At 42.4% G+C, this 554,047-nt stretch overlaps 52 protein-coding genes, 9 long non-coding RNA genes and 2 other non-coding genes across 119 annotated transcripts in view; 33 read left to right on the forward strand and 30 right to left on the reverse strand.

Moving 5' to 3' along the window:
- Positions 1-1,181: 1,181 nt before the first annotated feature.
- ptpn1 (protein tyrosine phosphatase non-receptor type 1) lies at positions 1,182-8,457 on the reverse strand. Its single transcript, XM_088369214.1, has 9 exons — positions 7,953-8,457; positions 6,811-6,901; positions 6,270-6,370; positions 5,974-6,072; positions 5,753-5,890; positions 5,454-5,663; positions 4,384-4,545; positions 4,142-4,299; positions 1,182-3,667 (listed from the first exon to the last, which is right to left on the reverse strand). Exons 1-9 carry the CDS (start codon positions 8,007-8,009, stop codon positions 3,376-3,378), a joined length of 1,308 nt encoding a protein of 435 aa, XP_088225340.1. The 5' UTR covers positions 8,010-8,457; the 3' UTR covers positions 1,182-3,375.
- Positions 2,957-4,094, forward strand: LOC148401929 (uncharacterized). The gene is made up of 2 exons (XR_015857150.1): positions 2,957-3,174; positions 3,272-4,094. It is a non-coding gene; the product is annotated as an uncharacterized LOC148401929 (long non-coding RNA).
- Positions 8,457-14,164, forward strand: klhl12 (kelch-like family member 12). Of its 2 annotated transcripts, XM_088369211.1 has the most exons (13): positions 8,457-8,739; positions 8,835-8,942; positions 9,745-9,971; positions 10,172-10,325; positions 10,409-10,626; positions 11,140-11,289; positions 11,361-11,475; positions 11,558-11,664; positions 11,829-12,024; positions 12,529-12,687; positions 12,758-12,856; positions 12,925-13,111; positions 13,364-14,164. In XM_088369211.1, the coding sequence occupies exons 2-13, from the start codon at positions 8,885-8,887 to the stop codon at positions 13,488-13,490; spliced, it is 1,797 nt and encodes a 598-aa protein (XP_088225337.1). In that variant the 5' UTR covers positions 8,457-8,739; positions 8,835-8,884; the 3' UTR covers positions 13,491-14,164. The 2 variants fall into 2 exon arrangements, with proteins under 2 accessions (XP_088225337.1, XP_088225338.1); XM_088369212.1 differs by lacking the exon at positions 8,835-8,942 and having other exon boundaries at positions 8,458-8,739.
- Positions 14,165-15,386: 1,222 nt separating this feature from the next.
- On the forward strand, positions 15,387-27,170 carry kdm5bb (lysine demethylase 5Bb). Of its 3 annotated transcripts, none has more exons than XM_088369208.1 (28): positions 15,387-15,734; positions 16,926-17,003; positions 17,263-17,385; positions 17,465-17,635; positions 17,828-17,884; positions 18,934-19,089; positions 19,449-19,542; positions 19,625-19,743; positions 20,006-20,164; positions 20,242-20,361; positions 20,443-20,601; positions 20,710-20,891; positions 21,007-21,169; positions 21,245-21,364; positions 21,500-21,694; positions 21,780-21,961; positions 22,048-22,172; positions 22,318-22,468; positions 22,556-22,670; positions 22,763-23,118; positions 23,773-23,911; positions 23,991-24,170; positions 24,257-24,418; positions 24,979-25,464; positions 25,539-25,623; positions 25,718-25,902; positions 26,020-26,271; positions 26,347-27,170. In XM_088369208.1, the coding sequence occupies exons 1-28, from the start codon at positions 15,579-15,581 to the stop codon at positions 26,482-26,484; spliced, it is 4,608 nt and encodes a 1,535-aa protein (XP_088225334.1). In that variant the 5' UTR covers positions 15,387-15,578; the 3' UTR covers positions 26,485-27,170. The 3 variants fall into 3 exon arrangements, with proteins under 3 accessions (XP_088225334.1, XP_088225335.1, XP_088225336.1); XM_088369210.1 differs by lacking the exon at positions 15,387-15,734 and adding an exon at positions 16,482-16,547; XM_088369209.1 differs by lacking the exon at positions 17,828-17,884.
- On the reverse strand, positions 16,534-20,626 carry LOC148401932 (uncharacterized). 2 transcript variants are annotated; one of them, XR_015857152.1, is made up of 4 exons: positions 20,454-20,626; positions 19,985-20,177; positions 19,424-19,581; positions 16,534-16,709 (listed from the first exon to the last, which is right to left on the reverse strand). It is a non-coding gene; the product is annotated as an uncharacterized LOC148401932 (long non-coding RNA). The 2 variants fall into 2 exon arrangements; XR_015857151.1 differs by lacking the exon at positions 16,534-16,709 and having other exon boundaries at positions 18,159-19,581; positions 20,454-20,625.
- LOC148401933 (uncharacterized) lies at positions 20,723-23,239 on the reverse strand. Its single transcript, XR_015857153.1, has 3 exons — positions 22,236-23,239; positions 21,473-22,156; positions 20,723-21,184 (listed from the first exon to the last, which is right to left on the reverse strand). It is a non-coding gene; the product is annotated as an uncharacterized LOC148401933 (long non-coding RNA).
- On the reverse strand, positions 25,904-27,984 carry LOC148401934 (uncharacterized). Its single transcript, XR_015857149.1, has 3 exons — positions 27,788-27,984; positions 27,422-27,511; positions 25,904-26,257 (listed from the first exon to the last, which is right to left on the reverse strand). It is a non-coding gene; the product is annotated as an uncharacterized LOC148401934 (long non-coding RNA).
- A 615-nt stretch (positions 27,985-28,599) lies between these two features.
- rap1aa (RAP1A, member of RAS oncogene family a) lies at positions 28,600-34,799 on the forward strand. Of its 2 annotated transcripts, XM_088369218.1 has the most exons (9): positions 28,600-28,706; positions 29,602-29,719; positions 30,954-31,041; positions 31,418-31,486; positions 31,940-31,996; positions 32,077-32,217; positions 32,853-32,996; positions 33,090-33,222; positions 33,742-34,799. In XM_088369218.1, exons 3-8 carry the CDS (start codon positions 30,985-30,987, stop codon positions 33,174-33,176), a joined length of 555 nt encoding a protein of 184 aa, XP_088225344.1. In that variant the 5' UTR covers positions 28,600-28,706; positions 29,602-29,719; positions 30,954-30,984; the 3' UTR covers positions 33,177-33,222; positions 33,742-34,799. The 2 variants fall into 2 exon arrangements, with proteins under 2 accessions (XP_088225344.1, XP_088225343.1); XM_088369217.1 differs by having other exon boundaries at positions 33,090-34,799.
- A 595-nt stretch (positions 34,800-35,394) lies between these two features.
- On the forward strand, positions 35,395-43,161 carry xkr7a (XK related 7a). The gene is made up of 3 exons (XM_088369216.1): positions 35,395-35,995; positions 38,830-39,029; positions 40,695-43,161. Exons 1-3 carry the CDS (start codon positions 35,451-35,453, stop codon positions 41,642-41,644), a joined length of 1,695 nt encoding a protein of 564 aa, XP_088225342.1. The 5' UTR covers positions 35,395-35,450; the 3' UTR covers positions 41,645-43,161.
- A 1,029-nt stretch (positions 43,162-44,190) lies between these two features.
- cables2a (Cdk5 and Abl enzyme substrate 2a) lies at positions 44,191-49,863 on the forward strand. Its single transcript, XM_088369213.1, has 9 exons — positions 44,191-44,804; positions 45,617-45,709; positions 46,894-46,971; positions 47,118-47,214; positions 47,420-47,588; positions 47,995-48,092; positions 48,192-48,298; positions 48,376-48,580; positions 48,702-49,863. Exons 1-9 carry the CDS (start codon positions 44,314-44,316, stop codon positions 48,840-48,842), a joined length of 1,479 nt encoding a protein of 492 aa, XP_088225339.1. The 5' UTR covers positions 44,191-44,313; the 3' UTR covers positions 48,843-49,863.
- Positions 49,864-50,001: 138 nt separating this feature from the next.
- dcaf1 (ddb1 and cul4 associated factor 1) lies at positions 50,002-60,426 on the reverse strand. 3 transcript variants are annotated; one of them, XM_088401061.1, is made up of 25 exons: positions 60,224-60,426; positions 59,511-59,628; positions 59,366-59,442; positions 59,203-59,276; positions 58,587-58,700; positions 58,037-58,174; positions 57,340-57,933; positions 57,158-57,259; positions 56,915-57,073; positions 56,533-56,712; positions 56,223-56,432; positions 55,972-56,141; positions 55,764-55,888; positions 55,455-55,687; positions 54,343-55,382; positions 54,076-54,274; positions 53,918-54,000; positions 52,663-52,747; positions 52,341-52,574; positions 52,119-52,212; positions 51,938-52,042; positions 51,766-51,839; positions 51,598-51,693; positions 51,128-51,377; positions 50,002-50,991 (listed from the first exon to the last, which is right to left on the reverse strand). In XM_088401061.1, the coding sequence occupies exons 2-25, from the start codon at positions 59,621-59,623 to the stop codon at positions 50,936-50,938; spliced, it is 4,605 nt and encodes a 1,534-aa protein (XP_088257187.1). In that variant the 5' UTR covers positions 59,624-59,628; positions 60,224-60,426; the 3' UTR covers positions 50,002-50,935. The 3 variants fall into 3 exon arrangements, with proteins under 3 accessions (XP_088257187.1, XP_088257197.1, XP_088257205.1); XM_088401071.1 differs by lacking the exon at positions 60,224-60,426 and adding an exon at positions 59,778-59,918; XM_088401079.1 differs by lacking the exon at positions 60,224-60,426 and adding an exon at positions 59,727-59,828.
- Positions 60,427-60,458: 32 nt separating this feature from the next.
- LOC148401939 (protein SSUH2 homolog) lies at positions 60,459-65,158 on the reverse strand. 2 transcript variants are annotated; one of them, XM_088401262.1, is made up of 14 exons: positions 64,724-65,158; positions 64,610-64,652; positions 64,443-64,507; positions 63,851-63,955; positions 63,048-63,123; positions 62,825-62,954; positions 62,679-62,739; positions 62,419-62,540; positions 62,263-62,325; positions 62,097-62,179; positions 61,926-62,018; positions 61,731-61,836; positions 61,144-61,251; positions 60,459-61,028 (listed from the first exon to the last, which is right to left on the reverse strand). In XM_088401262.1, exons 2-14 carry the CDS (start codon positions 64,630-64,632, stop codon positions 60,888-60,890), a joined length of 1,176 nt encoding a protein of 391 aa, XP_088257388.1. In that variant the 5' UTR covers positions 64,633-64,652; positions 64,724-65,158; the 3' UTR covers positions 60,459-60,887. The 2 variants fall into 2 exon arrangements, with proteins under 2 accessions (XP_088257388.1, XP_088257398.1); XM_088401272.1 differs by lacking the exons at positions 64,443-64,507; positions 64,610-64,652; positions 64,724-65,158 and adding an exon at positions 64,182-64,398.
- A 360-nt stretch (positions 65,159-65,518) lies between these two features.
- On the forward strand, positions 65,519-67,026 carry rpl32 (ribosomal protein L32). Its single transcript, XM_088401298.1, has 4 exons — positions 65,519-65,664; positions 66,202-66,302; positions 66,388-66,569; positions 66,863-67,026. Exons 2-4 carry the CDS (start codon positions 66,207-66,209, stop codon positions 66,990-66,992), a joined length of 408 nt encoding a protein of 135 aa, XP_088257424.1. The 5' UTR covers positions 65,519-65,664; positions 66,202-66,206; the 3' UTR covers positions 66,993-67,026.
- Positions 67,027-67,427: 401 nt separating this feature from the next.
- On the forward strand, positions 67,428-89,919 carry LOC148401941 (glutamate receptor-interacting protein 2-like). 4 transcript variants are annotated; one of them, XM_088401088.1, is made up of 24 exons: positions 67,435-67,757; positions 72,903-72,983; positions 74,066-74,201; positions 75,096-75,241; positions 75,701-75,784; positions 75,856-75,931; positions 76,758-76,903; positions 77,393-77,540; positions 77,613-77,782; positions 80,628-80,756; positions 81,590-81,751; positions 82,079-82,265; positions 83,600-83,745; positions 83,812-83,892; positions 84,022-84,085; positions 84,364-84,509; positions 84,702-84,846; positions 85,100-85,266; positions 85,428-85,610; positions 85,692-85,845; positions 86,504-86,618; positions 86,780-86,980; positions 87,670-87,816; positions 88,640-89,919. In XM_088401088.1, exons 1-24 carry the CDS (start codon positions 67,580-67,582, stop codon positions 88,838-88,840), a joined length of 3,393 nt encoding a protein of 1,130 aa, XP_088257214.1. In that variant the 5' UTR covers positions 67,435-67,579; the 3' UTR covers positions 88,841-89,919. The 4 variants fall into 4 exon arrangements, with proteins under 4 accessions (XP_088257242.1, XP_088257214.1, XP_088257223.1 ...); XM_088401097.1 differs by having other exon boundaries at positions 81,626-81,751; XM_088401106.1 differs by lacking the exon at positions 67,435-67,757 and adding an exon at positions 70,142-70,528.
- Positions 67,750-78,537, reverse strand: LOC148401942 (uncharacterized). Of its 6 annotated transcripts, none has more exons than XR_015863532.1 (6): positions 78,346-78,537; positions 76,390-76,500; positions 76,182-76,318; positions 74,296-74,427; positions 73,304-74,208; positions 67,750-67,764 (listed from the first exon to the last, which is right to left on the reverse strand). It is a non-coding gene; the product is annotated as an uncharacterized LOC148401942 (long non-coding RNA). The 6 variants fall into 6 exon arrangements; XR_015863543.1 differs by lacking the exon at positions 67,750-67,764 and adding an exon at positions 72,808-73,141 and having other exon boundaries at positions 73,304-74,241; positions 74,306-74,427; XR_015863540.1 differs by lacking the exon at positions 67,750-67,764 and adding an exon at positions 72,810-73,141 and having other exon boundaries at positions 73,304-74,230; positions 74,306-74,427.
- A 933-nt stretch (positions 89,920-90,852) lies between the features above and the next one.
- On the reverse strand, positions 90,853-109,526 carry LOC148401943 (sodium- and chloride-dependent taurine transporter-like). 3 transcript variants are annotated; one of them, XM_088401169.1, is made up of 15 exons: positions 109,357-109,526; positions 103,538-103,767; positions 103,317-103,451; positions 99,638-99,872; positions 99,409-99,541; positions 99,051-99,185; positions 98,428-98,531; positions 98,163-98,287; positions 95,977-96,089; positions 95,669-95,806; positions 95,236-95,338; positions 94,216-94,316; positions 93,951-94,121; positions 93,304-93,458; positions 90,853-91,251 (listed from the first exon to the last, which is right to left on the reverse strand). In XM_088401169.1, the coding sequence occupies exons 2-15, from the start codon at positions 103,764-103,766 to the stop codon at positions 91,215-91,217; spliced, it is 1,914 nt and encodes a 637-aa protein (XP_088257295.1). In that variant the 5' UTR covers position 103,767; positions 109,357-109,526; the 3' UTR covers positions 90,853-91,214. The 3 variants fall into 3 exon arrangements, with proteins under 3 accessions (XP_088257295.1, XP_088257305.1, XP_088257286.1); XM_088401179.1 differs by lacking the exon at positions 109,357-109,526 and adding an exon at positions 108,867-109,071; XM_088401160.1 differs by lacking the exon at positions 109,357-109,526 and adding an exon at positions 105,231-105,381.
- LOC148401944 (uncharacterized) lies at positions 106,401-120,402 on the forward strand. Its single transcript, XR_015863544.1, has 3 exons — positions 106,401-106,621; positions 108,176-108,299; positions 118,624-120,402. It is a non-coding gene; the product is annotated as an uncharacterized LOC148401944 (long non-coding RNA).
- On the reverse strand, positions 116,875-123,416 carry abtb1 (ankyrin repeat and BTB domain containing 1). The gene is made up of 12 exons (XM_088401193.1): positions 123,181-123,416; positions 122,198-122,260; positions 122,069-122,124; positions 121,837-121,981; positions 121,448-121,607; positions 121,325-121,370; positions 120,670-120,786; positions 120,475-120,587; positions 120,232-120,330; positions 119,996-120,163; positions 119,603-119,803; positions 116,875-119,494 (listed from the first exon to the last, which is right to left on the reverse strand). The coding sequence occupies exons 1-12, from the start codon at positions 123,234-123,236 to the stop codon at positions 119,288-119,290; spliced, it is 1,431 nt and encodes a 476-aa protein (XP_088257319.1). The 5' UTR covers positions 123,237-123,416; the 3' UTR covers positions 116,875-119,287.
- A 329-nt stretch (positions 123,417-123,745) lies between these two features.
- On the reverse strand, positions 123,746-123,818 carry trnam-cau (transfer RNA methionine (anticodon CAU)). The gene has a single exon. It is a non-coding gene; the product is annotated as a tRNA-Met (tRNA).
- Positions 123,819-124,048: 230 nt separating this feature from the next.
- LOC148401947 (N-chimaerin) lies at positions 124,049-131,240 on the reverse strand. 2 transcript variants are annotated; one of them, XM_088401207.1, is made up of 15 exons: positions 130,952-131,240; positions 130,565-130,655; positions 129,626-129,664; positions 129,463-129,518; positions 128,494-128,525; positions 128,308-128,421; positions 127,777-127,903; positions 127,521-127,682; positions 126,644-126,721; positions 126,495-126,579; positions 126,005-126,178; positions 125,852-125,929; positions 125,653-125,790; positions 125,474-125,579; positions 124,049-125,165 (listed from the first exon to the last, which is right to left on the reverse strand). In XM_088401207.1, the coding sequence occupies exons 2-15, from the start codon at positions 130,581-130,583 to the stop codon at positions 124,994-124,996; spliced, it is 1,380 nt and encodes a 459-aa protein (XP_088257333.1). In that variant the 5' UTR covers positions 130,584-130,655; positions 130,952-131,240; the 3' UTR covers positions 124,049-124,993. The 2 variants fall into 2 exon arrangements, with proteins under 2 accessions (XP_088257333.1, XP_088257342.1); XM_088401216.1 differs by lacking the exon at positions 130,952-131,240 and adding an exon at positions 130,902-130,920.
- Positions 131,241-131,471: 231 nt separating this feature from the next.
- On the forward strand, positions 131,472-157,047 carry LOC148401948 (FERM, ARHGEF and pleckstrin domain-containing protein 1-like). 3 transcript variants are annotated; one of them, XM_088401149.1, is made up of 28 exons: positions 131,472-131,721; positions 135,568-135,785; positions 142,535-142,639; positions 142,727-142,769; positions 143,145-143,223; positions 144,073-144,170; positions 144,758-144,872; positions 145,746-145,893; positions 145,998-146,093; positions 146,215-146,381; positions 146,478-146,546; positions 146,624-146,699; positions 146,766-146,943; positions 151,548-151,711; positions 151,797-151,886; positions 152,449-152,585; positions 152,701-152,782; positions 152,868-152,926; positions 153,004-153,179; positions 153,405-153,535; positions 153,612-153,680; positions 153,781-153,870; positions 153,990-154,072; positions 154,227-154,339; positions 154,727-154,887; positions 155,065-155,172; positions 155,862-156,013; positions 156,113-157,047. In XM_088401149.1, the coding sequence occupies exons 2-28, from the start codon at positions 135,612-135,614 to the stop codon at positions 156,186-156,188; spliced, it is 3,039 nt and encodes a 1,012-aa protein (XP_088257275.1). In that variant the 5' UTR covers positions 131,472-131,721; positions 135,568-135,611; the 3' UTR covers positions 156,189-157,047. The 3 variants fall into 3 exon arrangements, with proteins under 3 accessions (XP_088257275.1, XP_088257256.1, XP_088257267.1); XM_088401130.1 differs by having other exon boundaries at positions 131,473-131,721; positions 152,865-152,926; XM_088401141.1 differs by having other exon boundaries at positions 131,473-131,721; positions 151,800-151,886; positions 152,865-152,926.
- LOC148401949 (gamma-glutamylaminecyclotransferase-like) lies at positions 156,833-158,798 on the reverse strand. The gene is made up of 2 exons (XM_088401286.1): positions 158,214-158,798; positions 156,833-157,858 (listed from the first exon to the last, which is right to left on the reverse strand). The coding sequence occupies exon 2, from the start codon at positions 157,840-157,842 to the stop codon at positions 157,384-157,386; it is 459 nt and encodes a 152-aa protein (XP_088257412.1). The 5' UTR covers positions 157,843-157,858; positions 158,214-158,798; the 3' UTR covers positions 156,833-157,383.
- Positions 157,746-170,926, forward strand: LOC148401950 (uncharacterized). 2 transcript variants are annotated; one of them, XM_088401049.1, is made up of 10 exons: positions 157,746-157,881; positions 161,183-161,328; positions 161,626-161,707; positions 162,322-162,457; positions 162,672-162,871; positions 162,985-163,121; positions 163,205-163,346; positions 163,448-163,729; positions 163,922-169,235; positions 170,131-170,926. In XM_088401049.1, exons 1-10 carry the CDS (start codon positions 157,864-157,866, stop codon positions 170,139-170,141), a joined length of 6,468 nt encoding a protein of 2,155 aa, XP_088257175.1. In that variant the 5' UTR covers positions 157,746-157,863; the 3' UTR covers positions 170,142-170,926. The 2 variants fall into 2 exon arrangements, with proteins under 2 accessions (XP_088257175.1, XP_088257168.1); XM_088401042.1 differs by lacking the exon at positions 157,746-157,881 and adding an exon at positions 159,146-159,372.
- Positions 170,927-171,167: 241 nt separating this feature from the next.
- Positions 171,168-182,912, reverse strand: vegfc (vascular endothelial growth factor c). Of its 4 annotated transcripts, none has more exons than XM_088401250.1 (10): positions 182,519-182,912; positions 181,505-182,091; positions 178,614-178,637; positions 178,397-178,538; positions 178,122-178,315; positions 177,710-177,840; positions 177,321-177,424; positions 176,009-176,143; positions 174,621-174,822; positions 171,168-172,191 (listed from the first exon to the last, which is right to left on the reverse strand). In XM_088401250.1, exons 2-10 carry the CDS (start codon positions 181,604-181,606, stop codon positions 172,080-172,082), a joined length of 1,146 nt encoding a protein of 381 aa, XP_088257376.1. In that variant the 5' UTR covers positions 181,607-182,091; positions 182,519-182,912; the 3' UTR covers positions 171,168-172,079. The 4 variants fall into 4 exon arrangements, with proteins under 4 accessions (XP_088257376.1, XP_088257368.1, XP_088257354.1 ...); XM_088401242.1 differs by having other exon boundaries at positions 178,397-178,637; positions 181,505-181,627; positions 181,724-182,091; positions 182,519-182,911; XM_088401228.1 differs by having other exon boundaries at positions 171,169-172,191; positions 178,397-178,637; positions 182,519-182,910.
- Positions 182,913-185,927: 3,015 nt separating this feature from the next.
- trnas-aga (transfer RNA serine (anticodon AGA)) lies at positions 185,928-186,009 on the reverse strand. The gene has a single exon. It is a non-coding gene; the product is annotated as a tRNA-Ser (tRNA).
- A 735-nt stretch (positions 186,010-186,744) lies between these two features.
- Positions 186,745-189,271, forward strand: LOC148401953 (ER membrane protein complex subunit 3). Its single transcript, XM_088369988.1, has 9 exons — positions 186,745-186,913; positions 187,546-187,729; positions 187,793-187,850; positions 187,962-188,055; positions 188,322-188,426; positions 188,501-188,582; positions 188,720-188,799; positions 188,886-188,968; positions 189,040-189,271. The coding sequence occupies exons 2-9, from the start codon at positions 187,575-187,577 to the stop codon at positions 189,166-189,168; spliced, it is 786 nt and encodes a 261-aa protein (XP_088226114.1). The 5' UTR covers positions 186,745-186,913; positions 187,546-187,574; the 3' UTR covers positions 189,169-189,271.
- Positions 189,272-189,694: 423 nt separating this feature from the next.
- usp11 (ubiquitin specific peptidase 11) lies at positions 189,695-200,237 on the reverse strand. Of its 2 annotated transcripts, none has more exons than XM_088369974.1 (21): positions 199,766-200,237; positions 197,885-197,991; positions 197,431-197,561; positions 197,179-197,296; positions 196,340-196,485; positions 195,716-195,777; positions 195,386-195,485; positions 195,141-195,314; positions 194,922-195,080; positions 194,436-194,660; positions 193,862-193,945; positions 193,582-193,676; positions 193,323-193,505; positions 193,135-193,238; positions 192,521-192,994; positions 192,358-192,431; positions 191,655-191,767; positions 191,450-191,599; positions 190,959-191,074; positions 190,780-190,868; positions 189,695-190,664 (listed from the first exon to the last, which is right to left on the reverse strand). In XM_088369974.1, the coding sequence occupies exons 1-21, from the start codon at positions 199,873-199,875 to the stop codon at positions 190,461-190,463; spliced, it is 3,018 nt and encodes a 1,005-aa protein (XP_088226100.1). In that variant the 5' UTR covers positions 199,876-200,237; the 3' UTR covers positions 189,695-190,460. The 2 variants fall into 2 exon arrangements, with proteins under 2 accessions (XP_088226100.1, XP_088226102.1); XM_088369976.1 differs by having other exon boundaries at positions 192,358-192,428; positions 199,766-200,234.
- On the forward strand, positions 199,988-203,043 carry rfc2 (replication factor C (activator 1) 2). The gene is made up of 6 exons (XM_088369987.1): positions 199,988-201,126; positions 201,362-201,467; positions 201,526-201,627; positions 201,822-202,080; positions 202,403-202,663; positions 202,823-203,043. Exons 1-6 carry the CDS (start codon positions 200,895-200,897, stop codon positions 202,931-202,933), a joined length of 1,071 nt encoding a protein of 356 aa, XP_088226113.1. The 5' UTR covers positions 199,988-200,894; the 3' UTR covers positions 202,934-203,043.
- A 54-nt stretch (positions 203,044-203,097) lies between these two features.
- LOC148401956 (protein NDRG3-like) lies at positions 203,098-210,571 on the reverse strand. Its single transcript, XM_088369986.1, has 16 exons — positions 210,267-210,571; positions 209,456-209,524; positions 209,344-209,376; positions 207,464-207,569; positions 207,276-207,396; positions 207,130-207,192; positions 206,654-206,714; positions 206,483-206,569; positions 206,362-206,418; positions 206,177-206,280; positions 205,772-205,837; positions 205,648-205,699; positions 205,517-205,564; positions 205,312-205,347; positions 205,166-205,217; positions 203,098-204,797 (listed from the first exon to the last, which is right to left on the reverse strand). Exons 2-16 carry the CDS (start codon positions 209,510-209,512, stop codon positions 204,664-204,666), a joined length of 1,077 nt encoding a protein of 358 aa, XP_088226112.1. The 5' UTR covers positions 209,513-209,524; positions 210,267-210,571; the 3' UTR covers positions 203,098-204,663.
- A 127-nt stretch (positions 210,572-210,698) lies between these two features.
- Positions 210,699-219,577, reverse strand: LOC148401957 (PHD finger protein 20-like). 4 transcript variants are annotated; one of them, XM_088369984.1, is made up of 18 exons: positions 219,509-219,577; positions 218,289-218,323; positions 217,745-217,824; positions 217,489-217,663; positions 217,003-217,087; positions 216,713-216,786; positions 216,350-216,635; positions 216,202-216,261; positions 215,251-215,470; positions 214,878-214,972; positions 214,181-214,291; positions 213,909-213,989; positions 213,680-213,822; positions 213,509-213,608; positions 213,135-213,330; positions 212,749-212,944; positions 212,023-212,254; positions 210,699-211,664 (listed from the first exon to the last, which is right to left on the reverse strand). In XM_088369984.1, the coding sequence occupies exons 3-18, from the start codon at positions 217,822-217,824 to the stop codon at positions 211,516-211,518; spliced, it is 2,283 nt and encodes a 760-aa protein (XP_088226110.1). In that variant the 5' UTR covers positions 218,289-218,323; positions 219,509-219,577; the 3' UTR covers positions 210,699-211,515. The 4 variants fall into 4 exon arrangements, with proteins under 4 accessions (XP_088226110.1, XP_088226109.1, XP_088226108.1 ...); XM_088369983.1 differs by having other exon boundaries at positions 214,181-214,294; XM_088369982.1 differs by having other exon boundaries at positions 213,909-213,992; positions 219,509-219,576.
- A 399-nt stretch (positions 219,578-219,976) lies between these two features.
- Positions 219,977-236,196, reverse strand: LOC148401958 (arf-GAP with coiled-coil, ANK repeat and PH domain-containing protein 3-like). Of its 4 annotated transcripts, none has more exons than XM_088369977.1 (25): positions 235,961-236,196; positions 230,856-230,913; positions 229,951-230,070; positions 229,506-229,559; positions 228,399-228,457; positions 227,756-227,939; positions 227,623-227,667; positions 227,442-227,537; positions 227,053-227,127; positions 226,649-226,660; positions 226,382-226,494; positions 226,265-226,316; positions 226,092-226,192; positions 225,775-225,886; positions 225,410-225,618; positions 224,915-224,984; positions 224,463-224,560; positions 224,053-224,270; positions 223,697-223,788; positions 222,918-223,014; positions 222,478-222,692; positions 222,133-222,242; positions 221,833-221,943; positions 221,546-221,607; positions 219,977-220,829 (listed from the first exon to the last, which is right to left on the reverse strand). In XM_088369977.1, the coding sequence occupies exons 1-25, from the start codon at positions 236,005-236,007 to the stop codon at positions 220,723-220,725; spliced, it is 2,517 nt and encodes an 838-aa protein (XP_088226103.1). In that variant the 5' UTR covers positions 236,008-236,196; the 3' UTR covers positions 219,977-220,722. The 4 variants fall into 4 exon arrangements, with proteins under 4 accessions (XP_088226103.1, XP_088226104.1, XP_088226106.1 ...); XM_088369978.1 differs by having other exon boundaries at positions 222,918-223,007; positions 223,699-223,788; positions 235,961-236,195; XM_088369980.1 differs by lacking the exon at positions 235,961-236,196 and adding an exon at positions 232,194-232,338.
- On the forward strand, positions 233,432-235,180 carry LOC148401959 (uncharacterized). Its single transcript, XR_015857318.1, has 3 exons — positions 233,432-233,508; positions 233,663-233,847; positions 234,344-235,180. It is a non-coding gene; the product is annotated as an uncharacterized LOC148401959 (long non-coding RNA).
- A 1,859-nt stretch (positions 236,197-238,055) lies between the features above and the next one.
- fgd1 (FYVE, RhoGEF and PH domain containing 1) lies at positions 238,056-251,891 on the forward strand. Of its 2 annotated transcripts, none has more exons than XM_088369301.1 (18): positions 238,056-238,458; positions 243,445-243,630; positions 243,697-243,859; positions 244,181-244,769; positions 244,987-245,076; positions 245,144-245,292; positions 245,408-245,564; positions 245,677-245,815; positions 246,098-246,156; positions 246,241-246,387; positions 246,983-247,075; positions 247,299-247,378; positions 247,462-247,492; positions 247,610-247,711; positions 247,865-247,993; positions 248,075-248,233; positions 248,813-248,959; positions 249,271-251,891. In XM_088369301.1, the coding sequence occupies exons 1-18, from the start codon at positions 238,305-238,307 to the stop codon at positions 249,541-249,543; spliced, it is 2,847 nt and encodes a 948-aa protein (XP_088225427.1). In that variant the 5' UTR covers positions 238,056-238,304; the 3' UTR covers positions 249,544-251,891. The 2 variants fall into 2 exon arrangements, with proteins under 2 accessions (XP_088225427.1, XP_088225429.1); XM_088369303.1 differs by lacking the exon at positions 238,056-238,458 and adding an exon at positions 240,960-241,184.
- Positions 251,892-252,807: 916 nt separating this feature from the next.
- tfe3a (transcription factor binding to IGHM enhancer 3a) lies at positions 252,808-260,924 on the forward strand. Its single transcript, XM_088369246.1, has 11 exons — positions 252,808-253,026; positions 255,435-255,533; positions 255,707-255,778; positions 255,863-256,028; positions 256,793-256,963; positions 257,331-257,429; positions 258,607-258,727; positions 259,139-259,195; positions 259,280-259,355; positions 259,434-259,581; positions 259,687-260,924. Exons 1-11 carry the CDS (start codon positions 252,914-252,916, stop codon positions 260,011-260,013), a joined length of 1,449 nt encoding a protein of 482 aa, XP_088225372.1. The 5' UTR covers positions 252,808-252,913; the 3' UTR covers positions 260,014-260,924.
- Positions 260,894-263,198, reverse strand: LOC148401962 (myoD family inhibitor). The gene is made up of 4 exons (XM_088369248.1): positions 263,129-263,198; positions 262,378-262,484; positions 262,059-262,274; positions 260,894-261,774 (listed from the first exon to the last, which is right to left on the reverse strand). The coding sequence occupies exons 2-4, from the start codon at positions 262,481-262,483 to the stop codon at positions 261,512-261,514; spliced, it is 585 nt and encodes a 194-aa protein (XP_088225374.1). The 5' UTR covers position 262,484; positions 263,129-263,198; the 3' UTR covers positions 260,894-261,511.
- A 447-nt stretch (positions 263,199-263,645) lies between these two features.
- On the forward strand, positions 263,646-268,755 carry cxxc1a (CXXC finger protein 1a). Of its 3 annotated transcripts, none has more exons than XM_088369243.1 (14): positions 263,646-263,804; positions 264,408-264,526; positions 264,757-264,857; positions 264,968-265,083; positions 265,165-265,323; positions 265,612-265,812; positions 265,880-265,990; positions 266,253-266,497; positions 266,662-266,869; positions 267,065-267,175; positions 267,251-267,300; positions 267,429-267,525; positions 267,722-267,874; positions 268,280-268,755. In XM_088369243.1, exons 1-14 carry the CDS (start codon positions 263,802-263,804, stop codon positions 268,424-268,426), a joined length of 1,821 nt encoding a protein of 606 aa, XP_088225369.1. In that variant the 5' UTR covers positions 263,646-263,801; the 3' UTR covers positions 268,427-268,755. The 3 variants fall into 3 exon arrangements, with proteins under 3 accessions (XP_088225369.1, XP_088225370.1, XP_088225371.1); XM_088369244.1 differs by having other exon boundaries at positions 263,648-263,804; positions 265,639-265,812; XM_088369245.1 differs by lacking the exon at positions 263,646-263,804 and having other exon boundaries at positions 264,693-264,857.
- Positions 268,756-268,935: 180 nt separating this feature from the next.
- On the forward strand, positions 268,936-276,783 carry cdk20 (cyclin dependent kinase 20). The gene is made up of 10 exons (XM_088369247.1): positions 268,936-269,266; positions 269,594-269,694; positions 269,769-269,882; positions 270,204-270,392; positions 270,588-270,709; positions 270,782-270,844; positions 271,077-271,200; positions 271,275-271,430; positions 271,508-271,734; positions 275,710-276,783. The coding sequence occupies exons 2-9, from the start codon at positions 269,620-269,622 to the stop codon at positions 271,700-271,702; spliced, it is 1,038 nt and encodes a 345-aa protein (XP_088225373.1). The 5' UTR covers positions 268,936-269,266; positions 269,594-269,619; the 3' UTR covers positions 271,703-271,734; positions 275,710-276,783.
- LOC148401965 (uncharacterized) lies at positions 269,464-271,547 on the reverse strand. 2 transcript variants are annotated; one of them, XR_015857161.1, is made up of 3 exons: positions 271,050-271,491; positions 270,769-270,839; positions 269,464-270,365 (listed from the first exon to the last, which is right to left on the reverse strand). It is a non-coding gene; the product is annotated as an uncharacterized LOC148401965 (long non-coding RNA). The 2 variants fall into 2 exon arrangements; XR_015857160.1 differs by having other exon boundaries at positions 269,464-270,839; positions 271,050-271,547.
- Positions 271,595-311,120, forward strand: cacna1fb (calcium voltage-gated channel subunit alpha1 Fb). The gene is made up of 54 exons (XM_088369239.1): positions 271,595-271,734; positions 282,294-282,400; positions 284,249-284,468; positions 285,633-285,760; positions 291,032-291,111; positions 294,802-295,049; positions 295,311-295,411; positions 295,752-295,857; positions 296,003-296,142; positions 297,442-297,593; positions 297,663-297,815; positions 297,922-298,118; positions 298,210-298,313; positions 298,454-298,605; positions 298,678-298,752; positions 298,856-298,937; positions 299,016-299,042; positions 299,133-299,293; positions 299,451-299,676; positions 299,773-299,980; positions 300,060-300,180; positions 300,447-300,522; positions 300,588-300,636; positions 300,704-300,764; positions 300,967-301,069; positions 301,153-301,282; positions 302,280-302,339; positions 302,408-302,514; positions 302,814-302,901; positions 303,007-303,114; positions 303,254-303,306; positions 303,399-303,545; positions 303,841-304,042; positions 304,145-304,303; positions 304,538-304,648; positions 304,743-304,826; positions 304,918-305,046; positions 305,247-305,312; positions 305,642-305,733; positions 305,840-305,999; positions 306,192-306,319; positions 306,412-306,508; positions 306,605-306,707; positions 306,778-306,879; positions 307,029-307,159; positions 307,221-307,361; positions 307,421-307,674; positions 307,818-307,925; positions 308,047-308,165; positions 308,236-308,348; positions 308,450-308,669; positions 308,750-308,803; positions 308,879-308,979; positions 309,329-311,120. The coding sequence occupies exons 5-54, from the start codon at positions 291,093-291,095 to the stop codon at positions 309,590-309,592; spliced, it is 6,192 nt and encodes a 2,063-aa protein (XP_088225365.1). The 5' UTR covers positions 271,595-271,734; positions 282,294-282,400; positions 284,249-284,468; positions 285,633-285,760; positions 291,032-291,092; the 3' UTR covers positions 309,593-311,120.
- Positions 272,731-288,624, reverse strand: LOC148401967 (membrane-associated guanylate kinase, WW and PDZ domain-containing protein 3-like). 3 transcript variants are annotated; one of them, XM_088369241.1, is made up of 21 exons: positions 288,427-288,624; positions 286,597-286,648; positions 286,266-286,503; positions 285,631-285,747; positions 285,442-285,561; positions 284,853-285,023; positions 284,277-284,454; positions 284,129-284,196; positions 283,084-283,251; positions 282,677-282,846; positions 281,995-282,073; positions 281,714-281,873; positions 280,941-281,469; positions 280,555-280,618; positions 280,286-280,489; positions 279,910-280,176; positions 275,661-275,861; positions 275,518-275,585; positions 275,258-275,404; positions 274,070-274,208; positions 272,731-273,564 (listed from the first exon to the last, which is right to left on the reverse strand). In XM_088369241.1, exons 2-21 carry the CDS (start codon positions 286,636-286,638, stop codon positions 272,981-272,983), a joined length of 3,714 nt encoding a protein of 1,237 aa, XP_088225367.1. In that variant the 5' UTR covers positions 286,639-286,648; positions 288,427-288,624; the 3' UTR covers positions 272,731-272,980. The 3 variants fall into 3 exon arrangements, with proteins under 3 accessions (XP_088225367.1, XP_088225368.1, XP_088225366.1); XM_088369242.1 differs by lacking the exon at positions 288,427-288,624 and adding an exon at positions 287,585-287,884 and having other exon boundaries at positions 281,995-282,067; XM_088369240.1 differs by lacking the exon at positions 288,427-288,624 and adding an exon at positions 287,585-287,884.
- Positions 311,121-312,197: 1,077 nt separating the features above from the next.
- Positions 312,198-317,086, forward strand: sypa (synaptophysin a). Its single transcript, XM_088369232.1, has 8 exons — positions 312,198-312,305; positions 313,038-313,103; positions 313,185-313,309; positions 313,823-314,021; positions 314,702-314,893; positions 315,759-315,968; positions 316,042-316,101; positions 316,519-317,086. Exons 1-7 carry the CDS (start codon positions 312,288-312,290, stop codon positions 316,084-316,086), a joined length of 855 nt encoding a protein of 284 aa, XP_088225358.1. The 5' UTR covers positions 312,198-312,287; the 3' UTR covers positions 316,087-316,101; positions 316,519-317,086.
- Positions 317,087-319,328: 2,242 nt separating this feature from the next.
- On the forward strand, positions 319,329-322,126 carry pcsk1nl (proprotein convertase subtilisin/kexin type 1 inhibitor, like). Its single transcript, XM_088369497.1, has 5 exons — positions 319,329-319,637; positions 320,153-320,342; positions 320,483-320,663; positions 320,954-321,049; positions 321,116-322,126. Exons 1-5 carry the CDS (start codon positions 319,584-319,586, stop codon positions 321,423-321,425), a joined length of 831 nt encoding a protein of 276 aa, XP_088225623.1. The 5' UTR covers positions 319,329-319,583; the 3' UTR covers positions 321,426-322,126.
- On the reverse strand, positions 321,444-324,694 carry lhfpl4b (LHFPL tetraspan subfamily member 4b). The gene is made up of 6 exons (XM_088369498.1): positions 324,579-324,694; positions 323,833-324,093; positions 323,474-323,678; positions 323,266-323,345; positions 323,038-323,185; positions 321,444-322,744 (listed from the first exon to the last, which is right to left on the reverse strand). The coding sequence occupies exons 2-6, from the start codon at positions 324,055-324,057 to the stop codon at positions 322,716-322,718; spliced, it is 687 nt and encodes a 228-aa protein (XP_088225624.1). The 5' UTR covers positions 324,058-324,093; positions 324,579-324,694; the 3' UTR covers positions 321,444-322,715.
- Positions 324,695-324,893: 199 nt separating this feature from the next.
- On the reverse strand, positions 324,894-336,089 carry hdac6 (histone deacetylase 6). Of its 3 annotated transcripts, none has more exons than XM_088367444.1 (29): positions 335,980-336,089; positions 334,552-334,638; positions 334,251-334,379; positions 334,068-334,153; positions 333,559-333,643; positions 333,450-333,490; positions 333,290-333,386; positions 333,110-333,207; positions 332,918-333,022; positions 332,628-332,696; positions 332,418-332,544; positions 332,150-332,215; positions 332,009-332,068; positions 331,779-331,868; positions 331,346-331,452; positions 330,848-330,915; positions 330,414-330,546; positions 330,205-330,333; positions 329,509-329,677; positions 328,990-329,195; positions 328,709-328,901; positions 328,410-328,559; positions 327,303-327,480; positions 326,836-326,972; positions 326,571-326,756; positions 326,164-326,286; positions 325,935-326,081; positions 325,635-325,763; positions 324,894-325,494 (listed from the first exon to the last, which is right to left on the reverse strand). In XM_088367444.1, exons 1-29 carry the CDS (start codon positions 336,082-336,084, stop codon positions 325,426-325,428), a joined length of 3,369 nt encoding a protein of 1,122 aa, XP_088223570.1. In that variant the 5' UTR covers positions 336,085-336,089; the 3' UTR covers positions 324,894-325,425. The 3 variants fall into 3 exon arrangements, with proteins under 3 accessions (XP_088223570.1, XP_088223579.1, XP_088223588.1); XM_088367453.1 differs by having other exon boundaries at positions 326,845-326,972; positions 335,980-336,087; XM_088367462.1 differs by having other exon boundaries at positions 334,552-334,643; positions 335,978-336,052.
- On the forward strand, positions 336,071-339,042 carry uxt (ubiquitously-expressed, prefoldin-like chaperone). 2 transcript variants are annotated; one of them, XR_015855479.1, is made up of 6 exons: positions 336,071-336,238; positions 336,425-336,506; positions 336,576-336,643; positions 336,794-336,901; positions 337,082-337,266; positions 337,780-337,930. XR_015855479.1 is itself a non-coding variant. In XM_088367500.1 (6 exons), exons 1-6 carry the CDS (start codon positions 336,129-336,131, stop codon positions 338,683-338,685), a joined length of 495 nt encoding a protein of 164 aa, XP_088223626.1. In that variant the 5' UTR covers positions 336,075-336,128; the 3' UTR covers positions 338,686-339,042. The 2 variants fall into 2 exon arrangements, 1 of the variants encoding a protein (XP_088223626.1); XM_088367500.1 differs by lacking the exon at positions 337,780-337,930 and adding an exon at positions 338,623-339,042 and having other exon boundaries at positions 336,075-336,238; positions 337,082-337,145.
- Positions 339,043-339,332: 290 nt separating this feature from the next.
- On the forward strand, positions 339,333-347,585 carry elk1 (ETS transcription factor ELK1). Of its 3 annotated transcripts, none has more exons than XM_088367493.1 (11): positions 339,333-340,293; positions 341,254-341,462; positions 341,629-341,793; positions 341,870-342,037; positions 342,105-342,143; positions 342,702-343,112; positions 343,440-343,563; positions 344,252-344,367; positions 344,456-344,539; positions 344,625-344,726; positions 345,125-347,585. In XM_088367493.1, exons 1-11 carry the CDS (start codon positions 340,269-340,271, stop codon positions 345,221-345,223), a joined length of 1,542 nt encoding a protein of 513 aa, XP_088223619.1. In that variant the 5' UTR covers positions 339,333-340,268; the 3' UTR covers positions 345,224-347,585. The 3 variants fall into 3 exon arrangements, with proteins under 3 accessions (XP_088223619.1, XP_088223602.1, XP_088223611.1); XM_088367476.1 differs by having other exon boundaries at positions 339,334-340,293; positions 342,105-342,221; XM_088367485.1 differs by having other exon boundaries at positions 339,335-340,293; positions 341,873-342,037; positions 342,105-342,221.
- A 1,128-nt stretch (positions 347,586-348,713) lies between these two features.
- Positions 348,714-350,322, forward strand: LOC148401974 (gamma-crystallin M2-like). The gene is made up of 3 exons (XM_088369057.1): positions 348,714-348,856; positions 348,933-349,175; positions 349,997-350,322. Exons 1-3 carry the CDS (start codon positions 348,848-348,850, stop codon positions 350,270-350,272), a joined length of 528 nt encoding a protein of 175 aa, XP_088225183.1. The 5' UTR covers positions 348,714-348,847; the 3' UTR covers positions 350,273-350,322.
- Positions 350,323-350,508: 186 nt separating this feature from the next.
- Positions 350,509-351,737, reverse strand: LOC148401975 (gamma-crystallin M2-like). 2 transcript variants are annotated; one of them, XM_088366974.1, is made up of 3 exons: positions 351,662-351,737; positions 351,283-351,528; positions 350,509-350,854 (listed from the first exon to the last, which is right to left on the reverse strand). In XM_088366974.1, exons 1-3 carry the CDS (start codon positions 351,668-351,670, stop codon positions 350,585-350,587), a joined length of 525 nt encoding a protein of 174 aa, XP_088223100.1. In that variant the 5' UTR covers positions 351,671-351,737; the 3' UTR covers positions 350,509-350,584. The 2 variants fall into 2 exon arrangements, with proteins under 2 accessions (XP_088223100.1, XP_088223090.1); XM_088366964.1 differs by having other exon boundaries at positions 351,277-351,528.
- Positions 351,738-353,224: 1,487 nt separating this feature from the next.
- Positions 353,225-354,052, reverse strand: LOC148401976 (gamma-crystallin M3-like). Its single transcript, XM_088366939.1, has 3 exons — positions 353,947-354,052; positions 353,606-353,869; positions 353,225-353,544 (listed from the first exon to the last, which is right to left on the reverse strand). The coding sequence occupies exons 1-3, from the start codon at positions 354,037-354,039 to the stop codon at positions 353,266-353,268; spliced, it is 636 nt and encodes a 211-aa protein (XP_088223065.1). The 5' UTR covers positions 354,040-354,052; the 3' UTR covers positions 353,225-353,265.
- Positions 354,053-354,293: 241 nt separating this feature from the next.
- On the forward strand, positions 354,294-355,231 carry LOC148401977 (gamma-crystallin M3-like). The gene is made up of 3 exons (XM_088366952.1): positions 354,294-354,463; positions 354,539-354,787; positions 354,914-355,231. Exons 1-3 carry the CDS (start codon positions 354,410-354,412, stop codon positions 355,187-355,189), a joined length of 579 nt encoding a protein of 192 aa, XP_088223078.1. The 5' UTR covers positions 354,294-354,409; the 3' UTR covers positions 355,190-355,231.
- A 410-nt stretch (positions 355,232-355,641) lies between these two features.
- On the forward strand, positions 355,642-356,833 carry LOC148401978 (gamma-crystallin M2-like). The gene is made up of 3 exons (XM_088366984.1): positions 355,642-355,808; positions 355,973-356,215; positions 356,519-356,833. The coding sequence occupies exons 1-3, from the start codon at positions 355,800-355,802 to the stop codon at positions 356,792-356,794; spliced, it is 528 nt and encodes a 175-aa protein (XP_088223110.1). The 5' UTR covers positions 355,642-355,799; the 3' UTR covers positions 356,795-356,833.
- Positions 356,834-357,474: 641 nt separating this feature from the next.
- Positions 357,475-367,367, forward strand: smc5 (structural maintenance of chromosomes 5). 2 transcript variants are annotated; one of them, XM_088366854.1, is made up of 24 exons: positions 357,475-357,737; positions 358,551-358,692; positions 358,835-358,887; positions 359,206-359,368; positions 359,463-359,597; positions 359,725-359,865; positions 360,015-360,176; positions 360,835-360,906; positions 361,172-361,427; positions 361,491-361,645; positions 361,729-361,842; positions 361,951-362,045; positions 362,290-362,422; positions 362,493-362,666; positions 362,892-363,061; positions 363,211-363,334; positions 363,787-363,909; positions 363,994-364,119; positions 364,201-364,296; positions 364,637-364,741; positions 365,118-365,237; positions 365,561-365,740; positions 365,942-366,037; positions 366,113-367,367. In XM_088366854.1, the coding sequence occupies exons 1-24, from the start codon at positions 357,586-357,588 to the stop codon at positions 366,260-366,262; spliced, it is 3,237 nt and encodes a 1,078-aa protein (XP_088222980.1). In that variant the 5' UTR covers positions 357,475-357,585; the 3' UTR covers positions 366,263-367,367. The 2 variants fall into 2 exon arrangements, with proteins under 2 accessions (XP_088222980.1, XP_088222973.1); XM_088366847.1 differs by having other exon boundaries at positions 363,994-364,296.
- Positions 367,368-367,442: 75 nt separating this feature from the next.
- On the forward strand, positions 367,443-378,324 carry elapor1 (endosome-lysosome associated apoptosis and autophagy regulator 1). The gene is made up of 22 exons (XM_088366862.1): positions 367,443-367,618; positions 370,006-370,126; positions 370,216-370,396; positions 370,896-371,043; positions 371,123-371,203; positions 371,295-371,403; positions 371,539-371,688; positions 371,871-371,959; positions 372,166-372,346; positions 372,422-372,550; positions 372,694-372,784; positions 372,845-372,950; positions 373,034-373,171; positions 373,413-373,697; positions 374,130-374,306; positions 374,383-374,533; positions 375,010-375,103; positions 375,321-375,422; positions 376,793-376,919; positions 377,059-377,237; positions 377,505-377,670; positions 377,752-378,324. Exons 1-22 carry the CDS (start codon positions 367,550-367,552, stop codon positions 377,836-377,838), a joined length of 2,961 nt encoding a protein of 986 aa, XP_088222988.1. The 5' UTR covers positions 367,443-367,549; the 3' UTR covers positions 377,839-378,324.
- LOC148401981 (uncharacterized) lies at positions 376,484-379,250 on the reverse strand. The gene is made up of 4 exons (XR_015855418.1): positions 379,103-379,250; positions 377,720-377,802; positions 377,071-377,219; positions 376,484-376,835 (listed from the first exon to the last, which is right to left on the reverse strand). It is a non-coding gene; the product is annotated as an uncharacterized LOC148401981 (long non-coding RNA).
- On the forward strand, positions 378,792-387,944 carry mapk14a (mitogen-activated protein kinase 14a). Of its 2 annotated transcripts, none has more exons than XM_088366921.1 (12): positions 378,792-379,191; positions 380,699-380,828; positions 381,698-381,756; positions 382,697-382,808; positions 382,900-382,929; positions 383,185-383,232; positions 383,318-383,432; positions 383,586-383,657; positions 385,365-385,444; positions 386,213-386,291; positions 386,565-386,738; positions 387,181-387,944. In XM_088366921.1, the coding sequence occupies exons 1-12, from the start codon at positions 379,073-379,075 to the stop codon at positions 387,243-387,245; spliced, it is 1,083 nt and encodes a 360-aa protein (XP_088223047.1). In that variant the 5' UTR covers positions 378,792-379,072; the 3' UTR covers positions 387,246-387,944. The 2 variants fall into 2 exon arrangements, with proteins under 2 accessions (XP_088223047.1, XP_088223043.1); XM_088366917.1 differs by lacking the exon at positions 385,365-385,444 and adding an exon at positions 384,450-384,529 and having other exon boundaries at positions 378,794-379,191.
- Positions 387,945-388,433: 489 nt separating this feature from the next.
- Positions 388,434-398,185, forward strand: srpk1a (SRSF protein kinase 1a). 5 transcript variants are annotated; one of them, XM_088366908.1, is made up of 17 exons: positions 388,434-388,543; positions 390,300-390,354; positions 392,083-392,210; positions 392,332-392,440; positions 392,552-392,639; positions 392,774-392,861; positions 393,261-393,367; positions 393,535-393,700; positions 393,777-393,802; positions 393,995-394,220; positions 394,334-394,630; positions 394,712-394,812; positions 395,254-395,361; positions 395,510-395,579; positions 396,725-396,817; positions 396,899-396,991; positions 397,339-398,185. In XM_088366908.1, the coding sequence occupies exons 1-17, from the start codon at positions 388,531-388,533 to the stop codon at positions 397,521-397,523; spliced, it is 1,953 nt and encodes a 650-aa protein (XP_088223034.1). In that variant the 5' UTR covers positions 388,434-388,530; the 3' UTR covers positions 397,524-398,185. The 5 variants fall into 5 exon arrangements, with proteins under 5 accessions (XP_088223034.1, XP_088223026.1, XP_088223017.1 ...); XM_088366900.1 differs by lacking the exon at positions 396,899-396,991; XM_088366891.1 differs by lacking the exon at positions 396,725-396,817.
- A 13-nt stretch (positions 398,186-398,198) lies between these two features.
- Positions 398,199-400,697, reverse strand: lhfpl5b (LHFPL tetraspan subfamily member 5b). The gene is made up of 3 exons (XM_088366927.1): positions 400,289-400,697; positions 399,609-399,845; positions 398,199-398,945 (listed from the first exon to the last, which is right to left on the reverse strand). The coding sequence occupies exons 1-3, from the start codon at positions 400,695-400,697 to the stop codon at positions 398,935-398,937; spliced, it is 657 nt and encodes a 218-aa protein (XP_088223053.1). The 3' UTR covers positions 398,199-398,934.
- A 12,882-nt stretch (positions 400,698-413,579) lies between these two features.
- cpne5a (copine Va) lies at positions 413,580-468,169 on the reverse strand. 3 transcript variants are annotated; one of them, XM_088368727.1, is made up of 24 exons: positions 468,100-468,169; positions 467,409-467,524; positions 466,028-466,228; positions 465,795-465,934; positions 456,439-456,479; positions 456,158-456,204; positions 452,580-452,683; positions 450,747-450,786; positions 449,794-449,808; positions 449,559-449,635; positions 440,188-440,251; positions 434,926-435,029; positions 434,710-434,814; positions 432,589-432,630; positions 432,418-432,490; positions 430,840-430,893; positions 430,445-430,506; positions 426,337-426,383; positions 425,106-425,287; positions 423,114-423,241; positions 421,453-421,555; positions 418,208-418,265; positions 417,983-418,056; positions 413,580-417,895 (listed from the first exon to the last, which is right to left on the reverse strand). In XM_088368727.1, the coding sequence occupies exons 4-24, from the start codon at positions 465,905-465,907 to the stop codon at positions 417,710-417,712; spliced, it is 1,719 nt and encodes a 572-aa protein (XP_088224853.1). In that variant the 5' UTR covers positions 465,908-465,934; positions 466,028-466,228; positions 467,409-467,524; positions 468,100-468,169; the 3' UTR covers positions 413,580-417,709. The 3 variants fall into 3 exon arrangements, with proteins under 3 accessions (XP_088224853.1, XP_088224854.1, XP_088224856.1); XM_088368728.1 differs by lacking the exon at positions 449,794-449,808 and having other exon boundaries at positions 465,795-466,228; positions 468,100-468,168; XM_088368730.1 differs by lacking the exons at positions 449,559-449,635; positions 449,794-449,808; positions 450,747-450,786; ... (5 more) ...; positions 467,409-467,524; positions 468,100-468,169 and adding an exon at positions 440,611-440,749.
- A 10,256-nt stretch (positions 468,170-478,425) lies between these two features.
- Positions 478,426-481,890, reverse strand: dclre1b (DNA cross-link repair 1B). Of its 3 annotated transcripts, none has more exons than XM_088369731.1 (4): positions 481,747-481,890; positions 480,484-480,649; positions 479,898-480,080; positions 478,426-479,817 (listed from the first exon to the last, which is right to left on the reverse strand). In XM_088369731.1, the coding sequence occupies exons 2-4, from the start codon at positions 480,569-480,571 to the stop codon at positions 478,688-478,690; spliced, it is 1,401 nt and encodes a 466-aa protein (XP_088225857.1). In that variant the 5' UTR covers positions 480,572-480,649; positions 481,747-481,890; the 3' UTR covers positions 478,426-478,687. The 3 variants fall into 3 exon arrangements, with proteins under 3 accessions (XP_088225857.1, XP_088225858.1, XP_088225856.1); XM_088369732.1 differs by lacking the exon at positions 481,747-481,890 and adding an exon at positions 481,434-481,620; XM_088369730.1 differs by lacking the exon at positions 481,747-481,890 and adding an exon at positions 480,945-481,619.
- Positions 481,891-504,159: 22,269 nt separating this feature from the next.
- Positions 504,160-511,845, forward strand: adora1b (adenosine A1 receptor b). Its single transcript, XM_088369627.1, has 2 exons — positions 504,160-504,784; positions 507,383-511,845. The coding sequence occupies exons 1-2, from the start codon at positions 504,453-504,455 to the stop codon at positions 508,158-508,160; spliced, it is 1,110 nt and encodes a 369-aa protein (XP_088225753.1). The 5' UTR covers positions 504,160-504,452; the 3' UTR covers positions 508,161-511,845.
- Positions 511,846-522,872: 11,027 nt separating this feature from the next.
- mmp9 (matrix metallopeptidase 9) lies at positions 522,873-528,342 on the forward strand. The gene is made up of 13 exons (XM_088366373.1): positions 522,873-523,121; positions 524,359-524,597; positions 524,744-524,892; positions 525,071-525,199; positions 525,277-525,450; positions 525,550-525,723; positions 525,832-526,005; positions 526,510-526,665; positions 526,754-526,925; positions 526,994-527,136; positions 527,241-527,391; positions 527,474-527,577; positions 527,703-528,342. Exons 1-13 carry the CDS (start codon positions 522,981-522,983, stop codon positions 527,810-527,812), a joined length of 2,016 nt encoding a protein of 671 aa, XP_088222499.1. The 5' UTR covers positions 522,873-522,980; the 3' UTR covers positions 527,813-528,342.
- Positions 528,343-530,542: 2,200 nt separating this feature from the next.
- Positions 530,543-543,916, forward strand: kcnc4 (potassium voltage-gated channel, Shaw-related subfamily, member 4). Of its 3 annotated transcripts, XR_015855297.1 has the most exons (6): positions 530,543-531,537; positions 534,590-535,514; positions 535,614-535,790; positions 538,711-538,891; positions 542,456-542,516; positions 542,663-543,915. XR_015855297.1 is itself a non-coding variant. In XM_088366384.1 (4 exons), exons 1-4 carry the CDS (start codon positions 530,905-530,907, stop codon positions 538,782-538,784), a joined length of 1,809 nt encoding a protein of 602 aa, XP_088222510.1. In that variant the 5' UTR covers positions 530,543-530,904; the 3' UTR covers positions 538,785-541,060. The 3 variants fall into 3 exon arrangements, 1 of the variants encoding a protein (XP_088222510.1); XR_015855295.1 differs by having other exon boundaries at positions 542,456-543,916; XM_088366384.1 differs by lacking the exons at positions 542,456-542,516; positions 542,663-543,915 and having other exon boundaries at positions 538,711-541,060.
- A 2,967-nt stretch (positions 543,917-546,883) lies between these two features.
- Positions 546,884-554,047, reverse strand: part of slc6a17 (solute carrier family 6 member 17) — a 15,709-nt gene continuing 8,545 nt past the window's right edge. The window contains exons 7-12 of the mRNA XM_088368862.1: positions 553,621-553,862; positions 553,315-553,507; positions 553,021-553,213; positions 552,787-552,946; positions 552,202-552,364; positions 546,884-551,958 (exon numbers count right to left, since the gene is read on the reverse strand). Coding sequence (XP_088224988.1) covers positions 551,596-551,958; positions 552,202-552,364; positions 552,787-552,946; positions 553,021-553,213; positions 553,315-553,507; positions 553,621-553,862 — 1,314 coding nt within the window. The 3' untranslated portion in view covers positions 546,884-551,595. The remainder of the gene's footprint in view (positions 551,959-552,201; positions 552,365-552,786; positions 552,947-553,020; positions 553,214-553,314; positions 553,508-553,620; positions 553,863-554,047) is intronic.

Consider the following 554,047-nt stretch of genomic DNA (forward strand, 5'->3'; position numbering starts at 1 on the left):
TGTTGCATACAGGAATTTCCTGATCCCGACTTCCTACGAAAAAGAACTGAGGGGTTCTAATGACAGCCAAGCCCTCCTCCTTTGCAACTTGTCAGCTATTGGGAAGTTCCAAGTTAATAACTAAACAGCTCAGCACATAGGGACATAGGGAGTTTGGAGGAGTCAATAGGATCGGCAGAGGGGGAGTGACATCCCCTTTGCTATTACCATTTGACCTATGCCCTTTTGATACGTCTGAAATTTGCGTGTCAAAATTCAATCCCATTTTCTCACACCTATGACACTTGTTTGAGGATAAGGTGAAAAGTCCAAATCTATGGTAAGGTTGAAGATAATATCAAGCACATTGTCACTTTCAGATGACTTCCGGTCCTAGCGGTCACACCTTGATTGTAGTTTTCCTACTGCAGATAAGTTCAGCCTGTACAATCTTGCAGGCTTGACGTCAGTAGAGGGGTGGCGGAGAGTGCTATTACTCACTATGTTTGAATTGCATTCCTGTACAGCACGTACCAGTGTGTGCCTCTTATTTCCCAAACAGGAAGTTGTAGATTGCCAAATCTCTTGCACCCCACAAGAGTAAAAGGACAAAGAGGGCGGGTGAGCGTGGCGGGGGCTAATAAAATACAGCTTTAGCAATGTAGTTTGTTCAAGGGAAACAACTTTAAATCACGATGAGTTGTTACGTTGTCAGTATTAAAACAGAAAGGGGTATTTTTTTTTAATATGCATTCTATTTTTATTCCTACGATGTGCGTTAGGCCAACAGAAAAAACCGTCATGGCTAGTACTAGTATTTTATAGCAGCAAAGAGTGATTGAAAAAACCCAGTTGGCACAGTAAAGCAACAGGAAAAGTGTGGTCAACTATGTAAAGCCAGTAAGTGCATAGCTCAACAGCGTCACCGTGTGGAAAGCAGCATACGACACCAACATACTTTAACGAGCCCAGATTCACAACTTTTGGAAAAAAAGCACGTCTGTGGCAGAGGATTTAATTCTCCCTGCAGATTTACAATGATTATTTGTGTATATAAACAAAAAAGAGATTAGCTCAAACAACATTTTACAACTCATTAACTTAAGCGTAATAAATAATTATGAAGTTGTATAAAAAGATGGTCAGGTTCTTACTTTGTGGAATTAAATAAACTTAACAAATTTAAAAAGTGAAAGAGAGTCTGCAGTATAATCCTTTATTTGAAAAGTCAAACAAATGTATATATAAAAAAATACACATTTTAAGCTCAGGATATAAAACAGGAGAACTTGAGGTGCTGAGGTTGAATCCCTTGATGAAGCAGAACCAAAAAGAAATCAGCACACTAAAAACCTGATTTGAAATGTGTGTGTGCGCGCTCGCGTGTGTATTTATGTATTTATCCACCTTTAGGACAATTATACATTCCAAACAAAAAGATATACAGCTGTCCAACTCATTTTGTTGGATGCTAGCAGCATAACTAATATCACTTTAGAACACACCTGTCGATTCACAAATGCAGCATGCGAAAAGTCAATATAATCACTGAAATTATTTCCAGCTCAGGGTTATACCATCCAAATATTACTACAGTGTATTGTTTTTCTCTGTGCTGGTGTTGGCTTGGTTCTTTATCCCTGGTTCCCCGTTCAAAAGGTAAAGGTGACACAATTGGATGAGTTTGTATTGCTGGCAAGTAGTTTGGCTCTGTATACTTCTCGCCACCCACCATTATGGCGACTTGACTCCAGCCAAGAGTTAGAACCCCAATTCATACCATTTAAAACAATTATTATCAAAAGCTAATGTCCATATAAGGGTCACGAGTGAGCTGGAGTCTATCACTTTGAACGAGTGGCGGGGTACACCTTGGACTGGTCGCCAGGTAAAGTTATAAAATAAAGTTTGTACCCTCCAATGGAACTATTTTCTGTTGGGAGACTGCAGCGAGAATAAAGAACCATGAGGATAAGCGTTTCAGATGACAAATGCACGAATGGAGGCAGCTTGGTTCACATTAATTTTCCTTAAGTCCCTGTAAAGTGAAAATAAATGAAAATATGACACAGCACAGAGTGTTGTTAACAACACTGCCAAATAATGATAAAAAAAAATGGTGAAGTATATAAAATGCAGCTTCAAAATTTAAACATAAAATCAAGCTCCGCTCTCTATCTCTGCGGGCACCTGCTCAATGCGCTGAAACGATGCTCCACCGAACTGTCAGTCTAAAACTTCAATTCTAGGGAAAATCTCGCATCTTTGTTATCCCTACACACGGCAGCATGTTTGAGCAGTAAAAACAGAATCGCCTCAAGCCCCCACTCGCTGGAATATACCCCACCTGGTCATCACAAGGCTTTTCCACATCGCAGCAACAAGATGCAACAAAGCCGCCATGTTGGAATTCTAATATTCTGGGGGCGGGACAGCTCATGTCCAAGCTAAAATATTTTTTTAAGAATTGCTTTAGTTCCCACCCGATGAATGGTGCAAAAACAAGTTAACGCTGTGCTCCACAGCTGTGTTTGCATTTCTTTTCAAACATACAAATCTCCCAATTTACATTACAGGGTCTATAAATGTTAATATTTTTTATGATGATGTCACTCAAGCATCAGTCGAAGGCTCCAATAAGTACACACTGACACACACGTGCTGTACGAGCCCATGGCAAGCCAACATGGACCACTGATGGAGAGAGGGCAAATAAGTCACCCCAGACTCAAGCTCTTTTCTAGTGGGCACAGTGGCGCGTCCCCTCACGCCATCTTATGGCTGGAACTCAATTCTCAGCCAATGTGTAACTCGATTCTGATCGCCACTTGACGCAGCTTAAAAAAGAAATATAGAGCGAAAAAAGACATGCCATAGCTGTTTGGACCATATGATTGGCTACGTTATAAAACATATTCCTGCCTTCAAGATGCAGTGGACTTCATTAGTCAGATTACACGAGTGTAAAATAATTTTAGGGCCACACTGAAAGAAAAGAAATAGTCTTGACTTTAATCTTTCCCCCAATGTGGTTTGAAGACTCCTTCATACATTATAAAGGAAATTATTATGTAATTCAAACAAACAGATTTATATAAAAGCTACGCTGATGACGCCAAAACGGATTGAACTTCAATGACAACAGCCATGTGAGCCGCCATCTATGTCAAGGCACTGACTAAATCAACAGCTGGGGTAACCTGAATTGCCATCTCTCAGTTACATCTTCTCAACATTTATCAATTTCTGTGGCTCTTTTTCTTCCTAAACGGCGCTGCTTTGTGTGTTTAAGTTGACGGACGAATGGAGGACGTAATACCTTGAAAAGGCCCTGAGCTTCCAAGACTGAAACAACATTTGGCCAGGTGAGTCAGCGGAGGAGGAGGAAGGCAGACATCAGTGGTAGAAGGCTCGATAGCAGACGTAAGCGCTGAGCGCCAGCGCCGTGCACAGGCACACGTTGGCGAGGAGGGGAGACCAATTCTCAGACTCTGCGGATGTTACCGCCGACTGCCGAACGGCCTCGTCCACTTGATGCCGCTCCATGTCGTGCTGCGGCTGGGCTTTGGTTTCAGATTTGGAGGTTGGATCTTGGACTTCCACGTGACCGTCAAGGTGAGCGGCACCATCGGGAGGAGACTGGAGAGCGACCGCGGTCCTCCTTCGCAGCTCTGAGTCTTGTGAGGACCTGTGCGAGTGTAGCAGAGGATTGATTACCCCACATTGTCCACGGCTTGACTTTCAAACACCATTTTGAGCATGTCTAAGGAGCAACTGAGCCTATCCCAGCGGACTTTGGACAAAAGGCAAACTACGCCGTGAACTGGTTGCTATCTGGTTAAGAAGTGCGCAGTCCTATTTGGCCTCCCAATATCACTCATGAAAAATTGTCGCTCCTTCATCGTTTGAGTTGCCTGTCCCCCAAAGATGCCTGTGTTCCCACAGCCGCAGGCATTTTAAGTTCCTAAAAATATACAAAAAAAAGCTGAAACTTTCCTTATGAGTCATTTTGCAACTCGTGATTCTAGCCACTTCTTGTTTACAGAATTAATTGCGTTTGACAGCAAGTTGTTTTAGACATTTCCAAGCAACCAATACACTAAACAAAACATTGAGTGAGCATTTTCATTATTCATCGCTTAAATTCAATTTGAATGATTACCCCAGAGTGTGGATTTCAATCGGTCGCACAATCTCGTCATTGATGGGAAAAAGTGACGGCCCAACTTTGCCATTCTGAGGGTCTCTTGGAGGTGGGAGGGGAGGTGGAGTGAATTCAGGGGGATCATCTTCTTCATTTGACAACTCCTTCCATGATTCCTAGCGGAGACACAAAATACAGGTGAACATTCGTGAAGTCAAGAGGCCTTGAATATTGCTACAATATGGTGGGAAAGCACTTGCCTGCAATGACAAATCTCCCTTGAGGTATTTAGCACCTTCAATGACAGCAAGGTAGGAGAAGCGAAGTTGATCCGCAGTCTGAATCAAGCCCATACGATGGCGTCTCATCTCCAGTAGAACATCACGGATACGCACAGAGGACGGGTCTTTGCGAATAGACATCTGGAGAGAAAAAAGTCAAATAAAAACTTGGTCATTATGCAGCTAATAACGGCTGGAAAACGAAAAATAATATGAACGATACAAATTTAATTTCCACAATGTTGAGTTCAAAACTCGTGTCACCATAAAAACCTGCACACAATGACTCGGCCAATCACAGCGCCGCTATTGATTTGTCAAGCGTCAATTGGCTGTTGAGTTTTGTCAGTAGATGCATCTCGTGCTGCTAGCATTACTGATCCTTTCCACGTTTCCCATGCTGCACATAACCTAATGTTATCCGAGTAGGATCCTGCGGTTCCAAAATAGCACCGATGGATCCACCAAGGTATATAAAAGAAGAAACACAGCAAGCCAGCAACCGCCCATCGCCATGTTCGAAGTCATGCATGTGGAAGAACTACGATCATGTTAATGCAGTTGTCCTGCAGACCATGCAGGTGGAACATTTTCGACATTCCATTTCAAATTCATTTAAATTTTTACACCTTTATTTTGGAGTTGAAATAGGAATACGATATTACGGCAGCTTCATCTTTGTTTTTGTCACAATTAATTACATTGTATAATATTTGTGTGTTATTCATTGATTGTGCTTTCCTTTATTTCATTATACAGGGTTTTTCAATTATTTTAAAAGTGTGCCATAAATGATAACAATAACTATATTCACTTACTGGAACATAACCCCGCGATGAATTTACTGTAAAGCTCAACTGGGAGTGGTATGAAACAGCTATTATCTGAAAAATTGCTCACTAGCTGTCAAACCAGTACTCACGCTGACGTGAGTTGACTTTGCTACCACCGTGCAGCCCTTGTATCTCAAGTTTGCACTTGCAGGTCAAAGAAGAAAATTAATACATTCAAATGAAAATATTTAAGTCTTGTATTAGCTCAGTACAAACCAGTAATAGGCAGGTGTCCACCAGGCAAAAGGTTCCAGAGCGTCCGATGCCAGCGCTGCAGTGAACCACCACTGGCCCCCGGTCTGAATTCATACAACCTGACTCCCGCACTTTGAACAAGAAATTAAGGAAGGAAGCTGGAGACTCTGGCACCCCAAAGTCAGGCCAGGTGGTGTAGTGAAAATGTAAAATTTCACGTGTCTCTAGTGTCTGCAGAGGGGAAATAGTCACAGAAAACAACAGAGTTGGCAAAAAAAAAAAAAAATTGTCCTACTCACTATTAGTCACGCAAAACTTACAGAGAGATTTTCCAGCTCTAGATGACGGACTGTGTAGTAGGACTTGATGTCTTCGGAAACAAAGGTGAGCTTGAAGTTTGTATCCTCAAAGAGCGCATCTCTCTCTTCTCTATGTGGCCAATATTGTGCGCATTTGACCTGCAACCGAGTTTAGGTCAGATGACTTTGGGGGCGAAATCAGCAATTAGAAAAGAACACGTGCAAAAGAACCCTCTGCTTACAGATCCTTTCTCGATCACTCTGTTCAGCATCACCACACCGCAACTTCGCTGCTCCCAGACCATCTCCCAGAAGTGACCGCACGTGTTGGGGAGGGGTCCCTAAAACAAGAACAACAGCATAATCACATCCTTCCCAAAAGTTTTTAGCCTCGTACCTACTCCATCAGCGGCACAATCTGCTAGGACAAACCTTTAAATATTTTTTTAATGACTGACATATACTCAATCTAATTCGATCCAATACTAAGATGGTAGCGCTGAAGATACATTTCTTCAACGGTGTGCAAACTGTTTACCTGAGTGAGGATGTAGCTCCTTTGCGCCTCTTCTACCGCGATTAGGCTGGCGTTAATGTAGGTGTTAGCACTCTGCTGCAGACATATTCTACTGTGGTCAACTGGGGAGAAAAGATAAGATTGCTCAACTCTTTAATAAATGTTTTTTTGACTCAAACCATGGTGGGTAGAGCGCACTGTTCTGGCACTTTATTTACTACATATGTTTTATTTAAAGTGCAAAACAACAACTATGTTTAACTCCAACAAAGCATATTCTGCAACTGCGTAAAAACAAAAAATCTGTAAATTAGCAGACCCTGTAAATTAACAAATACATCCAATAAAAAAACATACTAGTACATATCTTTAAAGTGCAAAGAAAAAACGACAACAATAATCCAAATTCAATTCCAAAACAGTTGAAAACTATTTTAGCCTCATCCTTAAATTTCACCCGAAAAGCCCCACAGCCTGATCCCTCTGCCTTGGCTTTGAAAAGTTGCAAAACACGTGAACAAGAGTTCAAGGGGCCTGTGCACACTTCTGGGGAGCGACTTACATGGGCTAACATCCCGATAGCGATTCCGACTCTTGTTTTCAGGTAGTTTGGCCACCTTGCAGGGCAGTTCACATGACTGCTGACGAATCTCCTGGAAGACAATTGGACCTTCATTTATTTTTCTGTAGCTAACACTGAGATAATATGACATCCACACAATCCTAATTGTTATACATACAATTAGTCTATCAATTAATTGAATAATCAATCAGATAAAAAAATATATATTTTGCATTAAAGTTTCTTGCAAAATCATTGTTTTCAGACTTTTTTTAAGCGATCATTATTGTATATTGTTTAATGATTAAAAAAAACTAAATAAACAGCACTTGCTGTAGTCACCAACATTTAAAAAAAAAGGGAGCTACTTCTTGGATACAAACTAAAGCGAAGGGTTACATCGATGTACACTTCTGAGATTTCAAGTTTAACTACATGTCAGTCATACCGCAACTTCAAAAAATTGTTTAACGTAACAGATTAAAAAGATGATTATTTTGTCCATAAACCGATTATGATTCCATTCTGGTTTGGTCCGTAACATATCAATCAATAGGCAAACGTGTTGATCATTGTTTTCCAAATAAAAGAGGGAAAAGGGTCTGATTTCATGAGGGACTGAGAGAATATTTGCTCTTGAGGACCTGAAATTAGAATTTATAGACAATTTAAAGTTAAAAAAATGCTCTAAGCAATTATTCAATGGATTTTGACAGCGCACGAGACTGGTGTCGATTAAGTGTTTTAAGGTGTTTACAGTTTTTCTTATTTATTTGTTGTTTTAACTGTCTAATTATCGCTCCATGTGCAAGCACTTTGTATGCAGCAATGGTTGTTTGACAAGTTTAGTTGAGTAACTCGGTCAGAAAAGTAGAAGTGACAAAACAGCTAGGGAACTGGAAATCGTTAAAAGAGATGCATTGGGTCACTTCTACAGTATTTTATTGACAGATATACATTTCAATATAAAACAGAGGAGGCACCAATTGATATAAACTAGAAGTTCTGCACAGTGCCTTCACGAACACACAGTAGTACACTAAAACATAGGAAGAAAACGACATGTTAAAGGCCCATTTACTTCACATCAGTCCTAACCCGTCTTAAAAGTGACATTTTACGACGGACCCCCTTTGACCCACCTGGTAAATGGCGCTCCAAATCCTGTTGTCATCGATTTCACGAAACTCGGCTTCCATTGCTGACAGTCCAGCTGTCGCTCGTCCTTCCCCCGCTGTGGATAAGCTCACCTCGCTGTAATCGAGATGGTTATTGTCTCGTAAAAGTGTCGAAAATTTACGGACAAAGAACGCCGCCGCTGTGGATTTGTTGTCACTAGAGCAACATAGATGACTTGGACTCAAAATCGGCCTGCTGCTGTTAGCGGAAACGAGCCGCAAACAAGCGCCTTACGCGGTGGAGCTACTAGCTAACTGCCGTCCTTGGCGGCAAACAACAAAGAGGCATAAATAAAGATAAACATAGAAAGTCGTCGCCGCCTTCCTTGATAAGACAGCTCGTAAATGCCCAAATGGAGAACTTCGAAAGAAAGGAACAGTCAGTCAGGTTAGCATTTCTACGGCAGCTGTAGAGCGACGCCAACGGGAGCGCGCACTGAGGCATCTTGTCGCTAGTGCTCGCCGCCTCGTGAGCGCGCACGCACGACGTAGTGATGTAGTGTTTACGTCCAGCCAGCCAGTGGATTCTCACTGCAGCGCGACCCTCCATCTAGACTCTTCTAGTGTTCTTTTGATATTTTCTTATTAGTGATGCGCGAGGATGTGCATATTTCCAACATGGAATGACTGTAATTATATTTTTTCTCCAGGCTGTCTTGCAGCAACAACTGGAACAAGGGACTCTGATGCTAAAGCTAGCTAGCAGCGCTACTTAGCTAGAGGCTTTGAGGCAGCTTTAACACGGCGACAGGTACTATGTACATTTCTGATCAGCTCCCCTCTGTGTGTCGCTTCATGTCTTGTCTTCTGGCCAGCGGCTGACATTTTGTGGCTGTATTTCTTTAGCTTTTGCGTGGCGTCGGCGTTAAGCCTTCAGCTGTCGTCGGCTGTAACTGATGTGTAGCTATAGTTACTGCCTCCCAGTGGTGGAAAAAGTATTCAAATCTTTTAACGGTAAGTTGCATAATCCATGTTATAACTCGTAGACACGTCTTCCTAAGGAAATCCAGTTAATCAACATGATTATGAGTAATAAACAAGTGTCCACAATGTAATAGGAAATGGACAGAGTACCTATAAAAAAAGAACAACAATAGTTTGTTTTTTGTTTGGTTTTGCAAAATTGCTTCAATAATTGAATACAAGAAAAACATCGCTTTATGCTAGTTACACCACACAGACACATACAGTTTAAGCATGAGGCAGAATTTGTATAGACGTAAGCCATTCTTAAACAAAGCACACTTAAATGATGGGATTCAAATTAAAATATAACTAATTTCATAATGGCACATTCATTAAAGAAAATAATGACCTGGTCCCCATTTAGTCATTACTCGTATTTTCCGCCAAACATATTGCTCCAGAACGTCTGTATTCTCGATAATGCAAAATAAACACATGTTCTGTTGGATAGTGTTTCCCAACCTTTTTTTAAAAATCTCACAGCACAACTGAATACCATGTCCAAATGTCACCCAAAAAGTCAATCCACAGGTAATTAAGAGCCCACTAACATCTCATGGAAGGGCTTTTAATTGTTCTGCCTTTCACTATACTTTGCTGGCATCGATGCCTGAACAATGATTCTTCGTATGTCAGAAATCTTTTTCTAACCAATTAAGTGAAGTTGTGTAATTTCCCAGTAATCTGTCACGCCACATTGGTTGGGAATCACTTATCAGCAAGTGCTGTATAAACTCTTTTTGTGCGTAATTTTCCTAAATACCCTCCTCAATTTTGTATTGTCGTTTAGATTCCTTGAGTGGTCTGAGAGCTCTGGGCTGCTCTCAAGGCAGTATGGCCCCCAAGGACATCATGACCAATTCCCATGCCAAATCCATCCTTAATGCCATGAACTCTCTCCGCAAGAGCAGTACACTTTGCGATATAACATTAAGGGTGGAAAATACTGATTTTCCAGCTCACCGGATTGTATTAGCAGCCTGCAGTGACTATTTCTGTGCCATGTTCACCAGTGAGGTAACTACAACGGGATTCATAACATCCAAGTTTTTGTTAAATACGAGACTAAGGTTATTAAGAAGTTAAAGGGTGGATTAAAAAAATGAGTGGATGACTCTTAGAGAGTCTTAAATAAAATCTGCAGCTACCCTGTAAACACAAAATGTAAGCATTTAAAATTATAGTGAATGTTTTTCTTCTCCCAAAATGTGTGTTAGCTTGCAGAAAAGGGAAAATCCTTTGTGGACATCCAGGGCCTGACTGCATCCACAATGGAGATCTTGTTGGACTTTGTCTATACAGAGACAGTGCTAGTTACGGTGGAGAACGTGCAAGAGCTGCTCCCTGCAGCATGCTTGCTGCAACTTAAAGGTTGGTGTTTCTCATTTGTGTGTAGGTTGTGTGTACTAGTTGAAGACTAGATTGATGCGTCTCCAATTACTTGTTTTCCTCAGGGGTGAAACGAGCATGTTGTGATTTTTTGGAGAGCCAACTTGATCCAACCAATTGTCTGGGAATCCGCGACTTTGCCGAAACACACAATTGCCTCGACCTGATGCAAGCTGCTGAGCTCTTTTCCCAGAAGCATTTCTCTGAGGTGGTTCAACATGAAGAGTTCATGCTGCAGAGCCAGACAGAAGTGGAAAAGCTTATAAAATGTGATGAAATCCAAGTAAGGGAACAGGCTGACTAGAACAGTGTTGCTCCACATCACGGGGGGAATCCATTTTTTTTTTTTTTATAGCTCCGCTTGCCTGAAAATGTTGAAATTTCCAAAATGTCTACTGGGGTCTACACACTTCTGTGCAAATGGCAGTTTTTTGTGATAAAAAAAAATTAAACCAAGATAAAAACAAAAAAATTAAATATTTCATAAACCTGATGTACAAGAGCAAAAATATACAATCAGTCTCAAAAATAATTTTAGAGGCACATAAAGCCATTTCTGATTCAAATTTGCTGTTGACCAGTATTTGTGATTAATCTAAATTGTTGAAATTATCTTGCTGTCAATGCAATCTTTAGCCTGTCATTTTTCTTGGCTATGAAAAAGAACAAACCTGTAAATCCAAGTTGCTGTCCCAAAGCAAGCACTTTCACTATGGAGACAAAATTTGTTAAGCATCAATTTCATCATCAGTTCTGCACTCAACCAAGCTTGAATTTGAATGTGCTTTGCCTTTAGGTAGACTCCGAGGAGCCGGTATTCGAAGCTGTGCTAAACTGGGTCAAACACAACCGAAAAGAGCGAGAGCCTTATTTGCCAGACATGCTGGAGTTTGTCCGGATGCCATTGTTGACCCCCCGCTATATCACGGACGTCATTGATGCAGAGGTGAGGTTCTTCTGTGTGAGATTATTTAACAATGTTTTCAGTGTGGTCACGTATGTCCCGGCACGTTTCAGCCCCTGATTCGCTGCAGCCTCCCTTGTCGAGACCTTGTTGATGAAGCCAAGAAATTCCACTTGAGACCAGAGTTGAGAAGCGAGATGCAAGGCCCACGCACACAAGCTAGATTAGGCAGGTGTCTTGTTTTGAACTGCACTTTGGCAACCCTTGTTTGGCACTCAATTTTAAAGTCTTTCAAATTTTGGTTTTAAAGGTGCCAAAGAAGTCCTTTTGGTGATTGGCGGCTTTGGCAGCCAGCAATCACCGATTGACATTGTGGAGAAATATGATCCGAAAACTCAGGAGTGGACTTTCCTCCCAGTGAGTATTTCAACTGAAGCGGCAATATCGGATTCAGCCTTTTTGAACACCCCGTAATTAATGTGTTAATGTGTCAAAAGTGAAATTGTTTCTTAATGTAGTTGCACTGCTTTTACCAAACTCATGTGCAGAACGTTTGACTAATCAGCAAATGGATTCCACAGAACATTGCGAGAAAGCGGCGTTACGTTGCCACAGTGTCTCTCCACGATCGAGTCTATGTGATTGGAGGTTTTGACGGACGGTCCAGGCTCAGCTCCGTGGAGTGTCTGGACTACACGGCGGACGAGGATGGCGTTTGGTACACTGTCGCCACCATGAATGTGCGCCGTGGCCTAGCTGGAGCCACAACGCTTGGAGGTGAAGTGTTGTGTGTTTACTTCTTCGTTGAAATAACGCAATCATTTACAAGTTTACAACTCCCTCGAGCGTTAAACTCAGTTTAAATCACTCTTTTAAAATATTCTGAAGTACTTGTTTTAACTCATGAAAAAGAAATGTTATCATATGACATCACTTATTGTAAACAAAAACAAGACTCGCTCATTTCCACAGTTTTCCAAATGAGAGGCCAAGTGTGCTCGCTTCAAGCTATTTATATGTCAAAACATTTTAAAGCCACTGTAACGTCATGCAGTTTGAAATTTTTTTTGTTATTCTATTCAAAACATAAAAATCAATTTTTTTAAAATATTATCTAAATGAAATCTATTGGAGCAAGCAGCAGATTCTGGCCTTGGTCTTATTACTGCTTGGAGAAGAAGCAAGTGAATGAACCACGCTTTGAAAATCACTGCTGTAATGAAATGTTTTTTTTCTCTCCAATCACATCTCAGAACAATTTTTGTACTCTTCTTGGCTCAGACATGATCTATGTTGCCGGCGGTTTTGACGGCAGCCGGCGTCACACCAGCATGGAGCGATATGACCCAAACATCGACCAGTGGAGCATGCTGGGAGATATGCAGACAGCTCGAGAAGGCGCTGGTCTGGTGGTGGCCAGTGGACTGATATATTGTCTTGGTATGGTCACATTCTTTTGATCTACACACGATGGAATTCCGCTCAATATTTTGCTTCCTATTTCCTGAAGGAGGCTACGATGGACTTAATATACTGAATTCAGTGGAGCGATACGACCCCCACACGGGCCACTGGACGAGCGTCACCCCAATGGCCACTAAGCGCTCAGGTCAATTTTTCAGGAAATATGATGTCAAGCTAGTTGGAGTGAAGATCGTTAACATTGTGCTTTTTCAGGGGCAGGCGTTGCTTTACTCAATGACCACATATACGTGGTGGGAGGCTTTGATGGGGTTTCCCACCTGGATTCTGTTGAGGTCTATAATATCAGAACCGACTTTTGGACCACCGTGGCTAGCATGACCACACCTCGATGCTATGTAGGAGCAACTGTCCTCAGAGGACGACTGTATGCTATCGCTGGGTGAGGAGTGTCCTGATTTTCCACAGCAAAGTTCAAAACTGTACTTAAATGTAAATGAAACTTCAACATGAAATGAAGTAGAATACAACTGATTTGTATCTCACTAATTTAAAGTGTTCTCATTGACTAAACTATCTGAACATTTGACGTGTCATAATTTAAAGTAATAGAAAATAGTTGAAAGTAAAGTAGTAGGAGGAAAATTGTTCGGATGTAGGGTTTTACAGCGTTCCTCTCTGATTGTCTTCGCAGATATGACGGAAACTCTCTTCTCAGCAGTATCGAATGTTACGATCCGGTGATCGATTCCTGGGAGGTGGTTACCTCCATGGTGACGCAACGGTGCGACGCAGGCGTCTGCGTTCTGCGGGAAAAGTAATTTTTGCTTGAGAAATATGTCAACCACAAGTGGGACAGTCCCATGAAGAAAATGCAGGCAGCAGGCAGCTAGACTTGGCTACAATGCCAGTAGAACAGACATTTGTTTTTCTTTTTATATTCAGCTGCCCGATGAAGGGAATTTCCAAAAACTAAGCTCCCATTGGTTGGACATTCAACCCTCCGCCACTTCAGAGGTGGAGCGCGGCCACGAAGGATTTACGAAGAGCCCACCGCCACCTGCATGACCCTCTTGAGTGGCGCTGGTGATTATCTGTGAGATTATTTTTGTCCTCAAAGTGCAATATATTAGTACACATCAATAGAAAGAGATGCTGCTAAACGCCTTATGACTCTATCTTGCATCGCACGGTGAACATTCACGTTGCCTCTCGGTTTAATGGGCCGTTTGCTTGTTGCTTAGCATTTGCCAGGTTATGAGCAACCCTCTTTAGCATTCTCTTTGTAAGACTCAGATGCCTAAAATGACTTCATACACATTTAAGATAGAGTTTTAGAAAAGAACTGAATCTGTTCCAGTTATGTCGGATTATTTTCTCTTTGATTCGTGACCTCTATTTGAGGTACGCGTCATTTGTTTCCCTCAAGCATTTCAAGTTGAATATGTTTACTTCAATACTGTTGCTTGGAAAGACAATAAACAGTAAATCTAAAGTGAATATTTTGGTCATTTTAACCGTATGAATGCCCGTTCAGTGGTGTAGACACATTGGCGGTGACTCCCAAGTATTTCACAATTTACATGTTGGAATGGGAGTGAGGGAAGACATCATCTACATCATGATTTAGAAACCTTCCCTGTCCTTTCATCCCTTCCAAAGAAATTCATGCACTCATAATTAATCATATTGCCGGCTGTTTACAGCATTTTGACCGAACATGTAAGACAGCAGGGGATTTTCTTTCTGAAAATGCCGTAGCTATGAATTACAATGGCCATCATTTATTAATTATTTTATCAGTTGCCCTGAAATACGTATCTTGTTCAATCCCAAATAGTTGAAATAACAAAGTTGATTTTAGAAATTCACACGTATGTGAAACTTTACCAACAAAACAGTTTGTTTTCATCTGATTAAAAGACAGGGATATTACTTTTACAATCAAATGTCCTATTTTATTTTTGTTTTACGCAATACATATTGATTTGTTCTTTTACAGAGTGATTTTTTCTATTTAATAAGAAATGCCTTTTCTGCCAGATAACTAAGAAGTTGTCCATTATTATACATTGTTATTATTAGAGCAGTAATAGCTTTAGAATGTGACGTAATGAAACGTGCCGGCGAGATCCACCAATGGCAGGGTCTATTTAGAAAAAGATAGGTCCGGCAACCCTTAAGGTGCCACCTGAAAAAAAATCGTCCGCGCGTGTGTAAACAGAAAACAACCCATATGAGGGAAATTATTTGACACACTTATGTTGGAAGTTTGCTTTTTCCACATCATGTCATGTCACAATTCAGTGAAAACAAACACTTAAGTCAATGTGGTTTTACAACTTAGCCCACAAACGGTAGTACTCGTCAACGCATTCACTTTTATGTATGGGGTGTAAAAAAACAGTAATTACAACCAATAATTGTTTGTCTTCATGAACAATACAAATCGGCAAATAATCTGAGCGAAAGCTTTTTCCTCAAATATATTGGTGAACGATGGAAATCCGGAAAGACACATTGAAGCCATCAATTTCATCAATCTTTGTTTGGACGCTGAAAAGCTACTTATTAAAAGAAACACTGTCATGTCCCCACTTTATGCTAATGGGGGTCATTTGAAGTTGTTTCAAGCGCAAAGCTTGAGGTCAACTCATGAGGATATTGGGAGCAAACTGGTGTCTAGTTTTTTGAGCGGACGTGCTCACTGCCTTGGAACATTCTCTTCACAGTGCGTGGATGTGTGTGCGTGTGGACGTGTGTATGTGTGTGTCAGCTGCCTCATCTCTGTTGATGTCGACTGGCTGCCACCGGGCCTGACGCTTAATAACGGAATAAAACACTCCCCCCCCAATCTCTCACGCGGAGCCCCCTTCCCCGACATCGTGACCTGACCCGTCCTGTTCGAAATGATGAGCCAGCCGCGACCGGGCGAGTTCAAGCCGCCTCCGGAGTGCCCGGTGTTCGAGCCCAGTTGGGAAGAATTTGCAGACCCATACGCTTTCATCAATAAGATCCGTCCCATCGCCGAGAAAACGGGCATCTGCAAAGTCCGTCCGCCTCAGGTGAGCTCAGGATGTTTAAGGACCCCTTTGAACGTGGATGCTCGTTTGGTCGCGATGCGTGTTGGAGATGAAGCAGCGAGGGATTTAAAGGGACTGCTCAACATGGCGGATGAAGCGGCTAGGTTCATTCTTTGTGCACCCAAGGCTCCCTGTTTCATTTTCGGCGTGGTCGGCGTCACGAGGGGTCCGCTTTCGGCCACCTCGGACGCTCGACGTGCTCTACGAGCGTGTCCCGAGTGGGATTGTGTTGTTGTTCGGCGTGTGTCAACAAAGCCTCGGCGCTGCGGCCACTGAGTGAGTCGTTGAGCTAAGAGGCTAATGCTAACTATCAGACGCTGTCATGATGTAGCACACGGTACTGTTGTCATAGGTGGATATGCGGAAGACATCCTTGTGCGATCTACGGGAAAAATAATCATAAAGCTTTTGTCCATTGTTTGGGCCCTAATTTCTGCGTGGATGGTCTGACGTTATTTGCTGAAGAGCATCGTGCGTGGACAGCGTGTCATGCAACACTTGTCATCAATTCACACCTCAATAAATGTTCATAACAAAGGTCATGTACAAATACGGTTCAGGCCATTGTTAATAATGATCTTAACAAAGTGATCGAATGGCAACACAAGTACTGCTGGTTATGTAAGTCGTGCATTAAGAAACAAGTTCTGCCTCTTAAAATTAAGCCAGGTTATCAAACCGAGATAATTGTGATTGCATTTTATTTTGATTTATGACTAGTGAAGGAAGAGCAACTGTCCATGCATGACTCAAGAGTCAGTTTTGTTGGCTGTAGTCCTCCATGTTGGCTTTGTGGTAAGCTGGCCTAGTGACTGAGTCTTCCATCTGGCCATTTTGTGTGCCAGTGGGGGGATGTATGCTTCTGACTTGTAACAAAAACTTGGGCCTCCCCTTTTGTGAGTGATCGTTCTTGTTGTTGACGCTTAGCTCGAAATCCTTCAAATTTGGCTTTTTCGTCTATGAGAAGTACAAATTGAGACAAGGGTGTTCCATGTGAAGGTTTTTTTTTGTGTTAAATTGGATATGTATCCTAAAAAATACAAATGTGCTGTTGTGAAGCGTGACTAATTTGAAAAGGAAAGTCAACAATCCAGAGACAGAAATAAATCAACTCTGACTCCCAACATATCAAGAAAAAGGCTCATATGCTGATACTGTTCTGTTGCTGTTTAGGGTTGGCACCCTCCATTTGCTTGCGATGTTGACAGACTTCATTTTGTTCCTCGGATCCAGAGGCTCAATGAACTGGAGGTGAGTGCAACATTTGTGCTGTTTATATCCCTTCCTCTCTTGAGTTATTACACTTGCACACATGAAAGTTAAGTAGTAATAATCTACACATCTGGGATCAAAAGTATTCCACGTGTTATGTCAGATAAACAAAATAGAGGTAAAGAATTGACATGTTTCATGGTGGATGGATGAATGACCAACACATTTTCTTTGCCTTCCTGTAAACGTCTGCCAATGTTAAATTAAATATTTAAATGATTGTTTTACCTCATTCCAGGCTCAGACAAGAGTTAAACTCAACTTTTTGGACCAGATTGCCAAATTCTGGGATTTGCAGGGATGTTCCCTGAAGATTCCCCACGTGGAGAGGAAGATTTTGGATTTGTACCAGCTAAACAAGGTTGGTGTCGTATAATGTGGCCAATTATAATTGTTTGAATTGCCTACCTTATCTTATCACAATCATGTCCCCATCACAGTTAGTAGCAGAGGAAGGCGGCTTCGACATTGTCTGTCGGGACAGACGTTGGACCAAGATTGCCATGCAGATGGGGTTTGCCCCTGGGAAAGCTGTTGGCTCACACTTGCGAGGGCATTATGAGAAAACACTCTACCCCTACAATCTCTTTCAAAGTGGCGCAAATCTGTTGGTAAGTAACACATCGGATCAGAATGACAACATTGTTCCTTCTCGAACTGATACAATACAGTATGCAACTTGTTTGATGTGATGACTTTTGTGGATGTCCTAAATGACAAGAGAGCTCATTATTGAATTGGTACCCCATGACCTCTTAGTTCGGGTCGCTCTAAACGGTTTAATCAACTGTCTCTTGCCTCAGACGCCAGAGGCAGCTTCCAAACTGATGCGTTTGGAGGCTGATCCTGAGCTCGAAAAGGTATGTATGTGTGCGCCACAGTGAATAATTAACGACATGCATGTTGATTTCTGGCTGGGTTTCATGCTGCTTTTCAAATATTGCTTGGGGAAACAATGTCTTTTCATAACTAGTTTGACTCTTTTAACTTACAAAACTGTATATTTATCTCGACTGAGGAGTTTACATTTATTTCAATAACATTATTTAGGAAAAAGACTTATAATGAGCCAGCCTAGCTTTATATGAATTATTTTCTATTGTTCCCCAACTTCAATGAGCCAAGGCACCCGCATAGCATTAGAAAAAATGTCAGAGGACACTCTCAAACAAAAATGTTACAAAATGTACAAATGCTAAACCGATAACCTCATCTCAATGATTTACTCTCATGTCAAATTGTACAAGAAGCCACAATTTATCCTTTAGTATGATTGGCAACAATTTCATTGTACTTTCTGCCATCAGGAGGAAAATCATGTTTGGTCTGCATCGCTGGCAGAGATATATTTGTATTTTGTTATAATTTTTGACCAACAAATTTAAATTAAATGACCTAATTGGGAATCAGTGTTTAATTTGTTTCTTTTCGTCACCTTGACACTGCTGCTTCATCTCAGATCTGACAGCTTCTGGATTTGCATGTTGCTCTATTGTTTCTCTTGCACGCGAACCACATCCTTCTTTTGGCCTTTCTCTTTTGACTGCTGAGGTTACATTTTATGTACACTGTTGCTGTCTATCCGACAGTCTGTCAACAACTTACTATTGGCACAGATCACTATTAATACCAAAACTGTTACATGGTTATGCTCAGCAGTTTTCATACATTCATCCTGGCCATGGATTTCATGTTAAATTTGGGGCTCATAGTTAATCTTTTCTCTTCACACTGAAATGAGTAGTGTAATGTGAATTTAAAGCAGATAGCTGCTGTGAACATTTACTTCACTTTAGCAGCAACAAAAGGCGCTTCTGTTAGTTTTCTGCTGAGTTATTTCAACTTAAGAACCCACATCTGTTCATTAACTGCTCAACGATCGTATTAACCTGCACGTTGTTTGCTTCAGTGTGTTCAAAAGCCTGTCCATCCCGAGGAAAGTGCCGAGAGTATGGCACAGGTTGACACCAAAGAGCACAAACTGCCGGAGCCACTTCAGAGGCAGCCCATCCAGACGCCCAATTCTTGCCCTAATGCTCGCAGAGGAAAACGCATGAAGTATGAGGTGGGGGTTGTTCACTAAAATACATATTTCTTATTTTTTCATATCTTGTAGCTTTTCTTCCTTTTGGAATTATAGCCTTAAAGTGTCATCTTGATTTCATAGCTTAAGGGAAGCGAGTTAGGTCACAAGTTTCTTTAATAGTTCCATTCAGCAGATAAATCCCTGTTTTTGAGGCTGTCGCTTGTGTAGCCACGTTTTTTCAGTTTATTTTGAAATTTATAATCCTTGTATTCTGCTGGGTTTTTTTTTTACATCATGGAAATCTATCTAGCATTTGAACAGTGTTGACTTGTTTTAGCCACCATATCGGCGACATTGAGTTGTTTCACATGACCTGCATTGTCACCTTTTCCCTGTAGTCTGTATGTGTGAAGACTGAACCAGGCGAGCCAGGCGAGAATCGTCCAAACTTGAGGAGGAGGATGGGCTCTTTTGTTGCCAAGCCGGAACCAGGTATGTTTCCAAATGACTTAACTGCTACAGTGCTTCGTTCTGAAACACACCAACTGATGTGTCACTCTTGGCTGTCTTACAGAAAAGGACATTCCCATTCAAGTAAAACTGGAACCAGTTGAAATCAAGGAACCAGTTATTGAGGAGGACAAATTCAAGCAACGCTACAGAAAATACCTCCCACCTCTTCCTCCGAATCCAGTAAGTACAAACGTTTACTCTTTGCAAATATTTGAATGTTCCTTCAGTTGAATGATCATCTGTTTGATTTCTCCAACAACATGAATTAATTGGAAGCATACAAAATAATGTAACCCAGCTAAAACAATGAAAAGGGATGTTACATTGAGACATTTGAAATAATATATTTTTTTCTAGCAGGTAGAAACCATAACAAATGATCAGGTCAGGGGAAATTTTTCAAATGAGTTAAATTACTCACACTACTTCCTTTATTGTCTAGGTGGATCTGGTGGTGTGTCTGGTTTGTGGCAGTGGGGGAGACGAAGACCGCTTGTTACTATGTGACGGTTGTGACGACAGCTACCATACTTTTTGCCTCATTCCCCCTCTGACTGACGTCCCCAGAGGAGATTGGAGGTGCCCCAAGTGTCTGGCTCAGGTGAGGATCATTGCTGCAAACAATAACACGGAATCAAACAAGTTCAAATATACTGAATATCATTGTGTCCTTTTTAGGAATGTAGCAAGCCTCATGAAGCGTTTGGCTTTGAGCAAGCTTACAGGGACTACTCCCTACGGGCTTTTGGGCAAATGGCAGATGCATTCAAATCCGATTATTTTAACATGCCAGTTCATGTAAGTCGAGCATGGTTTGTACAAAAATAAAAGAACAGTATGTCTTTCTGCAAACGTTCTGATTGTGCATATATCTTCCAGATGGTACCTACAGAGTTAGTGGAGAAAGAATTCTGGCGCTTGGTGGGAGCCATCGAGGAGGATGTTACTGTCGAATATGGAGCTGATATTGCATCAAAAGAGTTTGGGAGCGGATTCCCCATTCCCAATGGAAAATTTAAGGTTTCTCCTGCTGATGAAGTAAGCTGATCGCATTGTAGTGCACATCATCCAAAACAATAGACACAGAAGAAAACAAGGTCATTAATTGATGGGTATGCCTAATTGCATCTGTTGCCTCCTATGCAGAAATACCTCAAGTGTGGGTGGAACCTCAACAACATGGCAATGATGAATCCATCCGTCCTCACACACGTGACAGCGGACATCTGTGGAATGACATTGCCATGGCTTTACGTTGGCATGTGTTTCTCCTCCTTCTGTTGGCACATCGAGGACCACTGGAGCTACTCCATCAACTACCTCCACTGGTATAAAAAAAAAAAAAAAAAAAGAAAAATCCCAAGCAGTGATGCTTACGGACCTTTAGGTCTTTCCGTCACAAGAACAGAGAGCGGTCCATCAAATTGTTTATGTTTCTCCTAGGGGGGAGCCCAAAACCTGGTACGGAGCGCCCGGGTTTGCTGCAGAGCAGTTAGAAGACGTGATGAAGAAACTAGCCCCAGAACTGTTTGAGTCTCAGCCTGACCTCTTGCACCAGCTGGTCACCATCATGAATCCTAATACCCTGATGGCCCACGGTGTCCCGGTATGTATTGTCCACCTTGAACACAGCACAAATAACTTGATAAAATGCATCCTCATCTTCTTGGTTCTGCTTCAGATTTATAGAACAAATCAGTGCGCTGGAGAATTTGTCGTCACGTTTCCCAGAGCCTACCACAGTGGCTTCAATCAAGGCTTCAACTTTGCCGAGGCAGTCAACTTCTGCACGGTTGATTGGGTAAGCAGGGTTTGAGGGAATCTATTATGCTTTCATTGTAGTATTTAAGCGCAATGAGATGTTTTTGCACATGAGCTTGCCGTTTGCATTGGGGGCCTACACAACAACCTCGATTTCCTCTTTCTGTTACTCCAGATGTCTCTCGGTAGGCAATGTGTCAATCACTATCGCACGCTACACCGATACAATGTCTTCTCCCACGACGAGATGGTGTGCAACATGGCAGCAAAAGCAGAGACCCTCGATGTGGTTCTAGCATCTGCTGTCCATAAAGACATGGCCGTCATGATCATGGAAGAGCAGGAATTAAGGGAAAAAGTGTCAAAAATGGTGAGGTAGCAACAATCATTTTGTGCTGTCAAATCTGTCCTTCACTTCTAACCACTCACCAGTGGTTTGGCCCTCCCATTTAAAGGGCTTAGTGCAGTGGCAGGAGGCAAAATACGATCATCTGCAGGATGACGAGCGACAGTGCGCCAAGTGCCGGACCACCTGTTACCTGTCTGCCATCACCTGTCCCTGTAGCCCAGGAGTACTGGTCTGTCTGCATCACATCACTGACCTGTGCTCCTGCCCGGTTACCAACTACACACTGAAGTAAGTCCCACCGCCCGGGGATCAAGCTAATTTAAGATGAGTAAACAAGTGAATATTCAATTTTCACATTCAATGTCCTTGTATAGTTACAGATACACACTGGAGGAACTGTTGCCCATGATGAATGCCTCGAAGCAGCGTGCCGAACAGTATGATGCGTGGGCCTCACGTGTGTCAGAGACTCTGGAAGCTAAACTGGAAAAGAAGAAAGGTAAGCCAACAAGTGGAGAGAAAAACAAGCACAAAGTATTTAGCCAGTCCAAATCCAAAGTACCAGCAATGATGAACAACAACATGGAGCAATTTATGAGTGAAGGTCAGTGTTGTCCTGTGAGTGACGCGTCCTCCCTCCGCAGGCTTGCCAGTTTTTCGCACTCTCCTTGCTGAATCTGAGTCTGAAGGCTTCCCTGAAAACGACCTTCTGCGTCGGTTGCGTATGGTCACCCAAGATGCAGAGAGGTGCTCCTCAGTGGCACAGCAGCTGTTGAATGGGAAAAGGCAGACCAGGTATTTTGCAGAGAGAAGGCAGACCAAGTATTTTGCTGGTACATCAAATGTAAAGATGAGCTGGGAATGACTTGACTTGTTCTCCAGGTATCAATGTGGCGTCGGGAAATCCCGCAGCCAGTTGACCGTGGAGGAGCTTAGTTCGTTTGTGAGGCAGCTGTATAACCTCTCCTGCAGCCTCACTCAAGCCCCCTTGTTGAAGGTAGGCTCAAGTTGACAGAATCTGAACCGATCTGGCAAGTGAGAACATATCACAGCAGTTGGTGCTCAATACGTTTTGCCGTGTCTTTGAAGGAACTCTTGAATCGCATTGAAGACTTCCAGCAGCACAGTGAGAAGGTCCTGGCCGATGATGCTCCCAGCGTGGCTGAGATCCAGAGCCTGTTAAATGTCAGCTTTGACTTTGACGTGGACCTGCCTGAGCTGCCGCGCTTGAGGGAGCGACTAGAACAGGCCCGCTGGCTGGAGGGAGTGGAGCAAGCCAGCGTCCAGCCCGCAAGCCTGACTTTGGAAACCATGCGAAGACTCATCGACCAAGGCGTGGGCTTGGCACCTCACTCGTCCGTGGAGAAAGCCATGGCACAGCTTCAGGAGCTTTTGACGGTGTCGGAGCACTGGGAGGACAAGGCGAGCAGTCTTCTGAAAGCCAGGTGAAGGGGGCAGATCAAATGAACAGCTGTTCACAGGGGTGCAAAAAAACATTCCAATATATGGTGGCTTTATTTTTATAAGTGTACTTAACAATGTCTTTGTTGTACGAGTCATGTCTCCCTTTCTGCCCGAGTCTTTGCACTGATTGCATCTGAATGATTTCCTATTGCATCAGTGCACCTGATTTTGCTTCGTTTTAATTCCAGCTATAGTGCAAAAAGCTGTGGCTAGAATATTCAACCAGATCAACAAAAAGTGAGCATCCTGTTTAGTTTCGCCCTCATTCCACTGGTGCTGTTCAGCATTTCTTGTCACAAGTTGCTTTCAATAGCATGGCTGTTAGGAATGTGCATCTCTCCATCTTAACTAAGAGCTTAAACTCAACTGAAGTGATGTTCCTTGCCATTTGTAGTTGCAATGCTTAGTTCTCAATTTTCATCCTTTTTAGGTTTTGCAAAATTTTGATTCCCATGGGCAAACAGAGAACAACTCCAAAATTTTAATTACAGCAATTTAGGGTCCAGGACCTTTCAGACCTGTCACCGAACTGTGTGTGGACTGAAAACAACGCAACGACAGCTCTCATAATTGATTTTAGATATCACGGTCTAGTTTTTTTTTTTACTTACATTGTGTACTCTTTTCCCCATCAGACCGCCTCACTCCATTGAGACCCTGAGTGCTGCAGCCGAGGAGGTTTCTGGCATCTCCTCTCACCTCCCTAACTGCCTCCTTCTGAAAGACACCATCCGAAAAGCTCTAGAGTGGCTTCAGGAAGCCGAGGAGCTCCAGGTCAATACACGCTTGACACTTGGGCTGCGTGCTTTCACATTCCGGTGTGTGTTTAACCCACAACCATGTTATTTTGCAGGCTAATGACCGCGTACTTATGTTGGATGACCTATCTGACATGGTGCTACGAGGCCAAGCCATTCAAGTCCATCTGGAGCCCTTAGACAGACTTGAGACTTTAATGGCAGAAGTACAAGAGTGGAAAGAATCTGCTGCTTCCATTTTCCTTCAAAAAGACACAGGCCGTACCCTGCTTGAGGTGACCCACCCCCCTCAAACCCATCCACCAAATTATTACAGCCCTGAAGATAATGTGACGACTCACTGTTGCGTTTTTCATTCCAGGCTTTGTGTCCAAGATGTGAGGTTGGAAATGAAGATTCTCCCAAGAGGAAGGCCAAAAAAGGGAAGGAATCATCGAAGAGTAACAAGAAGAAAACTCTCAGGCTCAACACTGTCAGTGATGTGGAGAAAGCGCTTTCAGAGGCCAAAGATTCTGCCTCTGTCGTAAGTGCTTGTCAATTAAGAAACTTAATCGTGAATGTAGTCATATTACGAGTGTGGAAAATATATGAATTTCATATTCCCAAACAGTGTCCTGCTCTTTAACAGTCACGCTGCCTTCCTTTAATCATAAAAAAAAAACAAAAAAAAACGTTTTGCCACAAATTAACTACTATGTCAGGGGGTCACCAACATGTCCCTAAGAAGCACATGATTGGCCCAGAGGCCTGGTCAGAAAATAGCTCACACGTGAGGAATGTTGGCGAAGTGATCATTTGAAAATGGAAGCATTTGCAGAGATTTATGGAAATTTTGTGTTTATTGATGTCTTAGCTTGTTAAATCATTGTGAGAACTCCTTGATAAGGTCACTGTTCACATATTGTTAATCACAGCATACATCTGAAAGTAATTTTAGAAACATTGTCTCTTAGCCTCCGGCATGAATTGTAGGTCTCAATTTTAAAAATTTTAGTGACCTCCACACTGATTAATCCTCCCTGTCGTAATTTTTTTCCTCAGCAATTCTGTCGGGCTAAAGTCTGTCTCAATATTCCTCTTTAGAATGAGACTCTGGAGGCGCTGCGGGTCAGGGAGATGGAGGCCTTCTGTCATCTGAGAGTAGCAAATGAGTCAAAGCTCCTCCCCACTGCCGACTGCACCGACTTGAAAGTGTGCGTCTGTCAGAAGGCGCTGATGGGAGCGATGCTGCAGTGTGAACTCTGCAGGGACGCGTTTCACAGCGTTTGTGTCAGGGACCAATCAGATCTCAGCGAGACACCGCCGTGGCTGTGTCCCCAGTGCCAGAGATCCAGAAAACCGCCACTGAACAAAGTTCAGCCTCTGCTCGCATCCCTGAGGCGAATCAGGGTTCGACTGCCCGAGGGGGACGCGCTGCACCACCTGGTTGAGAGGACAGTTAACTGGCAACATCGCGCACAGCAGATTCTACAGTCTTGCCATTTGACAGAACTGGAAAATGGAGCCCAAACACCCCCAATTCTGACCCGTTGTGCATCAGACCCCTCCGACACTTACGCTAACTCTCAGGTCATTCATTATCGCCTTTTTTGTCTCGATTTTGGTGGCTGAACAAAGATAGTCATTTGGATATTTTCACGCAGGCCCCGTTTTTAACTCCAGAGTGGAACAAGACAAATCAAGCTCAGACTGTCTTTTATACCGAGCAGAGATGCATTCCGCTGCAAGGTCAGTCCTTCTCTCCCATGAAGATTGGATTTTTTTTAAAGGGAAAACTTGTAAATTTGAAAAACTTGTTTGATGCTATGCATTTATCTGACAGGCTTGAATCAGGATCTGGAGGAGCTGATGGTGGAAGGTCTCCTCCTGCAGGTATCACTGCCAGAAGTCCAGACCCTACACCATGTTTTATTGGACAGAGCCACGAGCCAACACACAGTGTCTCCAGCGCGGGACGACACCAACAAACATGTTCAGTTTCACTCTCAGGGAAAAAAACTTAACCAGGTAAATTCATACCTAGTGTTTATTATTTTTTTTTTCAAAATCAAAAACGGACAAAAAGAAAGAGTACATGAATTTTCTTGAAAAAGAAATGCTTTTCTAATTTGCTCTCTTTTTTAGGATACTAATGGGAGGGATTCTCTAATGGTGCCAGAGAAGAAAGCAAAAAGGCATTTGGCTGTCAACAGAGAGCGCAGGGCAAGGGACAGAAAACATTCCCACAAAAGACAGAAGATAAACCAAAAGGAATTACAGCGCAGGCCAACCTCCAACTCGTCCTCGCCGCGTTCCGATATCTCACAGTCTGACGAGTCTGATGAGGACATGGCCGTGTGTCCCGCGGAGAGATGCCAGCTTCCTGAGGGAAATGAGGTGGGAATTAAGTCTTGAAATCAAGGAATGCATCAAAAAGGACGGTATGATAAGTGTCCCACTGTCTTGCTGCAGGTGGACTGGGTCCAGTGCGACGGCAGCTGCAACCAGTGGTTTCACCAAGTGTGCGTTGGCGTTACGACTGAAATGGCGGAGAAGGAGGACTACATTTGTGTCCAATGTGCACTGAGCAACTCATGCATGACGGAATAAAGAGACCCTCCTAAATGACGGTTGTTTGGGGTACCACCGGTTTCGCCCTCACCTTTGGCCCGTTTGTCCAGCCCTTTTGTAACGATGGTGCTATCTTCTCTCTCTCTCACTTGTCCAGAACTATAATTGTTTAGTTATTTTTTTTGTATTTTTACATGCATAATATATATATATTTACTTATAAATTGTGGCGGTCAAAATGACAAAAAAAAAAGCAGGATGTAATGTGTATTGCATGGATGCCATTACATGGATGTAAAACACTTCAAACACACCCAGTTAAGGTTTAAATGGTTGATCCGGGCTTAATATTTTCTTCTTTCGAACCTCATTGCATGCCTAGCAAGATTTTATGACATTGGAGCCAAGGTTTTATTCCTGTCCCCTCCCTTTTTAGTCAAGTGTTTAGTACATGCATCTTAATATAATTGCCATTTTTTTGTAGAATAGTTTTATTTATCTGAGCAATAATTTCTGTCCAATTTGACAAATGGATCTCCGGGGGATTGTTGCTGTCATAGCTATGTTGTGATGTACAGAAGGGGGACTCTGTGCAGCTGCAGCAGTGGGGTGAAAGTAAAGATCATCTGCTCACATGTACAGATGGCAGTGTGTAACTTGGTATAGGATACTTGGTGTGGAATTGGCATAGTTTATATTGTGGAATAAATTCATTTTGTTCTATGGATACGTCTCTATTTGATACAACATTGATCAGTTAGGTGTTGTACTGTCACTATGGCAAAAACAATATATGATTTTTTATGGCAAGTTGACAGATTGCATTCACATCGTCGATTCATTGCGAAGCCGAGAGTCACGGAAGAGAGAATGAATGATGAATAAGGAAAAAAAAAAAAAAGTTTTGTTGGGACGTGACTGATTCCACATCATACTATCAACCAGCAGTGGGCAGTATTTCCCTACAATACTGTACCTGGCAAGTGTATTTTAACGTCATGGGTTTCCACACTTGAAAAGGAAGGACTTGACCAGACTGGGAGCGAAACAATCAAGGTGGAAAAACCTTTAAAACACACACAAAAAATGGATGAGTTTAAACAAACCGTACAATTTTCTTCCAAGTAAAACAATGCAGCTTGGTGTTCTTTAACACATAAACCAATAAACAATGTAGATAAAGTTCAGTTCTTTTTCCTGAAAGAAAGAAAGAAAGAAAGAATCGGTCTTGAACATTAGGTTATCCTTTCAAACAAAAGTCAATATACAACTTAATGCTTGTAATGCAGTCAGTGCTCTAAATGGTTAACGAAATGAGTCCAGTTGAGAACTGTGAGCTCACCAGTAGTCCCTTTGGTCTCCACTTCCCATGAGTTTTTCTCCTTTCTCCGTGGAGCTCAGTACGGTTCGCTGCTACTGCTGTTTTTCTCGCTGATCGAAAGGATTGTGTTGTTTGCTCCTGCTGCTGCTGCTCACTGGACCAGAAGATCGGGTTGTTTGCTGCTTATGAACCCTGGTGTGTGCGCGCTCCCATTCAGGATGAATTGCGCTCAGCTGTTGAGGCGCTCTGAGGAGCTTCACTGCGTGCTGCGCGTTCACGTCGTACACCTGCAGTGCCCCCTTGTGGTCACATGCACCCACACACAGGTGCGCATCTCCCAGGTCGCCTCAACAGTACTGACATTGATGTTCTTTTTCCATGCCTATCTTCTGCATCCTCTCCATCTCTTTCCTCACTCATAGCGTCGCTAGGTGCTGCACTGTGCTCATCAAAAATATTTTCTGCCACTCCAGACTTCCTCATGCACTGCCACAGTTCCTCTTAGTTTCCTCTACCATAGTCTTTCTCTAAATCTGGTCCTCTTAGATTAGTCTCTAAATCAGGAGTCACCAACTCCGATCGTCGAGGTCCCCTATCCACAATGTTTTTGGATGTCACCGTTCTGCATACTGCCCCATTCATTCAGATCATATCTATAAAGCACTGACACAAAATCTATTAATTCTTCACAATTCTAATCACTGCTTTTGAACTTAGTTAGCTCCTGTCCGTTGAGCTTGACATTGAAAATGAATTCAAGAAAGTGAAAAATGAAAAGTGCTATAGCAGAAATTTAAATAAGCGCCTGAACATGAAGCGTTGTGATTGGGTCATTTTGAGCCAATCAACGGCCGCCGTCTCGATTCTTCCGCACATTTGCCCAGCCAGTATGATTTAGGGCAGCAGTAGGCACATTCATAAATACACTTAGCAGAATACGGTGAGTGTTTGGGGGAGCTTCTGTGTTAATATTCATGTATCCAGCTTTCATCTTAAGTTTTTTTTTTCCCAAAGCGAGTTGAAGTCCATCGAGACAGAAAAACGAGCCTTCTCGATCACAGGGGAGCAATTCGTAGCATACTGGGTCGCGGGGTTGCTAATGTCAAGCTAATGATTAACTATAGTTATCGGCGATGCAAATAGCCTACGGCAAGTGATTCTGTGTTGTGTTTTGTCGCCGTATTTTCCACATTCACGCAAGGCCACTGTCATGAAAAGCGCAGCTTGTTGCTTGCTTAGCTTCCTCAAAAGTCCTCCGGAGGTGCTGGCGTAACTTGATTTTATTTAGTGATCAATTATTGTTTGCACTGTCGTTGTGGTCGTACCGTTGCTATACGTGAAGCTTTTTGTTACTACTGCAGCTGTTGTAAAATGCGCTGTATAAATAACTTGGTTTTGTATTGATTTGTACCTTCATTTGTCGTCAATGACAAGCTAGTATGGTAACTAAACTTTTTTTTTTCTTTAGTAACAACCCACGATTTTTTTTCTCCCTCACTTGGTGGTGATTAACAGGCACTTTTTGCTGTCATGCTGACAGTCGCCGATTCTTGCATGGGTCTTTTGTACGCTGGGCATGTATAGGGAAACAAATATCCACACCCTTCCTTTTTGAGAACGGCTTCTCTGAAATATGACGTCCAGTTTATTGTTGCAGTTCCAGTACCGCCCCTAGTTTCACTCCTGAAATAGGGATTTTACCGCGTTAGCCATGATTCAGAAAGGTAGTGTCTAACAGTATCTTGAGTTTGACTCCATTCAAATCATAACAATCCAATCAATACAATAAGTTCATTGTTGCTTCGCGTTAATAAATCTTCCCTTTCTGTGATGAGGTGGGACTGCCAGTTTTGAGCTTTGTGGCCCCTGCGCGGACCCTCAGCACCTGCCACTGTGCACCGAAGGCTCTCCCAGATGTAGAGGGACTTGACATCTGCAGCTGCTGTCTACACAGTAAGTTAATTTATTCCCCACACACGCCTGCGCTTTCAATTCATTTCCATTCTTTGTATATACATATTATACAATGAAATTCTGTGTAGGCGTTCATTGGTGCGGCACTGTGAAAATGTTGAACTTGGAAGAGTTGTCACTGTAATGTTTTTTTGTTCATTGCTTGCATGCATCTCAGAGCAAGCCATTCTGGAAGGTCTTCTTTTTTTATTCTATCGTAGCCATCTTGGAAATTTACACGCCGTTGATGGCAATCATGAACTTGTTTTAATATGGTATTTTGATGACTTGTTAGCTGATCTACCACCGTGATACTGGCAGAAAATTTCTCTGTTTGGCGGAATTGACCGAGCTGTCTGCAAGGCTACTAATTTTTTCTTTTTTTTAGGGGCGGTGAGTCTGACATTCTATACTACTATTACGACGATAAATAAAGTTGTCGTTAGTACTTTATCTTCTTCCATTTTAGGCAGCTGGCTAAGATAAACTTGAATACTGTACTTGAAAATACACCTCTGCAAACTTGATGGTTGATTATGTGAGCAGCAAGCATGACATGATTCTGTTTAGTTTACGCCTTGTAACCAAAGCGCTCTTGTGGACTCTCAGTTCTCACTTCTCTCATGCATTATTTGAATGTCATGGTGGTGCCTGCAGCCTCTGATCTCCATTTTTTCATTTTGTACATGCCCTCGAGTCGAGTGATCACAATGGCCCATTGTTGAGCTGTCCGTGTGGGCCTGTGCTAGCATATCGTACGTCACTCTTCGAATTGCAAATGCTGCCCAAGTGGGACAGAGTGTTTTTTGTATTGTTTGTCTCCACTTTTGACAAAGGTCCCAAACACCAGGAACAATTAATATGTGTAGATAGGCTAAGAAATTACTTTGAAGTGTCTTATTCTCTTTTATTGACATTTGTGCCATAATTGCTATCTAGGAAATGTTGCTCCCAGACGAATCTATGTGATATTAGTATTTTTAATATTTGACCCTCGAGTGAATTATTTTGCCACTTTGTTGTCTGGGTATTTCTCAGAGAATAGAGGATTAGGGGTGGGAAAAATATATTAGAATTGAAGGGGACATAAATAATACATTTCTAATATTACTAGACTGATATGAGGTGTTACACAGCAAACATTAATCCTCATTAATTATTAATTATTATAATTATAATAGATTTGCGTTGACCCGAAGTGTGCTTTACTCTGACCGACTTTGTCTTTTCACAGATCCTTGAGGTATCCGGTGAAGTTGCCCATCATGCGCGAGTACAAGCTAGTAGTGCTGGGTTCAGGAGGCGTGGGAAAATCTGCACTGGTGAGAGGGGTCAATGGTGTCTTATTTGACTGCTTGAATAAAGTGTTATTTGTTTTTGAACAAAGTGTAAAGAGCCTAACAATATTTTTCACTGAAAGCTCTCCCATGTAATTCATTCCAGTCAAACAAAAAAGCACTTTGTGTTTCAAACTGAAGTGGAATGCCCTATTCTATTTATATGTTGTTATTCTTGTTATATTTAGGAATCAAAATAATTGATTGTCCACTGAACATCTTTGACTTTTCATAAACTTGATTAAAAATGGACGCAATACCAATAAGACAGGACAAAGAACTATCTTTGACCGTGACGTTAATCTCTTTGGTATTGATGTGATGATGTAATCATGACTGATTTATGTTCAATCCACTCCAGACAGTCCAGTTTGTGCAAGGAATTTTTGTGGAGAAGTACGACCCTACAATTGAAGACTCTTACAGAAAGGTAAACTCTCTCTGTTATGTCTATGTATAAACAATTATACATATGGTTTCTTTTTTGACTATACAAATCAAGGACCATAAATTATATTTTATTTCATCATTTAAAACTTAAATTAAAAATAGATTAAAATGAATAATTAATAATAATAATAATAATAAATAAAAATAAATTAAAAATGTTCAATCATGGTATAACTTCAGAAAATTGTTGATTGGAGCGGTGATTGGTTGTGATCAAACAGCAAGTGGCAAAATGGCCACCCTTTGCGGTGGCTAAAAAGGTGAATTTTACCTGTTGAATTCATATTAAACCAATGAAAAACTAGTTGGGTTGCACAGAACATATTACTAAGACAATTTTGGGGTTGCCTTCCCCTTAAATATTGACCTATAAATAGATTTCTAAATGCCGTTTTGTACATAATGGAGACCACTGCCAATTTTTCTTCTGCAGCAAGTGGAAGTTGACGGGCAGCAATGCATGTTGGAGATCTTGGACACAGCCGGAACAGTATGTGGAGCCAGACCCACGCGCTTCACAAAAGGAAATCAAGCAAGTGTGGTGACGTATGTGTGTGTTTGCCATTGTAGGAGCAGTTCACGGCCATGAGGGACCTCTATATGAAGAACGGGCAGGGGTTCGCTCTGGTCTACTCCATCACGGCACAGTCGACGTTTAATGACCTGCAAGACCTCCGGGAACAAATCCTGCGAGTGAAAGACACTGAGGACGTGAGTGGAATGCATCAAGTCGTATTTAACATGTCGTTGTCGCTACCACTGTAGCTACATTTAGGGGGTGATGGCAAGTCGAAGAAACTGTAAGGTAAACATGGATTGTGATGACACTTTTATCTGGCTGTAAATTAGGCTCTGCAAAATGGAAGAAGGGCAACAATGAAAGTGACTGAGCTAATGCATAACATCCGCCCTCACTTATTTAAGAGTGCAGCGTGACAAGAAGTGATGGTGTGATAATGTATCACTTCCTGCCACTTGTAGTTCAGAACTAAAATGTTTTGATGCATAGGCTATATTTCAATGAAATGTCCTTTACTATAACACGTATTGGTGCTCAATCAGGGAGTACCAAAATAAACGTGTACCTGGTCTGGAAAAAAAAAAAAACTCTAGTAATATATATCACATGAAATACAGCCTTTATGTACTCCTTCTGCCTCAATGCAAATTCATTTTGTTTACAGATATTGGGAAAGAGAGTGCTTCCTCTAGGAACACTGTACCTTTTTAAAAACCTCAATGTAAACTTGATCCTAAATAATTTAACTGAGTAAAATGAACCATCTAACTGCTCTATGGAATATCTTGAATTGACCCTCCTATTTAAGGAAATGTGTCGGAAACAGGTCCCCATGATCTTGGTGGGGAATAAGTGCGACCTGGAGGATGAGCGTGTAGTGGGCAAGGAACAGGGTCAGAACTTGGCCCGCCAGTGGAGCAACTGTGCCTTTTTAGAGACGTCAGCCAAGTCAAAGATCAATGTGAATGAAGTAAGTTTCTCTGCAGCATACAGACATTGTAACGATGGACTTGTCGGCGACTTTGACTTCATTTCCTACTCGCTTAACTTCCTATGCTTTTAGATTTTCTACGACCTGGTGCGACAAATCAACAGAAAAACACCAATGGAAAAGAAGCCAAAAAAGAAGAAGGACTGTACGCTTCTCTAAATGCGCCTTCACACGTACACTTTCACAAAGATGGGCTCTAGGCCAGGTTGAGTGGCTGTTGAGATATCACTCATGCACGTTGGTCACGACAGTGGACAGCTATAATTCAAAAGGTGTCGTATATGTGTGAGTTTCTTGATGTCAGAGTTGCACATCATCTCCACTGTGGATTAGTTTCTCATTCTCTACACTCCCACCCACTGCTCAGTTAGTTATTCTAAGTGCCGGAACAGTCCATTTCCTTACTTCTGTTTGGGAGACAGGAAAATATGTGGACATCATTCAAGTTTTTCCTCATGACCACTAAATTGTGCAGTGTGTGGCACTATGACGAATTAGCCTTCCTTGTTGTGATACATGTGCAACTTTGACATCATTCGCATAAAACCAGCGTCCAAATGAAAACCAGAGGTGGACAAAAAATGTAGCTGTTAAACAAACACCCACGTTCTCCATTGGTTTAAGTGGGACGGAGGCTTTACTGTCCAAACCTCCGCCTTGAAAGATCTGTTGCCATCAGAACCCCAGAGGCCACCCAGCGCCATCTTGTGCTGTGTCCTCCTAGGGTTCCTGATTGATACTGCAGCACTTCAAGGAGGCTTTCAGGCAGTCTTTGTATCATTTGCATTGACCCCTCTGCCAGTGCTTGCCTGCCTTGCTGAGAAATGCCTTTTTTTGGGAGGGGAGTCATTTGTCTGTGGTATGTGACAGGTCCTATGGCCATAAAGAGTAAAAGAAATATATATATAGAGTGCTATTTTCCTATTATTTTTTTTGAACAGATTGCAATTACTTCCATACAATAATCAATTGTTTTGAGCACACTTAATTTAATTTGAATCTCATTGAAATCCAAATCAATGTGTTTTTTCTTGACATGTTTTCTTGAAAGAATGGGACTACTTATATTTGAGGAGAACAGTAAGCCTCCATCCAGTGAACACCATCACATTTCTTGACCAATCACATTCGAGTATGTTGTTTAGCTTTTCTTTGTGTCTCACAAATGGCTAAATGAATTATTTACCTTGTCTTTCATGTTAAGATGAGCTGTCTGTTAGTGGGCCTTACTTACATTCCAAGTCCTCTCTGAAAGATTGCAGGAGTCCCCCCTCACATGTTTGGGGAATCCTATTCTTTAATGTTTTTTTTTTTTTTTTTTTTTTTTTAATAATGGACTAAGTTTTTTTTTGTTTTTGTTTTTTTAAATGTCTCAAAGTGTCATCATGGATGTTTTTATGGATAAGAGAGTCGTGTTTAAGAGAACATTTGAAATCCCAAAGTCCATCTTATTAAATGTTGGCCTTCTTGCATTTATGCACTAACAGCGGTAAAGATGACGCATACTGATCTTGACTTACAACTCTTCCACTTTGATAATAATATATTTCGCAAGTGACTTGGTTTTATATTGAGCTACAAGCCTTCCGTGTTCCACCTAATATAGTCAACTTCTGTTTTGCATAATAAAGCTGAGGATTTTAATGTTTTATTGACTGTTTGGGTGGGGGAGTAGGTGCCTCTGTTTTGTGTTCTGAAAATGAAATGAAATTGTACTAAATCACTTTAAATAGTGCTTCTTCTTTCTCTTTTTTGAAATGATTAAAATTGAGTACATTTTAATTTGTTCCTATGTTTCCTGATGTTCATAAAGTGCTTGTTTTTTACTGTGTGGTCAATATATTCAACATATTATCCATCAATTATCTAAACCGCTGATCCTAATCAGGTTGCTGGCATGCTGGAGCCTATCCTGTTTACAAAGATTAGGTTGCCGTAGGCCATATACTACATATAACCATTTAGTGTTCACGGAGAAAAAAAAAAAACACCCAGGCAAGGGGAGAATACGCAAACTCACCACAGGAATCAAACCCACAACCGCTGCGTTGTGAGATAATTAGTTGCCCACTGTTTCATCCTCATAAACAGTTTAAAATTTGAAAAACAAAACAAAAACCATGAATACATTGAAACAACATTTATAGTTGAATAAAAAGATAGATGCAGCTACATTTGGCCATTTGTTTTAAACCTGGTCCATCTGTCAGTTTTAAATTTACCCCCCCTCCAAGCAGTCCTGCATGTCGAGGCCATGAAATGTCTTCAATCATTTGCAGCATTTCTCCGTCTAAGCAGATCGATGAGCGACGGTTAACTTACTCCTCTACCTTCCTGGCCCTCCCCCCGACCGAAGCTGCGCGACCCCTCCTCGCCCTCCCCCCTCTCCATCATTTTCCCATCTCCTCCTACTCACTCTCCCCTCCGACAAACATGGCTGCGAAATCTGACGGTGCCGCCGTCCCTCCGCGAACCCAAATCCCGGCCGACTGTCCCTCCAGGCCGGACCGGCAGCCTCCGCAGAGCCTCCACGCCGAGCAGCGCTATTCCCCGGCGGACTGCTGCTGGACACTGGGCGCCCTTTTGGTCTTCTTTTCGGACGGGGCCTCAGACCTGTGGCTGGCCGCCGACTACTACCTCCGGAGGGAGTACTGGTGCTTCGCTCTGACTCTAGTATTTGTGATTGTCCCCTCCGTGGTGGTGCAGGTGTTGAGCTTTCGATGGTTCGCCTACGATTTTTGCGATACGCCGGAGAGCGGCACGGCGGCGGCCGCTGTAGTGGCGGCGTCGTCCGGGGCGGATACGAACGACTTGAGCGCCAAGGACGGCGGCGAACGGGGCGCTGGCCGCTCCGCCGCGGCTGCAGCCGGGGTGCTGCCCGGGCCGGCCACCGTGAGCCGAGCCCGGGGATGCTGCAGAGTGTTCGTGTGGCTCTTCCAAGCGGTCGTTCACATCCTCCAGCTGGCACAAGTGTGGAGGTAAGAACAGATGATGGGAAGCTCCACACCCCGGTCAACCCTTTGTGTGTGTGTGTGTTTTGACTTGGGCATCAGTGGAAATCCGATTGAGCATTTACTCCGTGCATCCAGCTTAAAGCACATGCACGCTCTTTGTCATCACTTGTAAGACTAGTAAGTGAAATGACACTCGCACTAGTCAGTGCACTATGCAGAAGCTAGTCAATTAAGGAGACAGCCAATATTTATTTACTCATTACAATATAAGACATTTAAACAATTTAAATTGTTACCACTTTTCTTCCTGTTGCAATGTTGAACAAACGGGCTTACTATAGGACACAATATTTTAAACCAGTCAAATTTCTGCCTGTTTCATAGCTCCATTATAAGTGTTAACGGACCCCCAAAAACAATTTTGTTCAATTAATGTGTAGTGTTATTTTCATTCTGTCATTGCCATCAAGCTGAAAAAAATCATACTGGTCAGGCCCTACTTTATAAGTGTCTTAGTGAATACAGCGTATGGGTGAAACGAGTAGGTTCAAGAGGGGGGTGCCAGTCTTGGCCAATAAGTGCCAATCGTACAGAAACAGGTGAAAGTCTGCCGGGGGTTCCGCCTTTGGCCATGTTCGATCGTTGGTAAGAGTGTTTGCAAAACCTTGTGGTCTTGTTTCCCTGTCAGACGTTTCCTCTCTTTGTATTTTTTGTGACATAGCTACATTGGTGATTTCCTTGACAATCGTCCCATGCTGTTTGTGGTTCAGTAAAATTATACCGCAGTTTTTACGTCACAGAGTGTTGGCTATGAACTTTGAACTTTTGACAGTTGATAGACTCATTAAAGGCAAGATGTTTCAAAATTTGGTTTTTGTCTTGTGTAGGCCTGTCCTTTAAGCTGTCAAAAATTATTATGCCTGCCCCACATTGTCCTACTTAACCAGGCTACTTGTCCCACATTTTATCAGTCTGGAGGTTAGGGTTAGACAGAAGCGCTGAAAATACTAATAGCGGACTGACAGATGGTTAGAATTTCTTTTGGCTTGAAAAACATTTTATTGTATGTATATGTAATGTATTTTTTGAGGTGGGTAAAAAGTTAAAGAAGCAGTAATTAATTTAATTTGTTTGTATCAATGTATCCTGTTGTCTGTAGAATTCAGGAAAGAGGAATTGTCCTCCAGGAGATGTCAATGACTTGTCAGTTTTCCTGCCAGGTCTGCACCGTTCACGCTTTCATAGCAACGCCCTCTCTAAGTGTCTCTCAGCAAAACATGCTGACTCTCCCAGCGTGCGGCGAGACTAAAACAAAACGCTTCCTCCTGCACGAGGCTGCGAGTAGGTCTGTGGGTCAGCAGCCCAGTCAGATAGCAGAGGCTGTACTTAAACTCTTGGCGCCCTGATCACGTTTGACAGCCCCGAGTTGCCACCAGGCTGGAGGCGGCAGGCTGTGAGACATCCCAGCCAGCTGGATGGTCTTTCATCCCATGATGTGTTGCATGATGAAATACGATGCAAATCAATTGCTTGGAATGAACATAAGCAGTTCCTGTGATTCGCTATCTTGCATCTTCGTCTGCATAGACAGCCCAATATTGATTTCCCCACTTCCTCCTGGAGCGTGCACGTGCGTGTGCGTGCGTGTGTGTGTCCAGCAACACATTAAAAAGCTGAATTACCGGTAATGCCATTAAAGCAGTGGTGCGGGTTCCGTTTGTTGCAGTCCAGCATGTGTTCCCATTAAGAGGATTACCTTCCTGTTTCCCCCTCAGCTGTGAACACGATAAAAATACATCATTGATACACAACCCAGAAGGACTGGACAATATTTTTCAATAACGTAGATATGGCAATGACATTACAGTATTCAAATGTTGGAGAAAGCAGCACTTTCTACACAATCCTTAACACAAGCTCACCTGTCGCCTGAATTTGGTCATGTGATGTTTGCAAGCAAAGCAAGCCTTTATGCGTTGTGACGTTATTTGAAGTCATCAGCATGTGTCGCGAAATGATCGCCCACCCGATGTGGATAAATCCCGGTGGATTTAACTGCTTAATTCGTGTTCCAGAAGAAAAAAAACATGTTTAGACGAGTGGGTGTTCATCAAACATATCATTGCAAAGGTGGCGTTTATCATGACCGACTGTTAAGGAACAATCACATTACAGGAAATGAAATGCAGAGGAAGTGTTCTGATCGTGACGCTCGCCAATTTGTGGGCTCAAGAGCGAGGATGTGCATAATTGCCAGATTGTGGTGGTGGTGTTTGTGTTTCTTACGCATTTCATCCCAGAGGTACAATTTGTGTTGCGGGAAGCAGAACAAGAAAAGTATGCACAGACTCCCTCGTGGTTCATCGAGCTTGGTGACATCAGGTCCTTCTGAGGTCGTCAGGTGGTTATTCTTTCTCACACACACAAACACACGCGGTGTGAAGGGGATGATTTCTTTGCTCAGCCCACGCAAATGGATGTCACATATGACCTCTACATCCAAAGAGAAAACCAATTTGCGCTGAATGCTGTTTGCTTAAGGCGCGTGTGTCTATAGTGGCAGAAGGTCCCTATGAAAGCAAGGGTGGGGGTGGGGCTCCATGTCAACAAGGGATTTGCACTGAGCTGTGCACTCGCCTAACATTCAATCTCCAAACTAGATTGAGTGTTTTTATTTAGTTTCCTTGCTGTTTTTGCAGCCGTCTGCGCTTCCATCCCTCTGACGTGTGCACTAAAATTAAAAGCTCCCAGCTGCTTAGTCCATTCTCATTCCAAATCCCAATGGAGCCAGCCGCACACTGGAAACGTGTTCAACTTCACTTTTGACAATCAAAACAATTGAACGGTATCTCCCCCAGGTACGTCCGAGCCTTGTATTTGGGCGTGCAGAGTCGCTGGCACAGGGAACCCGAGCGGCGGCACTATTACTGGCGCATGATGTTCGAGAGCGCCGACATCAGCATCCTGCGTCTGCTGGAGTCCTTCCTGAAAAGTGCCCCCCAGCTGGTGCTGCAGCTCTCCATCATGATCATCACCGGTCGGGTGTTGCCTCTTCAGGGTGAGGGATGCCACATGACTCAGATCACAGACAGACCATTGTTGAGAAGTAATAAGGGGGAAAAACTGGTATAGTATTGCAGTGGCGAGCCTCTTGTGGGGACTAACCCACTTTGATTTCATTTCTATCACATCAAATTTCTTGAAACAATCATTACTAGACAAAAACTGCACAATAATAGCACATATGTAATTGTGCCAGGTACATCTAATAGCAAATGACAAAAATATTTGTTAAGAGGCTGAATTCTGGTCGGAGATACAGCAGATTTAAAAAGTCTGCACACCCTTGTTCAAATGACATTTTTTTTGTGTGATAGAATAGAATAAAATCAAAATAATTAATCTACATTTGTTCCTACTATTAATGCGAGTCATGTAAAAATGTTTTCCAGAGAAGACATCAAATTAAACTACTTCAAAAATGTGTGTACTCACTATTATAACTGGGCATGTGGCTACGTTGAGTATTAACCAATCATCGGAGTCATCATTTAAAGCAGCTCTGTAAAGTTTCGGTGTTATTGTTGCCGTTTTCTGGCATTTTTTTCAACTTTCGAGCAGAATATTTAAGTGATTAAAAAGTGTAAATATCAATTATCAGACCAGGGTGTGTAGACTTTTTCTCTCCACTGTACATGACATTCCTGGAATAAACAGTTGGGAATAAATGATTACATCAACATAAAACAAATATTATAATTAGTTATAAATGTTGGTCATCCCGTGATGGCCCACCACTGCACTATTGCCATAAAGTAAGCAGGCTACTAGCTACTGCTGCACGTAAGATGTCATAAAGTAGAAGAAGTTATGAATGGTCACATGGTGCCCTTTTGTTCCTGTGATTGACGTTTCAGTTTATGCTCATGGGACAAAAGGTGAAAAGAAATTTCTCAATCTGCACCGTTATCCAGATCTGCACCAACATTAAATGGGTTCCGTGTGCCCACCCACTTCAAAGTGTCTTGGAAATCAGTTAAGTAGTCAATGCGTGATCCTGATCAACTAACCAACTAACCAACCAAACAAACAACCACAAAAGGTGATCATAACATAACCTCTTGAGCTTGTGCTTTGTACTTGGTGGTGCAGTGGTACCTCCAAGTTTTGAACTTTAAATTGTTTGGCTTCAAAAACAACATTTCCAATTGATATCTATTACATCAGCAACAGACGTTGTTTTTAACCATTTCACCGTTATTTCTGGTTTTCGTTGAAAATTGCCGTAGGGGTAAGATGAACAGTTTAAAGTTGGAGCGAATGTAGAAATACAGGGAAAAAAAAATCTTAATTTTGGCTTTCATTTTGAAATTTGGAAACTTTTTGTGGTAGGGACAAAATCAGCAGTTTGAAATTGAAACAATTCAGATCCATCAAAAAAAATGATTAATTAGATGGAAGAAATGATTGTAAATTTTGGGCTTTATTTTGAAAGTTTAAAAACAAAATGGCGATAGTGATGAACTGAGCAATTTAAAACTAAATTTGATGACAACAGGCAGGGAGGTACCACTTTATCTTTGGCTTGATGTTTGTTTTTTCCCATCTCTGCATGCTCGCACATGAGCAGGGACGCCTATGCTGAGCCACTTTTGCAGTGGTTTCCTTTAAAATGTCTTCAGCATCAAATCCGTTCTCATTTCCTTTGCCGTGTCCTCCTCAGGACTTTCGGCCTCCGCCTCTCTGATGTCCCTCGCCTGGATGGTGGCCTCTTATCAAAAAGTCTTGAGGGACTCCAGAGATGATAAGGTCCCCATGAGCTACAAGGCAGTCATGGTTCAGATCCTGTGGCATCTCTTCACCATCGGGGCCCGAGCTCTCGCCTTCGCTCTCTTCGCCTCCGTGTTCCAGCTCTACTTTGGCATCTTCATCGTAGCGCACTGGTGCATCATGACCTTTTGGATAATTCAAGGCGAGACAGACTTCTGCATGTCCAAGTGGGAGGAGATCATCTACAACATGATGGTGGGCATCGTGTACGTGTTCTGCTGGTTCAGCGTGAGGGAGGGCCGCACTCGCTGCAGGATGCTCACCTACAGCCTGACGGTGTTCATTGAGAACGTGGCCCTCACCGCCACTTGGTACCTGTACCGTGACCCTCGTTCCTCAGACTTTTACGCCGTCGTCATGGTGTGCGTGGTGGCCAGCAGCTACGCTTTGGGCACCTTCTTCATGTTTGTTTATTACTGTCTGCTGCACCCCGACGGCCCTGTCTCAAGCTGGGGCTACATTGTGGAGAAGCAGACGGCGGTAGAGACGCCGGTGTCCCCGATGTCCAGCTTGCCCCCAGATGTGGTGAGCAGCCCCCCCAGGACCTTGCAGAGGATTAAAGACAGAGAGCAGGGCTTCGGGCTGGACGGAGATGTGTTCCAGGTGCGACCGCCTCGAGGACCTCGGGCACCGGTACGCCACCCTTCACCCAGGACAGAGGGCCCTGTCATCCGAATAGACCTGCCCAGGAAGAGTTACCCTGCCTGGGATGCTCACTACATCGACCGGAGGCTGCGCAAAACCATCCTGGTGCTGGAAAGTGCCGCTCCGGTCGCACCGCGGATTCAGTATCGCTGCCTGGGCACGCCCAAAGAAGTGATGGAGTATGAGACAACGGTGTGATGTGAGAAGACTGTCCAGCTCCAGAATAACTTGAACAAGTGTGTTTGCTCATGCCAAGTGCTATGTTATTGTCAGTGTAAAGCTCGAGTTGAGAAGGTAATTTAACTGCCTCTAAAATGTTGAATGCCCTTGTCAGACTTGTCAATGTTTCAGTGACAAAATAATGCAAACTTCGCAGCGAGTGAGCCGACCGGTACATTTCTCGGTTAAAGTGGAATTGTGATTTAAACCTTTAAATCTTCGTCATGCTGTTTACATTTTCACGAGATCAAGACAAAACCTAACCATCAAACGAAAAACAAAAAATTGGCATTTTGTGGCTTCAAACAGGAAGAATCAGGATGGATGGATGAAAGATGGATGGACTGAAACATTGAACACTTGGACAAGTGTGCATTCAAACATTTGAAGACTGTCAATGTAAGTCAAATCTGTAAAGGTTCTCGTGCATTTCAGGTTGTGACGTGATAGACAAGTGGTTCATCTCCACAATGACTTGAAAAAGTGCATTTGCTAAAGCGACGTGCTACGAGGTTGTCAATGATGGTGCATACTATGGTTTGTGCATTTCTCAGGTGAGAGTGGTATTAAACAACAAAAACGAGAGGCTTAAAGAGAGCTGAAGCGTGCCTTCAAGCTGTCTGTCTGGCAGCTAGAGCGGAAACATCACTGAACATAAAGGCTAGACACTCCCACTGTACTATACTTTTCAATACTGCACAAGTAGTGATCATCACCATTTTCAAAAGCTGTCACTCATGTTGAAGGAATGGTGGCTTTCAAATCTGGAGGGGCAACATCAGAGTTGAATGTAAAAAGAGTAGTAAAGGCTTGAGCGTTTCTGGGACATAAAACATTCCTGTGTCATTGCTGAGGTGAGCTCGAACATTTCGATAATAAAGGGTTACTCTTTGGCGGCCTGAGTGAAAATAAGCATATTAATATTATGATACCCACATGACGGGAAAAAAACCAACAGGTCAGATTTACCATGTAAATGAAACGATGAGGATGTTATAGCTGTCAGTGCTTGTTCTGTGTCCAAATTTTATTGCGTGAATACTGTCAAGACAAGTTTTAGCTCCAGATCGGCAACTTCCACAGAGAATAGCATAAGTGATGGGTACATATAAATTTCATAAGGGTTCTTTTCTTCTTGATGCAAGGATAAAATGAGTGTAGGAAGTCAACTTTACATTTAAGTTCATTCATTCAAGGTGCATCTCTTGGATAAGGGAGTTTTGTTGTCAACACTATTCAGACACAGAAATCAATCAAGAGCCCATTCAGCACCTTTAACCACCCAAGAAGAAAATGTCAAATGGGATTTATGGTGCTAACTGTCAGACTCGGTCATGTATCATCAAGCACACGGTGTCACTTCAAATAAGCTTGGAAGGAACAGTACCTCAAATGCAAAGCAAGAATCAAAAAGCCTTAAACTGGTCGCACCAGACTGTTGTGCAAAATGAGAAGGTAAAGTCATGAAGTTTGCTGCTTGAATAAAGAGCAATGTGTTTACCTGACGTGCTGCCCTCTTTTGCTTTTAGAAGTTGTGGGAAATGATCTTGCGCTCAGTATTCTATTTTTGTAATCATCTGGGATGGTATAACACGTTTAAGAAACCAACAGGAAATATTAACAGTACTCAGTGGCATTTATACTTTGACCTCGGGAAAAAAAACCCACTACATTACACTAAATCCTACTAAATAAATTATAGTAAATTACCGGGTCATTGATGATAGTTGATTTAAACTTCATTTTTTGTTTGCATGACTGGACACACCAGCAGAAGCCACAATAAATTAATCAACATGCAGAAATTGTTGAATTATTGACATTTAATTGTTCACGCTAGAACAGTATGAGTACTCACTTTTGAGTACCCACTGATGAGTACTCAGTTTAAGGGGCATCAAAATTGAAATATTTTTCTCGTTTGAAAACTGTTTTTGGGGGGATTCCTGGAACGTTATGGCAGATAAACAGATTATTTGGGTCATTTGTTATGCGGGTGAACTGATAACAGAACAAATTTGAATATTTGTCCTGATTTCTGATGGAGTTACTCGGACCAATCACGAGGCAAGCTGCTTGGGGGCGGGATATGCGCCGTGACGCAATCAAGAAAGCCGGGGAAACGAACAAACCAAATATGGAAGAAGAAAAATGTAGCGACACCAGTGGACGGATGTATGGACGTTGCAATTAATTATGTTCTCGCAGAATTATCCACAGATTCCTTTTTTAAATAAAAACAGCAAGAAGCGCTTTGCTCATTTTTAGCGTTTAAAGATTCCTGTGCCGATATTATCATCCGTTGTCGTGATTGGTCAAAACAAACTTTGGTAGGCGTGCACAAATATCCGCATGACCCAATCGGCTCGAAATATTGTCCTGGATGCTCCGCCTTTCCAGAGCAGATCACACTTGAGATCAATACCGTCAACTCCTTTGAGTGATTCACGTATCAATCTGACTCTGCCAGGTTCAATAATAACGTCATTAGGCTAAAACCGCTCCAAGGCTACACAACCTACTAATAACGACAATAAAAATGACATATGCATGATCCAATCATCAACATGAATATCTGTGGTACCGCCCACTCCCCCGTCACCTTCCCTACTAGCTACCAATAGCCCTTAGTAAGGTTCCGAAGTAGAATGGCATCAGCTCTATGTGGTCTTCAGTCAATCGGCAGCAGCAGTAGTAAACCGGCCAAAACACACCGAGAGCAACGAAGGAAATCCAGAGATTCCAAAAGGAGACAGGCCGCTGTGTTGTTTCTCAGTAATATCTCACTGGACGGACGACCTCAGTGTCGGTTGAACAATGATAATCAAGCTGCTCGAAAAGCCGCCGAGGAGCCCCCGTGGACCCCGCAGTCAGACAGCCAAGGGCCGGTGTCTCAAGTGGCGGAGCCCGCTCCGTCCGCCGGTAGCTCTTCATCCAGTTTTCCTGGAGTCTTCAGTCCTTCGGTCAAGTCTGCCGGAGCCAACGAGGTGTTCTTGGAGGGTGGCGGTACAGCCGAGAGCCCGGACACCCCGCTGTCCCCCTCGACCAGCGGTTGTCAACAGCCCAGCGTCTCCCGTGGTCGTTCAACCCCCGCAGTGAGCCCTCTGCCCACCGGTCAATCTAAGGATTCACGACCCAGGTTGGTTCCTTCGCCACGGCCCTGTAGCATTTCCTGGTTGCGTGCTGAAAACGCCATTTAGTTCTTCGGACACTTTTTTTTCTAAGTCATGGATAAATGAACTGTAGCTGCTTCTGCAGTCCTTCTGTCAGAGGTGGCAAACTACTCACACTCAGTGTTCATGTACAAGTACAGATACTTTTGTGAAAAAACGACTGGTTAAAGTTATTTAATTATATTTGTAATTATCAGTGGCTGATGACGGTGAATAAGGAAATTCTCCTCTTTCCCGAGCTAGACGAACTCCTCAAAATCCTGTTTGAGAGTACAAAGCACAGACATGTTAGCAAAGTAGCCATACAGCATCAGGTACTTGTGAGAAACCCAATTGCACCAAACTCAGTGAAATAAAATAAAGAAAGACGAGGAGGAGGATCAACTCTGTTAGCACACCATTACCTGCGACAACAGCAAGTAAGAACTCCTGCGCGGCATGCAGGACGGCTTTTTATTAAGCACGCCCACTTGAGTAACACAGGTGTCTTCCCTCAGCACTTAGACTAAGTGACTTAGACTCTAAGTGACTTAGACTCTAAGACTTAGAGTCAAAGTGAAAATAACAAATACAATGAATCAACATTTGAACAAAACATAATCGAAACCATATACACCCCCACTTGCTCTCACATTATAAACCCACATTTTTACCCGTTTTCAAATGCAAGCAGTCGAAGAAAAACTTTGTCAGTCAAGTAAATGCTTAAGTACGCATACTTCATTAATTCCCACCACTGCTTTGTGTTGATCTTCAACCCATACGGATGATCTCCCAGGTTGAGGAATGTCTCCGGTTCTCCTGGACCCAAGGTGCCAAAGAAGGTCCATTTCATCAAGACCATGAGGCAGTATGACACCAGGGGATGCAGGTGAGTCCCGAACATTTGCAGTACCCTCCAAAAGTATTGGAACGGCAAGGTCCTTGGTTTTTGTTGTAGGGCCAGCGATTTGAGAAAATAATCAAATTGTATTTTTCCCCCTAAAAGTTGTGATTGTGATCAATATACAAGTATTGTTTTTTAATGTCCTTTTCAATTATTTTTTCCCCAACTAACAAGTAATCAATCCAACTTTATTACAATAATAAAATAAGATCTATTATAGACGAGCGCAAGGTTTAAACTTACTAAATACTTCAACAAAAAGTGTTGTCACCATGACAACAAAATACTTTTGGAAGGGACTGTACATACAATTCAGAGCAGCAACATTTCAACATCAGTCCAGCTACAGCTGTTTGAAAATTTCCTTTTGGCATTCCCGTCTTGTCACCCACCGCCATTTTTCCAATATGCTGCTTATCAGAGTAAATGCTGCAAGGGAAGAAGACGGGCGCTGCTTCAGTGAGCCTAAGCACCCTCCGATGCTCTACAAGAGCCTAAAGGAGTTCAGCAAGTGCAAGTTGCACCCCGTTTCAACAGTAACTTGACCCCCGGCAGCTATGAGGCTTTCCTGAAATATCTCATCACAACTTAAGGCTTCATAAATTACTCGGCAGCCGTATTGTTTTGCTTTGATTATTTTTACCATTGCCACTATATCACCTCATCTTCATATGGTGTGTGTTTTTTCCTGATGCCGTGTGCTAAGAGATTAGACGGACGGAGCAAGGCAGCCTATGTTGATGACACTCGGCAGGTCTGTCACGCTCGTGTTGAGGGAAAGTTGTCGGGCAAGCTTTTCCAGAATTAAAAATGTTCCATGGGTTGTTTTTTTGGTATTCCATCAGGCAGCATTGAAGTGCGGTCTGAATTTCAAATGGCGTAGACTAGGGAGGATTTAGATTTGTTGAGCCCAATTTGGGTTCTATTGGTTGTCCGAATGAGAATTCTCCAAAAATGGATAGATTCAGATTCAGCATAAACCTGCTACAATTTAAAATGACTCAAGTGAACCCTGATTCCACCGAGCCCATGTGACTCCCGGAGCTTGAAATTGATTGACACAATACTTAACGATAAAAGGTGTATCGTGCACATGACTCCTAATTGATTCTAGTCAAGTCAGTACTAATCAAATATTCAGTAGTGCCTGTACTTGCTGTGCCCCGCAGGATCATGCTGATTTGTGCCAGGCGGTCGTTATACGCTGCTTTCTCAGTGCTGCCCTATGGAGAAATTGCTCAGCTCAGGTACATGTGAAAGCACACCGCCATGTATTCATCCATCCATCCATCCATCCATCCATCCATCCCGTTGCCACCGCCTCCTTTTTTTCTTTGTCATCGTCTACACGCCGAGCTCGCGATATGACACGCATGTGATTCACTGTAAACAGCGATGCTAAGCTGGAGGCGCCGAGAAGACACTCCTCCGTGGCGGCGGCTGACCTGCTTCCTTCGCTGGAGGGTGTGGAGATGGCCGCGTGTGATAAAGTAAGTGGACTGTCACACGTGACCAGACACGTGGCAGTTTAGTCAGATCAACTCGAGTGTTTGTAACTGTTATAATCAACGTGTTTTATTTCTTAAATGTATAAAGCAAGAACTCTACTTATTTGGAACTTAACTTATTTAGAAATGAATCTACGATTTCTCTTTACAGTCTTTAACAATGTACTTTGCCCTTCTTCCCGTTTAGACTGTTTCATATGCTCAGTTTCTTTATCCAACCAATGCCTTGGTGAGAGAGAGGAGCGGCGGTGCACCAGAAAACTGCGCAGCTCCAACCCAGCCAGCACGTTCCCTAGGCAACGGGCCAAGGACTTTTACCCTTACCCGCCTTAATAGCGCTGTGGCACAAGAACCAAGTATGTACCTGAGCACATGATCATATCCAATGCAAGAGCATATAACGGAAGGCCGATGCCAATATTTGAAAGAAAAAAACACTATTGGAAACTCTGTAGGTTACTGCGAGAGATAATCGGCCAAATTGCTATCTGATGTTGATTATTTTGGAAAGAGCTATATAATCGGACGATTTAATTGGCAGAACAATTGATTGGAATTGGTGGAAAGTAACTTTGTGTGAAAAATTGTAGCAAAAAGGCCACAATATCACAACTCATCATGGAGTCAAGAAATAATTAAAACACTGCAATTGTGAAGGCTCCATGGATGTAGGAATCATTATTTGGAAGTGCTTCTCGTGGATGCTCGCTCTTGCCGTGCAACAAGCTGCAGATGTTACAGGTTTTTCCCATTTCATCTCAGATACGGAAGAGGTGGCTGAGTACGACCCCAACCTGCTCAGTGACCCTCAGTGGCCCTGTGGGAGACACAAGAGGGTTCTGATATTCGCATCCTACGTGGTGAGGGTTGTTGACAAACTGTGGAGTTGGTTTTGCTCTCTGGCTCCCACCACATCATTATTTCGCTATCGATCGATCGGGCTATTTCTCACTCGGCAGACGACAGTTATGGAGTACGTCAAACCGTCAGAGCTGAAGAAGGACATGAACGAGATCTTCAAGGAGAAGTTCCCTCACATTCTGCTGACCCTCAGCAAGATCAGAAGGTAGAAACGTGTGCTTCATACCTCTCCACCATTCTCTACGCTGCATTGACAAACAAAAACCTTTTCCTTTGCGTCAGCCTGAAGAGGGAGATGCGGGCCGTGAGCGAGGAGTGCGGCCTCCAGCCGGTCACCACAGCGATGGCGTTTGTTTATTTTGAGAAGCTGGTGCTGCAGGGGCGCCTCAACAAGCCCAACAGGAAACTAGTGGCAGCCGCATGCGTGCTGCTGGCTGCAAAGATCAGCAGTGACCTGAGAAAGAACGAAGTCAAACAGCTCATTGACGTGAGTACACTGCAGCAGTACCTGAACGCTACCTAATTTATTTACCTTGTGAGGAAAAGCGGATCAGGTTCGTGGATGGATGGACAAGCACCCAATCACATCCCTTGCTTTATTCCAACAGAAACTAGAGGAGCGTTTCCGCATCAACAGACGGGAGTTGGTTCCTCTGGAGTTCCCCGTGCTAGTTGCCTTGGAATTGGGCCTCTACCTGCCCGACAGCAAGGTGATGCCGCATTACCGGCGATTGGTGAAGCAGGGATAGCTCGACGCCCGAGACTTACTTTATGACTAGCACGCATGTGTGCATTCTTTGGATTTGTCGTGGTTCAACTATATGGTTTGTCAAACTGTCTTTTTGTCTGGGAAGCCTTTTGTGTGTTTATTCCTTGATCAGCATTTTAAAGTGTACTTGTACACTACTACTACTACTACTGGTGCCATCTTTTGCCCAGTGGCTCCATGGACCTTAAGTAGATATCAAAGATATGGAAGAAATGTTTCCACAGGCTTGTGGATTTTGCACCTGAATGACCTAAATATCATTTGTCACTTGTGTTTTTAAACATGCCTTTTAAACCCACTGTGACATTTAGTCGTTTGAACTTTTTGACTAGACATTGAACTGTAGATTGTGGCATGTAACAACTGTGTGGCACTCTTCAATGTATTTCATGGCAGCTCTCTGTAATGTTGTTTACTTTGTGTGTGCGTGTGTGTTGTGCACAAAGCCCCAGTGTGTATCTCTGGCACGTTTGATTTCTCAGGAATTTTGCTTTGTGGTGTGTGCGTTGTTGTCAGATGTGGATGTGCAAGCATTAAAGTGCCTCCGACTCCAGTGTGCTGTAAGTGATGTTTCAGTCCAAGCAAATGTTTGTGGTGTGAGACCTCTTAAAAAAACTGTCTCAACTACTAAATATGTCACTGAATGTAAAAGAAAACCAGTCATGTGTAAAACGTTTTGTATTGTGTAAATCAGGGGTGTCAAACTCCAGTCCTCGGGGGCCGCGTTCCAATATGTCTTCCAAGTTACCCTCGTTAAACACACCTGAGTGAAAAGATCAGTTCATTTTCACGTTCTGCAAGAGCCTAACTTTTCACACAGGTGCACTTAACGAGGGAATCTTGGGAAACATATTGGAATGCGGCCCCCAAGGACTGGAGTGCGACACCCCTGGTGTAAATTATTAAAATATATTTAAATGCAGTTTGTTTTGTGTAGTTCTTATTGTAATGATTTCATGGTTATAATCAATAAAAGATTATTTTACACCTTGATCCTCTAATCTGCACTCTTCGTTATTTTCTAAAAATATTTCTATAAGCACTTTTTTTTCTTGTTAATCTGTGTGTGTACATGTGATGGAAACCTCAAATTTCCTCACAGTGTGAATTTTATACAATATTTAAGCAGCTGCAAAATGTAATTCTTAAGTTTTATTTATAAGAAAAATACTTTTAGATACATACAAGCTGTACATTAAACGTCTCAAGAAAATCTTCCTGTGGGAAAAAAAAGCAGATAAAATGAACATACCAGAAATAATCATTTAGAAAAAACAATTAAGTCTTTGACCGAAGTGGCTTTATAAAATTGAGCCGGAGCTCAATGCTTGAATCTGCCTAGAAATAAACTTCAAATCAAAAATAGATGTTATTTTCATCACCAGATATTTATACTTTTTTGTCCAGTTCAACCTTCTCTCATCATTTCTTAGCAAAAGCACATCAGTCTTCATCCAAAACCTTACTGGGCGCAGGAAGGAACACAGCTGTCCAAGTATGAGAGTGCACGTAAGAATTGCACAGGAAGCATTTTGGCAGTTTTGTTACTTTCAGGCATTCGATTGGGTTTGGTTCAGCAAGTCAGGAGTGCCCAATCAATTCAACTGATCTGTCTTAAAAGCAAGAGGCCATGCGATAGAATAGCAACTGCTCTGATCTTTGCATTCATTTAGCAACCTAAATCCAAAACTAAAGTTCATTTGTGATGACTATTCCACTCTACGCTTATGGATGCATTGCACAACTTCACCCATAGATGTAGCCCAGCTCCGTGTCACCAAATTGCTGCGTATGTGAGGTCTTTATTAAACAGAAATATTTTTTAAAAGGTTTGTGAATAAAATATAAAATGTTCTAAACGCACACACATACCGGCTGGTTCCCTCCACATCAAGCCTGCCTATAAAACTATAATCACATACAATCGCGGTGTTCTGAGTTATCTCTGGGCTTCATACTCTCCCGCTGCGTCTGCTGAGCCGGCTCTCGTTCTCGCCTCTTCGTCCATAGCTTGCGTCTACGGCGCAGAGGGCTTGACTTGGTGTCCGGTTAGTCAGGGCTGCTCACTGGCGCTCACTCATTCAAGGACAGAATGATGTCATCCTCAAGGTCGGAGTTGTCGGAGCTGTCTGTTGGTGAGAGACATGGGGCTGTCAGAGACGGTAAGCAAGTGCAGATTCCTCTCGGCGATTAAAGTACTTAGCCAGATCGTTGTTTGAATTTTTTTGCATCACCCAACATTTGAAACCTCATGATAAAATGTACCATTGTCCACATCCAGCTCCGCATCATCATTGTCCGAGTCGTCATCATTATCATCGTCGTCGTCCCCTGCATCCAAGTCCTCCTCGAGGAGGCGGGCCACTTCATCATCGGAGGGAGAGAACTCATCATTCCCGTCGTCATCATCATCTCCACCATTTTCGTTCTCAAGCTCTGCGATAAGGCGATCCGTATCGACGTCGTCATCGGAGTCGTCATCATCGTCGTCGTCTTCCTCCTGATCATCATCCTCCTGGGGCACACACGATCACGTACAATATTCGTATAGTTACCGCCATAGTACAAGTTGTATGTACTGTATTTTCTAATGAGCGGGGCTGTAGCGCCATCTTGTGGCATGTTAGGGCTTTACAAAAAAGGGTACAAAAAATCATCAAACTGGTAGATTTGTAATTTGCCCAATTTAACAACAATCAATTAATAGTATCACTGAAAATAATAACAATAAACACCTGATCCTCCTCTTCTTCCTCCTGTTCCTCTGCCAGTCTTTGTCGGCCAACTTCATAAAGCCGGCAGACTGTGTCCGTGTTAATGGAGTCTTGGTTCTATTGAATAAAAACACCAACTGTTTGTATGTATCAAGCAGCATGTTGAAAATGCAATTTTAGCCAGCTTACTTCGATCACAGCAAGGTAGCAGTCTTTCGAGTCTGTGCACAGATCAAAGATATTCTTCTTGACATCAATGGTGGCTTGGGAGGAACACAACAAACATGTCAGACTCGCTCAGTAACCTGGCATACGTGATATAAATTGAAATGTGACTCAGCGGGGCACCGAGCAGCCATACCGATGGGTTTGTAGTCTGTGGCGTTGAAAGTCCGGACGGATGAACCAAAAGGACTTTTCATCTGCATCTCCATCATGTCGTCTTCATCGTCAGCCTGTAATATTGCTGCAGACATGCGAGGGGTTCCTGTCAAAAACAGTTGCCTCATGCAGAGGGAGAGCAACTCTCCTACTTTATTCACCTCCATAAATAACGGTGCCATTGTTGTTGAAGACCGTGTTGCACTGGTCCAGAGCAGGAACTGTGTGAAGCAGGTGGAAGGTTCGCAGATCCCACTGGAAAACTCACATTAAGGAGCACAACATTGTTTTTCACTTGAAACAAACTGTAACGACATAAATGTATTCATTCAACTGCTCTATAAGATAAAAAAAAAAAAAATCTAAGCGCTTTCCAAGGATACTATTTCCGTGTTAATGATGACCTCGAGGCCATTGGGGTGGAACACGCCACTGATGTTCATGTTGAACTTGTCAAACTTGTGGATGGCCTGAGCCGAGCGCACATCCCACAGCACGCCGTCGTTGAGTACCAGGTCATCTGTGGGGTTGAAGGTGGCACAGTTCCTCTTGTAGTTATTCGCCAGGTCGGGGTTGTTTAGAGTCAGGGTCACTTGGCATGTCTGGGTGTCATAAATCTAAAAAAAAAAAAAAAAAGAGAAGCGTTTGCTGTCAGCATCTCCCCTGATATTCCATGTAGTCCTATTTAAACAGCAGCACACATACATGCGCTAGATGCTCCTCAGTCCCAATGACACGATCTTGTGACAGCTTGCTGAACTCCACATAATGGTCACCCAGAAACGAATGCCTGCCGACAACAGAGGGGGAACATTTCATTTGTCAGAAGGGAATGCCAAGCTTGTCACAGCTTGTCGCTGAGCTCAGGTTCAATCAGCAGAGTTGCCAAGGTTACACTACGTGGATGAGTGAAGTCGGATATTCGGTGTGCTGTGTGAAGCTAAGCCCGCGGGCCTTGAGCTGTCGACAAGTACATCACCTTTTGAACGAGCCCTGTTTTGACAGCATAAAGCTGCCATAGCATTGGGCATGAAATAGTTTGGTTTGCAATGTAGGCGGTTACGATCATATTGCTGTAAATTTAATAAAATTAATTAAATCGGTACTTGGTAAATGTTTCTGTCAGTATTCTTTATTGTTTTCTGTAATATTATTGCAATATAACTGAGAATTTAGGCCATGTGCTTCGTCTATAGCACCAAGATGATATTTATTGTCTCAATTGAATAAGATTCAACATAAAATCTGTAATCTTTTGGTTGATCTGATTCATTCTCATACAAAGGTAAAAAGGAGATTTAAAAAAAAAAAAAAAAAAAAATTCATTTAGTGGTTTTGCCGGTGGGGAAAGCATCAAAACTGAGGAAGTTACAATTTTCGGTCTCTGCTGACAGTTGAAGGTGCTACTATAAACACTGTTTGAGCTAAAAATCTCAAGAAAGAAGCAAACGGAGGCCTCAAAATATACATTAATTTTATTTAATTTTGACTTTTGTTTTTTTGAATTTAGTTATTTTTAATTAGATTTTATAACAGGGTTGTTAGTTATTATTCCATTTTTTCCAAAATGCTTTTTAGTTTTTTCTTTATTAATTTACATATGATGTTTTAAAAATACACAGAGTGTTTCTAGAGTCCAAGATTACAAAAAAATATTGTGAAATTAAGTAAACTACAATTACGTAAACGACTGTTTGACCTTCCTTTTTCCGTATGGACAAAGAGCAACACCAAAATAAATACATTTAAAATGAACCCTGAAAGTTTACATATGATATGAAATGACAAAGATGAAAACTAACAACATTTTTGGAAGAGTTTCGATTGGTTCTCTCTTTTTAAAAGCACTTGTTTTTATTTCATCGCATAAATGGAAATATTAGTTATTTTTCTAGCTTTATTAATTCTAATATCCTTGATGCATTTGTCATCCAATTAACTTTTGAGGGAAACAACTTACTTCATTATGAACACCGACTTCATCCCCCACAGTGCAGACGTTGGGTAATTCCAGGAGGCAGATGTTAAAATTAAGGAGCCGTCCTAAAAACAAAAAATGTGACGCTTAGGACAGCAACGCTTAAATCACATCGAAACGTGCTCGCCTCATCTTCTTACCCGAGAGGGCTCGAGGTGAGTGATGGCTGAACTGTGACAGCTGTAGCTGGCCTCCTCCTGGCCCGTGAACACATTGTAGAGTTTCAATTGTCCCGTGCAAGTTCCAAGCATCAGGAAGCGTTCACGGGCTGAGAAGGCACAACAAGTGAAGCCACTCTGATCTTCATCAGCTTCCCGGAAAACGGAAATTGGACGGAACCTGGCGAAAGCAAAGCATAATGTCAATAAACAAAAAAAGTAAACTTCAAGGCGGCTTTGCACGGCAACCTGCTGAAGATGAGGTGTCTGTCAAAGCAGCCTCCATCCACTCCTCCGTATTTGGGATATATGACCCTCCTCGTGTGTCGCGACGTAAAGTTGAGAGGTGCCTGCCGTCTCTGTTTGGGCTCAGGGCACTGATGAGGGGTGAAGAGAGAAAAGGGCGGGCAGGTGGCCACTGGGTTTTTACAGCGCGCGTGCTGTTCCCGGAGATACTCTGTGATGATGCCGTCCAAAGCGGGGGGAGAGGGCATGTGCCTGTCAAACTGCTTCTTCATCGCCGGCGTCTGGCTGAAGGCGCCGTGATCGGACTTCTGCCTCAGCACTCGAGGTTTCTTGCAGCCGCTCGCGCCGCACCACGCGTGCCGCTCGCGGGAGAAAACGATGCGGCCGATCAGAGGGGAGCTGTTGCCGCAGTGTGGCGTCGACGGCAAGGCGGCCGCGGCGGGTTGCGATGTGGAGGGGCGCGCCTGTAAATGGCCGGCCGACGGGGTGGATGAATGAGACGGGTGGCTGGCGAGTCTTGAGCCGACGCCATTGGTCAGCCGCGGGGTGCGAGGTAGGCTGGCGATGGGGGCGTTCGGGGGAGTGACGGAGACAAAAGGCGAATGAGACACGCACGCCATCGGGAGCTCGGCCTCCTTGGTGAGGGCAGCGGCCGTGTCGTGAAGGCCTTTGGCTACCAGGTGGTTCCTAATGAGCAGCAGCAGCTCTTTCTGCGGAAAGGTGATTCTGGACTGGGCCACCACGCTGGCTCTCTGCAGCCACGCCAAGGATACGTCGGTGCCGATCAGCAACGGTTTCCCGGATATTCTTTCCATGAGCTCCGCCGCGAACTTGCAGAACTTGACGTGCTCGCTGCGTTTGTCCTGGAGCACGGGCTCCTTCATGAGCTGCTGGATGTGCCCGCTGCTGAACAGAGGCAGCTTGCTGATGATTTGCCTGACAGAAGTAGAGCGAGACAGACCAACCAAGGCCTTGCAGGCTAGAGCTCGGATCTGATCCGCATCCGTAATAGGCATCTTCACTGTCAGCAGGGACAGCAGCACCTACGGAATTGTGTAGTAAAAAAGTAAGTAAATGCAATGCATCAAATGATTGATGCCTGGAAAAGAAATTACCTTAATGCCATTGTTGGACTGCACCACATTCCACATCTTTGTGAGCACATTCTCGCTGGCTTTGGTCATGTGAGGGAGGCGACGACGCGGAGTGCCCGCGATAAACTTCCCGATGCTGGACATGCGTTTGTCAGGAGCGCACACGCAGTTAAGGACAACCTGCAGGGCAGACTTCTGGATCTCGGCATCGTTCAACACTTCTCCCTCTGCCACTGCCAGGACAATGTTCATTCCTGCAAGGAAAAAAACCCAAAAAAAAACGTTACCATACGAACGATATGACATGACGAGCTGACTTTGCAAACATACCTGCGCTAGAAATAGTAGACCCGCTCTCATCGACGACAGCGATAGTCTCGGACAGCAGCATTTGAGTCTTTGGTACAACAGTGAGAATACTCAGGGTGTCGAGTGCATAACGCACAGTGTCGCTCCTGCAGGGAAAAAAAAACAAAACGTTATGCTTAGAACGCAACGCACTTCGCGTAGCAGACAAAATAGCTTTCATCCTCCACACCTGCCATAGTAGGTCCTCCAGTCACATGCAATGGAAATGAGTTGCAGGAGTAGTTGGACACAAGAGAGTTTGTGGAAGACCTCCGCTGGTTCCCAATATAAACGAAGAGGGCCGTGCTCGATGAGGAATTCCATCATTTCCACGACCTGCTCGCGGCTGTAACTGACCGCCTGTGAACAGAGCAGAGGCCCGATGAGCACCGTGGAACGTCTCCAGTGGCCACAACACCCCGTCATTCTATCAGCAAGTACCTTGTAGTAGGGCTGCGAATGAATTGGAGCGCCTCCTTCTGTGCGCTGCAGGGACTGCTTCACCTGTTCCACCTTGATGGCCAGATGAGCCTCAAAGTACCTGCGCAGCGCCATGCAGGTGTGCTTTGCTGTCTGCCTGCTGGAGAAAATGTCATCGTCACTCAGCAACGCCCCCTGGTCATCAGGGTTTAGGATTTCCAATGTGCTAATCTGGAAGATAACAGAAGTATGCAATCAGCATTAGGGTCAGTAATGTGGATTTGTTGTTATGTTTGCACGGCTAACGCGCAGCTCGCACGGTTCCTCCTACCAGATTGACGAGACGTCGCAAGCCGTCCTGTTTGTCGAAGAGCTCCAGCACGGCGCGGAAAGCAAAGGAAATGGAGAAGAACATGGTGGCGTGGCAACAGCCCGATGCATGCGAGCATTCCAGCAGCCAGAGTGTGTAGCCAACCACATCCGACAGGACCGAGGGGGGCAGCATACACACCTAGAGGGAAATAGTAGCCACACCGATGACAGCTTCAGACAAAATATGTGGCTTCAAAGCATATTTATAACTTCTGTTATTTGAACAGAAGCTTTTTATATCCACGGCATAGACAAACATACACTATATACCCAAAGCATGTTCATCGCTCATGTAAAAGGTTTAGTTTTTTTTATTTCATGTTGTCAGTTTTTAAATATACCCTTTCCATGGCATCCTGGTTATAGGCAAGGTAGTAGAGGCACAGGGACACTCCAGTGGCAGCCATCGAAGGCCTTGGGATTTCCAGCAATTTCTGAACTCCTCCGTGCGCTACAAACTCTGCAGCAAACTTCTTGTGAAGCAGAAGAGAAGCCAAGTACTGCGAGAGAAAAGCCAAATAAAATGAATGTTTCGATGGAGTTTTGAGTGCGCTTCACATTGAAATAAAACTCCAGGACTCCACCTTGAGCGCCTCAAATGTGAGCTGCACATCGTTGGTCTGCTTTAGATCCATATAATGCAACAGCAGCTCACGGGCACCCATTTGCATAAACACGGCCAACAGCTGAAGGTGGGAGAGAAAATAATGAAACCAAATACTAATGAAGGAATCATTATTGCCAGAAACATAACAACAAAACTAACCTCCTGATATTCTCCCAGAGGAGTGAGATACTGCAAAATGAGTCTCTGCTCGATCTCTGGTGTCAGCGGGTATAAACGGTAACTGTTGCCAATCACCCAAGGGCTCATCTCAGACCAGCTGCTGTTGGAAAGCTCGCTTATATTCCTTTCTGCTTCTGGCAAGGAGAAATTCGACTTGTGCTTTGCGGACCTGCCGCTTTCTTTCTCTGCTTTTCTTTTGAGGTAACTACTCCCATCAGAGGTGCCTAGATGCAGAGGTGACCCGGAGGCTGATATGGGCTTCATCATGGTTTTAACGCCCGAGGTGGCACAGTTGTTGGCCTTGCGGGGGGCGCTGGGATGAAACGGAAGCTCGTTCTCCGGCTCCAAGGCGGAAAGATTCAATTCGCCATCCTCTCCTGGTTCCGGTCCTTCCGTTTCAGCCCCGTTTTGGCCGAGCGAGAAGCGCTTCTCAAAGCCTCCATCGACAGTCTCCTCATCCAAAGGCAGCAAAGGTACACTTGGAGTTTTTCTGGGACTGGGACGTTTGATTTCTCTTTTTGTCTCCGCATCTTTATCTTGAAGCTCACGTAAGCGATGGAGCATCAAAGGCACCTGTTAACGGAGAAAATTAAAACTGACATTAAGTTCTGGATGAGAGAATTTGCTGATCATTTAGATTAGACACATCGTGTCTGGGAAAACCAGAGAGGCTGACCAAAACAGAGTTCTCTTCTCGGTAGTTGGCTGCTATGTCCTGGTTCTCCATGGCACCTGCCAACAAGCCTGTGGCATAGATTCTGAGCGGCTGCTCTGCCTCCTGAGCCCACTTGAACAATTTTTCAACAATTCCCTCCTGAAAAACCAAGCCAGCAAATCAGCAAGTTACAATCAAGTCATTATTCAGCTCTGATAGTCCTGATTGTTTATCAAGTCACACTCGGTGCGACATCTCAGATCATGTCTTAGCTACGTAATAGAGGTAATAAATGCTTATTGATCATTTAGTGAGTTGATACTATATAAAGGAAAACAGTAGGGAAGTGGAGCTTGTTTGCAAGCTGGACTCTGACTCTACAAACAAACAAAATCTTTGTGGAAAACAGCTGGTGGAGATATTGACTTACAAAGTTCACAATCCATACTTTGTGATGACCTCGCATCAAATAAACTATTTCCATAGTATTCAGGTGCTTGGACCGATTTGAGCCTTTTAATGACTGGCAGCAGCTATTGTGAGTGTTGAACGTTATATTTAAGACAAATACCTTTTCCTGAAAGACCACTGCTGTCTCCAGGCCAGGCATGATGTTCTGAAGCAGACGACAAGCTTCTGCATTGAGGGCAAATTCTCTGCTGGTCATCACATAACTATTCACCAACTATGGGGGAGAATGAATGATGTCAAGCACTTTCAAGTTCACTTTCCTTCTATCACATATTTTAGCGATGGGACAGGACTCTGTGTTCAGTACGCTCTGCATAATGGCCTAGTTGTCCCCCATTTTGCACGGACGCTGTGTGTATGTGTATGCATACCAGTAGTAGATTGTTGTAATTTATCACTTGAGAATGCTTTTAAACACTCTTCTCATGATATTTAGGATTAGCGCAAGAGAATAAACCTTACAATAGAAGAATGTATTGCTGAACAATTGCAGATCTTTTATGTGGCCAGATATGTGAAATTTGATCACGTAATAAATAAGCTATACTATTCAGTAAAATGACATTATGCAGTCTTTACGGACAAGCAAAATAAGAGACTTTAAAGGGAGAGGGGAGGATAGTCTCTCTGTGGACAAAACATGGACTGAACCCAATAAGTGAGGTCTATGTACCGTCCCACCTCTAAAATACACCCACCATTCTAACTATCCTTACTGTGTTCATGAAGTCATCATTCTTAAACAGGATCTTGAGTAAATGTCCTAATGAACATTCTGGATCAGCTCTCCCTAGTGGAAAAGAAGGATGAGAGCCAACATGAGTAAGTATTACTGTCTATGACCAAACTCCAAAAGTATCTCTGTTTTCTTCATCGTACCAGGATGTCGGTCATCAAAGGGGTCTGGGTCTGCTTTATGGTACTCTTCAGTTTCCTTCTCAACAAGCTCGGAGATTCTGAAATTTTGAACATAATTACCCCAATGAAAGCAGATGGAATGAAATGATAAGTCTTAACTACTTACTTGGTGAGGATGCTAACTAGCTCCTGTGTGCTGCCTTGCTGCTCCCTCTCCCACTGTTCCAGTAGAGCAGTCAGCTCTGCCTTGGAGTCCACACTGGCAGATGCTGACGCCATAACTCCTATGAGGAATGACAGGAAAGTCGGCATTCATTTCAAAACCTGTACCCTCACTATTAAAATCTGCCTGATGTGTAACAGCTAGTAAGTTGTGGCTTACAATCAAAGAACCTAGAAAAGCAGAACTTTAACTCAATCAGCCGGAACATACTTGATAAATATAGTACAAAAGACAAATTCTCTGTTTGCAGGTGCAGAAGTCTCCTGGGACTACAACTGTCAAGACTGCAGGAATGATCAAAAACAACCAAACAGCAAGGAAGTACATGAAAGCAGTCAGTCTGATTGCAGGCAGCACCACGTTATACATTTCTTCGCACCCAGATGATGAAAACAACATGCGTCCTTTGAGTCGCTGCGCCTTGGCTAAACAAGCAAGCTAACTGGAGTCGGACTACTCATGACGATGTAAACGTGCTCACTTTAAAACCCATAGTTGCATATTCTTCTGACGTGTATACCCGTACCGTGTAAAGTAAAACACTTTCGGAATATCGGAGACCGCTCCGTTTATTACAACCAATGTTGGCATTAGCCATGTGCTAGCGGCATCGCAGGTAAACCTGGTTATTTAGCTAGCTAACATGCTAACTTCACCTCAATGTTCCGTTCAGTTCCTCAGTTTTGTCAGAAGTTTCCAAGACCTAATTATGTCGATACGGATCCAGACCCGACTGCCGTAAGTAAACGGTACACGGGGAATTTCACAGCCAAACCTTAAATTGTATAATGTGGCTTTTTTGTTGTTGGTTTACTGTCATTATGGCGAACACGTTCTCGACGTCATCGCACCTGCGACAGTCCATTTATTATGACGACAGCACACGAAGGAAAATATTAGAAAATACAATTTATTCGAATTTTTCAATGAATACAGGTTGTACGAATATTTATGCAAAAGCATAAGCAGTCTTTAATAATTATACAAAACATTTGAAGTGAAAAATATACATTTGTTTGAAATATTGTGACAGAAATCATACAGAAAAATAAAAAAGTAAACTAAATTCAATCTACAATGCATTTAAGTGTGTGTAGCATGAATTTTTGTCATGATTTTTTTAGGTACTGTATACTGCCGTACAGTAAATACATAAAACATACAATAACAATTATTTAATCTTTGATGTGAGCGAAAAATATGGTCACGCTGGAATCTGCAGTTTCATCGCTATCTAACAGGTAGCAGAGTGATTGTTCGTATTGATTATGATTTCATTATTGTTGAGAGAGTGCAATATAGGCACATCGGCTTCTGCAGCTACATTACAGTGCAGCAACAGGTGGCCGGGTAGTTGTCTGTACTGACTTTAAATTCATTTCCATAGACAAAGTAAACATAGGTTTTCCCTTTCCATGAGTAGGTCACCTTGGTGACAGGAATCAGTTCGATAGTTTGAAGCTGGATAAACAGAAGAGTAGGCAAGTTATCCAAAACAGCAGTTATTTAAAATGGTTAAATAATGTTTTACTACATTATATTCAGCTACAGATGAAGATATTGCACAATTATTTACCTGTTGAAGAATGCGTGAGGTCTGGGAAAACCTGCCCTGGTGTTCCTTGATTAAACGATGTGCGGCACTTACCACAGCAGGGTCTGGGAATCCCGTCACTGGATATACCTGAACGAGATCATAAGAACTGAATCACATTTGGAAACTTGAATTCTGGATCAGTGTTAGCCTTCTGAAAGCACAACAGTGGTGGCGCAGCAGCTTCGGCCAGAAAAAAAAAAGACTTGATTTTGTTCCAACGTTGCAACTCAAGAGGGCTTCACATAGTGTTTAAATTTACAGAAGAAAAAAAAGAAACTGATAGAAAGATCTAGGGTTACTCAGTTAGTCAAATGGTCTCCAGGAACATGAGTGCGCTGACCTTGACCCCATCAAGTACCTTTGGGAATAACTAGCAAAGTGACCTCTGACCTGATGGACACATAAATCCCAGATGCTTTTTCAGACCAGGAAGTTGTGAAAGGTGCAGTTGACTAACAGTTCCTTTTCATTTCCTGCTGTTGTAATGGCCAGACCTCACAATATCTGTCTATAAACTGTACGACATATGAAGCGCCAACTGTGAGAGAGAGAAAAAAAAATCTTACCAAGTACTGAGAGTCCCTGAAAAGCTCCTTGCCAGACACTTTGCTAAGGTTATCCAATTTAAGTCCACTGCATTGCTCCACAACGTAGTCATCAGAGTTGTTGGTCCTGAAATATATAATATATATATATATGACTTTGCTTGATTTCTATTACTTAGCGCCTTATTAAAAGTCTGACGGTAAAGGAATCAGCACCATTTTATCGTGAGGTTGATATAGACTAAAAGCTGCTGTTTTCCCTGACACGTAGGGCATTGTTTGAATCCTTGCCCCTGGCAGCCGTGGCAGCTGCAAAAGAGTGGAGTGAAACGTTGTCAATTTAAGGGATTATAAGACATATTTTGGAAAGAAAAAGTTTCGACGTACTTTTCCCGCCCTCTTCCAAAACAATGATTGCATCGCTCATTTCCGTGGCGGAAACCAGCTCCATTGCACACCCAACATATTTTCTGTCAGAAAAGAAAGAAATCCAGCAGTTGGACAGTATTACCGAAGGTCACTTCCACCAATGTGACTTGTAATTACGACTTACATTGCCCGCACCGGTACAGTCTTTGCAAGGCGCTCGCCCTGCTCCCACGCAAACATGACAGCACTGTTGATAAATTGATTCACATTAGGAGAAAAAAAAAAAAACACAGCAGCTCTTGTTGGAACTTGATTAGCATGACATGAGGTAATTATGAACCTTCATAGATGAAGTGTAGGGAACTTTGATGATCTGTTGACTGTCTTTAAAATAACTGGGGGCTGTAGCAGGAATATCCCAGGGACCTGGAGGAGGTTGGGCGTATGCATCCACTGGCTGGCCTGATCCAAAGAAAATAACATTGCAGAGGGAAGATAACTGTATTGATGCTACTTTAAATAGCTGACAGAGCAGAGCTAAACAGATAGGCAACAATATTTTCAATAAGCAACTGTTAAAGCTAAACAAGTGTGACGTACCAATATATGGTTCGTGACTCCACTCAGTGGATCTTGATTCAGTGAAAGTTTCCAGCCGGTACTAAAAAAAAACAAAAATTATGATCATACTCTGAAATTGCATGGTCAAATTCAACTGTAACTTTTTTTTTTGGTCTTCATTCTACCCTATATGTATTGAAAGCCTCCATGTTGGTGATCACTCCATCTTTGACTGGTGCTGAACTATAACAACACTTGCTGGAGACCCACAGTCCAAAAGCCTCCCGCGCTGTAGTCTCATTTATTGATGGAATACTGTGAGCAGACATGACATGCACAGATTCCGTATTAGCTTAGCTGCACACACCCTTGTTTTGTGTTGGACTAGAGAAAACGTTTGAGCATTACTTCCAATGCGGTTGTTCAGGTCCTGGTTGAGGCAGTGGAGTCGGTTGCGTTGGCATTGGAGGAGGCAGAAATCCACCTACAACCAGGATGGGGAATTAGCTTAGTTTTCATACGTATTGCACGTGGCTATATTGCGAAACAGGGTCACATGAATTAAAAATAATGGAACTAAACTGCATTTAAAGACCATTTGTCTTAATAGTAATATTCTTGTATTTGAAGAAAAAAAAAAAACACTCATCATTACTGACGAACGCCCCGACAAGCTAAAGTGCGTCTTCAGAGCATAAAGCGCCAGAGAAGACATGACCCGGAACAAAAATACAGAAAAGGGTGACGCAACAAGATGTCATCAACAATAGCACAGTGCCCTCTAGTGGCTGGAAGTAATCTCTACAGTCGCTGCAGCAGCTCTATTTCTTTCGTTAAGCGCCAGATCGACTGCCTTAAACTTAAAAGAGAAATCATGTGCATTTCTTTTGTCATTTATTCTTTGTTGTTGTAACGAGATATATAAAAGCTTCTTTTTCCAGTAATGTCCATCTTGATCTCATTAGGTCTCTTGTTTGTGTCAATTGTGCACCACTATTTGCCTGGCGGACAGACATGCGATCAACACACCATTCTTCTCAAAGCAAAAGAAGCAAGGCAGAAAAATAAAATTGTGCATGGCTGGAGTGATGGACACAATGTTTGAAGATAGTTTGAGGATCCTTTGATTTGACTCAAATAATACGACAGGTAATATGAGGAGCTTTTGATGTGTAGGCTAGTCAGTTATGTGGCTACGGCTCAAAACTGACCTCCTCCGCCAGCCACAGTGCCTTCATAGCCGGGCATGTTGTCAAACATGTTCGCAGGTGGAGCGCTCGGCCCTTGACAGTCAGGCGCGGGTGGGGCAAAGAGTGCTAGAGAAAAAAAAAAAAACCAGAGGAACCAGTTCAAGAAAACGCTCACATCTCCATTAAAGCAAAGTTTTCATATGATACACAAATGGGTAACACAAAAAAAATATTTTAGTTACGACTGTTTGCGTAACACGAACTAACTAAGTTCGAGGTGAAGTTTTATAAGGAACACGGTCCAACTTCCACGACGATGAAAACGTGAGTGTGTGTGTGTATTGTGATTTACCTTGCCCCTCTCCGGTGTTATAATCCATTACAGATGTTTGTAAACAAAACAAAATACTGAGTGGTAGTTGAAGCCCTCAAAAGAAAGCCCTCGTAAAACACACCGCTGTTGTCATAGGACGCTAAACCCACGATGTGAACACATGGATGACGTCAACGTATGTGTTGCACGGAAGTGTGCGATTACATATCTTCTTAAACGGACACACTCCCGGTTGAGCAACGTTGTAAGGCCCCGTGAAAACACCATCATCGTGCATACCAGAAGGACCGCTGACAGCTGGGATGTAACCCGGATTGGCCACGCCGTAACTCGCTCTTGCGTCGCTGCATGGGTGGAATGGAAAACGAAAGTTAAGAGGAGGCCATAACGGAACGATCAGTCACGAGATGTGTTATTTTACAGAACGAAAACTTGCAAAAACTCACTTTATCATTGGCTTGTAGTCCATGTTGATGTGGTGGATGTTCTGTGAAAATGCAAAGAAGCTTTACAGGCACCTTGCCACCAATATCATATGACCAAAAAACAAATCATTTACCTTTTTTTTTATCACGCGTCAGAAAACACAATGTCAGCTAAAAGTTTCCGTCTTGGTCTAAGAGTCCGATTGTAGTGGAGATTCAGAGGTCAACATTCACGAAGGGCTGTCGAACGTCGATTTCCCAGCATAAAGACGCTTGGCAGTTGGCAGCCCCCCTTCCAGAAAAAAAGGGGTGTTCCGGAAGTGCGCAAACATCTGCTCTTTGGCCGGAAAAAAAGTGAGCAAAGTATATTCTTATAAATCTGAAGGGTGTTGTTTGCAATGGTAACCAAAAGTGGCTGTAAGATAGGAAATAAGTGCATGAGATAGAGGAGAAGACTACATGGCCGAACCCCTTTAATCACAAGTCCCGCACTATAGCTCGCACTAAAAAGTAGTTCTTCATTCTGCTTGGCGATTCGGAGAGCCAGCTCGCTTCTTTCCTCCTAATAGAACATCAGGTGACCACCGTAAGTGCGAGTCATGCATGGCCATCCAACGCATTTATTGTCAATCGGTGGTTTGCTGCCCTCTAGTGGTTTGTGGCGGTATTACAGTTGGTCCGCGAAATTGGAAATGGAAAAACATTTCTGACAATAAAATTGCTTTATTATTTAGACTTGATTTATTTTCCAGCTAATTTTGTCAATCGTTTACCCATCCAAATTATGTCAAATGTAGCTGAGATTCCCAAATTAGACATCCAGGTGCTAAAAAAATAGTCTGCATATATAGGGCAAAATAAAACAATATTTATTTGTTTATGTAGTACAATACTAATATGAAGTGTTTTTAAATTGAGGAGGAAGTGTAAGTGACAGGCATAAGCGAACGAGTAGGCGCTGTAAATTAACATCGGTTGCTGTGAACTACGGTTCCCATCAGCCTTTGCAACACTCCCGGAAGTCCTTTTCTTTCTTTCCGGTGTCGGCGGAGATCCTTTTGGAACTACATCGGCGGGTGAGTCGATGGAATCTGTCACAATCCACACAATTTATGCCCCTTGATGCACCATATTAGTGCTTGTCATTTATGATTATCATTTGCTGTGCGTGCATCGAATAAGATTAACCATTATAAAACGATATTGATTGATGTTTTGCAGCGCGATGTGTCTGTGCTAAAGCTAATGCCCTGCCGCTAGATGTTCATGTCATGCCTTGTCAAGATTCAGGAGAGGCCTGATATTAGAAATTCTCCAGACAAGTACCTAAAACGCCAAAGGAGCTGGAGTTTCAGAATAATCCTCATTGTACATTTAATTGGCTTGTAAGATCTCGAGTCTAGGTAGCTCCATGTCCACCTAAGCACTAAAATTTTAGCTTAGCTAAGGGGATAGTCAACACGCCTGTAAAGCAGTGTCATTGGGGTTCAGTCATTTTAGTTGTTGAGTTTCGGGTTTCGATCTGCTAGTTGAATATCGTTTGAGTTTGGATCTTGCTATGACACCCCAAAAGATTTAACATAACTCAAACGTTTGATGTTTTCTATTTTCAGTCACAATGCCAGCCCTCCGACCACTCAAGAAGCCCAAAATCGTCAAGAAGAGAACCAAGAAGTTCATTCGCCATCAATCAGACCGATATGTCAAGATTGCGGTAGGTTATGATGCCAAAATGTATGTTGTCAACTTACTGCTGAGGATGCACATAACTGACATGCAAATTTCTTGTTACCATACAGAAAAACTGGCGCAAGCCCAGAGGTATTGACAACAGGGTCCGCAGGCGGTTCAAGGGGCAGATGCTGATGCCCAACATTGGTTATGGTAGCAACAAAAAGACAAAGTATATGCTCCCAAGTGGCTTCAAGAAGTTCCTGGTGCGCAATGTCAAAGAACTGGAGGTTCTGATGATGAGTAACAAGTAAGTGACACATTGTATGTACTTAAGAGGTTTATTGATATTTTGAAATGCGTTTAAATTGTCTGGCTCTACTTAGGCATTGATTTATTAATGAGGTGAAGCATTCAGTTACACTAAATAGCCAATGCTTGCTCAGCTTGATTTCAACCAAGTTGAAATCATAATAGGATGATACAAACACGTTAGTTGATGTGCAGCATGTTGGCTTTCTTAACGGGCTTTCATTTAGGAGACTTGAGCTAATGTGTTTTCTGCTGTTAAACACCTTTAACACACTGTTTATTCACCTTTAGGACTTACTGTGCGGAGATCGCCCACAACGTCTCGTCAAAGAACAGGAAGGTGATTGTGGAGAGGGCAGCTCAGCTGGCCATCAAGATCACCAACCCCAATGCCAGGCTCAGGAGTGAGGAGAATGAATAAAATGGATGTTCATAATAAATACTTTCAAAAAGAATCTTGCCCATGCATTTTTTGTTATGCTGTTCATAGGTTGATATCAAATTAAGGTTCAACAAGGAAATTGAGGGAAAACAAGTCAGTAAATATGCAGTTGCTGTAAAAAAAATATGGTTTATGGTTCTTAATGGGAATAAAAAGTGCTAGTGGTAAATGAAAAGACCGTTAAAGGATTGTTGAAATGCATAGCCCCTTTTAACACTGAGACCTGTCTACAAATCCTTTATCATTTTTCTTTCGGTAGACCCACAATGGTTTCATTCAATAAATATGTCCAGATTGCGATGTTGAGAGGCGGTACCCCGCAGAGAAAGTTTCCATTGCGATATGGAAGCCAGGCTGTGCCCCTTTGTCGTATGCCATCTGTCACCTCCATAGTGCCAGGGATGCACACAAAAATATGATCTGCCGGTCACCTTGTCAAGCGAGGAGGAGAGAAGCTAAACCAGTCTTCAAGCCACACTTGGAAGCTGGAAGGGACAAGGATTTTTGGCAAAGACTCATTCAGGAAAGTAGAAGAATCCATTGGGTTCTTGTCATAGGTCAAGACGATGAACATGTCAACAAGACTCGTATTTGGAAAAAGCCACCTCACACCGAAGCAAGTCTCGTTTGGCTTCTCACACACCGACCTTCTGAGGAGAAATGGCCACTCTGCAGGAGGGAAGAGGAGGATGTTCTCCTTTTCACTCAGATGTCGACTGGGCATCGTACGCGCGAGGACAAAAGGTACAAACTGAAACACACAAGACACAAAACTGTTTTATTTGTCACCTCATATTTTAAGGACCCCAAAAACATTTCAAATAAATATTGCTGACTAATTCCTTTACAGTTAACTTTTATTTGAATAATCCCAGTACAGTTGGCAAACCAATCCGAAACTCAGTTTTTGCACTCATATATGCTTGTCATGTTGCTGCGCAAACTGGTTTAGAACACACTTGAAAATAAAGCTTTAATTGTCATTTTATTTTTTTGCAACAGCAATTTGCATGATACTATTTTTTTTTCTCCTCGATGACAGTTTTTAGTAACATGGTTGCATGTTCTATGTTGAGAGATGCAACTTCAGAGCATGATTACAAATATTTCAAATAATATGACTATATGAATAATATGGATCGACTGGTCTGTTTTTAGTGTAGCATCTTCTTAGATGACGTCGTTTGTTGCATTTTCACCTTACTACCGCAAGATGGCAGCCTGGTCAGATTAATGGAGATGAGCTGATGTGTGATGAAAAATGGGAGGTCATGTCTTTCGAGGATTTAAAAAAATATAATTTTTTATTTTATTATTTTTTGTTTTATGTCTTTCAAGGATTTAAAAAAGTACATCATTTTAATTTAATTAATTAATTAATTATTTTTTAAAAAAGTGTTTCTTTTATGATTAAATTGCAATGCAAGAACGTTTTAGTTTGTTTTTTACATTAAATTAAACTATTACTATATATTTTTTTTGTATTTTGAGTGACTAGTGTGGTCACGGAACAAATTAAGGTCATATCTCAAAGCACCAAATGTATGAGAGAATTTAGGCCAGTGCTTCTGAAAGTGTTACGGCAAGCAGAGAAGACCTTGCTGGCCCTGATGATCCACCACTAATGTAACGCAATGTAAACTTGCTTTGAAAGGGAGTTTATTCAGTTTCTGGACTGTGTTTTTAGCCTGAGTAATGGTGGTTCTCGTCTCAGAGATGAAAAACCCATACATTAGTGTTTGTTTTTATTGCATTTGTCATCTACTTCCAGAGGTTTGCTTGTAATCACCGCAGCGTCAATATTCCATTTCCTGATTCCCTTCATGCAGCTGGTGATTAATAGGCTATTAGAGAGGAATAAAAAGCTCCCAGAGGAAATTACCCTCAGCTAAGTGTTTTATAACAAGTGGAACAGCTGACTAAATGGATCTAGTGCAGAAATGAGGAATTGTTTGTAACCTCTGGAAATTAGCCTGACCTCTCTTGAATTTTTGTTAAAGAGCTGCCTGCGTGTAAACATTGTTGCATGTGTACAAGGCCTGAGTGGGACTTATTTTTAGCCCTGGGGTTTCCCGGCTCAGACCTTCCCACATGAGTTCTTCATGTTTTAACGAATATATATAATTTTACGCTTATTTTTGTACCAATCTAAAATAGCTTATCATTCCCTCCAACAACAAGATTCATATTATGAAAATAATTCATTAAAATGGACAATATTATAGGTAGGAAGTGTTCACGACATGACTAAACACTTACTGTAACAACGCAGATTTATAAAACATTTTTAATTCAGCAACATTTAGGCAGCCACCATGTCACTTCCTGTTATTTGAAACCAATTCACACCACTTCCAATGCACTTTATGTTCACCACACAGTAACAGGTACGTTAAATAACATCACAAAAATTCTCAGAACAAAATATATATGCAGTATAGCCTGTGCTATATATATATACATCAAAGTGGCCTCGCCTCCACATTCAATTTGGAAATATAATTGCAATGAGAAGGCAATAACAAAGTGAGGACTGCCCAAAAACTTTCTGATGATTTTGAAACAAACAAGCAGATCATAAGAATTGGCTTTTTGGGACCAACTAGCCACCCCAGAAGGACCCCATGAAGCAGCCCGGCCCACCGAGGATTCTCCCGGGGCTCCAGATTATCCACTCCGGGCCTGCATGTGTGTGTGAACGCAGCTTGACTCTGCTCAGCTGGGCTCAGGAAGTGACAGGCGTCGAGGGGTGCGCGTGTGACAAATGTTTCGACAGGTGTAGCAGCGGTTGTGCCAACAGATCTGTTGCCTTCTCTCTTCAGATGGCTCGAATGTCAGGCCAAATGATCATTCAAACCACACGATCACACATGATTACCCCTGCGGAATTGCACATATGCTGTTGTGTACTGTTGTGCACGTGGTGAGCAATTGATACGTGAAGTTTTAGCGTGTGGGTGGATGTGCACGTACGTATAATGACGCTTGTTTGATTTGGTAGGTGAAAACTGTGCGTGTGCACGTGTGAGCGTGCGTTTGTGTGTAGGGGGAGGGAGCAGTGACAGTGGTGTGCTCCCGCCTCACTGAGCCCCTCTGGCAAAGAGAGTGAGTGTGTGTCTATGTGTGTGTGTGTGTGCGCCTGAGAGAGAGGGTTATGTGTGAGTCTGTGAGCACATGAGAAGGGGAATGATAAATCCAGTGGAAAGAGACCAACATTTTGCAAGAGAATGGCAAGAAAGGAATGCATTTATCTCCTTTTGGGGGATTTTTTGCAAAACCAGAATTTGATAGACTTGTTTTTTGGGCATCAAAGTACCAACTGAGACATTTGGAGGAACAGGTCTTGACTTAGGCACGGATAAAGAGAGGGACAAAAATGGGTTGCCTCTTGTATCTGAGCAGGTGAAACGTCCCAGTCACCAACTTATTCCTCAGGTGGACTTACTATCAACAAGGTGACTTTCCAAAGGGAGCTGCAGCCATGCTGTGTGGTCTGAGGAGAGACTCGAAGAACGGTAAGACAAGCCACGCTTCATCTTCACCATGTGTCATCTTTGGTGCCATCCAAGAGGATTTGGGGCGAGAGAATTGTTACAGTTTAACGCCACCGTTGTCGAGACTAAATATATTGCGGGAGAAGGCAAGCGCGTCTCGCCGGCGCCTCGCGCCCTCCTGCCAACTGTAATGTTGACCGATATAGAATTGAACTAGGCCCGTTTGCGAATCAGGTTTGACATCTGAAAATAGCATCATGACCTCATCGACACATTTTTGCCACACCCCCGCCCACTTGCCACATATTTAACCTCCATCCTAATGCGCATGGCACCGAGCGCTCTCATTTAAACCGGCAGTTAATTTATTCATCTTATGTATATTCATCATAGACTCCACAATTAGAATTGCAATGACATGCAGCTCTTCTGGCAAACTCGCAGTCAGTTATTAATCAGCTTGAGCGGAGCATCTTGAGGGCGAGTGATGCTTCTGCTCAGCCTCGGGATGGAAGGCTACAGTGGTGGCCCATCACGTGCCCATCCTCGTAACCTACAGCTAATGTTGCCTTTTGACTGCAATGACAGCTGCTGGACTGTCAAGGCCCCCAGGAATCTGTGTGGTATTAAGATTTTTGCCCAAGATAACATCTTTGTGATGTGGCACTCACTTGTCTATGTGTGCTCGTACCTTTGGGCGAGCACGCTGGGAATTTGTGCAAGGATGTGTGTAAAATACCATAGTATGCTAATGTGTCTTCTTTACATCACGGGTAAATAGACAAAGATATTTCTGTGAGTTAAGGGGCAGGGTGAAAAGCAAAGATTTTGCTTCTTGAGTCTTTGTATCCTGGTCAGAGGTTTCAGACCACAAATGCTTCGACAGAGCCTCTGTGACTTTTGAGTTTGAAGCCCTCCCTCACAGCAGTTGGGTCCTTAGTGGGTTGCTCGGTTTTGGCCGTTAGGTCTTGGCTTGCTGACCAAAAGATGGCAGGTTCAAAACGTGCTGGAGAAGTGCCAGCTTACTTCTTGAGTACAGCCAAGGAACCCTTGAGCAATGTACACAAACCTCCAACTGCACTCTAGATTGCTTTTAGTCTTTGTTCTTTTCTTCAAGCGAAGTAAGAGGGCACCCACCGAGACAATGCGTTGTTGTTCAAAACATCTGGAATCACAATAAATCCACAGCGTTTTTTCAAAATGCAAGCTGCTTTTTTGTTTTGACTTGAGAGCAAGTGATGGCCAGATGAAGACTTGAAGCTTTCCATCCAATCAGTTCAGAAAAACGCTTCATGTGCACACAAATGGCCTAAGTGGCCATAATCTATGGGTGCTGTTTTTTTGGATGGATGGACTGGTTACACTCATAATAAACAATTTTGCCAATGTTTAGTTCTGTGAGGTGTTGCTGCACTTGAAAATCACACCTGTTTTTTTTTCCTGAGAAGAAATATATCCAGCATTGCAAAACACGGCAAATGTTTTTTCAGTTTTTAATCATCATTCTTTTTCGCAGTCCATGAATTAACAATAGTATCTGTCACAAGAAATCTCACAAGGATCCATTTAGGCTTGACACGTGCAGCTCTTTATCATTCTTGACACGTTGTTCTGTCATTGTTAAAACACGGTGAGCTTCCATTTCTGTAGACAGGCACACGTGAGCTCGGCACGTCTTCATTGTCAAGTCTAGTTTACCGTGTTTGGAAATTTGCCAGACCCTGCTGTAATGGTGCACAACCTTTTCTACCAAAATACCAATGCAAAAAAAAATCTTCACCCTTACGCACAGACTGCGATTTGTATCAGATTAGCGCTGAGCACAAAAATAGTATGTCAAATCATTCGGCCAATGAGAAGCACAGCTAACATACATACAATATGTTTCAGGAATGGAAGGAGCAAGAAACGCTTTCTCCCCTGCAGAGCAAATTGAGCATTTATCGTGGCTGCGGCTCTAAATGACTCGAAAATGATGATTTTTCTCCCCATGCACAAAACAGTCCATTAACCGCGTGCTGTTGCATCAGGAGAATCCTCAGGCTCAAGTGGTGGCATAAAACCCTCTTGCTGAAAATACATTCTTGTCATGAATATATCCTCAACATTTTTCTCCATCTGACCTTTTCATAAGCTTGTGTAGGGCTGAGCTAGGACCGATCATTCTCGTACAGAAAGTACATCACGGATTAAGCTGCGTACTGACTCATTCAAATCAAAGTGCCCCCACTATGCAGCCAGCCCCCGCATTAGCCAAGGTGCAGTTGAGGCTAATAAAAGCGTGAGCATCTGTCATGAGGTGCATAATGGTTTGTTCATTTGGCCATCTGCCTCAGAGATTTTCTCCTCATTGAGCCACAGTGTCTCTTAACATACCTCCTTGCTGTCTCCTCAGATGAGGGACCATACGCAAAAGGAAACAAGCAGTCCGGGGTATCTGACCAATCGCATTTCTCCCAGAGGCCCAGCCTTTCAGGTACAATTTAGTCAAACATGACTGCATGTGCATGACTTTGTTTTCTGTCTGTAGCTTGATGCATGTGGATGCACTCAACCTGCATACTTAGTAACAGAGGGGGAAAAAAATGCTTGTATGGCGTCTTAGTCAATGGTAATAATCCGGAGGCAGACACGCTAGAACACATACATGTGGGAAAAAAAAAGTAGTAGTCCTTATTCAACTGACATTTTTGGTAGTATGACATACGTGTTATGAGTTTTAAGTTTTATTTTTTGGAATGTACGATTGATTTTATGAAGCACTTTGAGTGCAAATTAAAATGATCATATACTTACCTGTTAAGGAGAACTGTTGCTGATTATGCATCACTTCTGAATTTTTTTAGGGACCAGAGGTAGTCCCTCCACCTCTGAAAGATTCTCTGTGCATCCTTGTTTTGTCTCGAGATCTGTCCATTGAATATTGGATATTCCGTGATAGTTTCAGCAAAGCTCCTAAATCCCTACACCCCGCGAAAAAAGGTGACAGGGTTGTGCCAGCGAAATTACAATAAATTACTTCTCATCAGGCACACACACCTTCTATCTCTGATTGGTTGTTTGTCCTCTAGCGAGGTGGTTTCTTAAAGATCGAACAAGATCGGAAACTGTCAGGTTTTTATCGCTTGTATTTTTTAATCTGCAAATTCCCCTTTACGTAAGGAAACATTCTCTGAAAAAAACTTAAAACAAACATTTTTTTACATCATTTTGTAATAACTTGGCACACTGAATAGAAAAAAAAGACTTCTTTGCATATAAAAATCGCTTCCCCTCTTATTAATTTTTCAAATGGTTTCACTGAAAAGAAGAAAAAAATATGGGCATGTTATCAAAACATGTATTTGGACTCCACCACTCGAATCAATCACAGCACATTACATCACAAGACTTGATGACACAAATAGAAATCAGAGATCTGAATTCCATGTTTTTTTTCTTCTCATTATTACAATGGTTTTACTTTACTTTCTTTCTGATTCAAGTCATTGCTACAGAGAGTCTAAAACGGGAAATGTTCTATGCTAATGCTTTATTCGCCTTATGGTGGGTCCACAGAAGAGTGCCGAGGAGTGACCACAGTGGACCTGATGAAAAGAGAAGGCAGCAGCCTTGGCCTCACCATCTCCGGGGGCTCCGATAAGGACGGCAAGCCCAGAGTGTCAAATCTACGTCCAGGTGGGCTGGCTGCCAGGTGAGATCTGCTTGCACACCGTGATGCAGCTGAGCAGACGCTGTCTGCATCACTTAGATCCGCTTGTACAATCGTGCTTATGCTGCAAACTTACATTAGCTCACCTGCAGGACTTTACTGTTGTGTTAAGTCAGCTTGATGCCAACAGAGATTTCTCCAAGAAATGCCCTTGTTATTTTATAATGGAGCGCTGAATAGCCAAGTGAACAAAATTTTTTCTTCCTCTCTGTTGATGAAAAAAATAATAATAATCAATCATCATCATCATAATAGTGATACTGACAATAAAAAAATATTTACTGAAAATCAACAATTGAAGAGCAAATACTACTTTGAATTGTGTTTAAACAGAATTGTTTTTAAAAATAAGCTTACAGTTATCAAAGCCAAAGCCTGGGGACAAGTCGGATCTACCGTATAAAAAAACAAACAAAACAAAAGACTTCTCATCCTGTCTCACTAAATAATCACTCCAAGCGGTTCCCCTAAATGTCCAGCATTATGACTACCCGTTTTTCCTAAAATCAACCACGCGAGAGCAAAATGTCGTAGAAAAAAAAAATCACATTTTGCGATGATTAAGCAGCGTGTGACATGCTTGGTGGATGTGTGAGCTAATTTACTGAGTGGAGAGTCATGCGAGCAGACAGGAGAGAGACTGGCAGTGACATTGTGTGATGAGAGGCGACTGGATGACAGGGCCAGTCAGCTCTGCTTGTTAGCGTGCCTGCCTGCCTGTAGCATCCATTGGCAACGGCCCGGAGGTGAGACAGGAAAAAGGGTCAGAATCATTCAATTAATTAGTCCTGCAATGAGTGGCAAGATGACATTCTTGGGGTTTGGAAATTTGTCAATTTTCAAACGAGATGTTTTTAAATTGTCTCCTCCCTCCAGAAGTGACCAGCTGAATGTAGGAGACCACATTAAGTCAGTGAATGGCATCAACCTGTCCAAACTTCGTCACGATGAGATTATCAGCCTGCTAAAGAACATCGGGGAGCGAGTTGTCCTGGAGGTGGAGTACGAGCTGCCTCCGTTACGTACGTCAAGTCTACCCGCACTTGCACTTATAAGTGGATCTTAAAATTCAACACCTCACTGTTCAAATCCAAGATTTTGTAATAAAAAATGAGACCAAGATAGATCAATCATTAATCTTTTCCACCATTACTGTTGAACTCTAATTAATTCTTTTTTTAATCAATTCAAGAGAGGAAAGAAAACTCAGGAGAATCAGTTTCATCTATTCTTCAGCTGAAACTGGGTCTTTAATTATGGAGAGAAGAATTATGAACCGTTTCAACTCTAGTCAATGTTGGCACAAAACCTATGACCTTGTAGTGTGATAGGCCATGTTGAAAAAAATTTGCAATGATTTATCTTGGTCACAAAACCTGGCATTTGAACAGAGTTTTATTTTATATCCACTGCATGTACCGACTATTTCATGTCTTGTAAATGTTGATTCTAATCCAGTCCAATTTATTTTCCTGTAACAGTCCAGACTCCACCAGGAGTCATAAGTAAAACCACAGAGGTGTGTTTGCTCAAAGAGGGCAACAGTTTTGGCTTTGTCATGCGAGGTACGTCAGTGACCGTCTTATTGCGCTAGTCTTAAAGAGAATTGATCTATAGTTCTTCTGGTCTTCACAAGGGGGCTTTCATGAGGACTGGCGCAAGTCTCGTCCTCTGGTGGTGACCCACGTCAGGGCAGGGGGTCCTGCTGACAGGTATGGACAACAGTAGTATTAAATCTGTGCGCTTTAGGTGCATTATTTGCCCTAATTGGTTATTAATGACAGATTTTAAATAGAACTAACTGGCCTCTACCTGAGATGGATAAAAATGGGTGGATTTTGCTTCTGACTTCATATTCCACAAAAGCAATATTAATCAGAATGTTTAGACTAGAGGGGCTGCAAAGAACATATTGTAAAGAATATTTTTGACTTGATTCCCCCTTACAGAAAAAAATCTTACCTCACAAATTATGTGAACGCTGATGAGCTCACAGGAAGAACTAAATCTGTTGTAGGAATGCTTGTCGACAAGTGTTTACACTGATTAATTGTGGAAGAGCATTTAATTGTTCCGCCTTTGACCATATGCCGCTGGCACTGATAGATGAATAAAGATTAAAAAAGTAATTATTTTCACAACAGTGAAGTGAAATTGGAGGATTACCAACCTACTGAGCTCTACACTGGGCATCTGAGACAAATGAAGGCTGTCCAGTGGGACATGGAGAATCGTGGTAGTTGACCACCATCCCTTTCAAGCTTCTTGTCTCTGCTCACCCCTGCGTGAAAGAAACATACACAACACGTGGGGCTTCTCTAAAACCAGAAAGGCCACGGCTTATCCCCCAGGCAAACATTTCACATTTTCCTCATGAAAAGAGGCTGCACCAAAACGCTTGGTCCAATTTAAGCTCATGTCGCCTTCATCTCACCTGGGAGGGAACGCTCACGTGGAACTCTTCAATGATTTAGCATGATGGGTGTCGGGACACTTGCATCTCACCACTGATGTTTTCCCTCTTTTGTCTTTCTCTAGGGAGGGCACGGTAAAGGCTGGCGACAGAATCCTGAGCATAGACGGCATGCCTTTAAACCGTGAGAAGCATGCTGACGCGTTGACCACGCTGATGCAGAGCAGCCAGGAAGCCTTGTTCCTGATTGAGTATGACATCTCTGTCATGGGTGAGCACACACACACGGGGAATATGTGGAGGCATGGTAGGGCAGCGTTGCTCTGAGGGTAAATAATGTGGCCGTTTGGCTCCGTGGACGCAAGTGAGGCTCGGTGCTGGAGATGCCACCAGGGGAGTCGCTCGGGCCCAAGAGCAACAGGGAAAGCGTGGATGGATTACCGTCACGTGTTGCTGGCTCGTTCTCTCACTTCCCCTGTACAACCTATTTGCTTTGTTAACAAGCATGTTTTCCCAACATGACCTATATAAAAATGCTGGATATGAACAGTTGACAAGCATTATGTGCCTCCAAGCTCCAGTGGTGCTGCGGTGGCAAGATGTCAAGCTGCACCCCACTGCTGAATGAAACAATGTAGTTTTTAACATGGCTGGGTTCAAGCACACATGATTTTAGTTTCAATAGCGAGTCATGGGCATTTGGTCTTCTTCTCCAGGCTGGATTTAATGTTTTGAATCAAATGTGTGTTACTTGTTGCAGAAGCAGTGCAACAGGCCTCGGGTCCTCTGCTAGTGGAGATAGTTAAAGGGATCTCCTCCAGTCTGGGCCTCAGCCTCACCACATCCATATACAGGAATAAGCAAGTTATCATCATCGACAAGATCAAGGCGGCCAGCGTGGCCGAAAGGTGAAGCTACCTCATCGACAGACATGAAAAAAATATTCCCAGATTTATTAATCGGCTCTGTCATCGTGTCAGGTGTGGCGCGCTGCACCCAGGCGACGCCTTGCTGACTATCGATGGAACCAGTACTGAACACTGCTCTCTGATGGAGGCCTTGCAGCTTCTGGGGAACACCACTGAGGTTGTCAAACTGGAAATTCTACCATCCAGTCAGAGCCGGCTGCCTGTCCGGCCACAAGACACAGGTAAGGCTATCGTGTGTTCCCGCTTATTAGGGGATGGGGCTGTATTTAGAATTATATAATCACTTGCTTGTTAAGTGGGAGTCAGAATGGAGCTCCATTTCGTGTGGCTCTGATTAAGCCCCAAAAGAGTTTAAAATGTTCTAGTTGGCTTTTTTTTTTTTGCATGATGCGAACACTGACTGGTTTTTGTAACTGTTCATAATCCCCCCAAGAATTAATAAATCAAGTGCGTCAAAATAAATTTCAGCTGTTCTAGTCGGCCTTCCCTGGCATTCGGTTTCTTTCCAGTAAAAGCCTCAAGCTTTTGTGCTAACACTGACAACTCTTTTAATCTGTTCTTAATGCTCTCTACCTTCACCAAGGCTTTTTTTTCTAGCTAAAGAAAATCCTCCCCAAAGCACGATGCTGCTGCCACCACCACATTTTACTGTAGGCAATGTGTTCTTAAACACTATTGCGTATGCACCAAACCGGAATTCATAATAAAAAGTCACAGCGGTATCATTACATTGCAAAAATCTATCTAATGAGGTGTACAAAAGAAGCACATTGTCTTCACTCACAGCATGTACATGCTCTTGGCGTCATCTTTCTTTCCGTGGAGCTGAAATAAAAAGTTTAGCTGTGTCAGGATCGGAATGGAGCAGGGCGACCAAATGCACCAGGATTTAATTGAGGGAAAAGGTCATTGGAAGGGAGGATAAGGGGAACAGACCAACAGAACCAGCAAACAACTTAACAGACCGAACCATACAGGACTGACCGACAGAGACAAGAAGACATCAAACATGAAGACATCAACAACCTGACAGGAACGAGGGTCAGACAGGATTTAAATACACGACAGGTAACAAGAGGCAGGTGACTGATTGCATTGATTGTGAGGTAACACAAGAGGGGAGGGGCAACGCCAACAGAAACCATGGTAACCTAGACATAATAAAGCAACCGAGTCGGGACAAGCTGCCTCCCAGCGGTTTCTTGCATGTACTGTGAATCAGCCAGTGTGTGTAGCACGTGAGCTTGCATGTGTGTGCATGTACTACATACAGGATCTTGAGTCCCACACTGGAGACATGATGGATACAAACAACAAACCACTCACACATTCGTATTGACCACTCTGCAGCTGTTTTACAAGCCACAAGGAGCTCCTGTGGGCCATTTAACTTCCCTCAACGTGCAGCGCATACGCAGTCATTTGCATGTCCTCTGAAATCTTCAGTTTCTTGTCATATTGCAAAACCACATTTTGACAGCCCATTTACCCCCAAGCAGCATGACCATAAAATGCAGTGCTTAATCTCCTATGGGCGGTTTTGAGATTGATCTGGCCACTATGAGATTAGGAGCTTTTTTTTTTTTTTTTTTAAACCAGCCCAGAATGAGAAAAACATTTCTTAAAGAGTCTCGTCTAGGTGATCTTAGTGTGAACGGTCAAGAGCTTTGTCAGATAAGGACCATTTCACCAGGATGAAGAGTCCTAGGTTATTTCATGCGAGTGGAACGTATCATAAAAGTATCATGCGCTTAATGTGTCGTCATCCATGGTTGCAGCAAATCCGCCTTGCATGTGAGCAAGTTGTCGCAGATTAGACCCCCGCTGAGGAAGCAGCAAGGATTACTGTCACATTTAGCGTGCAGTGACACACGTCTTAATGAATCTGTAAAGGAAGTTAATTATTGAGGTGCTTCCCACACACAAGGTCATCTTATTTCATAAGAAGGCCTCACTGTTATCTGAGTCCATGTCTGCTCGTTGTCAGGAGCAGTCTCATGCGGCCAATTACACTGGGCGCTTGATTTCATAGAAGGCTACACAGTACTTTTGAAATTCTAAAACCACATGCAGAGGGCCTTGAGATACGAGTGATGCTATTTACAAGTTTTTCTTGATACAATTTTTTGCTTTGACTTGAGAGCAAACATTTGAGATGCAAATGGCGGTGAACTTGACTCACTTCGCAATAAGCAGCTGTTTGGGCGATAGTGAACATAAACATGATCTCTTTTTAAAACAACCACTTTCACTTTAGATAAATCTCTTTAGGTTAATGCTAATTAACATGATTAGAATGTGTGATTACATTTTTTTGGAGGGAAAGAATAGACGATTACTGCATTTTAATCATGCATAACTGAGGGTTTAGTATTTTATTTGGCCAGAAGCGGAGCTGCACTGTGTTTGTTTACGGACTTTGCATTTAGCTAGCATTAGGTAGATAAGACTTTTTGTCTCTTACTTAGTGTGTTGGAATCCCATCATTTTGCACAATGGCTTCAGCATCATCATTTTGATGGCTAATTTTCAGCCAAAGTCACAAGGGCCACATAGAATGAAGTGGAAGCTCGGCTCTGGCCCGCACGCTTTAGGTTTGACACCAGACCAATATGACCTTTGCACCTCATTAGACAGCATGCAATCAGCTGTCCCAATAAAGGCGTGTGTTTCGTGCCGCCAAGGACAGCAGCATCATGCCTAGCGGTTATCTTGCGCATAGCCTTTGGAGCTTTTTCGAGAAGAATATTCTAAACATGATTTCCAATTTCAATGCAGTTTTTTGGAAGTTTGCCAGAAAACGTAAGCTTCTGTATTCTCACCATCCACCGTTTACCATCAGTGTGCGTCAAACAGTCTTAACACATCAAACCAAAGGATTAGGTGCACCATGACGAAAGACATTAAATATCAATTACTGCGCTCTGGATAATCCCCCAGGCGGTGTGTTTTGGTGCAATTTTAGACACGGGAGTGGAAGTGTGATTTCATGGGTAGGATTTAGAAAACGTGCATAATACAAGAGCGTGTTCTGCCTCACTCCTAAGTGCTGATTTGTCTCTGCAGTAAAAGTACAGAAGAGCAGTCATCATCACTGGGACCAAAGCAGCAACTTCTGCTTACCTCCTCACGGCAGCCTCGGCAAGACATGGAGCAGCCCAAGCCACCCACACAATCAGCAGGACCACTGCAAATGTAAGTGATCGTTTGTGACAGCCTCGCTGCTGGCAAGACGTCATCGGAGGAGCCAATTCTTCAACACCTTCGATAAATCTTTGCAACCTTGACAACCACATACCTTTTTAGATCACCTGCGTGAATGAAAGCAAGGTTGTGTTTTGCTATGGACTTTTTTCCTATCCCCAGCATCAGGAGCTTATCTAATTCCTTTAATTGGTCTTAAAATACAGTGTTTTATTTAAAATAATCAATCCATTGAACAATTAAGTGCTCTAGATGGCACAAGGTACAACTAGGCTTAATCCAGGGGGTGAGCAATTCTGCAACCCCACCCAGCAAGGGCCCAGTGTCCTAAAATTATACATACCCTGCAAATAGACTAGATAGTTACGCACAAAATTATTCCATTGTATGAATAAATTCAGTCTTGACTGTATGTGTCTCCTGTGATTGGCAGTTGCCCAGTTCGTGGTGTGCATTGCCTACCACCTGAAGACAGCTTGCGGTTCAGAGAATGCATGGATGGAAAACATAACATAAAGGACAGTGTCATGAAAAGCTGGTTTTATGGAGTGTAATTAAGAAAGTCACACGCTGCAGTGGTTAGAAAGTGTGGTACCACTTCTATTGTGAGAATTGACGATTAATGTTCATTAGTACAGAGCACTAGAGGTACGCTGGAGTCTTTTTGTTTTTTTGGAGTGGTTTGTTTTTAAACATTTGGGTAAAGTGATTAAATGAGCCGCCTTCTATTTTTCTATTGCAAGAGGTCGCTTTAATAAAGATTGGAGAAAGTCAGCTCTATTCGAGGCTGTCGATAAGTAGAGTGCAATGTCTCATGTCTGCAGCTCTGGTGAGTGGTGGCTTCTCCCCTTCCTCCACAGCCACCTCAGGCTTCAGCAGTCAGGGGAGCAGCACGCTGCCCTGCCCCATGGTGCCCACCGCACCCACCAGTCCTCGGACCTCGACTGGCAAGAGGCGGAACAGAAAGAAGGACCACAAGAGCTCATGTATGACAAATTGGATGGGTGGATGGGTTGGTGGGTTGAGAGGGAGGGAGGGAGGGAGGGAGGGAGGGATGTTCAGGTAGGTTGGCTGTTTTATTTCTATAGTTTAGCTTCCTTTAAAAGTCTTTGGTTATGGTTTCTTCCTGCCAGTGTCTCACACTGTAAATCTAAAAATTGACTTGACACTTCTGAATGACTCATTTTGTTTCTGTCACCCTGCGTGTGTGGTAGACTAGTACATGCCTGTTTTTATTTCACACCAGTTCCTCATGTTGCATTTCTATGTTATGTCTCCACTAACCTCCCCCTCCATGATGTCCCCTCTTTCAGTGTCGCTGGCATCTAGTTCTGTAGGCCCTGGGGGCCAAGTTTTTCACGTGGAAGTGAGCGAGGTCGTCCTGAGGGGGAATCCGCTTACAGGTTTTGGGATCCAGCTGCAAGGGGGTGTCTTTGCTACAGAAACTCTTTCTGCTCCACCCATCATCCGCTTCATTGAACCAGACAGCCCAGCTGAGAGGTAAAGCACAGACACCAAATACGAAGCACAATTCATACACTATAGAGAGTCACCTTGAACTTGGAGAGCTAATCATTCAGCCAGGCAATGACACATCAAGCAGGCTAATTTTAGCCACATGAGTATTTGGTTTGAAGGCAGACACATTAGAGATGCATCACGCTGATAGAAATGAGGCCGACAGACAAATAACTCAACATTATCTTTCACTTTGTTCCTCTTCCAAACAAGGGTTTTCATACGCATCAAGGGGAAAATTTACTTACCTTACTCATTAATGACAATGTTGAAAGATAAGATAAAGATACACAGACTGGCTATCAAACAGGATCAGTGTCTGTAGTAAAGTAAAAAGAAAAGTGAAAAACAGTGGGTGCACAAGTGGACAGACATAACTCAAAGGCATATTTTGTACCCATTGTGAAAAAAATAATACAACTACAATTTGCCAGTCGTGCAAATGTGTTATACTGCCTCCAGGTGGCCAGGTTTCGCACACTTGAAGGAGTAGCACAGGTCATTAAATTAAAGCAAAAATAAAAATCAAACAAATGCCCGAACTGTTAAATTCTTCCAAATCTGTTGAATTGTTGAATATTTTTATAAACTACAATGTCATAGAGTGCTATTTCCCACATTCTAAATGTCATTTCACAAATTGCATTTTTGGTGGGGGGCTCGGGGGTTTACACATTGTCAGTTCCATGCATCTCAATGGGGAAAGATGCTTATAAAAGTGGATGCACATTTAAAAAAAAAAAAAAAAAACCTGACCTTTTTTCCCCTCTTTTTTTTTGGGCTGTTTGTTTAAAATTGACCTTGCCAACTCAAATGTGTTCATGTCTCCTGTTACGTGCCTTTTTGGTGTGGCCCACTGTCCTGTGAGGTAATGATGGCATTGCACAGGGTCAACCCCCCTGTGTGGCATAATTTAAATCAAGCAGTAGTGGAACAGTTGTTCAGTCCGGGGGATTCTGCCCCCACTGGGATGTAAGCACCTAAGCTTCCATGCAAAGCATAGTCTGCCGCGGGGATGTTGGTCAATTAACATTTTATGACAGGACTTCATTTCATAGGCGTGACGTAATCTCCAAGGATAAGCTAAATTCTACTGGCTATCCAAAATTGATGACAAGGTGTGATGACGCCTGTAGAGATGAGGTATATTCTAATGAGAACCAGTATAGCTGTAGCCCTAAAAAAAAAAAAAAAAAAAAATATATATATATATATATATATATATATATATATATATATATATATATATATATATATATATATATATATATATATATTATTGGGTTTGTTGCATGTTATTGTGCTTTTGTGTGCAGGTGTGGCTTGATACAGGTTGGAGATAGACTCTTAACCATTAATGGTATCCCTACTGAAGATGGCACTTTGGAGGAGGCCCATCAGCTGCTCAGAGACTCCGCTCTGGCCAATAAGGTTACAGTGGAGATTGAATTTGATGTCGCAGGTACAATTTATTATAAATATCCATACAAGGACTGTGCAGCCACTTACGTTTTGTTCTGTTCATTAGAGTCGGTGGTTCCTAGCAGCGGCACCTTCCATGTCAAACTACCCAAGCGAAGAGGAATGGAGATGGGTATCACCATCAGTGGTGAGTGTTTGGTATAAATCTGTCCAGCAGGGTACAGTATTGCGTTGATCACGACAGCCACTCTGTGAACAAAATCTGATGACATCTCATTCCCTTTCTCCCTGTTTTTGTTTTTTTTCTGAAAACCAGCAAGCAAGAAGCCTGGCAAGCCACTCATCATCTCTGACATTAGAAAAGGAAGCATAGCACACAGGTATGTCATTTGTCACACACATGACTTGCTTCATCAACAATCTCTCTCTGCGTGGGATTAAAAAAACAAAATCTGCACGGCAAATCTAATAAATCATAATTGGATTGTTCAGTGGCGCAGTGGAAGTATGTTTGAGAAGGGCTCAGTGATGCTTAGAGCTAAGGGTGAGGTTGGGGTCACCCCTAATGATCCCGATGAGATCGTAATAGGATTGACATAATGAGTCGAGCGGCTCCCCTGGTTCCAAGTAATAGCTTTGGTCCCTTTGACACTTGCAGGACGGGCACTCTGGAGCCCGGAGACAGGTTGCTGGCTATAGACAGTGTGCGTCTTGAGGACTGCACCATAGAGGACGCCATGCACGTCCTGGATCAGGCCGAAGACATGGTCAAGCTCCGAATACAGAAGGATGAGGACAACATTGGTAAGGGTGTGCTTTAAAACACAAAGCATCTTGAATATAAGCAGTAGTGTTTGCCAACTTTGGTTGAGCAAAGGCACTTATTGCAAAAGTAGAATAAAATCCCATGACATACCAGCACTGAAAAAAAACATCTCACAAATTCACAGTCCATAATCTGGCTCATTAAAATTGAACACAAGTCTTATTCTCCAGATGAGCTGGAGATGTCTGGTTCCATCATCTACACTGTAGAGCTGAAGAGATATAACGGACCTCTGGGGATCACCATTTCAGGCACGGAGGAGCCTTTTGATCCTATCGTCATTTCGGGTCTAACCAAAAAAGGCCTGGCTGAGAGGTGAGATGTGGGCAGCAGGAGAGGTCACAAATGAAACCAAGGCTGGCATTTGATTCCGAAGAGACGCTACTGCCCCCTGTGTAAATGTTTTCGGTTGAATAGGACAATGGCTGTCTCATTTCTCTTTTCTATTACAAGAAGCCACTTTGTCTGCGGCTCTGTCGGCGAGCTGGCAGCCGCACGGTTTTCTGATTCGTCCTGGCTGTCGGCACTGTCTGGTATCTCCGTCCCCTCTTCTCTCCAAACTCTGCAGGACCGGGGCCATTCACATAGGGGACCGTGTGCTGGCTATCAATGGGGTCAGTCTGAAAGGCAAAACGTTGAGCGAGGCTATCCACCTGCTGCAGATGGCGGGGGAGTCAGTCACCCTCAAGATCAAGAAACAAGTAGACCGTGTGTCAGCCTCGCCTCGCTCTCATGGCAAGAAAGCACACTTGTTCTCAAATGCCTTCAGTGTGAGGGATGGAAGAAAATAAATAAAATAAAAGAATAACTTCCATTTTCTATACTGCAGGGCACAAGACAACCATTTATGTTTTTTTGTCTTAACATTTGGCTCCATTGGCATGGCTCCCTTTCAGAATATGATGCGAGGAGGGTCCTGGACAGAGAAACTGGCTTTCTGAGTGACTTAGAGGATGAATTGATGGATGCGCAGAGAATCACTAAACCCTCCGAGATGTACTCCGCCACGGTGCCCAGTATTGACTCCGCCATGAGCTCCTGGGATGGCTCGGGATGTGACCCCGGGTACAATAGCCAAGGTGAGGTCGGGAGAGGATGTCCTTTCCAAAGCAGAGCAGTTACCTAGCCTGTTTCTTCCCAAAAAAATATTTGTTTTTTAGGAACTTATCTACACAAAGACATGTTACTCAATGCCAATGACTGGAGAAGAACAAAGTACAGGAGCCCGGTCGGGTCCAGCTCGACAGGACTGATGCAGCACTCCGGGCTCTACGACGGGAGACTAACTGAGGATGACTGGGACAAGATGCCTGGGTAAAAAAAGCACAGGCCTTCTCCTTCACTTTCCTTCCTGTGGGCTCCTTTTGATGTCAATGCAGCTTTAATTCTTTCACAAAATGTTATTTCTGTGAGCTTCTGTTTTGCTTTTTCTGTTTGATTTGTTTGACCAAAGCAAAGTGCAGTGTGTGAGTCATACCGTACTGTAGATAGATGGAGCAACATTTGCTTGTCAATTGATGCTTTTATGTTTTGTTTGCTTGTCCAAACTGTCCTTTTTTTTTCTTCTTCTTTCTCAGGTATTCTCTCTCTGATCTGCTTTACTAATTGCCCACAAGCTCTTTGGTGTGTCACCTTTTTCATGTCCACACCAAAACACATCGGGACACATCAGTCTCTCTTTGTACTTTTTTTCTTTTTTTGTCACAGGCTTTCATTGTTTGATTTTTTTTTTTGTGTGTGTGTGGTGACAATTGCATTTGTATTTCGAAAGAGAAAACATTTGTGAAGGACTCTTCTTCAATGTGTCCAGTGTGGTCTTGAGACTTTTTTTTTTTAAAGGGACTCTCCTTTGCAAAGCCCCAGAAACAAACAATAAAGTGCAAAGCTACATTTCCCATGCTCCTCTGTGAAGACAGCTCCGGCCTCAAGACAACAAGACTGCTCTCATGTTGTGGTTCCTGCATTGTCGTAGATTCATCAGCCCCCCTCATTGCCATGGTACCCTGAATCAGGACGATAGCTTTTGGTCTCAAGCTCTGCAGGACCTGGAGACTTGTGGCCAGTCTGAGATCCTCAGGGAGCTGGAGGTAGGCCCCTTTTTCTCATCCCCCCCCCACCTCGTTTCACATGCCAGATGACGCTTTATGATCATCTCCTGTGTTTGTAATCTGCTATTGAATCCGACAAGGCAGACAGGGCACGTTGCCACACTACATTTTCATCTTTTTTTTTTTGTGTGCTCTTACAGGCATCTATGACAAGTAGCGCTTTTAGTCTCTACCTAGAGGAGACCAAGACTGATGAGGACTCAATGTTTCTGTCCGAAATAAGTCCCATTAAACAAGCGGAACCTAAAGTGGCACCAAAGAACAGCAGCAACCTCAACATATTGAGCGGATGTGGCAGAGGCTCCAATAGTTTGTCTTCGACGACTCTGGCCCTGCACAAGGTAAGCGTGACCTTGTTTTTGCTTTTCAAATGAGCTAGTAGGTCTAAAAATGAAAAATCTCTCTGCTTCATGCTCATCTTGATGTTTATCAGATGGTCTGAGCATGTATCATGATGTCCTTCAGACTGTTTGGGTAATATATTATGAGTTGAAACTGTTCAGTTGTTATCATTGAACGTTATCACGGCAGCAAATCAAAGCTACTATTTGGTCATAACAGTTGTGCGTTGATAGTCCCAACAGATAAATATATATGTATATTTTTACATTGATGTAGTACTTTTTATGACTTGGTATGAGCTAAAACTTCTTATGAGCTACTCATATTACAGTCAAACCTTTCCCAGTTCCTTCAACATTTAGCCAATCAATTTATGAGTCATGACACCTCACCTAATGCATATTTACACTGATTTTTATAAATATGAACAGGTTTTTTTTCTTTTTTCGAGAGGTTGCCTTTTTACCCTGTTGTATTTTTTAAAATTTCTGAATATTTTCCATATTTGAGGGTTTGATACTGACCCAATTATCTCTGTTAGAAATTCAAATTTAAAAAATCAGCAAATGTCACTGCTTCAGTTAAACAAGTGGGCCAAGTGTATTTGGTGGTATTGATCATTATGTAAATGATTTTATATACCCCAGATATAGTAAATGTAAACACGTCTAATATCTGTGACTATCAGGTGACTATCAGAAAGGACCCCGAGAGCCGTGACTTTGGATTCAGTGTATCTGACGGACTTGTGGAGAAAGGAGTGTTTGTCAACATGATCCGCCCCAAAGGCCCGGCTGATCAGGCAGGCCTGAAGCCTTACGATCGTATACTTCAGGTACTTCATATTTCTGTGAACCCAAATGACGTGTCTTGAGCTTCAACTCTTTGCTTGACAAAAAAGTTATTAACAACTTAAACTACACCCTTAAAAAGGCTATCTTAAAAACAACCATTGGACTTATTTTTTTTCCAACCCTTCTTGTTGGTGTTTTGTAATGCAGAAGTGAACCGATACGAAAGAGTATTTCCATGCCTAGTCTTATACACTATTCAAAAATATTTGCTGAATATACCTCACCTATTTAATGTTAGGTGCTCTGAGTTACTGAAATGCCCTAATATGCCACTAAATGGTGCCAAAGTGCTGTCTATTAAAGAAGCGATTTGTTAGGCCACAAATAGCAAAAATTGAATAGTAATTGACTGCCCCTGAAAACATTTATAATTGCCCTGTTTACTACAAACTGTGGTCCTAAAACTGTTATCTAACATCATTACCCATGAATACAGATGATTTGATTTTGAAATAATGCAGCATAGTTTCCACCAACAACAAAGGGTAAACTTAACTGCTCCTATTACATGCAAAGCTAGTCAGACATTGAGTTTGTTCTGTTACATCATGGCAATTTCAAGAATTAAACCGCCTGCGCACCCTAACGAACATTGCAGCTCCTTTTTGTTAGTTTTGATTTGGCCACCGGGGGCAGCATAATAGTATGCCGACACAAACGAAAACATTCTTAACCCCTGTAAGCTGCAGTTATGGGGTATTTTTCCACAGAGCATAAAGAATATATGCCTAGGAGCATTGTTTACTCGACTCAACTAAGTCGAAATGAAGAGATCATTTTTCATGTCTGATTTGATTCTTCCAGGTGAACCGTGTGCGGACTAGAGACTTGGACTGCTGTCTCACTGTGCCCCTGATTATGGAAGCGGGAGGCAGCCTAGATCTGGTCATTAGCAGAAATCCAATGGAAACAAGCAACACCAAGGGTCTGCCTGGCGACCGCAACAACCCTTCCATCTCACTGCTCTGCTTTTCTGAGCACTGCACCAACAGCATTGCCCTGTGAGCACAAACATAGACGGGCTGGCACCTCGCACGTACACACTCCCATCATTACATCACTCGCACACTCCTTTCGGTCACATTGCACCTGCCGGACGTTCATGATCGGTGTTAATGTTCACATGATGCTTTTCAGAGGGGGCTCCAGTTCACGGGCACTCCTTCCCCACTAGCACATGGCAAAGCTTTATATCATGGCAGCCATTACTCACAGAGCACATAGCCAACAATTATTTCTTGAATTGACTTATCCTCACTAGTATGCAGTTAAGTCGTTATATGCTCACGTATGCACAGGGTGTTAGGACATTTAAGGGTCATAGTGCATTTGGCAGTTATTTTCTTGGCTCGCCGTCCATGTTTCCATACAGAAGAACCGGACTGCTCCAAATAGAATTTTCACTGCCGCTACCAGTCGAGCTTCATAAAAGGTTACATCGTATATGTTAATCACACTTGCTTGCTTTTCTCGGGGACGTCCTTGGGAGGGATCACTGCCAATATTGTGTCGGATTTTTTTTCTCCACCTTTCTCAGCATCATCACGTGCACGTTTATCGCTGCCAATATTGTGCCATTCTTTTTTTTCTCAACTTTCTCAGCATCACCACACGCACGTTTACACTTAATGGGAATTCGCGGACTTTTCTTTGTGTGACTGTTTATTTTTTGGGACCACCACCTGACCCATGTTGCTGGCACGACCTCAGCAAGTGACTTATTAACTAACAGAAGTGGTGTTATGTCTTGTTTACCTCCATGGGGTTGTTGTGAGAGTGACCCCCCCCCCCCCTAAACAGCCCTCCAGTTTAAATGAAGCATTGACATCCTGTATTGGCTGCTGTGTGCACGGCCTTCGAGCCCTCACACAGTGTCAGCATGTCAATCAAATGTCTACAGAGGCCTATTTTTAAAAGCTTTATATATGAATCAAATGTTCTGATGCTATTCTGGTGTAAACTGTTTTTATTTCTCATTCATGCACGTAAAATGTTTTGCCTAAGTTATACAGAATGTGGTGTCTTTATTTTCTATTATGTATACGGAAAGATGTACTTTTTTAAATAAATTGTTTTTAAAACCACTGAGTGTTTTTTTTTTTTGGTTCCGTAGGGGAGTGCTCTTTTAGTGGCTCTTGATGCAGAGGCCATCTGTTTACCCACCAAAATATTACTAGACATAATTATTGGTCATTATTAGCCATCAATGCAATTTATTACTATGACTGTGTACTAAAGAAAGCATTGTATTGGACAAAACATTGCTGCAAAGGCTAAATCAATTTAAAAGATTAAACTGTATCATGCTATTTTGAACTTTCCAGGGGTACTTGTAGACAAATATAATTTGATACTAATTGCTTATGAAATACGAGTTTTTTGGGGACTGCTTTAACCTGAACGTTTAACGTCTGGTTCATAAAAACCCCACACGCACGTTTCTCGGACGAAACCCTTGTGACTGTAATTCATGTTTAAATGTAGTTTTTATTCGTAATTAGTAATTCAATTATTCTTTCACGCACTGCTAGTGGTACTAGTCTCACTGCTTCAGTGGATACTTTTCTGCTTTTGCCTGAAATAACACTCGGAAAGTAAGTTCATGAAGTCTGTCTCTGATTCAACAGTGCTCTAATCAAACAATGTTGTGTTTACATCGAGCTGGGCATGGTCAAAGTCCATCTGTAGTTAGTATCGTGCTGCGTGGGTGTTTGCATTTGTTTCGTGCGTGTCTCATGCCTTCCTTTCCTTGTTTGTCAGCAAGACAAGTTCCCGCTTGATGGATGGGGTTAGATACTATATCGAGGGTCATATACTTGACTTGACTTTTAGGTCAAGTGTCACTGAGCTACAGCAGGGAGTGTGAAGGGCTGTATGAGTGACAATAAGGGTGAAAACAGGTTCCCATAAAGATTAACGGAGTACTTAAAATAGGAGGGGAACATTAAGCAGAATCCTTTATCAGGCCAGCCACTGCGCTGGTTAACTTATGTCCAGAAGTATTAGAACAAGGAGAATTGTTTTCAGCATTTTACTCTGCCACATTACATTTGAAATAAATACGTGATAACAATGGACTAAGATTTGTTAAAAGAACTTTCACAAAGGTATGTCACAAATTTTCTGAATAGAGCAGGTAGGCCTTTTCATTGTACATTTGGTTTTCTTGGCATTTACTGTAGGATAGGGTGCTGACGATGGCATCCTGGTGCCCGAATAAGAAAGTAGTTACTTTGCGGCCTACCAAAAAGCTGCCTGGAGGTTTTTCACTGCTGATCTGGATATGAAGTAGATGAATATGGATTTGCTGGTGGAGCTGTCTGTCCATCACTGCGCCTGTTATTTATTCCTCTTGTGTCTCATTGCTCCGGACACTGTATCAATCTTTACTTCCTCCATTTTCTCCATTACGTTTCCTGTACAAGTCCAGCAAAATATTTCCTGTTAAAACTTTGAATCTCTCTGGAAATCCCTCTTCTATTTTTTCATGGCAATTGTCAAAGAGCATTAATTATTCGCTCATTGGTGGTCAGGCTTTTTTTTTCTTCCTTCAAAGGTTATTTTTCACTATGACACTCCATAGTCTAAATCAGTTTTGATGATGTTAAGCACACTTGTGCAAACTGGGAAAACTTAACGTAATTAAAAAAAAACACCACAGCGTGCATTATAAAACGGTTCATAAACAGCTCTTCCTCTCCCTGTACAGTATTCCACATAAATTGATCTACATCTATTTTAATTGAATTATATAGTAGAAAATAATGATCAAATCTGCCCAAGAAACAGTGTTTATTGTAGTCTATGTGGAAATGATGCAATGTGCATCCAAACGTAGACAAATGTGAGTTACATACTTTGGTACATTTAGATTTTTAGTGGATGAAACTGCAAGTTCGACTCTTATGAGTTGTTGCTTTTTTTTTAATACAGTATTGCATTTTAATTCTGGTTAATTCATAACATTGAACATTTACAAGTTGCCATTTCTACACTTAATATTGCACAATTAAAACACACTTATGGGTTGTTACCAATCAGTCGTGATGTTTGTATGATGTACAAAATTGTTACAAAAGGCATATGTGATTTACAAAGAATTGCAATTCTACTATACAACTGGCTAAAGTCAATGTTAAAAATGAAGCATAATCAAGAATGTCTGCTGTTGAAATGAGCTGTGGGGGGGGGGGGGGTAAAAAAAGCACAGTTCTATTTGCAGGATTACTTTACGGCATAGGAGTCAAAATCAAGGCCCGGGGCCAGATACGGCCCGCCACATCATTTTATGTGGCCCCCGAAGACAAATTGTGCATCGACATCATGTGTCGACTAAAACTACAAATTGTCTTCACTTTTAAAGAAATAGATATTGCTAAAAAAATGTGTTACTATTCATCTTTTAAACATATTTGAACAGTTTTAGTCTCCTAGTTTCAAACCTAATTATTCATCAGTTTATTGTGTAGCCAATTCTGTATATAATAAAAGGCGTTGATGGTCATAATGGCCCTCCGAAGAAAACTCTGACTACAATGCGACCCGCGATAAAAATGAGTTCGACACTCCTGCTTTACGGATTATGCATGAAACAAGCTGTAATTTTTTAGATTCCTACCCGTCCCATGGACGAAGGTTCATTAACATTAATAAATTTGACAATTTATATAGTAAAATATTTCCTGCTGAAACATGTTGCATGTTCTACAGCAACACATTGCACCAGTCAAAACAAACACTACAATAACGGTGAAACAGCAATAAAGTGCAGAGGTTTAAAAAAAAAAAAAAAAAATGCACTGGGACTGACCTTTGCAGTCACACAAGCAATATACATATAATCTAAAATGCCTTTTTCATCATATTTTTCTTTTTTTTATATCAACACGGAGCTTCATATGAATGCACCTAGACTTGGCCAAGGCCTTCAACCAAAGCAGAGTAAAATGTCTAGTATATGTTTAAATGGATAAGATATAGTCTAACAGATGTGAGCTCATCTACGAACGATATATTCTCATTCAGATTCAGATGAATGCGACAAATTAGCTCAGTAACAAAGCGGCCGCCGTCACCAAGGATCTTCTCACATCGCCTACCTTTTTTTTAGCAACACATTAAGTCTGCTGAATTTAAGAGACGTTTCATTCCTGCTTCTTTGCCCGACACAAAAATTCCCCATCTCTCCGGAATCAACAAGAAGAAAGGTAGTAAACATTGAACATGTTCTATGTGGAAAATACCGGACTGCCTACGATCAGCGCCAACTACAGCAACGACAGCTGAAACATTAACAATATTGATATGGTAAAAAATAGAGAGCCAAAATCACATCAATATAGTATTCTCCTCATAGATATGGAACCACAGGGTCTCTAAGGTGGTCAACGCAAACCTACCGACGTTAGCGAATACGATAAGAACAGGAAAAGCACATGAATCTTATTCCTCTCACAGAGAGCGCTCACATGGTTGTTTCTACAATGGTGTGGGTGGGCTTGATGGAGCCGCTGTTCCCATTGGGGTCCAGGGGCTGAGTCAGCTCGCTGTTTTTCGGCACCATGTACTCTTTGGGCCGGGAGCTCACGCCTGACTTTGCCGGGGCCGCCACCGCTTTGATCCGCTGCGGGAAAGAGGCCATCAAATAAATAACATTTAGCCAGCAATCACTGTCTTCAATAGAGTCATCAAATGCAATTTACAGAAAATATATTTTGGGGACACTTGGAGAGCTAATTCGTTTTTGAGGTGGTACTTGGTGTAAAATGTTTGCGAACCACTGACTGAAAATGTAGGTGAAGGCCGGAGATAGTGACAGAAGCATCACACCATTGTTTATAACTTCCTGAAAGGCGCGGTATTCTTTTCATGTAACTTATTTCTACATCTGAATAACAGGAATATGTCAGTTAAAACATGAGCTGCACAGCAAATAATGCAACAGATTTCTTTGTCGTTAATCATTTTGGATTTGACATTAGATTTGCTTTTAGTTTTACAGCGTCAGTTGCGTTTAAAAAGCTGTGAGCCATTTCTTCACCATTTTTCTGTAACTTCATTTGCAAGGATGTAAAGACGTGGATGTTGCTCACATCCCTACTTTGTATCCACTCACTTCAATGAGGGGTCCTTCAGACTGCAAGATCTTGATGACCATCACCATGGGGATACAGATCATGGAGGACAAGGCCAAGCACCAGCCCAGGCCGATGGCCCAGTCAGGGTATTCGTACACTTTGTTATAGGTCAAAGGCTTATACTTGACCAGCGAGAAGACAAAACAGCCCTGAGGGGCAAACACAAATCGGGTTTTATAGTTCAAAGTCTGACATTGGCCAGGTTTCATGGTAGAAAGGTTATGACGACAGTGATGGTCTCACCATGCAGAGGACTGGTGTGATGATGGTCCAGCTCCATTTCATCCACGGGTTTGGTCTGTAGCCAATCATATCCTCAACTGCATCGTAAAAATTATCAACTCCTGACACATAGTGATGGGAGGAAAACTTTTGTTATTGAGAAATAGCCTCCAATATCCATCAGCATGGAAATTGCTTTACAAGCGCTTATCTGTCTGTGCGAATGTTATCATATCTTGTTACAATCATACAGCTTGATAGACACAGAGTATTTTCCGGGTAGAACTAGTTCACTAGGTCATCTATCCATTTCTCAACACATTTATTAAAAACACATACGTACATGGATTTTTGGCAGAGGAAAATACAGATTAACAATTAATCGAGCAATTCATTTGAGAAATGCATAATGCATCCATTTTTCCCCCCAATGGATTTCAGTGGTTGTAAATTATATTTTCACCGTTCGTGTGCCAGCCTAGTGCTAATTCCTCGCGATTAGCGTTCCGTCACCTCAATGTCACTTTACTAAAATCATCATGAAAACGTAGCACAATAATGAAACACTGAGGTCTTACTTTGGACGGCCAAACATTTGCACACTTGCATATCGGTACACCAAATCTCCTAAAATGTCTTTTGTACATTATGCTTGCTAATGTGATCTTGTGCTCATTAATGCTAACAGTAACCAAAATGTCCACCCTGTCAGCAAACTCTAATATTTTGCCATTTGTATGTACATTGTTCAAGGTTAATTTACAGGGGGGAAAAAAGGGATGGAAGCATAGCATCTTACTTAATACAAGAAAGTTCAAGTTCAAAGGCATTTACCATGGAAATATAGATTAAGTCTAAACTATGGAGCGTTTCTTTCACTGTAGAAAAAATAAATAAATAAATAAAAAAAAATAAAAAAATAATTACTTGGTGTGACCCAACCCACAAGGGCGCAGAGTTCATTTGTGTTTTTTGCAACTCTTTGGGATCATTACTTTGCTAAACAACTCACAGAAAGCAATCAAAGTCACGTCCACTTACCATAAACCCAGGCTACAGCAATGCATTCAAAAAATGCAACCCACAAAAGGCACACACCGCTGGCTGCATAGTAGTCGAAGAGTTGAAACACGTACATGCCACCCTGGGGAAGAAGAATAGTGGCATCAATCTGAGTGTGTGCAACTGAAGAGAGTTGGAAGGCGACATTAAAAACAACGGGTAGGCCGGGATGTCGAATGTTAAGCACAAGAATGTCGGTGCCCGACCGGCTGAAGTGGAGTTCAACAGGTGCTGAAAGTACGTGCAAGATGACCAACTGTTCCATTCTAGGATGCGCAAGAATGCCAGGAGAGAAAATGTAGCAAGCCATATTTGGTCGCAACACAAAGGCCAGCGGAAAGTCGGTGACGTGACCGAGAGTCTCTTTTGCTTCTCCAAATAGAATCAACACAGGCTAAAAATGAGGACTTACCTTGGTTACCATGGCGAGTCCCAGGAGATAGCTTAGGAAACACATGATGGCGATGAAGATCTCTCGCCGGTAACCCTGCCTGAGGAGGGCCGGATACAGATCCACAATGGACGTGATCTGTCCTTCCACCTCAACAAACTGCAAAAGCAAAAAGATTGACGTTATCCAGAGTAGGCATTTTTACCAATTTAATATATGACCATTTTTTGGTTTTATCAAGAGTGGAAAAAAATACTAATGTTTACCTAGTAAAACAAATCGTACTCTATTTTCCGCCATCTACTGTATGTCATACATTGAGCACATACCTGGCTGTCAAGACCAAGTAGCAGCAGCATGATAAAGAAGAGGATGGCCCAGAAAGTTGGCAACGGCATCATGGACACTGCTTTAGGGTAAGCGATGAAAGCCAAGCCGGGACCTGGAGGGAAAACAGATTGGGGAAGGGGAGGAGAGGGGGTAAAGGACAGCGTTAACAACGCTTGGCTAATTTAAGATTGGACGACAAGCATATTGTGGTAAAAAAAATATACACGTATAGTGAGGCTTGTCACCCTCTCAACTGTACAGGAAGTATGACCTCATCTAGCGAACAGCTCAAAGGTTTAAAAAAAAAAAAAGTTTGCATTGCGAGCTGAGTCATTATGAATCTCTACAGACGCTTTTGTGTTCGGTAGGTGTTAACTTGCAGGAAAGCAATAAAGATAATAACATTAGTCATAATGAAAGCAATACAAACTCAGCCTCATTGTAACAGACCGTTTATACATTAACTTGGGTTTTAATTAGTCATATAGTTCACCTAGTCACTCATACGGTCCATAAAACGCACCTTCAAAAAAATGCATCGGAGCTAAGTAACACCTCCACCGCCGTTAGATCTTAAAATATAGTACTGGAATAAAAACATGACTCAAGCTTTTACTATCTTACATTTACAACTGAACAAAGCATTGCGCGTGTGATGATACCAATATCGTGGAAAGCCGCAACCCATTTTGTTCACCGATCTAGGCCATCATTCACAACAGAGCTTTCATGTCAACTACTCAGCTCCTATTCATCGTCGGAAAAATCACTGGCCATCGTATGGCATTTATCCTGAGAACTTGGCACTAGCAAATACGATAAACCTTTACTGAGTCCACAAATGGATATTCTGACAAAGCAGTGCACAATGAAGACAGATAATGCATACCCAACAAGCGATTTTCAGCATAACAACAGGTATGACAAATATGCTCTTCAACATGAAAAGAATAAACAGCAGCTGAATACTTTGATTTTTTTGACAGTTGCTAAAATGCGGCCAAGTGGGTTGCTCCTTCCCCATTATTAAAATAATTGAGCAAACTACTTTCTTTGGGCCGAAAGAGGAGAATGAGTTGAAAATGTTGCTGCAACAAAAAACATACAATCGGCAACTCAGCTAAACACAATTAAGTAACTCACCTTCGCTAACGTACAGCGTACGTAAAAAAAAACTCTACCCTGTAATGTGTTTGGAATCCACATACAATGTACTTTACAGTATTCTCATTATTATGGCAAAATTGGCATGGAAGAAATAGATGGCCAAATAGGAGCGTGATTATTGTTCCATCTAGTCCATTTCGACATAAGATTCCAGTATGGGCATATACTACATCTCTTAATTTTTCAAAGTATCTGAGATCATGTGCTAATAAACCTGTTAGCAGCTATACGAGTGACTTGGTGAACTGCAGAACAAATTAAATGAAGTGGGTGGTAAAGAGGTTGTCTGGTGTCACATGACAGAGTCCACTTGGTTTTAAGCATCATCAAACCGCTGCGCTCTCGTTAAAGAGGAAAATAAAAACACCGTGTACGTACAGCCATCACACTCATACAGCCATGATCGTGTCATTTGAGGTCACGAGACTGCATTGGGGTTGAAGCCAAGCAAGAGTTGATTTAACTACAGCAGCGAGCATACGGAAAGGCAGGACATCTCAATCAAGGAAAAAGAAAAGAAATCCAAAACGGATGTCATCCACCTCTGGCGATTCACAGCTTGTTAACAGAACTGAGAGGAAGAGGAGGAGGAGGAAGAGGAGCATCACTGGCAGCAAGGAGCTCATGGCCAATGATTGCACGCGAGGCCCAATCTTCTTAGCCGTGTCCCTGAGCTACAACAGGACACGAGCAGCTTGAATGTGGGACACGAGGACGCAAAAGGGAAGCTGCATGGGTGCGCTTGTTGAAGTCATGTCAAGCCAATCCCCTGGCACCTGACCCACACCGTGAAATCTGCCCTTCGCAGAGTGAAGCAGGAATCACATCAGTTCTTTGGGGCTTTATTTTCTTTCCCAAGGAGTGTGCAATTGCCGATCCCCCTGCATTTCAGCAGCGTTTCTTAATTTTTTTCATTTGATTTGTTGTTGTTTTTTTCGGGCTAAATCTCCAATTGTCTTTTCTGTTTGGCAGCAGCGCCTACCATCGCTACTGCCAGCAGCACCTCGAACCCTCGTACCTGACTCTGCCACATCGGCAATGTCCACCCCTTGTTCTTGTGCCATGAAGCCCAGGACGGAAAATATTGCGAAGCCAGACACAAAGCTGGTGCCGCTGTTGAGGACTCCCAGCAGCAAACAGTCCCTATGTCACACATATGTCATGAAGGTTGTTAATGAACACAGACGGAACCGAAGTTCCCATTCTCTTTTTACGTAGCCGTCTGAGACGCATCACTACTGCCCAGCCGCCCCCCTCCCTCTCCCGGAGGAGCTGTCGCTCACCTGTAGCAGTTGTATTTGTATTTGTTGTAGCTCCCCAGCGATGTCATGGCACCCAAACAAATGGCGTAGGAGAAGAAAATCTGGGTACCCGCGTCAATCCACACCTTTGAGTTGGAACAAGAGGATTTGGTGACTAACACGTCACAAGCATTGAAATAATTTACCACAGATGTCTGTTACTAAACGAGAGTATTGCCAAACGTAAGTCATATCTTCATTGAAAGTGTTAAGGGTTAGAAATTTTTGTTTTTAACTAAACAGCCAAATTATTGACGATTGAAATTTTATTCTGACGAATATCTTTATTCTGACGAATATCAGAATCGGACTTCTAAAATCCACATCGGTTTGGCCCGAGCTGGCTAAACATATATCAAATGAATTTACTCTATTGAAACAAATTGAAATGCAATTAATCTGTAACAGCACCCCCAAAAAAGTGTTGTTATACAGAAACAAATAATATTAACAATTTCCTTTTGCTAAATTTGGACTCATTTTAAAAATTCTTTGCAAATGTGAACAAAAAAAACCACAAGATTTGTCCATAAACAATCTCCAACTTGTAACCTGAATATTAAATTTTGCTTGTGGATAACGCGCAAAGACATTTCCAGCGTTACCTCCGGGTCCTGCAGGCGAGTCAGGTTGGGGTAAAGGTAAAACTTGATGCCCTCCGATGCCCCGGGCAGGGTCACTCCTCGTACGAGCAGCACAATCAGCATCACAAACGGGAAGGTTGCTGTTATGTACACAACCTAGATCAGACAAAGATGGCATTAGTTTTGTCTTATATCATTGCCAGGCGTAGCCTTTTGGTCAACTGTGTTCAGAATACATCACAAGATAAGTCTAGCTTTCAAAACAGCGATCAAATACAGGTAATATTTATAGGAGAATTCAATTGCTTTGCTGTCCTGACCCAGTTTAGGGGAGACCAAATAAGAAAACAATAATCATCATAGACCACATCCCACTCACTTTCCCAGTGGACTTGACTCCTTTCCAGATGCAGAAGAAGCAGATAACCCACACTGCCAACAGACAAAGGGCCAGATCCCACTTGAGGGGCCCGATTTCTTCGATCCCGGAGGAGATGCTCAGGACGTTACGTCTGCGCGGGATGCACATTGCATATTCGTTGGCAGCTCATTTTTTATGACACTGGTCAGAGAATTTTACAAATAACAGCCAGTCAGTAAATACTCACTCCCAGAATTCTGTAACAGGGGAGGTAAAATTGGTAGCGTTGGCCATCAGCCAAAGGGACTTGTTTTTTCGAACCGTGTCCTCCACACAATTTTCTGTGTTCCAGGGCTGCTTGCATTTGGCCCAGGGGAGCTCAGGCTGAAAGCACTGAAATAGGTAGTAGAGACCCCAGGCCAAGATCACTATGTAGTAGATATTCAGCAGGGAGACGATCACGATTGAGGCATAGCCAATACCTGCAGACAAGAGGAGGAAATTAAATGGGCCGTTACTGCTTGCCACTTAACTACACCAATTTATACAAGGATCCCATTAGCAAGTCTATTCATCAAATAATCCACCAATGTGAATTCAGAAGGGCAGAAGCTACAGAAAAAAAAGCCAAAGTCACCATAAGCTAATGTAATAGAGCACCTATGGAAAGTTGTCACGGTCACCAAATTTGAATTGTAGGTGCTAAGACACTTGACACGGCTATGAAGATGCCAAATCCAAAATCAAGCGCGTGATGCTATCATATGGACCATAAGCTCTGAGCAATGTTTCCACAACATCGCAGGGAACAGTGCAATGAAGAATGGCGGAAGCTCTCAAAGTGAACCTGATAAAATGTCGATGTGCTGTGACTTCTGACATTACCGTTACGAGTCAAGTTGTCTTGCCAGATCGTGACTCGTTTTAGCTCCGTCGTCGTCCTCCAAAAGCCGCTGGGGAAAAATTTGGCTCTTAAGTTGCCAAATTCTTCCACTGCGGCTAACTTTGTCAGCGGCAACCATAAAACCAAACAGCTGCCGAGTGATAATTTGCTGTGGATTTGACACTATGCAGCTCCACACCTTTCACACACTTTTTTTTTTAATTGATTTGCGCCATTGTAAAAGCGGCTCTTCCATATTTGATTTCATGTGCAGTATGTAAGCATGTTTATATTCAACGTGAAGCTTTTAAGGATGATATACTCATGCAACGTCCGCTTGTGTATAAGGTCATCCGCTCCAGGCACAGAATGTTCATGGAACACCATCTGTTCATTTAGTTTAGTTTAGTTTATTGTTTAGCACAAATAACAGTGCAAGGAGGGAGATGAAGCCTAGGGCTTGTAAGAAGCTCCACTCCTGTTATATATACAAACAAAGTGCAGAACAAACAAAGTGCTGTGCAGTCAAATGTCATTCAAGTGTTTAAGAAAAGAAAAAAAAAACTATATATATATATATATATATATATATATATATATATATATATATATATATATATATATATATATATATATATATATATATATATATATATATATATATATATATGTATATATATATAGTAAATAGTAAATAAATAAAAGCATAACAAGCTAAATATCGATTTTTCCATATTTATATATGCATATATACGAGTGTGTATGTATACATACATAAACAGATACACGATACAAAAATAAGAAACAAGCGAAACAAAATAGACACTTATTGATGTTGAAGCAATCAAAGAGACACCAGATAGGAATAGCTAAAAGGGAACAGAAGAACTGTAAACAGAAAATAACAAAACAAAACAAGGAAGAATCTGAGTCAAAATTGTGGATTAAGTTGATCATCATAGCATGGATCAGCTGAGTGCGGTGGAGTAATTATGGACCATCTGTTCATTAATTCTCTCTCCACACTTTTTAACACATCTGCACAGAGCTTCATTTTACAGACCTATTGTTTATTTCAGTTCTCAAAACTTCAGTAGCACGACGAGGACGAGCTTATTACCGTAATTCCCAGACTATAAACTGCTACTTTTTGCGCAACCTTTGAACTCTGCAACTTATCTATGAATTTTTGATATTGTAAGAGAATTTGTTTTAGTAATGCAGGTAATAGAAATGAGCACATTTCATTTAAAACACCTGCGGTTTATAGTCTGGAGCGGCTTATATGGAATTTTCCACTAATTTTAGCTTGTGCAGTTTATACTCCGGACATAACGGTAGTTTTGTTAGAGCATGAAGACAAATTTCTGAACTTATCCAAAATCAAGATGACAAATAGTAACTCAATGTGTTCAACTATTCATTTATGCATAATACAAATTTGTAAATAAAAACAAATCCTTGAGTACTGGTCATGTGAATAAGTTTCTTTTTCATTTCAGTTGCTGCATGACGGTTTCCCTTATTATCTTATCACCGACATCTGGGGCAAAGGGTACATGCGCAAACAAAACATAAAATTTGATTTGAACAGACACAGCACATCTCATTTTGTTAGGGTTTCGATGTCCTTAATCAACGTCTGCACAAGATTAGCGTTGAAATTTCTGGACAAATTGTCCATTGTTCTACCAGTGAGCTATTCATGTTCCAAGGGTCCACAGCACAACTAGATACCGAAAAAGACGTCCGTGTAAACAAAGCGCTGTTGTTGAGCAACTCATTACAACTACCGATAGCCATTCTCATAAATGAGGTCAACGAGGGGGGAAGCATCTCTCTGATTTTGTGCTATTCTTGGATGACTTTGCTGTGAACCTCAACAAAGAATTGCTTGCTCCCTCTTGCTTGCCCTCCAGTATTTTTATACAAATCACTTTGACACCTCATCATGCCAAATGCAAACCCATGTGCATGTGACAGGGGCGATAAAAAGCTCTCGAGGTGGAGACTGATGACGTGTGCTTAGCCAGTTTGTGGATACGTGCAGACTTTCGTACCCGATGGCGAGACGGCCACTACGGCGGGTGGGCGCAGTGCCTACACTCTACGTGTTCTGTGTCACGGGCCACAACAAAACCTGACCAAAACAGCGTGCCTTCGTCTTTAGAAATATCCTCAATGTGAAAACGAACAGGGTAGTGGAAACACATCATGCAGTGCTCATTGCTAGGCAACTTCTCTGTTTTTTTGTCTCGTCTGTTTCTATGACAACCAAGAACCCATCACACGCACACACAAGCTGCAATACATCATCTGTGACTTGGTATGTGCTCACCGGATAATTCATCTTCAATGCTGAAGAATGATTGTCTATTAATGATCATCTCTTAATTTTGGGCGGATTTAAGGAAAGGTGTCACCCATCTGCAAAGACTCAACTTTAGTGGTCCAGAGAGACATTTCATGATTTCATGGTACAATGAAAAAATGAAATCCACCCCACCCCCAAAATTAGGAGCTCCTAATATAACAATGAATCTCTAACAGCAACTGCTGGGCCCTGGCCCGAATCTGGCCCGCAACTGGATTCCGTAATTATGAGGATCAAAGAAAATATCCACAGCGATGAGGTTTTTTTTGTCCCCGACTGCAGTTTAGCACCAGTTTGACAAGCTTTACAGACGTCACAGTGCTTTGACTCTTGCTACAGTTCCTACTCTTTAACACGGCACTCCTCGAGCAGGTGTTGCCACAGTCTGTCCACAAAGCTACACTGCTTGAGTCTTCTCTGCGGGGATTGCCTAGATGTCCCTGTCCCGAGAAATTTGCCATGGATAGCATAAAATGTACTATGCGTTGCGGTAATCTGACAGCCAGAAAAGTTCTCAAACTGAATTTTGGGATGGAAACTCAAATTTGGAGAACTGCGCTGATCTCTCACAGCACCCGAATGTCCTCCAGCACAGTGGCTGAGAATTACTGATGGTCAGTGACATCAAACATCTGATCAGCAGTGAGGCAGAAAAGTATTTGGACTGACCCGTGAAGATGGGGCAGAGTTTGGCCCAGCAGGTGATGCCTCCTTCAGAGGTGTACTGGCCCAGTGCCACTTCCAGGAAGAAGACTGGCAGCCCTCCCCCAAACAGGAAGATGAAGTAAGGGATGAGGAATGCACCTGGGTGAGAAAGACACCGGACAAAAGCTGATCAGTTAACTTCTCAGCGCTTCAACCACTTTGGCTTTTGTATATCTCCTACTTACCTCCACCATTCTTATAACAAAGGTAAGGGAAACGCCAGACATTTCCTAATCCGACGAAGCCTCCGGCTACGGACAAAACAAAGTCGAGCTTGCTGGCCCACTTCTCCCTCTGCGGAGCCTTGCCTTCGGCCTCATCTTCAGGCCGCGTGCCTGGGCTCTTCCCCGGTGAGGGTTTCAACGTGTCCTTGTGGAAATCCTTCAGGCATTGAAGCTTCTCTTTCTGGGCCATGCTGCAGGCGACGTAACAGAGGGCGCGTGCTTAGTAGTAAATGGACGAAGGCAGAGGTGAGCGGGACGAAGCGCCAGGCATTAGGGAGATAATATCGTCTCCTGATTGCGTTGCAGAGTGCTGCGTAATCACTGAGTACGTGAGATTCCCTGGCATGGCGCTAATCTTGCTAATCTGAGCATCTGATGCACCGAGGTCATTCGAGACGTGAGAAATGTTTGGGTGGCATAGTTAAATTGAAGCAAGTCTCGTCAAATTAAATAAATTGGAAAGGTAGAATCGTGACGGTAACCTGCGTTTTTAATAATAATCAAATTCAAACCGACATTGGAATGTAGTAGAATGCGATTTTCAAATTGGAGAAGCTGCAGTTTCCAGGGAAAAAAAGTTTTCTATCAATAGGCTTATGTTTTTTATATGCGTTTATATTTTTATTTATAATATACTGATTGGATAAAATCATAACAATGTTGGGGGGGATCTGACGAAATAATTTTTCAAAATCAATCCAACATGAGTCGCCATCAACTAGCAAAAAGGTTAATTAACCCGGTTTCCATGGTTGAATAGCAAGGGAATTAAATTAACATAATATGCACTTCCAGTAAGAGTTGACATTTATCTTGTGCCACAGCACTCATAGGTCCAAATTTAGAGAGGAAGATAACGCCTAGCCTGCTTACACACAAGCTTACACCAAGGCCAATCATTATAATGTAACTTTCTAGGAAAGATAAAATGTCTTAATTGACATGGCACAGTATTCCATTTCCTGACCAGCAAGAGCTCACATTGCCGGTGGGTCAAAACATATTGTGAAATATGAGGTGAATTGCCCAAAGCAAATAAAAGCAAGGCGACCATAAATAACATTTTACAACCCTTCGTCAAACTTTCAACGTTCATACTGGCATCGACAAGTTCTTTCACCTCAACAGACCTTGGTCCAAGTGTGAGCAATGTGTCATTATTTTCTGGCATTTTTTTCACCTCCTTGTTATGCATGACAAGTCAAACTGAGTGGCTTTTCATTCTCCAGCCTCATTACATAACTGGATCGCACCCACACCATTTCTCATCCTCTTGCTGCCTTTCCTCTCTTTTGCTCCTGTAATGCTCCTGCACCTGCTCGCCTGACTGCTGGTACCGCTGACGCTCACTGTGCTGTTCAGTCAAACTGTCTTCGGGATTTAATACGATTCATTTGCATCAATAAATATAAAAATCTGGCAAGTCTTCTGAAGTAGTTTTGTAATTTTGTAGAAACCACCATTTCTATCTGCCGGATTGTGAAAGTAATTCACGAACACAGAAGATAGATGTCTGAATTAAATTATCCACATAACCTTCCAACAAATATGATTTGATTGTTATGATTAAAATAATTTAAAAAAAAATAACAAAGACAAGTACTCCCCCTAAACACAACACACACTCTACTGAAGACAATAAAATAAAACTTACATTTCCTTCATGGCTGCAACAATATCAAAGTTTGTCGTCGTCAGCTGTCACCATTCCTCTGTACTAAGTGTATTTATGCCAGCTCGGGTCACTAGAAGTGGAGCTGACAGCAGGGCCCGCCCCTCAGCTAAAGACAATTAAATCCAAAGCAGGGATTGGACGGAGCCTTGCTTTGACAGACAACTCAGGTACAAACATGGGAGACTGTAAATTTCCACTTCTCCCTATCCCACCCCCAACACACACACACACACGCTCAAACACACGCACACACACTTCTAATTCAAGTTAGAGATGCAGAAGACAAAAGTGGGGTGAGGGAAAACAAAGTTTGGCTTGAACTAATACTTTTGGACAGGGGTCGCCCCACTAGGCCTTGGACAGATACGGAGCCGCAGGCCATTTGATAGCTGGCTGCACAGAAAGACTGCAGAAAAATAGGTGCATCCATCTGTGCCTCGCTTATGTCAAGGCGAATCTTCAAATGAGCAATAAAACAAAGTTTCCGTTAAAACGTGTCTTTATGCGAAACCTATTCCTGGTACACTTAAAAGGTTGACGGGGCTACTGCTTTATGCGATTGTACATTGAATCCATTAGCCCATGAAGGCACGGTGGCGCACTGATTAGCATGTCTGCCTCGCAGTGTGGGTTGAGGGTTCAATTCCGACTCTGGCCTTTCTGTGTGGAGTTTGCATGTTCTCCCCGGGCCTGCGTGGGTTTCCTTCCACATTATAAATACATGCATAGCAGGCCGATTAAGCACTCCAAATGGGCCATAGTTGTGAGTTGTTTATCTCTGTGTGCCCTGGCAACCAGTTCAAGGTGCCCCTCGCCTACTGCCCGATGACGGCTGGGATAGGCTCGTGAGGAAACTTCAGAATATGGATGGTTGGATGCATGAAATGGGCTCCACTTTTTTTTTCAAAGCAATTCCAATTCATCTTAATAATAAAAAATACACATTACATTGTGATGATTTAATTTACTGTTTATCCCAAAAATTTCTTAACATTATATTTGCATGTATCGTACCAATTTGTGTGAAAGGTGACCGTTAAAGTTAAACTTTGCTGTGGAGGTGCCCTCGTATCTCTTATGTGAATTCATGGATAACGGGGCCAGGCAGAGGAAATAAATAATAAATGTATCAAAGTGTGACCACAGGGGGCAGCCTTCACCCTGTCGATACCTTCAAGCAAGCCGTTAGCGGCTATAAAATATCAAAGTGGTCAATGTAAATGTTTCCGATACAGATGAAGAGATTTTTCCACAATTTATTCAAATATTAGGTGCCAGGATAATTCCAGGTGGCAGAGAAGCGACTGACTCATCACTGGCCTGGCAACCAAACATCCATCATCAGTTTTCTGGAAGGCATTTTCTCTTAGGTATGTCTCTTTATAAAAAAAAATTTCATCATCCATATTCTGTGCCGTTTGCTACTATGTAAATGGACCGCCCTCCGTTCAGATTAATTACGTTTTTAATGAGCTTTGGCTGCATGCGTGCACCCGAGGGAACATGAAGATGACACAGGTAGGACAATTGTGGTCATCAAAGATGTGGAGTAATAGTTGGTTCTTTATTTGCAAGATCTTGGGTTGTTTTAAAGTCAGACTCCAGATCAGAAGGTTTTATAGTGTCCGCAAGCAAGAATACGGAAGGGAAGAAAAGGGAGGGGAAAAACATATCCTCATAAGAATGTCTTGTTATCTACTGAATGTTTTGGAACAATGTGTCATGACGTTAATGAGCTCTGTCTTATGTGTAATGGAAAAGTTACCAAGCTGTGTGTGCCCCGTCTGTGCTGATGGAGCAAGTATGTTTGTATAAAATAAGAGTATTTAGACATTGCTGTTACTCCCTCTTCAGCTCTAATTTATGTGTGTGAAATGATCTGACTCAGCAAATCAATCGCTAATGTCAAATCCCGCAATAATATCTCATACCAACACATCGTGGAAACGTTTCGCCATTTAAAAAGTGACAGTGACTCGAAAATGATTTCTGTCTGACATTTTTTTTCAAACGTGCAAGCCTAAAAATTCCAGTAGAGTGTTTTAAGTCAAAGTCAAAGTCAGCTTTATTGTCAATTTCTCCACATGCCAAAGACACACAAAGAAACCGAAATTTCGTTCCCCGCTATCCCACGGTGACAAGACACGGCTCACAATAGACGATCAAGTAACAAGTAAACAACAGCGTGCTGAATAAATAATGAATAAATAACACAACAAATAAATAAAGAAGAGGAGCAAAAAAGGAGCAAGTGAGCGTACAGCAGACATTCCAGAAAATAGCGCAACAGTGCCGCACGCTACGCAGAAGGGGGTAGCGAATTCAGGGTCCTAACAGCCTGGAGAAAGAAGCTGTTGGCGAGTCTGGTGGTGCGGGAGCGCAGGCTCCTGTACCTCTTCCCAGAGGGCAGAAGGTCACACAAAGAGTGAGCTGGGTGACTCACATCACTCGCAATCGTGGTTGCCTTGCGGGCGAGATGGGAGGTGTAAATAAATGTCCTTCAGGGAGGGGAGCGAAGCACCAATAATCTTTTAGTTACTTAAGGCTTACTAAAAGCTTTTTAATCAATACATGCCTTTTATTTGAGTTTGTCAGTGGCCTGGCCACACCCTGCAAAATATGTTTTTGTCAGTGACGGACTACGGGACCTTCTGTCAGTCTCACGGAACATGTCAACTTGTGGTGTACACTACCAACACAATGTCCTTGAATTTTCCGTTCCACACTCACACGCATCACAAAGATAATCAAAAGCATGCTTTCGTCACTCTTTGACATTCAATGTTGCTCTGGTATGCAAAGCGCTTTGAATCCTTGTCCTCCATAATGCCACAACACGTGCTTTATCATCTGTGCTCTGTAAACACGTCCAGTATGAGCCAATAACATATCCTAAAAGGAAACACGGATGTAATTTCTTCCAGTCTGTTTAGACGCCACTCGGAGTGAGTCCACAATGGCCGGCGTGTGACCATCAATTATTAACTAATAGGGTCTTGGACAGGATTTGCACAGTTTAACAGGGGAACAAGAACCGGTGGATGACAAGTACTATCCCACTCTCACACACACAGACTCTCTCACACACGCTCGACTTCTCTAAGCTCTGCATGACAACATAATCCATCGCATTTTGTCCCATGTCATGCTCTATGGACTACATTTGTTATATAACATTTTAACAGTCACTATTATGCAGAGAGAGGATGAGCTTCACAGTCATGTATAATTCTTTAAAGAAAAAAAAAGACTAGAATAAGAATGGGAGTTAAAAGCCTACAATAGTGCTTTAAGCGCTTTGATGGAGATTTGCCATTATAAGGGTAAATGCCCAAAAATGATCAGACCACCTAGTTTGTCTTTGGGGGTTTTGGTTATTTTAATAACTATAGCTGGCTGTACGATTACAGGTGCACTAAAATTTGTCAAAGAAAACATGGAATGCCTTAAAACATTTGTTTTAGCTGAACAATTGAAAAAAGCCATGGAAGATGGCTAGCTCTTCAAATAACTATACGTATTATCATCACTCATCAAGGGTGGTGTCATATTTTTTAACTGCTCTATGCACACAAACACACTTATTTAAATACATGGTATGCATCAAATATTTACCTTGTGTGACTGTGCCAAATGATATGAATTTGAATTGCAAGTTGGATGAAGGAGTTAAAAATAAACACTCAAAGCTCACAATTTGGGATAACTCAGGTTATATCATGACAAGGTTTTGTAGTTAGCAAAAGAGTAACTGGGCATTTCAAATAATCATAGTCTAGGTAGGGTGCGAGGAATTAAGCCAGTCAGTCATTGATTTGGTTGACGAATTAATCTTTTATCCTTTAAAAAAAAAGTGAGGAGATGCTTGTCTAACATTGTGCTCTCATCTTCACGTGGAAATGAACGAGGATCAATGAGCAAAGCTTTCTTGTTTGAACAGCAACATGCAAATAAAACATGACGTCTTATCGTCAAAGACTGGCAACGTCAAGACTGTGCATAACATCAAAATCACAATTCATTCCTCGTCCCGTTAAATGTCATGATGTACTCGTCGTCATGCCATTTTGTGGCTTCACGTGTAAATACCCAAGAAAGGATTTACCTGTCCGCGGGGCGGCTTGCTCCTCGTCAAGTTTACCTCGTTCAATGTTGATTGAAACAATTAAAGCAATTTTCCCGCGTGACCATGACGCTCGTTGGAGCCGCTTGCCTTAATATCAGTTTGAGTGGAAAATCACCAGCTTCTCCATGCAACAACCTCTTAAAGCGACAGTCTCCGCGAGCGCACCTGACTCACCGAGTCCCCCCCAAAACCATCATCGCATATTTGCCCTTGATGGAAAATTTGTGTTGACGAGCAACGTGGAGCGCACACTTTGCTTATGTACGTGATCCCACATTTGATGCGAACTGATTAAAAACAATGACAGCAGTCAAAAGAAAATGGTTGCAAATGTTATTCATCATCATCATCACCATTATCATCATCATCCGTTGGAAATTTATAGTATATTTTACACAAAACCAGTATTCTATTTATATATCCATTTTAGTACTGATTTTGATGATTTAATAATTTACTTGTGGCGCATGTGAGTAAATAGCAAAAAAACTGTGTGGCTTCATTATATAATACAGTGATTCTCAAAATGTGGTGTGTGTACAACTAGTGGAACACAGGCTCCCATGCACAATATGATAATAATAACCTTGAGGGGTTAAAAGTTAATGTAAACGTTGAAAAATATTTACTGGCAGTATTCTGCCAGCATAGCCAATAGATACTATGGCTGGTAGACACATATCCCTGATGGAAGCGGCCAATGGCGCGCCTACCTACAGCACCAGGTATGTGGAGGTGTGTTTTGGTGGATGGTGTTTCGGTGGGGACTTTTTAATGGTCTCTCTATCCTAGCCACTGCTGGGTGCATACTTTCTCTGTGCATTTAATCTGAATAATGCCAACTGTCACCTTATTGATGCGTTTCTTTTGCTACGTACCCCCGCTCACCGAGTTTCCTGACCTCACTTCACCAAGTCCACCTTCTCGGCAGCTGTAGAGGTGACCAACGGTGATGGTGATTGGGGCCCCTGTGGCAACTTTCGTCACCTGAACTGGCATCTCATCCTGCACATGCAGGACTTCTCCACCCACCTGGCATGGCCAACATCTTTTTTTCCGAGGCAGACTTGGTGCAGACCTGGACATCCTCAGGATGTACCGAAGACAGCGGTCGGCACACCCTTTGGCTTTTTCGAGTTTCTGAGGGTGATTTTCAGCCTCAAGGGGGCAGCGCAGACATTTCAGCGCCTGTTCTTTTTGGACGACATCCTGATGGCCAGTATTCAATGGCCACCTGACACACCTCCGGATGTAGTTCGAGCAACTCAGCCAAGTGTCAATTTAGTTTCTCAGCAATTAACTTTCTTGGCCACTATGTCACGCCACAGGGAGCCACCCCCCTTCTGGCCAGGGCGGACACCGTTGCCAGTTTTCCACCCTCCACCACTGTAAAGTCCCTGCAGGAGTTCTTGGAGATGGTGAACTTTTACAACTAGTTCATTCCCAAGGGAGCTCACATCATGCTGCCCTTGTATCAGACCATGTAGGGGAAAGGGCCCAAGGAGGAAGTCTTTGCCAAGATTGCTTTTGTCAGCAGGCAACTCCGTGACAGCAAGAGGAAGTACAGCACCTTGACAGAACGCTCCTTGGACTTTTCCTCATCACCGACACTTCCATTTTCTCATGGAGGGTCAGTAGTTCACTGCCTTTGTGGCCAAGACCTCGGAGCCATGGTCTGGTTGTTGTAGCAATGTCAGCTTGCTGCCATATTAGAATTCACTACAGCCAGCCAGCACGTGGCTGGCAAGGACAATTACGCTGCTGACTGCCTCTCCTGGTCAGTAGTGGGGGCCGTTAACCTGGGGCTTGATTACACTACCGGGGCTGCCGACATTCTTGTGCTAGAGACTTTGTAGGACCCCTGCCTCCATACCACTATGGTTGATAGAACCACCACAAGTGGCCAGAAGTTGTTCCCCTGTCATGGACTACCTCAGGAGTGGTGGTGCGGGCATTCATCGCATCCTGGGTTAAACTTACGAACAGCCAAGTCATCATCTCCAATAGCAACCTCTACCACCCACTACAGCCTCCCTACAAGAGGGCCCTTGTGGGTGGTGGAGGGAGGGGCTAAAGGTTTTGTGGTGGACATTGGAGGTCAAGCAGAGCAGATCACAATAGACCGCCTCAAGTCTGCTCAGATGGACATTAATGTGCCACTGCAGTTGTAGTCTCTGGACCCAGCACTGCTAAGTGCAGCCGTTTTAGACACTTATGCCGTCCTCCACAGCGTTGAGCATTTTTCTTGACACTGTTTGTGATTACCTGTTCAATCATAGAATTTTTTTTTTATGGTGAATTCTGGGGTTGCGGACTGTGTGGTTGGCTGTATCTTTAAGGGAGTGGTGGGAGTATGACACTTGTTAAATAAAAAACATGATAGCATTCAAAGAGTTGAAGGGCAGTGGTTTGTTGCTTGCAATGTGCAGAGTTCCGTTTTGTCTTCTCATTTCATGATTTATCATGGCCTCACAAATGGATCATGGCAACATGCAATAAAAATAGCGTCCATTAAATAAAAAATGTACACTTAGCATTCTGAAATGTTTAAATCGTAACCTTTGCGCTAACATAATACATTAGACTGCATATCGAAATTATCTTTGTTTAAAGAACGCCAATTCTTGCTCATGTAAGCAAACAAAAGGATGTAAATGAGTGAACAAATCACAGGGCAGTGCACATTGCTCACTGTGTGTGCTAATCGCAGAGTCATCCATGTGAAATAGATGGTGACACTCGTGTATGTGTGTGTGTGTGTGTGTTGCAGTTACAGTAATCAGCCTTTGGAGTTTCTTTTAGGTACTACACACCCAAATGACATACCATATAGTCATAGGTTAAACTAAAAAAAATCTGGTCAAGAGGCCACATATTTTTAAATCAGTACTATCTTTGGATCAAGCACTTCCCAACCAGATGTATGACAAAACTGCAATTTTAAATATAGACAAACTATGTGCATAGGTGCAAAATACGTGCTCTTAAAATGTCATTCTGGGAAATATATTTGTCAATGCACGTATGAAAGGTCCACTATCCTATAAAACGCTCAATCGCTGGAGATAGAAAATGACTTGAGTGCTGTGACTGAATTCTTAAGTGCCTGGCAACATTTAGCAGCAGTTGTACTAGCAGCTAGCATAGCTAACATTAGTTTAAACAAAATTTGTGAGCATTTGATTTTACCTCTGGTGTCGGCACACCAGAACCGCCATTGAATCTTCCTGTTATACTATTAAAATTGAAAACTCTAGAAAAAAAAAGATTCTACACATTTTCTAATAGAACTACAGAAAAATCCCGTGTATGACACACCCGTGTAAAATATCGACCTTCAAAAGTAAATTTTTAACAGTCTCACCATTCAACATATTAAAGATCAATTTTATTACTGTTTAACCTTTCAGTGAAGATAAGTTAGATGATCTACAAATGTAACATGCAGAAATGATTTAGCAAATGTTTGTGACAACATTTGACATTTCCTGATGGATCGTGCATGACTTGCGCAATTCCAAAGTCACCTTGGAAGGCCCCATCTTTGATTAACTGCTGAAGCAAATAAAAGGAAAACAGCATTTCAAAGCATTCACTTCCTTCAGTGTGTCACAATGCCAGCAAGAAAGTCTTTGCAAATGCTTTCTGGTACCCAAAGGCAGGGAAACGGCAAAAAAATGCAAGTGTGGACTCTCACCATTTGGCGACAAAAACAAACCTTGAATATAAAGTAGATGGAGCCCCAAGGAGAGAGAGAGAGAGAAAAAAAACTCAAGTCAAGCCCCCAAGTGGAGTTGTATGCCGAGATTTCTTTCTTTCTTTCTTTCTTTCTTTCTTTCTTTCTTTCTTTCTTTCTTTCTTTCTTTCTTTCTTTCTTTCTTTCTTTCTTTCTTTCTTCACCACCTATCTCTGACAATAATTTGTGTTTAATGAAAGGCCCTCAGTACATTTATTCTTGGGCCCTTTTCCTCTTGAGAAGTTGTCCTGTCCTGTCCTGCCCTGTCCTGTCCTGTCCGGTGTTCAAGTTCTGTCTCGAGCCACAGCGGTCACGTGGTGGCAGTGTAATCCCTGCTCACGTGCACGCACTGATTGTTTGTGCCAGGTTCTCTGCTACTGACAACATTCACCTCAGGAAGCACTTTATCTCACTCAAAACACACAAACAACGATAGACAAAAATGAAGATGTGTGTTGGGAGATGTTTCCTGAAAGCAAAAAAATAAAAAAAATTCAAGCCGTTCTCTCAACTTCGAGATGTTCTTTGAGCCAACACACTGACGAGAAGATGTATTTTTGCTTCATCACACTATCTTGCCACAATTGAGTCTTACATAATTCTCCATCTTTACAAATGTTTTCAGTAATTATCTTCAAACATGTACCATCTGTTCAGGTCAGTTATTTTATCTTGAGTATCAAATAAAATAATTTAATTTGCAACAGAACAGGATGATTAAATGGCGGTTCTGGTGTGTGGGACTAACATCAAATCCTTGCAAATCGTGTTTAAAGATCAATTTTATTACTCATTAAGCATGTGGAGACGAATATGTGAGATGATCTACTTGTGGAATCATTTCTATGAGCCAGGTGGAAATGATTCCGTAGAAAAGTTTGCCGTAACATTTTTAATATGTAAATCATTTGTTTTTCGACAAACGTTTACAAACAGTCAACATTGACCCAGAACGTACTACGTGTGCATGGATAATGACCATGTTCAGGAAGATTTAACCAACCGTTAGGGTAATGTTGTGTGCGTGTGTAATGCGGAGAGCCTGGCGTCAAAGCTAACTAATATGGCCACTGCTCGCTTGCTTGTCTGTGTTCGTCCTGGCAGCTAATACGTCTGTAAGACTTAATCCCATATTACTGTGGCTATGTTCAGTGTAAGCATCGGCCTGTCACACACTTCCAGGAGCTGCTTCCATGTAGACTAGGAAGATAAACGGAATTCCTGCTTGATAAGCTTGGATTTGACACCAGAACTGTTGTTGTTGATGAGTAAAAAAAAAAAAAAAAAATGCCCCATGGACTTTAGTATAGAAAAGACATTCAGCTGCGTCCATTTTAGAAGGTAAAGGAATGAAACATTTGAAGTGACGCACTTTGCTCTTAGGAATGCCATTGGCTTTGTTTATAAAAATGTTAAGGGCATTGTGAGTGTGGGCATTACTTTGAACGGCAACACTGCCCAGCTCTTGTCATCACAAGACAATCCTATAAAGAGATCGTCTTGGCGGCAACCTTTTTCCAGTGCGGTGCATGTGTGGTCTATACTGTGTCACTTCTTACGTAACCGCTGACCTGGACAACACAACCCTGGCCCCGGTCCTAAATCTCTTGAATGAAACGTAAATACAGGACTTCCTGTGTTTCTTGTTGGCTGCATTCACAAAATAAAACATCCATACATTTCATGGGAGTACATTCCTTAAAGTGTTATTTTTCCTAATAAGGACATGTCATTGCGGAACGTAAAAAATGGAGTGGAAGGTAGCTTTTCAGGTCAGTGTCTGGCTAAGTACCGGTTTACCACTCTCTCGCGAGTACTAATCCCCTGACGTACTAGGATTTTAGAAGGGACACAAGCAGTGTTTACTTTGTGTACATCCTTTAGTCTGTACCCTGGAGAATATACCGTCTATTTACAGTATACAAGTCTTTAATGTGATGGGCTCACATCATAACCCAACACGCTCTCCAGCAAGGCAGATGTTAGCCTAGGTTTGATATCAAATCCCACTCAAAATGAATCCAACTATTTATAATGTATGAGCTAAATAAGCAACAAAAATCAATATAAATCAATCAATCAAATCAAGATGCAGCAAAAGTACACACAGTGTGTTCAGTAGAAATAAGTACAAAAATAGTACTTCTATTACTCGTTTACTTACAGGGTGTGAAAATTGATGATTTGAATGTCTTCAAATGAAAAATAATCAAAAAGACCTGATAAACTTGAAATGGTTGACCTTCTGTGTCTGATTGGTTGTTCTTCCTCTGGCGCAGTGGTTTCTTAAAAATAATATTAGAGGTGCAACATGCAGAGACGATTTGACAAATATGACAAATACAAAATAAAGGTTAAATAAATACAATAAAATGGTCCCACTTGCCATCTTATGACTTTTCTCATGCATTCCTATTTGCAAATTGATGTACACATTCATTATGATGTGGGTAAGAACCCTCTTGAATGTTTGAAAGAATAAAAAAAGAGAGATTTTTGAAGTACAGCACCTCAGTGGTGGCAATTGTGCCCCTGAAGGAACATGACTCCACCACAGCCAATCAAATAGAACAAAATAGAGACAGTTGAGCTGCATTACTACATTGCAGAAATGAGCGCAACGCCGAGCTGCTCCACATGAATTTGTGACTGTGCACATTCATATATGCGAAGAGACAGATGCCACTGTGAAGCCTCTGTGAGTCACGCAGAGGCATGAGTCAAGTGCCAAGAGATTTTATCCCCTTCTGCCCTCTTCAAATGAGTTTTTTTCTAGAAACACATGGAACTTGTCATTGCTAAATATTATTCAGGACAGTGGTGGACATGCAGTAGAATTTCATGTCTTAGCAATGGAGAGAAAGAAATATAGGAGTTTTTATGTACAATAGTTCATTTAAAGTGAAAAACTTGACTTGTACTGTATTTATAGTTCTCATGCATTATTGTGTCAGTTTGATTAAACTAGAAATGTCATGCCAGTACTATTACGTACATTCACGGACATGACGCTCAATAAAGGACATATGTAATTAGTCATTCGATAAGACGGGTGCAAAGGGACAGTGTGGTAATAGGGCGGCGTGTATACAGTGTCATAATACAGTAAATGAAAAGACCAGTCCGAGATGTTCGATCCAACTGTATGAAGACAGTGAGGTGAGCAAAGTGTACAATTACATAACTATGTGTGGAAGAGTCAAAGTACAAGACCATGCTTCATAGTAACAAATGAAACGGACAATGTTTTCCGACCTATGATTAAAAACAACAGTGTTGAGTAGCAACAATATAAAATGAAACGCTTGAAAATTGTTGGGAAATAACTAATTGTGTTGTTTATTCTAATACCATGAACCTTGTTAGCATTCACTGTCAGGGCTGGAGGGCAAACATTTTGTTCACAGATATTTTCAGTGGCAACTGTTAGAACAGCTATAAGTTTACAAAACACAAGATTCCGTCCAAGCTTATACCACCCTGATAACTAATCTGAAAAGTAAGATGCTATGTTATACAAAAGAAAATCTCAGAATTTTTTGAACGTATCATTCTATACGTTCTATAAGAGCTCGATAAAGGATATTTGTGCAACAATGGTATTGTTGTTACCAAGAGAACTTTTGAGCACTCATCTTCAATGAAAAGCTGAGAAATAGCGCCATCTCTTGGTACAGAGGTGAACTACTAGTCACTAAACTAAATGCGTTAGGCTTCAGTCACAACACACAAGATTTGTCAACATGCGGTTGTAATAGATGTTTCTTTTTTTTTTTTGCCTAAACCAAAAACACATTTGGCTGTTTTTAAACAAAAATAAAGGTGGATTCAATATTAAGGTTCCACTTTTTTCTCTCTTGCACAACCTGCCAAATACATTTCACAACATACAACGTAAAAGGAGATATATTAAATCATATTCACTATGGAATTAGGTTCTTAAAATATTAAAATATTTGAAATATAAAAAGTGGCAATGAAAGCAACTTGTAGTCTTGTTGCTTGGAGGCTGAATTAAAGTGGTCAGTCACACATGCAAAAATAGTCCCATGGATATAAAAAGTCTACACCCATCTGGTCAAAGGTTTTGGTGAGATGAAAGATGAGACCAAGACAAATCATTTCAAAACCTCCATACAGATAAATTGGGGGAAAACAAGAGCAATATTTTAAAGCAAAAAGTAAACAAAAAAAAAGTAAACAAACATGATGATGGGGCGCACTCGTGTGGATACCCTTTTGTAACTGTTCGGCTCCAAAACATATATACTATGGAAAATTGTAAAGAAAATATGGCAAAGATTACCAAGAACTGGATGTCCCTCCAAAATTGATATAAAATGAAAACTGGAAAGCTGTAAAGAGAATGACAGCAACATTACAGAAGCCGCAAATTTTTGGGTGAAAACCCTGGATGCTTAATCAATGTGACAACAATCTCCTAATTATTTTCCCTATGCCTGGACTTTGCATTAATTTTAAACCCAACCACACTTCAAGTATTAAAGGGTGCACACTTGCGCTAATTTTTATCCCACTCACCAAAAGATGTATTGTTGGATTTTGTCCACAATTTAGGGAGCGCGCTATCTGCGCCTCACGGCAAAAGCCATTGCCACTCACCTGTTATCCAATTTACTCACTACGTGCTCGTTTGATTTCTTCAGATTTAGGAAAATGCTAAGACACTGAAGCAAAATTTAGACTTACGCAGGTTGGTTGAGTTCAATCACAATTCTTGTTAAGAAAGCTCTGTTTTCAGGAAAGTACAATACAGCGCTGGGCCCTTCAAGAGCAGAAAGTCTCCATTCAGAAAGGCAACGTTCAAGGTTCTTATATTCAGTTGCACATGCCAGTGTGGGCCGAGTTTGATGGGTGATGAGTCTTTGGGGTGGGGCAAGTTTGCAGGAGAGTCTGATTCCATGGGAGTGGGTGTTGGTTCGGTGAGAGCTGGTTCCGTGGGGTTTGGTGCTGATTATGGGCGATTCGATGTGTGGGGGCTGTTGTTTTCCTTTCCGTCTTTCAGCCTTGACAATCATCTTTGGCTTGGCTGTCTCCCTCTGGCACCTGCTGGTTTTATCTCCAAGTGACCTTCCTGTAAACATTCTCCTCCATTCTTGCACATACACTGTCGCACTTCATCCATTCATCATTCTTTCAATTTTGTCATTTTGAACAGAATTAGGTGAGCTTTTGGTTGTGACATCATCAATTTATTAATGTTCCCTGACTATGCAAAGTTTATACTCACCACTTACCAGGTTTTTGTTTGTTTGTTCTTTTGATACGCCATGTATTTGCTTACGTCATCATATTCTTAGTTTAATCATGCTTTCAACCATATCTTTTCTTTGTTAGGAAAACTGGCAGCATCATGGTTTGGGCCTGCTTTTCTTCAGCAGGGACAGCTTACCATGTTTTTGTTTGTTTGTTCTTTTGATACTCCATGTAGTTGCTTATGTCATATTCTTAGTTTAATCATGCTTTCAACCATATCTTTTCTTTGTTAGGCAAACTGGCAGCATCATGGTTTGTCAGGCACTTCCCAACGATCAACTTCACCAAGATGATCCGCTCATTTACCCTGCTAATGCTTAGCACTTGATCTATCCACTTTTCAGCGATAAGTACTCCAACACCACCAGTTTAGAAAATCATCAGGCATGCATTAAACAGTCCCTTAAGGGTCATTAAGCTATTCAGGCAATATATCAAAAACATTTGTTATTTCAAAGTGCTCAGAAATATATATCAGATCAAAAACCTTTCTCATTACCACTTATCAAAAATGTCTAGTTATGTCTTCTTTTTTGATTTGGTGTGTAGGTATAATTATATGCTTAAATTGTTTATTTTACTGATTTAATATGTGAATATACTTGTCTGCTTATGTACTTTATTCAATGAGGTTTGAGCATATCTGTTTTTGTAGCTAGGCAGGACTTTTTGTATTTCGACCCCATTCCTTCACTATCTTACGTTGTACAAGTTAAAGCACATATGTATGTAGACTTTTTAGATCCTCTGGCAATATGTATGTATAATAATAAATGTAATATTCTCACTAATGTTTACAACTAAAAATAGGTTATGTACAATATTGTAACAACAGATAAATGAAGCCTACAGAAACAAAGGTTGTATCTCAGGCAAATTGCACCTTTCAAGAAGTCTTCAGCAGTCAATATCAATGCTTAATAGCAGCTCCTCCAAGACCTCCAGCTTCTGATTGGCTTCCTCTATGGCACTGTACGTCTGCACGTTACTGACGATGTAGGAACGGATTTCGTCTATCAGGGGGACGGAGTCGGTCTCCTGTCGCTCCTCCAGCAAAGCTGCATCCTCTTTGACCATCTCAGCAAACTCCTCCTTCTCCACCAGCTGTGGCAGACAAAAAACAACAACAATATAATTGTGGGGATTTTAGACGTGCTGATATATCTAATGCGTATTTTGGCATTCTTGTACAAAATCTGCAAAAACACCCACCAGCTCAATTATTTTGGCCATGAACTCTATGCATTGATCTTCCAACCGAGTGAGCCGGAACAGCTTGGCCGTCTTCCACATGCACAGAACGTTGTCCTCACAAAGGTTCTTGGCGAGGGTCTTGCTGCACAGACGTTTCAACCCCGGCAGCAGGTACATGTCGGCCACGCACAGGATGTCAAACACGTTCTCTCGTGTCACCTGGACATCAGGAAGAACCAGTTGGTGGTCATACCAGCTTGATGGACATTCAAGAAGCGTCGCGGGTTGTCCACAAGAATTTACAACATCTACAAGAACAAATTCATTCCAAGTAACAGTCAAAAGTATATGTCTGATAGCTTTGAGTTCACGCTCGCCAATAATAATATAAAAATAATACAAATGTCAAACCTGTGTGTCATCGCTGTATATGTAATACATGATATGGATGAAAATCTGATGAGAGATGTTGTGCAGAGTTATGGCCGGAGTGCTAGGTTGGGACTGGAGCTGCTCTCCCTCACAGAAGTGGTCCTCCAGCAAGGCTTTAAAATAATCACTCCGCCCACAGAAAAATGCCTGGAGAAATAGACACAAGCAATAAAACTCTCAGTTGGAGTCAAAGCCGGTCTGCAACAAAAACAAACCTTATGACACAAAAAATCGTAGCCATCGACTCTGAAGCAGACATCAGGATAGGTGGGCAGGTGGTCGACATTGTTGAAGGGAAGTGCACCGTATCCGACCTGAGGTGAAAGCAATGCCCAAATATGACTTTTTAACTTGCTTCTGAGTGATTAGCCTCAACATATGCTAATAAGGAAATAATCCGTTCTATATTTCTGTGCCTGGGCAGGATGGAAGCGTTAAACCTCAAACTCAATTCTTACTCTGAGCTGAGGCGGCAGAGCACAGTCAGCCAACTGGGCCATGTCCTCCTGGAGTTGGCAGATATGAGGCTCCAGACTGAGGACCTTCACACAGATGCCTGGCTTGTTGGATACTTGAGAGCCAAAAAGAAATAAAAGGAGATTCAAGCTGTGAAAAACAGATGAGTGCAGTCTAAGCATGACATGGCATTTTACCAAAGTCGTACACCTGTCGGCATTTAATCTGCAGCTCCTCAATCAAATCTGTCATTTTGCACTGCTTAGCAAGCCGTCTGCAGTCGTCCACGAGGCTTACGTCAATATCCATACGTCCTTTAACATCAAAGCACAAATTAAGGATGGGCATGATAATCCATCTGTGATTAGATGGATCATGTGGAATTGATTATTGATTTATTACGTTTTGAAGCAAATGGGGAAAACGTAAAACATGATATCCGAGACATGGCAATTCCTCTGGGTGATGTTATTGGTCTCAATGACTATCCCCAATCCCATTAAAATAATATTGAAAAGTTAACAATTCATTCATTCAATGATTTTTCCAATAGCCAGTTTTATAAATTATTTACTCAAGTTTACCACAAATATAAACTGTGGATTGTCACATTACAGGATCATAATATTTACATTATTCAGACACACTAGCAATAAAAACAGTTACGTCATTTTTGGACAAACCCTCTTTGAATTACAAAAATATTTACCCAATTAGTAAGACTGAAAAAAAAAGCAAACGAGACAGTTTTGGGATAGTTTTTCTCCATTACTCTCTTATCCAGTAAACATGGTTCACTATGAGGCAGTCAAACGTTCCCCTGGAGAATTAGTAGCTGCAAAATATCCTCACCCGTATATAAATATTGCAGAATGGCTCCAAAAGCTGCAGGGTTGATCTGAAAACAGGTACAAAGTTGAATTCTCATACCAGAAGCAGGCAAAATGTGCCAATGACACCATGGAATGGACCTACCAGAGGATGCTTGAGATGGATCAAGGTTTTGTCTTTCCATTTGGTCGCAAACATTTCGCTGAAGTACTCCGAGAGTGCACCGAGCACGCATCGGTGAGCCGTGAACATTTGCCCGTGAACGAGGAACGTGATATCACTGTGGAGTCCCTGTTCCAGCAACCTGAGGAGTGAGCAAATCTTAGGATAACATAACAACTTTTCTTTATTAGATGACATTAACTGATATGATTAGCACCACAATTCTCTTTTTTTTTTTTTTAATAAAAACTAATACTAACTTCTCTAAAATCTAATTTAATCTAACTATGGATGGGTGGATGGATTAATTCAAAAAATAAAAATCCAAATTAAAAAAAAAAAACTATAATGAAATATAGTTACAAGCTTACAAGTGTAGGAAGTAGTTAAAATCATCCCGTTTCATGGCACGGACACTGACACACTTGTACTCTTTGAGCAGGCGTCGGATTGAGTCGTTCAGTGAGCCGTACAGGCACCGCTCGCCATCAAATGTGTTGGCCTCACACTTGGCACCTACATGGCAACAAAGAAAAGGAAAAAGACGCATCTTTCTGGAATGCTGTGTCACACGAGGAACATGACAGGACAGCACTTGCTTACCACTTGCCAGCAGGTACTGGACAAGCTCCTCGTGGCCACAGAGGCAAGCATAATATCTAGCAGACAAGAGAGGTCATCTTAGAAATGGGAAATGATACTTTTCTGTTAACCACAAAGAATGATACTTACAAGGGGCTGCTATCCCATTGGTCTCTTATATTGAGGTCCACGTCTCGCTGTTCAACGAGGTATCTATAAGACACAAAATCAGTGGCTTATAATTCTAGTATAATGGAGTCAGAATATACTGCTGTCAAAAACATCAAAAGACCACAACAAAATGAGAATTAGAATACAATTAACATTTTGATTTATTCTATAAACCAGAGGTCCCCAACCACCGGCCCATGGACCGGTACTGGTCCATGTGTCACTTGATACTGGGCCGCCAAGCCGTACAGATTTTTTTTTTTTTTTTTTTTAATCGACGATCAATTAACTCAGGTCAAGACGCCCCAGTCGAGCCGGTAAAGCTAGCAAAAATGAGTAAGAATTTATACTATAATTGATACCTGTAAATTTCAAACTTGGAAAGCACTTCACTGATGCACGACCACCAATAGATGGCAGCAATGCACCATTTTTATTTTTTATATGAGAAGCATCCAGTTTGGGAGATCTGACTGACTGCATTTTGTTAAACCTAACTTTGTTCTATTGCTGATAATATAACAACAGAAAAAGGTTGAATGAAACTTTTTCGGTGAAAGGAGAAAATATATTCTTTCTTTTGGTAGATTCAGTGTATACAAAGAACAGAATATCCTGTGAGTCTTGAAAAAAATGCCTTAAAATAATCATTGGTGGTGCTATCATCATTTAGTTTGAATTGTGTATGTGTTTTACCCGATTTGTATCATAGTGTTGCAGAATGCCCCACATGCTGCAGTATTATGACGCCAAAACACTCATGATCACTACTAATGCTGCATGAGCAAAGTGAGCCGAACTGAGCTTCAGTTAATATCAAGCTCATTTTGGATAACGACAGAAACTATCGTTTAGTTCAGCAATAGCTGTAGCTCAAAGCTCCCACGGAATTCATTTTACGGTAAGAATCGGAAGAAACCGTTCTATTGGACTAAATACGCTTGTACGCATGTAATGGTTACCTGACTCTACAAATGTCGCCCTTTCTGCAACTACTAAATAAATCGTTGACGTCCATGATCGTCTCGGTGTTTTCGGTCCTCTGAAATGCATTGAGTCGGCCTGTCAACTGGACAGGTAAGCGATCGGTGGGGAAAGGCTGAGAGTTTGTTCGCTCGGAAATTGAGGTACTGTCAAGATCGACGCTCAGTTGTTTACAAGTGCTCGCTTGCTCAGTAATGTTTTGCTGGACGGAAGGAGTTCCGGAGTCACGTGACGTAGTGGCGTTGCCTTCAAGGCATCAAGAAAGCCGGATAAAAGAAAAACCTAGAAATGTTTATTTTAGATTTTCATTTTAGATTTTTGGATTCTGTCTAAACTATTCTACGTGTGGCTTGATTGATTTTGTAATACGGCAATTTTTGGACAGTGACATGAAGAAGACCAGATGTCCCACGGCACACTGCTACCCGGTGTGCTCATTTCTTTATAACTTCATGTGATTTAAAATGCTTTCATCAAATGCACCACAGTTAGTCAGGAAAAAATGAATACCTCCTTCCTCCAAATTTGAAAGGAAAAAATACGTGCCCCGTGTGAGGCTCGAACTCACGACCTTCAGATTATGAGACTGACGCGCTGCCTACTGCGCCAACGAGGCCTGTCAGAAGACGGCAATGATATGCTTTATAACATAAAACATCTTGATAAATGCGAGAATTTTAATTTCCGCGGTTAAGTTGCCATGCCTGCAATTCTCCGCTGACGCGTGACTTCCAGAGTACTTTCACGCAAGAAAGTACGAAAGCTAATTGCGTTTCTCTTCATTAGGTCAATGGAAAAAAAAAATCAAGACACAGCTATGAGTACTCTAAAATAAACAACTTCAAATCTGATAAGCATATGTAATAATTTAATTTCTCCATGCATACATACTATACAGAACTTAGTTTACATCAACATCACGACAATATAAAAAAAAGAAAAGAAAATTAGGATGCTGAAGAAGTGTCACAGATCACGGAAGGCTCATAAGTGGTTCATGGTTCAGCAGAGTGTGATAGTGTTAGTACATGATGGAATCAAAAACAAAATATATACAGTATATATATATATTTTACATCACACAACAAACAAAACCGATTTGTTAGAAAATCCAGAAACATTATGGTACATCTCTACAATATCAGCCAGCCCAGCAGCCAAGGGTGTTTTTTTTTTTTTTTACCACCTTAAATTCTGATTTAACTTCATGAAAACATTCAAGTAAGATTTAATCATTACTCCTTTTCCCCCGACAGAAATGGGGTCAGACTCATTTATACTGTATGTGCTATCGGAGAAGGCAGCACAAACCAAACTCATCTTGACTTCACTTGGCCCCTTTTTCAGATGGCACTATTGTAATTAAAAAAATGAACATTGCAAACAAAATCCTTCATGTTACAGTCACTAGCGCTTTATGACATTAGTTATGCTCAGTTTTAGCAATATACAATCAGGTTTTCTTTCAAGGAAACTGAGTAATTACATGGTTGTTCTTGTGGTTGCCATGGAAGCCCTGCTGCCACATTTCTATTAATTCTGGCTCATGATGGCCAGCTCTCAGCTCATTGTAACAAAGCTTAAACATGAAAAACAAGAACGGGAAATACAGCATTGTTTTGACTGCACTGACACGAGTGGCTCAGTGATAGCATTTTCTCAATGACTTTCTTCAAAAAATTCATTCTGCTTCTGGCAAGTGCACTAACAAAAACAGCCAGTCAGGTGGGACAAGTTGCCCTGCATTGGTGAAATATCTTCTTGTCCGTTTTCTCTTCATTCCGCCTCCTCTCAGAACAACATGTCCTCATTGGTGATGAGCATTTCGACCACCAGCCTTTGGTAGCGGATGTCATTGAGTGCCGTCATGGCATCCAAGTCAGGTGATCTCATCAATGTGGGTCCAAAGACAATTCCAAGGTTCTCACTGGACATGAGGTTGTCCTTTTCGTACTGGGTCACCCTGAAGAAAGAGAGGGAAGGGCTCATGTCTTGGAAAAGGCCTTAAAATAAACAAGTGCTCATTTAAGCCCCCTTGCCCCCTAAGCGCCATGTTTTGTTTGAGTTCAGTTGAGTAAAGACATTTTTGTCTATTTCCAAAGTATCCCATAATATACAACCCAAACCATCTGACACTGCAACAACCGCTGAAGTACTGCACTTTACTGGACGGTGCACTACTAGTGCAGACCTTTCATGATGTTTGTAAACAATAGATGCCTTGACTGTTCATGACATTACCTAACAAAAATAGATGCGGCAGGCGCTTACCTTTTGAGGTGAGCCATGAGGTACCGCAAGGACTCACAGTGAGCTGGCGGCAGTAGCTTGAGAGCCTCGTGGAGGGATTCCAGCCGCTTTTCCGGGTCTGTGATCTCTGCAAAGAGCAAATGGAAGACCATCCATATAGACATTAAATAAGTCATTGTGTAAGACATCAGAGCGCCTACTTGCAGACTCGATGAAGCGTGGGTAGGCATCATATGTGATGAGGGGAATGGGTAGCTCTCTGAAGTAGAGCTTGAGCGCGCCAGTGATGATGTTGATGTCCTCATATACGCTTGATGAGATATCTGCCTTCTCGCCATCTGTGGATGCAACGTAGGGGATCATTACAGAGTAATGTACAACTTTAGGTGTGATTCTGACCTCTATCAAACGTCAGCTTGACGTCTTCAACTAGCTCGCTGAAGCCGGATATTCTATACAGACCCTCTGACTGGAGACCTAGGAAACAGAGGAAGGCCACAGTTAAAAAGAAACCATGAGCGGTAGCAGGCTCCACTTTTCGCTACTACCCACCTCGGGCTTCAATTTCTTGGATGCACATGTCGACCACCATGGGCCTTTTGGTGTTGTGCGCTTTGACCAGGGTGGTCAGGTCACAGCTGTACACCTTCTTGACGTGACGAAGGTCTGGCTGGCAGTCATTGGGCACAACCTTTGAGCACTGCTTGTGGACATTCAACCCGCAGTCTGACACATAACAGGAGCTTATTTAGTTTTTTGTGCATGTGTACGTGTGAAACTTCAGTCAAACTTAAGTTGCTTTTTTATGACTTGTATAGATAAACATCATGAAAGATTTGACTGACTTGGGATTTGAACTACATGGCTTGGCTAGTATTGCCTGTTTACATTTGAAAACCTACAGTCTATGTTCAAGATAAAGATTTGTTTTTGTAAGATTTTTTTTTTTTTTTTGCTTGAAACTTGAAGATTAACATGACATATTTATGATGTGTACTTGCATGACCTAGTCCCACCCCTAATGTGCACTTAGGTGTCTTACCTGCACATTTGACACCTTGAGCGATGAGCCCCCACATGAAGTTGGCGCAATACTCACACCAGTGAGGGCCACGAAATGTATGAACCTGTTGATGGTGGCAGAAGATGACCAAGACATCTCACGCAAGCACGCACGCACATGAGTCTTACCTTAAAGTTGTGAACCTTCTCATATTTTGGCACCATGTCACTCTCCCGCAACGTGGCTCGTCGCACCAGCGATGTGAGCTGTGAAATGGCCAAAGATTTTAGTGGCTGCCAGAAGGCGGAGGCAGGAGATGTTGGTTTGGACATAACCGGGCCTCGGTCGAGCCGGGTCCCTTTCTTTATGATGGGGTCTAAGGAGCTGCCAGCAATTGGCAGATGAAGAACTGAGCCACTACTGCCACCATCCAATCCAAGGGCAGCAGCAAACCAAGAACCCTTTTGACGCGCTCGTTTCTCATCTCGCCGGCCTGATTGCTTCTTACCTCTCCTAACAACATGAGCCTTGCTGTTTGGCATTATGGAATCTGTCGTATAAAACTGCGTTTAAGTCAAAAGAGACGTTCCGGTAAATCGTACAAAGAAACAGAAATAAGTTGTATAATCCAAAGAAAAGCTGGATCTGCAAGCAACTTGTATGGAGCCCCTACAGTCAGCCAGACAAAGTTGGCTGCTCAACAAAAGTGGGCCAAAGAATCAGAAAATCGGCCACAGGATCTGCAAATAAATCCAAAAGTCCTCTACATCCTTCAGACTGGCGTTACAGCTCTCGCTCTGCACACTGCAATCCACACGACTGAGAGGGAGCTAAAACGCCGCTACACTGAGCAAGTGAGAGCGGGAGGGAGAGATGGATTGAGCAGGTCACATTTAGAGGAGAGTGAACCAATAAGAGCACCGTGATTCTCACAGTCACTAAATCCTTGAGAAAAACGGTCCTTGGAGAGAAAGTATCATTGCATGTTACATCACTGTTCAGCTTCATCTGTGACACTCTGCACCAAGTACATTGCATGTTATACATCAATCAATCAATGCTCACCCTCTCCTCAGTGTTGCGATCATCTTTGATGGGAACCGGGCCATCGGGGGCCTCCATGCTGTGTGGCACGTGTTTCTTCAGTGTGGGTTCCTGGTTCAGTGTAGTGTAGCCCACGTGCTCATAGATAGGGTTGATAGTCATTTTGGCGATGTACTCTGCTGCCTAAAAAAAAAAAAATGTCACAGTTTCAAAAGGTTTAGAATGCTTTGGGCTGACAGAAGGACCGGTTCATAGAAAGTGCCCCCTGAGTATTCACCTTAGTTTCAATATAAAGTGTGATGAGGCCATCTGTGACCAGGTCATGGATGGACTCGAACCGCTTCTCTCCAACAAAGTGCTTCCCATCATGGTAAAGACGGAAGTTTCTCGTCTGGCTCCCGAACCTGAATGGGGTGATGGGAAGAAGATCTTAGGCAAAGTCTGCCGTCGCTTGAATGACTTTTAATTAGATCTGATCAAATACAACCAAACTGTGACACACAAACGCCAAACTGGGACAACACTTTTTCTAGGCCTCAGTGGATGGACACTTTGAGATCATTAACCCCAAATCAAATTTTCATTCACAGAGTAGTATTTATGGAAGGTAATTATAACCACAGGGGAAACATGCAAGCGTATGTGGGCAGGTGGAACACAGCTATGAATAGCTGATGCCGACCCAAAACACAAGTGGTGCTCCACTTTGGATAAAGCTCGATCAGATCCGTCACGACGACTCATATTCACCGACGGCACGAACAGTGACTTGCCGTATGACATACACCTTTTACGGAAATGCACTTACCTCAGCGCCAGTGTATATGTGCCCGGCTGCCTTTGACTCTCTCGAATGAGGTAGCTGCCTTCGGCCTGACTCAGAAGCTGGTCGGCTTCCTCTCTAGAAATCATCCCGTGATATCTGAACACAGTAGGTCTGCTTGTCCACATCAAACAATTCTCACAAGACACGCCGATGAAATAAGCTACTTACTCTCTTCCATAGTATTTGGGTCGATTGTCCACCTACAGGTGAAATACACATATTTGAAAACCATCAAAGGTTTAGCGGGAGAATTCCACCCACAGGCAATATGATTCGTGAGACGGTAACATTTTATTCTGGACCAGCATGTGAGTCGGCGTATGTGTGGGAGCAGAGAGGAGTGAATGAGTCAAACTAAGAGCGCAACAGAGCTCAAAATATGACGTGAAACCAACACATTAGCACAATGGCAAATATTTATATGGTGTTGGTTGTACAGACTACTTGACAAGTCAATTTACAGCCTGACATTTAACGCTGCATGACGTCAGCTAGCTAATCTCGTACTTTTTAGCTCAAGCAGGAGGCAGAATCGTGCTCAGCAAGCATGAGTGTGCTGACTGGAATTAGTCATTCATCATCATTGATTCCAATTGTCTTGTATTTCTGAACATGGAGCATTGGTAAGGAATAGAAAACCAGTAAAGGAACATAAAGCCAAGTGAGAGGTTAAATGGAAACACAGCAAGGTTTTTAATTGGCTGGAAAAAGTAACTAGTGACGACCCTATCACTTTGAGCGGTGAAAAAGTGTGAGTGTCAGCAAACATTGTCTTCTTGTTAAAGTTCGTTCAAGGTCGTCTAACGGTCTCCAGATGTTCTGCACTGTATTGTACTTTTTGTCTGGCTAGGGAATTTTGAACTTGTTCAAAATCTCTTTGCGACAAGACAAAATCACTTAAACTGATGAGCATCTGTCAAATATTTTGCTAATATTTGCAACTGTGAATGCACCTTGACAAACACTCTGATGTGACTACATGACATTCACTGCCTTTGAAAACACTCACACTTGTTCTCCGCCCAGTGGGATAGTGGCTTAATGACCAGCATTCAAGCGTCACAAGAAAATAATAAGAATGACAAATATGATGTGTTCTAAATCCTATTTGTCAACAGAGGATAATCGGAACCTCACCTCACAAGTGCAGGTCAATCGACGTGGGTGTGGCGCCTCTTGCTGGAGCTGATACACTGCGGCAGAAAACACAAGCTGAACCTCAGTTTTTAAGCGACACACAGACACACAAATACTCAAAAGTACAAAACGATATCACCACAAATTATTAGTAAGTACTTACAGTAAGACTTCCATACCGGTGGCCTGTATTCATCATGATCTGAGAAGACAAATAGAAAATGTTTGCTGTTTTTTTTTTTTAATTCAAAATTGATCATTTGGAATTAAAAAATACATTTTAAGAACATTTCAGATAAGTGGAGTCAATATGACAATTCCACAACGACAAAAATATTTGCTTAAAATGGATTGTAAAAAAAAAAAAACCCACACTTAATTTAAAACTTTTCTTCCCAACAAGAGGAACATTATGCAGCCAAGAAAAAAAAGGTGTGCGAGGCTGCGTAATGTTCCCTCGAGGCTACATGTGTGCACCACAAATGATACAATCTCTTCATTCACGCCTTCTGTCTCTGATAGGCTATTCTTGTCGAGGTGTGAATTAAAATAAAATCAGAGCCTTGAGATGGGGTAAGAGTGTGATGATTTTTCCAAAGATATTTTTTATTGTATGTCTGGGTGCGTTTTTTTTTATTTACTTCATACGCATCTTTAAAACATCAAACTGTGTAACAAGGTTTTTATCAAAAATAATACTATTACAACTTGTATGGGTTCTTTCCTTTCCTATAATAAGAACCCTGAAAAGAATTGCATCAAAACGTATGGCAATCAGAAGTAGCTTTTGTTTCAAATTCTGGAGACAATCAAATTCCACCTCTGAACCAGCAACAGTTCCAGTATAACAGCAATAACAATCCGTGAATTAACAGTTTGATTTAGTAACTGTAAAATATTACGTCGATTTGACAAAGTTATATACTAGCTCGTAGGGATGTGTTCAAATCGCTAAATCGAGGCCACTGGCTTCCTCTAATTCAATGCACATGATGGGAAGACAACAAATAATGTATGAATTGGTCAGGCGTGTAATTAACACAAACGACAAGACATAATTAAAACACTCGGATTAGGCTATAATGGTAAATCATCATCTTACCAAAGACATTGAGGGCCATTGTGATTCTGATGACGATGATGGTGAACAATAGAAAAGAAAATCACGTCCAAATTCCGGACCCCTCAAGACCCTGCAAGAAAAAGAAAAATGGAATGGGTAACGACCAGAATATATGAATTGCAAAACACCCAGCCGAATAAACAACAAATAAAGCAGCTGCAGCCCAAGTTGAGCAGTAAGCTAACATTAGCAGATTTATTACTTCACTTGACATGCAAAATCGCATCTCGCTGGAATGGGGGGGGGGGAAGCCAATTCCTTGGATAGTGTTGTGTTAAACCATAAGAATGCGGCTGTTAAATCTGAAATAACGCACCGGGCGTCTCAACGTAGCGGCTAGCTAATTAAACGAAGTAAAGTACTCACACACTAGCATCAATTCAACAATGTGGTCGCCATCTTGCTTGGTCACGTGAAGCTGTCTCGCCCTCTCCCGCTGTCTGTGGTAACTATGGCAACGGACCTTGACTAGGGGCAGCAGAAAATATCCCACAATGCATTGCGCCAGTTAATGAGTTGGGGGCACAAAGATAACACATCACGGAGTGACGTAAATTTAACGATTACTTTTGAAAAATACAAAATTGCATATTATCATACAATGTATTCATGTGTTCAATATTAAGGGAGAGCCTTTAGTAATTGCGCAACAGCAATTACGTGTTGGAAACTCGTTTTTTTTCATTTGACTAAAAAAGTAATTGGAGGGGGAAAAATACAAATGTCTATACAGCGAGTAGGAAGAATGAATGAATGATTCAGAGCACAGCTTTTGTTTTATTATAAAACATGGAGATCATATGCCAGACTGTGTTTGTTATCGCCTGCCATGCAGTGTACAGTATGTCAAACATTCCTTTTCTCCAGGAGATGGCGTGACAGCGCCGCTCCACGAGTGTGGCCGCTGTCCCACCGGGCGGCTTCTGGAGGCGGTACGCTGCTCCTTATTGTTCCTAAAGAAAGCACGGATAGCTGCATGTTTTCCAGCATTTGTCCAAATGGTTGCTGCGCAGAGCCACCGTCCCACTTGAGAGCAAAGCTTCACTACGGGGAACGCGACCGACCGACCGGCCGGCCGCCGCTCGGTGACGGATAATACCTCAAACCCAACGGAGCACCCGGTAAAGAGGAGTGGGGTGAGGAAATCATTCTATCCGGATTATGCAGCCAGGTTACACGTAGACTCTCGCCGGCGACTCGTTGAGACTATTCGTGGCGAAACCGCGTGTGATTTGACGTTTTTGATGACCCAGCATTTTGGAGTAGAATTTGCGGTCTGTTCATTCACCGAACCCGTAGTGCAACCACTTTGCTTTATTGTAGCGCTCCTCTATTGCTTTCATCATTTTACATCTTTTTCTCACAACTTTGTCCAAAATTGAGTTTCCATTGGCGATCTACTGACCCCCCTACAAAAAAAAAAAAAAGAGGCTTGTCATTGTCAAAACGTCAACATCAATATTGGCCAACACGTCGCAATCCTTAGCCTACTTACATCTTTACTAGGGCCTAAAGGATTACTCTGTTAACCTACATCTTGGCCTTTCACTCTGCAAACAGGCATTATAACGGTGTACAACAAGGGGGTTGTCCAAACTTTTTCCTCCAAGCGTCCCGTACAGAAAAATATTGGGATGCAAGGGCCACTTTGACAATCTTCGACTGCAATTAGATATTGATATGATATATACAGTATTATAGTAATTCTTAAAAACTGCTAGGGAATTCAGACGCATCAAAATTGTGCTCCTCCATAGCCCCCTATCCAACATGATTTTTAGATGCTTGCTCCCTTCAACACACCTGATTTAAACGCAAATATTCAATTTATCAGTTAGATTGGCATAATCCTGATATTAATTTATTTGAAAAAGTATTACGCAGACGTATAGCTGCTGTTTTAGTCTAACTGTGGAATTGTTTTGTGTGTTTTTTTGTGTTCCGAATGGTTTACCTCATGTAGAATCTCACATTGCATTATGGCCAACTGTAGAATTTCAGTCGGTTTTTGCATAGGTTGGTGTTGCAAAATAGTTTTAAATAGTAATCGTGGCAAACGCCGGATGGTGAGCTTACAAGGTTCTTCAGGTAGTGTTTGTGTTTGACACTGTTCATTCTACCTCATTGAATTAGTTTGTGGTTTTGATTGGATTGGGTTGTTACAAACAACTGACATGCAGTTGGGGTACAAGCCACGTGTCATTATACAATCGTGGCTTTAACAAAGACATCATCGCAATCAAAGCTCGATGTATTGATGTCTATGCCGTGTGGTAGTTTCAGGTAAAAATAATTTAAAGGGAGGGATAAAATGCATGGATTTTGGTGCAAAATCCAAAAACTGTGTTTCGACTTGTGGGGCTGCATTGAACACATTGTTAATTTTGACATGACTTCTTCCTTATTACATTGCCAATAAATCGGATTGGGACTCAGTATTGGCTCAAAATCGGGTGACTTGGACTTGGTACAAAAATCCATCCTCTTTTTTATCCTCTATTGAAAACTACAAAATATATTTAATTATATAACTTATATGTGGCCTTTTTTAATTAAAAAGATCATTACAAACATTTTTTTGTGGGGGTGGGGACTCCAGGGGCTTGCAAGGGGTGGAGCTAATGGGGCGGTGGCCTTGGGCATCAACCTGGGGAAGGGGGGTATCCACATTGTTCCCCAACCCCCTTAGTGACGTAAATGCATTACGTCTACTCTCTCAAAGCCCCACTTTATTATTAATAGTAGTCGTCGTAGTAGTAGTCGTCAAGGGCATCACCCCCCGCCCTCACGCACATGCACTTTTTCTACACCCACACGTTTCACAACAACCCCCCACCCCAACCTTTTCTTAAGCAGGGTTGCAAGCTGTGTGAAATGTTATTTTTAGCATTTGCCCATGGCTGCTAAGACCGAGTCCACAGGGTTGTTTGGACGCCCCATTCTAGACAGACTTGTTGTTCTTTGTGGCTGTGTCGTTTGTGCATTTTATGGCATCCTTCAACTTACATCATGAAGAACGCGTGTCGTTTTGCTTGCCAAGATGTGTAGTGGAAGTCCCGTCACTTCATCTTGTCAAATGCAACTCTTCCCTTCCGCATTTTCTTTTTGTGGCTCCCAAGTCGACCCTCCCACACAATTGCTTGGGAACCCCAGCGTTTGGCTTTGAATCCCTCGAACCCCTGGGAAAAGTTCTACTAAACACCAGTTCAAAGGCTATGTGAGTGTCCCTCCTTGTGAAAGCGTCGCTGTTGGAAGCTCCCACAGTAGTTTCTTTTGTGCCCATGTGACTAGTTTGCTCAGTATTCCCCTATCGCCTCTCACCACCTCCCCATTTCCTCTCTTCACTCAAGCCGCTGATCCGACAAATGGGTCAAAGTAACAACGAGCATGAGTCATCCGCAATAATAGTGAAGGGTTTTTTTTATTATTATTATTGCCGTCATAGAGGAGATCCTGACTGATACCGGATCGGAATCTATTGAACTCGTAGACTCGTTGCTTAGCTTGTAGAAGTTTGTTTACATAAAATGTCACCTAGTTGAGGATGCCTTTAAACCACTTGTGATTTTTTTTCTTTTTTGAAACCTCACAGAGGACAAGACAAGGACCAACACATCTGCTTATGTTTAGTAGAACTGCAATATTCAGAATTCTTTTGGATCCGCTGATGGGGGATGCACTTTTGTCGAAATCAAGCCGAAAGGAAGATTCACTGGGTGAAATAAGTGCGAGGTTAAAATTGTTGGTATTCCTCGATTAACTCGTTCACTGCCAGCACAGTTAAAATGGATACTTGACGTCTAAAAGAGTACCAACAAATTCTATGCCCTGCTAAATGTAGCATAGAGTGTCTTGAATCTATTCTGGTTACGATGAATTCTCAAAACTACTAAGTATCAAGACATTCTGGGGGGAAAGCTTAGTCACACTTGCAAGTCATGATTCCCACAGGAAAAAAAAACAGACAGCAAACACAAAAGAACATCAGACTACTAATATGAAGAGTCCTGATATAAATACTATTGGACGTTGGTGAAGGAAGCTAAAAGTCAAGAGAAGGCACCCTTCAAACAAAATACCTGTCGAGACTCGTGACACGATCAAAGTCTCATTGGGTGTTACAGAAATCGGTTGATTGTATTTGCCCTCAAATGGTTGTGCAATAAAATTGAGATGTTTCTTTTAAGAGGTTCATTCAGACTGTATGTCAAGCATTAATACTCAAGGACTTGGGATGGGGTGGTGTTCTTCCGGTCTGCATGTCACCAAATGGAATCACGGAGGAAGAAGAGAGAAAAGGAAGCTCTTTTCATTTCTTCTTCAGTAAATTAGCGGATGAAAACATGTGTCGGAATTGACCTCTCACATTCCTCAGACGTGATGTCACCGACGGTCTGAGAGGATATTTATTGTCTGAGGCGGAGGTTTATCGTGTGTGGGGTCGATGTCTTGGGGGGGACGGGTTGCTGAAAGGTTTGTGTGTTGGTTGGGGGTTGTGTCTTTGTCTATTCTCAGACCGTGTCTCATCTGCCCTACTTGTGAAGCTTTGACAAGTCTGGACTGGTTGGTTTGTAGGAAAACGCCATAAATCCCACCCGTGTGTGTCTCACCGCAGTTTTACGCACATGCCATCGGCCCAACTCGGAAACAAAATCCCCCGTGAATTTTTCAAAATATTTTTGTATCATTTGTTCCACATTTTCACTACTAATTTAGACTGTCACCAAAGAATACAGGATAACAATAAAAGATCTTTCATTATGCATTTGACTCACCCAAAGATGGCAGAAAATATCACGCAATGTAAAATGTTGGTTGTCTGCGGAAATGCCCAAGTGGAATGTGCCTGTTTTTTAAAGACCAGAATATAAAAATACACAAACGACTGACTGGGGAGGGTCACAGCCGCTTTAATTTGGAAAAACAGACACAATCTGCCAGCCATTTGGAAAAGAATAACAGCCCTTCTTCTGTTTCTCCAGCAGACGGGAACAGATCGAGAGCACCAGCAGCAGCAGCAGGCAGCATGGTCGAACCAGCCGACAGACCATCCACGGCCGGACATAGGCTGGGCGCTCCCGAAAGTTTTGGGGTGTCCACCCTGGAGCCTGGTCTGAGTCCACCTGGACAGGCACCAGGAAGAAAAGTCTCTATCAGGGTGCAGATGTTGGATGACACACAAGAAGTCTTCCAGATATCAGTGAGTAAAGTCTGCGGTTCTTACTCTGAGTCAACTTCATAATTAGTGAGGAATTGAAGTGTTCAGATTTGACTTGTTTCTGCTAACACCTGTCTGAGACGTCCTATTGTCTGTTAGTTGAGCCTTTTGGGCGCAGCCGTTTCTGCTTCTCCTTTTGTGTTTCCATTCTTTTTGGCAGTGTCCTTTTGAGGCCTATTTCATACTCTCTCCTGGGAATGAACAGGAAGAGTTTTTATTTGTTTGTATTCAGTAAGTTTATTTCTGGTTTTGTCAGGAACCATGTACAGAATACAAACTCAAGCATAGCGACACTGTCCGAATTTCCATTTGTTGCCTCTAGCAAGAAAGAAAATTAAGAAAAGAGTTATATGCATATGCAGTATAGTATACACAAATAAATTACATCATTGACGCTTATAGTTAAACAGGCTTAATTTAATACAAGCATATATGTAAGTAGCTTTGGCTTAGGAAAGTCGATTTATCTAAACACCAACAAATACTGCAAAACGCCATGGACAAGCTAACAAATAGCATTACTGCAACAATCGGATATTTGAACACAAATACTGGAGCAGCACATGTAGACAGTAGTGTACAAATGAGTCACAATCCCTTCACTCATTCAATTCACAATGACATATTAATAATCGATATTTATCACAATTTTGCAACATCAACATGAGCAATAACCGACCCAGATTCTACAGTTGGCTGCAATGCAATGTGAGATGTGCCTTTTTATTGATCTATTTATTAGTGTATTTAATTATATTAAACTATTTTTTTGTAATGTACAATATTATAGAGTGCTGTTTACTTATCAAAAAATATTATGGAGGAATCAGGGCTGGCGGAAAATATTGTCTTTTCCATTCATTTCAACTAAATTTGTGTTTCAAGGTGCCACTGTACACTATTACTAACATATCAAACATACAATATGAACATATACCATAATAAGTTGCTTTACTCACGCCTATAATCTCACAAAGTGTATTAGTCACATATTAGGCTGTATGTAACTCTACCCTCATGAAGTCACTCGCATCAATTGTATCGAAAACCCTCGTTCAAAGAAACCAATTGTATTGTAATGATGAGAGTCTGATGTAATGCTGTTTGGTGAAAAGGCTCCTCGGGGAGACTGCCAGGAGGTATAATGATGACATTTACTCAAAGAATGCAGCCTGACATTTATCTATATTCTGGAAATTCCATCACTCATTGTCTCAAATATGGTGACGATTTGGAGGAAGGAAGACGACAAGTTTCTGTCTGCCCAATAGTGGCGTACGTTTGTTTTCATTTAAGCTTGCTCGTTTCTGTTGATTAAATTGTCAGAGAAAAAGTGTCTCAAATGACAGGGAACGAACGGATCACCTCTTATTACCACTGATTGTGAAAACAAGGCATCCATTGTCTGACTTAATCATGTCCTCTCCCATGTTTGTGCAGTTGTCCCACCTAACATGTGAATGCAAAGATAAGCAGCTCACACTGATTAAGCTGGCTGGCATTGCTTCGAAGAATTGTTGCATTTCCTTTCAGTACAGTCCAGGTTTCGGACATGCAGGCAGTCATCCGAAAAGCTATTTCTGCTTTTAATAAAATCAGCTGGGAATGTGCACTCGGTCGGACTCATGAGGGAGAATGGTGTTCATTATGGAAGGCGCATTACTTGAAATCTTATTTAGCTGCTTTGCAACGGCAGGACATTCCGGATAAATTGTAATATTGAATCTGTGTTCCCATTTGCTAATTTGCACTCACACACAATTCTGCAGACATGATATTCCCTCTGGAGCAGTGAAGTCTCGCTTTGAAAAATACCCCCCAAGCCTCGGAGAGTCCCAATTGTGTCGTCGAAACGCACATAGAGCCACAACTACTGATTCCTGAAAGAATAGTCCCTAATTAGTCAATAATTTCTTCTCAACCGGCAATCTTACTTGACCTAAATCCCTATAAAACTGTCCAATACGTGCTCATCATCACGTGCTTTGGTGGACGCCAGTGGCTTTAAAGTCCAAGGCGGGTGTGCGTGTTCAAGCCCAACAGGATTACTGTGTGGGGTCTTTGTTGCATGATTGGATTGTGGATTTATGATTATGTGAGATGGGTGGAGCAAAAGAGATCAAATCATGATAGGTGACAGGAGAGAAGATTACAAACCACGGGTTTAAAGTCGTAATACTAATCAATAACATTGTAGCAAGTGCAGCATATCGGATTTGGTTTTTCCCGTCGCAATTGATCACATGGAAGGAAGCAGCATGCCAGCATCCCACACACACAAATGTTTCTGTCTTACGCAATAGCCGGCAATGCCTGCCCCATTCCTGTGGTCGGAGACTTCCGTTAAAGCAGCGCTCGGAATAGCAATGCGGCCCGTGACAGCTTCCATTTATCTCGTGTGTTTTGCACATCGAGCCACGTGGAAGTAAGGGGGACGTGCTGGCTTTGAGGAACTTGTATCTGAAGGCTTCTGAGTGAACCAAAGTGGGATGGGGCCCAGCAGAAGGGCCTGAGCGTTGTTCCGCTTGCTGTCATGGAGAAATAGAGCGCTTTCATTCAAAAGGCGAGGGCATTCGCCACACGTATCCGTCCCCCATGGAGGTGGTCCCAGCACACTCTGTCCCGTGTGCATGGCTGCAGATGAGACGCTTGTTGTTTTTGTTAATTCTGTGAATGATGTCCCCCAGTGAGGAGGCACTTCAGGACAATTTCATTTCATTTCCGTCGTCATGGAAGATTATATGCTGGAGAGCAAATATTTTACATAACTGGACTTTTTTGTCAAAACAAGAAGGATGGACGTTATCATATTCTTTTGTTAAAGATGGACAAATAATTTAGCCTTTTTTTTTTAAATTGAGTTGGAGACGTTTTTTAAAGTGAATATTTATGGAAAATAAATCTGTTGTTTTAATAATGCAAAAATAATTCATTTTAGAACTGTATTCATTATAATTATTTTGTCAATTAACAAAGAAAATGCACTCCATTTGGTTAGTTGGCATCTTGACAATTTGGATTTTCAGAACAAGCCCGATGGTCGTCCTGCTACATGATGAATATGTCTCCCTCTGAGAGTCATGAAATTTACGAGGCTCATTATTGTGGGGGGAGGCAGACGACACACCACTGCCGTCAGGCATAGCACGCTAATTGCTTTTTCTAATTGAACAAGGTTGTGCATGTACTTAATTTGTTCTCATTTGTGCTGCGAGGCATCACACAAGCGACCAGATGCACACCAACACGTCGCAGTCGTTCACCTGTAGGCAGTTTCATTACGTTGCCAGATTGATTGCCCATAATGACTTGCTGTGAGTCCAAGCAGGTACAGTAGGTCGCCATGCTGGAGTGTAGGTGAGTTTATTCCCCCATCTGGTTGTGTGATAGAGGAAGTGACTTTGACATCTTGCCAACAGGGTTAAGCCGGTTAACCTAATCTGAACGAGAGATTCTGATTGGTGGACGAACGAGGGAGGAGGAACCCTCTCCCAGCTGTCTGGCTAAATGTTGCTCTCCTTCATTATACACCAAAGATATTTAGCTTTTTTTTTTTTTTTTTCTGGCGCACAAACATGCAGTGTGGTCAGTTCGACCTCTGTTTAGTGTCGTACAACGTTTGAACATAACAGCTCAGTCAAGAACATTTTTTGACTGCGACTAATGTGGCCAAAGTGGTAAAGCTTCTTTGCAGTCTTTTCCAGTGTTTTCTTCTGTGGAGCGGCCAAGTAACGGTCATGTTTAAAGTCAAAACAAAAAGCACACCATCCTGTACCGTGCGCTCGATAAGCAGCTGCAGTGAAAATTCGCAGCAGGGGACCAGAGTAGCGCTTGAGATGTTTTTCTTTTTTTATTCTTTAGTTTTCCTCTTCTTCCTCAGAGGGTTCTTATCATCAGACTCACCCATCTGGTTTCCATCTGTGCTCGTCCCTTCACAGATCACGGGGTGTTCCAAGCTTCCAAATCTTCTTTCACTACGTTTTGAAAAGTACTAAAATACTAAAAGGCAGGAAACAAATCCAGATGAAAGCTGCTGGAACACTTCATGGCATATTCAAAACGTTCCCTTTTCATGATCGTCTCAATGGAGCAATTTTAGGCTGGTACTCATAAAAACAAAGGTGCGAGCACAGATGGGGAGAATATTTTACTTGGCTGCGAGGTGAAGCGTGACATGAAATACTGGAGGAATAGCAAAATGATTCCTGGCTGGAAATAAACCAATAAAAGTTTTATGAAAACAGAGGGCAGGTGGGTGAACGCCAAGGTGCTTTCAGCAAGTTGAATTCTTCAGATCCCACATTTTGTTTTAAGTGATGAGTTTTTATTGGTTTGCAAGAATGTAAGCTATTTTATTGAGCTCGACAAATCAAATTATAATATGCACAGTATGTAAACAAAGTGCCATTATAGGATGATAATGATCGGAGTGTAGTGTTATGCTACTTTTAAAATATTTCTACTGAAAAAGTGAAGCTGGCAAATTCCAAAGGATCTCTGGCCCTGTTGAAGGAGAAAACTCATACTTTGTACAGCTGGTTGAAATATGAAATCTGACAATATGACTTCTGGGACTTTGCGGATGAAACAGGCTGGTCTCGAATTAACAATGAAGTGTATGTGACGGTGGAGAAAAAAAAAATTGGAATACTCTTTTAAAGCTCATACTCTTTAGCTCATTGTAACATGTATTTTATGCAGCCTCCTTGAATAGAGAAGCAGGATCACTATAATTTGTCTGCTGCAAAAGCCGCATGAGTCACTTCATGAAAGCTGCATGGAAATGACGTGCAGCGGTTGTTTATTGGCCACTTGTTGCGATGGAAAATGATCTATTGACTTCTCCTTCCTCTTTGTATCTTCTTGCACAACAGGACCATTGAGGAAGAAAGTCCATTTCAAAGAGACAGACTTTTTTTTATCCAAGTCTGGATGAGATTTTGAGTGCTAAATCTGGATATTTTAGTCCCAGACATTTGTATGATGTTTTCCAGGCATGTCGCCAAATTCCCATTTGGCTCGCTAATGGACAGTCGGCTGGACAGTTGAGGCCCGGCCCACTTCTCCAGCTCTCTAATTATTCTAAATGGTATGAGCCGTGGTGGTATGGTGTGGGTCCCACTTCTGCTTGTGTGAAACCTAAACCAGCTTCCCTTGACCACAGCTTGCCAGGTTCAGTCAGAGTGAGGGAAATCATACTTCCACTGGTTAATCGTCGGTTAATCCTGGTTTATCTGCTTCATCCTTCAGTATGCAATTGTAGTTAAAAATATGACAGAACTGACAGCGCTTGTGTATTGGAGAGAGCCCGAGAGGAGAGTGTGTTTGAGTCATGTGACTCAAGTCCACCACCTCTGCCAAAAAGAAAACAAAAACGAGAAAAAAAAAAAATAATAATCCCACTTGCACATATTTTAAATTCTGCTCCACAATGCAGGGAACTATTTTTGGGTTTCTGTTTGAAAGAGGAATCCACTCACTGGCTGGATGTTGTTTTTCGTGGTAACGTTAAGCTTGGAGATATTGTTGCTTTCCTTGTTGTGATTCTCAAAAGTCTTCACAGTTAAAGTGAAGGTCTTTCGGTTGTCCAAATGTTTATGGTGATACGGTATGTGTTGATAAAAGTCGTATCATTGATATTTCATCCCACCATTTCTCCCAAATATTTCTTTCCGCAGTCATTTTGACATATAATATCGCCCTGAAGCATTCCTGAAGGCTCCTGTAAAAATCTCAGCCGCTGAGACTGCCTTTCCTTTAAAAACAGGCAGTACGTTGATATTTTGTTTTCCATCAGGATGTCGCAAGCACACTTTTTTGGGACCTTCAGGAAGAGATAATCGCAGGCTTTTTGTAAGGCATCTTTTTCTGTCATCCCAACATACACAGGTTGTGATGTCATGATTTTTTTTTTTATGAGTGAATTTTCATTGACTGAGTCAGCAGCATGGTGGTGCTCACTATTATTGTAGGCGCGCCTGTCTGTCTGTCTGTCAGTACATGTTTGTCCAAGCAGGCTGCCCACACACAAGCAGATGGTCGTACGCACACGGTAGCCAGATGGTGTTAGACTTACTTGCCTCACACCTATGCCACTTTGATTCTTCCTTTTGCCTTTCTTTTTTTCCATGGGATCTCGGGAGCTATTCAGTAACTGTGCGTCAACCAAATCAAAATAAATAATTCTGTTCAACCATTTTTATTTGACTTTGAGAAGCTAACTTTTTTTTTTTCATGCTTGTGGTTTTATTATGCATCAAGCTTCTGATTTTTGAAATAATATTTTCTCAGACATTGATTATGTATTTTAAGTATGTATCTCTGTTCTACTGGTTTGCCGCCCAGTCACAGAAAAAAAAATATCCCAGTAATTTTGGGTTTGGTTCCACAGCTCAGTGTGTTTTGGCATCGCACATTTGCCTGAGCACAGCTGAGACCACTGGACGAACGACTCGCAGATTTTTCCTGTGGTCTTTTGGTTGTTTCTAAACTCGGGGAGCTGTCCACCCAAACCCAAACCTAAAGCCTACACTTGTCAGTCGGGTTAAAGATCAGCAGTTTGTCGTTTGGAAAACGTCATTATGTGGGGGGTTGCCGCCTCATTCTGCTGTGAAGCATTTAATTAGGCCCACACAAAGATGGATCCTTATCTCCACTTCTTCTCCCCACCCTTATGCCCTCAGGCCACAAGTTCAGTAAGAACTAATTCCTTCATTTTATCTCTTTTCCAGCAACGCTCCCCCGGCAAAGTGCTTTTTGACCTAATCTGTGTCCATCTCAACCTGGCGGAGGGAGACTATTTTGGCCTGGAGTACCAGGACCAACGCAAGATGACTGTGAGATGCGCATGACGTTTGAGACTCATTTGAAAACATGTCTTTGTAACTTTCACTTCAATGTTGCACCCTGACCTTCTCACACAGGTGTGGCTGGACTTGCTGAAGCCAACGATGAAGCAGATCCAACGTATGTTACATGAATGTGTCGTATTACCATTTTAAAGGAAGTGTAATGTTTGTTAAGACACTATAATGCATGGAACCTCTGTAAAAAACGTTTTTTTTATTTACACAAGTTCTTGACAATGCCCACGGTTTAAATGCTAAAGCATGAATGTACAAAACTATAAATTATCAAGAATAATAGGGCAGGTTACAATTGTAGTCCTAGGCTTCTTTGTGACATCATCAAGCTAAGCTAAAGAACCCATCATTCCATTTCAATGTTTAATATAAGGTCTGATGTTAGCTATCCTACAGAATTTGACTCAAAAAGATAAGATGACTAAAAGTATACGGCAGCTTTTCTAAACTTATACCCCCCTCCCCCCTCTCATTCAAGGGCCAAAGAACACCATTCTTCGTTTTGTGGTCAAATTCTTCCCTCCTGACCACACACAGATCATGGAGGAGCTGACTCAGTAGGTTACACAATCACACACACATACACGCGCGCACACACACATCGAAGAAGTGATAAATTCTAAATTGTGTCTGCTCCGCATTTTAATTTAAATGTCAACCACATTTACTGGTGGCGCACAAAACTTAGCTAGTTAGGTCGCGAGATTTCTCTGAACACTCAGACTGTTGTTGTAGAGCAGGCCCGCTGACTTCAACAACAGGCAGGAAGTTAAATTCTTATTTTGTCCCTTATTTTACCCTTTCTCACTATTTCAGCATTTCCATGTTTCCCAAACTTTATTGAGCCAAGGTACAGATTTTGAACATAGCCTTACATGTAGCGATAGTACATAAATGAAGATCCCATCCCGCTTTCTCACGCATTTATTAGACTGTTGTGTGAAATCTGGCTTTATTTAGTGGAACACAAATCTGATGTACTTAGCACGCCCAGATTTATTCTGTTGTATGAATAGCAGCAGGTGGATTACAGAGATTTATTGTACCGTCTGTTATCTATTGGAAGAACATTTCTCTCTTCGGCATGTCACGCTATGTCAACAACTAGATGAGCGAATATGCAGTATTTGTAGGATATAATCATTTTCAGACCAATTATGAGATTTTGTGTGGCACAGCTAATCTCTCATGGCACACTAGTTGAGAATCACTGGATTACTGGGACATGCAGACCAAATAGAGACATTAAAGACATCAACATTTTATTCATGATGCTCTCAAATTTTATGCGTGTATAGTAAGCACAGCAAAGTACTTACACTGACTTTGAGAATTCTTGGCCAGTAACCTATCTTCCATTTTTCCTTTTCTTCCTCCCTCTTCCATCTGCTCCTGCTTGCCTACAGGTACCTGTTTGCTTTGCAGATCAAGCGTGACCTGGCCTGCGGTAATCTCATCTGTAATGACTCGAGCGCCGCCCTGATGGTCTCCCACATTATCCAGTGTAAGAGCAAGAAGCATCACATGTAAAAAAAAAACTGAAATCATCCATAAAAATAGAATATTCTATCTAGTGAACTACAGTACACTGTGGTAGCAATGTTAACAAGGTTAGACAGGATGTTAAGTATGAATGGTACCATTTGTATTTCACTGACCACATGAATGTAGTCATGGTGTCGACAGAAGGATGCGGCGCGGCAGGCTAAGGAAAGTCTAATGGTTGCCAGAGCAACCGTCATTTTTGTGTCCACACAGCACTACCGCATGGGGAGATGAATAAAAGTAGAACTAGAATAGAAACCAGCTGAGCGCAGACCTCTGCCAAGTTCGAAAAAATCGTTTGATTGGAAAATCACTTGTTGGTGCAGCTCCATCTGCTGGAACGGCTTGAGCACCGTTTCACTTCGCCTAAATGTCCATGAAGTTTTAATTAACAGTGGCAAGTCGTAATAAATTATTTGATCAATTCCTCTGTTCATATCGTCATCAAAATGAAGCCAGTTGCTGCACTGTGCGTTTTCCACCCCGCCTTCTCCGCTCAGCTAACTTCCGTATCTCCATCTGTCTCCCATCCTTCCCCAAAATCAGCGGAGATAGGAGACTTCGATGAGACCCAAAGCTGGCAGCATCTCCTCCACAATAAATACCTGCCAGACCAAGACGCCATCCGGGACAAGATCACCGACTGCCACCGCAAACATGTGTGAGTTGTAACACTTTGAGCTTCTTGTTAAACTCTGAGCTGCCCTAATCTGACTGGGCATCCGTTCCACAAGGGTGTCAGGATTTATAAACACACACTACACACCCACCTCGCAATCATGACCTTCCAGGAGATTTCTATCTTTCTCTCTTTCTCATATAAACACACACTCATGCAGGACTGAGTGTAATTAGTGCACCCCTGCGTTTATCGCCTTACATTTTGCACAATTTGTGTACACTACACTATCTATGCAAGACGCACGCACATTTTTCCGAGTGACCAGCAACACAGAAACTTTGACACACATTCCCTCTATACCACCCATCCCAACTCCCGCACATTTTTTCCATTGCACACATCCGTTTATTCCCAATCAATCCACAAATATTTTCCGAAACTGTACCTGGGTGAACATACACGCATTATTCCACTGTTTGCGTAAACACGTCATTTAAAAGTTAAAAGTGTCGGCAGATAAGCACTGAATGCCCAAGCAGCCCGCTCCTCGCCACTTTCCCTTCCCCCATCGCTCAGCCGAGGCAGGAAGGAAGTGGCTCATTCAGCAGCGTATACAGGAAACAGGAAGATATTTTCCGATTTGCAGGGAAACAAAGCTTGTCAGCGCCATCTGATTTCATCACATATTTAAAGCGTGCGTTTGTTTTTTCCAATCACCTCGTTCATCACTGTGGTCTAATTCAAGGTTCATGCAAACACTCAAACTTAAAACACGCTATTTCCAAATATTGACACATCATCCAACTTCACTCTGTTGTTATGTTAACCACAGTTTGTTTATTAAACAAGGCATCAGCTAGATAAGCATGAGATTAACCAGCGGCTCGATGAACCCATTCCTCTCGTCTTCAGCGGACAGACCCCCGCAGAGTCAGACTACCAGTTGCTGGAAATCGCCCGGCGACTTGAAATGTATGGCGTCCGTCTGCACCCGGCCAAGGACCGTGAGGGCACCAAACTCAGCTTGGCTGTGGCCCACACTGGGGTGCTAGTGTTCCAGGTACTATCCAAGCAGAAAGTTTACATTTTACCCCAAAATGCTGTTTAGAAATTGAGAGATGAACAAAGGAATCTTTCCATGGAGTGAGACTGTTTTCTTTTCAGGGCTACACCAAAATAAATGCCTTCAATTGGTCCAAGATTCGCAAACTCAGCTTCAAACGCAAACGTTTTCTTATCAAGCTGAGGGCTGACCCCGCTGTAAGTTCCTCCTGACCTTACTCATGTGACCTCCAAGCTATTTCTATTCCTAGCTCCTTCAGTTGTGAGGCTGCTTTTTCACTCCAGCTCTCCTTATGCCCACCTCTTGTTGTTCTTCCAGCAAAGCGGTCACCATGACACGCTGGAGTTTGCAATGGCCAGCAGGGACTGCTGCAAAATCTTCTGGAAGATCTGTGTGGAGTATCACGCCTTCTTTAGACTCTTCGAGGAGCCCAAGCCCAAACCCAAGCCCATCCTCTTCACCAGAGGATCCTCTTTTCGATTCAGGTAGCAACTTTGGAAACATTTACATAGTGTAGAGGAATACGATTAGATAGATGGGCTGGATGGGTGGGCTCATCCTTTTGTGCCTTGTTGTCGCAGCGGTCGGACTCAGAAGCAGATCATTGATTATGTGAAGGATTCCGAGCCGAAAAAAGTTCCGTTTGAAAGGTGAGACTTTTGTCCTCGCTTTAACTTTTTGCCAAATATTTGCATGTGATTTGACCTCAATTGTCAACCCTTGTCAGGAAGCACAGTAAGATTCTGTCCAGTAGCAACATGCCCCATCAGTCCTCTTCCTTCCGATCGCAAGTGCCAAAGGAGGTAACGGATTCATATTAGAGGAGATTAAAAAGCAAACAAAAAAAAACGTCCTCCACTGTCTTCCAGACTGCCACATCCGTGCCGATGGAAGATCTGCCAGACTCGGCCAGACAAGTGGACAAGGATGCACAGGAACTGCCAGGGACCACGTCTGCCACCAACGGCTTCGCTGATAACAGCGCAGATACCAGGCACAATCACCAAGGCACAGGCTTGCCGCCGGACAAGCGTCTCCTCAATCCAGGTCCATCCTGCAGGGCAAACAAAGGCAGCAGTTCTTCCATCCCTTACATAGACTGCAGCGACGTAGACAGTGAATGCGATGTGACAAAGAGCAGCGCGGGCTGTAGCCAAACCGATGATGACGAGCACAATAAGCACGCCGGTTGTAACGCTTCTAACGGGGGCCCAAATGGGAACTTGTTCAGGCTCGTTAACGGCTTCTACCACACTAATCATCCGGGGTTGATGCAACAGCAGGATGTAAAGGCCCAACGGCAAGTTACGCCGGCCAACAGAAACGGCAGCGACCGTTCGCAGTCCAGCAAGGTTAACGGGACCTACGAGCTCAACGACGATGACACGTTGTCAAGTATTAACGGCGGCTCTTATCACGGCCGCCTTCCGCTCCATAGTACGCTGCTGGATGAGATCTTTCAGGCTCGCGAGAAGAGGGGCGCCACGCCGGGGCGCCCCTTCGGAACGGGGACTCAAAGCCAGTGCTCGAGCCCGGTGATGAGCAGCTTCCACCATCGCACAAACTCGCTCGGTCAAAGCGAGCTCACAAACGGTCACTCTCGATGGGATGACGCCGGGCATTATTTCAGTAAGCGTCCCGGGGCTGCCCCCGTCGAGGCGCCCGCTGCCCTGCCGCCTAACCACTATAGCGGCTACTCGCCTGCCAATATCATCTCCAACCGCACGCCTGCACATTTAGCCAAGCAGTGCAACAACAACATGCGGAATCGCTCCGAGACCGATCCATTCATTCTCAGCCAGTTCACGTCCACTCCCATTTATCACGCCAAGCTACCCGCTCAGACCCCTTGTTCGGCCCCTCTGGAGCGAAGAATGATTATAACTAACAATAATCATAGCGGGAACCTCCTGGCTCCGGGTCAGCCGCGTTCCAGTACAGTGCAGCGCCTGTTCGGCCAGCGCGGAAGCCCAGCGGCTCAAAACAATCGTAACAATCTAAATCAAACGGTTCAAATGATCGACGGCTCCACCAGCAGCGGCAGCGACACTAGCGACACCGAGTCGGAAACGGGCAGCAGCACGTACGGCCACCCTCTAATGTTTGGCAATCCCGCCGCTGTCAGTTCCATGAATTCGGTCAACTCCAACGGCGTGAGCTCGTCCCCGCTTCCGCGCTGTAAATTCTCTTTTGGGAGTCTTCAGATGGTGGACGGTAATGATGGAGAGGCGGAGCAAGGTTGCTACAACTTCAATGCAGAAGATGTTGGCGGCCGTGTTTTCAGTTGCTAAGGGCAATGTCAGCCAATCGCAGCTCTCTTGCTCACTTTAATGATATTTGGCTTGTTTTAAGGGTTATTGCGCAGTTTAGACTGCAAGCAGAACTAGTATTTGCTTGAATTTAGTCTATAATTGTTTTTGATTATGGTGATAGATTATAAATAAAAATCACATCGACCAATGTGATTTAGTGGCACCTTGGTGGTCACCAGGATTGCACATTGCTCACGAGGGATTTTGGCCCATTCTTTGGCAATAACCAGCATGGAGCTCCAAAGTGAAAGCAACCGAGACGAATATTGTGTCTTCCAATTGAAATAACACCAGTGGCGTTACTTTTTCACCAAGCCTTTTGCTGATGTTTTCATGACCCAACGACTTCTTATCCATATTGCAATTGAGATTGGAAGTAAGAAATTGATTCCTAGAACAGAAGTCCTTTATCAATGCGAGTTTAGATTGGAAGTTCTGGAAATAACGGGAGCCAGAATTCTGTTCTAGGGTAATACGGGTTTCACTCAACATTTAATAAGGTGGTTGTTGGCGATGTAAAGTTGTGACCACTATGGGATGCCGGATTTGCCATTTGCTCTGTGTGTGTGTGAAGTTCTGATGACTGTAATAGACGGTGGGTGACATCATGAAATTCATGGGCATAATTAAGGAATAATGATAATGTTCAAATTGACTTTGCATGGGGGCGTAGTTATTAGAGTTTTACAACGAAGGCTAAGTTTTCAAGCCGTTGCCTGGCATCATGTTAACAGGGCGATCTTGCCAGCAAGGTTGTTATTTCGCAGGTTTAACAATGTGCCATAACCCCACACTGTATATTTATATTTGTACACCACCGTTTTATGAAGAATACAAGAATTCTAAATCTAAAGGACTAACAGCCTACATAACCCCGTTGTTGTTGTTTTTAGTGAAATTAAGTGTTTGCCACCTTTTATGTTTAGGCATAGAAATGCGGTCATTTGTTTCAACCAAGGTTGTCCAACTCGGGTTCTTGAAGGCCGCTGATGTTTTGGATGTTTCCCCTCCTCCAACGCACCTGATCAGGATCTGCTTGGACATCCCTGGTTTAAACTTTCTCATGTTGTGTAATACATTAGATTCCTAGTTGAAGTGATATGAAGGAGGTACTTGTCTTTAGTGCGTCTGTGCCCGTCCTGACTTTTGTCACCTGTGAACATTTTCGAAAGGGCAGCTGTTTAGGATAATCGTCCTTCTTAGACACTTGTTGCACTTGTTAGAGGGTAGCAGCGCTCACTGGCCTTTTGGAGCACTTTCATACTTGCACGGTCTTTTTGTGGTCCAGACTTTTGTAGTATTTTCTATTTCAAATTAGAGATGCCGAACTGACGTATTTGAATAGATTAGTGGCAGTTCCAATAACCTTTATATCCATTTATGTAGCGCATTTTTGATCAGTGTGGCTCGGTCACGTCAATGGCTGACGGGTCTTTTCCAGTCTGCGCTCACCAGTTCAACGTGAACCCATTAACTTGTGACCATTCATGCTGTCTGCTTGGCTTGGCTCCTGGCATGCAAGCACACGCACAAACACGCACGCACACGTCGCACTGTGTGTGTCCTCTTTCCTTGGAGTCAAATTTCCCGGCCTGCTTAAGTTTCCATTGTGGTGTTGCCACATTAGTGAACTCTGTCCCAACCTGCTATTTGTTTTTACATCACCAAAGGATGTTTCTGAAAGAGAGCCGAATATTATTACAATCTGACACCTTGCTGACTCTGAGTGACCTTGGCTTGTTGTGATACAAATGTGGACACTGTTACTCTTTTTAAGCATGTTTTTCCGCCCCCACCACCCCGCTTCAAAATGCATGTTAATCAGACGAGCACCTTTTCTGTCATTCAGTTCTGTTCTTGCTCACTTTGGCTTTCACTGTTAAAGGCTTTCAAGTGGTTCCAGAATGTTTGAGAAGCTTAGTGAGCCTGATATACGGCAACGCCTTGTATTACTTTTACACTGCTGTATGTTTCCAAACATTTCGGAACCATTTGTCCTATGTTTCCTCACTGTGCACACAAGGGGCAAAACAAAGTTTTCTCAACTCCAGTGGGTGGTGGGGGGAGGGGGGGTGACAGACGGATGGATACAAGTGAAGTTACATGTAATGCAAGTAATGTAAGTGCAAACGAATATTTGAACCTTACTGCACGTTTCTAAGTTGTTCATGTGGGATTTTTTTCTTTTGTTCGAGGACGGATGTACAATCACGCACATACTGGAGTTGAGTCTTCTTTTATTTCCTCTCATCAAAAAAAAAAAAAGCCCATACACTGTGTTCATTATAATATGCTGTACATACGTCAGCTAGATCGTGACATGATAGATTGTGATTTTGTACTTTTTCGGGATAATCAGAGCTTAATTTGCTCATATAAATGTTTCTCTAGTTGTTTTTTGAATTACATTACATGACTTAGCTTGTGTTTAATATTTATTTGTTTTCTGCTGAATTCTAAACCTTGCAGTAATTACTAGATTTGCAAAGGTCCCCATAGAACTGTTAAACATGTAGTCCTCAATCTTGACACACACAAAATATGTGTGCTGGAGATACTCCGGGTTTCACTCTTGTTGCTGTTTTTCAGTCACCTTTTTTATTTCCACCTTAAAATTGAAATCTGCTTGCTTTACTCTTCCTTCATCTCTGTAACCTAACACTGTAACCTATTTTTCTCCACCTGCATCAATTTAAAAAAAAAATCTAATAATAAAGAAAATGTGCATGATTCAGAAAAATAATCATTGGGAATTCTCTGTCTTAAACACCAGAACAGAAAAGATGTCCACAACCTGTTTTGTGTCGGTCCGCTGTGTGCATGTGCTCTGCTCGATGGCTCCTGCACTGTTTTGACTTGCTTGTGTTTGTGTATGTTTTCGAGCACACCGGTAAGTAGTTACGGACTCAGTGCTTTTCCACCAGCATGTGGACCCTTGGAACTTGACACCCGGGCAAGTATGACATCATAGTTTTGTCGTTAGCTTTTGTAGAGTAGAGTGACGTCGAGTCCGACTGCAATCCCGCCATGGCAAAGCATGAACGACTTGAAATGTGTTTTCTTTTAGACGCCTCGGCTTGCGACTAACCCTGTTCTCACTACTAACACATGTCGTACTGTATCTTGGTTTGTGAGGATCTTCTCTCATCTGGAAATTCATCGCCTGGTTGCTCAAGTGTTTCTGTTGATGTAGTAGTTGTGATGATAGATGTACACAAGTTGCCAGTGAGTTTTTCCACAGTAGTTGAAGTACTTTGTGTTGCATCACATTTACCACTTACTTTATTTTTCAACTCTTACTGGCCCTCCCTAATCTTCCTCTCCATTTACCTCCCCCAGGAAGTCCTACTTCTGAGGCATCCCCGCTGAAAACAAACGGCATTTTGAACAGAGAGGTTCCTATCGGTGTGGTGCCCCCGAGTCAGCTGTCCCCGCTTTCCAGCCCCCTCCTCGGTGACGCCGGATACGTTCGGAACGAGGATGAGGATGAAGCCAGAAGGAAGGTGGGCATACAAAACAATAAATGAGAAAAGTAGTGCATAAAAGTCGGCCAGATGATTTCATGCCACCATTTTGTTTTGTGTCCAGAAGTTTCCCACAGACAAGGCCTATTTCATCGCAAAGGAACTGTTGACCACCGAGCGGACCTACCTCAAGGAACTGCAGGTCGTCACCGAGGTAAGGAGGCCAATAGATGGAAAAAACTTTCTTCCCACCTAATCTTTTCCAGCTGTCTAAGTGTTAACTGGCCGCTTGTAAAGTTCAACAACTTGTAAATTGTTTGCTCATTAAGACCTAAATGTTTGGATGCTGCTGATGCCTTGTTTTGTGACTGCTGATTTTTTTTTTATGGACTTTCACATTTACCATCTGTGAACATACAGTAGCTGGTCCAGTGAATAAAGATCAGCAGTGGGTCAAAGAAGGTTCATGGCACAACTTACTTAGCGGAAATTACTTTAGAGTCTTGCTGACCTTGGTTTGGGACAAAAATGAGTCCAAATCTGATTTTTTTGCTCAGTCAGCTGTTGCTTCCCAAGGGTGTTTTTTAGCTACTTTGATGTGGGAGAGAAAGGCGTGTGCTGAGTGCTTTTTAAAACTCTTGAGTATTTTCTTTGGCTGGCATAACTAAACTTTCAAAATGCCTCCCACCCTTCCTCCCTTTCCTTTGCTTGTCTGAACTGTCTCACTGTTTATTCCCCTCACCCTCTTTTTTTCTTTTTGTTTGTGTCCATCCCAGTCTTTCCAACGTATTGCGGAGAAAGATGAAGAAGCATTTCCAGTCGCTGTTCGCAACCTGATATCAGGCAACTATGATCCAATCTACAAATTCCACCAAGGGTTCCTCAAGGAGGTGGAGCAGAGACTGGCACAATGGTCAGTATTGACATCAGACTCCAAGGAGGCTTGAATTCAAAAATATTTTCAAGATATTCCAAATTATATGAATAGTGAGCCGTAAATGATGTCATCATGTCAACTTTTCTTTCAGGGAGGGTCGATCCAATGCGCACATCAAGGGAGACTATCAACGAATCGGTGATGTTCTGTTGAAGAACATTCAGAGTCTGAGGGTAATTGAACTCCTGCTACCGTGGCCTGTGTATGAAATAAACCTTTTCCTGCAATTCTCCACATTCTGTATTTCATCTGCAGCAGCTGACGACTCATCTGCAGAAACATTCTGAGTGCCTGGTTGAGCTGGAACGAACCTGTCGGTAAGTCAAAATTGACAAACCAATATTGTCTGAGTGGTGGGTATGGGTTAAGCCCCTCCTCCGTTTGTGTTTCTCAGGTCCAGTCGCAAGGCGGAGGCTCTGTGTGGAGAACTGGAGCAGCAGAAGGTGTGCTACCTCCCCTTGAACGTTTTCCTCCTGAGGCCGCTCCACCGCCTGCTTCACTACAAGCTCATCCTAGAGAGACTCTGCAAGCACTACCCGCCTACTCATGAAGACTTTAGGGACTGCAGAGGTAACGAGTCTTAGCGCTACTTTGCTGTCTTCAAAATGACTGTACATGTGTGAATATTGAAGGAATAAGCAGATGAAAAATATTTACTAATATACGTATAATATACACTATTCCAGTTTCGCATCAGCTCTTCAATGTTCACATGCAATTTCTAGGGAAAATATTTTGTAGTTTCAAACAGGCTGCTTCAAAATGTTATCCTCGCTTATTGTCTGCCTCCTGCAGCGGCCCTGGCGGACATCACAGAGATGGTGCTGCAGCTGCAAGGCACCATGATGAAGATGGAGAATTTTCAAAAGCTTCTCGAGCTGAAGAAAGATCTGACTGGCATTGATAATCTGGCCATCCCCGGCAGGGTAAAACACCTGGTTTAGCGGACTTCAATAATTCTATTGTCCTCTATATCTATGTGTGATTTTCTTGGGCTGACAGGAGTTCATCAGACTTGGATGCCTCAGTAAACTTTCTGGGAAAGGCCTGCAGCACAGGATGTTCTTCCTGGTATGACATCAAAGATGCAAGATGATTTAGAGCTATCTTAAATGTATGTAGGTGCAAAATGAATCATTATGCTTTTTTTTCTCTGCCTTTTTCTCTATAGTTCAGCGATTCCTTAGTATATACTAGTCGGGGAATGACTTCATCCAACCAATTCAAAGTCCATGGCCAGCTACCCCTCTTTGGCATGACGGTATTGCTTTCTATATTGTTGGATTGGACCTTTATCTGTTTTGAAATCCAGATAAAATATCAGAATGTATTCAGAATGATACCACATGATACCACTTTTCTGTGTGTGTGCATGTGCAGATTACTGAGAGTGAAGAGGAGTGGGGCGTCCCTCATGCTTTTACCCTCTATGGGCAACGGCAGTCGGTGGTGGTGGCAGCCAGGTACAACTCGTTAATTTTAAGTGTCCAAACCAATTACCAAATCTTATGGACTTTTCTTGAAACACCTCATATTGCAAGCTCGCTGATTACAAAAAAAAAGGTAATTGACCTAATTGCAAGAGTTCAATGAAGATCCTCCTCTCCTCCTTCTCAGCTGTGCTGCCGAGATGGAACGGTGGCTGGAGGACATCAGGATGGCCATTGACCTGGCTGAGCAGAGCAACGGCCCTCACATGGATCTCCTCTCCACCAGCCCTTGTGATAATAGTAAGGACGCATTCAAATACTTCAGTTTTGTACTAAACTTTTGCAGGCCTGAAACGGAAAGCTCAACAAAGTTATTTTATCTACGTGAAATTTAAAAAACATTTTGTGTCATTCTCTCATGAGATCACTCACGATTGAGCTTGAGACTTTGCGCCACAAGATGGCAGCATCTCCAAATATAATGTCTCCGTGCACCACTGAATGCCATAGGAATGAATTAGGCTCCTTTTGATGTGCTTGACTTGGCCACCAGGGGGAGCAGTACAACTCAACACAAAGAAAAGTTTCAAAGCTACCATAACAAAAATTACTCTGATTTGGACAAAATCTCAAGGCACCATTGTGTACTAATTTGTTTTCATCGCAGTCGTATCTGTTGTTCCTCAGAGCTGCCGGAGGAAGGTGGGGCCGAGCACGAGTCCGAGGAGGAGCTCTGTGGTTCACGTTCATCTCTAGAGCGCCAAGCTCAGCGCGGTAACACCACCGTGCATGTGTGCTGGCATCGCAACACCAGCGTGTCCATGGTGGACTTCAGTATTGCTGTGGAGGTACACAATCTTTTCCTGCTGGTTTCCTACTACGCTATTGCTACACGTACGTGTACATTTACCATGCAAGAGTACGTCAAGTGCATGTAGGGTTCGGCATACCCCCCCCCCCCCACCCCCCCTTTCCCCCCTTCTTGGTTCTTGTTAACATTCACATTACTGCTGCCCTTCTTCCAGAACCAGCTCTCGGGGAACCTTCTGAGAAAGTTCAAGAACAGTAATGGTTGGCAGAAACTCTGGGTGGTCTTCACCAACTTCAGCCTCTTTTTCTACAAGTCACACCAGGTTTGAGAATAGAAAAAGAAAAGTCATGATTAATTGTATTCATTGTGCCAGTTTTAGGACTTGGAGCTTTCTTAGCACAACCTTATGAAGAACTGAATATTATGCTTTGAGATTTTACTGAGACTTGAAATACATGACTTGAAAGTATGAAGGTCATCATTTGCAAACTTGGCAAGCCACCACGTGGCTCTGATTGGAGTACCGAGGCCATTTCATAAAGCAAGGATCATGGAATATTACGAGTCAATTATTAATCATTGCTATTGATCAAATTGGGACAGAGAGAATGGCAACACAACTATGTACTACGACAACTAACTTGATCCGTAACTATAAAACACAAGCCAAGCTACGCTATCCCCACAGTTCAGCTCACTGCCGGTCAAACATTAACTTTATATCAGTTAGTCATTTAAGTGACCAAAAGACAATACAGAGACTATTTTGAGTCCATAAAAAATACATCCTGGGTTTGTACAGCTAACTAACATAAGTAATGATACAAAGTGCAAGGTCGCACAATTTGACTTATTGAACTTTCTTAACCCATTAAAGACTCAATTGACTTGACAATTTAGTCAGGGGGGCCCACTTGACTTTTGCCACAGTAACTTAGGACTTGGTTGACACTTTAAGATTTACAACATATATTGCACTGAATAAAGGTAACAACTGCAGTCTCCCGACAGGATGACTACCCTCTGGCCAGCCTTCCTTTGCTAGGCTACTCTGTTACCGTTCCATCCGAGTCGGAGAACATCCACAAGGACTATGTCTTCAAACTTCACTTCAAGTCCCACGTCTACTATTTCAGATCGGAGAGCGAGTACACATTTGAACGGTAAACAGTCGCCTACTAATAAATTCAAAAACATATCCATATATTGTACATTGTAAGCATCAATGGCGGGCGGTGAATTTTGGATATATATTTCACCAGGTGGATGGAGGTGATTCGCAGTGCCACATGCTCCACGAGCCGCTCCCTGCCAAGCAACAGGAAAGATCTTTATTGATACCCCACGGGTGAAGATCTGGATTGTCAGCTGCTTTCAAGCCAAAAAGACACACCAAATCATGCCACTTTGCACTAATTAATATCCGCAAATAAATCATCTTTTCACTTTCACCTTCAACACACACTTGGGAGGTTCTTCACTGCCACCACTCACTTTCCGCACAGCTTGTTTGTATTCATGATGCCATTTGCCCATTTTTTCTTCTCCTGGCAAGCCATGCACATTCTTATCACAAACCCGACCCAACATTTACCACAAGTGTTTGCATTGTGTTGGTCTAAAATCATTTCATGCACAGGTTAGAGATGATAATTTATATACCTGTAAATCAGGGGTCACCAACACGGTTGCCCGTGAGGACCGTGTGAGTCGCCCGCAGGGCTGTTCTAAAATTAGCCCAAATAGCGGCACTTATCAGTGAGCTGCATCTATTTATTATACATGAGCTATTCTTGTTTAAATCACACTTACATGTGAACTGAAAATGACAATTAATAATAAAATAGTTAAAGCTAAATTAAGCAAATTTGCTATTTCAGAAGTGTGTCAGGAAGTAGCCCTCGGCTTAAGAAAGTTTGGTGACCCCTGCTGTAAATCGATCTATTTTCAATGACAATTTAAATACATTACTGCAGTGCCACTTTCAAAGAGAACACATCTTTTATTGTTTTTGTTTTGCAGCAGCTTTTTGTACAGTTCTTTGATACACTGTGAAACGATCTGCTTTGCATGATTTTTTCAATTCAGTACTTTGCCACATTTTTGTGCCTCACTTATACAGACAATCTTCAGAAGGAGTTTTCTTCTACAACCCTGACATTTTTATATTCTAAATAAAGACAACAATCTGTTTGTACTCAGGAGGAATTATGTTTTGTATTTAGAACAACACAGTACAGAAAATAATCATCATGAGCAAGATACAATTGTACAATTTTGTTCGGCCAAAACAATAGCATAAAGGTGACATTCAGTTGCACTAATACTGGAGAGTCAAACTTTTTTTATTGCAGTTATGGTTGCCCTCACAAGGCTATTTATGCCTGCAACTATATTAATGTGTCCACGTATATCATTCCATATCCATAATGTATGTAGTGTACAATAAGCTCATTCATACTATCGATAAAGGTTAGGAAACACAACAGAAAACGCCAGTACATAAACATTCAGCACGATGGGACGAACAGCTTTAGTGGCGTTTATACCGAAACCCGTGATCGCCCTGGGAATCATAGTTCTCATGGTGAGGCAGCGAGGGCCAATCCGGCTGGTACGTCGTCGTACTGTACACAAAGGCCTCAGTGACACTCCCCGCCACAAACCTCTCCTCATTGTCGGGCTGCCCCAGCCACTCCTTCACCTTCAGCGTCACCGGCGTTCGCTGATACATTGTGGGAATATCTTCAAAATCATCCAGGAAATGTAGCAATGGCTCGTCCACTCTATAGAGCTCGCCATGAACCCTGTGACCTTGACCCGGGAGGTTGAGGAGGAAAGGAATGTTGTATTCACCAGCGATCACTAGGGGGAATCTCTCAGTTGTGACGACAGAGGCAAGCAACTGCGCAGCTCCCACGCTCTTGTCCAGCATGCGGAAGTGATTTGGTTGCCCCCTCTTCAGAGTGCCATAGATGAAGATTTGAGCCATGATTCAGGAGAGGTGACTAAAATGATGAGAATTACACAGGTACCAATGTCATTCATCTTTACTGAGAATATTTATTATATTTTGCAATTGTTATCGGTATTTTAGGCAGAGGTGGAAACTGTATTTAAGTAGAATTACAGGTGCTTGTATATAAAAAAAAGATTAAATGGTAGAAATGATGAAACGTTTATACTTTTTTAGTTTTACTTATGTATTTTTTGTATACATTCAGTTTCCCCTAACTTCAGCGCCTGAAAAGTAATCTACATCAAATAAGCCACGTAAGCAACACCTACGCGTGGTCAAGAATGTGAAACGTGAACGTCTATTTTTGTTTTCGCACAACTCGCCTAATAGCGAAACGGAAGTACCTGAAATGAGGGATCAGCTGGAACCATGTGAGTCTTGCCAGAGTGTAGACCTGAATTTAGAATCAAAACTGTGACCTCGTTTGGAGCTCCTCTTTAAAACCGAGGCTTTAACCATAGAAATAAAATATAACACGGCCTTTAACGCCGGCTCGTACATCAACTCCTCCGCCATGTTGTATGTGTCAAAGTTAAGCGGATTTCGTGAAATGAAAACTGAAAATGACTTATCATCTTTTCGCCACTGTAACATCTTTGCGCTAACTCGAAACCCTAACTCGTTTAAATCCCCTACTTTGAAACCCCAACTATTGTTTAAAACCCTACTTTGAAACCCCAGCCCTGGTTTAAAACCATAATTTTAAACCCCAACCCCAGTTTAAATCCCGACTTTGAAATCCTAACCCTAGTTAAAAACCCTACTTTGGGGAGGGCAGTTACAGACGGTGGCGGTAAAGGTATACATTTGTATAATTGAAACCTTTGGCATAGTTCCTTCAACTTCCATGCCACCGAGATGCTGGACGGCGCTGCCAAGCACCTTTATTAATTTGTGCGTGAGGGTTTCAAACTAGGTTAGGGTTTCAAATGGGTTTTAAACTAGAGTTAGGGTTTTAAACTAGGGTTAGGGTTTCAAACTAGGGTTTCAAACTAGGGTTTTAAACTAGAGTGAGGGTTTCAAAGTAGGGTTTTAAACGAGAGTTAGAGTTTGCAAAGGATGCAAGCCACACTCATCCACATTTTCTTTTTAATTGGCAATTGATTAAAAGGTATAAAAAAAATTGTGAATAACGGAGGACAGGTTCCATGGAGACGATCGAATAAAACGAATGGTAACGTTGTTTAACCGGCACTACGTTTTTTGGCGTGTGAACCTTATTATCCGCCCTGACGAGCTCACGTCGGCACTCGCCAGACTATCTAACCAAGCGCTCCAGTATACATTGCAATAGCCAATAAGCGCCCGGTAATGCGGACCGTGTTGTGTTAGCTGCTGGCTGGGCCAAGCAGCTACGAGCGAGCCTAAGCAGCTAGTATGGCGGAGGAGAGCAGTTTCCCCGAGTTGGAGGGGCTAGAAAAACAATTGGAGTCACTCATAAGCTCTCATTCAAGTGACGACTTGCATGGAGACAGCAAAACGTACTGTTCGGACTTTTGTAAGGTAGGTCGCCGTAACCCGATTTGATGACATATTTGTAGTCGAAGGTGTTAGCATGTATGTTGGCTGACTCCCCTCCCCCAGAACTGAATCGCTAGCTTTAGCTGCTATGATTGTGAGAATTTGCAAGTAAAACGAGTCGATTCCATTTAAAAACACAGACGTGGTTTTGTAACCCAACATCCAAGTAATCCCAGTAGAAAAATAGAAGGAAACGTTCATTCAAGTGTTATTCTGGCTATGTTTGTTTTTTAGCTATCCTGCTAAATATTACGCCTGAGCAACCGATCACGAAATTACAAACAAACTCAGTCAAATGTTTGCTGGGCTCCGGAGTTGGCATTTGGAAGTGGTTTGCACTTGGTGACAGATTTACTGCACCCTCCAGACCTTAGTTCCAAATGCTGGTTGTTGATACATTTCAAACACTTATCAATTAGCCGAAGTTTGTAATCTGTCCTCATATATGGATTGAAATATCCTTATTTTACTAAATCAGGACATGATCTCTGTTTCCCAACGTTTATTGAGCCCAAAGCACATATCTTTTATTAGAAACACCATTAATATCATGTCATTAACAGAATTCAATCAAATAAACTGTCATTATATTGTCTCCCCAAACTATTCAAAGAAAGAAGAAAATATTAGAAAATGTAGAGAACATATCAGTATTATTTGGAGTATTATTTAGCAGGGTGTGTTTTGGCTGAACAAATTGATGTTTACAGCAAACTATATAATGTGATGTACACAAGAATCACATCAAATTAATACATAAAACACAAATATGCACAAAATAATACATCCAACATACCCCTTGACCAGTATGATGGTACCTGGATCATAGATGTCATAATGACAATGTGCATGACATAACCCACTGCCAGCGGAGTTTGAAAGTAAACAAGCTACAGCGGTCCTCCAACAGATATTCCTGGTCCATGCAGTCGTCTAACCCACTTCACTGTGCTTTTTAGCGCCGACTCTCATGGCCTTCTCAAACAACACATCTATTTTATCATTCACAATGGTCGTGCTGTTAGACTGTGCAAAAACCAAAGAGAAACAAAGAGACTATGGACCCATTCCTGGATGATGGGGAGAGGGGCAGTATGGACTGCCTATTATCCAAAAAGAATTTGTTTAATGACTCCATGTTTGCTCATCAGCTATGAGCTTTGGAGTCAAGCATAGCATTTCAAAGCCTCACATGCACTTATTTTTATATGCAACGTTGGAACGCCACAAAGTTTGAAGTTTGAAATGGCTTACTTAAACCAGGATCTACATTGTAGTCAAACGTTAGAATCAAATCCAAGGTTTCATAATACACAATGATAAACATTTAAACCTCATGAGCGGGTTCATTTTCTATTCAGATCCGTTTAGCTCATGGACAGTCACTTTTTTTAAACTTTAAGACACTGTAATGACACAAAAAGTCCACCAGATGGTAATAACATTATGAGGTTTGGTTGACCGGGTAACTGAAGTCCATTGTATAGCTCAATGTTATCTTCTCATGTAAAGTGTTTCTCCTCTTGTCCACTTGAAGCAAACTGAAATTACTCCATCCAACATACAAACACGGCCAACACGCGGCATGCCGGGGGGATATTTCATATTTGGTCTGCATTGGCGGTTTACACATGCAAGAAACAGTGGCTGTGAAATGGGTGCTACTTGACCCATTTCGGGACGATCCTGATGATCTCTCATGGCAGATTAGGGTGCCACAGCACTCGGGTTGCAAATTGGTGGACTAAATTAATGGTAGATTTAAATCAATTTTCACGGTATGTCCACGCAGCTGGTGGAAGAGTACGCCTCGTGCTGTCGGACGCCGCTCCCTCGGCTCAGGATCCTCGAGACGGCACTGTGCCACTTCACTCGGGCCTCATCCTTCTTCACATCAAGCTGTGATCACGTGCTTCACACACTCAGTAGTTTGGCCTTGTAAGTATGAGCAGGTCATATTTTCACACACAAGATGGTCCGAGTTCGCATTTAAGATGGAATGTGAATGCTTGCATACAAAAAAAAGGATTCCATACAAAAATCCAAATGAAGACCTGCAGTGTCCATGACCAGGGTCGAAGGCCATTTTTCCTTATTTGGTTGAATGGGTTTTGCACAGCTTCAGGCGTATTTGATGTTAGTGATAACTATATCTGGATTCATTTAAAGTGTAGAAATTCTTAATGAAATTTTTCTTGACCCGTCTTAGGTTTTTTTCCTTTTATCTTCACACAGGAGTGTTTTTGAGTTGCTGCTTTTCTTTAATGAGCAAGATTTCCACGAAGAGCCGATGAAGCACTTCTCTATTAAATTTCAGGTGAATAGTCTTGACTGTATTTTTTTTCAACAATTCAACAATTGCAAATTTACACCATTCAAATAGCCACTTCGATTATTTGCTGTAGACTGAGAACACTTTGGTTTGACTTCAAGTGATATATTTTCCATTATTTTCTACCATTGCACGTCTATGGAAATAGTTTTTGCAAAATAAACGATGATAGGACCAGATACTATGTTGCATGTTTTAACCAAATACAATGCCACAAATATGTGTGTTACAAATATTTTTGTTACAAGTGCTGTGGCCAATTTATACTGTCGTCATAGTTTGCCACAAATGTCAATGTACCGCCATCTCTAAATTGTGTTCAACTGTTAATGAAGAATGCAAAAATTACTAATTAGGCTGACAGGCAGTCGACAGAGACGCTCTCATATGAACTTATTCCATGGTACCGTCTCCTCTCTTTTTGGTATTCACAAAATAGCAAGAAACGGAAACAGGGATACGTCGCATGTTCATATTTACTAAATTGGCTTAAAAAATTAGAAGTGTCTGTATGGAAACCTCACCGTTATCGTAACACTCTACATTGTTATATAAACAGAATATTAACTTGTCTTGTCTTTTTTTTTGTATCATTTCAGGAATGTCATGTTGCCCTTTTAAAGCATCAGAATGTTCACTTACTTCAGGTTGAGCCTTTGCTTCATTCAGGAGGCGCTTGGGCCAGTACAACATTGAAGGCAATACTCAGCGAATCCAGTTTACCTCAGAATGAAGGTAGGTGGTATTTGTTGTCAATTTCTTTTCCTCATGTTCATTGAATTGATACAAAATGTACTCTGCAAATACTGTGCATTGTCTTTCTCACTTCATCAAATACATTTTTCCTCACTCAGAAAACAAACAAAAAACCTGTTCAAAAGTACTGCGGTTAATGTGCTAATTAGTGTGTATATACATTTAACTGGGAACGCATTCTGTGTTTTCTCAGTGGACAGGTTCCTCAGCTCTGAGTTGCCAGTGTTCTTGGAGCTTCGGGTGCGCTACCTTCTATCCTGTGAGCGTGTCCGTGAGGCTTTAGCCCTGGCTAAGTGTTGTATTCGTCATCCGATGGCAGGGAAACACTTGTTCTTCCTCCAGGTCTACCTCACATGGCTTTACAAGACGCAATACAATCAGCTGCTTAAAGAGGTTGGTGCAAAGGAGGCAGCCACTTGAACATTAATGGCCGTATATCGCTCTCTCTCTGTGTCTGTAATTGGTTGATGCTCTGTTTTAGCCCCAACCTGAACTGTTTCTTTCAGGTTGCTGACCTCACTGGTAAAGATGCAGTGCACATCATCTGCAGTTTAGAGTATGAAGAAACAGATCAACTGCTGTTAGCTCTCTGCCAGGTGTTCCTTTCCCAACTTCTCTGCAGGGGAGACATGTACTATTTATGGTGGGTGAATATCCATTGAATTCAAATTAATTTTTAATGCTATATATGGTGTATAAATGTCCCACCCTTATGCCCCTGTGCAGGGAACTTGTTTTTGTGTGGAGCAAACTTCACAAACGGCTGAATACTTCCAAGCAAACTTTTCTGGAAGAAAGCCGTCGGCTAATGCTGTCTGCTGCCAACGTCAGCTCTGTCTTCCCATTTGTCAGAGTTGTTATTGAAGAGGTGAGAATACGACTCATCAAAATTATTTGGCTATTTATCCAAATCACAAATCAGTTGAGATCATCTCATGCAACTGATTATTACGGTTTCTGTCTTGTTAGCTTGGTGCAGACGGGGTCCAGTTTTGTGTGGAGCTTTGTGCAGATGCCTTGAAATCTTGTCTCCCATGTGACATTAACACCAAGTCGCTGATCTATAAAACTATTGCTGGCCTGCTGCCCAACGATTTGGAAGTGTGTCGGGCCTGTGCGCTGCTTGTCTTCTTCTTGGAACGCAGCGTTGGGGCCTACAAGATGGTGTATTTCCTGTATATGCTTCCAGACCAGGACTACCATGTTGAGCACAGTCCCATCAGGAATCAAACCCGATTTGAAACACTGCAGGTAAAGCACTATCTTCATCTACAGTATTTATTAGTCATGTTATTCTGGCGATGATTTTTTGCTGACGTTAGCTATAATCAACCAATTTAATTGGCCGGCCCATTAATTGGTCAGGCCCTACTATTTATATCCGTGCAATACAATAACGTGTCAATGTATTATTGTTTTGTTTGTGGGTTTTTTCATTGGCAGATTTTGAAGAAGGACCTTTATTTTGATCCAGAGTTTTGGAACCTCATTGCTTTGCGGACCAATTGTTTGAAACTGATGAGCAAGAAAGTGGTTGACGCTTCACTCGACGAACTCATGGAGGAATCATGGGTCCCAACCTACTGTGCCAAAGACTTTCCCTTTGTGTGTAGTACATCAACAGCAAATACTGATAATGGAACAGCAAAAAGGCCTTGTCATAATGATGGCAGTCACAAAGAAATTAGCTCTGAGGAGACACCCAAGAAACTCAAGGTGGTCCAAAGCAAAACAGGACTGAATGACAGCAATGCCGTGAAAAAAAAGGCTCCTGATAACGGAACAGCAAAAAATCCTAACGATGGGAGGCATAAAGAAATTAGCTCTGCGGAGTCACCCAAGAAACTCAAGTTGGTTCAAGGCAAAACAAGACTGAATGATAGTGACGCTGTGAAAAAAAAGGTTAACCACAGGTCACGTTTTACAAAGGAAGCATCATCGCAACCTTTGAGGCGCTCATTTTGGCAGCTTGACAGGATGCATGACATTGGGTCTGGGCAGCTAAGACGAGCTACTCGACTATCTGCAAAAGATCCTCCAAAACGAAGGATTCAAAAACCCAAATGGCTCCTGGAAGATTCTGGTAATCTACAAGAGTCAAAGCTTAGGAAACGCAGTTTGAGAACTCAAAGAGTGCATCAGTCGTCTGCCCTAAAGAGGTCTGAAAATGGTCGGCCCAAGAACAGCACACAAGCCAAGGCGTCGGAAAACTCTTGCGCAAAGCATGAGACAGCAAACGCTGTTGAACCAGCTTCTACTCCACAAATAATTTTGGAGCTGTCGCTACCAGACAACGAGCTGCTGGGAACTTTCGCCGAAGACGGCAACAAACCGAAAGGATGCCCTCCGATGCTCTTTTATAAGCCAACACTAAAGCTTCCTGACCCCTCCCATCCTGTGAAGGTGCTGCATGGAAAAGAGGTCATCCTTCGAGCAAGGGATGAAACTATGCTTGTGCAGCTCTTGCACTGTTACGCTCGCAGGCCTAAAGGAAAGGGTAAAGGGTCAAATATTCATGGATCTGTATCAACAATCACACGCTCTTCTGCGCATGGGAGTTCCCTCAAAGAACCACAGAGCGTGCTTTGTGAGAAACCTAATGCTGAGACAAGGGTTGGTTTGAGCTCGGAGGATGCAGTTACAACTGAACACCCAGAAACAACATGCCCGGTTCAACAGTCGTTAGCAAAAGAGCCTTTAGAAAGCACAGAGATAAAAAGAATAGTTTATTCAGAAAAAATAATTGCATTAAAAGGAACAGGAAGTTGTATTTTAGGTCAAACTGCTCACTCTTTAAAGACGGACAAAGTCCATACCACGGTTGCATCTTTAGAACTCAGTGATGAACGTTCTGTTGAAATGAAGGTGACTTTAGCTTCACAAAGCCTTGCAGTGGAGAAAGTCACACAACAGCCAACTACATCTTCCATTGACTTTTCACCAACCTTCGATACGCTAAGCAGAAAAATAGAAGACACAGAATACACCCCGTCAGTGTCCAACACATTACCTTCTCAAAGCTCTGACTCTACGTGTCACACGCCTCTCCAAGGGAGACAAGCTCTTGTAAACACAAATGAAGAACAAAATCCAAAGCCACTCAGCCCTCATTCTGAAAATGGCAAAACATGCATTGACAAGGCCAAACACATCACAGAGGATGCACAAAACGAACATTCTAACCATATGGATGACATTTCAGCCTTAGCAACAGAGATGGTGACTCAGTTTTCGCCAGTTCTCCCAGACTTGGAGAATTGCAAACAACCAACAGATGCTAACTCCAAGCAATCGGTGCTCCAAAATGAAAGCAATTTTGCGAATGCCTCCAGTCAGACAGTGCCAGAACCATCCACCACTGGTAATACGCAAGGAAATAACCATGCAACACCAGCCGAATATGACGACTACGAGGATGACTTTGAGGATGATGAGTCAATAGAAACAGAGGAATCCAAGTTGGAGTACTGCTGTACTTTTTGTCACAAAGATTTTAAGGGCAGACGCGTAGTAATACATGCTATGTTCCACTTCCGTAAGGATGAGTGTATGTTTTGTGGGACCACATTCAAAGATGACCTCCTGGCAATGATGCACTTGTCTGATCACATTGAGAAGCTCAAAAGAAGCAAGGAGGTAGCCAGCAGCAAAGCTCAACAAACCTGTGAGTCAGAAACCAAAGATTTCTCCCAACCCAAGACCTCTGCCAAAGCTAATGTTCCCAACAGCCTATCTGGTCATCACCATAGTAGGAAGCTGAGGAACTCCTCTGTCTGCAATAAATCTCTTAGTCATCCAGAAGGAGACTTGCGATTAGAATCAAGAAATTTGCGATCAAATGACAAGGCAGTCGATAGTCAATTTGTACAGAAAAACGAGCCAAATGAGTGCATTGACGGCAAATCTCCCGGAAGCAAGGTAAATGGACTTTTTGACAAAAAGAATAAATTTGACCAAATGAAACATGCCAACTCAAAAGCTGAAGACAACCAGGCAACTCCAACACACGATACGGAAGACAAAGCAGACGACCGCGAGTTGACTCATGCGATGCCCAACACTTGTGGTTCCTTTGCATCTTCGGTTCAGAAGAGGAAATGCGTTGAAGGTTTAAAGAATAATGTCATTAAGGACGGGAAGAAGGCTATTCAGGAGAAAAGGGTAGAGCCCAAAGTGAAAATTGACTGTCCAGCAGATGGATGCACTTGGTCCACAGACCTTTCTAAAAACCGTGTTGCTCTTCTCTACCATGCTCTAGAGCATCACTACGGTGACATCAAACCTTTAGAAATGTCATTGAAAGTTGCAAACAACAAATGCAGTATTTGCAAGAGGGTTCTATGGAGTTTTGAACATTTTCAGCACCATGTGGAAAGACACCGGCTCAGTCCTCGCCATCCTTGCCTTCATCTGGGTTGCACTGCCAGGTTCAAAACTGGAAATGAAATGAGCCGACATGCAAGAAAACACAGTCCACTGCAGGCAGTGTGCTGCTTGCCTGGTTGTTCCAAACTATTTATTTGTCTCTGGGCACTGAACCTTCATGAAAAAGAGCACTATGCTTCCAAACCCATCAAGCCAGTTAAGACTGTGGACCTGCAGACAGACCACAAACCTAACTGCATGCAGGTAAAAGCAGTAACCTCTGCTACGGAAGGGTCTTTGAGCCAGTCCACTCGTGTATTAAGGCGGCATGCATCTCGAGACGTGACGGCGAAATCTGCCAGTGTTCCTCCTCCCATGGCAAAAGGAGAGCTAAAAACCAGAAATGAATCCAAGCATTCTAATGTTTTGAAGAATCTCTCCAACAAGGACACCACCGCACAGTCCAGTAATCATAGTTTGAATCTGAGGTTAAGAAAAGGTCAAACATCAGAGCCTCGGGAATTACCCTTCTCCAGACGTAGGCTCAAACTGAGGCATAAATTCAAGAAAAAGCAGGTTCATGTCAACCAAACTGAAATGTTCCCTAAAACAAGAGGCCGTCCACGAAAGGCAAACAAAGCAACACATGACGAAAACACGACTAAGGGACAAAACAGTCAAAGTCTAAAGAGTGAAACCCCAGACGGTCCTGAGACGCCAACGTCTCCAACGGTTAGTAACAAGTTAGGAATTAACGAAAAGCGAGAGGAAGTCAATGACGATGACAAGATTCTACACCAGAAGTCAAATTCCCAAGAAAGAGTGAGCAGTTGTGTTGAGCAAAAGATTTCTTTGCACAGAGGCTCCCCCTTAACTGCAGCATCTCGGAGTTCAGTTGTCCATGCACTCAAATTAAGAGTTCTTAATTTGAGGAAGCGCTGTGCTTCAAGGAGCAGCGAGTCTTTGGAAGCCAGTAGGGCAAAGAAGGAAAGGCTTACACTTAGAAAAAGTCCCCGCAGACGATCTAGCCTGCAGGCAGCTTCAAGGGAGCCTGCAGCGTCAACAGTTACTCATGTAGCCCGGAGGTCTGGGGATGAAAAGGGAGAGAAAACGCATTCTTCCAAAAGTAGTCCAGCTGATCTTACTCCTGCTTCCACTAAGGTGAACGTGAAGAAAACTCGACCTAAAAAGAAAAAAACAGGAAAGATGCTTCAGATTGGTGACAAAAAAGTCGACGGGACAATCTGCCCCAGTTTGGAAAAAAAGTCAGATGAAGAACATCATAATGTGACAAGTGATGGCTCCAGTTCTACCACGTCCGATTGGAATAAAAAATCAAACGAAGAACCTTCAGATGCGACGAGAAGTGGCTCCACTTCTACCGTGTCCAATTTGGAGAGAACGTCCAAGGAAGAACTTTCAGACGTGACAAGTGAAGTCTCCAGGGAAGAACCTTCAAATGTGATGAGCGATGGCTCTGGTTCCACCATGTCCAATTTGGAGTCAGTGGAAGAACCTTCAGCTGTGACGAGTGATAGCCCCAGTCCCACCACGCAAATGTCCATAAAAGAACCTTCTAACGTGACGTGTGATGGCTCCACGTCTATCACGTCCAATTTGGAGAGCAAGTCATTGGAAGAACCTTCTCATGTGACAAGTGATGTCTCCATTTCCACCATGCCAAATTTAGAGAGCAAGTCAACGGAAGAACCTTCTCATGTGACAAGTGATGTCTCCATTGCCACCATGCCCAATTTAGAGAGCGAGACAACGGAAGAACCATCTTATGTGACCAGTGATGACTCCAGTTCAACCACGTCAACAGTTCAAGCAGAACCTTCTTCAAAAAAGGATGTGCATGTTCGGAGAAACAAAGGTGCCAAGGCAATTAAAGAAGGTGAAGTAAAGAGTAGCAGGAAAAGACCACATCCAGACCAACGTACTGCTAAAATAGCAACCGAGTCGAAAACTCAAGCTTCAATCGGCAGTGAAGTGAAGGTGGGAGAAGCGGACAATTGTGCTAGTGAGCAGCTACACGTAAACAAAACACCCGAGTCTCTCAAAGACAAGCGTGGTCAAGCCAAGTCCAAGTTAGCAAAAGAGTACGACGGATCCACATTGTGCATGGACACTCTGGCCGAGTACGGCAAGAAGCACATGCGTGCGCCTCCCACGGCCTACCTCGACGAGAAGTTCACCGCCATGCCCAAAAAAAGGAAGGAGGCGGCATCCGACATCCACACCTCGCTGGAGGAGGCTCCTGTCACCGTCGCGCAGCAGAGACATCGGTGTGCCAATTGCTTCACGACGTTCAACAGTGCAGAAGAGCTGCAGCGCCACCACCATTTACAGCACTGTACCAACCTCTTTGGCTTTGACTCTGATGACGAAGGTGAGTCAACCGATTGGTGATAGGTGATATATTGTGGGATCGGCTTAGAAGACAAATGTTGGTCAATCAATAACCTTTTTTTACTATACAAAATGAATAGTTAATGTTGCTGAAGCTAGAATTGAACCAGTTTCTCTCAACTCACCCTTGCTCCAAGAGATGCTCTTCCTCCTTCCACCTGCCCCACCCACCGATTAACTCATGCAATCACACAAGTCACAGATGCCTCCAAGGTCTCACTGACACTAAGATCTCATCAAACTCTTGCAACAATACATGTAATACATCTGTAGATTTTCTGCTTCTAAAAAGCATGTATTTTATTGGGTAGCTATTGTGCTATGGTTCCAAAAATCTGCAAGACCATGAAGGTGTCTGAAGGTGATTGGATGAACGAGTCCGGGCTTGGGGCCTGTGCAATCAAGCTTGTTTGGAGGCGCATACGTGTTGTTGACTGTAAAAAAATCAATGATCAATCAACGATTAGTCCACAATGAGTCACCTTGTTGTCGACTATGTAACTAAATGATCATCGCAGGGATCATTTTTTTACACAGATTAATGTTACTGTAAAACAAAAGTCGGGAAAAGTCTAAAGTGTCCAAAGTTTGGGATTGTTTTGCCCCTCAAAACAGAAGAAAGGTCTATGTATGCGTGTTAGACTGACCTGAGGATAGAGTGTATGTTATTGTTTAAATCCAAAAAAGATCCAGTTCCATTAATCCCGAGCAATAGTAAAATCATCCTGTTTTCTCAATCACTCCGCCTAGTTCAAATGACACGCTTTTTTCCATCGGAGAAGTACCTATGACGTCTTTGCGGAATGTTGAGTTTCTCTCCGCTTTTGTGGCTCATCGGAACCTAAAAGCAGTCACTTGTATTCTTTGCGTTGCAGGGAATTGTTGAACTACCTGACTTGAATCTAAGTGAGCGGACCTTGTGGATGCAGAAGTGACTGGCCGGTGGAACTTGTATGGGACTGTGGGGTGGATCGAAGTCCACCAGACCACTTCAAGACTTAATAATGTATGATGTACAGACCAAAAGCGCCATAATGGCGATATTTGTTAATGAAGGCCGGTGGCTAGTCGGTGAGTTAAAGGCCTGCAGTAGCCCAGTTGGTTTTGCTGAACCGTTTATACTGAAGTGCCTGCCCTGGATCCACCCTTTCCTGTTTCGCCAGAGTCGACCGCAACCGACACACAGACAGAACTGCCGCAAGGATACTCTTTCTCCATCAGTAAGCCATAAGGAAAAGAAAAAAAGATGCTTTGTTTGCATTTTGCACTCTTGTCATAATCGACAAGGTCATCATACTTTTAACATTGGACAATGAAATGAATTTCCAATTTCAAACTCATGATCTTTTCTCGGTGCTGCCACTAGGGGTCAGCTTGCACTCATAGTTCTGAAGTCGCTGCAGCATTTCTTACCCTAAGTTATTGTTTGCAGGTTTGCTTCATTGCATTGACTATTTCACAAATATTGCATCTTTGTCATGAACTGTATCTACTATATACATTGCCTAGGCTTCAACGAATTGCAGAACCACAGTTTTAACTTTGCAGCAGGTTCTATTTATTTTATTTTTTTTATATTGTACATATTAGAGTTTCAATTGCTTATGTCAGGGTTTGCTGGAGCGCAGTTTATATTTGTTTCGGGAAAGAAATAAAACGTATTTCACATTATTGATTCTATTTCTCTTACAGCAGGCTGTCAGTATGTTTCCAGCAAATTTCCTGTGGCCTTTGTTTAATTCTCTTTAATAGAAGTAAATGTTGATTCAAATACGCCTGCACCACCAAGTGTTGCCCGAGGCTCACCTAAATTACTTGTCTCTGCAGGTCTGTTTGTGTTGTATAGTTACACAAATATTAGCATGGGAAGGTTTTCATTATTTCAATTAATTCTAATGTTTTAAATATAATAAACAATGTCCAGACATTTGTCAGTAGATCATTTAATTGAAAGTGGGGGGGAATATTTCAGAAAGGAATATGAAACATTTCAGACTTTCTTTTTCTAAAATATTAGGATTCATTCTTTTAGCACTGTTGGTAGCATCACCAATCAAAACATGGACTTTGGCAGAGTGATTTTCTTGAATACAGTATTTCACAACTACAGAGGAATTTCGTTTTAAATACAAAAAAATTAAATATTTACATTTTTATATTGCCTAGGATCATTTAAATTACAAGTAAAAAGCTGTAGATCAGCCCTACAGCAGGAGCTGTATTACCTTTCTGAAGTGAATGACGAAGAAAAAACAGGGTTTACAAGATGGACAGTGTGTGCCCTCTGGTAGGAATGCAAACGTTTAGTTGGGGGGGGGGGAAGCATTTTGGTGTCATGTTCATACTGCTGTGACATCTCCGCAAGGCCCATAGCTTCCACCTCACAGCCTGCAGCAAAGTTGCCTTGAGCTTATTTCATCTTTAGTCTACTCTGTCATTATCTTCTTCCACTTTCCATTTCAACAAAAGTGTCGACGCACTTGCGCCAGCGTGTTGCAGCAGGTACCAAAGCTGGCTCTGAAATGGATTGGTCCTGATCTGGCCTTTTGACATTTCTCCAGGTGCGATTGGACAAGAGCCCACCCGTACACAGACACATGTGAGTCACATATATCCCATTTCCTCTTCTGTTACTGCATCCGCCCGTGGGACCAAGCATTTTTAGCGCCTTGAATCATACTTCTTAAGTCTGTTGTAATCCAATAAGTGTTCATTTGTTGTTCTGCTCCACCCCTTGGTCTCTTCTGTAGTGTCAGGCCACAAGTTTCCCAAGGTTTAAACGGCGTCCTCGGCTGGCATCTTGTCTTTTCTACTCTGTGACCGGCTAATTCCACGCAGGCTTCATATAGTTGGGGATGCACTGGCAGACTTGGTGGCTGTAGTAAAAGCCAGACAGGCAGGCGCGTTTGGGGGTCCTGCAGGGTAACCTGTAGCAACTTGGGAATAGTGGAAAAAGGGAAAACCTTCCATTAGTCCCAATTTGGGCTCCCAATGGGAAATCTTTATAAAGCATGTGTTTGATTTTCACAGCCAATTATGTGAAATATTACAAACTGTAAAGTTTACAAGGCAACTGAAGGCAATTTAATGGAAAGGTATTAGATTCACACATTTCACTGATTGACATTTGACTGTTCGAACATTTTTTTCCCCCACTCTGAATCTGATAATACACATTGAACTGCCCAAAATGTGTTAGCCCATCTCTGACATTTCATTAGGGAACAGATTTGTACTAGGATCCCTAAGGAGGATGCTTTATGTTGACAATTATTTTGATGCGCACACATTTATTTACAATTCAGTCAATTATTTCCTTCTTTTTGGGGTTATATATATCCAAATAGTTCAAGAGATACAACAACAAATGGAGTTCCAAAGTTGAATAAATCAAACACTGATGGCACTGCACTGTTTTTTCCCATGCAAAAATGCTTTGCATGGGGGAGGGCGCACTTGGCTGAAAAAATATTTCACAAGGGGTAGTAGGATACATCACTGAAAAAAGGCTGTGAACCACTGACTTGGGGAATATTCCACATTTTTCAAAGGGGGTGATGTGTTCAGGTCTCTAAAGCGTGAATTTAAACTTGTTTTTCTTGAAATTTTAAATTATTGTTTGGTTGACGGATAATAAAACAATTCTAAAGAGTTTATATTTTATAATATATGCTATGCTTTCAAAGTTGTCAGTTTGTTTCAATTGTATTGAATATGCAATTGGGTCAATATACAGGATACCTAATACAAAAAAAAAAAATTACAGTTCAGCAAATTTATTTAAAAGTCAATCAAAACCTCTCAGTTGGGATAATGCAAGGTATGACCCTATTTGCAATAAATTAGCTTGATTTTGTCAAGATGATGCAACATCACATTTTAGCCAACTACGTTTCAGTTTCCCGTTAAGAGCCAATCTTAAAATTGCTGGTTGATTCACATAAATTCCTGCCAATCAACCTCCCAAAAAAATTCCTAGGATTTTGCAACCCTCAACCCATGCATAACAAAAAGTACAAGCTGATGTTTTTGTGGCAAATCCATGTTGATGCGCTCCTTTCTTCCCTCACAAAATGCCTGAGAACGTCCACTGTGACAAATCACCCGCACATCTGAACTTTCCCTCATGGCTCAGCTCCCGTCTCCTTGTATGTTTTTCTTTTTGTCCTGTCACTCCATCCATCTCTGTGGCTGCCCGGCGGCCTGATGGTTGCTGTGCTCTGCTCACTGTCAGCAAGCTCAGGCCTCTCGGGTCAGAGGCCTCTTGCGTGCGAGCTGTGGGAACCGCACCACACGCTCGCAGCTAAGAACGCGGTTGGGTGCCGGGGACGTCTCTTGTCCATAAAAGGAAGCATCCAAACAAAAGTCAATGGAGAAGCTTTCGAGTCACCAAAGTTTGACGCTCATTTAGATTTTGCTTCTCTTCTGAGTGCCTCCTATTTACATATTTATTAAGGAAGAAATGATTGAGAGCAGCACAATCATGTTTAGTGACGAGGTGAATCAAAAGGGGCAATTCACAAGACAAGTGGTCTCGGGGTTTCTTACTAATGCGGGGATGGGGATGACCGTTGAGGAACAAAAGTCGCAAAAAAACCCATGCGGGTGAGGAGAGTGTCACTTCTTTATGCCCATAAAATGGTGATCGTTTTGAAATATTCAGAAATAGCAGTACGATAAATGGAGATGTCAAATTATGAATTTTGGTGGCATACCGTTCTAATATTAGCTGTGTTATGCTTTTATTTTTATTTTATACACACACATTAGGTGTTTTAGACTGTCCCTAAATTAGTGACAGGTTGCAAAAGTACTCGAATGCTTAACAGAAGTAGTACAGATACTGGCATTACACTTCTGTAAAGTATAAATGGACTTTTACTGTTTTTGATGGAATTATGATAACTTGGCAGAACAAAATAAACCTCTGAAAATAGTTTCTCTCGAACAGCTTAATAAGTCCTCATACTGAGGAAAAAATGGCTATTGTTGGCTCGACTTTCACACTATCATAACATGTTCCCATCGCTTTGCTAACATTTGAGCGGAGTAATGAAAACAATGCTAAATTAGCCCGTATATGTTTTCAGTTTATACTGAGAATTTCGAGGCAAGTCTTTTTTTATTATTATTAGCTTTGAAGCATTCTTTGGGCCAACAACACCAAACTCTTAAATAAGTCAATGGAAGAGGGGATATCTTGCATCTCTGATTTATTTCAATGCTCCTCGTTCACTTTTCTCCCCATCTTGCTAGAACTCAAGATGTCGTCAATTAGTCATGGTTGACTTTCTCACCGGAAATTAAAACTAAAAATGGCAACTAAACCAGCAGGTAAAAAGCAAGTATGGGTTTTTCAGTTTACCTGCAGGTGTTAGGGTTGAACCTCTTGCCTTGCCGTAGACAAGTCTGTGGACTTTCTCTGCACTGACACAAGCAGGTGTCGGGGTTGAGAGGTTGATTCCCGGGACACTGGGCGGCACACACGCAGCCGCACAGCTCCTCGTTCCAGCGCTGGCCGACGGGGCACCACTTGCCCTCGTCCTGACCTTCGCATTGACATTCACCTACAGGAAACAATCTGCTTAGGTACTGTGCAAATTTCACCAATTCTATTTGTCTATTTGCAGTTCACTTGTTGCAAATTCACCTTTTTTTAGTGCTTTTCTTTTTAACCCATCCCCAACTATTAGTTGAAAAGTTGCCATTTTTTGAATTTTTTTTGTGCTGGTCCTTTTGTAACACCCTAAGATGCCAGTAGATGGCAGCAAAGCCCCGGGTAATAGGAAATTAGTAATTGACGTCAAAGGAGTATGTTGAAGCGACGCATACCAACTGAGAGACAAAAATATTTTTAGGATTGTGAGAAGTTACAACAGGTTTGACTTAGGTTGTAAAATGAAAGCTGCATGTATGTTACTGCTACATTTGCACTCTCGGTGCACTTTTTTCATATCATCTGTAGGTCACCTGAGTTGAAAGGTCATGTAACATAAGTTTGAAGTGTTCTGCATTAACATTTGTTGTTTACGTCGCATAAAATATCCACTATCCTAACCCAACAACAAAGGAGTTGGAGCAAACCAAAAACACATACCACATGGTGAGATTTGTTTTCTTTCCAGGACAAAGGGCTGTTTTGCACAAATATTACAAAAGATGGTGCAAAACTGCTGAAGTACAAAAGCTGATTTTGTGCACATTTTTCACAAAAATAAACTCAAAATTTGAATCTTTATGGAGGTACAATGTTTGTGCTACATACTATATTTCAAAATCTGGTCTAAGTGCAACTATACAATTTTTGCCATCTAGTGGTGAATGCTGGTATTACAACTTAAAACTAAAACAATAAAATGCTGAATAAAATAATTATCCTAAATACCCCCAAAAAACCTGCAACAAAAATTATATAAGAGCAATTTTTCCCTATATATTTAAGCGCAGTGGTATTGCTCAAAGAGTATGCCATGTTACAGTGGCTTACCATAAAATATACTTTTGAGGAATCTCACATTTGATGAAGGCTTAGGCCTACTAAACGGCTGTACTACATATTTACTGTGATTCATATAATGTTGGTTATGATGGCAATACTTGTAGGGCCAAGTATTTTTTCCTGTGGTACTTTGAGAGCCACTGCCATAGGCAATTATACACAATTTTAGTGGGAGGATCAATTCTTCATGCTTTTGGAGACAGGGTTCTGTCCCCATTTTCTGTATCTGCATGCAAATCTTAACCCCCCCTTACATGTGTTGTGGTCCAGTTTCCAGCCCGGACCGCAGCTGGCCTCGGTGAGCCCGTTTCGACAGACGCATTCGCAGCTGGGCTCCTTCAGAACCCTGTTGGGGCCGCAGAGAGCAAGCAGCCCTGAGTCCAAAGCCTCTGGAAGCCACAGAGATAACGAGAAGTTGTTGGAATAGCACCAGCGGTTCGTTGCAAAATCCAGGCCTTGTTAAGTAAATACAACCGAGCTGTTTCTTTTCAAAAGCACGAGAGACAACGATTTCACGGAGGATGCAATTTCTAATGGCACATGATGCAATATATTTCAAAAAGGCAGCATGGACACAAGGAGCTCAAGTTTATGTATCTGCTTAAGAATTAGGAAATGTGCTTACGATTCGCTCTGAACTCATCCATTTCAGCAGATTTTCAAGACCCTGAGGATATTGTGTTCCATAACAAATTAGCACCAAAAGAGAGACCCTTCTCGCACATGAAAGAAAAAATACTTTTCTGGCCTTTGTCCATTCTTTAGTAGTCTGCTGTAAGTTGGATTCACCAAAAACACAGGTATCTGACCAATAAGCAGAGAAAAATAGCTTAATTGGGGAAATGGTTGGAATAGCACCCTTTTAAAAAAGAAAATATCAATTTTTTTGCTTTTGTTATACCTCTAGCTACAACACAAAAAAAACTGAGAAAGGGATTTGAATGGTAAAATAATCAATTATTTCATAAATTATTACAGATATACTACAACTAAGTTGAACACCTAATTTATTCACTCCATGGACTATCTCAACTTTTCTCATGATCGTGACGCACCAAGTTTATATAATGTGAGTTGCTTTGTCCGACTTCCAACGTTGTACCATTTATTTCCCTCATAATCGACGTCTTCTCATAAAATCGGCTGGTCCCAAATCCAAAGCAATACAATGTCGCCATCTACAAGGAATTACAGCGAGCTACAAACCTAAATTTCGCAGACAAACTGGACGGGACTCTCTACCCATTGAAACACTTGCTTGACAAACAGTGTAAACCTCGGGGATGGTTGACTGTTGGATTCCAGATCCACCGAATATAAACATTCACACCAGTTAAAGAGTTCGTAAAGTATAATAACAAATACATATGTAATGCACTGTACTATAGAATGTATACACAGGTGCATTTGACTCATCCATGTGAGCGCCTCCTTAAATGTCCTTAACTTGGCAGCATAGTGGTTCAGAGATCCTGGCTTTGAATCTTGGATTGAAACTGTCTAGATTTCTAATGAACATCTCAAAGCAAAGAGGTTCATGATCAGAGAACAAAAAAAATCTCTCACCTGTCTCTTTCTCAGAGTAGTTAATGGCATCTATTGGCACACACATGCAGTTGACGGGATCCCACAAGAACGCCGGAGCACAGGGGACCGAGGGAGGGGAACATCTACACAAACACAAACGCACACTTAAAATATGGGACGAGGAATGTCAAACTTGACTAGGCAGGGTTGTCCAACCTTTTTTCCTAGAGAGTCCCGAATCCCATTTCTACACTCAGAACTCTGAAACCTTTATCGTTTTCCTCCACACAAACTAGTCTAGCTATACATTTTTATCTAGAAATGTACCCCAATTTTGTTGGTTAAATATAAAGACCCTCCTAATGTATTTGTATTGAAAACCACTTGGACACAGCACCATGACACATGCCTACTTTAATGTCACTCACAGGTGATCCATTGCGGCTCGTCTGATGATGGAGTGAAGTGGCCGCTTAGGGAGGCACTCGCACACCGTGTGATTGACAAAGGTTACCATGACAACGGAGCGCTCCATCCTGGGTGGCGATAGTTCCATCAGCTAGGAGGACACAGGAAGGTGAGAGTTTTGTTTTGAGTCAGTGATTCCCAGCCACAGTTATAGTGACAAGCTGCACAATGACTTCCAGGCGATGGCGAGAGGTGCCATGAACATGTGTATCCACTTGTTGCCATTCATGCAACAGAAGTGTCATTGATGATCCTTACTTCAGTATACAGTAGTACCTTAAAGGGGAAGTGAACCCCGACATGGATAAAAACGGGTTTGGGAAATGATGCTTTCATCAGAGCGAGGCCTGATGCGGGCGTGCTAATATTCACCGTCTTGTTGACGAGCACGTGACTCGTGTTGGTGCAGTAAAAGGCTTCGTTGGTGCAGCATCCACCGCAGCGATGCAGCGCCACGCAGCGGGGGAGGTAGAACTGACTGGTGGTGGATTGTTGGTACTCTTTGGTAACCTCAATGCACACCTCCCGGGGCTGACACGAAGTGCGCTGGATCTCTTCTAGGATGACTGTTCATGTACGATTGCATTAGCCAGCGATTCAGTTCAAGTGACTTTGACAGCATTAAAGCACAACGGCGCGGCGTTTACCTCCGAGAGTACTGTCCACTTTGTAAAGAGGCTCTTCCCGCAGCTGCACCCAGCCATCGTCATGGTTCAAATGAACCGCCGGGCTCGCCGAGGAGCTGGGAAATGGGGAGGAAGAGGCGTGCCATGATTTCTTCCTCAGGCACTGCTGAAGCAGATTGTATTCAGGATAGAGAAGCCGCAGCAGCTGATCCACACTCTTGACGCTCTGTAAACTGACCTGGTCATCTGACAACACTGGAGCCTGGAAGCAAGACAAATACAACATTCTTATCATAGTTGTCGTTCTTGCTTGAAGCTATCCATGGATGCGATACTAACAAGATAAGAATAATAATAGTGGACTTGTTTTTAAAGCCTGCACGTGGTGCTATACACACTAAATTGCCCCCAGCCCCCTCCCCACCAAAATAAAAAAAAACTTAACTGTTCATCTCTTTTTTTCCCCTTGGTCTTTGTGATTGGGACATGAGGTCATTGCTGTGGGACTGTGAGGTCATGACGGAGCAATGACTGGTCCAGTGCTGGGTGTGTCCTCTTCCCAGGAACATGGAATAATAATATTCATGGCTGTTTCATTACCCCAGCTGCAGCAGTATTCAATTACTTCAAAGCCCTTTTCCTGCTTCTTCTTCTTCTCCTTAGGATAGCAAAATCAAGGGCAGCAAACTGAGTCCAACTCTTGCACCATCATGGGAATCTGAACCTGAGATCTGCTCTCACTGCATTTCCTCACGAATAGACACATTTCTATTGTTTGGTCCAGTGTTTCCCAACCACTGTGCCGCAGATGTGAGAAATAATCAGCTGTGCAATATTAATATTATCCAATATGAATCACAGAACGAATTGTAGATAGGATCGCCAAACCACTGGTCAGCCACTTGCTAATGGCGCATGTGCGGCTCATCGGAGAATCTCGAGATTTCATGTTGTGTCGATCTGATTGTGCTGCATCGGTACATATTTAGTTTACGTGTGTGCTGCTGTCTGCTTTTGATAACAGTGACCCTCTGACGGAAATACCAGCATATTGTTCAACCGGAGAACCGGGATTGGTCATTTTCACCAACCTAAAATACACGGTCAAGCCGTAACACCTTGACTGTGATCACCACTCAGCTGCTGCCAGAACAGAAGAGCGTCTTTAAACGTGACTTTGTTCTTATTGTCGCAATATTTATAGAGCTAGTCTAAAACAGTAAACAAAGTCATGTTGATGCTTTTGGATTTTAATCACAATCACTTTTAGTAGTTTATTTCTTGCACTGGATAAAACCCTTTTTTAAAAAAACTGTCACTTTAATTAAAAAAAATAAATACAATTTAAAAAATATAGATCTATTTATTTTATTCAATTATTCCACTCTCCATGTATATACATATAAAGGACTTTATTTATGTAGTACAATCACAAAGTCTTTTGTTGTAATAGAACTAATTTTATTATAGAAGCTGGTGTATGCCTCGAGATTTCTTCCCGGAGACGCTTTGCTAGGCCTTCACTGCAGCTAGCTTCGACCCATTGCTTCTTTGTGGTTGTGCCTTTACTTTTGTCTTCAAAAATTTTGGCCTGAGACTTGACCAGTGAGGGATATTCAATTGTCAAAGATCTCAGTTGCATTCAGAGTACGTCTAAGGTCATTAGCTATTATTACTATGAAATGTAGTCCGATCAACTTTGTAGCATTTGGCTGAAAGTGAGCAGGGAGTAAGTACACTAGAGTCCTGTATATCACATGTCCTCCATCATGTTTGACCACATATTGCGTTATGCTTTAGATCAAATTACTTTCCTTCTCCATACTTTTGTATTTGTAGTTCTGATACATGTTGAACATGAATCACACAATCAAAGAATTTCACAACTGATTCAGTCAACTCCAGGAATATTAGTAAAAAATTGACAATAAAGCAGACTTTTGAAGAATTGTTAACTACAGCTTGATGTGAGTAAGTTCAGTTGAGTTCACTGCCACCATAAAGCACTCCTGTCAGGTTTTTGCTTGCAAGTCAAAGGAAAAAAATTGTCTGAACAACATCTTATATTTTCAAAAACTTCTTTCACTGCTATCTCAAGGCACCAAATTGTTAATACGGCCTCAGCATTTTTTCGCAATCACTATTATATGTAGATTTGTTGTCTTTCAGCACAATGTTGGCCTTCTTTATTTGCAAAGAGATCTTCTTGGAGTTGATAACTGCAGTCAGTTGCCCAATGCCAACCAGATATTTAACATAAACTCTGGACTTCTACTATCTGCTGGATTTGAGGTAACAAGGGAACAGACTGCAACTGGTAAATTCAACTAAGTCAAAGTCAACTGTGCAAAATACATTTAAAGGCTAAAAATGTATTTACAGCAGTCACTTTTTTATCACCAGGGTTACGTTCCAGACCTCACTGCAATAGTTGAATAGCCGTATTGACCGTATATTTAATATACAGTTAATAATTTAAATTGAAATAGATAAATTGATTTTGGTATTAAGTCATGGTTCATTCGCCTTTATTTTGGCATTATCCTAATGTATAAAACCAGACAGGCTAATTTATTGCTTGTGTTTGTAAAAAAGATAAAAACATAGAAAGAGTAGCCTACCTGGAGGGAAAAATCACATATTAAATCACAGTATTGGGGGCGGTGGGGGGTTCACAATCAGGTTATTTTCCCCGATTGTTCATCCCTCATCTGAAGTCTTTCATGTAATTCCAACTGGACAAGTCTTGGACGGCTGTGACATTGTTGCAAACTTGCAGCTGACTGCTATACCAAGAACTAGTCGCTTTGAGTACAGCGGCGTGAAGACACATGACCAGAGATAGCCAATCGCAATTTGAGATTCACAAGCCTCAGCATTAGATAGGGCAAAGGCGAAAGTAAAAAAAAAAAAAAAAAACTATTATAACTTTCAATATGAGATTTTGGGGTGATTTCTCACATGTGACTCACATTGTGATCATCAAACTTTCCAACAGCAGCTGTAATTAAAATAACATTCTTTATATGAGTAATATAACACTAGTGACGTAAATGTTGTAATTAGATTACATAGTGTCTCCAACCCTGATTAGAAGTAACTAGAAGATCCATGTTTTGTAGCTCTCACCTGGGTTCCCGTGTCTCCTGCTGAGTAGTAGTCCATGTAGTCTTGTCCTGAGCACAGTTTGCTGACATTAAGAATCCATAGGAGGACAGCTGGTATCAACATAGTGAGGAGGAGAGAGTCGAGCTGAAGTGAAGGCAAGGACAGAGGAAGGTGATGAGGGAGGAAAAAAGGTTTGTCACAGGGTGTCACAAGCTCTCAGGTGTCCTTTCGTCATTCTACCCGGGGACGAAGTTGCTCTTCCGGCGCAGGTTGTTCGATTCTGGGAAGGCAGCGGAATCGAGCATGATGAGGAAAGTAGCGAGGCTCCTTCAGTGGGCGTGTGACGTCTCGTCTCGCCGCATTCCCGCCGTTCACGTTCAGGTGGACGTCGGATGAGAAAGACGGGTTCTTTTTTTTTGTTTTGTTTTGGGATTTTTTTGTCTCTGTGTCCTCGCCGGCCTCGTCGCCCTTCACACTTGCACACCTTCTCGCCGCCTTTATCTCTATTTTTTATTCTTTGCTCCGCACGCAGCAGCTGCGCTCTTCCCACCGTCTGTCTTCTGCTCAGATTATCCGCTTCTTGCCCAAGGAACCTTCAGGGCAAAGCTCTTCAAAAAAAAAAAAAAAAATATCTGTCAGAAAAGCATTAGAGAGGGGGAAAACGGAGAGATTCCCAAATCTTTCAATAGGAATGGAGATGGTGACAAAGGCAAAGGCCCTCGTGTGAGCAGAAGTGTAGATAGAGGAGCTGCAGCCAGACGTCCTGGTGGAGTAAATGAAAAAGAATACAAGAGTGGAAAGCTTGTTGCCTGTGGGCGGAGCCGAGTATCCGAAGGATGATTTATGCATTATAACTGGTTATACTGGCACGCTTTCTTTTCTTTTTTCCCCTAGAAATAACAGTCTTTCCTTTATGCCATCGCGCGCCTTCAAGAATATCTACATTTACTGTCAAGAGTATTTTTAACCCGCATTCCTTTTGAAGCTTTTGCTTTTTTTTTTTTACTCCATTCAGACTTATTTTCGTGCGCTCACCTCAGTTGAGCAAATGGTGATAAATGCGGGCTCTTAAGTGCCTTTTTATTGGCCGCTAATAGTACTTGCTGTCTGTTCACGGTTTCTGCTTTACATCATTCTGCTGCTGTCCTTCCTCCGAATAAAAAAAGAAAGAAGAAAAAAAAAGTTGCCGTCAGACATTTTTCTTCCTTTGCTGCTTGTAGTATCCAAGGTCAAACATTGCATACTTTTACAAGTGCCCCAAGGCTTTTGGGGGCATGTGTGTCCCGGAGGAAACGTGAACACCATAAACCTGACTTTCGAAGTTATCTTTCACTCCCGCCCTCCCAAGGTGAGGAAAGGGAAATACACGCAACGAGGACTGACGAGACTTCAAAAAGTCAAAAGACGAGAAACGGTGAGTCGCTCGAAGCTGTGAGAAAGGGGAGTGTCTGGGATCTGGGCAAAAAAAAAAAAAACATCCGATTTTTTGGAGCCAGTGGCTGGCAGCCTTTGCAGGGATTAGAGACGCGCATGCACGCACACTGCGGCAAGTGTCTGCATGCAGATGTGCTTTATGTGTTGAAATCTGCAAGACAAATTCCACATTCCAATCATTGCTGTCTACATCTCCGTGTGAGCTCACGGCATAAAACTAAACGAGGGTTTGTTGGATTGTTGCCAACAATCTTCTGTATGTACATTAATGACGTGGTTTATGTTAAGAAAAAAAAAGTCAACATTTGTGGGTTGTTAATTCATGTGCAGGAAACAAATCACTATTGAAGTGCACTGATACGAATTACATTTGTATCTTTATTAACTGTATCTTTGCCAGACAAAATAATTAAATTACTTTCTGTTGTATGGCCCAAGGTAAAGCGAAATTAGGTACTTTATCCATGTGTTGGGCAAGTCTCAACTTCCTGTACGTACATCAATTTTGCGTTCAAACAAAGGGTCACATTTCTCACTGATTAAGTCAGTTTTGTGGGTAAATCGAAACAAAATCATCATTATTTCATTATTCATACTTTGTGTGACATTTTAGTGTGTAAATGTGTTGCATTGGTTCAACAAAGGTTGGGTAAAGCGCAAGTCTGAAACTCGAAGGGGAATTAGCGCCATCTGCTGTCCGCATTGTTGTAGTCCTTGAAGTGAGAACGAATCATTCAGATCCACAGATGGATTATCGACAGCAGGGACATGCAGTCAGGGGAGGCAAGGGAGACCATCATGAAAACGGGAAAAAACAAATTCAATTGTCATATTCATCAAATTGGTTTTATTATAAATGTTATATTATAAAGACATTTTCCTTTTAATTTCAGTAGTTTTGTATCATTTTGAACCAAAATCGCAGAATTTTTATGGTTATGTTAAAACCGAAGACGAGACGCTCGGAGGAGAAAACTCTCTGCCTCTGCCTTGGTTAAAGTAGAAATATGAGAAAATAAGCTTCAAATTCATGTGGTTGGTACACCAGCATATACCTGCCAAGCCTTACAAATCATGGTTCCACAGTGTAGTGGTCAGTTCTCTGAACCCAGAGATGAGCGTTTATATCTTAGTGGAAACTCAAATTTTCTATCCTTGAAAAATTTACGTTACTTGGTACTCCCCCATACAACCATTTTGGCATTGATCTATTATCCAGCTATTTGCTTGTTACCTGATCCATGAAACCATATATCTTCCAAGTCCCTTAAGACAGGGTTCCATAGTGTAGTGGTTAGTGCTCTGGACACTGAACCCAGTGATGTGAGTTCAAATCTTAGTGAGAGTTCAAATTTTCTATCCTGGAAAAATTTGCAGCACAGTTGCACACTTGGTGCGTCCCCATAAAACCATTTTGGCATTGATCTATTCGTGACTATTCACTTGCTAGCTGCTCAATGAAACCGTATATCCTCCACACTATATAAGCCAGCGTTCTGTAGTGTAGTGGTTAGTGCTCTGGGCTCTGTACCCAGCGACCTGAGTTCGAATCTCAGAGGGTCCCCAGACATTTTATCCTGGAAAAGCTAGGGTTAGGGTTAGAGCTAGGGTTGGGGTTAAGGTTAATGGTGTTCCTAATTCAGGTTGAAATAGCCGACTGGTTAGTGACACAAGCTTCTGACCTGTAAGAACCTGGTTTGATCCCAGGGGTGGGCAAGTGTCTGAATGTCCTTTTACAACTGAAGGCTCGCTTCGTACACACATATAAGTGTACGCATATGCAAACAGGGTTGGGGACCACTGATCTATACTATTCGCGTGAGCTGCTTCATAAAACCATATATGTACTGTGCCTTCCACGTTAGAAGTACGAGGGTTCCATAGTGGTTAGTGCTCTGGACTCTCCACCCAGCGACCCCGAGTTCAATTCCCAATACGAGCTTCTTTTTTTTTTTTTCAACCTCGTGTAGTGTACCTATTGCCGTGTCCATGAGGTGTTCCTAATCACAGGCCACTTGATTAGGGAAAAAGCACTTGGACACAAGTGTACCTAATAAAAGGCCACTTTATAAGGGAAATATCATGGTCAAAGGTAACAGGTGTCAAGCTCTAGTCCTTGGGGCCGCATTCCAACATGTTTTCCAAGATTCCCTCGTTAAGTGCACCTGCGTGAAAAGTATTAGCTCCTGCAGAACGTGAAATGACCAAAATCTTTTCACGCAGGTGCGCTTAACGAGGGTCACTTGGAAAACGTTGGAACGCGGCCCCGAGGACTAAAGCTTGACACCTGTGACCTTTGACCATGATATTTCCCTAATAAAATGGCCTGTTATTAGGTACACATGAAAATGGCGGTGTACCTAATGGAGTGTCCGTGTGATTCCCTCGTTAAGTGCAGCTGCGTGAAAAGTTTTAGCTCCTGCAGAACGTGAAAGTGACCAAAAACTTTTCACGCAGGTGCGCTTAGCGAGGGAATCACATGGACACTCACATTTTCTTCTTCGTTTTGTTTTACGGCGAGGTGGCACTAGCTTCAATGCACATTACTGACATCTACTGGTTGAAGTCATATGAACTGAAAAAAGAATTCGTTCTCTCGTTCACTGTGACGATTTGTTGAACGATTCGTTTGAACGAATCTTTTGAGTGTACTGATTCTAAAGGTTCAGTTCACTTAAAAGAACTGGAATGCACATCACTAATGCCCCCTACCATCATCGATTCACGGATGTCACCGTTAATTTTTAAAAAATCACTAACGTCGGGCCCAACAATATCTATTGTTGCAAATTGAAAATGTCATTTATACTCTACTCATTTCTCAAATAGGAGAGCAAAACAGGCCCGGGTTATTCTTTAATAAATCATTAAAATTTGTAAGAATTAAGCGGTGCACTCGTACACTTTTATCAAATTTGAGAATTGAACCACACTTTTCAAATAACATGCATTTCGTAGATGTGTGAATGGTCATTTCTCAGCCCGAGAGTCATCCCAAAAGTGTACTACACGTTGTCGGCAGGATTCGAACCTGCGCGGGGATACCCCAATGGATTTCTAGTCCATCGCCTTAACCACTCGGCCACGACAACCTACTGCTAGCGACCTTTTATTGGTCAGAATTGTTTTTTGAACGCAAAGTGAAGAGCTCAAATTATTATAAATATTCATGTGCACAAATATGTAATTCCATTTAACTTTTGTCATGAACCGGAAGCTCTTGTTCTCATTTATTCTTCCTGCAGTATTTGACTGTAGTCAGGCCATCCTCCACACGGAAAGGGAAGAACAAGCAAGCCACCACAGCAATTGGATACTATGCATTACGGTAAACCAAACAGCGAGCGGCGTTGGCCACCTTCAAAATAAAAGCTAATAACTAATGAATGGACGTTTGGGATTTGGATTTAAAATGTTAGAATTTAAAGTCTCTACAGGCAGGCAACCAATTCACCAAGGGAGAATGCAAACTGTCTCAGGATTGCACCAAGAAACGTTCTAAAGTTAGGCTGGAAAAATAAATTAATCTCAATGATTGTTGGCAATTAACATGATATTAAAAATCCATTAAAAACTATTCTTTCGTTATCCCGGAACCAGACCAGTTTTAAACGACACTAGACCACCACAGGGTTATTGTTTTATCATATATATTTTAATCAGGTGTAATTGCAGTCATTGATGGAGATTTAACATGAACCTTTTCCAAACTCAAGATTAAAACGTTTCTTGGTGCAATCCCGAGACAGCATTTTGTTTGGGTTAATTGACAGCTTGACTCTGGAGAAGGTTTTTATTATAACGTTTTAAAACCAGTTGTTTTGATTTTGAAGGCGACCAATGCCGCTCGCTGGCGGAGTTTACCGTAATGCACAGTATGAGCAATCTCTGTAGCGGCTGACTTGACTTCGTCTTTAACGTGTCGAGGGTGGCCTGACCGGAGTCCCCGTTCTGCGACTTCTGGCGCCTCGTAACATTTTGAACTTCATTCATGTGGTAAGTCTAGTCTGTCGCGGCCGACATTAATTTCGTAGCATTCTATGTTGACGCACACAAATTAAAATGTGTCTGTTTGTGGAAAGAAGGCCAATGTTTTGGAAAGGGTACATGAAACGACCAAGAAACGAAACGTGCCGACCGAGGAACTAGCCAAACTAATGCTAACTAGCGTGTCGAGAAACGTCCGTCCGTGTATGCTTGACTGTCACTAGCGAAAACGAACGACCCCATATTTAGTTTCCCAGTGCTTGTGTCTCAACATGTCGATTGAACACGCAGTAACAACAGTGTAGTATTTGACATTAAACAGGTGTATCCGGTTTGTACCCCCAGCGGCTCGTCTCTCTAAGTTTGTACTGCAACTCCCTGTTGTGTGTTGGTTTGCGGTTTCAGGGGTTAACCAGATTATATCGAGTCAAAATATAGGATCAACTTTGTGTATCAGTAATTGTGGCTAAGTGTAGATTATTTGACTTTCCTTGTCCTTATAGAAGTTTAGAGCGTGACGTTGACATGGATCACGTGTTTCTGTGACAACCTGTTGTAACACTGGCATGCTTTTATTTTGAATGAGAAATGACTGTCTGCACGATGTTTCGTCTCTTGATGCTGATGTGTTTTGGTTTCAGAACATCCAGGCAAATCTGCAAAGTGTGCGATGGCCGGCCCAGAGCTCCTGCTGGACTCCAGCATTCGTTTGTGGGTAGTGCTACCCATTGTCTTCATCACTTTCCTGGTGGGTGTCATCCGCCATTATGTCACCCAGCTGCTGCACACTGACAAGAAGGTGGACCTGGAGCAGGTTTCTGACAGGTGGGATCAGATGCCGTTATTTTCTTTTTATTTTGATTTATGATTGTGTTTGTCTCCCTTCAGTCAGGTGCTCCTGCGCAGTCGCATCCTCCGAGAAAACGGCAAATATATCCCCAGACAGGTGAACGGCCGTTCAATATTTTCTATCAATATTTTCTGTAAATTGCTGAATTGGCCTTAAGGAACGCCATTGCAATGACCCCAACCCAAGTGTGTTTTGTTGTGTGTGCAGTCGTTCACAATGAGGAAGCATTACTTTAACAATGCTGAAACGGGCTTCTTCAAGAAGGTTAAGAGGAAAGTCGTCCCCAAAAACCCAATGACAGGTGTGTCTTAAAATGCATTTTACAGAACGTGCTCATGAAAACTGAAAAGAAAAAGCAAATGACATGACTTTTAAAGTCGCCAGTTAAAAAAAACAGTCCCCAGACGAGTCAGAAAAGTATTCAAGTTGTTATCACTGAGTGCTTTTGTAAACCAGCTCATTAAATGGTCACTCAAATGCTTCGATTAATGGCCCAGCTCCAGCCGCTGCTGTGTTATTTGTCTCTCCACATTTGTGCCTCAACACTTGCACCATGCCATGTTGCAGATACGAGCATGCTGACAGACATGATGAAAGGAAACCTGACTAATGTGCTGCCCATGATCGTGATCGGCGGCTGGATCAACTGGGCCTTCTCCGGATTCGTCATAAGTCAGCTCCACCGCTACATGTGTTTCGCCCATGTCAGACAAAGTACCTATGCCAACCCTTTTCCTCCCATCTAGCCAAGGTTCCGTTCCCGCTGACACTGCGGTTCAAACCAATGTTGCAACGCGGTATTGACCTGCTCACATTGGATGCGTCCTGGTTCGTATGACAATCAATACAAATACACTCACAAGTCAGTGACATTTCAGCATGACATGTAATGTTGAACTCAGGTGAACTCAATTTGACCTCTAAGGTTTGAGTTTTCCTGCGTAATGCTTATTTCTGACATGCAGGGTGAGTTCTGCCTCCTGGTACTTCCTTAACGTGTTTGGCCTGCGGAGCATGTACAGCCTCATCCTGGGACAAGACAATGGTTCGTCTCCACACAAGCAAAAAAAAAAAAAAAAGTAAATCGCAACCGGCACATTTCAACACTATGGATGCCTTGATTCCCCGCAGCTGCCGATCAATCGCGTGTCATGCAGGACCAGATGACGGGTGCCGCCATGGCCATGCCCCCGGACCCCAACAAGGCCTTTAAGGTAACGTGTTGCTTTTTATTGCATCTCTCCTGGGAGTTTTGCTCATTGGTCTGTTGACTGGATGCTTGCAGAGCGAGTGGGAGGCGCTGGAGATTGTGGAGCACAAGTGGGCGCTAGAGAACGTGGAGGAGGAGCTCATGGCCCGAGAGCTCAACTTTGCAGATGTCTTCAGCCAGGACTTGAAGTCCACTGTGTTTTAGAGGAAGGCGTTAGAACAGGGCTGGGCAAAGTGTCGCCTGGGTGCTCTCTTTCATCTGGCTCACTGTTATTTATTTTGTAAAAAAATAAAAGTGTAAAATATAAGCAATGGAAGTTTTTTTTTTAATATTGTAAATATGTGAAATGAACTTTTATTTTTTGTTCATTAAAAATAAAATTAAATGAGCCTAAATTATTTTGATAAAACACTCAATTGTACACTAAATGGGTAAGACTCATTTACAGTGAGTCAATTAAGGATTTTATTTAATAACTTCAGAAAATACAAAATGTTAATTTTTTTTTTTTAGTGCTTTTAAAAATGGGGGCTTAATGCAGGAATGAGCCGGCCCAACTATCAAAATCAAATTTGGCTCTCAAAAATTTGCCCAGCCCCGTTCTTGAAGCTGTTACCTCTCAGTTGTCATAAATCAGAGATAAATAATCTGATCAACTTTTTCTTTCTTAATTTATAAAGGTTTTGAGTTTTACTGGGATGTTGCTAGCGCAGTAGAAAAGGTGGCAGCGTTGACATAAGTGTCCTTTTATTTCAAAATTCTTAAAAAAAATCTGCATATTTGACAAAACAGGAAGACCAGTGAAAGCCTGACCAGTTTCCATATAAAGAAGCTCTGTTAGAAAAATACTGTACAGCGTCACGGCTGTCAAGCAAATGTTTTGGAGGAAATAAAGAAGCGCCTCTATGGCCTCACCAGGTCACATGACGCACAATAAATAGCACAAGCAAAATGTACAAAAAAAAAAAAGAAGCCCAAAGTCATCATGTACAAACTTGGCAAAGGAAACATTAAGGACAGGAGTTGCCTACTCCTGCTCCAGTTAAATAAGTCTCTGAAGTCATTTTGGGGGGTGGGTTCAAGTCTTGGTGAAGAAAACCTGAACTGAGGAACAAAAACTGTGGCTGTTTGGAATCACATCGATTCTCATCATCCAAGCAAATGAGTTTGAATTCATACATGTTCTCTTGGTCCGACCAAGTTAGCATCTGAATTCATAGATTTTTCTTTATCTAATCAGAATACAGCATCTCTGAATTCAGAGTTCCATGATCATCAGCCAATCCGATTAGTGTTTCTTAATCCATAGATTTTCTTCATCATTAGTGTCTGAATTCATAGATTTCCACCGTCTAATAAAATCATGGTTGTTTTGGCCAATAAAAGTCCGATCAAAGTGTTCAATTACACATCGTGAGACATGCAACTGTTGCTGGGATTTAAAAAACAAAACAAAAACATTACAGCAGAATTTACCCACTAAACTCATCTGACGTTCAGTCTGTCTCCATGGTGAGCTCGGCAAAGGCGGAGGCGCACGACGGTGTTGCTGCAGACACGTCCGCCTCGGGGGGCTGCATGGACGAGGCCGTGCTTGATGAGGATGCCGTGCAAATGGCCGAGCTCGGGGAGGATGCGGCCACACAAGGTTTCCTCATCTTGTCTTGGCGATGGTAGAAGAGCACGTAGGCGGCGTTGGTCTGCCACATGCAACACATCACAATCCATTAGGGACTTCCTTTTCAAAGTCTTGGATACAAACCATTTGAAATCAAAATCTTCCCATCCCCCCAAAAAGTATTCACAATGACTTACCATGATCTGCTCCTCTGTGGCATACGTCACTTTGCTGTCATCAAAGTAGTACCACTGACCATTGTCCTTGTTACGTGCATAGCTGGTGTCTACGCACGCACAAATACACATAAAAATTAACAGATGTTTCTAGATAGTAGGTCAAGTGTTCTAAGTGTTGGGGGGCACAAAACACGTACAGTGTCCATCTCGGAGTCCCCCATAATGGTTGGACACAGCAATGAGGTCGTAGCGGCTCGGAGGCTCCCCGTTGGACAGCTTCTTCCTCAGGAGACAACCGGAGAAGTCCAAATTCCTACAGCATAGAAGTATTTGCGTGACCATGCAACCTTTGTTAGGGAGACATTTTGACATCTGGATTCATCCCAACTTCAGACAGAGAGCTGGCACCAAAGTAACAAAGACTACCATCAGTAACACACTACGTCGCCTGGGACGCAAATCCTGCAGTGCCAGACGCGTCCCCCTGCTTAAGCCAGTACATGTCCAGGCCTGTCTGAAGTTTGGTGGAGAGCATTTGGATGATCCAGAAGAGGACTAGGAGAATGTCATATGGAATGTCAAACTTCAGACGGGTCTGGACATGTGGTGCCGGCTCTCTGCAGGTCCATCATTAGGTGCCCCTGTGTGGGTATGGGATTCTTGCTATTTTATGCGTGTGTTTGTGTACCTGAGGGGAAAGTCCACAATGGTGTCCAGCTTCTCTCTGGTGAACTTAGTGTAAGAGAACCGCTTGAGATGGATGATGAGGACCTCTGGTAAAGACCACAGATCCAGTTTCTTTGTTGCCAGCTGGTGTTTCTTGCACACGGGACAGTACCTGTGAACACACACGCTGTAAGTATGTGCGTGTTTTTGTGAGTGTGTGTGCCTACCATGGGTTCTCCTCCTCCAGTGTTTCCACAGTAGTAAAGAGCTGGATGCACTCCTGCAGCTGGACGGTGGTCTGCTGCAGAGGAACGTCCATGCTGCTGTGCTTCACGTACTTCTGCAGCACAACCACAGGAAAGAGTAGAGTGGACAATCAGACTGCAGAACAGTGCAAGGCGGGTCAGCTGTAGCTTGCCAGTGAGTTCAGGTTCCAGACACCACGAGTCAAACTGCGCTTGTCAGCAACATCATTGTCAATCAGTTATATTGTATCACTTCAAAAAGTACATATTGGAACCAGGGAGACTGTTCAGGTAGACAATAAAAACAGAACCCAACTAGTCCTCCCTTGGCTTGACGTAAAAGCTCTGATTTGCTTGTGATTTTTTTTTCACATAAATATGACCTCTCCGCATGACAAAAAGTCCAGGTATCAACACTTTTCCTTTTTAATAAGAAAGGGCTATTTTTTTTTCTTTTAGAGAAAAAGGTTTCAAACTATAAAGTGGTGTTTTTAAAATTCCCTTTCTTCCGTTGTTAAATTGACTCAAATGTGATACTTTGACTGTCTCGAAGAACAAAACCAACAATTATTATACTTCCTGTTATAAATTTTGGTCAAAACATTTACATACGTGTGATCTGTAATATTTTACAGTCAATAAGTTGCTATTTTGAACTCTTTATTTTACACAATCACACACTGACCTCCGCCTCGTTTTCATTGTAGAATCTTTTCTTGATTTCGGCATCCCAGTCCAGAGCCACGTACGGCTGAGCTGCTTGCGCATCAACACACATATCAAACATAATCCGTGCGTGTCGGAATGACAAATTGATGTGCATGCGTGCGTGCGCACACTAAACTCACAGCTGAGGGTCAGATTGGGGCCAGTCTCTCGCTCGAGGCCGTTGCAATTGACTGCCTGGATGTCGAACAGACGTTTCTTCCTGCGACACGTCCTTGTCTTGGCCGCTTGCTCGTTGACTGGTGAGCTGGGAGAACACGCCTCCTCCTGTTTGCCGTCATCTTCCGCGATGGCATCACTTTGCGGCGGCTCCTCCTCATTCTCCGCCTCATCATTCCCCTCCTCATCCACTTCAGTCCGGCTCTCCTCGCCACGGGCGTGGATGTGCCCGTCGCTTGGACCGGCGTCGCCGCTGCAGAGGGGCTTGGGGGCGCCGGTGCACATGCTGTGGACGTCGCCCTCCTCAGGAGGTGGCGGGCGAATGTGGACCTCTGATAGAGCGATGGGTTCCTGGTGCCGACTGTTTGCCGGCCCGTCAGCATAGCACGCCTCCGACTGCGAGGAACCCCTCGGCTCCGCGTCGTCCTGCTCGTCATCTATGCGGGCAATTGGACATAGAACAGAGACAATGTCATAAATCATTCCTCCACTAATTACTTGTCAGCGAGGTTGGCCAAAGATGATCTCAGGTATACACAGATAAAGTACGAAAGCGGGTCTGAGGTCAGTTTGTTACCGTCACTGATGCCGTTGGTCTGACTTTTATACAGCTCCTCTTCGTCGTCATCGTCATCATCTTCCTCCAGCTCCCCGGAGGGATTGGGTGCTCGCACGTAGCGTCTAAAAACACACGCAAACGGTAAAGCAACAATTGCAGCAAGGCTGGTGAAAAGTTTGTGAATGGCTGTGCTGAGAGCTACGCACGCCAGTCTTTGCAGAAAAATTTGGTAGAGCGCTTCTGGGCTGCAGCTGCTGCGCGGCACACTAAGCAGCAGCGGATGTCCGAAGAGCGTGGTGCTGACAGAGCCGTAGTCTCTGTAGTGGGCGCGCTCTCTCAGGTAGAGCGCCAGCAGCACCTGCTGGTCACTTTGTGCACTGCACTCGTACCTAGGCACAAAAACAATTGATTCACATGACGCCGGAATAGGCCTTACATAGGGAGTGGCCGAAGAGCTATCTGTACACAAAAATGTCGTCTCGGTCCAGGATGCAGCTCAGAGATTCATCTGGTGTGTAGATTTTGTAAAAGCGATGTTTGAACACGTCAGCAACCACCATCTGAAACACAAACACACCCAAGGACTGGTGTCTCATTTTCACTGGCCCAGTTTGCTGCATATTCTAAAATGAAGTGGGGTCTGGATGCAAAATGAACATCTTTGTATTTTATATTTGACTTTCAATCAAGGAGAAAAATATCAAAGTTGTCTTAAAAACTGTCACTGATTTAAGTTTATATTCACCTGAGTTTCTGGAACTTGGGTCATTTCTGAGAGAGCCAAGCAGAGGTCTAACACTTTCCCCGCCTTGGGAACTACAACGCGATGCTGCACACACGCACAAGCATGCAGACAGGAGAAGCGTCAAAACATTATGGCCTACAGTCCTACACCCACAAACAACGTTATGACCTTAGTAAATGTCTAACTCGTGATTGAAAGACCATGTTTTGTTGTTAAACTCCAGTCCTGTAGGTGGCGATGATGAGCATTACAACGTTGCTGCCAACTCCCACAAAGAGCAAATCTTAACGAAGAAAAAATTAAACACTCCAGCTTCAAAATCTTGCCCCACTGCAGCCAGTACCCACAAAATAAGTAGAGCTCCTGAATTTTAGTCATCCCATGTACTTAAAATTTGGAAGTGGGCAAAATGACCCCAAAACAACCTGCTCTAAACCAAAATGGCAGACTTCAACAAGGCTTTTAGTATGTCTACTCACAATAGTCACATCGATTATAATATAATAAAAATGTAATTATTTCCTAGGAGTAAGTTAAGATGACAAATTTTAAAAAATATTAGGCAGAGGCTGACCTGCATGGGTTTGGCGTACGGATCGAGCGAGATGAAGAAGACCTCCATGACACGCTCCTTGCTGACAGGAAGTGGAATGCTCAGGTAGCAGAATGGGTCAAACGTTACAGACACCTTGTGGCACTGAGGACAGATGAGCGTGGACTTGAAAAGGCCGTGGAAGGTGTCGACTATTACTGAGTCGTTGCGCCGTTTGTGGTTCCGCCACGCCTCCTCAGCCACTTCCTGCTTGAGTCGACACACACATAAGATGGATCAAAAATGTTAACTTTGTCAGCCTAGAGGAGTGGTATGCACTTTCTACAATTGAATCTTGGCTCTGTTCTTTGTATCTTCCTGTGTTCCAAAACCATGCATGGTACATTAATTGAGGACTCTATATTATCCACAAGTGTGAATGTGAACGCTGAGGCTGGACACTAGTCTAGTGTTAGCGAGCATAAATGAAAATGTACTTAATACTCGACATGAGAGAATGAGGGTGACCTGGTCCGGACGTCCTTCAGCGTCTCGCAGTTCGATATATTCTTTATTCTTGACCCGGTTCAGGTCTTCATGCAAGCCGTCCAGCAGGAAGGAGAGCAGCTCCTGACTGTCATGTTGCTGGTAGCCCAGGAACTGAGACGCAAAGTGGCCTACCTTCGTCTGCGCAAACACAACGAGCCTCAGGTGTCATGTTGTCGCTGTTTGGTGGCATGGTTGTACCTTAAAGACGCGCGGTACCACCGAATAGTGGTGGCCCGACCACATCTGCTTGATGACATCTGCGTATGCCTCGGCGATCTCCCCCTTCATGCCCAGCGGGTTGGAGAAGTTGAGCTCCTCAAGGTAGATGCTTTGCAGGAAGTACTCGGTCAGCGGGGGAGTGTTGCTTAGACACTGCAACGCGGGCAAAAAGAGTCAGCAACAGAGGAAATATGTCAAAGTTTGTGTGTGTGCGCACGTGAGACCTGCAGAGCAGAGTTCATGAAGCAGGTGTTGCCGAGGTTTGTGAGGCCGCAGACGCCAGGCTGACCTCGATACGAGTCTTGCTCCTCCACAGAGTTCCTCCTAAAAAAACAATCATGAGGGTTGGTGGTAATATGGAAGCTCCACAAGACTGCTCATTTAAATTATGGGATCTGTTTAATGTGGTAAACAGTAGCTGGTGCTCATATGGAAAATAAACCTGAGGGCCATGACTATATTATAGTATTAAAAGAGACATAATTATACCAAATGTCAGACTTTGCGCATTAAAAAAAAAGAAAAGAAAACAAAAGCAAAATAAAGTTGCTTACAGAATTAAAGGTCTGGTGCTCGGCCAAGTGCCGTCAGCATTCCTCGTCTCCATAATCACTGTCTGGAACACAAACACACACGAATATTTTCATACTTAAAGGTCAGATTCCAAAGATTTTTAAGGGTCTGTGAAAATTCATATTTTATTGTTCATATGTTTTGTAATATGACTTGCAATTTGTCAAGCAGTTGGATTTTATAAAAACTAGGTTTTAATGATGCATTCTGAATGTTTCCCAACCTACCAGAAGTTTGAGGCATGGTTGTGATTGTTTCTCTAGCTTACCAGATGAGATGTTGTTAGATCACGAGTAAGCTACAACATTCCTGCACCATGAACTACAAAGTTTGTTCCATGATGAGACAAGAGGAATCAAACCCTGCGCCTCTGAACTGTGAGGCAAACGTGCTCCACCGTGCCACCCCAGAGTAATTATTTTAGGTGAATCAATTATTATTACGATGGTAAGAGTCACACTTATAATTGTTAAGAAAGTCTGTTTTCAAAGAGAAAAAAAGTCAGAATATTCCAAGGAATGTAATGAGAATACGTACATACCGTATTTATACAAGACGAGCTGGTGTGTCAGAGTGTGTGAGCGCTCGGGCACGTGTGTACTCACCATGCCTGAGCTCAGGCAGGCGTCCAGGACGCTCATGTGGACGTTCCTGAGGCGTTCACAGTTGTTTTCGGAACTTTTCATCCACAGGCGACACTCGCACGTCGGCGGCAGTGAGAAGGCCCGACACATGGCCATCTGGATTGAATCTTCACACACGCACATGTGTACACATACACGCACACGTTTAAAAATAAGAAGTACCACAAACAGTGTGTGAAGTCATGCAGTAAAGCTAATGAGCAAATAAAAGAGGGATGAACAACGTTTTGTACTCATGAGTCACAATTTTAAAACGGAGCAAAAGGGCCAACTCATTTGTATCTGAGAAGATCCCCAAATAAAGATTTGGAATTCTAGGACATTACAACCTCCTCACTGCTCTCTGGTGGGTGATGCTTACCAACATTATTAAGTAGACATTATGGACATTTTTTTAGACCAGACCACTACTAAAGAATATGGACTGACAGGAATAGAGTATACATGAGGTTAAGTGATACAAAATGAAATGCGAGAGGATCGGGGAGATGCTGAGTGACGCATTTGCTCATGATTAGCAGCACAGGAAGGAAGTGACATGCCACTGCAGCTAACAAGTCACGCAATGGGCAAACTTTGCCTCGAAGCTCACCATTAATTGCGTTCATTTATATAGCACTTTAATTTGCAGCGTAATTAACATTATACACTGTTTTCTATACACACAAAAGAGGTACCAAAACCGTGGGCCGTACCGTGGGTTATCTTTACCGTTGCAACCCAAATGTCCATTTCTTTTATTGTAAGTCGATGTTGCTTCGAAACACAGCAGTGCCTGCTTCAAACACAATGCAACTTACGTATGCTGTCCGTGCGGCTAAACTGTGCCGTAGTGACATTCTCCATGTTACCATGGAGACAGAGGAAGATCTCCACTGGGTAAACTTCCACTTTAAGCGTGCTGGGTAGGTCCACCACCTGAAGCGCACAAGAGAACACAAAAGGCATGACTAAAATCGGACACCAACGTTTTTATTTTACGGCCTAGTCACAGGTTACATGAATTTATTAAAGTAATAGAATGTGGGAATGAAAGAGAATATAGGACTCACCTTGCGTTCCAGTGGCGGCTGCTGGTCCACCATCCCATACCAGGACAGAAGCTTGTGCCACGCCGCAGCCGGCACCAACACAAAGTCCTCGTTCTCCACCAGACGTTCTTTAAGGTGGTTTGAACACACATCTGTGGTGAGAAATTCGGGTTAAAATTCTTGGATGGACTGTAAAGTTAGTCAGCATCTCTTAAGAAAAAATATTTTATATTAATAAAGTATTTTTTGTTTCATAAAATTGGAAATACTGTAAAAATAATCTAATAGACTAACAATATGAGAACACAATTTTATGCTCATAGTCGTCAAATTGGAATAGTAGAACACAAAATAATTTTAAATTAAAGAAGGCATTAATATGAAAATATTAGCAGATGAAACAAGATTGCAAACAAATCTGTTTTGTTGCCCACACCACTGGAAGACACGTGGTCCACAGGGTAAGTTCACTGACCCTCAAACAGCTCAGTGTTGTCAATCTGACCAGGACAGGATGAGTTCTGGTCTCCGCTTTCCACAAACTCCTTCCACTGTTCATACCAACGATGGTCCACCATGAACCTAAGAGGCACACAAAGTGGGAAATAATGTCAAATTCAGAGCTCCATCGATTTGAGTGGCCCCCCAAAAAACGGGGGCTATAAAAAAGTCAGATGAACTGTCTCTCCGTTTAACAAAAAGAAATATACCTACTAAAGAATGTGCTGTAAAACATTCTCAGCGTATGATTTGTATGTATTGTTCTAAGCATCAAATGAAAAGGAGCACACGCACAACGTCGAGGTGATCTTTGTAAACGACTCACACTAATTTGTCTGTGTTCCTCATTCCCGGAAAGACGTAGTAAACTCTAGAGAGTGAAAACAGTTCTTTCCTCATAGTCACAGTCACACAGATTCAACTTCAAAAAGTTCCCAAGAAACTGTTTTGTATTGTCGCGGCCACGTCACTAAACACTTTTAAATAAGTTGAGGAATTATTTTGCAAGTTAAACTATAAAGATGAAGAATTATTACACACATTTAAAAACCAAATAAAATCACCTTTGCTGTGGATATAAATAGATAACACACCTGTTTCAAAGGTCATCTTTTGTGAAAAATAAACATGAACCTGATAAACCATTCCAAATCTCTACACCATTACTACTGCCCACAACGTGTACAGCTCAATGGGAAAACATTTTTTTCTTTTCAACTGAGATAATCGATAAATAAAACAAAACAAGGTTGTTTTCCTAGGCTTTACGTGGCATTTTTTTTCCCTAGCAGACGCCTGAAGGTAGTTGTGCAAACACTGAACGGTATTTGGAAGTGTTCATGAGTCATGATTCCATCTCCCATGAAATGTAAATAAAGTGCTGAGTGCGCAAATTTGTGTGCTTTCTTTGGCTGCCTTCTACTTCTGTTTTTATTATTTGTCACTTGTTTCTACCTTGAGCACTGTTTTGCTAGCTAACAGACGATAACTGATGAAGCGTCACAGACAGCCGCCTCTTGAACCGGCTGCATTTTTGTCGACACCGCTCATTGACACGCACCCGACAACCGGACAACGAAAGTGGGCTTGTCATGTGACCTTAAGACGCCCAGTTGTATAAGGCAATTTATACGTAGACACTGTGCACTTGATCTTGTCTTTGACGTGAGAAATTACCTCAAACTTCTTTTCTGTCTTTCGCTTTCCTTCTTGCTCGCAGTTATTGCTACACAAGCCTGCAGTAACATGTGTCTGTGTGGGAAAACTAATCACCGGAAAATCCGACGATGCAGTGAAAAATATGCAATATAAAATTCGATTATGTACGATTAAATAAGCCGCAATTAAGGTAGACCGTAAACAGTAAATCTTGATATGGGGAGAATCAACTGCTAGCGGCATCATTGTTAATTACACGAATTACAGAAAATTTCGATTTTCCACACCAAATAGCCGAGGTTACGTTTCACAAACAAATATTCACAGGTGATTCCACGACTAGGCTAAGCTTGTAACTGTATCACCTATTTGAAAGTTGTCTTTAATATTTGGCGTCGACATTTGCAATTGATCTTAAAACTTTAATAGACCACAATAAAAGGTGACAGAGAGATGGGAGAGCACAATCAACACAAGTCAACCTGACCAAGAAGAGTGGTGCGCTCCACTCATGCTAACATTAGCAACCTACGCTAACGGTCAATCAGAAGCGAGCCTGTTAAACCTGGCCTCTCAATGCCCCCAACAAACGAACACAAAATATAATTACCAGAAGCCGCTTAAAAGTAGCAAGGGATAAAGGTCAACTGTTAGGAGACGTAAATGGACTTGGTTAGCTTGCGCGGATGATTCTTACCAACTGTCCCCGGCGCGAAGCTCGCAGTCCCGGAGCAGATACTCGACCTCCCGCCGCTGCGTCTCCAGATCCGGAGGCTCGGCCGCGGAGCAGCGGCTGTTGGCCGCCATGACAACGGTCAGTGAGACATTAATGACGAGGGATGAAGGCAAAAGTGGACACTTGGAAACGCCGCCTTGTTGAAGCCATCGACTGCGGGGGGCTGCGCGGACTTGTTTGCGGAAGTAGGAAGTGGACTGCAGAGGGAGGATGACGACTTCCTGGTTTGCCGCTCGGACTTTTCCTATCACTCAAAATATTTGCTTTACTTTTCTCGAAATAGTCTGCGCGAACTGCACATTCGCAAGACACAAAAGCGAATGTAATGTGCGTAAATCGTGTGATGTGCGAACCTTGATGATCATCAAATGTTATGTTATCTTTAGTAGCGGCGGCACGTTTTACACGTTCTCGTAAACTAGGTGACATGTATTAAAGTCTCTCATTTGGCTGCGTCACACCGACGTGCTCGTTCGGATTGGTGACGTCTTATGTTTTGATTAATGCATCGCGAGACTAGTAAAGGCACAAGTTTACAAAACTTGACTATCGCGAGATTTGCAACGTTTCATTTTGATTGACTACTCTGATAATTGAAATAATAAAAGAGTAACAATTTAAGAAGCGTGACATTTGCAATTTAATGGCTCCAAGACTCCACCGTTGAGGTTGGGTTTGCTAAAAGCTTTGCTACCTAGTCATTGGGTGCCAAACTTGGTGTTTGGAGTGGCTATCATTGTTATTATGAAGTACAAAATGTCTTGCTCACCAAATCACATTTTCACAGGGATAACTCGGCATGGCAGACGCTATTAGAGACACCTAACTGATTTAAGCAAACATGAAAAAGTCCCACTTTGTAGTCTGCATTTCTTCTTGTTATTTTAGTGTTACTTAAATACTTAATTATAGCGGGGGTACGTAGTAGTCTCACAAGTACAATAATACTACATAAAAAGTAAACAACGGTGGCGGCATGTTTCGATCCAAATATCGCGAAACTTCAGCTGCGACCTCAACCAATGGGAATGCATCTTACTGAACGTTTCCGTAGCGGGAACAAAATAAGTTGTTTTCAAGAGAGGCCATCATGGACGTGGCTATGGCGGAGGCGACGTGCAAAGAGAGACCCGCAGAAGTCGCACACAAGCCGGATGCGGAGGCTGGGGAGGGAAGCAGCACGAGCTCCGTGTCCTACGAGCTGCCCTGGGTGGAAAAGTATAGGCCGGTGAAACTAAACGAGATCGTAGGCAACGAGGACACGGTAAGCCGTCTGGAGGTGTTCGCCCGGGAGGGAAATGTCCCGAACATCATCATCGCAGGTCAGTATGTAGCCACTAAAGTACAATACTCACTTTCCTATCTTTCCCATTTACAAACAAACCATTCTGTCATTTGCAGATGTAAATAGCATGATGATATTAGCCTTCTCTACTGCTGTAGTTTGTTCAGTGTCAGCTGAACAGAAGACATTACATGTTACAGAAGTTAATTTCAAACACCAAAATTGTGACTAAATAGAAAAACAGACAAAGGCTCATTCCTCTGCTGATTCAGGTCCCCCCGGAACTGGAAAGACAACCAGCATCCTGTGTTTATCCCGAGCGCTGCTTGGCGCCTCCATGAAGGATGCTGTGCTGGAGCTCAATGCCTCAAATGAAAGGTGAGGATTTGTTTGTTCGTATTTTGACATTATGGTTGTGACGCTTTGGTGCGTGCAGGGGCATCGACGTGGTGAGGAACAAGATTAAAATGTTCGCCCAGCAGAAGGTGACGCTACCCAAAGGACGACACAAGATTATCATCCTGGATGAAGCTGACAGGTGAGACGAGTGGCTGGAGGGTGATGTTGTCTTTACCTTTCCCTTTCCAATTAGAAAGGGCAAGTAAAAATTACACCTTCTTGCTGATTGGCACATTTTCAGCATGCATGTACAAAGAGGCTGCTAATAAATATTTTTTAAAAAACCATTGAGAGTTTGTCTGTTCCCAACTTTGATATCCTTCCAACCTCCAGTATGACAGACGGAGCTCAGCAGGCATTGAGGAGGATCATGGAGATCTACTCTAAGACAACACGTTTCGCCCTGGCCTGCAACGCCTCTGACAAGATCATCGAACCTATTCAGTCACGCTGTGCCATTCTACGCTACTCCAAACTGACCGACGGCCAGATCCTGGCGCGGCTGCAAGACGTTGTAGCAAAGGAACGACTGTCCGTCTCTGACGACGGCCTGGAGGCGATCATCTTTACTGCGCAGGGGGACATGCGGCAGGTGAGTACTCCTGCACTGACATGCTTCTTGCCTCAAATTGTGGCAGAGGTGGCACTATTCTGATCATATTTGCCTCACCTGTTGGCTGAAACTAACACTTTGTAAAGTATGCACATGCATTACCAGAATGTTTTTCTGAAATGTTTTCATTTTCTTAACAGAAATTATATTACCGGGATATTGTTTTGAAATGTTTTCATTTTCTTAACAGAAATTGAACTAAAATTCAAAATAAAACACATTTTTAACTTTGCTACCTACAAATTTTCTGTAAAGAAAAATCCCTGTTCTTCCCACGTCCCTCCCGTTTGTGCATCGCTAGGCGCTGAACAATTTGCAGTCCACCCACTCGGGCTTCGGCTACATCAACAGTGAGAACGTTTTCAAAGTGTGCGACGAGCCGCACCCACTGCTCGTGAAAGGCATGCTGGGGCACTGCGTGGATGGAAATGTGGACGAGGCGTACAAGGTGGTGGAGCAGCTGTGGGCGCTTGGCTACTCGCCGGAAGACATCATAGGCAACATCTTCAGAGTGTGCAAGACCTACCAGATGGCTGAGTACCTCAAACTGGAGTTCATTAAGGTGAGGCGCCGTCTTTGACTGTCTTCTCTTGATTTGTAACAAAGAAATGCTTCAAATCGGTAGTTGATAACTTCACCATAAAAACCAAAAATGATGATGCATTAACACACAAAAGTTTGTCATCTGAAAAAAGCTGACTTGTTTGCTGTGTGCTTGCAGGAGATTGGGTTCACACACATGCGTATTATTGAGGGCGTCAACTCACTGCTGCAGCTGGCGGGACTGGTGGCTCGTCTTTGCAGTAAGACGGCGCCCCCTGCTGCCAGCTAGCAACGCTGAGGACAACAAGCAGACCACCTGTAATCAAATCATTTGAGTTTCGCACAATGTATATTGTTTTGTAGCTTTTAAGAAATAAAACTCACCTTCTACGCCAATAAGTCAATGTTTCGTTAATTTCCCTGCTGGCTGTTTTAAGGTAGAAGCAGCACAAGTTGCTCTTCACGTCAACCTTTATTAGTCAAGTCCCAACATTTCACTCAAATACTTGAGTACCAATCATTGTAACAGACATTTACACGCAACTACAGGTAAACAAAATCTTTGGAAACTCCCCCCATGTTCCACAAGTAGGGAGCACCGCACCAAAACATCTCTTAAAACATGTTTGCTGTGGTAAACTTGTGATTCTAATTCTTACGAAGAAAACATTTTTTAGATTGGCTCATTGAAGGTTCGGGAAAAACTGGTAATCTACATTAAGCAACACAAAGTATTCACTGACAATCAATCTGTCAACCATCTCTTGTGCATGAACTTGCGACCCACATATGCCCAAATCTTTAAGTCAATGGCTGAACTACTTACAAGACGGCACTCACTCCAAAAAGTCCACATGCAGCATGCTTGATTGCCTCGGCAGACAAGACCTAAACATTTCAAAAGGAGGGGGAAAAAAAATAAATAAAGCGGCTTGCAATGTACATTTTTAGCCATGCTAGCATCTCCTCACAGAACAGCAAATAAGGTTATTGAAAAATGGTTTCTAGGAATCCAAACAACATACTGGCAATAAAATGAATTCAAGCTGCAAGCAGTGCAATGAACAGGCCCTTGCACTCAGTCATGATCAACAAACGCATGACAACAAATGGCAGATTTGGGTTGCCTGTCTGATGGGGACTACGTGCTTTCAATTGAGGCACTTGGAAGGAGTTCTGAACGTTGCCCATGTCCTTTAAAACAAAATCTTTTTTTTTTTTTTAACTTTCCTGTGTTTGGGACAACAATGAACAGTGATTTCCAAGCAATGTGCTGAGGCATACTCGTGTGCAGTGAGAACTCATCAAATTATACCATTTTTAAAAATTGAGCCATAATTTACTTCTTTACAAAAGATGAATTTGTTTATCAATAGTCACAGGTAACAACCCAATTTTCTTTCACTAGATAGCAGAAGGTACAAGTTACCTGTTAGTCACCTGTTACCATTCATAGAAAATCTAATTTCTGAGTAAATTTTCATCATTATTTCTGTATATATACTTTTTTGTGACATTTCAGTTTTGTGGATTTTGTGAGTTCTTTTCTGATGTAGAGTATGTGCCTCAGCTCAATAAAGTAATTACATTTCATTAAGACATGTCCCTTTCCTGCAAAAAAACAAACTTTTCGGGCATGTTGAAGCCCTCATACAAGAACTTGTACGTTTCAAGAATAATGATTAAAATCAACAATTCAACAAGGGATTCACAGCGCTACAATAAAAAATAACAACTGAAACACCATCAAACTGAAGCTCGAAGGAACAAGCTGCCATTCAATAAAAAAACAACACCTCACGTGAACGCCATCTACAGCATCACCACGGCGACTGCAGGGCTGGAGGGAGGGAGCGAGTCAAGATCGCCTTTTCCTCCGCCTCATTGGGAGAATCCGCTCGGCTAATGGGAGAGGGATGCGAACGACAACGACGGCTAAACTGCACAGCTGCTTCTCGGTGGGAGGTAAGAAGTCGGCGCTGGAGAGAAGAGGAGAGAGCTGTTTGGACCCCTTTGGGGTTAGGGGCTGGGGGGCGCACCACCCTCGGGGAGCGTGTTGGTGGAAGCGCGAGTCCGAACGCCATCGCCAGAGCCCACGCTGGAAGCCGAGTGAGTCCTGGAGCGAACCAAGCGGGTCATGCCGGCTGTGGGCACTAGAGGGGCACAAACAAGTTTAGGTCAATAATGACCAAGTGGCCAAGTGAGTGACATTAGGAGCTGGAGTCTGCTTGGCTGGTGAGTCGGTGTGTGAACGTCTGAGCGTGAGCTGTGGCCAACAACAGCTCCTTACGAGTGTTGTCATTTTCTATTTGTGTGTTTTATTGTCCTCCTGATTTTCAATAAATAAACTCAAAGTGCATTGTTGACTTTGACTCTTTTTGCCCACATGCGAGAGCAAGCAGAGTCGGAAACACCAGGCGGGCACACACAAATCCTGGAAGACGATTGGTTGATCAATACGACAGACTAGACAAACTAGGACCTACTTTATGGGAAGTAACAAACGAACATGTTTACTCACTATAGCCCATCCCCTGCACAAAATACTTGAAGGCCTCTGACAGTTTTCCTGGCTGAGGGAGGAAAAAAAGAACACATTCACTAGATGTCCTACAAAAAAAACACAAAAATTGTGCGGTCGTATGAAGGATGAAATGAACCGCTAACCTGCACCACTTGTGGAAGTCCGCCACAGTCTGCCATCTAGAGGAAAGACTGAGAATTACACCACATAGAGTACACGTGACATTTCGAGGATGGGAACTACGCACATCTTTTAAGTCAGTCAAGGAAACATAACTTAATAATAAAATAACTATAATAAAACAGTAGCATGTACATAATAGAAACTCTTCAATTGAATGTCAGGTACCTTGAGTAGTGTGGTCTTGGTTGGGTTCAATCTGGAATTACACTCCACCTGTTTGAGGAAAAATGGACAAGCCCAATTCACGACAATATAAATAGAAACATTGATTGGTGATCATGGCGGCTTCGACTGACCACGGCATCGACAGCCGGTGAAGTATCTCCAACTACCAGCAGGGCAGGGCACCTGACACATAAAAAAGCACATGTGTGTCAGAAAATAACAAACACGAGAAAAAAAAATCCAGACTTTCAGTACCTGAGTGTGTTGACTGTCTCATCGTTTAAACCAGGCACGGGACGCTCCATCTGCAATTCTGTCCGGCTACGAACAAACACAGACACGCATGCACACTCATTGAACAGTCCTGTTATCTTGCAGGGCAAAAGTTAAAAGTAAATAGTCATGTAAAAGTCATTTTTGTTTCTGTAATCAAAACATACAATGAAAATGAAAGAAAAATAAAGACGCCAAACCTTTCGAACTATGACGCAGGCATGCTAACAAAACTTCAAATGTGCTGCCCACACACAGTTTACCAAACAAAAAAAATCCTGTGTGTTTTGTGTTTACTTTTCTTCCAGCACATTTTGGGCAATTTTTTTCAATCCAGAATTTAAGTGATTGAAAAAAGTAAACCTGAAAAGACCCATGACAAATTACCTGTCATAGCTGCAGTAAAACAATGCCAAGTTGTCCAGTGCAATGTCCTGAGAGATGTGCAGCCTGTAATTCTGGATGAGCTCTTTGTTCTCTGTTAACTCATCCTTCACACACACACACACACGCACAAAACATGTTAATGAAGCATGGAAAGCCTCTGCTGAGCTGCGTGTGCGTGTGCTCACAGTGCTGAAGTGGTGTGCCATGATGATATCCACCAGGTTGCTGGTCCAGCCGCTCAGCTACAAGAAGCAAAACAATAGATTGTTTTGAGTGTCAAAACATACACATGCGTGAAGGTCATACCTTGGCTACGGCCCAGTCCATCCAGCCCTTGGCGCAGGGATCGATATTGATCAGAACTAAACCCTCCACCAGACTGGGCTCATTCAACTGGAAGAACAATTAAGGTCAATAAGTGGGTGTGCCAATACTTTTGTCCCAAATGAGAATCGACCCAACGATGGATTCACTCACAGCCAGTTTGGTGAGGACGTAAGCTCCAGCGCCGACTCCAATACCAATCACGCTTTTGATCCTGAGCATATACACACGTGTGTGACATGAAATATACAGTGCCAAGAAAAGGTATTTTCCACACTTAAGCTCATCAAACAGATGTTGAGATCAGACGAGCTAAGTAAACATTAAAAGCATTTTTTAATTGATGATTTGATTTATTAAGAGACAAACACTCTTCAAACCTACTGGACCCTGTGTAAAAAAAAAAGTACTAGACTCTAGAGCTGTTCAGTCAAGAAATCACCTCAATTAGAACCTGTCTAATAAAATGAAATCAGCTAAAATATTTAAAAAAACAAACTGCAACAAAATGACATAATCCAAAGAAATTAAGTAACAGATGACAAATGGGAATCTATCAGTAAGTGAAAGTAAGATTTTCACCTTTTTGCGGATGGATGTGCATGCGTGTGAAGAGTGGACTGACTTACTGAAGTTGTGTGAGAACTGATGGCAACATGGCAGCCAGTTCGTCCATAGATGGATACTGGTACCTGAATGCACAAATAAAAGCAACAGTCATGTTGAATTCAATTCGGCTCCCCCAAGACAACACAAACGTGTGTAGGTGTGTTACCCATTGGGGAAGGTGGGTGCGTTCTCCTGTTGGCCTGGTGCGTCCACATGCAAAACGGAGAAGTGCTGAGTCACTTCCTGCATGTCCTCGTAGTTGAACAGGCTATTAAAGCACGACTTATCTACAAACACACTTCCCGTTAGCGCCGACTCATCCAAATTGCCACTTATTGTACATGTTTGACTCACGGTTGAGTCCGACATCATGGTAGGTGAGGATGGTGGGCCGGTTGCCCTTAGCGACGCCTCTCATGGTCACATGCAATGCACAGTGAGCGGTTTCCACATCATACTCCTGGATAACAAATGCAAGTGTGTACACACATCGATCAGCCAAACCTAGAGGACATATCACGAAAAATGCTGCATACAAATAGTAGTCTGTCTGGAATGCCTGACCACCCATCAAGTATGAAAATAAACAACCAAGTCAGTCTTTTATCTGCCTAAAAGTATTTTAGGGTTTTTTTTTTTCTCCATTATTAGGAAAAACATTCCTTTTGAATTAAACCAATTTGAAACAAAATCTTATATTTTGGAAAAAAAATTAAAACTAAAAATATTTCCGTTCCATTTAAAATGAATTTCACCCCATCGTAATTTGGCCATTTAATGAATAAATAAATAAACGAGTGAATGAATTCATTCATTTCTTACATCATTAAAAAAATTGACTGACTTCTTTGTGAAAAAACATCTCCATTATTAAGGACTGTAATAAAGCCTGATTGATAAAATGATATGCGGATATGATCAAATGGGCTGTTTGACTTGAACCATGCAGCCAGATAGCAAGATGGATACCAAGTAGTCAGAAAACAAAATGTGGTGCAGGTCCCAGCGTAGCATAAAGGAAGAACCAAGCCTCTTGTTGGCTGTACGTGGAAAGCTTATCTGGTCTTTTTTTGGAGGTGACTCCCACACAGCAGTCAGCTGCTATTTCCACTCATGCGCTGCCGCTCTGTTCTGTTGTATTTTACAAATGTGATTAGAACTTATTTATGGGCAACGTGAGAATATAGAATTTCTCCAATAGTCGGCACAGGATCTTGCTTGAGAGGTGTGAAAAAATCATTGGGGTCATCTGCAGGGCACTCGTCATCCTAAGTGATTTTGGGCTCAATGGCTTCTGCTTTTCCCCTTCAGCAGTTAACTCACAAGTCTTTTTCCTCTTGATTCACATCCCACAGCTCGTCCTTTCACCTTCTTCGAGATCCAGGTTGCAGTCATAGCAACGAACCCTCTGCACTCAATTTCTCAGGGAACATCTTGGTACGATAATCGCGTTGCTGTTCTGCCCGAGCTGCTTTTCATCACATTCAAAGATTCCCACTAACACGGCTCTTCAACGTGATCTTACCGGGAAGCGGGGTCTTATCTTTGATCGGAAGGCCTTTGACGTTTTTGTTATTGAGCTACTTACTCGCGTTTAGATCGAACAAGGTTGTAACCTTACTTATTTAGAGGTCTTGAACTGCTGATGTCGTTTCCATGCTGATGTTCCTTTTCATCATCATTGCCATTCCTGTTGTCAGGCAATGAGTCATCTAGCACCCCTGCTCTCGCAGACTTTCAGGGTATTTTCCTCTCTGGATTTATGTAAAATTTATCACATTCATTTTGTTTTTTTTCCCCTAAAAGTCATTATTTATAGTGTTATTTATATTTTTTCTTTTTGATTCATTTATACATTAAATATAAACAGTGTATAATGTAATCACTGTAAACTAATATAATTTAAAAAATAGTCACATAATCAAATAATTATAAGGGATTGATGGAGTAGGATAAGACTTAATTTGCTTTTTGATGAAAGAAAAAATTCAATAAACCATTTGTTCTACTTCCAATTAAATCTATTGAAATGTCACACTTTTTACTATTTTGCATGGATATCTGTTTAGGACAAAGCAAAGTATTTATACTTATGCTTGGACATGATCATTTCCATTACATTGACATCAATATTTTCAAAATCTTAACTTCCTATGGCAACTTAATGGAAACCTGTCAAACCCCATCACTTGGCCAACTGATCACATTATGGTGATCTTTGAACAACACGTCACCTGACAGTTGAAGTCCTGTAGGTTTCTGCCATTCTGCAGAAAGAGACAACAACATTTGATTAATTGGAAACAGTGAATATGGAAATCCAACCAGAACTGAGTCTTCGCTCACCTGTGTCGTCAGCAGGGGTTTGATCTCTGTTAGCTGGACGTCGTGAAGTTCCTCCATCGTGCCAACAACCTGTTGGGTAACAGACATAAGGACCAGCCGAGCCATATGGTCTAATATTGCTGAGCATTCAAAATGTTTCTATTCCTAGGATCGGAGAAAGGATAGTTTTCCAAATGACACCATTTGTGGAAAAGAAAAAAACATGTCTATTTTTCGTGTGTACATTCATACAAGTAATGATGGGTGGAAAAAAACTTTGTTAAAAAACACTCTCAATCTTGTTTGCTATCAGCAGAAATTAAGAAAATCCAAATACAGGGGGAATAGACAAGAGCAAAACTTATTTTGAATGAAATCATTGTTTAGTTATTTTCTCAGCGTTTAAACGCAAATATTGTATTTTGGTGGCATAAAAAAAAAGACATTTGATCAACTTAGCCCTAATTGATTCCAATTGCTGGACATTGCAGTGGTTTCCATGGGTTTAGCTAGAATATGTGACGTCACGTCATCGCTTGCTGAACAAATGATTGAATAGCTTCCAAGACTAATAATCAACAGTCGATTTCCAAGTTACATAATCATTTGTTTGTGCTCGTCTGTCTGAACTCACGTCAGCAGTCAAGTCAGACGCTAACCTTAGCCCAGGTCAGACAGCCGCTGCATAGCAACCGTTGCTATGGGAACCGTTCCAATTCTTTCTCTTGATCTCTCAGACACGCACACACACAAAGCTCACGACTAGTTAGCTTGAAGCTAGTTATCCGTGGCACCTCAGTGAAGAATCTACTTTTTCCTGATTGTAACTCACCGTAAATTGCGTAGTCGAGGTTAACGTGCGCCAGGAGAAACGAACGCCAAAGCGGGTTATAACCACAGATCCGTTCGGAGCGCAAGAGTGCTTGTTGATGGTCTCCTCTGCCGCGGAGATGAGCAAAGTGTACAAGTGATACTCAGGCAGGCTGCCAGCCAGGAAATGGTGGGGGCGGGGGGGCGGGGCTTAGGGAACAAACAACAGCTGACTGGTCAAACTGGTGACATAGCTAACTTCCAGGGGGCGCTACAGAGTTTTGGGGGTTCTTTTTTTGCCAAATGAGATACATTTTTTACCAAGATACACACAATAAAAATAGAAAATAAATACAATTTTGTCTTGTAGGGTAGATTGACGTGCTACAAAAGACCATTGATGCAAACAAACCTTGTGCTGACAACGTGAAGAAATAAAAGTCTGACAAGCATGAGTATTTCAGCGACATTATTTGAGTTGAACACCATCAAAACTAAACTACAACTTCATACTGTTCATTTTCTCATAGAAGAATAAAAAATCTTTTGCTTGCTTTGTGTGTGCAGGACGACGCAACCAATCAGTGAGCAAATTTCCCCCCTCCACACGGACATAGATTTTGGAACACTTGCAAGTGAAGGGTGAGTTAATGTGCTGTATACAAATAGTTGTGTGTCTGAAGTGCCTACAGATTAAAAATGTGAAATTAAACAACCAAATACCTCTTTGGTGTCTTAACTGTCAGCCAAAAAATAAATATCTTTCATTGATTTGGACGCTCGTTTGTGTTTCAAACTCTGGGCTACGCTTCTACGAGAAGTAAGAAGCTGGTACCGTCAACATTCGCCGCTGAGTGATGCGGAAGAAGAGTCAAACTAAGATCCAGCCCAATGGTTGTTATGGTAACAAGATTCAGGCTCAACATTTGCCCAGCAGTAGAGAGCCAGGTGGTGTGCCAATACTTTTGTCCAAATGGTGTACAACTAATTATGCACATATGCATGAGCCATAATTACCCTTTGACTGAATTCATTTTTTTCATCTAGAACCTAGTTGTTTTTCAACAAATTAAATAGAACAAGAATATACAAAGTAATATCAGAACGCTGGTAAAAGAATCATGCAAAAGTGTGCGCCTTGATGTCGTGTACATGGTGAAGTTCGTTAGCTCCTGAACGAGGAATACGTCTGTCTCTGTGTAGTTGGAGTGCGCTGCAAACAGACGCTTAAGTGCATGATTTGTCCAATGTGCTACCCGGTTCAAACATTGTTAGCTGGAGTGCCACTGTCGCACAGACAGCCGCCTCACGACGGACAGGTCGTACAGCAGGCGCTTGATCCGCTGTTTGAGTTGTGGCAGGCGAGACAACGGCTCGGGAGGCTCCAGCTCGCCGGAATGGTCTAACCAAGACTCCAAAACTGAAGAAGGAAAGAAAATGTTGTTTATTAACTTGCTGCTTTGTGTGACTTACAGTACACATATACAATATAACACGTACTTACATACACAGTGGTACCTTGAGATACTATATGAGCTTAATTTGTCTCTTGACCATGCTTGTAACTCAGAACTCTCATACATCAAGTCCTCTTTCCCCATTGTAATGATTGGAAATGCCAAGAATCCATTTCAGCTCATCCTCCCCAAAAAAGGTAAACTGGCCCCTTGTAATATTTTATATTATATTCAGAAAATACGAGTGATAACTACGTCTGAACAATGAAATTCAACACACACACACACACACACACGAATGAAAATGAGAGTATGTCTCACTGTCCAAGTCCTTCTCGATGACGTCCATCCTGGTGATGATCTGCTGGTGTAAACGCTCCACATGCTCCAGCAGATTCAGCTGGCACTCCGTCACAGAAGCCGGCGAGGACACCGAGGTTGCCAGGTGAGAGTGTGCATGCCCTTCATCTCCATTCGGGCATGTGCGCTTTGTGCTTTGAGCACACCCTGGCCAATTGCTTTCATCATCATCATCGTCTTCCTCCTTTATTTCCTGGAAAGACACGCAAGAAGGCTTCATCAATCTGAATTCCCATTTTAATCAACTGCCTTCCACTGGGCTCTTTATTCTTCTGCAATGTGAAAAAGATTCTGCTCTCTTTAGCAGGCATTAACACCGTGTCAAAAAAGGCATCAGAGGGTCATAAAAGTTGTAAATACTGACTGTGCTTTTGTGAAGTTTCTCCACCTTGCACATTTACTGACTTTGGGAATAATAATGTTTTAAACGTTCTATTTGAACAAACTGATTACTTGTCCAGCACTCAATTAAGTTCCTTACTGCATCACACTTCGGAGTAAATATAGGTCATCAGCGTGGTCACGTTACCATAGCAACAGCAGCCGTGTAATGAGTAATGCTTGTGCGTCAAGATTCTTTTCCAGAACGCTTTGTTCACCTATGCTTGACCCAATTCCACAGAGTGCAAAATTTATCCAATGAAAGTTATCTGTCAGTTTTGCTTTGAAACTGCTTGTTCCTTTTACCTTATCCTCCTCATTGGGTGTTTCTTGTTTCACAGTGGCTTTTGGCCTCTCCTCCACCTTTTCCCACAACGAACCGGGCTTCTGGTAGCAGTGCTCGCTGCTGACATAACTGACCGGGGCTTCTCCTCTCAGCTTGTGGCCCTCCTCCGGCGTCCATGGCAATCGCCACAGCTGCAGGTCAGGGTGCGACGGCGTCCTGCATGGCCAGATGACGGAGGTGGGAATTAGTCACATATGTACAAGTTATAAGTCACAATTTGAGTCAAGTAATTTTTTGGGCAAAGCAAGTCATAGCTCACTCACTAGTCAAGTCATGTGACTTGAGTCCACCACCGCTACCCAATGAAAAGATGGGGCTGAGAGAAGAAGTGCATGTGTAGACTCACCGCAAGAGGCTAATCTTCAGCTGCAGGCCGCTGAGGACCTGATTTAGGTTGTGTGTGTGCGCCAGGAGGCCGCTGGTTTGTGTGATCTTGGAGGTGTTGCTCTCCGAATAGTTGTCCCTCACGAAAGACAGGCCGAACATGCGTCCGGACGTTAGAAGGTCGGGCTCGGACAAGTAGCACTGGGCCCGCCTCCAACCTGAAGGCACCAAGAGACCCACAGTGTGGCCATGAAGGTCAAGACTGTGATCAATAAGCAAATATTTTTTTTTCTTTTGAAGCCAATTCTGAACTAACGCACCGATAATGTAAACGCTCAGCAATCCAACATCTGCTCAAGATCGTTGTCCCACTTTTTGTCTATATCTGTCTCTTACCTGTGCAGTGTCTGCAGTAGTAGCAAGTGTAGTTGCGAGGGACGTTGTTCTCATACAAGCCCATACAGGTGCCGTGCTGCCAACACAAACACGACTCGCACTGCAGATATAAAAGAGTAACGCTGTCAATTGTGCCCAGGTACCTCGAAAGGACCCATGTGGGCAGCTCACCTGAATCATGAAGTCGTTCTCCTCGTCCACCTCGCACACACACCTCACCACCTCGCAGTCCTCCGCCCCAGCGGTGAGTGACCAGGAGGGCGCGTCCTCGCCGCTCTCTGCCGTCAGCGTCGACCAGTCGCTGCCATCATCCACTGATAAAGGTAGAAGGATGACGTGAATTGCCTTCAGGGACTTCTGCCTCTGGTGCACATCATTATGCATGTGTGAATGTGTTTACTTGTGCGCGTGCTGGGATAATCCTCGCCAAGTTTGAATGTGACGGGAGACAAGGCCAAGCCTTCGTTGTCGCTACTGCAAACTTCTGAGGAGACAAAAAACTATTATTTTCGCATAGTCATCATCTGATTCTTTTCACATGCTTTTAAAGGGGAAGTCACCCGCCCACAAAAATAAAATATTTTCTATAATATGTTGTAGTTGGCAGGTCTGAAGTCAAAACCAATCATGGCCCAGCGTAAAAAAACCTGTGAAGGGTTTTGTGGCTTTTACCTGATTGACTCATCTTTTTCTTCTTCTTTTTTTTCTTCTTCTTCTTCAGTTTGACCCTTAGAAAATTTTTCCTCTCTTTCCTGTCAAGATGACTCTTTTCCCTCTTAATCTCTGCTGGCAGACAAGCCAAACCATAAAAGGCTGGATTTACACAACGTGCTTCAAGTGACACAGTTTCTATTTTTGGGGGGGGGTTTCAAGAGGCATAAGATGGAAATGCTACATTAGCAGTGTATACAAATTTAATATAACATGAACTATAACATATAATCATGAAATATAATGTAACTGTCACATTAGAGTGTATCGTGTATAGACATGATCTATAATATGTTACATTAGAGGTTTGTCCACCACAAAACAAAGTTGTGTGTTGTCACTGCTCAGTGTTGACACTAGTAGTTATTCATGTGCAGTTTGCGGCCTTTTTCATGTGGTCAGTCAATATAAACAAAGTCAAATGTGTCACTTGAAAGTTATTGGGCATTTTTAAATCCAAACTAAAGCAAGTCTGGCAGCATAATTCACTTAATTTCAGCACTTTGTTTTTCCACAATCAAGAGTGGTTAAGAATATCCAAGACAGAGCAGTCCTGTACCATTTTTTGGGCACTCTTGTGGTGGGGTGCTGAAAAGGTGGTAGACATGCTGCATATACATATACTGTATAGAGTAAGAGTCAAGCGGCGTCAGCTGACCTGTTAGCATGCTCCTGTGCTCTCTGTCGTCATGACTTGCGATGCTTGCCATGTCGTACAAAAAGTGGCTGCTCTCAGAAGTCGAGCGCTTCCTCCTACAACAAACATCAAGTCACATCGAGTCAGTAATTGTAACTTGTGCCGCCCCTTGTAGGTAGATCAAAAACTGATTTGAATCAGAAAATTGTTTTTGCTTTGCAAGATTTATGTGCATCAAATAGAAACCGAATTAGATCAATCCTCTTTCCAATGTAACCGCCTTGAATATTTTACTCATTTATTTATTACACATTCTCGTATGTTAGGATACCATTGTATAATGATTCCGAACACGCTAGTGTGATGGGATGCATTGACAATGATAACAACCAACCTCGGCATGTCTGTCACCGCTGGACTGCCTTGTTCCTCTGGTTGCTGCTGCTGTTGCTCCTGCTGCTGATGCTCCTCCGCGTGGTAGTACTTGATGTGGTAGTGTAGAAGACTGGCCTTCCGGAAGGACTTAGTGCAGCCCGCCGATGGACACTTGAAGGGATTGTGGTCCAGTTCGATGGAGAGGATGGGGGGAGGTTGGTTCTTGATCACCCTGTACACTGATGCACAAGTGCTCAGATTAGTCCATGATGTAAGATATGTTGGAAAACTTGAACTACATTTAACCCAAATTTTTGTCTGAGTTGTATTTCTCAGAGTAGTTTCAATGCAACATACTTACAAATTTTTACTTTAACTTGAGTATTTTTGGTGAGGAAAAGAAATCCAATTCATACCACTGGCTACTTTTATTTTTAGCGGTCATTATTGTTTGCACAAACTATTTGTTTTGAGTTGTCAGAGAGAATTGTATCATGTGACTCGTTTCACTAATTCGACGTAACCAATGGCAACTTTTGAGTCTAATTCACCAATCAAAATGAGAAAGGAAGTCACATGACATGACCTATGGCTGAATTTTCCCTGATGTATGACATTTTATTATCACATTTTAGTTTAAGTATTATTGTAATAAAATATCAGAATTTTTATATTCCACCTTATTATTTTATTATTGTCAAGTTGACATTTATGCTATGATTAAAAATATATAAATAAACCAGAAATTACCAGTATTTGAGTAGTTTTTTCACTCTCAGCTACTACTGCCTGCACACACTCTGACCATGAGATCGCCACTGCCACCAACTGCAGTGGATGTGCAATTACGCTTTATTCTTGTATGACGAAACAAAGCATGCTCCCAGGTATCACGCTACCTCCGTAGCATCGACTTCAGGTTAAGCAACCATTTTGGTTACATTTGAAAGTGAAATATTTGGTGACTTACGTGGTTCTCTGCTGAATTTGTGAGAGGTGGGCAGGTGGGCCTGTCGCTCCAAGAGCACATCTGCTCGAGGCAACACACATATTATGATTTTTACCTAATGTTACCAGGTGTAAACGAAGAAGAGTGTTAGATGCATGCTCGTGTTTACCTTTATCGATGTGGGAAGGGACAGCAGGCTGGCTGAGCTCGCTTGTGATTGGCTGCTCATGAGTGTCGCTGTTTCCACCGGGAGAGAGAGGAAGACTCTTGGCTGCTGGTGGAGGGAAGGACGACGATGATGAAGACGGTTGTGGCCCGCTCTCGCCTTCAGCCTTTTCGTCCTCTTTCTCTTCTTCCTCCTCGTCATCCTCTCTTTCGTCTTCCTCACACTCTTCCTCGCTCTCTCCTTCTTCCAATCCTTCGCTTCCCATAGCTGACTTCCCACATTTTGACTTCTAGACAAGCACAAATAGGAGTTAAAAATCATTGTGGTTGGTGGAATCTTTTCCAGTCATTTTGTAGCATTCCTTACTTTCTGTAAGGCTTTGACCTTAGGGGGCTTCACTGTCCGAACCACGCCGTCATAGAAACGTACGGTGTAGGAGTCTGAAACACAAATACGTATCAGATCTGAGCTCAATATGGTAAGAGATTTTTTTTTTCCAAGCCACCTTATATTGACACAAGGGATGAGTGAAAATATTCATTTTTTAAAGACTAAAGTCCGCTACAAGTTATTGATGTTAAGCAGGTATTTGTCCGGAATCACCATCACTATATCACATCTCAGATCTGTAGAACAATGTGTAAATGCAGCCTCACCATCTTTGTTGACACGCAGGATTTTGGCTGGGTAGAAACGACAGTCGGTCCAACAGGCCAAAACCTTTGTCCCGGTTGCAAATGACTGGGAGAGAGGGAGATAGGAAGAAAACACTGATAAAAGTTGAAGTAGCCTCCTGCTGACATGTACATTTATGTACATACATTTGTATTTATGGAAAACACAAAGTTGGAATATTGCAAGAAAAAGACATTTTACATTAATAAAGGTTTTTCTATGATAATTTTGTAATTGCATGAGACAGTCTTTATTAAAATTCTATTTTTGCAAGAATAAATTGGTTATTTTAAAAGAATAAAGTTTGGCTAATAAGAGAATAAAATTTTGATATTGCTAGAAAAAGTCATTTTAGGTGAAAAAAGTTCTTATTTATGGCACTACAATCTATGTATATATGATATCATTCTTATTATTAATAATTATATATTTAATATTCGGTATATATCTCTGTATGAATGTCATACCGTTGCCACGCTTGGCAAATTGAGGCCCCGCCTTCTTCTTAAAGTGACTCGTTCCAGTGGCCGCAGGTACGGTGAGTTCCAATGGAACCATTCGTCGTGGCGGCGGCTCCACCGGCGGTAGTGGATCAGAACGCGCTCTTTGTCGTAGTCGACTTTGTCAATGGTGGCTGAGTACCTGACAGCCCACACACGCACACAAAAATAATAGCATTGAGTGCATGTTGTTGGTTAGCACGCCGCTGGGAGTAGTGCATACCAGGTCTTGTGGCGGTCTCTTGCCTGCAGTTGAGCGCCCACCTCAAACTTGATGCCCGGCCTCTTTGGAGGAGTCTTCATCTGTACACAACAAGGGAAAAATTAAAAATGTGTCTTCAAATTTCCCCCCCGTTTGGGTCTAATCAGTATCACTTTCTGTTATCTAAAGCACCATTTGCTGAATTTAGTGTTTTCTTTCAATTTTCTTGTAAAATGTCTCACTTTGTATTTTCCATCCGTTCAGAGGCAGGGTACACCTTGGACTGGTCGCAAGACAATGTCAGAGCACATTTATACAAACAAGCATTCACCTTCACATTTACACTTAGGGACAAGCAAGAGCAGAGGTCTCAAACCTAAGGCCCACGGCCCATTTGCGGCCCACAGGGTGATATTTTACACCCCCCTCTTTGACATCAAAGTTTAATATTAGTCCAGCCCCAACTATTTTGCCACGTTGTGGCCTGGGGCACCATAGCTCCAGCTCATGACAGATTTCTGTTGAATGTAATTTTGAAGTGACACCAAATGGAAGGAAAACATACCCGTCACCCAGTCCCAGTCATGTATTGTTCATAACCTGCCATGAAGAGAAAGGTTGGTGACGACAACAGCCAATATAAAAAAAAAAAAAAAAACAGGAGACACATTTTTTTGGGGGGTTGACGACAGGGGCTCGCTGACATGTCTGATTGCAAAGTGTATATGACTATGCAAGTACAAGGGAGATGACAGAAAGGAGCATGTCCCCATTCTTGTTCATCTACTGAAGAATCAATGATCTGAACTGTTATCAATAAAGATTGAGAAGATTGGATTAGTTGAATTATAATAAAATCATTTCAACCTGTTTTAATGGAATTCTTGATGTTGGCACACCACGCCGCCCCCACATAGAGGAGTTTGAGACCCCTGATGTCCCAGCACAAACAGCCAAACAATGGACTTTGAAGCAGAAAGTGATCATCAGTCTATCACCGTGCTGCCCTAACTAATAATATAATGCATATAATTATGATTTAGAATTATGAGTGAAGAATACTACGATGACAATGTAGTTTTATTTTTTTAAATATCATCTTGTAAGATTATCAGACTGTAAATATAAAATTTTACACATATTTGATGACGTTTAAACAACACTCAAAAGGCTGTCCACACGATTTACGCGTTATTAAATGGATTAAGACAATTCCATCAAATTAACTTTTCGATTCGTCTGACAGCTAAACGACAGTTTTGACATCTGTTTATACACTTCCGGTGTGAAAGCATTCCATTGGCTAGAAACAGTCAGGTGTCGGTAGTCCTGACTTTTCATTGGTCGTAAGTGCTGTCAGGGCAGCGCGAAGGCCTGCCCTTTGCCTGCTTTCAACTATGTGGATTATCTTTCCAAAGAGAGGCGATTAACATCATAAACTCAATTTAAAACTCTCACAAAAGACGCAGCGGTCCTCTATGCACAAAGAGTAGAGGAGGCAGCCGCACACTGAGTGTTTCATCTAGTTTAGGACTGTAACAAAGACGAGTTGGCGTCTTGTGCAGCTGTGCTCCAACGATTATAACTGGACGAGCTAACGGCTAGCATCTAGCGAGTCCCACAGACGAAGGAGTACGAGTACAGCGTGAAGTGTCATTTTGATGAAGAGTTTCGTGACGAGTGACGTGATACACACCTTCAGCAATTACCCGCGCTCTGTAATTCGACTAATAAATTACTGTAGTCTCTTCGAAGTTGAAAGGATGAAGCGAAATGCTTGTTTACCTCTCGCGTTTCGCAGCGTAGTCGTGAATGAGCTCATGACCGACGTCACAGCTAGCTGGCATTTTGGCGCATGCGCATTCCTCTCACTGAAGAATTAACCACGAATTAACGGAGAGCGAGGTTATGACCGCTTGATGGTGCCATTGAGTCATATTTTTTTCATTCGTCTTCCGAGCCGCTTATCTTCAGTCAAAATAGTGGTGGCTTGAGCTCTGAGCTCACAACTCAAAGCACTCTTATCGATTGATGCCATCCACTTTTCAAGTGAGCAAAAGGATTGGAATAAACATTAAATTAACTTCAAGTTAATAACATTTAATATTTGATGGCATAACCATTTGCAATAATGCCATCAAGGTTATAATAATAATAATATGACCCAAGACAAATTTCTCCTTAAGGAGACAAATTAAGTGAAACCTTGAACCTCCAGTAGAACCTTGAAAAAAGATATGACAAGATACAAGAGGAGTTTCCCAACTTTGTCTTTATTGACATTTTATTGCATCTCATCATTTCAAATGGCACAATGGTTCACAGCAGTGGGAATTTACAGGGAACGTTCCAGAAATTTACCACCCCAATGAATAATTTTATAGTGTTGTAATGTTTCAGCATATATTTAAAAAATAAATAAAACGGCATATTTTTTTCTTACCTAAAGGTGTAATGAAAATAGTTGTATTTTTATTTTTAAATTTACTCACTGGCCACAATTAAAGACTTTCTTTCCTTGTTACACTTGCACTGCACTTGATTTAATATTACGACTCGCTCAGAAAAATACAAATTTACTCTCGTAAGATTGACATTTTTTGTTTGTTCTTGAAAAACTCGTTCTCCCAAAGCTAAACGTTTTTTTTCTGAAATAAGCAACTTTTCAATTCCTATGGCACTTGGTCGTGATTTTTGATTGGCTTCAGGGTTTTGGGGGGATGTGTCCTTTGGAAAAAAAAACATTCTGTGATAATAGGGGTATGCTGCACAGAATATGACTGATTTTGAAAGATACAGTACTATACTGTACTTTTGCTTGGTTTGACAATTCAGGGTGCAAGAAAGCAAGTGCTTGGTGTTTTGGAAAAAAAAAAGTCCATGTAAGGATAAGACCTGCTAATCCTCATGAACACAATAAAACACAAAGTAAAAAGTGAAATAAAAAGAAGTAGAGGAAAAAACATTTCTGCTTTTGTCCAAGTTGTCCCCTGACTTGACTACCTGAAGGAGTGCCTGAAGTGCACGCTCCTCCTCTTCAACTTCTCGGGATTGTGGGAAGCCATGTGCGAGAACTCTCGAAAGATGTCCAGGTACGTGGCATCTCCTGAAGGAGAACCACAGCGGAGGATGAGGATGTTAATATTGGACAAGGGCGGGTTGGGGTGCAGAGGAAGGATGTTTTGATATGGTAATGGGCAGCAAAGCCTTTTTTCAGCACTGAACGGTAGTCACGGCAACAGCTCAGTCCAACGACACTGCATCTTTTGTGGTCAGTCAGTGCTCCCAGGCTCAATTAAAAATAAACAATGAACCCCTCTGACTGTGTGTGAAACAGAACAGTTTCCTTTCATTGTATACCAGTCAAGACAGTCCACACACTGTTTCCTGAAAGCGCAGACATTAGTCACAACTCCTCAGTAAACTGCATTACAGTTTTTCTCTGTGGGTTTTTTCTCCTTTCTTGAAATACTAACAACTTAAAAGATATTTGGGCAAACAGTCTTACGGTTTATACAGCTCATTCGCAAAAGCTCATCTCTATGCTAGGCTATATACCTCTGTAGAATCAGGAGTCCAGAACACTCAAAATGGAGACCCTGAGGACTACAGACTGTAATAATAACAGACGCAAAGGTAATTCCAGCAAATGTGTTATTCCAGAAGTGTGTATCAAACTGGGAGCCCTTTACATTAATCAGTGCAAAAGAAGTCAATCTCAGTATCGAAAAGGTTGGTGAGCCCTGCTCTGGTCTGACCTCAGCACCATAAGGAAAATAAAGGAGAGAATGCATTGCTTCTATTGGCGCTCGATGCCCTGACCTGCTTGGACGAAGCCTCCCTCCGACGCGCGCATCTCCTCGTTCATCCTGGCCAAACGCAACCTGAACAACAACGACAGAAACTTTCCTGTTTTTTTTGACTGCTTAAAAAATGGAGTAGAATTTGTTGAGCAGTGTTATAATTATTTATGTATATAGGTACTGATTAATCAATTATTGAGTATAATAAACAGAAATCTGGTTGAGAGCTGCTTGCAGCTTTCATTCTTCTTCTATTCATTACATCTCATGCAAATCTAAGAAGAGTTGCTTCAAACAAAAACTTACAGTGTGACTATGTCAGCGTTGGCTTGCTGCACCGCGATGCTCAACGGGTCGTGGCCATCCTCATCGCCATCATTCTGGGCGGCGCCTCTTTTGAGGAATAAACACACCTGCCTGAAAGCAAGCAGAGGTGAATAAACAGCCAGGAGAATCAAAATCTTTTTTTTCCCTTTTGTGTCATACTCATTGTTGCATTATGCCATGGTTGTCAAATATGTATGATGGATGGAAAGTTTTGGCTGTTGTCTTAACATTACATTACGTTGTATGTGTTTTATGTTTTGTCAGGTAATGCAGACTCACCCCGTGTGGCCCAGGTAGGTGGCGTGATGCAAGGGGCCCCGCCCTCTAGCGTCTCTTTGATTGACATCAGCGGCGTTTTGGAGCAGGAACTCGCAGGCTAACAAGGAACCCTTCAATCAATGCATGACAGACTTTTACAAAGAATTACAGAAACAACAGTAAATACATTGAACACACACCAATTTGCGACTGACAAATTTACATATCATTTTGTGGAATCTTCAGCGATTGCTAAAAAAAAATATTACTAGTAAAGTATAGTATTACTTAACTAGTAAAGTATAGTATTACTTAACTCCATGATGTGGAAAAAAATAAACTAAAGTAGTTGCAGTGAGTACGCACCCCAATCACAGCCTGTATGAGTGGCGTCTTCTCGTCGTCATCCTTGTTAACCATGTTGACGTCAGCGCCGTGCGCCAGCGCTTCGGCCATGACGGGCAGGTTGCGAGCCTTGGCTGCTCTGTACAGGAGCGCCCCGGGGTGGAGGTGCCTGCCGTCCTCTGGGTCCGACGCGTCATGCTCGGCCTCGCCGCTCGAGTCTTCGGACGCCTCGCTCTCTGAGGAAATGCGGCAACAGAGTTGAAGTTTGTTTGATCGTTGATGTGAGCCAATGACATGGACAGTAGATAGGATTAAGTTAGGTGCAGGTCTCAAGTGTTATCTTTCAAGTCTCGAACACTTCAAGTCCTGAGTCCTATATGCCGAGTTTCGAGTAAGTCAAGTAAAGTCGCGAGAAGCTCAAGTTGCAGTGAGTGGAGTCCCAGTCTCTGACACGGACGCACCTTCCTCGGTCACGCTGTCCACCACTGACCCCGTCACCAGAAAGTCAGTGCTTCCGTCGGTGCTCCCCAAACCGCTGTCGCTGCTGAGGCCTGGCGGACCAAGTAATGCCACAACATGGACAAGTTAGAGTACAGTGGACACTTATCGTTCATGCGCTCTTAAAACTGCAACATGGTAGAACTTAATGGCACATGTACATTTTCTGTGTGCTCTTTGGAAGCCGTCTACACAAAAGTTAAAGTAAAATCGTGCCAAAGCCAAAAAGTAGGCAGCGCTTCAGTATTGAAAGCTGTTCAAAAAAAAGTTGTGGATCGGAGGTTGATTGTTTACTTTTATTTTTCACGCCGCATTGTGTGGCCATCGATTCTCCATCCCTGAGTTTCTGTCCCTGACCCACGTGGGCCCAGTTAGTCTTTCGAGAACATGATTTCCACGTTACAAGCAGCACACAGCGTGGTGATCAGTGAAACAAAAACAATATGGGACATGTCATTGCAGTCCATGGTATCAAAAGGTATAAAACTGTTTTATTTATTTGGCTGCATGTCAGGTGTGCAACATCTGCGTGTGACGTGATACTGGTGAGTCTGCTCACAAAAGCGTTTGGCTGACTGGGCGAGGCTGAAATCATGACGGAAACTCAGGGACGAAAACTCGGGGAATGCGGACGATGTCCATCTCTGCCGCCAACAGTCGTCAAAAAACACCGTCCAAAAAGTTCCAAAAATAGAAATCAGGAAGGGGCCAAATACTTTTTCCACAGCATTTTACACGACTTACTTCGAGGTCCAGATCCGGTGTGGAAGTAGGAGAAAAGGGAGTCCAGCTCATCGGGGCAAAACAAGGACTCTCGTCGAGACTTGGCAGAAGCTGAAAAGGAATCAAAACAAGAAATGTCAAACAAGAACATAACTTGTAGGGAGGGTAAGGGAAGCAAATCCTGATTGCACGCTGTTAGTGTAGTCCCACATTGAGTAGGTCTCCTACTAAGTAGAGGCAATTTGAGTTTTTTCATCTCGCCATCAGTGTCGTCACTGTTATTTAATCGATACAGCAAGGACTAAACAATAAAATCTATTTATCAGCTCTACAGGCACGAGTTAACTGTTAACAATGCTGATGATGAGCAGGAACCTGAGGAAAGGCTGGCCGGGGAAGCGCTGCGGAGATCCTGTCGGCACCGCCGCCGTGTCTTTGGTACCGTGGTAGCACTGTTGTGCCTGCGACACTTCTGGACGTTCCAGCGCCGCGTTGACTTCCTGTCGCCGTTAACAAGACTCGACGCAGCAATCATCTTCTTGACAAACCTTTTCTCCACATACTTGGCCTTAATCCAAGCCTCCTTCTCCTGCCTGGAAGATAATTGTGGCTTTGAGTTCTTTTTGCTTCCATTTTATAAACAATGTTTGACATTTCTTTTAAAGTGAAAAAAGTGAACATTTATTAAAAATTTTAATCAAAATTTGATTAAAAAGTCTAACTTGAAAACCTGATGTGCAAGCTGCAGATTGTTCTGGCCTGAATTTAGGAATAGACTCTCCTACCTGCAACTGGATGCCGTGGCTTTCCTCACACCTTGTCCTTCCTGATACGAGCCCTCATAGATGTGCTTGACAACACCGTTGCCTAGCTCACACATCAACTGTGAGGCAAAATTAGCAGAAATCAATCATCGCCATGACGATTATCCTTTTGACATTTTCAATGGTACAGAACGTTTTTTACATTTGCTTTTTGCTCATTTGTTTTAACCCTGCAGCAAAGTTAGGAGCCCAGTTGACACATTTAAAATAAAATAGAAATTTTTTTTTGAAATAAAATCGTACAATTACCTTCTTCTATACTTATAATATTAATATACTGTATATGCACAGTACCTTTAGTGTATTGATATGGTATATTATACACTGTATGTGTGTTTGGTTAGCTTATTTTCATGAAGTTGTTGAACGGTGCGCTACTCCTTTACAGTCACGCTCGTTGCTCAATGTTTCACCTTTAATAACTCGGGTTCCCACGAGTCCAGCGTGAGCGATCGCACTTTGGAGCAGTGAACGCCGAGACTTCTGGAACCAGACACAAAGCGACAATTCAGTAAGACAAGTTGGTGGCGACGCCAACGGACATTAGTCAATCACATAGAGGAATGACACTTGGCACTACGCTGATGCTAATGTAATGCTAATCCTCTCACGTTCCGCACATGCAGCGGCCGGTATCCCGGCAACGGGCGATGCCATGTTGTCTCCTGTGTGACTTGGAGGACATAACATGAATATTCAAAAGCTGGCCAGCACTTTAAAGGGCAGACGTATTTTGGAGGGCCACCCATCAAGTGTGAAATTTAACATCTAAGTCATTCTTTAGTTGTCTGACTTAATCGGAAAACGTGTCTGCTCGTGAAGACTTTTTAGCCATTGGTTCGAGACAGATCCGCCCACCTGTTTTAACTGTGAAAAATAGAATAATTCAGAATGTTCAATAAAAAGACCTGTGAATGCCGGAGCACTCGATGCACAGCAGGATCCCCAGATTGATGGATGCCCAACGAGGATCGGCCTGACCGCAATCGCAGCACTGCTGGTTGCCAGGGAGGCCAAGGATCCTCTGCAAGATGCCCTCGCCGCGGCTTCCGTGCTCTCGCGACTCGTTGGCTGAGTCGATGCTGCTGGTGGATGGTGAGGCTGCTCTGTCCAGATGCTATACGACACCCAATACAATTAATCAGTGTTTTTTTTTTTTTTAAATATTATTTATTTAAAAAAAATCATGGCATTTCAATGGTTGACAGTTCTGCACAGATTTTCACGGGATCAACTGTATTTTACGTGAAGGGATGTAAAGAGTGTGACTGGCCTCGCTGCGGAGGCTGTCAGGACTCTCCCTGTAGGCCGAGGCAATGCTGGCCTGGACCGCCTGAATCCAAGCTTGTCTCAACTTCTCTGACTCGGCCTGCAGCATGCAGCTCCTGATGAGAAAAAGCACACAGTCAAGCGGAAGTGTGACATGAAAAATATGATCTTTTAGTTCTATGCAGTATTTAGGGAACAGCATTTTGAACCAGCTCGAATTGTAAACTTGTGATTTTAGACTCTAAAGCGAGCTAAGCACGGATGGCGAACTATCGTTCTTAGTTCTACTCAATACTCAACATAGTAAATACAAAGTCTTACTTGGTCGGGGAGACCACTTCGAAGCAGAATCTCCTTTCGATGTCCTCGCAGGGTTTGACGGAACACAGGCGGAGGTCATCCACCACCACCGTCAGAGAGTCCTGCCCACAGACAAAGCGCCCGGTGAGACTTGACCATGTTTGTCAGGCTTGAACAATTAAAGATCTGCTCGCCTTGAGCTTCTTCTGGTAAACCAGCTGACTGCTCTGGATGGAGAACCAGCGTCTGGAAGGTATAAAGGAAACATTAGACCACCTCCAGAGTGAGAACTCAGGAGCCTTTTGTCCCACCTGTTCCACGTCTTGAAGGTATTGCTGGCCCTCTTGAACAAGTATCCTTCCATTACCACGCCGTTGGGAGAGTCCACATTGAACTCTGCCTTGGGGTCGTCGTAAGCAAAGTCCTGAGAGAGCCGAGGGGGCGGCATCTCCATGAACGGGAAGGTCAAGGATCGCCACGCATTGTCAAACATTCCCTCCGAGCAAATTGCCAGGAAGAGGAAGTAGGATTCTTCCTCCTCATGAGTGGATTTTGTTTATAATTTGGAAGTGACTCACCTGCATAAGCGTCTGAGAGAAGCAAAAGCAGACAGAGAAAGAAAGAACATGAGAAGCACATTAACAGTAATCAAAACAATCTTGTGGAATTTTACAGTGAGGCTAGCAATGGAGAAAGGTGATCTTTTCAACCTCATTTTGGACCACCAAGAAAACCAATTCCAAATTAACAGGTAGCTAGTGCAGTGAAGCATGCACTGGAGAAATATGAACTCTTCCGCTCAATCTACTCAGTTCTCAGGCAGCTGCATTTTGGATCAGTTGGAGAATCCGAAGAGGTCAGAATTATATAATAGTACTCATTCTAACAATTTGTCTGGTTCGTTCAGCCGGTAGTCGATTGGCAAGCCATCTAGTTGGCATGAATTCACAGCAATGGGAACACTTGACATGAACCGACTCACCCTCTGCTGGATGGTTGCGTGCTTGTGCTCCAGCTCTCTCTTCTCCATGGCCGAGTCAATCACCAGCTGATCCAACTGAAAGGAAGGCAAAGCTACTTTATGAGTCACAAGCCAAATTTGCTGTTTGTTCTCGTCTCACTAAAATTAGCCAGCTGCGAAGGAGGCACGACTCACACCACCCCAATTGACTGCTGAGCCCATGTCAACACAAACATCTTTTGTTACCATATGAAAAAAAAGCAAGCAGAGACAAAAAAAAAAAAAGCATGGTTTATATCAGTGCTTTATTACCAAGCTGCTAAATAAACACTGTAAAGAAAAGACAAAATGACCTAATATCAAGCTTACTGTCCTTGATTTTCTCAAGGCAATTAGGGTGCTTTGTTCACCTCTGATGCCAACTTCTTCATGTAGGGGTCCACCTCTTCCAGGCGCTTGTAGCCCTGTTGGAACAAGGAGTACTGGGCATGCATGAAGGACAGCATCTGGAGGGGGGCAGACATACATATACACCGTGTGTAAATTTATTTATACAGTCTAATGTCTGTTTGGAATTTAAACAAGACTCACTGCATCCAAGATCTCAAATTTCTTTTTGGCCTGGAGAACATTGATCTGCAGAGAGAAGGAGAAGGCACGACATGTACGTATTTTATATCACAACACAGGCACATTTAACTTAGACACCGGCCCAAGTCCCCACCTGCAGAACGTAGTCCAAGGCCAGGTGTCGGAAGCACTTTCGTGCAACGCTGAGCGCGCAAGTAGCTTCCTCCACCTCGTGAGCTTTGTTCCTGGGTGCCTGCGCATTCTTCACCTGCGCAATCTCCATGTCCTCACGCATGCGCTCAAAGTGCTTCTTGGTCTCCTTGAACTTGCGTACATCCCTACAGATTTAAAATGGATGGGGAAAAAGTTACTTTTGAATGGATTGGATACATATTCTTTTTTTATAGCGACTTTTTTTCTTAGAATTTAATTCAGCTTGGTGGCAAGTGCTGCCTCCACCATGGAAAATGCAATGTAAATTAAGCTTTTATGTCCTCTTCAGATTCTTGACCGTATGGGAATAAGCTGCCGCTCGCCTCAGCATGGTGTCTCAACTGTTTGAAACAGAACTGCCCCCTCTTCCAAAAGGAGTAATTTCAAGCAGTGTTCTCAGTTTATGTCATGTACTGTAATTTGTTATCGGGTGTGGAATTTGAAGAATGTCAGCTATCACCGTGGAAGATTTTGCAAAATAGGTCACTTTAAAAAAAATAAAATAAATCAACATAATACAAGTAGAATATTCGCTGTGTTGACACACATACAGTACAATACAGCCTTGTGCAAAATCAACTCACTCTTTGACAAAGTGATGCAACTGTTGCTTGACTGAATGCTGAGCTTGATCGAAAAGCACCTGCAACAAAAACAACGAAAACTGTCAAAACAGATCATTCAAAGTTGACCAAAAGGCATCACACCATGTTGTGAGTGTTTCTTTTCAGTTGTGTTACAGATGAGGTGGAGCCTAGCCGGCTAACCGAATTGATTATTAACATTTCGAATGAAACTGAATGAAATCTCCCGCTTCCAAGCCAAATCCAATGCAATGCATCAATGTACCGAAAGAGAGCGACGGAGGGCACTTTCACATGCAGATTAAAGTCACTTGGCAAAAATGAATGGAGGAGGAATGTGGCCTTTTCTTTTTTTTTTCCCGCCCCACACAATAACACCGCCTTTTCTTGAATGCTTTGAATCCAAGAGGCTTCCATTTCACACTGGGAGCACATGCTCGGAGATTCCTACAGCATTCCCGCTAAATAGGTCATCCGGGCGGGTAGGGTGGAGGAGTGGACGGCATGCAGGGAGAGGCCGGACGTGAATCCATCTCTAGCTGTGTGACCATTTAATATTATATGTAATCCACAACAACTAAGACTTCATTTAAAAATAGATGGAGGTGACTTTAAGTTGACCCGAGTTTGAAAATAATAATTTTGTGCACGTTTGTCCCACAGAAGTACAGCAGGGATGCGGAAATAAACCTGTGGCTGCGGTAGCGTCCCGATGTGACCACACGCTGCTGAAAGTCAACCACTAGTGACTGTGTTGGGGGAGAAAAAAAGCACTTTGGTGATACGGCCTCCCCATTTTTTCCACAAAAATGTGATTCCCTATTTTAATCAGTTGTCAAAACCAAGTTCTACCCCTTCAATGATTTATGAAATATTTCCCCTGATACCAAACAATCTTTTTTTCTTGTATCAGCAAAGGAACAAGGAGATGAACAGGAAAATTCTCTTTATCTGTTACAACCAACTAACACTTGGTATTTGAAGTGTCTTGACATGGGAAGGATTTTAAATTGTGAAGAAAATGCACAATATGGCTCCTTTTGCAGCCTTTGATGAGGCTGATGCTTCTTTTGGAATGAGAATTAAGTGCCTTTTAGTGATGCTTACTATGTGGTAGTTGATGATTTCCTGAAGACTTTCGCTGCACTTTTCCAGGCACTCCTGCCAAGAATAGAATGCAAAGAGGAAGGGGAAAAAAAATTATGTTCGGAACGTGTGCTGTTTGTCTGAAAATAAACACTCCTGCTAAAATAAAATGAGAGATCAACTGGCTTAGGATCAGGCTGGGCAGGAACACTGAAAATAAGCTAATTTTAGTGTTCCTGCAAAAAACTGCTGTAATTTTTAGCCTGTGTATTCTGACTTGACTCATATTTCGAAACTGATTCTAACACACGGTAACACTTTTAAATTAAAAAAAAAAAAAACATGTCCCGCAAATTGTTGATGGGAGGCTTTAATATGAGGCAGAATGATTTAACTCGTAGCCGGGCGCCTCATACAAGACTCAGACAAAACAAAACAAGGCTGATCCACTCCGATCAAATCTCACCGAGATCATTTCATCCTTCTTGCACTGCTGTGACAGATCCCGGATGCCACTGATGAAAATTTTGTTGGCGCTGACGTACGCCTTCCCCGCATCTATCATGCCGCCACAGAGCTTCACCAACTGAGTATACAAAAAGGACACAAGGTGAAAGATACGTTACAATGTCAAAAACTCTTTTCAACTATTTTTTTTGTGGGTCTCTTCATGAAAGACATGCCCACCAAGTTTCACATTGCTAAGTCAAACGTGCTTCAGGGGCTGAATTTTTTTAAGACGCTAGGTTGAGCTGACCTGAGGATTTAGGAAGGACAGTTATCAAACTAGGGGAGGTGAATTTTTATGATGTTTGGTTCAGCTGACCTTGTGGAGTTTTAGAGTTTCCTGTTTTATGCTAAGTCATCAAACTTGGCCACCATTCTCCAGCCACAGGGAATGATGAAAACTCTCAATTTAAGGTCACAACTCTGTTGACTATTAGTGGTTAACATTTGGCAAAAAGTGGACAAATGGTCCATGGAAAAGAAAACCAAATGGCAGACTTTCTGTGTTTGTTCAAGCATGGCTTCTCAAAAATACCAAATTTAATGTTGGGAAATGATGAAACTGTTATTTCAGGGCTGATGTTTTTTCAAGATGACTTCAGAGATTTGTGTTTTAAGGAGCACCATGAAATGTCACGACCACGCTCCACTCATGATCAATGACAAAATGTCAACATTTCCCATGATTGTGTACCATCTATCTGTCTGGTGGGGATGGGTCAAACTTTTTCAGACTATTCTGGGCCTTAATTAAGTGTGTGAGAATTTTTGTCACCCTTTCCAGCTATCTGGAAGGGTTAATTCCCCACAAGCCATTGCATTAGCTTCATGTTGCAAAAGGCGGGTTGACAGCAATGCTCTTACCTTATCGAGTTTTGCCTCAATCTCCACAACCTCTGTCTCCACTTCCTCGATATTTGCCCTAAAACACAAAAGCAAGACAAGTCGTCCGTATAAATTCCTGCTTAGATGTTTTTATTCCATTACGGGAGCCAAGTCATTATTAAAGCTAAATGTGCTGCATCACATTAGATACTGTTGAGCATAAACTCTTAAAAACAATTTGATAACGAGTGACGGGACACACGCGTAGCAGCTACAAATAGCAAGCAGCTAACATTAGCAGCTCCCTCGATGGGCCTGATTTATAAAGATCACAAATAGCGGGCGTTACATTAACAAATATCACATTGCAACACATCATATATCAAGTCATTAAGCAAATTAAAGCACTTGATCAGGGTTTTCCAGAACTTTGATTAGGTTGTCAATTTGTCCTCATACAGCCAAAATACACTTTCTAGTCTTTTTAGTCAATAGTGAGAGTTGTTGATCCACTTTGTGGGACAGCTGTTGAAAGTATTCACCAACCCGAAGCTATAAACCCCCCGCTGTCCTGTGTCATTGCACCCAGCCCCATCCCCACTTCCCCCCAATAATGGAAGCGCACGGTGCCCCCAGGACACGTTGACATGGCAACCGCAGCTATATGGGCCGCAGAGGTCCCTGATGGGCTCGTGAGGGGCGAGTCCGACCACATTGAGTTTGTCACACAACCAGATGGTATGTTGGATAGGTACATTTGGTAGGAGGCTGGTAGAGGAACATTTAGTCAAATTGCAGCTTTTGCAACCAATCATTTCAGTATTTTCCTCCCATGGTGGGATATGACAGTTCTCATGCTGGCCGGGCTCAAAGTATCTTAATACGTCTAATACAAGCTGATGATTCCCGTCTTGTAAATACGAACATTCTTCCATGGGAAGACTCAAATAAAACATTAAATTTGTGCAACGTGGCAGTTCTCCCACCGTCGGGAATCCAAAGTGTACAGAAACAGTGGAATGTTGGCTGCGACCGAAGAAAATCAATACGTGTTTTTTTTCTTTTTTTCTTTTCATACAACAATGACCCCAGAGAGGTTCAAAAGAGACATATTATGCATTTTTTTCCCGCAGAATTCAAGAGTTCCCAAGTGTCTTACTAACATGTCTATGGGAGGCTTTGGTCAAAATAGCTCAAAAATCAACAATTATACAGCACATTTTTCTTGCTGACAACCTGTGGGCTGGATATTTGACCATTTCCACATGTTTGCAGCTCGGTTGTACTAACAGAAGCAAAATCCAGAGTGTTAGAACTGTTGTTGCTGTTATGACACTAATCTTTTCTCAAAAAAAATCTCAATTCCTTCCTGTTTACCTTTCGCAATACCACCACAGGCTATATCCCAAACACACACTTTAAGCCATCTCCGATAGAAATTAAATCACATTCAAGGCATTTGATCGCCATGCCACTGAAACACACTTGTAAGTTAATGGTGCATGACATGGCCAAGCATAAATACTCCTGATCGCTACATAGACAAGAAGCGAGAAAGAGGAAAAGAAGAAAGACAGAAAAGGAATTGAAAGAATGAATGAGAGCAAGAGAGAAAAGGAATAGAGGCAGGAAAGAAAAGAGGAAAAGATGAAAGCGCAACAAAGAGATTAGAGAGAGAAGAAAGTGGGCCTATAAAAAGAGCAGGAGAAAAGGAAGAATTAGCTACAACAAAGAGAAAAGAATGAAATAGATAGAAGAGAAACAAAAGAGACAATAAATGAGGGAGAAATGAGAGCGAAAAAGAAGAATGGAATGAGAAAAGATATGAAACAGAAAGAGAAAATGACAAAAGCTAATGTTAATGTGTGCTAAAAAGAGCTTGAAAGCGGCTCATTCACTCTAAAAGATAGTCGTAGCAAAACCAAAGCTGGCCTTGGTTATTTAAATTTCCTCATTACGAGACACGACTATTTGGATACAACACAAAAATGTCAGTGTGTTAATGTCTCCTTGAAATAGTTCATCGTGTTTCAGAGCAGGACTGAAACATCCTGAGCAGAATGTTCAGCGTTCTTCTTCAATCCCATATTGTAAACACGGTTCCATTAAGAAGAGAGACAAAAGCGTTCAGACACGCAGCACCTTTATTTCCTGCAACCGTCTGGCATTATGGAGACATAGCTGAATTCCCTAAGTGACCGTCCCTCGTACACTCGACCGAGTCCCGGCGAGCTGGGAAGTCTTCCCGGCATTTTTGCTGGCTAAGCACGCAGCTTGGCTCGCAGCAGAGCGACATAGCAGACGTGTGAAGCATGCAAGCAGCGCTTTCCTGTCTGCGAGCTGCTGCTGAGGTGGAACGGCTTCGATTACAGCCAAGGAACATCTTTGTTTGAATTTGCAAACATCAAAATGAGAGCAAACCAGAACTGGGAAGTACGGCCTTCAAATTAAACCTCATATTCCCCCCTCCCACACACACAAAATTCCCACTTGGCTCATAGTTAAAGTAGAACTCAACCCCCAAACTGTGTTTTACAACACAGTTGCTAGATCTCTGGTCGAACCAATCACGGCTCCCCAGTTTTCTGAAGCTGAGCCGTGATTTGTTGTGACCTGAGACCTGGCAACTGTGATGTCATTTTGAGTCGACAGCAAGTGGCAAAATGGCCACCCCTGAGATGGATACATAAAGGTGGATTTTGCCTGTTTCATTCATATTCCACAAACAAATCACAACATCGTGTTCCGACTAGTTGACGCAGACCTTCGAGGTAGCTGAGGATGATGTGTGCTCATGATGAGTGCTCACTTCCTCCGCGCTTTCCTGCGGGTGTTTCCTCTACTAGGTCAGCGGTTGGGTCCTGACGTCATCCTCATCCATCACCCTTGACCACCAGCCATTTCTGCATGGTCCTGACTAGTGCGCAAGTACCTCCGCAGACCCTGACACTGTCACCAGGAAGCACAACCGGATGGAATCTTGCATGATGGAGACGGCAAGTTCAACAGGAAATGGAAGAGCCATCTCTCTGTATGACTTCTCTTCCTTGTGTTTCATATATTTAAGCATTTTTCTCTTTTTACACACATTCAATAGAAACGTTTTGAGTTTGGATTTAAGAGTGAGAGTGAGTTGCATTGGTCAAGTGGCAGACAGAGCTGGAGTGCGGAGTTGGCTGACCGGCTACGCAACCCTTTATTGGGGTCGGGGAGCCTCTCAAGCTCTCCAACAGCAGATCCATAACACATAAAGTGGGTGATCTGGACTAGAACACGAAAAGATTGGGAATTTGTACCTGTTGCATTTGATTAATCACGGAAATGAATATGCTCAATAATACGTAGAATACAATTACAACTAAAAGGGCAAACATGTGCTGAAGGCCCTTCGACAGAAGTCTGTCCAGCCCTACTTTAGAACATGAACTCATTCATTTTGGTGCGGAACAAGCCATGTACCGTAAAATGCTGATTGGTGTATTTTCTTAAGCTGTTTACAATTTTGGTGCCTTTGGTTTGTGATTCAGAATGAGCTGTTGGAACAAGGCAGTCAGCGTCATCAACGTCCTCCCCTCACATTGACCTCTTTGAAAACTCCAGCAGGCTGACGCATTTCCCGGCCCGGCCCCGGTTTCGTCGAGGGCCGGGACTAGTTATCTGCCCTTGCACCGGTGAATACAGACAAGAAGTGGACAGAGAGAAACGCAGGGACAGAGAGAGAGTGAGAGAGTGAGAGAGAGAGAGAGAGAGAGAGAGAGAGAGAGAGAGAGAGAGAGAGAGAGAGAGAGAGAGAGAGAAAGAGAGAGAGAGCAGAAAGTGGAACAAATGAAAAGCAGATGCCGAGACACGTGCAATACGGCCTTCCACAAGAGGCTTTTGGATGAGAGCGACCGCCGAGACCAATCATTTTCCCGCCTTTGACTTCACACTGCAGCTGGATAAAATGGCCTTAAAGGACAACTAAATCCATTATGTTTATCAGATGCTGGTTGCTTATATCTACAAAATGTTTCCATCATCTATCCATTTTCTGAACCGCTTCTCTTCACGAGGGTCACGCGCTGAAGTCTATCCCAGTTTAATTTGGCGAGTAGGCGGGGGTCATCCGGAAGTGGTTGCCAGCAAACTTCATTTTGAAAAAATATGTTTACAACATTGAATCTGCCTTTTTTTTTTTTACTTGATTTTGGGTGTCACCATTTTTAGTTTTTTTAACTCCCCCGAGAGTGCAACTTCATGAAACTGTGACATATAATCGCCAATTACTGATCAGTCCTCACTTTGTTACATCACAAAGTGAAGACTCAGACATTTTTTTTTAGGGAAAGTTAACCTCATGGAGTGTTGTTGGTCTAAAATGTTGACGTTTGTTCTTCCATCCACATGTGTTTAAATAAACTGTCACTTCTGATTGGACGCTGGCGTGTTTGTGTTTGCTCTTGAACAACAGCCATTTCACACCAGGCTTTTGACACTTCATCTTTTTTGAGGACAGGTTGTGTGATGCTGGGGCAGCGCGGTGCAGCAGTGGTTACCACATGTGCTCCACAGTCCAGAGTCTCTGGGTTTGAAAAAGGATGCATACGTCTCGTTTAAAGCGTGCACTGCACTCAAAAGTTGGCCTGTCATCAAAAGTCATTCATCTTTTTGGCAAACATCTCATACAGTTTCAAAAATGATTTTTTTCTCATTATATACTTTGGTTTTTAATTTGAGTAACACTAAAATTAAACAAGCATTCAACATAAGCTTCTTTAACTTGTATGTACGTATGTGTAACAGGGTAAAATGGCAAAATATGATATGACAAATGAAATATTTGCAAGGAAAGAAAAGCCTTGCATTTATAGGTGAGCTGGACGAATTATGTGACGGTTTATTAACTTTATTTTCCTGCAAAATTCCAAATTGTTGGTGCCTGAATTGTCTCCCAATTCTGGTATGACCTGCAAATACGTTTTGGGACATTTTGTCTGGTGGCGTGTGGGGAGCTTACTTCACAAGTAAAATGTGTTTTCAATGAAGGTTAGGAAGCTCTGAACTAAATCCAACCCGGGAAACCCGATCATGTTTTGAGGCGACCTTCATTTCTCTTCCAAATGGTCAACTCCGGTCCGGGACAAACAAATAAATGCATCACTCACCTGAAGCGGGGCGAATCTTTCACACACTCTTCAAAATCCACCGTCATCTTGGCTTCCCGGTAGGCTGTTATTCGTCCTCACAAGATGCAGGGCATGTCCCGGTGGTCCGTTCAGTTCGGTTCAGCTCGCTGGCTTCTTTTGGCGGCCTTGTTTTCAAGGCACTTCGCTCCCGCCGACTGAGCTCGAGGAGCCAAGCACACACGCCCCAGCACTATGGGGCGTTCAGGGTCCTCCAGCTAAGCTCTGACATTCAAACTCTCTATGATGTATGCCAAACGATGACGAATGGATTGTGTCTGGGCATAGACAGTGGACCACCAACGCATGACACCATCTGGCACTGATACAACAAAGAAATGTCTATTAAACGTCAACGTTTCTTTCGATGCGAGGCTCGGAATTCTTGCTATTTTACGGTGGCATTTCTAGCCTACAGTCACGAGAAATCTATATTACTAAGTCATACATGAACGCAGCACACTAATTTACCACCTCACAGCGTGGGATGAATGAATGGTGACGTCACGTTGAAGCCGCTTGAGCAGATGCGCTAGATAGATAGATAGATAGATAGATAGATAGATAGATAGATAGATAGATAGATAGATAGATAGATAGATAGATAGATAGATAGATAGATAGATAGATAGATAGATAGATAGATAGATAGATAGATAGATAGATAGATAGATAGATAGATAGATAGATAGATAGATAGACTTTTCATACAAGTGTTTTTCATTTGAATACATTTTTTTTTAAGTTTCAAGATCAACGCGTTTAATTTCAGTTTCAAGTTTTATTTTTTCAAGTACGAGTTTTGTTTTTTCAAGGACATACAAAGCTTTTGACCCGAATCTACCTTCATAACGGTCGACCTTTTACATCCTTTTCCTGCAACAATGCTGCCACCTGGTGGCCAATGTTATGCATTAGTAAGCCGCGAGAGGGCCGCCGCTCCCCCTCCTTAAACGCAGAACACGCGCAAGGGGGCGCATTTCGCTCATTCTCGCAGTGGATACACAAGTGATGCGCAGATGCGCTACCGTGAGCCTCGCTGAAAGCAACAAATTCTTTGAGAAAAGGAAGAGGTAATTATTGCTGCAATGACAGCACTGACATCTTTGACATCAGAGGGCGCTCAAGGAGCAAAGAGTGACTCTGAATCTTTACATGCAAAAAGGGCTTAATATATAACATATACATATATATATATATATATACATATACATATTTATAACACATATTTATCGCATATCTCCATACATGTCCATCATTAGTTTTTTTTCCCCCGAGGCAATTTTTTGGAACAAAAGTAATATGTGGAACTTCTAGACCGGGGGAAGGCAAGTCCGGTCCTAGCGAGTCTCTGTCCTGCCTATTTTGGAAGTTTCCCTCCTTCACAAACCCGATTTAAATCACCAGGGTTGTTATCAAGCTTGTACAGCGCTTGCTGATGAGTTAATTATTTGAATCAGGTATGCTACAGTCAGGAGAACTGATAAACAGGCAGGACAGCGGCTCCCTAGGACCGGACTCTCCTACCCCTGATCTAGAACAAGCAATGATCAACCAGTTTTCTGGAATAGCTCAAAGCAAGTGAAGATATTTTTTGTGATGGATGGATGGATGGATGGATGGATGGATGGATGGATGGATGGATGGATGGATGGATGGATGGATGGATGGATGGATGGATGGATGGATGGATGGATGGATGGATGGATGGATGGATGGATGGATGGATGGATGGATGGATGGATGGATGGACGAAAAAAATAAAATTTATTTACAAAAAATAAAGATCCATATATGTAAAACCTAGTGCTATGTGTAACAGTTACACCCCAACGTGACCCTCCAGCGCAGACTGCTTCTGATGGAGGCCGACCAGGAAAAAAAAACTCCAGGAATTTTTCCCTCAGTTTTCCTTTGCTTCAAGTTTCAGGAAGCGAGAAAGGAGGGAAAATGCAATCCAGACCACAAAGACTTTGGGAGGCTGTGGGGGGACGGGGCTGGGTCTAGGATCAAATGACCAGACAGAGGCGGAGCTGCAACGTTCAACTCCACTTCAGCTCCCATTTTCACACAAAAGTCTAGAACTGGATCAGCTCGGACACTAATGTCTATCAGGACGTGTGTGTGCATATGTGCGTCGTTTGCAGAATGAAAGACTAAGTTGATAGCGTCGCTGAGTCGGCAGGAAGCTGCTGAGTCTGCACTTTGGTGGTGTGGCAACCATGAGGAGGCGGTGGACGCCAGGAGAAGATGCAAGCCAGCGGGGGTAGAACGAGGGAGGGAGAAGCGGCGGGACGCTCCCGACCCAGAGTTGAGCCTTGAACTCATGAACCGGACTCGCAGCGCCCTGCCTGGCCTCCCTCCTTCTCCTTCTCCACCTCCTCCCTCTCCTCCTCCGCTGCCTTCATTGTCTTTCTCCAGCCACTTCAGCACCATGCGGTTTTCCTACCATCTCGAAAACAGCGCCACCAGCAGGACAGGTAAGTCCCTACAACAAGAGTACCAGTCAAGGTTGGGCAAACAAGAGCCACGTTTTATTTTCAAAATGGACAAAAGTGTCAGGTCATTCGTAGATGAGGCAAATAAAAGTAGTTTGTGTATGTACATTGTTTACTTTAATGCTACAATCATAATAGTTCAGTGCTTGTTGTAATCTCATCCTGACAAAAGTGTCACGTTGATGGGGTACTAATTTCACAGTGGCGTCATCATCCACCAACATCCCCCTCCCCATTCCCCAATAGACTTAACCCTACTTCCCGATTCCCAACATGCAGCGGCCCACGCATGAAAACTAAAAATAGGCTCAGCTGCTGGACACACACACACACACACACACACACACACACACACACACACACACACACACAAACTCCAAAGTGGCAGTGAGTGAGTGACCCAGTGACCTAAAGAGAGGCGGAGAGATACACAGAACTCTTTCTCTCTCTCTCTCTCTCTCTCTCTCTCTCTCTCTCTCTCGTTAGTGTGTGTGTGGGGGGGGTTGTAAGGTCAAAAGTCAAGCTAGCAGATGATGGTAGCAGGGTGTGTTTGTTTTTGAGGGTGCTTGTTTTTCAGCTTTGGACACGGGGTGCCTGGAATGGGTGTTTTTGATTTAATGGCTGTCCTCTCTTTATCACTTCCTGTTGCATGTTTGCTACTGTGCGTATGTGTGTGTTCATGCGTGTGTTAGGTGTAGGAATGTTTTTGGAGGCTTTGACCGTGAACATCTGATCACTGAGGCTTCACCACAATGTCGTTGGTGCACTTACATGCTTATCTAGTCATAGGTTTACAACACGTGATAGAGAGGCAGCAGATCAACACTCTGGAGAGGCTTCTTAATAGATTTACCAGCTTGTATTGTACTATTGGCTCTGCTTTGATTTCTACTGAAAGTTTTGTAACAACTTGAACAACCTCTGTAAGCGAGTTAAAGCACGTATCCTACTGAGGAGTGAATATTTTCGACTCAAGGTAGCAAAATGTGCATTCACGCCAGGGTTCTTTCACGGTGGCAAATGTCCACCAAGCAGTTGGCTAATGTTCCGGAACAGTTTTAGTGTTTTTTTCATGTGCAAAATTCCCTTGCGATAAAAACAAAGTACAGGCGAATGTGAGACGACCGTTTGCAGAAGATTTGCGACGTTGAACAAACCCTGATGAGAACACAGTTAGTCAGATAAGGAATTAATAGTCACAGTGATAAACAGAGACTTACCTTCCAAACTTTCGCCAGATTCACAACTTTGTATTGGACTATTAGAACTGCCTTGTACTGGTAGTCTTGATCACCATTACCTTCTGTAGAACATCTAGACCCTTAAATCCTCTAAAACTTATGTGTCAAACACAAGGCCGGGGGGCCAGATACGGCCCGACACATCGTTTTATGTGGCCCGCAAAGACAAATTGTTTATTAATTTCATGTGTCAATACTAAAATTGTTTTTTCTCCAATTTTTATTACCATTTTAAAATATTTGAACAGTTTTTACTCATCTCTGATTCCAGTTATTCATCAGTTTGTTGTGTAGCTTATACTGTATATAGAAGACGCTGACCGTCATAATGGCCCTTCGAAGTAAAAACAATGACTATGATGTGGCCCGTGATGAAAGTGAGTTTGACACCCCTGCAGTCTAAAACATTCACATTCATACATTTTGAAAGGCCCAGGTGTCAAACTCGGGTCCTTGAGGAACACTATGCTGCATTTTCTAGATGTTTCCCTCCTTCACCCAATTCAAATGATCAGCTCATCAGAAGCTTTGCAGGAGCCTGATAACAATCACACTTATTTGAATGACGTGTGTTGGAGGAGGGAAACATCTAACACATGCAGAAGAGCAGCCCTCAAGGACAAGAGTTTGACGCCTGTGTTGCAAGGGATAACCAGAACCTCCTTGATTACCCCAAGAACCTTCTAGACCACAAGAACCATCACAATTCCCGCAGTATTATGTGTATCAAAATGTAAAGAATGCAACAGACACGAATATAAAATGTAAAACGATGTCACATCCCATCTTGCAAACACATTTCCCACATTCTATGTCTCTCCATGACAGCACTCCGACGGGTTGTCAAGGTGACAGCGGGTCCAGATCACAAGTTATTGATATTTTGTCATCTTTGGCTCAAATTGCGACCGTGTATCACCGTAGATGGTAGTTTGCTTCTCGCAGAGGTGTCCCTACTCTTTGGACCATGTTTTGCTGGAGCAGTCACCTGATACAAATGTCACGCACGCGAATTTCTCGAACTCGTTGTCATGGAGACCAAAAGTAAAGGGAGAAGAGGAGGAGGACAAGACACAACTACCTCCTCCTCCTCCGCAGCCCTGTGAGGGGTTCTCTTTGCTGCACCGCCCGCCACCGGCCAGTCCATTGGATCGAATAAAGCGCCTCTAATCGCTAGCTCTGTCCAGATAGAACTAGTAGCACTCTCTCTCTCTCTCTCTCTCTCTCTCGCTCTATCGCTCTCGCTCTCTCTCTGCGGGTTGCGCGCGCGCGGAGCCGAACGAGGAGCCGGTTTCTCCGTCTTCTCCTTTTGCCCTTTTTTTCTTCTTTTTTCTTTCTCTTTTTTCTTATTCTTCTCCGTGCATGTGGACCGGGTGAGCCGCGGTCTGCCATCGTCAACATTGTCGTTCATGAGCGGCCTGGTGCTGTGTTGTGCGATGTACATGGACAGAAGCAGCCTAAGCAGAGGTGAGCGTGCGCGCACGCACACACACGTAGCGCCGCACTGGCGTGCGCGTGCATGTCGACAATCACATATGAGGTACGCACAGAGGAAGGGGGTGAGGGGGGGGCATCCGCACGCGCTGACCGACATCTCGCCGCAGTGAATGTAGGCTAGTGTGGCGCGCGTGCACGTCACTGCGTCTGATGCCAGCAGATGTGCTGCTTGTCGTCGCGTGCACGGGAATGTTGCGGATCGAGGATCGATTCCGCCGCCATATCACAGTCGATGTACCGTACGTGTTGGCGTGCGTGCGTGCGTGTTTGAACTTGTCCGTCGATGATGATGATGATGATGTTGAGACCATCTATGTGCAGACACACCCCCTCGATCTATCGCAGGCACGCACCCGAGCGCACGTCCATGATTGCGCATCGCCATGTACATATATGCCCGTTCGGGCCCACGTTCTGTCACATCAGACCCAACAACGACCTCTGGAACAGGCACTACAATGTCACAGAGAAAAAAACCTGAACACCCACATGATTGGTTCCTTCAACATCACCTTGAGAAAATACTTGTAAAACAGTCAATAGAACCTCGACCTTCTGCAGAACAGAACCCGCTTGATCACCAACAGAACCTGGTGTGTCTTTAGAATATTCCACGTTCACAACCCACGGTCACCTATTTAATTATCACCAGAACCTAACATCTAGATCTTATAGAACCTCTGGAAAGTTCTTATAGCACACATTAACAACCTTGAAATGGAATACCAGAATAGACTTGACCACCACTAGAAACTGCTGGCCTTCAGACAGCACCTTCCACATTCGTAACCATGCCGTGATCTCCCAGCATTTCCATGAAGAAGCTAGATCAGCAAGACGTGAATAGCCATAATCTTAACCTTGGAGTGGCCTACTAGACCTCCTTCTGTCCTTGTCCCTCCGTCCTTATTTGTAATATAATTGTCCCTCCGTTCCCATCAGTCATTGTTACTGAAAATGGCTTAATCCAACAGATAAAAAAAAAACCAATTTGATTCAAATGGTGCCAAGCGTATATCAGAATATCGACACCATACGGTGGCTGCTGCAGAATTTTACAAAGCTTCACATGCACCTATTTATAAATGCAACCTTAAAACGCCTCAAAAGTTTAAAATGCCTTACTTCAACCAGGATCCTGCTCTGGATTGTAGCCAAGAGTTAGAATAAAATTTGAGGTTTCATAATACACATTAATAATAAACATTTGAACCTCACTAGCTGGTTTATTTATTATTCACATTCATTATCCTTATCGGCACTCAGTTTTTTTTAAGACATTGCAACGACATAAAAAGACTGCCAGATGGTAATAATATTATAAGGTTTGGTTGACAGGGTAACTGAAACGAGTCATTGTACTTCTGTCAATGTTATCTCTCATGAATAGGAATTTTTGAAAAATCACGTTACTTCACTTAAGTCTTCTTTTGCTACCTCGTGCCGGAAGACACGTTTTTTCTTTTTAACATTTACATTTGGTCTGAACGTAAGAATTACACAAGCAAGACAAATGGAAACCCTTTAAGGCTGAAAAAAAAGGTTTCTTTATTTCCTAAAGAACTAAGTGATGAATATGAAGATACAAGAGTTCCCAGCGATATTCACCTTTGCACTCCTTTTCACTGTGATGACAAATTATAAATGATTGGCATTTGCAGTATATGTTACAGAGCAGCAAATATTAATCAGACTAATAATAATTTTTAATTTTTGATAATTTTACTCGCAGTCATTACATTTTAAGGGCAAAATGACACCATTTAAGGCAATCCAAATGGTCACAAACATCTAGGAAAAAAACTAGGTGTGCTGACATTTACATGGGCAATATTGTCTGTTTTGTTTAATTAGCTTTTTGTTTAATTACAACTTACAATAAACAGAGACACAATTAAAGGCCAAGGTGGTTTTCGAGAGACTCCTTATGGCCTACATTAATAAGTTAACACATGCTAATTTATTCCTTTCTTCAATTTATTCATTACTCCTTCAACTTATTCATTACTGCAACTTAAAACCATACGGAGTGTTAAAAAGACGAACCTTTATGTTGAAAACTAATAGCTTCCTCAAATTACTTCCACTCATCACGGTCGTTGATCATCACTGGAACCTGCTGAGGAACATCTAGATCTGTAGCTGACTCAGCTAACATATTTAACGAATTTACGTTGACATGTATTTGCAACAAGAAGCCAAGACTTTTTGCCCTGATTGTCCCTGCCAGGTCCCCCGTCCTCCTTGAGTCCTAGCTTGCTGGCAAAGAGTCTCTCTCTGGAGCCTCCGTGTGGCACACAGCAGCCCACCTCCTCCTCCTCAAGTCCCGCTGGACTCCAGGAGGAGGAGGTAAACGATACGGGGCCACCGCAGCTAAATAAGAGCCGGCCTCCTCTGCTAGGACCAAAGCCTCAAGGTGAGGGCCACAACAATAATGACAAATGTGTGAGATCATTGATTAACGACCCCTTCGCTTCTGCAGTCCCCCCCAAGCCACCCCATTTGCAGCAACAAGTGGGAGCATTGAGGACCCGACCTCGGGCTCCAGACAAACCGCTGCCCCCTCCGCCACCTTGCAAGCCCCCCCGTCCCGAGGACCATGCTTCACCCACCTGCGTCCTGTCACTTATCGAGAAGTTTGAGCGGTGAGTGACCCATCATGATGTAATAGTCTTGGTCGCCATCTTGGTTCCCGTCATGAATCGTCATGCAGGGCTGGGTATCGATTTCTAAAATTAGAATTGTAGTTTTAGATCAAACCTGGTCTCACTTTTTAAAGATCTGTCTTGGTTTTGAGTTAAACAATTTATTGTCATGTTTATTGGTGCAAAATGTTTTTAATACATAATCACTTTTAATAGCTGCATTGCGTGAAGTGATACGGTCCGTTTATAGTTAACATTGCCATGTTATTTGTACATTATCATGTTTAGTGATACGTTATTTTGTTAATCCATGTGTTGCAGCGAGCAGATCATAATGGTTCCTGACATCACCGGAGGGGCCCTCTGTCCCCGCCTTCTTGACACCCCCTTATCTCGACCTTCATCTCCATCGTCATCGTCAGCTACTACCATCCCCAAGGAGGAGGAGGAGGGGGGTCTTCCTGAACTCAAATGTCACGATGACGTTGCACAGGAAAGGGAGGAGCCGGAGGGGCCAGAGGAGCCGGCGTCTGCGGAGATGAACGAGCGTCGACCGTCTGACCAATCCGGTCTGCCGCCCGAGCGTTTGTCCCTTCCGTCCTCGCAGACGGAGGGGAAGCTGGCCAATCGTGACAGCGGCATCGACAGCATCAGCTCACCGTCACATAGCGAGGAACTGTGCTTTGTGGGTGTGGACGACGCTGGCGGCATTGGTGGGGTTTACTCCTGTGGCCTCCCCAGACCCTCCAGCTCGTCCTCATACGCCGGCGAGGGTGAGGAGGGCGAGGCGAGGGGTGTAGCCAGGAGGAGGGACTTCTCAGAGGATGCAGACAGCGACCTCGAGGAGGAGGAGGAGGAGTTGTCCGAGCTTACCTTAGTGCTTTCAGCCCCCAGACAAGACTTGGCTGAGGTAAGACAGGAAGCTGGCTGTCATCTGTCATGTGATGATTCTGATTTGGAATGAGGGTCACAGATGAAGCAAACCATCTTCCTGCTCCTGTTTTATCGATCCATCACCTATGGAAGCTCTAGAACCTATTTAATTGTAGAACTGTTTGTAAAGTAGAGGGTGACCTTTCTTATCTTTTGACCAATGCCCGTCTCAGACATCATCACATGTCTTACAGCTGTCTGTCCAGCAAAGGGTGTTCAATATTGCCAATGAGCTCCTTCACACAGAGATCTCCTACGTGTCCAAACTCCACTTACTGGATCAGGTGGGTCACCACAATCCTCACCCACAGTCCGGACACGTGTCAACTGACGCACTGCTGCTCCCCACAGGTCTTTTGCGCCCGACTTCTGGAAGAAGCACGGTCCCGTTCTTCTTTCCCATGTGACGTCATTCACGGAATCTTCTCCAACATCTGCTCCATCCACTGCTTCCACCAACAGTTCCTCCTGCCGGCCCTGCAGAAGCGCATGGAGGAGTGGTGAGCAGCTCTCGAAATACTTGGCTTGACAAGAGTTGTCGTATACTCCCGCCGAGTACAAAGGCCACCTTCATGAAACAAGTATCATAGATTAAATGTCTGAAAAACTCCTCAGGGACTCAAACCCACGCATTGGAGACATCTTGCAGAAGCTTGCACCCTTCCTGAAGATGTACGGCGAGTACGTGAAGAACTTTGATCACGCCATGGAGCTTGTCAATACGTGGATGGAGAGGTCGGCTCTGTTCAAGAGCATCATACATGACATCCAGGTACCTTCGCCACAACAGATATAGGACATAATGCCTCACTGAACATGATGGCCTGTCACACAAGACATCAACGTGGCAGACAATGTAAATGTGTATGCTTGTGTTTTGTCAGAGAGACGAGCGCTGTGCTAACCTGACGCTCCAACATCACATGTTGGAGCCAGTCCAAAGGATTCCTCGATATGAACTCCTGCTCAAAGATTATCTGCACCGTCTACCGGAGGACGCGCCGGACTACAAGGATGCTCAGAGTATGCACACACACACACACACACACACACATACACATGCACACACACACGCACACACACACGGCCATCTTGCATTGCCATCTTGTCATAACCATGACCATGGCCTTCTGCCATGAGAACCAACTGGTAGTCTAGTTATATTTCATGGTAATTGATTAAATGCTGACATGTTACACTTAGCAAGAGTACAGGCAGCCCCAAGGCAGATTGTTAAACTTGCTGATGGGTGAATATGTCAGCCCGTTTGTTGACGACATGTGACAAGATTCTTTTTGTCTGCAGAGTCTCTTGAGCTCATTGCTACAGCAGCTGAACATTCCAACGCTGCCATCAAGAAAATGGTGAGATCATTTAGAACAGCTTCCCAGAAAGGATTACGGCGCAACCTTCGTGACAGCTTAAATTGATGCTTTTAAAACTTTCAGGAGCGAATGAGAAAGCTGCTGAAAGTGTACGAACTTCTGGGCGGCGAAGAGGACATTGTGAACCCGACCAATGAACTCATCAAGGAGGGACACATTCTCAAACTGTCCAACAAGAATGGCACGTCGCAGGATCGATACCTCATCCTGGTATGGGCTCCTCTGTCTTCCCTATCTCCATCATCAACGCAAGCGGGACGTCTAACCTAATAATTCTCAACTGGGGTTTAGCATATAGACAAAGTCACAATCACACGTACGTACCAGCCCATTTTCCTTGCACTTTTGTGTGCATATGTTGATGAATCAGTATTCATCCTAAATGACAGCGTGTGCTTGCAGTACTTTGCATAAGCCGTGGCCATATTTCCCCAAAGAGGGTGTCCATTTGACGCATCTCGGCCAATGCGGGGAGGTTTAAAGTTGCAAGAGATTAAAAATATACAGCTTAGAGATACGTTTCCAGAACATTCATCACTTTTTCAACCTTTATCTTATTTTCAAAAAGTTTGTTTCATCGGAACGCTTCCGCAAACACAGAACTGACAACATATAACAAGGTCAATAGTTTTTGAAAACCTTTTTGAAAACTAGAGAATGGTAGTAAGGAAGGTAGTAAGGTAGGTAGTCGGTAGTAAGGAAGTTTAAAAAGGGTTTAGATTCTGAAGTGATCATTGGAAAAATGTGTACCCTGGATTTGAAAATTTTGAAAACCCCTGGTCTAACCATCGTTGTACTCCTCCAGTTCAACGACAGGCTGCTCTACTGCGTTCCCAAGCTGCGTCTTATTGGTCAGAAATACGGTGTCCGGGCTCGCATAGATGTGGACGGCATGGAGGTGAGTCTTGTTGGGGTTGTGGTGCAGGGGTGTGGAGGTCAGGATTTGGCTCATTAGAGTCTTAGCAAGTTAATATATCATCGATTCTCTCAATGGAAACCTGATGAGTCGTAGTGGTTTTCGTACTTGGGTTGCTGTTTTATTATATTGTTAGCATACCAACTGCTAGCATGTTTCCATTTTAGCAATTCTCATTGCCATTGTTTTTTACCGCACTGTACAGCTGAAGGAGATGAGCAGCGCCGCAGTTCCTCGGACCTTCTTGGTGTCTGGCAAGCAGCGTTCTCTTGAGCTGCAGGCCAGGTATTGCTAATGCCACACAACTGTATAAAAGTTGAGGTTGCCTTTACCCACCCTTTTTTTTTTAACTTGCTGTGTCTTTGCAGGACAGAAGATGAGAAGAAAGACTGGATCCAGGTAGAGACAAAATACAGTGATAGGCTTGAAATCAAACAGCATCACTGAGTCTATCAACCAATCAGGATATGCATTTGTGTTCGTTTGTGTGTGTGCATTTGTGTGTGTATCTTGCAGGCCATCCAGGCCACCATCCAGAGACACGAACACACCATGGAGACATTTCGTCACCTGACATGTTCGCTACGAGATGAAGAGTCAACACCTCCTCACTCCCCGGTAAACACACACATACACTTATTAAGCGGGTTTCCATCGTGCAAAATGTAAATTGCGCGATAGGCAAATGATGATTACATTATTCAAAACCCGTGTTTATAAATGTATTGAAATGAATTTCCATTGATGACTACTTTTGCTTATGTTCATCAGAGCTGCGCCGAACTTGGCAAGCGTGCGCCTACGCCCATCCGTGAGAAGGAAGTGACATTGTGCATGAAATGCCAGGAGGCATTCAACGCTCTTACTAGGCGGCGCCACCACTGCAAAGCCTGCGGTCATGTGCGTCCAATCAAAGCTGGCTTTCTCAGGCGCCACCGCAACAATCCGTAGCCCTCTAAGACTCTCCTGTCTCACCATCAGGTGGTTTGTGGGAAATGCTCAGAGTTCCGTGCCCGCCTCTCGTACGACAACAACCGCACTAATCGTGTGTGTGTGGACTGCTATGCTATGTTAGTGGGGGTGTCCCCCCCGCCGTCTGTCGTGGCCGGCAGCAGCCAGAGGAGGCGCTCCATCCTGGAGGTAAGAGCGACATATACCACGGCCACATTCGCGGTGACCTTTTAGCTGGAACTCGACACAACTTGTTTGATTGTTGCCACAGTAACTCGGGACTTGCTTAAAACTTGAAGGTTAAAGAGGAAGTCAACCCAAACTTTTTTTTTTTTTACAATAATATGTTGTATGTACCCCATGAGTCTAAGTATGGCATTCTGATTAATATTGCCTTTGTGAGGAGCAAAATTGACCCATTTTATCCATCTCGGTGGGCGATCATTGTGCCACTTGCTGTCGACTGAAAATGGCATCACAGGTGCAAGGTCTCAGGTCATAACCAATCACAGCTCAGCTTTGGAAAACTGGTGAGCCGTGATTGGTCGATACCTGAGCACTTAGGCACTGTGATGTCATTTTCAGTCAACAGCAAGTGGCAAAATGGCCGGCTTTCCCTTGTTTAATTCATATTCTACAAGCAAAACATTATTCACAACACTTCATTTCGACAACTTGGGATACACAGAACATATTGTAGATTACAAAGAAAAATTTTAGTTTGACTTCCACTTTAAGACTTACTCCAACTTCTGGCTGTCCCCGTAGAAACAAGCCTCCTTGGCGGCCGAGAACAGCGTTATGTGCAGCTTCCTCCATCACATGGAGAAAGGAGGTGGACGAGGCTGGCAGAAAGCCTGGTTTGTCATCCCTGAAAACGAACCCCTGGTCCTCTATATCTACGGAGCACCCCAGGTGGGCCATGAACACAATGAAGACATTACTCAGTGACCTGTCCACCGTTTCTCTGTTGTACGCTAACATTGCTTGTCCAGTTTAGGCAGGACAAGCATTCACACCTACAATGAATTTAACATGGATGTTTTTTGAATATCCGCATAAAAAAATGCAAACACAGAGAGAACGTAAACTTTACTGAGGAAAGCCCGAGCTATGAGTCTATGAGGCTCAGTCACCATGCCTAAGAATTTGCCTAATTTGAAATACATCGTAGTTGGTTCTCATTGCGTGCACACAAAATGACCTATGATGCTGTGTGTTTTCAGGATGTAAAGGCGCAGCGCAGCGTTCCTCTGATTGGCTTTGACGTTTCGCTCCCGGAGTCATGCGACCGCCTGGAGCGTCGGCACACCTTTAAGATTTCCCAGAGTCACCTGACGCTCTACTTCAGCGCAGACGGCGAGGAGCTCCAGCGTCGATGGATGGATGTGTTGTCCAGGGCCGGCAAAGGGGAGGAGCCTCAGCCTCACCACCCAATCGTAGAGAGCGTGGAGGAAGAGGGAGAGGAGCCGGAGGGCACAGAGGGCGACAACACGTGATTTGTTTGGGTGAGAAGTGACGCAGGGAGTGGGGCCAACCGTTGGAGTTTATTTCATCTGGAGACAAAATGGGACATTACCCATGAGCCTCTGCACAGCTGCAGTGTCACATGCTGTCCGAAAGCACAATCCTCTTCCTCCTGATGCTACCATCTTTTCTTGATGATTTCATCCACTTCCTATAATTCTCTGAAAATGTGATGCTGTCACACCGCAAGTGGAAGAATCCCAGCGCAGCAGCAACGTGTCAGGGATGCCCTGATGGGACACACTTGGACGCAATTGCTAATTATGACTTCAAAATGACCATATTCCATTTTAATTTCAGGTTTTAATTATGTTATTTCATTATGTTTGGTTTTTATTAAAGATTTATTGGAAAAAAATACAAGACAAAACAAGGTGGAGGAGATGCAAAGGAGAAACCGGGAATTACACTAAGCCCGTTTGACATATGCCAGTCACGCCTTCTTCTTCATCTTCTTCTTCCTGTCATTCTGATGACTCGCTGTTGAATGTTGTGAGCGTGTACGTGTGTGTGTTTTGTTTGCTTGATGCCAAATGTTCAACCTTTGTAAATATAATTTATTCACCTGCAGTCACGTGACTGTCAGCAGGAGGGAAGAAGCCGTTGGCAGCCATTCTAGGGTAGCAACTGCCTAACTTCCTGAGAGGGAGCAGGCTCTTTTTGCTAAGATAGACCAATCTTATTCTGGAACTTTAATGACATTTGCTCATTAAGATCGCTGCATTTTGTGGATAAGACAGTTTCTTTGTATATTTTTTATTTGGTTTTCACCACGCATTTTTACCATGTTTTTGGGGGGCTAGGTCAAGCTTAGCAATTGACTTGGCTTATTTTTTGTCAGAGTAGGCTTGCTCCTTGTGGTAAACTAGGCTAATATTAGATGCTATTTTTGTTCATAAAGATCACCATGTTTGTGTGAAAATCAATTTTTTGGGGGGAGGGGGCTTTCACGCCATGTATTTAGCACAAAGTCTAGCGCAGCAACTGACTAGCTTCCCGGAAGGAAGCAGGCCCTTTGTTCTAAGATAGGCTAATCATATTCTGGAGCTCTGATGGTGTGAGACCATCTTTGTATGAAAGTATTTTTGTTTGTTGTTTTCACCACTTAACTTTCAGGGCACATTTTTAGCATGTTGTTTTTAGTTCCGAGCCTAGCATAGCAATTAACTCGCTTTCTTGGAGGGTGAGCATGCGCTTTGTGCTAAACTAGGCTAATCTTGTTCTGGAACTATAATCGCATTTGTTTATTCCATATATTGTGTTTTTTTATTTTTTTGTTTGTTTCAAACTTGTATTTAACTTCATGTTTTTAGTGCCAAAGCCTAGCATAGGATCAGACTATCTTCCTGGAAGGAAGCGGCTCTTCAGGCTATGATTAGCTATACTTATTTCGCAACTTTGATGATGTTTGTTTGTTAGCTCACCATGTTTGTCTTTTTTTTGGGTGTGTTTCCACTTCAGCTCTTACTGCGCATTTTTAGCGTGTTGGTTTTAGCATGTGCTGCTCCTCTTCCCTCGGTGATGTTTAAAGGAAATGGCCTTATGATTGACTTCATTTTTATGTACTCTGAAGCTTCTGACTTTGTGTCTTTGTGCTTTAAAGTAGTCGACATGGTGCTGAATGCTAGATGACGTCTCTAGTGCTGGACGATGACAAATACTTCTCTTTTGTGAGCTAGCAGGAAAGCTAGGCTGGGATCCTTGCAGTCACTTGACTCCTTTTGACAGGAGAGAGTGGTGCAGATGTTTACATGTGGTCACAAGGTGGCGCTGTGAGTTCTGAGTGAACTTGTGCCAAATGCAGTGTTCTATTGTAATAATGTTATTATCGTTGTTGGGCTTTTTGCCTCTCGTGAGTGTGTTTCTCTTTTTACAATTCACTCATACATTATTGTGGACTGTAAATGGCTGCTGTTACCCTGGAGACAACACATCTTCAAATCTAAGACACATTAATAGACTTCCTGTTACAGTTTATCTTTAACAATAGAGAGAAAAAGAAAAAATCTCGTCATAGTATCCTCTGAATTATCGGAAGCCTTGTGTTGCCCTGGCAACTGCCAGGTTCCAAAGCTTAACCTTTGGTGTCGCCTTCGTAACCGCTAACATCTCCACGTTATGATGTCTTGTTGCTATGGTGAGTACTAAATTCCAGTGCTGCTAGGTTGCTGTAGCAACAGCAGCAGCAACAGATTATTGACGATTGATGAGCGATGATTGGTTAGTGGCCGGCCACTGCCTTCCTTGAACCTTTTGTGTCACCTTGCCTTGTGAATGACATCACGTGTTGAAGATATTAAAATAAAGCATTAATAAAGGTTGGGCGTTTACTGTCATTTCTCCCCCCAAAAACATACAATCTGATTTTATTTTTTTTATTTTTTTAGACAAAATTTAGCCAAGGGATGGGCTCCGAGGCCACATCTTTTAATTCATAGATTAGGTTATACAGTTAAGTGTGTAAAATATGCAACATAGTTTATTTTTTAAAAACGATACAAAAAATAAATATATATTTTGAATTATAGGTTTACTCTCATCTTAGAATAATGACATTTTAATGAAAAAATAAAATAATCAATACATAATTTAGTTGAACTATTAATAATTCATCTGATCCTAATTAATTTCCAGTTATTTCATATTTTTAAATAAACTATGTACAATACTTTTTTTTTAACTTTTTCATTTCAGGGAAAAAGTGGACTCTTGATCATTCGCCCCCTTGATTTTACTTGATAATATTCACAGAGGAACATTGTTGATCAAAGTTGGTTATTGTCCTCTGCTAATTGTATTTACAGTATATACGAAACTTAAACCAAAAATGAACCATTGACCATGAGCCAAATGTAAACATAAACCTCTGGCTGACGTCACTCTATGGTGCCACAGTGGCGTCTTTAAAGGTATATAGTTAATCCAGTTATTAGAAAAACAAACACGCGAAAAACACAATCCCCCGCTCCGATGTGCCCCACCACCAAGCGCAGCTCGACTTGTTGATTGGTCACTTGAGCTGTCTTTGTAGGTCAGCCAATTGGTCTGACGTCACATCGGATTTTCCCCAAAACGCCCATTCGATCCACACGATGAACGAAAACAAACAAGATGGCCGCCACGCACGACGAGGGGAGCAGGCAGAGTGGCATCTGATTGGCTCTTAGGGTTTGAGATTGCGATGCTATTGGTTATAAAACGATTGGCCTTTCCTGTAGTCCAACCCTCGAGACTAGAAACTAGAAAAAATAGGGGAGTAGGGTGCGGTGGCTGCTGGGAAATCAGCCTCAGTGTTTATTTCGGTCTGGCAAGGAAGCGCCGTGTATTTGGTACCGCTGGAAAATGTCCTCCGTCAGTGCAGACCGGGAATCGATCGGCGGTCAGGGCCGAAGTGCGCTCGAGCCGCAGACCGTGTTTGTCATCCTGGACTCGGCTGAAAGTCTCAACGTGCTTCGGTGGGTCACCGTTATTTGTTCCGTTAGCTTTACTTGATCTACTCAGGCGCACCCGGAAGTCTTATTGATTAGCAAACCTTATTTAGAATACAATCGGTGTATGTCGTTATCAATTGGGCGTCAAGTATCAAAGGTGAAATAACCTCAACACTGGGGTTTTTATTCTATTCCGATCTGGCTCAGGACAATGTTAATTTGAAATTAGTTCAGGTGTGGACATATTTAAGATTAGCATACCAATAAAAGAAAGTACACTGTGTGCTGTAATGGCAAAATAAGACCATTTTGTCATCAGTTTGGTGCAAAAATAAGTGTTGAAGATGAAATATCAGGCAACTCAAAACTGGTTCACTGTACTAGCATTAAGCTATGTTTAAATCTTTCATTTCACTCATGGATGGAGTTCATGTTACCAAAAAAAAAAAAAAACGGAATTTAAATGGGTGATGTTATTGCAAAGTGACAGTACAGTAATACTGTCATAACAACAGGGTCAAAACTACCATTGGCCCAGTCTCTGGCCAAGGAAGACATTCGTTAGCATGGCTCATTCATTCATTCATTCATTCATTCATTCATTCATTCATTCATTCATTCATTCATTCATGTGATTCTGAAGAGTGTAATTGTTATAGTCACAGAGAGACAGAAGCCACATTAGCCACGGTGATATTGATAGCATAACACAGTCGCAATAGAAACTTATTACTGTGTTCCACTTTATGTAATCAGTATTTGTTCTGATTCTGCACGCCAGTCTTATTTGATGGTGAGTCGGGGGCAGATACTGTGCATTTTGAAGATCCCTATTTTTGGTTAATATCCTCTTCATTTTTCAACAAATGAAATCTCAACTCAACTGTTCTGTAACATTAAGGATGAACTTACAATGTCATTGTGAATTTTGCACATTAATATTACTGATTTCTCAAGTCCAGTCAGGACACCCACCCGTCACTCTTCTGACAAAGTGTACATAACGGCACAAAATGAACCACACAAAAAGAAGCCAATACACAACACCCCCCTTGTTCCAATTCTTTGTTAGCAAGCGCCACAGAAACGCAGGGCTGTATTGTGTGCATAAAATCTTCTGCATAGACACAAATAGTTAACAAACTTTATTTTGAACACATACTATAATACTAATAACAAACAAATACTTGCACAAAAACAAAACAAAAAGTTTAATTATATAACCCAAAAGGGAAGTGAAAATAAAGTGGGAAGTGAAAATTACTTACTCCCTTTTCTTATTCATACTGTATTTTACTATATAATCAACATAGTAATTTACTGAACCTATTCTAATACATCATCAATCATCTTTACCGTAGAAGTAAAAAAATAATTGTAAATAAGTATTAAGTATAGTTGATCCTTCAGGAAGTTGCCGCCGCCAACTCCTCCTCTTCTTGTGTGTGAGTGTGTGTGGAAAAAAAAATATATATATACGCACACACAACCAACTGTAAACAAGCAAGTAAAAAATAAGATGCATGCTAACTTTTTCTCCTTAATGTCATCATTTAGTGTCCGTGCAGAATGTTTAAGAATGTGTGCAAATTTTTTTAAGTGCATTCTGCCAATTGAATGTTGACCTGCCAACTCTTTCCAGGTGCCACACAGGCAATACATTCTTTTTAATGGCCAACAAAGTAACGCAGCACAACAAATGACCCACAAACCTTCTTTCAAAAGACCTAAACGCCGTGTCTGAAAGGAAAATTACAAGACCTTTCTCATGATTTCCTACTGTCCCGACACAGCTATGTTTGTTCCATGGAAATTTTAGAGGGCAGAGAGGAGGAGGAGGGGGTCTTTGTGGTGAGATGTAGGAAGTGACTCAGCTTAAACGCACACAGATTTTTTGGGGGGTAGGGGGGTGGGGGTCAGGAATGAGGAAGAGGATGAAAAAAACACTCATTCAAGACAGCAGGCATTCTTGCACGTATACTAGACCATAGTCTCATTATTTACTACACTTAAATCTTAATCATGCCCTTGTATCCTTAAATAAATACATATATAATTGATTGAAAAGGTCATTTGATAGACAAAGCAAGAAAAACAATGCAATTGTAATTTTTACAAGTAAAGTTTAGGTGAGCAACCCAAGTTGTGCAAGGAATTCGACACCGATCCAAAAAATCTAAACCACTCGGGCTCTATTTTTTCTAAAAAAGATCGATTAAATTATATATTGTAAGTAAGGTTATAAAGTTGTTTTGTTTTTTTAAATAAGAAAATGGCTCAGAAAAGAACACCTTTACCTACAAATATCTTTTTAAATTTACTTTATTAAATGTTTGGATAATGAACTATAAATAATATAATTTTAAAAGGAGAATGAAACGGGTGTTTTTTGGCATGAACCAAGAGGCCTCTGATTGTGTCTGCTTGCTCAGAGTGGAGTCTGGCATCGTCGCCGACATTGAGGTGGATGCCCTGCTGCCATCTGACTGCGACACCTTCTACCAGATCAAGAGTCAGCCCATCCGCAGCAGGTAATACCACCAACTCCTGGACTTGTGTCTCTGCACAGTGTATATTATTTTCAGCCATTGTAACATTTTTATTAAGGGCAAACTTTATCATTAACTGTGATAAAGTAATGATTCAATTACGATGTAGTGTACATAAAAAAAGAAGACATTTGTGTCTCTTCATGTCTCCTCAGCACTACAGTGAATGCCTCCTCTTCCTCCTCCTTGTCATCCCCTTCATCTGTGCCGGTGGCCATGTCATCCAGGTAAGCGTCCGGCTTCTCTCCTAACCCAATAATGACCCAGTCATGGCTGCTGAGGTCCAATACTAACGCTTCTCTGACCCGCAGGGTCCTGTTGCGTCAGGATCTGATGCGTCAGCAGGCTCTTGAGGAGCAACAAAAGGAAGCACAGCAGCAGCTTCTGCGGTTGCCCGCCGGCTCGGTGTCGTCCCCCGTCTGCGTCAGTGCGTCCTCCTGCGCACCTCCAGCTCAGGTTCCAGTAGAGGTGCTCAAGGTACGAGGCAGAGGTTGGGGACTTAAATGGTCAATTTTAAGACTTGCTTGTTATTTTACTATGAAAGGCTTGACTTGAACCACATGACTTCTGAGAGATACTCTTAATGGTGAGGAGACAAGGGGAAGTCATGTCACTTTACTCTTCAGAACAAAACTAACTGTTCAAGCAGCAAGGTACTTCCTTTCAACCTTAAGCTTCCATGAGTACCAATAGCTTATGCAACAAACACACCAACACGGGGTGAGTGTGACGCTTACTAGCTTACCACGCTAGCGTTTTACCACAAACTGACATGTTGAAGAAGGCAGTTAGCCACTTCATCCGCATCAGCTAGCTTCTCCCTGTATAAAAGATTCAAGAACTTTCTTTTTTTTATCTCATAGAAATGGTATGAGATTCAAGACTCATGTTTCGTTGCTTTGTGTCCTGAAGCTCATTTCTCCAAATTCTAAGAACTAGTTCCACCTTGGGACCTCCCAGCCCAACTTTATGTGACGTCCCCTGAAAAGAGGTTTGATAAGAACCCAGAATGTTGTTATATTTAGATTCAAAGGATTTTTTGTTTTACATCAAATAAGAAAATCATGAAAGGCAACATGCAAGGTTACACTGTGCCTTTGTTTTTAAAACAATAAAGTACCAATTTAAGAAAAAACAAATAATGTATCATGACCATCAAAGACTTACTGCATGTGCTTGTGAACGTGTTACTTCTATGTATTAGCACTGGTACAGCATGCTGACATTCCGGCATCCCTCAGGTACAGACCCACTTGGAAAACCCTACGCGGTACCACATCCAGCAGGCCCAGAAGCAACAAGTACGGCAGTACCTTTCCTCTGCCGTCAGACCTGCTAGTCGCAACGCTTCTGGACCATCATCGGCCTCCTCCCTCAACAGCCGGCATGCTGTCAGCAGCCCCAAAATGGAGGTAATGCAGAGTGGAGCGTCAATTTAGGTCCACATGACATCGGCACAATTAACCAAATGTTCAAATGAGTAATGGCTGGTTCTCGAAAACTATGGACCAGTTGAATATTCAAATCGAGAGTCCATATTTTTGCCCCTTTACAATTAATCAGCACTTTTCACTTCTTATATTTTCACAACCTTTACCATTTTCTGCAAGGGTGCCAGTCTATGAAAATATATCTGTGTTGGCTAATAGCATGTGGATAAAAAGAGGATGTGTGTGTTTTTCATGTCCGACTTTATCAGTCATTTGTCTGAGAAATCCACGTCCAGACTGTGTAATTCAATCCTAAAGGGTCAAATTCCTTTTTGATTGATTCTTCAAGATGGAGGAGACCGTCATTGATGACATCATCAGTCTGGAGTCCAGCCTCAGTGACGACTTCCTGACACTGCTCGACTCGCGGCAGCAGGTTGCCACAACGGTAATGCCGAGCGCCCTTTGCGTGTGTGCTTGTGTGTGCGTGTGTGTGACACCGAGGGCGAAACAAACAAAAAAAAATGATTAGGTGGTGTTTTCTTGCCGGTATGGTATGCTGCCTCTGCTGCTTACACTGATCTGACTCCTTCCTCTTCCTGGGCACTCGTGCGTGTTTGTGCATGTGTGGATCTGCTAAAAAGGCTGCTGTGGGAAGTTTTGGGCTCTTCTTCTTAAGGGTCGTTTCCTCATTTTTTAATAGTCGCTGAAGAGAAAGAGACTGGAGCAGTTTGACTGATTTGCCTGTGTGCATGTGTGTCTGTGTGTGTGTTTGCGTGCTTGTGTTGGTGTTACGCGATGAGGATTTTAGTTTTCCTGCAGGAACATGATAAAAGGAGACATAAAGCAGAGGTAATGTTTCTGTCCTTAAATGTTACAGGGAGACAAGCTCTTTTTTATTGTTTCATCTCAGTAGGGATTTTTGTAACTTTCATACACAAAACAAAGAGGCAGAAGTTTATTATTTCAAACATGAAGTGAAATTAACAGTTATTTTACTTTGCTGTTTGCTGTTGATTTTCTTTAAATAGCATTTAGCATCGCTTGATGCCATCTTAAGTTATGAGAAGGCCGCAACTAAAGTGTGATTTGAATGGCACATATTAGGAAAGCTATCTTTTTTTTATGTTTGGAGTGTCTGTTACCGACCTATTTCTGTAAATGTGTCTGTGAAGCGTACTCTGCTGCAAGTCTGCCACACTGTCACTCAGCAGTGGAGGTAATTTACATAATTTCCCAGGCAGTTACTTGGCAGCATATCTGATTGCAGTTCCAGAGTAAAAAACCCACTTTCAAGCACGATCATGTCAAGCCAAAAAACTAAACAGAACAGTAATGTTAGCACATGTTAGCATTAGCAAACGGTGTTACTAGTATTACCTCCTGATTGTAATGTATAAAACGATTGGCTGAGGTGTCAAAGTAGTGGTTGGGAGTATTTGCATTTGGGCATGTCATGTGATCTATTTAATATGTGTTTCCTTCTCACCACTGTACAAGTTGTTCCACCCTGTCCGCTGTTAGACTTAATTTTCTTGTTAGTAGACACTCACACAAGTCACGGTACTCACCTGAGTGACGTCATCTGTTGGTATTTGATTTTGTGCTCTGATTGGTCGTTCTAGCTGCCGACGGTGGCGGGAAACATGCCAGACATCTTTGAGGAGAGCGGCGGGAAGGTCACGCCCGTCACAATAAGCAACAGTTGCCCAGCTGACCTGCTCACCGTCAAGCGAGAGCTGAACAGTGGGTTGCTGCGCTTTGGTGTTTCCATTCTTACAACCCTAACACAACATTTGAGGATACAGTACTAAAGATTTTGGCCATTTCTAATGTTTGAAAGTCTGCAGCTGATTGGCCATGTTAAGATCCTCCCCCATTGCTCGACTGGTACAGAGGAAGGCTGTGTTCTTTATTCACTTTGATAAGTCAGCACTACTTCGTGCATCCTTAGGCTCAATTTTGACATTGTCATCACTTCTTACTTCCTGTTCAACACAACAGCACAATCTCCAAAGTGCAACAAATCACTTCTCATGAGGAAATAATACAAGTAGAAAATATATGTACTTTGTAAAACATTTGTTTTTCTAAAGAAACACTGATCTGTTTGAGAAAAAACTCTATTTTTGTATGAACATGATTATGGCTTTTCAGATGTGGAGACAAAAGCGCTGATGAAGGAACGACAGAAGAAAGACAATCACAACCTGAGTGAGTTCCTTGCTTAGACCATACATGTCATTGACAACCTAAACCACGTGAACCAGATAATGAGAGCTGCTCTTTGTTTTTCAGTTGAGAGACGACGACGCTTCAACATCAACGACCGCATCAAAGAATTGGGTGCACTCGTTCCCAAGACGCCCGACCCGTCAGTAATCACGTCCACCTTCTCATTGGTCATCGTTCATTAAGACTTGAGTGCTAACGAGGCCTTGTGATTGGACAGGGATGCCAGGTGGAACAAAGGAAGCATCCTGAAGGCTTCGGTGGATTACATCCGAAGACTTCAGAAGGAACAACAACGAGCTCGTGACATGGAAGAAAGACACAAGAGACTGGAACACACCAACAGAACTCTGATGCTGCGCATACAGGTCAGTGGGACTCACTTGTCAATCACAAGCTTTCCCCTGCCACCCAATTTAAACACCATGTCATCTGTGCCTAACCCTAACCTTTCACAATTTCCTTATTTTCAGGAGTTGGAGCTTCAGGCAAGCCTCCACGGTGTTCCTTTTTCCTGTGGTGATGGCACCCCGAGCGACCCGCAGGCCTTCCTCTCTTCTGTGACGCCATTGTCGGACACGCTGGGCTTGGCAGAGTTGAACGAGCTGAAGGGGAGTGGCGACGACACTTTCTCCTCTGACTTGATGAACGATGCGGGGCTGGCAACGCTGGAGGACTTTGGAGATATCTTGATGGAGGATGGCGGCCTGATGTCACCTGCGGCCGGTGCCGACCCCATGTTGTCATGTGGGGCATCCCGTTGCAGCAGCAGGGGAAGCAGCATGGACGATGACCTCTGACCATTTCATCTGACACTTTGGTAACCATGCCACCATCCCTCTTACATGGTAATTGTAACCTCATCATCTCCCATACACCATGGTAACCACACCATTCTCTGTCACCATGGTAACCACATCAGTCTCCTCTGCCACCATAGTAACCAAGCCACCCACTCTGTCACCATGCAAACATGTCACCGCACATTTTTCCCCATGGTAACATGGCATTCCACCTGTCACCATGGTAATCTCTCTCTGACTTATCAGCTCCCACTTGGAGGTCAGTGCCATAAGAAATTGAAAAATGTTTTTTGTTTTTTTTAATAATATATATAATTGGATATATAATTTTTTAAATAATTTTCTAATTAGTGGACTTCCGTGGTCATATGTGAAAATGAATGTTGGACGTGTTAGTTTTATGATTGACAGGCACTCAGTCCAAGAATGTAGCCAATCTGAGAATGCAACTCCAAATAGTTCTTGTGTAACTCAGTTGATCTATTTTTTTTTTCTTTTTCCGTTTACCATTCTGTCGATGGTACAAGCGTTTTGGGGACCAAATGCCCACATTTGTGTTGTCACATTTTAGGTGTGTACTCTGCTCATTATAGTAGGCAACCATCAGCAGTTAGTTGCCAGAGAGAAACCCGTGTTAGCATGTGCTAATGCTATCCAGCTGCTAACAAACAGGTCCATTAGCATTGCCCCGTTGAGCGGTTAGAACTATTCATGAATATTTTTTGTTTGTTGTTGTTTCCTTTTTAATACTTAAAATGATCTGCTTACTATAGCAACTGACGCTTTGCTGTCTGGATCATAAAGGGAGTCGTCTTTATTGTTATTTACAATCATGTAACATTGTATCATATCTATATATAGAAACTTTATATAGAAATAAAATGAGAAAAATACTCTTTATTCCAAAAGCACTGTTGACTCATTGGAGCCCATAAAATGCCCTAATAGTTCCTTGCGTGGATTTACTACATGCCATGTGTTGGGAAAAAAAATAGGAGAAAACCAAAAAAATAACCCATTTGAGGCACACACGGGTTACATCATTTAAAAATGGTTTTAGATCTTTCGATTTTGCAATAACTGGAGGTGAATTCACCACGAGAACATGCTTGTGCATGAATATGCGCGCATGTGTTTGATGTTGGCTTTCCGGGCTCAAAGGTTAGCTCCATCAGCTCACGTTGTCTTTTCAGTTACCTTCCTGTTTCCTGTTTGGATGTTTCATAAATGGACAACCACAGCCACACTTCCTGTTCTGGTCAATCAGGCTGAGTTGACTTGGGATTCCGCAAAACTTGCACAATTAGGCACACGTATACAAACAATTGACAGGTAGATAAGTGCGTGTAATTGCTACTTCATGAATTGTTCTGTAGCCTGTTAGGAGGCGTCACATGACAGAGACTCGAAGTGTTCCCAATGTCAAACAATGAGGAAACAAGACTCCATTGTGAAATTTGGAGTGAGATCTCTTTTAGGCTTCTAATTGGTCAGTCTAAGAAGGGAAACATATGGCGCAACACTCCAAACACATCTCCAAACAGTCTGCCGAGCTGCAGCACTCCTCCAGTATTCCACAATCCAACGGTTCCACACAAGCCTCGTCCCAGCAACAGCAGCAGCAGAACCAGCAGCATGTGTCAATGAATCCGCAGGAGCCGGACAGGCCCCCTCCGCAAGTCACGCACCTCTCCACTGCCACACACATGGATTGAAAGTCGCAGAAGAGACACGCCAGCAGGCAGTGGACGCAACAGTCTGTGGAGGAGTATGCAGTCAGTGTGTGTTTTCATGTGCACCCATGCCCGGCAGAGATAAGGTTCACGTTGAAGGTGTCCCGCTGATAAATGGGTGTGTGTTGATCTTTCAACTTCCTGTCAGTTACGTCCCCCAATAATGTAGAAAACACAAGTTTTTGACTAACATCCATTGTTGTCGTTAGTGTAAAATATCATTTTATTAATCCTTGAAATGATCCCGCCCACCTACTGCCCAAAGACTGCGATTCAGACGGACAGGTAGATGGTTGCTATAGCACTCACCGTCTCTTGCTACTTCTTCAATGAGGGTGCTATTTGTTTTGTGGGAGATGTGGCTTTTACTGGAGGAGAGACGTTTCTGATTGGTGGGAGCCAAAGGTGGGGGAGCAGCCCGTGGCAACTTGTCTTCTCCTAAATTGACGTTGTTGACGACATTACAGTGGGGCATATTTATTTGGACATCCACTTCCGTATGAGTTTCCAGAGAGCCATGCTGGCCTGCATGTGTTGAAAGGTGAAGTTAATGAGTTAGTAAGCTAAGCTTAGCATCATTAACTATTCTTCATATGCTTTTGTTGCTATATGTCTGCGGTCACCTCACCTGCACATTGGAGCAGGGATGGTCTACAGGCTATTGGCTGGCTGGAGATGCACCCTGACTGGTTGGAATCCACAGTAGCATCGGAGTGCGACGTCATCACGTCCATCCTGGCCAATGGGAGACAAAGAATACGCTGAATTGATTAGTTTTGGCAAGATTTGTGTTACTAAACGGAATAAGACAATCAGAAAGTCAGGAAAAATTACTCAATGTTAAAACGTTTTACGGCGGTCTGTTGGACAGTGCAACTCCAGAACGTTCACCTTTTCGAAAACGTTCTTATCATAAGAAAGAAATGCTGGTAACACTGTGCTATCTTAACATTGCAGCTCTGCTTACCTTTTGGCTTTAACATGATGAAAGTTTCAGCCACCACATGTTTATTCTGTTACTATGTTGTCAGAATTGTGATGGCAAAATTCAGAAGCACTCACTCGGATCAGACTTATGCAGCCACTCCAGACTCTCAACTATTATTCGTTGACAAATATTCCCAAAATAACTTTTATACAGTATTGTCTTTTTAAACAAGGTTAACACTTTTTTTTAACGTTCAGATAACTTTTAAACTAACAGATTTTAAGCACAGTAAAACACTACACAAGTCCATACATAATAATAATAATAATAATAATAATAATAATAATAATAATAATAATAATAATAATAATAATAATAATAATAATAAGCGCTGTTAGTAAATTAAATTAACTCGTTAAAGGATGTCCAATATATTTGCCTGAAAACCAACCTTCAGCCTCCGCACGCTGCTTTGCCCTCTTTAAAGGCATGTGCGCGTTTGTGTCCGGCACTGTATGAAATTGGATGGGTGGTCGTGTGCGCACGTATCGCGTGTAAACGCCCACCTCACTACCCTCTTGGTTGCGCACACGAAATGTTGTTGAGGTGAAGAAATTACACTTCAATTACGGTCTTGTTAATGTGAGCAATTGAAGTGCACAATTAGAAATAATCATGCCAGCCTAATTCAAGGATGGGCTCAAGGGTGACTTTAATATTGCTACCTATATGCTTTTCTTTTCTTTTTTTTCTATGGTTTTCTTTTGTTTTCTTTTCTTTTCTTTAATAATTAAATATTGACATATTTTTTGATCGGGGACAAATGCTCTACTGTTAGAAACAGGAATGAAACTGTTTAAAAAATAATTAAAAAACATTTTTTTTCATATAAAGGATTTCCGTTTTAAACGAGTGCATTAAGCCCATTTTTGTTGTATTTATTTGTGTGACCTGCAGGTGTCGCTGCCACTCTGCTACGGCAACAAAGAGAAAAAAGAAGAAGACGTGGCCGAAGATGCTACGACCAACTGATGCTGTGAAGAAAGGAGGAGGAAGTCGGATTAAGGGAAGACTGCTGATGGAATTTGGTGACTAAAACGTGCCATTTGGCTTACAACTAAGGGATGGTGAGTCTTGTAATGTAGAAGTCGAAAGAAAAACTACGACGCATTGGCGGCCACTACTCGTATGTTTTGGGGCTTCATTCTTCGTGCACGTTATTGTTTGTTCGTCCGTTCGTTCTTCTGTTGCCATCTTCTCCGAGGTTGCAAAAGTAGAACTTGAAATATGTATAGATACTTGTGGAAAATAGAGACTTCTTATGATTGAGCACCGATTCAACCAATCTGTATAAAAGCATAAAACTCTGACATTTTTAAGAAGAAGAAAATAACTGACATTTTCACAATACTTGTAAACAATGCACATTTGGACTTCTGCTGCCCATTTGGCCTGTTTAGTTCCTCTCCACTAGGCCTGTGAGACTCTTTGTAGTTAAGGTGTCACACAAAGCCCAAGATTTCAACCAGTCAAGTTACAGGACAATTCATATAAATAACAATAAGTGGGTGGTTTTCCCTTTAATCTAATACCGGGGTTTTCAACTGGTTCTGTCCAGTAACTACCTATTCTCTATAAATTTTTATTTAATTTACTCAGAGGTTGTTTTCCAAAATCGTGCTAAGAAAAACAGTTAAAACTAAGAAGTTGTGTATCTGTCTGTCATAAAGGCGGGAGAAGCGTCAGATCTTCATCCTGATGAGGATGATAAAGGAGATGTTACAGTGCAAACACCAAAGGGGCCCGTCTACTGTGTCTGCAGAAGACCTGATATCAACTGCTTCATGATGTAATCCACTCAATCTACACCCTAAAAATGATTCACACCTGCATTACATAAACACCTATAGAACACATGTAACATCTGTATCATACATGTAACAGCTGTAGCTCATGTAACACCCGTATCTGTGGAATAAAGCAACACATGGTGCTCGCTGCTGTCTTTATTGCAGGTGCACGATTACTTTTGATAAGCACTGTACAGTATGCCTACCAAAAACATTGTCGTCCAATCAGTGGCTGCGACGGCTGTGCAGAGTGGTTCCATGGTGGCTGTGTGGGCGTGTCCGAGAAAGCGGCCAAAGCCATCCGAGTCTGGTTCTGTCCATCTTGTCGAGGTGACTTGTCTTTTTGGACTTTGTCAATCCCAAAACACAAATATAATACGACTCACATCAAATATTGTGGTCAGGAGTACATGTGGAACGTTAACTATTGTCCATTTCAGACGGTGACCCGTCTCTGGAGATTAAGTATCGTCAGAAGAAGACAAAGGCATCTGAGGCCGAGGAGGACGGGAGCTCACCCTTTCAGTCCATGAGCGACAGCAGGCGTAGCGCACAAGTGGGTCGGCAAGCAAGAACAAACCATGTCACAGCACTGAAAAAAGTTCATTATTGTTTTTTCTGTCCCGCCTCTATCTAGCAAATCAAACGGTCTGCTCGCATGTGCGGCGAGTGTGAGGCCTGTTTGAGGACGCAAGACTGCGCCACTTGCGATTTTTGCAAAGACATGAAGAAGTTTGGAGGACCTAACAAGATACGCCAGAAGTGTCGACTGAGGCAGTGCCAGTTCCGTGCACGAGTGAGTGGTCACAACGTTGACCCAGTGATTGCAGTTGTCATCTGTAGCACACATTTAACACCTGTTCAACAAATGTTCACATCTGTAGCACACAGGTAACACTTTCTACGGACATGTAACACCTGTGGTGCACATGTAACTCATGTAACACCTGTATCTCATGCAGCACATGCATTCACACCAGTAGCAAGCTTAAAACACATGTAGCACACAGCGCTAGCACACATGCAACACCTGTAGCAGCCTTGGGTCTGTGGTGAGCGAAATAAATTGAGTTTTTTGCATAAGATGTGGCATGTTCCTGGTGTGGAGCAGAAGATGCTTCGCAACAAAGAAGAGGAGATGAATCGACGCAATGCAAAGAGGCGACGGGACCGCCATAGGAAACACGGCGGGGATCTTACAGAGGAGGAAGAGGAGGAAGATGTGTTCAGTGAAAGTGAGATGGAGCTCTACCAGCAGTATAAAGCTGCTGGATTCAGCGACCTGGTCAGTGAATAATTCAGGGCCCGTCGGTTTCTATTGGCGCTTCCAATGACAAGTCTTTCTGTTGCAGCTGTGGCACAGTGGAGAGGAGGAGGAGGAAGAGGAGGAGGAGGAGTCACTCAGAAAGAAGGCGGTGAAGGTGAAACATGTGAAGAGACGAGAGAAGAAGCCAGAGAAGAAGGTGAGTCCCATTGTCCTACACAAAACACCACTTGCAGCACATGCCCTTAGTACACACAGGTCACATGTAGCAGATATGAAGTATTTGTAACACTTGTAGCGTACATGTTCATGCCTGTAGCACGCATTCAATGTTTGTCGTACATCTAGCATATACATAGAACACCTGTTGCATGTATGTAATACTGCTTACATGTCCAAAACACCGCAGCATACTAATTCACGCTGGTATGGCTCATAATGGATTATGTCTTTGTCCACAGAAATCACTCTCCGCTCCCAAAGAGGAGGTGCGGCGTCACAAGGCAAAGCAGCGACACAGGGGACGCGTGCGACACAGTGAAAGAGGAGGAGGAGGAGGTGGAGGAGGAGGAGGAGGAGGAGGAGAGGCTGACGCAAAGGAGCTCGGCAGTACTCTGCGCCAGTGTCTCGGGCCTGGCTGCGTCCAACCGGCAAGGACCTCCTCCAAGTACTGCTCAGACAATTGTGGCATGAAGCTCGCGGCCAAGTGAGTCGCAACTCAAATGCACCTGTGGATTTGCACTTGTAATATGACTTGTTCCACCTCACTTATACACATGCCGTATCACGATGATATATGTATACCCCTTTCCATGTCATTACATTCCAACAGTCACCATGAAGCACTAACGTGACATTTGGTGTGCACAGCCGCATCTATGAAATCGTCCCTCAGAGAATCCAGCAATGGCAGCAAAGCCCATGCGTTGCCGAGGAGATGGGGAGGAGACAGTTGGAGCGAATCAGGAAGGAGCAGCAGGCCACCAGGCTGCGCCTCACTCTGATGGAAAAGCGCTTCCACGAGCTGGAAGGCATCATTGCTAACTCGAAACTTAACCAGGTGCAACATGACGAGGAGGTACATAAAGTTATTCTTTTATAATATAGAAACAGAAAAAAACATTCTGTAGAAATTCCGTGTGAAAAGTAAAATTTTCAGAAGGGCAAAAAAAGCGGTGGAGCAATAATAGAATGTTGTTTTTGGTGCAGAAAAGCTCAAGAATGCTTCTCAGCATTCACAAAAATGAATAAAAGCTGTCACTTGTGTGCAAAGGCCAACGAAGGCGATGGCGATGACACAGACCTTCAAATTTTCTGCGTGTCCTGCAGCCATCCAGTCAACCCCAAGGTAGCACTTAGACACATGGAGAGGTGTTACGCAAAGGTCAGTAAAGGTCAGCCTGTCTCCAACTTTGTCAATTTTACTATCTCTGACCACGGCTTACCTTTGTCCTAATAGTACGAAAGTCAGACTTCCTTTGGATCCATGTACCCAACACGGATTGAAGGGTGAGTGCAGCCGCCTTCTTTCCACATGCTCATGCCTGTCTCAGCTATCACACATAAATACATTTTTTGGACCTTTTCACCATGTTCAAATGTAAAAATTAATATGGTATTTTTCACGTCTCGCACAGAGCTACGCGTCTGTTCTGCGACGTCTATAATCCTCACAGCAAGACCTACTGCAAGCGACTGCAGGTGTTATGTCCGGAACATTCCAGAGATCCAAAGGTTTGTTTTGCTTCTTTGTCTTTCAAGTGGCTGGGACTGGACTTCTACTTCTCAGGGCTGCGCGATAAAAGGTTATCGGTTTATATGCTCATATACTTTGCCCCAAAATTCCATCCATTTTTGGAAAATGTAAATAACGACAATATTCAAAACGAGTTTTGCTTTTTGTTTGCTAATGTTTGTGCGTGTCATCCAGGTGGCAGTAGATGAGGTGTGCGGCTGCCCTCTAGTCAAAGACGTCTTTGAACCCACCGGCGAGTTCTGTCGGGTCTCCAAGAGAAAGTGCAACAAACACTACTGCTGGGAGAAGCTCCGGCGTGCCGAGGTGGACCTGGAGAGAGTCCGAGTGGTATGTAAAGCTCCTGTGTATTTTTATGGGCCAGACGGGGAGTTTGAAACAGTTCAGAGAGCTGTCGGTGTTCCCACCACATGCACAGGTTCCACACAGAAACATACACCAGTTGGTGCTCATGAAAGTGGAATTATGAAATGTTGAAGAAGTATAAATGTATAAAGGTGATCATACATAATGATGATAAGGAACATGAGTCATGTACCTGCCATTTAGCAAAAAAGGGAAAACGAGTGGTGTAAAACAAACATGAGGGAATTTAATAGGCTTCCATTCAAGCAGTTTTCCCTCTTTTATGCAGTATTATTGTGATTGCAAATCAGATGTTCTGAACTAGGACAGTGTTTGTACAGATTGTGAGTACCTTTAGTGTCTCTGCTTACGCCATTTATTTGTCGCCAGTGGTACAAACTGGACGAGCTGTTTGAGCAGGAGAGGAACCTGCGGGCCGCCATGACCAACCGTGCGGGTTTGCTGGCTCTCATGCTCCACCAAACTATCCAGCATGACCCGGTAACCACCGACCTGCGCTCTGCCAAAGACCGCTAGAGACGCAGCTTTTGTCATCACCGCCACACTACAAAGAACTCAGAACATTGTTCATTTTAAAGTACATCAAATACAATTTTGAAGGTTTTAATGCTTACGTTTTACCATAATGTTGTTTTATATTGGTGTGATAATGCATTACTTTTCTATTTTTGTATTTTCATTCTTTTATTGTTTCTACGTTGTTCTGCATGTGGTTTGTTAAGGCTGCAAAAGGGGTGGAAAATATGTGGTACATTTCAATGGGAAATTAAAGCAAGCCAAGATTTTATTTTGTCATAAACAGACATAATTGTGAATACAATTAAAAACCAAGACATTGCAAAAGATTTATTTGGAAGGGGAATGTTATCAGCTTAACTTCTCAACTACACCTTCAAATCTGTAAATCGAGTGATACGTATTAATTATTTGTTCGCCCTTGTAATTTATTGCGGCATACGTCCGTGCGCTAGGTGGCGAAATACCACTTGATACTCATTACGCATGTCCAAACACAACGAAGAAGAATGAATGCGCGCTACAAAATTGTCGTGAAACAAGTCGGTCCGACACATTATTTGAAGCCATTTCGGCTGGTTAAGATATGTGACCTTACACGAACGTGAGCTGCTCGGGTGTTTGCAAAAGGGGAATGTGGACAATTGTTTCACATCTCATTTCATAGCTTACGTTTCGAGCGACCATGATTAGCTTAGCGAGCTAGCAGGTTACCGAGGCAACGAAGAGCCTTTTCAGACGCGACGCTTGAAGGTTGTTTGTTATGACATTTTGCTTCCATCTCTGCTGAAGGAATTGGTACTAGGCTTGGAAACCGTGGTCCCTCTGAGGTGCCATAATGTGAGTTCTTCAAAATGTACACGCTTCGAACTTAGGTTATTGCATTCTATTAGTTAGCCATTTGATGGCGGAAAGTTCTATACACTGTAACTTAAGTTTAAACATATTTTTATACAACTCATGAACTTGTCATTCGAATTCAAAAATACCTATTAAATGATATAGGTTTTTCTTTCTTAGAGCAATGCACTATTAGATTTTATTTTTCTGATTTATTAGTTGAAGTCACAAACCTACATGATATGTCCAAATGGAATATGGTAAACAGGTCAAGAAGCTAGATGCTCTTCAGCAATAAATTAAGAGCCTTTATGTATTTTCATGCAGTCATTCAACAAAACAGTAGGTACGTGATGGAGCAGTACAGCATTCTGGGTCGCATCGGGGAAGGCGCTCATGGCATCGTGTTCAAGGCCAAACACGTGGAGGTGACTATAAAAGACTAAGTGTTATTTTGTCGAGTTGTTGGAATGTCAATTAAGCAAAGAAACATGTCAAACAGACTGGAGAGACGGTGGCTTTAAAGAAGGTGGCTCTCAGACGGCTGGAGGATGCTATTCCCAACCAGGCCCTGCGGGAGATCAAGGCTCTGCAAGAGATTGAGGATAACCAGCATGTGAGTCCAATTCACTCACAGAGGTTTTCTTGGCTCAAGTTTAGCCAGAGATGGGACCACTGCCCACCACCCTCGAGCCTTTTGCAGGTCACACAACCCAAAAATACAAGAACTCTCTTTCGTGTTACTTCAAGATGTTGAAATACCAAATTTGGGGTATAGCAAAATTGTAATTGTGTGATTGTAATTTAATGTAGATACCACAAGATGGCAGCAAAGTACAATAAACAATGTTAAAGTATCATTGAGCATGAGCGCAATACAAATCCGTTACAGTAAGCGACTATTCAGTAGGTAATTTTTTATGCTCCAACTCCTCAGGTGGTGAGGCTGAAGGATGTCTTCCCGCATGGCACCGGTTTTGTCCTAGTCTTTGACTTCATGCTGTCCGACCTCTCAGAGGTCATCCGCAACGCACGGCAACCTCTTACCCCGGCGCAGGTCAAAGGTTACATGTTGATGCTGTTGAAGGGTGTGGCCTTCCTGCATAACAACAACATCATGCACCGGGTGAGCACCATCTATGGTCAAGTAGGATTGATTTGTTTCCCCAAAGTCCAATCAGTGACTTTAATCAATGGTTTCTCTCTTGCTTAGTTGTTAAAATCTAATAAAATGAATCGATAAAAATGGATCGCTCATCACTATCGATAGCCTGCTGCCGCCGCCAGCCTGCACAATAAGGCACTTCCTGTCTGTCGCCAGGATCTGAAGCCTGCCAACCTCCTCATCAGCTCGTCAGGACACCTGAAGATCGCTGATTTTGGTCTGGCCCGCCTCCTGAGTCAGCAAGAGGATCGACTCTACAGCCACCAAGTAGCCACAAGGTAGCACCCTCTCTGATCTTCAGTCCTTCTTTTTTTCCTCAATACATTATCATACATACATTGTGTGTCCAGGTGGTATCGTGCTCCTGAGTTGCTGTATGGGGCCAGAAAGTATGACGAGGGCGTCGACCTGTGGTAAGGAAACATGCTTAGTGATGTATAAGGTGGACTACACATATCACTTTTGAAGTTAAAATGTATGAAATCGCAGGTCTTAAAATGAGTTGAGGCCTCATTCAAATGGGAATAAAAATCTGATGCCTAACCATACAAATTACTCTCAAGCTCCGATTGGGTGAATTAACTCAGGTCGCATGTTTTATTGACGCCGCCAACTCACCAGTGATTGTGCTTGTGTGCGTTGCAGGGCAGTGGGTTGTATTTTTGGGGAGTTGCTGAACTCGTCTCCTCTGTTTCCCGGGGAGAATGACATCGAGCAGCTGTGTTGTGTCCTCAGGGTGCTCGGGACACCCACCCAAGACACCTGGCCTGTAAGACTCACACACGCATACACATAAGGAGTGTGAGGCAGCAAGCGTCCAAACATTGCTCCATTTCATTGCAGGAAATGGTAGAGTTGCCAGATTACAATAAAATCACCTTCAAGGAGAACCCCGCCGTCCCATTGGAGGAGATCGTCCCTGACTCCTCCCCCCATGCAATCAGTTTGCTTTACAACTTCCTGGTTTATCCATCCAAGCGGCGATGCCCCGCCCAACAGGTATGAGACGAGCAATTGTGCATGTGTGTCATCTGACAGACAGTTGATGAATTAACTCCAGATCGGTCACCCTGCAGGCTCTCCTCCATCCGTACTTCTTTTGCTCACCTCTTCCCGCCCACCACTCAGAGCTGCCCATCCCTCAGAGGGGCAGTGGGAACCACCTCCACCCGCGATTGCAGGCGGCACCCGCCGACTTCTCCGTGAACCTCCCCTTGAAAAATAGCTTGGTCCAGCCCGCTCTGCTGCGAGGACACGCCACCTGCCTGTGATCGGTCCAACAACTTGGATGACAGAACCTCAGGTAATGTGAAAATACAATATGTGGTTATAACCTCGAGATAGCAGTGTTAGCTTCTTTGTAAAAAAAATAATATCCAAACTGTTTCATAATAATAATGTTTAATAATTTGTTGAAACAGTCCATAAATCAGGCCATAAAAGTCAGTCAGGCAAAAGTGGACCTGACGGAACCCCCAGAGAGATGGGGGGGGATCATTTCTGATAGGTTTGCCAGCAGCCTCGACGCCCACTTGCTAGGTGAAGGCTGAAGTAATCGAGGCACTTTAGTTAGCACGCACAGCTGCGAGACATCGGCGCATGCTTGTTGCTACAGAACAGTGATTCCCAACCAATGCGAGTGATCCAACTTTGTTTAATTTGTCTGAAAATGATTATTTATGAACTCGAAATGTGTCTTTTCTCAGCTATGTATGCCAGCAATGAATATTGACAGGCAGAGCAAATTAGATGTTTTTCCACTAGATGACATGAGGTACACACATGAGATTTTTTAATATAATGTTTAAAAACTGAATCTTGATTCAGTGTGCCTTGACTCAGTCAAGGTTGGGGAAGCACTGCTATGGAAACAAACTGCTCATTGGGCGCTGTGTTGCCATTGCCAAAGCGATAATAAGACTGACAGCCTGCAATTGTGTGCGTGTGTGTGTCTGTGTATGTGCATGCGTGCGTGGCTCATCATTAGAAACAGTTTTTCATTACAAAGCAAGCAATCAGTCTCCATTACTCTATAATAATTGCCATAAGAATACACCAAGGTCCTTACACACACACACACACGCACACACACTCAAATAAGTCCATACACACAATCCTTAAGCACAAGCATTTATACAATTAACGACACCCCCCCCACACACACACAGAATATAATCACACACATACCCATAATCAGCTCGCAATCACACGATCCACATTCACACATTATTGTGTGTGTGTGTATATGGCTTATCAGAGGAATAAATTTTAAAGGTTTTTCAATACAAGCAAGTCTCTATTACTAAATAATCATCATTTATAATTCACTAAGGTCTTTTCTGGTTATAAAAATAAAAATTATTGACATGCTTCAACGTTAGGACGTGTCAATTTCAAAGTTCTGTTATTTGCATACTTGTTTGTGCACCTCGCTCTCCAACCATAAACCTTGTTGTCCGATCTCATGCAGAAAGATGTCGGAGTTTGAAAAAAAAAAGAAAATATAAGCCCTTAAAAATCCTCCCAAAATCCTGTCAGTTATTGTCAACTCAGAGTGCGAGTCCACCCAATAGGCCCCGCCTACTGAGGCGACTGCCAGTCAGAACCTGAGTCAGTCTCTGCGGGCTGGGCTCCAGCCAAGGCAAGCCCTGATCGTGTTCCTGCCTCGGTCCGGCTCGCTTCCAATCGGAAGATAAGCTGGCGCCCGATTGGCTGGTGCCCGATGGGCTGGCGCCCAACCTGCTGTCATCAGATTGGCTGTCGGAAGGGCACTCGTCACGCGGCATCAGGAACGAGAATGGCGCTTGCTGAGGAGCTGGCCAGCTCTCAGAATGCTTTGCGTCCTCCTCCTCCTTCTTTGTGGTCTCCTCTCTTGTGGTCCTCCTTTGCTCTCTCCTCCTTTTCCTCTCCTCCTCTCGCACCTTCCTTCGTCTCCTCGCTTCCTCCTCCACAAGGTCCAAGTCCAGATCTGGAGGTCCTCCCTCACCGCCACTTCCTCCTCGTCTTGGTCTTGGTTTGGCTCCGCCTGCTAGCTTTTTCCTTTGTGGGCTGTTGGAGGTGGTTGTCATGGCAACCGTCTTAGCCTCTTGCTCCTCCATGTGCGAGGAGGACGAGGAGGATTCATCATCAGGGCCTGAAAAATGACATACAAGGGCAACATCAGCGGAGCCGCCTCAAAAGTTCACAAGATGCTCATGTTTGGACTCAAAAACAACAGTGGTGATGTCAAGAGCGATAAAGATGAAGAATGAGCCAGGTGAAGGAGGAAACGAAGAACGTTACCGACCGCGGGTTTTCCGTGCGTCCGATGACGTAGAAGCAAGGCTCGCCCTGTTTGGAGTTGGTCATGCACAAAGACAGGCTGGACAGCTCCACTGAGGGGGAGGAAGGAAGAAAGAAAGAAAGCATGGAGGGCAGGAAGAAGGTGGAGAAAGTGGGAAGTCATGGTCAGCGAGCGGAGCACTCTGAGAAGCTACACTGTTGAACACTCTGTCTGGACTAGAATACGTAGGAACTATTTGAATTTGTAAAAGGTTTCCCTTAAAAATTGCCATGTGCGTTAAAAGTGGAAAAGAAGAAGAAAGCAGTGTCAGTCAGGGAAGTAAGACGGAGGACATCACAGAAGTGGCCATCATCACCGTAATCGGGGACGTAGCCATTTCCTTTCTTCAGAACCAAATGGATCCGATGGCCTCCTCTCCGGATCTGCTCCACGGCCTGACTGTGCGTCATTCCTGCCGTGCTGTCGCCGTTGATCTCTACCAGCTGGTCGGAAACCTGAGGGCAATCCACAAGTGATTGGCTGGTTCTTAAAAAGAATATCAGATCTTATAGAAGGTCCATGGAGATGGCCAAAGCTGTCCATGGAGATGGCCAAAGCTGTCCATGGAGATGGCCAAAGCTGTGAAGGTGACGTGCGGTTATGAGAATGAGACAGATGGGTTTATTATTTCAACAAGTTAAAGCAAGCAAACTACAAAGAGTGCATTGTTCAACTGTGCGGAAAGTCACTGAGTTCGAGGAAGTCCACCAGGAAATGTGAAAAGAATTGATTTTGGCCACAGCACTCGAGATCTGAAAGTCTCGGTAGAATGTCCCCACCCATTCCATTCAAGATGTTCAGGAAATGCGTCTTACAAGTGCGGAAGGGGTCTCAAACCCCTTTGCGCAAAGCCTGGATGGAGCTAGAAGAGGAGAAGTTGCACCATTTCTAGCCAGAGACACTGCCAATCCCCTCACAGATGTGGACCGGGCGCTGTTTGACTTTTGTTAGATAAGATTATTACAACTCCTTGTTCAGCACTAGACAGCTATATCGAGTTCTTGAAAATAACCAGCAACTCCTGGCAAGACCAGGCGCCATGACACACGCCCAGGGTTCAGACTGCCTGTTTTATACAGCCAAGTCTCACATATTTCTTACATTAACCATGCTGTGTAAGCATGCAGCTAAATTGTTGACTGTGCTGAAGTGAGATGGAGCAGCTGGCTCATCTACTTGGGCATGACATAAGAGTCCATCAGGGATTCTACCTGCTCTCCCACAAGAACAAGACCACGCAATTGCTTAAGTCAGCAAAGATTCTAGCTGAGTTTGAAGCCCAGAACTTGGATCAAATTGAAATACATCCAGATGATGGTTTGTTTTATTAGATTTTTAGGAATCTTATTTATGAATTTGTTTTATTTTGAATTATGTGGGCAACATTGGTGAATAATGTAGAACCATGTGGATGGTGCCATGAACGAGAAGGGCTATAAATGCTTGAAGACACCATTGCAGACGATGGACTCAACCAACAACCAGAATGTGTGTGTGTGTTTACCTGTATCTTGTTGCTGCATTGGGCTGGTCCACCATCCATCAGTCCCAGCACGTAGAGTCCCATGTTGTACTCACTGCCCCCCCTCAGAGAGAAACCGAAACCCGTGGGACCTCGTTCCAGATCCACTCTGTAGAACCTTGACTCGCTCTAAAACACACACGTATTGCATCCAATTTTACTCACAGCTGGTGTATTTCATTCCAACGGTTTGCAGATGAACTGCTATGTTAGTGTTTGGTGCACTTCTGAATGAACCCTACCTTTGCCCTCCCTCTGCATCCTTTGGTGAAGTGCTTGTCGATTTCTACATCAGCAGCTCCTTCTGATTCTACAGTGGACAAATAACATTTGGATTCACCTGTTGCAATCCAATGTGAATTGAGAATTTTGGTGTATGTCGTACGTGCTCGTGGTGTCACACTCAGCTTCAGCGTGTTCCCCGCCCTCCTCAGGATCTGGGCCAAGTCTCGGTGGTGCAGGGACGCTACCGCTCGTCCTTCCACGGCCTCCAGCTGGTCTCCAGGTTGGATGAGGCCACTGCGGGCTGCTGGACTGCCCCGGCGCACCGTCACAAAGCGATGGGACATCAGCGATTGGGACGGAGCTAGGCGGGTGAGGGATGGGTGTCCACAAATGGCGGGTGAGGGGGGAACAGAGAGGATCTTATTTGTCTGCTGTATGTCAAGTTGTCTTTAATTTGTCAAACTGTCCTCTTGGGTCCCGAATACCAAATTTTGTATCAACATGTCCCAATGTAATTTTTGTATAAATATTATTTTGTGTCAAAATATCTTCATTATGTGTCTGAATGTCCTTATTTTTTTGTCTAATTATCCTCAATTTGTGTCTAAATGTCCTTAGCGCTCAGCAGCTGAATGTATAATTAAAGAAGCGCCAATTAGGAGCATGAATTATTCACACAAGCCTCAAATGTGTCACGAAGGCACAAGAATAATTTAGAACTTTTAGAATTCACTCCTCTTGTCCTCATCATCACCCAACACACACTAAAGCAAATTGAACACTGCGATCTGTTGCATTTTTAAAATGTTTTTATGTTTCAAATGATCTTGTAAAGTGTTTGGGAACACAGAGAGATGAAAAGCAAAGTGTTTGACGTCATAGCATTTTCCAGACATGAATGCTGGCAAGCGCAAAAAAAAAAAAAAAAAAAAGCAAGAGGAGCTGACACGATCTGGACTGACAGCACCATGCCACACAGAACAACTCACTAAAGCTAAAAATAGAACAAAAACATAACATTCTGCACCAATTGTCCAAAGCCGAGGCAGCAAATGTCCTTGCGCTTAGTTAGACAGTTTCCATTTGTTTCCAGTCCAGTGATAAACTAAGATAATTAATTTCACTTCTGTGGTTGTCTATGCTGGAAATCTTATTTCCCTTGCAGTTGTCATGCTAAGCTAGGCTAGCATTTTCCCTTTACATTCAGTGGTTTAGCGCTTATCAGCTATCTTGATGTTTGGTTCTGATAAAAGATGTAAAAAGTTATTAAAAATTAACTCTTCCTCGAAGAGTCTTCCTCGTCAGTATTTTGGAACGTTTGAACCTCTTGGCACTTATGACCCAGTTGAATAATTTGCACGCAGACACACACACACATGCAAAGTGGTTGGTGTGTTTTGCAACTCTAGACAAGATCAACACCTGAAACAAGGTCATTAAATAGTAAAGAACGTGATGGTGATGTCAGTGTTGTACAGTGTATGCAAGTTTTTGTGTATTTTCATGTCAATGACTCACTTGTAGGTCACTTGTAAAATAGTTCAAATATATACACCTGAACCTCCATTTTATGCGGAATTTGGGGTCCAGAATTTGGGAATTGCATTAACCTAAAGATAGGAAAGAAACTTACCTAGTACATATAGTACTGACCAATTGGGGTCGCGATCATATATGGGCGTCCAATCCTATTAGCTTAAGCGGTCATAAAGATCAAACAGCCCATACCGATCGCCGTCTCTGTTGTCGCACAATATGTAGGTTGCTGTTAAAATAGTCATGAAAATTATATCACTCATGCTAAGGTTTACATGTTGTTTTTCCAAATGTTTTAAAAGTTCAAAAGAAAATGTATTAACGATCAAAAAAAAAAAAAACTTAGGGTCCATGACCAAACTACGTTGAACGGAAAGTCTCGTAGAATCGAAGCGTGTTCTATTGAGGTTTCAGTGTATTTCTATTTTTGTATTTACAATAAATAAATAAATCAGTGAGATAATTTGTTCAATTGTATTTTTCTTAAATAATGTAACTGATTCTAAGGGGCTAAATTAAATGAACAAATACAACAGGACTCTTGGTATTGTGAGTACAGTGAAGCCCGATTATCACGATAGAGTTGTAGTCAAGACCACACAAACCGAGACCAAGACATTACGAGACTGGAGTGTATTGAGCCCGAGACAAGACAGACTTTTTCGGAGGTCGAGACTGAGACAAGAGTATATAGTATATAAAATTATGCTGTTATGTTTGAAACAGTATAATAAAATAAATCTTACATTTAATCAAACTAACCCTATCTCACACGCAGAAGCATTTACAGTAAGTAAAAATAAAATAAAACATACAGTTGCGGTAAGCCACAGATTTCCACAATAGAGACATAGCTTGCAAAAAAAAAAGTAAAACGGCTGCAATAAGTGACTGCAACATAGCGGTGGAACGTTGTACTCAGTGGGCCGTATTAAAGAACAGAGTGGGCCGTATCTGCCCTGCAGGCTATACTTTGCCCTCCACTGGGTTCAAGCCAGATTCCCCCTAAATCAACACGAAGGTCGCCTAGTCAATGAAATGAAAGACTCGGGCCTCTGAACACCAAGCTGGGTTTCATGTTAGTGTGCAACGGCTTCATCATCGTGTCACTCTTCATTTCACTTCCTCACAGAAGAAATCTGTATCAGGCTGAAATGAAAGTTTTTTTCATCCCACCAAAGTGAAAGAGAATATTTGTCCCATCTCATCTCCAGCCATCCATATTTATACTGTGGATGAATTGGAGCCTAGCTGACTTATGGCAAGAGGCGTGGCGCACCTTGGACTGGTCGCCAGTCAATGTCAAGGCGCAAATAGTTGCGAGCCAAAGGCAGAACACATACAGACAAACAATGGACTGTTTGTCAATGGTTTTGGAATGTGGGAGGAAGCCAGAAAGAACCCACACAAGAATAAGGAGAACATGCAAACTCCACAGGAAGGCAGGTTCAAACCCCAAACCTCAAAACAGAGAGGCTGACATGCCAAGCACCAATTCAACGTGTTGCCGCCCTCCCTTGATCTCTGATCAGCTTCAGGTCCCAACCAGGTTCTGTTGACCTCATCAGCAGCACAGCAGCGCGTAGGACAGCACACACACACACACACACACGCCCATGTGCACACACACACACGCCCATGAGCACACACTTACATTTCGAGTCCTTGACCCTCTTGAGAACGGACTGCAGACGCTCCAACATGATGAACCAGTACGTGTGTGTGTTCAGTCTCAGAAAGCCGACAAGCGTTTCAGCTGAGGGGAAACAGCTCGCCAAGGGGGCTGAGCCTGCACTGGTGGGAGGGACTGAAACACACATTGTGTGTGTGTCTGCGTGCAATAATCTGTGGGGACACGCCCCCGAAACTAAAACCAAACCACCTGACACTCGCACACTGACACACATTCACCTTTGAGTCCAAATAAAAAATTCAAGGAACAAATGTTATTTTTGTTGTGTTCCAGGGGTGACTTAACGGTATAAATAGTGTGATGCTCATCACTTAAAAATAGCAACTGACAATCATGATCGCAGCATAACAAGTGGCGATAATGACATAAGTAAGAACAAGTCCCTGGCAATAATGATGGGACAAGTGTGATATGAATGCAATACCTGTGTTTATGAGGTAATTAATGTGATAACTTAAATTTGTTCAAGAGATATCAAATTATGATGATGATGTGTGTGCGTGCATGTGTGTGTATGTGTAGTGATTTAGTGGAGATAATGAGGTTGAAAAAATGGCGTAAAAGGGTCAATAATAGGCTAACAAGCTTGAAAACAAATGGCACTAAAAGATGATGACAATATAATCGGTGGCAATATCAAGAAAACAATTTTCAATCATGTGCAAGGCCAGAACATGTTAAGATGTCATATTGATACCTTGACTTGGGACTTGGCCAAAATACTGATTTAATACTTGTACAGTGAAAGTGATGTGATTGGCTCCCAGCCCTGTCGCAACCAGCGAAAATCCGTTAATGAAGAAATCATTAAACTCCACCCACCAAAAGGGGTTTGCAGTTGAGTATAGATGCCACAAGATGGCAGCAAAGCACTTGAAATTGACACATCGTGCTCCTGGCACAATCATGAACCCGTTCACAAACAACTGTATTCACTACTTAAATTATTCATTCATTCATCGTCCAGGCCGCTTATTCTACACAAATAAACTAACCTTCAAGAGGATTATCAGTAGCATACTAGCTAGCACACGTGACATCACACGCAGACAAACAAACGTGCTAGCACTTAACAGAAATGCTATTTGCCGTTGGAACTCCTCTCCTCATTCCAATAAGAAGTAGTTCTCAAAGTATTTACTTCCAAAATTACGCCCAAAAAAATGAAAAAGTGACTCACCCCCACTTCTTGATTGGTTGACTTCTTGGGATGAGATAACAAATCCGAAACCTTCGCCAGGCCGCCTCATCAGCTCCACCTCTACCTTCTTCCCCTCCTTGCTGTCCTTGGCGATGGTGCCTCTAATTTGCCCTCCCGCACTCTCCTCCATCCCTTGTAGGTCACGTGGCTCTAAGGTCAAGGTCACAGGAACAGAGTCCAGGAAGCTGGTGCTCTGGATGAGACCTGAGGTGGGGGGCCCATTGGGCGTCTGGCTGGGCGGGGTCCCTGGAAAACAAGGGAACACTCTTCAGAGTCGAGCAAATCAATTGGTGAAATCCCTAAATGGCCTTGTCCTTACTCGAGGTCTTTGAGCCAGAGCCATGCGGGTTATTACCTGGTGCCGGAAGGTGCCCCTCCAGAGGGGCCTCCATCGCCAAGCCGGCCTGGCTGAGTGGCGGGACGCCCCCCAGCAAGGCACGCGAGGATGGGGAAGGCAAATCAGTGGAAGTCGAGGGATGGGACAGGGGGCTTGTCAGACCATGCGGAGAGGGGAGGGGCTTGTACAAATTAGGCGTGACCACAGATGCAGAGACGGGAGCTGAGGGCAGAAGATAAAAAATTCAATTATGTGTTAGTCATCAGTAATTGTGGTGAGCGGGGTACCTCGTCTGTGCACCAGCAGAACCACGTTCCCCTGTTTTGAGTGATCCTGCAGAACCTTCTGGACCTGAGGAATGGAACATTTTACCATGAGTGACCTTGCCCTCTTTGGACCGCCATGGGTGATAATTGCATGTGATCGATGAATTTATGTCAATAGGGCGTCACTATACAGTACTGCGAGGGTCATCAATGCGGTGGTCGCAGACACCAGGTCAAGGACCACATGAGTAGCCCGTTCATAAAATAGTGATGGGACATTGTGATTTTCTAGGAGTGTTTCACGAGTGAGCGTTTGAAAATGTCAGCACTGGCAGAGGGTGACAGAAATTGATATGTATCTATTCTGCGTAGACGCACTTGGGGGCCCCTGCTGTAAGGGTTCTGACCTGAGAGAAGTTGAGGTTCTGTACATCAGCACCATTGATCTTGACCACAACGTCCCCTGACTGCAGGGAGGGGCATTGCCTGCGGTCCCAGACCCTTCTCACAACGGCCAGCTGACCTCCTGGCCCTCCCGCCGTTATGCTGAAACCCAGACCGGCGCCCTCACAGCGCTCCAAGGCCACTGGCACCAGCTCGCCGGGGGGGAAGTACCCTGTACCTGGCAGAGGTAGCACCAGGCCCGTGTTTCCAAGAAGGTGCTGAGGGGGCACTTGGTGATTGGCCGGGCACCCATTGAAGCCACAGGTTGGGATCTCCCGGGGCGGCGTGGGGGGTAGGCAGGTCTGCGCCATCGGGGGACGTTGCACAGGGGCGCCGGGGGGTGAAGACTCGCACAATTTGGACGAGGACGCGATGGGGATGGTGGATGTGGACAGGTCGCTTTCTGATGACTTGGAGCTTTGACGGTGGAGGAGGGAAGACGTGGACGAGCGTGTGGGGAGGGTGTTGGTGCTGTAGCCCATCACAGAAGACCTGTGCAGGTGGAAGGGGCGGGTCAACAGCAGAGCAGTGGATCGAAATCAAGTGTGTTTAAACTATGACCCCATTGTGCCCCCATGTCTAATATTTGCAGCTTTCATACTTATTGAGACACTTTTATTTGGTGGTGTGCCGTGAGATTGTACAACCGTGACCACAGGTGCAGAGATACAATAGGGTGCCTTGGTTCGTTGGTAAAACAACCTCAACAGCTAACAGTGCCAACACATTAGCTCACCTTTGAGTGCCCCCATCGGAGTCACTGTGATTGGTTGACATTCTCTCAGAGGGAGGTGGGGGGTGGGCCACGAGGGGTTCAGAGCAAGTGGGAGTTGGTGGACCCGCCAGTCCATTGGTCAATGGCTCGACGGAATAGGAGGGTGAGGCTTGGCAAAGTCCTGGAAAGACATCAAAACATTGAAGAAGAGAAAAAGACTATTATCATCAAAGGATAGCACTGAACATCTCTCTTAAAGATATTTAAGTTCAGGAAGAAGAATTGTGTGAGGTTCTGCTGACCTGACCCGCTGCCAGTGGCATCCTGCATGTGGCTGTATGTGAGCGGTCCACGCTGGCGGTTGTCTGGGGGAGTCTGCGGCTGATTGGATGATTTTACTTACACATAACATGGTGGTAACAGGCGTGACCACGATTAACACGCAAGGATAACGGCGGAATGTGAAGTGTGATAGCGACGTAGCAAGTAACGATAACCTCACAATTGCCATTTTGAGGTTACATGATGATAACGAAATTGGCGATCAAACAGAAAAAAGCGGTTGTCCCAAATTTTTGCTCTGTGTTTTTTTCTCTCCTAGGACATGCTCTGGTATTTGTTCTACCTTTGAAAAAAATTCTCGGATCACACCAGCTTGGAGTCCAGCGTCCATAAATTATTGGACATTGATTTCCTTTCTGCACTAAGGTAACAGTCAACATGTGGTAACGAGACCTAAAAAGTGGTGCTGATGTGGATATACTTAAATTGTAACAGAGCAAGGTTGACTAACTTGATTTATGATTCGCTTAATCCAAGATTGAACTTGGTTGAAGTTTAGTTGAAACTTAACTTGTTTGAATTTTATCTTGGTAATTTGGGACTTGCTTGAAACATGAAGACTTGAGATTGACTTATGAGTGTGACAAAGATGGAACGTGCCGATAATGTTAACGAGGAAACAAGGGTTAACGGCGAGAGTACCGTGTCCAATGTGTGTTTGGGACAGCCGTCAGGGTTGTAGAGCATGGGGTATCCTCGCCTCAGAACCACGTCCACGCTCTGACCCATGGGAACCGACTTGAGCATCTCCACCACCTCTTTGTGTGAACGGCCTAGCACACAGGCTTCGTTGATGTACACTAGGATGTCAGCTGTGGAATGAACATGTGCATGAAAAAGTTAAATTAATGTCAACCAAAAGCTAAACTTTGGTGGTTTGAGTGTGTAGTACAAGTGTGTATTTACGTGTGTGTGTGGATTAGCGGGTCATGAGAATTAAACATAATCCTCTATTTAAATCCGTCGCTTTAGAACAAGCAAAATCTCTGTCACATGATAGTGAGGATGATTGACACTTCCGTCATGAAGTGGGTGTGCCTTGGAAATACCTTGATGGAGGGTTGGCGGACCTCCAGGTGTGATGCTGTACACCTGCAGAAACTCCCGCGCTCGACTTCCTCCGACGATGTTGAAACCGAATCCTCGCGGGCCCTTGGAGAGACGCGTGTGCACCGAAAAGCCTTGCAGTTGACTCGGCTGATCCGTGAACTCTGGAACTGAGAGCATGCAAGAGCGCCATCAAGCGGGATAGCAAAGGTGATAGTTAACGAGGATAAAAAAAATGTGTTAACCTCGTCACATGCATTATGACAAAACAATGAAACAAGTGTGATAATAAAGTCAGACATCGCAGCGTACAGGTCGGAAAACACCACCCTCACTCCAAAAAAAAAAATCTGCCTGAAATGGTTTGTATCATGTACAAGATGTGACACACACTGTAAGAGAACTGGAAGAGATGTGTGACATAGTTACAGACGTGAATGGGAATCGCAGCACTGACATTTAATCATAGATTAGTTTTAGTTAAGGATTATGTTCAGGATGTTGTGAGATTATGTTTCTATACTGTGCCTAATGATTCATAGCATCTGAGTTGTGTTATTTCTATTCCCGACCCAACGGTGATGTCACGAAACAGAATTCTCCTGTAAGTGCAAAAAATGGCAGCACCATACATAACGACGTAATCCATACACACAACTACTTTACAACTCGGGTGAAACAACAAATTAACTGTGTTAAAGTGGAAGTCAACTCCAAAATTCTCTTTGTAATAATAGATTCTGTGCAGCCCAATTTGAAACACAATGTTCTGAATAATGTTTTTGTTGTAGAATATGAATTGAACTGTCAAAATTCACCAGTTTTGATCCATCTCGGGGCGGCCCTTTTAGTAGCAGGTTTTGAATCCAACCAACCGAAACTCATTTGGTGATGTAAACACAATCAGAAAATTTGGGTCCCTATCCGGACTCTAATTTTAATATATCCAAGTTTCACTCGAGTATACGTTGCAGGACCAGTAAAATAAAATGCAATTTATTTTGAGAAAAACATGTTACACATGACTCGGACCTGACTAAGACTCACGTTCTGTTGAACAGGAAGTGGTGTCTTTGATTTGAGCGCGAAGATCCTGTCTGCTTTTTGACACGTGACTGATAGACATGGTCATCGTTAATATTCTTATCTTCATTTTTGTCTTCTCAGTGCATGATGGGATTGCGATGTCACTCACTTGCTGTAGAAGGTGTCAGCGACGCTGCCGTACGTCATCTCCCACGTGTCGGCCATTGGAACTCTTCCCCTTCCTGCTCCTCTTCCTCCATTCGCCATTCTCTCTCCACTCCCTGCCAGAGACTCACCCCAGGATTGACTGGCAGGCAGCTTTGTGGGCGGGGCTCCAGCTGAACCTCCTTTAAGAAAGAAGGTGGATTGAAACACTCACCTCCATATTATTGACAATCATCCTAAAAGCGCATCGAGGAGGCTCTACGGAGGCGCTATAATCGAGCTGATTCAAAAACTCTTTGTACCTTCAACTATTAACCCAGGCGAAACTTAGCTACTACTCGACATAGAGTTTTTTTCTCAGTCAAGATGTATCACTTCAATAATACTTTCTTGACACCAGTTAATACTTTCCTGTTAGTGGAAATTAGGCGTCATCCTTAGCATTACAGAAAGAGCACAAAAATATGTGAATAGGTTCGATTTCGAGTACTGTACAATTGTGACACTATCAAGACTCACACAAACTAATAAACTAATTGGAGTTAGCATCACATACGCAGACTAGCACGCACACACATACCAGACAGACCGCTGTCCTCCTCGCTGTTGTCCTCTTCTACTGTTTTTTCCAAGTTGCTGAGAGATTTGCTCCTGGTCCTGAAGTTCCTCAGCAGGTTTCGATGTTCCTGGTATGTGATAGGTGGACTGTCTGGACTTATATGGACTGGCCGTGGCGTCCCGTAATAGTTGCCTGTTATCACATGGCAAGTCAGTCCGTTTGGATCAGAAATGTCAAATGGTCAGAAGAGAATCACATTATAGGTGATTGATTTGAACATTTAAGAACTCCTTATGCGTGTGCAAAACATCATGGTGGTCTTTATGTAACATGGAGGCAAAGGTGGCACTTTTGATTTTGGAGATGTGCGGTAATGAAGGGATATTATGGTCTCACCCCACGAAATGAACTGAGCTACTGCTATTCTAGGCTTAGTTTGGTTGTCATGGTAATCTTGTCGCAATGTATTTTATTATTCACCTTTTGGTATTTAGGTTTTTTAAAAAATAAATGATAACTGCCATTATTGAAAAAAATTAGCTTACTTTAGTACAAACATGGCAGTATTATTTGTCAGCCTCAACGCTGTATATAAGACACATAATGTTACCTTTGAACTTTCCACTTTCAAGCAGTGCTCCCGACTCCTCCAGAGAAAAAAACTCCTCGATGGACACAAAGTTGTAGTCCACGCCGCTAATCTCCCCATCACGAGGCTGCCGGGTCGTACCTGCCAAATGGAAATGTGATGTCATCAAATTGCAAAATCATCTGAGTGAATATGTGTGTGTGCACATACAGGGTACAGCGCGCAGATAAAGGTTCTCTCGGATGAGCTGCTGCAGTTGACTGTCCATGGAGGTTGGTGTGAAACACTTACTGAGGTACAGGCGGAGGTCTTTACACAGAGACGCACCTGTGATACAAAGGTACGAACACATACAGTGGTGTCACAGTTAAAGTATTAGCGTTTTATATCCATGTTTCCATCATATACGTGTCCTCAAATCTTTTAAATGTATCAGGCTATCTCTCTTGCAAGTGAGCTAGCAAGCTAGGTAGATTTTTTGTCAGAAATGTGTTTTGCTGCCATCTTCTGTGATCTTGTTGGTGGTCTGTTAGTCAATCTGTCCATCTGTCCATCTGTCCATCCGTCCGTCCATCCATCCATCCATCCATCCATCCATCCATCCATCCATCCATCCATCCATCCATCCATCCATCCATCCATCCATCCATCCATCCATCCATCCATCCATCCATCCATCCATCCATCCATCCATCCATCCATCCATCCATCCATCCATCCATCCATCCATCCATCCATCCAACCGAGTCAGGTGTTGCTTTTAGGGACAGTTTCAAATCATACAGTAGTGGTCCCCAAATGGGATGTGGTTGTCATGCAGCACAATCAGCATTAGTCCAGGTCACCTGGTGAAACAGTCTTGATCCTGATCGGGTGAGGACAGGAGTTGAGGACACCTCGGACATCGCCCAATGTCATGCCTAGCACAGGCGTGCCACCAATCTCTAAAATGATGTCGCCCACGGTGGCCCCGCCCCCGGGCGCCACCGTCACAAATGGAAATTCGCCATAGTCGGCACCGCCCCCAATGGCCAGCCCCAGCTCTCCGGAGCTTCCGCCCAGGGGCACGAAGCCCTCCTGCACCTGCACAAAGGGGACGGACGGCGGTTAGTTGATGGATGGCCATGATAAAGACAACTGTTTAGCGTCAGTATGTTAGCTTGTTGTGGAGTTTACCTTAGAGCGCCAGTGCAGTTTCTTCACCGTGTTTTTAGACATGGCGGCCGAGCTGAAAACATGAAGTCAGTAAACATGTATGTCATGTGATGCCATTGAAGTCTTTCCTGCTACTTTTTTTCTCTTTTCTTTTTGGCTTGTCATTTTGCAACTTTCATTTCCATTTCTATTTCTCTAACACCGGCTGCCCTCATGTCTTGCCTCACAAATTGTATCAATCTTTTCTTATGTCTTGCTTTCCCGGTAATTCCATCCGCATCACCCCTCAACCAATACTCACGCTTTCCCCTCTGGATGTGTCCAACCTCCCAAAAAAATCAAAGTCTGCCCTCACCTCTGTCTTATAAACCTTCCCCTCCATCCGAGCAGTGATGCTAAAATATTTACCTCTATAAATAAGTCAGGTTTTGCCTTTAAACCTTCTATCAGAAACTTCTCAAGGTTTACAAACTTTTTTTGGGACTACACTCTTCTCAGAGAATTAGTATTTCATCAGAGAGAATCCAGTCAGTTTTCAAAAAAAAATATTTTACAGCCTTGTCTAATAAATATTCGGATTGGTCCAAGGTGACCCGAGGCTGGGTACCAGTCTGCGAACCGGTCTCTCTACCTTGACTTGGGACTAGAATCCTTTTCTTGGACTAGAGCCCTCTCTCGTTGGTTAAGTGTTTACCTGATTGACATGTTTTTGGTTATGTCTTTTTCAAATATCTTAAATATATACATTAACTTTGTGCACTTTGTAGGTTGTTGCTTGGACTTCAGTCCATTTGCTTGAATTAGTTTCGATTAGTTTGTCTATGGTGTAGACACTCAATCTTGCCTTTCATGCATGCTAACACACACACACACACACACACACAAACACATTGACTGGACTCTTTCAGTCACGCATTTGCTAAGCCGCTAACATGCTAACTCAGCACCCATCCACAGACAAATAACACAAACGCATCCGAGGAGAAGTATCGTTTCCCGTGTGTGTTACCTGTTCAGCGTTGTGTTGTACTCAGGTTCTTCGTGTCGTCACTTTGTGTTTGTATATGTGTGTTCGTGTGTGTCTTTACAACTGTGGTTGTCACTCGCGCCTCCCTCTTTGATAGGGGTGGTCAAAGGTCGTATTTCAATGTTTAAGGTGTAATGAAAGGAATGTGTGTGTGCGTGTGTTGTATACAGCAAACTATATGTGCTATATGTTTATGATTCTAATTGCTGTTGCTATCAAGAACCATTAAAAACCATACTGTTGAATCGACCAACCTACCTACCAGTGTTCCCCCCACAACTGAACAAACAACTAACCTGTTATCCACCACAGTGGCTAGTTAGTAAGACGGCTGGCCAACAGCATAAAGCTATTTTTCCACTGTGCGTTAATGGTTTACTCATTTCTATGATGTCATTTTCCACAGAATGACGTCACCTTAGCGCCTGAACCGTTAGGAGGAAGATGACTGGGTCATGTCTGTTTTTTTAAGCATCAACCGTCCAATATTCAACAACAACAACAATAATAATGTGACACGCTGCGTCACAAGTCATCAAGCGCTCACAAAAGAAGCATGCGCGCCTGTGCGCGCGCATATCACGCGCACGCACACAGCGAATAGTGGTGGCTGCCGAGGACAGACGCGCACACTCACAACCTGCAATAGTGAGCCCGCCCCCTTTGCGCGTGCCCGCCTAGCCTAACAATGTGCTGACAGCGTCATTTTGACCTGCAACTCGCTTGCGCGCTCACGTGCACAACCCCATAGACATAACGGGTTGTTTTACATGGGTCAAATCGTTCTCACGCACACGCAAACACAGAGAACCGTGCGCGTTTACCGTCATGCTCGTCCAGCGTGTGGCCGCGTGGCGGTGTAGATTTCCCGGCTTGAAGCCGCTTGATGTCTTGCAAAAGGCTGCTGCAAGGTGCATACGCGCGTGCGTGCCGTGGTGATTTTGGGGAGGGGGGGGGGCTGGCTTAGTAAGGCGCGCGCCCGACGGTCACTGCAGGTGAGGATGCAAAGCAGCGAGTGAAACGCTCGCGTGTGCGTGTGTTCGCCACACCATCATCATCTCTCTCTCTCTCTCTCTCTCTCTCTCTCTCTCTCTCTCTCTCTCTCTCTCTCTCGCTCTCTCTCTCGCTCTCTCTCTCACCGCTCTCTCTCACTCTCGTGGGCGTGCGCAAACATAGAAAGCGTGCAGGAGCGTGGAGGGTTGGGAGGGGGTGTGGCAGCAGGAAACTAAGAAAGCATGAAGGGAAAGTAGGAAGTGTGTCTACGTGTGTGTTCGACACTAGCAAAGCTCTCACGCCCGCTAATGTAATGGTTGCCGCTTCTTTCATTGCTATTGTCACCGATCCGTCCATCGTCAGACTTCCCCCCCCCCCCAAAAAAAGTCATAGTCAGATGCGAAACTTCATTTGCTTAAAATGGAGTATCTGAAAGAGCTTTACAAAGAAATTATTTAGTTTTATTTGCAACGTTAAAACGCAAAAATATTTTAATTTTAAGATTACCACCACTATTGTCCTTGAGCAGGTTTGGGTTAGGGTTAGTTAGGGTTACCAAAATGGAGCATATACATTTACAAAAACTTGGCAGTATTTGGAACAATACCTTGATTTTTTGGAACAATACCTTGATTTATTGTAACACATCCAATATGCGTCACAATTAGTGGACTCAAAAAACATTCTCCTATACTCTGCACACTTGCACACCCACTGTCAACTCACTTTCACAATGCACTTTCCCACTCCCTCAGTAATCCTCGATTCAGCAGGATCGAAATATCTAGATAAGTTAAAACAATTAACATACGCACACGCTCGCGCACGCGCGCATATTGCACCCCGAAATTGACTCGAGACCAATACATTATGTTTTATGTATTAAATCTATTATATAAGTAATGCTTCCGTTACAGCGTGTTTACTGTTGAAACATTTGCTAGGTCCACATCTCGGTCTCCTCACCATCTGTTCACCTCACACATGCACACGTACACGCACGCAGGCTGCAATTGCTCTTATGTGCGGCAGGAGGAAGCAGAGGACCATTAATTGTGTCAGACCAATCCGTGCATTAGGTTTTAAATTATGTAGTGTGAAAATAAAAGGTACTAATGTCTCCGGGTTGTAGTAAATATTTTCATTTTATTTGTGGAATTACTTAAACATAGAAAATTTGGCTTCCAAATCTGGTTGAACTCACATAGTACTCTAATAATCCCTGGCCTTGCTTAAAAATAGAAAGAAAATGACATTTATAGACGATTTTATAAAGGTGGTAGGTAATCTCTCTAACATTTTGCATTTCATATTCAAGCATTCTTTATTAATGTTTTTATTTGCTTGATATTGTGTACATTTGTGAAATATACTGCATACATTTAGTGCAGTTCTGCTATTGTGGTCTTGCGACATGAGAAATGACGAAGGCAAGTTGCTTGACATACAGGAAAAGAGGCAAATCTGGGATTATCGGGTTACACAAAGCACTATCATACAAACACAGACGCAACCACACACATGCACACACACAAAACAAAAGAATGTGTAATGAAGGACAAAGGAGACGTGAAGGTGAGCGTTGGTTCAATTTCACCTCAAGTGTCTTCAAATCCTGTCGGCTCTACTGTGACATTATTAGGCTACATTGAAAATAGCTTGCTGCCAGCTGTTTAATACAATCACATCGCCGTCATATTCATATTCATGTCAGCTGTGATTGTGTTTAAAAGTCAGGCGTGATTGTGTTTATGTAAGTTGGAATTGGTTTATATGTCATGTATGATTATTTTTACAGGTTAGGTGTTCATTGGTGTGATTGTTATGACATGTCAGGTACCACTGAGTCAATGCCAGGTGTCACGTCAAGTAGTGTTCAAGTCGTGTGTAATTGTGGACATGTGTAATGGGGAGGTGTGGTGTGATTATTAATGCGAGGTACGATTGTCGTTATGTCAAGTCTGATTGTCTTGACGTGTCGTGTGCTTGTGTTCATGTTAAGTGTCATTGTGCTTATGTCAGGTACCATTGTTTCTACGTCAGGTGTGATTGTGTTTACATGTCAGGTATAATCTTTGCTTTCTGTGCCTTTAATTTATTTGCAGCTCTCCTCCCCTTTAACACAGCCCTTTTCCTATTTAATCCCCAATTGGGGCGGGGGGAGGAGGGAAGAGGAAGAGCGAGAGGGAGGGATAGAGAGAAATGAGCAAGAGAGGAGGAGGAGAGATGAAGAGATTCAGATTAGTGAAGCCAAGCTGAATTTCTCTCCTGCCAGCTACTCGTTCTCGTCACATCACTCGGCTTCGTAACAGAAAAAAACAAAAACAAAAAAAAAAAACGAACACATCAGATGAAACCGTGAGTGACGAGCAACTGGGGCATCTCGACCAAGCGGACCGGTCCAGTATGCAAAGTTTTGTTTGTTTGTTTTGGTAGGAGCCATGAAGGGACCAACATGAATGCCTGAAGTGGAACCTGAAGTGGACCACCAGAAGAGATGCAGCACAACCACAAAAGTAAGTTTATCCGTCCGTCCGTCCATTCGACTGTCCGACCGCCCGTTTGTCTGTCCATCCGTCCATCCATCCATACAGCCATATTTTTCTGCTGGTAACGTCTGGCAGAGTTCGCTGTCAGAAGGTGTTTCAATTCCCAACTCTGGCAGAACTTCAACAGAGGAAATAGAGTGGACCATGTTTTGTGCCTCCAATGGTGAGGCAGTTGACTGGAGCTGTGTCCTGCAACAGTGTGTCATCACACTAGCATCAGGGAGTCAGGGACAGTGACTCTGGATTTGCAGACATAGTTGGTGGTCTTCCTTTCAAGAAGGATGACAAGGGATGTGCTCCTGCCTTCCTGTTTGCATTTTCTCCCCATGCCTGCTTGGGTTTCCTTTGGGTACACTGTTTTCCTCCCACATTCCAAAAACCTGCATAGTCGGCCAATTGGCTGCTCCTAATTGCCCGTAGGTGTGAGAGCCAATGATTGTTTGTCTGTGTGTGCCTTGTGATTGGCTGGCAACCAGTTCAGGGTGTCCCCCGCCTTGTGCCCAAAGACTGCTGAGATAGGCTCCAGCGCGCCCGGAAACCTAATGAGGATAAATGAATGAATGTAACATCAGTATTCATTTTAGCTCCAACATTTCCATTATTACTAATACCAGCATCACGGTTCAGTAATCCAGCCATTTTATTTGTTTACACTGCACTTTTTTCGAAGATGACCAAGCTCATGATGTCAATGCTAATATCAGCATCCTGCTCGTTTACGTCGTCTTACTTGCCAATGTCATTTATGTCCTTAATATCCCCACATGAACATTGACCTCCGCATACCTCAGTGAATATGCTTTAATCCTTCCATCCTGCAAGGATCAGACTTCCTGTGGAATTAAGATGGCGTCCGCCAGCGTCCTGATAGCGTTGTCATGGAAATGAGCGCTAAATCGTCGGTTGCCATGGCGGTGAAGCTAATCCCTCCATCCTTTTGTTCCAGTGCCTTGTATTTGACTCAACTTACTGAAATCCTGTGAGCATAGTGGTAGTGTTTGGCCATGTCATGTCAGACCGCTACATTAATTGGCATGTATTCCAGTGGCTTGGTGGTGAAATGCTGCATCTACAAGTGGTACTGGAATGGAGCGCTTGCTTTATGTGTGGGGAAAATATGGTTCAATTAGTTTGTAATTTGTGCAAGGTAAGCAGAGCTGCATTTTTTGACGATGAAAGATTTGATTGGCAAGGCCAGTCCAGGATGTTACCCACCTCTCACTCCAAGTCAGCTAGGATAGGCTCCAGCTGACCCACGACCCTAGTGAGAACAAGCGCAAATAGACAATGGATGGAAGAGACACATTATGCCTTTGTGAAGAAAACGAAAAGTGCAATGATGTTGACTAAATGACCTAATGACCTTCCCAGCTGGACCAGGCTGGAGGGCATACACATACTCACACAGACACACACACGCACGCACACACACGCAGAGAACAGAACAGCAGGAAGTAGCAGAAAAGCAGGAAGTTAACAAGGCGTATGAGGATTGTGTGCGAGTGATGCTCAGCTACACAGACACATACACACACTCTCTCATACACAAACACACACACACACACACACACGCAAATGCACAGTTGGTGTTCCGACAGCACGACCCAATCCCGCTGAAGTGGGCCTCGACTCAGCTGAAGGACTTCCTCCAAAAGTCTTACAGCCATTGAGGTCACACGAGTACACACACACGCACACACACATACACACGCACACACTTGTATATGCATGCATGCATGCATGCACGCTCTCTACTGTCAGGATGATCTTGGTTGTCTCGGGATAATTCGGGCATAATTAGGCGGATTCTCATGGGGCAACGCAGGGGCTCTGTGTGTTTCCGTGTGTGTGTGGTGGGGGGTGTATCTGTGTGCAGTTCTACCAGCTACACACACACACACACAAATGCATACACAACACACACGCACACTCACACAACAAAACAACGTGAGCAACAGTCATGTGACCTGCACTGTCCTAACCTCGTCTCCTCAGCAGCCCGAGGACAAAATAATCATGTTAAGTTAGTGCAGCAGAAGCAGCAGCGCCCCCTGCAGGCTCGCTTCACTCTTTACCCACTCATTTATTTGCTTCCTTTCCGTGAGTATTATTCACCCATTATTATTCATCCTTCACATGATTATTCATCAATTCAACAGTGGTGGGGAGTAATTAAAGTACAAACACTGTTTTGGTGTACTTAATCGACTTTTCAGATCCGTACTTCTTTTCAGAGGCCTGGTTATTTGCACTTTCTTTATTTAAAAAGATCGCCTTTATCTGTACTGTCCATTTACTTTTTACTTACTTTTTTCAATCACCGTGACAATACGAAACAAAAATAGCCTAAATATGAATTAGGGCGCATTAACGACGGCGTAGTCGATTTGGAGAAGAAAGATATTCTCCACTTAGGGCCTCAGTAAAGGGAATTATTGGGTTTAAAAGTTAAACAAAATATTAGTCCTATTTTCATCTTCTCAGTGCGCTCACTATGTACTAAATTATTAAAAGAGGAAACCTTTTTTGGTTTCGCCAAGTTCTCAAAACAAATCTGACTGACAGTAATTTTTTTTAGATTATATATATTTTTATTTTAGTACTTTGAGTTTTTATTCTTTAAGTAAAGCTGTTGAATTAGTACTTCGAGAGTCTGTACAAGTATCTACCGGTGCTTCAATTTAATTACAGTGCGTACTGAGCTCTGCAATGTAGTCATGCTAGCATGTTAGCGCATGGAGGCGCTTGCAGCAGTTTGTATTAGCACGCCATTTTGTCCAACAGTGTCAGTGAAATCTGTATGCCCTGACCGCCGTGTTTGTGAGTGTGTGTGTTAAAGACTTATAAGCTTTGTGTCACAGCTGGACACAGCAAGGCATTGTGGGAAACAGGAAATCTAGGAAAATGACAATGCGAAGGTCGAGCGAGGCGGCAATAATCTTACTGAGATGTTCATAGTGTGTGTGTTACGGTGTTCGTGTGTATGTATGTGTGTGTTCATGGTCCTCAGGTAATAACGAGCAAACACATCACGGCCCATATCGCACACATACACGCGCACACACAGATCTAGGTCACAGCTGTTCACTACAATGTTGGTGTGTTTACGTCACCTTCATCTTCTCTATCATCATCATCACTCTTTTCAAATTTTCTGTCTGCTTATCCTCATTCTGGTCATGGGTGAGCTGAAGCCTATGCCAGCTGATTTATGGAAAGAGGCTCGGTACATCCTGGACTGGCCCCCAGCTAATTGTAGGGTCACATTTGCACGTATAGAAAACGGAGAAACTTCAAACATGCATGTTCTTGGAATGTGGGAGGATGCTGGGATACCTGGAGAAGACTCACATGAGCACAGAGAGAAAGAACATGCAAAACAAACTGGAAGAGAGCCATGACCAAACCTCAGAACAGTGAAGTAGATGCGCTACCTAACCACCAGGGTCGTCATTTCAGAAGGGCAGATCAGAAAAACGCATTAAAACATGGAATTGAGAGAGAACCGGTGCAAGGAGAACATGTACTCTTATTTCAAGCGGCCTCATAACTGAGGGAAGTGCTACTGTGCTACCCCATGCTGATGAAGATGATGATGATGGTGAAATAATTTTTTTTTTTCTAATAGCATTCTTGAATCCTCATGTCCATTCTCAGGCGCAGCATGTAACAGCTACGCCAATGCTGTGGATGGTGAAGATGGTGGCGGTGAGGGTGAGGAAGGTGGGGAGGAGGACGGAGGAGAAGGAGGCGGAGGTGGGGGAGAGGAGAGAGACGGCGGGGACTGGGACGAGGAGCTGGAAGGGGACGACCAGGGAGTGAGAATGACTCGGACAGATACCCTCCACTCGACCACCAGTTCCACCGGAACGCAACGTAGGAGAGGACAACATGCAAAGAAACAGGTGAGCCAACATCTTAAGAAAGTTTTGCCAAATTTGACCCACAGTGTAATTATATTTGGCCCGCGAAGACAAATTGTGCATCAACTTTGTGTCAATACTACAATTGCAGATTGTCTTCACGTTTAAAAAATAGGGATGTTGGTAGTTTCTTTTTATTACCATTAATTAAAAAAAAAAAGAACAGTTTTTAATGGACTCTGAGTTCAAAACAAGCGACAATACTAAGAAACCACATGGTTGATGATATCACTTTTTGTCCAGGTCCAGGGAACCAATCAGGTCCAGCGAGCTCCCCGAGCGCTGTACTGCCTGAAGCTCAACAACCCAATCAGACGTGCTGCACTGTCTATTGTTGAGTGGAAGTATCTTTTTTTATTTTAGTTAGCTAATTATTATCATGCTAATGACATTACTTACTGGTACCACTGTTCAACCGGGATTAGGGTTAGAGATAGGGTTGGGATTAGAGCTAGGGTTGGGGTTAGGGTTGGGGCTTGGGTTAGGGTTGGGGTCAGGGCTAGGTTTAGGTTTAGGGTTAGGGTTGGGGCTGGGGCTAGGGCTATGGTTAGAGCTAGGGTTAGGGTTGGGGCTAGGGTTATGGTTGGGGGTTAGAGTTAAAGACCTTGGTGTTTTTTGTGTTTTTTTTTTTTTTTATAAATTGTAAACATTTGTCCCGAGTTCAGCTTCCTTAGTGTCCCACAGGCCTTTTGACATCTTCATTCTGTTAGCCATCTTTGCTAATTGTGTCGCACTGGGTGTGTCCAAACCGTTTCCTGAGGATGACTCCAACTCCACCAACCATGACCTGGTGAGCTGATGTATAGTACCACTATCTCCCTGCATGAAGTTAATCTGTAAAATTATAAAATGCTTGGAAGATAAGACACTTAGATACAAAGTCAGGACATTTCAACACCTTGAGGACAATCATCGATACATGTGTTATTTTCTAGGAACAAGTGGAGTATGTCTTCCTCATCATCTTCACAGTGGAAACCTTCCTGAAGATCTTGGCTTACGGTTTGGTCATGCACCCAAGTTCTTACATCCGCAATGGCTGGAATCTTCTGGACTTTGTTATTGTCATCGTCGGGTAAGTTAAGCCTAGCTTTATCACATTATTACGATATAGTTTATTAGTTACGATATAGCTAGCTACAGTTTATGATAAAGTTTAAATAGTACTTCTTATGTTGTTAATTATGCAGCGTGACGTTGTATCTTGTTTATGTATTAAATTAACATAATATCTTAACTATTAGGTGAATGAATAGTAGTTGCACTCCAGCAGTTATTCTTGTGTTAACATGTCATGTTATTGTTTAGCTGTCACATTATTGTTAATGCTGTGTACTTTTTACATTATTTTACTTATTTATTTTATTTGTTGGTGTTGTTTTTGTTGTTACATTGTTGTTACATTAGTTTATTATTATTCATAAATTATAATCTTGGCTAGCGGGTGAGTGGATTGAGTGTCAGCGGTTGCAGTGCAGCGGCGCGGCGCTAAAGTGTTTGAGGGTCGAGGCAAACGTGAGCTGACGTCCTCGTTTGTCGGGCGTCCCGAGTGGGCGCCTTGGGCGCTGCCACATTTGGTGTGATTCAGCGCCGTTGTTGAGAGCGTGTGTAACGCTTGGCTCGTCACGGCGAGCCGGCGGAGCCTCTCGCTGGTGCTCGCAACGTTTGGCCACCGTTGCCCGCGCTGAACGTCCTCGGGGTCGTGATGAAGACTGTCGTCATGGTGGCCGGAGGCCAAAAGCCCTCCATCGACTCATTTATAGTTAGGTTGCCCCGCTTTCTGTCGATGACTCCACAGCAAATCACTGCGCTCCTCCTGCCTAAAGACCGCCATTGTGCTGCATTTGCGTCTTCTTTAGGATAACAAGTCTATTTTATGACTTTCCATGTTGTTTCGGCCACAGTTTAAAACTAGGTTACAAGACAAGAGCAACTCAGAAAGCAGTTCCATTTGAAATTACAGTGGATTTATCCACAGTTGTTAATTTGATAATTGTAGTTACATGATTGATCCACATTTTAATGGTTTTGAAACATCACACGTTTAATCTGTTACTTATCACTTTTACATTGTGTTTGTGATCTAATTGTTACATGGTTGTTTTATTGGTATATATCAAACTGATTTTCTATCGTGCCTATGTGTTAAGCTGTCACAATCATTTAGAATGAGTTGGACTTGTCCTCAGCTTGTTAAATATGAGCTTCAGGGTCCACTTCAGTTCTGTCCAGGTTAATTGAATGTGATCTATCCAAGTCCAAATGTAGCGTGGACCATCCTTCACGCCACTGGAATCTTGTTTCCACACAGTGTTGGGCAATTGCGGCTCTGGTTGTTGTGGTCTGATGATGTGACTTCCTATCTCCGCAACAGGTTGTTCAGTGTCGTCTTGGAGACCATGACCCACAAGTCAGGGGAGCAGGCGAGTACGCACCACATGCCAGGCAAACCTGGAGGTCTGGATGTCAAAGCTCTGCGCGCCTTTCGGGTCTTGCGGCCCCTCAGGCTGGTTTCCGGTGTTCCGAGTAAGTGTGCAACGCTGGGGCTTGTGTCGGCAATATCCTTTGACCGCCGCTGATGCGCGTGTGTGACAGGTCTGCAGATTGTACTGAACTCGATCATGAAGGCGATGGTTCCGCTGCTCCACATCGCTCTGCTGGTCCTTTTCGTCATCATCATCTATGCCATCATCGGCCTGGAGCTCTTCATCGGACGCATGCACAGAACTTGCTACTACATAGAAAGTGGTGTGCAGCACTTATATTTTAATCCTAATGTTCATTAAAAATTATTCATGACTGAAATGACCCCCTCCTGAGGACCGCTGCACGTAATGTCTTACTGTCCTCGCAGAGACCTACGTGGAGGACGACCCTGTGCCGTGCGCCTTCGCGGGTCATGGCCGCCAGTGCACGGTGAACGGCACTGAGTGTCGCGGCCGTTGGGACGGGCCCAATGGCGGCATCACCAATTTCGACAACTTCTTCTTCGCCATGTTGACGGTGTTCCAGTGCATCACCATGGAGGGCTGGACCGACGTCCTCTACTGGGTCAGACCCAATCAACCAATACGCTCTACGAGGGCTCATCAGGGGCAGAAGTCAAGATTACCTCTCATGACCACACTGCTCATGTGCGCAGATGAACGACGCTATCGGTTTTGAGCTCCCGTGGGTCTACTTCGTCAGTCTAGTCATCTTTGGTTCCTTCTTCGTTCTCAACCTGGTTCTTGGTGTCCTCAGTGGGTCAGTAAACTTTTGAAAGAACTCAAACTTAATACATCCCTCTTACACTATTATGAGTGAGAGCCTTTTACCTGCCAATGTCATGCGTGGTCCGCAGCGAGTATTGTCAAACCTTGAGTGTTGTGGTGTCCACATCTCAGAGAGTTCAGCAAAGAGAGGGAGAAGGCGAAGGCTCGTGGCGATTTCCAGAAGCTCCGTGAGAAGCAGCAGATGGAGGAGGACCTGTGTGGATACATGGATTGGATCACTCAGGCTGAGGACATGGACGAACTGGATGAGGATGGAAACTCACGTGAGTGTGTGTTTGTGTGTGTGTGTGTGTGTGTGTGTGTTTACATACGAGGTAATAATATGTGTATTTTAGGTCCATCTCTGGGTGATTTATCAGACAAGAAGAGAGGAAAGTTTGGATGGTTCAGTCACTCTAATGAAACACACGGTGAGACACAAACAATGGTCAATCAAGCATTCGTATCAGCAAATCTGCTGAACTTCACAACTGATGTCAACAGTTGCATGAGTTTGTCTTGTCTTCCACTCAGCAAGTCTTCCCGCCAGCGAAACAGCTTCTGAGAACACGGAAAACATTGATGAAGAACATACTGACTGCTGCCAGGCCTGCAGGTGACCAACATAATCAAAGCACACAGGAGCTAGTCGGCCGCTTAGCTTAGCAGTTACCTTCCCTTTGTTTTGTTTCAGTGCTCGAATGATGAAGATCGGCTGCTGGTGAGTTGAAAAAAAGAACAAGAAATGTTTATGATAGAGTATAGGCAGACTGACAGGAAGTGACCTCACAGTGATGTATTGTGGATCCAGTCGGACGTTGCGACGCTGGAACCGTGTGTGTCGCAGGAACTGTCGTACCGCCGTCAAATCTGTGACGTTCTATTGGGTGGTCCTGCTGCTCGTCTTCCTCAACACTTCGCTCAGCGCCTCAGAGCACTACAACCAACCTGATTGGCTGACGCAGGTGCAGGGTACGGCCGCCGCCCTCGCCTCTAGAAATGTTGCGATGGAGTTCATGATGATGAGCCGGCACGCATTTTGGCGTGCTACTCTTTGTGTGTTACCATGTCTGTGTTACCATGTAGTATGTTTTACTTTTTGCCATGTGTGTTACATTGTGGAGGGCAGATATCGCCAACAAGGTACTGCTCTCACTGTTCACGGTGGAGATGCTGCTGAAGATGTACAGCCTGGGCCTGGCGCATTACTTCGTGGCGTTCTTCAACCGCTTTGACTGCTTCGTGGTGTGCGGCGGCATCATGGAAACCATTCTGGTGGAGCTGGACATCATGCCACCGTTGGGAATCTCTGTGCTGCGTTGTGTCCGCCTGCTGCGTATCTTCAAGGTCACACGGTGAGGAGACAATGCATGATGAAACTTCTTTGCACAGTCATTTTTGTCCTACTTTTGTACCTCCCACCACTGCTGAACATGATCTCCTCTGTACAGCCATTGGACAGCTCTGTCCAACCTGGTAGCATCTCTGCTCAACTCCATGAAGTCCATCGCCTCGCTATTGCTGCTTCTTTTCCTCTTCCTCATCATCTTCGCCCTGCTGGGCATGCAGCTCTTTGGTGGAAAGTTCAATTTTGACGAGACCCAGACCAAGCGCAGCACCTTTGACGCCTTCCCGCAGGCGCTGCTCACCTGCTTTCAGGTAAGCAATCGCCACGTTTTTCTTCCGCCACATTGTTGTGTGTGTAACCGACTCAAGATAACCTGACGGCACGTTACAGATCCTGACCGGCGAGGACTGGAACGTGGTGATGTACGACGGCATCATGGCGTACGGCGGCCCCGTCTTTCCTGGGATGATTGTCTGCATCTACTTTGTTATTCTCTTCATTTGCGGCAACTGTATCCTTTGCCGTGTCTGTGTTCAATCAAAATGGACGATAACCCTGAGGAACTCCACAGTAGCATTAGAAAAGGAGCATTGAGCTCCAGAGTTCTTGTATTTTTATTTCATTCTACTCAATAAAATGTTAAAGAATAATAAAATGCATGTAAATTTTCATAGGAAAGGTATTTCCTCGAGTCAGTGGAGAAATGGTCGGAGCTGGACTACATTTGCTTAAATAAGAGCCAGAAAAACAACCTGTAATGTTCTTAACACGCCTCAGACATCCTGCTCAATGTCTTCTTGGCCATTGCTGTGGACAATTTGGCCGGAGGGGATGGAGACGACAAGGCAAAAGAGTAAGTGGCGGCAGGAATGATCAGCTGCAAGTGAGGCTGACGCTCTGTTGCTTGTCTTCATGTAGGAAGAAGACGGAGGAAGCCGAGGAAGAGGTGGAGGAGAAGGAAGTGAAGGTGCTGATGATAATGATGACTGATTTCATGTGGCTCCTTTAGTCACTTTTTAACCTCGTGCCCGCAGGTGGACATTGATGAAGACACCGAGTACGAGGAAGAGGAGGAGATTCCGGAAGGCGAAGATGGTGAGATGATGTGCGACCATGTGTGACCATGTGCGTGTGATCACGTGCATGTATGTGTTACCATATGCAAATGAGTACAAAGACGAGTATCCAGGAGGAAAAGCTGGTGAGATGATGTCATACAATATGCTGAGGTGATGACATAATCTGATTTTCATGACATTCTGAAGAAACTCTTGTTTTGTTTGTGGCCTTCCACTAGACGGCGGTGTGCAGCTCAAAATGGCTGACCTGGCCCCACCCAAGGAAAAGATTCTTCCCATCCCAGACGGCAGTGCGTTCTTCTGCCTGAGCAAGACCAACCCGTGAGTTTGGCTTCCTGCTCGTCGCATATTGGCTTTGATGACGTGCCGTGATGAGCGCATGTTTTCCGTATGTGTATCTCCAGCATCCGAGTGGCGTGCCACACTCTAATCCACCACCACATCTTCACCAACCTCATCCTGGTCTTCATCATCCTCAGCTCATGCTCACTGGCCGCTGAGGATCCCATCAGAGCGCACTCCTTCCGCAACAACGTAAGTACGGCCAAACACAAGTATATTGTGGGATTCAAAAAAGTCAACAGAGATGGCGATCAGCGGCAGGAGCCGTGGAGATCTCCACGGCAGAGGATTGAGCGGATTATTTCGGAAGTGGGTCAGCGGCTGACGGAAACATCACCAGTCTAAACGTGCACGCACACGGCGAGCAGCAGCAGCAGCTGCAGTCACGCAACGAGCTCGCCAATTGCACAGATGTTAGCTTTGTGTGTGCGCGTGTGCCTGCTCTTAAGGCTGGTTCATATGCAGAGTCGACTTCGCAAACTACGTTCCACTCAAGTCAAACACATTACTTCCCCCCAGGAGTTTACCGCGGATAATTAGACAGCTCAGAGTGCTCATGTGATTTACGACTGGAGCACATCTGTGCACTCCAGAATATCTTCTCTATCACCCCATTGTCAAACAACGAACATCATCAATTAAGGACTTATCATCAGCTCGTTCCCACAGTCAAATTTTCTTGACTATCTCGAGCAACATATAGTAGCAGCTTCAGACTCTCACCCACTTTTTTCCCGTAACCCACTTTCTCTTCCATTCAATCACAGAGCTTATATATAGACTCCATAGACAATTTAGAGTCTTCAATTAACCGAACGTGCATGTTTTTAGAATGTGGAGCAGGGAAAGCCACAATCCTCAGAGGAAACCATCTATCCCTCCACTCTTCCATCCATCCATCCATCCATCCATCCATCCATCCATCCATCCATCCATCCATCCATCCATCCATCCATCCATCCATCCATCCATCTATCCCTCCAGTCTTCCATCCATCCATCCATCCATCCATCCATCCATCCATCCATCCATCCATCCATCCATCCATCCATCCATCCATCCATCCATCCATCCATCCATCCATCCACCCACCCACCCACCCAAATTCATCCATCCATAAGTGATCAATTTCAAATTTGAAATTGTATTTTTTATCTGATTTAAGAATGAGCACGACATGTGTGTTTAGGTTCTGGGTTATGCCGACTACGCCTTCACCTCCATCTTCACAGTGGAAATCTTATTCAAGGTAAAGAGAATGTGATAACGCACACAGGTTTGTTTGTACCGCACGCTCACTTCCTGTCTTGGCGCCAGATGACAGTCCACGGAGCGTTCCTGCACCAGGGCTCCTTCTGCAGGAACTGGTTCAACTTGCTGGATCTCCTCGTCGTCAGCGTATCACTCGTCTCCTTCTTTTTGCAGTCAGTATTTACTCTCTTTTGTCGATGAGCTGCACAGTGAACCTTTGCTGATTCGTAAATCGCCATTTGCATGAATTTTTATGGAATTGTTAGTCGCTGAAAACTCATTGTGTATTTTTATGCTCTTTCTGTAATAGCCTAAAATGGCATTTGACTGGGGAGTTAGGGGAGTTTTTAGAAAATGATGTAGGATAGGTTCCCCCACAAAAATTATTACATAAGAGAATGCTAAACATGTCGGAACATGTTTAATACATACGGAGCTAAGCGAGTCAGCCTGTTCGTGTCCGTACGTGCAGTTCCAGTGCAATCTCAGTGGTCAAGATCCTGAGGGTCCTCCGTGTGCTCAGACCTCTGAGGGCCATCAACAGAGCCAAAGGCCTCAAGGTAAGCAAACTGGGATATAGGTCAAGATGGCTGCCATGCATTCTTCAGATAGTCCATGTGATGAGGCTTTATGTATATACGTGTGTGTTTGTGTGTGTATCACAGCACGTGGTCCAGTGTGTGTTTGTGGCAATCAGGACCATTGGAAATATTATGATCGTCACAACGTTGCTCCAATTCATGTTTGCATGTATTGGAGTACAACTGTTCAAGGTGAGGGAAACCTTGGCACAAATAACACCACTCTTCAGTGCATTCCAACTGTAAACTCCTGTGACACTAACCCTCAACTGTCTGTACAGTGTATTTATATGTGTGTAAGTGGTCAAAAATTGTGTTGTTGTGTCATCAGGGTAAATTCTATCGTTGTACCGATGAGGCCAAGCACACTCCTGAACAGTGCAAGTATGTCAAACGTTCATGTCTTTTTTTAAACCACAATGACATCATGTTTACCTGTATAGTATGTGTGTGTGTGTGCGTGTGTGTGCACACAGAGGGACGTTTGTGGTGTACAAAGATGGAGATGTAAACCATCCAATGGTGCGAGAAAGAATTTGGCACAACAGTGACTTCAATTTTGATAATGTGCTCATGGGAATGATGGCACTCTTCACTGTGTCCACGTTTGAGGGCTGGCCCGCGTAAGTAGTTTCTCATTATGTGTGTGTCTGAGTGTGTGTGTGCACGCGCTTTTGCATTGTGTGTGCTTTTAAATATGTATGTTAGGGTTTGCGTGTCCTTGTGAGTGTGTTTAGCATACATGTGATAGAGGTTGTGGGCGGGTGTTTATGCTTGTGAGTGTTGGTAGGTGTGTGCGTGTTATTGTTATTGTGTGTGTGATAGTCTTGTGTGCGTTAATATTTGTGTTAGTGTGTGTGTTAGCGTGTGTGCAGTAGCTTTTTGATGACTCATTGAGGCTCCTCCACCCCTCCCCAGTCTGCTATACAAAGCCATCGACGCCAACGGGGAGAACTCGGGTCCCATCTACAACTACCGTGTGGAAATTTCCATCTTCTTTATCGTCTACATCATCATCATCGCCTTCTTCATGATGAACATCTTCGTGGGTTTTGTTATCATCACATTCAGGGAGCAGGGCGAGCAGGAGTATAAAAACTGTGAACTGGACAAGAACCAGGTGACCCAAAACCGCTGCCCCCATCCAGCCCCCACAAAAGGCTTACACACTTGTGTGCACGTCTGCTCGAGTCCTCCATTGAAGTTGTATCTCGTCCCACAGCGCCAATGCGTCGAGTACGCTCTGAAGGCTCAGCCCCTTAAGCTCTACATCCCCAAGAACCCAGTCCAGTACAAGTTCTGGTCCATCATCAACTCCACGGCCTTCGAGTACGTCATGTTTGTGCTCATCCTGCTCAACACCGTCACGCTCGCCATCCAGGTAAACACCTGTGGGTGGAACTGAGGGGCGGTGGGACTGAAGCGGGGGGCCCAGACAAACACGCCTGGGTGAAGATAAGGCAAAATGGGACTGACCAGGTAAGATGAGGAAAGATGGGACTGAAGGGTGGCAGGCCAGGTTAACTAAGGCTGGAGTCCAGTTGAGGTAGACTGAGGGAAAGTGGGACCATCCATAGGTGGGATTGTGTCTGACTATTGTAATTGTTGTGTTTAGCACTACGAGCAGTCCAAGACCTTCAGCCACATCATGGACATCCTCAACATGGTCTTCACTGGACTCTTCACTGTTGAAATGCTGCTCAAACTATTAGCCCTCAGACTTAGGGTGAGATGTCTTTTTCATGGGATGTGTTTCCATAGCAACAGCACTCACCTGTGTCTATTTGTTCGCGTGTGCCTGTGTGTGTTTGCACGTGCAGCATTACTTTGTGGATGCATGGAATTCCTTCGACGCTCTCATCGTGGTTGGCAGCGTGGTGGACATTGTGGTGACAGAGTTCAGCGTACGTAAACAATCAGCAAAAACAAGTATGTGTGTGTTTGTACAGCTAATGGACTGTCCCTCACCGGTGTGTGTTCTTGTGTTTGTATCAGAGCGGAGAGGACAGCTCTCGAGTGTCTATCACGTTCTTCCGCCTCTTCCGAGTGATGCGATTGGTCAAGCTGTTAAGCAAAGGGGAGGGCATCCGCACCTTGCTGTGGACCTTCATCAAGTCGTTGCAGGTCTGGTTGTTATTACAAGTGTATTACTGTATCATTACACAGTAGCGAGGTAGTACTTTTTAACACAAATGATTACATGATCTTTGAATACGATCTTGTAACCAATCACCACTACTTGGTCAAACAGGTTATTACACCAATAGAAGCTGCTTTTTGAACACGTCCATTTAAGTTGTTTTTCTATTCTCGTGTCTTCTCAGGCGCTGCCGTATGTTGCCTTGCTCATTGCCATGATTTTCTTCATTTACGCCGTCATCGGCATGCAGGTGAGAGTGCGCAGAGAATGTCGCTAACAGGTTACCTCAAGTCTATCCATTTTCTCGAGAAGTTTATTATGCTGCTTTTGACACTTAACCACAGGCTCAGACCATTACTAGAATGTTGGCTACATGAATGCCATCTAACAATCAAAAGGTGGCTAACGCTAGCCACTCTTGCTGATATGACATCAAATGAATACGGCTTAGTAGTCATTTTTCAACACCCAGATTTTCTTATGCTCTCCAGAAATAAAATGACAAAGTGATACACTCATGGGCAATGGTTCACTGTATAATGTAATAAAAAAGATCAAATATGTCATGTTGTACACCAGACGTTTGGGAAGATTGCCATGCAGGATCACACGCAGATTAACAGGAACAACAACTTCCAGACTTTTCCTCAGGCTGTCCTCCTCCTCTTCAGGTTGGGTGTTTATCATCATTTCTTATTCAGCACCATGATTGTATATTATATTACAATGTGTGTGTGTGTGTGTGTGTGTGTGTGTGTGTGTGTGTGTGTTTTGCAGGTGTGCGACTGGCGAGGCATGGCAGGAGATCATGCTGGCCAGTCTTCCTGGGAAACGCTGCGATCCTGAGTCCGACTGCGAGCCGGGAGAAGAGTTCAGTTGTGGGAGCAACTTTGCCATTGTTTACTTCATCAGCTTCTTCATGCTGTGCGCTTTCCTGGTGCTTACACATACACACACACACACACACACATTCTACATGCTAACTATACACTAACCCTAAACCTTAACCCTCAACCCTACCTGACACTAACCCCTAACCCTAACACCCTAACCAACTAACCATCTAACCCTTAACCCTAAACCCATAACCCCCACCCCTAAACATGCACATGTGTGTGTGTATCCACAGATCATCAACTTGTTTGTAGCTGTCATCATGGACAACTTTGACTACCTAACCCGTGATTGGTCTATCCTGGGCCCACATCACCTGGATGAGTTCAAAAGGATCTGGTCAGAATACGATCCAGAGGCCAAGTACGATCATTAGGAGGTGTAAATGTATTTATAGAAATAATAAAGCAAAATTGTAGCTTTTAGTACTCCATATCTGTGGCAATGTCTTTTAGGGGTCGCATTAAACATTTGGACGTTGTGGCTCTACTTCGGAGGATACAACCTCCTCTCGGCTTTGGAAAGCTGTGTCCTCACAGAGTCGCCTGTAAGGTAATTAAATCCAACATACACGTAACGTTCATCTCTTATAAGGTAGAACGTCTAAGGCTGAAGAGAAACCTCATTGTTGATGTTGCTATTTGTTAGCGTCTGGTGGCTATGAACATGCCTCTAAACGCAGATGGCATGGTGACCTTCAACGCCACTCTCTTTGCGCTGGTCCGCACGGCACTAAAGATCAAGACAGAAGGTAAAACCGCAGGAAATAAACGGAATGGTCACGGCCGCCCGTTGATGAGCTCTTATTGTGCTGTTGCTAGGCAACCCAGACCAGGAGAACGAGGAGCTGAGGGGGATCATTAAAAAGATCTGGAAGAGAATGAAACCAAAACTCCTGGATGAAGTCATTCCACCGCATGAAGGTAGAAATTGTATCATTAGTGAACTGTATCACTAGTCAGCGCGCGAGTTACTTTAAGGTCAGCTCTGAAAGTCAGAAAGTAAATGCTCACCAAGGACCAGCACCTCAGTTCTCTACCCATATCTGTCTCTCTGGGGTTTCCTGCTGCAGAGGAAGAAGTGACAGTTGGGAAGTTCTACGCCACCTTCCTGATCCAAGATTACTTCCGCAAGTTCCGGAAGAGAAAGGAACGAGGGGGTCTAAGTGTGGAGACTGATGCCACCAACCCATCAGCTGTACAGGTCTGTCAATCATACGGTCATCAAGCAAACGTCAGGGGCTTATTGACGTTTGCCTTTGCAGCTGTGTAAAGCGGGTCTGAAGACTCTGCAGGATCTCGGTCCAGAGATGCGTATGGCCCTTGATGAAGACCTGGATGAGGAAGGGGAGGAGGAGGAAGAAGAAGAAGAAGAGGAGGAGGAGACCATGAGGGATGAGGAAGAGGTGGGTCTTCGTCTTTAACCTCACACACGGACACACTAACTTTCTTCTCACTTCTGCAGATGGACACAGTGGGCCCACACAAAGACCGACGAGGATCCGGAAGAGTCATAGGTGACAGCGGCGTGGTAAACGGCGGTTTGATCCATCGGGTCGGTTCTCTCGGCAAGATGTCTAACGGCGGCGATTACGACACTCGCATCTCACGGCGAGACAATCTGAGGTCATCTCTCAACCATCACCAACGCCGACCCTCAGTCAGGAATGGCCTTCTAGACCACACTCACAAGAGGCCGTCACATTACAAACACGGAAGGTAGGAAACTACAGATAGCTGTCAAAACTACAAATATGGAAGTAAGGCCGTGGCAAAAAGTTGAAGTATGCTAATAAAGTACAAATATAAAGTCACGGGTAAGCCCCTCCAAATATGGAAGTGGAACATGCTTTGATTGACAGGAGGGATTTGAGGGAAAAACACTGGAGAAATGGAGACATGGACATGTCTAGGGAGTCACGTTACTACACAAGAGAAGACGACGCAGACAGCATCACATCCACAGAAAGGTATGTGCACGCGCACACACAAACACACACACACACGCGCACACACACACACACACACACACACACACACACACACACACACACACACACACACACTTTTTCTATGTGTGCGTGTTTCTAGATATTACCCTGATGAGCCTATGCACCATGATGGCCACGCCCCCTATAGTCACTATGGTAACGGCTACACCGAGGCAAGGAGGACAACACGGCGGCGTCTTCTTCCGGCCACACCCACAGGTGAAATGCAACCAGTTACAACATCTGTCTGACATCATCAGAGGTGGCTGACAGCAAATTTGGCTGCCAGGTCGAAAGCCGTCGTTCAACATTCAGTGTCTGAGACGCCAGGGCAGCAGCGACGACTTGCCCATGCCCGGAACGTACCACCCTAATTCTCCTCCACGCCGTTCCCGCACTCAGGTACACACACGTACACTAACACACACTCACACTAGGATACTAACACAAACACACGCTAATACACTCGCACACATTTAACACCAGTTCCTTTCTCGTTGTAGACGTACAGCAGTTACGACTGTCCTCCGTCGTCCGGTCGCTCCTCAGTGACGTCCTCCACATCCTGGGCCAATCCGTGTCCTCGTCGCGGTCGCCTCCTGTATGCTCCTCTCATTCTGGTGGAGGAGGAGGGCAGCCCGTCGTGGGGGCGAGCCGGAGGAGGAGAACAAGGAGGAGGAACAGGAGGAGGCTGCCAGGACAAGCTGGCGGGAGTTGGAAGAGGTGAGCCACGTTTGCTCAGCTCAGTGCCAACCAACTGCTAGTCACCAGTCGCTCATCTGCTGTTGCATTTCCACCTGCAGGAGTTAACGTGACGGGAGCGGCGCCAAGTCCCGCCTGGTATGGCAGCCCGGGAGGTGAGCCGAGATGTCCGAAACGGAACGAGTGTCATGTAGCCAATTAGCGTTTGACCTCTTACATTTGTTCCGTAGCCCCGCCTCCTTACAGAGCCTACACCACCCTCAGAGTTCCTTCGCAGCTCGGGGCTCCGTTTGGCGAGAAACGAGGCTCGGCTGACAGCCTGGTGGAGGCGGTGAGACCAAAGGCCATCAGACATGACTAACTGATAAAAGGCCATCAGACATGAATAAGTTGGCATGACTTATTAAATTAATTTGATAAGGAATGCTGTAATCATTTAAGTTGATCAGGCATGACCAACTAAAAGAAGTATATTAGACATGGTTAATTCAAAGAAGTTGATAAAATATTACTGCTCAGAGGAAGTGGTACAGATATGACGAATCAAAATAAGTTGGCATGACTGATCAAAAGTTGATCAAACCTGACTAAGCTGTACAGACATTACTAGTCAGTAGAAGTTGATTACACCTTACTCGTTGCTGCAATGTCAAAGGTTTGATTAATTTTTATCTCTGCAGGTTCTCATCTCTGAAGGTCTTGGCCTTTACGCACGTGATCCTAAATTTGTGGCGTTTGCTAAACGGGAGATTGCGGATGCATGTCACATGACGGTGGACGAGATGGAATCGGCTGCCAGCGACCTGCTGGGATCCGCGAGCCACGACTTCCTCAACACCACCAGTGGAGATCCCGCTGCACTCTACAGCGACGAGGAGCCTATCAGGATGAGCCGAGAAGAGGAAGAGCTGGCCGACGAGATGAGCTGTGTGACTTCATTTTGATGGACAGATGCTCACGGCAAATCAGAGACCAGGAAGGTGGGTGGGTCGTCAGCAAATTCTCGCAGGAAGTAAAAACTCATTCAAGGAAGTAGCAGAGGAAGGACGATGGCCACAATGTGCATGTGCGTGGCGGCCTAAAGTCGCACATCAGACGCGACCTTGCCAAGTGGGCGGTGCAGACCAACCTCCGCGTGTTTACAAACAACAACTGCAGAAGAAAAACTTACAGTTGGGTGCTATCTGTTAGCATTGTCCAGCTAGCTGTACAGTTCAGCACATTGACTTATTTCTCCTCATTTTGATACTTTGGACATTTTAAATGTCTCCCAACAAACACGACATTCTTGCTATTATTTAATTTGAGCCAGTTTAGCACAAACATTATTGTCTCTTTTGGACATTATGATGCCGTATTAGCCTAGCCTTAGCACAAGCTCACTGCTAACTGCAAAGGGACGACCAACCGGATTTCTAGCCGACCTTCACTGTGCGATCAGAAAGAGAGCTGCCATTTTGCATGAGGGACAATGGTTTCAAGTTTAACAATGACGGCGTGCAAAACGTTACGTTTTAACTAAGGCATGTTTAATTATTCATTTGTGGAGTACATAGCAATAAAAGAAAACTTTGCTAATTTTTCAAGCGCTCCTCGTTGCTATATCTGAAGCTGTGACGCGTCTGATGGATGTGCTACTCTTGACTAATCAGAGAGACTTATACAGCGTACAGACATGACTAATTGAAATAAACTGGTCAGGCATGATAAGTTGATGAGCCATAAACAAAAGAAATAAATTGAGTGAGCAAGCCTAATCCAGACACAACGAATTGAAATAAATTGATTGGCCGAAGAACATGTTGACTGGGAGGAAGTTGTTTCGACTAATCGAAATAAGTTGATCAGGCATGACTAATGGGAAAAAAAATTAATCCATCATCACTAATATGTGACTACTAAGTGACCAAGTGACACATATCATTCTGACATGACTTTTCAAAATGACTTAATCAGTAACAAAAAGGTAATCAGGCATGACTAATCAAATGAAGTCCATCACACTCAATGTAAACAAAATGTAATTCAGTTGATCAAGTTCATAAGACTTGAGTAATCAAAGGGTTAAGACTAATAGTAAAAGGTGTGCTGACTCGATTCACTGGGAGAGTACATAGCAACAAAAAGCTTTTTTGCACTTTTTTCTAGCTGTCTGTATACTGTCCAATGGATGAGCTACTTCTCATTAGGGGGTAGCCAACATGTGGAAGCTATGGCGTACCCGTGAGGATACCATTGCTTAAATTTTATATCGTTTTTGCAACTACCGGAAGGTGTTTTTTGTTTTTGATCTCATTTTTGTTGTCAAATTTGATTGGTTTTCTAAACTGATGCTGACCATCAGCAGCTCTTGTGTCTTCTCGTGTTCTTCCTGACTGTCGACCGAAGGGCTCACTTACGGAATTCCCTCCAAATTTCAGTCACGTCATCAAGTCAACCGTGCGTACCTCAAATAAAAAACACCTGAAAACACATTTGTGTTCTCATCATTCAAGACTTCATCAAACACACTCACACTGATGATTGTGTGAAAGTTGAGTTGGGTAATAAAATATTAATGATTCAGGTATGTCAGAACAATTTTTGCTGAGGAAAAAATAAATTCTTTATTCAATTACCACGTACAAGAACATACAGAAAATGAGCCAAAAATATTTTTTTCCTCCCCCTCTTGAAAAATAAAACAGGGGGAAAAAACTGTCTGCCCTCCCTGTCCTAAATTTTCTTAATATAAATAAATCTGCTACGTTTAAGTAATATGTAATATTCCTGTTTTTCACAAGCAAACAGACAAGGGATTAATTAATGACTAACAATTATATAAACAGGCACCCTTATTCTAATATACCAGCATAGACGTTTACTTAGCGGAGGGAGCCACACTGCCCCCTGCTGACGTGGACCGTTACAGTTTTTGATCGCATGACTTCCCAGGGACATGCACTGGGAGTCAGTGATGTGCATTCCAGTTCTTTTAAGTGAACAGAATCTTTAGAATCAGTTCACTCAAAAGATTTGTTCAAACAAATCATCCCCCCCCACACACACACTTCAATAACACACACAACTAAGCAATACACTAGACAAAAAACAATCAAGTAAACAATGTCGACAACGGCACCTATTGATTGAAGTCAAGTCGTTCACTGAAAAAATCCATCCATCCCTCCATCCATCCCTCCATCCATCCATCCATCCATCCATCCATCCATCCATCCATCCATCCATCCATCCATCCATCCATCCATCCATCCATCCATCCATCCATCCATCCATCCATCCATCCATCCATCCAAAGCTGCTTCTTGTCACGAGGGTCACAGGCGTGCCAGAGCAAGTAGGCAGGGGACACCCTCAACTGGTCGCCACCCAATCACAGTGCACATAAGAGACAAACAACCACTCACACTCACAATTACAACTACGGACAATTTGGAGTGTTCAATCGGCCGACCATGCATGCTTTTGGATTAAGGGAGGAAACCAGAGCCCCCGGAGAAAACCCACGCATAATAATAAAATAAGAAAAGCACACAAGAAACAGTCCAGCCCCTCCCTTCTCTGTCTCCACCTCCCACTTCTTACAGCAACCTCCCCCTGCTGGTCCATCTGGTGTCGCGCTCTTACACATCCAGCATCATGGACGTCGTCAATCAGGTAAAAAAAAAAGAAAATAACTCACATATTTCGTCCTATTCCTCTGCCCCGATTTTTTTATTTTTTATTTATTTGGGTACCTATGCACGCTCGCACTCGTCCATTCGGCCGTTTTACGGGTGCATGATCAAGCCTGCTGCGTCCACGAAGACCAGTGCGCGTAAACCTTAACAGCGCACATTTAGACGAGCTAGTTATTTTGGAATGCTACTTTATGTGCACGACTATGAGCTGAAGTGACGTCATCCGGTCTTTTGTGTACTGTATATGTGCATTACTGCGGGGGAAGCAGAGGAGGATGCTGATGAAGAAACATCCCCCCCCCCCGTTTGTTTTGTGTCACATGATGTTCCCCGCTCGCGGTGACGTCACAATGTCGTGTCCTCAAGTTAACGGCACGTAGAAGGGTGGCCGCTGGAGATAGGATTGGTTAAGGAGCCGGCCGTGAGGGCCGTGAGTCAATACCTTAACAAACAGATCTTGAGTCTGTTAGTGTACCTACTGTCACCTCCTAATAACGTTAAAAGGATATCATATAATGTTATCGTCAAAAGAAATCAAACAAATGCTACAGCTCCCCTTCGATCAAATGTGAGGCATTGCATTTTTTCCCACATAACGGGAAATAGTACGATGTCCCTGCCAAAAGGTTTCGGTGCCATTAAATGGTGCAAAAAGTTGGCATAGCACTGCTTTTGTCATTGGATAACAAAGGATTGATGTATCCCCCAGTTGGTGGCCCAGGGACAGTTCCGGGTGCTGAAGGTTCCTCTGGGCTTTATCAAGATCCTACAGTGGGTCAGTTACACGCACACACACGCACGCACGCCCTTTGTATGAGACACACTATTTGTAATAATTGAGAATTGATTCCATCAGTTCTTCTCCATCTTGGCCTTCTCTACATGCGGAAGTTACTCTGGAATGCTGTGCATGTCCGTGGATTGCAAGAACCGCACGGACAGTGACTTGAGCATCGAGGTTGAGTTTGAATATCCCTTCAGGTCAGGAAATGGGCCTGGAGTCCATCGATATTAACGTTTCCATCAATCACTTTGGCACTAGTAAGAGAAGTCTACTGCAGATACAAAGCACAAAGCAATCACCACTTTTATCACCAGCTGTTCAACGTTCAAAACATTGCATTGTGTTTTTATATCTTTAAAGAAAGATACAATTGTTGGTTCAGACAACTCGTTTATCTTAAAATATTGCAGATCTCACACACAACTGATACATAGTTTCACTATTTACTTGTTTGTTATTATTGTCGTACAATATATGTTTCAGCCTGTGCTACACATACACATGGGCATGAAGAGCAAGTAGCAGTGCTAATGTTAATGTTAGTGATAATAATAATAATAATAATAATACATAAATGTCACTGTATTTTTAAGTGCTAACATTAACACTATTTTTTATCTATTTCTTTTGGCTTTTAATGCGACTGTTATTGCTAATGTTGATTCTGATATCATTTTAAAATTTTCTGTGTTTGAATGTGTGTGTGTCAGATTGCATCACGTGTACTTTGACGCCCCCACTTGTAAGGGTGGCAACACGGAGCGTCTCTTCCTGGTAGGCGACTACTCCTCCTCGGCGGAATTTTTTGTGACGATCGGCGTATTCGCCTTCTTGTATGCCACGGCAGCACTCAGTGTCTACGTCTTCTTCTTTGACAAGTACAAGGAAAACAACAAGGGCCCACTTGTGGTGAGTGTGTGTGTATTCATGTTAATGACTGGAGGCTACAACAAGTTCAATGCTAACATTTGTCCTAATAATGCTAAAAGTAATGATATCTTTAATGCAAATATTAATGGTAATGTCAATACAATACAATACAATACAATACAATACAATACAATACAATACAATACAATACAATACAATACAATACAATACATCTTTATGCACATGGCGCTTTCACAATAGCTTTCGCCGTAACAAAACACTTTACAAAATCTTATAAGCTAAAATAACAATACAACAGAAAATATCACAAAAAACATTGGCAATAACACAAACATAACTTACACTCCATACATGGTTCCTACGCTACTGAGGTTTCATCGGTGCATTAAAGGCGTCTGCTACAGCTAAATTTGAAAATTAAACAATCAGCTGCAGTGTCCATTGACAAATAGAAGGATTAAGAAAGGATGCAACCAACAAGCACAAGAATTCGCTCCTACGAGGAATGTCAAGGCCAAAATGCTGAAAAGGTCCACCAAGGGTCCACAGCTTGTACAAAAAAAAAAAAAAACACATGACAAAGAATAAAAGGACTCAGTTGCTTTAGTTCAGACGCAAAGTAGTTGTAGCTGGTCTGGAAACGGTTTGAATATGAAAGCGGGCGAGGTGATGTCATGTGACCGACTTATATTTTATAGGACCTTGGCGTGAGCGCTGTATTCGCCTTCATGTGGCTTGTGAGCTCAGCGGCATGGGCCAAGGGTTTGTCTGATGTCAAGACAGCCACAGACCCAGATCAGGTCATCACTTTGATTACCGCCTGCGACGCTGAGGAGAACCGATGTCATGAAGTCCGCGACCCCGTCATGTCTGGACTCAACACGTCTGTGGTGAGCAATGACAGATAACGACTGTGAAAGCTAATGATAGCTGACAGCCATAAATGATATCTACTGACAGCTCACAACTGCCAACAACACTCGCTACCTCTAATGACCTCTAGTGATCACTACCAACCACTAATAATCAGCTAACAAACATTGACGACATCTTAAGACAGTTAGTAACCAACAACGAGTAATGACGGCTAACAGTTTGTACGGCCACTATTGACAAAAAACGGTAACTAACAACAGCTGACGACAACCTAATTATTAGTTGATTATTATAATTAATTAAGAATTAATTATTACCACTGCGAGCAATATTGCTGTACATTGTTTTACTTTTTTATTATTGTTTATTTATATATTTTGTTAAGAAGTTAACAGCAGCTAACAACCAGCAGTGACCTCCAATATGTTACGTCTCGTCCCCAGCCGTGTTACTATGTGTCTAGGTTGTCATGGTTTCTGTCTGTCTGTGTACTCGCCCCTCCCTTCCTGTGTCAACTCACAAACCATGTACTAATCACAGTCACCTGCCTCTCGTTACGTGTCGCGTATTTAAGTCCTGTCGGCGTGTCACTTCCTTTCGGGTCATTGTTGTCTACTGTCGTCATATCCTGCTGTCTTGTTTTGCGTCCCGGTCAGTCAGTCAAGTTATTGTTTGTTAAGTCGTATCAGTTTGCCGAATAATTAATGGTGGCTGGTACTCACTAGCGACAGCACTAGGTACCGATAGCATCTGCTAACAAGTAGTAGTGACCTATTGCTGATGTCGGCTACCTGTATTGACCACTAACAATGGCTGGTAACCGCTAGCGACAGCCAACACCTACGAGTAACCGTTAATGACACCCTCGTCTGTGTGCAGGCATTCGGCTTCATCAATTTGGTTCTATGGGTGGGAAATCTGTGGTTCGTCTTCAAGGAGACGGGCATCATCGCCCCGTTCATGAGAGCTCCACCCGCTCAGGAGAAACCCCCCACTGACGCTATCGCACCTGGCGGCTATGAGCAGGATCCTTACGCCAGTAACCAGGGAGGCTACCAGCCTGACTACAACCAGCAGGGTTACAACCAGGTCAGATACAACCCTCTGTAGATGAAGTCGAATATAATAAGACTTTGTTCATGTTCCATGGTGATGTTTGCAGGGAGCAGAGCAGGGGGCACCCACCTCCTTCTCAAATCAGATGTGAGCTGACGGGAAGCTGGTGAGTTCTCTGGGAAGTTACACTAAACTGTGATCAAACTCCAAATTGTACAACATTTGAATTTAGGGAGTTAGAGATACAAATTAATCTTGTAAGTCAGGGATTCACTGTAGGAAGTCAGTCCGAGTCAGCCAAACGCTGTCAAGAGCGGACTCACCTGTGCTACATCACACCTGAGATGCAGCTAAATAAAGAAAACAAATTAAAATAGAGTTGTATACCTTTAGATCCCACTGAGAGCAAAGACGTGTGATTATTTTTTTCTTTAGTTGCCAGTATGTCTTCTGTGGCTCATGCATGTGACATGAAAATTATGTTCTCAATGCCGATTGGCTCTTGCCAGCAAGGGACCGTCTGGAAACTCAGGGACGATGCCCACTTCAGATCACGTAACTTTCTTGTGTTTTACCTTCACAGGAAGCAACGGAAGCGAATGCCTGCCTGTTACCTTCCCACAATGCAACACACCCAAATGTTTGTGAGGGGGTAATCTGGAGCGCCGATGTTCACTTTGAACATACTGTATTATGAGATATGAGGTCAAAGCTGACAAACTAACAAACAAATGAAATATGGTTGTGACATATTTGCCAATTACATAACCAAACAAACGAACTAAATAACTAAATAAATAAATATATATGCCGCACGAAAATATGCAAATCCTTTGGAATGACCTGGATTTCTGCATAAATTGGTCATAATGTCGGATGATCTTTATCCGTGTAACAATAGACATACAATACTATACAGATTGTTTTTTGCAGAGGTAATGCTGCTTCACAAGAGCTAAATAAAATCAAATGTATGTTTTTTACAGGGTATGGCAGCTTTAACGCACACTTCCAATGTCATGATATTGATTCGACTTTTGGTTGGCTGACTCTTGACTCCGATATTCTCATCGGGAACTATTCTTGTGGTTCACATGCTTTCTCCACTGCGCACTGTAAACGTACAAGATATGTCCAATAAACACAAACACATCTTGTGTGATATTAATTTAAGTGGACATTTGTTTGATGTTCTGTCTTAAATGAAAATCTGAGCACATTTCATTACCACCTTATGCAGAAATCCAGGTCATTCCAAAGGGTTCATTTATTTTTTTGCAACTATATGGAGTATTGTACATTGTTCCTCCGTTTAGAAAATCTGCAAGCCTGTCGATGCCACAAGAAGGCAAAGCACCTTTTTTTTTTTTTTTTTTTTTTTTTTTATAAAGACAAGGTTATGGTCTGACTAAAAATGAAGCACCTCGCCTCTCCAACACAGTTTGTTGCCACCCAGATGCTATAAGATGTGTCCAAAACATTTTTTTTTTACAGCAGACGTGGATTTGGCCTGTGCACAAAAAGGGTTTCAACAATTAAAGAGAGAGCACATTTGCAAATGCTGAACTACGATTACGCGGAGGTTCACTGTCTGTATATTCACATATACTTATTTCAAACTCTTCTTGAATACCTTGTATATCGTACTGACTTTTTTCTCCATGTTTATCTGTAGTGACCATCCCGCGTGTACACACCTAAACCAGCGTAAAACTAATTTCAAACCTAAAACCGCAAGCATTTTTAGTCAAGTCAGAAGCTTCCTTGTTGTAGTTTTTAGTGACTCAGCAGAAATGACAAAAACATAGTTAGGAGGCTACCTTAAGTGGCTAGTTTAGCTTCTTGGCTGCTAATCTTTTGGCCTTGCTAATGTTTCCACGCACACAAAGTGGATCAAACCATCAATCTTGTGATGGCCATTTCTGCTGACAATCACTTTACCCATTCAGCCAATCAGCAACCATCCTTGTGGATGTTTGTGTTGTACAGAAATTTACAGTTGTGTTTCTGTGTGTGTGCGTGCGTGTGTGTGTGTGTGTACCTGTGTACCTGTGTACCTGTCTTGCTCTCCTTGACAGTTTTGTTCCCTTCCTCTTGCTCTATGTTCTGACTCCAGATTGAGATGACTACAGACATAGGTATGCCTTATTGCGTTGGTTTGCCCATTGCAGTGGTCATGTCTTTGAGTTTACCATATTGGATATGGCAGATCTGTACTAGTACTAGTTCTTGGACAAGGTTCAATTCCTATGATTAGGTTCTTGTCTCAACTAGTCTAGGGACAAAGTTGTAATCTTGATTAATTGTTGTTATATTCATCATTTGTCCATAGCGTTAGCCATGAATCTGGTCAATTCTTCTGTCAGTTTCTTTATTATGGGCAAATAAAATGGAAAAAAGACATTGTTCAGTCATAATCCCAAGAGATCTGGCTTTGAGTGTTTAATCGGTTGCTAGCTCTCCAAGCAGCTCAAGAATGGGGCATCTTCACCCGTTAACTTCCTGTTGTCACATTCAATATAGTTGCAAAATGGATGTGCAATCCAACACTTAGTATGGTGTGTATGTTTTAGATGGCACAACGAAAATGATGACAATGGTGATGATGTACGTGTAATTTGTTGTTATGCCGCTCCCCCTGCTGTGTTTATCCAATGGAATGATTTAATAAACAACAAAACAAAGCAATCGTGTGGCGTGTTTAGGGGGAACACACAAATGAAAATCTCGTTTTGTGGTGTTGCCAAGGCAACTCCAAATGACTCACTTGCGTCACCAACCAATACGCCTTACAAGTTTCTCTTCCAGAGAGAAGATTCCAGTCCTGACAAACGCCTCTTGTTCAAATAGATCCTGAAGAATGGGCTCTGGCAGGAGAGAAGAAACTAGTCCTAAAAGAAAGCTCTTGTCCCGAGAAAAGGTCACAGTCCTAACACAAGATATTTGCCATGAGAGAACATTTTAATTCCAAGAGAGGGTTCAAGTCTTGAGACAAGGATTCCCTTATAAAATAAGATGCAAGACCGAAATTTTTTCCAAAAATATAATTATATTCCCAAGCAAGAGTTCAAGTCTTAGTAGAAAGTATTTAAGGTCAGTGAAGGTTCTCGTCATGAGAGAACATTCAAGCCTTGAAAGAAGTCCCAGCGGGTTTAGATTAAGAGATGTTGTTATGAAACTCTTTAAGACTCTTCTGTGAGAAACCACTAAACAAATAAAATTTACTTGAGAGAAGATGGTCATTGCAAAAGACTAGTCCTGAATAAAGATTCTCTCTCTCTCTCTCTCTCTCTCTCTCTCTCTCTCTCTCTCTCTCTCTCTCTCTCTCTCTCTCTCGCTGTCTCTTTCTCTCTCTCTCTCTCTCTCTCTCTTCCTGTCGCTCCCAAGGGGGGTGGGAGTATCATCGCTCCTCACTCTGTCTGCTCTCCCATCATTCTCCCTCTTTTCTGTCTTCCTCCTGTCCCCATCCACTCTCTCATCAATCCCACCCTCTTGCTCTCTCTCTCTAATTACTCGCTCCTGCCTCTCGCTCTCTCTCTCTACCTCATCTAGCTTTATCACTCTCCTCCCCCGTCTCTCTCACCCCCCCCCCCTCCCTACATAGCCACCTCGCTGTTATTGGATTTTTGTGCGTGTTCAGTGGTCAGAATGGCGTCGCTTGGCCTCCTACTACTCAGTGCCGCACTGCTCCACGCCGCTCAGGTAGGCGCTATCGTGACTTTGTTCTGATCCATCGCGATGCTCCACCGGCTGCTTCCAGTTTGTTACTTTTTATTATTTTATGACTGCCATTTTGTGGAAACTGCGCGTTTGTGTGTGGATGTGTGTGGATGTGTGTGCGTGTATGCTGACGAATATTGCGTTTGAGCTCCTGGTCACCATAGTGACAAGAGGCAGTAGCCCATGGCAACAAGACTTTACAGTCTCCTGGAGTGTGTGCGTGTCTGCATGTGTGAATAAAGATGATGATGACAAACATGGTATAATTTTAAGTGTAAATACAGGATGAGTTTTGATTTGCTTAGTAGAAATGAATACATCTAATGAATTAGAAGCAGCACTGTGGATTAGTGGTAAGAGCAGTGTACTGCAAGGCAGATTTTTGTTCTGAGCAAGCTTCAGGTACAGCGACGCTGGAGTGAAGTGATGAAAAATAAACGAGAGCGGACGGTCGGCGATGTATTTTTATTGGACTGATGGCAAACAACCTTTGTCAGTGTGCACTTGCAGCTCGCATAGGAGTCGGCCGTCAGAACCCGTTGGCCTACGACAATGACCGTGATGAGATGATGTCACGTCCGGCCTACTACCGGTCAGATGGCTGGAGTGGGCCCAGCTTGGAGCAGGCCCTTCAACGATTGGTGGAGAGGGCTCAGAGACGGGAGCAGGAGGAGGAGCAGCGAACAGGTTGGACCATGACATCACATGTACTTTTCGGTGGCAAAAATCCTGGCATCCTTGTTACACAAACATTATGAAATATATATATATATGATATATATTCATGTGACATTGGCAATCCAATTGAGTCTGTCACTTTCACGTAGCGTCCTTGGCATCTTTGCTGCGCCTCCTCGCCCAAGCTGGGGCTGCCCAATTGGTTGCTCCTGGGGATGTACAGCTGGGAGAAGGGGATTTCCAGGGCCAGAACCAGGGCCGAGGTCCAAGTCGGGGGAGGCCCGTTGCGGCCTGGTGGACACCTCAGGTGCTTCAGGCCCTGCTAGACAGGTGATGGGATGGCCCTATGAAGGACATATTGTAGGATGTAATGAATACGAATATTCAGATAATAATTCAAAATTCCACAGACTTACTGAGATGTCTTTACAAACTATTTTCCAAACTCTTTACAGACTATTTTCTAAAGAGTCTTTGAAGACTGGCTGGACTCTCAAAGGAGTCTTTGGGAATTGCTCGTGGAGTTTCTAGACTAGAGCGTTTTTATAGACTTATTGGACTCTCTAAAAAGTATTCTTTTGATTTTTCTTCAAGATTAAAAACTGACATGTGATTGGCAGGGTGGAGCCACAAGTAGGTGGAGCCCAGGCAGCAAAGGCAAGGCTTGATCGATTTCGAGGTGATGACTACGAAGACATCAGCGATGACGATATGAGGTACGTACGCAATGAAGAGCCAAATGAAAGCCAAGCAACTCTCATCACATGACCCCGCCTCCTCAGACGTCTACTTGCCAGGATCCTTCCAATCCTCAAACTCGACTATGCCCCCTCCAATCGGCGCACACGGCGGGATCTGTCTGTCACAGAGACCGCTGGAAGCGCCCACAAGAGAAGCCGCCGCTCCCTTGGTGATGATGCCTTGCCACCATCCGGCAACGAACCACTGCTCAGGGTGAAGAGGCTGGATGAGGATGAAGAGGACGGGCAGCAACTTGACACGGTGGCTAACGTGCAACATAGCGCCCGACGCCGGAGAGCCGCTCTGAACCACGTGCTGCTTCACCAGATTGTCAACCACATGAGGAAGTAGGAAAGGGAATGATGGAAGTGGTGTTGAGCAGATTCATCTTTATTGTCATGAACATATGCCTATTCAAGAAATGTCCTCATTACAGGGTCATTGCTAAATTCTACTATATCGGTGGGAAAGTTCTTAAATGAAGCCTGATTATCGGTAGGTGTGTATCCCACTTCAATCATTAACAGGACCAGCAGGGGGGGTACCTTTAACACATCCCACACAACAAAACAATCGAGAGTCCTCTTTAACAAGTTGGCCTTTACTGAATTTGATCAAAAGAAGTAAAAAAAAAAAAAATCTCAAATACATAGAAATATCTAAACCACACAACAGAATAATCTGGATCATCTTCAAAGATATCCGCCAATCGGGCCTTTACTGAAAAAAATGCTCAGATTAGGCCAATTATATTTGTCTACCCCTCCTAAGTCATTGAGAAGATCAGGTCTGAAAAAAGTAGTCTTGACACGTCCCACACGACAGGATAATAATTTGAGCCTAACCACCTGGCCACGGCTGCCTCATTTGTGTCGTTGTATGGATGGAGGTCAAGTTCAAAATGGCACCACCAAGAACATCATTCAAAGCTCTGTGATTATTTCCTTCCAGTTGTGTTTGTGCACTCCAGCTTGTCATGTGACCACAAGTGTGCATGCCTACATGGCACAATGTAATCAAAAGTAATAATAAAGTCCAAATCATTAACCATGTTTCAATTTCGCTCAACTTCACTCAATTTTCTTTCCCATTCTCCAAGCCTGCTCCTTTTTTTAGGTCATCGCGGCTGGTAAAGGAAGCTGGTCGTATTGTATTGCCTTTCACCGGCAATGACATTGTCCCATATTGTTTTTATTCCAGACCACACTGTCTGTCTGTTTTTTAAAATGATGGACAGGCAAAATTTACTGACGCGCCCAACTCTAATAAAAACACAATTTTTATGGAAACGTGATGGACACTGTTGCTACACTAAGGCAAGGTACACAGTGTTTTTTGTTTCAGGTGAGAGGGCTCATACAAAGAGGAAAAAAAAAGACAGTTTGTTTTTACGGAAAATACACTGAAGAAAGATCAGTCGTGAAACAAGCTATGCTAACGGTTATCTTATGTGGTCACTCCTTAACACACTCCACACCACTGGTAGCGAACTAACTACGCTAACTGCTAAACACTTGACATGCTTGAACACAATGAGGTCATGAATAACAGTTCCATCTTTCGTTGTGTCTCCATCACATCATGTGATGCCATTGTGATGATGATGTCATTGTCTGAGAAGGACGACAAGTCACACGATGTCTACGCTGACATCAGCAGTCCTGTAGTCACTGCAACACATACACAAAAAACCCATAAACACACACCAAACACAAACCAAAAATATACTCAATACGATATACTATAATATATTCAATAAATATATTCATACTCAATCAAACATACACACAGACAAATAAACACGATATTCGCACACAAATACATACACACAGTCAAAAACACAAAATGGGTCACACAGACGCACATTCACAAACATACATGAAAAAATAAACGGAAACACAATACAGAGGCGCTAGGTCAGCTTGTTCCTTCAGACCTGCCACAACTATGTGCACGAACACACCTTCCTTGCCAAGCGGTGGCAGCAGGGCATCTTGTCTGTTAGCCAGCACAAATGCAAGCGTTGACAAGATGGCGGCGTCCAAAACACCAAGGATGGCTAGGATAAAAGCCCAGTGGATCGAGCAGTTTCCCGACGAGAAGCTGCCCACCTGGGTGCAACACACACAAATACACACGCCACAGTCAACCGCCGACCCTGTCGCATCGAGCCGAGTCTCGAATCACTCACAGAGTCACCACACAGGACTCTCATCTCTGGACTCTCCCATGAGTCGGGGAATAGCAGACACGCTAATGCCAAGCAGAACCCTGAATGCAGAGATGGGAAAAAGTTACATATGCGCAACTCTAACTATGAGTCTGAAAATTGGCAACTTAAATCTGACTTGAGTCAAGTCATGTGATTCAAAGTCAGAGCCAACGAGAAGCAATCATACCGGCTGTGAGCTGCAGCCAGGCGCAGATTTTGTAGACGGTGGCGGCGCTGCAGAAACGGAAGAGGCACAGACAAACCACGCTGGTCCAAACCGCCCACAGGGAGATGCCCACCAGAACCGCCACTGACTGGAAGGACGGCAGAGGGGACAGACTGGACAGACGGCCGCGGCAATCTGGAACGGGCCGGTCCGACTCCAGACACACCTGATGTGATGTGGGAGGGTGCACAGAAAAGAAAGTATGTTTAGCGCTCAGTGTTTGTTGTCTATGTAACAATCGTACCAATATTAAACAACTGTGAAGACCAGGGATGCGGGGCATTCATCATTCCAAATGAAAAGATGCAGTTTGCAATCACCTCAAACAATCCGAGGGTTCCAGCGGGCGGGGATGGCCCTGTCCCCAGGTGCCGCACGTCGCCGGTTCCGATCCAGGACGGCTGCACCAGGATAACCACCTGGATGATGGCGAAGCATAGCGTGCACACGGCCCAAAGCGCACCCACCGCGCGGGCGCTGCGCACAAACTCGGTCTGGTACAGCCGGGACAGGTCGCCCAAGTCGGGTGTCGCTGCCGACGCCATGACCGCGCTCACGTGTCACAGAACCCCTCAGCTTTCCTTGGAGGAGGTTTTGTGGAGAAAAAATCGCAGAATGGAGGACACATTATTCGTATGATAATTTCTTTCTTTTTAATTCACCCAGGCCGATGTCACCTTGGGTCAATGTCAATACACGTTTTAAGACTACTGTATTAATTTTCATTGGCATTCTTCAATGATCGCGATTTGGGGTGCACGTTTGGACCAAACGGTGCAAAGCCGACACAAGCGCGGGGAGGACACGCACATTCCACAATTACTGAATGAGCTCAGATTCGAACCTAGAATCTCGGCATTGTGAGGCAAACCTGTTCCCCACTATTGCATCGTGCCGCCTCGCTTTCGCACAAAAAACGACGTTCATTTTATTTATAGCGCTCAAATGGGAAGCAGTCTTGCTAGAGTATATATAGCCACGATTTTTTCAATAAAAACTGCAATTTCGCCAGCATTGCGTGACGCCATCACCGGCATTGATTTTTGCTTTAGACGTGAAAACCAACCTGCAGCAGCTTCGCACGCACGCGGGCTGAGAGAGACGAGGATGGAGGCGCGTTCCAGCCGTGTCCAACAGCGCGCGTGTCCGCCAGCCAGGTTGGGGAGATATGAGGAGGCAGTGACTCTACAACACAGCGACGCCCGGAGGCGGAACGAGGAACTTTAGCGGTGCAGCGCTATCGGCATGGTAGGTACAAAACCTGCGTGAAGCTGGCCCCCCACCAAAATAATAATATAAAGGTATATATACAATAGTTAATTTAAATAAAAATAACAACCACATATTTATTGCATTATTTGTAATAAACTAACCAATTCAGTGATTTTACAAATGTATTTTATTTAAGATAAATCAAATTATGGAATACGATAAATTATCAAACAATACATTTTAAAATGAATAAGCACATATAAAAAGTTACATTTCTCTAATAATTATAACCAAGTATGAGCATTTCATTGTAACCAGTCTATTGTTTACCTATATGTACCATGGCTTGTTTGGCGACCGGTCTCTTGTTTTTCCCCATTTGACTGCCGATTGTTTCTCTATTTGACTCCAACTCACCCACGACGCTAATGACAATAAAAAGTAAATACAATGGATGGATGCTCTCCGTGAACAATGACTAATTTGTGTAATTATCGTCCCACGTGAATCTCTTAAAAACATACAAAAGTTTTTTGTTGTTGATAATTTGTAGACAAACATTATTGCGCAACAGTGTTGCCACAGCAACTTCAACATATTAATGTCAACAATTCTCATTGGCTAAAATGCAAAGTGACAGTGAAGAATGTACAAAAAGTCAGAGCACTCCTCATTATCATCTCTTTTGCATCCTCGTTCTCCTAACTCCTTGGCAGGATCTCCTCTCCAAACTTGGAGGTGTGGGCGGCGTTCTTCGCCTCAAACACGGCCTGCATGCACCACAGAGGTTACACAGTTATTGTAACACAACAACAGCACTACAAGACTAAAACAAAACAACATCCACATTTTCCTGTTTGGCACGGTATGGTTAATCAATCAATTAATTAGTGAGTTAGTGTGAAATCACCTGGTTGTGCACGTAGGCCTCGCACGCATAGCACCACACGGAGAGGTCGCAGAAGCTCAGCACCACGGGATGATCGGACATCGCGCCGTGCGTCAACATGTGCTCGTTGACGTAACGGCCGCACGCCACCTGGCGCCAGGGACACGTGTGACCTCATCATTAGCTTTACACATGGAAATCTTACTTGGGATAACTTCTATCGTGAAAACACTATGAGATAAAAATAACACAATAACATTTTTGTGATAGGACGTCTAAGACAGGAAACCTTTTCTATTGACCTATCCATCTATCCATCACCTTGTAGCAAGTGAGGCAAATCCAGTTCTCTGCCTCCGAGGCGCAGTCCTGACAGGGCAGGAAGACATCGATACCAGACGGGGGCAGGGGCTTGACGGCGTCCAGGTGAGGACACCAGGAAAGAGGGTCCACCACGTACATGGAAGCCTGAGGAGACAAAAACACACACACACAGATTAGAGGTTCATCTGTGTGGGAAATTCCAGAGTATAGAAATAGAATATAATACCATCTGAACTCCACTCATCAGCTCCAGAGTACTTTGAGGTTTGGACCAACCGCATGCTCCCTGCGGCTCAGGGTCCGCCTCTTCTCCACGGTCATCATCTGCTGGTGCGGCGACGACCACGATCTGAGTGCGATAAGGAGACATAAATTTGGCAGGATGTAAGAAAGCAACGCCATCAAGTAACGACAAAAAACATGGTGCCGTTTTTAATCCGGCCCATCGATCATTTGCATTATCAAGAGTTGTCATATTTGTTGCATTAATTTAAATGCTTAATATTTTAAAAAGTGGCCCATTTGTCCACCCCTGGCATCGAGGGACAAATAGTCCCCACTGCAATGGTGATTGCTTGTTGCCATGGCAACATTCATTGGTGACACTACCAGGCCACAAAGCCTTGAATTTACCGGAGTCTGCGAGCTCTCTGCTGATTGACTCTGCTTAGGTGAAACTTCATTTGACTCCGCCATGGATTGGTTCTTCTCAGATGTCTTTTCACTTGACTCCGCTCCCATGTCAGATGGGTGCGGTGTGCTTTGTCTGATGTCCAAGCTCGCCAATCCTAGTGTGAGCTGGTCCAAACTGTGGTTGTCCTGTTGGGTTGAGATACCAAAATCAATGTCAACGCTGTGCATTAATGAGATGATGATGTTTTAGTATTTATGCTATTACTGCTGTGACCTCCAATCCTACAGGGGGAAGTGGTGGCTTGTCTGGATCACTCTGTCTTGACCTCCTGCCTTTCACTTTTCCACTGCGCCTCTGATGAGCGCTTGGGGACGATATAGCTGCTCGCAAGGATTCTGGGACTAACAACAAAACAAGCGTTAAACCAAAGTGGGACAAACAGACAACAGAAACAGGCAGAGGCCGGCTAATTACCAGATGAGGTTTTTAAAAAAAAAAAAAAAGGTATACTTTGCACATAAAATATGTCTGAAAATTAGCTAATAAAATAATTAGTGCGTAATAAAATAAATCAGTATTATCAGCATTAGCTTCTGAAAATGATGTTCTTATAATGTTGGCTAAATTCTGGATATGGGAGTTTTGTTCTTGTTTGTTAGTCAATTTATCCATGAAGCACACAAAAAGCTTTGGAGCTGCACCAGCGACATTTGCAGAAGCCCCGGACTCACTGTTTATCCTCAGCGACTTCCAGTAGGGGGCGTGGTGTCGGATGACTTCATTAATGGCTGCCACGGCGGAGCGGTGCGCTGGAGGGAGGGGCGTCTCCAAAGAAGGAGGAGGGTCGCCGAGTAACACGCTCGTGCACATGGCCATCGAATCAGAGATGGACGTCAAGTTGTAACCACCCTGTGACGTGACACGACAGGTCACTCGTTACATTGTTTAGCAGTTAGCATTTAAGAGCTGGACGATTTTTCCATTTGATTGATTGACTCAAATTTATATATCAGGATGATGATTTTAATTTATATTCTAAAAAGGCTCCTGTCTCAACTTTATCTTTGATCTCATGCTGCGTTCAAGGAAGGTAGAAAGTCGGATTTATCCCACTCGGAATGCCACAGTTATGACCTCAAAGTGTTCGAGGCGAATGTAAACAACAAGGATGGCTGCTTCCGATAAATTGTTTGTTGTTCTGCTTCATCACAACACATGTTGGCCTCCAGCAAACCTTGTTTAGAAATTCCATAATTTATATAAATAAAGTAATATTAAATCCTCAAAATGTATTAATTTCAAATGAATAACTTAATGCAGGGAGATCACACAGCAAGTACAAATCACATGTTACGTGAAGTTATTTTCAATGACTGAAATAATATAATAAATAATAAAGCTAAATATGTATTATGTCTATACTATTATGTTTTACCATTCACTGTGTTTTCATAGGGTCGCCAATGTCAAGTGATCACACATTGAAGTCCATTGGTGAACTCGGGGTCCTTTTTCCCCCTCCGGCTTAGCAACTCAGACCTTCAGTTCAATGGATCGTTCTAGTGCACTTTTCCTAGTCAAAAGATAGAAAAGTCCGTCTTCCCAACTTCCTCGTATGCAGCATCAAACCCAAATTATCTTCAGCATAAAACAAAATTAAAGGAGCTTCCCAGTTATTTTCTGTTATGTCCCCCCCAGTAAGAAGAAAATATCCCGCCCACCAAATCTCCTCAGTGACAATAAAATATTATTTGTCTATATAATTGGATAAGTACACCTCTGCATAACATTGTTTCCCAATTAAAATGCTCCCAGCGCAACTTAGCACCATCACTCACTTCCAGTATGAGTAAGACTCGCCCACAAGCCAACGACATCAGCATGTGAGTGAGGTGGGCATAGCACTCCGGAGTCACACGGTATCCACCCAGAGGGTCTCCCCGCGCCGCGTCGAATCCCGCCGACACCAAAACCAGACTTGGATTGAACTGTGAATCGAAGCAAGGCATGTTGATTTATTTGTCTTTACGCACAAGGCAGATTATACACTAAACAAATCTATAGTGCTCTCCAGCAGCAAAGCAGATCATGGTTAAAAAGAAGATGAAATGAGATGAAAACCAAGTGTACGTGTTACCTCGGTGGCAATCGGCATGACAACATGGTGGAAAGCGGCGAGATACTCGGCGTCTCCCATCCTGCCGTTGCTCCACGCCACGTTGACATTAAAGCCCATCCCTTTGGCCACTCCCACCCGGTCCGAGGCGGCGTCTTCTGAGGACGGAAAGAAGCTCCCGTCGTCATAGCGATGAAGGGAGATGTAGAGGACGCTGCAAACAGATAACCACACAAACTGTACATTTCTGTGTAAATTTACAATCATCATGTTTGTACACCACACATCACATCACATTTTACCTATCGTCGTCTTCAAACATGTGCTGCGTGCCATTGCCGTGGTGAACGTCCCAGTCCAGGATTAAGACTCGTGCAGATGCATGCTGGGAAGTCTTCTGTGCGTAGCGAGCGGCGAGTGCCGCCGTGTTGAAGAAGCAAAAACCGCATGCTGTCTCTCTCTCAGCATGGTGACCAGGGGGACGCACAATAGCCACGCCGCTTCTGACCTTCACACACAAATTTGTGTATGAATTCATAGGATGCCTGCATGTACTGCACTCTTAGGCAATCATATCCACATATCCATAGTGTTATTAGCAAACCTCTTTCAGTGTGATGTCACATTGAATTTGGCTGCGAAATCCCAGGGAGAAATTTCGTGTTCTCCCTGAGACTTTGGAAAGAGGAGCTCCAGGACACAAAGCATAGCCTCTTGACTCGCAAGACAATGTCCAGGAGAGACCGAAGCTCCAGAAAGGTGAAAAAGAGCTCCAGTCCTGATATATAAGGGCGTGTTTGAAGGCATGCAGTGATTGGTACCTGTCCACTCATGATGTGGTCCACAGCGTTGAAGCAGCTTCCAGCAGCCAGCAAGGCTGACTGGAAACTCTGATTGTTGATGAAGATGGAGTTGAAGTCTTCTCCCAGTTTATAGAGATCTCTGCTCTTCATCGTAGTGGTAGACTTCATCAGCTTGATGTGGTCAGCGCTAAACAAACATGCACACACGAAATGTTTTTATTTCGGTTTGTTTATCATTCTGTTTGACTCCACAAGCAAGACACCATCAAAGCAGGCTGCCATCGGCTTTGCCACCGGAGCTCCCTTCAGCACACACTCACTGGTCAGTCGGCCCTCGTTTCACTCACACAAACAAATTCACGGGTCCAAATTTATCTATAAAGTGAGATATCAACCCATAGCAAGGCCCCTCCCCATTTTCACTCTCTCCGCACCGAGAATACCACCACCCACACTCTCAGTTGCAGCAGTTTTAGTAATCCAAAGTTTCCAAAGTCTGCACTACTTTTGCATGATTTCCATTTCCTGCAATCATTTCTAAAGCTCACGTTGTGCCAAGTCACATGGGATAGGTTGACCTGTGAGTCTAGAAAAAAAAATATCTGAAAAGCTAAAAAAATAGGACAGTTGCAATTGTGACGCGTCACAGCACCGACAACATCTTGAGCCCCCCCCTCTGTTTTCATGCCTAACAACACGGATGCTGTCACATACGTGTGACACATGGCGAGCTCATCCTCGGTGGCGAAACGAGCTGGGATGCGCTGGCAACGCTCCACCAGTCCAAGCTGCTCATGTCTAGAGAAGATCTTGAAGATTCTTTGTGGCTGCTCAGGATGATGCCTGCAGAGAACACGGAGGAGAGTGGACCACGTCAGTTATCCAATCCAGTACGGATTACCCTCAAGGACCCACTCGCCCACCTGTCCCACAGGTTCAGGTGCTCCATCATTCTTTCGTCATACACCAGGCCTGTTGTCGTGACAAGGGGACCTTGTGGCCTCTCCTCATTGTCTGTTAATCTGAGGACATTTCCTTCAGCAAGATGATCACCCTCTACAGGAGACACAACACAACTGACATGCAAAATTGTGCCAACACACAAGGTACAACAACCAACTGTTTTGAACAGTGATTCCTAATCACGAACAGGCCCAAATTGAGTATTAAGTACATTTTTGAGTGAATTGAGACAAAGATGATCATTGTAGCTTTTTTGTGAATGACATACTGTGAAATGTTCCTGATGTAAAATATGCCTTGGCTCAGTAAAGATTGAAAACACTAGTTTAAAATTAATACATAACCTAAAACAGAAATAGACACTGCCATGAAGTTTGATTGTGTGTGTTTTTACCCAGGACTTGAAGTGAGGTCCAATATGGATACAGAGCCGAGATGGTCTCAGAGATGGACTTCATGGCACTGATACACAGAGACACGTAATTATTTTAAAATCCAGGGTCAGTTAGCATTCACATAGCCTCATGTTAGCTAAAGTACAGTAGTCTCAAAATTTCATGTCACTGATTTGAATTTCATTTTTTTTGTCATAGTAATTTAAAAGGGTTAGGGTGTCTTAATATGTCTATGGCATGCTTATGTCAATCAGCTCTCAAAGGTCAAGAATTATAGATATATTGACTATACAGCCCAATTTATACATATCACAGGGGAACCCCATACTATTCATTCTGCTCGATTAACAAGATTGATTCAAGCTTTATTTTTGAGTTAACACGACCAAGTAAATGACTATGCTAGCATCTGCTTAAGTTTGATCATGAAAATTCCCCTCGATAACACAAATAAGTATCACTGCTTGTGTGTGTGTGTGTTTGTATGTCACAGGTACCAGTCAGAGGGTGCAGTGGATGAAGCCATTGGTGCACAGGCTCCACCCAGCAAAGCACGAACACAAGCAGTAGCACCCTTTGCTGTCGCCTGCAGGTTGTAACCTCCCTAAACATACATAAAAATACATTTGTGTATGTATATAAATACGACTGAAATGATAAGTCCTCTTATAAATTAGTTTCATAAATTATAATATAACACAGTAATTCCTCGCCATTTTGGGCTTCACCTATTGCAGCTTCACTACTTTGTTTTGTTTTTTAACAATGTGCGTCACTCCGGACATGACCCGGGAGACGCGGCAGCTGGCCGCACGAGAGGTGAAAGCACCAAGAAAATTCACAAGAAAAACAAACCCCATATCTACATGAGGCCAAATTAAAATTCTGAGCAATTTGCAGACATTATGGTGTCATAATCTTTGTTTTTACCTCAAGAGCCATAACGAGTTGACCTTCTGCCAAAGACATCAGCATGTGTGTCAATGTCTGGAAACACTCAGGACTTACGCACATCTGACCCTGAAAAAACACACACCCACACACAGGTTGGGGAGTGCGACGATATCATTTGGATACTGAATTTTGCTGTTTATTCCGCAGAACATTATTTTGTCCTTCTATAATGGCCCAGTGAAAGCTTTTCCACTTTTCAGTCAGACCTTGGGATCCCCGAGTGCAGCATCAAAACCAGCAGAGACCAGAACCAGCTCCGGCTGAAACTTCACACACACACACAGATAATGTTTTAATATCAAAGTGTGATGTCAACAGTCATCTGCAGAGGAATCAGTGAGCTTTACTTCATAGGCGACAGGAAGCAGCAGTTGCTGGAAAGCACACACATAGTCTGCGTCGCTTTTTCCTGCCTGAACAAGGAGATAGCAAAGTTGAGAGTAAGCTTGTGACGGTGACAGGCAAAACAATGAAATGCTCTTCCAGCAGAGGGCAGAAGGCACAATTAACTGTTGATCACTTATTGAGAGAGTTTGGTTGAGAAGTATGCTGTGAATTATTTCTGAATCTCTTAAATTTGTGAAGTACTGCTAGAGAATAATTGACGTGACTGACCGTGGCCCAGGCCAGATTGATGTTTCGTCCTTCGGCGGGGGCGCTGCCCAAAAAGGTGTTGGCAGATTCTGGCAGGTGAGGCCAGAAAGCACCCTGCTCAAACCCGTGCAGGCTCATGTACAACACGCTGACGCAAGCACACACATTTTAACACACGTTTTAAACAGGACAACTCTTATTATTTTTGTGTTCAAAAGCAGGAGATGTCACCTGGGGTCTTCCTGGAAAACGTACTGGATACCTTGACCATGATGAACGTCCCAGTCCACGATCAACACCCTGACACACACACACACGAGAAAAAAAAAAAAAGCCTTGTGTGAACAGACTCAACACAGATGAACAGAGCTGAAACTGTTAAACCGAATTATTTGTACAGTTTAAAAAAAAACGTTCCACCCCATAGTTGGAATTTTATTTTTTGTCTAACTGTGCTCAGTATGTCAAATTGCTCATTTTGGTTGAGCAATCCTCGCTTTTTGGCCACACTTTTCACTTACCTTTTGACTCTGTGTTTGTTCTGAGCGTAGCGAGCTGCAATGGCCACGTTGTTGAAAATACAAAAACCGTTTGCCTTATTTGATTGAGCGTGATGTCCTGGAGGTCTGACACACACACACGCACACGACACAAACGTTATTATTGGTTGATGAGGGAGTCCTGAACACCTCCTTGGAACACTCATGTCATACCGGATGACAGCAAAGCCGTTCCTCAATTCAGACGTCAGAACTTGGTCTACCAGCTGGAGCACTGATCCCACCCCCAATATGGACACCTGGAAGGTCTCCTGTAACACACACACAACAAATAGGTTTGTGTATGTGTTTTGTGCTCGCACCCAAGGTGTGTATGTGCATGTGTGTTCTTACAGGATGGATATAAACGGAATCATATTTGTCAGAAAGTTGACGCAATTCTATCTCAGACATCATCTGGGTGGACTTAATCAGCTCGATGTATTCCTTCCTGTAAGGCGGACATGTGGCATGTAAAACAAAGTTGTATTATTTCATGTTTTGGTGAACTCACGTGTGGACGAGAAGCAGCTCTTCATCAGTGGCTGCCCTGGGCTGAAACACACAAAGGTGCTTAATTCTCCTGCTTCAGCATGAAGTCGGGAGGTCAGTCAAACTCTCACCTGGACTTGAACACAGCGAGACGACAGCTCTTGTCTGTCCAGTTCCTCCATGATGGACGTCACTCTGGCAGGACTTTCTGCATGGCTGAACATCGAGGTCAGTCGTTAACAGAATGCATGAAATACATGCACACAGTCGTATGAAATACTGTACTTGTACAAAGCCATAGTTTGTATCAAAATTTAGCTCTATGTGGTGGATCATTAAAACACTGGAGGGATGGTTACTGGAAATGGGCCTTTATACACCTCTGTAGATATTCATTTGCTGCCAGAATAGTCATGTACCCTATCAACAATGTACACAGTGTACTCCTGATTAGTTTAATGTTATCCTCCTCATTAGAAAATAGCGAATTTATTTATAAAATAAGGACATTTCGAAGTGACCCCAAACTTTTGAATGGTAATGTATATACAACATGCATTGAGTGAAGTAATACAATTTATTACTATGTATGATCATGTGACACATATATACATACTGTTCATAGGTCAGGTAAGCTTACTTGGAGTCCCACAGGTTGTGATGATGAGTGAAGGTCTCTGAATAGACCAAACCTGTCCTGCTGGCAGACGACCTGCTGGACAGGTCCTACACACACACACTTCAACATTATGTGGCGCCCATTGCTTACTTCTATCCACAGATTACAAAAGGATCTATCTGTGAAGCGATTGGTTGCGCTCACCAGCCGCTGCAGTTGGACCTGCAGATCCTTGTCTCGCTCTTCTCGGCTCCTTGACATTTTCCCTTTCTTCTTTGCCTCCTGCAGGGCGCTCCCTTTCTTCTTCTTCTCATTTCCTTGAACTGCACCTCCCTACATGCGCACATACACACTGCTGAATTAATAGCCCTGACCAAAGAACAACTTGTCAAACTTTAACAAGAGGACAATAATTCCAGGGCCCTCAATTCATCATTGACAAGTTATTTTTTTACCAATATTTTTCAAAGACTATAATCAAACATTGAGCAAACACTCAAGCTACCTGTGGGGACAGCCGAGGAGACCTCCTAACTGGCTTTAGTCCACATGATGATTCCAATGATGAAGATTCATCTGCTCCAGACGACATCTCAGACCAGGTAGACCACAACAACAGCATATTAGGGTACACATATTGTATGTACGTGCAGTGCATACACAACTAGAATTTACTTATCAAAGTTATTTAATAGCTGCTACGTTCAAACAAAGCCACACTTTAGGCCTGATCGATTAATTGTGCAGGCGATTAATTCAGCTGATATTGGGCCACTTCAAAATAATGTGTTTTCAACTGAGTATCATTGTAAGAAGGTAGTGAAGCTTTCTGTGTGGAGTTTGCATGTTCTCCCCGTATCTGAGTGGGTTTACTCTGGGTACTCCGGTTTTCCCCGACATTCCAAAAGCACACAAAAAACGATTGAGCACTTTAAATTGCCTGTTGATGTGGGTGTGAGTGCGGATGGTTGTTTGTTTATGTGTGCCCTGCAATAGGCTGGCGAGCAATTGTGGGTGTAACCCACCTACTGCCCAAAGACTGCTGAGATAGGGTCGAGCACGCCCACGACCCACATTTCCTGCTTGAGGGCTCAGTGTTTGGGCTTCATGTAACAACTGAGACAAAATTTAGCTACCAAGTAGGGCACGGCATTCAACAATCTCCTGCAAACAAAGGACTGAGTGAACTGTTTCTTTATTCATACCACACTGCAGGAAGGCTTGATTTAAAGACTAATGCATATCATTTTTTAACTGGTTTTGCACAAGTAGAGTTTTGGACTCACGTCACATTTGATGTTTTTTGAGAACAACAGTGCTTCACTGTTGTGAGATTCTTAACAATAACATGAACAACTTGGAGGTTTTGCCAAGCAACTTGCGCACGTTTGCTAGAAAATGAAGAATGTCTGGAGTCTGGAGACTCACTGTCTAGGGAATGTGCGCCAATTGTCTAGGAATGACAGTGATACCGCAATCTACGCATGTTGTCAAGGATGATAGATACAGTCACTGATCCATTTCAATCGCTTTATTCCCAAATACAGCAACAAATTGCACTTTCATTCAAGAGCTGCTATCGGCAGCAATTTATGGCCAAGCATTCCACACAGACTAACTTGAGGCAACATCGAGATAAAATGCCCACAGCCCCAAATCATCAGGCCAGCCCTCATCAAAGAATTTTCATGACAGTATCATTATGAGTATGTCATTTGTATGTTACCTGATTCTTGGCCACGAATGTGTGCGCACGTAATAGTACATTGTGGGGAAAAAACGAACCTTTATTTCCCACAGGATGTATTTTTGTATCATTTATGCCAGGTTCAATATTAATAAAGCTGCGATTAATGACCGTGTGTAATCACGTAGACCTTTAAACAGGCATTCACATATATTAAAACAATAACAACAACATGGGCATACTTACAGAAAATTCTCTGCGTTTATGTTTTGATTTTGCCCTAAGCGCCAACAAATTGTCGCAAAATGTGACGTATTGGGTCATGTGCGTGGCCCCGCCCCCCGACGTCATATTCTTGCGCCCCGGCGTCAACCAAAGAACACAAGCAAACGGCAATGGCGCCTCCAGATCGTTCTAAAACTAACGATAATTCTCAGTTCACAGTGGCTTCGAAGGTGCTGCAATATGAAAGGTTTATTGACGAAGTACTGAAGAAAGATTTACAGTAAGAGACGGATGGATTAACTGAAAAAAAGACAAAACAATTATGTTATTTATTACTTTTGGGGCATAGGGAATATTTGAATATCATTATCTTAATACATAGAAGAGCTGTTAACGGCTGATTAAATGTGCTAGCCAATTAATCGGTCAGGCCCTACGCTTAACACCACATGTGTGTCGTTCTTAGAAAAGTGATGGAGCAACGCGATACTGTTTATGAGCAAGCCTCTCATTACCTGCAGCTGAAAAACACCTTAAAGGCTCTTCAGGTACACACACATGTGCACATACACACTTAAGCATTGTGGGTATGATATACGTGTGTTGTGTGTATACAGGAGACGGATTCTCACCACCTCAAAGCAGATGTTGACCTCGGCTGTAACTTCTATGTTCAGGCTGAAGTGTAAGCGCGTGCAGTTCTCCCACATACTACAACAACGACTAATACTGCTATATTTGGTCAAGCATATCTTTCCGCCTGTATACAAGTACAAATCAATGGCTTAATCCCAAAAATAATTATAAGTATTATTGCGTGTCCTCATCTTCATAGGGAGGACTCATCTAAGATCTTTGTGTTGGTGGGCTTTGGCTTCTTCTTGGAGATGGACCACGCTGAAGCTCTGCACTTCATCGACAAGAAGACAAGTCAACTAACAGCGTCAGTGAATACTCACACAATTTGACAGGATATAGGGAAGTTTACCCCCCCCCCCCAAAAAAAAATATCTAGTTCGACTTTAAACATTTTACAAGGTGGTAGCGAAGTGTTGGCCAGTTTTGTCCATTGCAAGATGACCATCGCCCATGCTAATTTTGCATTTGTGTGAATGTGTGTTAGCTTTACAGATCAACTGACCAAAGACAGTGCCAAAATTAAAGCAAACATCCGGATGGTGCTGGAGGTCAGTTTCATTATCACCATCACACACATAAAACCAACATGAATAGCTTTCATAAGCTTTAGTCAAGTCTGTCGTGTTTGTTCATTCAAAATGATAGATCTGCATGCTGTTTTTTTGTTTGCTTTTGTTTTGCTTGCAGCAGGGGAGCTTGGTACATACCCCTCTGTTACCTGTATTGAGATGGATATTTCAATGGCAGCTATTTTCTAAAAAGAACTCATTGAGTTCCAGCCAATTTAGAGCACTCTGAGTGATCTTTCAATGCTCACAACACAAATGACAGATTGGACTTTCTTCCTTGGTCCATTTAGTAGTAATCAGCATTGAACATATGTTGGTTTTACTCAAATCACTTATTTTGGACCAAAAAAGCAGGAAACAAGCTTTTTGCGAAAAAATATTTTGTGCACAACAGTGACTTTAGTACTAATATTTTTTTTCTTTACTGATGCCACAAACATCCGAACAGTCCTTTACTTTTAGAAAATGCCAATGAGAATTATGAAAATGTGCTTTTAATATTAAAAATAATCATTGTAACAGTTTAGTAAACAATTTGCACGCTATTTAGTGGTCGTCCATTATCTCTTCTCTCTTTTGAGACACTCTTTGTTGCGAATTAACATGACAAAACCTTGATGAATCACAAGCTGCTCGTAAAGGTCAATGTTGCAAAGTTCCAGCGTATCCGTACACCATGATCTCATCCGAAAGAGACTCAATGCTGACATCTGCTAGCCATATTTTTTTTCTTTTAAACTTTCCTAGATTAAAGACCACATCTGTCTAAGATTTTTCTCTGCCCATTCTCATAAACAAACGTAGTTGATTTCAAAATCTGTCGCTGTCGCTCTTTGTTCCTGTTGACAACATTTCACGTTAACAGTGCAAAAAGTGTTAATGGAGGTGCAGTGTGATGGACTGAGGTTTGAGGGTTTCCAGATGTTAGAACATGTCTTTGAACCCTTGCTATTCATGGCACGTATCATGGGAATCTGTGAATAAATTCATGGTTGCCTATGATAATAAACCCAAAATATAATCCCAAAACACTTTAAACTATAATTTCAAACTCACTTTACAGCCTTAAAAGTAATGGCTTTTGGGTGATTTTATTTTTTAAGAAATGCAAAGTCGTTGCTTTGCAATGCTTACAAAATACGAATTACTACTTGATAAAACGTACAATATATCCCGAAGGAATCTTTTTACTGACCACAAAAACATGGTGCAATTTAAAAGGAAGAAGTCGAAGGCCTAACGTAGGAGGAAGCAGATATTTTGAGATGCATGTTGGCTGAGTGATGACCCTACCTCCCACCCTATTACTATGACCATTGGTTCCCTGGCTAGCAATCATCATCCCTATTCTCTGTTGGTGTGGTTCTTGGTCCAGTTCAGTAAAATTGGAGGCAATCAAAGGCTTAAACAGCTGAGGGCACTGTTGACCTTTGGCTACCGTCTTGTCATCTTTCAGGGTCTGCGAGAACTTCAAGGTTTGACGGAGCTTCCAGAATGTCGCAGAAGAGAAGTCTTCTAGATTTTTACTGCCTTTGGACGCCTTGTGAGGAGTGACAAGGTCCAGTAGCACCCAATAAGTAGGACCAACCTGAACATTTTGTGGTTCTTCTTCTGTGGTGACTAGAATTTTTGAATTCTCATATGGACAAGTGCCACCAATGAGATGTCATGCTATGTCCACATCTGGATGGATTGAGTGCAATTTGATGAAAAAGATGCTGCTCTAGCATCCTAACAGGACCGTTGCCATGGTGACATGATGCTAAATTAATGCTGGGTAGTCAAGAACTGGAGAAGCAAACATTCTTTGACATTATATTAAATAGATTATTTTTTATATAATTTCCTCCAAATGTAAATAAATGACAAAAAGTCGCTTTTTCTCCAAATTACTATTATGTTGTACACAAGTTACATATATGAAATACAATCTAAAATACGAGATTCCACACGCACTTTTTTTTTTTTTGTAAGAACATGGGTCAGTTAGAAGTTTCTCAAATTGCAATTTTTACCCCTTTTTGCATTTGACCCTTGCAGGAGAACGTTTTGACAACCCTGGAGTTAAGGATCTGAAAAGAAATTGCCAAGAGCAGCATGTTATCAAAATCTCGGAACCGATGGAACGCCAGCAAAACTTTTAGTCTGAAAGTAATAGACGGGAAACCGAAGTTTTTTAACCACGGAACTCAACGCAGGTAAAAACTAGTGAGGTGGAAGCGTTCGTCCAAACCGGAAGTGGGAGAAAAACAAAAACAAATAGGCGATCAAATTTTGGTTTCTTCGTTGATTTACACTCGGAAATTGCACGTGCCGATTTCGCTGACGATTTTTTGACGTTTCAAGGCAGAGCTTTCTGGCTTTCTGGGATGAACTTAGTGGCAGCAGCCCCCGCAGTGGCGTGGCGTCGGCGGGCTGACGTACACCCGAGAGGCGTGGGGTTCTTGAGAGCTGTCACAAGAGCTAAGGCTAACGAGCTAGATGACTTAGCACGATAGGCTAACAAAACAAATACACTCCACTCCAGGGAAATTGAATTTTGCTTGCCCGGACTCTTAAAAAAAAATTAACTCAACTTTCAGTAGACACCGCGAGAACCACCGGGGGCGGACGAGATTTGAAAGTGGGCAGTTTAGCTTAGCACTTAGCAACGCGCAGAAGAAAACAACTCCATCGTCGTCCTCGTAAAACGCACAAGTGGACAGACTCAGCACATTAGACATCTGTCTTTAAGTTTTTAAGTGCGTAGAGGCACTATTCTATTTAGTTTTTTTAGGAGGGGCGGGGGGCTTGTTGTTTATTATCGAGCCTCTTGTTTTGTTTTGGTTTTTAAGTTTCTACATTTGGAGGTTTGGTTGTTAGCATGGAGGCTGCGGATCCCGGCAGTGGCGCCTCGGAGCGGTTACGTAACAGCCGCAAGTCCGCCGACAAGCTGCTGCTCTGACAGCCGCAAACACGGACACGCGTACACACAAACACACACACTTGAGCAAACAAATACGAGAGGGGCGGTGGGAAAGAAGAGGACCAACACAAAACAACATGGAGGATCTGTGAGACGGCTGGTGCACGCGTAACAACGATAAGAGCAATTTGAGCAAGATGGATTCAAACCCGCTCATCAACGGTAAGGCGTGTGCCTGCCTGCGCTTGTGTATGCATGCGTGATAGCGCAACATGTTTGAATTGTATTTCTTTGGGTGCCAAGTATAGTGCACTCACTCATCACTGTTATTGTATTTGTGCGTGTGTGTTGACAAGGCATGATGGGATGTCAGTAATTTCTTCTATGCAAGGAAGCTCTGAACTTCCATCTTTTTCTGGTTGTTGCCTTGGCGACCACTGCTGCTCATTTTTGCCATCGGGACTACATAACAGTACGTCTAGTGCGACCCTTTTGTTTGGCTGACAACTAGTTGAGAAAGTGCTTGACTAGCAATGCAGCACAGCCTGTGTTTTAACTGTACATATCGCCAAGGATCAGGTTAATTTAATTGTGCCAGCCAAAGTAGCAAGCATGATTAAAAGTCAATAAATTATACAGCCCTACATACTAAGACCACAAAGTGCTAATACCACTACATCCGGCAGCACTTTGTCTGTAGAAAAGATCAGCTTTACAGATGCTACGTCCGCTCTGATGGATGTTGTCAGTTGGCGAGGCAGTGCTGTCACAAGTGATAATGAAATGGGGGTGTGTCATCCACCTGAGGAATTCGGAGTGTTGTGGTTTGATGGTGGAGGATGGAAGTTAAGACCAAGGAGCGGTGGTGCCAGAACGTGATGGTCCACTTTAGGCTGACCTGGAATCAGCTCTGTCTTGTCAGTGTGGTTTGCAGCACACAGCAACTGAAGTGCCTTTGAGCAGAGCGGCACGGCTCTGAAGCTCCATGGTTACTGGTTGCCATGGTGATATCTGAGATGATTGACGCGTTTGTTGCATAACGGCTCGGTCATTGACAATAATGCTTATTTGCATGTGTGAGGAGGTTCTGCGTGTCCATGTGTCAGTGCAGTTTGATTACTTTATTGTAATAAATCATCACCCGATCTTGTGAGCATCCTTGTTGAATTTCTGCCATTCCAGCCATGGACCCGTCTATCACACTCTGGCAGTTCCTGCTCCATCTGCTGGACGACCAGCGCCAGCGTCATTTGATTTCATGGACCGGCGAGGACGGAGAGTTCAAGCTGCTAGATGCCGAAGAAGTGGCTCGCCTGTGGGGCCTGCGCAAGAACAAACACAACATGAACTACGACAAACTCAGCCGCGCGCTCAGATACTACTATGACAAGGTCTTACTGCATTCTACTCTAACAAGTGTTGTCACCCTGCTAAAATTAAGACTTTAATAAAAAGCATATTTTCAAGCGAAAAATGCAATCACAGATTTTATACCAAGAGGATATTTGCATGTAATAAAATGAAATGAATACCATATGTTTGTGCATATTTTCCCAGAATATCATCAAGAAGGTGAGCGGACAGAAGTTTGTGTACAGGTTTGTGAGCCAGCCTGATCCGTCCTTGCCGGACGGGACACACAATCCCGAAGACAGCCAAAGACAGGACAACCCGGACGCCAATAGCCAAACAAAAAGCTGCCCGTCCAAGAATGTAGTACAGGTGGGGGCAGACTCGCGGACCCAAAAAGATGCGTCACAAGTGCAAATGATTGATTGATTCATACGTTGATCGTCAGAAGTCATCGCCCGGCAACTCGCAAAAGAGTTCTCGAAACGACTACATGAAGTCGGGCCTGTACTCCACCTTCACCATCCAATCGCTGCAGGCCGCGCCCAACCCTCGACCCGTCAAAGCTGAACTGCTACTAGACCCTGTCCCCAAGCTGGACCGTGCGCCCAAAGAGGTGAGGGAGACCAGCGCAAAAATCCTGGACCGCGCCCTGCTAAATCTCCTCTCCCGCCTCCTCCCAGGTTTCCCCTCCGTCAGTGCTTGCCGATTCGTCTCGCCAGGTGATTGTCACGCATCCTTCACCGTGCCCTACGCCTGTCGTCAGCCCCCAGACTGCCAACACCCCCAGTCATTCACAGGTCAGGGTCATCTCAAGAAGCCGTCTCTGAAAAGACGCAGTAGGACAGCCGTTTTTCTCGGAACGCAACATTTTAGGCTTATTGTGTTATTTTGTATTTTGTTCCATTGAAGACAAACTTATCCAAGAGATTTTGGTCAATTGCTCCAAGTTTGAAGCCAGCACTTTTTTGGGGAAAATTCAGCCCCACACAAAGCTCCTCAACTCACTTCAACATGGTTCCTTTGCACCAAGACCCTACAAGGTGGCGCCAAAGACATACTTAGACAGTACGTTGGCCAGAGTGCAAAATTGGAGAAAAGGACAGTCAATGAGAGAGGGTCGGTTAGAAAAATCAATCAATCAATCAATCAATCAATCAATCAATCAATCAATCAATCAATCAATCTTTGAGTGGCAATTATGTGGAGAAACCTGTGCTTAAATTAGTGCTGGTGTGAATTCAAATATGTGCTGACAAGTTGTCCTGTGTGTCTTCCAGAATCCTCCAGGACCGCCTTTGATCGACCATCCCCACATTTACCTCACCAGTGTCAAGGACCCGTCCTCCCTAACCCCACTCCTTCCATTGGCTCCTGTCGGGGGCTCGGTCAGTTCTGTCCAGCCTCCCCACGCGACTGTGAGCCCCCAAACGCCACCGCAGGATGACAGCGGGGGATTGGCCAATGTTGCTGGCTTGCCTCCCCACCCGACTCCCTCTCAGCCCGTCTTGGTCATCATCAACCCTCCTCCATCGCAGCAACAGCGCGCTGCCATGACGTCCACACCTCCTTCCGTTGGGCCACCCATAACACGCCCGCCCCCACCGCCCGTTGTCATCAAGGAGGAGACCCTGCCGTCAGAGGAGGAGCTTCTGGAGATGGTTGAGCTGGAGGATAAACGGGTGGAAGAGGTAAAAGCGGTTTTGCATAACGAAAGGATCTTGGGCATTTTGATATCAATGGAAAAAAAATTCATTTAATGGCGTTCGCAAGAGAGTTTTAGAATGCAAACCAGTCTGTCATTTTCGGCCCATGAAATAATAATTCAAACCTGTTGCATATGCAAGCATTTTTTTTTGCCACCATATTCTGTGAGCAGCATGGTGCTTTCATTTTGTCAGTACTCTAAGCGAGTAAGTTGTGCTGCAAGCCTTTCGTCAACAAATAATTCCTTTTGATTCTATATTGGATGGTGTCATCGCTATCTGTTTACTCATCTCTTGTCTTGCCTTTCTCAGGTTCCTCACATTTGCGGCACGGGAGACCCTCAGACAACCCTCACCATTGTTGAAGCTTTGCCCGTTCCCAGCACCCAGCCTCGGGAGGGGAGACCAGAGGGAGAAGGAAAAGACACACAATCAGGTAGCGAGCGAGAAAGTTGATGCAGATTCGGGGATTGCCATTTCGTCAGGTATCGGCAACATAACTGGTCATCTGCCTTGAAATTGGAGGTGTGGAACATGATTCACTCTGACTCAATGTCCCCCGCCTCCTCTGGGATTTGAGTGAAATTCTGCTAGAAGTAGAAGCTGTAACTCCTTCTAACGGGGACTCTGCTCAATGTTCCCAGCAGACCTTCACATTATGTTTGGGTCTGCCAGGTTGGACTGGCATATTTCCCCACCACCAGTTGGTGACAGCGTCGCCCCACCCTTCACTAAGACATGCAGCCGCAAGATTGATGACACGACCAAAGTCGAAAATCGAACTGCGGCCGAGGGTATCCTGATGCTAAGTGCACGTATGGAAGCCCTTATGTTTTAACATTGTCTTTGTTATCAACAATCCATGATGAGCACAGAAGTCCAGGAACAAAACCCTACTCAGGTTCTGGTCGGGAGGGACCGTTCGGCCCAATCACACCCTTCCAGGTCTCACTGTCATTGGTTTTCCGAGCACGAGCTTGCATCAACTTCCACAGAAATAATACTAGAAGTAAATATTTATTTCTTTATCGATAATGTGAAAATAAATGCCTCCTTCTTGGAACCATGTCCCTTTTGTGAAAACATGCACTGAAACATCAACACAGATTTGGTATATGTGGTAGGGTCTGCGCCTGCAGTGACATCGTCGATCTCCAGTCCAGACGTCATTCCTCCCAAACCGAAGAAGCCCAGAGGCTTGGAGCTGCCCTCCCTCCCCCCAGGCCTCTCTCTGGATAAGGTGATGACACCGACATCAGTTTAGGTGGCGATGCTACACACACATCCTGCTGGCTCATGAAACCACTTCCTGTTTTTATCTCTGGCAGGTCAATGCCGCCGTTAATAGTTTGCTTGCACCCGGCTCAGCAACCAACACGCTGACGCCCACAGTCATCACCTCGCACGCTCTGGTAAGCCCACGCTCGGCCGGAGTAATGCCGTCAGTGCCCATGTGTCGCACACGCTACTGAACCAACTGACTTGTTTGCCTCCCAGACTCCGGTCCTGTTGACTCCCAGTCCCCTCCCATCCACCATCCACTTTTGGAGTACGCTCAGTCCCATCGCGCCTCGCTCGCCCGCCAAACTCTCCTTCCAGGTAAGTGGCCCTCGCCATTTCCTCTCCTCTCAGGAAAAGGAAACCGCTTAAAAATACAGTGACTCTTGCAATTGGCAGAGGTTATTTTTAGGTTATGGCTGTATTGATAATTTTAACCATGGGTGTTAACCATGAGGCCCACAGGCCTTATGTGGCCTGTCGCATCACTTTATGTGGCTCACTAGAGCAATTAGTGTTGAATTCATGTGCCTTGCTTTGTTCTACTTTGCAAATTGCTAAATTTCTTCACTTTAACTGGCATTTTTTTCCCCAACAGATCCCGACTTAACATAATTGTATTTTCCGCCAGTGGTCTGAGTTCTGCATTAGGTTTTGTAAATGGCCTAGTTTGTCAAATGCAGTTGGTGATCTGACTGTAAATGGCTTGTCTCTTCCAGTTCCCGACAAACGGCAGTAACCAAATCCACATCCCGGCGCTGAGTGTAGACGGTCTCTCCACCCCTGTGGTTCTGTCACCCGGTCCCCAGAAGCCCTGAACGTTGCATTTGCGCGTCAGAAGGCTGCTGTGTTATTTGCGCCACTTGCCAAGATGGTGGCATCACCGTCGCCGTACCTTCTCCAGTTGGAGTGACCCACAGGAAGATGCATCAGATTTTTCCTGTTTACAAAGAAGAGGAAAATATTTTTTGCCCCCAAAGAGCTAAAGCTCTGCCTTCTCATTAATATTTATGAGGATGAGGCTTCCTTTTTTTCCTATTTATTCCCTGCTGGCTGACATTGTCTTTTACCAACAATGGATGCTCATGTCTTCAGTCTGATTATCATTCTTTTTGGGGTGAGTTTTTGTTTCAGGCTATGCCTTACTGGACAGCATGATAAAGATGATGAACATGGCCCATGGTTCATTGTCCAGAGATTTTTTTTTGTTTTGGGTGCACCCGCAGACCTTCCTCGGTGCTGCCGGGTCTCGTCAGGATACTATTCCTGGCTCCATTCCATCTGCGGGCTTTTTGAGCACCCTCTACTGGAGGATAGTTGCCACTGCACCTTCTTAAAGCCCCAATTTGATGCACAATGACAATGTCTGTGATGACCTTGAACATATCACAGAGGACAGAAGAACATTAAGCAGTTGTTGTTTGTTTTTACGTTCCTATGTTATCCATGGGAACCCGACATTGACTGTTGTTTACACACACAGCTGGACTATTTTGGACGCTGAGTGACACAGTGACTGTTTTTTCGGCCTTTTGGGCAAATGGGTCAGTAAATGAAAAACCCATGGGTGCCGAGCATTGATCCCTGAGGCCTCTCTACATGTGATGATGATGATTGGATGTAAAAGATGGAAATCCTCTAAATCACGGGTGGCCTACATATGACCATTCCGTAGTTGAATCAGACCCATCAAGCATTTACATTATCAGGAGTCCTGCAATATTTGTTGCATTAATTTATCTGCATTTTCTCCCAAAGTTAGCGATTTAAAATATATTTATTATTTTTTTTATCCATTTATCTCATTGAATAATGTAATATATTTTTTTAATCATAAAAGAAATTCAATTCAAATAATTGGCCTATTAATTAGAATTTATGGAATTTACAATTAAAAAATGCAGCATTTTCTGCTAAAATAAACTATTTTACATTCAATGCAAAATATCGGCACAAACAAACAATAATGCTTTATTAAATAATTGGTTAATTTTAATCAAGTCCAATGTAAATTATACAATTAGGAACAAAGAAAATTACTTTCTCTTTTAGTTTAGTCATCTGGGTTCATTTTAAAAATCAAATGCAAAAGTTTGCTCACCCTTGCTTGAAAGCTCGTGCATCCTCGTCGCAAAAATGAAGCTGCCAAAGATGTCCAATTAGAGCCAAATGCAGTTTACTCCTGGGTTAGAAAAACGCCGTCTGTGAGACGGTACCGTTTCCCAGTCTCCTGAACGCAGCACTAAGCCATCGCGTTCGACTGTTCTATTTTTCTAGCAGAGAGAGCCGCTGCTTTATTTTGTCTATTGAAGAGAACAAGAATGCCCCAAAAAAGCCTTAAAGACGTTGCCAGTGACGCAGATGTGATGTTTTTTTTCCCTCTTTCTCTCTCTCTAGTGGGCATGGCCTACACTAAGCCATTCATGACAGAACATTTTGGATGAACTTTTCCTTTCACCAGCAGAACAAGAAGAATGTTTTTATATTGATGACGTCACTTGGGAGCCTCTGCAAGATTGGCTGTTTAGGTCTCAATACAGCTGTAAGGAGTGGCGCTACACTTAAAGGGAGTTATAGCCCTGTCAGAAATCTGTGTAGCCCCAGTTAAGCCCCTTCAGCATTTTTTTTTTGTACTGTAAAATATATTAATCAATTATTTTCTCAGCCACCTCTGTCCTGGTCAAGAACCATGTAAGTCCCAGGAGAAAAAAAAAATCCTGGAGCTGTCTTTGATGATTGGTGGAGGTGCTTTTAGAATAAGAGCTTTCCTCCAGTCTTCTCTTTTGTTTGCTAAGATAAACGTAGCATAGCTACGATGAGGTGGGGGGGTTGTTGTAGAACAGTATATAAATGTGTCAAATCCTCTTTGGCCCCGCTCTTCCTTTCTAGCCATAGGCTGAGGAGTTTAGTGATGTCAAAGAGGGGCAGGGAAGAGGGAATTTATTTTTCTGATACGTATTCATATTTACTGGAAATATAAAGAAGACAAATTATTTTTTATGGGTCGTATTTTTCCCCCCCTTATGTTTGTTAATTTACAGATGTCTGTTTTTCTATGACATGTACAGTACTGTATTATATGCATACACACACACACGCACACACACACACACACACACACACACACATACAATGCAAATTTATGGGGTGAAGTGTAATTAAAGTGTCCCATTCAAACTGCTTAGACTTCTGTTGTATGATTTTTGTTCTTGCAAATTTAGCACAAACACAGTTGTAGTTTCTAAAGCTTAAACTTTATGTGGGGGTGGGAGTGTAAAGTTTCTACAGCAGCCGGTTCAAGCCGAAATGTATTCGTCGATAAGCCAGTTTCAAGCCCAACAGCCGTTTGGGTAAATCCATAAATTTTCCTCGATTGTCACAAACGCCCTTGTCATTACTATTCGTAGAATGGCCTGTCGAAAAGATAGCAGGAAATGTCTACTGATATACTTTTGTTTATTGTCTTAGATTTAACGTTACTAATAATCTCAGATTTATAAGAGTACTGGTAACATTTTAAATTCTACAACAATTAGTTTTATTATGTAACGAAGTCAAAAGGGTAAGTGCAGAGAGAGAGAAAGAGAGCTCTAAGTATAGTGAAACACTATTGGCCACAAGGAGGCGTCATTTCATCAATATTGGCCATTACTAATGACGTTCACCCTTGACCCTTGACATGGGTGTCAAAGACAAGAACTGGGGATCGTATCTGATCCGCCAGATCATTTTGTGTGGCCAGTGAAAGCAAATCATGTCTGTCAACTTCACTAAAATCTGGACCAAAATATTTATGTTTTAAATATCTTTTATTTATTTAAGAGGAGCTTGGGTTGTGTATCAATTTAAAGCGCCATTGCCTTCCTTCCTTCCTTCCTTGAGTTTTTCTTTCTCTTCTCTCTTGCTCTCCTATTTGAATTTTTGCGTGTGGTTTATGCCCGAACTATTTCAGTATCTTTGCGTGAATGAAAGATAATTGCAAGAGGAGTTGTACTTCTGTAAAGTAGCTCTTCTCTGTAGCCATGTTTTAGAGGCAAAGTGTCGAAACAATCTTTTTTCATTATTGTCCTGAGCTATAATTATAATAAAGTCATATTTTGTATATACTATTAATCAATCAAAGTGATTTATGGCCACAACCTAGCTCGCACCATTTGGGGTGTATATGAGTGAAAAGGCCACACATAAAGGCTGCTGCTGTTTTGCTGATACCAGGTACAGTGAGCCCTGCACTGTTTTTATCAATAGTGATGAACATGTCAGAAGCGGACAACAATAAGTGGCCATCACACCAGCGCCACCATACATAACCAGATTTGAGCTCGTAAAAACCCATTTGGATGACAATACTTTATGCTGTGCCATCACACTGCTACTTAATATAAAAGGACGTCGCAACCTCGAATGCCCATTGAGCATTAGTTGGGCCCACAGAGAGAACAATGGGAAAGGTAAGTTGGGTTTGTTAGCTTGCAAAAAGTAGATAACACATGGAGCCCGTGAGCATGTCCGACCGTGTGTCTGCAGATCATTTTCTACGAGGACCGAAATTTTCAAGGTCGGCACCACGAGTGCGTGAGCGACTGCGCCGACTTGCATCCCTACTTCAACCGCTGCAACTCAATCCGGGTGGAGAGCGGCTGCTTTATGGTGTATGAAAGGCCCCAGTACCTGGGCCACCAGTTTTTCCTGCGCAGGGGAGAGTATTCGGACAACCAGCGCATGATAGGCATCAATGACTGCATCCGTTCCTGTCGCATGATTCCGTTGGTAAGTTTGTTGCAAATTTATGGCACTGAAAACCTAATGTGGCATCGGAGACATGTTATGCTTGTTCTTTCTTTAGACAATTTAAGCCAAGGCTCTTTTTTTTTTTTTGCAAAGCATCATGGATTGTATTCATTTTACTACTAGGCCATTGGCAAGTGCAAAGAAATAACTTTTTGTCTCAAGTACGAAGCGATTCATACTCTAATGTAGTGGTGCAATGATTAATCGATTAACAACTAACCGATTATTGAATAATTGATGATTAATTAATTGTTTAAAAAATACCTTGTTTAATTTAAAATTGTCCTAATACTTGGAATTTCAGACTCCAAAGAGTATTTTTTTTCAGAGTTTTGCAGTCCTTTAAAGCGGACTGATAATCTGCTGATAAAAACAAATGATGATCGACATTCTTGCCTGTTGTTTGGCATGTTATGGACTAATTATTACGCTGATCAATACATTTTCTTTTTTTAACTTTCAAACTTTGTAGTCAGGTTTGAAGATGTTTGGGGGCGCTGAAGTCTGTAAATGCGCCCATCACAAGTTGACAAAATTAACTCTCGTTTTTAAAAATGGTCACTTAAAATCTTGCTCGTGCACCAACTTACAAGATTTTGGTAAGATGAGCCTTTGATTAGACAATTTTCTTGCCTTGACTTGTGAGCAATGACTTGATTTACAATTGTGCTTCAGACATTTCACTGCTCCAGTGAAGTGAAAACAAAACGGGAGCAACTAAACTAGCTTTTCTGACAAGTATTCATCTTTTGCACTGACTCTCTCTTGACTTGAATCCATACACTGTGTGTGTTCCGCAGCACCGAGGCTCCTACAAAATCCGATTGTACGAGCGCCCGGATATGAGCGGTCAAATGCAGGAGGTGAGCGACGACTGCCCCAACGTCCAGGACCGCCTGCGTATGTCTGACGTGAATTCGTGCAACGTGGTCGACGGCCAATGGCTGCTGTACGACCAGCCCAACTATAGAGGTCGGCCCTTCTACCTGAGGCCCGGGGAGTACCGGCGGTTCAGCGACTGGGGAGGCGCCAGCCCCAGGATCGGCTCCCTCAGGCGGATCACTGACTCCATCTAGGACCTCCTTCCTTTTCCCCTGTTCTCAATAAACATGCTTGGCTTAACTCACTCTTGTTTGATTTTGCTTCCTTTTCAGTGTGTTTGTTGCCACCTACAATATACAGTGGTGCATTGTGATTCAAATGATCCACTTTATGAACTTTTCAAGATACAAGCCATGGTTCTTAAAAGCAGACTCGCACCATTTATTTACTGGTTTCTGTTTTTGAGAACTCTGATCACACTTAGCAAAAGTACAGTCACAGAGTATTTTTATTTGAGCATTTATTGACAGTCATCTATTTCAACAATATGCACAAAGGCCCTTCTCCTACAGGCTGATCCGCTTGATGGAACCCACCCTCGGACTTGAGCTGCCCCATTCGTTGAAGTTCATGTATTTCCCAGGGCGCATCAGATACTGCCGCCCCCTGTAGTGCGGGTGCTCGAAGAGGAGCCAGTGGCTTTCGATATTGTGGCAGGAGTGGATATTGTCATGGTGGAAGCGTTCGTACAGCGAAGGGCAGTCGTCCATGAGTTCCATGGCTTGACCCTTGAACTCGGGGCGCTCATAGATGACAAGTCTGTGTGAACCTTGAAGCTGAGGAAACCATAAGATGATCCATTAGTCGTCATCGGAACGTAGTGGTGATGGCGATATAGTACAGTGTTCGGCATTTCAACATTTATTAGATATCCTACTATTGTTTTTGTACTAGTACGTTCTTTGTCATCGTCATTATTAATAATAAAACAACCACACTAGTAGGGCAACTACATCCTACCAATAATGTTTTTTCTACTAAAACAACTTGGTGTTACTAGTAATACAAAACTGTGCACTAGTTCATATCTGTGTCGCTAATACAACTAAAGCACAAGTGTTAATTAGCAACATTTTATAATTGTTTTCGTACATTCTTGTACATGGACCTCAAGGGACAAAGAGCGCACAAGTACATGGACAATCCAGAGCACTGTAGGATATACAATAAATGTTTAGATGGATTGATTTCTGCTGACATTTACTTTCGTAGGTATCACGTGGCAGGATCTCACGCAATCGTTGAATCCCATCCATCGTTGATAGTCTGAATAATCGCCTTTCCTCAGGAAGTACTGATAACCTGAAAAGTTGGGTTTCTCATACACCATCCATTCACCGCTTTCCACCCTGATGGAGTTGCAGCGACTGAAGTGCGAGTGCAGGTCAGGACATTCGCTGCTGCACTCGTAGGAGCGGCCCTGGAAATTGCGATCCTCGTAAAATGTGATCTAGATGTAGACGGCGCGAGAAGAGTTAAGCAATATCCAGAACCTGGTTTCAGATGGGATCAGACAGCGTTGCATTGAATGTGACCGGGAAATAACCCGAAGAGACAAATTGCAAAAACAAGTATAGCCTCACCTTGCCCATTGTGTCACTGACCCGGTCGGACTACAACTGCTGCTTCTGGCCCTTTATAACCCACCGGTGACCCGTGTCATTGGGGCTGGCAACAATGAGTGGGCCGGTCAGCACTTTCTCGCCAACAATACATATTTTTGTACTTTCTGTGCCTGGATAGCTTTTTGTTTTGCCTTTGCCGAAGCCCTTTACATCATGGGTGTCAAACACAAGGCCCGGGGGGCCAGGTACATCATTGTAAGTGGCCCACAAAGACGGATGGATGTTTGAAAATGAATGCATGTGCACAGATTGACAGCTACGTAGTACTGAATTATGGAGCTAAACTATTAAATTGTTTTTCACCATTTTTTTTAAGGTTTTCTGCTTTTCATTGGGGGCTTAGATGGTACCCAATGGCACTTTTTTTCTTTTTTTTTTAGCTAGGAAGCTATGGCTACACCCCATAAATACAGCGTCTCTGGATGTCACAATTTACAGAACAGCTTGGTGTTGGTATTTAAATTGCCCAGTTAATAAGTGACAACACAGACGATGGGTGTTTCATAAGTCAGTTTGGCTATAATTATTTATCCTTATTGTAAGATGGCAAGTTTGGTAGCTGGGTAAAAAAATATTTGTTTACTCTATGATGGCACAATGATGTTGCACATATTTTTAAATGAAACACATTTATGCATATTTCACATCATTATTGTATTATTTCACTTTTTAGGCTAATGCAATCCATTAATAATTAGTAATACAGACATTTTTATATACTATGGGATATAAAAAGTCTACATACCCCATTTTGTATCAAATTCAAATTATATCATTGTTTTTTTGCATAAAAATTACAATTTTTGCTTCTTAAAGAAATTTGCCTTTGTGCTCCTAACATTACACTTTAAAATACTGTATCTGAATTATTATTTTTTATTTTTATTATTGGAACATTGCAACCTTTTTTCTCAAAAAGGCAATTTTCTCATTCTTATGCCCCCCCCCTCAAAATGAAATCTCTGAACCCAAGATCTTGGAAAACTCTTGTTAATGAAGACTACCTATGCCAATGTTTCCTTCCTTTCCTTCAACCGTTTCAGATTTAGAGCGTCAGCGCAACATTGCTATTTTTTTCTACGCTATTCATGACTCTGCTTTTGTTTGCCCTCACTGTGACAATCACTCTGAGCTCGGCTTCACGAGAACAAAAGCGCGCCTCCCAAAGTGATGATGCTGTGTTTTTCATGGAGAGCCAAAAACAAGAGGTGGTATTTGTTTGTTTTCAAAATCAGCTTTAAGTCCGTGTATGTACTATCATGAATATCAGCAAATTTTATTTTCTGTAGCACTGCAGAATATTCAATTCCAAAACATTGCGTTGCCCAGTGATGACATGAAACTTTATGATTTCCGAGGAAGCTGTTTCACTGGACCATTTTCCATCTGGATTTATAATCTGTAACTTTTTTGTATTTGGAATTTGGACTTTTGAAAACCAAAGACTGACTATATGTGAATAAACTATGCGGTCATATGATTATTTAATGCCACACAATGAATGCACAGGTCACTTTCAAAGACTTTATGATTTTTTTATTCTAATTCAACACGAATGGCAATCAGCACACATCCATGATGCGTCGAATGGAGCTGATTCTCATAACGTTGCTCAGGCCGCTCTCCCGCAGGCTCTTGTGCTCTCCGGGTTTCACGTAGATCATACGTCCTCGGAAGTTGGGCTGCTCAAACAGCAGCCAGTGGCCCTCCAGCACGTTGCAGGATTGGCAGTCGGACATGTACAGGCGGTCCTGCAGCGACTCGCAGTCCTCCAGCAGCTCCTGCATCTGGCCCCCGAAATTCTCCAGCTCGTAGATCTTCACTTTAAACTGTCCCCTGTGCTGTTGGACAGAGAACAGATATGACCGCTCAGAACCTCGCACCCCGGGAGTAAATTCTTACCATGGGAACCAGACGACAAGAGCGAACGGTGTCCATCACCACCGTCCCGATGCCAGTCATGCTTCCGACGCGCATCAGGTCGGGGTACTCGCCCCTCTTCAGGAAAACCTGGTTCCCGATGAAGTTGGAGCGATCGTACAGGACGAAGCATCCGTTCTCCACCCGGCAAGAGCTGCAGCGGCTCAGGTGCAGGTGGATGTCGGAGCAGTCGCTGCTGCACTCATAAGAGCGACCCTGGAAGTTCTTTTCCTCGAATAAAACAATCTGCGTGGAAGACACAAAGCACCAAAGGTGAAACGTTTTACCATCACAACACGTAACAACGACGGGACGGCTGTTACCCTGCCCATGGTGACGCTTGTAGTTGTTGCATCCATGCCAACAAGCCCCCCTTTTATAGTGACAACCTTGGGCACCTTTGTGTGAAACCTCATGACTCATCCAAAGTGCAGTTGGTGCACATTCTTTTGTTATTGTACGCCGGCTGCATTTTGGAGAGGGAATGCAAGCTCATCACAGAAGCTCCGCGTTCCTCAGATGACCTCTCACTAACTGTACAGCGGATCCTCTATGGAGGAGTTTCCAGCCGGTTTGAGGCCTTTTGTGTCAGGCCACCACATTGATCTCGATAGTTGAGTTTTGCAGCATTAAACATCCGATTGTAACAAAAGCCGCATTCTGACTTACAGTACAGTGATGGCTGTCACCCTATAGTGAGTGATACAACCCGCCACACAATTTAGAGTGATGACATCAGGGCTTTAGCATTAGGCCTGCGAGATGTATAAATAGGCACTGGGGTGGATGCCCAAAGTGTACATCTGCAGTTATCTCACAAATACCATGACCATGGGAAGGGTAAGTGAGAAACGGTGATAGACAAATCGCAATGCAAAGAAAGCAATTGATCTTATTGACAAATGTCTTTGACAGATCATCTTCTATGAGGACCGCAACTTCCAGGGTCGCTCCTACGAGACCAGCAGCGACTGCTCGGAGCTGACCACCTACCTGAGCAGGTGCAACTCCTGCCGGGTGGAGAGTGGCCTCTTCATGGTCTATGAGAAGCCCAACTTCAAGGGTCACCAGGTGCTGGTCAGAAGGGGCGAATATCCAGACAGCCAGCGTCTGATGGGAATCAGTATGAGTGACTGCATCAGATCCTCGCGTATGATCCCTCTGGTAGGTGTATGTACTATGTATACTTTCAAGACAACGCTTGCTGGAAAGATCGATCGATCGATCAATCGATCAATCAATCAATCAATCAATCAATCAATCAATCAATCGCTCCAACTCGTCCCACAGCATAGAGGACAATTCCGAGTGAGGATCTACGAGAAGGAGAACTTTGGAGGCCAGATGCACGAGCTGACCGACGACTGCGACAACGTGGACCGTCTGCGCATGTCCGACTGCCAGTCCTGCAACGTGATGGAGGGCCACTGGCTGATGTTCGAGCAGCCCAACTTCCGAGGAAGGATGCTGTACCTGAAGCCCGGCGAGCACCGCAACCTCCGCGAGCTGGGAGCCAGCAACATTATCCGACTGAGCTCCATCCGCCGCATCACGGACACCTGTTAGTTGCTTCTGTCGTTCATTGAATAAAGCAAGCTGAAATTTCAATCTTTGAAATCAGGTTCTCATTTTAGCCTAATGCAGCATAGTTCTGAAGTATATAGTCTGAATATAGGTCTCTCCTTGCTTTAGTGGTTCTGGAACATTGGCCTCACTGTCAGAGGCTACAATTAAAAAAAATATCTTTGATTTCAGCACTTCTGTTCTGGATGTACAGTATGTTGCGTTTGGACATATTTTTTCATTGTTTTCAGTTCACTCCATTTTGGCTGGCCCAAAGCAACTCTCAGCACTCTCAAGCGATGTTTGAGGCAAGTTTGCAACTTCTAGTTTGTTTTTGTTCTGCCCCATTCACGGCCAGTTATCATGTGCCCGCACAGTAAACAAAAGGTTTTTTGCCACCCACCCATCAAGGGCTACCACCGCCCAGCACACATTTGATAGCAGCTCATTATCACAGAGGAACAAAAGCCGATCAAACACCACCGGGTCATTTTGCTGATATGTAAATCCACCTCATCTGGGTATCAAAGGCTCGCCTCACTCTGCACATTTCGTTTATCGATAAATACTTTGACGGGGCTTCAGCAAGCACCGAGCATCGCTGAGCATCACCATGGGGAAGGTGAGATGATCGGAGCACATGTATGACTGGAAGCCATTTGAGCATTTACTTGATATCCCGCTAATTGTACTCAATTCAGCGCACTAGTAGGATGTCATGGCAATGCTTCAAGAGCTTGTTTGTTTCCTGACTCCAAGAGACTCACAACCGTCTCTTTGCCAAAGATCACCTTCTACGAGGAGAAGAAATTCCTGGGCCGCTGCTACAACTGCAGCAGCGACTGCGCAGACCTGCACTCCTATTTCTCCCGCTGCAGTTCCATCCGGGTGGAAAGTGGCGTGTGGGTGATCTACGAGAAGCCCAACTACAAGGGCTTCCAGTACATCCTCTACCCGGGCGAGTATGCCGACAACCAGCAGTGGATGGCCTTCAGCGACAACGTTAAATCCTGCCGCACCATCAAAAATGTAGGAGTCACAAGCTCACTTGATCAAAAAGAACTTTATTTCGACCAGCAATTATCAAGGTCAATGACCTGATAACTTCATTCGCTGGGCTGGCAGTAAATTTGTTTAACTCTTGAAATAATATGAAAAACAAAATAGAAGTCATACATTAGACCCACGGTTCCAACTTTACATCACTTCTGCTGAGGATGTGCTCATGTTTTTTTCTCCTCTTCCAGCTGGCTGAAAAGGTTTTAGTAACAGTGCTGTATGCATGTTGAGCGACACAACTACCGAGGGAATTATTCTTTCCTGTGCTCTCAGGTTTATGGCAACGCCTGGAAGCTGAGGCTCTACGAGAGGCCAAACTTTGGCGGCCAGATGGTGGAATGCACCGACGACTGTCCCTCGCTGTATGACACCTACAAGGTGCGCGAGGCCTACTCTTGCGTGGTGAGCGACGGCGCCTGGGTGTTCTACGACCTCCCTAACTACAGGGGTCATCAGTACCTCCTGGAGCAGGGCGAGTATCGGCAGCACGACGACTGGGCCGCTTCCTCTCCCGGCATCGGCTCCTTCCGCAGGGTCACAGAATTTTAGTCTCCTTTCCCAAAGCATCAATAAATGATCATCAGCTGACTTAGACTTTGCTTATTTTTGGGTCTTTTGGGTGGCTCACATCCACGACATTTATATTACATTAGACAATCTTATACAGTGTTTGTGCAGCATCACTAGATAATGATATTTGCATAGCATTCAACTCTCAATATTCCTGGTAACCTATTAATTTTTCCTCTACGATTTATATGTGTTATGCTATGTTTATCTGAAGGAAAGACCCTCCCCCCAAAATGAAAAACTTACTATCAAGATGATCCAGTACAGTAACTAACCAATGAGTGTGATGCGTACATCTTGGTTTGAAACCATAGTTTGAAACCCTAACCTTAGTTTGAAACACTAGTTTAAAACCCTAACCCCAGTTTGAAACTCTAGTTTGAACCTCCAACCAACCCTGTTTTGATCATTGAGAAAAGTTTGCTTTTAGTTGGATACTTTATTGTGGATAGTTTATGTACACAAATTATAAATGAATCATTATTAAAGTACCGCTTTTATTTTCCTGTATTTAGTCTTTAAACTGTGCACACGTTAGGGTGATTGTACATGAAATAATGTACACCTTTTTAAGAATCAAACTCTCGATCTGGGTAATACAGTACACATCCACTCCACACCAGTAGGTGGCTGTAACGCACCAAAAGCTTATTTTTAAACCACTTATAATCGGTGAGCGAAGAAGAATAAGCGCGCTTAGACAAAAACATGTCGACGAAGGTTTCGCGTATGGTGAAGTGTTGAGGGGTGACGGCGGCTCTCGTAGCGTTATGGCAACCCCCTTGAAAAGAATTAAACTCCGTCATGCCGACCGAAGCTCATCAGACAGCGTCCCCTCCGGCAGTCAGCCCAGTGGAGCCAACAAGGCTGGCTGTCCTTTTGTGGAGGGTGCGGTACTTCGCATCACCATGAAAAACTTCCTGTAAGTTGCTCGTCATAAACGGTACAGTTCCTTTCAAGTTCATGAGGCTTGTATGACACAAAAGCCACAATGGCGAAACAAACACGCCGCTTCGACTGCTCTATGTATAGCGGTGCCTTGACGACAGTGGTACCTGGTTGAATGGCAGTTGCGAGACCTCGCTTTGCATCCCACAACCACTCTCCTCACAACACACGCACAAACATGAAAAACACACTCCAGTGGAATATTGAATAACAACAAAAACAATAAATACAAATGCAGCATAAAATAATCAGAGTTACGGAAATATATAATTCTAAGAAGCTCACTATGATATTCATGTAGCACTTAATGCATACGTCACTTGAAGGAATGCTAATTTGCACAGACAGTTTGCATTGTTTTGGAATTATTTAGCGAAGCTTGGTTGAATCAACATAACATAATATAGCAACGTGCAATATTTACGTTGGGTGTGTAACTGTGCATGTTTTACTTCTCTTGTGTTCAGGGTAACAGTGTCTGGGAAACAGATCTTTGATTTGATTGATTTATTTTTATTTATTCTAGCTCAGTGTTGGTGTGCATGTGATTGTGGCTGGTTGTTCATCCCTTATAAGGTTAAAAGTTTGGAAAAAGAAAATCTGTTATGTAATTGTAAATCAATAGGTTTTAAAAACATCAAAGCACTCAAATGTGCATTTATTATCTATTTATTTATTTAATAAATATTACATTCTTGCTGGTAAGGTTATTCATTGTTCTTTTTCAGTTTACTGTACGGATTAAAATGTCACCTTACTCTGCTGTGCATTTTTCTTGCTCTTTAAGGACGTACGACTACACCGTGGTACATCCTGGACCAAACCTGAACATGGTTATCGGAGCAAATGGAACCGGCAAGTCCAGCATTGTATGCGCAATCTGTCTGAGCCTGGCAGGAAAGACCACCATCCTGGAAAGAGACGACAAGGTCAAAAGTCACAGTCCAATAATTGTGATAAAATGTTTACATTACATTGAAAGGACACTGAAAGATGCTTTTTGTGCTCTTTTTTTTTTTTTTGGACTATTGTTGACATCATTACAGTATCAATAATGACTTTGTCTTCTAGATCGGGGGCTACGTGAAACGAGGATGTGACCAAGGATTTGTTGAAATTGAACTGTAAGTTGCTTGTGACAAGATGTAATTTCAGACAGATGATTATTAAGAAACTGCCTGATTAATTGACTTTTTTGTTGCTTGTATTACTGGCTCAAAAATGCTCTCTACTAAAGTGAGAAAAAAAGTGTAGAAGCAGGCCTGTTCAGATTAATATTACTTGTTACAGTTAGAATTATGTTCATGGGCATGAGAGTGCTGAAATAATATGCCATTCTTCAACATTCTGCAGTTGTTTTGGTTGCTGTTTTCCCTTTATCAACTTCATTTAGAAATTGCTACAAAAATAAAATCTGCTGATCACACTCAAATTCTTTTCAGTTTCAAGAGTAGTGGGAATATAATAATTAACCGAGAGATCCACGTGGCAACTAACCAGTCAGTGTGGAGGCTGAATGGAAAAACTTGTAACCAGAAAACGGTGGAGGAAGAAGTCAAGGCTCTGCAAATTCAAGTGAACAACCTTTGCCAGTTCATGCCTCAGGTATCTTTCAGTCAGTCAGTATCCCTAACCCAGCAAAACATCTGTGTCAATCTTTTTGGACTTGCCTTTAATGCCTTTGGTTCCTCTGCGGCAGGAAAAAGTGGGGCAATTTGCCAAAATGTCCAAAATCGAATTGCTGGAAGCGACCGAGAAGTCTGTGGGTCCGCCGCAATTGTTTCAGTATCACTGCGAGCTCAAAAGCTTTCGCAACAAAGATAGAGAAATGGAGGTAAACACATACACCGGAGGCTTGTTTTGTTCAGTGTGACTGATGCTCTCTTTAAAACGTCTCCATCAAAGATGAGAACTAAGAATCCAAAATAACTGAAATGATTCCATTGTATTTTTTTTTTCAGAATGTTATAAAGGAGAAAACCAGCTATCTGGAGAAAAGCAAGCAGAGATACGAGAGAAACAAACTTGACGAGACTCGCTATTATGAGAAGAAGAGGCATCTGGATGTGATTGAGCTGATTGAGAAGAAGACACCCTGGGTGGTGAGTAGGCTAACAAAGGGCTAGAAATATTATAGTCAGTTTACAGGGAATGGTAAATTATATTTCAAACCAGATAAATGGAAATGAACTGGGAATTGAGGGTAATTTAATGGAACCATATGTTTCAGTATAAATCCATCTGCTTGTAGGAGTACGAAACCACCCGGAAGGAGCTTGAGGGTGTGAAGAAGGAACGAGATGAGGCGAAAAGGCAGCTCTCTGTCCTCAAGCAGTCCCAACTGCCCATGATGACCAAGATCAAGGCCATTGAAGAGCAGCTGAAGCCTAGTGACACGCAAATGAAGACAAAGGTGACCCATCGTGGATTCTTCATAAATATCTTGTCATGCATATTTTTACTCTCGCAGGTTTTACTCTTATACAGAATAAAGTACGGTATTGTACTGCACCTCAAAGTTCGACAAGTGTGTTGGGAGTGCAGAAAACATGATTGTTACTGCTCCGGTCCATAGCTTGTTGGAAAATCGGCAAAAATGCTGATCATTGTTTTGCAAGTTTCAAACAAATGTTTTATTTTACTTCAGTAAAAAGATAATCTGTCTTCTTACATTGAGGTTAACCTAGATTGAAGAGTATTTTACTCTTGACAATCTGAAATTTTGAGGATTTAGACAGATTTACAGGTACGAGAATTTTCTGCTGATGGGCAGATTTCCGACGTTTTCAGACCCAAACAACCATTTTTGAGATAGACGCTAATCAGTTAAGAATTTTTTTTTTTTTTAGGGTGGGGTGGCACTGTAACATTGTAGCAGGGCAAGCCTAAAAGCCAGATGCTTGCCAGAAGTAAGATGCCATTTTGTTAACATTTTCAATGACAAAGTCAATGTTGTGTTTAAAATCTAAGCCTGATAATGTCCAAAAGCATTTTACTGTATCTATGTTATATTCCCCAGTTGAAGTGTGCAGTATCATCACAAATTTTTGTAATAAAATGTTCACTTTCAGAGTGCTGCCATCAAAGAAGCATCCTTAAAATGCAAACAAAAACAAGATCAGTTGGATCGACTCTTCAAAGATGTGAGTGACAAAATGCATCCCTCTTCCAAGTTGGTGTTTTGCATGTCAACACTAAGTAGTCTTGACAAAAAAACAGTATGTTTCATCATGGATAAAACCCAAAATAATCTATGCACCCCCAATTTAATTTCAGCTGTAAATGTTATAATGCATTTCTGGTTTATCCTAAAATTTCACAAAAAATTCCAAACTTCTTAGAATTAGTTTAAAAACAATTATGCAATGTATTAAATTGTTTTAAAAAAGTGACTGCTGCTTTCCACAGATTGAAGATATAAAACAGGCATTTAAAATGAAACAAACGGAAGAAGAAGATCAGAGGAAGCGTATCATAAATGTAAAACTGATGATCGAGGACTTAAAAGTTGGGCTTGCGGAAATCGAAAACCAGCCCGACGTGACGCCGAGGATCAGTGAAGTCAATGGTGAGTTGAGGCACATCCAAATGGAGAAGACCAAAGTGGAAGAGGAGAAAACCAACCTGTGTCGCGAGAAGAACAACCTTGTTGCAGAGATGAGAAGTAAGTATCAAGGGTGTGTGATGGTGGGAGCACCAAATGAATTTATTTTGTGGTGATTGACAGTGTTGGAGAAAAAGCTTGGCGACATGAATAACATGATGATGGTAAAAGAGGAGAAGCTGCGTGGACGCCACAGGGACACACACACAGCCTTGCAGTGGCTCAGGCAGAACCGACACCTCTTCAGCGGAAACGTCTACGAGCCCTTGATGCTTGTGGTGAGTCGAACGTGTACAATAGTCGCCAACGAGTCACAAAGTTGTCTCCTTGTCGAGTATGCGTTTCGGTTTTGCTTCCGCAGATTAACATGAAAGATCACCGCTTTGCCAAGTACATGGAGAACCACGTCGCCTTCAATGACCTCAGGGCGTTTGTCTTCCAGAGGAAGGATGACATGGCAAATTTCATGAAAGAGGTGAGAACGCTTCTGATTATTCTCGCTTGGCAACGTTATAGGCAAATTTGATACAAGTCAACTGCAAAGCCCAGAAAATGTCTTCAGTGTGAATATGTCTGACTCCAGGTGCGTGACAACATGAACTTGAGAGTCAATGCTATTATTGCTCCAAGAGAGACGTGCTCAAGAATGACTCCATCGCGGCATATCGAGTCCTTGAGGTGAGGGTTAAAAACAAAATCATCATGAATGGGTTAGAAAGGTGGGACTTGCTTCAAAGATTGTGTCATTCTTTGAGAAGAGTGGCCATTGTTTTACCACCAGGTGAATGACCAAACAGTCACTCAGCAGAGACATATTTAGGGAGACTCCTCACGTAAAATGCTCATTTAATGAGGCCTTTTGGACCAGTCCAGTCAATGTATTTTTTTAGCAGATGTTATTTTTTTCTTTTGGGCGTTGCAGGCGATTTGGGTTCTTCACCTATCTGCGTGAGACCTTCGATGCCCCCGATGAGGTAATGAGTTACCTCTGTCATCAGTATAAAGTGCACGAGATCCCCATCGGCAATGAGCAGACTGAAGCCATGATAAATACGGTAATAACTTTGCAGAACTATAAAAGTCATGTTGGACAAGATCCAGGAATGAGGATGGAATTTCTTGCAGGTGATACAGGAGCCCTACATCAAGGTGATGTACACAAATGACCAGAAGTACACGATAAAGAAGTCCTTCTACTCCAACATTACCGCTACCAAAAACACAACCGTGTATCCACCCAAGTACCTCGGTATCACTGTGGACACCGAGCAGAAGATGCAGCTGGAGCAGCAGATGAAGGTGAGAGACACTCACTCGGGTGTTTAAATGCACTCGCGATAACTCGAGGATTTGTAAATGAGCTAAGTTTTCGGCAGGGCTGGTTGTCTATCTGGCCCATTTTTAGAGGTCCTAAAGTACTCATAAAGAGAATCTGAGCACCCACCTCAAATTTTAGAGCTCCTTATATTATTATTATTATTTTTAATTAGCTTGAAAATCGTAAAATCAACACCCTTTACGCAGATTTGCCAGTCCAGGGTTCGAGACATTGATGAGCAGCTGCATCAGCTTCAAAAAGAAGCGACCGCCCTGGATCGCCGTGAGAATGAACTGTTGACAGAGAAGAAGACGCTCTTGGAATTAAAGGGCAAAAAGCGACAACTGGAGCAGAAAATCAGGAACAAACAGGACAGGTATGGTATGGTTAGGACCTTTGCACCACGAGCTTAAACCATTTTTGACATCAATCACTTCATTTAGCAGGTGCGGCTTACAAAACGGTACAGATGCCCTTTTTAGGATATTCATTTAGTGTCTGATGGACTATTAACGTGTGTTTTAGACTGAGGGAGCTGGAGCAAAGCGGAATTGACCTGAAGAAGATTGAGGCAGAGACAAAAAAGAAAATAAGTGCTGTCAATTCCAAGAAGACATCTATAGTTACTGCATTATTGGCACAAATTAAGGTAAAGCTGAAAGAACCAGAATGCCCTTGCTGCAACTCTGATACTTCTGAAATCCACTTAATCTCTCAGCCCATTCTTCCCTTACTTGAGAACAAAACCCCGAGTTTTACGCAAACCCATCCACCCGAGGCACAAATGTATCCCCAACCTGAAGAGGGCAATGTGTTCTCTAGACAATTGGCGATATTCAGCATACACGCTGCTGCCGCAAACTGCTCTGACAAGACTTGAATGTCACCTTGATGAAGCCAACAGAAGGACATCATCTGCAAAAAGTTGAATCAAGGCAAATGGACTTCATTTGGATGATGCTAGGACCTAAAAATTAGAAATGGAAAAAGCCTCAAAATTGATCTGTTTTGAAGATTCCTTTGAGTTGTCTGGATGTTCCTTGTAATTGTGAGGATGTCATTGTGACTTCAGTTGTTGCTCATGCATCTGCCCGCCTCTAGCTGCGAGCCAAGTTGACCATGGAGAAGGTGTACCTGGCCTTGGAGATGGTCTCGCTGTTGGCAGAGAAGACTAAGCTGACTAACATTTGTAGAGAAAACACAAGTGCACTCAAAGAGATCAGTGTGAGTATTTGACCCGCCAACAGCCGCTCTCCATCTTCTGCCTTTGTGTTCTTGATGTAATATTGAACGTGTGTGTTTGTATAGGACAAATGCAGCCGGCTGGATGAGAGTACAGTCCTGCTCAAACAACAATGCAAAGAGATCTTGAACAAAGCCAAATCAATCTGCCGGATGAAGCCCGACGAGGCGTTACCGCAGCACCTCCATCATGTCGGTCTCCCACCAAATATTCCTTCCGCTTGTCGTGTGATCCCATTGGTACTACGGTACGCACTTGTTTTGCGATTGCAGGCTTTCACTAAGCTGCCCGACACGCTGGACGAGTTGGAGGTCATGTTGAATGAAGAGCGGTCCAGAGCCGAGTGCTTTCCGGGACTCAGTAATAAGGTAAGGAGTCATATCCGACAAATGGTGAATCGGCCCTGCTTATCTGATGTTTAAGCGATTCTGAGTTACTGTGTTGACTGAGAGACAAGCTTGGTATGTGAGGGAGGAGTGAAATAATCAGAAGCCTTTACTTTTTTAAGGAACATGAGGTTGAAATTATATTGAAATGTTTTGGGATCATTTGTGGTATTTTCATGGTTTGTAAAGTATTATTAGGTCCAAACATTTTTAGACGTGTGTCAATTTTTATTTGTGGCATAGTAAGTTTTTACATCAATATTTGAAGCTGCTTAAACAAAAGCATTTCTTGTGTATGACTTTGATTGTGGCTGTGTTTGAGGTTGTGGAGGAGTGCAAGAAGCGAGAGCAGGAAATCAGAGAGCTGGAACAAGAACTGGCTGAGAAGAACGCGGCCTTCACTGCTTTCAGACAAAAGATGTCACAGGTACATTACAATCACACGTGCCTTTTGGGTCAAATATCAACATGATGCTAAAATGCACTGTGACCTTCAGGGCATTTGGGGACTTATTTTAACCTCTAAAGTTAAAAATAAATACATTTGGCTGTACATAAGCTCAAACATAAAACAATAATTATAAATATTCTATTTTATTATTAGTAATATTTGTATTGATAATGCTAGATCAATAAATTATTAATTACAAATTATCCATCATGGTTATAACTGACAGTCACACTAGAGTAGAAGTCGCAGAACCAGCCAACATATTAAAAAAGGAAAGGGCAAAAGTCTAAAAGATTCAATATATATTTCTATGTGTATGTGTACGCATGTCTGTCCGTGTGTGTTTGCACAGGCCAAAGAAAACTGGCTTAACCCTCTGAAACAGCTGGTGGAACAAATCAACGAAAAGTTCAGTGATTTCTTCCACGCCATGAATTGTGCAGGAGAAGTGGATTTGCACTTTGAAAACGAGGTAGCACACTTTGTTCTTACCTTTGACCTCCCCCTTTTAAGCGTGTGTGTCTTTTTTTGGTTTCTTTACACATGTTGATTTTTAAAGAGCGCGCGCATATGAACATGGCGATGGTAGGGGTAGTGGTGGTGGTAGTCGTAGAAGACGAAGAAATCAACTTCACTGCAGTCCTCGTCAGCATGGTGAATGTCTCGATGCACGTTATCCAAAGACTCAACACAAGCAGCTGGTGCCGTGTGGTATTTTTGTGCGGCGCCAGCCTCAGTGAGCTTCCTGATTTGCTGTGATGGTGAGATTTTGACACGTTATTTGGATGTGTGCAGGAGGAATACGACAAGTATGGCATCAACATTCGGGTCAAGTTCCACGAGAGCAGTCAACTGCATGAACTGACGCAGTTCCATCAGAGTGGAGGAGAGCGCAGCGTTTCCACTATGTTGTACCTCATGGCTCTGCAGGAGCTCAACCGCTGCCCCTTCAGAGTGGTGGATGAGATCAACCAGGTAATGTTTAGAATCATCATGCCAATTTTAGTTTGGATCAACAACAAGAAAAATCTAACCCCACAATGATCATCTTTCCAAATTGCGAACCCGACAGCTTGGCAGTTTCTTTTTTAATCACAATTATATCGACAAGGACGATATGTGACTTGCCCCCACTTCTAAGAGTCGCTATCTTATGTCTTTTGGTCTCCTGGTTAGGGTATGGATCCCATCAATGAGAGGAGAGTTTATGACATTCTGGTCAGCACCGCCTGCAAAGAGCAAACGTCGCAGTACTTCTTCATCACACCCAAAGTGAGCGTTTGACGCGCGGGTTCACATTCGATACCGCTTTTTACTGAAAGTCACTTTTGTCATTTTGGCCCACAGTTGCTGAAGAACCTCAGCTACGTCGACGAGATGACCTTCCTTTGTGTCCACAACGGCCCTTGCATGCTTGGCGCCGACAAGTGGGTTGAGGAGGCGTTCCTTCGACGCGTTCGCCGGAAAAAGCAAACTCAGGCTGGATTGAGACCTTGAGTATTGCCTTCAGATTCTGTGGCCACATTCACGGTGGTCTGGAAGAAGCTCTGTTAGCATATGCACCACAGGTGAACGTAGAACAGGAGGTGGAGGTTTGCGACATTGGATGGTATCTGGCTTCATGTTACAATATTACGTTTTGGATGGAGTAATCTGCTCACAATAAATGGCGCTCATTTCCTAGCACAGTTAGCTTTCTCTGGTTAGCCTGTCGAACGGGAGTGTCCAAACTACGGCCTCCTGTCCATTTTAGCGGATGTAACATTTTAAAACTGACGTTTGACACAATTTTAAAATAGGAAGAACTGTTTAAGAGTTGTGGGTTTCAAAAAAGGATCGTTATAGAGAGCTTGTTTTATGCTGTATATGTAAAGACGCAAAGAAAGTACAACAAAAATAGCACCTCAACAGCTAAAGTTCTTACATACGTTTTTTCAAATAACTTCATTATAATGACATTATATAATTTCTTAGTGTTTTGTGTTTTATATGTATATATAGAAGTCCAATTGTAAAGTGGCCCTTGCATTATTCCATTTATATGTAATGTGGCCTTAAGCGGAAAGGTTTTTTTATTTTATTTTACTGAGTTGCAGTCTTTTGTGGTAGCACACAACTGCAGAAACTGGTTGACATTTATTTTGGTTTAATTGCAAATTGTGCCACATTTGAGAAGTTCAACTTTGGAGGTTTCACTCTATTTCCTTCGTGATGTGTGTCTCACACCAATTTGGAAATCGCAGCATCCCAGATTGGTTGTGAGGATTTAAATTTTGGGGGGTACATCAATGCTAACAACGGCATCTGACTTGAAGGAGCACTGGAACACTCCAACATGAAAAGTGCATCACATTAATCCAGTTGAAGTGTAACAAAGGCATGAATTATCATTGCTGAATGCTGACGAAGGTTGTCTTGAACAAAGCAAAACGGGCAGAACAATCAGGAAGTTAATTTTCATTGTAATTTTCATTATTTTGTGATTCTTCTCGATACCAGCACTGTGCACATTCCCTAAGAGGGAAATTATTTTCTTTATGTATTTTTTTTATTGTAAATATTTGATTGTATATAATTGATATTAAACGTTTTTTTCAAATTACTTTTTTTGATCATAAGCACGGAGCGTGCGTATTTTCGCCACCTCTGCAGTGAACGCTGACTCATCCATTATGTCGAGAAGGGGGCCGCACCTGACGACTATGGCGTGTGTGGGGCGTGTCCGTATTCGATGTCTTCCTCCACCTGTGACTTCCATCACTCGGATCTGGACAGCAGGCTGCCATGTATCTACTACCCCTTCTTTGCCTGCTTTTTGCACGCGGTTTTGCGGATTTGCCCATGTGCAAAGAGGTAAGTTGGAGTAGTTTAAGTTGGGGCGACTTCTACCTTTTTCCTAGAAATTAGAGTTGTCTTTGTACGTACGTCTTAGCTAGTGGTTGTCAAGCAATGTGTAAACTCAAAAGTGAAAGTCAGATAATTGTTTTTAATAAATGCAGGGTTATCAAAAGTAACCCTTATTCTTAGGAAGTTGTTACAACTCACTTGCTTAAGACTTGTTTACTGTGAAAAGATAGTATGAGTGTGTTCGTGTGTGTGGGAAATGAACATATGCTGTATCTATGTATGATGATGCTTGTGCACTTGTTTCATACGAACGTTTCTCTTTTTTTTTTTTGTTTTTTTACATATAGCCATTAAATGTACAGTAACATAGCTATCCAGTCTATACTGTAGAGTAGATGTAAAAATAAATGATTCATGATATGTTTTGAATTTTTCTTCAATATAACTGGACATTACAGACTTTGAGTGTGTGTGTGTGTGTGTGTGTGTGTGTGTGTGTGTGTGTGTGTGTGTGTGTGTGTGTGTGTGTGTGTGTGTGTGTGTGTGTGTGTGTGTGTGTGTGTGTGTGTGTGGACTTTTAACTTTCACACTTGTTTTTTTTGTGGCGCCGTTGTGAGTGGCAGCCTTTTTATTATTATTTTAATTTTAAAATCCATTCAGTTGCTTATTTGAAACATGTGGTTAAATAAAAGATTCATAGTTAAAATTACAAGAACTAAAATCACCTATGTGTCCCGTGTAAAACACCATGTCCCAAAAAAGTTATACATGACTACATAAAATAGCATGACTTAACTCCCATTCAACTTGAGTTTGCAATTTACATGTAATTGGTTAATTCTCCACACAGCCACATCACAATTATAATAGGGTGTGTACACTTATGTAAACTTTTTAAATTTGCTCTATTTGTATTTAACGCAACTGAGAAGACAATCAACAAATAAAACAGATGCCTAAACCTTTTTGGTTTCATTACCCCCCTTTGTTATATTATTATTATACTGAATATCATAACACTAATTTATTGAACATTAGGCAATGGTGTCAAACCCATTTTTCTCACGGGCCACATAATGATGCCGTTTCTTTCACAGGGCCAATATGACTGAAACATTCTGAACGTTTGAACACCTTATCATATATATTCATACATATATGAACAACAAAGTGACCTAGTTTTGACATAAAAAAAAAATCTAGCATAACAGTTTGTTCAAGTTACTATAACGATAGTTTGTAAACCCCCAAAAATGCTTGTGAATTCATTACAATTACATGACAATTTGAAATTTGGGACAGATTTTAGCCCAAACCATGAGGGTTGATGTACATGATTTTCTTTTGCGGGCCATAAAAATAATCTAGCGGGCAAGATTTAGGCCTCGTGCCTTGAATTTGATACCATTATAGAATGCAAATGAAAAGCAGCTCTTTTTCAAACAATTGTTTTAGTTGTTTATCCCTGATATGGCGTTTCTGTGAGTTCCTGTTTTGCCCAAGTGACCTTTTACATCCTGCGGCACATGTCTAATTAGATGCATTTTAACATTAGAGCTGAGGCGCCAGACCCATCTGCTCCTCTAGCAGCCAAAGGGGCTAATGGAAAAGCCAGAGTCCTGCCCACTCCTGTTGATGCTGTGTTTCTGTTAACTATTAATCCTGCAAGGCTTACCCCGCCTCATGAGCTTCACTTCAGTATACCGGCAGCAAGATAACAGTCTACTTCGCTCCTAAATGACATTCATGCAGGTGCTACACTGTTTTTCCGTCACCTACTAAGTAGCTTTAAGACCCCACAGAAAAAGAGAAACTAAGCTGGCTGGCACCAATGTTGAAAAAAGGGTTAAAGCATCAAAGGAAAAGAGCTTGCATCACGCCCCCCAACATGGGACATTAAAATAACATTTGGAACGAGCTCCTTGGCAAATATTAGCCTCGTCTTTATTTGGAAAGGAGGCTGTCCTCATCCTCTGAGATAAAACCTGTTTATTATCATCTGACTTGTACTGCAAACATTATTCCAACTGGTGTCATCTCCTCAGTGGGAATTAAAGTCGCTAGTCATGTTTTTAAAACATAGCTGCTCGAGGAGTTGGATAAGTTAGATAAGATTCTCAGTTTTTTTTTTTCAAGTGAGCAAAAAGTATTGGAACAGACATTAAATTGATTGAATTGAGTAACATTTAATACATGGGGGCATGCTTAACGTGCAATATGTACTTGTTCTAATATGTGTCAGAAATGGATAATTTGATGTTTGCTTTTCCACGCTTGCTTGAAACGCCGCCAATTCGTACAGATCCCTTGTCTTGACACATTTCTTTCTGCGTTTGCAAATGTGTTTCATCTGTAAATAATGTGACTGTCCCACTTGTTTGTCCTTTCTGCAGTCAGATTACCACTTTGAATACACCGAATGCGACGTGCTGGGCTCTCGCTGGAGGGTGGCCATTCCCAACAAGGCCCTAACCTGCACCGGCCTCCCAGACCCAGTCAAAGGCACTCAGTGCAGTGAGTGTCTCGCATCCGATGTTGTGTTTGAAGCAAAAGGTCCAATGTACAAATCGATGTTGCAGATTGATTTTGGGTTCTTTTGGTAGCTTTCTCCTGCAATGAGGGTGAGTTTCTGGACATGCGGACTCAGATGTGCCAGAAGTGTGCAGCCGGAACGCATTCTCTGGGCTCTGGCGTGGCCTTCGACGAGTGGGACCGCCTGCCCGCAGGCTTCGTCACGCTCGGGATAAACACCAATGGCTGGGACGTGGAAACAGACTGCTCCAAGTTAGTACAGCGCATGGGGAATTTATTCCAAGCAACAGGGGTGGTTTATGTTGATTGATAATCAGATCAGCGCGCATGAAAATACTTCTGATATTTTGGAACAAATCACCTTGTTTCAAAATAGACATAAACTTTCAAGTGAATGACACATTCAAAGATGTGTTGCACATCTTTGCCGTTCCATCGCATCACTTTGCTGCTTTTTCAAGACATCTTGGGAAATATTTCCACAATCCTTAAATTTCATACAGGTTTTTAGCACGCCCCCCTAATTGACACATTTTCACTATTGAATTAAAAAATTGAAGAGATAATTGACATTAATGTATTTTTTCCTCAACCCATTTAAACATCTAACAGTTTAACTCATTCGGGACATTTACAACACTATTCACACGCCCCAAAATTCACACAATGCTCGCACAGTATTAAACCAGGTCATAATTTCAATTTGGTGCCATTTTCTACTTTATATGTTTTTTTTTAATCTTTTCTACAGTTCTACTTGGACACCAATGGGCGATTATGTGGCCTCAAACACGGACGAGTGCACGGCCACGCTGTCGTATTCAGTCAACCTGAAGAAACCGGGAAGCGTTTCCTTTGACTATTCCTATTCCGACAGCAGCATCTACTTTGAGTTCTTTGTAAGTGGTCTCTGTGACCATTGTGTCTTTCTAAAATTCCACAGTTTTATGTCAGTCTTTCTTCTTCTCTCCCTTTCAGGTCCAAAACGACCAGTGTCAGTCCACTGAATCTACCAGCCGCTGGATGGGGATCTCTGAGAGCGACTGGAGTCATCATGAGGTTTGAACCCTTCGCCATGTAATACACAAAGTGTATCAAGAAGTTGTGCATTTATGGAGGATGTACTTGTACATTATTCTGATTGCTACAGGTCGAGCTGAACAAAGGCAGTAATGTTTTGTTCTGGAGAACCACTGCCTACACCTTTCACACAGACCTTTCTGACAAAGCCGTGTTGCTGCGGAACATACGCATCTCGGGTACAGATGGTCAATTCTGCCGATAACATTTTTAATTTAATAATTAATTTGATCATTTTTTTTTCCTCAGTCATCTTTGGAAGAGTATTTATTGTAATTGATCTACATAATACTGTGATGTATCCTTCTCCGCAGGTGTGGCCTACACGTCCGAGTGTTTCCACTGCAAACCAGGCACCCACAGCGCCATGCCGGGAGCCGCCCGCTGTGACCCCTGCCCCCCTGATACCTACTCCAACAAGGGGGCTACCGTTTGCCAACAGTGTGACCCTGATAAATACGCAGGTACATCCGAGATGTCTGCTTGCTTTTTATAGCAACAGTTTGGGTCGAAGGGCCTCTTATCAGGAAGAATTTTGCATATAAATTTAAAATGAGATGTTTCATGTTGTGTTTAGAAAAGTAAACTTAAATTGCATTAGCTGCGTGGCTAATGTTGATTTGAGCTTTTATTGGCGTTTTTGCAGAGGTTTCATCAGGAAGCTGCAAAATGAGACCGGCATGCACAAATACAGACTACTTCTATACGCATACCCCCTGTGACGCACACGGAAAGGTATGCTCATCATGGTATATCTTATCGCAGGAGCCCACTTACAGAAAAAGTTCAGGTCTTCTGGATTTAAATTGTCCTTATCTACAACCATCCAGCTCAACCCAAGTAATGTGACCCAAACGAGGGCAAGCTAAAGAAAATGCAAAGATGGACATGAGTTTAGTTCGGATTTTTAGGTTGAAATACTTGTACATGGTGTGCCTCAGACGCAGCTGATGTACAAATGGATCGAGCCTAAAATCTGCAGCGAAACCGCCAAGGGGTCCGTGAAGCTTCCCGCGTCGGGAGAGAAGCAAATGTGTCCGCCGTGTAACCCGGGGTTTTTCATGAGCAACACCTCAGCCACCTGCCAAGCTTGTGCTGAAAACTTCTACTCAAATGGGACAGGTGGACAAACCTTGCTGTCTTATGTTTATTTGTGTGTGTGTTTGGCTTGAAGTGATCTTGATCTTTGGTTAACAGCCTGTAAAGAGTGCCCTGCTGGCACAGAAGCTGTGGTTGGTTTTGAGTACAAATGGTGGAACACAATGCCAAGCAACATGAAAAGCAATGTCCTACGGACAGATTTGGATGACTCCGTGCACCGCACTGGTGAGTGAACGCATCAAAACATCTAGGAAAAAAAAAAGTAACTGCGATCATACTGTCACTAGAAAACCTGTCGCAATAATTACGACATTGATTATCATTCGATAAAGGCTCAGTGATATCTGCCGTTTTTGTCTGTCTGACAGCGTGGGAGGTGGCCGGAGAGTACGTGTACACCACTCCCGGTGATCGAGACACAGACTACCTCATGCTCACGCTCACTGTCCCGGGATACAGGTGAACATCTGCTCGATATTTATGGTGGTAATTCATGCAACTGACGTGTCGTCTTCACAGACTGCCAAAGTCTCAGGCAAAAGACGGCAAGCGGAGTGAACTGTCTCGCATCAGCTTTGTCTTTGAAACCTCATGTTCGGCAGATTGCACCTTGCTTTTTCTGGCGGTACGATGTCACAAATAGATTGTTGTCCGATGTCAAACTAAAACAATGGACGCTTTATACGGTGCCGTTGGCTTTCTCGACAGGGTCTTAATCCGTGGAGCAACAATGAAGTTGAGCAGTGGAAGGGCAGCAACGGGAAGCAGTCATACTCGTACCTGATTCAAAGCAACGCCACTGTCAGCTTCACCTGGGCTTTCCAACGTACAGACAACTCCACAACGGTCAGGATTTTATAAATCCTCTTGACCTTTTAAGGAAGTCATATATGCAGTGAAAAAGCAAGATGGGGATAGGAAATGATGGTTATGTATCACAATTGCACACTGCACTTGGGTTTTGCAGCAGACTCCGCAGAGTAAGGCGCTGGTTGCTAAGCGACAGAGCGGAAAGTAGCCTAGTGCATTTTTGCTCTGGTTTGTATGCTAAGTATTTGAACTGGATCAAACTGTGCCCCTTTGTCAGGAGAAGCGGTACAGCACTGACGTCGCGAAGATTTTCTCCATTCACATCACCAATGTTCTGGGGGGCGTGGCCTCAAAATGTCACCAGTGCGCCCTCACGTCTAGCCCCGACGACGACTCGGCCTGCGTGCCCTGCCCACCGGCCCATCGCTTGGTCAGCGAGAAGGTCGGCGAGGGAGTCAAGGGAACGTGCCAGCGCTGCCCGCCAAATTCCATCGTCGCGACTGAGTGGCCTACCGGAGAACCGGCTTGTGTTGCGTGCGGCTCAAATACAAAGAACAACCAGGTTCAAGTGTTACCTTATCTGTGTGCTGTTGCAAACATTACTTGGCGACTGCCAATTGGTCACCCATGACCCAAATGAAAGGCATAAGACAGTCAGAAGTGATACTTGTAATCATAAGCGGTGCATTGGAAGTGGTGTGAATACATTTTAAATAAGAGCCATAACAGAAAGTGCAATGTTAGTTGCGTAACTGGTGTTGAATTTGATACATTTTTGCATTATCTGAACCGCTGCCTTGTTGTTTGTAAAGTGTCTTTTCTGTTCACACTATATACACATCTGTTCGTCATTTCAACGAATTATATTCTCATGCTTGTTCAAAATAGACTGATTGTGATCTTGTAAGCACATTTAATTGTCATATTTGTTTTTGTATATTCCAATGTGAATGGCATCTCTTACTCTCAATTTGTATCTTCTGGTCTACCCCAGGCCTACACGGCGTGCCTCAGTGATTGCACGGCCACAGTGCAGACAACAGGTGGCGCGTTGCTGCACTATGACTTCTCTCCTCTGTCCAATGTCACCTCCTTCCAAAGTGGCCTGCGTTTCACCAGTAAAGGCCTGCGCTACTTCCATCATTTCAGCGTGGCTCTGTGCGGCGAAGAGGTGACGCATCGCCACCTCGGTGCCCTTCTGGCCCCTACGTATCTATTCCTCTTCACCCGCCGACGCGGTTTTGCAGGGCAGAGCGCCAGCGACCTGCGTGGACAACGTGACGGAGCACGGCCGAGTGGTCCAGGGTCACGTTTGCCAGTCTCTCGTGGTTCCCTCGGACATCAGGAGTCAGAACATGGTGGCGTCACAGCCCTTTGTTGTCGGCGACACTCTCGTTGGTATGCCGTCATCATGCAGTCCAAAGCGGACATGCTGCTCATTTTCCAAAAATGCAACCTGAAAACCCCCAACCAAATACTCCTTTCCCATTGGCCATTTTATAACCTTTTGGACTTGTTTTTATTCAGCAAACAGGGCTGGAGCCCTGCCATGAAAAGCAGAAAAAAAAATAGTAGTTTGACATCCCATCAAATCAAATCTAAAAATTGCCCATGTTAATACAGTAGTTAGAATGATAAGGTTAATCTATTCTGTTCTTCATCACAAGATGATGCAAAAGCAATAACTGCACATCAGACATGGATTTGTTGTCAGGCAAAAGCCAAACTCAGGCTAAACTTAGCTCCACTCTGACCAAGCCAATGTTAAAACTGTCAAGATTTCATTGACCACAATTCCATTTGGTTACTTTGTGTTTCTAATAAATTATGACAGTTGGCCTTGTTCTTGCTCTAATGCTTGCGCTTTGTTGAAGGTGTAACTACTGACACCGCCCTGGCGAACATCTCCTCTCCACCGGGGCTCTTCCCCTCTACGTCAAACCTACCGGATCTTATATTTTATTTCAGGTAAGTCGTACCAACACTGCTTATTTACGATGGGAAATTTCCAACGGGTAGCAACTCTTTTAGAGTTTTTCTAGAGGGTTCTTTGCCATATTGAATTCCCAGTGAGTAGAATGAGCATATGAGAGTGATAACATAACATTTATCCAACCTGCCAGAGCATTTTTTGTTCAGGGTGTATTTAAAAACACAATCCCAAGAAACTGTCTTGTCTTTTCAGGTCCGCTGAGACAACGCAGGCTTGTAAAGGAGGCCGCACGGCCACTATCAGGCTGAGATGCGACCCGGGCATGAGTGCAAAAGACCACATCACACCGCCCAGGTATTGCTTGCTGTTTTGATTTTGTGTAGGGGTAAGCGATTAATACATTTGATTTAATTTAGTTTTATTATTCAGTCTGAATTAATTAAATCATTTGTTTCTGGCATTCGTAGTTCAAAGCATGTTTCTGCTGATGAGCACTGGTAGAAAAATGGCTGCAGAGAGTAGTTAGTTTACAAAATATTTTCTCTGTTCACCACCAGTGTTGCCACAGTTGTCTTAAAAAAAAAAAAAAAAAGTAACTTTGTTGCTTTACTGATTTCTTGCTTTTCAAAGTAACTAAGGTCGGTCTCTTCCCTGCAAATCCTTGATTTTTGTGTGCGTTCTGTAATTTGGTAAGATGCCACTAGATGCTGCCAAAGCCTTACCTAAATGGTCTGTACTGTATTACATCTGGCCAGAGAAGCAAAGGTTGACTCTAAATTTAATTAATTTATTTATTTTAATTATTATTAATTTTTTAAAATCCGAAATGCCATTTTTAACTCAAAATGCTTCTCCAGGTTTAAACTGTATAGTCATGTGTGGTTATTTTGTTTTATATCATGCATGAATGACTGATTGATTGGTTTGCTAACTACACTGAACAACAAGACTAACCACACCCAGGGAACACACATACTGAGGTATAAATAGAAGGACTCCACACCTAGAATTTAGAAATCTCATAAATCACGATGAAAAGATGAAATGTCTTCAACAAACGAGTTGCCTTGATTTCATTTTTTAGATTGGGTTTTGGAGTCTTTGGCCACATATACCTCGAGTATATTTTCAAACATAAAGTAATCCGTAAAAAATATATATATTTTAAGGGTAATGTTCTAAAATGAGTTTAAAAATTCATGTTTTGGCATCATAATTTGTTGTGTAATTATAGATATTTTTCAGGGCGGCGTCAGTTCCTTGCTTCAGGGTTTTTCCCCCTATCACCTGCCAATAGTAGCTGTGTTTGTTTTCTGCTTTCTTATTGTATCCTTGAAAGGTGATACAACTGTCTTTATTTGCTGCTCTGTTTTTATCTGCACTGCAACTAAAGACACAAACAAGTCACAGTTTGTATGTATATTTTTATATTAGGCATTTTTTTTAACAATCAGCTGTGTGCCACTGTAGAAGATAAATTAACTTTCTGATTTTTTATTAAATTATTATCTCATCTTATTTTATTGTACCATGGCTCAGTGCTTGGGAAATAACATTTAAACAAAGACAAATTCCTGAAGAAATAAATAAAGCAAATGTGAGGGGGGCAATAATAAAATTGGAAATCAGATGGAGAAAAAATGGTAGACATTCACTTTAAGGCCATATTACTCTACCCTAGTTTGATTGAACACTCTAAATCTGATATGGTTTCTTCTTCACAGTAACTGCTCAGAGGGGACGTGTGATGGCTGCACTTTCCACTTCCTTTGGCAGAGTCAGCATGCATGTCCACGATGCACCAAACATAATTACAGGGAGATTGTCAGTGCTTGTGAACAAGGAATACAGGTAAGCATGGACACAAGGGCGAGTTGATAGAGTCTCATCAAAATTACAAATTATTATGCAACCTCATAATTTTTACCCAAAGTGTGAGACTTAGTGCCGAGGTTCTTTTTTTTTTTTTTTTTTTGTGTTGTCGTCTTAGAGGACGACTTACGTCTGGCAGCAGCCGTTGCAGTGTCATGGAGGAGAGGCACTTCCAGTCCAGACAGTCAGCGCTTGTGTGAGTCTGGATTTCTGGCTGAAGTTTGGCGTTTCCACGGGAACCGCCGCTGCTGCTCTTCTCGTCACCCTCATCTGTTACTTCTGGAAGAAGACACGCAAGTAAGATGACTTGTTTTGACTTTGTGGTGATGCTGATGAAATTAAGCTGCCCGATTTTTTAAAATCTCCAAGGACGTGCACTTTGCTGCCTTTCTGTCACCATTCCACTCTTTGTTAGGGAACAGCAAGTTGTGTAAAAATACATGGAAAAGTTGAATTTAAAAGTTTATAGGTCAAAAGAAGGCAAATGAGTATTTTAGTTTCCTGCCGAAATGCCATTCAAAGTTCGTCAATCAGTGTAAAGGTGCGGCTGCTGTTCCCCTGCAGATTGGAGTACAAGTACTCCAAACTGATAATGAGCTCCGGGGGCAAAGAGTGCGAACTGCCCACAGCCGACAGCTGCGCAATCATGGAAGGAGAGGACGCCGAGGACGACCTCATCCATCTCACACACAAGTCCTTCTTCAGCAAAATGAAAGCATACTCGCGTGAGGTCGGTAATTCCCCCACATGCAGACGCTTGAGACACAGATGCGAAGCACCTTTTTTTAATCTTCTATTTTGTTTTATTCAGAGGACGCCCGACGGATTTGATTCGGTCCCTCTGAAGTCGTCATCTTGTCACCTGCAAAAAGAGGATTGTGAGTCTGATTATGCCTGATGCAAAGATTTGACGAAAGCAGATTTGCTGAATGCTTTTATTTATGTCCATGGAGGGAGGGTATATGAAGCAAGTTTATGACGAGACATAATCCTTCCAAAAAATGTGTGGCCATAAAATGTGGGCACCAGGAATATGGCCATGTTTGTCTCGAGGCTGGAACACAGGACAGTTTCTTGTAAAATTAAAGAACACTAATATGAAAACATCATGAAAGAAATTAGAAATGCAATTGATTATTGAATAAAGTACTATAATAATCCAATTTCCATTACACTTGTATTGGGGGTTGTGTTCTTTGTCTTTTTGTCATTTGAAATTTGCTTATCTGTTTTGTATTAGGTGACCTACGTTTGTAATGTTATTATTTGAATATGTCTAATAATTTGGCTTTAGCCTAGAAGGCAAATGTTGCTGCGTTGATATTTTCCATTTGAAACCATGTTGTGCCTTCTATTTTTTCACAATAAATTTATCTAAAGATTGTTTTATCTCTTATTGTGTACTGCGTATTAGCCATTCTACAATTGGAGGACATTCTCTGCCCCCTTCAAATTCCATACAACTCAGGCACAAAATAGAAAAAACATGCCCTTGTGTAAATTATAGTTGTGAAACAAAATGTAGCTACGTGTATTGTAAAAGTGACTCTGAAAATATGATTTTAAATGCCAAATATCTTGCATACCTTCAAAAGTAATTTATAAAAACTTCCTGGCCTGTACCAAGTTATCAAACATAATAGAGAAAGTTTATATTTTATAAACTTTATATCAGCTTTTTGGGGTATGACTTTGTTGATTTGTCTTCCTTGTAAATGCAAAGACATTTTATTTTATTACATACAAAGGAGTTAACTTTTACACTATTTATTCAAATCAGATCAATGTGATAAGATCAGCGCACATAGCTTTCACATTCAGCACGATAAATGAACGCAGCTCGCGTTTCGGTCACGTTTTGGTTCTCGCGAGATTTGGCGCCGTGCAAGTGGGGCAGAGTTGCGGGAGGAGGCGTCGAAAACAGGGAACATTTCAAGACTCATTGTGCGTGCAATCAGACGGGGATTTTGCAACATTTCGCAAGAGGACGAACCTCACTGCTCAAGTTGTTGCACAGAAAGGAGGGAAGAAAGAGTCCGCCTTTATCGTGTTTTTGTAAGTTTTGGGGAAGTTGAAGTCCGGTTGCAGACAAGACGAGGAGTGAATTACTCGGCAATCGGTGGTCGGCAGTAATGTCGCAGAAAGAAAGACCCAAGTTTTACCTGCAGGAAGTCAACAAAGCCATATGGGAAGTCCCGGAGCGCTACCAGAACTTGTCTCCGGTCGGCTCCGGCGCGTACGGATCCGTCTGGTAAACAACTTTGTGCTGCTGTTTGTGTGTCACCCAACTTTTGCACTCCTTACCCATTCATTTTAATGAGGCCTACGCTCGCCGTGCTAAAGCTCGTTAGCAAGTTCTTCACAGATAAGTTGTCAAAAAACAAACAAACAAAAAAAAAGCTTTTACATTAAAGTAATTTATTAGTTTGGAAATTCTTGCAGACATCGTCTGCATAGATATGCTCAAACAACCTGACGTTGCGAAAATTGTAGTGTTAAACATTGGTGCCATGACGTAATTAGCGTCACATAGCTGATTTGCAGACACCGTGATAAAGTGGTCAGAATGCATTCAAATTTGCATTCTGCACAGTTGTATTGGTTGAATGCAACAGAAGAATAGTGGTGGCCCTGTGAATCTTAATACTGATTTCTATTAAACATTAACAGAAGTGAGGGGTCTTTAAATAAACAAAGCCCAAGACCAAAACCTTGGTGGGCTAATGGATTTGTATCTGATTGTCAGCAATCATAACAAATCAATCACAAAATCAGGCCTCTTACCAGTTGAAGAACAATACGAAAGGGTTTTGGGCAGACCAGTAGAAGTTCCACTATGCTTTTATCTTCACCAGACTTGATTATTACATTGGACTTCCGACTGGACTTCCCCAAAAGAGCACTAAACAGCTGCAGCTCTTTCAGAACGCAGCAGCTCGGGTTCTGACCCGGACAAAGAGATCAGAATACATCGCTCCAGTCCTAAAGGCTTACTCCCATTCAGCTGTTGAATAGACTTTAAACTTGTGCTACTGATGTACAAATCACTGAATGATTTACTTCCTAATTGCATTAAAGAAATGCTCAAGGAATGTAAACCTGTATGTAAAGGTCTGCAGACTTGGAACAATTAGTGGAGCATAGAGTTTTCAAATACTGTTGTGTTAACTTTATGTTGGAAATGTGCTATTTTATACAGCACATTCACAAAGTTAACTCCATAAGATGCCTCCCCTTGCCCTTTTGCTGGGCACACCTTCAGAAACACTGGATTTGGTCATCAGTTGGGGATTGTATAGACAGACAATGGACAGATACAGGAAGATAAACTAGCATTGCCTTTCATATTAACAATTATGGACACTGAAGCCTGTCTTGGAATGTGTGAGGAGAAATCTATGTAATCATAGGGAGTTTAAATGCAAACTCAAGAACACAAGGCCGGATCTGAGATTGACCCTGACCCAGATAGTCTACCTCCTATTCCACCATAATGCTATTCCAAAAAGCTTTCTCCACAATTAAAGTCAGCACTTGCCTCATTATTACGATTGCATCTATTAATTTTGGGCTTGAGTCATGTGTGACGTGTTATCTGCTCGGTGATCTTGGTTGAGGAAGCAGCAACCATTTTATTGTGGTTACAGTGAGCTGAGAGCTTACATTTTCTGCTGATGTCGCCTTTTCTTTCCCCTCCCTGTTACGCCTTCTGCAAATGATTTTCCAAAGGCAGTATGTAAATGTTTATTTTCCAACAGTTCTGCGTACGATGTGAAGAGTGGCTTAAAATTGGCCGTGAAGAAGCTCTCCAGACCTTTTCAGTCCATCATCCACGCCAAGCGTACCTACAGGGAACTGCGCTTGTTGAAGCACATGAAGCACGAAAATGTGAGTCTGCTGCTTTGTCTATCATCCTCAACTTGATTGATTTCATCGATTTCATTAGAGCAATCATTTCAGTGGAAGCTTGAGCATGTTAATGCATGTTTAGGCTGCACAGCAGTGTGATAAAGAAAACTGTACAAGTTCAATGGCAAACTTGTCTCGTATGACGAGCAATTGAGAAGAGTTCTAAAAGATTTTAAAACTCCATTATGACCAACATTATGAAGAAGTATTCATTGAATTAGTTGGTAAACAAAAAATATTACTCAAAACAAAATGTATTTTTATATGTTTCATTTGAATCGTGGGTGTCAAATGCAAGGCCTGGGGGCCAGATGTGGCCCATCACATCATTTTATGTGGCCCCTGAAGACAAATTGTGCATCAACTTTATGTGCCAACTTTTGACTGGTGCTGTACTTTTAAATGTTTATAATATCAGTAATGCTGTCTCTTTTCAAATTAGGGTCCCGAGTTTTTACGATGTCTTTTTGAGGTCCGTACAACAAATAACCTCAAAAGTTAAAAAATAACTTTTTTTATTAATTCAGTTTGCTAAAAGACCATACAACCTGTTCAGAAATAGTCATTTTAAATTGAAATTTATATTTGTGTTTAAAATTGCCCCACTGAAAATGTGTCTCTATACAGTTTGCCATTATACACAATGTGAATAAGAAATCAAAACAGTTCATTCACTATAGATATTCAAAAAACAATTGTTTATTCATTGTCGTATTTTTGTTGTATTTTTTTAATTGTTTGATAAAGCCCTTGCTTCAAACCCCTGGGATTAATCTGGAAAAAGTAGCTCCTCAAAATTTGAAATTTGATCCTCAAATGTTGTTTTAATTAGATGCTTCTGTTTGCAGGTAATCGGCCTCTTGGACGTTTTCAGCCCCGCCACCTCTCTGAAGGAGTTCACAGATGTGTAAGTCTAATGTGTTCAAAAATGATTTATATCAAATGTTTACAAAAATGTACAAATGCTAATCCCAGTTTTGACTCCTTAGTGCTAACACTATAGAAAATACTATACACATAAATATAGGACGCTCTTCATTTTTTCCAAAATGTAATAGTTGCCAGGTGTCGTTAAGGGGATGGGATTTTTTTTTACAATAATATACTCGGTATTTTGATTAATATTGCATTCGTGGTTAATGAATCGAAAAGCAAACAGACATGTCATGAAGACACCCGGGAATGCTTTGCGGAAAATGTAGACTATGCCTCCTTTAAAAAGATTTTCTGTGCAGTTCATAAAGGTCTTCTGATGGCGGCCATTGCTGCATGGCACATGCTCTGCTAACAGTTCAATAAGTATGCAGGAGCTGTGTGCGCCCCCCCAGTTCTAAAAATAGCCTGCAGAATCAGAATGCTGTGGCGAGGCTTCTCACAGTGTCAGACAAGAAGCTTTCTATCGAAGATGGAGACCTCTATAGTATTTCCCAATTATTAACAATAATATTGACGCATCAGATTGATATAGAGCTATTTTGGAGGCTCAGAGGCGCTTCACAGAGGATATTATATATTCTTCATGCACGCCCACATTCACACTCTAAACTACATTATGTAGCCACAGCTGCCCTGAGGCAGGTTGAATTTTCCAAGGTGGTGTAACTTTGCTTCGTGTCACGCTAGCATGTAAACACATGCGGACTCTGTTACTTCAAACTCCTTAAATTGACTACTGCACCTAAAATATAGCATATTTCCTTTGTATTTAATGGTCTGTTCACTCCTAATATGAACATATTTTTAATCTTATATGTGTTGACATTTTAGTTTTTGTTAGAGATAGCGGCAGGCAAACGGTTTCAGGGCATTTTCGCCAAGCATTCATTAAATGTGTCATTAATTGGCAGGTATCTTGTGACTCATTTAATGGGCGCAGACCTCAACAACATCGTGAAATGTCAAAAGCTGACAGACGACCATGTGCAGTTCCTCATATACCAGATCCTCCGAGGGTTGAAAGTGAGTGTCTTTGTACTTTTACATGGTTGTGTATATTTAAACGGGCGACAATGAATCCACATTAATGGGCATCTTCTTTATTGTGTCTCAGTACATCCATTCAGCAGACATCATTCACAGAGTAAGTCCAATTATCTCCCTTTGCCCCTAATTTATTTTTAGTCCTTCTCTTATAGCTGGCTTTAGAAGAAACAGGCAATGTTCATCTCTGGAGTAGAAAAAAAAGATGAAATTGTTTAGTTGCCCTGCCTGAGCATCAGTTCATTAACTCATTTTGTTTACCAGCATGATTAGTGATCAAATTATTCCCATTCTAAAAAAATAATAATAATAAATTGTCGCCTCTCATATCTATTTTTTTTTTTTTTACTGTCAGGATCTAAAACCCAGCAACCTGGCAGTGAATGAGGATTGTGAGCTGAAGGTGAGTCATCCCACTGCAGTAGCAAAAGACACTTTGTCTACTGCGCAAACACAGCTCCTTCCACCCCCCCTCTAACCCCTGACAGATTCTGGACTTCGGCTTGGCGCGGCACACCAACGATGAGATGACCGGCTATGTGGCCACCCGCTGGTACCGTGCCCCAGAGATCATGTTGAACTGGATGCATTACAACATGACCGGTAAGATGACAGAAAAAAAATCTCCACATCGCAATACATGGGAATTGTTATACGCGGAGTAGTATCGGTAGTCTCGTACTATCTGACATTGACCAGTTAGTATTGAAATTTCGGAGTTGTTTTTGATCTTGTGCTTGTGTGTGCGTGTTACAGTGGATATTTGGTCGGTGGGCTGCATCATGGCAGAACTTCTCACAGGAAGAACTTTGTTCCCGGGAACGGACCGTATCCTTCGCATGGGGGCGCCGCTCTAGGTGACCATGCTGCCTGTCAGTATTGTCAAAGAACTTCTTTATGTGCTTATCTGTCTTTTCCCTCTACATGTGAGGCAGCCTGAGGTGTTGATGACTACTTAGCCTCCATTTCCCTCCCTTCTCCTTCAATCCAGGCACTTTTCATCTCGATGTTTCACTTGTGTGTTTCACTTTGTGCACATGGCTGCAGGCAGTCTCAACTGGTGGGATGGGAATTAGTAGAGAATGAGTAACCATGCTGGGATTTTCTTTTGACACTCACTTTATTTTGAAAGGCAAGTTTGTCAGGAGAACGGCACAACCATTAGCATCCGTATTTTAAAAAGTCAGAAAGTGTCTGTAGCTAGAGGGGTGACGGCCAACCGGTTGAGAATGTCTGCTCCGAATGGTCCACACTCCATTGGTTGGGCTTTGTGAGCTCGGCACTGGGCTTCCTCTTGAAACCTTTCTGACTAACGGCCAAGCTCCATGCCACAGGACCTCCTCTTCTTCCCCCTTCCTCCTAATCTTTTCTCCACCCCTCCTCCTTCTCTCCTTCCTTTTTTTCTTGTCCTTTACCTTCTTCGTGTTGTCTTCCTCTTTCTGCTCATCCTTCTTCCACATCCTGTCCACCTCCTCACCTGAGGCTTCTCGATGCACCCTCTCCGTTTGTCAGAGTTGCAGCGTGGCGGTGGGCATGGCAAGGAAGCCGAAGACTCCCTGGCGGGTCCCCATTGTGCCGCTGTCCTGTCTGTCAGCGTCTTCCTTTAACACATGCCGATAGATATTGATCAGTTGAAGCTAATCATGCTGCTGGTCGGAACACCGGGGCCCGAGCTGTTGATGAAAATGTCTTCAGAGGCTGTGAGTTTCCGACGACATGCCGAGGCTTTTGCTCAGCAACACTTTGCCCGTGCGTGCTGCCTCACTGACCGCATGTCTTGCTTTCCTTCATCAAATCATGAGAAACTTTGTCGGGAATTGCTCACTCTCCCCAAAAGAATGAACCATTTTCTAAAGTTTGAATGTGCAATGAGTATATGCATCTTGAATAGCAGTGAGCAATCACTCGTAACTAGAGAAACAAAATATCCCATTAGCCCATGTGAAGGTTTGAGTTTTTTTTAAATTTTTTAAATGTATCCATCCATCCATCTTCTGCGCCACATATCCCCACGATAAAAGGAATTAAATGAAGTAAAATTTTGTGTGTATGTGAAAGTGTTAATGCATTGCTGAGCGATTGGATCGGCAATGTAGTACACAAAATCAAGTAACCTGGATGCAAAAAATATTGTAGTCGAAATGTTCCTAACGTGTGCATTAATGCTATAATTATAATGAAAAGTCCAACAGCAGACACTAATCTGGAATGAGGTAGTGGCAATGATGTGACAAGTGTTCCAAATCTAGTGCCTATGAGTGCCGTATATACGCAACAAAAGAATATCTCCCTATAGTAATTAGGAGTACAAAATGAGTGAAGGAATCCCAATACACCCAAAGTGTGTTTGGACGCTGGCTTGACTCAATTTCTCATTCTTGTCTTTTGTCTTCCGCCTGCTTCCATTCCGTCCGTCCCTTTGGCTTCCTAGCGTACAGTTTGCTTCTCAGAATAACAAGAGTCTAGCAGTGAGAAAAGGCTTTGCTAACCAACTCTGCCCCTGTCGCTATGCTCCCCTTGACACCAGCCTTGTAGACATAAACCAGCTTCAGCAGATAATGCGGTTGACGGGAACACCGCCGGCGTCACTAATAAACAGGATGCCCAGCCACGAGGTGAGGACTTGTGGCAGTTTTTCACGAACGAGCTGTAGCTTGTGGTCCGCAATACAATTTGCGATAAATCCATTTTCCGGTTATAATTTTTTTATATGGTGATTTGGCAATAAAACAAACATGGTAAACCAATTCTGAATCCTGACTTCAGCGTCGGGCCAATTAAAAAGATGGAATTTGCATTTGATCTTCAACGTAAGGAGTGTATACAATGTTATGTTTTTATTTTGCACCGACAACCTTGTAACAATTGGCGGTGGCAGAATACAATAACCAAAATATAAAAAATGAACACTGTTAGCGTCTTTAAAGGCAGAATATTTGATGCATTTCTATTGGATCTCAGTCATCATAAGTTTATGTAAATTTGTATAAAACATTCTAAATAAGACTTAAATTGCTCCAGTTCGAAAATGTCAGAGAGGTGAAGCATCAACACCTGCGCATCACCTCAAAATTCCTAACTGGAGTGCTGCCGTCATCCTTATGCTGGGTTATGTTTTCATGGTATTTAGGGATGGCTTTATGCTATGATTCCTTGACCACCAAATCTTGTCTTTGCTGTTTTGGCTTACGTCACGGTAGTTGGATTTCAACATGCTGCTTTATGAATGGCCACCACTTGTCTTGACTTGCTTGGCCATAGATAGCAGCAAGTGGCAACAAAAAATTGCATGGACCTTGAAGTAACAACGTGTGTGTATTGAACGTTTGCAACATGCCGTTGCTTGTGAGTAGTCTTGACAACTGTTTTTTTTTCCTTCCCAGGCTAGGAACTACATCAGCTCCTTGCCGCACATGCCCAAGAGGAATTTTGCTGACGTGTTTATTGGCGCCAATCCTCAAGGTAATTTGGTATGGAGCAACACTTCGAAACTGGGTGGTTCAAAAAGTTCCAGCGCCCCAAACTTGACTTGAGTATATCAAAAAACAGGTTTCGAGCAAAGATGTAATTTGCCTTCCCAGGCATCCAAAGGTTGATTACGCGGTGTTGATCAGGGAAATCAAACCAAGAATTTTTTTACATTGGCAATTTGGCACCTTTTACCTTTTCTAATATGTAAATTGTTCTAACAACTGTCAAGCAATGACATACATTCTCTCTCACTTTGTTGTGAAGCTGTCGACCTGCTGGAGAAAATGCTGGTTCTGGACACCGACAAGCGGATAACGGCAGCTGAGGCACTGGCCCACCCATACTTTACACAATATCACGACCCAGACGACGAGCCCGAGGCGGAACGCTATGACCAGAGCTTTGAGAGCCGGGAGCTTGCGATTGAAGAGTGGAAACGTATGTCTATACTCTACCTGATGCATGTTTATGTGGCGGTACCTTCTTAAGTTCAGATGCTCCCAAGTTAGAGACAGATTCCCCAAAGAAATGACAATTGGAACATACCAAATTATTATTATCACGATATTATTTAAAACAATATATGCTCTGAAACTCTTGCAAAATATTATTTCGAATACCTAAAAGTAGAATCAGCTTCCATACGTATGTGCTCCTTGAATCGTCATTTGCAGGTTAGGTGCTAGACCAATACTGTATACAATTATTACAGCATGGTATTTATTTAATATTTTGAATATGAAGTTTAATGTAAAAAAAATATCAGATTTTTTTTCAGGAGGGTGCGGCGAAAGGCAACTTATAATGCAATTGAATATAATACAATTAGCCACCTCGGATTAAACTTCCAATGGGGTTCACATGTTCTCATGATTTGCAGGGTTGACCTACGAGGAGGTGTGCAGTTTCGAGCCGCCCATCTTTGACGAGGATGATATGGAGTAACGGGAGGTGCCTCCTACCAGTACACACAGCCCGTCTGCCAATTTGTACATTTCGTGCAATAGCCTTCCGGATGAAAACATTAAACCACTAAAGATAGTATCGTTTCACCTCGTCGGTGAAACAAGTTTAATTTTCATCTCATCGGTTTTGTAAAAATCACATTTTCACTCATCGCTGTGATACTTGGATGCTGAAAATCCTGGACCTTTATTGCTGTGCCATGTTGTGTTCTTGCAAGTATTTTATCATTTTTTAAAAGAGGAAATGTTTATCTACTGCTTAGCATGTGAAGCTGGAACATCCACACTAGTGTTGCGACAGTTTTTTATTCTACATTTTCTGTTTGACCGTAAATGTTGACAATTTTTGCTAATTCAAAGTTCAACATGTCTATCATTTTAAAATTCAGTGTATATCTTACAAAGGGCTTCACACAATGAGAGTATGTGAAATATGCCATATTTATAATGAAATGTGCCTCACTGTCCATAATCTGTCCAAATATCTTATTTGCATATGTAGTTTACTACTTTGTGTCATAATGGGGAAATAGTACTGCTTGAATGTGTAAGAGCTATTTCAGATCTATTTATACTTTGTGGAGGATGTATTTATAAATGAAAAACTCCCATCTGTTTTCAGTCCAACAGAATTACGACTTTTTTGATTTGATAAGCAAAATAAAAACTATTTTTAAGACTTCTCTTGTAAGTTTTCATTGTTAAATTTAATTAAAAAAGTAAAATGAGGGTTTGGTTTATTTAACCAATATTTAATGACTAGTAAGTCATTTATTTTCCAGTTATTATGACCTGTTGAAGAAGTTTTTTTTACTTTGCATATACAGTAATTGCATTGTGTTCCTCCTGATTAAACAGCACAGGTCACATTGACCCATCAACATTTGTTGTTGGCAAACGAACATAAACAAAAGATTAAAGGATAACAGCTTGGAATTTTATAGCAAATTGAATCCAAGGACTCTAAGAAAACTGTAATAAATACCAATCCTCTTACACTAAATCTGTAATAAATACATACATATAATGCTATTAACATTGTTTATATTGATTTTTTTATTTGCTACCATGATTTTTAATTCCCCACAATTTAAATACTTATTGGCTTAAAAATAAAATATTACTCTAAAAAACGTTGATTGTCATGCAATTTGTAATTTCCGCGTGTGCAGTGCCTGAGCGAAGCCGCCTCTTCGCCCTCTCACCCAATACGCATGCGCCAAACATTCGGTCATTGGCGCTGTAGCTAACAGCGAAGCTACAACATGGAGAGAAAAGGTAAACGTTTGCCACACGTTGTCGGAGAAACGTTGGTCGCCATGTCATTCCTGCTCTACCCCGTGTACGGGAAACGTTGTTAGACGTAGAGCCGCGTCAATGTTTTAATCGAATGCGTTTGTTTCGTATGGTTAACCGCCGCGAGCTAGTGTTAGCCGTGTGAGGATTAGCTAGGCACAGAAAAGCTTCTCGCTCTTTCTGTGACATCTACGACGTCTTTTTCCAATTTATTATTTCACAGCAACACGCCTTTTCATCTAGTTATTATTGGCACACGTATCTGTTGCAGATATCTCTGATCGGTATCCGGGTGGTTTGCTTTAAAGCTGTATTGCTCTACACTATTACAAAATGATGAGCGCTGTGAGACAGTTGATGGATATTTTGGAGCTATAAACAGAAAACAAATATATGAAATACAGTACAGTTCACCTTGGTCTAAAATGAATCAATAGTACACGCCCCCACGCCAAAAATGTCTATAAATATACACCAAACTAGGGTCTCAATTCATTCTTTCAAATTGCAAACTCATCTTCCAACATCACCTTTTTAAAATAAGTGTTTACAATTAGGTGTCAACGATAACCCGCCAATTGTCTGCATAGGTTACTGTTTACGCATGTCTGATTTTTACTTTATGTCCAGCACTTTTTAAATCAATTAAATCAAATTTCCCACAAATGGAGATCACTATGCAAAGTCTGATTGGAAAGGCCATTTAGATCTTTGTACAACGATTCCTTAGAAACTGTGTTTTTTGTGTCTTTCTGGGAAGAGCTTTTGTGTTATTTTGCCTATTGAAAATCTTGTCAAATATGTCATTATTTCTTAAGATAGCTCAAGAAAGATTAACATTTTGATGTACTTGGCATTGATTAAGGGACCTCATTAGCATACTACATTGACCACAAATACTTTTTAAAGTGGTGGATTGTATTTTAGGAAGGATAATAATGAAGCTGTTCAAATTTTGCAACGTGAACCTGTGATGTCATTTTGAAAAAAAATATCAGCGCTGGTTGCCATGGTAACAGGGCCTTTGTCACAGAGATATGTGATTTCACTCTATTTTGCAGGAGCTACTGGGTAGATTTAGCTGAAACTTGCGCATATACATATAAAGCTATTGTGTGCAACTACACTTTTTCCACCTAGAAAGTTATTTGTGCTTGATGCTATTTTTGCCTTAAATTGAAAGATGCACCTTCAAAATGACTGCATTCTTCAAAAGATTAGTAAAAGGCTCCTTTGGTAAACAATGTGAGTAGACATAAATTCATATTCAAGTGAATTCATCCACGACAATACTTGTTGAATGTGGCCCGGTAGTCATACGTAGCTTACCTAACTTTTCTCTCCTTCATGGTGACTTCAAGTAGAGAAGAGTTGTACTGGTCTCTTCATTAGGGACAGCTAGGAGGAAGTAGAAGCGTGTGTTATTTTCCATATTAAAACGGTTTTGCGCGTTGGTTGTTAGTATTATAATCACGGGGTGGCAAAAGGAGACTCAATGAAGTAAAATAATATTTGTAAAGAACAAAACTCGATTCCTACCAAACCTTGTAATAGTTAACCTTCTGGAGCATTTTTTTTTTTTTTTAAATTGGAAGTACAGACGTACAGTATCGACACAGTCACGGCGCTTCGCTGTTTTGCTCAATGCAAGTAGAACACGTTTTGCTTTTGTGTGTATCTCAACAGTACATTTGTGAATCAGCTAAAGCGTGAAACAATCTGTCTCTTATGTCCACAGTTTTGGCTCTTCAGGCGAGGAAAAAGAGGGTCAAAGCCAAGAAGACCTGCAAAAAGTGAGTTTTTATCCCTCTTCAGTGTGTTGGTACTTCTCCCCCTTAATTGCTACTGCCTTGCTTATTGTTTCTCATCTTACAGTCCACATATTTTCATTGGCATTGTATTTTTCATTCAAAATGGACTATTGTTCAACGTGCAGAAGAACCTTTTCCGCTGCAAAAATAAAAACAAATAAACTCGTGATGAACGAATTAGTTACCCAATTACCCGGCATCATTTACACTACATCGCAATGAAAAATCCTGAACGAAAGAAATAAGTGCTTCAGTGAGAATTAACCATGTGCAGCAGGATGATAAGAATGCAATGCACATCAGGATATTAATTGTCCCCCACCCCTACTGAATTCTTTGTTAGAATTTCAAATGACTATTAGATAGCAAACATTTGTATCTTCCTCTACCATACTAATGCAGTTGTCTTCCCCTTCTTCCCTCAAACTAATCATGCTGCCGATGGCATCCTCTAGAGTTGTTATGTAACAGCCCCGGGGGGTAGGCTATACTGTATAAAGCGTGAAAATAAAGAAGCCCGCATCAAGCCACAGAAGCGTGGCGTTCTTCCGAGAATTGCATGGCATGATATGATGGACAAAAGTGGCACATACAACTAAAACACTTAACATCACTAACTTTGGATGGGATCTTTCTCCATACATGGCTCATGTAGGAAATAGAAGCGCAAGCCCCAAATCACGCAATAGTGAAGAGATGTTTGCTTCCTAGTTGTTTCTGTTCCTCAAAAAGACGTGACTGAATTTGACATTTTCGATAGATTTCAGATTGACCTGCACAGTTTGTTTCAGACACATTTAAAAGTCCAAGTATAGTGAACTTTGGCGCTCAAAGGGCCTTGTTTAATTTTTTTAATATTTACAAATTTCTTTTTGTTATTGACATTAAATCAATTAAATGAGTTTCCAAGTGCAGAAACAGCAATTAACTGAAGAATTTATCTTTAAATGAAGGTCATGGATGTATGCTGTATGTAAGAAAGAATGCGTACTTACTGACCAAAAATAATTGATGTACGAAGCCCTCTAACGTTAAAGGACACTGTGCGTTAGTGTCATCTGGTGGTGAACTTGTAGAATGCAATGAGCTTTATTCAAAGCAGCACGAGCACAGAAATGGAAACGGTGTGAGAGTAGAGCGCATTACTGTTACTTGAATTTGGTCCGCTTGATACTTTTTCTGACAAATGCTTCCAATCAAAAGATTATTGTCATCATCAAAAGCCCCAAAATTATCGGACACGTTTACAGTAGGAAAGCAAATTCGGGACTTCTATTTCAATGTTTTTATGAGTCCCTTGCCACTGGTTTGGATGCAATACCATTATGCCATCCTGCTGCCACGTCGTATACTGCAATTACAGTTGAGAAGAATGCCCAACTTAGTTTGAGAGTTGTAGGCAGCTGGAAATTAGGCTCCTCCAGAAATTCCATGGAGGAAAAATGCCAAGACAGCAGCTAACTATATAGATCCAACTCATTTTTCACAGTGTAGGAAGAACACTGAATGCTTTTGCTTCCACCCGCAGCTATTGATCGTTGAAGGCAATCCATAGGCCTGCTGTTATGGCACGTTAGTTACAGTGTGGAATAATCCCAAATGGAGGACATTCTCTGTCTGTTATGTACTCTTTCCCACTGGCTTGAAGCCATCATAGCAACAGTCCACATTAGTAGCTTTCATAAAGGCAAAATTATGGATTGTCAACAGGCAGCAGGCAAATCCCAGAAGTCGTCCGCAGGCCCAACACGAAGCTTCGCCTCAGGAACCTGAAGAACCCGAGGAGATTCTGGGCTCTGATGATGAAGAGCAGGAGGATCCCAACGACTATTGCAAAGGTGAGTCTTCTTGAAATCCTTACCTGTCAAATGAACGACAAAGTGGTATACGACAAAGTGGTCATCTCATCCATGGCTCTGTCGACCTGATCTGTAATTGTAATGCTGTTTTCTTTTGTAGGCGGCTACCATCATGTAAAAGTAGGTGACCTTTACAATGGAAAGTATCATGTCATTCGGAAACTGGGCTGGGGACACTTCTCCACCGTCTGGCTCGCCTGGGACATCCAGTAGGCAACTTTGCTCTGGATTTTCACTGCAGTCTCTAGTGCCTGCCTTCTAGTGGCAGTTGACCCATACTGGACCTTAAAGGCGGCGTTTTTTTTCTCTTTGTTTCGTAGGATGAAGAGGTTTGTTGCAATGAAAGTGGTCAAAAGTGCAGAACACTACACAGAAACTGCTGTGGATGAGATCAAACTTCTCAAGTCTGTAAGTCAATGCTGCCATGGGGACAATTATAAATGGGCACCATAGCGCTTGGCTCCCGTTCAGTCGAAATTTCATCATCACATTCAAAGTATTTTTACGCCAGTCTGGTGCTGATTGTCATTCTTTGCGCTCAGGTGAGAAACTCAGACCCCGACGATCCTAAACGGGAGATGGTGGTCCAGATGTTGGACGACTTTAAGATTTCCGGCGTCAATGGAACTCGTATCCTTTATGGCTGTTTGTCACCTACCTGACTCATTCTGGGTCTGACTCATATTTGAGCAATCAATATGATGCTTCCGCATTATTTGGAGAAATAGGATCCAGTTAAATGAAGAAAAGGCCACAATGGTCCTTGAAACTACTTACGTATTGCCAAAAGCCATATCAACAACCCACAAAAACGTCTGCTTTTAGACCAGTGGAAAGTTCCCATCAGCTAAATGGAGAAGAGCGCTGTACTAAATGTGAAAAATTGGCACAGCCGTCATGTGCTGAGCTTCCTGAGATGCGTCTGGCGCAGTCTGTGCGGGGTACAATGAAGTCTGAAGACTCAGCAGGCGTTCTGTTCAGGAGGGGAACGACTTTGTCGTTGTTGTGATCTTAACATTGTCTATTCAGATGTCTGCATGGTATTTGAGGTTTTGGGGCATCACTTATTGAAATGGATCATCAAATCCAATTACCAGGGTTTGCCTCTTCCCTGTGTAAAGAGCATCATTAGACAGGTGAGCACAATCAACACACACACACACACACGCTTATTTTTAGTCTCATATTGTTTCAATTTTCATCTTGCGTTGGTAGATTTGCTTCATCTTATGCATGCAAAATATCAAGGAGCTCGGCACAGGACCAGGTGGGATTGCTTATCACATCCCAAATTTGCTCTCAGGTTCTTCAGGGCCTCGATTATTTGCACACAAAATGTCAGATCATCCACACGGACATCAAGCCGGAGAATATCCTGATGAGCGTCGACGAGCCGTACGTCCGCAAGCTGGCGGCAGAAGCTACGGAATGGCAGCGGACGGGAGCGCCGCCTCCCTCGGGCTCAGCAAGTACACAATGCGCTTCTGATGTCCACGCAGACGTGCTGACAACCGTGTTGTACTAATGACATTCTTTGTTTTGCAGTTAGCACCGCACCTGCTCCAAAACAGGTACACGCTTTTTTTCTGGCCGTATTCATTTTTACAGTCTCTTTGCAATTTCCCCAACGTAAAATCATGAATTCTGCCTATAAATGAAACACATGACTTCTTTCATCCAGCAGATACCACACGTCCATTTTTGCAACCACCTCAGCACAATGTCGTGTCAGTTGTGAGCTTCTCTGTTTCCCTCTTCAACAGACTGTAAAAATGTCCAAAAACAAGAAGAAGAAGTTAAAAAAGAAACAAAAGCGACAGGCGGCGTTGCTGGAAAAGTGCATCATGGACCTGGAGGAGATGGAGAAGATCACGGAAACTCGAGAGGAAGACGACGAGGTGGACGAGGAGCCCGAGTCTCCAAAGGGCCGGGCCTGTGCTCCTCTGAAGCACATGCCTCTGCAGGATGTGGGGAACGAAGACGCACAAGGTTGGAAGTCTTAATTTCCCATGAAATCATCTCTCACAGTGCACTGTTTTGGTTTGGTATCAAATGTGTGACAAATGGAGTGAAAAGCGTTTTTCTTTATCGGATGGTTTCAGAGAGCGGCGTGAATGCAGAAGGGTTGGCCGAGCTGAACTGTAATGGACATGCCGAGTCGGAGCAGAGACTACCCCGGTGGAGGGAGGAAGACCAACATAATGGAAACGTTGCAGAGAAGAAACACCACACCATCTCAAACGGCTTGGACCTCAAGGAGGAGCTACGCACTGACATTGAAGGGGCACACTGCAGCGGGGTGTCTGCCAGGCAGGTGTCTGCCGGGCTGGGGGAGGAACCGGGGGAGAACATTTGTCAAGAGCGGGAACACGATGGAAGTGAGGAAATTCTGCAAAATGGTCAGTTTGATACACGTTGGCACCCGCTTTCTGATGTTCATTCAGCCTTCTGAGTGCTTTCTTATCTCTGCTCCGATGTAGGCAAGCAAACGGCGGGATCCCTGCTCGTCAACCCCCTTGAGCCAATCAACGCAGACAAGATCAAGGTCAAGATTGCAGACCTGGGAAATGCCTGCTGGGTGGTGAGTCGTCTTATCGTGACCGGAGGGATTTCCTGATGACCCATCAGGACTTGCAGACACAAACACACCCAGTCTCATTCAGTTACCAGAATAGAACACCTTTAGCTTCCTTCATAGACATTAGCAAATGGACCGCACTTATCTACATCACATGCTGCCCAAAGCGCTTTATAATGCTTCACATTCGCCCATTCACACACACACATTCACTCTACTACTGAGCCAAGCCGCCTGTCAACCAAATCAAATTATTTTTGTAAAAATTTCCCATTTTAAGTCCCACTCATTTCGCCTACAGCCTCTGCCTCTCTTGAGACCAAAAACTTATCAACTTCCACAGAAATAAGAGATTTTTTTTTTTCCCTTTACAGATCAGACAAGACATTGAACACACAATGTGGAAGACTGTTATGTTGAATTTTGTCTGTTCTTCTGCTTCAGCACAAGCACTTTACAGAAGACATCCAGACCCGGCAGTACCGCTCCTTAGAGGTACTCATTGGCGCAGGTTACAGCACACCGGCGGATATCTGGAGTGCAGCCTGCATGGTAAGAGGGACTGCATCAAATCATAGATATCAAACAAATGCAACCTGGCCAGGCCTTTTTCACCAGTGCGGCTACAGGGGAGCAAAATGCTAGTTCTTCCTTGTCACTTCATGAATTCTTTTTGATGATGATACCGTTGTCGCCTCAGGCATTTGAACTCGCCACAGGAGACTACTTGTTTGAACCACACTCTGGTGAAGATTATTCCAGAGATGAAGGTATGACCCTCTCCATTTCCTATTATTCATGAAATCTTATTCCGTCTGCCCACGTGGATTTAACTTGACATGTTATTTTGTGCTTAAGGAGCACACATGCTAATTCAACAAGAAGTTAACGATTGGCAGGCAGCTGACAAAATTGGAGTTTTCAGTAACTACCTGTTAAATTAGCAGCAATGTCACTGTTACACTTGAATAGAGGATCTTCATGCTACTACTTGATTAAAAGTCAGCTAAGAGCACATGAAGACATAATGAGAAAGAATTGTGTGATGGAGTGTCACCATTCCTGTGAGTACCCCCCGCTTCCATCTTCCTCCCCCAACACTGGAGACAGGGCCATCAACAGCTTCATTGCCTTGTCTTCAATGCTGCCTGCGTCCCTGCTTCTCCCCCCCTCCTCCCCTTCCGCCTCATTATTATTATTTATTTGACCGTATGCTTTTTGTCTGACTTTGATTTTGCTCCAGCATGTCAGGATGCGATCACTCTTTGTTTCTTTGCATGCTGTGCTGCTGTTTTTCCACTTGAGACTTCCTTCACTTGCAAACTCTTTTTCAAACATTAGTTTCTCTTCCCTTCACACATGCTAATACATTTCATTTCCTGTGAGTATGTGCATGCGTGCTTGTGTCGTGTCGGCATCTAATTGGGGCTTTAACAAAGTGTTCATTGCAGTGAATGCATTATTGTCCATGGCACAGACCGCATACAATCATTGCCACGGCGTCCCTCCTCCTTGCTACATTAGTAGGAAGCGGGATTTATTAGTGGGAAGCAGTTTTTCCACATCAGCTGCCATTTCTTCCACAAGTTGGTTTGTAAGTGTCAGAGAACTCGCGCGAACAAAAAAAAAAAAAAAAAACGGCAGTTTCGGTAACATTGTACCATCTCATCAGAGTCCGCAAGTTATAAATTATAACTGTGTAACAATTATGACTCATTTGAGCATACAATATATTGGCTAATTATGCAAACGCTTCTTTGTCTGCCATTCTGATGTTACGGACTGCCATCCATGAGCAGCTTACCGTGTCAGGCTGTCATTGTCATCCGTTGGCACTCCATGTGACTGTTTTGCCATCTCCTCTCTTCCTCACCCTTTTTGTCATTGATCTGCTTCTGACGGGCCTTGTCTCCAGACCACCTTGCTCTCATGATCGAGTTGCTCGGTAGAGTTCCTCGCCACTATGCTCTGAGCGGGAAATACTCACAGGAATACTTCACAAAGAAAGGTATGCTACTTGTGTGTTACTGACACTTTCTTGTCTTTGGTCTTTGTCTTTCTCCCCCATGCAACTGTGTGTGCGGTGTAGATCATATAGCGCTGATCATTGAGCTGCTGGGGAGTGTCCCACGTAAACTCATATTGAATGGAAAATATTCCAAGGATTTTTTCACCAAGAAAGGTAAAACAAAAAAGCGATTTGTATTACAAGATCCTTTAGCAGTCAAAGTAGTTGCGATGGCAACTCATTGATGATCAAAGTTATTGATCTTTATTTTCATAAAAGAGTAATCGTTTAGAGACCTTGTTTAATTGAAAAATATCCAAATCCTCAGACTTTAAGCCGACATTACATATTATTTTAGTTGAGGAAACAATGGGCTATTTTCAGATATATACATATTATGGACCCAAATCCATAACTGAATCTTAATTCACCTTTTTTTGTACATATTTTCCAAATAGTCCGAATTCCGAATATGGAATGATTTCAGCATAAATAGTAAGGGAGGTGTTTTCCTTCCGCAGGGGACTTAAAACACATCACCAAGCTGAAACCGTGGGGCCTGCTGGAGGTGCTGGTTGACAAGTACGAGTGGCCCCGTCAAGAGGCCGAGTGCTTCGCCGACTTCCTGCTCCCCATGCTGGAGCTGGTCCCCGACAAGAGAGCCACGGCGGCCGAGTGCCTGCGCCACCCTTGGCTGGCCCTCTAGTGGACCTCCATCTCCTTCCACTCTCTCCGGAGAATGCAACAGATCACTTTCCACTTTGGGCATATCATTGAAATATTTATTTCTCTTGGTTGGCGTATGTGTCGGTTCTTCTCTCAGCACGATAGGGATGTTCCTCAGTCGACTTGGACTGCCGTACCCAATCCGTAGGGACCTGTTCTTGTTCCGCTAGTGTTTCCTTATTTGTTCTACTCCTGCACCAAAAGCAACCCAAGCAAACATAGGGTATGTAGCCATGTCCCCACAACTTCATTAGTGCTGTCTTTTTACTGGGTCTTTTATCTTCTGTTCAACATGTATAATGTACATTTTTGTATTTGTAAAGAAGGCTTAGGAAATTGCACACGGGGCTGGCATGTACACTGACTATGGTAACGTTCTTGCAGCATTATTCCAGGCAGACTTACGTGGGTGCTTGTCTGTTGATGCACAAACATAATCATCATCAAAATGTTAATGCTGTGTCATAGCTTAAGAATAATGATAATAATAGATGCAATAATTTGCGAATCCCTTTCAACCTCTATTCATCGGAGAACAGTGCAAATACATGCGAATAGGCTCGACTAAAATTGTGCTTGTGCTGCTTTCACCTGAATGTGTACTCGGAAAGGATTTGCAAATATATTTTTCCACACAACAAAGGTTTATTTGGTGTTTTTATTTAGCTACAGTGCAACCCAGTGTAGAATTTTATTATCTTTTTTTTTAAAGGACGCTGGTGTTCTTTTAGAAAGGTATTTCTCAAACTATATTGAGTCAAGGCACATATTTTATAATAAATGTCAAATTCACCACACACCACTAAACAATTCTCTTTCTCATTAAATGTCACCTCCATAGATTGTCGAGCAAAGATGCATGATTTCTAGGGTTAAATTCAGAAAGTTGGTCAGTTTATTGGCAGTCAGTTGTGCTACAGTGACACAATTCAGAAACTTGTGTGCACCGGGAAGCCACAAAACAAAAAAGCATCGAGAAGGAGGAAAAATAAAAAGTGAAAATAGTTGTAAATATCTGTACCAAAGAATTTGCCTCTCTATAAACATATAGTATTAGTTACTATGTACAGTTTCTAACGAATCTTATATCTTGGCTAAAGTGATTTAGCTGGGTAGCTGTGTTTTAATAAATGGACCGAAAATGTTTGTGCTTGGTTGTATTGTGTGGCCAACAAGTACATTTGTGTGTGTGTGTGTGTGTGTGTGTGTGTGTGTGTGTGTGTGTGTGTGTGTGTGTGTGTGTGTGTGTGTGTGTGTGTGTGTGTGTGTGGAATCAAACTTAAAAACTCAACCTAGAATAAAAATGTTGCATACTGCATCAGTTTCCTTGTTCTATTGAAGGAACCTCTGTCTTGCACAGTGACATCTTAGATCTTGAAACTGCAGGCTCTTCAGGGGTTTTCTGTGAAGTGAAATGGAAATGATGATTAGAATTAGGGAAGCTTCTACCACTTGTTTGGCAAACCTTTAATTCACACTTACTGAACATTAACGCGATAGATAGTTAAAAGCTGATTTGCAAGCGAAAAACAGCACGGATACAGAATCAGCGCAAAAAAATCATCAAAGGTTACTTGCATCTCTGATCTAAAAAAAATTGTAAAAAAAAAAAAATGTTGACCAGTGAAATGGTGAATTATAAGTAGCCCAAACAAAAAATTGTAATGAAACAAACTCTAGACAGAATAATAAGCAGTAGGTATATTTAGTATAGGCTTATGTTTAAGATTTTTCCGTATCTAATTAAATATTTTTTCTATTTTGGTTCATTATACTTACTGTAAATCTAAGTGATAAAAAAAATCACACGTTTGAATTAGTTTCCCTCGCCGAATCTACTGTACAGATGAGCTGGCCAATTTGTCTGTTTTAGAAAACACATTAATATAGCGCGTCACGGCAAACTGACCCATTTTAAAGAAATACATTTAAAAAGAATAGTATCATTTGTGTTAACAGCACAATTGTTTGTATACTTCGACAGCTTGGGGATGAAATTTGTGCTTTAACTTTTAATTGTAACACCAACACAACATCTTGCGTTCCCCCCCTGGTAAAGCCTTACCTGCACCCTCCGCCTCAAAGTCTTCCGGGAGCAGTTTGTCCTGCCGGTTGCCCAATGTGAAGGAGAGAAAGGCCAGCAGGAGAGCGTCCAGGATGCTAACGATGGCCAAGATGTAGGCCCAGCGCACCGTGCAGTTCCCCAGGCTGTACTTATCCGTCCGCTGGCCGCACATCCTCTTGACCTCGGGGGCATCCCAGCCGTCGGGATAGATCATGCAGCCCATCACCATCAAAACGGCTGCGAAGACCATTCTTAACTTTCAGGTCATGAAGTAAACTTGAATTAAATGAAGTAAATTTGTTGAATTTCCACGTAAATGTAAATTTCATACAACTAACTAGTTAAATCCCCCCACCCCTTCACTTAATTTGTGGCTCCCTGTGTTGGCATTCTGGTCTTGTTACAGGTGCTGTTGACCTGATCAGGTGGCTGACATGTAACTGAAGCCCCAGCAGAGGTGTCAGAGTGTTTGCACTGACACCAGATGCACAAAGCACGCCTGCAACAAGAGCCCGGCATGTCCAACACAAACAGCCTCCGTTTCAGCACCAAAGACTTGATGAATGCACATTGCCCATTGATTGGTTGGCGATCGGCAAATTGGACATAAGCATACAGTCCAAATCCGAATGAAATAAGACACAATAAAGGTTTTTTTTAAGCTTAACTTTGCGTCTTACCAGAGGCCAGCTGCATCCAGGCGCAAATCTTGTAGACGCTGCCAGCGTTGCAAAAGAAGAAGAGGCTGAAGCACACCGTGGTGGCCACCACCAGCAGCATGGATGTGGCCACGAAGAACATGGCGGTGCGGAAGGCCGGTGATGGGATGGAGCCGAAGTCTAGCAGGCTGCCCTTGCAGATGAGCTCCGAGGTGAGCGCGTTGCCGATGCAGTAGTGAAAGAGGCCAAAGTAGCCCGCCTGCGGCGTGTTGACGCTATCGCCGATCCAGAAAGGCTGGATGAACACCACCACCGTGATGATGACGAAGCACATGGTGAACACGGCCCACAGGACGCCGATGGCCCGTGAATTCCTCACGTAGTTGGTGTGGTAGATGCGCGCTGCCTCCTGGGCGGGAAGTAGGTCCATTGTCGGGACCAACGGCCCAGGGTCGGGCTTTGGTTGGGATCGCGGGTGGCCGCTCAACCGCTCGGCAGGCAGGCAGGCAATCAAGTTAGTCGCGCCCCTGCAGCATCCGCGGCTGCCTTGCCTGGACTGCACTCGTTCGTGGTGGACTCAACTTTCAGCACCATGGAGAGAGGCGTGACTTCGCCTGCAGTCGAGCGTGTGTGGACAGTGTTGGTGGTTTTGTAGTGTGTACGTGTAGAGATGCGAGGCCTAAAGACTGATAGTGAGACTTTCCATACTTTTTAACCTAATAATAATTATTTATTACTATTATTCATTAATAATTAGTCCCTAAAAGAGATCCGTTTTTATTTGAAAGCTTGTTTTAAAATGAACCCTGTCAGCCATAGATGTCTATGAAACGTCTGGTCTCATAAAAACCTAATTTAAACATCTAAAACAACATCTGAACAAGCGGTAAGTTTTATAAATAATGCACAGAAGTTGTTTGGGTTTAACAAGCATATTGATCCGAACACGTGAATTGGTTATTTCTGTAACACTATATATATATATATATATATATATGAACGAGAGTGAACGAATCACTTCCTGCAATGATTCGTTCTTTTTTCAGTTCATATGACTTCAACCAGTAGGTGTCGGTAATGCGCATTGAAGCTGGTGCCTTCTCGCCGTAAAACAAAACGAAGAAGAAAATGACGTCACTTCCCACTTACTTTCAAACAGTAACGCAGGTGTCCTAAGGCGAGCTCAGGGAGGACAGAACCCTATTTTAAATAGGTATATATGTATATTTTAAATAGATATATATGTTTATTTTAAATAGATATATATATTTATTTTAAATAGGTATATATATTTATTTTAAATACATATATATGTTTATTTTAAATAGGAATATATGTTTATTTTAAATACATATATATATTTATTTTAAATTGGTATATATGTTTATTTTAAATAGGTATATATGTTTATTTTAAATACCGTAATTTCCGGACTATAAGTCGCGGTTTTTTTCATAGTTTGGGTGGGGGGGCGACTTATATATGTTTTTTTTCACAAATTTTTACTTGATCATTAAGACATCACTTAGAAGTATAGTTGACCACTTCCCATGTTATTTTTAGTATAGTTGATCACTTCACATGCTTTTATATCTTTATCTTGAACATATTCAAAACATAAAAAATAGAGCAAACATCAAATAAAGCAATTAACACTTTAAAGCACCATATCCAAGTCCACTGTCTGCTGTATGTACACTTGCTCCATTTTTGCTCCTATTATATTTATTATTATTATTTATTATTATTTGTTTATTTATCATTTATTCAACACTCTTATTTATTCATTGTTTGTGCCTTCTTGTTTTTTTGTGTTGTTTGTATGCACATGTGTACTATCTCACCAAGGGATAGTGGAAACGTAATTTCAATCTCTTTGCGTGTCTTAGTATATATAAAAAAAAAAAATCAACGATAAAGCAGACTTTGACTTTGATAAAACAACCAAAAAAAATGATATTTTCAGACGAAACTGGATGAGGGCGCTCTAAATTTCACCGTTGGCCGTGACTCATCAACTGGGTGGGCTTAAGAAAAATGGCACCAAAAAGAAACTCATATTTTGCACGTTCCAAACTTCAAGTTGTAAAATATGCAGCTGAAAACAGTAATCGAGCAGCAGAAAGAAAGTTTGGAGAACCGTGATGTACCAATGGATTACTATTTCAAGTGACGTCAGTAGCGCGGCGCGGCGGTTGTTTACATACAAACGTGCCCACACAAGGACATCATTAGCGGTGATCATTTCTAAGTGACACGGAGGACAAAGAGTTTGAAGGAATTAAGGATTTGGAGTGACATAGAAGGTTTGAAAAACTATTATGGCTTTTACGCACGCCCGGTCCGACTCTACTGAGTTGGGGGCCGGCGCTCGGCCGAGTGGTTGTCCGCGAACGGTGCGCGGGGCTCGGACATGGCCATTACGCACGCCCGGTCTGTCTGGAAGTCCACGCCGCCACACGCTTGGAAGTTTGTTTTGTTTAATAAAGAGCCGTTTACCAAACCCACGTCTATCCTTGTACTTTGTTAACCCTGGTCTAACCCTAGCTCTAACCCCTAGTCTAAACCTAACTCCAACCCTAACCCTAGCTCTAAACCTAACCCTAGCTCTAACCCTAAGCCTAGCTCTAACCCTAGCCTTAGCTCTAACCCTAACCCTAACTCTAGCTCTAACCCTAGCTCCAGCTAATGCTAACCCTAGTCTAACCCTAACCCTCGTCTAACCCTAATTCTAACCCTAGCTCTAACCCTAACCTTAGCTCCAGCAAACCCTAACCCTAGCTCCAGCAAACCCTAACCCTAGCACTAAGCCTAGCTCTAACCCTAGCACTAAACCAAACCTAACCCTAGCTCTAACCCTAACCCTAGGTCTAACCTAAACCCTAACCCTAACCTCATCCTAGCTCTAACCCTACACCTAGCTCTAACCCTAACCCTAGTCCAACACTAGCTCTAACACTAACCCTAGCCCTAAGCCTAGCTCTAACACTAGCTCTAAACCTAGACCTAACTTTAACCCTAACCCTAGCGCTAACCCTAGCTCTAACCTTAGCGATAACCCTAGTCTAAGCCTAGCGCTAACCGAACTATAGCTCTAACCTTAACCCTAGCTCCAACCCTAGCTCTAACCCTAACCCTAGCTTTAATGCTAACCCTCGTCTAACCCTAGTCCTGACCCTAGCTCTAACCCTCGCTCTAATCCTAACCCTAGCTCCAGCAAACCCTAACCCTAGCACTAAGCCTAGCTCTAACCTTAGCTCTAAAACTAACTCTAACCCTAGCGCTAAACCAAACCTAACCCTAGCTCGTACCTAAACCCTAACCCTAACCTCATCCTAGCTCTAACCCTAACCCTAGTCCAACACTAGCTCTAACACTAACCCTAGCTTTAATGCTAACCCTCGTCTAACCCTAGTCCTGACCCTAGCTCTAACCCTCGCTCTAATCCTAACCCTAGCTCCAGCAAACCCTAACCCTAGCACTAAGCCTAGCTCTAACCTAAGCTCTAAAACTAACTCTAACCCTAGCGCTAAACCAAACCTAACCCTAGCTCGTACCTAAACCCTAACCCTAACCTCATCCTAGCTCTAACCCTAACCCTAGTCCAACACTAGCTCTAACACTAACCCTAGCTCTAACCCTAACCCTAGCTCTAACCCTAACCCTAGCTCTAACCCTAACCCTAGCTCCAGCAAACCCTAACCCTAGCACAAAGCCTAGCTCTAACCCTAGCTCTAAAACTAACCCTAACCCTAGCTCTAACCTAAACCCTAACCCTAACCCTAGCTGTAGCCGTGACCCTAACCCTAGGTCTAACCCTAAGCCTAGCTCTAACCCTAGCCCTAGCTCTAACCCTAGCTCAAATCCTAGCTCCAGCAAACTAATAATGCTAACCCTAGTCTAACCCTAACCCTCGTCTAATTCTAACCCTAGCTCTAACCCTAACCCTAGCTCCAGCAAACCCTAACCCTAGCTCCAGCAAACCCTAACCCTAGCACTAAGCCTAGCTCTAACCCTAGCGCTAAACCAAACCTAACCCTAGCTCTAACCCTAGCTCCAACCTAAACCCTAACCCTAACCTCATCCTAGCTCTAACCCTACACCTAGCTCTAACCCTAACCCTAGTCCAACACTAGCTCTAACACTAACCCTAGCTCTAACCCTAACACTAGCTCTAACCCTAGCTCGAACCCTAACCCTAGCTCCAGCAAACCCTAACCCTAGCACAAAGCCTAGCTCTAACCCTAGCTCTAAAACTAACCCTAACCCTAGCGCTAAACCTAACCCTAGCTCTAACCCTAGCTCTAACCTAAACCCTAACCCTAACCCTAGCTGTAGCCGTGACCCTAACCCTAGGTCTAACCCTAAGCCTAGCTCTAACCCTAGCCCTATCTCTAACCCTAACCCTAGCTCAAATCCTAGCTCCAGCAAACTAATAATGCTAACCCTAGTCTAACCCTAACCCTCGTCTAATTCTAACCCTAGCTCTAACCCTAACCCTAGCTCCAGCAAACCCTTACCCTAGCTCCAGCAAACCCTAACCCTAGCACTAAGCCTAGCTCTAACCCTAGCTCTAACCTAAACCCTAACCCTAACCTCATCCTAGCTCTAACCCTACACCTAGCTCTAACCCTAGCCCTAAGCCTAGCTCTAACACTAGCTCTAAGCCTAAACCTAGACCTAACTTTAACCCTAACCCTAGCGCTAACCCTAGCTCTAACCCTAGCGATAACCCTAGTCTAAGCCTAGCGCTAACCTAACTATAGCTCTAACCTTAACCCTAGCTCCAACCTTAGCTCTAGCTTTAATGCTAACCCTCATCTAACCCTAGTCCTGACCCTAGCTCTAACTATAGCTCTAACCTTAACCCTAACTCCAACCTTAGCTCTAGCTTTAATGCTAACCCTCGTCTAACCCTAGTCCTGACCCTAGCTCTAACCCTAGCTCTAATCCTAACCCTAGCTCCAGCAAACCCTAACCCTAGCACTAAGCCTAGCTCTAACCCTAGCTCTAAAACTAACTCTAACCCTAGCGCTAAACCAAACCTAACACTAGCACTAACCTAAACCCTAACCCTAACCTCATCCTAGCTCTAACCCTAACCCTAGTCCAACACTAGCTCTAACACTAACCCTAACCCTAGCTCTAACCCTAGCTCTAACCCTAACCCTAGCTCCAGCAAACCCTAACCCTAGCACAAAGCCTAGCTCTAACCCTAGCTCTAAAACTAACCCTAACCCTAGCGCTAAACCTAACCCTAGCTCTAACCCTAACACTAGCTCTAACCTAAACCCTAACCCTAACCCTAGCTGTAGCCGTGACCCTAACCCTAGGTCTAACCCTAAGCCTAGCTCTAACCCTAGCCCTAGCTCTAACCCTAACCCTAGCTCCAGCAAACTAATAATGCTAACCCTAGTCTAACCCTAACCCTCGTCTAATTCTAACCCTAGCGCTAACCCTAACCCTAGCTCTAGCAAACCCTAACCCTAGCTCCAGCAAACCCTAACCCTAGCACTAAGCCTAGCTCTAACCCTAGCGCTAAACCAAACCTAACCCTAGCTCTAACCCTAGCTCTAACCTAAACCCTAACCCTAACCTCATCCTAGCTCTAACCCTACACCTAGCTCTAACCCTAACTCTAGTCCAACACTATCTCTAACCCTAACCCTAGCTCTAACCCTAACCCTAGCTCTAACCTAAACCCTAACCCTAGCTGTAGCCGTGACCCTAACCCTAGGTCTAACCCTAAGCCTAGCTCTAACCCTAGCCCTAGCTCTAACCCTAACCCTAGCTCAAATCCTAGCTCCAGCAAACTAATAATGCTAACCCTAGTCTAACCCTAACCCTCGTCTAATTCTAACCCTAGCGCTAACCCTAACCCTAGCTCCAGCAAACCCTAACCCTAGCTCCAGCAAACCCTAACCCTAGCACTAAGCCTAGCTCTAACCCTAGCGCTAAACCAAACCTAACCCTAGCTCTAACCCTAGCTCTAACCTAAACCCTAACCCTAACCTAATCCTAGCTCTAACCCTACACCTAGCTCTAACCCTAACTCTAGTCCAACACTATCTCTAACCCTAACCCTAGCTCTAACCCTAACCCTAGCTCTAACCTAAACCCTAACCCTAGCTGTAGCCGTGACCCTAACCCTAGGTCTAACCCTAAGCCTAGCTCTAACCCTAGCCCTAGCTCTAACCCTAACCCTAGCTCAAATCCTAGCTCCAGCAAACTAATAATGCTAACCCTAGTCTAACCCTCGTCTAATTCTAACCCTAGCTGTAACCCTAACCCTATCTCCAGCAAACCCTAACCCTAGCTCCAGCAAACCCTAACCCTAGCACTAAGCCTAGCTCTAACCCTAGCGCTAAACCAAACCTAACCCTAGCTCTAACCCTAGCTCTAACCTAAACCCTAACCCTAACCTCATCCTAGCTCTAACCCTACACCTAGCTCTAACCCTAACTCTAGTCCAACACTATCTCTAACACTAACCCTAGCCCTAAGCCTAGCTCTAACACTAGCTCTAAGCCTAAACATAGACCTAACTTTAACCCTAACCCTAGCGCTAACCCTAGCTCTAACCCTAACCCTAGCGATAACCCTAGTCTAAGCCTAGCGCTAACCTAACTATAGCTCTAACCTTAACCCTAGCTCCAACCTTAGCTCTAGCTTTAATGCTAACCCTCGCCTAACCCTAGTCCTGACCCTAGCTCTAACCCTAGCTCTAATCCTAACCCTAGCTCCAGCAAACCCTAACCCTAGCACTAAACCTAGCTCTAACCCTAGCTCTAAAACTAACTCTAACCCTAGCGCTAAACCAAACCTAACCCTAGCTCTAATCCTAACCCTAGCTCCAGCAAACCCTAACCCTAGCACTAAACCTAGCTCTAACCCTAGCTCTAAAACTAACTCTAACCCTAGCGCTAAACCAAACCTAACCCTAGCTCTAACCTAAACCCTAACCCTAACCTCATCCTAGCTCTAACCCTAACCCTAGTCCAACACTAGCTCTAACACTAACCCTAGCTCTAACCCTAACCCTAGCTCTAACCCTAGCTCGAACCCTAACCCTAGCTCCAGCAAACCCTAAACCTAGCACTAACCCTAGCTCTAAAACTAACTCTAACCCTAGCGCTAAACCAAACCTAACCCTAGCTCTAATCCTAACCCTTGCTCCAGCAAACCCTAACCCTAGCACTAAACCTAGCTCTAACCCTAGCTCTAAAACTAACTCTAACCCTAGCGCTAAACCAAACCTAACCCTAGCTCTAACCTAAACCCTAACCCTAACCTCATCCTAGCTCTAACCCTAACCCTAGTCCAACACTAGCTCTAACACTAACCCTAGCTCTAACCCTAGCTCTAACCCTAGCTCGAACCCTAACCCTAGCTCCAGCAAACCCTAAACCTAGCACTAACCCTAGCTCTAAAACTAACTCTAACCCTAGCGCTAAACCAAACCTAACCCTAGCTCTAACCCTAGCTCTAATCCTAACCCTAGCTCCAGCAAACCCTAACCCTAGCACTAAACCTAGCTCTAACCCTAGCTCTAAAACTAACTCTAACCCTAGCGCTAAACCAAACCTAACCCTAGCTCTAACCTAAACCCTAACCCTAACCTCATCCTAGCTCTAACCCTAACCCTAGCTCTAACCCTAGCTCGAACCCTAACCCTAGCTCCAGCAAACCCTAAACCTAGCACTAACCCTAGCTCTAACCCTAGCTCTAAAACTAACTCTAACCCTAGCGCTAAACCAAACCTAACCCTAGCTCTAACCCTAGCTCTAACCTAAACCCTAACCCTAACCTCATCCTAGCTGTAACCCTAACCCTAGTCCAACACTAGCTCTAACACTAACCCTAGCTCTAACCCTAGCTCTAAACCTAACCCTAGCTCTAACTTTAACCCTAACCCTAGCTGTAACCCTAACCATAGCTCTAACCCTAGTCTAAGTTTAGCCCTAACCCTAACCATAGCTCTAACCTTAACCCTAGGACTAACATTAGCGCTAACCCTAACCCTCGCTCTAGCACTAACCCTAGCCCTAATCCTAGCACTATCCCTAACCCTAGCTGTAACCCTAGTCCAACCCTAGCTTTAACCTTAACCCTAGTCTAACCCTAGCTCTAACTCTAACCCTTAGTCTAACCCTAGCTCAAACCCTAGCTGTAACCCTGACCCTAACCCTAGTTTTGACCCTAAGCCTCGCTCTAACCCTAGCCTTAGCTCTAACCCTAGCTCTAACCCTAGCTCCAGCAAACTAATAATGCTAACCCTAGTCTAACCCTAACTCGAACCCTAACCCTAGCTCCAGCAAACCCTAACCCTAGCACTAAGCCTAGCTCTAACCCTAGCTCTAACCCTTGCTCCAGCAAACCCTAACCCTAGCTCTAACCCTATCCCTAGCTTTAATGCTAACCCTAGTCTAACCCTAGTCCTAACCCTAGCTCTAACCCTAGCTCGAACCCTAACCCTAGCTCTAAAACTAACCCTAACCCTAGCGCTAACGTAAACCCTAACCTCATCCTAGCTCTAACCCTAACCCTAGACCAACACTAGCTCTAACACTAACCCTAGCTTTAACCCTAGCTCTAACCCTAGCTCTAAACCTAACCCTAGCTCTAACTTTAACCCTAACCCTAGCTGTAACCTTAACCCTAACGCTAACCCTAGCGCTAACCCTAGTCTAAGCCTAGCCCTAACCCTAACCATAGCTCTAACCTTAACCCTAGGACTAACCCTAGCGCTAACCCTAACCCTCGCTCTAACCCTAGTTCCAGCTCTAACCCCAGCCCTAACCCCAATCCTAGCACTAGCCCTAACCCTAGCCCTAACCCTAGCACTAGCCATAACCCTAGCTCTAACCCTAGTCTAACCCTAGCTCTAACCCTAGGGCCAGCTTCAAACCTAACCCTAGCCCTAACCCTTGTCTAACCCTAGCCATATTCCTAACCCTAGCGCTAACCCGAACCCTCGCGCCAGCTCTAACCCTTACCCTAACCCTAGATCTAGCGCTAACCCTAACCCTCGCTCAAACCCTAATCCTAGCACTAGCTCTAATACTAGCACTGGCCCTAACCTTCGCTCTAACCCTAAACCTAGTTCTAACCCTAACCTGAGCTCTAACCCTTGTCTAACCCTAGCCCAAGCTCTAACCCTAACCTTAGCACTAGCTCTATAACCCTAGCCCCAGCTCTAACCCTAGTCTAACCCTAACCCTAGCTCTAACCCAAGCCCTAGCTCTAACCCTATCTCTAATCCTAGCTCTAACCCTAGCACTAGCTCTATAACCCTAGCCCCAGCTCTAACCCTAGCTCTAACCCTAACCTAACCCTAACTCTAGGTCTAACCCTATCTCTAACCCTAATTCTAACCCTAGCACTAGCTCTATAACCCTAGGTTTTAAGCACACAGCAGTTCAAACAGGTGCTCAACTGCCCTCCGCTACCTCTTATCACTTACAGAAATGAGCCACAATACAATCCAGCCCAGAAGAGCCCTCAATCAATTGCCTTCCCCAAACTATTATATTTTGGAGACCAAAATTTGCTTACCTGGACTGATTCAGCCATTTACATCTTTACACCTCACAATGGGCAAGTTCTTCTCTGGACTGAGCTCAAAGACGTGCTCGATATACCTAACCCTTATCTTTAGGGAGGTTTATGGTTAAATGGGGCAGCACATGCGCAACTGTGGTGCAAATTTTCTAAAAATTCATAAAATATTTACGCCCCACTAAGATTCGATCTAATCTAAAATAAAAACAAGGAATAAAGTTTTAACAGGTTTTTAATGTTTATTAAAACAATGATAATAATACAAGTAAATTTCAAACCAGCAATCTAATGTGAAATTGCAGTAGCGTCATATGCATACACGTTATTTAAAAACTACTATAAGTGTTATATTGTATGGTGCGTTGTTTACCTGCTCAGTGGCCTTGTGTTAGAGTGCCCGCCCTGAGATTGGGAGGTCGTGGGTTCAAACCCCGGCCGGGTCATACCGGAGACTATAAAAATGGTACTCATTTCTTCCCTGCTTGGCACTCAGTGTAAGGGGTTGAAATGGGGCTCCAGTGCTGCTCACGATCATTTTAATTTATAAAATCAAGATTACCCAAAGAGAAGCAAAATCTACCCGTTTTTGCATAACGGCGCATCCCTTCATGCAATCAAGTTAGCCGTTAGCTTGGAGAAAACGTGCATAAAAGAAATGGCGTTTCCGTGTGTGCTTCTTTCTTTCCTTGGCAATTCGTAAATCGACATTCTGACTTACACAGTTCACGCCAGGAGGGAGAGGCAACACCTTCATTGACTGATCCGTTGATGCACGAGGGGAATGGAAGGCAGTTCACTCGTTGACTCGTTCGCGAACGGGAAAGTCCGGATTTGTTCCCTCACTGACCCGTTCTCGCGATAAACTGGAAATGCGAATCACTCACTCACAGATCCATTCAGTTGTAAATGCAATTCACGACTCAAGATCAAGCTAGCTTTTGCCCTTCTGCTCCACGGAAGGTTTCTGTCCTCCCTGAGCTCGCCTTAGGACACCTGCGTTACTGTTTGAATGTAAGCGGGAATTTACGTCATTTTCTTCTTCGTTTTGTTTTACGGCGAGAAGGCACCAGCTTCAATGCGCATTACCGACACCTACTGGTTGAAGTCATATGAACTGAAAAAAAGAACTAATCATTGCAGGAAGTGATTCGTTCACTCTCGTTCATATATATATATATATATATATATATATATATATATATATATATATATATATATATATATATATATATATATATATATATATATATATATATATATATATATATATATATATATACATATATATATATAAGACCAAGGCCAGAATCTGCTGGCTGCGCCAATAGATTTCATTTAGATATTTAAAAAAAATAGATTTTTATGTTTTTGTATATATGTATATATATATATATATATATATATATGAACGAGAGTGAACGAATCACTTCCTGCAATGATTAGTTCTTTTTTCAGTTCATATGACTTCAACCAGTAGGTGTCGGTAATGCGCATTGAATATATATATATATATAGTGTTGAAGAAATAACCAATTCACGTGTTCGGATCAATATGCTTGTTAAACCCAAACAACTTCTGTGCATTATTTATAAAACTTACCGCTTGTTCAGATGTTGTTTTAGATGTTTAAATTAGGTTTTTATGAGACCAGACGTTTCATAGACATCTATGGCTGACAGGGTTCATTTTAAAACAAGCTTTCAAATAAAAACGGATCTCTTTTAGGGACTAATTATTAATGAATAATAGTAATAAATAATTATTATTAGGTTAAAAAGTGGAAAGTCTCACTATCAGTCTTTAGGCCTCGCATCTCTACACGTACACACTACAAAACCACCAACACTGTCCACACACGCTCGACTGCAGGCGAAGTCACGCCTCTCTCCATGGTGCTGAAAGTTGAGTCCACCACGAACGAGTGCAGTCCAGGCAAGGCAGCCGCGGATGCTGCAGGGGCGCGACTAACTTGATTGCCTGCCTGCCTGCCGAGCGGTTGAGCGGCCACCCGCGATCCCAACCGTTGGTCCCGACAATGGACCTACTTCCCGCCCAGGAGGCAGCGCGCATCTACCACACCAACTACGTGAGGTCATATGAACTGAAAAAAGAACGAATCATTGCAGGAAGTGATTCGTTCACTCTCGTTCATATATATATATATATATATATATATATATATATATATATATATATATATATATATATATATATATATATATAGTGTTACAGAAATAACCAATTCACGTGTACGGATCAATATGCTTGTTAAACCCAAACAACTTCTGTGCATTATTTATACAACTTACAGCTTGTTCAGATGTTGTTTTAGATGTTTAAATTAGGTTTTTATGAGACCGGACGTTTCATAGACATCTATGGCTGACAGGGTTCATTTTAAAACAAGCTTTCAAATAAAAACGGATCTCTTTTAGAGACTAATTATTAATGAATAATAGTAATAAATAATTATTATTAGGTTAAAAAGTATGGAAAGTCTCACTATCAGTCTTTAGGCCTCGCATCTCTACACGTACACACGGGCTACTTAACGGTAATCCTAACCCAAAATCGAGTTTAAAACCTTAACGTTACTCCGAAACCCTACTATGAATCCCGAACTCTGGTTTGAAACCCTAGTTTTAACCCTTACTGCAAAACCCAAATCCTAGATTAAAACCTTACGTCAAAACCATACCCCTAGGTTGAAAAGCTAACATTATTCTGAAACCATACTACGACTCTTAACCAAACCAAACCCCTAACCTTATCCCCTACCACTTAACCTCTAACCACTAACCCTTAACCCTATGTGGGTACTTGGTCTGTTCTGAAAATGTCTGAATACAACCCACCAGTTGAAAATCACTTCTGCGGCTATAGCTAGCTCTGTAGAAGTGGGTGAAATAGACATTGAGAAGAATGTTTTCTAGTATTGTGTATGTGAACTCTTCTATTCAAGTTGAGCCTAATTCTATGTTATTAGCTGTAATTTTTGTGGTGGGGGGATCCTGGTCGGTTGTTATTGTTCTGGGACAAAGTGGGTGGTCAGGGGAGTTTTTTTTTTTTTAGCTCTATGTAAAGCTAAAACTACTCATTTATGACTCCCACTGCAGTCTCCGGGTTCCCACGTGGACGTTTTGATTTGGTCACAGCACGTTTCATTAGGGGCAGCAACAACACTGAGGGAGAGACTTTCCTGCAAGAAAGTAATGGTCATCATCTCCCAGGGGGGCTTTACAGCCATATAAATAAAACATGCAACAATGCAATGAAAATCTCATTATATGGTGCTTAGAATGTGTTTCAAAACACAAATCTCCCTACAAAATACAGATCTAGTTGGGAGTAGAGGGTTCATTTCTAATTTGATATTTTGGCAACAATAACATCTGAATTTGGCCAGGTATGTTTTAACCTTTAACTTGCTTTTCCAGAGGGGGCGCTACTGCCTCTTGAAGGATTTTTACCTGGCATTGTGCAAACGCCTGCTCTCGGAATTCAATGCCTTCCAACACTTGCTTTGTCAAGAACAGATCCTTCTTCCTGGAAACTTTCCATGTATGGCATAAATTTAACTGTGCATTGGAGCAGTGTGGTGGCCATAAAGTTAGTCAAACTGGCACTTAATTATACTTGAGAATTCAAAGTCAACAATATAGAAGCGAGGACAACACAGAGATTGAGTGAGATTAGTAGTATGGATAAATTGTCCCTCCTGTCGTTAGATGTAATGATGACAGAGCAAAGTGATCGACATTTGTCTTTTATCTCAGGTTAAGGCAATCCATTACAAAGCATTTCACAAACCACAGCATGACGACAATCATGTCCAACACCTGGTTTGGAAATTAATCAGCATGCAAGTCAGAGACCTGGAGAGGGACGGCAACCAGCCGAGATAAAAAAACAAAACAAAAAAAAAACATTCTGTGAGGTGTCGAGAAGCCACACAATACTGTGCAGCAGTGGTTCAGTTGACTCCCTCTAGTGGTACCCAAAAGAATCACTAAATAAAATGTTCAAATGTTACATTAAGTTAAACTTTTGTTCCCCTGTTTTATCTCCAGCACAATTGATAAGTACTGTTCAGTTGAATTTAACTTTAAAGTTAGTATTTAATTTGTTAGAACTGCACATTTTCAAATATATAATAGGTATATATATAATAGGTATGACTTTTATTATCTATGTGTGATACATTTAATTAAAATCACTAAGTACCTCTTTGCATTGTTCTGTATAGAAGCACAGTAATAGTGTTCAAAATGTGCATAGTAAGAGTTTGTCAGAACCACTGCCGCACGGTATGCTCGTCAAAGGTGAGCAGAGCAGATGCCACACGCTCCATCCGGCTACTTGTTATCTCCAAAAGAACGAATCAAGCAATATGGCCGACGCGCTCATCAGCTCAAATGAAGGCCGACACACACGCATGCACAAGGTCTAAAATTGCCAACTTTGACTGTTTTTTTTTTGGGGCGTGGAACATTCCAGATGTGGGCCTTATGTACAGAATGACAGAAGAACAGTCCCGATGAAGGACTGACATCTTCAGACTTACAATGAAAATAATATTCCTTCAGCATTTAATGCTTTGTAGTTGCATAAGTGTCGCTTGTTACATCTCTATCAGGCAATAAATATATATATATATATATAAAAAAGAAACAACAGTTGCATGTTTGAGCGTACTAAATAAAGCAGATGCAGTCAACGGAGCGGCAGAAAATATTTTGTTGCAAGAAAATCATTTGGAATGACCCGGATTTTGCCACACCTGTGATGTGATCTTCATCTAAGTCACACACAGTCTTAAACTATAACTCATAGCACACAAACAATTATGCGTCCATGTTTTTAATGTACACAATGTAAACCTTCACATTGCAGAGTGGGGAAAAAAATGTGAACCCTCAGGGCTCTCTCTTGGGTCTAACCATGGCCTGATGAACATCAAGGCTTTTAGAGATGCTTTTGAAACCCTTTCCATCTTAATGCAACTTGACAGTTCTTAATGGTATTTTGTGCGAGGCATGGTTCACATCGGGCGATGCCTCCCGAGAATAGAAAACTAAAAACTGCTGTGTGTCTTTTCCATGCTAGTGCGGCTTTGACCAACACCTCCAATCTCATCACAGTGACTGAATCCCAAGTTGGTTGATCCCTGACTCCGATTAGCTCTTGTAAAAGTAATTCGCCTCAGGGTTCTTATACTTTCCCCCACACTGCACTAGGAACGGGAATCAAAAACCTGTTTCTTTATAGCTGCCAGTCGTTCGATTCCTTGGACTCATTTGTTTGCTAGCGTGAGGATTCCGCTTAGCGATTCTTCTTAGCATCTCAGACAGTAACACAACTACTTTTTCATTCTCTTACCCAATGAGAATCGATTAGGAATCACATTCATGAATGAATCAGAATCACAAAATTCCCAATTGTCACCTCTACACACAGTTTATTGTTTATCCTGTGTAGAATGACCGTGCCATACTGATAAGCAAAGAGTCGAGGGCTGTCTGTCATATATCAATTTGTCTTAATTGCATTATTTCATCCAATTATGCAATGAGAATCGTTTAATTGATAATTGAATCAGACTGAATCAATTTTCATCAGTTCCCATCCCCTTGCTTCTCGTAGTTTGTGTGTTAGACTATTGTTGAGACTCAAGCCTATGCTTTATCACCAATTGATACAGAAATATAAGCCATTCACCCGTTTTAAAAGGACACTGAAAAGAACAGTTTCTTTCAAATTGTGCCGTTTGACACACAACATAACAGGAGGGTAAAACTGTACGCATTCTTATTCATATTTTGTTTAATTGAGTTGACCTGCTTGAATAGCTTTTGGTCGAGGTATTCTGGTATTCATAATAGCGCGTAGTCTCATTTCACACCCGGATTCGTACATATGACGAATTACATCATATCCAATGAATAGAAGTGAAAGGTTCTCTAGGCTGTAAGAGTATGGATGTATTACAATAAAATTGTCTCCGAAACAAAACAAAGTGGACAAAATGACACATTTCTGTTATTGTGCAACTAAAGCCAACAAGTGCTAACTTTTTCAACAGCCACAGTTGAGTTGTAAACAGGTCTTGACTTGGAGTATTGTACAAGGCTCAGCTAAACTGTTCATAATATTTATTGTATAAGTGATGAGCAGGGAGTATAAAAAGTCTACAAATGTGTGTGAGACGCCTTCAACAGTTTGATCCTCAGCCACAGTTTCCATGTAGCACGATAACACCTGGCTGAATAAATTTGGATATGTTTCCATATTTGTAGGCACATTTGGATCAAGTGACTGAGAGAGATTGAATAGAATCATGTGGTTAAAGCAAATTAGTGAAATGCAGCGGTACCTCGCACGCCTCACTTGCACTCTTTGGACTTCTTTGGTGGTCAATAAAGTTTATAAGATGACTCCACTGGTTTGCTAGATTGGTCAATTGCTCTTAAGGAGGATCAATTTGTTGGGTCGTGATTGGCTGGTTGGCTCGCTGATTAAGTCAGTAAATCACTTGTTTGTTTGTTTAGGCAAAAGTGGATTGATCAATTGATTGGTTAGCTGGTTAGTCGATTATTTAATTCACTGGTTAATTGATTAGTCAATTGATTGGTTGGTTAGTTATTGGATTGATTGGGTTTTGGTTTGGTAGGTGGTTTAATGGATTAATAGGTTGATCAATTATTGGTATTTTTCATAATCATTGGTTAATCAGTTAATTTATAATTTCGGTTAATCAACCAATTTGCTGGTGGGTTGGGGTTGCTCTAGTATGTTGTGTAAGGGTTACTTGTTTGCTCCTAATATCGAGGTTCCTGGACTCCTCAGTGCATTGAGGTTGCACCCACAAATTTAGGGTCTTGCTCTGGCTGAGGTACCACTGACCTGTTAACCATTTGAGAAATAACATACAATGGGCTGTAGCATTTGCATTATATTGCTCAATGTGATGATTAAGAACCATAATGGGTCAGAGAGAATTTCCTCGTAGACACTCGATCACTTCAAAAACTATGCAACGGGAAATTAGGTGATAGCGCGAGATCCGTTTTCATCGTGGGACTGGCATCACTCCGTCGATGTGAGTGTTCAAAAAATGGACAGAAGCCTTTTAAAAGTCTGTCCACGGCAGCACTGTGAATAGCCAACCGCTGCTGCAGGCTTAGTGAAAGGTCAGTGAAGTAACATTAGCATTTTTTTTTTTTATATGAGCAAGAAAAAGATGCAAATGTGAACGGTGATATCATCCTTTTGGCGAACTGGAATATTTAGCTTATTATTCACATTGTAACGTTTGTGCTTTTGCCTTGGGTAGTAATTAGTGCAATGTTTCGATAGAAGTATTAGAAACAGGTGAAACAATATTAATATGGCAACACAGCAACTTGCACTCAAAAATGCTCCAAAACAATCCATACACTGCTGAATATATTTTTTTCATCACATGCTTTTTTCCCCTTAAAGATATATAATACAGTCCTTATCAAAATAGAAATTGCTATTGGTGGGGGGGTGGATTTGATCAATATTACAATGAGACAAGCCATAAAATATAGGATGGAAATCTACAGGACATTTGACCCCCGCAGTCTAAAAGCCCACCGCAAATGCAGTAAACCAGAATGCATGATTTCTCTAGATCCATTAATTGCAAAAGGTATCACAAACATGATACTACAAGATGGCACATTCTAATAATATACTTACGCCCTCCCTCGTCCTGTTTTTTCATTGTCCACTTGGACAGCAAGCAATAAAAGCTCCGCCATGAGCTCCTGAAAATCTCAAGCTGTTCCAGAAAGGAGTCTCATCTCTCCTAATTAGCAGGCCACTCCCCTTCCAAGGAAGTAGAGTGACTGGCTTCACACGGCGTCGTTTTGGGAGCGGGGCGAATACGGTGGCGGTGGGGCGGTGTTGGGTTTGATGGCTCTGCTCTTCATGTAAGAGATGAGCTGGTCGGGGATCTCGGCCAGAACGTCCTTGGCCAGCCGGGCCATGCTCAGGACGTGGTTGCCTGCCCGGTCCATGTAGTCCCTGAAGGGGACAAACTAGAACAGCGGAGAAGAACAACAAATAAAAAAATGATTGCTCATCAATAAGCATAACAAGATTTTCAATCCATGATCATTTTTCACCTGTACAATGTCCCTCTCAGCCAATTTTCCACGTGAGGAAATCCGGATGTCGTCTCCATCCAACTCCACCATAGCTGCAAAGACAAGAGCATCAGCATCAAATGTATGCTGGTGAATATTTCTATACGTATCGTATTTCTTCTCCGGTTATTGAGACATTGCGACATAATCTCATTTGACAATGTATGATGGTGAGGGTCACCCATTGGTGATTGCCTGACTCACCGTCAAACTCGGCTTGTCCGACCCCAACAATGATGATGGACATGGGTAGTTTGGCCGCCTGCGGTGAGTGACAAGAGCAAGTCAGTCGCAGGGTAAAGCTCCTAATTTGTGGCTGATGTGTGTCACAGTGGTTCCCAGAGTATTTACCACAAGACCCAGCACAAATGTAGAGTGAAATTGACATAAAAATGGTGCAAACTGCTGTATTTCAATGAGGTAGCTCTGGTTGTTTTCACCAATATCAACTTTGATGTGATACAATAAATCTTAGTCGGAGTAGAAAGCAACGTTGGATTTTTTTCAGAGTATATAGTACACGACTGTGAGTAGTGTTATATGGCCTGTCTACACTGTTTGGGATCAAAGTGAATCAAACCCTTAAGAGTTGACAGATCCCCGAAGAAGGAACAGTTACAAACAATAATAGACACATAGAATGGAGAGAAACATGAATGATAAATGAGATCATAAAGGTTTCATGGATTTGTTTCAGAGCGCATTATAGCGCAGTTAGTCTGAAGTGTCCAAGGGCCTGAAAAATACATTATTGAAAAAATACATTATTGAGTGATAGGGGCCCTAAATTGGGGGTTTTACAACCCCGTTAGCTGTGAATATTTCCATTTATGTGGCTTTCAAAACATAAAATAAGAGGCTCGTTTCAGTTCAAACAAATCTAGAATTATAGTCAAAGAGAGCCAATTCCCCCTTAAAGGGCAAGTCAACTCAATAATGTCCTTTACAATTATTTGTTGTATCTGCCCCCATTAGTCTAAACATGACATTCTGACTAATATTGCCTTTGTGGAATATTAGTTGAGCACCAAAATTACCCCCTTTTTACCCAATCACAGCTCGCTGGTTTTCTGAAGCTGAGTTGCGATTGGTTGTGAACCGAGACCTGGCAACTAAAATGTCATTTTCAGTCAACAGCAAGGGGCAAAATTGAAGCCCTTTGAGATGAATAAAAACAGGTGGATTTTGCCCGTTTAATTCATATTCCACAAATGCAATATTAATAAGAACACTGTGTTCCGACAAGTTGGGCCGCACACAACATATTACAAAAAAATATTGAGATTGATTTCCCCTTTAAGGACAGGGCTTGGTAGACATTTACGCTCAAGGGCCACATTTGCTGTTAAAAAAAAGTGCTTATTTGTTGACGAGGTAAAGAAAAAGGTGTAATTAAAGCTTATTTACAATTATTTTAAATATTAGTCATGGATTTTATTAATTACTTACCCTCATGGCTGACATTTTTCAGAATCAAATTACAGCTGTCCGTTTTCAACAAAACAACCTTCGTTATGTGTATTTAATTGAACAATTTTCACTCATTAAAAGCATCCAGATGTTCAATCTTGGTGACATAATGCCGCCCACCTCTCGCAGTGAGGACAAGGCGGAGCGTTATGAGACTTCTCAGACAGTTTCCAGAGAATTTATGGATTTGTTCTCAAGCTATTTTCAACACTTTAAATGGGTTAATAATGCGTAAAAATAACAATATGTGAGGACAGACCAATATTATTGATTTGTGAAACACACTCAATTGACCATAATTGAACGTACTGTACTGAGTTTCAGCCGATTCAAGAAGGAGCATATGTCTACTAATTTGTAACATAATTAGGATAGGTAAACTATTTTTAAAAAACAATCCCCCCCAACGCTGGTGACCAATCCATTTTTCTATATGCACTCCATGAATCCTCCCGATGTATAATTTAGTGCAAGATTATCACAACTAAGCGTTAACTAAAAAGGTTTGGTGGCGTAAATGATTCATTGTAATACTCTTCATTTTTTCTATCTGTGTCCCAGTGCACACGCTCTTCATGAATTCTGTCTGACCTGTTGTATCCTGCAAGTGAGTGATGTATGCTTGTTGTAGAAAGACATTTACATTCTGATAAAAGTGGGTCAGTCTTCCTTCCCAAGCGGCCTGAGGCGGGCGGGAGAGGGTGTGTGTGTGGGGGGGATGCCTGTTAACAATGAGTGGTTAAAGTCCAAGGTATTATCCTCCATCTCCTCCATCCTTATTTATCCATAACCTCTTGCATTCACATTCGTAGCGCTTGGCCCTGGACACAAATGTCGTCTATGGGGCATTTACATAAATAGATAGGCTCCTTAGAAAGCATATGAAATATTCAGTCTGTGGCATTTCTTATGCGTTTCAGCAGTGTGCACTGTATGCTGGCACATCAAGCCGGGAAAATTGTGCTTGAGGGCGACAATTGATTTTCAGAACACTTAACTGGGTCAGCTGAAAAAAACAAGTTTTGCGGTTGAAGATATGTGGTTTTGGTTGCTTCATTAAAACGCTTGACCCATGATATGCTGCACATGTTTCAGTAATGATACAAGCATAATAAATTATGTTGAGACTAAAAAAGTTGTTCTCTTCACATACAAAACGTGTTGCAAAAATACAAAAACCAATGAAGAAATTGGTATTGAAATCTGCGTTACAGTTTTTCTCTCATGGCCATAACATTTTGACAGTATGATTTGTAATCCAGCCCATTTGGGTTCAAATTCATATCTGCATGCAAACAGACCCTTAGGGTCAGAAAGTGATGTTATATTTGGAAAAACATCAAAGATAGTGTGAAACCCTGCAGGCCGCCATTGTAGAGATGTGAATATATTAGTCAGAGCCAAATCAATATTTCAGGGCTCAATTAGCATCAGATATGTCACAGGTACGTAAACACAATGAGGAAGCAGCTAGGAAAGTTGAGTTCCAGGTGAAGCAGCATGCCGTTCAGAGACGTTGAGCAGAGCAGCAGACAAGATCTTAAAAGGAAGGTGTGGCTGTTCCAATGTTTTGATTAACAGTCGCAAATTCCCTTTAAACCCAGTCTGCTGGGGGTCTATGGGAGGCCATGCTCCGTGATGCACCACCCTCCACCCCCCAACGCAGGGGATATTGATTTGGCCGTTTGTACACTATGTGCAAAAGGTCACTTTTACATAGTCGGCATTGTTTTGGTGTCTGGCGCAAAGTGCAGTCTAACTGTGTGGCGTTTTCTTTCTTTTGGTATTTTCGTAGAAATGGCCCTTTATGCGCTTGTTGGAGTGAACACAGTTGACTTGATTCCAGGCCAAGCAAAGCTGCCTCTCCTATTTGCTTTAAATTCAGCGCAGGGCCGTGAAGTGCCAAAATGGCCAAACGGTCTTCAATTTGCTATGACTGGATGGTGGAACCCTCACGGAGACCCCGCGGCCGCACTTACGTTGACGATGGCCTCCTTGGTTTGAGCCATGTCGGAAATCACGCCGTCCGTGATTATGAGCAGCACAAAATATTGCGAGCCATCCTGCACCGCCGCTGCGTACCTAAGGGAGAGAACCACCATCAGACCAGTGGAACACTGAAAACTTGCCATCCATGAATGAATGAATGAATGAATTATTCCAAGTAGGATTGGGAAGTTTTATTTTGAGTGTATGTCCATTGACATGCAGAAATGTCTGAGAAAAAATATATAAATAAAACATTCCTTGCCACCCATCAACCCATACCATACAAGCTTAATATAGGATGTAAATAAATGAAACATTCTTTCCAGGCTCTTTTAGTAAAGCCAGGGGAGAAGACGCACAGTAAGTGTGGCCTACTTTCATGGCCTTGCGCTGGCTGCCTTATGAATAATTGACACAAGTGTTTATCCAAACGCTGCAGTATTACATTCTCATTTCCTGAAAACATTTGAAGATGGACAGCAGGACAAAACAAACAACGGCGAGATCGCAGGGTGGGTCTGAGCATTCGAGCATTACACACACTCAGCAACAAGTGCCATAACCATCAAGTGACATTGCTGGTTCTGGGTCAGCAAACTCTCATTGCTTTATTTTTTTTTCACCACAAGTACATCTTGCTGATGTCGAATGATATCGGACTATCTCCAAAACCACCATTTTCCAGGAAGCAAAACAAAATATATTCTGTCAGGTGTCTCACTAGTCTCAGTGATTCAGTAATGTGCAATAATATTGTTATTTTTGGAGAGGATAAAGAATACATACCTGCTGGCATTGAGATATTGACAATCTACAAGTGTTGCTTTGTGTTGAAGTAGCCATTGTTTAAAATGGTTATAACACCGCAATGTTAATAACATCACATTACCACCAATACTTTTGATACATAACATTTCCCCCCAAAAACAGTAAATAAATGCAGTCATCACACATAGTATATTCATTTATTTTAAATGTTTTGCCACACATTTCCTGACTTGAAATATCCTTCATTTTGCACATTTGAATCCTTTATTCTATTATTTATTATTCATTGTCTGTTCATAAATTATGACTGTATTTCAGCTGTAATTCTGCTCTCTGCCTTGCCTCGTGAGAACCTTTTACATTTCATACAATCAAGCTTCTTTGTAGCATGATAACTATGTGATCTGTTGCCATGGAGACCGGAGATCAGATGCTTTAAAAAAACATTCTCGCCCCCCCCTCCCCTGCATCATTACTTATGTCGCCCACGGAAGGCAATAATAGAAAGGATCTCATAATACTTTCAATCGCACATTCGACACTTATCACTTATATATATAGCTAAATTGCTTTTTTAAAATTAAACCGCGTTATGACACTGCCTAATAGTGCCACGTTTTATCTCAATAAGGCATGCTTATTGCACAGTCAGTCATCTTCCATCCCAATTTGTGGTATTGCCAGTAAATTCACTGGATAATAATTTTCTCATTTGCAAAGCTTGTTAGAGGAGAATCAAACACGTGGTGTGCTCCATCGCATTAAAAGCTCATTTATCGTTCAAGTGTCAGTGTTAACTTATCAATGAATGTGTCTATGTGTCAGACTGTTGAAAATGATTCTGAAAGGAAATACTACAAATGAGCGATTGCTGTGCTGTTACCTTGCCACATGATTGACAACAGGAGAAAAGTTGGTGGGTCCGTACAGCTGCACCGTCTTAAGGCTTTGATGGTATGCATCGAGAATCCCCTCCATGCCGTTGCAGTAGGGGTTTTCTATGTTGCCATTCTTGAAAAACAAAAAATGGAAATTAGCAGAATAGAATCAAAGGTGAGCAGAAACCATTAAAAATGGCAGCAGCAACAGCAAAGAAGGTTTAGAGCTGTTTGGGAAAGATTCTTGAACTATTTGGTTGGAGTTTAATATGACAGCATGGTGAACGAGTAGCTAGCCGAGCACTTATGCCTTGCAATCAAGAGCTAAAATATTTTAATCTTGGCTGCGGCGCTTCTGTACGACACTTTATTTTACCACCGTGCGCATCGACAAATTTGGTTACAAAAAACAGATTAGATTTTAGACTTGCAAAAAGTAGGTCTGATTTGAGGCGCAGGCGGTCAAATGCGATTTTGGTATATTTGATCAAGGCGAAAACATCCCACAACGGTGCACAAAGACGCACATGCCCCAGTATGCCCAATTATTTTAGCGTAAACTCTAGCAAAATATCAAAAGAAAGAAAACTCCACCCATGCGCAAAGTTGCACTGGAACAAAAATAGGGCCCCAGTTGTTTATTCGTCTATACGTCTCCTGACACTGACAAGTTGGAGAAAACATGCAAACTTCACACAAGAAGGCTGGAGGTCAGATTCAAACCCCAAACCTCTCCTCCCTGACCCTAATCACGTGACATCATTTTTTTTCTGTTCCATACTTGAGAATGTAACAAGCATACATAATTTCGAATAAAATGTCTCTTTCAATTCAGCAGTGAAAGTTGATTTTTAAAAGCCACTCGCGGGAAGTGGCAATGCAAGAGGCTTTAACGATACGCTGCCATGAATCTTGATTTGTTGATTTGAATGAAAACACGGAGCGGTGGCGACGTCGACAGCCTCTCATTAGCTTCTACAATCAGCAGCCGGCTGAGGGACGAGACAAATTGATTTCGCAAACTGCTCAGCTTGGCAGAAACTCATTTACACTAGAAAAGATACACAATACATTTATTTGGGATTGTGCTCACTTGTGCATGTATGCTGATGAGGGTTTGAGAAGGTAGAAAAGGTAAAACACTCATTAGGCTTCATTTCAGCCTGCAACGAAGAATAAACACTTTTTCCAGTTCTTCTTGAAAAGTTCCTGGTGGAGTATTATCTCTGCCATGCTTGTAGTGTTTGTGTGTGATAGTGTTACTGGTTTCATATTGGTTTGGCTTGATTGTGTTTAGCTTGAAAGGACACTCAATTGGCTTTTTAGGAACATTAAACCTAAACTTGGGATCTTGTGTTGTCGACGTGGTCTGTTTCTAATGTTTGACAAGAAGGAGCACTGAATCAAGATGGAGACTGCTAAGTTAGGTGATCACACTCGCTAGCGTACAAGCTGCCAACTGTTTGGCTGCCATATGCATTTTTGTCCAGCATTTTGGATGTCATGGTAGATGGAGATGGAAGGCCAGTTGTCAACATTTTTTTTTTTATTTAGACTGTTGTTTTTGGATGAAGTTTCACCATGTTTTTTTTTTTTTAAAAGAAATATATATTTTATGTTCAATTTTTTTCCTTCCGATATACAACAACACCAGGAACTTGTCTTCATGCGATCTGGGAGTGTTCATTAGTTCCCCCAGGAAGCTGTGAATTTACCGCTATTTTCAAAGCCCACCACAGAAATCAAAGCAGTTTGTGGGATAAATAGGGCGGTGCAGAATATTACATTTACATGTTGTCTTCATCGTGGCAGCAATTTTTAATGTGAACAGAACGTGTTAGTGATGTGACACGCACAAAGCACCACGTCGAGTAACATGCACAAAAAACGTCAACGTCTTACTTGAACTCAATTGAAACTTTTCATCAAATGAAATGGGAAGCAGTATGAGTGAAGAATGAATTGCGGTCACACTTTTAACAACTTTGATGACTCACCAGGGGGAACTCATGGGAGACCCTACCATCAGGGGGCAGCTTAGCACCAAATCCCAAAGCAGGGAACATCTTATCACTGTCATAGTCCTGGATGATCTCGCCCACTGCCTTCAGGGCCATGGCGTAGGCGTTCATCTGGTACGGGTTCATGTAGTGAAGAGAAGTCGACTGAGACGGATTGCCTGTCAAGTCCAGAGAATAGTTGTTGATGCGAGCCCTCAAAAAGCAAAAAGCGGGATCCGACTGACGACAGCTTTGGCATGCGTGGAGCGGAACCGAGTGTGCATGATGTGATTAGCAGAAAAGTCTTGACTTATTACAGTTCTAATATGACAGCTGAAGCACCAGAAAGATGACAAAATGCCTGTTTCCCTCTGTTTATGTTGAGTCGTTTTATACGTGTAGTGAATATATATACACAATGCATTTATATTCCCCCACATTTTGTATGCGGCACATAAGAAAATAATCAGGTTTCACGTACTATACAACAAAGAAATAAAACCAGATAATCCACAATATTTTACAGTCGCAATGAAATATCATCAAATCAAGTAAGATTGCATTTTGGCCTTCAGTTTATTTGTTTTTAAACATTTAAACCTAGGTCAGCAGTAAATGTTTGTTGTACGAAATATCGATATCTCAAATATTACAGCTCTGGAAAAAACTGCAGATTTTGTGTGGCTTTAAAAGTTGGCACCTGGCCTGCTGTAAATGGCCCACCCCTTCCTATATGTTGATGTATGTGGCTCACATTGAAAAAAGTTTGGACACCACTGACTTAGACGTTGGAGTTCTTGGCAGCATACAATGATTGCCCACGGCTCGCCAATTGTAAGATTGCCATCTGGCAAGAAATTTTGTTTGAGAAGCTTTACGGTGGTCACATAAGGTGTGTACATGGCAAGTTTCTCAAATCAGGATCTGTTCTAGATTAACGGTGCAGGGAGAGTCTATCTGCAGGGCTGCAATGGAATTCAGCCTCAATAAAAAGCTGGAATCAGCGGATGCTTCCCAGAGCGATAAAACTTTACTGTACCGACTTCATGTCGTTCAAAGGATTCATGCGGAAGATAATGAAACTCAAAAGCGAATGATTACAACTGCAGTGTGGGCTTCTTTAAAATCAATTCTGTCTTCAAAGAAGACAACACAAATGGAAATTCTTGTCCAAAATCATTCACGACAAAAACTGGTACAGCGATCATATGAAGTAAGAAACACTTACCATTGGAGGCCGTGAAATCGATGGCCACTGTGAAGTGAATTTGCGTCCTGAAAGACAGAAGCAGAAAGAGTTGTTGTTTCTATGGAAAAGGAAGGAACCTTACACTCTGTGCTTCCAGGTAGGACATCTTCCATCCAACCATCTGCCCTCAGTGCCCAGAAAAGCTCCAGGGAGATGTCAGGAAGGCATGAGCCATCTCAATTTCCCCCCAGGGGATGAAAAGCCAATCAGTGCCTCTGGATGGCTGCACTCTGAAATTAGCCTCCACCTTCCAGCAATTTCTATTTGCTTCGCTGTACCTGACCAGTACCCACTTCGTGACATTTCTAGGCCAAAGGAGACCATTAACCTGACCTCCCTTGAACATCTGCCTTGATTTTTTTTCTTCCAAGAATGGCCAATTAGACTTCTCAGCTTCTCTGATTATCCAAACCTTCAACCTGTTGACACTTGAGTGAACGAGTTGTGATTGAGGAGTCATCATTAAAAGAGACCCATTGGAATACCCTTCAAATGGATTTTTTATATATAGATTAGAGGTTGGGTTGAAATGCTGGGGAATGAATTCGAATGGGAAAAATGCTGAATGTGTGAATGGGGGAAAAAAATATTTAGATGGAGTCAGTATGTTTGTGAAATTTCTCTACGTTAGTGACATCACTGCTCATGACTTAAAGTTGAAGGACTTTCTGCAAGGGAGCACTGGTTGAACAGAAACATGTGGCTCATTGTGATTGGTGTCACTTCCTTTTAAAATAGTGTGAAGGACAAAGGATGGCGAAAGAACGATCAGGCCTTCAGGGGATCAGCGTGTCCGCACGTGCACATACACAAACAAACACATGTGCGCTGTCTGTTTTGGCTTTCGCTACCGGCTCCTCTAATTTCCCTTCCGAGGTGCGTTGGGGATTAGTTGAGGAGCTGAGCCCGCAAATGATTTCACGATGGGAAAATCAATGCGGAACGATGTTGACTGATGCTGCAGGATTGTCTGGCTTTTGGCTCTTATTGCAAACCCTAATGGGCAGGCTGGGATTACTATTTTTATCCCTGCCTCCCAAGCTAGTCGTCTATAAAAGTCATGGAGAATCTTCCTTGACTGATGTGCACTGCAGACAAAGGCGCCATCGTCATTTTCTGCCACCTGATCATAAGTCCATGTATCCAATTGCTTCTCCCTGCAAATAACACTGTGTGGCTTCCTATCACCCTTTTAATGGTTTTACACAACTAGCCAAAGCAGTAGAAAGGAAAGTGACAAGATGGTGAGACTCTGGCACCCACGCATGCTTTGAATAGAACAATTAAGGTTTGCAAATCACTTTTAATTGTCAAGTTCATTTTTCATTAAGTGGGCTCTGCATCACAGCCCAGAGTATGTTGCCAGGTATGCATCTGCTGCACAAAAAATTGCTTTATGCTTTATGGCCTTCCTTGACTGTCTGTGACTTCTTTGACCAACTGCAGTAGTAGGTATATTTCTTACGATTTGAAATCCCATCTTTGATCTAATACAGCACCAATGGCATGCTGGTTTTTCGCGTTCCGCTGAGACAATGACAATATGGTGAGAGGCTCTGAAGTAAGAACGCCCTGCAGGCTCAGAAATGTGTTCCAAGTGGGGTAAGGTACTACAGCTATGTGCTTTAGTTTTGTTGGGAAAAACAAATATGGTTGGATCGATGCAACAGAGGAGAACATACTACAAAAGAGGCTTTTAGGAGAGCATTTCTATAATGTGGTCATTATAAAGTTGAAATCTAAATGACTGACCAGAGATTGTACATACTTTAAGTCTACATAGAGACAAACAGTTATTCAAACTTGTAGATTCTAAGCTGAAGCTAGCTTGCGAACATGTTGATGGAATGGTGGAAAAGTGATCCAGACCCAATAATAACTGTATCACAAAAACCACAACACCATAGGCCCTATTTTCTGTTGTCAGCGCAGTTTAGTAACTGTGCACACATGGGTGGAGTTTTCTTTCTTTTGGTATTTTGGACATAATCGGGGGTTTGGAGATCGAAGTTATCTTTTCCAGGCCAATCCTGCAGTATCCCTCATTTGGATCACATTCAGGGTGGTTGGAACGAGATGTGCTGGGTTCTGCATGACATTGGCACATAAACTGCAAGCTCCTCCCTTGCCAATGATGTAGTTGGCTGTACACATGACATTAAATTAAAGACTGCCTGGACAGACCCAAAAACAAAACAAAACCCCAAAACAAAACAATGAAGGCTAATTGAAAACACAATTCATGTAGGGCATTCCAAAGAACTCAACTAATTTTTCTTGCAACTGTAAGCTTCGACGCAATCTCGACTGGCCCACTTTTGGCACCCGATCCATGTTTGCCAGTCCCACAGGGGCAAAGCCTTTTGTTTTTAATGAGAGTTGAAGAGACTTCTGGATCGCAGGGTTAAGGTTTAATTTCACAACGAGGGTATCGTGCAAAGTCCTTGGAGACGGCAGGAGTTATTAAAGGTTGCACATTTTCCCTAATTGGTTTGTGTTTGGCAGAAAAGAAGAGGCGTAATTACACAAAGTGCTGAGGGTTGAATGAATGAGACCTCAGCTTCATCTGGTCATGGACAAACATGAAGCTCTGTTGTTTGCTTTCCCATGTAGACACTACATCTTTTCAATCATAAGGAACCACTTCACGTCTCCTCGTCTTCATGCCCCTTTTCTGACAAATGTGTTGATACTTCTCTGTTAATAATAATAATAATGCATCAGATTTACACAGCGCTTCATAATGGATACATTATTCACGCACTTGCACATTCACTCTCCAGTGGCAGCCGTCTAACCGCCCACTAAAGTGAGTGACACTGGAGGAAAGGCGGGTGAAGTGTCTTTCCCCAAGGACACAATGATACACGACTTGGACAAAGCGGGATTCAAACAGCTACTGGACAACCTGCTCTCACTCCTGAGCTAAATAAAAGGAAATACCACAGCAATAACTGGAATCTGAGAAAATGAATAACCAAAAATGAAATCCAGACATTACTTTTGAATTGTGGTTCAACAGAATCATTTTAAAAACAAACTAACAAAACAGTCCTAAAAAAATGATAAAAATGACGGTATTCCGAGAAAAGGTAGAAAATAATCCCACCAATGTTTGTCGTCGAATTAGCATCACAAGTGTCTTCAAACTTGAAATCATTGTGCATGCATGAGTGTGTGTATGTGTGCAAGGGAGAGAGAGCAAGCGGGGCAGAGCAATGAGACAGATCTGGGACATAATACTCTGAACAACCAGACAGCTGACAAGTAAAAGCAGGGCACTAAGAAACACGTCCATGTGCAACTGATTGCTCGGCCTTAATTACAGCTTTCTCCATCTTTTATCATTGTCAGTGACATCGTATCTGAGCTGCACTGAATCTAAAGGGAACCCCGATTACACTGAGGGGGAGGGGTCATCCATCAAATTGAAGTACTTTGTTTTTGTGGCCTAAAACTGGACATTACAGTGCATAAAAATATTTTAAGAATGTAGAAACTTTTTCTGCAAATTGTTGAGCTAACTTGGACTAGTCAACTCTTTCACACTAGCATTGGATTCGCTATTCTAGGACCAAATCAACTGAGACTGAGCTAGCATGAACTTGAAATCACCCACTGCTATTTATCAAACACTCCACATCGCAAGCATATTTTTACTTAGACAGTCAGCAGCTTGCAGGGAAAGGTCATGCAGCATCAGCGCTTGTTCGTGTCTAATATTAAAAACAGAGTGAAACCAAACATTCCAGTATTAATTAGTTAAAGCAATAAAACACTCTTTAAACACTTTTTATGCAGGAGTTTTTACAGCATAATTTCTGTTAAAAATGAATAAATTCACCTGGGAACAAGTTGGAATGTCAACTAAATAAATTTATTAACATGAGCGAGGCGGGGAGGGGGGGGGGCGGCTCTTTTCCTACAGCATCGACCTGAATAAGTATGTAAGTCAATATGTGCCATAGACTACCACTAAAATCCATTCATTTGTTCGTCCATCCATTTTCAACCAGTCAAATCTGCCTGTGCAGTAAACTGAAATGAATCACTCCAAATGACAAATCGCCCAATCCAGAGGACTCACCCTCCTTTAATGTAATCCAGAAACGTGTGCTCCGACTCCACGCTGAATGACATCAAGGACACCTGATGATGGGGTAAAACAAAATGAAAAGATCTTCAATTTTTGCTCTTTAATCGGAGCGAAAGCCACTCATCTAAACAAACACATTCGCCAGTCACCACTGAGCACAAAAATGCCTCATCCATGCTCAATGAGTGTGAGTGACGCGTGACCAGAATGTTTTAATTTCATAATCACTGATGAATATATCAATGACTACGGTGTTCATCAGCATACACATGGCCCCTGACACGAGACTCATTATCAATAAGCTGTCAACTGTCTGCATTGTAAACTGTGACATCACGAGTGAGTGGAATAAAAACAGAGCTGAGCTTCCTGTGAAATGAACTCACCGTCCCGGAGTTGATGTATCGCTTTTTCTTGAGCTTCTTCTTGGCGTTCACCACCTAGTGTGGAGAGGAGGCAGAAAAGAGGGATGGTGATCACGTGAAAGATTCTTTTTATTCCGCCCCGGGTGATAAACAATAAAAACATCTTTGCCCCGTGTAGCATGCCTGAAAGGGTAATAGAGCGTACACCGAATCCAATAGCGGCATGAGAATTAGATAGCATAGATCATGCTGCACAGCAACACCGACATTATTCAGAGGGTTGCAGGGCCACGTTGCTCCTGTGAATGCACAATTGAGGCATACGCAAATGGTGTGCCATCGCAGTGATAAGCAAAGCAAGCTGTTTCTGCCGTGGAGAAATCATTCCTTGTCAAAGGAGTTTGTCTGTTCTTGGAGCAGAGTATAATACTTTGAAAAAGGCAGCCAGCTTCCACAAGGCTTCCAGCCAAAATGAGACACAGCCAGAAAAGTCGTTGGCAACTATTTCTACAATCCCAAATTGGATCACAACAATGACACTCCCATACAGTACATCTGTGTCATATTCAGCTTGTGTTTGTTACACTCAAGCCAAATCTGCTCTAAGTCAACCGATCTTGTTGTCAAAACAATCACTCTCAACTTTTACAATCACATTCTCCAATCAGCAAAACAATCACACTCAAAATTTGTATGCTATAACAACCACACACACACTTGTCATCCAAACATTCATTTCGTGCCGTGTGGCATAATAATCACACTCTTGTGTCATAAAAACAATCACTCCGAGATTCCATTCATTCATCTTCCGAGCTTATCGTGAAGTGGAGCAAAACAATTACTCTTAAAGGTATCTGTGACACAACGGTCACATACTTGTTGTTACAATAATCACTCTACCAGCTATGTGAGGCATAATAATCCATGTCATTATCATTGTTGAAAGCAATCAGCTCTGTTGCTCATTTGTATTCCCGCATTGTTGGTCCAGTCTGCGCCGTCCACTTAACCTCTTTCAAGGCAATTGGGACAGAAGCTACCCGATAGGCATTTCCAATAGCGTAGTTCAAATACGCATAACCCGGAAAGTCCTTTGTCACTAAACGTGGGATAACAACAATGTCATCTTAACTGGGCAAAGTAGGCAATATTTTTCTCCAAAAGGTCAGATTCACAGAAATTGAGGAGACGAATTTCTCCAGGCACAAACTGGATGTCCTTCCTCAGAATAAAATCTTGGATAATGAAAGTAACTCATCTTTGGACCATCATTTAACCCTCTTGTTCCCCAGTGCCTCATAGTGACACAATCAATTAGAATCAAAATCTCTTCTGAAGTTATTAAACATACCCTTAGTCCCATGTTTTGGATTTTTTCTCACTGCATTTATAACGTCCATCAATTCCACAAAGATTTTTGCTAATCGCGGACCGGCCTGGTCCTTATCGTCTAATAACATTTGTTAATTTGAATAAACAACGCGTTTTAAAACCTCATCTGCGAATAAGCAGACCCATCTGTCCGTTTCAAAATTCAAATGTGGCTCGTGGGGGACCAAAGTTGTGCGTGTGCTGACAATACTAATCTGCACCCACCTCATACACGTTCACGTTCGGACCCCGACATAACTCTTTGTAGCTACTGGTGAATTCGCCAATGAAGTCGTGGCTTGGGAGAGAATGACCAAAAAAAAAAGGCATTCATCACAGTTCACGCTGATACAAGAATGTGTGTTTGTGTGTGTGTGCGTGTGCGGTTTGTCTGACCTTCCATCTCTGTCCCAGTCATATACTTCCACTTTGATTGTCCTGTAAAAAACAAATGAAAAACAACAGGATGAAGACATTTGTTATTGTCAAGGTGAGCGCGTGTAACACAAAACAAAATAAGCTGCCAAAAAGTGATTCATGGCAGGAGAAAAAAAACATCTCCCTTCTATCTGCTACTATATTAAGTATAAAAAAAAACATCTGAAATAATTTTCAAAGGATATAATGCACTATTTGTGTGATGATTCCAATACTCCAAACATATAATTTTGTGTTTGACCCGAGGCCCAAGTTTCTAGCAGTAATAGAAGTCACGGGAATCTTCTGTACTTGGCATGATGATTCAGCAGAAGATCTAAAGAGTGCTGCTAGTACAATATTCAACTGTCAGCATTTCAATAGGATCATTTTGAGCCTGATGCCAGCCGAAGAGTTCAAACGCAAACTCTTTTTTGTGTGATTTGAGGAAAATGATTGTTTTCTTTTTCCTTGGTTCCAGGTTAAAGCTTATAATTTGTATTCAGGGTATTCTAAGCGAATATAAATGAAGCAATTATGAAACGGATTTGAGCGTATAACAAAACAACTCCAGGAAAAATCTTTTCTTCAAAAGGAGACAAGTTTATCGTTTATATGTTGTTTGGTATTGCTGGGCTTCTAAAATAAGCTATTGAACGATGCAGTGTGTTCAGCGTGGCTCTAGTTTTGTCTTATTGCTGCTTGATAGCTTTTGTGTTTCAACTCTTCAGTTGAAGGAGATAAAAACAGGTGCCTAATGCAAGTGGGTGCTTTGAGTTGTTGAAGTTACGACCTGTTGCTTAGTTGATTTTATTTTTGTTTTGTGGTCAACAACGCTTCAGATAGCCACCACTTGAGTGGATTAAAAAATATATATATATTACCTAAATTCCCTTGCTTAACTTCCCATGGAAATTTCCATAAACCTTTGTGGGGATTTTCCATCCCTTTGCAACCTGAAACTCGCTGTAAGCTGAGGTGGTTGAGGGAAAAGCCAAAGATAGAAAACCTCCTCATGGGAGAGAGCATATATTTTACAAGTTTTCCAAATTAATTGGGCCGGGGGGCTCGAAAGCGACTGAGCAAGCCGGGGGGGGGGATTCACTTGGAATGAGCAAAGACTTTGCCTCTCTTTGAACGCCTTTCATGAAAAATTGCTGCTGCTGCTGCTGCTGCTGCTGCTGCTGCTGCTGCTGCTGTCAATTCTGTCTCAGCGGGTCCAAAAGGAGGCAACGTCACGGAAGCTGCCCATTTTTGCCCATCGGGGTGGGCAAAGCGCCCTTTGCCTTGCTCTCTAATCTGGACCACCAAAAATTTACAAGCATTAAGTAGCCCATTCAATCATGTTAATATCCAAGACTTGGCATCTAAAAATACAGCAGGTTTTAACAAAGATACTTGTAAAATTTCTTTCATATAATGTAGAGAACAAGCAAAAGAAAAACCTCATACATATTAATGTGAGAAAAGGAGGAAAGGTTCTAAATGACAGTGGCTACTTTGGCTCGCCCAAATCCTCAAAGGTGTCGTCGAAGGCTCTCCTCCATCTGTCTGACCCAATTACCTTGCAGGTGACCAGAGATGGACGGCAATAGAGCAAAAACACGTCTTCGGTGACACCCAGCGTGCCAAAGGGGCCAATCTTTGACCACAACACACACACATGGAGCGCCCCCCCCCCCCCCCCCCCCCACACACACACACACACATACATAAACCTTTCTGAAGCTGCGAGAAGTACAGCAACTTCACTTTTCTTCATTATTTTCTGGTTGCGCTGATTCACTATAATAATAAACTGAGCCACAAAAAAGGAGCAACTGCAATCTGTTTACAACTCGTGACATCCCTTGTGGGTCATTCACTTACCCTGGATTTTACACTCCATGCTTTAAGTGACATTTTCAATTCTTTTGCTGGTTCCATTGCAATATTTGCCAAGGGAGGGGATGGGGTGCATGGAATTAGATATCTTCAGATTGACATCAGGACTCTTTCAAATGTGACGAAAGATGATAAGAATTTGATACCTACCAATTTGACTGCAATGCACTGGCAGTGAAGAGCAGCCGTAGCATATAAATGATGATGTGGGCCTACCTGTCGTAATCTCCGTTGCAGAGCGCCCGCACGGGGATGGAGAAGGGCTGCCACACAGGGTTCAGCGTGTTCTTCACCACCTCGGTCTTGTGGCAGATGGTGAACCTGAAAATGAAAGATCCAAACAGATTTGAAGCGCACATCAAAGTTTTTCAAGTCTGCGCCGCCTTTGATTTAGCTTTACAAGACTATTGACAATGTAAGAGACAAACTTACGTGCCATCCTCGTTACTCCTGTAGAAGACCATGAAAGGGTCCGACTTGCCGAAGAAGTCCTTTTTGTCCAGTTTGTTGGCGCAAAACTGCATTGTGGTGTAGTCCTTTAGAGGGTGAAAAAAGGTTGTGGAATTTGCAAGTCCCAAAATATACTTACATGTTAGCTAGGTAGCTTAATTCATTATTCAGAAGTGTGAGATTGAATGTAAGTGCTTGTTTGTTTAAAAGTACTCAGTCATTGATTAGCGGCCAGAATTATTGTTTGTGTAGAAAATGGGCCAATGTGTTGCTTTTTCATTATTGGCCTGTTATTCGGGGTGCTGGGCTTTATATTGTGGCCACAATATAAATGCTAATTTGTGGCCCAAATGTGTCGCAGCCTGGTATTGCCAGAGGACTGACTTATTTACAAGACTGTTTCGATACTCGTCCGAGCAAAAATCTTCAATGTATGTCTGAGGATTGAAATTGCATTGCCCACCCAGACAGCCTCCACATTTCCCGCCTCCTTTTTGTACCAAGAATCTCCTCAGCCCCCTGCCATGAGTTCTTCCTTAGCACGTTTGCTTGTCCCTGGGGCTGATTCTTCTGACACGGCAATGAAGTATATGTGTCCCCATGCTGCTCTCAGTGATTCATGGATAATAATGACAACGGAGAGTTTCCCTTCCTGTGTGTGGATTACAGATTTGATTTCAAAACCAATTCCTAATCTCACAAGCCTGTCTGTCTGGACAGGGAAGATGGACAGTGCAGTTGTGTGACTCGACTTGCCAGTTTTTGCCGTTTTGGGCCCGAATTCTTGCATTGACTTGCGGGCAAATATTTGAGGTACGGGCACTGTATGACGGTAAGGAAAATCGAATCATTTCACAGCAAGCAGTAGTTTAGCAAATAGTGATTCTTAAAATCAAATCTTTTAAAATTCACAGCTATTGTGAATTCAAACAATACAAGTAATGTGCAAAGTACAAGGCAAAACACAACTGGTCAACACTCACAATCTATTTTGGAATAGTGATGGGAATTCTCATTTAGGTGGGGTCAACACAATTTCTAAATACTAAACTTACGCACAGCAACGGAAAGACTTTGTTTGTTTTTCTCGTCTATCCTGCTATTGAATGAAAACTATTGAATGTCTATTGAATGAAAACTACTTTGTTGATCAAAGGAGCAGGAGACTAGATCTGAACTTTTGCGCATGGCGGAGGCACCTTCGTACACGATGCGTGCACACAATATGTGAGTGCAGCTAAGAATACACTAGAAAGGCTAGAATTACCATAATTACACTCATTTGTGCACCATTTCATTTTAGGCCGTCATTAGAAGGACAATGAACATGGCCTTAAAACCGCTCTTGCTATCAGATGGGGGTCAGGCTCTTACCTATCTATGGTTTACTAATGAGACTGTGCAGTGGGAAAGTAAAAGACATTACATGAGAAAGCCCTGATGTCTACAGTAGTTGTACACCGCTCCTTTGTGGACCGTTTTTGATGGGTTTTGACAGAAAGACCAAATAAGGCAAGAGAAAACATTGACAAAACATGACCCGTAACTTGTAATTTGGATACCTAAAACAAATTTGAAAAAGCAAAAGAGAGCAGGAAGTTAAAAAGATGTGGTTGCACAAGTGTGCACACCCTCTTGTATCAGAAGAGTTTGCCAATAGCGCACGCAACTCATTTTTACTGTAAATGAATTCAACTGTTCTGGTAGGTATTTCCTGATATTTCTTCTAGTAGAGGCCTGAAAATGTTGGACCCCGGTTTGCCTGCCACTGGTGGAGTCTTTACAACCCTCCAATACACGGAAAAAGTGTTTCATCTTAAAAAGGCAGACGGATCCACCATTCTGCCTGACCAAGATGAACAGGATGAGTTGACAAAAAAAAAGAAAATACGATGACCATATTAGAGAGTGCTGATTTCATAGCATCTATTAAAATACCCCCCCATTGTCAATGTTGTTCCCAATCAAACATTTTATGTTTCCAATCATCACGGCAGGGATGTTGAAAACAGTGAACTGCTGATTAAAATATTCAGTGGTGGCAAAACGAAACAGCCTCTCTCATGTCGTTTTTGTTGTTTTCCCATTCCAGTCATTGCCAGCTCTTTTGTAAAATTGGCGAGTCCACAATTTCGTTCTGCATTTGGTGTCATGGTGAAGTCACAGAGCCATTCTCCCAAATTTATACCCTCCACTGTGGCTTTTTAGGGCTTTTTTTTTTTCTTTCAACAGACTGCCTCACATTCTGTAATTGTCCTGTTCAGTAGTCTCCACGCTTTCACATTTAGTTGACAAATATCATTTAAAGGTGATGTTAGTGACTTCAAAGATCACTTTTAAACGGTTTTGTGGTTCCGGTTAGACTCTGGTGTGTGCTTATACAATTTGTTTTAGGTATCCTTTAGTCACATTCAAAGAATGAATGTGTGAGGGTTAAAGCTAGCCAGACTACAACACTACAACTTTAGTCATCATTTGAGGACCCAGTAAATGCTTGTAAATTCCTCGGGCTGTTTTCAAACACAGTGCATTAACGTCATTAGCTAATACTTGCTTGATGTGATCAAAACTTTGGGGTTTTTGGCATTGACTTTCCAGCTAGACATAAAATAAATATTCTTCGAAATGCTAAATTAACTTTTGCATGAAAACGCACTCTGTTTAAAATGAATGGGGAACACTTCAGTAAAAAAAAAGTAAATGAAAGTAAAAAACAATATATTGATTTAAAGTAAAGAAAAAAAATTGGCACTGACTTTCCAGCTAGACAAAAAGTAAATGTGCAGGGCGGAGTAAGTTTTCATTCAAAAAAAGATTAAAAAATCAAGTAAATGAAAGTACAAAAAAATATATTGGATACGCATTATTTTTAATGTGTAAGGAAATTGGATAGCAGCCAGCACGAGGGCGGAGTTTTAAAGTGAAACCAATTTAAGATAAAAATCAAAAAGCTCATATACAGCACAGCACGCTCTGAACGAGTGGGAATAAAAAGATCCCTTTGTGGCTTTACTGCTGTGTGTCATTGTGCTTTTTCTCATTTGCATCCGCCAGAGTGTTGGGGCGGATGTTAGATGGAGTGTGTGTTAATAGTGAGCACTAAAATTGGAAATATTAGCATAGAGCCAAGTCAATTACCCATCGAGTCGCTGCCTCAGGTAGACATTCTGGAAAATGTGGCTAAGTGGCTGAATTAACTCACCCAGGAGAGTGAAAATGAATTTACCAGTGATTTCGTCAGTGATTAAATCACTTTGTCACTGGGTTGAATCATCCAGCACGGCCTCTCTTAAACGCTCCCGGAAGCCAAGCACACTCACTTCAATAACCAGACAGAGTTGGCACACCCTTGGTCACTCACACACACCTTAAAATAACGTAAAAAAAATCAATCTAAAGACACGTCTCATCCCCCAAAATGTTTTCCAGTGAGTAATCTATTCATCCATTACTTCAAACTCATCTATGCTATACTTAAAAATAAATGGCTTAAAGATGATTTCATTTAAAATCTGTATTATGTTTTAAATAGTCATCTGTTAAATTGCACTTCCATAAAAATATAGAGAAATAACAAATACAATGAATATAAAGAATTTAACTGTTTGTGCATCATGATCTAATCCTTCTGGTGTATCCGCCTTGGTCACTGGGGGCAAGATAAAGTATGCACTGCAATATCGTCTGTCTACATGTATTGCTCCACCATTTGTGTTCAAATATATCGATGGTAATTATTAGCCTGACCATAGCATTTTCATTACGATTTATCTTTAAGCTAGTGCAGGCATTGCTAAGCAAAACAGTTTGGTTGTTTGATACACACAATTTGTAATTGTAATTGCTTTATGTTTAGTTAGACAGTAAATTTCATCTGGAAGCCCATGCAACATTCATATCTCAAGTTTGCACCCGCAAGTCACAGCAAAAAAAATTGCCTAAATGGCGGCTCGTATTTAGAAGAATATGTAACTTGTGACTCAAAGTTCCACTGTAGCCGCAAAAAATAAACACTAGTAGGATAGGTTCCACAGGGGAGAAAAAAAAACCTGAAATAGATGAAATCCTAAATAATAAAGCACAAACGGGCAGAACCACTATAAATCTAAAAAGTTCCATCCAAACTGCAGTCCAAAGTAAATGTCAGTAACTAAAGTCAGTAAACAGAGGACTATTTTATGGCCATTGTGCTTTGTTGACAAAATAAACAATGTGGTTGAGTGCTTGTGAAGCTCAAATTAAAAAGAAAAACACATCAGTGAATAGTAGGAAAAGCTTGTTAAACAACACCTGCTTCTCTCTCTTTGTGTAACAGCAAGTAAGCAAGTATCGAACCATTTGATGCTTCCTTGCTTACATATCATTAAATATGCATGGAGGAAATGCACGAGGCTGCACCGACAACTTTATAGCAAGAGGGAAACGAGTTATGAACGTAAAGACATCCCTCGGCTTCGCTGGCAGAACTTAATAGGATTGTTTACCATCCTTCTTGAGCCAATACTGATCATTAACACATAGCCTGGAATCAAGGCACAACATAGCGGGAGTGTATGGATGTATGTATGGTTGTATGTATGCATGCTTATATTGTTGTATGTATGGTTATATGGATTTATGGTTGTATGTATGGTTGTATGTATGTAAATTTATAATTTAAGCCACTAATGTGCGATAAAAGAAACAAAATAAAACAAAATGAAGCAAAACGGTGTGACCATTTGCATATAGTCACAGCCAATCTTGTCAAAGCACAGTGGTATACACGCATCGGATGCCAAGTGGGTAAACGAGCTGACTGCCTAACATTAAATCCAGCCTAACATTTACGACTCTCACTACTGCAATATGCAAGAATTTATTATCCACTCTGAGAAACAGACCACAGGCACACAATGCTCCATAAAATCAAAGACCCAATCAGTTCATCTGGCGTTATGCAGAAACAAGCCATTCCTCTTTAAGGCCATGTGTGGATTTTTGCCAATGCTCGCGACGGCATATCTGTTTAAACTGCTGCACGTTCATGTTTATTTAGCGGCAGAGTGTTATATTTTGTGCTGGCATTTCCTTATTTTCAGGTAATGTGGGAAGACAATCTGTGTTTTTATGCAGTACGATAACTTTTGAATGCAATTTTTCTTCTGCAGTTCACAACTGTGAGCCAGTCGTGCGAGCAACTTATCAAGTGTGCAGGCCGATGCATAATATATCCCCTTGTGATGTTGTAAGCAGGAAACTTACTCTGCAGTTGCCCAACTCCTCTGCAGACAATATAATGGTCCCGCATTTCTTCCCGGGTATACCACTGCAGAGAGAAAGACAGGAAAAACACAAATGATTAGAATCACCACAGCACGTCACAACTGACGGATGCTTTGGACTGAAGGAAACAACAGCGGCTAGCAGCGTGACACATTTGTCATGTAAAACTGCACCGGAGAAATTGTGTGACAACTCTAATGAGCGCATGATTTGGTTTCTCCGCTGCGGCTGCATCTACTTCGACTTGCATCTTTTTTTTTCTCATCTTGACGCAATGTGGTGGAAAACCGGTGAAACACATGAGCACATGTGATCCGCCTGAAAAAAATCCCATCAGAGCATGAACACTTATTAGAACAGCAGAGCGACTACGGTGGTTTAGCAATCCTATTATGTGAGCACCATATTAGAAGAGCAATTGCTCCGTTGATTGTTCGTATTTTGCTCTTTTTCCAAGCGGGATGTTGATGAGGTTTTCGTTCAGTTCTCACATCCTTGACAGTAAAAAAATTCAACATGTTCTCACTGCTTGTCTTCATTGACGTAAGGTTACAAGTCGAACCAGGACTGGTTGCCTGACCAGCAATTGGACTAACATAGAGCCAGGGGAAAAAAATCCTTAATCTGTATATTTCTGACATTTTAAATCTAAATAACTTTAGTCAATCAAAAGAGCATCACCACTGATCTCAAAAGATGCATTAGAATTCTAATTAGAATGGAACAAATTCAGAAAACGTTATTGTGGAAAATATCTCCTAGTATATTAATTGCTATAATTAATATTCATTGGCCAAACGTTGAGCTGAGCTTATTGTTATTCTTCTGGCAAATTTATTTGGGAGCTTTAACATGCCCAAATTATATCTGCGAGATTGAGTTGGTTTCCAACCAGACACCTCACCACACAAAACAGAGTGAACATTAAACTTTGGCAAATGGCCAAAGTAACATTGCGAGGAGTAGGCAGTTGTCATTTGACCAAGAATATGTCATGATCCTGTGTCTTTGATATTGTAAGGAGGGGCTAAGCAGCTCTTATTACAAATCCTACAGGCGCCCCTGTGACGCCTGATCTTTTAACGAGGTGAGAATATGAATGAAGCGTCAAGGGCTGGCACTCTCTCGTTGCTTCTTCAAATTCTGCGGAGACCCTTTTCAAGGTGAATTAAGCGTCCTTGAATTATTGATGTTTCGGGCCGAGTCGTCGTTTGATGGAAACCTCCGAGGAGCCAATAAACGTTTCACAGCTGAGGCCAAGCCATAGTGGTCGAGTCATCACTGCAGTCATTTTTAAAATGTGTTGGCCTCAAAAGAATCTTTTTAATCAGCTGCATGTTATTGAGTGCTAAAAGGGGAGATGAGTGACTTTTTAATATCTTGTATAAAAATAGTCCATCCAAATTTGAAATTAAATGACTCAGTCCATCTCCACTTATCTGCATATTTCTGAAGGTTGGCCAAACAATTAACAATTTATGCAACCAAGCAGTGAGTTTCTCAGGCGCTGACTTTGCAGTTAGGCTGGTTAAAGTTCCAGAATGGTAGAACACTTAGTATCATGTCAAAGCCAAAACTTAACCAGCATTTCAGTGCTATCACAGGTGTGTGTGTGTGAGCCATTTTTGTGGGGTCTGCAGTTTAGTGTTAGGTAACAGTGTTAGCTTCCGAAATGCAGCACAAACTTTGTGCTGACATGGCGGGGTTGTATCGGGGTGTGTGTCCATTTGCACATTCCGGGCTCTGCTGCGCTGAGTAGATCCCCACTGCCGAGGGGGATGGCCAAACACCCACGGTGAAATCGAGTACCATCTTTGTCAATCTAATAAAAACCTGGCTTGCTATTGCCCAGCAAAATATGTTTCTAATTATTTATCCTTGATGAAAGCGTGTGAGAGAATGTACTGCTCAATGTGAAGTGCGACCGGTACATATCTTAATGACAAATTTGCTCAAAATAAATTGAATTATGTTATTTTTAATTAAATTCATCTATGACAATTTAAGACTAATCATGACTAATCACAATCTTCCAAGGAAACCATAATGTCTCATTCATAGTGAGCTATTTTTAGAACAGGCCAGCGGCGTGTGGGAGCCACCTGGTTCCTGTGAGGAAACATGTTGGTGACCCATGATCTGAAATCTCTGCTGCCTCCCTGATGTTCACAACCTCATAGTGCAATACCAAAACCTTCTGGATCTCCACTAAAACATGGAGTAGAATATCGACCTGCCGATCCGTAGAACTTTCATGTTCACCACTAGGCAGTGGACAACGAGAATCTACTGGATCATCACAAGAACACCTAGCCTAGAACCTGCTGATGATCATTCTAAACACCTACAAATGTTGAGAATACTTTGAAATTGTAATAAATGTGGTAAACAATACAGTCACTGTAAATTTATCTCCCAACGTTTTTTTTTTTTTTCTATATCGACTGGTGATTGGAATGCTCCTTGCATCACTGATGATGAAACAATGTGAAACGTGCAGCTTCCCGCGCTAACCTGCTTTACAGACACGGCCTGCTGTAGGTAATGCGAGCCAACAGCTTGCGAATCTGCAGCGGCTCACCCTGCAAATGAGCTCAGTGGTGCTTTATGATAGTCTTGTGTGCTTTGCTGTTTCCGCTCCAGCATCAGCTCTTGTGCCCTGAGAATGAAGCACCTTGGAAATATTTGGCAGAGGTTCTGGGTAATATTTCCGTTCGCTGACACACATGCATCTGAGTCAGCCTAATTTTGTTGCCCATTCAAAAAATGTTTTTGACATGGGGGGCACTCAGGGCCTTTGCCCCACCCCTTTGCGAGCCACTGGCCGAAAAGACGACTCTGTAAACAGCATACCATAAATGGCGCTGGAGCAGGGGATTAATGAAGAAAAACAAGAGGAAATAAAATAACGCGGACGTATAATTGAGGCAGACAGCATTCTTCAAATGGAAATGCTGTATTTTATAAAAGGACTTTTTGAATTTGTTTTTGCTTCTGCCACGTAGACGCAGCTTTTCGTGCACTGAATTTAAAGGAACGGAGGGGAGTCGCTTCGACAAACAAGTTGTCTGTGTTCACTACCACAACCGCGGTAACACCCATTTCCACCTGCTCACCTCTATGAACACACCCAATCCCGCCCCTCAAAAAGAAAATGCGACTGCTTTCCACTACTCCTGTGCTGGGCATGAAAATAGGGTCTATAAATCTATTCATTGACTGACAGGAAGACAGTGTAAAGATGTTAGGACTGGTATGAAGGGGTCCAGTTTTCTGGTACTGGTAGTAACTTAAGCAGAAGTCGCTGCTTTTCTGCATATTGAGACAGTAGATTGTAGAGATGTTCTTCCAGAGCCAAGGGTGTCAAACTCATTTTTGTCTCGGGCCGCATCGTTGTCATAGTTTTCTTCGGCGGGCCATTATGACCATCAACGCCTTTTATTATATACAGTATAGGCTACAAAAATGAACAAAATTTTAAATAACTATTTTTGAAATCAGAGACTACAATAAAAAAAATCTAATATTTAAAATGATGAATGGTAATTGCTAGAAATACCTCGTGAAAACAATTTCAAATTTTAGTATTGACACGAAGTTGATGCATAATTTGTCTTTGCGGGCCACATAAAATGATGTGGTGGGCCGTTTCTGGCCCCCGAGCCTTGAGTTTGACATCAATGTTCCAGATGCTAATTTATATGCAGCCCTCACAGCTTTTAGATGAGTTATAAAATTCAGATCTTTATAATTGTGTGATTTACTTTATTTTCTCTCGCTCTGTCGCCATCTCTCTCTCTCCAAATTGTTTGTCGGGGAGAGATTATACTCGAAAAGAGAGAGGAGGAAGGAAGTAATTGTTGATGCTGCTCACACGAGGTCATTAATATGAGGGATGCTCTTGATATTTAACAACGCTGCAACGTGTCACATCAGAGGAAAGGGGAGGTGCTGTCTGCTCAACAGTCCGAGTGTGAGCACGCAAGAAGATGATTCTTTTTTTTTTTTTTTTTCTCATACAGCGGCTGGTGCAGGGTGCGGTCTTCATGTTTGCAGCCGTATGCTCGGTAGAAACATTAAGACACATAAATAATTCAATCATGTATAAATTATACTAATATTTAAGATTACACTGAGTTTCATTGGTCTGGTATAAACCTGCTGTTTTGTTGCAGGTCAAATTATAACCCGTTTGACATTATTTACATTATCGCTTGCTTGTCCTTGCTTTCTTCTAGTAGTGGAAGCAGAGCCCAGAATGTGTGGCAAATTAACGAGTGCCAAGCCAGTGCCATAAACATTCTGCTCATCTCCAACTGCAGGGAAGGAACCATTGAACTAGAGCAGCATTTCTGACACTTAAAGATCAGCTTGAGAAAAATGGGGAGCCGTGATTGGTTGTGACCTGAGACCTGGCAACTGCAATGTCATTTTCAGTAGACACCAAGGGGCAAAATGGCCACCCACTGAGATGGATCAAAACAGGTGGATGATAGGGTTGACAACTTAAATCTCCATCAGTTTCATTTTTCATCTTCCACAAACACTGCATTAATCAGAACACTGTTTCAACAAATTGGACTGCACAGAACATATTATTACAAACAAAACTTTGAGGTTAATTTCCCCTTTAATTTCACACTTGATAGGTGGGCATGGACAACTTTTTTTTTGTTTGTATACAAACATTAAAAAGTCAAATGTGTCAGCGCTAAACAAAAAATAATTGCGTCGCTTGAAGCATGCAGCATAATTCCAGCCAAAAAGTTAAGCCATTGGAAAGTTGCCACTTAACAGAATAATTTCATTGCAAAGGAAATCGCACTGAATCAACAGTGGCCTGAATGAGCATATGTGCCCGGTGACAGAGGTGAGTCAGGGAGCAGCAGTAATCTGGCCCAATGCCACCGTGAATGCTTAGAACCACATCTCACCTCAAAAGAAGACCACAAGGTTTCCAAAAGGCATGAAAGGGGGATTATACAACTAATCCTCTTAATCGTCACACATCGATAAGCATCCATAATCCGTCACCTCAGCAGGGTTTTTAAAAAGTGCTAATTCAAACGACATTAAAACACAAAATGTTCTTCAGTGAGAAGAGTTGCCTCTATTTAACAGTTAAGCACTACGTATTGTTGACTGGTCAACAACACAATGCCATGTCTCCAAAACGTGGCCTGGCCAATCACAGTGCAGCAGAGAAAAACAAACCCAGATGTCAAAGTAACATCCGTTCATCCAGATAGGTTTCATAGAAATATTTGTTTTCAGTTGAAAAGCAGTGTGGAGGTCCATTGAGTAGTTCATCCAATTTCAATGGCACATTTCTGGAGAGATTTGATGACGCTTAAAATGTACCACAAAAGAGAAAGTGGCAAACTACACAAAGATGCATCCTTGCATCACTGCACAGTTAGCAAAGGCTTTTGTACATGTGTAACAGAGGCAATGAAAAACTTTCTGTGCTGATGTCCACTTAAGATTAAAAGTGATTTCTTTTGAATAATTCATGTGGTCATTATGGTGTGTAGAACTTTACATAAGAAAATGTGAAAAATACTTTTCAGTGTCATTGTCAAGCTGTTCTTTCCATTTTGGTGAGCCAGGGTAATTTTCTTGACATTATATCATTTCATGTGCCCGCAGCAAGAGCAGAACATCCCACTTTGAAGAGCAATGCTCCCTTCTTTTTGTTGTTACACAACTTTTGTATTTACAGATGTCTTCTGGCCTTTATCTCCATTTTAGTTTCAGGCCACTGCTGAATAATGGCATTCATATCACAGGGTTGCCTTGACCTCCCCACGGTGCTTAAAGTAGACCGTAGGTACAATCTGCACTTCATTTTCTTTCGATGAATAGATTGACGAGCGGCAAGAGTTCACTTTACCTCCCATGCGCGCCGTCGTTGCCGCTCGAGGGAGCTTTCAGCCATCGTACTGGTGCAAACGCACAAACTATAAAAGAAGAAAACCCCCAGCTCTTCTATAAATGGCGTCATCTTCGCAAAAGAGGAAAACTTTCAATGATGGTATAGTGACAGTTTGGAATTAATTACTAATAGAATTGATCTCAGTGGCAAAATATGTAATGAAAGTCAAGGAAAAGGAAATGGAATTTCGATCTAACGTAATATAATCCGTCCTTGCTGCATCTCAATGGATGCAGTGAAATGGCTTTGTGCACACGCTATTCTCAGAGGCGCTTCAATGTTACAGCGTGCCTATACAAGTTGCCGGGCCAGCGGTAAAAGGTTAATGCCGCCTGTATAATGAACTCCATTATCTTGTAACATATGCAACCGCTTCCCACGGGCTCCGCGCAACATCCCAAGCCTTTCACCTGCATCGGTCACTCATTTAGCCTTCCATTTGTTCAACCATCAACAACAATAATGCATGTCTCTCTTTAAAAGCCGATTATAAACAAAGGCTTAGGACTGTCATTGCTTCGATGGTCCTAATAAATATAGATGGAAACTGTTGTTTTGATTATAATGTATAAAGAACATTGATCTAAAAAAAAAAAAAAACACAGCTCCACATTCATTTTCTGTAGCACTTAACAGTTCATAGGTGAGCTGCAGCCTATCAATTGGTTGCCGGCCAAATTGCACACAATTCAGTCAATCTAATGTTCAAACCCCAGGAGTATGAATAATTTCGGGCTTGACTGGAACATACATTTTTCAAATTTGTTTGCGTATGCAGCGAAAACCCACTCAACCATAAACAGAATATAAACTTCATAATAAGGTCTAATCTAACTGAAACTGCATTTTCTGTTTATAAACCGAACTAACTACTATATATTTAAAAAATGTCATCAGTTTCATTTTCGTCCTTGTCAATTAATTTTTTTACAAGCTTTCAGGGTTAATTTTTAACATATTTAATATGGTATTACTATAAAGTCGTACAAAAGTTTGAACAGTTGTGTTCGGCATTGCACTTTAATCTACTATAAAAATCCCAAAGTAATACTAAAACTAATCAATGCTAAAATGAAGCATTTTTGAAATAAATAAAAAAATCACATGAGCCAACAATTTTTCTCTAAAACCTAAAAAAAAAATAAACATAATCTTAAAAAACACAAGTCAAAATGAAATAAAAACTAACTCTACACTCATAAAACTGCTGGTTCAAAAACAGCCCAATTTGGTTCAAAATTGAACCGACCTGCTAATTTGACCCCCAATTTCCTGGATTGTTTTAAAACAACCCATTTTTTTTAACTTAGTAGGTCGGTCCCATTTTCAGCCCAGCAGTTTCAAGGGAGTAATGAAAGGTCCAGCATGATTGTAACCCTGCTCTACACAGGAAGTTTGGAATCAAACCTACAACTTCAGAACTGCAAGACAGATGTGCCAAACCCTCTGTGCCGCCAAGCCCCGGTTCATTGCCATTATATTTCATACAGATGTCAACATTAGTTAGACTGGCACAATCTCACCAATTCTAAAACAAGCATGGGAAGCACGAGGGTGGAATTTAGAACAGATCGGATCTCACACGGCAATTCGTCAAATACAATTGATCAGTCATAAAATACCGACGGTAGGAGAGACCAAAGGCGCATGGTGGGTCGGTGAGAAAACTAAAATAGAGGTTAGAGGATGTGGATTTGGAGAGCACATTGAGTGGTCCAGGAAAGTGGCTATAAGGAGGGAGGGTAGATGAGAGGTGAAGTGTGTAAAATTGGAGGAAAAGGGACCTTAGAAAGCAACGTGCCTTGAGGAGGGCTCCTTTAAAAGCATAGCTAACACATTTCCTTTCTACTTGCATTCCTTGAGTCCTGGTTTCAGAACCGTTGGCTGCATGACAAGGAAATGGAGCCGCGCCATTACTTATTAACAAATATTGGGTCTCAGATCTTCCCAACGGAAAGGACTGAATAGAAACCTATCAACAACTCTATCTGAAATACCATCACCAGCTGCCGCTGCCAAGTGAGATGTTGCATCGGTTGAGTAGCAGAATCAATACCGTTGACGTGTTCGCAGCCCAAGGTTTGCTGCTTTTCATTTTGTTATCAGCACTAAAGGGCACTTTCGCTACCACATTCAATACCGTCACCGTATTTTTTGTGTGAAGAAGAAAAAAATGTGTGGAGAAGTGTTAAATCCAATTATTAGGCCTGCCTGTCTATCTGTCTGTCTGCCTGCCTATCTATCCATCTGTCTAGCCTCTGAAGACAATCACACCTAACATGTAAACACAAGCATATTTTACAACATTTCACAACTGACATCTAAATACAATGAGAACAGAACTGTGAAGGTAGTTACACTTGTGTGAACACAATCACACTTGAACCCTGAAAAGAATCACATCTGACCTGTGAAGACCATCATAACCGACGGCAAGACAATTACACCCGAGGTGACAACAATCACACTTGCCATGTAAGGACAATTACACCTGAAGTGAAAAGTTGGCACCTGGACATGTAAACACACTCTCACGTGATGTAAAGACAATCACACGTGATGTGTAATGACAATTGCACCTGACTTGTTAAAACAATCGGGCCTGAAATGCTAACAACTGACTTGTGAATCGCACCAGATTAGAACAATACAGAACAAATCAATTGTTGCTCCCCTTCCTTTAAATTGGTAAAAAAGATAATCTCATATTCCCTTACCAACCCAATGAAAGTAAGCATTTTTAAACCACAAAAAAAAACAGCTTGAGTCTGACAGGATTTGGAATCTAATTTTCCCGCTAGATTGCGTTGCTAATGACAGTCATTTCTTTGAGTAAGCCCTCGGTTGTGTTCAATTAGCCGCCTCCTTTGGTGAGCACATGGTCTTATGGTTCAGGCTGATGTAGTCACAGATGGCTCTATCCAGTTTGACATATGGATCATCGCCTTGATTATGTTCCGACGGGTGACATCAAGAGGAAATAACGCGACACATATGAATGAGCTTTGAGCTTCTCCCATTCAAAAAAAATTGGAAAGCTTCTTGAGCAGGGGTGTTAAACTTATTTTGATCGTGGGCCACATCGTAGGATTTCCCTCAGAGGGCCGTTATGACTTACTACATGCAGAATTGCCACCTGCGTTTGTTATGTATACAAACGCTTCTAAAAGCTGAAAAGCTTGAATAATGAATCTAAATAATAATAAATTGAATAAAAACTCATTTGAGAGTACATTTTCTGCCAGAATTAAAACCAACATATCTATTTAGCAAGAACTGTGAATTTGACAATGTATTTCCTTCATGGTGCCAAATGAAATAATTCTAATTAAGGCCAGATTTGGCACCTTGAGACCTTGAGTGCTTAAACGGCGGTACTGTTTGTTGGAAATTAGGCTAAATAGGACAGACGTACCTGAGAGACTTCTCCAGGCGACTCGCGGGAGAGCCCACAATCTCCCCCAGTGTGCAGTGGACCTGTCCCAGGAAGTCCTGCCATGAGGGGGACAGTAAGAGCCACGGAGACACGGCGCAGGTTCGGGCAAAGGGACGGGCGGCATGTTCAGGCGGGAATAACAAAGAAAGTAATTGAGCATCATTAAAAGCATTGCACAATCGGAATTGAGAGGACATCTGAGGCAGACACGTACGTTAAAGTCGGCCGGCTTTTTCCCAATTGCGGAGAAGGAGGAGGAGGAAGAGGAGAAGGAGGAGGAAGAGAAAGAAGGAAATCAAGAAAGCAAAAGAGAGAAAGAGAGAGAGACCGGGCAGCAGTAGCAATGACACAAGAGAGCAGAAAGCACACGCTACTTAAATCATCATCAAGCAAGATGGAGAGCAAAAAGGGGTCGATTTGGGTAAGATTGGGTGGGCATGATGGCGATGGGGGAATGGGAAGGAGGATGAAATGACAAGAGTCGTACTGGAAAGGGTTTTAGAAGCCATCTGCTTCTGCAGCACACAGCAAAACTTCACAATAGAAAATGAAAAAGAAACACAGATGCAGGAATGTTTGGTCGTATGCAAAGCATAAGTGTTTCGCTCAGAATACACATTTGGTAGCTGAGTAGGTAGAGAGAGAAGTTGTTGATGTTAGTTCTGGGTGAAGTAGATGGGCAGGTTGCTAACTAGGATTACTATATTCAAATATATATATATGTCATTAATTAGAAAATAAATCACAGTCTTTTTTTGTTGTTTTTCCAGAATGAAATTGGAAAGCTGATGTGGCGAAACCTTACAGCAATCATGCACAGAGCTTAGTTTCTCATTTGAAATAAAAGTGTGAAACTTCTGCATGCTTGAGTGTGTGCTGCAACCATAATGTTGATTAGTGTATCTCCAGGGGAATTAAAAATATGTTATCCACTTTGTCAGTGCTGGAATTAAAAGCAAAACAATTTTAGCACATGATGCATCATTTTCTCAAATGGAAGTTTTTAGATGGCATATACACGTACTTTGATTTGCAGACAACCAAAAGGTTCAAGACAGGCGCATATGTAAAAAAAAAAAAGCAAAAAAAAAAAAGCATGATGAATCGCACTGAGGGTCTACGACGTGCACTTAAGATCCTGCTCCACAGACACGGAGCTTTACTTACATGCTTGGCCAGATCGGGACTTCTAGAATCAATATCAAACCTGAAAACACAAAGAAAGCACTTTAGCATGTTAAAGTGCTCCACTTACCAACAATGGCACAGATGAGCTGCGTAGAAAAGGTTGAGTAAGCCAGACAACTGTGCAGCCGCACACCAATCAGAAATGCATCTTTTTTTTTTTTTCATGGGCAACTTTTGGAAAAGTCATCAAGCTATGAAAAAAAAATATATATGTATATATATATTTATTGCTGTCTAATGACCCAAATTTGACCCATACAGTAAGTAAGGCACCTGGGAACTCATTCAAATCATGCTTAAATAAAATGTGGAATTTGTCTCCTTTGAAGAAAAAAAAAAGATCTAAATCTTGTGTAAACAAGGCTTTAAGTCGCATGCGTCTGCCAGTCAACGTAAAAGTAATTAAACTCCAGAAGGCCTTGGTTTCCTTCTCCCCATCCTCCTCCTGTGATAAAAGAGAGATGTAAATGAGTCCCTCTAATTGCAAAGGGAGAGGCTCCCTGCTGTCCACACTCTCATCACGATAGTATGCAAATGAAGAGTACCAAACTCTCAGGAGATGTCCACAAGGGAAATGGCGCTTATGATAAAGCAAAACACAGCAGTCTTTTTAACATCTCTGAGTTTCAGGAGAAATGTGGGGTGCTCAGTCCAACGTCCGTCAATTGATTTTTGCATCTCTCAAAATGAAAGTGCACCCCGCTGACCTGCTCATTGGGATAAAGGATCTCTAAATGACGCTGTGCACCTCTAAGTGACACATTGACTTTGGATTCAACACCAGTCATGTTCTGTTTCAGACACAGATATATCATATCGACAATACTATCATCAATATATACGTATATTTCTTTTTACTGTTACAATATGTGGACTGAGTACCTTGGCAAATGGACCTTTGCAGCCCTCGTGTGTGTGTGTGTGTGTGCATGCAAAAGGGCCCCGCACATGGGATCTTGCCAAGTTTTATAAGACTTGCTTTACTTTGACAGCGGGGGGGGGGGGGGAGATTAAGGATAAAAGTTTATATGAAATATGTATCACTCTCATAGCGGTCCATTGAGACTCAGTGCCAATGAATAATTCCTCAGGAGAGGAGTGAGACGAGGAGGAAATGAGAGTCAGGTTAAAGGACGAGCGAATAAGGACATGGGGGTATATTTAATGTCTCCTCAGCATGAGAAGCAGATTTGCGAGGCACAATTTTAACTGCAAATTATATTAAATTAACCTGACGTGTTAGGATAGCAAATGATGTATGCACTGCAGAGACAAGTCCCCGAATGAACAGGAAGATTTCTTGTGTGCTGCTACATTGCCTTTCCCCAGTCTAATGTTGGCAGTACAGACACTCATTAGCACTGACAATGCTCATCTTAATCAAGTCTACCACCTGAGACAGATTAGGTTGCGGACTTTTTTTTTTTCTCTCGCATGCGTCTTAATAAAAGCCCTCTATAAAGTCAAGCAAAAATGTCGGGGGCATCAAACGTCATGTGAAATTTATTTGAGGTTCAAGAAAGGTGCATATAGTGGATAAATTCGAATTCAGCTCTTTTGTTGTTCATGCCTCTAACCCGACTAGATTGTCATTATTGAAACACATCCTGAATATTGAAATGTCTCTTACGTGACTCATTTATAAAAAATGGATGGATAGTGACCCCCTTTTGAGTTGTTGGCTGTGAGCATGAGCGAGTAAGCTATATGGAGTATGTGGTAGGAAAGATTTGAAGCAGCTCTCACATGTGGATCACGCACAAGTCGGCCTCAGCGAGTCCTCCGAGCAGCTCATCAAAGTGGATAACTTACACGTCAAAGCGCAGGTTCTGCTTCTCTTCGAAGAAATAGTCCAGGATGTATTTCCTGACAAAGTCTGGGTTCAGTGTGTTGTCTATCACCTCCGTTCTCCCGAACTGTGTCAAAACATGGAGAGATGGCAAGATGAGTTTATTGCAATGATTCTATCACAACATCACGTCTATATAAATGAAGCGTGAGACATTATTATTCATACAAATATGATAACAATAATAATAATAATAAATGAATCTATAGAATACCAATTTCTCCATAATGATGATTATCGCAAGCACATGAAAAGCACATGAATATTTTCTCAGTCATTATTGTATGTTGTATTTGTACTTTTCCATGTCTAATACCCACATCAAATGTGTTTTTCCAACCTTAACAATCTTCAGTATCGTAAAAGTACATCTTATTGCAAGCATTGTATTTACTACATTTTATGTACATACAATTCTGCAGAACTTAGCTTAATGAATTTATGCACCAAATTTGAACAACAGATGACCAAAGTTCCCAGTTGTCAAAACAAAGTATGGACAGCCACTTGTCTCTATTGTGAGTTTGTCTTGTGTGAGAAGACCCAATTTATAAAATGGCGGTTTAGTGTCGGCAGAACACTGACATTCACATCATATTCAATTTTTTTTACCTGTCGTGTTTAACAGTATGGTAAATCTGTTATTTAATCCATTATATTATGAGATTATTATACTCCCATTTCCTTTGTGCTTGGATGAATATTCATTAAGACTAACATTACATCGGTATTAAATTTAATCAATTTATGCAGTGGGAAGGCAGTGCTACAAATTGTGAGACGGAGACATAACCAGAGGTTAATAGGACAGGACAGGACAGCACATAACAAGAAAGAAATGGGAAACAAAGCATTCTTACACACTGTGTGGAAGATATGCAGTGTGTAGCAAACAGAACAGGAGTGGAGCGGTGACCCTGGCAGTGCTACCCGTGTGTGGGATTTGAGTGCAACTAAACGGACAGTCCAGGAAGATAAAGTGATCACATAAACCGGATGTCATTAGCGAGCAATTCCACACCAAGAGAATAAATCTCCTTGCCATGTGTCTTGGGAGACAGCTCGTAGATCAACATAGGCTCGTGATTTGTCAGAGTTCAACTCATCTGAAAATGTCCATCCATCCGTCCGTTCGTCAATCCATCACTCGTAATCAAAACTTAATGAAAAATGTAGTCTATAGCAAGACCTCACTGTATCGCAGTATGGGTCTTCAGGAATTCATCAACTGAGATTGCATTAGCAATACAGAATAATTGCACAATCATGCTACAGGGAAAAAAAAGAAAAAGCCAAAGGAAAACACTTCATAGTGTCACTCTAATTACCTTGATTCAATTATTTGCGCCCTCACCCACTTTGATACAAGACTCGGTGGATCGAACATACGATCTGCTGTTACGACAGCATCTAGGATGTTACGCATTGTAACTGCTACATCCTATTCTCGGAGTAAGAGAAATAAATGAGGTTTTACTCCAAGTGATACTACACTCCAACCAGCAGCCATCATCAGCAACGAATGAGAAATCAGCAGCAGCAGACGAAGCAGACATGTGGTGCTGCTCACTCTTTGTCCTGTCTTCTTCCTTCTTTCAGAACTGGCAAGAGGAGATGGCATGTTGATTCATTTTCCAGCACCGCTCGAACAGTCATTCCCAAGCACTGCCATGAGATATCATCAGGTGTGCCGTGGGAAATTATCCAGTATAATTTTATTTCTCTGGAAATGATCACAAATGTGCAGTAAACCCCCTGCATATTTGCAATTCGCTAGTCACAATTTTCTTCTTCCGTAGAATCTTTTTGTAACACCCTAAGGCACCAGAGGATGATGCCAAAGCCCTGTCTACTGGGAAAATAGTAAATGGCTCAAGTGTCAACATCTCAATTGGTTTGAGATCTTTGCATGTCGATGAGGAGCTTAGTTTAGCCTGGGTTGTAAGTGGAAGTAGCAGAGTCTTGCATCTAAGTAGCTAGCTATAAAAAGCTAATGCAAAATGGTCTGGAAATTGCTTTACTGGTTGCAAAGATGCCGGTTTGAAATCATGTATCAGTCATTCATTTATTTTGAAGGGTAATGCTAAAGTTTATTCACGGTACGGCTCAGTGGTTTACTCCACAGATAATGTGGTAATCTGTGATCATTATCTCTTCCAATAATGAATTGTGACAGGCAGAGCACGTCAATGCTCATTCATTAGATGGCAGAAGGTACAATAAAACTGTATTTGCATACTGTAAAATATTCATGCAACAGATAAATCACTGATGGCTGTGTGTATATTAGCCTTTACACACTTAGTACACTGAGCAAATTGAAATATGTGAGTAGATTGAAATAAGATTATGATACATGACCCGCGAAGCAAGCCAAACCAGGCAAAGAACGGGCATAAAATTAAATCTATACATCCACTTCCACCCCAAAACCAGAGAGTCCTCAAATCTATACATAGAGCAGTTGTGGCTGCAAACGCTTATGTTGTGTTTTCTAGGCATGACAAGTACTGAGATTAGGTCGCAGTGTTTGTCTAAACTCGGCTCTCCAGAGGTTCTTAAAATTCAGTTTACTCACAAGCGTGTCAACCAGTTGGAGGGTTTGTTCCCAGGAAGAATAATTGGATCACGGCTTGGTGGTAAGCAAAAAGTACTCCAAGCAGCCCACTCGGCCTCCAGAAAAACAAAAAACGCATTACACGCACCACTTCGATTTGTCACTAACTCACAGCTTGACTGTTCTGTCAGCAGCAAGAGATGGCCCAAAGGTTCTGAGATCTGGCTCATGGCGGCGGAAGAGTTACCTCACAGAGCTGAGGTTCGAGGTTTGAGGAAAGGCTCTGGCCTTCTTGCGTGATACTCTGGCTTCATTACACACACACACACACAATGTAGCCCAGGGAAGTAATGAGCAATATCAATAACCCTTCATCTGAGAATCTGTTGCTCGGCGGGTGTTTTTGTTTTGATTGGTAGCATAGCAAGGGAGGTCTCAGCAGGGAATTCTTTCAAATTGACCGAGAAGAGAAAAATATGGGAAAACCAATCAGACCATTTTTCAGGTTTTGCTTGCCATTTGTTTTTCAAGATTTTTGTTCTGAGAAAGAACACATTAGAGATACAAATGGAAGGATTGATTTTATTTTTTGCTGTTACAGTCCACTTGCAAGTTGGGGCTGTGATTCATCAGAATGAAATAAAAGGGCTTGCATATAGATGGATAAGTTGGTGCTGACTTCGTAGAACGCATTAGCGCCACTCAGAGGACTGGAGTAGGACAGTCATTACTTGAAAGCAATCAGCTAGCCTCGTTTCATAATGTCATGTTAGTAAACAGGCTTCAATTTGACCACTGGGTCTAATTGGGGCTTAGCGGTCAATGGCCTGGGGCTTGCATGGGAGATCGTTACGCACAGTGATTAGCAATGTAAACGCAAACACATGCAAACACGGCGTGGGCGGTCATGTGCGTTTTATAGAGGTGACCTGTGTGAGCTGAGGGAGGTGTGGGTGGGTGGGCGGGCGGACATGGGGGTCTTACCTCTCGCCACTGTTTGCATTCCACACCTTGCGTGTACAACACCACCACTGTGGAAACAAGAGAAGCCAGAGTAGATCAACAGAACAGTTTCATCTCAAATGAAATAGAAGAAGGATGCTGGCAGAAAAGTGCTGACCACGTCAACGCATCAGTTAACGCTTAAGACTCAGTGGTTAATGTCAAACATGGTAGGAGTCTAAAATATTAAATAACACGATAAATGCTTAGATGCATTGTTAAAACAAACAAACAAACAAACAAACACAGAAAAAATAACTTACAGGGATCCGATTTGGAGAACGTGTCTCTGTCCAAGAGATTTCTGCAAGAGAGAAGAAACAAGTCAGAATCGTTTTTAGTCCACAGGGTGACATCCTAAAGTCATTAGCATTTTGTGTGACAATAATTTTGTTTTCCCCCTCATGTTTTTGGTGTCAGGTGTTACGTCCCAAATCTTTGCAAAAAGCAAGGGGATTCCTTTAAAATGATATTGACTAAATATTAGGTACAGTTATAATAGGACATTCCCTCTCAGGGATCTCCTTAGCAACTCCACAAAAAGACATCCAGATCTCGATGAAGTCTTTTCAGATGAGCTGCACCAATAAATAAATTGCATGCAGGTCGGAACAATCTTCATCCCTCTCAGAACTGGTGAGAATTCAATGAATAGAGATGAGATTTTTGGACAGGATTTAACCAAGCAACAGCGCACCATAGGCATGCTTGTCATTCCAAATTCCTCTGCCACAGAGACGTGTGTGGGGCTAACAAATGCGGCTTTGTGAGGTATTACATTCGGGATGACCTGACTCCTGTTGGAATATTGTCAGCTTCATTATCATGAGAGATAAGAAAAGGAAAATCCGTGACTAACTCACTCTGTGTATCAGCTTAGCATCAATTGGCATCCACAGTCATTAGCACTTTACTCACATTAGCACCAAACACAGCCACCAACTTGAGGGAACAAAACGGTCGCTTTTACCACACGATTTTAAATGTCAGAACTTGAAAAAAACATTTCAAACATGGACAGATCCATAAATCAGTTTTATACTTTAACAATAGATAAACTGTAATAAAGTGCTGTGGACAGATGCACAGACAGATAAAAAAAATATGACGGTGCAGATTATGGCTGCTGTCAGTCAAATACGTAAGAGTGACTTGGTTGTTGAATTCATCATCTGACTCCCAGGTATTTGTACACCAACATATAGAATTCAATTTTACATCAAATTGCCCTTTAAAGAGGCATTTTAAATGGAAATTCCTTCACTTGCTCAAGAGATGCTAACTGCGACTGCGGGCCTGCAGAGAGAAGAATGAATAATGAAGGAGGTGTAGGAGGAGACGAATGAGGAAGAGACACCTGGTGCCACCAAAGTGAAGGTCAGCAGATGTCTCCCTGGCCATTTGTTTGGCTCTGCATTACGAGGATTCAGTAAATGGAAATACTGCAGGCAATCCCATCAAATCATGAAACATTTGCTTTGCATGATGGCAAGAATTGAAGAATTATGATTTCACTGTAGTGTTGCCAGAGTAGTAAAAATGTTAGCTATAATCGTTTTAATCATTTCTGGAGGAGAGTTTTCAGGTTTTTACCCGGAATTTCCCATTTTTTTCATGGAAAATGTTAACTGAATATTTTATTAGTGAGTTTGAAGAAGTTTTGAGTTTGGAAATCCAAACTTTTGTCATGAATAAGCTTTTTTCAGCTGCTGATCAGATGTTGAGTGGTTTTGCAAAATCCTTTTGGTCATATTCACAATTGCACAGCAGCAAAACAGAAGAATATCCACACAAAACAATTCACATCACAATCTCAAGTTACTTTCCTGTAGGCTTACGTGGCCAAACCCAAGAGTGTTTTATTGCAAGTCAATACTCACATGAATTAATGAGGCCAGATGGGGAGGAGTGAGAGAATATTCCACAGACAGAGATTATGATAACATTAACTTTTCGCACAAACACTTCAATGCAATTAAATTCCTTCAGAGTTTTTCACATCATATTTGCATTTGACATTTTGGAGAGGAGGTATATTTTTTGTCAAGCAGATGTCAACAAACGATAATGAAGTCGGCAGCGCTCATTGAAAGTCCCAAAAAAGTCACATGTGACTTGTTACTCTGATTGCCGACACGTGATTCAATCAAAACACGTTAAATACTGTGTTAAAGAATCCGAACATGACATCATGCTAAATTGATCAATTATAAACAATATAAAAGAGAAATGTCAAGTAAAACCAAATTATGGGGCAATTTTTTTCCATCCAATACCATCATGTGAAGGTTTAGCCTACCCTTGGGAAATTAGATTCCATGACCACGACTATTGGAGGTGGAAAAAAAAAAAATTTGACCCTCCAGATCCTCCCAAAAGTAGTTTGTCAGTTTTAAAATTATTTACTTGTAGGTAAGGTTCATCTGCTAAACATAAGGTTAATACCAGAAAACGTTTACACTTGGGTTATGATAAGCAAATCACGGCCATATTATGGGTTCAACCTCGCTTCCATTATTCAGAAGTTTGCTGAATTAAACGACGGCCTTGAGTCGAACTGGAATCTTGGTAAATGCATATTAAAATATGCATTTGGAACATCTCAACCAACTTCCGCCAGGGCTCTACTCTGCGTCCGTTTGTCCGTCCCTCCTGTTTGCTCGAGGCACTGTCAGACAAAGGAGTGCCGCTCAAAGAGCGCTAAGTGAGTGGAGATGCAGTGTCTGCGCTCACTTGAAAAGAAATAAAGAGCGCCTCAGGGTGCGGGAGAAAGCTAAGTGAAGGAAAGTTGAAAATGTACACCTTCCATCGTTGTCTCTAATGTCATACGGGAACTTTTAAACTCTCTCCAGTGCTGCTGCTGCTCCAGACTTGACCCTTCAGCCATCCTTTGTCCTTCCGTGAGCCAGTGAAGCAGCGGATCATACAGGAAGTATCGCCGTGGTCGAGGCTATTGACATTTGGAAGCCATTGCTCTCCGAGAACGATTTGCAGACGATACATCAATGAAGTCTCGGGTTTCTGGGCTACTCAGTAGTATTAAATTAAACTGTTAAGCAGTCAGTCAACGTTTCGCTTGGCAGTGCCTTTGTCTTTGGTATGTCACTGCTGGCCATCACAGTAGCATACTACAAAGGGAGTCTGGCTGATTTATTTCTCATGCTGAAGTTTAAGAAAGAAAAAAAAAGATCCGTTGTCAGATTAAAGGTACTTCTTCATCTGCTTCTGTTTTTTTCAATTTATAATTTGAGCTCTCCCTGTCAGTCTGTCCATCGATCTGTCTGCCTGTTCATCCATCCAAGTAGAATTTTAAGATTGCTGCCTTCACCAGGAAACATTAAATTGTTACTTCCCCTTCGTTATATTTTATTACCTTTTATGTGCAGTAAATTTAATTCAATCCTATTCAAGTACACATTTCCACCCCATATTAAGCACAGTGTTAAGTTTAAACTGTAATTAATGTTACAGTCGCTCACAAAAATATTAAAACTTTTTCAAATAAAACCTCTCTGGATTTTGATGAACACTTAGGCCTTCTACACTACTATATATACTATAATATTTGCTAAGATAAGTATTTTTTTAGCTGTAAGAAATCCGACTGTATACACTGCAAGTTAAATACAAAATGTAACTTGGAGGCGTGGTTATGAAGTAATGCCTCCATGACAAAAAATACAATTGAACTTTTAAGGTCGCTTGCTTTATGGGATGATATGGTTGAATGAGCCTGTGGTGGATTCATTTGCAGTGTGGACACGGATGGGTGAATATCTTCTCCGGAGGGCGTCTTAGAGTCTTCAATAACACCACAAAAAGTGGCCAGATGTGTCCGAAAAGTTGCTAAATACAGTGGTGAATTTAAGAATTTGGCACTGGGAAGCCCTCGCTTTGGTGCAAAACCCGAGCTTCGCCCCTGGTTAGAGCCCCGTCAAGATGAAGCGCTTCGCCAAACCTCAACATAGTTCCTTGGCAGTCGATTAGCTTTCAACTTTTTTTGTTTTTGTTTGCATGCATAGCCAATTTTGTACCCCATTTGCGAGTGTACACTTGCAGTATAAAATTGTATACTCTCACCCGCGACAAGAAAAATCCTGCAGGCTATTGTAAAATTTTAATGGACTAAAATGTGGAAAAGGAAGCTGATTTTGTTGTTGACGGATCCGCTGACTGTAAGAAGTTCAAAGAGCCACAGAAGAAAGAGTCTTCCAATGACGTAACGCTTGTAAACCTGTCAGTCATTTCACATTTCCTAAACCAGTGGGGTGTTCATAAAACACACTCTTTGGAGCCGTAGGGGCCATCTGAGAATAGTGACAAAACCAGCTTGAGACAGGAGGGATCGCATTGTTTTCACTCTTGGCTTTTTCCCGCCCTTCCTGTCAACACGTAGCGACTGCACTGTGTTACAAATGATACAAGATGAAGCGCTGAGCACAGTGAACACTCAACAAGGCGTGTCGTTGTGTTTGCATTAGGATGATACCAAGGAATCAGCATTAGCTATTCTCATTTATAACTCCACTGTCCATGTCAAAACATTTTTTTTCTCGGATCTGCAAGGATATGTAAAGCAGTGTCCTGAAAGGTGCAATATAAATTTGGATGTATTATGCTTATCACTCTAAACATTTGTCAATATTATTATTACCATTATTATTACTATTAAGAATAGGCAAGCATCCGCACCTATGGACATTTTAGGGATTGCACACAAATTCCACACAGAATGGCCTGTGCCAAGATTCAAACCTGGAAACTCTCCTCAGTGAGACAGACATGGTAACCACTACGCCACTGTGCTGATAGACCTATTAAACTTAAATGCCATTCACTTGACTGAAGTCAATTAAGTCTTACGTACTTTCTGTGTCAAATTATCTGAGCTATGTTCAAGACGTGTAAGACATTCGTCATAGCTGGGAACAGGAAGTACAGAGCGGTGCAAAAAATGGTTGCTTCGCCCTTAGGGAGCGTCAATCAGAAGGCCTGGATTCTGCTCCTGACGGCGGTCACGTCCAAGGTAATGACCCCCTCGGGAGCAGATTGATTGTGTTAGTTACCCCCCACCCCCCCTCCTCCCAGCGATGGAATGTATTGATTGGATGCTGCACTGCTCCAATCAATCAGTCACGCTGACGGAATGGTTTTAAAGCGCAATGTTTCCAAGCCTGTACTGAACTATCATCTGAAATCACACGGCACACAACCAAACAAAAATGTTACACAAAGTATCCATATTAGAAGCACAGTAATGATGAAATAAATAAATAAATGAATAAATAAATAAATAAATAAATAAATAAATAAATAAATAAATAAATACAACGGGGCAAGGCGCTAGTGCAACGTACAGCATGTTTGGGGGCATGTTACAACTCCTTGGGTGTTACGGCAAACGGACTTGCCTCACTTCAATTCATCCAACAATTTCATAGCAGAAAGTACGCAGTCTGCGCAGAGCATAAAAATGAGCGCATTGTTGTTTTTGAGCAGGGGCAATGGCCTAGTTTAGCGTTTTTGTGAATTTGGTAGCAATGCCTCACTGGGTGTACCTGCTGTGCCGACTGGCTTATCTGCAAATTTGATTACAAAAAGACATTTTAGATTAGCTAAAAGGAGGTCTACTGTGTAGCGCAACCGGTGTAATGTGATTTGGGGGCATTTCATTGTGGCACAGACAGACAAATTTGGCGCGCCCCAAACAAGTGAAATCAATTCATTGAACAAACTAAAATCATAATCATCTTAAAAATATTGATATTTATAAAATTATTTTATTTATTAATATTTTCATCCATGAATCCAAGCGAGTATATTTCTATATCCACAATGTCAAGCACGCCGCCCTGATTTTAATGCAAATGAGGGATGGCTCCACAATTGGTTCATCTCACGGACATCCCGTTATGCCCAATTTACTAAGTGTCCTCGAGCAAAATGCTGAACCCTGAATTGCTCCTGAAGCTGCATCATTAATGTGTGAAATCAGGTGACGGTGTTGAAGCTCTTTTAATACCTTCAAGGTAGAAAAGCGCTACCTATACAAGTGAAAGGCCATTCACCATAAAGCTTCAAAAACAAGTTGGAGCAATAGAAAAAGGAAAGCAGGTCTTGGATAACACATCACTTCAAATTCTCTACCACGCTTTAATTTCACCACATCTTAGCTACTGTTCAGACACATGGGGCAACAACTACTAGACTTCAATAGAACCTCGATATATTCTACAGATGTAACCCACCAGGATCATCACAACTTTCACTTTGGGGTGCCTTCTGCAACTTCGCATCAATGCAGATTGCAAACTTGGCAGTCCAGTCTGGCTCGACACACATCATGTGACCCGTTCCCCCACCTTTGGAGAACAGACTGTAGAATCAGCTGTGTGAAGTCATTGGATCAACTTGGCGCAAAACCAAGCAGGGAGACGATCCAGGCTACGATCACTGGCTGACCCTGGAGCCAAACCAATCAGAACTTTTGACGCAGAGCCATATGCCGTAACGCGGATACACACTTGCTTTGATAAGACCCTTGTCTGACGCCCACCCTCCTGTCACACTTTTTCTTCTTCAAAGTGTCTCACAGTAATATTGGTGGATAATATAAGAGCGCCTGCAAGGCTGCACGCCACAATTCAATTCCAAGTGCTCGATAATCTGGGAGTTTCGGGCTGACTAAATAAATTAGACAGAATTGTGAGGCGTCTGAATCACCCTTGCTTCTTTTGTTTCTAAATACTCATTGACAGTCTGCATTCAGACTATGGTGTCTTATCATTTGAATCAGTTATTTACCTTTCAGTGGGTCTCAATATGCCTGAGAAACAGATGAGTATATTTTAGCGAATATTAATTTTTCATAAATAACCAAGAAGAACCTCCTTGAACGAAAAAAAGAAGCCCTCAACTCCAGTTTTACTGATCAACACAAATCTGGGTTGACATGTCAATGACATACAATAACAGGACACACAAGAAAACCTCAAGAACTCATGCCAAAGATTCAACAATTTTTGTACTTCATAGTCATCATTCTTAGCAGAGGCCAAGGAACATACAGTGGGCCCTTGCATACATCACCCAAAGATTCGTGATTTTATTAATTTTTCTCAATATCTTTTAAATATTATTTATTTTTCTTTCCTATTTCCTCACTGACATTGTTGTATTCTCTGTCTATATGTGTTACTGCACCTTTTGTGCTCAAACAGCCACACTGATTTTATTTGTGAGCCCATGTTTTTTTTTTTTTTTTGCACTAAGCTAAACTGACAGTATTGATTTAAAAGCTAGTAGATTTAAATACACAGTCTGTAATTGTCTTTGTTTTATGTTTTGTTTTACAGTTAACTTTAACTGAATGTGGTCTTAAAGATCTTTAAGCCTCTTTCCTACCAAACTGTTGCTTGGCGTAAATTGAATTGAGGTTTGCTCGCAAATCCAACCAATAAAAACATCCGAATAATGGCTCGTATCTTGAAAATATCTCATGGCATCACGGTAGTGTGTGCGAGTTTTGCAGTGTCTTGCATTGCTCCCCAGAGGTCTGACCTGTGTGGAAATGAGCTGCTGCGCTGGAGTCTGAATCAGACAATCTCACACAGCTCACAGGCAGCAGAAATTATTTTTCTATCCTGGAAAAGTGTGGCCAGAAGCAAGTCTTTGTTTGGAGAGTCGTTAATGACAAACAAGGGAGCTGCAGCCCTACAGCGCCTGGAGCCATCAACACATATCACAAGTTTATGTATGATGGTGGGCAGGGGGGGATTGATGACACATAAATGTGCATCAGAAGGGTCTAGCTGCTACTCACCACCAGGTTTGTGCAAAATCTACAGCAACTGACATTTTCTTTGAACTATTGTTACTGTATATGACAACATTAATTTCTTTCAACACTACTTTTGCATGAGTGAGCAGTGAAGAAAGGGGCCTCCAACCTCCTTTTGATAATGAAAATCAAAGACCATGTGGCAGCTACATTAAAAGGCATTGCCTCTCTGTTGGATAGCTGCTTCCAATTCATTTGGGTGGATTCCCTTGTAGGAGTTGCCAAATTACAAGTCTTGGAACTTGGCCAGAGTGGCCTTCAAAACCAAAGAGACTGACTTCCTGTTCACTTTATCATACATATGGTTATTTCTTGCGTGCGGTTTATTCTTTCTTTTTTCTCCAGCCATGAAAGTGCCTTCTTTTGATCAAATGTTAGCACCATCATCCGCCCATATTAATAAGTGAATGAATACAATTCACAATTAAGATTCGCCCATCTGCCGAGTTTAACTGCTTCTGATCGGAGCTCAGTGATGACAATTCCCCAGAAGTTTGACAAAGTCCACACACAGACGCACACAGACACATGCGCGCAAACACACAGACACACACACATGCATGCACACCGTTGATCACAAACACGCACGTACACACTTTCACCACTCCCCGCAGGTTTCCACAGTCTCAATTCAATCAAAGTCAGGAAGCTGCACCGGTAAGCGGTGAGATGAACAACAAGAGGCCAATGGAGATGGAGGAAGGTGTGACACTCATTCTCTGCACTTCTCTTGCGTGTCTCTCTCATACGTGAAATGAAACTCATCCATAATGGATCTATGAATGAATAATGAACACGTCGTCGTAGCCCGGCGAGTACACCAAGCTAAAATGTCTTAAACGGCAAGCGATGCGAAGATGCAGAGAAGCGGTCGCAGGCAACCCTGCCCCACCCTGAGCAACCAGCACGCAAGCTTGTATTCAGAAGAGGGGCCTTTGCGGAGACAGAATTGAGCATGAGAGATGGACAATTTAAGCACTTGAGCTTGTGTGACAAATGCTTCCCAGCCTTTGTGAAGCACTTATGACCCCATCCCCTGGGGGGGAGGGGGCTGCTGGGAGTTGACCTGGCGAGAAGCAACTAGACAGTCGATGTCACCCAAACACACATGCACGCGCACACGAGCGTTGTATAAGAGTAGTGCTGAATTTGATGACAGCAAAAAAATTAATTAATATTGACCTCAATTCTTCCACATGCTAATATTCTTGACCAAAAAAATGATGACATACTGCCATCACATCTTGGGTACGATTAAATATATGACCAAGAAATGACTGAATATTCATTGCAATGAAAACTTTGAACTGCTCAGATTTGACACAATTGATGAAATAGAGAAACCACATTTTGGAGACGCTCATTTAAAAAAATGGTTACATCTTGCAAATCAAATAATGATAATGCAATCAAATGATGAATATGCAAAAAATGTGGAAAAATACTCATTTTCTGCCAGTGACATTTTGTTTTGTTGTCAGGAATCTAGACATTCAATCCCAGTTTTTATGTGTCCATATTTCTAAGTCGCAACAAAATCTTGCAATTGAAAAAAATGATTAAATATTGCAATTAAATGCGTAAACCGCAACCACCCAAAATTGAAAATGTGAATACTACAGACAGATTTTGCAAACGATGTGAAACAAACATAATTGAATTAAATGACATTACAGTCATGTATCATATTTAACAATCAAATGATAATCAGAGCTTCACCAAATGCAGAGTTATGTTTGCTTTTAAATTGCATTTGATTGGTCGCATGCATTCCCTCACCTGCAGGAGACTGTGATCTCCACTTTGGTAGCCGGGATGCTCCCACTGCTCGGGTCCAAGTCGCACACTGTCGTCGCCGTGGTCTCCACTTTATCCATCACGTCACCCTCCATGCTGCTGGCAGGGAGCACCAGCCCAGGCTGCCCGGGGTCGAGCGTTGGAATCCGGGGTGGCTAAGCTTGGTGGAAGTGAAGAAAAAGCGCTTGGAAAGTTGACGGGTGCGGCGGGCTTACATCAAGCTCTGCATGGGAACGCTCAGGAGGCGACGAATGCGCGCTGAGGTGCGCCGGTGGAGGAGCGCAAACTGCGAACTCCACCCTCCTTCTTCTCTGCCACCGTCGCCTCCTCCTCCTCCTCTTCTACGTGCATTCCCTTACACGCATGCAAACGCTCATCCATGCAATCGATCCGCTCGCGCGTGCATCGTTGCGGGGCTTCAGATCAACAGAACATAAATATGAGAGGATGGAATGAAATGTGCTACGGGAATTAATTGCGCAATCTTGCTCATGTTTGTTTGTCCATGGATTAAATGGGAAATATTCTACAGACAGTAAGTAAATTATAAAGTGATTTTGCATATGTGAATTTATCTCACAAATTATGTTAAATGAAAGGGGACGTTTTTCGACCAATAACATTTTTTGAGCAATAAAACAGGCTCATTAGGGTCGTGATTAATCAGCCCTAGAAAGTCTGTCTAAAACTAAATGATCGGGAAATCAAATCAGTATTGGCACAGGAAATTATTAAAATTCAGTCAATCCGTTCCAGACACCCAGTGTTGACAAAAATATTTAAAACATTTTAAAAGAACGTCACTTTATGAGGACTCTTTATGCTATACTGAACCCAACAGGGAGGAGGAGTAAGGGACAAGCCATTTTCAAACTTTACCGAGTTGAGTTCTTTTTTGAAATCTAAAAAATGGCTGCCACTTGGAACCATATTATGCATGAAAGTCCAACAGAGAGCAAGACATATGCCACACTGCAACTTTGACAAATCTGGGCACAAAACTTTCAACTTTATCTTTGTAAGTCAACACTTGTTGACTAACACTTGTTGACCCAAGTTGGAGCTACATTGGCAAGACGTCCTGTCAAACATCAGGCCTTCAAAATAAATGTACACTAGTATAAGAACAGTGCAGGTGCACGTGTTATCTGAGAAACAAATGTCCAACTCACATTTTTGTTTTGGATGAAATTTAAGCGGCTATGCAGGAAAAGCGATATGTTATCAAAAACGTTAACCTGTGAATTCTTTAATAGTGGAAAAAAAATACCTAATAAGTCTCCTTTACAGGGTTTAAGCACAGGTACTCGAATTAAAGCTGCTGCTGCTGCTGCTGCTGGTACAGCTCGGACATCTAACACTTTTAACACTTCCGCAGCTTCACATTTCTTTTGTATAGTTGGAACAATCAAGAGTAATGTTCTTTTTTTTCTCCCTCTCATTAAGGTCGGCTTTGCAGCTCTGAGGCTAGCAAGAACATTGCCGCAGAATTTTACACGCGGCACCGCAAAGGTGCTGATTGACATTTGGGTTATAATTGGATGAGGAGGCAAATGAATGGGCTCATTTCATCAACGGAATGGGAAATTCATCTACCTTCAACCTTGAACTGAAGCCCATGTTGAGTGGCTTCACCTCTATTTGTGACAGGTCTGAAGAATCTCGATAAGCCATGTAGTGCAGAGGATCTCAAGATCTTTGGGTCCAGGCACCTATAAAAAAAAGCAGACAAGCAAGTCGAATTCCCACTAAGAAATAGCCCATGTGAGTAGAATTGTTTTGACAAGGAGCACAGTGGAAGGCAGAAGCTGAACACTGTCAGACATGGTGCCAAATTCAAAAGGTGCAAAAGCACGTATTTATTCCCATTGGAAACTTTGAACCTGAGGTAAACCAAGCTACAAATATTTTCCACAGGTCTTCTCATCTCCTCTGCAGAACTCAGAGAATCCAAGAAATGTAATAAAAAAACAACTAAAAATACGTAGGCTCAACTCAGTTCATTGTCTTTATTAAGACCCAGATGCAGAAACAGATTGAAAACCTTGAAACAAGGAAACAAACAAAAACAAAAAATGCATTTAAACTATATACAGGTCCTTCAACTTCATCAATCACATGAACTTACAAGGTAGTCTTTTAAATGTAGTGTCTGAGAAATTGATTAGACTGTTTAAAAGCACAATGAATTTACATGTAAATGAAATTGAGGTATTGAAAGCACTGCTATACAACTCAACAATGCAGGTCTGCCTTCCCCATGCACCAACAGTCCTAACCAGCTTACCTGGTTGCTCAACTTCTACCTGGTGGAAGCTGTCCACAGGTGCACCGGGTTGGTCTTATTACAGCCCATAGAACCCACTCAACGTCACCCTCTTGTGTCTAAATAAAAACGTGCACTGAGAGAGGCCAAAACTGCTTTTGACTCAACAATATAACTACACAAATATATATGAGTATTGAGTATTGTCTGTTTACAGGTGTTGCTCCACTGTTTGTTTTCTAATAACGGTTCGGTATACCACCACTCTACGTTTACCCCCATAATATTCACATTCAATTAGCTTGGGTGTAATATGCTCTCTTACTTTAGTGCTCATCTGGTGGTACCAAGAAAGCCCAAGTATTTATTTGAAGTGGTAGTTTGTGTTAAAAAAAAGAGATAACCCCTAGGATAAAAAGTTTGAATCAGAAGAGAGGAGGCTGTGTGGTGGTGTAGCAGGTCAGTGACATTGGAAGCTGCCTGAGGATGAAGTGCTTTGAAGCTGAGAGGAAAGACTTTGAAGTTTGTGCGTTAACCAATCAGGAGCAAGTGGAGGTTTTGGAGGACGGGGCAGCCGGCTGAGTTCTGGATCAGCGAAAGTTTCTGGAGGGTTTTGGAGGAAAAAAACGCAGAGCGAGGCTGGATGTGATAAATGCATATATTTCTGTGCTGGAAATTAGTGAGGGGAAGAGCTGGACAATGTTTTTATGGTCGTTTTGAATGCACACCTGCATCGTGAGAATCATACGGACCTTCAGATGCTTTTGAAAATCTTTAACCTTTTCCAAATAGGTTGTCACATGTCTACTCAATTGTATATAAAATCATCAATCCCCAATGAAATGTATAGAAATGTTGTCCCTTCACCTGGGTTGCTCCACCGTTTGTGTTGCTTAAAGTGTCTGCCAAATAATTGTTATTCATTAGCCCATGTATGTCATTTCCCATTTGGTTTTAGCATTTAGCTAACGGACTTCAAGGCAATGTTAACCTCATTGTTATGGAGTCAGAATTCCTGAATGGTGGTGCACCCCTGCAGATATTCTGAAGGTGTGTGCATCATCAACTTAAGAAAGTCGATCTACAGTTGTCACGGCAACGATACAAAAAATCGCTTCTGTTCATGACACTCCTGTGGAGCATCCACATGATTTTCAGGTTTGAAGGTAATTCTCAGCGGCTTCAATATGACTCCTCATCATCTGAGTTAAATCAACAAAATATAAAATGTGCGCTGAGCTGGAAACACTTTTCACTTTTGGGTACAACTGAATGAGCTTGAATCATCTTGGTCATTGCAGACTTGTTACCACAAATCTAAAAGACTTTTTCAATTCTAAATCTTGAGGTTTGAATTACATGCAACGGTGAGGACCAGAGTGTTTAATTGTGGTTTCTGTCACTGATTATACGAAAAGTTCAAATTTGACTTCAAGCAATTGCGCAACATTTAATAAGGTTGAAATAAAGTGATGACAATGACTCACATAGAAATGCCGCACACGTACAACAGGAGTAACTCAACGGTTCATATCCCCACCACCCCGCAGACACCAAAAGATTAAAAAAATAAGGAGCAAGTTATGAAGAACTGTCATGCATGCCGCAATAATCATTTTTCATAGTCTGATGATCTTCAAAGTGTGATTGCGTTGCAGGAGAAAAAAGCTTGCACAATTTGATGAGACAAGGCCGGGAGGGAGAGAGAGAGAGAGAGAGAGAGAGAGAGAGCGAGAGAGAGAGAGAGAGAGAGAGAGAGAGAGAGAGAGTGAGTGAGTGAGTGAGTGAGTGAGTGAGTGAGTGAGTGAGTGAGTGAGTGAGTGAGTGAGTGAGTGAGTGAGTGAGTTGCAAAATATTTCATGATGCCAGGGAAGTTCTTATCGTCGCTAACAAACGAATCGCCTTTTGAGGGGCCGCAACATGCCCAGGTCGTTGCTGCTTGCAGGATTAATCATCATTATAATGATGATCAATAATGATATATGATTGACAGGTGATCATTAATATCCTCACCTTGTGGGATACACACACACACTCACACACACACACGCACGCACACACACACACACACACACACACACACACACACACACACACACACACACACACACACACACACACACACACTTTAATCATTAAATCCCTTTCAAGGATGCGCTTGGCTTTTAAATAGCTTTTAGTCTGTTATTGTGAATTTACTGTCTAGTTTTATTAACTCCTTTTTACTTCAGTTTGTCATATATTTGTGCTTTTATTTGTTCTTTAATGTTCAGAAAGCATTTTGTTTTTCTTTAAAGGCACTCTATAACTATAGTTCCTCTCACGTGCATCGTTTGGTCCCAGTGAGTGAAATGCAATATATTTGTTTTGCTATGTTAGAGATACTTCTGCCTCAGGCACTGTCAGTGACAAAGGCGCACATTCAAATGTGCCACCGAATATTATTTTAGAAATGCAGATGTGATTGTTTTTAGAATATTATTCAAGAAATGCAGATGTGATTGTTTTTGTCAGCCTCCTTGCTGTGATTTCATGTTTTATTTTTGTGATTGCAGGGGCAGCGTCTTCTATTGGTAAGCCACTACTGCATTAAAGTCGAAATCAGCACGTGCAATTTGCTCTACTTTAAGTCCAAGCTCTAGCTGTGAAATGATCCTAGGAAATGTCAATTTAGGGTTTCCAGGATGGCCTTGAAGATAAGGTTCGGGGCGCTCAGTATCACCCCATGCGGTGACCCACATGGCCCCTACAGGGATGGCCTGGAAAGGCTTGGGACAAAAGTGGCGCGGTCTCTACTCAGCTGCGGGAAACTCCCTGCTGGTCCTCAGCAGCGGTCCTTGCTGTGAGAAAATCCCAAAACGCAATATATACTTACATCTCATGAAACATCTCATAAAAACATCAAAACGTTTTTGTAATATTTGAGAGATTTTTCAAAATTTCTGACCAGTCTGCTTTTGCACAATTGGGATTTTATGCATTTCTGAGTGCAATGGAAGCCCACCTGAGTGATGTTCCTCTCTGTCCCCCTCTCTATTCCTCCCACTCTTCTGCTCTCTCTCTCTTCCCATATATCTATCCAGCCCAGTCTCTAATCCTCTCTCTTTCCATCTCTCTTCCCCCCATTCTCTCTCCATTAGACCTTCCCTCAAGAATGATTACCTTGCCACTCCCCTCTCATCCACTGGCCCTCCTTCTCGTTACCTCTCCTTTTCTCCCACTCTCCCCCATTCCCCTCCTTTTCTCTCCATTCCATGCTTTAGATGCATCCATATTCCTCTTTTCCACATGTAGTCCTGTGCCGCTTCGTTCCTCTCTCCCACCTTGTCTGCCCTCTCTCTTTCTCTATCCTTCCCTGTCTCCCACGCTGCCTCTTTCAATCTCTCCATATTTCTCTTTTCCCAATGGAAACACCCACACTTTCGCTCCGTTTTTTTGTTTACAGCGGTATGTCACAATCACCCTTGAACACTTCTAACACAGGTTATCAATATGCTCTCTGATGGTTGAAACACACAACTAACCTTAAGCACAGCATTCAGGAATTATTCAGGAAAAAAATGAGAGCAGAACAAAATCATTTTGAAAAAAAAATGAGGTCAGCAATTCAAAAATGACACGCATGCACTTTCCAAGAGCGGGCTCTTTCCACCAAGCTCCATGCTTGATTTTGCCGTAACGAGTTGCGAGAAATTTCCTGGGCTCTTGAGTTAAAGAAACGGCAAGTTGCCGAAGCAAGAAGCACTGGGTGGAAAATCAATGCAAGGAAATAAATTAAATGGGAATCTTCCATTCCAGGCCTCGCGTAATCGTCATCATCACGGGACGGCGGCTCCTCTGCTACTCCACAAAAGAACTGTTTGGATGCTTTTATCAACACTTAAAAGGATTTTTAAATACATGTAGCACAACGCGCAAATATGTTGCTTGTGATGCCTCCCTGATCAAAGTTTACTTTCTATCCTGGGCCAGAGGGTTACACTTTTCTCCCAGAGCCATATCAATACAAATCATCACAATTATCCCCCGTGTGCGAGTACGGCCGGAAATGAATGCTCGCCCACGGACGTGCGAGAGGTAATGTTGGAAGCAGGTGCAGCCGGCGAGGCGTAATGGCGGCGTTCCTCCCACACAACGATGCGGCGAGGGGCTGCTGAGCCAGATCCACCAGGAGCAGTTCAGCACCACTCATCACAAATGCTCCACCTTGCCGTCTGTTGGTAGACAGAGCAATTGGTACATACATATTGAAAAGAAAATATTCTGTTCATCCATTTCCTGTAGCACTTGTCCTTGGGGTCAAGTCAGGGCACAGCCAATGCCAAGGCACGTGCAAGCAAACAATGCAGAGCTCAACAGTCCATGCAAGAACGCATCGGTCTCTGCTTTTCTTCTGACAGATCAATTTTAGCATATTATTAATTTTGTTTTTGTGTTTAGGATTGACCCATAAAAGCTTGCACAATACAGATTTTACAGTGTCATCATTTATAGCTAGGATGTTTCAGGGAATAAAAATCCACCTGTTGCTAAACCTAGCCGTTTATTCATAAATATTTTTAGGGAGGTATTTTATAACATCCTTAAAAATACTGTTAAAAACAACTCAATTTGGGTTAGAAATTGGACAGACCCAGGAAGTTGAGAAAATTTGACCAAACAACCATTTTTTGTACAAAACAACCCAAACTAGGGTCGAATAGATCCAACTTTCTGAATTGGTCTCATTTTTAACTCGGCAGCTTTAAGGGTTAATGATGGTGATGATGATGATGACCGTTGAAAAAAAAAGTTGAGTTTCGACTTGGTCCAACGCTTTCTAGTATGCTAGGCCTAAATGTCACAATTGTCACGATTTAAAGGGCTCCTTGTCAACTGCATGCATGTGACGCTGTGAACCCCTGTCTGCGCACGTGATGGCGTAATTAATACGACTCCCTCTCACGTCAAGATAATGAAGAGGGCTCGCTCACCAGCTGAAACAACCCAGCTATCTGGTCACACACACACACCCCTGTACCCTCTGAGCACAACTCACTATTAGGCCCTTCCTCATTACAGGAACAGCGGGAGATTGGCGCTCGATGGATCCGTAGGCCCGAGGACGGACGATGTCTCAGAGACAAAATGGCATGCAGGCTTTTTTTTTGGGTTCATTCTTAATGCTCAGTGACACTTTCTAAAATAATAGCAGCTCCATGCCGCTTTTGTACGCCACTATAAAAGCACCATAGGGACAAAAACAGCTTTTTGTCAGTAAATGCATGTTTTGTTCCACTATTTAGCCAGTGCCAACAAGCACAGTCATATTCTTGGTCAAATTCTGACAAATATGTCCTTCTCGCAATCTTCCATGGGATGGTAATTAAATAGATATAGCTGATATCTTGATGTTGAGGGACGAAGCAGGCGGGGCTGACGCGCTCGCTCTTGGTCTGCCTTTTGTTCCCCCTCTCGTCCCCTACGGCAGCTTATTAAGGTCTTCTCATGATTAAAAAATATATAAGAATAAAAGACCGATTAGGCAATAGGCAAGCCATGTGGCGTATCACTCAAAGGACGGCCCAGACGACAACTTGATGTTACATCTGTTCCCAGCATGGCGTCATACATTCAAAATCAAGACTAGACACAAAAATGTCATTACTGTTTGTTTTATAAAATACAATAGTTTTTTTCTTGGGGTTTCTGGGGGGCGGCTTGAACTGAACAATAGCTTTTCAATTAAATAGGAAAACACAACACTAAAAGTACAACACTATTTTAGTAAAATATTTAGGTCTGGAGATGAATTGAGAATTTTACCCAATTGCGCCATCACAGCATGGCAAGGTTGCTTCTTCACACAAGATTGCGTAGCTTTTTGCTAACCGCTAAAAATGAAGCAAACAACATCTAATTCATAAAGCACGTGCAGATGGTTAACTACTTCCCCAACACAGGCCAGCAGATGTACGTGTCTCAGCGCACCGGTATTATTTGCGCGTAATTACGTAAATGAGGTAAATATATATTTGCCAGAGAAATTGGCCTTCTCTATGCAAATGAGGTCAAATATAACTCATATAATCAAAACAACCATTCTCAAAGCTACGTGTGGCATAACAATCATATGCTTGGTTATCAACAGAATTGAACAATTAATGAAGCTCATTACAAAAAAAAAGCAAACATGATCAAGGTGTATGAAAAAAGTCGAATTTAATTTAATTCATTAATTTATCGAATGTGTGGATACACTGATGTGTAAATTTTAGGCCACGTGTAGCTTTGAGAGGGATTGTTTTAACAATGTGTGTAATTGGAGGAGTCATTGTTTTGATGACATGATTGTTGTGTCACATAGCTTTCCAAGAGATTATTTAGACATTTTGTATTGTTTGGACATTGTTAGATCATGCACAGCTTTGAGAGTAATGGCTTTAACAACACAAGCACGTTATTGTTATTCACACAAGCCGTAATAATTAGATCTGGGATATGCCAACTGACACAGTCAAGGAGTCTAGGAGCGTGTCAATGATCAACATTAGAAAGGTTGAGGAGCTGTGAGTGGGCTGAATACGCAGCAAAACATCCTTCACTTTGGAATTAACGGGGAGGGATTTCCCCGAGCTTCCATTCGCATTTTACAGTCGAGGGGAGGGAAGTTGATATGAGCTTATAGAACCGCTGGGGCATGGTCATATCAAAAAATCATGGCAAGACATTACTCGAGGATCATCATTTGTTCCAGGTCTGACAAAAACAGAGCAAAAACCTCCCACTGAGATCAATTATTGGGGAATAATTCCATATTTGCCAGCTTGTCAATCAACGGCTAGCGGGAGAAGCTAACTCAATTCAGTTCATTGGTATTAAAAGTTTCTTTCTAAAAACTATCTACAAGATGTTAAACTGGGTTAAAAATGAAGTGCATGTTTCTTAGTCCTGTTTTATTGCACAAAAGGGATCATCAGCAAGGCTAAGGAGAAGGTGATGTGGTTGTCAAGGCTTTGGCAGAGTGTCTTTTTGACAGAGCGTTTTCACAGGATTTCAATCTGTCAAGAAGACTGAAGGATAACACATACGACACACACACGCACAAACACACACAGCAATTCAATCCAAGCAAGAACAAAACATAGCAGGCTGTGAGGAAAAAGACACCTCATGGAGTGGAAATGGAAATCATTTTAAACAAGTCACTTTATATTATCATTTACTTGCTCTGGAGGCTTCACAAGCCAAATCAATTCATGTCAAGCATGCAAAGCAATGACAGAATAACCACGTAATGAAACACAAAGTCAATCGATCAATCAATACAACCACTGCCAGGGATCCAAATATTAAAAGTAAGCACACAGCAGGCTCCCTGTACCGTTTCTATGAACATTATTCCAAAGTGTGTGCTTATTTTGCAAGCTTCTACTTTCACCTTCAGGCCACAACAGCCGAGTCTCACTCACACTGTGGCTATGAATCATCATTAGGCGGCTGATAAAGTACGCAATTAAAAGAACCAGGGTGTTTTGCAGAGCTCTGTGGGCTGCAGTGGAAGGTTTCGCATTAAAGCGTACACGAGATAGCGTGTCGGCCGGGATAACCGACCACTTTGGAAATATAATAGTGATGAATGATCTTAATTGCTGTGTGTCACTCTCACTTGAAAGAAACACAAACGGGTCATCGCTTTGTTTATAGCTACCTGCTTGTGTTTACATTCTAATAAGAGCAAGAAGTGAATGGCAAGTTTAGTGACATTCACCAAATGGCAAGCCATAATGGAGAAGTATCATGCTACCGAGTGGGCCCAATTTACTGTTGTTAGCTGCACGCTGGAATGGCTGGTGCCCTGTAAAATGCATTCTCATTAGAGACAAAAACAACCTTGTAATGGAAAATGTCAGGGATATTTTAGTGATTTTATTTGATTCTACTTGCCAGTGCCGACAGGTGAGGGAGAAGATAATAAACCTTGCCTGAGGCTAATACACGGAATACAAAAGCAGCAATGAGCTGTAATTGTGTTACTTTTGTAAAATGGACTGTTTGCCATCCCCTCAACTCTGTTTTTTTTTGGGGGGGGGGTCAGAAAATGGATGGATGGATGGATGGATGGATGGATGGATGGATGGATGGATGGATGGATGGATGGATGGATGGATGGATGGATGGATGGATGGATGGATGGATGGATGGATGGATGGATGGATGGATGGATGATGGATGAGTGGATCTTAAAAGAACCTGATGTTAGTGTCATTTGCTTTTCTCTTTAAACAATGTAGAGAATGGATTAAAATCTACTACAACAGTTTCTCTTTTTTGAATGAAAAGTATAGGGAATTTTATTCTAAGGTCACGCCACCCAGTTGTAGCTGCTACACAAGAGGAGTGTAACGCCGGTGACTAACGACGGGCAAGCGCATGAAAAAGGAGGAAGAGCTGCCAGGAGCACAGAGGAAAGGTTGCTTCTGCTTAGAGGCTAGAATGAATACGATTAGAGGCTGCAAGAGAGCCTGTGAAAGAGAGCATGAAGAGTACATTGTGAGAGCGGAGGGGAAGGTGGAGACCCCCAAAGGGAAGCACTCAAGTGTGTGTCATCAACCAGCAGCTGGAGCTTACCAAGTGAGCCGCAGACCATAATAGCAACAAAGAGAAAACGATCAATGACACCTCTTGGGCTGTTTCTTTCTTTCTTTTTTTTTTTTACAGTTGCACATAGGGGCAATGTTTCCTCTAACTTTCCATGTATCTGAGCATTCACACCTTCAGGGACCCTTTAGGGCCAATCAGCTTTTCCCTCAGTGATTCCGGCTAAAAACATGACTTTGGTACCTCTCGGTTGATGTTGAAGCTTTGTAGGGACGTGGTGGTCATGCAGTGACCATCCTCCTTCACCATCGAGGGTTGCACGGCACTCATCAGTGAACAATCCCTCTGCATCTTTGATGGACTGGGACCCATCCTCTGATCTCAAGGTTCATAACCTTTGGAGCATCCACAAGCAAAAATCTTGTTCATATCCAAACAAGGATATTAAGGTATCCTGCAAAAATTCAAGCAGAGAATACGTATAAAAAAATAAAGTCCAAACGTTGTTATCAAATGAGATGTTTCTTTTATGATGTTTTGATCAACAAACACAAACTACTAATGTTGCAAAGTCAATAAAATTATTATTTTCACACTTTTTACAACCCATCAAATGTGCATAATAATTTGGAACAACGCATTCTAACAAAAACTATATTTTTAATTTCTATAATACCATTTGAGAATACTCAAATTATTCTCTAACAGTTCATGACTTGAAAATTATGCTGAGCACTATTTGCATAAACTATTTATAAAATCAAAGAAAACATCATTTGCATAATAACTGGGAATGTGGAAACCTGCATCCCACCACACTTCTTTTTGTAACTTAAATGACGGTCACATCACATTTTATGAATAATTCATGGAGGAAATTCCAACAGATTCTCCTACTCTGGCTTCATCTCCATATGCTCTCTTATCGCCCTCATTCAACCTTGTTCTTCCGTGCAAGAAACATCCATGTCTACACGTCTGTCACCTCAAACCTCCACAAACACAGTCAGAGGCCAACAAAAAACAGCTGAGCTCTGTGAGCAGACGCGATAACAGCCAGTGCCGCCGTGTGGGTGCAGCAAAGCGCGGAAACGGGCTTTGCTTCTCATGTCGGCACCGAAAGACAAGACCTCTGCTATCAGCTGGAGTGAGCCCTCAGCTGGTTCTCATCACCCACGCACCTCTGTTGACAATGTCACACGTTGGGTTGGAAATGAAAGGAGCGGCGATGCACTTTCTCTGAGCTTTGACTTAAAAAGAAAATCTCTCACCCTTCGCCTCTCCTTTAAACTCTTATTCGGCTGATGGGAGAGCGAAGGGTTGAGGATACACTCACAAAGCTGTCCGTTTTATTCTCAAGGCTCGACAACTAAAAAGAACAGGATGAATCACTTCCCAGTAGCAGCGGTGCTCTGGGAGCTGTCTGTGGTGCTGAAAGCATTCGAAATCCACATTTGGAGTTTTGAAACGGACTTAAATGTTTGCTGCTTTGGAGCACATAAAAAGTGATAGTTTGCAACACTGACTGTGCTTCAGTAAAGTAGTTATGTTGTTATGGGAAGCAGTCAACGTCGACGATTACATGCTATGAACAGCCGAAATCACGCACGGACACACGCTACTTGGAATCGCTTGCACAATACTGCCATCTGCAGGAAATATCGCCACACTGCAACTGGAGCTGGTCAGTTTCTTAAACAAGAACGTCAGAGAGCATGTGGTCGTGCAAGTTAATATTAAGTTATGGATAAAATCGCTTTCGTCAAATCTAGTTTCCCCCGTTTTTATTTCAAATTAATTCTATTGGTGGAACATAAAATTCAAACAAAGTCTGATTTTCATCAGTCAATATTCAGTACATTATTCCATATTAGTTTTGTCAGTGTCGAGATATTTGTGTGATCATCATATAACATCTCTGCTTGATAGTGCGCCATGTGAGATTTTTAACATGTAAAAGGACCTGGTTTAGTCAAGACAGGAAAAAGGTGCACTTATAAAGTTAAAAAGGTTAAAAGCACAAACACACTTATGGCACATTTGTTTTGTGTATGGGACAGAGGGAACGCATGCGAATGACACTCCTCAAAGGGTAGAAGAGCTTTAAGTCCTCCGGTGGAAAAACCACATGCTTCAAGATGTCGTTTTCAAGCCGTTCAGCGTGAGCGTCAGAATACTGCAATGAACCCGACAAAGCTACGAAATGGTTAGGACTGGAGAGGGGCACAAAGTCACTGTCAGACATGTTCGTGTCATCATCATCGTCTGACATTGGACGAGCGCCAGTCCGGTTAGAAGCGCTCGGTGTCACCTCTTCGATGATGCGTCGCCGCGGCGTTAGTAGCGTGCCGGTGTCCTGCAGCATTTTCAAGGAGTCAAAGTTACTTTGGCTGAGTTGACTGAACGGCACTCTCTGCGACATCAACATCCCTTCCGGGATGGTGCAAACCAGGTTGGGCTTTAACGTGTACAAGAGGTCTTGGCGGTTTTTAAAGGTGGGAATCTTCTCACTGGATTCTCTCAGGTTGCAGTCAACACTGTCAGTATCCATCTCCTCTTCCTCCTCCTCCGAAGAAGAATTCTGACCCAGACACTCCCAAGACTTCTTGCTTGAACCCTCAGGAGAGTCAAACACCACTCCTTTAGGCACAAGTGGTCGGGCATATTGGCGCCGAACGCCGGCTGATGATTTGTTCCAGTTTTCCGGCAGCCTCCTCATGTAGTGTTGCACTGACTCGGGCACCAGGATTTCGTGCTTTTTGCTGGGTAATAAGGTGGCGAGGCTTCCCGGAATGCCGTTGCCAACAATGGGCAACAGGGAGGAAGGTTTGAGTCCACTGACAAAGTCCACCAGCTCTTGATAGGACGAGTGGTCGGAGTAGGGCACCACGTGGAGTTTGGGGTGGAAAAGGTAGAGGGGCCGGCTAGTGGGATAGATGGCCAGGGTGGGTTGTTCACTGTTCCACTGGCACATCGCAGCAAAGGTGATCTCTCTCTGCTCCACAACACGGATACGGCCAGCACCCGGTTCGGTGGTGAAGACGTCGGGCAGCTCAAGTATCCTGAGGATCTCCATCCTGTCCAAACTCACCTCGATCCAGGTTTGAAACTCTCTGGCCAGGTCTACTAAAAGAGTCTCCTTACCGAGGGAGTAGAGACCTACGAGGCGGCAGAAGACAGCGACACACTCTTTAAATATATCAAATACAAAATGTCAACAAGCAAGGGAAAAAAGTTACCCAAGACAACGTTGTGGTCTGGGTGGCTGCGGATGATTTCCTTGATTTGCTGTGTGGCTTGCTTTCTTGAGGGGATGCTACGGTTGGGGTCACAGTTGGTGTTATCCAAGTACAGCACATCGATGGTGGCTTTGGTCGCCAGGCACAACTCACGCAGCATCGACGGGGAATATCTAAAGTCACCTGAAATTTAGAAGTATTAAAAAATGTACCACAAACTTTTGCGTGTCTTTGTGGCATTTTCATGGCACGATTATCACGACAGAAAATGATCACGATTATCAGTTTGACATTGTATTGACAACTACTACGCGTTCCACACTGTTATCGCACATGGAATGCATGTTCCTCCTCTGTGGACCGAGACTGGCGCTGAACTTTTTCAGTCAGTCTGTCAGGGTGAAGACAAGTACATACGCAAATAAATAAAGGTTAGTAAATATCCGTTTCAGGTGGACCACCAGTTTTAAAGAAATACAACAATAAGGGTGAAATACTTCAAACACTGCACATTTGAACAGCAATACAAGAAGTTAAACACACTATAACAAGCAAAGTTTCATTCCCAGTGTGTTGCGACACTCACCGGTGTATAAAATGGTGCCAAAGTAGCCCTCAAAGAGGAACATAACTGCGCCCGGACAGTGGTTGGCGTCTATCAGTGTGACCGTCATGTTTTCTTTGCCAATGTCGTCCAGGGGCAGGAGGTACGAGTCACCCACCTCCAACGGGTGGATCCACTTCTCCTTCACCTGCACAAGAAAAAAGGCAGGATTAAGAACAGCAATAATAATCATAAATATGCAGTAGTTATAGAGTCTACACACCTATGCTCATGTGCCAGGTTTCTGCGGTTACAAAAATTGAGACCAAGATAAATAATTTCAACACTCTAACCATTATTGTGATTCATAATTTTAAAATAAGATCTGATAAAGTGATTGCACAAGTGTACACACAGTGTTCAAACTCATGTTACATGGAAGTTACAAGGGGGGTGGGGAGGGGGGTGTTATTAAATATATAATGGAAAACAACCCATCTCACCCGCAGCTTAAATTTGACCAGTGAAGCAGTAACAGGGGAACAGTAGATGGGTCGGTTAGCCCATGTGGACGTCAGGCCGACCGTGTGGTCGCTGTGCATGTGCGACAGGAAAAAGAGTCTGCTCTCTGGACATCTCCGAACATGCCAGAAGTCTACAGCCACAGGAGTGTTGGTGATGATCTTGCCATTGGACATCGTTCCATCCGACTTTGCAGACGCACCAGTCGATCAACGAGTACGGAACCTTTGTGATCTCTCGCTAACTCAAGTCGTCTCGGGTCGTGCAATGGGTCGATTGAGGCCTGGTTGGCTGGATGATACTAACTTCGCAGCGCCATGTTAAAGCGTTCTAAAAATGTTGCACTAAAGACCCATTAAGAAATATAAACGATAGATTTCAGCGATAGCCCGCATCCTTTTCCCGCGCTATTTATATTTTCAATATATCTTCCGTCATGACACGCCCCTGCCCTACCACAACATTGTCACCTTTTGTTTGCGTCACAATTGCGTTTCACAGGCGACCGATCGAAGCTGCATCCAAGTCTTGCTTACAGTAACAAACATCCCGGTTCCACTGTACAAATGTCCAACAAAACGGCTAAAAGGGATGAATTCGCCCTATTATTTCCTTTCCGGCGAAACATAACACTGTCGCCTGTAAAACACGTAGATCTACGTCACAGGCTTTCCATTTTAATGGTGCGCTTGAAATAACCTGTAACGCCCGTGCACGGTTCGGAGAGTAAGTTTGTTCGGAAAGGCATATATTTCTGAACGTATGACAATCACAATAGCATACCGTGTCCTAAGTCGGAGCGCCTTGTGCTGTTTTGGTGCTCTGTGAAGAACAGAACGGCAAGTTTGAGTGAAACAATGCGCTCCGAGTGTTTCCTTGAACGCGCCCTTATTCCCAAACCCAGCCGCTCGCAGATGCAACACTGCCTTCTGCTGTCCACATTGTGTAAATGAATAAGAGAGCTTCTTTTGCCTTCATTTCAAGATTTATGCTTGCAGAAGAAGGGCGGGCATAAAAAAAAAAAAAAACGTCCTTCATTATGTCTCTTAATCACAATTGTTTTCCCTCAATGCTACTGCCAGGTTTACTGCCAGATATATATGCTGCATGGCTGTTTATTTTATTTTTTAAATGTATGTCTCTAATATAAGACACTGCTTTGGCAAATAAAATATTTCCTAAAAAGGCTACTGTTGATGCTTGAGCACGAGTTATCAAATAAAATGAACATGCAGGGAATCATGATTTTTTCCCACACGATGGACGGTTAGTGAGAAAGAAATATATGTAGGTCAATTGCATCATTTATTTATGAATGTATTTATGTATTTATTTGTTTGTTTGTTTATTTACTTATTTATTTGTATCGACAAAATGTCCACGTAGCTGCTTTTGCTATTCAAGATCTTGGGTCTATTTTAATGTTTTTTTTTCCCCTTAGCACTGAGCCTTGCATTGATCTTACTGATTTAGTTTAATTGCCCGTTGCATACATAAATGTGCAGAATGTATCCATTATTTTACACTCAGATTTCCATTTCATGCATTAATATACAGGTGTAGAAGATTTTAATTGTACAGATGTGAAGATTGAATCTCTCTTTTGCTTGATGTCCTCATTTCTCTTCTAAAAATAGTACGAGGAAAGGCAGTCCAATATATTTTTCAATTCGGTTAGTTGGGGGCAGGTTACAACCAAATGGGGGCGTTACTATGGTCACGGCACCCGACAGTAGTCCCCCCCTTCCCCCGTGCTTCCTTTTATAGTTACTTCCATAGTACCACTCACTGAGGATTACACCTTCCAGTTTCTCTCTTACTGCAGCGTGTGTCATTTGCGCTTGCCCCCGAAGCACATGCACCACAGTCAGCTTTACTGCTAATGATTTGACTCACACTGCACTCACACAAGAGGAGAGAGGGGTGGGGGTCGGACTTTGGGGGAGTAGGATGCTTGTTACCGACCGCTCACATCTTACACTTGCTCAGAAGCCATACCAGTACAGGCGGCCGGCGCCATTTAGATTAGTAGCACACTGCGTGGGGCCTTCCACTGAAATCAACAAAGAAATGATGATGAACTGGATAATAGGCAGAGCAATGATGCATAACTGCACTGTATCCTTCAATTGGTTGCCATCATTTTCAACGATATGCCCCCTGATCAAAAAAAATAAATGAAGCAAATGATTGCAGGTGATTTTTCTATACATTATTGTTGTTTTGTTTGAGTGGGGTATAACTGGGTTAGAAACTGTTATGCTTTATTATTGCAAAAAAAAAGTTTGGTGCCTTAATCGAATCAGATTTTTCAATTGATGCTCACATTGTTGTACATTCATGTGTTGGTCTGCTTTGTCAATGACATCAGGAGGTAAAAAAAAAACATATAGTATATATACATTACAACAGAGGGAAAAATCAGCAATGTTTTTTGCAATTTACTGTATAATTTGTTTGACCTATTGACTTAATCCATGGTGAGCACGTGCAGTCGCTGCTTGTATAGGGTAGGATGCTGAGGTCAGCCTTGTCTCCTCGCTCTTGCATTTGCATGCAGAGCAGAAGAAGCACAAGTGCTGTCCGACAGCAGCGATCACAGCAGAGCAGATGTCTCCCGCCACTATTCTTCATGCTGTCCTCTGCCGTCATCTTCTGTGTTAAAATTTCCTTCGACCTTTTGTCAACATTCCTCTTTGAAGCAATGGTGACCGCTGATTTGTCTGACTCTATTTTCCACTACATGTTCCTTTCAAATGAAGTTGGAGGATGAATTCATCATATTGATTAACTCGAGTAGATTTGTCAGGATGCTTGTTCTTTAAAATCAATTTCTGTAGATTCCGTTGTTCGAAGGTGACTTGCACTTGTTTACACTAACATGCTGAAATAAATTCCATTCATCATTGCAGCCTCACAAAACCCCAAACAATTTTTGTAACATATTTCCAATAGGAAATATTACACTTTACATAATTGTTCAAACATACAATAATAACATAATGACAACGTGAAGAATCAACCATGCATCATGTGCATCATGATGTCATGCTTAAATGACTTTTGATATTATCCTAGCACAAAGATGGTCACACCCAAGACATTCAGTACGCTGCAGTAATATAATTTTTTTTGCATAAAGAATACATTCCTGTGTGTATTGCTATATTGTCTGTCTACATGTGTTGCTGCATCATTGATGCCAGTTTTGTTAGCCTGTAAAAACAAGCCTATTTTGAATAATTTTGGTGTCTGATTATTTTTCTTCTCTTTTTACAAGGAATGTTTTTTGTTTTTTTTAATTCACACACAATATGTATTTATTTGAAGACCACAGGACCCAACTCTACTTTCAGTTGCTTGCTCTTAAATCATGGATCTCGGAAGAATGACAAGCAGATTATATGTGTTAGCGCCGTTCATCGGAGCCAACGCATTGACATGCTCAGAGGTGATGGCAGATTTATTTCCCTTCAAGGATAATGCAGCAGCACAGCCTGTACGCTCCTTCCCGAGATATTTATGGGCACGTGTGAGAAGCCCAAGATGTCCCTCGGGGGGTGAACAGCTCGTTGCTGGGTAGAACGAGCTGGTGTTAAATGCATTTTCCACTCATCTCTCTGTCATTCACTTATTTGAACCTTCAGCGTCCTTCTGCTGACCAAACGCAATCCAAGCGGACCGCAAAATACTCAGCTCCACGTTTGATTCGATTAGACCCATTCCTTAGCCTGTGAGGGGTGAACTAAGTGGAAGGGGGTGCATAATACATCACAGCGGCAAGGATGATTAAGTGATAACAGAGAGATGGATAATTGAGTAAGAAGGAACCAAGCTTGGCTTCTGCTTACCTTGAAGCCAACAATGTAACGTTGCAGTTCCATACAAGGCAGTAACAGACTGTACAGAAAGTCACGTTTACATCATATGTGCGTTCCTGTAGGGTGTGTAAATAATTAGTTACAATCACGGCAGGGAGCGTAGTTTCAATCTACCTTGGACATGGACTGCAATGTAGAAGATCTTTTTAAGGGATGTCATTGACAGAAGTGTACGTTCGTGTCAGTAGGCGCTCCGTACACTTAACTGTAATAAAATACAGGATGCATAATTGATCAGAAAGGCCCTACAGAGCATGCAAGGCCGCAATACGCTTCAGCATTTCCATGTGCATGACAAATGATTTGCATTATGCATGTATGGAGCCGGAAAGGAAATGGCAGCATTTAGAGCAGGGGAGCTGTCCTTTGCTAACAGCAGTGCTGGGCGCCCTTTTTGAGTGTCACGCAGGTCCTGAAATATTACCCGCTCAGGATGCTTCTGGGTTCAGGTGTTGCTGCAGGGGTGGGGGAGGAGGTTCATTGCCTGGAAGCAACCTCCAAATCTAGTTTATGCTTTTACAGAAAACTTGAGGGCATGCATACATGCACTCAAGCACAACAGGCCCAGTCCAGATTCAATTAATCGTCCTGATATGTTTGTGTGTGTGTTCTTTTTATGGTGGATCTCAAATGTGTACATCATTGGTCAAATGCTGGGTCTTTATAAAGAAATAAATAAACAAATAAATAAATAAATAAATAAATAAATAAATAAATAAATAAATAAATAAATAAATAAAATATAATATAATATAATATAATATAATATAATATAATATAATATAATATAATATAATATAATATAATATAATATAATATGATAATTTTCACTTTTTGTTTTGCATATTATGACCATAAAGAAGGCAATGGCATATAGAAAGTAATGAAATACGAAATGTGGAATAGAAAGGATGCAGCACTCACTTAGACAGCAAATAGAATGAGCTACCACTCGTCTGCCGGTCGATTTGCAAATAAAGGAGGCAAGGGAGTGTGTTAGAGATTGAATGTTACGACAGTACGTGAGCGATAAATCGTGTCCTGTTGACACTGTATTGTTGCAGCTCTGTTTATGGTGAGATAGCTGGGAGCCATTCTAAATGAGTGATGACCTAAATAAAACAAATAAACTCAGATTGGGCTTTTTTTTTCTTCACTAACCAACTTCTTGAGGCCGTATGTCATGAACACAAATGCGGATTCCCACCATGCAGTGATTGAAGCTTCTTCATGCTGCTCCAATTGGGCTGACATAAAAGACACTTCTTAGCCTTTGTTTCTCTCGGATGCTGCTTTGCCCCAACTCTTCTGTTGTCACTTCCAAACCCTTTATTATCCGCCTTTGTGCATTTGCTGGCTTTAAAAGCACCAGATACCGTGAGCTGTCTGTGGGCTGAAAGCTTTGGTGGAATTTTCGTAAATGTTTTACAAGGGTTTCATCTTCGAATACTGAGACACTTCAAAGTCTGGCCTCACTGTGAAATGTCCTATTGTCCAGGGTGAGGCTTCCTAAAAATGCTAGTCTTCTTGAACACATATACGTATCTCTCACAGTCTCTCTCAGGTGGTGAAATTGCCAAACCTCAACACCTGACAGTCAGGATCTTCCTCACGGTGAAAGCCGGGCGGATGATCATCACTAATTGAGATGTGAGTGGGTTCGGCTGGAGGACGGAGATCACAGGATGTCATGTGGAACGAGGGGTTAAGCCCCAATATGACCACAGTGGGGTTACTTTCTCAGTCTCAAAAGGTCTAATAAAGCAGGGGGTCTTACATGAGCCGATTTGAAGGAAAAGGTCACAGGATGAGAGCCAAACTCATTGCCCGGGGCGATATGAGGAGCAACGGAGGTCCGGCACAGAATCATTCTAGTCAGACCAGTGAATTGTTTAAGGGAACGTCATCGAAATCATCCCTGCATGTAGATACAAAAATCAGCCGTACCGCTTTTCCCCACGAGACTCGCGAGCGGAAAGTGTGCAGTACTATGTATAAATTCACCAAGTTGTGTCCCAAAGTTCCAAAACTGAGAAGGGCTCACTCACAGACACGTTTTGAGAAATAATCAGACAACAAAAGATTGACTTGGTTATATAATTTCCCAGTTGAAGGAGCAGCCACTCTAAAATTACAACTGTTTGTATCCAAGACATTCAAAAGTCACTTACTCTATGTTCCTTGTAACATTCTTAACATTCAGAAATTGGACTTATATTGAGTTTCACGGCACTGCTCCTTGTGTTTCCATTCGTGGGAGTGGTGCGAAGGAAAAAGGCTCTTTATCTCCTCTCCCACTTTTCTGCACCCTAACGACATGCCAGCATGTAATCCTAATGGACGCTCTGGGAGGGATCAATTTCCGTGTGTGGGAAGTGAGGGGGAAGAGGCGCTTGTGTGAAGACGCCACCGAGACATCTCTATACTTTTAAAGGTCGTATGCAGACAAAGGGTAGATGAGGAATCTGAGTCAGGACAAATGCAACATACTTTACCTCAGGATCTTAAAATTTCACTATGGGACACACAGCACCAACGCTTGGAAAATTGTTGTACCATTTGATTTTAAAAAGGCACAGATGGGCCAGCTCATTTGTAAATAAAATGATGGAAAAAAAAAAGTTAAAATATGTACATGTATCATGTCGGGGAAAACTCCAAGTCATTTCAATTGATTCCACAAAGCAATGGTCTGAAACAGCTCAACCACAAAGCAAAGTGCTGCTTAGCGGCTCACTGCCATGAGTGCTGCCGCTTTCTCCGAGCGCTAAACGCACACATCAGTGATTTCCGATAATGAGGATAACCAGTAGGCCTTTGGCGTGTTGATTACTTGTCTGCTTTCACAGACGGCTGCCTTAGTTTGCCGCCTAGCCCAAGTCAAAAAGTTTTTAATATCAGAACAGAGAAAATCGGGATTATTCCAAATACAGACTTAGTGTGTATTCTACAACAGGTTCAAGAAAGTCTATTTAAATGACTCCAGTTTTGAGTTTTCTCAAGAATCATTCCTTGTACGGAAGAGCTCTCTAAATCCATACATTTAACAACGGTAAGCTGTTTGGAAAGGGTTAAGATCTAATATTTACTATCTCCCAAGCCTTGACGTTCATCAATATGCTAAGACACACTGTTTAAAAATGGAGACAGTTCAGCACTGTTGCTATTCTCCCTTGGAGTGTTTGTCTTGTAAAGATGACTAACAAGCGCAGCAGCGAACGCCTAATGAGGTGGAGAAGAATCCTACAGTCAGCTAAATACTTTTCCCACCCCAAACTGTGATTTCTCTGCCGTGTGTTTGGTAAAAACATGGAATATTCATGTTTGCATGAAAAATGTGTCGTCTATTGTCGTGACTTCGATTAGGAGCTAAATCCAGGTCATGCCACATATTTACTGTTCTTTGAGACGCTATAGTGCTTTCATCATCTAAGTGAACAGCAGGCTCTTTGCTTTGCACAGGTGGCACGTATTTTCTTGTCTGCGTCGTTCGGGAATGAAATGATTGGTGTTGTTTACATTCATCCATCCTCCAGCTGTTGTTTCTATCTAGTACTATTTCTGCTTTTGTGAATCTTGCACAAGACTTAACAGTGAACCAAAAGAGGGTGTTTGTGCAGGTTTCATTCTTTGTGAGACAAAAATTGTGTGTTTTATCATTTTTGTTCCTTGAGTATTTTTGACAAAAGCAAAAGAAACCTGAGAACTGTCAAGGTCAGTCGTGAAGCAAAAAATCGCAATGTCTCCTTTGATAATGTCAAGTCATTCACTGACGGATTATTGGTTTTTGTTGCCATGGCGGGTGAGGTGGAGGAGGGGCCACTTAAGCGTACCTCACTTCAATTGAGGCAGATTGAGGCAGGGGGAGATCATCAAAGCAAGAGCCCTGAAATTTGCGGCTTCAAACCAACGCCGGTTGTAATTTCTAACATTTGTTATGATCGACATATTTGCCGTGCTCTGAATCAGTTGGTGAAACTGCGTTTTTTACCTCCCATATTTCTAGAAAAACATCGAATGGCTAATCGAACACCTACATCATGTTCTACCAACATTTCATAGTGTTGAAAATTTGGCAACCGCCATCTGTCTAGAACGTACAGTAAAGCCTCGTTATTAATTGAGAAGCATATTTGCAATTCAGATTTTTTTTAATATTAGCGGAAACCCCTGCTTACTTATATTGGGCTTTTCAATCACCTGCTTAGGAAGTATCTTTTTTTCCATGACACTCATAAAGGAGTGTCAGTTATTTATGGATTTTCTCTATTTATGGGTTCACTAGGTGTCTGACCTTCATGAATAGCAGGGTTTTACTAGAACTGCATACAGATGCCACAAGATGGTGGAAAAGCACTTAAAATGGATTATAGAGCATCAACACCATACATGTAGCATTAACACAATCATGAACCCATGTTACATGAATGATGAATTAAATTATTCAACGCAAAAAAAACGCCTTCAGTTATTAATGAGGCTAAATGACCAAAGGTGAGTGTGGCGGTAAATTTTGTCTCCTCATTCGCCACTCACCATCCGTCACTGTCACTTTGTCTTTATTTCAAACTGACCCTTCCATCATTCGTCTCTTTGTCATTCCATCATCATTACTTTAACCGCACTTCTGTCATCGCTCCGTCACGTCGTCATCTTAATTGGACGATGCTACCGCAATATGGGACAAGGCCATTGTGGTGTGCTTGATTATCTTTCTGGAACGAAGCTAACGATCCAATGTGCAGCCTTCCAATTCAGAGGCCAATACGCAACCATCTGAGCCGGGCTGGCTGTTCCCTGCTGATGCTTTCTGGATACTAAAAAAAAAAAAAAAATGGAACAATGTTCAGTCTTCCGTGCCTGAGCCAAGCTGTGTTCAAACAACGATTGTGCGTCCAGATTATTTATCCTGGGCCAACATTTACAGATTTCCACGTGCAATTAAAATCCCTGTTCCACTACTTGGCTCGCCACAGCTGCAATTGCCTCTTTTCGCCTCAGTAGTCAAAAGAAATGGCTCTGACGTCATTTACACATCATTTGAAACAAATGAAAGCACGTCTTTTCAGCACTACCTCGACATTCAAATTCCCTAAATGTATGATTTAGAAAACATAAAGTTGACGAATTGAAATAATCATAAAACTGACACAATGCTCAATATTCATTCAAAGGCGTAGGCAAAAAAAGAAAACAAATCCTGGCAATTTAGCATTGCCCATCTGTCTAGTGTACTTGCTTCTGATTGGGACTCATTTGGCTAATTCCCCAGTAGAAGTTTATCAAAGTACGATTCCTGGAGTTAGCCCAGGATGGCTGCTATAAAATGGAGGACTTGGTGTGCAATTTCAACAAAGGGCCCCAGAGACTTATGGACATCCTGTTAAGATGGACACGGCCACCTAATTTCATGTTGATGGGTCAAACAATAGTCGAGAACTAAATTTCTTTATTTTTGAAAGTTGAAAGTTTCTGGAAATGTGCCCAAAGTGGCTACTTCGCGCCCAAATTGCCAACTTCCTGTTTAGTTTCCGACATGGGACTTTAAGGCTTCCACTTAACATTTTTCACAAGTGGAAGAAGATTTATTCTCTTGGTCTTTGAAGTCAGGTCAAATTTAGTTAATCAATTTGATTACAAGAGAGTAGTTAAGGTGAACAAGGAAGCTAAAATCAAATGAACAGCACTTGGCAGGCTGCCGTCTTGAGGCCAACCAAGTAAGCGCCTCCATGGGATAAACCTGGTAAATAATGGATGGCCTGGACTGCCGGCTACAAAGAGGAAGTTCGCTTAATGGAAAAAAAAATTGAACACAAAACACGATAAAAGAGCGGGGGAAAAAAGAACTAAATGAATCTCGGAAAAGAGAGCTTGGTTTTGAATTAATATTTTATTCCTCTCAATCCACTTTGCTGCTTTTCACATCTGTCTTTTCCTGATCATATTTTTCTTTGCCAAGGTCTTCTGTTCCGGATAACTGATGTTTGCATTAAATCATATGTAGTGGCTGCCCCATTTCTCTTCATCTGTATTCTATTGAATTTACTCAATACCAATTTTCAGTTCCGATGCCTGTCCTTGTGATGGGGAACGCTCATGTTTTTCTGTTTTAATTTCAGTAAGTCACTAAGCTCTCTCTCTTTTGCCCCGTTTGTTGCTGCTTCCACTAGATGCAAGGATCAACAGAATGTTTTCTTGCAAGGGGGAAACACAAAAACCAAAGCAGCTTGCAAGCAGAGATAATCACATGGACAAGCGAGGCACCTAACACCTCTTTTTTTACTTTCAATCAATACTGTGTGGAGTTTTGAATTTTCCTTAATAGTGTATGGATTTTTGTCACTTTTTCTGTCATTTCTGGTTCTTATGAAAACATTTTTTCCAAGGGTCAAGACAAGTCAGGTAAAGTGAAAAAAGTCGGGATGTTCTGTAATTATGTATATAAATAATAATGTAAATGATGTAATTATCCTAATTTCTTTACATGAACAATCATTTTTAAGAAAAATAAAAAATAAAAACAAAAATATGTAGCATTTTTACCAGAACAAAAAGAAAAATATTGTGGGGATAAAACTTTTCTAATAAAATGTTTCTCAAAATAAAATAAGCCTCCTTTTCTCAAACTTTCTTCCTGTAATATCATGCCTTAAAAAAATATATATAATCATCCAGGGATGTCAATTTTATAGTGGATATAGAAAGTCTACCCCCCCCCCCTTCAAGTGCCAGGTTTTAATGATATAAAAAATGACAAATTTCTCTGCCATTAATGTGAAGCAGCTCCTCAGAGAGCTTTCCTGACCTCAGCTTGGAGAGTACACAATGGATGTGTGTGCATAACAGCGATGATGACCTAACATCACTCTCACGCTCATTTTTCCCCAGTGGGGCTCATCTTGATTCCAGCCACTGTGACCCCACTCCATTGTGTTGTGGATTTAATACAGACGTGAGCAAACTTTTGTGCCAACGGGCCACATTTGGTTTTTAAAACAGAAGATGGGTCAGCTCAGTCATATTGAGTTCATTTGCTACGGACATCACAAAAACATTGATGCATTGCTAGGTGTTTTAGCATGAGCATTTGTTTTGAACACCTGTCCATCAGGCTTTTAAAGACGTCCATATTTCAAATCAATCATCAAATCAATGATGCAATATTTGTCTTTTTTCCCCACAGAGGATAAATAATATATGCCTGTGAGTATTGTCTGTCTACACGTGTTGCTCCACTGATTGTATTCAAATCGCCATTATTTTAAAGGTTATAATGCTGCCACTCTTGATGCTACTCCTGAACCCGTCAATAGCGTTTTACGTGTGAATTCCGATTATGAGGACTGTTGATGATGGGACGGACTAAAGAACTAATAGGGATCCCATCAATGCATCAATTTCCTAGTTTGCTTATCCTTTTAGACCAGATCAGGCCACATCAAACTACACCTTGGGATGGTCATCGGTCGGTCACAGACCACACATATAGTGACGGACAACCATCCCATTCACATAATCAATGACCCAAGTTTGCCCAACCCCGATCTAATACCTCAGTGGGATGATTGTTGTTTGATTGTTATTTCTGGAAGCATGCATGCAAATGTAACATCTCAGTGGAATGCACTTGGTGACATGAATCATTAATAAGCGCTCACGCTGTTCTCAAAATAGTCTGCTGTCGACATGGCGGCCGTGATATTGGCTATTGGATTGCATCTCATGTTGCTCAAATCAATACCTGAGAGATTATCATCCTTTAATGCAGGAAGCAGACACACCAAAATGAAATAACAATCAAATAAAGGCTACAGAGCAGGCAAATGTAACATCTGAACTTTGCCAGGTGCAACGGCAAGCACACAGATACAATGTTAAAAGTGAATTCTTAATGTCTCACGTACACAACAACCAATTCAATATTTTGTTCCAGTTAAGGGCTATTTTTAAAAATCTCTCTGTGTGAACTGTTCTCACAATTGTCAAATTGCTGCTGATTTACATAATACTGCTCCAAGCTTATTGAACTGTTTACATTGTATGTGTTAATTGTGCAGATTTGGCTGCCAACATGTGGACTGTCCATCAATCCATCCATTTTCTGAACCGCTTTGTCCTCACGAATGTCGCGGGCATGCTTGAGCATATCCCAGCAGTCTTCAGGCGGCGGACACCCTGAATTATTCACCAGCCAATCGCAGGGCACACAGTAACAAACAACCATCCGCACTCGCACTTACAGGCATTTTGGAGCGCTCAATTGGCCTACCATGTATGTTTTAATAATGTGGGAGGAAAGTGAAGTACCCGGAGGAAACCCACGCAGGCGCGGGGAGAACATGCAAACTCCACACAGGAAGGCCAGAGCCGGAATTAAACCCTGCGCCTCTGAACTGCCTACAGAAGCACATCAGGGGAAATTCAGATTCCAAATGTCAGCAGTTCTCCCTTGCAGGCTGGAATTTTCATGACCCAAATTGCATAAGCACTTTGTAGGGATTCAAATAGCGAGAGGCGGGAGGTGATTTGCTCCTCGCTTTTAAGGAAGCAGCGCTGAAAAAATGTGGGTGCCTAATTGTCTGAACTGGACAAAGTGAAGATGACATCCTGTGTACTCAAAGTTCCTAAACAGTCAAAGCGACTCTGTCTCTCCGCGGGGCTTTGAAATTCAACTTTGTGAACAGCTGAAAAAAAAATTGAGCTGGAAACTGTCATCGGTGCCGCAGGAAAGGTCCTGAGACACAATTATGCTGAGATAAAAGGACAAAAAAAAGATCTGGGGCAAATTTTTATCCGGCTCTTTTCCCCCACTCCTCCAGCGTTCCAAATGTATATCCAACTGGGCTTTGCTTTTAAAGATGCCAATTGTCTGCAGACAACATGATCCATATTGCAAAACCACCCCGGATGCCTTGCTTGCTCATTATGGGCCTGATTTAATAAGATCCCACATAGCGGGTGCTAAATTGCGTTTTGACTCACAAATGTGCGTGCTGATGGTAAAGCGTGTAAAAGTGGTGGAGCTTGTGTTATTTAAGAGGGTTTTGCAATCTGATGGAAAATGGAGAAGGAGCAAACAATTACTCAGATAATTTAGTCGAGGCCAGAAATGTTTTGGTTCATATTGCTCTGCGCTGTGTGGGCTTTCTTATGATTAGATTGACTTTTGTTTCATGTTAAGTTTTTTGTTTGCACCAATCAGCCCAATCCCTCAAGGCACTTATTGTCTCAGTTCATTTTAATTTGACTTGTTTTGGGAGGATTTTGATATTTTACCGTTTTGAAATATTCCAAATTCATAAATAAAATAACTTTGAGAAAGGCCAGCACCAGTTTTGGCAGCACTCTGAAGTTTTGACATCTGTGTAATGGTGGGACTCCTTCCTGTGATTTTAACTCAGACCTGAGAACATCCGTAAATTTCAAAATTCTTTCAATAACAATTTTTGTTTCTGGCATTCGAGAAACGTTGTAGCAGAAAAGATCCGTTAATATATATATAAAAATATTTATTTTGTTTCATATCCAAAGACACGGGTCCGCTGTGTCTTGTCCCAGCGGGATTGTTTGCAAAGGTTATCTACTGTTGGTCATCAGTATGCGTAGAAGCAAGATCATGACGTCTTGCCCTTGGTTAATAGCCAGGATGCTCCAGAGGCTCCTTTAAAGCAAATTGATAGAGAACCTTGACCTTGGCTTGCATTATTCATGAGTGTTTCCAACAGGAACACTGTAAACAACACCAATGTAATTTAAAAAGGATTCATGGAATACCATACAAAAGGGACAATGATCGTGTAATTGTGATCGGAAAAAGGAACAAACATGAAGTTGGGTCGAAGCCATTAATGGATTCTAATGCATGCTTATAGTGTATAAGTGCAGCATTTTCACGGGCACTCACTCACTTCACATACCACTCGTTATGGCAACAAAAGCAATACTCGCCATTACTCCAGCAGGAAAGTGGCCGTGGTGACCAGTCGCTCATTTTCACAACTCACGGGAGGCTTAGAAGAAAAAAAAGTGCTGTAAGCCACAGAGATGTTATTAAGACTCCTGGAAACTCTTTCATCGTTAACAGTTCCTTCAAAGTTGCATTGCTGTGCCATGTTGCGGCTGTTCTATGCTTTGTCATATTTAAAATGGAACTTTATGACAATTTCTCTCTTCAAAAAAGAATGATTTGCTTTTTATCCTGTGTATTTATTTGCATTTTTGGACAGAAATACTTATTTGGATGAAATCTTGCACTCCTGCCCTGACTATGCAGACGGCCATAGCATTTGTCAAAACATGCACATTATAATACCGTGCAATTCAAATTTTTGCTTTCATAACTGAGAGCGCCATATGAATGTAAATGTCGTTATTAAATATTCATCTCAAAATGTTTTTGTATGGAAAATGCTCCCTCTTGTAGTACATGCTGCACTGAATCACTGGCGCTGTATCAAAAGGCTCCCTTGGGATTACATTTGCCAACATTTGTTACCTGACCTGGTAGGGAAAGTGACTCCAGAGCTGATGTTTCATTCGTGCGACGTGGAAATTGTGTTCTCAACGCCGATTGGCTCTCGCCGACGAGGGACAGACTGGGCCCACGTGGGTCAGGGACGAAGGATGCCCACCTATGATTTCCATTGAAATATATCTCAAGTGAAACAGTCTGTGGCACAAAAAAAGGTTGGGGACTGCTGTAGGCTAGTCTGCTGAAAATAAATCCGATGACTTCATCGATTTACTGACTTTGACCTTACTTTTATCACATTGTAGTCGATAACAAAAAATCTTTAATCGTTATCGTTAAGTTCACACTGCAGGTTTTGATGCTCAAAGCGGATTTTTGTGGGTGAAATGCAATCGTTTTAGTGTAATCATTGCTTTTTAAATGGGGGCAATTCCGATGATTTGAGTAGTGAGGTTGAAAAGTCGAAACCCGAAATAAAAGTTTTTTTAAAGAGAACTTCTGATATTGCACTTTTGTATTTTACTCATTTTTTTGCCAGCGTCTGGGTGACCGTTTGCGATATCTAAAATTTCTTTCAGCCTTTCCTAAGTCTCTCCATGCTGCCTGGAACTAAATGGCTTGATGGTTTGGAGGCAATTTCTACATTGCCATTCTTATTTGACCAGTCACAATTATTTTCTAAAATTTGATGAAATATATATATATATACTGTAAGTATATGTGTAAAATTGACTTAATGGGTTGTATCCCACTATTTGTGTCAGGGCTGCTTGCCCACCTATCAAGCGTGAAATTAATTAACTAAGTCAATATTTCGTTAGCTGACAAATTCTATTTGTGTGTCTGTGAGATAATTAATGTCCATAATTGTTACAGAAGCAGCATGAGTATTCTGCCTTCCACGGCTGCTTGACTTCTTCTCGAACTACCATGACACTGGAGTCGTTTTCTGTCTGTAAAGCTGATGTGAAATGATTTATAACTTTGTCTCATGAGGTAAAAAAAAGTCAGGTGCAACCACTTCGTTGTGTCGGACGTAATAATTTCCTCAGAGACAAATATGCAAATGGAGCTGAAAGCCGCCACTGGCTGTTTCTTGTAGTACCACGTCAGCTTTAAGAACATTGCGCCTGTCACTGTCAGTAACGTTGACAATGATTGGCACTGAAGCCAAGCGCGCCCTGCCAGGGTGTCTTGTATGCCGTGGTCCATCTTTTTCTGGGAGGGAGACTGACAAGGCCCTGAATGGGAAATGAGGGATAAATAACACAACCACTGGAAAACTGGAGATGAAGCTCATGTTGTCCTCAATTTTAGCTAAATTATTTCTGAACCCCTTATTCGTCATTGGCTAGATTTGTGCTGCACGTCAGAGTGCCTTGTTCTGATTTAGTCACAATAGTGTTACCCTCTTTAAAACAATGTATATATTTTAAAGTGCTCAATGTGATATCACCACGTTTACATGCAGCCTAAAATTTGACAACTTGGAGGTCAAAAATAAATTTGCGTAATTGCGTAAATATACAACTTCATTCTCATTCTCTATAATATACAACTTTCTCTGGAAATATAAAAAAAATTCTAGAAAATCAACAAATTTATATCTTGAAAATTTACAATTTTAGAAACAAGTACATGAATTGTAAACATCACAATTAAGCACTCGGTGTGAATTGAGCACAGCTGATGAAACTGTTTACGTGCTCATGTTTTCACCACCGGGAAAACATTTGGAGCATATTAGTTCCCACATTGATGTCAGTTGCCATAGAAACATATATTCCCACATGTCATCTGGTGGATGATGAAGACGGAGAAACACATAGGAAAACATTTCTTCAAGACTTTTTTTTCCAACCAGGCTGACACTGAGCAGCTCAGTGTACAATCTGAATACATTGCTCATAAACATGCAAAGCCATGAAGCAATCTGCATAACAGATCTAATCTAACCTTGCGGCATGTACCTAATATTGTGGGGGGTGCATACTACATGTGTCCACATTTTGTCAATTTGAATTTTAATGACGTGCTGTCATGCCAGATTCGGGGTGGCTTGACGTTTCCTGTTGTAGAGTTCATTTAAAATGCTTTCTATTCTCGCGCCGAAAAGCAACATCAAAGTCTTCGTCGGTCAGGATGGGACGCAGAGATTCTCTTTTTCTTGTTCGACCCACTTTACCTTAACGACGGCAATGCTTTGACGTATGCTACAAATGATGCTGTCGTATGAATTGCACTGATTATTGTCACTGATTAGCAACAGTCACTGAAATTGCTAATCAGTGAATCACTACGGTCTCTCTCTCTTTCTCTTTTCCTTGCTCTCTCTCACTCTCTCAATCTCTGGCTCTTTCTCCCTCCCTCTTTTTGTCTCTCTCTTCCCTCTCGCCCCTTCCTCTACTGTCCTTCTCTTCTCTCCCCCCCTCTCTCCTCCCCTCTTCTTCCTCCTTTTCCATTTTTGTCATCCCTTCGCTCCTTTTTCTATTGCTCTCTTTCACATGTTTTTCACTTGCTCTCCTCTCAACTGCTCCTCATCTTTCTCTCTCCTTCTCTGTCTTTCTCTCTCACTCTACTAGCTCAGAGGTTTCTTCCACGGATTGTTTTCCTGTTTGGCTTCAGTTCGTCAATTCAAGTATGAGGAAAGTGTTTCTCGACCGTCTCCTTAAAATAACCTTTGTTGAAAATGAGCACGATATGAATCAAAGTGAATTGCATGACCTTTACTCACCTGCTTGGTAAAGTAAAACGTCAGCAAACATGTCATATTTAGTGTACTCGTGGAATAAAACGGCCTCTTTCATAAGATTTATTCCACAACGCTTCCTGTATTCTCTTTCATGAGTGTTGCTTGAGCCTTCTTAACAAAGAGCCATATTTCATTGGAATGTGCTGACTATGGAGATTTAGAAGCTCTCTGGATGCTTTAATTATCCTACCTTCTTCACTGAAAAAAAGTCTGAAGCATGTTCATGCAATAATAAGCAGAGAATATTGTCATATGGAGTCCCAGCACACTTGCAGTTACTGTCACTCTCAGTAGTTGGCAAGTTGGGCAAGTGTTGGGCAAGTTACACATGGGCATCATTTGAATTTGGACAATTCTGGGTCCAGTTCCTCAATTTTATTATAGTTCCCAAGGATTCTCGATTCCAATTTCAATAAAACTAAAATAATAAAATAAAAGGAAACTCAGTTGAAATGAGGAAAAAAAATGTCTGGTTTAAATGTATCCAAATTTGATAAGAGATCATTTTGTTGGGATCATTAAAAAGATTTCCATCTCAATTCCAATTCTAATAAAACTAACAAAAATAAAATAAAAGGAGCCTCAGTTGAAATGAGGAAATTTTATTTTTTATTTCTTTATGAGAAATCATTTTGTTGGCACCATTAAAAAGATTTCCATCCATGTTCAAATGACAAAATATCACCAGTTTGTTTATTTATTTATTTATTTATTTATTTATTTATTTATTTATTTATTTATTTGTTTGTTTGTTTGTTTGTTTATTTATTTTTTTCATTTCATGGTCATTTGAAAACCATTCCCCTCTGTGAACTTTATTGGCAGTCTCTGAGGACATCCGGGCCAGACAGCAGCCGCATTTATTAGATCTGACACAGACTTCCCACTCCTTTAGAGAAACAGTTTAGCCATCTTGAACAAGAGCGGTCACTGTCGAGAAGAAGAATTGCGCCGTTATCGCCAGGGACACTCGGCAAACAGAGACAACATGAGATGAATAGCTTCATCGCTTATCGCGCGGTGGACAGAGATGTCCTGTAGGCCACAGAAGTCGTTTACTGGGTGACTGGTGTGGACATTTGAAAATTTAATTGTGGGCATTGTGGTATTTGGGCATGGAATAAGAGGCGTTGAGATGACCAGTCTTCCCAGTATATATTGTTGCAAATAAATGAAGAAGCAAAATTAGGGTACCACAGTGATGGAGTGGTTAGCACATCTGTCTCATGGTCAATTTGAATCTCAACTTGGTGATTGCGTCAACATTATAATATAATGAGGTGATTATTCTTTTGTGTGATTTTCACAGTCATATTGGTCGTCTGAGGGAAACCATAACTACGTCGTGAGCCGCAATGAAAATTAGTTTGACACTCCTGACTTAGCACATTACAGAAAGTTGCCATTTGTAAGCAGGGAGTTCATATGCTGACTTGGATGTTTGGGGTAAGTCATGGATTGTTTAATTAAAAACGGCGACAAATAGAGTTGCGGTTTGCATTGCCAGATGACTACGCCACACATCTTGCCTGATCTTGACACAAACACACACACACACACACACGCACACACACACCTACACACAAAGTCAGCCATGTAGCACATTCATCTTCTCAGCAAAGGGTTCTCTGATAGTCTCCCAAAAGCACTTCTTATAATCACAATTGCAACCGCCGCTGATAAGCTTTTTTATTAAAGACCCTGTGAAGTGAATTCAGTGATTTGTTTTTCAGTAGGTTTTCTATGTTTGAAGATAGATTTCCATAGAGAGCCTGGCTGTCGTCTAGCCTCCATGTCTCGCGCGAGTTTGAAGAAATGGGGCATTCCTCGTTTAAGTACAGAAAATCAAAACACAGTTTTTGTTTCCTAAGGAACAATGAATGACATAGAGATGGCAGCTGCTTTATTCTTGTTACCCGTTCCTTGTGAATTTTGCAGCCCTCTCGATATGAATGACTGCTATTTAAATGCAGCACGACTGGGGTATTAAGCTTGGCATTTTCGCAGGTCATTTTGTAGACTGTTTAGCGCTCAGTGCTAACAATGCACAAGGACCCTTTTAAAATAACCAGGGCGGAGGAAAAAGGACAAAGTGACAATGACGGAAGGGTGCCCAGGTCGTGGACGAAGAACGAATGACGGACCAGCGCACTTAAGTAGATTGCCCACCTCTGTCATTTTTCCGAGGTCGTAAAAGTGATATTTGATTGTCAGTTTAGCAAGGTGTGGTTTCAAAGGATTCAGTGGACTAGTCCACTTAATTTTTTAGCCCCGTTTGATATTTTTAGCCATTTTTTAAATCATTCACATACGACATGGTTTTTAAGAACACTCTTGTATGTGACGTGCCAGATCAACGCAGTTAATAAATGTGTAAAATGATGTTACAATAAAGCAAATTACCCATTTATGAAATAGATAGAATAAAATTTTAAATTCGGCCAGGTTCTTAAACCCTTGGGTTTCAATTGTTGATAAAGTATGTATGAATGCAAACAGGAAGTGGAGCCAAGTGACAATGTTGGCAATTTTTGAAGGGTGTTTTTTTTAAGAGGTGATTCCCCACAGTGGCTTTTGGCGTCGTCCACTGTGGGATAGTCAAACCGCAGACTCCGTCATGCAACAACTCCCACGTCATCTCATACCAGCAGTGAATGAGATGACTTTGCAGAAAACGCAGAGCCTCTGAAATGTTCCCCCAACAAAGCATCCATAAAAATACAAATAAAAATGACAGCAGTGCGAGTGCTACTCGCGTATGTAATTCATGCTACGCACCGAGGATAATTCCCGCAGATGTTTTAACAGGAAACAGCCTGCACACATTTGCGATTAGGCCCACATGTGGAAAATGTGTCAGTAAACACGTGAAATCCACACACCAAAGGTGGGTAGGGATTGGGCTATTTTTGACTGCCTCTGATGCTAAATGCGTGCCAACCATACAGGAAAGATTTACATTGTAGATGAGGGGCGGGCACATCTGCTTAACAGTCCCGAGGTTCGCACGCTCGAATTTCGGCTCTGGCTTTCGTATCTCCGAATCAACTTTTTTTGACTGTGGATGACCTGAAAAACAATGGCTTCTCAGCCACGTTATGTATGTCTTGACTATGATAGGAAAGGAATAAAGAGACATTCTTAAGAATTCAAAGGACCAAGCTCAATGACAAACAAGAACAATAAATTCAACTCGCTACTTTTATGAGTGACAAATGGAAAATTCTGCTTGTAAATGGGTTAATGAGTAACTTCCTCTTCGTCTCTTTTTCCTAGTTTCATTTTGTGTTATTGGCCTTGGTAACTGTAATAATATGACCAAAATATAACTTATTATATAACTCCATTAGCACTAAATACGTTACTTTTGTCACGCCCAATATTAACATTCGCTTTGAAGTGGCAAGTGAACTGGTGTCGAGGCACCGGTGTGAAGACCATATGGCTGCTTCTTTCCTACAGTACAGCACATTGACTTGACCTTCAGGGCTCATGCGGAGCACTCACGTGCCCACCCAGATGGGGGCGTGTCTTCAGACTGCATACTGTACTGTCACCGCAATATGTCTATAATTCCTGAGCGGAAGGTTTAAGGCAATTTAGTGAATCGATTGCTGCATGCTGACCATTTTCCTGTTGTTTTTTTTCCCCTTCCAGCAACGTTTTGTATCGATCAAAAGTGGCAAAAGTGCTCACAGTAACCTACTTGAGTAAAAATCCAGTTTCTTATGTGAAAAAAAAGCTCAGGTAAAATGAGACGTTTTTGCTTAAGTCAAAGTAAACAGAAAATATTGTACAAAAGTCCAAATGAATTGTTACTATCAATTACATACAATTTGCGTTTTGATAACTTTGCACATTGGCACTGAGGCAAAATTTAATCCGTGTTACTGTCCCTCAGCTAAATAAATAGACTGGTGAGATGTTGTCAGGGGGATGCTTTAATTTATTCACATCTTGGCTAGGCACCATCATACAGAATGCAGACATTTAACCAGCGATGTGGGACTCGCCATATTGATGTGGCAGGCCCCCTTTTAACTAATGCACGTCAGTTTGATCGTAACACAAAGCGCTTTAGCAGCTCGAAGAATAAAATTGACATACAAAAATAACATTTAGTACATCTGCATGAAATTAATGTATGCAAACTAATGTCTTGTCTATTTTTATTTTATGATTTATTAGATTTATTTATATGATCCCTTTATTTTCTACATTTTATTTTATTAATGAAGTTCAGTCATATCAACATATTTTTTTTGTCATTCTAATATGTGTTGTGACTGAGCAGGAGTTTATGACTTAAGACTTGCTTGAACTTGAAGGACTTGAGACACTCTGGTGGGTTGTACATATTGTATGTGATCTCTGCATCGAACAATATTACAATCAAGTACAAATGAACACAATTAGGTATGAGATGAGTCAAATACAATGACACATACATACAAATTTCTTTTTATAAGCGCAAAGAAAAGTCCATCCATTCCCGACACCGCTTCTTTTGTTCAGCATCACTAGGGGTACCAGAGCCTGACATCGGGCGAAAGGCAGACGACACCGCCAAGTGTGTATGAAAATAGATTTACATCAAACCTATCAACATCAAATTGTACCTTTGATTCTATTATTGAATCCACCAACCACTGACATTGTGTCTCAACTGTTTAGGCACAATATCAAACCTTCATAGTAGTGATAGTGTTCTTAGTTCTGGGACTGAGATCAAATATTTTTTAGTGTTTGGCCGAAGGCTGACAAGGCGCTTTTGCTTTCACTTTCAGTCATGTGGAATGCAGCCTCTCTGCACGTCACTGCTCCATAATATATAAGTGAGGGCCACTCGGGACTCCCTCGAACATACTCGGCGGTCACGCCTGCCTTGAGGAAGTAATGGCAACCCTGTCACGATTGCAGCTGCCGCCCTCGGGTACAATTGAACTTTGAACCTTAGCATATCAACGTCAATGCCACACTTGCGTGTGTGTACCTGAGACAAAGGTTCAGTGTGTTCAGTGTGTGACACAATGGATGTGGTGAGTGTGTCATTGAAAATTGTGTTTCCTGATGGGCAAAGTTAGAAGCATAAAAAAACAGCTCCTCCATAATTCGTGATACTTCCTATTTTACTTCAGTACACGTGTTGTTGAGACTTTTTTGTGTCTTATGATAGACATTTCCACCCAATTTTCTTTACCTTTCCATGGGGTGTTACTGGCTTTCAGGTGATGGTGTTGGGGATCCCTAAACTACAAAAACAGCATTGTATTTATTAGCATGCTAGTTGAGTCTATATTGCATTTATGATAGAGCTTGTATGTTCGATATCATTAGGTTATGCAAGTGTGGCTATCTGTCATTTTTTGTCCTCCCCTTTTATGAACACCGTTGGCAACAGTTCGAAGTTCAAATCTCCACACACACTTCTGCACGGACCACACAGGCAAATCTAATGTGGCCGTGACGGATGAATATCTACCTTTTGTTCAGTAGAAATCCAATGAGTTGCATTTGGGGTAAGCACATTTAAAATATATATATATACAGTAAATTACTGAAAGGGTACCTTGACACAGAGTTGAATTTGTTCCATGATGAAGTACAGAATTTGTACAGACAGTATTACACATCAAAATATATTGAATATAAGTATATAAGTAGGTATATATCGCTACTCTCTATTTTGTCAGAAAAAAAAATCGAATATTATTTATCCGTTCATTAATGCCAGACAGTTAATACTATAGTATTAACGTCTCTAGGTAAAAAAAATAAAATGATGTAGATGGTGTGGTAATTGTTTTCCTTGACTCGGGCCAACATTGAAGACGTGTGAGTTGAAAGTAAACAGCGAGTAGGAGAAGGGAGAAACTGACACCATCTGTGAAATCTGCGAGACGACCTACATCTTTAGTTCAAGGGAATTCCTGGGACTTTTGCCTCACTGTGTACCCAGAAAAATATATTATACTCATGATGCTATTTGGAAGCAACTGCACGAGGACTGAGGGGATCGAAGGAAAAGGAGGAGGGGGTGTCATGCGTGTTGGCGCACATGCACGCGCGTAGTTGGACGGGTTCTCGATATTGCTTCAAGCTTCTCTTTTGTTCGGTCGTGGAGTCCCCCCCACCCATCACCCACCTCCTCTTGCCCCGCGCGCATGCACGGAGAAAAGGAGCATCCTTTCCATTTCTGCTCTTTCCCCCTCCTGTAGGCGATGCAGCCAAGTGGAAGTAGCGCGCATCGGCGCCGCGGACGCACGAACCTCCGCACCTGCCCTTGGACACACTAAACCCAAATTACGCGTGTGTCAAACTCAAGAGAGGTTTTTTCGTCTTCTTTCTGTGCTTGTTTCCTCCCCCGACGTGATCCTCGTCAAGGATGCCCGGAGCACTGCTGTCCCTCTACATCGGCATGGAGGTGGCGATCGCGGTGGCGTCCGTGGTGGGCAACGTGATGGTGGTGTGGGCGGTGAGGATTAACAAATCCCTGCGGGACACCACCTTCTGTTTCATCGTGTCGCTGGCGCTGGCTGACATCGCGGTCGGGGCGCTGGTCATCCCACTGGCCATCACGATCAGCATCGGGTTTCAGACGCACTTCTACAGTTGCCTGCTGGTCGCCTGCATGGTTCTGGTTCTCACGCAAAGTTCCATCCTGGCGCTGCTCGCCATCGCCATTGACCGTTACCTGAGGGTCAAGATCCCTACCAGGTAACATCACATGATCAGTATTTACCCTGAGTTTAGCGGTGCGTTATCATAATGTCAAAATATACACGTGTTAAATCAGCAATGCAGTGCAAATTTTGGTGGTCAAGCCAGGTCAGGTCATTTTGAAATTGAAATTTTAAGTTTTCAAGAAAAACAGGTAATAAACCACCATGCAATTTGATTCATTTAGCTAAACAATGTTGTGTATTTAAAACAACTAAACAACTGTGCCTTAGGAATGATCCCACAAGCTTAATGCCGACAAAAAATAGAAAATTCAAATGTTGGGCTAACAAAACTAGCATCAATGTGCTCTGAAGTGTTTGAACACCAATGGCGGTGCAACACATATAGACAGATAATGTTACAATCAATACTCACTGTATATTCTATACTCATGACCAATATTATCACCCTTTACTGAGTCATTGAGATGAGAATTGTGGTGACTCATCATTTGTGTCTGTATGACTATATTGTACAGCACCAGAAGAAACAGCACACTGAATTGTATTCAAGCATTAACTCACAATGCACAAACTATTTCATTCTTAACATGGTGTTTAATACTAATATTGCTTTTAATTTTTTAAAGTGCAATATTATGGAGTGCTATTTATCTTAAACACATAAAAAAGCAAAAAAAAAACAAAAACAAACACAACATGCTGAAAACATATTGGGCAAGACATGCTTTGTACATACAAACTTACATAGTTTTTAAACAGGATTTTCTCCTTTACTACTATATTCAAGTAAAATTTCTATTAGGTATTTGGGATCTAAATCATTTCGTGATTTACATACCGGTAGCAGAAATGTGAAAATCTGTTCTACAGCCAGTGTTAAAATCTTAAGGACTGGAGTGAGGTTTTCAGATCTCTGTGTTTTTTCAGAACCCAAGCTAGAGGGTTTTGAATCCACTGCAGCTGTTTTATGCTCTTTTGGGGTAATCTCCTCAGAAGACCATTACAATAATCATGTCTACTGGAGATAAAAGCATGGGAAAGCTTCTCCTTTTTTGCTTGTAGCATGCAACCCTTTACATGGTTATTATTATTTTTATTATTATTATTATTAGTAGTAGTAGTAGTAGTAGTAGTAGTGGAAGTACCACCAGTAATAGTAGTAATAGTCGTATTATTATTATTATTATCATATATTTTTAAAGCAGGTAGCATCACATGATCACTGATGATGATGGGGATTATAATCCATTCAATTGATGATTTCGGATTGTCCCATGATGGTGTTATATTTATGATTGAAATAATCCGATATGACATCATACAGCACTCACACAGGCGGAGCGCCAATTTGTCTGTGCCTTGGTTAAGTTCAAGTTGACCTGCTTTTTTTTGGTCTAGAATTTAATCTACTTTTTTTCTTAAAATTTGCGGAGGGAAGGAAGAACGGACAGACTGATGGGCGGTTTACAGGTGGGTACTAATGTTGGTGGTTGGAGGGGCCACAAGCGCACACTGGCAGCCCCAGGGCAGCTGTGGCTACCGATGTAGTTTACCACCACCGGAGTATAAATGTGTGAGTCCATGAATAATGTATGCACTGGAAAGTGTCTTTGAGTGTCTAGAAAATTGCTATATAAATCTTATGCATTTTTATTATTACTATTAAGAGAGAGGGGGGGGGGGGGGGTCATTTTAGGGGGTGCTCAAGATATATTAGGTGTGTTAAATCATTTTTAGAAATCAAGTTAACTACAGCTTCATTTATACATTTTGTCTCAGGACAATTATATTTACACATCACATGCATGAATGATTTAAACTTTCATTGTGGGACATAGAATGTCCTCCAGCGCAGAGCCCAAATGGACTGTTGGCTCACCTCATACAAGATGAAGCAAATAAAACACTGAAAATGTGCATGTAAAATACGTCAACATTTTATCATTGTAATAAAATAATCCCTTCTATTTTTATTCATGTTTTTATTATAACTAATTAACTATTTCTAGAATAAAAGGCAAAGCGTGTGAATTGCTGGCATTTTCCTTGACTTAGAGACGTGGCTGTCCCAACACGTACATTCTTGATCAATACTAATCCAACGCATGAAAGCTGAGCATAATTGGAGCATTTCCTTTTGCTTCAGGCGAGATGTGCACAAATGTCAGAGGGCTGGATTTACACCATAGTGGCTTAGTGCGTGCTTCTCATTTAATGCCCTGATAGTATTTTTTGTGACTGCCATATAGAGCAATACATATCCCATATGATTGTGGTTTCATTCACATGAAACATTCAGCACGTGAAACAAGCGACATCTGGGTCAATTCACAAAGCCTTTGGTGCTCTCATCAGGTTCATCATTAAAATGTAGCAGACTAGAGAAACTCTGAGGTCTTATTAAAAGTGGCCAAACATTTCGCACACATGTACAAATTTTGATTAAATACTCTTGTGTATAAAAAAAAATTTTTAACATGAGCCTATTAAACCAACTAGCTAATTCAGTCAGTAGGGCCCTTATTATTTATTCTTCTGTACATCTCTAATGTCGAATATTTAACTTAGATCATACTTAACATTATGCTATCAGTGCTAAGTTAACGCTTCCTCCTATTGTCCCCTGCAGGTACAAGCAAGTGGTGACGCCCCGGCGAGCGGGCGCGGCCGTGGTGGTATGCTGGACGGTGGCTTTTGTGGTGGGCCTAACCCCCATGCTAGGCTGGAACAACCTCAAGCGTCTGCAGCAAAACGGCTCCATCGACTCCGACCTGGTGGTCACCTGCCAATTTGAGAACGTCATCAGCATGGACTACATGGTCTACTTCAACTTTTTCGGTTGGGTGCTGCCGCCGCTTCTGCTCATGCTGCTGATCTACGCCGAGATCTTCTACATGATCCACAAGCAGCTCAACAGCAAGAAGTTGACCGGCAGCCACACCGACCCCAACAAGTACTACGATAAGGAGCTCAACCTGGCCAAATCCTTGGCGCTAGTCCTCTTTCTCTTTGCCGTCAGTTGGCTCCCCTTACACATCATCAACTGCATGACGCTCTTCTGCCCCGAGTGCCAGACACCCATCCTCCTCCTCTACATCGCCATCCTGCTCACCCACGGCAATTCGGCCGTCAACCCCATCATCTACGCCTTCCGTATCAACAAGTTCCGCACGGCCTTCCGTAAGATCTGGCATCAGTATTTCTGCTGCAAGAACACACCCACTCTGGAGATGCAGCCCAGTGACAGGAGGTGGCAAAGCGTCAATCCCGACCCAGGTCAAATGTCGCCCCCGAGGCTCCTGCATGATGGCGACCGTGTGCCCGACGCCCTGCAACCTCAGAACCAGAGCAGTGAACCTCTACAGTTGAAAGAACATCCGCCCCTATTGGAGCAGAATGCCATTTAGCGCAAGGAATGCCGCCTTTTGAGGATTAACCTTCAAAGCACAAGAACCCTGGCATGTGTTCATGAGGTGACTGAGACAATCCTTGCAAACCAAAGCAATAGGATTGCTCTTTACTCAGGAGGAGCGTGCTGACATGGACCCTTTGACTATGACGTATTTCTGGGTGGCTGAAGCTCAAGTCATCTTGGAGGGCACCACTTGTAAACAAAGCCGTCATTTGACTAAGGCAGAGCGATTCAGGAAACAGGGTCAATGGCTTAAATCATGATTTTTGCCTTCCTTTTCTTAACCAGTGTAGCTTAAATGTGAGTCATGAAGATGATGTTACGTGAGATGAACGGCTTTAAAGGCAGACGCAGTGGTGAAAGGACTTTACTATTAAATGGGAAGTTGATTCAAAAAAAGACGTGGTGGAAACTTCAACACTGTTTTTATGATGATCCTCGAAGGACTGGCTAATCAATTGACTTGTGCTGCTCAGATTCTTGACACAAGCGTGCTCTTTTGACAGGGAAATGGATCACACTGTAGCGCTGACATGAGCTAGAAAGCTAACCATGATGTTTTGCTAGATTAAGCGAGGACAACCCAATCAAATATTTGCAGTCCACAAACCCAATGACGAGGTTCGATTCTTAGTCCATCCCTTTAGACATGGCAACAAATACAACATGAAGAATTTACGATATAAACTTGATTTATCCTACTCACAATTTGTTTTGAATGACTCTGAAAATATTTCTTTTCAGGGTTTTTCAAAATCAGGATCGCCTTTATTGTCATTGTATATAATGCAATGAAATCTGTGAACAAAACACAATAGTTAGTACCCTACCGTGTATGTTTACAAACATTATGAGAAGGTCTATAAATTTGCAATAATTTCCTAACACTATGACAGTGACCTGACGTCAGTCGTCGTGTGTCAAGGCATGGGCTTCTCAAACTTTTCGGGTCTGGTTGGATCCTCACAGGGGATTCATCATAATCCTCGCTTTAACTGAACATAAGTTTTAGCAATAAAAAGAAATGCTTATTTACACCGCAGGGGGAAGTCTTGATGGCACTATAAATTAATATTGATGATATTTCACAAGTATATCAGAGCTTTTAATTTGCCCAAAGCTAAGGTAATGAGAAGTTATTGGATTTTTTTTTTTTTTTTTTTTTTTTTGGGCATGTCACCCACCGTTTGAATGATATAACATGGTAATTTATTGCAAATTATTTTTCAGACTCCCTTGTGGACCCCAGTTTGAGAACAACTGTCGCCCTTAGAGAAATTAAGCTTGAAGTTGTTTACCTCATTTTTGGGCATTGTTTAGTGCAGAATGTGGAAATCGATGGAAATGACAAAATACAAAATCAAGAGGGAAAGTTCTCTGTCAGACTGGGTATACGCTGCATCAATTATATAAAACAATTCAGCATTGCATCAAGGTATAAAAAAAAATCCAAATAAAATCTCAGGGTTGAAGAGACATTTACATTCACTTAATACCCAAAACAGGAGCATAGCACCCATGGGGCACGCTGGCGTCTCAGCACTCACACATGAGGGACGAATGTGAGTGAGTGTTGCTGTGAGTCAGACCAGGTGTAATTATTTTTGGGGTCGTTGCTAATTTGAAGACCCTTTAAAGTGAATCGAGAGATTTGTTTCTGAATAGATGCCTGATGATATTTGCTGAAAACGTGCAAAGAATCAGAATTATGTAGTGCTGAATTGTGTCGCGTTAAATTGTTTGTCACCAATTCAGATCTCCTGATTTTTGAGTCTCCCCTCCCCCATAATATGAAAACCTTCCTTCCTATTATCATGCGTTACCAGGCGCAATAGGTAGTACATACCCGAAAAGACATCTTTTTTTTTTTAAGTCCGACTTGGCAATCAGCATGAGACCCGAGGCTTCAGGATAGCCCGACTGTTTTTGAGCGCCTCTTCGTTGCAACATAAAAGGAAGTCCCATAACAATCCATTGGGATAAACTTTAGTCCAGCCACCAGAGGCTTGAAGGGATAAACAATATTTTTGTGCCATCAACATTTGATGTTCGTTTGGAGGATTGGGAGAAGGAGGGGAATTTCTCTTGCAGCTTTTATTGTTCACTTCCATGCCTCATATTGAGTTGTAAAGTGTGTTATTTTATGTTCATGACTTGAAACCACACTGCAGTGTAAATCCAGCCTGTTTGGTACACGTATGAATGTAATATTAATGTAAATACTATACAAGCGCAGCATGGCTGTAATCTTGCGACGTCTTCAGGGTCTTCATGGCACAACATCGCACAGTAAGGACGATATTTTGCACAAAAGTGTGTATGTGCGGATGCAAGTTGTAATCCTTGATGGTGCACCCCCTGTCAGCACTTCCCACACCTGATAAAAGGAAACCACCCATACAAACTGTAATGGCATTATATGGTTTAGTGTCCCAGTCTTCGGTCTTCTTTGGAATTCCAACATAAAACCAAGGCCCATGTGAAGATACGTCGTGTAATGTAGAAAAAGACTGGCAGTAGTCATTCATTTGTTGGTTTTTGAAGGAATATTTAATCAGAACACTGTGTTTCGACTAGTGGGAGAATTATAAAAAAAATGTGGGGGTTGATTGCCCCTTTAAGGCCAGTGTCCTTTTGGAAGCAGTGGCCGTTTCTAACAGATTACGTCGCTGCTCCTTGTCAGATCCAGTAAATAGTGTATAGTGGTCACTTGAGATCTTAATTCCCTTTCTTTTTAATACAAGTAGTCAAGTAGTCATTTAGTACATTTTTGCCTTGAATTGAGAAAAAGAATGTGAGCAGTTTTCCAAATGAAAGTTTACAATCATCCTAATCATAAAGAGTATCACATAACGTTTTTAAGAAAAATGCAGCTTCGCCTGAAATCTGCTTAATTTAATGTTAACAAGCAACGTCATACATAGACAAGGCTTGGGGAGGGGTTCACTGTATTATATTGAAAAGCCAAAACACCCAATGACACCTTAACATACATATGATGTGACTCACTGGTGGCATCTGGTGGTCATTTTATGTTCCATCCCCACCCAAGAAAAGACCTCGAATCCAGTGAAGTTGTGAAGGAAAATACCTCCAGTCAGTTTGTGGTGCTCTTTTGATCAGATTGCAGCACGCCTCTGTGGACCCTTCTTTGTGCACACTGAGGACAGCAAACATCTTTCTCCCCCAATAAGACTGAATTATACATTCATCCAAAAGGACATGCAGAAGTCAACTCGTAAGGTAATGGAGGAGGTGAAGCTCAATGTCTTTTGTCTTCATCGTGTCACCAGATGATTGTTTGAGTGTCTTTACTATGCTGTAATATTAATACGTGGCATCATGATGCATTAAATTATGTTCAGTACCACTGGCAAAAAAAAAAATCTGCATGTGACCACTGTCATTCCTGCATGGGCCTTGGTGGCCATTTTTTGGGGGGGGCTCTGAATACTTACTTAGCTATTCACCATAAAAGAGACTTTGGATGAGCAGTCTTGTCTTGTGGTTAGTTTAATATGAATCAATATATGCATAAACACTGCTCTAGCGTCACCCTGTTGTCATGGTAACAAAAGCCTAACTTGCATCAGAGAGAACCAGAGGATGTTAAGTAGACTGTAATTTTTCATCCTTTGTAGATTTTGATCAGTGAATGTCAGAGCTTTTTATTTAGACCTGCAAAGATATAAAAAAAAGAAAAATCTCCTTTAATGTTTCTGAGTAGGCAGCAAACAGTTTGGTTGTCTCTCTTGTTTACCGCAAGGAGGACCATTAAAATTCATCCAGTGCACTATGTATTCCTTTTAAAGCGATTTTGTTGCTTTTCTGGGATTTGTTTGCACAGCACGTCCTGAGGTATGATTACCTCTCAACTTTTCATAGGAAATTCCTGCACTGCTGTCACACTTATCATTAGCAGCTTTGGAGGCCCAGTTTCGCTTCCTATTATGTTGTGAATGCTAAACATTCAAATTTGAAGCAATTGCAAGCACACAAAAAAATACACTGGAGGAATAACAATACAAAAACCATCCAGCTCATTTTCTTACATACAAAATTGCTGTTTTGTTAGTGAATTATCAAATTAATAGCTAACAAATGTATCATTTAAATCAAGCTTTAAAAAAAAGAAAAGAAACTGCATTCCAGTCTCAGCATTACTATATAGAAAAATTTCAATGAATTGGAATAAAATAAAAAAAGTGTTCCCATTTTCAATATGTTTATTCGTGCATCATATTTCAAGCAGTGGCGTTATTTTTATTATCCTGGTTTCCCGCACAGAAGCAGAGGCTAGACATTAAATTCACATACAAAAGTAAATAATTTAAAGGAGGAACTTTGTGTTTTTAACCTTACCCTGCAGCACTCCATTGTTCTTTGGGCTCATGTGGCTGTGGCCAAATAACATCATGTATGTAATGCATGTAAAAGTTGGGGCACTCGTAAAGCAAGGTAGTACGTAAATATAGATCCATATTTGTTTCCCCGTGACTTACCGTAATGCGTCCTTGAATCCGTGAAAAGGCACGATATAAATTTATCCATCCATGATTCAGAACACAATGGCGGTCTTTTAGTTGTTTAGCTTAATACAACCACCGCTGACCTTGAAACACACTGACATGATGAAATGGTGTTTTTATATTGCCAAGGTGAATCTGTCCTTGGTGTTTAGCCAATACTGCGACATTTCACACAAAGTGGCTTCCCACATTGACAAATGGACAAGCAGTTTGATCCTCCAGGAGCTGCTTATCAGGTGTGATGAATATGTAAGAGTGTTGTGCTCGCGCTCCACTACGTAGCGTAACTACTACATCGCTCTAATGGATGTCATGGCAGAAAAGCCTAGGTGATAATTCCTGTTTACAAATTTCTATCATCCTCCCTAATCTATTTCAGTGTCCAAAAAATGGGCAAGCGATTGAGCGGGCTGAGTGAGTGAGTGAGTGAGTGAGTGAGTGAGTGAGTGAGTGAGTGAGTGAGTGAGTGAGTGAGTGAGTGAGTGAGTGAGTGAGTGAGTGAGTGAGTGAGTGAGTGAGTGAGTGAGTGAGTGAGTGAGTGAGTGAGTGAGTGAGTGAGTGAGTGAGTGAGTGAGTGAGTGAGCAATGCCAGTATTTTGATATAATAAATTGCAAAAAAGGAACTATTTAATTTTTAGAATGATGAATTTAGTTCAAAAAATTTAATCCTGGATTGACCTAGCTCATTTTAAAATGTATGAAATGTTTTGAGTTTGAAAAGCTGACAAGCTGTTTGAAACCATACTACAACACTTTACCCTTACCCTTAAACCTAACATAACCCCTAACCCTCAGACATGACCCCAAACCCTTCCAACCCTAATCCCAAACTGATAGATAGGTTGAAAAGATGACTTTAGTTTGAAACCGTATTAAGACACCAAACCTATAAACCTAACCCTAACCCCTTTGATACGTGATCATATTCATACCTCAAATCATGTCTTCTTATTGAAATTAAATGGAAATGAAATCAGTCTGTTAAAGCCCAGGAATAATTTGTTGTTACAATGTTGTTGTTTTTTTACAAGACAAATTGCACTTAATAGTTTTTATTGTATAAAAAGAAACATATATTCGCTCATTTGCCATCTCTTATGGTGGGTTTGACTATTATTCCAAAAAAGCTCTCAATAGGCAATGCTGTTTGTAAAGCAGTCTGGCATCAACGTTGGGCCAGTTAATCCCGGACTAGCATAGTTTTTGCATGTCGTCCCACTGAGAAGCAATCAATGATTAAAAAAAAATGAGGCCACCGAGGCTGACAGCCCCATTGTCGCAGCTCATTTTATGTGGAATGTGAAATATTGGCATTGACACTAATAATTCCACTTTATTAGCATAAAAACAAGTGAGTCACATTTGCATAAGATAGCAAATGTTGACGCGGTGGAGTTGACTTACAAAGATCGAATGTTACGTATCATAATCGCATTTAATGAACACTTGAACTCACTGTAATTGTTTTTTTTTTTTTTTTTAACTCGCTGGAAATGTTCTGCGTCCAGGTAGCTTTCTCTGGCTTCCTCCAAATGCATTTTAGAGTTGTTCTTTGAGGCCTCAATTTGAAATAATGTTCTGTTTTTTAAATAAAGGGGTGGAAATTAAAAAGAGTTTTTTTTTCCAATCTGATTATCAATTAATCGGCAAAATAAGCAACAGTAATTGATGATTAAAATAATTGTTAATTGCAGGCTGCAGCCCGAGATAATTGTATATCTCATCTTATTTATTTTTCCAACACAATTATAATGGCTATCATTTATAATTGGTATTCGCAAGCCGTCCACCACGAATAGCAGAGGTCCATCTGACATTAAATGACTACCAATCCAGTAGTGGCCATTGTTTTTTTGAAGTGTGCTCTTCATTGATTGCCGACCACTCTACTGTATGACCTGACAGTAACTACCAAACAATCCAGTGGCATTTATCAAAAATATGCTCCAAACTGGGCAATCAATTGAAACGAGATCAACCAAATTAAAGATGTGCTTTAAACATCGGGTTAGAAAATGACCCGCTATTTTCAGTCTGAGTGGTTCGCCCATTAAAGTTCATATTTGCACACCACTTGGTAATTTAATGAGAAGCCTCCTGAATAAGTAAGCCATTAAGATCTCTCTAAACAGCAGTGCAACATTCTTTATGCTAAATATTGTGTCAAATCATTGCTGATGAAATTTTATCATAGTAATTTTTACCAGGTTTTTAAAAAAATAAAAATAAAAAAAAATTCTTGCACTGCACATTCCTTTTATAATTTTCAGAACCTATCTTTTATTTCCTTACTTCGTTTTAAAATGTTCATTTTTCTTTTGTTTTTAAAAGCTTTAAATGTCTTAATGTGCCCTGCTATTGCTTGATGACCAGTCCTGTATGTACTCCACTTGTCATGCACGGTCAGCTGGAATGGACACCAACTCACCTGGTGAGCACAAGTTAAAATTGATCAATGGGAGCTATACAAAATGCACAATACTTATTTGAAAAATAAAAAAAGATGCATACAATTTTACCTGTCCTGTATGTTTGGCTCTTCTATTTGCACCGGTGCTTGGGAGCCGGTGCCACCTACTGGTCAAGTACATCAAACAAAAAACAACATGCATGGTTTACTGGAGATGCTTGATATATCAACGTCGACGACTATAAACTATCAAAGGAAAAACTACCTTTTTCATAGATATGATCAATCAAATGCAAATCTAAATAATCTAATAATAAATAAACAGATCATTTTGAGGACATTATCCATACATTTAATCTGCATTCAAGCCTTTTTAACAATAACTATAAAAACATTGTAAAGTCAAATAAGTGTTATCATCATACAGTATGGTAAATATCGTTTATTATTTCACATCTTTCAGATAATATTTAGTAATATATACAAAAATATCTAGACATGTACATTTTATAAATTTGATAAAATAATATTTTATGAGCGGCTCGGTAATATTGTAATATTTTCGACAGTACACAGGCAAGTGTGGAAGGTACCTGCTGTGCTAAACGGAGGTCAACACATTCAAAAAACACTTTTACATCAAGTCCCTTTGAGAGTTAAGCAAATAGACAGTCGCCTTGCTTCTACTTTTCAGCGGAGTGACAAGTAGGAGTCATGACGGATGCATGACCGCAAAAAACACTAATGTCAGGGTTCAAGCAAGAAAATGACTCCCTGTGTGCACACAGCTACTTCTTTGCCCGCCAGCAAAACATTGCATTTATCTTGGATTTGAAACCCCCAGCAAGGCCTGCATATTTCCAACTGAGTGGTCAAACAGACACAAGCGGGAGGCATACAGTAAGTGCCTGCCTCAACAAGTGCTGCCACTGACTCACTTCCCCTCTGCTATCAGCTGGTTGCCCTTGATCAACACGGGGAAATTCCCAAGACTTATTCCTATTTTGTGAAGGCGTTGGTAAAAGCCTGCTGAATTGACTCATTACGTTCAAGGTCACTAGCTGTTCCTCTCTGCTCAATGTAGGCGAGACGTTTTTAGATGGGTGATTCACATTGTTTTGTCCCATCACACGCTTTTTGCGTTCAACAAATAGCATGTAAACTGTGTACAAATAAATACAATAGCTGTTCCAAGACTAGAATTACAGAGAACTGTATTTTTATATATACAAAGAACAATCCCCTAAGACTCAAAAATGAAATTAGATGGTCATGTTCATCATAACACGAGGCACCAAAAGGCCTCAAAGACCCATGCCCAAAATTGAACGGGAAGTTGATCATTTTGGGTTGAAGCAGCCAGTTTGGGCTAATTCCAATAATAGGAAGCTAGGAGCTATTTCCAGCAAGAAAAGTTTTACAAAATTAGCCTCTGAGACCAGTTTAACAGATCAACATAAAATTTGGTGGACAAGTCTATCATGAGACGACGCACCAAAAAAGTCTCAGGACCCATAATCAAAATTGGTGGAAGAAAACTCAGCTATGTGGATTTATTACAGCCAATTTTGGCCAATTCTTACAGTAGTGCCTCTGGAAACTTTCACCGACTAACATAAAATTGTGTATCACTAAGTACTCATGAAAACATCTCAAGGACCCAGGCCAAACATCTAAACAGGAAGTTGCCTATTTTGGTTTGAACTCTAAGTGAATTCTAAGGCGAGTACTTTGACAAATTCCCGCTTAGAAGATGTTTGGGTTCACTTAGATATGTCCTTCTTTATTCCAATGAAGAGACAGCATACACAGTACATTGTTATTGGAGTGAAAAACAAAACTTATTTAAAAAATACAGACATGAAGACTATTGTCTGTGTACGACAGTGCTTTTATGGAAAACCGGAAATTGTCTGGACAATCCCAAACTTTTATGAATTTGTGTATGTTATTCTTTTGGCTCATTGTGGTGGAGTGAAAATTGGAAAATAAAAACAGGCAGAGGAGTTGTTCTGTTTCAAACACAATAAAATGATTTAGTGCAAGGAACGTCGCCTTGGTGGTGCAGTCACTGCTTGCGGTTGTCCTTTGGATGTGTGGGGGGGGGGGTGACGCACCCGTAAAGGCTGCCCCTCATGACTGGCAGTAATTGGCTTCTAAGCGTGGCCGTCAAATAACCGGCCATCCGGAAAGTCAACACGCCTGCCTGCACTTGATGTGAACGGCGGCCCTCACCACAGCAGACGTACTTGGTGCGTGTGGCTCTGCTTCCCACTGCTATTTATAGCTGCATGTACATTTTGTAAACAGAGTCAAATACTGCACAAATAAGGAATTAACAACCTGCTGACTAGGCAGCAGAGCCTCAGTGGATGTTTTCAAGCTAAAGTCAATCCTGTTCAGTTTTTGGTATTATTTGTATGTTAACATGTTAGCGCAAGTAAAGACTCTCAATTGCCTATAGACATTTATGTGAGTATGATTTGTTGTTTGTCTAGGGTCTGTTGCTTGTTTACATGTGCCCTGACAATAATTTCCGATGAGTCTGATATTTGTCAACCATGCTCACCATTGACTGGTGAGTAAGTCCAGTTTCGTGTTTGGCTCTGTGCCCTACCATTGGCTGGCGACCAGTGCATTGTTTGTTTGTGTTTGTGTAGTGTATTGGTTGCTTCTAATTGGCTGCTGACTGGTCCCAGGTTTGATGGCCGATCGCATCACACCAATGAATGGTCTATGCACACAGCGCACTTTGCAATTCCTGGGCTCAATCCAGGCATAGCAAAGCAAGCCAAGCCTCCGGGGTTTGGCACGCTGCGTTGAGTAAATGCACACCCATGCACTAACCTTTCAGTCGAGTTCCAACAACTGCGTATGAAATGTTGCCGTGTGTGTGTGTTTGTGTGCGTGTGTGTGTATGTTTGTGTGCGTAATGAGGAATTTCCCCAACTTTCTTGAAATATAGTCTTAACTCAAAATAGGGCCAAACTCTCTTCCATGACGCTGATCACACTCGGAGTCAATTTGGTCCACTTTCAAAACTAAATTTCTTAATGAGATTGTATTTGAAAGAATATATTTTTAGTCCAAACTTTCACCATCACAAAAGCAAGACATATAACCAACTGTACAGGCACATTATTAGTTGTCTACATAAGGGTAATTGAAAAGTAGCTCTCTATTTTAGAATACTTGTACAAATACTTCTCCATAAATATTCAATCACCGCCTCCCTCACGGATTTATTCTTGTCAGACTGGAGGATTTCTGACTCATGACACAACGTCGGCCGTACTAGCGATACTAAAAAGCACGGTGCGGTTTACGCCCAATTTACGGACGCTTACCATCGGCCAAAAAAATGTCCTGTTTTCTTTGCGGTTTGTCTGTGAGTGGGATTATACATGGAGTACCTTACCAGAGTAAACAACAACAACAAAAAACGTCATGTTTTGATTCAGATCGGGACAAGTTATGGACTGTGGTAATGGTTTACGTGGATTTTGGCCGTGTGTGTGTTCAGTCAATGTAAACAGTGATATTGGAAGTTGGCCACAGTGTTCACTTCAATTCAAAGCTTTTTTATTTCCATAGTGCCATTCCACAACAAAATGAAATAAAATCCTTTAGAAAAACGTTGACTAACAGGTTAAAAGTGTTGGGTTAAAAATTGGAGTGACCCAGGAAATTGGGTCAATTTAATCAAATTTATTAGGTTGTTTTGTGGGTTGGTCCAATTTTTAACGCAAACTGGTTCGTTGTTAACCCAGCATTTTTAAGGACAAACAAAACAAAATCCTCACAGCAGGCAAAGACAGTGTAGCGGGAAATGTTTCCCAGAACATAAAGTCAGCATGTAAAATACCGAATAGGCTAATATTGGCTCCACATCAAGCACAGTCATCCTGGTATGCATGAGTGTGTGTTTGTCCCCATGTCCATCAGCATTGCTGAAGAAGGATGTTGGCGGACAGGAAGTGACTTTGGCCTTTTTCAGTGCCCAATGGAAAGACAGCAGGACAAATGAAGTAAATCACACTTACAGCTAAGTGTAAACACAGTGGTCCAGACAAATAACATTGGCATATTGGCATATTAGCATTAGTATATTTGCATTGTGAAAATGGTGAGGGTAAATAATTTGGTGCAGTGTTCTCTGTGTCCTTTATTGGCCACCTTTGTTGTTTCACAATAGTGCTGGGTAATTAATCTCAGTCAGTGTTGGCAATTTAACAGTTTCTGCCTCCTCTAGAGAACTGAACTAGAAAGCAAATAAAGTATTTAATTCACACTTCGAAACAGACAACATGAGCAGAATCCTTGACTTGACCAGTCAAGTTCTGCAGTTTAAAATTAAAATTTACAAGTACACATTTCGAATGATAGCTTTGTCATTTGCTTTTTGTATAAATGAATGACAAATCTATGTTTTATTTTAAGACTGTGATATCAGCCCTATCTCACTATGTAATGTAATGGCATGGATTGTGCAAACAAGTGTTTTGAGGAACTGACTCCACCGCTATGACACTCTCCAGCTCTGTTATGACGTCGCTGGCCGCCTACTGCTATGTGCATGCGATTGTTATGACTGAAGCCAATTTTAGGAAGAATTCCCCAGGAGAAAAAAAATGTCTTTTTCAAACTTGTGTTCCAGACTTATTTTGGGGAGCTAAAAAGCCAAAATCCAGATGACTTTGTTGAAAAAGAGTCGCATTCATTAGGGCTTTGACGCCGCATCAAATTAGAGGCAGATGTTTTTTTGTTTTTTTTACCAGGGCCAGGGTGGAGCCACAACTAAACTCAAATTGTCCCTGCAGAAGTGGTACAAGTATGATGAATTAGAAAGAGCTCACGCAGGAACCAAAAAGTGTCAAAGAATAAAATTCTTTACATACACGTCAGGCTGTTATGATTCAAGCCTTGATGCAATTTGAATTCAAGTAAAATATTTTATTACTGGAAGTGACCCAAGACCATGCACTCCCTCCCCTTCAACACACCCAGTTTTACTATGTTCTGACATTCCAAAAACAATTTTAAGGCCATATTGCTCAGTCTCAACAGGGGTGCCACTAGGGGGTGGCCTGGGGTGGCTATGGTCAAAAATGTACTGACCACCCAACAGCCACAGGCCAGAATAAAATCTACTAACACCAACTAATGTATGAGTGTCACAAATGTTTACTGTTTTGGGGCATATTTGACCTTATATGGTAAGAACAAGTGCACCTGCAACGTCCTGTGGTTGGATGAGTGTGCTATCCTTCCTTATATTTCAATTTCCTGATGTGGGTGATGCATCACTTCTTTTGACACATTGAGCCTGTGCGAAATGATTGTTTGCACATCTGAGAAATGTCAGCATCTTCACTTGTTCAGTACTTCTCCACCTTGATTTTGCATGACTGGAAATGTCACAAGTATCCGAGCTATAACTTGATCAGCATTTTCTTTGGTTTTTTTCTACAGTTTGAAAATCGTTTGGATGTGATAAATTTGAAGAAACTCCATCATAAATTATATCACACCAATTAACAAGGGACGTTCTCAATAGGTTTGCAAGTGAACTGGAGTCTAACCCAGTTGAATTTGAGTGTGTACGCTAAACTGGTCCCAGGTCGCGTTGATCCGAAACATTGCAGACAGCGAACGCCTCAAGCCGACACAATAAAAAAAAAAAAAATCAAAAACCAGTAGAAAACTATCAGAAAGACATAAGAAAATAATTTACTTTGGTTTGTTTTATTTAATGTTATTAATAATATCATGTGCACAAACGACAGTCCATCAGACACACAGCAAATAAAAGCATCAAATAAAACACTGGGCCAGGAATTAATCAGCTCTGCAGTGAACTGTACACTAAATGCAAGCAAATCACAACAAAAGATTAATTAATGCTGTTTTTCTTGTGCAAAATTAAGGTGGAAAATTACTGAACAAGTGAAGATGATGACATTTCTCAGATGTGCAAACAACACAGGCTCAATGACACCCAAGCAATGTGTGAATATAAGTGATGCATCACCTACATCAGGAAATTGAAATATAAGGAAGGATAGCACACTCATCCAACCACAGAACGTTGCAGGTGCACCTGTCCTTACCATATAAGGTCAAATATGACCCAAAGTACCAAAACACAAGGAAGGACGAAAACATTTATCAACGTGCCATCGCACTTTCTGAAGTTATATTGCTATTTTGCTATATGTTAACATACCACCTATTGACTTTTTAATGTTTTTCATTTGAACTAGGGCTTGAATACAGGCTAAGGTGCAAAATCATTATCAATTGGAAGGAGCGCCTTTGTTGCTTATTATTGCTATTGCGTGATATGTCCATTTGTTAGCATTTTAGAGTTTTTGAAATTTCCTTTGGAGTATGTAAAAATGTAAAAGCATTATCTATTGGCCAGAGTACTTTTGTTGCTTGGAATGCTACCGTTCATGGTATATTTCACCATATAAACAATCTTCATGTCAATATTTTGCGGCAGCACCGCTGAACGACGGCTCGACGGAGAGATCAAAAATGACAGCAGTGCAATCAATGGGAGAATTTCATCTGCAGCTTTAGTGAGTCGTACTTTTGTATGCACACTAAGACATGAAGACAACACCAATCTGACTGTGGTGCATGGACCAGCCGCCAGTCAATGCTAGGGCAACGATAAACAATAGACTGGTCGACATCAGGTACCCCTATGATTAGTTTCTTTATTCCTGAAATTTCTTTGAGTCCTAGTTTGAACACAGAAGCTCTTAACTGCGATGCAGACGCGCTAACTATGAGGTCACCATTCTCATTGTGCAGAAACAGTGTAGAAATATTCCGAAAACTCTACTCAATCCTTTTGACCAAATGAGGCAAGTGTATTGTGTCATTTTGGTGATGAAGTCAGGGGACATGTTGCATCAAAAATAATGATGAAGCTCATCATTACAAATGAATTACAGTAAAACAGGAAGGAATATTACATGAGATATTCTTGAAACTTAAGAAAAGCAGAACATTAGCTCATGTAAACAAACCAACCAAAGATGTTGTTTTGGAATATTTGCCAATGGATTTTTATTCATCTTCATTTTAGCATTCTTCTTTTCCATATCCCATCTTAGTTGACCAGGAAATAGATTTCTATTTATGGACAAAAGTGAAGTAGAAAAAAAAATTAAAGACTCCGCAAACGGCATGATGTAAGTCCTAAAACAAACACACACACCATATTGTCAAAATTGCTTCACTCACTGTAAATATGATGATATTTGTTAAAAGTATGAATTGATTGTGTCAATATAATTCCAGTCTACATCACTACTCTAAGTCAAGTCAGCAAGTGTCACGTTCTTGATATAATGTAACACGAACCTTACCAAGGTGTTGTTTCGGGGGGCACAGTGTAGCCAGGGACAAATTTGAAGGGTCACGATGATGTACCCTGAGAACGCCACTGGAGAGGAGCTGAAAATTGTCAGTTTAACACATTTTGATTATGTGCAACTAGTGTGGATGTTCAAATTAAGTGAATTCAAATAAGCTATTTTCAGTATAGTAGTTTTCCACAAGGGTGCATTTACTACTCGAAACATTGCCCATCCTTTTGTTGTTGTTGCAAAGTCAAATATGAATATTTTGGAAATTCCCTCTGGAGTCAATTAAACCGATAGCATGTGTTGAGTATTCAGAGTGGGAGGGTTGAGGTTGCTGGAGGGTGGAGAATGAGGTGAAGTGACTAAGAAGCAAAGTTGCATAAAAAGCCGTGCAAATCTAAACAAGGACAGAAGAGCGGCGAGACGCCAAGAGGAAGACGCTCGACGGATTGTGCATTTCATCTTGACTGTTTTTATCCACACAGAGGGGCTCAGCCATGAGATCCTGCGCTTTGCTTGTGTGCCTGCTCTGGGGCTTCAGCACCGTGAGGGAAGGATGGAGCCTTCCCCTCAAGTCTATCCATGTCACTTTTCCAGGAGACATCATCAAAAACATGACAGATATTGAGCTGGCACAAGTGAGTAACAGATGGTGCATGTTGTCTTGATAAGAGAGCTTCCACAAAGCACTCAAGCTGTGCGGAGATCTGGAATGGAAAGAAATTCTTGGCGCTAGGACTTTCACAAAAATCTGATTTACACTTTTCGACAGTTTTACCTTACAGAAAAACTAAATGACAAAGGCGTTATACAAAAAAATGTTTGCTCTTGCTTTTTTTTTCCCACAAAAACACAAAACAAATGAATATTTTAGACTCGCAATAATATTTTTTTCTAAATGAGCCATCAAACTGCATGGCTCGGTTGGCCCTCGTGTAAACGTAAAGCCGCAGCTGTCTCATACTTTTTTCTCATGGAGGTTGTACAGGTGAGGTAAAATAAAATAATTGCTGCTGAGGGCAGGGCAAGTTGTTTTGTTTAGGTCCAAGGTAAATTCAGGATGTTTTACAGAGGCAAATAAATAAATTACCATCAAAAACAAAACACACACACGTGAAATAACCACATAACTTTGTCTTAAAGTTCATTATCACGATGCTAATCCATAACAAGAAACGCTACAGACAGGCTAACAAATAGTATTGATATTCACAATGCTATAACCCTTTATGCAACGGAGATTTTAATTCAATGGTGGACAACATGTAAAAAAACATGTAAACGGATAATGTAATAATGCTCACAGTTATATTCATTATATCATGTTCTTTATCCTCTGCAAAGAACAACTAATAACACTGTGGCTTACTGAGGAGCGTGTATTGCTGCATGTTTGTGTTATGCTGCTCCCAAATGGCCAAAGTGCTCACACCAGGAACAAAAGCACAGTGTCCATTGAGTCGAGGAAAAATAAAAATCATTTGGTTATTTCATTAGTTTTTGTTTTTATAAAGTACTACATACGGAACTGAATGCTATTTTCTTGTCTTTTCTTTAAAAAAAATCTGCTGGTGTTTTATTTTGGGAAGAAACAGATTGACATTTCTGTTCATTTCAGTAGGGGAAGAATGAGAGAATTAAATAGAATAAAATAACATAAATGTTGCTTTTTTTATATAACAGTCCAAAAAAGTGTAAAATACTAATGTATACTTTTTTGTATTAGTTGTTTGATTGGGACAAGAAAGTTGTCCTAACAAAGAATCTAGAATTTAATTTCTAAAATGGATGAATGACACAACCCAGCCCATCCTTAGGCACATGTTGCCTTATCAGCTGCACTGTGTTTTCTCACCACCTGGACTCATTCCACAGAGTTACCTGACCAGGTTTGGCTACATGGAGAAGCTGCAGCGCAGCGGCTTCCAGTCCATGGTATCCACCACGAATGCCCTGAAGAAGATGCAGCAGCATTTGGGTCTGGAAGAAACTGGTCAGCTGGACTCAGCCACCATGGAGGCCATGAAGCAGCCGCGCTGTGGCCTTCCCGACGTGGCCAACTACAAAACCTTTGAGGGAGATCTTAAATGGGACCACAATGACGTCACTTACAGGTGAGTTGAGGGAATGCGCTTGATCGACGAAAGACTTCCATGATGCTTTTTTGTTTATGTTGGTCATGGTGATACCACTATTAAACAATATTTGTTGAAAAAACATTGAGAGAAATAGACACTTAGTGCCGCATCCTCCCCGACAGGATCTTGAACTACTCTCCAGACTTGGACAGCGAACTGACTGACGACGCATTTGCCAGAGCTTTCAAGGTGTGGAGCGACGTCACACCGTTGACGTTCACTCGCCTCTATGATGGGACAGCGGACATCATGATATCGTTTGGAAAAGGCGGTACGTGCCACTGGCTTCATCTTTGGGAGCATTACTGATACAATGTTGGTTAGATCTTACAGTGGCAATAATCAGTGGTGTGCAAACTGCGGTCTTTCCTCGGCCCACTGAGCATTCTCATGATCAAGAGGCCCAGAATACAACCAGTAAAATATTGTTTTGTATTGGCATCTTCCAGACCACGGAGACCCTTACCCCTTTGATGGCAAGGATGGCCTCCTGGCACACGCATACCCCCCCGGCAAGGGGATCCAAGGAGACGCCCACTTCGATGACGATGAAAACTGGACGCTGGGAAAAGGACCAGGTAGTTGACGCCTTTCTTTTATTGGTCTCAATCCTTGTCTCTCTCTTATGAATAGCACTTTCTCTTGTCTCCAAAAGTGGTGAAGACTCGCTATGGGAACGCTGAGGGTGCATTGTGCCGCTTCCCCTTCACTTTTGAGGGCAAATCCTACTCGACGTGCACCACCGACGGCCGCGCGGACAACCTCCCATGGTGCTCCACGACTGCTGATTTTGGCCGAGATAAAAAATACGGCTTCTGCCCCAGTGAACGTGAGTCTGACAATCGGATAAAAGGAGAATCAAAACCAATTCTGAATGGATTTCAAGATGACGTAACACACATGCACATTGTTCCTCCCGTACCGACAGTTTTGTACACTATTGGAGGGAATGCGGACGCCGCCCCCTGCGTCTTCCCATTCACCTTCGAGGGGAAGGAGTACGACGGATGCACCACAGAAGGCCGCAATGACGGTTACCGCTGGTGTGCCACCACAAACAATTTTGACCAGGACAAGAAATATGGATTCTGTCCCAGTAGAGGTGTGTGTGGGTTTTAGCCATATTGCTTAACATTGGAAATGGGATTTTCTCCAAAGTCACCAAAGGTTACTTCACATTTTACTGATGTTTGTGTCACCACATGAACAGACACCGCAGTGTCCGGTGGGAACTCCGAAGGGGAGCCGTGCCACTTCCCGTTCACCTTCCTGGGCCAGAGTTATGACGCGTGCACCAGCGAGGGCCGTGGTGACGGAAGGCTGTGGTGTGCGACCACCGCCAGCTATGATGATGACAAGAAATGGGGCTTCTGTCGTGATAAAGGTGAGGAATTTAAAAAAAACGTTCTTTTTTTCCACAAATTGAGTCACTTGATTGAGTCAGTTCAGTTTGATTCACTGGGATTATGATTTTAATTTTAATTTGATAGGGGTTATGCCTGCATCTTTTATCATGGTTATTAATATATAACTAAGCTATTCAAGTCAATTAAATTAAAGGAAATAATCGTTACATTTCTCAACACAAGGGATGCAATATGATTCAAGGAGGGTATATTTATAAGTGTAATGATTTGATTTGCTTAAATCAAAAGCAAATTTCTGATTCAAACCATTTTGCCTCTTTGGTTGAAATTTTTCAATCCAATTCAAACTTTTTCAAATTTGGGGGGGCAGTCTATGTCTCATGTAAATGAGTGGCTGCTTGTTGCTTGAGGCAGCCAAGAGTCTGAAGAGAAACACGATCACTTGGCTGTATCATAACCCTTTGTACACAACACATGACAAAGTCTCTTTTATAATTCTGTTTCCTTCACAAACCATGCAGGTTACAGCCTGTTCCTGGTGGCCGCCCACGAGTTTGGACATGCGCTCGGTCTGGATCACTCCAACATTCGACAGGCCCTCATGTACCCCATGTACACCTACGTTGAGGACTTCTCCCTGCACAGAGACGACGTCGCCGGCATTCAGTATCTCTATGGTACGGCAAGCGGTACCACGATTGAAGAATGTTTATCATTCAAAATGTTGTATTGTGCCTTTATTGAAATACATGTGATTGTTTTCAGGCCGCAGGGAAGGCCCAGTTCCCACACCACCTCGGCCAACCACCCCATTTATATCAAAGACAACCACCACCACCCCAAAAACTGTGGACCCAAAAACCAAAGACATTTGCAAAGTCAACAAATTTGACACCATCACCGTCATTAAAAACAATCTATATTTCTTCAGTGATGGGTAAGAAAAACAACCTGGTGTCACATTTGAGTCGCCCGACAGTCGAACATGCATTTTTTGCTCATTAGATATTACTGGAAGAAATCCGGCAGAGGAAATAATGGCGAGCTCAAAGGTCCATTTCGAGTTTCTGAGCGTTGGCGAGCACTTCCGACAGTCATCGATGCTGCCTTCGAGGACCTTCTCACCGGGTATCTCTACTTCTTCTCTGGTATGTGAGCTTCATGCATTGCACATGGCCAAAAGACAAGTCCTACTTTCCCAAGCAGAACACTTGCATTTTATGTGTATGTGTCCCCTTTATGATCTTTTTAGGGAGCCAGTTCTGGGTTTACACAGGACAGAGCTATGTGGGCCCACGTAACATCGAGAAGCTCGGCCTCCCTGCCAGCGTGAAGATGGTACAGGGAGCACTGCAGAGGGGAAAATACAAAGTGCTGCTTTTCAGTGGGGAGGAATACTGGAGGTGAGTTCAAATTTATCAAAACACACATGGAGTGATAAAATTGACCTAACTTTAATATGATGTTGATGATGTGTCAATACAGGATGGATGTAAAGACGCAAAAGGTTGAGAAGGGCTACCCACGATACACACAGAATACCTTTGGCGGCGTGCCCAGTCAGCCTAATGATGCCTTCCAGTTCAACGGTAAGTGCCCTGCTTGACGGGGAGGCAGCATATCAGAATTGTTTCTGCATTCTGGTACTGGCTTTTATATATTTCTGCATCTGATTTTTAGCGTAAATGTATGTCCCACAACATGTCTGCTTTAGGTCACACCTACTTCTACTGGGACCGCTTCTACTGGCGCTTGACTTCAACCAAGCTGGTGGACCGCGTGGGCTACGTCAAATACGACCTGTTGCCTTGCTCCGAATCTTGAAGCACTTGCTTGGGATGGGATCGGAACACGTTTGGAATCAGGGAGCATGTAAATGAGCGTTTACGTGCAGTGCCTGATGACTTTGTGGGTTATTTGCAGGCCGGTCGCTGCTGGTGTGCCACAACATTGCATTGGGCCTTAAACGCATGTAAACAAGGATAGCCCTTGAAGTGATCATTTGTGAAATTACAGCATAGTAATGGCCATTATTGGCGGCCAGTCATTCAAGATCTATCTATATGAGATCAATTTCAGGTTGTTGGAATAATTTATACAGCAAGTGTCTGACTGGTGCAGACTTTTAACAGTATTTGATTGTATTGCCATTTGTAGTATTATCACATTATGTATGTGTTTTTTTAAGAGTTGTCTTTCTTAATGGCTTTGACGCCAGAACTTGCACTGAATTACAATGCATGGCTCTTTCACTTTAAATTATTTTTGTGTTTTCTTAACTTTCAATGCAATAAACATTCATTTGTTTTTTGTACTGCATTTCCAAAATAAAAAGCCTAATCAATTTATCAAAATGTCTAGAATTCATGTTTTTATAATAATTCAATAACTTTTTATCAATTTGAACATTAGCAAATAACATCCTCAAAGTGCTTTACAAGATTCACTTGAATTTGATGCCATAACTAATACACTGGTCTTAGTCTACTATCTTGGAATGCTTTCAAAGTAGTTTTAATGTAGCCTAATTTTAAACGAGTTTTGAGCTACTTTGAACTGGTTTTAATCGATCTGGCTCTATGTTTTGAATCCAAAACTAAATAAATGTTTCATCTGACCGAGTAGGATTCAATAACGTCATTTATTTATTCATTCATTTAAATTTTAGCTCGTGTGTTCATTGCCCTCTTGTGGCGGAGAATGCACAGTCCATTATTTATAATGCTTTGAAAGAGAGAACCAGCATTGGCCAAGGTGGAGATCATTTTCTATCAATCATCTATTTATGGTGAGATGGGGAGATGCTAAGAGCGCCGTGAACACTAGAGGGCGCCCAATATTGGATGAAAAATCCCTTTGCTGTATGTTTCTAAATTTATTGTGGTGGTAGTTGTACATCAAATGGTATATGAAAATAAAATGATTCCATGATTGAGTGACATTTTTAAATCTTTGTTTTGATTTGATTTAATTTGATTACGCCTAAAACACGTTGCTAAAATGCCCACTGAGTGGCAGTATAGTATCGGAGTGTGGGTGCGTTGGAAAATACTATATGATCGGAAACTCAGATCGTTGTTTAAATATACCGGTCGGACAAGGTGCGTCCAGTACATCAGGCTGTCCAGATGGAAACAGTTCAAGCATGGGAAGGGAATACGCGCTCTCTCCGAACATGCATACACATGCGCGCTGTGGAAGAGTAATTTCCGAATGCACATTGTCGCTATGTGTAGCCTTTTTCAAGCGCATTTAAACGCCTCACAAGTTGTTGCGCCCCGGAGTGATAAAGTTCCCGGAAATGGCAATAAAATACATCCTGTGTCGATCTCCATATCGATAAGAGACAGACTTCATATTATTTCGCACCTCTTGTAGAAGATAAGAGCAAATGACGAGTGAGTCGTGATTACAATTTGGGTGCATGTGTGCGCGTGTGGTTTTCAGTAGTACACGGATGCATTCAAATTGAATGGCATACGTATAGAAGGCAAGTGGACACTGGGTTTCTCCCGCACATCTTTTCTTTTTTTCTACTTTCTTTTTTTTATGACAAAGCAACTGTTATCGCATCCACCGCTGGTGGTTTGAAAGACAAAACAAAAAGTAACATATTTTTGGGAACCCATCCTATTATTTTCTGGGAATAAAAAAGTATTTACCGTTTTCTTGCTCTGGCCAAACCAGCAAAATGATTGACACTTAATGTCACAGCCTACAATTCTAGACAGGAGTTGTTTAAGTATTCAATTGTCACGGATCGGAAGGGTTATTGAAGGGAAAATGTAGTTGGAAGGGAGGAGAAGGGGAACAAGCCAACAGAACCGGCAAACTATCATAACTTAACGGCCTAACAAATACCAACGAGACTGACCGACAGGGATGGCAAACAAAATCAGAACTGACAGAGACATGAGACAAGAAATAACCCGGAAAGGGTGTGACACGCTCACAGGATTTAAATACGCGACAGGTAATGAGAGGCAGGTGACTGTGATCAGTACATAAGTTGTGAGTAGACACAGGAAGGGAGGGGCGAGTACACAGACGCGGATAGTAACCATGACAACCTACACATAATAAAACAACCGGGGACGATTCGTGACATCAATTGTGTCCGAGTTTGCTTTAAAACTATCCTGGTGAATTGAGGCTAGTTATTTAGATAAAATGAGTGCTTTTCCACCATCATGTGTCATTTTGGTTGCAATGTTGTAATGAGTTGAGGAGTTTCGTTCCCACTAAAGAATGGCGCTTTGCTGCCATGTTTCAGCCTCTGTTGGCATTCTGGAACATTTAATGCCGGGTTCCATATGTATCCCGTTGAATAGCAAGTAAATACTGTAAAAAAAAATAGTAACAATAACATTGAACATTTATAGTCGAGTGCTGAAACGGAATTGGGTCTAATTTTAAAGATCGTTGCATGCATGAAAATGTACGTTCATTTAAAAATGTTATTAATATACATATTCATATTATTTCGTCCATTATGACATGTGACATTATGGGGAGGGAGTGGTTGCGTGAAGAGCCAGCAGTGAAAGCGTTAAAGAGGAGCTTGTTGTCGAGCTGCGCGGCGTCGCGTCGCTGGGAGAGGCAGAGACGCATCGCATCAACAGAGAATCCCCGCCGGGAAACTGGCGCACATCTGCTCCAACTGTTGAATGTCTTCCTTGGATTGGTCGGGTGCGGGAAAAGTTGCACAATCCGAAGAAAAAAGGCGCACGGCGTGAGAGGTTTTGCAAGGAGCGCCGACACGCACAAGCTGCGATCCGCGCGCCGGACTATAAAGTGAGCTACATCCGCGCGTGGTTGGCAAACAGGTGGTTTCGCTGAGCTTCGGAGCTGCGATGAGGGCGCGCTTGATGTTTTGACCCAAGGAGCTAGTCATCATCCAGCGCGCCGATTTGACGATGATCAGCTCTGTGTGCGTTTCGTCTTACCGTGGACGCAAGTCCGGCAACAAGCCTCCGTCCAAATCATGCTTGAAGGAGGACATGTCCAGAGGTGAAGACTCGGATAAGATCATCATCAATGTGGGCGGCACCCGCCACGAGACCTACAAGAGCACCCTGCGCACCTTGCCGGGCACCCGCCTGGCGTGGTTGGCCCACCCGGAGCCGCAGGTGGGTTCCGATGAGTCGTGCAACTCGCCGCCGCCCAGCAGCAGCACCGGCGGTGAGTTGTTCTTCGACCGCCACCCGGGCATCTTTGCCTACGTGCTCAACTATTACCGCACCGGCAAGCTGCACTGCCCGGCCGACGTGTGCGGGCCGCTCTTCGAGGAGGAGTTGGCCTTCTGGGGCATCGACGAGACGGACGTGGAGCCTTGCTGCTGGATGAATTACCGGCAGCACCGCGACGCCGAGGAAGCACTGGAGACTTTCGAGCCGCCCGAGCCGGACGACAACGGCGATGACGACGGCGATACGCCGCGCCGCTTTGGCATCGAGGAGTGTCCGGGCAGGTCAAGGGGCTGCTGTGAAGTTTGGCAGCCCAAGATCTGGGCCCTGTTTGACGACCCCTACTCGTCCAAAGCGGCCAGGGTGAGTTTGGGGAGGGACACGTGTTGCTGAACAACAGGTAGTTTTTGTTTCTCAAGATCAACAATAGGGTCGATATTGACCATCATTTTGTAATTTCATTATAATAACTATTGACACGAGGAAAACACTTTTGATGCGTTTCCTGCTTTTTTTAAAATACCTCTCTCCACCACTACCACTTTTAATAGGTTGCTTTGATTTTGAGAACTAAATCGAATCCCATCTCGCTTAATTACAATTGTAATTATTATTACGACATCTTCTTTGGGGGGAGGCATCTGTTGCTCAAACAACAGGTAGCTTTTGTTTCAGAGAAACAACAATGTCTCTTGGTCAATTGGACCCAAGGGATGTGCAATTATCAAAAAGTTACAAACACCACAAAGTAAAATCCTGATAGCTCATTATTAATCCCACTACAAGATGTTTAATGCCAGAAAATCACTTTCAAGATCATTATTGGCTTTGCTTCACTTTTATATCCGAGATTAAATTTATTTGTCACTGTGCACAGGTGCATGGGAGATATGCACACTTACATCCACTGGCGAGTCCATTGTTAGCATATATGCTTCCCGCCATTGACTGGTAACTAGTTCAGAGTGGACCCCACTTCTCACCAAAAATCCGCAGGGATATTTCCCAGTTCACTCATGACCCTAATGATAATAACCATGCAGTGTAGAAAATGGATGGATGAGAAAAATAAAACCACTATTATTCTTGATCCTTGTGGTAGTGATGAAAGCATTTCACAGACACATTGTAACCTTTTTAAATCCTGAAAACCAAAATGCACAATATGTCTCCTTTACCGGCGTCTGCTTGAGCTGAGCTTCAGATGTCATCATTTTATTAATAGGATCAGCAAAAAGGAAAAAGCGTTTTTAGTGGAGAGAAAAGGCTTCTTGTTCTTGTAGCACTTTTATGGTGGATACACTCATCTGAAAGTAGCATTTAATGTACACGCTAATGGCAGAAGAGCTAAGCGAGCTTTTAATGGACTTCTTTGTCAGCAACCTTGAACTTGATCACATTTCAGGCATCACCTTTTGGCTCAATGATACATTTGAATACAGTTACACAAAAGATTTCAGGTGAAATGAAAATCTTGACCTTTTAAACACAAGTGATGTCAGCTAGGGAGAAGCAAATTGACCATTCTACATGTTCTAAGTACTTCACTTTGTGACTGGTGTGTACTTTTGATGTTTGACAAGGACGAGCATGGAGAACACATGTAGACTGCTAAATTAGGTTCTCAGGCTAGCTGCCAAATATTTGTCACTTGTGCTGAAAAGGTGCAGTGTTGTGATTACGGTGCATGGACCATTAAATACAATGTAAACATGTTAAGTTGGAGGGTACACAAGCTATTAAATATGATGTAAACATGCTCGAGTGTACAGTGTCTGACCATTACATATTATTACAATTCTTTTGGATGGCCTGACTGTATCGTGTGCGTGTGTGTGTGTGTGTGTGTGTGTGTGTGTGTGTGTGTGTGTGTGTGTGTGTGTGTGTGTGTGTGTGTGCGCGTGCGTGCGTGCGTGCGTGCGTGCGTGCGTGCGTGCGTGCGTGCGTGCGTGCGTGCGTGCCACGTGGTCATCCTGATAAATCTCTTCAACTTGTTTAAAGTTTCCACTGGTGAAGTGTGATCACTGGCTCTCTTTCATAAGCACTCAGATTCACCTTTATGCCTTCATGCAAAGAGATCAGACAACATAATGAATAATTCTAAAAAAAAAAAAGACTTAACGTACTCATTTGTTGAATAGCAGGAGTTTCAAATATTGTAGCACTACTATAAAATTGTTTCAAACATGAACATAGTGTTCCAGCACAGACCTAAATTGAAATTCATTTTTGGCACAACACTTCAATTTAATTCGGTGTCACCTTTTAAATCATTAAGAAATTCGGTGGCAATTGGCCAAATGTGAATAAAACACACCCTACCTAACTTGACCCGAAAGCAGTGGTTGAGTTTCATCCTAAATGGGAGATGAGTAGCTTCACAATGTATAAACACATTCATGGAATACACACACACGCACACGCGCACACACACAGATAGCAGAATTATTTATCCAGCTGCGGGATTATTTATTTAGCGAGGGCGATACAATTTGTTCAGGCTTTTAGTAAACCATCAACGGGTTCATTAAATCTTCTGACGGCGTGACATATTGTTCATTGATAAAGGGACGGTATGACTCTTTGTTTCTCATTATTTGCACCATGTTACACATGAATCATTAATCAGTATGCTGACTGTATGACCACAACACACAGTGTGTACGGATCAAATGTGCAGCTCTAACATAACATGTTGACATTATATGTAATGGTCCATCCAACTCAATGTACCTTCCACACGATGGACCTTTTCACCGTGTTCCATCCGTGCATTGTTCAAACCACTTTCTTCTCACTCGGGTTGCAAGTCACACGTATTTCACCAGCAGTAAACAAACCCTTCTGTCACTAAGCCAAGGCAGATTGGTTGAGAAAACAGGCTAAAGGGCTCGGGTGATGATTTTTAGCCTTCTTCTCCAACGCTGTAGTTGGAATGTCTGTAGCATCAGTTCAAAATACCATTTGTAATTTACATTTCAACGACTAAGCTGATTTGAAAAGAGAGTCGGTGGAAATTCAGACATAGCATAATCATTCAGGGACTGGCTAATAATAGTCTTTTCTGTCACGTGGATTAATGGCACCCATTTTTCTGAGGCTGAAATGAATGGCTGATGTTAGCAAGCAGGCTAGCCATTGCGTTTTGCAAAGTAATCTTCCCACAAGATTCTCACTCCTTCGTACTTCAACTGTATAAACTTTAGTCTGGAATCAGGACTTGTTCTCAACTATATTTGGGTTTCTTATTAAAAGACAGGTTGAATAGCTCATTCAGTGATTCTTTGGGCTACCACTAGAGGGAGCCAGACGTGTCACTATTGTTCTAGTGCTACAGGTCAAGAGTTACTTCCTATTGTTCACAAACATTCTGAGAAGGTTTACGATGAAATTTCGTCTGGTGTTTTTTCACCAGGGAGTGGCGCTGGCGTCCCTTTTCTTCATCCTGGTGTCCATCACTACCTTCTGCCTGGAGACCCACGAAGCCTTCAACGAGCTGCAGAACCGTACGGAGCTGGTGCTGGTGGGCAATGAGACGCGAACGGAGGAGCGCTTGGAGATGGTGACCAAGCCCGTCCTCACCTTAGTGGAGGGGGTGTGCGTGCTGTGGTTCACTTTTGAGTTCCTGGTGCGGATTGCATGCTGCCCGGACAAGGTGCTCTTTATCAAGAACTCGCTGAACATCATCGACTTTGTGGCCATCCTGCCCTTCTACTTGGAGATGGGTCTGAGCGGCCTGTCATCCAAGGCGGCCAACGATGTCCTGGGTTTCCTCCGGGTGGTCCGCTTTGTGCGCATCCTTCGGATCTTCAAGCTGACTCGACACTTTGTGGGTCTGCGTGTGCTTGGGCACACGCTAAGGGCAAGCGTCAACGAGTTCCTGCTGCTCATCATCTTCTTGGCGTTGGGAGTACTCATCTTCGCCACCATGATTTACTACGCCGAGCGGATCGGAGCTAGCCCGCACGATCCCACGGGCGCTAACCACACGCACTTCAAGAACATCCCCATCAGCTTCTGGTGGGCCGTGGTCACCATGACCACGCTAGGCTACGGAGACATGTACCCGCAGACGTGGCTGGGCATGATGGTGGGGGCCTTGTGCGCTCTGGCCGGAGTGCTGACCATCGCCATGCCTGTGCCGGTCATAGTCAACAACTTTGGAATGTACTACTCGCTAGCCATGGCCAAGCAGAAGCTGCCCAAGAAAAAGAATAAGCACAACCCCAATCCCGAGGCTCAGACCAACTCGGCATCCTTCGAGAAGTCGGAAACCAACTCGTGCAGGGAAAGCACTCAGAGCGACACGTGTCCGCTGGCGGCCGACGACAGCCGAACAGGTCAGACAGCCGCTGTCCTCAAAGTAGAAGTGCACGGCGTGTACATAATGCGGGGGCAGTGGCTGCAAGCGTTGGCATTTATCTGGCTTATTTTTTCAGACTCCAAACAGAACGGCGACGCAAATGTGACCCTTTCTGAGGAGGAAGGCTGCAGCCTGACTCAGCCACTGTCTCCCAGTGAAAAATGGTCACTGCGCTGCCCCCGGGGAAGAGATCGGACCAAGAAAGAAGCTACCTGCTTCCTGCTCACCCCTGGAGAGCCCAGCGTCCACTATGGTGACTTAGTACACATAACAGCACAAATCCTAGAAAATGATACAAGAATCACCTTCATATTTCACATCAGATTGTGCCAAAAAACATCATGCAAGGTTTGCTGTTCACATATTTATGAATGAAATCCATGACATCTCTAAAATCTGGAGGTGCACAGATTATTAAATAACACTTAATTATTAGTGGTGCGCAGAAAACTAGCTGTCGGCAAACCAATAAACATTTGGTACTCAATAGTGCTTTCCACACCCCCACCCACCCCATCAAAAAAAGCTCGTGTGAAGAAGCTCTATATTGGGCAACCAATTCAGACTTTCCCAGCTCAAGTCCAACTGCTCGACATCCACTTAGTCATTTGCCTGCAAATCTGCACTTTGTCCAGAGATGATTTTCCTCACAAAACCCATTAGGACATCAAGGAAAAACAACAACACAGAAATGAGCCAGTGTAGCCTGGCTTTGGTGAGACTACTAAATACATGTTTTGATTTAGTTATTCATTAATTTTTCAAGCCGTTACAGAAATGAAAATGAGGCCTCTTTGTGGACATGTCAGACACATTTTTCAAAAACCGCTCACAAGCAAAAGCCATAGAGAGTAGAGCAACAACAGCACAACATCTCAAAACTCAATCTTAGAGTGAACGAGGAGGGGCTAATTCAATTCGGAGCCATGTGCACGCTGTCCATGATCCCCATTACACTCACTGTTGAGCGTAACGCGCTACAAAAGTAACACAATTATACCATTACTGTACGATCCATCCAGCCATTTTCTTGTCCTCATTCAATGCGGAATAAATAATCATGCCACTAAAATGCCAAATAAATATGTAATTCTTATTATTATTTTTGTAATGATTTTAATTTGAATGACTAATTCAACAATTGTACAAAAAAAGAAAAAATACATCGAATTCACATGTAGATTAGTCTATTTTATTAAACTATTATAATGAGTTGATTGATTGATAATACAACAACGATAATTATATTAAAAATGATTCACAAATACAAAATATACAAATATTTTGTACTTTTAATATAATAATTAAAAATACATATTTATTTTGCATTATTTTGTATTTACAACTCAATTAAATAAATAGTATGTACTTTTGATATATTAATTCAAAATACATATTTATTTTGCAATCTTTTTGTATTTACAACTCAGTTAACCAATTACTTCATGCTAAAATTGATAAATAAATCCATCCATCCATTTTCAACACCGCTCATCCTGTACAGAGTCGCGGGAATGCTGCAACCTATCCCAGCTGACATCGGGCGAAAGGCAGATGACACCCCGAACTGGTCACCAGACAGTCGTAGGGCACATAGCGAGATGAACAACCAGCCTCACCAACATGCACACTGCCACTGAGCGGGAATTGATGCCACGTGGCCCACACACAAGTCAGCAACTCTCACAAATATCAAAATTGAAAATGGGAAAATGACAAATAAATGCCCAAAAAATTAGAACTCGATAACATGAATGCCCAGAGGACTGGAAAGTAAAGTTGGGCTGTTTGTGACCTGCGTGACCTAGCTTGCCTACACCTGCTCGAAATCCTTCCAGGAATTGTGGAATTGTGTTAAACGCACACAAATTCAAAACCGTCGCTGGCTGAAAGAAGCGCTTTCTATTTGTGCGAAAGGACAACCTGCTTGTTTTCTAACAAAGAACATCATGGTCAGCCGAGCTCTCGAGTGTTGCTAAGAGCCACGTGAACGTCAACGATTTTCCATATCCTCAAGCGACTGCGCTGGCATGATTGCCATTAAAAGCTCTCCATCAACAAAACGGAGTGGAAACACTACCTTTTACATTCATTCCCATCATTTCTACACTGCTAATGACTAAAGAGTAAAATGAAAAATCTTTATGGGTTTATATTTTCTTTTTGGTCCTATAGTTCAACATATTTGCATACATTTATTTTGAGCATTATAGCATTTTATCAAGGAACATTGAAACAAATTTTGGTTGTCTTAATGATCTTGTGTAGCTATTGCCATGTATTAGTTTAACAATTCTTAGCATGTTATCAAGTCGACCTATCACTTAGAATATAACCTGACTGCATGACATGAGGTAACGCAGTCTGTCTTTTCATTGTGCCACCTTACTACAGTTACAATTTATTAGCATTGGCTCTAGTACCCGTTTGAAAACAAAATCTCCTTATGTTTCTATTTTTTTTACATTGTAGCATAGCCTACTATTTGTACGTAATTACAGCCAGAAGCATTTTTGCTTGACTGGCCAAGTATGTAAAACAGAATGAATTTGTCTCCGGCAGTATGAGCTAAACTAGTTTTGCAGTAATAAGCAATTACGATGAACAAAGACATGACACATAAGTAGACAAAGTCTTTCCGTAATGAAAGAGTACCATTAGTGCACCCAATGACAGATGTAACGATGCAGAGAGTCATCAAGCAAAGATAAAGTGATGCGGTCATTACAATGCAATGCTAGTTGTGCAGATGATGTTGATGACCGTTGCACAATTTAAAGTGACCAGTAGCAATACCAGTAGCAGAGACAGTTGCTGTGAACGGATGCAGAAAAAGTCCTTATGAACTTTAAAGTGTCTAGTGCTGTGGAATATTGATCGACAGTTGTACAATTATGTAGAGAGCTGCCGCTACAATGACCCGTGCCGTAATACTATTTCACGGATGGAAGTCCAGAAAGGATATATTATATATATTATATATTTATTAGCATAGCAATTGATAGCAACTTAGCATTATGTCAAACTTTCTTTGAAACACTGTATTACCCTGACTACATGGTACGATATTAACCAAAATCCTTAACAATTTACATTAGGAGTTTTTTTTCTTTACGCTAACCCTGCATTTGTGAGTTGTCTTGCTTAAAAAAAATCTTTTTCTGCTCTAACAGAGACTTGTAAAGACAAGATGGCGACCCCTGCAAACCACACGAAGCCGGATGTCACCTCACTGAGCGGATGCTGATTGACTAAGATCAGGGAGGGAAAAAGCATAAACTATTTTCCGCTCCCCTTCCTGAAGGATTCTTGAGTCAATTCTTCAGGTTTATGTTCCCCTGTATAAATACTAAGGTGAATATGAGTTGCATCTTTTACCATGTAAATAGCACATGTTCTAAAGCATGTATTGCGTGATATAGTGTTGTACGAGCCGGTCATGATTTTAGTAATGTAGCATCATTTAAATTTAATTTTACATGCTATCTTTATGTTTGCCTACCTCTGCTTTACATTCATTTTTTTTAAACTATGCAGCTATTTCCCCCATTTGGATTAATTGACCTTTAGCTATGACTGCAACTACAACAACACAAAATACAAACAATAAATCAAATGCAATACTCTCCTCAACTCAACGTAGTGACGCCGCTCAGTGCTGTGCTGTGATTGGCCAGTGGGCGTTTTTGTATAGCGTGATAGTAACTGTGAACTAGGTTTAGATGAAAGATTGTTTTCTTTTTAGGGTTTAAGGTTAGGATTAGAGAATTCTGTCGTCATCACGCACAATGCAGAATTTGTGAAATCATCCCCTTTGTACTCTTTGTGTTGACTCGAGTACAAAATTCATGTGGTGCAATATTGTCTGCCTGTGGCATTAGATGTACCGACGCTGGTTGAGTCAGGACCAAATGTGCACTCATGCGGGAAAAAACAAAAACAAAAAACTCAAGGCTGGATTCACACTGCATGCTTCAAGATCGAGTAACAATGCCATGTTTTGGCAGCGGAAAAAGAGAAAAAAATCAATTGTAATCAAGCATTTTCAGATTGGGTAATCCAAATAAACATTCAAATATAAATTACAATAAACACATGGACAATAAAATATGGTCTAAATCCAGAAGGTAAATCATCTCAAAAACGTTTCCACCATTAATGTGACCTATAACCTATACAACTCAATGACTGTTTTGTTTTACAAATAAACCTCCCATACACGTGAGAAAAGGTGTCAAGGTTGAATAAAACCAAAGTTGATCTTTTTGACCATAATTCCAAAAGTTATGTTTGCCGCAAACACATCGGCACAAAAACACCATATTGTAAAGTTTGGTGCTTTGAGGCTGTTTTTCTTCAGCTGGAAATGGGGCATGAGTCACAGTGGGAACAAACAAAAACAATTCAAAATAGCCGATAGTCTTTGCAAACAATAGAAAGTAAAAAAACAATGACAGCAAAAGCGCAACTTTATCTGGGGTTAATCAGAGGCACTTACATCATGGCAGGTCTGTGCTGGCTCCGATTTAACAAATATGAAGGTCAATTCTGAAGACTGCCCCATCTCCTGTGTGGTGTCACTTTCTTTAACATCACCAAAACCTGGCATTTTAACAGAGATGTTTTATATCCACCGTATGATTTACAGTAAATATGCTACATTCAAGCTGTATACACATGACAGTAAATATGATGTAGAGGTATAAATAGATTAAATATGATATAAATAGGCCACACTACAAGAATATAAACATTTCCATTAGTTCATTAATGGTGCACAGAACATGAACTGGGGAAAATACACTGCCAAACAGATCGAAGTTGTTGTAACGGCCCGATTTTAGACTTTAATGGTTTAAGTGCAATCTGTGTGTTGTTTCATGAGTTCCATCACAATAGACATGCGACATGGGAATATTATTTTTTTATAATATGCCTTGAAGCAGTGTGTAAATTCAGCCTTTGTGTCTTTTCATGAGCTGGCACCATTGAGGCCTCTGGTTGAGTAATGCAGCTGGATTCTGTGCTGTAAAGTAACCGGATTACCTCCGGTGATGAAACCAGCTGTTGTTGACAATTGCATTCCACATTGTATACACGAGTCATCCTCACAGTCTACCATAGTGGCCTTATGTTTATTAAAAGTTCATTCAAATCCATGTGTAGACATTGTTTATAATGAGCACAGTTGTACCGTTTGTACAGTATGTAGCACAGTCCTATATTCTTTATCTTTTTGGTTTTTGTAACTTCTCTGTATATAAATAGATATGACACATGTACGTACCATGAATGAAGAATGTATTATTTTGATAATGACAAAGAAGCACATCAGTCGTTGTATGCCGCGTGTGTGCGTAGAATGTAGTCTCGTGTCACTATGCACATATGAATTCAATAGACCCCCCTTTAAGCGCAGTGTCGCATTGAAAAATAAAAAAAGAATGTTTTCTTTCCGAATGGAATCAAAGGCTTGTTGTTATATTTTCAGTAGATACAAATACTGTATGTTACAATGGTGATGCAGTGGTGCTTGGTTGACAATACATATCTTAAATCATCTTTGCCCATTGAAAGTACAATTAATATATTTAAAATGTCTTTTTAAATTACAGAGGATATCGCCATGGCAGGGAACACTAATTGCCGCACACACACACACACGTGAAAAGAAGCTTGGTCTCATTTCAAACCTGAAGCCACAAAGCAGCGATAAATGCGTTTCCTTTCCTCAATTAATTTGATAATGTCACTAAATGAATTTAAAAGACGGCTAATCTGTTTTCTTACCGACATGTGGCGGTATAATTATTGCAAGTGTGTGTGTGTGTGTGTGTGTGTGTGTGTGTCACGTCAATACAATACAAAACAATGACTACAATGGAGATGAATGGCATTAGGCATCTGCAGAGCACACTTTTGTGTTGTGGTGCTTCATGAGCTTTGAATAGAAGCTATAATGGCATTATGTGGCACACAGTGTAACCAATTTTGGGTTTTTTTACTTCTTGTTTTTTTTTTTTACTTGTTTATTATACTTCTAAAATGTTCACTGTTTAATTGATCACCGCTTAACCCTGAGAATGTTTCCAATCAAAGCAACAATATGCACTAATTTCTCCTTTTAAATAATGTCAATATATCAAAAAAGTATCGCTACTGCGATAATGACCCGTACAATATGCATAATGCAAAGACATGTATTAGGTTTCTTATGGAATTGTGTGTTTTCAAGATTCAAGATTCAAGAGTTTTTTATTCGCCATGTTTGAGCGTGCCAAACAAGGAATTTGACTTCGGTAAATCACAGCCTCTGTTCAACATTTAGGTGACTAACAACAACACTCAGGACATGAGAAGAACGAAAGATATTCTCAAACATCCCCGGATCTTAAACTGATCTTAAACTCCCAAGAGGGCAAGGAACAACTCAAAACTCCAGCTAGGGGAAATGAGAAACCTTGAGAAAAGACCACAGATGGGAGGGTCCCTCTTCTAGGATGACCAGGCTGCAATGGATGCAGAGAGGACACATAGTACAAACTGTAGACAAAAAAGGTGTGGAAAGCAGGATACCTGAATATGAACAGTCAGATGCAAATTTAAATACCATCCAATTGTTGAGTATCCACTACGTGTCATTGTGAACATCTGTAGTGTGATTGGCCCATCAGGACTTCATTACTTGAATAAAATACATAGCGTGATGGGGATACTAGTATAGCTACTGCATCTAAATAGTAATAGAATGCAACTGCTCCCAGAGGTAGCGGAGCGTTTTGCAGCCAGATGACTGAGAGGATTCTTGAAATCAGAGCTGTTCAGGAACACGAGAAGGAACGTGAGAGGAAGAGAACGTGCAAGGGCTCGAAATGTCAACCTTCATACCGTGCATTTATTGTTTTCTCCCCTTTTCAGGGCTTTGTGCTCTTCTTCCCGGTTGACGGTTGTCATGACGATAGGGAACACAGTTTCCATGGTGAGGGGCTCAATCTGATTCTGCAAGTGAAAAAAGGACCTTGTTGACTTCCTGTGGAATCCTTTTTTTTTTTTTACCCTTTATGGCAACACAAGAGTTGGATTCTTCAGCTTTTTAATATCTTCCATCTGTCCATTTTTTTCTAGTGCGTATCAGGACAAACAATGGACTGGTGACCAGTAAATGACAGCGCACATACTCAGAGGTACAAAAGACTGATCAAACAGTCAAGCACACAAACAAATAGGAGAGTAGAAGCATTCTCCAAGTGTCCATTTCACAGCCCAGATATTTTGGAGCTCTATGTGCCCATGTCAAAAACTGGATATCTGCACCATTTTCAGACTGGCAGTGACAACTGGACTGCCACATTTAAGAAGAATGAAAGGGGCCCTTTGATTGGAGTCACCTGTGATCACTCCCACAGCGGCGCAGTCCACACTTAGGTGCGCCATCCTAGGCTCATCTGCAAAATAATCATCAAATCTAACTCACCTCCTCATGGACTTGCCATTCAGTGGTGGGGCAATCTGGACAAAGTACCGACTGCCAATCTGTGTCACAATAACAAAAAATGAACGACATGTTTTTTTTATCCATAAGAACTGTCAATCAAAAGTGAGCTTTAAACACACAGTATTTCTAAGAGGGAGGGTCTCCTTATATCCAACTTAATGGCCTCAATCACGATTTACTTCAACTCGTGGTTTGTCAAAGATGCAACTTAATAATAACCTCCCTCCAAAAAAATACTACTCCACTTCCACTGTAATCAAACACTTGTTTAATACCAGTGGGGCACACAATATCAACATAGCGCACAACAGGCTGCAAGCATCCTGCCACATGAGCTAAAAAGCCCATTGACCATAATAACATCTGCAGCCAAAAGTCAAAAAAAAGAAAAGAAATCAATCGGCTTCTGTGAGTGGTAATGGAGATGTAACGATCTGTGAAGAGCACAAGAATAATTCCTCATTGGACATTTAACCTAAAGGCTGCCCCCTCCCCCCACCACCACCACCACAAAAGCATCAGATGCTCTGTGGAAAGCTAATGGATGCCACTCCAAGTGTGTGTGTGTGCGTGTGTGCGCGCGCGCGCGCGTGTGTGTGTCACTTCTTGCGCAACCTGGTGCTCATCCTATTACAGGAACATTTAGTGTCTATCTATCTGTAGACTACGTAGTATCGGTCTCTGTTTTGCAGAAGAAAAAGGAAAAGGGATGACAAGATCCTCTTTCGGGAATCATTCGGAAAGTATGCACATCTGGATAATGGGATGTGGAATTTTGCCTGACGTGCTTGCATTTTTCCAAAAGCCCATTACAAACGATAAGAGTGGAAAAATCCAGACCTGAAATGAAAGAAGTACTTTGAATAGCAGAGTCACACATACAGTTGACGCACAAATGGATACAAATATTTGTCGTTCTCAATATGATGCTTCAATGAGTAGTCACACTGCTTTTATCTAAGGTTGAATGCACATTTTTTCCCTGTTTTCGAAACCACAGGTGCATTCCAGGTTGGCTGTTATTTAACAATATTATAGTTTATTTTAGAAATGCCAAAAATTAAAACTCCGCAACTCGTATAACTAACGTGCAAAGTTGCAAAAGCTTTTAAGTGAGCCTTGACTACCTGAAAGCCTCTGCTGAGCTCCGGCCACCGTTTGGCAAAGTCTTATTAGCGAGCGCCGAGAGAGAGGCCTTGGCCATTACGAGTCATCTGGCATACAAACCGACCATTAGCACGTACATTTTCCTCTGCCTCTTAAATCCCTGAAATAGTGCCTTGTCCATTTGGAATGCTCGCTTCCTGACATGTTGAAAGGAATCAATTAAAAATGGATAATAGACGTGAACAGCTCATGAATATTAATCACCTTTTTTTGTCTTTCATCAGAAACTAAAGTCTCAATTAAAAATATATTAATGCTTATACAGAATGCAAAAGATTCCTAAACATTTTACCACCAACAACCATGTGATTAATTATGTAATTGTTAGGGCCTGAGACATGATATTTTTTAAGCAGTTAATGATAGTTGGCAAAATAGAATTCCTTCCACCGATCAGTGGTCCCAACCTTTTTTGCGCCACGGACCGGCCTTTATATAAATAAATAATATATTTATATAAATAAATAATACAACTTGTCACGTGACCGGGACGAGCGTCTTGACCTGAATTAATTGATCGTCGATAATCTTTTTTTTTTTCCTGTGCGGCTATGCGGCCCGGTACCAAGTGACCCACGGACCGGTACCGGTCCACGACCCGGGGGTTGGGGACCTCTGCTCTACAACCTTCAACTGCACTATACTGACCACGCTCTTGTTAAATATTTAACATGACCTCCGAAATGCAGCGCAGTCCACTAACCACTGTGACCCCATCCTTGTGCCTTTAGTAGTTGGACTTGAAAGGTGTTTTGGTATTAATAATTAAAGCACAATACAATTTTATAGTTTGTTTGCACTACAATAATATTACAAGATCAAATGCCTGTAGTCCCACAACTTAGAGGGTGTCAGGTCAGGGAGGGTTTCATTCAATAAAATGTATACAAACAACCTGCTCACAATATAAATCGTAACAGAGCTACTGTGAGTAAAAAGCAAACTACTTTCTTCATACTTTTGTCATACTTTATTGAATGATTTTGATCAATCAGTACATAAGTACTAATTTCTCACACTGATCAACAGTAATGAGTTGTCCCGTCCTGTCCTATGCTTACTGTCTGTCGGGTCGCAGGACCATCTGCGGAGGCTGCCGGCAGCTGAGAGAGAGCCACGGTACTGCTGTCTCTCCGCCTCCGCTCTGCTTTTGCCAGGAAAATGACGAAGGACGTGTGAAAAATATACACTGGTCTTTTCCTGGATCAGAGGGCTGAGTTTTAGAAAAATGGGAAGCTTGGATATGCAAAATAAAGAGATTGTGCCGAATGGTAGGTCGATCCTGATAATTCGCAATAAATTTATTGCTCAATGATTAAAAAATGGACATGTTAGTAAGTTAGTTAGCAAAAGGTGTTTAACTGATAATGTGGCAGGATTTCAGTTCAGTGTTTCGAGTGCTGACCTTTTGTAAATAAACATACACCCTCGCCGATAGCCCAACTGTCGACAGGCCTAAAAAGTCCATAACTGCTTTGTTGAAAGTCAAATTGACCCAGTAAAATAAAAATGTACAATTCAATTTACAGTATGTAAAAAGTAGATCTATTAATAAGTAGACTTAACATAGTTAATAATGGAGTTAATGAGATAAAAACAATGTCTATCGGGGCTGTGTCTTTGTTGGATAATAAAATAGACCTCCGGTCAAATTGACCTTAGAACATTATTGCTGTTTTAGAGAAATAAATACTGCAGGAGGATTTATTGCATTTAATAACAGGTGGTAGCATCTTTAAGGGGACCAGATGACCTAACAGCATGTTGCTAACTTTAGTTGTGAGAAAAATGCTATGGAAAGACACCACCAAAAATCTGTTGTATATGCCCCCACTAGTCTAAACACGGAATTATGATGAATATTTGTGGCATATCAGTTAGACTGTAAAATTCACAAATTTTTATCCTTCTCTTGGAGCGGCCATTTTGCTGTATTTTTATATTCATGTTTTTAATTATTATATTTATTGCAATGATCTTCCAGCTTTGGGAAAGCATGATTTTTATGCACTTACATGCTTTGACTCCACAAGTGAATGATTGTTACACCATACTTGGCTTTTATATGATTCATAAAGCTGTAAAATAACTAAGAAGCCGAACATAGGAGTGTCATTGTTCATTTGGTTGTCTGAAAGACAAATCTGTACCTCAATTTAGCCAAAGACTTGGTGGGATCAAATCTGTACCTCAACTTAGCCAAAGACTTGGTGGGATCCAGTTTCCACTGCCTTTTTTAAATGCCACATTGAGCCTGTATGGATTGTTTATTTTAAAAAATGCAGACTTAAGCAATAATATATAATTATCCAACCTTAAATGAACTCAGAAAATGAAATCGCTGTTGTTGCCATGGTGACCTCAGCCCTAATACTTTTTTTTTTCTGTAATATTGATGGACCATTCAGGAAACCAACCTGCACTTTTTATATTTGTTATAAATCGTACACCAAAATGTGAAACATGAAATAAACAAAATTAAAATAAAATAAATTACATTAGAGAACAATAAATAAACATTTCAAAAAATCATTAACGTAACAGATCAACCATGAACAAAACAAATACAAAAAAATTATGAATATTATTAAATCAATTAGGAAGTCCTAAAATAATAAATTATCATGGTCACCCTAAATGTTGTTTTGAAACATAAACATCCCAAAACAGAGAGACTGCAAAAATGACTTTTTAATCAAAGTGATTCTTTTATTTTTCATCTTCACTTGTACAGTTTGGTCCCCCCCAAAAAGAGAGAAAATCTAAACCTTCTGATCGTTCACTTATAGTTTCTTATTGTTTCTAGTGTGACGCAAACCCATTGATCGCTTACACACCACAAGTGTACATCCCATGAACACACTACCACTTCAACACCACAAAAACCTACACAGATTTGACACACTGTACTTCGTGCGTGCGCACGCACACACGTAAACACACGCACTCACACACTCACAAATGCGCACACACACACACTGACAGGCAACGAAGCGACAGAAAATGACTTATTGTACATCAAAAAATAGTTGAAAATATACATATATATATTATTTACAGCTCAAGTATAGACTGATACACATTGCAAATTGATCAAAATGTACATCAAGATTTACAGTTTAAATACAATAAATAGAGGAACTATGCATTGTTCACATCAAGACTGAACCGTCCAGTCGATTCATTTTCGCTTTCGCTAAGACCCCCGCCACACTTACAGAGAACCCCCCCCCCCCTTTCGTTGGGACTAGGGACAGAAGCCTGCCGTCAATAACAAAAATAATAATAATATTTAAAAAAACAATTGAACTTTTTTCAACATTACTCTTAAAAATAAATGGCTTCCAGATGAATTGATTTTGTGGACAAAAAGGCAATGAAAGTGCAAGGATGCTGGATCTACCAATTACGACTTTCAAGCAAGACCTTTTAGGATCTTTACTAGAATCTTTCATTACGTCCTTGTTTGCGGTCAGCCGATGACCCCTGCTAGCTTCTTAGTAGAAGCATTTTGATGGACTGTCAGGAAAAACAAAACTATATGTGAAGAGGTTTGTTGGTGAATGTCAAGGGGTTCCCTGTACTGACTTACGGTTGTCCGACGAGCTTTACAGATACTAAGGCCTATACAAACATTGCAACCACGAGCCTGTAGCTAGCTTTGTTAGCGTAGTGCCACAGATTGTCGCCATGAGGCCTCACTTTAGATGCCTAACATTAGCATTGTTAAAAAGCTGACAAACAGCAATGGGTTATTTTAAAATAAGTTCATTGTTCACTTTAGGGCAGAAAAATGTTGTGCTTGTTGATTTTTGAGGGATTACATTGGCAATGTTAGCTTTAGCTCAAGACTCAATTAACTTTAGAAAAAAACAAACGTGCTGGGCCAGGATTGGCCAATTTGCCTTTCGGGAGTGTGGCTTAGCGAAAGCTTAATTCAAGCTATACATAGGCTATGGCTCAAAACGCAATATATCGACATATTAATCACAATTAACACAACAGACAAGAACAACAGACCCAAGAGTTGGAACTGTACGAATAAGCATCAACAAAAGTATTGAGACGGGTCCATACTCAACCAATCAGTCATTCAAGGGTTGGCACTTTGTGCCACGTTATAAATGGCCAGAAGTGGAAATTGTGCAGAATCATGGTAAAATCGTCATACATGGTGGATAAAAGTTTGAAGAGCAAACAGGTCAATAACAAGGTTTTCATATATCTATTGTGATTTTTTTTCTAGCAATACAAAAGTCAAAATATGATTATTTACTTTTTTAATCTGACACCAAGAAATGACTCAGTTGAAAACAATGCGAGTGAAAAAGGACGATGAAAAGCATATCTTCGCTTTCAGATGGAACACATGAAGTCAACTACAATAACGTTTCAAACACACTGGTCGTCGATACAAAATATCAAAATATTCTAATCAAATTCAATTCATTGTGGTTTTGATCAGAGCAACTTTTTTTATTTTTGTATTTTCCAATGGCAATTATATTGGAAAGAGCAAATAATAGGCAGATCATTGGGCCGAGCAAACCGGTGATTGTATTTTAGTGCTTTCAGTGTGCTTTCAGCCTTGTCCCTCCGGCCAAGACGACATGATCTATACGTTTCTTATAGTAATTCATTCTGACTGGCTGACGGGCTGGCTGGTCGGCCGATTAGTCGGTCATATTTTTAGCTCACCGGCTGCTGCAGCTCATCGCTCTGGCAGCAAGACGCAGCTGCTGCTTTGTGCTCACGCAAATGTGCTTTTGCTGAAATGTACCTGGGCTCCAGCCATAAAGAAGACAAGATGACATCATAAATCCTTGCACCAATGATTCTCAAAGTTTGCTTAGTGGTGCTTTGCAAAATCATAGCCTAATTTCAGTTCAGTTGTATTTCACTTTTAAGTGCAACACATTTGTAAACCGTACAATCCGTTTGTGTTCAAACGTTGACTTCCGTAAAATTTGATGTGCCATTTCATGTGCGATACAATTTAATTGTAAAAAAACATTTTTGGGGCATTTGATTTGGCAGCAAGACCAAAATTGAAACATTTGGGCTGTGTGCTATTACTTTCCTGAACAGCGCAACATTTATGCAATTTCCATTTCTATTGTGCAAGGTGGCTGTTATCACGAGGCAACTAACTATAGAATCATTATGAGATATAAGTTGAATAAAACAGACAGGTGCATGGAGACGTTGACATTGTTGGAGACATAGATGGAAACCAATAATGAATATCAGCATGATCATCATCAATAAAGTACGAGAGCATAAACGCAACGAAACACCTGAACACTCTCCAACTTTCAGAGAGGGCCACAGGAAGGCAACTTTGCTAACCAGGAGAGACATCTAGTGGTTGCAATTGTGTATTCTAAAAGCAAGCGGAACATTTTCAGTGTTTAAAACGTAAGATGTAAGGTTTTTGCATGAAATTTAAAAATGGTCGTACAATGCACTTTAAATTTTACTAATGAACTTTTGAATGAGCACGATCAGCAATTTAATCTTTCCATACGTTTATCATAACTTCGGTTATCTTTGCGAGTCGAGCGTAATCTATGGCTTACCCATCTGAAAGAAATCCGATTGACATCGAAGCACAATTGCTAAAGCGCTGCCTTAACTCACTGAATCTGTCAACCCTTAACCATTCCTGTCACAACTGCACTGAAGTCCTGTACAAGGTTCTTCGAAAGATCTTGCACAGAACATCATCACCCTCAGCCTCATGCTAAAAGGCCAGAGACTGTTCAAAATCCTCCTAATTACAGTTCCTATTGAATCGCAGGTTCAAGTGGTGATCAAGTCGCTTCTTGTAGCGGGCTACAGGACTGAGAACATGGACATTAAGGTTCTAGAGCTTCTACTGGTCTAGATAGTGGACAGGAAGTCCTAGTGGTGATCACGAAAATTCTGAAAGTGACTTGAAGAAGGTTTTAGAAGTACTAAAAGTCTGGATGTTCTACAGAAGGTTCGAGGTTACCAAGGAGGTGCTGGTTGTCCCCTACAAGGTTCTGAAAGTGGCTATTAATGTTCAACACGTTCTACAAGACTACTGAAGGTTGTGATGAAGGTTCTGGTTCAATGCTTCAACTACACAGTAAAGCATCTCATGAGCAAAGAGGTGCACAGGCGACAGCAGCACACTCCTGATGTTCATGGTGTCTAAGGTGTGTTGCCAAAGCGGCACCCTGGGCGACACCATTTCTATTTTTACACACCGAGGGTTCACCAGGGTCTCTCTCACACAAAAGACAAAAGTCACACCTATACTCCCCACACCTAGGCAATCAAACACAATCCCCCGCGCTTCATTAAACAGGTAGGGAGGGGGAAAAGCCACAAGAAAAGTGAGATTCTGTTTTAAAAAGGGACATGTTATGGACAATTGAATTTGGAAGGTTTTTTATACAAATATTTGTGTGTTGCGAGTACCTGCCTTCAATCTCTTTTCATCCCATAACTTATACCTTTAAAATTGATAGGTTAAAATTTGGACTGATTGGGACTTTGGGTTGTTTTGAAAGAAAAAAAAGTGATTCTGATATTTGTTTTCACCTCATCTGACTGCTTTGAGCTGATCCTTGCCTACCCTCTCCTGGAAAGTCTGGAATGACCTCCCTTTTTATGTTTTTAAATTATGTCACGTTCAATTGTCTTTTATGCTTGATTTTTTTTTATCTATGTACAGCCCATTGTTGTAGCTGTGGTTGTCTTTAAAGCGGGTCTATAAAATTGATTCAAATTATCCAAAGCTTACATTCATTTTGATACAAGAGACCAAAATTTGAAAATAAAAAAAAAGTAAACTAAATCACTCAAAGTTCAAGTGTTGGATGTCTGTTTTGTGCTATGTTGTGATTGGCCAGTCTGTGTTTCTGGCAGTGTGGCTCAGTGAAAGATCACATATTGATTGGGCTCTTCTCCATATTAGCCCATTTCGGGGTCCTCCACACAATCCCCCAAAACTCACTCAGCAGCTTTGCTAGGAAAAAAATTGCCCCCACCCTCCAAAACACAAAATTGGGTGGACCTGTCAATCATGACATGATGCAGCAAAAAGTCTCAAGGACTCATACCTGGAATTGAACAGGAAGGTGACCATTTTGGTTTGAAGCCACCTTTTTGAGCTAATTCCAAGGCTTACTTTAAGAAACTTCTCTCTTCTCAAAAGCCCTGATGGAAGCAAATATTAGTGACACAAAATTGTGAGCATTTTTGGCCTAAGCCATCGAATGAGGCTGTGGTCAAAGTCTGATGATCATTTGGGGGAGTGGCCATGACAAAGTGGGTTCAGAGCTAATGAGCACTGGACATACCTGGACCTGATGCACCCGATGAGTAAAGGTGTGATGAAAACCAAAAACAAAATGAGCTTGACACATTATAGCTCAGATTCGGGTGAGCCGATGTTCTGGTAGCCCGTCTTGGTGCCGGTTCCGTAATTGGTGTTGGTCATCTCTTGCGTTCCGCCGGGCCCCAGGTAGGGGCGTTGGGATGGCACAGGGGAGGGCGCCTGGCGAGGGTTCTTGCTGAGGATGAAGCGCTGCTCGTCCTGCTCCTCCAGGTTGGACATGTCCTTCATCATGCCTTTGCGGTAGGACACGGACAGCTTGTTGGAACCATCAGACAGCAGGTTGAAACGACGGGCTACAAAGACCACGGGCAAGGGCAACATGGCCACCACGATGAGGGAGTAGGCCATGGCTGAAGCCCAGGGAGGGTAGTTGTGGAAACGCTCAGAGCCCTGGACAGAGAAAATAGATGTAGTGCTGAGATACCACATCACATCTTTCAAGGTAAAGCACTTCAAATTTTACATTTTGGATTCATTCTTGTGAAAAAGTTGCTCCTACTTTTGAACTTTTCTACTACAAACGCGATCACAGGATGAATTAAGTTCATAAGTAGAGGTTTCACTGCACTTATATTTGTGTGGGCAATTGTTTTAGAATCAAAGGAATGCTTTGTTTAAAATTCAAACGCATACCTCTGACTCCACCCAGGCGTTGTAGCCCGCGGGGCTAACAACCATCTCGATGACGGTAGCCGTGATGAGCAGCACCAGAATGGCCGGTGACACGTACCTCCACATGTAGTAATAGAAAGAGTATGGCCGGAAGCCCAGCATGTCCTCCAGGTCTTGCATGAACCTACAAGGAGAAGCAGTCCATGGCAAAGTTGTTGACAGAGCGAGCTAGCTGATGATGGCAAGGGTTAGACACAGCACCAAAGTTTCTGCTGGGAAGTTGGACACCGAGAATAATTGAATTAATAAATCTGATTCATATCGTTTAATTTGAATTATTTGAATTATTTATTATTAGGAACTGAAGAGCAATAAACTTGATCCTGAATTTAAAATGATGAAACATGCTTTTGTTTCTCTAAAATTAAAATTAAATTGATCCTAATTGAAAATTCAATTTGTGTTCACATTCAGTTCTTCTCAATACAAATTTAGCTCGCTTGATAAACATCGATGTTCTTTTGGAAGAGCAATCGATTTTAGTACACAGATCTCCAATCGGCACCAAACCGGTCGGCTTTTATATCAGTGTTAGCTATCGGGCACCTTTTGGTTCCATATATCCAGGCCACAGAGATGTTCTCCAGGATCACCACCACCGTGAGCGGCAAGCCTGCCGAGTAGTCGTCAAACATGGTGACAAAGTAGTTCCCTGAGCGCTGCACAAACAGCAGACCCAACAGGAAGGCAATGATACAGCAAACCACTGAGGGACACAAACATGCTGTCAGAATTTTGACCCACTTCAAGTTGTTGAAGGCATACGAAGAAAAAGCTCACCGCACAAAATCTCTTTGCGTATCTTGAAGGCATCGAGGATGGGCGTGGTGATGCCCGTCATGGTTCCGATCATGCTTCCCAGACCCAAATTAATGAGCATGAAGAAGAACATGACCGACCAGAAGGGACTGGCCGGGAAGTGCGTCATAGCTTCTGTGAAGGCGATGAAGGCCAGACCGGTTCCTTGCACCGCCTGCATGGTGAGGATGATGATAGTGATGTCTCATGTGACTCCGATGAATACTCGAAAAATTGCAAGAATGGGATGTCGCCTTTCAAGAAAACGTCACTCACCTTGTTGAGCTCGTCCTCCAGCACACACGAGTCGAGGCCCAGCTGGGCAAAGTTTTCGTCCTTGACCGTCTTAATGACTCCATACATTTCCGCATAGTCTTGCGTGGTCAGGTGTGAGAAGTTGATGTGAGGAGGGATGAGCTCTTTGCTCAACACGCTGGTGTTGAGGTACACCAAGATCTTCTCTGCATTCCTGCACAATGACATGAGTTACAAATTCAACCAGTTTCTAAACTGCACACAAGTGTATGTGTCAAAATAAAAGCTCAACTTAACAAAATTGCCCATTAAGAGTGACATACTCACTCTACGACACATTTCTCATTCATGATGTTCGCCTTGAAGCCCAGGACAGCAAACACCACCAGCGTGGCCAGGATGGATGTGACAAAGTTGATGACGGAAACAAGCGCGGCGTCAAAGTGGCAGTTGTTGTCTCGCTTGTTGTAGCTGGAGAAGGCGATGACGCCGCCAAAGCCGAGGCCCAGTGCGAAGAATACCTGCGTGGCCGCCTCTCGCCACACCTGCGGTTCCAGCATCTTCTCCAGCTGACAATCACACGCCATATTTGTCACATCATTACTGCCGCGGGGTACGCCCTGGACTATTCAGTGTCACGGCACATACAACAAACAACTACCATATTAAATCATTACATATTAACATTATTCTTCTGTTTTAATTCTTCTTAGTAAGTCACAGTGACTGGTGAGTTATTTTTAGAACAGCGCCA

The sequence above is a fragment of the Syngnathus floridae genome, chromosome 2 (genome assembly GCF_059516105.1).
Source record: "Syngnathus floridae isolate MCC-2025c chromosome 2, RoL_Sflo_1.0, whole genome shotgun sequence".
Classification (NCBI taxonomy): domain Eukaryota; kingdom Metazoa; phylum Chordata; class Actinopteri; order Syngnathiformes; family Syngnathidae; genus Syngnathus; species Syngnathus floridae.

Excerpts from the sequence above, each read along its gene's own strand:
- ptpn1 (XM_088369214.1), bottom strand. The coding sequence starts at position 8,009 with ATGGAAGCCGAGTTTCGTGAAATCGATGACAACAGGATTTGGAGCGCC. Across the intron at positions 5,891-5,973 it reads GAGTGATCGAGAAAGGATCT|GTCAAATGCGCACAATATTG; the intron begins GTAAGCAGAGGG and ends ACTCGGTTGCAG. Across the intron at positions 4,546-5,453 it reads TGGACACCTGCCTATTACTG|ATGTCTATTCGCAAAGACCC; the intron begins GTTTGTACTGAG and ends TTTTCTCTCCAG.
- klhl12 (XM_088369211.1), top strand. The coding sequence starts at position 8,885 with ATGTGTAGCTATAGTTACTGCCTCCCAGTGGTGGAAAAAGTATTCAAA. Across the intron at positions 12,688-12,757 it reads TGGACTGATATATTGTCTTG|GAGGCTACGATGGACTTAAT; the intron begins GTATGGTCACAT and ends TATTTCCTGAAG. Across the intron at positions 12,857-12,924 it reads AATGGCCACTAAGCGCTCAG|GGGCAGGCGTTGCTTTACTC; the intron begins GTCAATTTTTCA and ends GTGCTTTTTCAG.
- kdm5bb (XM_088369208.1), top strand. The coding sequence starts at position 15,579 with ATGATGAGCCAGCCGCGACCGGGCGAGTTCAAGCCGCCTCCGGAGTGC. Across the intron at positions 19,090-19,448 it reads GAAAACGCATGAAGTATGAG|TCTGTATGTGTGAAGACTGA; the intron begins GTGGGGGTTGTT and ends TTTTCCCTGTAG. Across the intron at positions 24,419-24,978 it reads CCAAAGATTCTGCCTCTGTC|AATGAGACTCTGGAGGCGCT; the intron begins GTAAGTGCTTGT and ends ATTCCTCTTTAG.
- rap1aa (XM_088369217.1), top strand. The coding sequence starts at position 30,985 with ATGCGCGAGTACAAGCTAGTAGTGCTGGGTTCAGGAGGCGTGGGAAAA. Across the intron at positions 31,042-31,417 it reads GCGTGGGAAAATCTGCACTG|ACAGTCCAGTTTGTGCAAGG; the intron begins GTGAGAGGGGTC and ends AATCCACTCCAG. Across the intron at positions 31,997-32,076 it reads TCTTGGACACAGCCGGAACA|GAGCAGTTCACGGCCATGAG; the intron begins GTATGTGGAGCC and ends TTGCCATTGTAG.
- xkr7a (XM_088369216.1), top strand. The coding sequence starts at position 35,451 with ATGGCTGCGAAATCTGACGGTGCCGCCGTCCCTCCGCGAACCCAAATC. Across the intron at positions 35,996-38,829 it reads CAGCTGGCACAAGTGTGGAG|GTACGTCCGAGCCTTGTATT; the intron begins GTAAGAACAGAT and ends TATCTCCCCCAG. Across the intron at positions 39,030-40,694 it reads TCGGGTGTTGCCTCTTCAGG|GACTTTCGGCCTCCGCCTCT; the intron begins GTGAGGGATGCC and ends TGTCCTCCTCAG.
- cables2a (XM_088369213.1), top strand. The coding sequence starts at position 44,314 with ATGGCATCAGCTCTATGTGGTCTTCAGTCAATCGGCAGCAGCAGTAGT. Across the intron at positions 47,215-47,419 it reads AGATGGCCGCGTGTGATAAA|ACTGTTTCATATGCTCAGTT; the intron begins GTAAGTGGACTG and ends CTTCCCGTTTAG. Across the intron at positions 48,299-48,375 it reads ACCCTCAGCAAGATCAGAAG|CCTGAAGAGGGAGATGCGGG; the intron begins GTAGAAACGTGT and ends CCTTTGCGTCAG.
- dcaf1 (XM_088401061.1), bottom strand. The coding sequence starts at position 59,623 with ATGGCGTCAGCATCTGCCAGTGTGGACTCCAAGGCAGAGCTGACTGCT. Across the intron at positions 57,934-58,036 it reads GAGAAGAGAACTCTGTTTTG|GTGCCTTTGATGCTCCATCG; the intron begins GTCAGCCTCTCT and ends CTCCGTTAACAG. Across the intron at positions 57,074-57,157 it reads TCACATTTGAGGCGCTCAAG|TACTTGGCTTCTCTTCTGCT; the intron begins GTGGAGTCCTGG and ends TTTCTCTCGCAG.
- LOC148401939 (XM_088401262.1), bottom strand. The coding sequence starts at position 64,632 with ATGGACTACAAGCCAATGATAAA. Across the intron at positions 62,326-62,418 it reads CCTACACTTCATCTATGAAG|TGCTGTCATGTTTGCGTGGG; the intron begins GTTCATAATTAC and ends ATTTATCAACAG. Across the intron at positions 62,180-62,262 it reads ACTGTACCGGTGCGGGCAAT|AAAATATGTTGGGTGTGCAA; the intron begins GTAAGTCGTAAT and ends CTTTTCTGACAG.
- rpl32 (XM_088401298.1), top strand. The coding sequence starts at position 66,207 with ATGCCAGCCCTCCGACCACTCAAGAAGCCCAAAATCGTCAAGAAGAGA. Across the intron at positions 66,303-66,387 it reads ACCGATATGTCAAGATTGCG|AAAAACTGGCGCAAGCCCAG; the intron begins GTAGGTTATGAT and ends GTTACCATACAG. Across the intron at positions 66,570-66,862 it reads GTTCTGATGATGAGTAACAA|GACTTACTGTGCGGAGATCG; the intron begins GTAAGTGACACA and ends ATTCACCTTTAG.
- LOC148401941 (XM_088401088.1), top strand. The coding sequence starts at position 67,580 with ATGAACATGTCAACAAGACTCGTATTTGGAAAAAGCCACCTCACACCG. Across the intron at positions 80,757-81,589 it reads TCAGCAGGACCACTGCAAAT|CTCTGGTGAGTGGTGGCTTC; the intron begins GTAAGTGATCGT and ends TCATGTCTGCAG. Across the intron at positions 85,846-86,503 it reads GACTGGGACAAGATGCCTGG|ATTCATCAGCCCCCCTCATT; the intron begins GTAAAAAAAGCA and ends GCATTGTCGTAG.
- LOC148401943 (XM_088401160.1), bottom strand. Across the intron at positions 99,873-103,316 it reads ACTCTGCCCCATCTTCACGG|GTATTGGCTATGCCTCAATC; the intron begins GTCAGTCCAAAT and ends TCTTGTCTGCAG. Across the intron at positions 99,186-99,408 it reads GAGTCAAGTCCACTGGGAAA|GTTGTGTACATAACAGCAAC; the intron begins GTGAGTGGGATG and ends TGTCTGATCTAG.
- abtb1 (XM_088401193.1), bottom strand. The coding sequence starts at position 123,236 with ATGGACGTCAACGATTTATTTAGTAGTTGCAGAAAGGGCGACATTTGT. Across the intron at positions 120,164-120,231 it reads ACGATTTTTTGTGTCATAAG|GCATTTTTCTGTGGGCGGAG; the intron begins GTTTGTTTTTGT and ends CTATTTCTCCAG. Across the intron at positions 119,804-119,995 it reads TATACAGCGATGACACACAG|GTGACACGAGAGAACGTGTT; the intron begins GTTTGACATTTG and ends CCTGATGTCCAG.
- LOC148401947 (XM_088401207.1), bottom strand. Across the intron at positions 128,526-129,462 it reads GATTGACCTGCACTTGTGAG|GTGGACAATCGACCCAAATA; the intron begins GTGAGGTTCCGA and ends TTTCACCTGTAG. Across the intron at positions 128,422-128,493 it reads CCCAAATACTATGGAAGAGA|ATATCACGGGATGATTTCTA; the intron begins GTAAGTAGCTTA and ends TACTGTGTTCAG.
- LOC148401948 (XM_088401130.1), top strand. The coding sequence starts at position 135,612 with ATGGTCGAACCAGCCGACAGACCATCCACGGCCGGACATAGGCTGGGC. Across the intron at positions 153,536-153,611 it reads ATCTGGCCATCCCCGGCAGG|GAGTTCATCAGACTTGGATG; the intron begins GTAAAACACCTG and ends TTGGGCTGACAG. Across the intron at positions 153,871-153,989 it reads TACCCCTCTTTGGCATGACG|ATTACTGAGAGTGAAGAGGA; the intron begins GTATTGCTTTCT and ends GTGCATGTGCAG.
- LOC148401949 (XM_088401286.1), bottom strand. The coding sequence starts at position 157,842 with ATGGCTCAAATCTTCATCTATGGCACTCTGAAGAGGGGGCAACCAAAT.
- LOC148401950 (XM_088401042.1), top strand. The coding sequence starts at position 159,247 with ATGGCGGAGGAGAGCAGTTTCCCCGAGTTGGAGGGGCTAGAAAAACAA. Across the intron at positions 161,329-161,625 it reads ACACTCAGTAGTTTGGCCTT|GAGTGTTTTTGAGTTGCTGC; the intron begins GTAAGTATGAGC and ends ATCTTCACACAG. Across the intron at positions 162,872-162,984 it reads ACAATCAGCTGCTTAAAGAG|GTTGCTGACCTCACTGGTAA; the intron begins GTTGGTGCAAAG and ends TGTTTCTTTCAG.
- vegfc (XM_088401242.1), bottom strand. The coding sequence starts at position 181,606 with ATGTTGATACCAGCTGTCCTCCTATGGATTCTTAATGTCAGCAAACTG. Across the intron at positions 178,638-181,504 it reads CAGGAGACACGGGAACCCAG|GCTCCAGTGTTGTCAGATGA; the intron begins GTGAGAGCTACA and ends TCTTGCTTCCAG. Across the intron at positions 177,841-178,121 it reads ACGTGCTCGTCAACAAGACG|CTGATGGAACTATCGCCACC; the intron begins GTGAATATTAGC and ends GTGTCCTCCTAG.
- LOC148401953 (XM_088369988.1), top strand. The coding sequence starts at position 187,575 with ATGGCCGGCCCAGAGCTCCTGCTGGACTCCAGCATTCGTTTGTGGGTA. Across the intron at positions 187,730-187,792 it reads CTGGAGCAGGTTTCTGACAG|TCAGGTGCTCCTGCGCAGTC; the intron begins GTGGGATCAGAT and ends GTCTCCCTTCAG. Across the intron at positions 188,969-189,039 it reads ACCCCAACAAGGCCTTTAAG|AGCGAGTGGGAGGCGCTGGA; the intron begins GTAACGTGTTGC and ends GGATGCTTGCAG.
- usp11 (XM_088369974.1), bottom strand. The coding sequence starts at position 199,875 with ATGGCGGCCAACAGCCGCTGCTCCGCGGCCGAGCCTCCGGATCTGGAG. Across the intron at positions 193,239-193,322 it reads ATTTTTCTGCAAAGACTGGC|ACGCTACGTGCGAGCACCCA; the intron begins GTGCGTAGCTCT and ends GTGTGTTTTTAG. Across the intron at positions 190,665-190,779 it reads CCACAGAGGAGCAGATCATG|ACCAACGCCGCCTACGTGCT; the intron begins GTAAGTCATTGT and ends TGCATGTGGCAG.
- rfc2 (XM_088369987.1), top strand. The coding sequence starts at position 200,895 with ATGGACGTGGCTATGGCGGAGGCGACGTGCAAAGAGAGACCCGCAGAA. Across the intron at positions 201,468-201,525 it reads CTCAATGCCTCAAATGAAAG|GGGCATCGACGTGGTGAGGA; the intron begins GTGAGGATTTGT and ends TGGTGCGTGCAG. Across the intron at positions 201,628-201,821 it reads ATCCTGGATGAAGCTGACAG|TATGACAGACGGAGCTCAGC; the intron begins GTGAGACGAGTG and ends TCCAACCTCCAG.
- LOC148401956 (XM_088369986.1), bottom strand. The coding sequence starts at position 209,512 with ATGGAGGAACTTCACGACGTCCAGCTAACAGAGATCAAACCCCTGCTG. Across the intron at positions 207,570-209,343 it reads TACAGGACTTCAACTGTCAG|GAGTATGATGTGGAAACCGC; the intron begins GTGACGTGTTGT and ends TTTGTTATCCAG. Across the intron at positions 205,700-205,771 it reads GAGACAGTCAACACACTCAG|GTGCCCTGCCCTGCTGGTAG; the intron begins GTACTGAAAGTC and ends TTTATGTGTCAG.
- LOC148401957 (XM_088369981.1), bottom strand. The coding sequence starts at position 217,824 with ATGAAGACTCCTCCAAAGAGGCCGGGCATCAAGTTTGAGGTGGGCGCT. Across the intron at positions 215,471-216,201 it reads CAAATTCAGCAGAGAACCAC|TGTACAGGGTGATCAAGAAC; the intron begins GTAAGTCACCAA and ends CTTGTGCATCAG. Across the intron at positions 213,609-213,679 it reads AGAACGACTTCATGATTCAG|TGCGAGTCGTGTTTGTGTTG; the intron begins GTGAGCTGCCCA and ends TTATATCTGCAG.
- LOC148401958 (XM_088369977.1), bottom strand. The coding sequence starts at position 236,007 with ATGACGGTGGATTTTGAAGAGTGTGTGAAAGATTCGCCCCGCTTCAG. Across the intron at positions 224,985-225,409 it reads GAGTGCTCCGGCATTCACAG|AAGTCTCGGCGTTCACTGCT; the intron begins GTCTTTTTATTG and ends GTCTGGTTCCAG. Across the intron at positions 223,015-223,696 it reads CCGGATCTGGACCTCGAAGT|CCGCCAGGCCTCAGCAGCGA; the intron begins AAGTCGTGTAAA and ends GCATTACTTGGT.
- fgd1 (XM_088369301.1), top strand. The coding sequence starts at position 238,305 with ATGAACCGGACTCGCAGCGCCCTGCCTGGCCTCCCTCCTTCTCCTTCT. Across the intron at positions 245,565-245,676 it reads GCATCATACATGACATCCAG|AGAGACGAGCGCTGTGCTAA; the intron begins GTACCTTCGCCA and ends GTGTTTTGTCAG. Across the intron at positions 247,994-248,074 it reads ACTGCAAAGCCTGCGGTCAT|GTGGTTTGTGGGAAATGCTC; the intron begins GTGCGTCCAATC and ends TCTCACCATCAG.
- tfe3a (XM_088369246.1), top strand. The coding sequence starts at position 252,914 with ATGTCCTCCGTCAGTGCAGACCGGGAATCGATCGGCGGTCAGGGCCGA. Across the intron at positions 257,430-258,606 it reads GGCAGCAGGTTGCCACAACG|CTGCCGACGGTGGCGGGAAA; the intron begins GTAATGCCGAGC and ends TGGTCGTTCTAG. Across the intron at positions 259,356-259,433 it reads GTTCCCAAGACGCCCGACCC|GGATGCCAGGTGGAACAAAG; the intron begins GTCAGTAATCAC and ends GTGATTGGACAG.
- LOC148401962 (XM_088369248.1), bottom strand. The coding sequence starts at position 262,483 with ATGGACGTGATGACGTCGCACTCCGATGCTACTGTGGATTCCAACCAG. Across the intron at positions 262,275-262,377 it reads ATCCCTGCTCCAATGTGCAG|GCCAGCATGGCTCTCTGGAA; the intron begins GTGAGGTGACCG and ends CAACACATGCAG. Across the intron at positions 261,775-262,058 it reads TGAAGAAGTAGCAAGAGACG|ACTGTTGCGTCCACTGCCTG; the intron begins GTGAGTGCTATA and ends ACTCCTCCACAG.
- cxxc1a (XM_088369243.1), top strand. Across the intron at positions 265,324-265,611 it reads AGTGCCAGTTCCGTGCACGA|ATGTGGCATGTTCCTGGTGT; the intron begins GTGAGTGGTCAC and ends TTTTTGCATAAG. Across the intron at positions 265,813-265,879 it reads CTGCTGGATTCAGCGACCTG|CTGTGGCACAGTGGAGAGGA; the intron begins GTCAGTGAATAA and ends TTTCTGTTGCAG.
- cdk20 (XM_088369247.1), top strand. The coding sequence starts at position 269,620 with ATGGAGCAGTACAGCATTCTGGGTCGCATCGGGGAAGGCGCTCATGGC. Across the intron at positions 269,883-270,203 it reads AGATTGAGGATAACCAGCAT|GTGGTGAGGCTGAAGGATGT; the intron begins GTGAGTCCAATT and ends CCAACTCCTCAG. Across the intron at positions 270,845-271,076 it reads GACGAGGGCGTCGACCTGTG|GGCAGTGGGTTGTATTTTTG; the intron begins GTAAGGAAACAT and ends TGTGCGTTGCAG.
- LOC148401967 (XM_088369241.1), bottom strand. The coding sequence starts at position 286,638 with ATGTCTAAAAACACGGTGAAGAAACTGCACTGGCGCTCTAAG. Across the intron at positions 285,748-286,265 it reads GATCAAGACTGTTTCACCAG|GTGCGTCTCTGTGTAAAGAC; the intron begins GTGACCTGGACT and ends TTTGTATCACAG. Across the intron at positions 280,177-280,285 it reads GGGGCACCTTCCGGCACCAG|GGACCCCGCCCAGCCAGACG; the intron begins GTAATAACCCGC and ends CTTGTTTTCCAG.
- cacna1fb (XM_088369239.1), top strand. Across the intron at positions 299,043-299,132 it reads ATGATGAAGATCGGCTGCTG|TCGGACGTTGCGACGCTGGA; the intron begins GTGAGTTGAAAA and ends TTGTGGATCCAG. Across the intron at positions 302,515-302,813 it reads CTCGTCTCCTTCTTTTTGCA|TTCCAGTGCAATCTCAGTGG; the intron begins GTCAGTATTTAC and ends CCGTACGTGCAG.
- sypa (XM_088369232.1), top strand. Across the intron at positions 313,104-313,184 it reads TTATCAAGATCCTACAGTGG|TTCTTCTCCATCTTGGCCTT; the intron begins GTCAGTTACACG and ends TGATTCCATCAG. Across the intron at positions 313,310-313,822 it reads GAGTTTGAATATCCCTTCAG|ATTGCATCACGTGTACTTTG; the intron begins GTCAGGAAATGG and ends TGTGTGTGTCAG.
- pcsk1nl (XM_088369497.1), top strand. The coding sequence starts at position 319,584 with ATGGCGTCGCTTGGCCTCCTACTACTCAGTGCCGCACTGCTCCACGCC. Across the intron at positions 320,343-320,482 it reads GGAGGAGGAGCAGCGAACAG|CGTCCTTGGCATCTTTGCTG; the intron begins GTTGGACCATGA and ends ACTTTCACGTAG. Across the intron at positions 321,050-321,115 it reads ATCAGCGATGACGATATGAG|ACGTCTACTTGCCAGGATCC; the intron begins GTACGTACGCAA and ends CCGCCTCCTCAG.
- lhfpl4b (XM_088369498.1), bottom strand. The coding sequence starts at position 324,057 with ATGGCGTCGGCAGCGACACCCGACTTGGGCGACCTGTCCCGGCTGTAC. Across the intron at positions 323,346-323,473 it reads CTGGCTGCAGCTCACAGCCG|GGTTCTGCTTGGCATTAGCG; the intron begins GTATGATTGCTT and ends CTCTGCATTCAG. Across the intron at positions 323,186-323,265 it reads GAGTCCTGTGTGGTGACTCT|GTGGGCAGCTTCTCGTCGGG; the intron begins GTGAGTGATTCG and ends TGTTGCACCCAG.
- hdac6 (XM_088367444.1), bottom strand. The coding sequence starts at position 336,084 with ATGACGTCGGGGGGCGGGGCCACGCACATGACCCAATACGTCACATTT. Across the intron at positions 331,453-331,778 it reads AACTCGTTATGGCTCTTGAG|GGAGGTTACAACCTGCAGGC; the intron begins GTAAAAACAAAG and ends ATGTATGTTTAG. Across the intron at positions 328,902-328,989 it reads ATGTTTGAAGACGACGATAG|CGTCCTCTACATCTCCCTTC; the intron begins GTAAAATGTGAT and ends ATCTGTTTGCAG.
- uxt (XM_088367500.1), top strand. The coding sequence starts at position 336,129 with ATGGCGCCTCCAGATCGTTCTAAAACTAACGATAATTCTCAGTTCACA. Across the intron at positions 336,507-336,575 it reads ACACCTTAAAGGCTCTTCAG|GAGACGGATTCTCACCACCT; the intron begins GTACACACACAT and ends GTGTGTATACAG. Across the intron at positions 337,146-338,622 it reads ACATCCGGATGGTGCTGGAG|GGTCTGCGAGAACTTCAAGG; the intron begins GTCAGTTTCATT and ends GTCATCTTTCAG.
- elk1 (XM_088367476.1), top strand. The coding sequence starts at position 340,269 with ATGGATTCAAACCCGCTCATCAACG. Across the intron at positions 341,794-341,869 it reads CGTCCAAGAATGTAGTACAG|AAGTCATCGCCCGGCAACTC; the intron begins GTGGGGGCAGAC and ends GTTGATCGTCAG. Across the intron at positions 344,727-345,124 it reads CCGCCAAACTCTCCTTCCAG|TTCCCGACAAACGGCAGTAA; the intron begins GTAAGTGGCCCT and ends TGTCTCTTCCAG.
- LOC148401974 (XM_088369057.1), top strand. Across the intron at positions 349,176-349,996 it reads CCTGTCGCATGATTCCGTTG|CACCGAGGCTCCTACAAAAT; the intron begins GTAAGTTTGTTG and ends TGTGTTCCGCAG.
- LOC148401975 (XM_088366964.1), bottom strand. Across the intron at positions 350,855-351,276 it reads TGATACCTACGAAAGTAAAT|CTTCAAGGTTCACACAGACT; the intron begins GTCAGCAGAAAT and ends TGGTTTCCTCAG.
- LOC148401976 (XM_088366939.1), bottom strand. The coding sequence starts at position 354,039 with ATGAGGTTTCACACAAAGGTGCCCAAGGTTGTCACTATAAAAGGGGGG. Across the intron at positions 353,870-353,946 it reads CAAGCGTCACCATGGGCAGG|ATTGTTTTATTCGAGGAAAA; the intron begins GTAACAGCCGTC and ends TCTTCCACGCAG. Across the intron at positions 353,545-353,605 it reads CTTGTCGTCTGGTTCCCATG|CACAGGGGACAGTTTAAAGT; the intron begins GTAAGAATTTAC and ends TCTGTCCAACAG.
- LOC148401977 (XM_088366952.1), top strand. The coding sequence starts at position 354,410 with ATGCCCAAAGTGTACATCTGCAGTTATCTCACAAATACCATGACCATG. Across the intron at positions 354,464-354,538 it reads ATACCATGACCATGGGAAGG|ATCATCTTCTATGAGGACCG; the intron begins GTAAGTGAGAAA and ends TGTCTTTGACAG. Across the intron at positions 354,788-354,913 it reads CCTCGCGTATGATCCCTCTG|CATAGAGGACAATTCCGAGT; the intron begins GTAGGTGTATGT and ends CTCGTCCCACAG.
- LOC148401978 (XM_088366984.1), top strand. Across the intron at positions 356,216-356,518 it reads CCTGCCGCACCATCAAAAAT|GTTTATGGCAACGCCTGGAA; the intron begins GTAGGAGTCACA and ends CTGTGCTCTCAG.
- smc5 (XM_088366847.1), top strand. The coding sequence starts at position 357,586 with ATGGCAACCCCCTTGAAAAGAATTAAACTCCGTCATGCCGACCGAAGC. Across the intron at positions 361,646-361,728 it reads ACGAGCCCTTGATGCTTGTG|ATTAACATGAAAGATCACCG; the intron begins GTGAGTCGAACG and ends TTGCTTCCGCAG. Across the intron at positions 366,038-366,112 it reads ACTTCTTCATCACACCCAAA|TTGCTGAAGAACCTCAGCTA; the intron begins GTGAGCGTTTGA and ends TTTGGCCCACAG.
- elapor1 (XM_088366862.1), top strand. The coding sequence starts at position 367,550 with ATGTATCTACTACCCCTTCTTTGCCTGCTTTTTGCACGCGGTTTTGCG. Across the intron at positions 371,044-371,122 it reads GCATCTACTTTGAGTTCTTT|GTCCAAAACGACCAGTGTCA; the intron begins GTAAGTGGTCTC and ends TCTCCCTTTCAG. Across the intron at positions 373,698-374,129 it reads CAAATACAAAGAACAACCAG|GCCTACACGGCGTGCCTCAG; the intron begins GTTCAAGTGTTA and ends GGTCTACCCCAG.
- mapk14a (XM_088366921.1), top strand. The coding sequence starts at position 379,073 with ATGTCGCAGAAAGAAAGACCCAAGTTTTACCTGCAGGAAGTCAACAAA. Across the intron at positions 386,292-386,564 it reads TATTGGCGCCAATCCTCAAG|CTGTCGACCTGCTGGAGAAA; the intron begins GTAATTTGGTAT and ends TTTGTTGTGAAG. Across the intron at positions 386,739-387,180 it reads TGCGATTGAAGAGTGGAAAC|GGTTGACCTACGAGGAGGTG; the intron begins GTATGTCTATAC and ends CATGATTTGCAG.
- srpk1a (XM_088366908.1), top strand. Across the intron at positions 393,368-393,534 it reads TAAAGAGCATCATTAGACAG|GTTCTTCAGGGCCTCGATTA; the intron begins GTGAGCACAATC and ends ATTTGCTCTCAG. Across the intron at positions 393,701-393,776 it reads GCCTCCCTCGGGCTCAGCAA|TTAGCACCGCACCTGCTCCA; the intron begins GTACACAATGCG and ends TTTGTTTTGCAG.
- lhfpl5b (XM_088366927.1), bottom strand. The coding sequence starts at position 400,697 with ATGGACCTACTTCCCGCCCAGGAGGCAGCGCGCATCTACCACACCAAC. Across the intron at positions 399,846-400,288 it reads CTGGATGCAGCTGGCCTCTG|CCGTTTTGATGGTGATGGGC; the intron begins GTAAGACGCAAA and ends TGGTCTTCGCAG.
- cpne5a (XM_088368727.1), bottom strand. The coding sequence starts at position 465,907 with ATGGAGGGTGACGTGATGGATAAAGTGGAGACCACGGCGACGACAGTG. Across the intron at positions 456,480-465,794 it reads GAGATCACAGTCTCCTGCAG|AAATCTCTTGGACAGAGACA; the intron begins GTGAGGGAATGC and ends TCTCTCTTGCAG. Across the intron at positions 432,631-434,709 it reads TGCAACGGAGATTACGACAG|GACAATCAAAGTGGAAGTAT; the intron begins GTAGGCCCACAT and ends TGTTTTTTACAG.
- dclre1b (XM_088369730.1), bottom strand. The coding sequence starts at position 481,139 with ATGTCCAATGGCAAGATCATCACCAACACTCCTGTGGCTGTAGACTTC. Across the intron at positions 480,650-480,944 it reads TGGTCAAATTTAAGCTGCGG|GTGAAGGAGAAGTGGATCCA; the intron begins GTGAGATGGGTT and ends TTTCTTGTGCAG. Across the intron at positions 480,081-480,483 it reads TGGCACCATTTTATACACCG|GTGACTTTAGATATTCCCCG; the intron begins GTGAGTGTCGCA and ends TCTAAATTTCAG.
- adora1b (XM_088369627.1), top strand. The coding sequence starts at position 504,453 with ATGCCCGGAGCACTGCTGTCCCTCTACATCGGCATGGAGGTGGCGATC. Across the intron at positions 504,785-507,382 it reads AGGGTCAAGATCCCTACCAG|GTACAAGCAAGTGGTGACGC; the intron begins GTAACATCACAT and ends TGTCCCCTGCAG.
- mmp9 (XM_088366373.1), top strand. The coding sequence starts at position 522,981 with ATGAGATCCTGCGCTTTGCTTGTGTGCCTGCTCTGGGGCTTCAGCACC. Across the intron at positions 527,392-527,473 it reads AGTGGGGAGGAATACTGGAG|GATGGATGTAAAGACGCAAA; the intron begins GTGAGTTCAAAT and ends GTGTCAATACAG. Across the intron at positions 527,578-527,702 it reads TGATGCCTTCCAGTTCAACG|GTCACACCTACTTCTACTGG; the intron begins GTAAGTGCCCTG and ends TGTCTGCTTTAG.
- kcnc4 (XM_088366384.1), top strand. The coding sequence starts at position 530,905 with ATGATCAGCTCTGTGTGCGTTTCGTCTTACCGTGGACGCAAGTCCGGC. Across the intron at positions 531,538-534,589 it reads ACTCGTCCAAAGCGGCCAGG|GGAGTGGCGCTGGCGTCCCT; the intron begins GTGAGTTTGGGG and ends TTTTTTCACCAG. Across the intron at positions 535,791-538,710 it reads AGAGCCCAGCGTCCACTATG|AGACTTGTAAAGACAAGATG; the intron begins GTGACTTAGTAC and ends CTGCTCTAACAG.